Raw genomic sequence first — 529,848 nt, forward strand, 5'->3', positions numbered from 1 at the left:
AAGAAAGGGTGCTTCTATAGACACTTTCTGAAAGAAAGGGTGCTTCTATAGACACTTTCTGAAAGAAAGGGTGCTTCTATAGACACTTTCTGAAAGAAAGGGTGCTTCTATAGACACTTTCTGAAAGAAAGGGTGCTTCTATAGACACTTTCTGAAAGAAAGGGTGCTTCTATAGACACTTTCTGAAAGAAAGGGTGCTTCTATAGACACTTTCTGAAAGAAAGGGTGCTTCTATAGACACTTTCTGAAAGAAAGGGTGCTTCTATAGACACTTTCTGAAAGAAAGGGTGCTTCTATAGACACTTTCTGAAAGAAAGGGTGCTTCTATAGACACTTTCTGAAAGAAAGGGTGCTTCTATAGACACTTTCTGAAAGAAAGGGTGCTTCTATAGACACTTTCTGAAAGAAAGGGTGCTTCTATAGACACTTTCTGAAAGAAAGGGTGCTTCTATAGACACTTTCTGAAAGAAAGGGTGCTTCTATAGACACTTTCTGAAAGAAAGGGTGCTTCTATAGACACTTTCTGAAAGAAAGGGTGCTTCTATAGACACTTTCTGAAAGAAAGGGTGCTTCTATAGACACTTTCTGAAAGAAAGGGTGCTTCTATAGACACTTTCTGAAAGAAAGGGTGCTTCTATAGACACTTTCTGAAAGAAAGGGTGCTTCTATAGACACTTTCTGAAAGAAAGGGTGCTTCTATAGACACTTTCTGAAAGAAAGGGTGCTTCTATAGACACTTTCTGAAAGAAAGGGTGCTTCTATAGACACTTTCTGAAAGAAAGGGTGCTTCTATAGACACTTTCTGAAAGAAAGGGTGCTTCTATAGACACTTTCTGAAAGAAAGGGTGCTTCTATAGACACTTTCTGAAAGAAAGGGTGCTTCTATAGACACTTTCTGAAAGAAAGGGTGCTTCTATAGACACTTTCTGAAAGAAAGGGTGCTTCTATAGACACTTTCTGAAAGAAAGGGTGCTTCTATAGACACTTTCTGAAAGAAAGGGTGCTTCTATAGACACTTTCTGAAAGAAAGGGTGCTTCTATAGACACTTTCTGAAAGAAAGGGTGCTTCTATAGACACTTTCTGAAAGAAAGGGTGCTTCTATAGACACTTTCTGAAAGAAAGGGTGCTTCTATAGACACTTTCTGAAAGAAAGGGTGCTTCTATAGACACTTTCTGAAAGAAAGGGTGCTTCTATAGACACTTTCTGAAAGAAAGGGTGCTTCTATAGACACTTTCTGAAAGAAAGGGTGCTTCTATAGACACTTTCTGAAAGAAAGGGTGCTTCTATAGACACTTTCTGAAAGAAAGGGTGCTTCTATAGACACTTTCTGAAAGAAAGGGTGCTTCTATAGACACTTTCTGAAAGAAAGGGTGCTTCTATAGACACTTTCTGAAAGAAAGGGTGCTTCTATAGACACTTTCTGAAAGAAAGGGTGCTTCTATAGACACTTTCTGAAAGAAAGGGTGCTTCTATAGACACTTTCTGAAAGAAAGGGTGCTTCTATAGACACTTTCTGAAAGAAAGGGTGCTTCTATAGACACTTTCTGAAAGAAAGGGTGCTTCTATAGACACTTTCTGAAAGAAAGGGTGCTTCTATAGACACTTTCTGAAAGAAAGGGTGCTTCTATAGACACTTTCTGAAAGAAAGGGTGCTTCTATAGACACTTTCTGAAAGAAAGGGTGCTTCTATAGACACTTTCTGAAAGAAAGGGTGCTTCTATAGACACTTTCTGAAAGAAAGGGTGCTTCTATAGACACTTTCTGAAAGAAAGGGTGCTTCTATAGACACTTTCTGAAAGAAAGGGTGCTTCTATAGACACTTTCTGAAAGAAAGGGTGCTTCTATAGACACTTTCTGAAAGAAAGGGTGCTTCTATAGACACTTTCTGAAAGAAAGGGTGCTTCTATAGACACTTTCTGAAAGAAAGGGTGCTTCTATAGACACTTTCTGAAAGAAAGGGTGCTTCTATAGACACTTTCTGAAAGAAAGGGTGCTTCTATAGACACTTTCTGAAAGAAAGGGTGCTTCTATAGACACTTTCTGAAAGAAAGGGTGCTTCTATAGACACTTTCTGAAAGAAAGGGTGCTTCTATAGACACTTTCTGAAAGAAAGGGTGCTTCTATAGACACTTTCTGAAAGAAAGGGTGCTTCTATAGACACTTTCTGAAAGAAAGGGTGCTTCTATAGACACTTTCTGAAAGAAAGGGTGCTTCTATAGACACTTTCTGAAAGAAAGGGTGCTTCTATAGACACTTTCTGAAAGAAAGGGTGCTTCTATAGACACTTTCTGAAAGAAAGGGTGCTTCTATAGACACTTTCTGAAAGAAAGGGTGCTTCTATAGACACTTTCTGAAAGAAAGGGTGCTTCTATAGACACTTTCTGAAAGAAAGGGTGCTTCTATAGACACTTTCTGAAAGAAAGGGTGCTTCTATAGACACTTTCTGAAAGAAAGGGTGCTTCTATAGACACTTTCTGAAAGAAAGGGTGCTTCTATAGACACTTTCTGAAAGAAAGGGTGCTTCTATAGACACTTTCTGAAAGAAAGGGTGCTTCTATAGACACTTTCTGAAAGAAAGGGTGCTTCTATAGACACTTTCTGAAAGAAAGGGTGCTTCTATAGACACTTTCTGAAAGAAAGGGTGCTTCTATAGACACTTTCTGAAAGAAAGGGTGCTTCTATAGACACTTTCTGAAAGAAAGGGTGCTTCTATAGACACTTTCTGAAAGAAAGGGTGCTTCTATAGACACTTTCTGAAAGAAAGGGTGCTTCTATAGACACTTTCTGAAAGAAAGGGTGCTTCTATAGACACTTTCTGAAAGAAAGGGTGCTTCTATAGACACTTTCTGAAAGAAAGGGTGCTTCTATAGACACTTTCTGAAAGAAAGGGTGCTTCTATAGACACTTTCTGAAAGAAAGGGTGCTTCTATAGACACTTTCTGAAAGAAAGGGTGCTTCTATAGACACTTTCTGAAAGAAAGGGTGCTTCTATAGACACTTTCTGAAAGAAAGGGTGCTTCTATAGACACTTTCTGAAAGAAAGGGTGCTTCTATAGACACTTTCTGAAAGAAAGGGTGCTTCTATAGACACTTTCTGAAAGAAAGGGTGCTTCTATAGACACTTTCTGAAAGAAAGGGTGCTTCTATAGACACTTTCTGAAAGAAAGGGTGCTTCTATAGACACTTTCTGAAAGAAAGGGTGCTTCTATAGACACTTTCTGAAAGAAAGGGTGCTTCTATAGACACTTTCTGAAAGAAAGGGTGCTTCTATAGACACTTTCTGAAAGAAAGGGTGCTTCTATAGACACTTTCTGAAAGAAAGGGTGCTTCTATAGACACTTTCTGAAAGAAAGGGTGCTTCTATAGACACTTTCTGAAAGAAAGGGTGCTTCTATAGACACTTTCTGAAAGAAAGGGTGCTTCTATAGACACTTTCTGAAAGAAAGGGTGCTTCTATAGACACTTTCTGAAAGAAAGGGTGCTTCTATAGACACTTTCTGAAAGAAAGGGTGCTTCTATAGACACTTTCTGAAAGAAAGGGTGCTTCTATAGACACTTTCTGAAAGAAAGGGTGCTTCTATAGACACTTTCTGAAAGAAAGGGTGCTTCTATAGACACTTTCTGAAAGAAAGGGTGCTTCTATAGACACTTTCTGAAAGAAAGGGTGCTTCTATAGACACTTTCTGAAAGAAAGGGTGCTTCTATAGACACTTTCTGAAAGAAAGGGTGCTTCTATAGACACTTTCTGAAAGAAAGGGTGCTTCTATAGACACTTTCTGAAAGAAAGGGTGCTTCTATAGACACTTTCTGAAAGAAAGGGTGCTTCTATAGACACTTTCTGAAAGAAAGGGTGCTTCTATAGACACTTTCTGAAAGAAAGGGTGCTTCTATAGACACTTTCTGAAAGAAAGGGTGCTTCTATAGACACTTTCTGAAAGAAAGGGTGCTTCTATAGACACTTTCTGAAAGAAAGGGTGCTTCTATAGACACTTTCTGAAAGAAAGGGTGCTTCTATAGACACTTTCTGAAAGAAAGGGTGCTTCTATAGACACTTTCTGAAAGAAAGGGTGCTTCTATAGACACTTTCTGAAAGAAAGGGTGCTTCTATAGACACTTTCTGAAAGAAAGGGTGCTTCTATAGACACTTTCTGAAAGAAAGGGTGCTTCTATAGACACTTTCTGAAAGAAAGGGTGCTTCTATAGACACTTTCTGAAAGAAAGGGTGCTTCTATAGACACTTTCTGAAAGAAAGGGTGCTTCTATAGACACTTTCTGAAAGAAAGGGTGCTTCTATAGACACTTTCTGAAAGAAAGGGTGCTTCTATAGACACTTTCTGAAAGAAAGGGTGCTTCTATAGACACTTTCTGAAAGAAAGGGTGCTTCTATAGACACTTTCTGAAAGAAAGGGTGCTTCTATAGACACTTTCTGAAAGAAAGGGTGCTTCTATAGACACTTTCTGAAAGAAAGGGTGCTTCTATAGACACTTTCTGAAAGAAAGGGTGCTTCTATAGACACTTTCTGAAAGAAAGGGTGCTTCTATAGACACTTTCTGAAAGAAAGGGTGCTTCACACCGGTACCTACAACTTAACTATCTTATAAAAATATAAAAGGCATCTAATATTAACAAAATTACGAAAGCTACAACCAGCTAAGTTTGATTTTGAATTTGGATCTTGTTATTATTGCATTGAATCCCATTAAAATTGCATACAAGTTTTGAATATAATTAATAAAATAATTTGAATGAAATGTCTTACCTAAATTAAACATTTGTTAATTAAAGAGTTTATAAATCAAACATTTTTATTATATATTTATTAACCTTTATATGGAAATTTAATTCCACTTTTTATAAAAAAAAATTAATTGCATTATCTTGTTATCACTTTCTTTATAAACTAATTCCAATTATAACTTTATCAACAGCTGCTGATGATATTGTACAATCGTTTGTCCATTAATTTCAGGACCTCCAAACCAATTGATGTGAAACGGGGTTGCAGATAGCGTGCAAAAATCTCCAAACCTTTAAAATGTAGAGGATCATCAAGAAACACCCTCAGCCATTCGACCAAAGGGGGTTTATGGGAATGGATAATGCTTGGTAGGCTAGCAATAAAATCTATACATTTTATATCTTTCAAATCCTCCACATTTCTATCTTTGTGGCAAGTTATAAACAACGTTTCGTAAGGTTGTTTAAAACCCACAGATTTTATTGGACTAATCAAGTCACCTTCCGTATTGAATTTAAACCATTTCAAAGTATGAACAATTTGCAAATGCCATTTTGGAAGAAATTCATTTCGCAGGGCGTTTAAATGTTGTGGGGCATTTGTACACCACAATGCAACTAAAGAGTGCGGATGAGTCATTTCTTCTAGAGGTATATTTTGCAAACTATCATTATCCATCATGTGATAGGCCAGTGATTGATTAACTTTCTTTAGGCGTTTAATGTATTTATTTATCCACGGCATATCCATAATTATTAGATCATATTTTTCTAATTGCGGTAAAAGTTGTGGCAATTCCGTAACATTGTAATTATAAAATGCACATTTTGGTGGTATAATAAATGATTGCTCCTGCAGTTTGGTTGTTTGAAATTCTGGTGTATTGTTGGACCCATGAAATTTGGGAAACTCAATTTTCTCTTCCCATATTCGTGGCATATTTTGCTGCACATCATTGTTGGTTTCATTTTTTATTAAAATTTGAATATCGTTTAGAAACGGTTGTACTTGTTTCTTTAATTCCTCACATTCTTCACTTTCCGCATCCGTTTTCCTACGTTTTCTTTTATTCTTTGGTTGTTCAGAGGTTTCGTTGTCTTCGGTGGTTCTGGGTTTGAAATTAAACAATTCTGGTTTTAATTTATAGCATTCTTTCGATTCTGCTGCATCATTGTATTGGTTTTCAATCATTTTACTGTGATTTAAATATAAACAAATTCGGTTTTCTTTAATTATTTTTTGCATTTTGCTTATCTTTATTTTGTAAATAAAGGGATCTAGTCTTTGGCTTTTGACTAATAAGTCATGCCTACACGTCACTAATGGCCCCGGCACATACGGTCCGTTGTGCGTCGCGTCACGCGTTAAAAACAACAACCACATGAAAAAATCTCCAAACCATTAAGGCCCCGGCACATACGGTCCGTTGAGCGTCGCGTTACAACAACCACATGAAAACTTCAAGAACAAACTTGGCATCACTTACATTTTTTTCATGTGGTTGTTGTTTTTAACGCGTGCCGCAACGCACAACGTACCGTATGTGCCGGGGCCATAAGACTTGTTGCATTCATTTTTGGTATGGTACATTTACAAGGTAATTGCCTCGAAGAATTATTTAAGGAACTTTCGACATAATATAAGCTTTGTTCCAGAACTAAAAATTTTTTACAACTTTTACCCATTTCTCCCCAAAAAGCGTTCCCGTACACCAAAAAAGTTGCAAAATGTTCACTTCTCTTTGAACAAAAATGGCGCTGAATAGCTTTCTCTTTAGAAACTTTTTACACGACAAATGTGGGCGAGCAAAAATGTGCAACATGTTTGCCGGCTTCTGATTGGTTGATTCGCCGACTTTGACATTTGTTCCAGTTTTTTTGACGTTTCTGTTATTTTACCGTTCCCGTACATTTTGGAAAAATGTGTATGTGGAACTCATTTTCGACAGTTTGCTCTTTTGTCACTTTTATCATCAAAAAAGTACTGGAACGAAGCTTTTGTTTTATAAAACATGCATCATTTAAAGCTCTGAAGTGGGATTCTGTAACTCATTTTTGCTGTTATCGATAATAGTCGGTAAAATTAATATGCTTATAATTTCGATAATTAACGAAAATTTTTGGTAAGTTAACGATGAATAAAAAGTAGTCGCTAGCCTCTACCGACACACACAGTAATGCCAACTTTTCTTTATGTTTTTAGTTATAATTTTGCGATTTAATTTTACCGATTTTTGTCGGTAAAGGCCCCGGCACATACGGCGAGTTGAGCGTTGCGTTACAACAACCACATGAAAACTGCAAGAACAAACTTGGCATCACTTACACATTTTACATGTGGTTGTTGTTTTCAACGCGCAACGTGTCACAAAACGGACCGTATGTGCCGGGGCCATAACAGCAAAAATGAGTTACAGAATCCCAATTCTTCAATTCTATACAATAGCTTTGTTCCAGAACTAAAAAGTTTTTACAATTTTTACGACTTTTACACATTTTACCCGAAAATCCGTTCCCGTACACAAAAAAGTAGTAAAATGTTCACTTCTCTTTAAACAAAAATGGCGGTGAATGACGCTCTCTTTAAAAACTTTTTACTCGACAAATTTGAGCGTGTAAAAAATAGTAACATGGATGCCGGCGTCTGATTGGCTGGTACGCCGAATTTGACATTTGTTCCAGCTTTTTTGACGTTTTTTTTAGTTTTGCGTTCCCTAACTTTTTGAAAAAACTATTAAAAAGTACGGGAACAAAGCTAATATGTGTGTTCGTTTACTCAAAATTTGTACAAATTGTGTGTTACCATTTTTAACCTGCAAAGCGTTCCTTAACCCCAAAAAGTGGTAAAACTGGAAGCAATTTTTAAGAGAGTGAGAGGGGAGAGAGAGCACATATGCCTTCCTCTTCTACCAATAAAATTACTCTTATGCTAAGTTTACATTTACGAAATCCACTCGATTTCAACTGTCAAATCCATAGGTTAAACGTCAAATGAAATCCAATGGATTTCAGATGAGATTTCATTCGAATCACAAATGGAATAATTCGAATTACAAATGAAATAATTCGAATTACAAATGGAATTCTCGAATTACAAATAACATGTTACGAATTACAAATAGAATAATCGAATTACAAATGAAATGTTAAGAATTACGTCTGGAATGTTTCGAATTACATGTGAAAAAGGTGTATAGAAAAGTAGAACGAAGATGAATTTTCCCATAGCAAGGTTCCTCAAGATTCATTTTCCATAGCAACGGCTGCCAATTCTCGGGTTCGATTTCCAGGCCAGACATCATATTTTCAACCTTGGTAAAAATACGCTTCAGCGTAATATTGGTGACATTCTTCATTTCAAATTTCAGCCATGTAAAACTTTTCTACAAGTGAAGTCTTAAGGCACGCCGTTTGGACTCGGCTATTAAAAGTGGGTCCCCCCATATCATTGACAGGGGGTACATTCATTGATGTGAGAGAAATCTTTGTTTCTTCATTTAATTGATTTGCCGACTGTTACGAGGGACAAATTGCCGCAAAAAAGGATTAATGGAAAAGTTAATAGAATATTTTTCATCATTAGTTTCACCAATGCTGTGGATCTGGAAGGCCGCTCTTGGCCGTATGGGCTATGTTCTCATTTATAAAAAATTGTTGTCAGTTTACACAACTTTAGACTTCTATGTGTACAAAGAACTGACAATCTGTGTACAATCGTAATTGTGTAGTTATTTGGGAACCATTTCGAAGAATTTCTCCAGAAAAACGTGTGTAGATATAATCAGGACCACTGCTGCAAAATGGGTCTTGACTTTTTTACTTTTATCACCATTATTTTTAAAACCTATGCAATATGGGACTCGTTTTAAAGCTCACAAAGAGTACTTTCCAATGCCGCCAATAATTAATAATGGTAATTAGATTTTCCAATAATAAATTATTATATTAATTTTCTCGTTTAGAGTTAAGCTTAATGATCTGAAATTATTTGCAAGTGAAAAAGGAAAGCCATGGACTCGAACCCACATAGTCACCAAATTACGTTACCTGGTTTCATTGGTGGTAAAGCAAATCTTCGGACGTATCGACTATGTAATGGCTTCTCTGTCCTAGAACTTATCGTTTTTCAAATGCAAATGTGTTTTTATACATTAACGGATATTTGGCCGTTGAAATGTATTTTCTTCACGACAACCGCTTTTTGCGATGCCTTTGAAGTTATGAGTTTTGGCTTTGAACGCTAACACGCCGTGACAACATTTTTTTGATATGTTTTCAAGGACGTGGGTTCAAATCCCAGCCGGGCTCAGCCTATTTTTTATTTTTTGAAATTTTGCCTGTTAGGGCGAAGATCATTTTTTTAATGATTTTATTAATTTTCTCGTTTAGAGTTAAGCTTAATGATCTGAAATTATTTGCAAGTGAAAAAGGAAAGCCAGGGATGGTTAATGTATAAAAACACATTTGCATTTGAAAAACGATAAGTTCTAGGACAGAGAAGCCATTACATAGTCGATACGTCCGAAGATTTGCTTTACCACCAATGAAACCAGGTAACGTAATTTGGTGACTATGTGGGTTCGAGTCCATGGCTTTCCTTTTTCACTTGCAAATAATTTCAGATCATTAAGCTTAACTCTAAACGAGAAAATTAATAAAATCATTAAAAAAATGATCTTCGCCCTAACAGGCAAAATTTCAATAAATTATTATGTTATTATATATATATAAAAAAGAAAACAAAAATAAAAAAACAATAATTAAAACCAACTATGCGGTTGTCGGCAGCACCTTCGTTTGGCCGGAACTTCGTCTTCTTCACAATTCATACTTACGCGATCAAAACTCTCTTTTAAATTGAAAGTGTTCTTAAGTATCCGGCCTTCGGCCGGGGATTTAAAACTTTCTCCTATGGACAGGGTCAAAAGTGGGCTACGCGATCAAAACTCTCTTGTAAATTTAAAGTTTCCTAAGTAGCCGGCTTTGAACAGGAATTTAATACATTCTCCTATAAAAAGGTTAAAAATAGGTCGCGTGCATAAAAGTACTCTCCATAAGCTTTAAAACGATGCCCATATTGCCGACGTTAGAATCGTAAAATGTCAAGACCCATATCTCGGGAAGGATGGACTTCCCCCGAAAATTATATATCGTTGTATTCAGGATGCCAAGGGCTATCTACTGTAAAAATTTCAGCCCGATCCGAGAGGTGCACCTAAACAACCTAAAGGTGTGAAAGTACGAAATTTCCGAAATGTCAAGACCCATATCTCGGGAAGTATGGACTTCCCCCGGAAAATTATCTCTCGTCCCGATCCGAGAGGTGCCCCTAAACGACATTTAAGCCAACTTTTGTGTGGGAGGTACATGAAGGAGTGGACCAATATAGGCCCATTTTCAAACACGTAGCTATGTATTAAAGACACAAAATCTAGGGGTGTATACATGGTAGAATAAGAAAAGGTAGCAGCAATACACAGCTGACTGAACTGGGTTGTAACGTTAGTGTCAAATTTCATATGACATTTTATACATTTATTTCTATTTCGATGTACATAAGGGACATATATTTTTTGAAAAAAAAATATTTCATTCGGAAAAAACCATTTCCCAGAAAGACTTCTTCATATCAATGATATGTAACCTCCTCCAAGTTCGAACGATAAGCCGTAAGCATAAATCCCCGCTTGTAGAGGCGATACAACGTTCGTTAATATGAGAGGTATTTTGTTAAAATTTAAAAAAAATAAAGCCCTAATAAACATGTGCTTCTTTGATTTCTAAAACAAAACATTGAAACAGCTTTTCCTTTTTCTATGAATTTCCAGCGACCCCAAACTTTTCTGCAAGAATTCTACTTTCTGCGAGAATTTATGCATTTAGTGGAATGATGTGGAAACATGAAAATTGAAAATGTAACGAATTTTCATTCATGTTTTCCAAAATATTCAACCAAATGTGAAAAATTATTAGTTTTTTAAATTCCAATAATTTATAGACATTTCCTTGTTTTGTTTACAAATACAACTGGCAGTATCGTTACAAACAAAAACAAATTCCTTTGTGGTTGTTGTTCGAGTTGTATTTGTTGTAGTATTAACTTTACCTTGTATTTGTTCTACCATGGGGTGTATATAGCTTGTATTCCTTCTTGTCTAAAATCATTTTAAAATATTGCAAGGAATTTAAACCTACCTGGATAAGTTGTTTTTAAGAGAGGATATGACTTCTTGTTGTTGTTCACTTACCTATAAATAATAACAAGAATCAAAGTTATTAACATAAACCACTTGGAACTTTTGAACATTTCTACAACTTACCTTTAAATGTATTCAACATTTTCCCGAGATCCTTTAACAAATTTGCAACTTGATCTTGCATGATTGTTCAAGCATTTTGGCAATTTGCACAATCTCTATCATTTTTCACGTAAAAAATTGTCTATGCTATGGAACACACACTGTCACATTTGAAGAGAAATCCTTTTATATTAAATACTTTTTATAACTGTTTTAACACACTACTTTTTTGCCATTAATCACAACATAAAGAATTTTTCTTTTTCAACTTGCTGTCGTTCCTTTTTCCAAAACGGTTAATGAGAATTAAAAAAGCGGCGCGGCATTCTCTAAAAAGTCTGTTGAAAAAATTTTAACGGCGTCATAATAACTTTGCTGTTAACCATAATAAACAAAGTAGATGCTTCGGCAAACAGTTATAAAAAACATGGTATAATAATACAGGTCGCATTATCATGCCAGCTGATGGTAACATAATAGCTCTGTTCCTTTACGTGCAAGAATCTGCAAGTTTTACCACTTTTTACTCGAAAAGCGTTCCTTTACTTGTGACACCGTACAATTCATATGGGAGCAGTTTACAACTTTTACTACTTTTGCCGGTTTTACCATTTTCAAAAGTAAAGGAACAGGCCAAATGTGTCAACTGCATTGAATTGATTTCAAATTTTGACACCTTATATTACCAACAATTACCGATGCGGCTACCTGTGTATTTGTACCATGATAAAAGATGTCAAATACAGTCGGACCTCGATTATCCGTAATGGTCGGGACCGGAGGCATTACGGATTTTCCCGGATAATGGAGGCAATGCTTTTATGCAGTTTTTGAACATATTTTTAAGTAAAATATTGTACAATAATATGAAAATCTGCAATTTTTATTAAATTTGTTACGGTAATCCACCAAATTTTAGAAGCATACATAATATCATCATCATCAGATTCATTTGAATTGACTTTGTCCCATGGTTTTTGTGATACCATAAATACACAAATTGTGCAATACGGGAGAATTTCCAGTTTTCGTTTGTTTACCTTTTGTTTGCTTAATCAGATTAATTGGAAATGTGTTTTACTCCCGGGCAATGAAGTTTATAACGAAAAATAGAAGAAATGGAAAAAAGTCCAACATTTCTTTTCTATCACGGTTAACGGAATTTCCCGGATAATCGATTCTCGGATAATCGAGGTTCAACTGTATTTTAAAATTAATTAGTCCCGGTCCACACTAGCGTGAATTTCATTAAATAATTTTATGAAATTAGGTGTTCTTAAATCGAATTCCCCACTACAGCAATTTTATGATTTTACTCTACCATCGATCTAGAGACGCATAATTTCATGCAATTTTTTCAATGAAATCACTCTAGTGTGGACCGGGACTTAGGTAAAGGCTTAAAGGAAATATTATTCATTTCAAATTTTCATAGAACAAGAATACAGCCCCAGTAGTGGAATTCTGTAACTCATTTTTTGGGTTACCGACAAAAATCGGTAACATTAAAACGCAAAATTATGAATGAAAAGTATCAATAAAAGTTGACAACACTGTTGCTATCGGTAGGATATAGCAACAGCTTTATTTTGATTGTTAACTTACCGAAAAATCCAGATGAGATTTCATTTGACGTTTGACCTATGGAATTGGCAGTTGAAATCGAGTGGATTTCGTAAATGTAAACTTATGCTATGTTTACATTTACGAAATCCACTCGATTTCATCTGTCAAATCCATAGGTTAAACGTCAAATGAAATCCAATGGATTTCAGATGAGATTTCATTTGACGTTTAATGGCTATATCACACCATATGCTTTTTCACATGTATGACATCAGCTGGCTTGTATATTAGTATACCCAAAGTGACAACATTGGTCTGTTCCTTTACTTTTGAGAATGGTAAAACTAGTAAAAGTTGTAAACTGCTCCCATATGAATTGTATGGTGTCTGCAGTAAAGGAACACTTTTCGCGTAAAAAGTGGTAAAACTTGAAGATTCTTGCACGTAAAGGAACAGAGCTATACTTTACATTACATTACTTTAGTATGGAACTCGATCTATGAACGCATAATTTCATGAAATTTTTCAATGAACTCATGAAATTTTGTTAGTGAAATCACTTTAGTGGAATCGATCAAAAAATCATAATTTCATGAACATTTTTTAATGAAATCACTCTACTGTGGAACTGGGGCTGTATTCTAGTTCTATGAAAATTTGAAATGAATAATATTTCCTTTAAGCCTTTACCTAAGTCCCGGTCCACACTAGAGTGATTTCATTGAAAAAATTGAATGAAATTATGCGTCTCTAGATCGACCTCCATGGTAGAGTAAAATCATAAAATTGCTGTAGTGGGGAATTCGATTTAAGAACACCTAATTTCATAAAATTATTTAATGAAATTCACGCTAGTGTGGGCCGGGACTAATTAATTTTAAAATACAGTTGAACCTCGATTATCCGGGAACCTCCGTTAACCGTGATAGAAAAGAAATGTTGGACTTTTTTTCCATTTCTTCTATTTTTCGTTATAAACTTCATTGCCCGGGAGTAAAACACATTTCCAATTAATCTGATTAAGCAAACAAAAGGTAAACAAACGAAAACTGGAAATTCTCCCGTATTGCACAATTTGTGTATTTATGGTATCACAAAAACCATGGGACAAAGTCAATTCAAATGAATCTGATGATGATGATATTATGTATGCTTCTAAAATTTGGTGGATTACCGTAACAAATTTAATAAAAATTGCAGATTTTCATATTATTGTACAATATTTTACTTAAAAATATGTTCAAAAACTGCATAAAAGCATTGCCTCCATTATCCGGGAAAATCCGTAATGCCTCCGGTCCCGACCATTACGGATAATCGAGGTCCGACTGTATTTGACATCTTTTATCATGGTACAAATACACAGGTAGCCGCATCGGTAATTGTTGGTAATATAAGGTGTCAAAATTTGAAATCAATTCAATGCAGTTGACACATTTGGCCTGTTCCTTTACTTTTGAAAATGGTAAAACCGGCAAAAGTAGTAAAAGTTGTAAACTGCTCCCATATGAATTGTACGGTGTCACAAGTAAAGGAACGCTTTTCGAGTAAAAAGTGGTAAAACTTGCAGATTCTTGCACGTAAAGGAACAGAGCTATTATGTTACCATCAGCTGGCATGATAATGCGACCTGTATTATTATACCATGTTTTTTATAACTGTTTGCCGAAGCATCTACTTTGTTTATTATGGTTAACAGCAAAGTTATTATGACGCCGTTAAAATTTTTTCAACAGACTTTTTAGAGAATGCCGCGCCGCTTTTTTAATTCTCATTAACCGTTTTGGAAAAAGGAACGACAGCAAGTTGAAAAAGAAAAATTCTTTATGTTGTGATTAATGGCAAAAAAGTAGTGTGTTAAAACAGTTATAAAAAGTATTTAATATAAAAGGATTTCTCTTCAAATGTGACAGTGTGTGTTCCATAGCATAGACAATTTTTTACGTGAAAAATGATAGAGATTGTGCAAATTGCCAAAATGCTTGAACAATCATGCAAGATCAAGTTGCAAATTTGTTAAAGGATCTCGGGAAAATGTTGAATACATTTAAAGGTAAGTTGTAGAAATGTTCAAAAGTTCCAAGTGGTTTATGTTAATAACTTTGATTCTTGTTATTATTTATAGGTAAGTGAACAACAACAAGAAGTCATATCCTCTCTTAAAAACAACTTATCCAGGTAGGTTTAAATTCCTTGCAATATTTTAAAATGATTTTAGACAAGAAGGAATACAAGCTATATACACCCCATGGTAGAACAAATACAAGGTAAAGTTAATACTACAACAAATACAACTCGAACAACAACCACAAAGGAATTTGTTTTTGTTTGTAACGATACTGCCAGTTGTATTTGTAAACAAAACAAGGAAATGTCTATAAATTATTGGAATTTAAAAAACTAATAATTTTTCACATTTGGTTGAATATTTTGGAAAACATGAATGAAAATTCGTTACATTTTCAATTTTCATGTTTCCACATCATTCCACTAAATGCATAAATTCTCGCAGAAAGTAGAATTCTTGCAGAAAAGTTTGGGGTCGCTGGAAATTCATAGAAAAAGGAAAAGCTGTTTCAATGTTTTGTTTTAGAAATCAAAGAAGCACATGTTTATTAGGGCTTTATTTTTTTTAAATTTTAACAAAATACCTCTCATATTAACGAACGTTGTATCGCCTCTACAAGCGGGGATTTATGCTTACGGCTTATCGTTCGAACTTGGAGGAGGTTACATATCATTGATATGAAGAAGTCTTTCTGGGAAATGGTTTTTTCCGAATGAAATATTTTTTTTTCAAAAAATATATGTCCCTTATGTACATCGAAATAGAAATAAATGTATAAAATGTCATATGAAATTTGACACTAACGTTACAACCCAGTTCAGTCAGCTGTGTATTGCTGCTACCTTTTCTTATTCTACCATGTATACACCCCTAGATTTTGTGTCTTTAATACATAGCTACGTGTTTGAAAATGGGCCTATATTGGTCCACTCCTTCATGTACCTCCCACACAAAAGTTGGCTTAAATGTCGTTTAGGGGCACCTCTCGGATCGGGACGAGAGATAATTTTCCGGGGGAAGTCCATACTTCCCGAGATATGGGTCTTGACATTTCGGAAATTTCGTACTTTCACACCTTTAGGTTGTTTAGGTGCACCTCTCGGATCGGGCTGAAATTTTTACAGTAGATAGCCCTTGGCATCCTGAATACAACGATATATAATTTTCGGGGGAAGTCCATCCTTCCCGAGATATGGGTCTTGACATTTTACGATTCTAACGTCGGCAATATGGGCATCGTTTTAAAGCTTATGGAGAGTACTTTTATGCACGCGACCTATTTTTAACCTTTTTATAGGAGAATGTATTAAATTCCTGTTCAAAGCCGGCTACTTAGGAAACTTTAAATTTACAAGAGAGTTTTGATCGCGTAGCCCACTTTTGACCCTGTCCATAGGAGAAAGTTTTAAATCCCCGGCCGAAGGCCGGATACTTAAGAACACTTTCAATTTAAAAGAGAGTTTTGATCGCGTAAGTATGAATTGTGAAGAAGACGAAAGCGCTCGGCACATACGGTGCGTTCTGCGTCGCGCTACAACAACCACATGAAAAATGTGTAAGTGATGCCAAGTTTTTTGAAAAACAACAACATGGCTGGCGCATTAAAGTTAAACATAATTTAACTGTTTTGGGACAACGCGTGTCCCAACGTGTCACTAAACGGACCGTATGTGCCGAGCGCAGAAGTTCCGGCCAAACGAAGGTGCTGCCGACAACCGCATAGTTGGTTTTAATTATTGTTTTTTTATTTTTGTTTTCTTTTTTATATACATATATAATAACATAATAATTTATTATTGGAAAATCTAATTACCATTATTAATTATTGGCGGCATTGGAAAGTACTCTTTGTGAGCTTTAAAACGAGTCCCATATTGCATAGGTTTTAAAAATAATGGTGATAAAAGTAAAAAAGTCAAGACCCATTTTGCAGCAGTGGTCCTGATTATATCTTCACACGTTTTTCTGGAGAAATTCTTCGAAATGGTTCCCAAATAACTACATTCGTTGGGATATTTGCGTTCAATCGGTCGGTTACCTTCCACAATTACGATTGTACACAGATTGTCAGTTCTTTGTACACATAGAAGTCTAAAGTTGTGTAAACTGACAACAATTTATTATAAATGAGAACATAGCCCATACGGCCAAGAGCGGCCTTCCAGATCCACAGCATTGGTGAAACTAATGATGAAAAATATTCTATTAACTTTTCCATTAATCCTTTTTTGCGGCAATTTGTCCCTCGTAACCGTCGGCAAATCAATTAAATGAAGAAACAAAGATTTCTCTCACATCAATGAATGTACCCCCTGTCAATGATATGGGGGGACCCACTTTTAATAGCCGAGTCCAAACGGCGTGCCTTAAAGCCCTCGGCACATACGGTCCGTTTAGTGACACGTTGGGACATGCGTTGTCCCAAAACAGTTAAATTATGTTTAACTTTAATGCGCCAGCCATGTTGTTGTTTTTCAAAAAACTTGGCATCACTTACACATTTTTCATGTGGTTGTTATAGCGCAACGCACAACGCACCGTATGTGCCGAGCGCTTAAGACTCCACTTGTAGAAAAGTTTTACATGGCTGAAATTTGAAATGAAGAATGTCACCAATATTACGCTGAAGCGTATTTTTACGAACGTTGAAAATATGATGTCTGGCCTGGAAATCGAACCCGAGAATTGGCAGCCGTTGCTATGGAAAATGAATCTTGAGGAACCTTGCTATGGGAAAATTCATCTCCGTTCTACTTTTCTATACACCTTTTTCACATGTAATTCGAAACATTCCAGACGTAATTCGTAATATTTCATTTGTAATTCGATTATTCTATTTGTAATTCGTGTTATTTGTTATTCGAGAATTCCATTTGTAATTCGAATTATGTTGTACTCTTACGTTTGAGTAAAAGATTTAGTTGTGCTTTTATGTTGTAAATAAAAGACTTATTGATAAATTAACAAACTTAAGCAAGATTTATTCTGTTTAATTCTGGAAACTGAAATACGTTACAATAGTTGATGTGCGTGTTAATACTTGTGGTGTAATACAATGACTGTGTTGTCTGAATGACTGAAAGAGACTGACTGAGTGAGAAAGAGTATAGCATGAGGGTAGCAAGTGTGTATGTGTGTGTATGTATAATAACAATGATGCCTAGTTTCTGATTGTTTACAGTAGAACCCTAACAAATTATTTCATTTGTAATTCGAATTATTCCGTTTGTAGTTCGAATTATTCCATTTGAAGTTCATGTCATCTCCGATCTTCAAGATGTCATCTCCGATGAACTTTTACTAACTTTTCCTACAGGAAATCCGATGAACTTTTCCTATAGGAAATGTCATTTCCGTTGAACTTTTTCTATAGGAAATGTCATCTCTGATGACATCTAAAAACCGTGTTTTTGGTGGAAAAATTATCATTTTTGGAATGTGGATTGAAGGAATGCCAAACACTATTCAATCACAACTGTTATTTAAAAATTTGCGTTTTAATTATGACGATTTTTCCGATACCAAAAAATATAAGTTCCTACTGACTGTTCGGACACCTCCCAAAAAATACGAAAATTCCCTTAAAAAACGCATATTTAAAATAAAACATCATCTTTTCGTTAAATTATTTATAACATTTTCTATTTTTCATTTATAATATGTAGGTTTGTTTTAACACATTTTTTAGGAAAATGCCGGTTTTGTAAATAAAATTTAAAATATAAAAAAAGATGAACAACAAAAAAGTATTACTGCTTAAACTAAAAATTGTTTCGCACCAAAATTTCATTAGTTAAACAAACGAACAAATGCGAGAAGTTTAATATAAATTTCCCTAAAATGCAATGTTCGAAGTTTGTGTTTTTGGTAAAATGCGTAATTCAGCAGTCAACATGGAGCGTAGGCGGAGGTTTTTTCTTCCTTTTTTAACAGATAACAAAGCCTTTCTGATCTACATTTCGTTTGTACAAATATGTGATTCTTAAACAACAAATATAAATCTTAAGAATACTTAATTATGTATTTACAAAAACAAAAAGAAGTCCCTGTTTGTATAAAAAAATCCCACCTTTAAAGAGATTGAGAGTTGTAATTTAAACAGTAATAAAAATCTTAAATTACATCTCTTGAGAATATTTTGGTTTTTTTTTGTCTACTTCTGTGGGATTTGGCAGTTTTTTATAAGCTTTGCAGTTTTTGTACTTCTTTTGTGTTTTCACGATTAACAGTCAACAGACATCAGGAAAAGCTCTGCTTTTTATCTGTGTGTGTGGTTTTGTTTCTTCATTTCTAAACTTAAAACTTAATTAGTGTTATAGTTTAAACTGTAGTTTTTTGTGTAATGGTTTAGAGGCATTACTAACTAAAATAGTAATTAATAAAGATCCCAAAACTTAAATCTAATTCGTTTTTCCACCTGTTATAGATTTATGATCTAAACGTTCTTGTTCCGACAGCCAGGCCATCTTTTGTTTGTGTTGTTGGGCAGCAGCTTCCGCTCTGTCCAATACCATCTTCTCGGTTAGGACACCATCTTCGGAGGCATATACAGCAGCCTGCCAGGAGACACCCAATTTGGAAATTTCACGACCAGACATGCCCTCACACAGTTTGGCCATTTTCGAACAGGCTGCACCATAGTCGAATTGTTCCAATTTGAAACGCCTAAAAGGAGAGAGAAAAAATTATAATATTTTCGCCAAATATGAATAGTTGAAGAAAACTCACTTGGCTCCCTCGGCTGCAGGTTGCAAAACATATTTATCGAAATACAAGCGCAAAAGACGTTCACGTTCCTCCAAACCGGGTAGAGTGAATTCCACCATTTCATCCAAACGATCATTGATGGCATAATCGAACTGTTCAGGTGTATTTGAGGCCAGGACCAACATAAATTTGGAATTTTGTTCAGAGGTGCGATACAAGAAAGCATTAAGGGCAGCCCGCAAATCTTCGGAAATATGTTCCGAGGAACGTTTACGCAAGAAGGCATCAGCTTCATCCACAAACAACAACAAACCACGGCGACTGGTTTGGGACCAATCGAAAACTTTGTGTATAGCAGTAACAGCTTCCTTGCCCATTGGGGCCACATCACCACCCGTCATAATGGCATAATCCATACCTGAATGTTCAGCCAGTTTCTTGGCAAACATGGTCTTACCGGTTCCGGGAGGACCATGCATTAAAATGTTCCTATACATGCCACGATTGATGCGGGTATTCTTGGTGGCAATGGCCACATCTCTTAGACGTTCCTCAAGTTTGGGATTCAACACAACACCTTGCAGGGCATCGGCAGGTTTCGATTTCAATTTCTTCACATATTTAATGGGATGTTGTACGGCATCCAAAATGGCAAAACGTGACGTTTCTCCTACCAATGTGGGTTTGCCAATGCGAGATTCAATGTAACGCGAGGTTACACCGGTGGCACCCTTGGCAGCATAAACACCCAAAGCCAATAAGGAGAGGCCTCCGGCCGCTGTCAAAACTTTATCCCAATCGGTGAGCATTGCCTCAACACCAGTGCCAATAACTGTACCGGCAGTCCTGAAAAAGTTAGATATTATAAAAAATATATATATTTATAAAAATAAGGATTTGAATGTCTTTAAGGGGCATCCTTCGGATCGATTTGCAATTTTTACCATAGTTAGTCCTTCTGGAGATGTCGAGAAATAAGTCACAAAAGATTGAGCAACCATAGACCACAATAAACGTGGATTTTTTAAAGGTTTTTAGGAGCAACCATAGACCACAATAAACGTGGATTTTTTAAAGGTTTTTAGGAGCAACCATAGACCACAATAAACGTGGATTTTTTAAAGGTTTTTAGGAGCAACCATAGACCACAATAAACGTGGATTTTTTAAAGGTTTTTAGGAGCAACCATAGACCACAATAAATGTGGATTTTTTAAAGGTTTTTAGGAGCAACCATAGACCACAATAAATGTGGATTTTTTAAAGGTTTTTAGGAGCAACCATAGACCACAATAAACGTGGATTTTTTAACGGTTTTTAGGAGCAACCATAGACCACAATAAACGTGGATTTTTTAAAGGTTTTTAGGAGCAACCATAGACCACAGTAAACGTGGATTTTTTAAGGTTTTTAGGAGCAACCATAGACCACAATAAACGTGGATTTTTTAAAGGTTTTTAGGAGCAACCTAGACCACAATAAACGTGGATTTTTAAAGGTTTTTAGGAGCAACCATAGACCACAATAAACGTGGATTTTTTAAAGGTTTTTAGGAGCAACCATAGACCACAATAAATGTGGATTTTTTAAAGGTTTTTAGGAGCAACCATAGACCACAATAAATGTGGATTTTTGAAAGGTTTTTAGGAGCAACCATAGACCACAATAAACGTGGATTTTTTAAAGGTTTTTAGGAGCAACCATAGACCACAATAAACGTGGATTTTTTAAAGGTTTTTAGGAGCAACCATAGACCACAATAAACGTGGATTTTTTAAAGGTTTTTAGGAGCAACCATAGACCACAATAAACGTGGATTTTTTAAAGGTTTTTAGGAGCAACCATAGACCACAATAAATGTGGATTTTTTAAAGGTTTTTAGGAGCAACCATAGACCACAATAAATGTGGATTTTTTAAAGGTTTTTAGGAGCAACCATAGACCACAATAAACGTGGATTTTTTAACGGTTTTTAGGAGCAACCATAGACCACAATAAACGTGGATTTTTTAAAGGTTTTTAGGAGCAACCATAGACCACAATAAACGTGGATTTTTTAAAGGTTTTTAGGAGCAACCATAGACCACAGTAATCGTGGATTTTTTAAGGTTTTTAGGAGCAACCATAGACCACAATAAACGTGGATTTTTTAAAGGTTTTTAGGAGCAACCATAGACCACAATAAACGTGGTTTTTTTAAAGGTTTTTAGGAGCAACCATAGACCACAATAAACGTGGATTTTTTAAAGGGTTTTAGGAGCAACCATAGACCACAATAAATGTGGATTTTTTAAAGGTTTTTAGGAGCAACCATAGACCACAATAAATGTGGATTTTTTAAAGGTTTTTAGGAGCAACCATAGACCACAATAAACGTGGATTTTTTAAAGGTTTTTAGGAGCAACCATAGACCACAGTAAACGTGGATTTTTTTAAGGTTTTTAGGAGCAACCATAGACCACAATAAACGTGGATTTTTTAAAGGTTTTTAGGAGCAACCATAGACCACAATAAACGTGGATTTTTTAAAGGTTTTTAGGAGCAACCATAGACCACAATAAACGTGGATTTTTTAAAGGTTTTTAGGAGCAACCATAGACCACAATAAACGTGGATTTTTTAAAGGTTTTTAGGAGCAACCATAGACCACAATAAACGTGGATTTTTTAAAGGTTTTTAGGAGCAACCATAGACCACAATAAACGTGGTTTTTTTAAAGGTTTTTAGGAGCAACCATAGACCACAATAAACGTGGATTTTTTAAAGGGTTTTAGGAGCAACCATAGACCACAATAAATGTGGATTTTTTAAAGGTTTTTAGGAGCAACCATAGACCACAATAAATGTGGATTTTTTAAAGGTTTTTAGGAGCAACCATAGACCACAATAAACGTGGATTTTTTAAAGGTTTTTAGGAGCAACCATAGACCACAGTAAACGTGGATTTTTTTAAGGTTTTTAGGAGCAACCATAGACCACAATAAACGTGGATTTTTTAAAGGTTTTTAGGAGCAACCATAGACCACAATAAACGTGGATTTTTTAAAGGTTTTTAGGAGCAACCATAGACCACAATAAACGTGGATTTTTTAAAGGTTTTTAGGAGCAACCATAGACCACAATAAACGTGGATTTTTTAAAGGTTTTTAGGAGCAACCATAGACCACAATAAACGTGGATTTTTTAAAGGTTTTTAGGAGCAACCATAGACCACAATAAATGTGGATTTTTTAAAGGTTTTTAGGAGCAACCATAGACCACAATAAATGTGGATTTTTTAAAGGTTTTTAGGAGCAACCATAGACCACAATAAATGTGGATTTTTGAAAGGTTTTTAGGAGCAACCATAGACCACAATAAACGTGGATTTTTTAAAGGTTTTTAGGAGCAACCATAGACCACAGTAAACGTGGATTTTTTTAAGGTTTTTAGGAGCAACCATAGACCACAATAAACGTGGATTTTTTAAAGGTTTTTAGGAGCAACCATAGACCACAATAAACGTGGATTTTTTAAAGGTTTTTAGGAGCAACCATAGACCACAATAAACGTGGATTTTTTAAAGTTTTTTAGGAGCAACCATAGACCACAATAAACGTGGATTTTTTAAAGGTTTTTAGGAGCAACCATAGACCACAATAAACGTGGATTTTTTAAAGGTTTTTAGGAGCAACCATAGACCACAATAAACGTGGATTTTTTAAAGGTTTTTAGGAGCAACCATAGACCACAATAAACGTGGATTTTTTAAAGGTTTTTAGGAGCAACCATAGACCACAATAAACGTGGATTTTTTAAAGGTTTTTAGGAGCAACCATAGACCACAATAAACGTGGATTTTTTAAAGGTTTTTAGGAGCAACCATAGACCACAATAAACGTGGATTTTTTAAAGGTTTTTAGGAGCAACCATAGACCACAATAAATGTGGATTTTTTAAAGGTTTTTAGGAGCAACCATAGACCACAATAAATGTGGATTTTTTAAAGGTTTTTAGGAGCAACCATAGACCACAATAAACGTGGATTTTTTAACGGTTTTTAGGAGCAACCATAGACCACAATAAACGTGGATTTTTTAAAGGTTTTTAGGAGCAACCATAGACCACAGTAAACGTGGATTTTTTAAGGTTTTTAGGAGCAACCATAGACCACAATAAACGTGGATTTTTTAAAGGTTTTTAGGAGCAACCTAGACCACAATAAACGTGGATTTTTAAAGGTTTTTAGGAGCAACCATAGACCACAATAAACGTGGATTTTTTAAAGGTTTTTAGGAGCAACCATAGACCACAATAAATGTGGATTTTTTAAAGGTTTTTAGGAGCAACCATAGACCACAATAAACGTGGATTTTTTAAAGGTTTTTAGGAGCAACCATAGACCACAGTAAACGTGGATTTTTTTAAGGTTTTTAGGAGCAACCATAGACCACAATAAACGTGGATTTTTTAAAGGTTTTTAGGAGCAACCATAGACCACAATAAACGTGGATTTTTTAAAGGTTTTTAGGAGCAACCATAGACCACAATAAACGTGGATTTTTTAAAGTTTTTTAGGAGCAACCATAGACCACAATAAACGTGGATTTTTTAAAGGTTTTTAGGAGCAACCATAGACCACAATAAACGTGGATTTTTTAAAGGTTTTTAGGAGCAACCATAGACCACAATAAACGTGGATTTTTTAAAGGTTTTTAGGAGCAACCATAGACCACAATAAACGTGGATTTTTTAAAGGTTTTTAGGAGCAACCATAGACCACAATAAACGTGGATTTTTTAAAGGTTTTTAGGAGCAACCATAGACCACAATAAACGTGGATTATTTTAAAGGTTTTTAGGAGCAACCATAGACCACAATAAACGTGGATTTTTTAAAGGTTTTTAGGAGCAACCATAGACCACAATAAATGTGGATTTTTTAAAGGTTTTTAGGAGCAACCATAGACCACAATAAATGTGGATTTTTTAAAGGTTTTTAGGAGCAACCATAGACCACAATAAACGTGGATTTTTTAACGGTTTTTAGGAGCAACCATAGACCACAATAAACGTGGATTTTTTAAAGGTTTTTAGGAGCAACCATAGACCACAGTAAACGTGGATTTTTTAAGGTTTTTAGGAGCAACCATAGACCACAATAAACGTGGATTTTTTAAAGGTTTTTAGGAGCAACCTAGACCACAATAAACGTGGATTTTTAAAGGTTTTTAGGAGCAACCATAGACCACAATAAACGTGGATTTTTTAAAGGTTTTTAGGAGCAACCATAGACCACAATAAACGTGGATTTTTTAAAGGTTTTTAGGAGCAACCATAGACCACAATAAACGTGGATTTTTTAAAGGTTTTTAGGAGCAACCATAGACCACAATAAACGTGGATTTTTTAAAGGTTTTTAGGAGCAACCATAGACCACAATAAACGTGGATTTTTTAAAGGTTTTTAGGAGCAACCATAGACCACAATAAACGTGGATTTTTTAAAGGTTTTTAGGAGCAACCATAGACCACAATAAACGTGGATTTTTTAAAGGTTTTTAGGAGCAACCATAGACCACAATAAACGTGGATTTTTTAAAGGTTTTTAGGAGCAACCATAGACCACAATAAACGTGGATTTTTTAAAGGTTTTTAGGAGCAACCATAGACCACAATAAACGTGGATTTTTTAAAGGTTTTTAGGAGCAACCATAGACCACAATAAACGTGGATTTTTTAAAGGTTTTTAGGAGCAACCATAGACCACAATAAACGTGGATTTTTTAAAGGTTTTTAGGAGCAACCATAGACCACAATAAACGTGGATTTTTTAAAGGTTTTTAGGAGCAACCATAGACCACAATAAACGTGGATTTTTTAAAGGTTTTTAGGAGCAACCATAGACCACAATAAACGTGGATTTTTTAAAGGTTTTTAGGAGCAACCATAGACCACAATAAACGTGGATTTTTTAAAGGTTTTTAGGAGCAACCATAGACCACAATGCCGCAGAATGTCGTTTATTTACGGTCAAAATTAGTTTATTTGCAATTTATTTTAAAGGTAACTTTCTCTCAGGTAGGAATTTACGCCCTGTACTTGGATTAAGATGACATTTTTATTGAAATTATCCAGCCATTGATCGGGAACAGTAGCAAAATATTTTTACGCGATTTACAGTTTCGAATCCTTTTAGCCTATACCTCGGTAAGTTCGGACGTCCTCACAATATTTATATTGGTGCGATCAGCACTTCACCGGAACTTTATCTACAAAAGAAATTTTGATCTTTCTTTCTTAGAACAAGTTTTTAAATTCCGGTCAGAAGACTGAGGATTTTCAATTTATTCGCGAGCTGATTGCTTTTCCATAGAAAAAATCGAAAATAACGGTCTGCCAAAGCCAATATCTTGACAATATTTATATTAGTCCGATCAATACTTCATTCAGGACCTTGCCTCTAATCAAAATTTCTGATCGCTCGGCCAAGTTTTGCACCTATACGGCAGAAGACCGGCAAATTCAAAAATCGAAATTGGTCATCTTAAAAAAATTAAAACCGATATCTATGACCACTATGCTAGGATGTGGAAGAGACTGAAACAATCGAGGACATTCTCTGTCGGTAACCTAGACTGGCTATCAAAAGACACAGGCTGTTTGGTGTGCATGAAATTGTTTCGCCCTCTTATTTTCCCTGGGTAGACCCCGCAGCCTTGTAACCTTATTGCAGGGACCTTAAGTGCCTATGGGGCGGGTCATCCTAGATTCAGTAAGATCAACTAATCTCCTTTCTCTTCCCTACCACTACGTTTATCTACTCCCCTTCTACCTCTTTCCTGTCCTTCTCCCTTCCTTTCTCCATCCTACCATTTTTATTTGTTTGGCTGGTCTCCAAATGAAGTGGCTGTCAACAATCAACGGCAGCTGTGCATGCTTTAACCTAACCTATGTTAAATACCAAATCATTCCGAGCGGTGCCCCCCAAGAACGTCACTTGTTCCGAAAAAAAACTTACTTGATACCCTCCAAAATAGTGGTACGTTGTTCCTGGGCCTTCAGGCGAATCTGCTCCAAATTGATATCACGATTTTCACGATCAACTTTAGCCTTGACACGCATTTCATGTTCCAATAATTTCAGGCGATTCTTTTCCTTCATTTCAATTTCATGTTCAATTGTTTGGCGGCGCATGGCCTCTTGGCGGGCCACACTTTCCTCTTGCCTAACAAGAAAAAGAACAAACATGTCATTATCAAAGGGTTACATAAATACCCTCCCTCAGTAGATTACTTACTTTCTCAAGTTCTCCTCTTGGACACGCTGTTGCTGGGCCAATTGATCTTCATAGCGTTTGCGGGCAAGTTGATCTTGATATTGGGCACGTTGTTGTTGCTGCTTTGTCTCTTCCTGTTGGAATTAATACATTGAAATCTAGTTCAAATATTTCAAAATCCCATCATTACTTACAATCAAAGTTTTTCTCCTTTCCTCATGGTCAATACGTCTTTGTTCGACCTTAGCCTGTTCAATATGGGCCTCATATTCCTTGACTTTTTGTTGATATTCCTGTTGACGGGTAACTTCTTGCAGCTTAGACAATTCCAAGGCTTCACGGGCATGTTCTTTAAAAAATTACACAATACACACATTTTTAATTAAATAACATCTCAAAATTGTTTATTACTCTTCCAAATCCCCAAAGAAGAAAATACAACACATTGTACACACACAAAATAGGTTATGCAATTGTGTGTGAATTCCATACATCAACCTTTCCCCCACCCCCCCTCTCCCTTTCTATTGTTAGATTAAAATGATTACCCACATTCTCTGATAGAATGATGAAATTTACTTACTTGACCTTTCCAATGTACGTGCTGCCTCAGCAGCCCTTTCCAAGGCCGAGGAATCAAAACGATAAGCTTCCATTGCTTTACGCTCAGCCTTGGTCAATTGGGCATCACCAGATCGTTCGCCGGCTGTGGCTCCATCAGGACTTCCACCATCACTGGGAGGCACATCTTGTGGCTGCTGGGGCCTATTTCTTCCCAATAACCAAGACATAGCGCAAGTTGAATTTAAAAGTTAGTTTTTAATAGAAGAATTTGTTGAATTAACAAAATTTTTCCACACTCATTCACAATTCACTTGCAAAAACGTGATAATAGAAGAAGACAGTGTCAGACGTAATTCTTCTAGTGAATAAAGTACGAGTTAGGGTTGCCATGACAACAAAAACATTCTCTTTTAAGTCGTACCTTAAATTAATTCGCAATCTGTGTGGCATTTCTAGGAAACACATTGAGAGCGACAAACAATTGCCAGCAATGCTAATTGGAATGCGATTTGTTCGCATTTGATGTCCAATTTGAAAACGAGGTCAAGTTGGAAAGTTGTGGGTAGTGTTTTCTTCTAATTGTGAATATAATCAAAAATGTAAAAAATATTTAACAAAAATGAAACTTTACGAATAGTTGGTGTGAATTTGAAGTCAAAATCTCGGCTTATTTATGTATACTTTACACGACATGTTTTTTACATATGGGTTGTCACTTTTTATATACAAAAGGAATATGCAAAGTGACAACACATATGTAAAATAACATATCGTGTAAAGTACCCATTAGAGACCGCCAAAATACGCAATACAAAATATATTATTTCTTGACGACGATCCATTCACTTTTCGATTTTTTAAACGGTCGCACGATGTGAAACTCAATTCAATGATGTGAATGCATTGGTTTCTCTACAGTCAGTCTTGGATTATTTATTATCCCTAAGGGAGATGTTAATCTCTTAACGGGCTCGTTATCCCGTTTGGTGGATGGGAATGTAGTTTTTGTGACGTGTTAAACCAAAATTCTCTGACAGGGTGAAAGTGAAATCTAACAGAGAGAAATATCTAAGAGATATTCGCTTCTCTTTCCTCTGCGAATCCTTTAGATTCTCCTTGGACCAAAAATGGATCGGGATAGTTCTCCTAAAATAAAAAATGGAATGAAAACATGGTGCAGTGCCTAAATAACCCAGTGGGTGCTAGGTGTGGATACCTTGGCACCTGCGTTTAAATTTTTTGATCGAATAGATGTCCGTGTGCATGAAGATAAAATCGATTTTAAATAGCGGAGACAAAAACCACATTACTACAACTTTTTCACATGTAATTCGAAACATTCCAGTTGTCATTCGTAGCATTTCATTTGTAATTCGTAACATTTTATTTGTAATTCGAGAATTCCATTTGTAATTAGAAACATTTCAATTGTTATTCGAATTACATCTGAAAAAGGTGTAGTGGTATAACAGTATAACAGATTCGTAGGAAGGAAAAAACGATTTTAAAGGATATATATTTTAGACTATTGCTCAGGATGTAGAAAATCGGAAATTAAAAAAAAATATTTTTCAAGGACATCTTATGTTTTTGCCTATTACTCAGGATTTAAAAAGGATGCGCTTATACGGAAGGTGGCGTTAGAAAGCTGACGATCTCTCCATAGGATTTAGCATTTCATTGTAGAAAATTTGAGAAAAAAAATTATTTTGAAAAATTTCGATTTTTCCAGAATATAATATGTTTTGGCCTATTACTCAGGATCTAAAAAGGTTGCGCCTATACGGAAAGTTGCGTTGGACAGCTGAGGGTGTCTAGTTTTCAAAACATATCATATTCTTGAAAAATCGCCATATCATATTCTTGAAAATTTTTTCTCAAATGTTCTACAATGAAATGCTAAAATCCTATGCATTTTTGGAAAGGAGAGATTGTCAGCTTTCCAACGCCACCTTCCGTATAGGCGCATCCTTCTTAGATTCTGAGTAGCAGGCCAAAACATATTATATTCTTGAAAAATAGTTTTTTTTTTCAAAAAATTCCGATTTTCTCAACATTTCTAGAATGAAATGCTTAGTGCTATGCAGTCGCGTATCTTTTCTACATCCTGAGCAATAGTCTAAAACATATATCCTTGAAAATCGTTTTTCAAAATCGTTTTTACCTTCCTACGAATCTGTTATACAACCGTTTTTATCTCCGCTAGTTAAAATCGATTTTATCTTAACGCACATTAGATGTCCAGGCGATCTCTCAGGACAATGATAAAACCAAAATAGGTGGAAACTGGTCCATGGCTGGCGGGACCGAAGTCATGGGCGGTTACCTACACGGGACTCTAAAGACTATAGAGGATAGCTTAGAGCAACGAAGTAAAAAAATTCCGCGACCAACTGGAAAGATTTGTTGCAGAAAAAGGAATTAAGGACATGTTGCTCAATCTGGCTTTTACCGACGATGAGCTAGACATCATAGTAAACACGGCAGTCTCCTGAGGAATATGAAAATAACATGGAGGAAGGTGCTGTGGACTTAGCTGCACAACTGGCAGCTATCCCAGCTCCGGCTGGTCCTATATCGACACATACGAGTAAAAAAACGTTAAGAGGCAAAATGCTACAAGGACATTGTCTGACGATGGTGAATCCAAGGGGACTCTAGCAAACGGCTCTAGGGGCAGATCTGCCAATATTAATAAAGATAAAAACTCTACAAAGGTGTTGTGACGACATTTGAACTTACAAGGAGGTCTTCTTCACCAAGGGCTCTTTCATTGAAAATTAAAGTATTTTTCCTTGGACATTTCTTTCTTTTATACAAATGTTTCGTTTCACATTTTCACTGAAACAGAATTGAGCTTCAGATGGATAAAATCTCCTTCCAGACGTTGTAGCTGCTCAAACCAAGGCCTCTAAAGAAGCTGCGGCGACGAAAAAAGTGAAGACGATAAAAACATTCGGCCTCAACCAAAGTGGTGGAGTTAAATTCAGTTCCAAAGCCGGATCCACAGCAGAAATAATGAGGAAGACTAAAGAACCTACCGCTAAGTCGAAAGACATCAGTAAAGTAGGTTAATTGGCGAAAGAGTTTACTTCCAACCCGGACTCAACCCCAAAAGGCAAATGTAAAGCAGAGGGACAATCTGTTCGGGGATTTTCCACAGACTGTAAAGAAGACAAGGTGTTTGAAAACCATAATTTTCTGATAAAACAAGGCACTATAAACGTGCGATCTCGTATCTGCGCAAGTTCGTGGGAAGGGACGCGAACTCGCATTCAAGGAGGGATATTACTTTCATCAAGAGTAAGCTCAAGTACGTTAGGAAGTTCGAAAGAACTTATCCTAACGCACCCAGATGTGAACTCTTGGTGGACAAAATCTTCCTCCCAAACCCTGTCGCTGCTTCAGCCAAAGACTGCGGTGACAAGCAAAAAAGTGGAGGTGAAGCCTGCTGCTTCTGGCAGTAAGGTGGAATCTAAAGCTGTTCCGAAGCCGAACCCAGATCAGAAAGGACTGGAAAAGGATAAGGGGCATAATCCGACACCAAAAGACTCTCGTAAGGGTAGTCAACTGGGGAAGGTGACTGTCCCAAATCCGGATCCTACCCCAACTGACGAGGCTATAGCGGAAGAACAAAAGGTTTCTGAGACTCGCGCAAGCTGTTCGGGAGCCATGACAGGAGGATCGTCTGGGGCACCATCGACTTCTGAGAAGGCGAACAAGTCCTCACAGCCAAAGACGGTGAAGCGGGTTCGCTCTTCAGAAGGCCCACAGCCTTCGCCAAAGAAGACGATGATCTCCCAGGCGGTCAACACGGCGGACTCCTACACTGGCCTTCTTGATCGCAAAGTCAAGGGAAGTAGCACCAGTACTGAGAAGGCGTCCACCACCTCGGGAAAAGCTGCTACCAAGGCCCGTGATCAAGGACATAGGAAACCCTACGCCAAAACGGCCACAGTGGCAACCGATGACGATATCCTGGTTGCAATCATCGACAGAGCTGACCCCTTCGGGAAAATCAGCGAAAGTCACTGGTTGCTCTTCGAGACTCGTCTTCGTTGAGCCATTGTGTCCACTGATGTAGATCAGGGTGACCGTCAGTTTGGCAGTGCCTTCCTTCAGAAGGGAGTTAAGGTAATCAAATGTCTCAGCAGGAGCTCGCAAGAGTACCTTAAGAAGACCGTTAATGGCTTTAACGACCTTTGGGAGGGAACAAAAATTGCTACAGTCTCTGTATCGGAGATTCCATCAAGGAAGGTATTCCCAGCATGGGTTCCCCCACCTCCCGTGGACAAGGAACTTCTGCTGAGGATGCTGGAGCTCCAGAACCCAGGTCTCCTTACTAAGGACTGGACTGTCATACGTCTAACTCCTTGTAAGGAGAATGGAGGGATGGCGTAAAGATGGCGGTAGACTCCTCAGGAGTGGAGTACCTCAAGGTTCGTGAGGGAAAACTGAATTTTGGTTCAGGATGGGTTCGCTTTCGACTGAGTCCACCTCGCGAAACTCGGTAGGAGTAGGTAGGCGGCAGGTGCAACGCATTTTGCAGATTAATCTGCATCATTGTAAAGCAGCTGCCGCCGAACTACTCCTATCCCTCACGAACTCAGAGGTGGACATTGTTCTAGTCCAGGAACCTTATATATACAAAAATAAGGTCTCTGGACTGAACAATGCCAACTTCGAGGTTTCCGCATCGTCCGAAGGGGATAAGGTGAGGCCCTGTGTAGTTGTTGTTGTAGCAGCATATAATGCTGGGTTGGCAGCCGCTGGCCGAAACACTTTTGGTTTCGGGTCAATCCGGTACGTAAGAACCCGCTGCCGTGGGATTGTAGTAGTAGGTAGGAAGAACCTTAATCTAATCTTTCTATCTAATTATAGCAATGGAGACATGTGCACGGTGCGACTGGAGAACGGCAGAGAGAAGGCCACTCTCCTGTCCTCAATCTACATGCCATATGAGGACCCTGATCCGCCAAATCGGGGGGTACACAGGCTGCTAAAGGAGAACCTGGGCGTTTGTAACCTTTCGCTCCTTCGAAAACCCAATAGCCTGCTTATATTATAGCTTTTTGTCGGGTTAACCATCTATATGAGGATTTCTATGACGTATATGCAAAGAAAATTACATTTAAAACCGAGTGGGTAATATGTAAACGTACTATTAGCCTTCGCCCAAGTAGACGATGGTTTCACAAGCAGTTAACCCATTGACCTCATATCCAGCTGTCCTTGACCACAAAGCCAAGGAGAAAGAGCCCAGTACTAAAAAGGTAGCTACTTCCTCGGGTAAACCACCTACAATGCGCATTGAAAAGGACGCAATAAAGCTTATGCCAGACCGGCCCCAATATTGCCCACTGACGACCATCCAGTGGCAATCATTGACAAAGCTTACCATTGACAAAGCGAGAATTAGCGACACTCATTGGTTGCTAGTAGTTGTTTCTCTTTGTTCAGGCTGATAATGGCCTTGGTGAACTTTGGGAAGGGGTAAATCGTACTGCAGTCTCCATATCTGAGATACTGAGAATCCTGGAGCTTGAACTTAAGTTTAGGTATAGTTCACAATCGACACCAGTAGTGCGATTCTCTAACACATTTTTTGAGTTATCGACAAAAATCGGTAAGATTAAAACGCAAAATTATGAATGAAAATTTCAAATAAAAGTTGACAACACTCTCGGTAGAATTTTGCGACTGCTTTTTATTCGTCGCTAACTTACCGAAAAACATCCGTAATTACCGAAATTATAGGCATTTTAATTTTAACGACAATTGTCGGAAACTCAAAAAATTAGCTGCAGAATCGCACTACAGTTGTGGAATTCTGTAACTCGTTTTCAAGTTACCGACAAAAATCGGTAAAATTAAAATGCTTATAACTTCGGTAAATAACGAAAATTTTCGGTAATTGATAATTTTCATTCAAAATTTTGCGTATTAATTTTATCGATTTTTGTCGGTAACTCAAAAAATGAGTTACAGAATTCGACTTCAACTTTCAAATTTAAGCGATATTTATAATAAAAAAAACAAATTCTAATTTGGCTTATGTTTTTTTTTTTTTATTTCCGAATGGAATTACCTAACGAATACTTCCCTATAATGAAGTTGTTTTAAGGCAAAAGTGGAATTCTCACAAAAAAATCTATTTATATCGTAATTGGTCTGTTCCATGGTATAAGTAAAGAGGTAGATTTAAATGAAAAAAATCTATAGAACCCTTGTTTTTCTTGAATTCCTAAAACTTCAAAATAAAAGCAACAAGTGCGTTTGTTTACAATCCATTTTTTGAGCATTTTATAAAAAAAGCGAAAAATGAAAGAAGAGTTAAGTTTTCTCCACATAATCGAGTTGTGAATATGATAAACTGATTGTTTCAATGCAAATCTCACCAATTTCTTCCATACAAATGGTCTAAAAACAATTTTAAAAATCATTGAATTCGATTGTTTTTAAAATTGTTTGGCATATTATTCAAACACCACACACACATACACAGTTTGTTTATATTGTTTTGAACATGGTTTAATAAGAAAGGTTAGCCAAAGCTTTATGTCAATTTAAATTTTTTCATTCGAGTATTCCTAAAACTTCAAAACAATATACACAAAATGTGTATGTGTGTGTGGTGTTTGAATAATATGTCAAACAATTTTAAAAACAATCGAATTCAATGATTTTTAAAATTATTTTTGGAACATTTGTATGGAAATAATTCGTCAGGTTATCATTGAAACAAACATCTTATCATATCCACAACTTGATTATGCGGAGAAACATTGGTCCTTCATTAATTTTTCGCGATTTTTATTAAATGCTCAAAATTGCTGTTGTAAATTGCTGTAGGAATTCAGGCAAAACAAGGGTTCTATAGATTTTTTTCATTTAAATCTACCTCTTTACTTATACCATGGTTTTGAAGTTTTAGGCATACTCGAATGAAAAAAAATTTAATTGACATAAAGCTTTGGCTAACCTTTCTTATTAAACCATGGTCTGTTCCTTTACTTTTGAAAATAGTAAAACCGGCAAAAGTAGTAAAAATTGTAAACTACTCCCATATGAATTGTACGGTGTCTGAAGTAAAGGAACGATTTTCGAGTAAAAAGTGGTAAAACTTGAAGATTCTTGCACGTAAAGGAACAAAGCTATTAATTTGTCGGTCTCCAAGAAATGATCGACTGTATAACGATGTTTTACAGTTCATTTTCGATCAGCTGGGATAATTCATCTACCTTGATTATTTTGCCATGAACTTGGCAACTCTGTTATAAACATCAGCGATCAGCTGTTTTCTTTTGTTTATTGTGGTGCATTCCATTCAACGCTCAAAAATTGTTGCATGTTTTAATTTTGTGAGAAAAATGTACGATATAAACCAAAAGACCATCTTCGTATTGGACCACACACAATACTTCAGTATATCCAGTGAAGATTATATACCACTTGATTTTCTAAAGGGGAAATCAAACAATCCTTCGGATCCTCTGCCGGCAGCATCACAACAAAATCTACAATTTAGTAAAAGTCTGTGGACATCTTCGGTGGAATCATCCATTGAATATTGTCGAATTGTGTGGGATCTGTTTCCTCGTGGCAAATTAATTAGATTCATTGTTAGTGACACGGCGGCCCATATTGTGAATACATGGAAGTTTGCAACACAAAATATGTCGCATGTTTTGAATGCGATGGCTCTGGTGGGAGTTCCACAACGAAATACACCCCAGTCATCAGACTATTCTGTGATACATGGTCTTAGGGCAGCCATAGAAGCATTGGCTGAACCAACGGAACAACAATTGGCTCTAATGCAGGGTCTTGAAAGTGCTGGAGGTGGTGGTATTGAGAAAATACCCAACAAGGGTAGGGTGATATGTATTACATCTGCCCGCGATAATCCAAGCATGAAAAGTTTGGAAGATATTTTTCATAATGTTCTAATACAACAGAACACCGTGGCCATGGCCCAGAAAAAAATTCTGCCCATTGATCATTGTCATTTGGTTATTATCAATATGGTGCCCATGAATATGGAAACCCTGGTCACGAATAGAGTTAAAATGGAACTATCGCCTTGTTTGTCCACAGAAATTCATACAACCATTGCTCCGGAGATATCTAACAAGTTGACACATCTCATAATGAGTCATTATGATTTGGCCAGTACAACTGTCACAGGGATACCAATGAAGGTAAGGTATGCTTAGGATGGGTAGGTGTTGTGAAGAACGTTTTTAAAATTTCTCTTTGTAGGAAGAACAAAATGCCAATTCAAGTGCAAATTATGATGTGGAAATTTTGCATGCTCGCAATGCCCATACGGCAATTTGTGGTAATGAAGCCCTGCTACCCACTAGCATAAAAGAGGGTGCGGAATATGAAACGGTGACATTGAAATGGTGTACACCTCGTGGCTGTGGAGCATCGGATATGTCAGCCTGCCCCCCTTGCTTGGCACAACATAGGGTTACGCCAGTTGATGTTACCAGCCGTCCTTCATCTTGTCTTATTAATTTCTTGCTAAATGGTCGTTCGGTGCTTTTGGAAATGCCAAGGTAAGGCCAATTTGAAATTAAGTTTGTACTTTTGCCTTTTTAACGTTAAGGCGGGGATTCATAGGAAAACTGGTGGTAAGACAACTAGCCACTTGCTTTCGGCCCGTGGTGGAGAAATTTTTATACATGCCTTGCAAATTACCCGATCCTGTCTTGAAGATCCTCCCTCCATATCAGAGGGACCTGGTGGACGCATTACCGATTATCGTATTGCAGATTTTGCTTCGTTTATAAAAGGTCATCGTCTGGTGCCGCTAAAAACCAAGGCAAAACCTGAGGATAATTTAAATATTTCCCGGGAAAGGCTATACAAACGATCTTTATACTTCCCCCTCACACTGTCTACAACAATTGTGTTTAATCTGCAACGTTCCCTGCCATGGTTGTCCAATTTTTTGCGTAAAATTGCCAAGGAAGATATGGATAAAACCGATGAGATCCAGTGTCAACAAAATATTTATGATCTCTATACAGCATCGACCAGGAGGGAGTTGTTGCCATTTTCCAACTTAAATGCCAATAGGTAAATAGAATTTTCAATGTACAAAATTTCTTTGCTTTGAATGATCATTTTTTTTTTTTTGTTTTCAGAATTAAAGGCCACAAAAAAGTGGATCAGTATAAGCTATTTTGTGCTGAACTAGAAGTGATTATTAAGAGTTACGCCTCCACGCCATATCACAAGGTTATATTGGAAAATATACAAAATGTTAGGGCGGCCTGTGGTGATGCTACAGTCAAGTCGGAATTGGATGGCACAAGTGAGAACTTTGTATTTATTTTTGTTTAAATACTTTGTTTAATGTGACCCTCTTTTGTAGGAGATCCAAGTGGTAAGAATATTATAAGAGCAACAACAGATTCTCCGCTGTCTCCGCCACATTCCATGGAAACCAGCTCTTCCGGCACTGGACACAAGGCCACAAAGCGTAGCTTTAGCAATGTTGGACAAAGATCACTATTTGATATAGTAGCCAGCGCTGAGCGTTCCCAGTGCAACAAGCGAACAGATTTCTCAGGACGTTTATGCACTCCAATTGGCCAGGTGGCTAAACTTTATCCCGACTTTGGTTTGAAGGATGGCGAAAGCTCAACAACGGCAACACCAGTAAAGGAAGAAAATTTAGGTATTAAATTGGAGGGTATAAGAACCTAATCGGTGTGGTAACCGGGTAAAATGTTTATATAAAGTTAGGAGAGAACAATATGTCATTACAAAACAAAATTCGAAAATAAAATAAACACACAAATTGTTTTTTTTTTTCTAAATTTTTGGGTAAACTTTTAAATTTTTATTTCCGTTTTAAAAATTGCAAAATATGTATCCTCCTCCTCCCCCACCTTCAACTAAAAAAATTGTGCACATATCTGAGGAGACTTTGGCTCCCACTTTTGGTAAGTGCAATAATTTCCAGCCGTTCTCTTTTAGGCATAAATTGAATACTCTACCAGCTGGCGGATAAATCTGAAATGTTTACCACAGGTAGTTCTTTACGTCCTGATTACAAAAATATAAAGTTTGTTGGGGGGAAGTCCATACTTCCCGAGATATGGGCCTCTGAAGTTCCGAAAATTCCCTTGTTAAAGTAAGAAAAAAAATAAATAAAAAATTTTGTTCCCGTGCCCATAGGAGAAAGTCTCAATTACCCGGCCGAAGGCAGGCTACTTAGAAATAACTTACAATTAAAAAAAATTTCAGATTTTTCCCGCCAGCTGGTAGAGTATTCAATTTGTTCCCTCTTTTATTTTACATGTATCCATTCCCTCTTCTTTTTGCTGTCCTTTAGTCCACTTTGTTGTTGACAATGAACCGTTTATTGCCATACAACAAGATATGCGCCGAATTGAAGATGTCCGTTTGATAAGTTTTCAAAAATTAAATCAAAATGGCTATCCCATTGCCATTGAACCCATGATGGCAGAATATCTCTATCAACTTTTGCAAAAAGGTTGTGCAAAAATTATTTCATCATCAACGAAACCCTGCGATATATATCCCCAACCAATGGATGTATCTTCTGGTGGTGGTGGTGGAGGAAGATGTTCGATAGAAGAACAGTTGAAATGGGATAGATGTAATAATAATTCGGCAAGGCAAGTGCCTGTAAGTATTGTTACAAAGAAATTGCTTAGGACATTGATTTTTTATGAATATTTTCCGAAATTTAGTGACAACTTCGGGTAAAAAGTCTATAGACGACCAGGAGGGAGTCTTTATAGACGACGAGCAGGGAGTCTTTATAGACGACGAGCAGGGAGTCTTTATAGACGACCAGCAGGGAGTCTTTATAGACGAGCTGAAAGGAGTCTTTATAGACGAGCTGAAGGGAGTCTTTATAGACGAGCTGAAGGGAATCTTTATAGACGAGCTGAAGGGAGTCTTTATAGACGAGCTGAAGGGAGTCTTTATAGACGAGCTGAAGGGAGTCTTGGAGGTCTTTATAGATGATCTGGAAGAAGTCTTTATGGACGTGTTGGAGAGAGTCTTTATAGAAGAGTTGGAGGTAGGCTTTATAGACGAGCTGAATGGAGTCTTTATAGACGAGCTGAAGGGAGTCTCTATAGACGAGCTGAAGGGGGTCTTTATGGACGAGCTGAAGGGAGTCTTTATAGACGAGCTGAAGGGAGTCTTTATAGACGAGCTGAATGGAGTCTTTGTAGACGACCAGGAGGGAGTCTTTATAGACGACCAGGAGGGAGTCTTTGTAGACGACCAGGAGGGAGTCTTTATAGACGACCAGGAGGGTGTCTTTGTAGACGACCAGGAGGGAGTCTTTATAGACGACCAGGAGGGAGTCTTTATAGACGACCAGGAGGGAGTCTTTGTAGACGACCAGGAGGGAGTCTTTATAGACGACCAGGAGGGAGTCTTTGTAGACGACCAGGAGGGAGTCTTTGTAGACGACCAGGAGGGAGTCTTTATAGACGACCAGGAGGGTGTCTTTGTAGACGACCAGGAGGGAGTCTTTATAGACGACCAGGAGGGAGTCTTTATAAACGACCAGGAGAGAGTCTTTATAGACGACCAGGAGGGTGTCTTTATAGACGACCAGGAGGGAGTCTTTATAGACGACCTGGATGGCGTGTTTATAGACGACATGGAGAGCATGTTTATAGACGTTCGGTAGGGATTCATTAGGTGGAGGATATTCTTTAGGCAGTTGGTAGCGTGCAAAGAAGGTGGAAGGTTGGGAATCCACGCTCGGGTTGAATCTCTTGGCCTTCGGGTTTGGCTTCTTCACTCCCTTAACTACTCCATTCTAATACAGTTGGTAGCCTAACTGCAACCCTTGGAACACCGATAGGCACGCGTTCGCCTGACACCTCGGCAATAAGGAATCTCTAATTCGTAGGAGATCAACAAAAATGACTGATGAACGCGATAGCTTGCAAATTGAGTATTCGATTTGGCCGGTAAAATTCCTTTCAAATGTACATCAAGTTCCGGAAAGCTTCAAAATTTTCGATGAAATGCAGTTTAAAAGCTTCTCGATGATCGCTTTGAAATTATTACCAAATGTACTTCTTATGGTCCTGTTTACAGCCAGGGATAATGCCCCAAAACTCACTAGATGATCGTATGTTGGCCTTAATTAACTGACGGGCATCATAACTATCGATAGTGACACCCGCCAGACTGTTATTTCTTCCTTCAGGTACCTGATCCACAAAATTACAACACTTTTGCCCTTCAATTCAGTTTAAGGTCAGTATTAAAACTTAGTTCGGCGGCAGCTGCTTTTCAATGATGCAGATTAATCTGCAAAATGCGTAGCACCTGCCCCTATCTACTCCTACTGAGTTTCACGAGGTGGTGGACTCAGTCGAAACCGAACCCATCCTGAACCAAAATTCAGTTTTCCCTCACGAACCTTGAGATACTCCTCTCCTGAGGAGTCTATCGCCATCTTTACGTCCATCCCTACATTCTCCTTACGAGGGTTTAGACTTATGACAGTCCAGTCCTTAATAAGGAGATCTGGGTTCTGGAGCTCCAGCATCCTCAGCAGAAGTTCCTTGTCCACGGGAGGTGGGGGAAGCCATGCTGGGAATACCTTCCTTGATGGAATCTCCGCTACAGAGACCGCAGCAATTTTTGCCCCCTCCAAAAGGTCGTTAAAGCCATTAACGGTCTTCTTAAGGTACTCTTGCGAGCTCCTGTTGAGACATTTGATGACCTTAACTCCCTTCTGAAGGAAGGCACCGCCAAACTGACGGTCACCCTGATCTACCTCAGTGGACACAATGGCTCTACGAAGACGAGTCTCGAAGAGCAACCAGTGACTTTCGCTGATTTTCCCGAAGGGGTCAGCTCTGTCGATGATTGCAACCAGGAGATCATCATCGGTTGCCACTGTGGCCGTTTTGGCGTAGGGTTTCCTACGTCTTTGATCACGGGCCTTGGTAGCAGCTTTTCCCGAGGAGGTGGACGCCTTCTCAGTACTGGTGCTACTTCCCTTGGCTTTGCGATCAAGAACGCCAGCATAGGAGTCCGCCGTGTTGACCGCCTGGGAGATCATCGTCTTCTTTGGCGAAGGCTGTGGGCCTTCTCCTCGCGTCGTCACTCCCGAACAGCTTGCGCGGGTCTCATAAACCTTTTGTTCCTCCGTTTTACCCTCGTCAGTTGGGGTAGCATCCGGATTTGGGGACAGTCACCTTCCCCAGTTGACTACCCTTACGAGAGTCTTTTGGTGTCGGATTATGCCCCTTATCCTTTTCCAGTCCTTTCTGATCCGGATTCGGCTTCGGAACAGCTTTAGGTTCCACCTTACTGCCAGAAGCAGCAGGCTTCACCTCCACTTTTTTGCTTGTCACCACAGTCTCTTTCGAGTCTTTGGCTGAAGCAGCGACAGGGTCTGGGAGGAAGATTTTTCAACCAAGAGTTCGCATCTGGGTGCGTTAGGATATGTTCTTTCGAACTTCCTAACGTACTTGAGCTTACTCTTGATGAAAGTAATCTCCCTCTTTGAATGCGAGTTCGCGTCCCTTCCCACGAACTTGCGCAGATACGAAATCGCAAGTTTATAGTGGCTCGTATCTGCAGCCTCTTTGGGGGATATTGCAAGTTAAGTTGTTGTCCGTCGATGAAGTCTCCTTGGATTCCCCAACGCAGGCTGGAGACTTGTTGGAGTTTCGGTTGATTCCTCATCGTTGGCCATCATCGACTTAGAGTCAGTAGCTGTTGATGGATCCTCTTTAGATTCTCCATCAACATCCATTGACTCAGTAGCAATCTGCCTCCGAAGCTTAGTATCGGCGGGTGCCGATACAGGACCAGACTGGATCAGATTTGTTGGGGATTGCGAACCTAGGTCCACAACCTCTTCGGCCACATCATCGTCAGTGGACATGTCATCATCAGACCTCCTAGTTGACTCAGCTGGGATCATCGTAATGTCCAGTTGGTCGTCAGTGAGGGTGAGATTATTTACCATGTCCTTTGGTGGCATGGTTGGAACAAGTCTCTCCAGTTGGTCAAGGAGTTTCCTACTCTGTCTCCAATCACTTTGAGATTTCCGTGTAGGTCGTCCCTGCCCAAAACTACGGTCCTGTCAGCCGTGGACTGATTTACACCAGTTATGGCTAAAGCGTTGTCCTTTGGAATTTTGCCGGTTCGTCAACTATATTTCGGATTGAATTTTCTGCACTTGTAGCAGTTACAGCTGTAGGTGCCAAGGCATCCACACCTAAGACAGCCGGATCACAATCGCTTGATGAGATGCTGAAGAGCAGAATCATCAACTCCCATCTAGGAGAGAGTTCCGTAAGGAAAAAGGTTTGCAGGGGTACGCCTCAAGGAGGAGTTTTATCACCCCTTCTCTGTCTCCTTGTAATAAACGAAATTCTTGTGAAATTCAACCAGCTAAGGACGAAGGTGGTAGCCTACGCTGACGATGTTGTTGCCGACCATATCAGACCTTATGCAACCTGCTTTAGTCTAGCTGTCTCGCTGGGTTCGCGCCAATGGACTTGGTGTAAATCCAGCAAAGACAGAGCTCGTACTCTACACGAAGAAGCGCAAAAATCCCGATTTCTCGTTACCAAAGCTGGACGGTGTTGCCCTAAAACTTTCATCGGAAGCCAAATACCTTGGCGTTATCCTGGACCAACGTCTATATTGGAAAAGGAACACTGAGGAGAGGGCTAAGAGAGGTTTTATGGCACTCTATTCCTGCAAGAACTCCATTGGTAAAAGTTGGGGTCTCAGACCAAAGATCTTACACTGGCTGCATGATACCGTGGTTCTCCCCATTCTTACCTATGGCGGGCTTGTCTGGTGGCATGCTCTCGGGAACAGTGCACTTCTGTCCAAACTATCTAGTGTTCAAAGAGCCGCATCTCTGCTAATCTCTAGTGCCATCGGAAGCACACCTTAAGCCGCCCCGAATGTGATACTTGATCTCCAACCTCTGGACATCACTATCCACTTTCAGGCGGCGAGGACGGCTTTCAGGCTTAGAGAGTCGGGTGTGTGGCAGTGTTCACGATCTGGACATGCAAAGGTCCTCTCCCCTTTCACCGAATTACTTGAGTTTAGTGGATCCAATGGCGTCAGTGATTATATACCCACTGTACTCAACTTCAACCAAATTAACGTAATAATTGGAAATAAGCAGGGATGCCTGGTCTAGTGGTAGCCCTCCTCTTGGCGGTCTGGCCATCTATACAGACGGCTCCAAGATGGAGGATGGCACAGGTGCCGAAACCCACAAATTAAGCAATCCTTCAAACTCAACGATAACTGCAGCGTTTTTCAGGCAGAGATTTTTGCAATAAAGAAAGCAGTGGAGTTGGTCAAAGAACTTGGGAGCAGCCTCAAAGGACCGGTGACTATTTTTGTCGATAGTCAAGCGGCCCTTAAGGCCCTCAAGTCATGGACCATAAATTCAAAAGCTATCCTCGAATGCAAAAACGCTCTGCTTGAAGTACGTGTGATATCGTTGGACTTTGCTGGGTTCCAGGACACAGTGATATAGAGGGAAACGAAGAGGCGGATGCACTAGCACGGGGTGGCTCTCAGTCGATTGACTTACCACTTGAGTCATCTACCAGACCACCAGTGTGCTACTACATCCGTAAACTTCGCGGTTTCTTTCTTGAGAAGGCAGGGCAAAGATGGCAAACGGAACCTGGTTGTAAGGTATCCAAGGCAATCTGGCCCAGCTACTCTCAATCTAGAACCAATTCTCTCTTTTCACTAAATAAGTTAGGGATAAAGACCATTGTAGGACTCATTACCAGTCATAACATGGAACAACAATAGTGTAGACTATTGTAGGCTATGTCAAGACCCAGAAGAAACAGAGACGGTCGAACATCTACTATGTAGGTGCCCCTCGCTACTCACGAGGAGACATCGATTCTTCGGTAGAAGTGAGATAAATACTCTGACTTTCTTCTCCGGCATAGGCCCCATCTACATATACCAATTTTCCAAAAATCTTACTTGGCTTGGCAAACAAAACTAATCAATTACGTTTTTATTCTTCTTCGCAAAGGGGATAGAAATCGGCACAACTATAAACTACACCTTCAGCCAATCCCACGACGGCCGGTTCTATGTACCGGATTGACCCGAAGAACCATCTTCTCGGCCAGGGGCCGTCACCTCAGCAACTACTTGTTCGTGTTCGTCTTTATTTTTATTTTGGGAGCGGCATGTCCCGGAATGCCTGCTCCGGATTCTTTTGGTCCGTGCCGGGAATGAGATTAACCCCGGGCCATGGTTCTGCACCGTTTGTCAACGTCTCATCCACCATAGGTCGGTGTCTATGAGATGCAACGGGTGTCAAGGATGGGTGCATTTCAGAAACTGTTCAGGCCTCACCTACCTGAGGGAGTATTACGACAGGGTTTATGTTGCCTCGTGCTGCGCCAATATAAACCCCAGTGAGTCTTCATCATCAACATGTCCCAGTTCCTGAAGATGTGACATTCTTGCAGTTTAACTGCGATGGTCTTCGAACCAAGATCAATGAGATCGTGGACTTTATGAGTCGGAGAAATATCATAGTCGCGGGGATCCAGGAAACGAAGCTGAGCAACAACTGCAGTCTTCGGAGTTGTGATGGATACAACGTTCTTCGCCAGGATCGTACGAGAAGCGGGGGTGGAGGGCTTGCATTCCTACTGCACCAGTCTGTCCAGTACAGACCTATCTCGCCTGAGCTAGACTCTAGTGACCCATACTTGGAGTGTATGGAGGTAGCGGTAAGGTGTGGATCCGCCGAGATAGAACTGTTGAATGTGTATATCCCGCCGGTCAATAGCTGTGCCCCGCGTTATTTGCCTAACATCAGGCCTCTGTTGCGAGGTGATAACCGGCTGGTCCTAGGGGATTTTAATGCACATCACGAGTTATGGCATTCAGCTCTAGGAAATGACCAGAGAGGTACAGATCTGGCTGAGCAAATAGATAGCTCCACATTCTGCACTCCGAACGAGGACGCACCCACCAGGATTAGAGGAGACTGCCACAGTTCGCCTGACATATCCATCGTGTCACCTGGTCTGACGAATGACGTGACATGGCAACCCGTCATTTCTCTTGGGTCGGACCATCTCCCAATCCTCATCTCCATAAACAGACCACCAGACTTCATAACCTCTGAACGCCGCACTTTCATTAATCATGGAAAAGCGGATTGGCAAGGTTTCAGAGAGTTCACTAATCAACGCTTCAGAGAACTGCCCAGTCCCTCTGATGTTCGGGTAGCAGAGAGGAAGTTCCGAGACATCATCACTGCTGCAGCCGCTCGCTTTATCCCTGCTGGTCGAATACCTGAAATAAGACCAAATTTCCCAGCAGAGGCGACGGGATTAGCTAATGAGCGTGATGAGCTTCGCCGTACGAACCCTAACGACCCCAGAGTCAGGGAACTGACAATGGAAGTCAATAGATTAGTCAGTGAACACAAGAGGAAAAGTGGCTAGAACATCTGAAGTGCTGCAACATTGGAGCCGGCTGTAATAAATTGTGGACAACGGTTAAGGCGCTATCGAACCCTGGTAGGAGAGACGATCGGACATCTGTCACGTTTAACGGCGTGGCTGTGACAGATCCGAAGAGGTGCGCTGGCTATTTCTGCCGACAATTTATCGAGCACCCCGATAGCGACCGGGCGAAGAGAAGTGTTTTGCGATCTCTTCCAGCCGAAGAAGAACCGCCACAATTTACGATAGATGGTGTTGCAGATGTTATCCGAGGCGCAAAGTCATCCAAAGCGCTTGGACCTGACGGAATTTCTATGGTGATGCTAAAACAGCTGGATGGCCCAGGAGTCGAGTATTTAAGTAAGGTCCTCAACTTATCGCTAGCCACCCTAATAGTTCCCGATGCCTGGAAGATGGGCAGGGTGGTCCCGCTGCTGAAACCTGGCAAAGATGCCAGTAAAGGTGAGTCGTACAGGCCGATTTCGCTTCTATCACCAGTAGCAAAGATACTCGAGGCATTACTCCTCCCCAGCATCAGAACGTGTTATCCAGTTGCAGATCATCAACACGGGTTCCGGAAGCAGCACAGTACCACAACAGCACTGCACGCCATTTCCATATATATTGGACGAGGGCTCAACCAGGACAAACCATGTCACAGAACAGTGATGGTAGCATTGGATCTGACCGAAGTGTTTGATACGGTCAGCCATGCTAGGCTGTTCGAGGATATCGAGAATACTACCCTCCGGCCTTGTCTGAAACGCTGGGTCATCAACTATTTGTGTGGTCGCCAGTCATACGTGGAATTCAGAGACAGGAAGTCCAAACCCCGTAGAGTGAAGCAGGGAGTTCCCCAAGGAGGGGTGATATCTCCGGAACTGTTTAACCTCTACCTCTCTGCAATTCCACGCCCTCCCGACGGCATTGAGTTAATTACGTACGCGGATGATTGTACACTCATGGCGTCAGGTCCCAATATCGGAAACGTTTGTGAAAGGCTAAATGCCTATCTCATTGATCTTGTGGAGTTTTTCCACGCGAGGAATATGAAAATATCCACCACTAAGTCAACAGCCACACTGTTCACCACATGGACGGCGCAAATGAAGCTCCCACTGAATGTGCAGGTCGACGGTGCAACTATTCCGACCACAAACTACCCCAAAGTCCTAGGGGTCACATTCGATAGCATGTATAAGTCGTACCATCATACTACAGTTATCTGCGATAAGCTGAGAAACAGGAACAAGGTCCTCAAGTCCCTAGCCGGCAGCACTTGGGGTGCGGATAAAGAAACCTTGTTAACCACATACAACGCGATAGGCCGGTCTGTGGTAAGCTATGCGGCGCCAGCGTGGTTTGCTAACGTAAGTGATACGCAATGGGATAAACTACAAATCTGTCAGAATGCTGCCCTGAGAACAGCTACAGGGTGTCACCTCATGTCTGCAGTGGACCATTTACATGAGGAGACAAAGATCCTTCCTGTGAGTCGTCACAACAGGATGTTGACGATGCAGTACTTGCTTGGATGCTATAGGCAAGACCACCCAAATCACCATCTGGTGGATATGCCTGAACCCCCCAGGCGAGTAAGGGAGGATTATAGAGATCCAGAGAGAGAGGTCCAAAGATATAAAAGAGAACCTCTAGATCAACGTGCATACCAGGCAGGTTTAAGAGACATTCATACTGATGCGGTTGCAGAGGCTCTGGCAGCCTACAGTGTGAATATAGTCCTCGAAGAGCATCCACCACCCGTTGCAGCGGAAGAGCAGCAGCTGCCAAGACAAACAAGAGTCGTGTTGGCGCAACTTAGATCTGGTTGGTGCAGCCGCCTTAATTCTTACTGGGCCAGGATTGATGGCACGCGGAATATCTGCCCAGCATGTGGCACCGGTCCGCATACTACGCAGCACCTGTTTAACTGCCCAGCCAACCCGACTGACTTAACTCCTCTCTCTCTTTGGACTAATCCAATTCAGGTGGCGTCCTTTCTGAGCTTGGAGCTGGAGGCAGAGCCGAATCAATAAAATAAAGAGTTACATATACTTGTAGAAGCTGCTACAACAACAACACCTTCAGCGGGCACACACCCACATCCTCAGTACACCACTCCACTACATCAACATCTCCACCACAACCTCAGCAGCCAAACACCCATATCCAGTATTCATCACATCCATCACACCAAACCACTCTACATCAACAGAACCAGTAATAGACCAACCACCGTATTTTTCACCTCAGAACAAACCAGTAAACACACATTACGCATAACATCAACCACAATAAACCACTCTACTTCAACAAACCTGCAATAAACCAACCACCGTATATGTATCACCTCAAATAGACCAGTCACCACACACAACAATTTGATTATAAACCGGCATCTATCATCATCACAACCTGAACAACAATACATCAACAACTCTACAATAGACCAACCACAACACACAACCTTTCTAAGGATGATCACAATGGACCTCAAGGTCTCCGAGTGAAGTAGACTGCCAACAACCGGTAGCTGCGCGTCCTAAAATCAAACCAAGACGGGTTTTTCAGTCCCATAGACGTGGTTGTTTGAGCAATTTTTAAAATCCTTTCCACTACATAACGGTATTTCTTTCAAGAAACTTTATGAGAGTTACTTTAGTTCCTTAAGATAATTCACTTTCATACATTTACAGTTTCCCTTTACGTATTCACGTGGCACCTCAACTGCTGATCTTAATGTGTGTGTTGAAAAACAACCACCTTCCCAGTGTTTAAAGTCCAAACCCACTGTGTGCCCCAAGAAGGTTTCATTTTCTTGTGCAACACAAACCCAAGAATCAATGATGATGACCTCTCCACATTCACGGTGTCAAGATGCCAGAGAACAAAGAAGACATAAGAAACTTGCAGCATCATATTTTTCTTAAAAACATACATACATACATATGGAAATGTATTTAAAAAAATTCCGTTAACTATGTATATACAACAAAATTATGGATAAACGAAAAAAACTACTTATATTTTCTAATATTTCTTGGCTTTCTTTTTAAGTTTTTGCTTTAATTTCTTGTTGTTGTTGTTTGGTTTGTTGAAGGATTTTGCAGGGGCATTTGTAGGTGTGATCTTTTTGTTTTGAGTCGTCGACGGCACAGCTGGTGTCTTTGTTGACTTTTCTTCTTTCACCGCAAAATATCTTTGTTTTTCTTTTTTTATTGCACTGGAAAATTCCGGCGACTTGTTGCCCGATGCCTTTTTAACCGTTTCAACGCTACCCAAACGCATATAGTAATCTTTGAGAATGAATTTGAAATCTTCTATTAGGGTTTCCTTTTTAGCCTGTACCCTTTTTGGATCGTGGGCAGCCAATGAACAGCCATTCACTTCATTCACCTTAAATTCTTTCACTTCAAAAGCATTGGGTTTCCAAATAACGGCGATTTCTTTGCCACCACAGGGATTATAGAAGAAGGCAGCAAATTCTGAATAGGCTTCCTGTAGCGAAAAAAAAAAAAACATTTTCGTTTAGCTTGATTGAAGATGGTGCTACAACAATTCACTCCTTAGCTTACCCTCAATTTTTGTACTGCATTTTTCATGAAATTACTACCCGCCAAGGGCATATGCCAATTGGGTTTTGTAAAGTCCACAAATGGTGAACCCAATTCAAATGCCAAGCTATTACTAACAGCTTCCGGCTTAAGTTGTATGACCAAATCATAACCCTCAGTGGGTGCTTTAAAAATGTGTACAGGTTTGATGAAATTGGTGCTGGTCAGCAGTGTGGATTCAATGATTTCCAAACATTGCCTAGCCAATAATGTAACTCGTGCTAAAACGTGTGTATTGGGTTGTCGTTCCGTTGCCCAAATTTTGCCATAATGTTGTCGATCATATGGTGTCACCAGGCACAACGGGGGGAATGAATCTCTTTCGGTGCTGAATTTTTGTTCCAAATCAGAAATCTCAGATTCTAAAAATGAAAAGTGGATAAAATAAAATTAATTAATGAAATCCAAGATAAAAAATATATTCTTTAAAAATCCAAGTTTAGTGACCTGATGGTGCTTGAAAACATATTCTTTAAAAATATAACTTTAGTGGCCTGAATGTGCTTGAAAAAATATGTTTTGGCACAAGTTGAATATACGGACTGGATTCGGATCAATGATAACAAATTTCGATTCAAAGGAAAATTTTGTTCGCGTTAGCCGAGATTTGTTCCTGTCCATAGGAGAAAGTCTTAAATCCCCGGCCGAAGGCCGGCTATATATAAAAACATTTCGATTTCAACCTCGTAAACTTATCATCAAAACCAAGGGAATTTTTGAACTTTTGGAGCCTATATCTCGGGAAGTATGGACTTCCTGCCCATGATACATACATTGGCGTGATCAGCACTGCAAGCCCTACCTGCGATAAAAAATGCAGATAGATCCGAATCCAGTCCAAACATTCCTCCTGGTCCAAATACGCTAAGAGAGTGGTCTGATGGTCTTTGAAAAAAAAAATTTTAAAAAATCCAAGCTTAGGCCTGATGGTCTTTGAAAAAAAAAAATGGTTAAAAAATCCAAGCTTAGGCCTGATGGTCTTTGAAAAAAAAAATGGTTAAAAATCCAAGCTTAGGCCTGATGGTCTTTGAAAAAAATGGTTAAAAAATCCAAGAATAGGCCTGATGGTCTTTGAAAAAAAAAAAAAATGGTTAAAAAATCCAAGCTTAGGCCTGATGGTCTTTGAAAAAAATTGTTAAAAAAATCCACGCTTAGGCCTGATGGTCTTTTGAAAAAAATGCTTAAAAATCCACGCTTAGACCTGATGGTCTTTGACAAAAATTGTTTAAAAAATCCAAGCTTAGGCCTGATGGTCTTTGAAAAAAAAAATTGTCTAAAAAATCCAAGCTTAGGTTGTATGTATCCAAGCTTAGGCCTGATGGTCTTTGAAAAAAAAATGGTTAAAAAATCCAAGCTTAGGCCTGATGGTCTTTAAAAAAAAAATGGTTAAAAAATCCAAGCTTAGGCCTGATGGTCTTTGAAAAAAAAAAATGGTTAAAAAATCCAAGCTTAGGCCTGATGGTCTTTGAAAAAAAATGGTTAAAAAATCCAAGCTTAGGCCTGATGGTCTTTGAAAAAAAATTGTCTAAAAAATCCAATCTTAGGCCTGATGGTCTTTGAAAAAAAAAAATGGTTAAAAAATCAAAGCTTAGGCCTGATGGTCTTTGAAAAAAAAAAATTGTCTAAAAAATATACTCAAAGTTACTCAAATTACGCTTAGGCCTGATGGTCTTTGAAAAAAATTGTTTAAAAAATCCAAGCTTAGGCCTGATGGTCTTTGAAAAAAAAATTGTCTAAAAAATCCAAGCTCAGGCCTGATGGTCTTTGAAAAAAAAAAAATTGTCTAAAAAATATACTCAAAGTGGCCAGATGGTCTTTGAAAAAAAAAAAAATGTCTAAAAAATATACTCAAAATGGCCAGATGGTCTTTGAAAAAAATTGTTTAAAAAATCCACGCTTAGGCCTGATGGTCTTTGAAAAAAATTGTTTAAAAAATCCACGCTTAGGCCTGATGGTCTTTGAAAAAAATTGTTTAAAAAATCCACGCTTAGGCCTGATGGTCTTTGAAAAAAATTGTTTAAAAAATCCACGCTTAGGCCTGATGGTCTTTGAAAAAAATTGTTTAAAAAATCCACGCTTAGGCCTGATGGTCTTTGAAAAAAATTGTTTAAAAAATCCACGCTTAGGCCTGATGGTCTTTGAAAAAAATTGTTTAAAAAATCCACGCTTAGGCCTGATGGTCTTTGAAAAAAATTGTTTAAAAAATCCACGCTTAGGCCTGATGGTCTTTGAAAAAAATTGTTTAAAAAATCCACGCTTAGGCCTGATGGTCTTTGAAAAAAATTGTTTAAAAAATCCACGCTTAGGCCTGATGGTCTTTGAAAAAAATTGTTTAAAAAATCCACGCTTAGGCCTGATGGTCTTTGAAAAAAATTGTTTAAAAAATATACTCAAAGTGGCCAGATGGTCTTTGAAAAAAATTGTTTAAAAATCCACGCTTAGGCCTGATGGTCTTTGAAAAAAATTGTTTAAAAAATCCACGCTTAGGCCTGATGGTGTTTGAAAAAAATTGTTTAAAAAATCCACGCTAAGGCCTGATGGTGTTTGAAAAAAAAAAATTGTTTAAAAAATCCACGCTTAGGCCTGATGGTCTTTGAAAAAAATTGTTTAAAAAATCCACGCTTAGGCCTGATGGTCTTTAAAAAAAAATGTTTAAAAAATCCACTCTTAGGCCTGATGGTCTTTAAAAAAAATTGTTTAAAAAATCCACTCTTAGGCCTGATGGTCTTTGAAAAAAATTGTTTAAAAAATCCACGCTTAGGCCTGATGGTCTTTGAAAAAAATTGTTTAAAAAATCCAAGCTTAGGCCTGATGGTCTTTGAAAAAAAATTGTTTAAAAAAATCTAAGCTTAGGTCTGATGGTGTTTGAAAAAAATTGTTTAAAAAATCCACGCTTAGGCCTGATGGTCTTTGAAAAAAAATTGTCTAAAAAATATACTCAAAGTGGCCAGATGGTCTTTGAAAAAAATTGTTTAAAAAATCCAGGCTTAGGCCTGATGGTCTTTGAAAAAAAATTGTCTAAAAAATATACTCAAAGTGGCCAGATGGTCTTTGAAAAAAATTGTTTAAAAAATCCACGCTTAGGCCTGATGGTCTTTGAAAAAAATTGTTTAAAAAATCCACGCTTAGGCCTGATGGTCTTTGAAAAAAAATTGTTTAAAAAATCCACGCTTAGGCCTGATGGTCTTTGAAAAAAAATTGTTTAAAAAATCCAGGCTTAGGTCTGATGGTGTTTGAAAAAAATTGTTTAAAAAATCCACGATTAGGCCTGATGGTGTTTGAAAAAAATTGTTTAAAAAATCCACGCTTAGGCCTGATGGTCTTTGAAAAAAATTGTTTAAAAAATCCACGCTTAGGCCTGATGGTCTTTGAAAAAAATTGTTTAAAAAATCCAAGCTTAGGCCTGATGGTCTTTGAAAAAAAATTGTTTAAAAAATCCAAGCTTAGGTCTGATGGTGTTTGAAAAAAATTGTTTAAAAAATCCACGCTTAGGCCTGATGGTCTTTGAAAAAAAATTGTCTAAAAAATATACTCAAAGTGGCCAGATGGTCTTTGAAAAAAATTGTTTAAAAAATCCACGCTTAGGCCTGATGGTCTTTGAAAAAAAATTGTCTAAAAAATATACTCAAAGTGGCCAGATGGTCTTTGAAAAAAATTGTTTAAAAAATCCACGCTTAGGCCTGATGGTCTTTGAAAAAAAATTGTTTAAAAAATCCACGATTAGGCCTGATGGTCTTTGAAAAAAAATTGTTTAAAAAATCCAAGCTTAGGTCTGATGGTGTTTGAAAAAAATTGTTTAAAAAATCCACGCTTAGGCCTGATGGTGTTTGAAAAAAATTGTTTAAAAAATCCACGCTTAGGTCTGATGGTCTTTGAAAAAAATTGTTTAAAAAATCCACGCTTAGGCCTGATGGTCTTTGAAAAAAATTGTTTAAAAAATCCAAGCTTAGGCCTGATGGTCTTTGAAAAAAAATTGTTTAAAAAATCCAAGCTTAGGTCTGATGGTGTTTGAAAAAAATTGTTTAAAAAATCCACGCTTAGGCCTGATGGTCTTTGAAAAAAAATTGTCTAAAAAATATACTCAAAGTGGCCAGATGGTCTTTGAAAAAAATTGTTTAAAAAATCCACGCTTAGGCCTGATGGTCTTTGAAAAAAATTGTTTAAAAAATCCACGCTTAGGCCTGATGGTCTTTAAAAAAATTGTTTAAAAAATCCACTCTTAGGCCTGATGGTCTTTAAAAAAAATTGTTTAAAAAATCCAAGCTTAGGTCTGATGGTGTTTGAAAAAAATTGTTTAAAAAATCCACGCTTAGGCCTGATGGTCTTTGAAAAAAAATTGTCTAAAAAATATACTCAAAGTGGCCAGATGGTCTTTGAAAAAAATTGTTTAAAAAATCCACGCTTAGGCCTGATGGTCTTTGAAAAAAATTGTTTAAAAAATCAGCGCTTAGGCCTGATGGTCTTTGAAAAAAAATTGTCTAAAAAATATACTCAAAGTGGCCAGATGGTCTTTGAAAAAAAATGTTTAAAAAATCCACGCTTAGGCCTGATGGTCTTTGAAAAAAATTGTTTAAAAAATCCACGCTTAGGCCTGATGGTCTTTGAAAAAAATTGTTTAAAAAATCCACGCTTAGGCCTGATGGTCTTTGAAAAAAATTGTTTAAAAAATCCACGCTTAGGCCTGATGGTCTTTGAAAAAAATTGTTTAAAAAATCCACGCTTAGGCCTGATGGTCTTTGAAAAAAATTGTTTAAAAAATATACTCAAAGTGGCCAGATGGTCTTTGAAAAAAATTGTTTAAAAATCCACGCTTAGGCCTGATGGTCTTTGAAAAAAATTGTTTAAAAAATCCACGCTTAGGCCTGATGGTGTTTGAAAAAAATTGTTTAAAAAATCCACGCTTAGGCCTGATGGTCTTTGAAAAAAATTGTTTAAAAAATCCACGCTTAGGCCTGATGGTCTTTGAAAAAAATTGTTTAAAAAATCCACGCTTAGGCCTGATGGTCTTGAAAAAAAATTGTTTAAATAATCCACGCTTAGGCCTGATGGTCTTTGAAAAAAATTGTTTAAAAAATCCACGCTTAGGCCTGATGGTCTTTGAAAAAAATTGTTTAAAAAATCTACCCTTAGGCCTGATGGTCTTTGAAAAAAATTGTTTAAAAAATCCACGCTTAGGCCTGATGGTCTTTGAAAAAAATTGTTTAAAAAATCCACCCTTAGGCCTGATGGTCTTTGAAAAAAATTGTTTAAAAAATCCACGCTTAGGCCTGATGGTCTTTGAAAAAAATTGTTTAAAAAATCCACGCTTAGGCCTGATGGTCTTTGAAAAAAATTGTTTAAAAAATCCACGCTTAGGCCTGATGGTCTTTGAAAAAAATTGTTTAAAAAATCCACGCTTAGGCCTGATGGTCTTTGAAAAAAATTGTTTAAAAAATCCACGCTTAGGCCTGATGGTCTTTGAAAAAAATTGTTTAAAAAATCCACGCTTAGGCCTGATGGTCTTTGAAAAAAATTGTTTAAAAAATCCACGCTTAGGCCTGATGGTCTTTGAAAAAAATTGTTTAAAAAATCCACGCTTAGGCCTGATGGTCTTTGAAAAAAATTGTTTAAAAAATCCACGCTTAGGCCTGATGGTCTTTGAAAAAAATTGTTTAAAAAATCCACGCTTAGGCCTGATGGTCTTTGAAAAAAATTGTTTAAAAAATCCACGCTTAGGCCTGATGGTCTTTGAAAAAAATTGTTTAAAAAATCCACGCTTAGGCCTGATGGTCTTTGAAAAAAATTGTTTAAAAAATCCACGCTTAGGCCTGATGGTCTTTGAAAAAAATTGTTTAAAAAATCCACGCTTAGGCCTGATGGTCTTTGAAAAAAATTGTTTAAAAAATCCACGCTTAGGCCTGATGGTCTTTGAAAAAAATTGTTTAAAAAATCCACGCTTAGGCCTGATGGTCTTTGAAAAAAATTGTTTAAAAAATCCACGCTTAGGCCTGATGGTCTTTGAAAAAAATTGTTTAAAAAATCCACGCTTAGGCCTGATGGTCTTTGAAGAAAATTGTTTAAAAAATCCACGCTTAGGCCTGATGGTCTTTGAAAAAAATTGTTTAAAAAATCCACGCTTAGGCCTGATGGTCTTTGAAAAAAATTGTTTAAAAAATCCACGCTTAGGCCTGATGGTCTTTGAAAAAAATTGTTTAAAAAATCCACGCTTAGGCCTGATGGTCTTTGAAAAAAATTGTTTAAAAAATCCACGCTTAGGCCTGATGGTCTTTGAAAAAAATTGTTTAAAAAATCCACGCTTAGGCCTGATGGTCTTTGAAAAAAATTGTTTAAAAAATCCACGCTTAGGCCTGATGGTCTTTGAAAAAAATTGTTTAAAAAATCCACGCTTAGGCCTGATGGTCTTTGAAAAAAATTGTTTAAAAAATCCACGCTTAGGCCTGATGGTCTTTGAAAAAAATTGTTTAAAAAATATACTCAAAGTGGCCAGATGGTCTTTGAAAAAAATTGTTTAAAAATCCACGCTTAGGCCTGATGGTCTTTGAAAAAAATTGTTTAAAAAATCCACGCTTAGGCCTGATGGTGTTTGAAAAAAATTGTTTAAAAAATCCACGCTAAGGCCTGATGGTGTTTGAAAAAAAAAAATTGTTTAAAAAATCCACGCTTAGGCCTGATGGTCTTTGAAAAAATTTGTTTAAAAAATCCACGCTTAGGCCTGATGGTCTTTAAAAAAAAATGTTTAAAAAATCCACTCTTAGGCCTGATGGTCTTTAAAAAAAATTGTTTAAAAAATCCACTCTTAGGCCTGATGGTCTTTGAAAAAAATTGTTTAAAAAATCCACGCTTAGGCCTGATGGTCTTTGAAAAAAATTGTTTAAAAAATCCAAGCTTAGGCCTGATGGTCTTTGAAAAAAAATTGTTTAAAAAAATCTAAGCTTAGGTCTGATGGTGTTTGAAAAAAATTGTTTAAAAAATCCACGCTTAGGCCTGATGGTCTTTGAAAAAAAATTGTCTAAAAAATATACTCAAAGTGGCCAGATGGTCTTTGAAAAAAATTGTTTAAAAAATCCAGGCTTAGGCCTGATGGTCTTTGAAAAAAAATTGTCTAAAAAATATACTCAAAGTGGCCAGATGGTCTTTGAAAAAAATTGTTTAAAAAATCCACGCTTAGGCCTGATGGTCTTTGAAAAAAATTGTTTAAAAAATCCACGCTTAGGCCTGATGGTCTTTGAAAAAAAATTGTTTAAAAAATCCACGCTTAGGCCTGATGGTCTTTGAAAAAAAATTGTTTAAAAAATCCAGGCTTAGGTCTGATGGTGTTTGAAAAAAATTGTTTAAAAAATCCACGATTAGGCCTGATGGTGTTTGAAAAAAATTGTTTAAAAAATCCACGCTTAGGCCTGATGGTCTTTGAAAAAAATTGTTTAAAAAATCCACGCTTAGGCCTGATGGTCTTTGAAAAAAATTGTTTAAAAAATCCAAGCTTAGGCCTGATGGTCTTTGAAAAAAAATTGTTTAAAAAATCCAAGCTTAGGTCTGATGGTGTTTGAAAAAAATTGTTTAAAAAATCCACGCTTAGGCCTGATGGTCTTTGAAAAAAAATTGTCTAAAAAATATACTCAAAGTGGCCAGATGGTCTTTGAAAAAAATTGTTTAAAAAATCCACGCTTAGGCCTGATGGTCTTTGAAAAAAAATTGTCTAAAAAATATACTCAAAGTGGCCAGATGGTCTTTGAAAAAAATTGTTTAAAAAATCCACGCTTAGGCCTGATTGTCTTTGAAAAAAAATTGTTTAAAAAATCCACGATTAGGCCTGATGGTCTTTGAAAAAAAATTGTTTAAAAAATCCAAGCTTAGGTCTGATGGTGTTTGAAAAAAATTGTTTAAAAAATCCACGCTTAGGCCTGATGGTGTTTGAAAAAAATTGTTTAAAAAATCCACGCTTAGGTCTGATGGTCTTTGAAAAAAATTGTTTAAAAAATCCACGCTTAGGCCTGATGGTCTTTGAAAAAAATTGTTTAAAAAATCCAAGCTTAGGCCTGATGGTCTTTGAAAAAAAATTGTTTAAAAAATCCAAGCTTAGGTCTGATGGTGTTTGAAAAAAATTGTTTAAAAAATCCACGCTTAGGCCTGATGGTCTTTGAAAAAAAATTGTCTAAAAAATATACTCAAAGTGGCCAGATGGTCTTTGAAAAAAATTGTTTAAAAAATCCACGCTTAGGCCTGATGGTCTTTGAAAAAAATTGTTTAAAAAATCCACGCTTAGGCCTGATGGTCTTTAAAAAAATTGTTTAAAAAATCCACTCTTAGGCCTGATGGTCTTTAAAAAAAATTGTTTAAAAAATCCAAGCTTAGGTCTGATGGTGTTTGAAAAAAATTGTTTAAAAAATCCACGCTTAGGCCTGATGGTCTTTGAAAAAAAATTGTCTAAAAAATATACTCAAAGTGGCCAGATGGTCTTTGAAAAAAATTGTTTAAAAAATCCACGCTTAGGCCTGATGGTCTTTGAAAAAAATTGTTTAAAAAATCAGCGCTTAGGCCTGATGGTCTTTGAAAAAAAATTGTCTAAAAAATATACTCAAAGTGGCCAGATGGTCTTTGAAAAAAATTGTTTAAAAAATCCACGCTTATGCCTGATGGTCTTTGAAAAAAATTGTTTAAAAAATCCACGCTTAGGCCTGATGGTCTTTGAAAAAAATTGTTTAAAAAATCCACGCTTAGGCCTGATGGTCTTTGAAAAAAATTGTTTAAAAAATCCACGCTTAGGCCTGATGGTCTTTGAAAAAAATTGTTTAAAAAATCCACGCTTAGGCCTGATGGTCTTTGAAAAAAATTGTTTAAAAAATATACTCAAAGTGGCCAGATGGTCTTTGAAAAAAATTGTTTAAAAATCCACGCTTAGGCCTGATGGTCTTTGAAAAAAATTGTTTAAAAAATCCACGCTTAGGCCTGATGGTGTTTGAAAAAAATTGTTTAAAAAATCCACGCTAAGGCCTGATGGTGTTTGAAAAAAAAAAATTGTTTAAAAAATCCACGCTTAGGCCTGATGGTCTTTGAAAAAAATTGTTTAAAAAATCCACGCTTAGGCCTGATGGTCTTTGAAAAAAATTGTTTAAAAAATCCACGCTTAGGCCTGATGGTCTTTGAAAAAAATTGTTTAAAAAATCCACGCTTAGGCCTGATGGTCTTTGAAAAAAATTGTTTAAAAAATCCACGCTTAGGCCTGATGGTCTTTGAAAAAAATTGTTTAAAAAATCCACGCTTAGGCCTGATGGTCTTTGAAAAAAATTGTTTAAAAAATCCACGCTTAGGCCTGATGGTCTTTGAAAAAAATTGTTTAAAAAATATACTCAAAGTGGCCAGATGGTCTTTGAAAAAAATTGTTTAAAAATCCACGCTTAGGCCTGATGGTCTTTGAAAAAAATTGTTTAAAAAATCCACGCTTAGGCCTGATGGTGTTTGAAAAAAATTGTTTAAAAAATCCACGCTAAGGCCTGATGGTGTTTGAAAAAAAAAAATTGTTTAAAAAATCCACGCTTAGGCCTGATGGTCTTTGAAAAAATTTGTTTAAAAAATCCACGCTTAGGCCTGATGGTCTTTAAAAAAAAATGTTTAAAAAATCCACTCTTAGGCCTGATGGTCTTTGAAAAAAATTGTTTAAAAAATCCACGCTTAGGCCTGATGGTCTTTGAAAAAAATTGTTTAAAAAATCCAAGCTTAGGCCTGATGGTCTTTGAAAAAAAATTGTTTAAAAAAATCCAAGCTTAGGTCTGATGGTGTTTGAAAAAAATTGTTTAAAAAATCCACGCTTAGGCCTGATGGTCTTTGAAAAAAAATTGTCTAAAAAATATACTCAAAGTGGCCAGATGGTCTTTGAAAAAAATTGTTTAAAAAATCCAGGCTTAGGCCTGATGGTCTTTGAAAAAAAATTGTCTAAAAAATATACTCAAAGTGGCCAGATGGTCTTTGAAAAAAATTGTTTAAAAAATCCACGCTTAGGCCTGATGGTCTTTGAAAAAAATTGTTTAAAAAATCCACGCTTAGGCCTGATGGTCTTTGAAAAAAAATTGTTTAAAAAATCCACGCTTAGGCCTGATGGTCTTTGAAAAAAAATTGTTTAAAAAATCCAGGCTTAGGTCTGATGGTGTTTGAAAAAAATTGTTTAAAAAATCCACGATTAGGCCTGATGGTGTTTGAAAAAAATTGTTTAAAAAATCCACGCTTAGGCCTGATGGTCTTTGAAAAAAATTGTTTAAAAAATCCACGCTTAGGCCTGATGGTCTTTGAAAAAAATTGTTTAAAAAATCCAAGCTTAGGCCTGATGGTCTTTGAAAAAAAATTGTTTAAAAAATCCAAGCTTAGGTCTGATGGTGTTTGAAAAAAATTGTTTAAAAAATCCACGCTTAGGCCTGATGGTCTTTGAAAAAAAATTGTCTAAAAAATATACTCAAAGTGGCCAGATGGTCTTTGAAAAAAATTGTTTAAAAAATCCACGCTTAGGCCTGATGGTCTTTGAAAAAAAATTGTCTAAAAAATATACTCAAAGTGGCCAGATGGTCTTTGAAAAAAATTGTTTAAAAAATCCACGCTTAGGCCTGATGGTCTTTGAAAAAAAATTGTTTAAAAAATCCACGATTAGGCCTGATGGTCTTTGAAAAAAAATTGTTTAAAAAATCCAAGCTTAGGTCTGATGGTGTTTGAAAAAAATTGTTTAAAAAATCCACGCTTAGGCCTGATGGTGTTTGAAAAAAATTGTTTAAAAAATCCACGCTTAGGTCTGATGGTCTTTGAAAAAAATTGTTTAAAAAATCCACGCTTAGGCCTGATGGTCTTTGAAAAAAATTGTTTAAAAAATCCAAGCTTAGGCCTGATGGTCTTTGAAAAAAAATTGTTTAAAAAATCCAAGCTTAGGTCTGATGGTGTTTGAAAAAAATTGTTTAAAAAATCCACGCTTAGGCCTGATGGTCTTTGAAAAAAAATTGTCTAAAAAATATACTCAAAGTGGCCAGATGGTCTTTGAAAAAAATTGTTTAAAAAATCCACGCTTAGGCCTGATGGTCTTTGAAAAAAATTGTTTAAAAAATCCACGCTTAGGCCTGATGGTCTTTAAAAAAATTGTTTAAAAAATCCACTCTTAGGCCTGATGGTCTTTAAAAAAAATTGTTTAAAAAATCCAAGCTTAGGTCTGATGGTGTTTGAAAAAAATTGTTTAAAAAATCCACGCTTAGGCCTGATGGTCTTTGAAAAAAAATTGTCTAAAAAATATACTCAAAGTGGCCAGATGGTCTTTGAAAAAAATTGTTTAAAAAATCCACGCTTAGGCCTGATGGTCTTTGAAAAAAATTGTTTAAAAAATCAGCGCTTAGGCCTGATGGTCTTTGAAAAAAAATTGTCTAAAAAATATACTCAAAGTGGCCAGATGGTCTTTGAAAAAATTTGTTTAAAAAATCCAAGCTTAGGCCTGATGGTCTTTGAAAAAAATTGTTTAAAAAATCCACGCTTAGGCCTGATGGTCTTTAAAAAAATTGTTTAAAAAATCCACTCTTAGGCCTGATGGTCTTTAAAAAAAATTGTTTAAAAAATCCACTCTTAGGCCTGATGGTCTTTGAAAAAAATTGTTTAAAAAATCCACGCTTAGGCCTGATGGTCTTTGAAAAAAATTGTTTAAAAAATCCAAGCTTAGGCCGGATGGTCTTTGAAAAAATTTGTTTAAAAAATCCAAGCTTAGGTCTGATGGTGTTTGAAAAAAATTGTTTAAAAAATCCACGCTTAGGCCTGATGATGTTTGAAAAAAATTGTTTAAAAAATCCAAGCTTAGGCCTGATGGTCTTTGAAAAAAAATTGTTTAAAAAATCCAAGCTTAGGTCTGATGGTGTTTGAAAAAAATTGTTTAAAAAATCCACGCTTAGGCCTGATGGTCTTTGAAAAAAAATTGTCTAAAAAATATACTCAAAGTGGCCAGATGGTCTTTGAAAAAAATTGTTTAAAAAATCCACGCTTAGGCCTGATGGTCTTTGAAAAAAAATTGTCTAAAAAATATACTCAAAGTGGCCAGATGGTCTTTGAAAAAAATTGTTTAAAAAATCCACGCTTAGGCCTGATGGTCTTTGAAAAAAAAATTGTCTAAAAAATATACTCAAAGTGGCCAGATGGTCTTTGAAAAAAATTGTTTAAAAAATCCACGCTTAGGCCTGATGGTCTTTGAAAAAAAATTGTTTAAAAAATCCACGATTAGGCCTGATGGTCTTTGAAAAAATTTGTTTAAAAAAACCACGCTTAGGCCTGATGGTCTTTGAAAAAAATTGTTTAAAAAATCCACGCTTAGGCCTGATGGTCTTTGAAAAAAATTGTTTAAAAAATCCAAGCTTAGGCCTGATGGTCTTTGAAAAAAAATTGTTTAAAAAATCCAAGCTTAGGTCTGATGGTGTTTGAAAAAAATTGTTTAAAAAATCCACGCTTAGGCCTGATGGTCTTTGAAAAAAAATTGTCTAAAAAATATACTCAAAGTGGCCAGATGGTCTTTGAAAAAAATTGTTTAAAAAATCCACGCTTAGGCCTGATGGTCTTTGAAAAAAAATTGTCTAAAAAATATACTCAAAGTGGCCAGATGGTCTTTGAAAAAAATTGTTTAAAAAATCCACGCTTAGGCCTGATGGTCTTTGAAAAAAAATTGTTTAAAAAATCCACGATTAGGCCTGATGGTCTTTGAAAAAAAATTGTTTAAAAAATCCAAGCTTAGGTCTGATGGTGTTTGAAAAAAATTGTTTAAAAAATCCACGCTTAGGCCTGATGGTGTTTGAAAAAAATTGTTTAAAAAATCCAAGCTTAGGTCTGATGGTGTTTGAAAAAAATTGTTTAAAAAATCCACGCTTAGGCCTGATGGTCTTTGAAAAAAATTGTTTAAAAAATCCAAGCTTAGGCCTGATGGTCTTTGAAAAAAAATTGTTTAAAAAATCCAAGCTTAGGTCTGATGGTGTTTGAAAAAAATTGTTTAAAAAATCCACGCTTAGGCCTGATGGTCTTTGAAAAAAAATTGTCTAAAAAATATACTCAAAGTGGCCAGATGGTCTTTGAAAAAAATTGTTTAAAAAATCCACGCTTAGGCCTGATGGTCTTTGAAAAAAATTGTTTAAAAAATCAGCGCTTAGGCCTGATGGTCTTTGAAAAAAAATTGTCTAAAAAATATACTCAAAGTGGCCAGATGGTCTTTGAAAAAAATTGTTTAAAAAATCCACGCTTAGGCCTGATGGTCTTTGAAAAAAATTGTTTAAAAAATCCACGCTTAGGCCTGATGGTCTTTAAAAAAATTGTTTAAAAAATCCACTCTTAGGCCTGATGGTCTTTAAAAAAAATTGTTTAAAAAATCCACTCTTAGGCCTGATGGTCTTTGAAAAAAATTGTTTAAAAAATCCACGCTTAGGCCTGATGGTCTTTGAAAAAAATTGTTTAAAAAATCCAAGCTTAGGCCGGATGGTCTTTGAAAAAATTTGTTTAAAAAATCCAAGCTTAGGTCTGATGGTGTTTGAAAAAAATTGTTTATAAAATCCACGCTTAGGCCTGATGATGTTTGAAAAAAATTGTTTAAAAAATCCACGCTTAGGTCTGATGGTGTTTGAAAAAAATTGTTTAAAAAATCCAAGCTTAGGTCTGATGGTGTTTGAAAAAAATTGTTTAAAAAATCCACGCTTAGGCCTGATGGTGTTTGAAAAAAATTGTTTAAAAAATCCACGCTTAGGCCTGATGGTCTTTGAAAAAAATTGTTTAAAAAATCCACGCTTAGGCCTGATGTTCTTTGAAAAAAAATTGTTTAAAAAATCCACGCTTAGGCCTGATGGTCTTTGAAAAAAATTGTCTAAAAAATCCACGCTTAGGCCTGATGGTCTTTGAAAAAAAAAATTGTTTAAAAAATCCACTCTTAGGCCTGATGGTCTTTGAAAAAAATTGTTTAAAAAATCCACGCTTAGGCCTGATGGTCTTTGAAAAAATTGTTTAAAAAATCCACGCTTAGGCCTGATGGTCTTTGAAAAAATTGTTTAAAAAATCCACGCTTAGGCCTGATGGTCTTTGCAAACATTTGTTTAAAAAATCCACGCTTAGGCCCGATGGTCTTTGAAAAAAATTGTTTAAAAAATCCACGCTTAGGCCTGATGGTCTTTGAAAAAATTGTTTAAAAAATCCACGCTTAGGCCTGATGGTCTTTGAAAAAATTGTTTAAAAAATCCACGCTTAGGCCTGATGGTCTTTGAAAAAATTGTTTAAAAAATCCACGCTTAGGCCTGATGGTCTTTGAAAAAATTGTTTAAAAAATCCACGCTTAGGCCTGATGGTCTTTGAAAAAAATTGTTTAAAAAATCCACGCTTAGGCCTGATGGTCTTTGAAAAAAATTGTTTAAAAAATCCACGCTTAGGCCTGATGGTCTTTGAAAAAAATTGTTTAAAAAATCCACGCTTAGGCCTGATGGTCTTTGAAAAAAAATTGTTTAAAAAATCCACGCTTAGGCCTGATGGTCTTTGAAAAAAATTGTTTAAAAAATCCACGCTTAGGCCTGATGGTCTTTGAAAAAAATTGTTTAAAAAATCCACGCTTAGGCCTGATGGTCTTTGAAAAAAATTGTTTAAAAAATCCACGCTTAGGAATGATGGTCTTTGGAAAAAATTGGTAAAAAATCCACGCTTAGGCCTGATGGTCTTTGAAAAAATTGTTAAAAAAATCCAGGCTTAGGCCTGATGGTCTTTGAAAAAAATTGTTTAAAAAAAATTACGCTTAGGCCTGATGGTCTTTAAAAAAAAACCCACGCTTAGGCCTGATGGTCTTTGAAAATCCACGCTTAGTGGCCTGAAGGTCACGCTTTGTGGTGTGATGTCCCTTTTTTATTTACACTTACCCTGCATGGCATTATTGAAGTTAATCAAAAACATTTCCGTTTTCCAGTCCGTGTTGGCCAGCAAATGCAAAAATCGTATAAACGACATTTGTGGTGCATTGCTAATAAATTTCGACGATGTCTTTAGGAACTGTGAAGCCACTAGCAATTCTGTACATTCCTCTGGCCATTGACCATCATCAATTAGCTGTGAATATAACCAACGTTTGGCTATCATTACCGTGGGACCAAAAGATGGATGACTTTGATGTATGGCCTTTAAGGCACCCGCCACTTTGGGCAGAATATAATGGCGTTTCTCCAAAGCAATACTTTCGGGACAATCAACATGTTGTGTAATACCCTTTTCAGTTTTCTCCTTCTTCAACAAACCCACCTCCTTGGGATGGGCAATTTCCAAATTAAAACAATAGCCTTGTTTTAGTACCAAAACACCATCAAATGTCACCTTGCATTGTAACTTATGGTGCTCATGCAACAAGGCGGCAATTTGTATGTAAAATGCCGTCTTCAAGGCCCGTAGGGCTGCCAATTCTCCCGGCCATTTTCCACTGAGACCTAGGGGAAAATACAAAAAAATAGTTTCGAAACTAAAAAGCATTTTTTACCATGACCACTTACCAAGTTGTATGATACCATGTTGAACATTATTGGCAAAGAATTGTTCCTGTATACAACGGGCCTGCGGTAGCACCGGTCTTGGATCACAATATCTCAAAACCGGTGATATGGGTGCAATGGATACAATTTCCAATGGCAAATCTTTCAAAGCATTTAATTTCCTCGCCAAATCATCAAATTCCCGAATAACATGCAGCGACAAAGCCTCCGCATCAGTATCCTGTTGTATTTTATATTTACTTTTGATATTGTCGATTTTAAAACTTTTCGTCAACGAATACACTGTATCCAATTCTCCGGCAACATATTCAACATCTTTTGGTTCCAATTGGAAATGATGTTGCAACAAGTAGAGGACAATTGAACGCACTATCAAACGTTTCTTCGCCAGATCATCCGTGGCATTTGCCCAGACAACAGATTCGGTAATGGTACCATCTTGAAAACGTCTCAGCTGGGCCTTTTCACCCCAAAATGCACGAAATTCGGCGGCCGATTCATCTATGGATTCTGGACCTTTATCGAGTATCTCATAAGCATGTTCAGCATTTAAAATTATTCCCAAATGCAGTTCTTGTAATGATTCTGAGGGGGAATCGTTAATATTCCAAGGTGAAACAGCCTGCTCCAGTGGTATTAAAAAGTCTACTCTTTTATCCAGCCCCTTTTTCAAGAGTCTGAAATTGTAAAGAATCATTAGAAACAGAGGGAGCTTTAAGAAAGTTATTACGCTTACTTAGTTATGGTTTTCAGCAGCAGGGCATATGTATAGCCGGCATTGTTGTATTTATCTGCTGGTGTGACATGCATTTCCAATATTTGTTCCACGGCATCGGCTTTGTTGATTCTGCAAAAGAAAATGAAAAAGAAAAACAAAGATTTAAGTCTAGTTTGGTGGCACCATTCGAGTGGCCCTAATTTAAAGGGTGCTTCTATAGGCCCTTTCTGAAAGAAAGGGTGCTCCTGTAGACTCTTTCTAAAAGAAAGGATGTTCAATAGAACCTTTCTGAAAGACACAGTACTTGTACAGACTCTTTCTGAAAGAAAGAATAATTCTACAGAACCTTTCAAAATGAAACGGTACTTCTACAGAACCTTTCTAAAGCAAGGGTCCTTCTCTAGACCCTTTCTAAAAGAAAGGGTGCTTCTATAGACCCTTTCTAAAAGAAAGGGTGCTTCTATAGACCCTTTCTAAAAGAAAGGGTGCTTCTATAGACCCTTTCCAAAAGAAAGGGTGCTTCTATAGACCCTTTCCAAAAGAAAGGGTGCTTCTATAGACCCTTTCCAAAAGAAAGGGCGCTTCTATAGACCCTTTCTGAAAGTAAGGGTGCTTCTATAGACCCTTTCTGAAAGTAAGGGTGCTTCTATAGACCATTTCTGAAGAAAAGGGCGCTTTTCTGGAGCCTTTCTAAAAGAAAGGGTCCTTCTCTAGACCCTTTCTAAAAGAAAGGGTATTTCTACAGAACCTTTCTGAAAGCAAGGGTGCTTCTATAGACGTTTCTGAAAGCAAGGTTGCTTCCATGGACACTTTCTGAAAGCAAGGGAGCTTCTACAGACACTTTCTAAAAGCATGGGACCTTTTCTAGACCCTTTATAAAAGAAAGGCTGCTTCTATAGACCCTTTCCAAAAGAAAGGGTGCTTCTATAGACCCTTTCCAAAAGAAAGGGTGCTTCTATAGACCCTTTCCAAAAGAAAGGGTGCTTCTATAGACCCTTTCCAAAAGAAAGGGTGCTTCTATAGACCCTTTCCAAAAGAAAGGGTGCTTCTTTAGACCCTTTACAAAAGAAAGGGTGCTTCTTTAGACCCTTTACAAAAGAAAGGGTGCTTCTATAGACCCTTTCCAAAAGAAAGGGTGCTTCTATAGACCCTTTCCAAAAGAAAGGGTGCTTCTATAGACCCTTTCCAAAAGAAAGGGTGCTTCTATAGACCCTTTGCAAAAGAAAGGGTGCTTCTATAGACCCTTTGCAAAAGAAAGGGTGCTTCTATAGACCCTTTCCAAAGAAAGGGTGCTTCTATAGACCCTTTCCAAAAGAAAGGGTGCTTCTATAGACCCTTTCCAAAAGAAAGGGTGCTTCTATAGACCCTTTCCAAAAGAAAGGGTGCTTCTATAGACCCTTTCCAAAAGAAAGGGTGCTTCTATAGACCCTTTCTAAAAGAAAGGGTGCTTCTATAGACCCTTTCTAAAAGAAAGGGTGCTTCTATAGACCCTTTCTAAAAGAAACGGTGCTTCTATAGACCCTTTCTAAAAGAAAGGGTGCTTCTATAGACCCTTTCCAAAAGTAAGGGTGCTTCTATAGACCCTTTCTAAAAGAAAGGGTGCTTCTATAGACCCTTTCTAAAAGAAAGGGTGCTTCTATAGACCCTTTCTAAAAGAAAGGGTGCTTCTATAGACCCTTTCTAAAAGAAAGGGTGCTTCTGTAGACCCTTTCTAAAAGAAAGGGTGCTTCTGTAGACCCTTTCTAAAAGAAAGGGTGCTTCTATAGACCCTTTCTAAAAGAAAGGGTGCTTCTATAGACCCTTTCTAAAAGAAAGGGTGCTTCTATAGACCCTTTCTAAAAGAAAGGGTGCTTCTATAGACCCTTTCTAAAAGAAAGGGTGCTTCTATAGACCCTTTCTAAAAGAAAGGGTGCTTCTATAGACCCTTTCTAAAAGAAAGGGTGCTTCTATAGACCCTTTCTAAAAGAAAGGGTGCTTCTATAGACCCTTTCTAAAAGAAAGGGTGCTTCTATAGACCCTTTCTAAAAGAAAGGGTGCTTCTATAGACCCTTTCTAAAAGAAAGGGTGCTTCTATAGACCCTTTCTAAAAGAAAGGGTGCTTCTATAGACCCTTTCTAAAAGAAAGGGTGCTTCTATAGACCCTTTCTAAAAGAAAGGGTGCTTCTATAGACCCTTTCTAAAAGAAAGGGTGCTTCTATAGACCCTTTCTAAAAGAAAGGGTGCTTCTATAGACCCTTTCTAAAAGAAAGGGTGCTTCTATAGACCCTTTCTAAAAGACCCTTTCTAAAAGAAAGGGTGCTTCTATAGACCCTTTCTAAAAGAAAGGGTGCTTCTATAGACCCTTTCTAAAAGAAAGGGTGCTTCTATAGACCCTTTCTAAAAGAAAGGGTGCTTCTATAGACCCTTTCTAAAAGAAAGGGTGCTCCTATAGACCCTTTCTAAAAGACCCTTTCTAAAAGAAAGGGTGCTTCTATAGACCCTTTCTAAAAGAAAGGGTGCTTCTATAGACCCTTTCTAAAAGAAAGGGTGCTTCTATAGACCCTTTCTAAAAGAAAGGGTGCTTCTATAGACCCTTTCTAAAAGAAAGGGTGCCTCTATAGACCCTTTCTAAAAGAAAGGGTGCTTCTATAGACCCTTTCTAAAAGAAAGGGTGCTTCTATAGACCCTTTCTAAAAGAAAGGGTGCTCCTATAGACCCTTTCTAAAAGACCCTTTCTAAAAGAAAGGGTGCTTCTATAGACCCTTTCTAAAAGAAAGGGTGCTTCTATAGACCCTTTCTAAAAGAAAGGGTGCTTCTATAGACCCTTTCTAAAAGAAAGGGTGCTTCTATAGACCCTTTCTAAAAGAAAGAGTGCTTCTATAGACCCTTTCTAAAAGAAAGGGTGCTTCTATAGACCCTTTCCAAAAGAAAGGGTGCTTCTATAGACCCTTTCTAAAAGAAAGGGTGCTTCTATAGACCCTTTCTAAAAGAAAGGGTGCTTCTATATATAGACCGTTTCCAAAAGAAAGGGTGCTTCTATAGACCCTTTCCAAAAGAAAGGGTGCTTCTATAGACCCTTTCCAAAAGAAAGGGTGCTTCTATAGACCCTTTCCAAAAGAAAGGGTGCTTCTATAGACCCTTTCCAAAAGAAAGGGTGCTTCTATAGACCCTTTCCAAAAGAAAGGGTGCTTCTATAGACCCTTTCTAAAAGAAAGGGTGCTTCTATAGACACTTTCTAAAAGAAAGGGTGCTTCTATAGACCGTTTCCAAAAGAAAGGGTGCTTCTATAGACCGTTTCCAAAAGAAAGGGTGCTTCTATAGACCCTTTCCAAAAGAAAGGGTGCTTCTATAGACCCTTTCCAAAAGAAAGGGTGCTTCTATAGACACTTTCCAAAAGAAAGGGTGCTTCTATAGACCCTTTCCAAAGAAAGGGTGCTTCTATAGACCCTTTCTAAAAGAAAGGGCGCTTCTATAGACCCTTTCTGAAAGCAAGTGTCCTTCTCTAGGCCCTTTCGGAATCAAAGTGTGCTTCTATAGACCACCTACCTAAAAGAAAGGGTTTTTATTATGTTAATTTTCAAAACTTACTTGAGTATGTGATCCATTTGTGTATAGAGTGGCACCTTCATCATAAATAAATATTGGAAGCTGTTCAATTTCATATCGTTTAACATGTCCACGGCCAATTTCGCTTCCATTTGTATGCGTTTATATATATCCTCAGATAAATTGGAGCATACGTTATAGAAACCCGAGGCATCAACAAAGACAACTTTGTAATGGGCATGGAATTGTTCAAGGGTGGGTTGATTGGGCACATTATTGGAACCGTTGCTGCTACAAAGGCTAATACCCTTTTCATTCCAGTTAGAGAGAACTAGAAAGAAACAATATTTTTTACATACACACGCATAAAAGATGGAATTCTTTTCTAAACTTACCCAAATTATTCCAAACATTACGAGCCACTTGATAACTGCTCATATTATTGTGTAATTTCTTTTGCCGCCCCAAATAGGCAATAAACATGGCCATAATGTGGCTGTTAAAACCACTATAGCCCAAATCCAATTGCCTTTGCCTTAGCCAAACTTTTAGGAGCAAAAATCCTTCTTGGACATTTTTATGATTTTCAAAAACTTCCTTTAACACCTTTTGATTTCTTTGCAAAGTTAGATCAAATAAAACATTTGAATTGTAGCTTTGTGTGGCTGTATGGACAGCTTCTTCCTCAACACCATATAGGCTAGAACGTATGTTATTGTTCCATGGTACAAAACGATTTAATTTGAAAGAACTCTCATCACCTGCCACAAAGATGCGAAACACCAATTTTTGACACAACTTCTTGCCGGCCATTTCGGGAGGTGTTATTTCCAATATTGGCTTCAATGGATTATTTTTGTAATATACAAATTTCAAATTACTTGCCTCCAGGCCAGGTATACTCTCCGAATCCAACAGGTTTTGAGTTAAATACGTTAAATAAAATGCTCTCTTTTGGTCATATTGTAAATTTAAATAATTCTCCTTTTGCCAACAATCAGCCGGCATTACAACACAAATATCGGCCTGTAATTGAGGGCCCAAAAGTGTGGCGGTATTGCAGGCGCCAATGAAGAAAGGTTCAATGTTGGGTTTTAAAAATTGAAATTGAAACAATTTTTGTTGTTGTACCTTTAAAGCTGGCAAATTAATTGGTACCTTTATGTTGCTCTTTTTTAAAAACGACAATTTGTTCATATCTTCCTTTTCGGGCATGTCTTTAAGGCCCTTCACAAATGTCTTAAATTGTTCCATAAAACTGCTAATGTAGTTGTTGTATTTATCTTTTATCTTAACTTCCTCCAACATTTCTTTGATTTGTAAACGAAAGAGATTGGAGTGGAACAGATTGCGTGTCTCTTTTAACTCATTGATTTCTTCCAAGGTGGGTGGTTTAACTTTTTCGCCGGCCACAATGCCGCCGGTTTTCTTTAGTTTCTTTGCATCGGGTTGTTGGGGAATTGATGCTTGGTCTTGTTTGCGTTTATTGTTGGGTTTCTCGTTCTTTGGGGATTGTTTTTCCTCTTCTTCTTTGTCAGAGAAACCATCATCACTAACGTCATCATCATCATCTTCAATTTCATCCTCGTCTTCTTCTTCACTATCATCACTTGTTCCATTTTCTATCATGGAATCATAACCCTCTGTGTCAACCTGCATTTCTTCTTCATTCTCGGCCTCATCGGATTCCTCCTCTACTGCTGCAACTGGTGCCTTTGGCTTTTTGGTTTTATTTACATGTTCTTCTGCATGTTTTGTGGCCTTCGTTGCATTTTTCTGCAAGAAAATAGTTGTTTATTCATTTTATCCGTATCTAATTTCTATTCATTTACCTTTTTATTCATGTTTTTCTTTATTTGTACCATTATTTCTTATGTTTTTTCTCCAATTAAAATATATTTTTATGTTTCCCGTATCAAAATTTCTCAAGTTTGCACGTGCTTCAACATGAATGTTCTCTCACAATCTGCACCATCTGAGAAGAATTATACATGTAAACAAAGAGTTGTATTCCTTAGTACTGTTGCCATATTTTTTCTCTCTGTCTCTTGGAGAGGGAAATTTAATGGGAATATTACTACAATTAAGCTGAAAGCACATACAACGTTTGAGTAAAGTTTTGCGTTGGGCGTTGACAAAAAAACAGCAACAACAGGGCAACGCCGACATCAAAGTCCGGCGTTGATGTGTTTGCCGGCATATATTTCAAATCAATTTGAATTTTTCGGCATCATGCCCAACAGTGTATAAACGGCCAAAACGACACAAAACTTTACTCAAACGTTGTATGTGTTTTCAGCTTTAGTCCCAATTTACATTAGGCGAGTTTACTTGCGGCAATTGTCAGTTTGTAGGTGAGAGAGGGTGCTGAGAGGCAAAGGGTTACCATATGCCTCACCTCTCTCTCCGACAAAATGACAATTGACGCAAGTAAACTCGCCCAATGTAAATTGGGACTTACTTAAGCTGAAAACAAATACAACGTTTGGGTAAAGTTATGTGTCGTTTTGGCCGTTTTTACACTGTTGGGCATGATGCCGAAAAATTCAAATTCATTTGAAATATATGCCGGCAAACACATCAACGCCGGACTTTGGTGTCGGCGTCGCCCTGTTGTTGTTGTTTTTTTGTCAACGCCCAACGCAAAACTTTACTCAAACGTTGTATGTGTTTTCAGCTTTAGGTAGATGCATGGTACAATTACAAAGGTAGATGCATCGGCGAACAACAAAGCAACTTTTTTTGTAATGTAAACTGTCAAAATTTTCGCCAAATGGTCTCTTGTTGTCTCTTTTTATCGCTTGTGTTTGCCTATAAAGTGTAGACATGCTATCTCTTACTTACCGAATCATATGGTTTTTTGTTTGGATTTTTCATTTCGAATTCCTAGTTTTTTTACGTTTTAGATTCAATCAGCTGGGCTGAGGCATCTACCTTTGTAATTGTACCATGGGTAGATGCAAGAAGCTACTATTTTGGCTTAAATGTCGTTTAGGGGCACCTCTCGGATCGGTCTGAATTTTTTACCATAGGTAGCCCTTGGGACCCTGGACACAACGCTATACAGTTTTCCGGGGGGAAGTCCCTACTTCCCGAGATATGGGTCTTGACATTTCCGAAATTTCGTACTTTAACACCATTAGGTTGTTTATAGGCACCTCTCGGATCGGACTGAAATTTTTACAACGATATATAGCTTTCCGGGGGAAAGCCAATACGTCCCGAGAAATGGATCTTGACATTTTTCAATTCTAACGTGGGAATTATGGGTATCGTTTTAAAGCTTATGGAGAGTACTTTTGTGCACGCGACCAACTCTTACACCTGTTTATAGGGGAATGTATTAAAATCCTGGCAGAAGCCGGATACTTAGGAAACTTTCAATTTAAAAGAAAGTTTTGATCGCGTAGCCCACTTTTGTACCTGTCCATAGGAGAAAGTATTAAACCCCCGGCCAAAGGCCGGCTACTTAAGAACAATTACAATTTGAAAGAAAGTTTTGAACGCCTAGCCCACTTTTGCACCTGGGCATAGAAGAAAGTCTTAAATCTCCGGCCGAAGGCCCGCAACTTTAGTACACTTACAATTCAAAAGGAAGTTTTGCCCACTGTTGCACCTGGGCATAGGAGAAAGTTTTAAATTCCCGGACGAAGCCTGGCTACTAAATCCATAAGTCCATACGTCCCGAGATATGGATCTTGACATTTTACAATACTAACATGGGCAATATGGGTATCGTTTTAAAGCTTACGGAGAGTACTTTTGTGCACGCGACCTATTCTTACACCTGTTTATAGGGGAATGTATTAAATTCCTGGCCGAAGCCGGCTAATTAGGAAACTTACAATTTAAAAGAATGTTTTGATCTCGTAGCCCATTTTTGCTCCTGTCCATAGTAGAAATGCTTAAATCCCCGGCCGAAGGCCAGCTAAATGAGAACATTTACAATTTAAAAGAAAGTTTTGATCGCTTAGCCCCCTTTTGCTTCTGTCCATAGGAGAAAGTTTTAAATCCGGCACGTAAGTAGCCGGCACTTTTTTATTACGTTCACGTATAATAATTTAATAAATTATTATTAGAAAATCTAGTCACCATTATTAATTATTGACAGCATTGGAAAGTACTCTTCGTGAGCTTTAAAACGAGTCCCATTTTGCATAGGTTTTAGAAATAATGGTGATAAAAGTAAAAAAGTCAAGACCCATACCTCGGGAAGTATGGACTTCCTCCCGGAAAGCTATATATCGTTGTGTTCAGGATCCCAAGTGCTACCTATGGTAAGAAGTTTAAACCGATCCGAAAGGTGCCCCTAAACGACACTTGTTCCACTATTTTTTACTACGCTAACATTTCTTCCTTTATGTTATCGGAAAAATAGTAAAAATTAGTAGATTCTTGCATTTCTGGAACAGACCAATTGATTTCCATAGGTTTGGTTCAATCAGCTGTTTGATATGACCTTATGGTTATGTCACGTCTAATTCTACCTTAAATGCAAACGAAAAAGTCAATCTGTATATCCCTAACATATCATATGTTCTGTTCGTTCATTTCACGGAATCGTTGCTTTGAACGACACAACTTTAGAGTGTATTTATCTAAAGTGGACGCGAATGATTCCAAGGAAATGGCTCCAAACGAAAACCAAGTGCTAAAGGTAAACATCTTTTGAGCTACATAATGGAAGGACAATATAAATTTGTGTGCTTGTTTTAGAATAATCCCGATAAAAAGTCTTTGAAAGAGTTGTCATTCTCCGTACTGGGCGATGATGGGGTGAAACGTAACATTCCTGCTTTGGTAGGTATCATAGTGACTGGAACCGCTTTCTGGATACAATATTATGTAAATTGTTTTCAATTCTAGGACAAGCACTGGGCACCACGTTCCATATTTTCCCACTATACCGGTTTGGTAGTTTCGGGAGGTCATTTCAAACAAGGTGCTGCCTTGGATGAGTGGAAACATGAAGCTGAAACGTTTAAAAATGATATGGAGTTTTTGTTAAGCTTGAGTCAACATGAGTAAGTGTAATGTGGTACCATGTCATGTTTTTGCTGGAAAAACTTTTAATTTTCAAAGGATAATTTAACTGGACTTAAGTCTCGTTTAGGGGCACCTCTTGGATCGGGCTGAAATGATGTACATACTTCCCGAGATATGGGTCTTGACATTTTACTATTTTTACTTGGGCAATATGGGTATCATTTTAAAGCTCGTGATTAGTACTTTTGATTGCGTTTACGACTTTTGCTCCTGTCCATAGGAGAAAGTCTTAAATTCCGGCCGAAGGCGGGCTACTTAAGAAAAACTTATAATTTTGGAGAAACTTTTGTTCGCGTAGCCCACTTGTGCTCCCGTTCATAGGAGAAATTTTAAAATCCCGGCCGAAGGCCGGCTACTTAAATCTCGGGAAGTATGGACTTCCCCATGGAAAGATATATATAGTTGTGATCAGGGTCCCAAGGACTACCTATGGTGAAAATTTCAGCCCGATCCGAGAGGTGCCCATAAATAAAGTAATGGTGTTAGTTAAAGTAGAACTTTCCCGAAATGTCAAGACCCATACCTCGGGAAGTATGGACTTCCCCCGGGAATGATATATATAGTCGTGATGAGGGTCCCAAGGCCTACCTATGGTAAAAATTTCAGCCCGATCGAAGAGGTGTCCCTAAACGAGACTTGTTCCTTTAACTGTGTAGCTGGTGTTGAACCCTGTCCATACGTGATATCCTAGGCCGGAGCCTATAAAAGCTTTTAGTTTTTAAAAGGAGATTTGTCAGCTCCATATGTGAATGTCTTAACTTCCCAGCCGAAGGCCAGCCACCCATTTAAACTTCTAAAAGCTAATGGAAATTTAACAGCGGGCTTTACAATGATACCCTTTTCGCATTGTTCGGCTGTAAAAATAGGAAAAATGTTATTTCCAGAACTACGAAGGCCCATATCTCTGGAAGTATGGACGACCAGGTCCTAAACTGGACTTTATCCTTGCCCTATTTATAACGATTTATATTTCTGTTGTGGAAGTCCATACTTTTCTTGATATGGTCCTTTATAGTTCTGTAAACACCCTTGGGTTTAAGCCATTGTTTTGGAAGACCCACCATTTTAAAGCTATTGAAGTCCAACACTAGTCACGTGACAGAATCTCCCGTTATTAAGTCGAATTCTTTTGTGAACAGCCAGCCTTCGGCAGTGAAGTTTAGGCTTCAATCCATGGGCATATTCTAACACCGGTTTCATTTTTCTTGGTTGCCTTTTAAAAGGGCCATATCTCATAATGTATGGACTTCCATTCCTTTAAACCGATCTTAAGCCGTAAATTATTGCAAATTTGAAATCATTTTCTATATTTTTTTTAGATTCTGGTCCTATTTGATCTACCAACAATCCGCCTTGTCTGCAATTGTCTCATTTCTACAAAAGGCAACACCATTTTATATCAGCGTCTTTACCCAATTACCTCCCAGCGAAATTCAAGACCAGTATGAAGAGATTTTAAATTTAATTTTACGCATTATTTGCCGCATACTTTCACCCAAAGAATCCAATGAATCGTGGATAAGAAAAGAAGATTTAAAAAATTTAATTTATGAAAATTATCTTGTTTCAATACCAATGTTATTCGATCTCCTAGTAGCTGTGGGAAATGCTACTCGGGAAAATACGGAATTGTTGAAAAGGATTTTCGATAACCTCCTGTTACTGCAGCCAAATTATAAAAAAGATCTCCAACATGCTTTAAGCTATTTTCGGGTGGCATTCCGCTCCATCCACACCCAAACGGAAAATGAAGGTTTCGAGGGTGCAGGTGGTGGCTTGCCCGATGAGAGTTGTGATACCCCCTTTGATGATGTTGTCCTCTATACTCTGGATTGTGCTTTTACCTTGAGCGTATTATTGGATGTGTGTCCAGCGGCCAAAGCGATATGTTGTGAAATTAAATTGCCACAAGCAATAGCAAACTTTTATGATAATACAGTGCCCTTCCTTTATAAGAATATTTATGTGATAAATGAACAATCGAAAAGCCTTTTGTGGATCAATCATGCTCGTTTGCAGTTTTTGAAAGCGTTTCGCAGCATTGCCTATTCTTATGTTGAGACAGTTTTGGCAAAACCGTAAGTAAATGTGAATATTTTTGGAAACAAGTTTTTTAGCTTTTCTGTTTTTAGAGAGGCTGGCCTTTTGGCATCAGAGGATTTTATTGGTCTCATGACGGAATGTTTATCTGAACAAACATTTGTGGTGGACTATGAACGTCATTATCCCTTGTCATTTGATGTGGAGATTTTAAAACAAGCCTGTCCAGATTTGTAAGTAGCTTTTTATGGAGTTTTGGCAACAATTTCTTTGCATGTTTTTTTTTTTAAACTAGGGATGGTTTCAAAACAGATTTTGTGGTTGATGGCTATCGCAGAGAATGTGCCAGTGCCGTTGTGGATCACATAAACAATAATGACCTAAAACAAGAAATTTATAATGAGAGCCCCAGTCCACCACCTGTAACAAAACCTGTAGAAGTTGCCAACCAAAAGACAAACAGCAAGAGTAATGCCAAAGATGCCCCTCCTGCAACCAGAGATTTAGAATTGGAAGTAACAGTTGTACTCGACTGTTTACCACATTTGGGTACGGGCTTTGTGAGACGTGTCCTCAGCCGTTATAACAATGCAGAGGAGGCAATATCCGCGGTATTAGAGAACAACCTACCACCCGATCTAGCTTCGGCTGATCAAACAGAAGTCTATATACCACCAGACCCTCAAGACGCAGTTTATCGAGAAACGGGTGTTAAACACTTCAATGTCTTTGATGGTGATAAATATGACATCATGACTCAAGATAAACCACAATGTATCATCAAGAAAGGTAAAGGTATGCCAAATGCCCCGAAAAATGTTGCCCAACTTCTTGATGATAAACGTGATTTGGCCGCCATAAGGCACAGATATCAAGAATATTCGTTGGTAACAGAGGGTGGTGATGACGACGATGATAATCAGGATAAAGAATATAATGATGAATATGATGACAGTTATGAGGCAATATTGGAAAGTGAAACACGTGTTGTGAAATCCAAAGATTTGAAATCAGTTTTGGCAAATGTTGTCGACGAATCGGAAGATGATGAAAGTGATGAGGAGGAAGAAGATTCCAGCCATGGAAAGGAAAATCGTAAAACGACAAACTTTTGTGAAAATCCCGAAGATATACGTGCCCGCTACGAGGCACGAAGACAAGCTAAATGGTCCAAGAAAGGTATACCACCACCTGTGGTACAAAATCGTGATGTGGTTGGCAAACAAAAGGGTCAGGGCCAAGAGAAAGATGTACTGCGTAATCGTCAGAAGAAGGAAGCCAATAAGTCATCAAGAGCCAATCATAATCGTAAGGCTGGTGCGGCCTTTAAACGTAGTAAGGGTATGCTTTAAGCGAGATTTGAAGTGCGTTAAGTACATATGTATGTAAATGTTATTTTAATGTATAAAATATGAATTAAACTTTTTTATTTCAATACTGGATTTTGAGATAATTTACAGAAGAACTAAAGGCATTTTATTTTGGAGAAATACGCTGCGTAATGTTTGCCTATGAAAACACCATTCAGGCAGGTTGAATTGCAGTTTTACTAAGGAAAGTGTTGCCATGAAATTGGAAGTATGGTACGTCCAATCATCTAATCGACAATTTTATGTCTTGAAATCCATCTTTCCAAAAACCCCACACAATGAAATAAAACTTCTTGTTTGATTTTTAAAAATCAATAAATATATTATTAAAAGTATTTATCTTTGAGTTGAACTCAACTCCTAGTCTAAAAATATTCCAAAAAAGTACTTCATTTAAGATTTTGTAGTCAATGAATTATGGATGACTTTGGCAGAGGGTCTGCTATTCGGATCTTGGTTGGTACACAAATAAAACAATTCCATTATCAGATTATATTCCTCACTCAATTCGAAGGCCTCAGGCAGTGGTGGTCTGGTACCATAAGGTCTTGATTCATCCATAGATCCCAAAGTAAAGTCACTTTGGTCAAGTGAATTTTCTTCTTCACTTTCGGTGATGACCTCTTCGTCGTCTCCTTTTTCATTTTCGGTATCATCTAACTTTCGGGAATGTGGCGGTATCAAGGCAATTGTCTCGTATATAATCAATCCCAAACTGAAAATATCCGCTTTACTATCGATCTCCTCCTCATCGAGAAGAATCTCGGGGGCGCACCATAGCTCGGTCCCCACATATCTAAGATCAGGATTTTCTTTGAAGTTAATTTTACCTTCCTTATTTAGCGGCAGACTTACACCAAAATCACACAATTTGCAAGTTTCAAAATCCCCTTTAACCAAAATATTGTGTGACTTCAAATCGCCATGTAACAACATAGCATCTGTGTGTAGATAATCCAAAGCACTTGATATATCCGTTAACATTTTCTTTATGTACTGCGCAGGCAATGCTCCCTGCTCATTATCCAAACGTTCTTCGAGGATAGAACCCAATGATGTGCTACAACATTCCAATGCCAAACTATCTACCTCATCGTTCTCTTTTTTCGCAATTGCTCGAAAACCAACAATGTTTGGATGTTTCAGTTTCTTGAGTATTTCGGCTTCTTTCAGTATACGTTCGTTGAAAATTTTGGAATGTTCATAATTTGTACGGCGAGTTCGTTGCGAGACACGTTTTATGGCCCAAGGAGAACGTATCTGTCCACCTGGTTTTGGTGATCTTTCCAAGAAATAAACATTGACGCCAGTACCATAACCTAGTGTTTTCATCAATGGTGATGCGGGAACTTGTAGGGGTGTGTTAACTTCTAAATGTAGATTGCGTAGGGGTTTGCGTGGTGTTTCCATGTCAGTAAAAATTTGGTAATGATCGTAAGGTTTGGAAAATAATTAAAGAAATCAAAATGACGCGCTAGACGACTTGGTCCTTCTTCTTATTTCCTTTTTTTTAAATTTCAGCATGCAACGTGATATGATGGCAGCTTTGAAGCAAAGTAAATTGATAACAGATGGGCTGACTTCCCTATTGTCAATTGCCTTAGTCTTATGCCAGACTATGAAAATTTTCATTGAAAACTCTGTCATTTTCTTCTAAAATTTCATTGACATCCACACACGTATATGAAATCAAATGAAAATTTTGATATTTCCCTTGCTTTAGTCCCAATTTACATTAGGCGAGTTTACTTGCGGCAATTGTCAGTTTGTGGGTGAGAGAGGGTGTTGAGAGGCAAAGGGTTACCATATACCTCACCTCTCTCTCCATCAAACTGACAATTGCCGCAAGTAAACTCGCCTAATGTAAATTGGGACTAATAGGCCGTTTACATATAACCGGGTTAACCCAGTGGGTCTGGGTTTCAAATGTCATTTCCATTGTGTATACTTCAAATAAATCCTCATAAAGAAGGTTAACCCTGCAAAAAACTATAATCTAAACGCCGTATTACATTGGTTTGAGAGTTACGAATTTAAACACAAAGAATAATTTCAGATAACATAACCTTGTGTACAGAATTTCACCCCCTTCACACCTCTTGCCTATAAACTCATTTTCACGTACATGAAAATTTTCATAGTCAGGCACAAGAGTTACAAATGACAAATAATATACAATAGCTCTGTTCCTTTACGTACAAGAATCTTCAAGTTTTACCACTTTTTACTCGTAAAGCGTTCCTTTACTTCAGACACCATACAATTCATATGGGAGCAGTTTACAACTTTTACTACTTTTGCCGGTTTTACCATTTTCAAAAGTAAAGGAACAGGCCAAATGTTTTCTGTTTCTTATCACCGATGTACTTAACTACGAAGCTACGTGTTTCTTAACGTCAAAAACAGGTATTTTTAACGCAGGTAAAAAGCAAACAAGTATCACTTTGCTTTCTGATGCATTCGCATGTGATTTTGATAATTTTGTAATTAAACAAAAAAAATATATAATTAAAATGGATGATTTGCGAAGGTAAGTACAGTGACTGTCACTACAAATGATAGCTTCGTTCCAGTACTTTTTTAATGGTAAAATGTGCAAAAGAGAGATCCGTCAAAAATGAGTTCAACGCACACATTTTTCCAAAATGGACGGGAACGGAAAAATGGCAGAAACGTCAAAAAAAACTGGAACAAATGTCAAAGTCGGCGTGTCAGCCAATCGGAAGCCGACAAAAATGTTGCACATTTTTGCTCGCTCAAATTTGTCGTGTAAAAAGTTTCTAAAGAGAGAGCCATTCAGCGCCATTTTTGTTCAAAGAGAAGTGAACATTTTGCAACTTTTTTGGTGTACGGGAACGCATTTCGGGGAAAAATGTTCAAAATGTTAAATGTGTAAAAACTTTTTAGTTCTGGATCGAAGCTAATGTTTTCTGTTTCTTATCACCGATTTACTTAAAAACTACGAAGCTACGTGTTTCTTAACGTCAAAAACAGGTATTTTTAACGCAGCTAAAAAGCAAACGGAACAAATTTCCTTTACCGACCCTTCGCAGAAAAAAATACAAAGATTTCCTTTAAATCGCAAGTTTTCTTAAGTAGCCGGCCTTCGGTCGGGAAAATAAAAAATTTCTCCTATGGACAGGAGCGAATTTCGGCTACGCGAACAAACTTTTTTTAAATCGTAAATTTTTTCCCAAGTAAACAAGGGAATTTTCGGCACTTCGGAGGCCTATATATCGGTAATGGGGTTTCTACACGGAATGTTTTTTACATATTCATGCATAGCAACTGTCACTTTTTTCGCCCATATGTGATTCCTTCTGCACGGCAAAATTTTATTTTTCATTCCTTTTCTGTAGTTTTCTTTATTTATTCCGCGTACAAACAAAACAGCTGTTTATCTTTGGTTGTACAGACGAGAATAGAGCGTGTTCTATTCGAAAAATATACATATGTATGCACATAACACTTTCATGCATTGAAATTTCTGTATGGTTCACACCATGTGTACAAAATTCAGATTTGTAAAAAGTGACAGTTGGTATGCACAAATATGTAAAAAACATACCGTGTAGAACAGCTTTAAGTACACATTTCCTTAACCATGGTAGAATAAAGTAAAGGTAGGCCACAGCTAACATCTGATTACAATATTTTTCTTTTTATGGCCTAATCTGTCAAAAGCAGGGTTGACATTTTGTACTGTTTTTGACGATATACAATCATAAAGGTAGATGTATCGCTGAATTGTTCCAACTAAAAACTTCTGCTGTAACACTATATCTTAAAATTGAAAACAAGGCCAAAAAATCTGTATTCGCGTGGCAAAATTGTTGATTTTTTTTAGCAAAACTTACGAATGAACAATTTATCAAATATTGATATTAATTTAAATTTGTTCCAAAAGTACGGGAATGTAAACATTACAATTTTTGTAAAAATTCTGCTGACATTTATCTGCAAATCGGATACCAGCAATCACGATGTCAGATTAGTCAAGTAGAAAATAAGTGAATGACATTTTTTCACTGTCATAAGTTTGGGAAGAACTTTTGCTATGTTTTTACACTATATGGCACTTTTAACATATAAAAAGTGACGCTTTAAGTTCCATATGTTGTTGTAATACGGGATAGCTATGCAGGTACATCTACCATTATTATTGTACCATGCCATTTGACGTTTTAAGCCATGGCTGCAGGGTGCCATTTCTCAGTAATTTTCATACCTGGCCTACCTCTACTTCATTGTACCATGTATGTATGTATGTGTGTGTTTTGTATTTTGAAAACAAAAGCCCAACAAAACATGAAATACAAGGTGTGTACGATAACCCAATAATTTGTACAAATTTTTACTGAATGCTGTTCGATAACAAAATTATCCAGCAAAAGAGAGCGAGTTTGGAGAGATTTTTGGAGAGTTTTGTGACTGAGAACTTGCAAATTTTTGCTGGGAAAATTTGTCCCGCAAAAACTTGCAAGTCTGATCAGCTGACTTTTAGTCACCTGTTCAATGTAAACAACTCGAAATGTTAACATTTTTGACCAAGAAAATTTCACAATTGCACATTTTTTTAGATTGTGGATAGGATTAAAGCATTAAATAAGTAAAATGCAATTTTAAAATGTATGTTTTTGTTCCGTTTGGTTTAAAATATCAAAAGAAACAAAATCAAATTTCATACATTTTCGGAAACAGCTGACTTTCTTGCGAGTTTTTGCAAAATGCTGTTCGATAACTTTCCGCAATTTTTCTTGCTTGAGAGAGTAAAATTCACTGAGAGAGGTTGCTGGAACTGACTGAGTAATTCTTGCTGGGAAAGTTATCGTACACACCTACAATTTATTGCAAAGTAAAAATGTTTGTTTTACGAATGAAAACAGTTAATAAAGTTTCAGTCGCGGTTTTTGTGTTTTAAATGGGATTTTGGATTCAACGTATTTGGGTAATACGGACGCTCAGAGAGCGTTGTTGTGGTAGGTAGGTGAATATTTTTTGTACGTCACGACTTAAATTAGGTATAGCTGTTATGCTTCAGGAACTCTTTAAAATACTTACCTCATACCTTACCCTAAAAGACAATAACATAAAAACCAACAATTTCTAACAAATTCAAAAAAAAAAATAATAATTAAATCCACAAAAATTAAATATTTTTAAAGACAATAAAATTAAACAACAAACGAAAAAAAAAACACACAAAAAAGAAGGAGATTACACACTATAAAAAACAGACCACAATTATATTTATCTCATTATCCAGTAATTATCAATCAATTGGAATTTTTAATTTGATTAAATGTATTGTAAATAGACTAATCTCGTTTTTGTTTTTTGTTGTTGTATTTTTTATTTTTTTTAATTTATTTTTTTTTTGTTATTTTGTGTCTGCGGGTATCTCATTCGGCGTTCTTGTATGTGTTTTTGTTAGGGTTTTTCAAATGTTTTTCATTTTTCAATTTTGTTGTTGTTGTAATTTTAATTTCTGTAGCAGATTTTAATATGTACTAGGTATGTATATACTTCATCCATTATTAAATACATAAGTTAAATATATTATGATTTGTTTTTATTTTTTATTTATTTTAAATTTATTTGTTTTATTTTATAAATAATAATAAAAAATTGCTTCAAATTTACAATAGCATTTTGTTGTTGTTGATTTAATTTATTTATTTTTTATTTGTAATGTTTTTTTCTGTTTCTTGGGTTGATTTTGTTCAGAGAAATTTCTTTATTTTTTTTTCTTCTTTTTTTAGTAATGTAAACTAACATTCCTTTTTTGTTTTTTGGTCTGTTCTAGTACTGCAAGAATCTACTAATTTTTACTATTTTTTTCGATAACATAAAGGAAAAAATGTTATCGTAGTAAAAAGTAGTAGCTTCTTGCAGGTTCTCGAACAGGACATTTATGTTTAATGTTTCGGGTGTGTGTGTAAGTCATATCTTTTTTATAGTTTAATTTGAAAGAAGAGCATTTTTTGATGTTCATTGTGTGTTTTTGTTTTATTTTTGTATTTTTTTATTTAAAATTTGTTGTTTTTTTCGCACACAAAAAATGAAAACTATATAACAGAATATTATCTCTTAAATTGCCAAGTTAAATTATACATCTATATAGCAAACACATGTTGTTGTTGTTGGATAACTTAAAATATATTTTTTATACAAAAATAATTTAATATTAAAACTAGCAATAGTTGTTGTTGAACAAAAAAAAATTAACTATAAATTAAAATATTACAATGGATCACTTTAAAGATTAAGAGAGAGGCAATCTTAAAATTTTGTTATTGATTTCAAAAAATATATTGTATAATTTTCTTATTTAATATTAATATAGTTGATTTTTGTTATTTAATGATAAAAAAGTACATATGAAATTAATGCATAATAAGGCGGCGAATAGCATGTACAAAATGTTTGTGAGTATTGCAAATGATTTTTATTTGTTATGAAATAAATGGTAACCAAAAAACCCATTTCTTTAACAAAGAATGGCATATTTGTATCAATTTGCCTAAAAGTATGCAATACCAATGAATAAATATTCCCCTTCATATGTGTAACAACGGCCAAAACAAAATTGCATTCGTTTGGCCGACCATTGTTACACTCACTAGACATTGATTCAGAAAGAGAGAGAGAGAGCGAAATTGAAGCTCTCTGAACAAATAAAATAAAAACTAGCCACGAATAAATGCCATTAAAACACAGTTATATAAAATTAATCTTTTTGCAAATTTATTTAGGGTTTGCCTCCAAAAAACAGTAACTGGTGGTAGAAATAGCCATAATTAAAACAAAATTGATGTGTCAAAGGAGCATTTCCTAATTTCTTGAGACAGCAAACAGGCATGACTTAAGTTCAGGGGCCTAATTATGTGATTCGATGATATCGAGTTGTTTCGACCCGAGTTGGGCCCAGTTTAGAAACTCCGTTTGTATAGCTTTGAAGATTTTGTCTTCACGGCGTAGAAGATTTTGGAAAACGATTAAAGTGGAATTCTTGTTTCAAAGGTAAAAACACAATAGAAGAGTACTCACCTTGTTTTTCGTAAGAACAATCCAATTTGAGTAGAATATTTCTTATAAAATAACGATTAAAGAAAAATTACAAAAGGTTGTTGTTGTTGTAACAGCTTCCACAAGTACATGTACATCTTTATTTTATTGATTCGGCTATGCCTCCAGCTCCAATTTCAGAAAGGACGCCACCTGAATTGGATTAGTCCAAAGAGAGAGAGGAGTTAAATCAGTCGGGTTGGCTGGGCAGTTAAACAGGACCGGTGCCACATGCCGGGCAGATATTCCGCCTGCCATCAATCCTGGCCCAGTAAGAATTGAGGCGACTGCACCAACCAGATCTAAGTTGTGCCAACACGACTCTCGTTTGTCTTGGCAGCTGTTGTTCTTCCGCTGCCATGGTGGATTATCTTCGAGGACTATATTCACACTGTAGGCTGCCAGAGCCTCTGCAACCGCATCAGTATGAATGTCTCTTAAACCTGCCTGGTATGCACGTTGATCTAGAGGTTCTCTTTTATATCTTTGGACCTCTCTCTCTAGATCTCTATGATCCTCCCTAACTCGCCTGGGGGGGTTCAGGCATATCCACCAGATGGTGATTTGGGTGGTCTTGCCTACAGCATCCAAGCAAGTACTGCATCGTCAACAACCTGTTGTGACGACGCACAGGAAGGATCTTTGTCTCCTCATGTAAATGGTCCACTGCAGACATGAGGTGACACCCTGTAGCTGTTCTCAGGGCAGAATTCTGACAGATTTGTAGTTTATCCCACGCTGGCGACGCATAGCTTACCACAGATCGACCTATCGCGTTGTATGTGGTTAACAAGGTTTCTTTATCTGCACCCCAAGTGCTGCCGGCTAGGGACTTGAGGACCTTGTTCCTGTTTCTCAGCTTATCGCAGATAACTGTAGTATGCTGAGACGACTTATACATGCTATCTAATGTGACCCCTTGGGGTAGTTTGTGGTCGGAATAATTGCACCTTCGACCTGCACATTCAGTTCGAGCTTCATTTGCGCCGTCCATGTGGTGAACAGTGTGGCTGTTGACATAGTGGTGGATATTTTCATATTCCTCGCGTGGAAAAACTCTACAAGATCAATGAGATAGACATTTAGCCTGTCACAAACGTTACCGATATTGGGACCTGACGCCATGAGTGTACAATCATCCGCGTACGTAATTAACTTAATGCCGTCGGGAGGGCGTTAGAGGTTAAACAGTTCCGGAAATATCACCTCTCCTTGGGGAACTCCCTGCTTCACTCTACGGGGTTTGGATTTCCTGTCTCTGAATTCCACGTATGACTGACGACCACACAAATAGTTGATGACCCAGCGTTTCAGACAAGGCCTGAGGGTAGTATTCTCGATATCCTCGAACAGCCTAGCATGGCTGACCGTATCAAATGCTTTGGTCAGATTCAATGCTACCATCACTGTTCTGTGACATGGTTTGTCCTGGTTGAGTCCCCGTCCAATATATGTGGAAATGGCGTGCACTGCTGTTGTGGTACTGTGCTGCTTTCGGAACCCGTGTTGATGATTTGCAACTGGATAACACGTTCTGATGTTGGGGAGGAGTAATGCCTCGAGTATCTTTGCTAATGGTGATAGAAGCGAAATCGGCCTGTACGACTCACCTTTACTGGCATCTTTGCCAGGTTTCAGTAGCGGGACCACCCTGCCCATCTTCCAGGCATCGGGAACAATTAGGGTGGCTAGCGATAAGACCTTACTTAAATACTTGACTCCTAGGTCATCCAGCTGTTTTAGCATCACCATAGAAATTCCGTCAGGTCCAAGCGCAAAAGGTCGTGTGTTGTACTGTAGCTTTTTTCAAGAATACTTACTTTTTTCAGATGCTATTGATTCGGACTAAACGAAGGCGGAGCGGCTCTAAACGAAAAGTCATCTACGATGAAGTTTTCTATACGAAAAGCCATCTCCGATGAACTTTTCTATACCAAAAGCCATCTCCGATGAACTTTTCTATACGAAAAGTCATCTACGATGAAAGACCTACAATCCCACGGCAGCGGGTTCTCTGTACCGGATGCTATTGATCCGGGACCACACAACATCAGCGTTCCGGCCAGCGGCTGTTACCTCAGTGTACATGTGTTTGTATTTGTTTCGTCACCCAGGCATATCAAGAAGGATATTCATGCTCTAGAGACAACGGTCCAACAACATAGGAGAGAACCTCTAGATCAACAGGCATATCAGGCAGGTTTGAACAGCATTCACACGGACACAGTTGCTAAGACCATAAGCAGTTATTGTGTGAATGCAGTCATCGGAGCACATTCCCCATCTATCGCAGCTGAAGAGCGTCAGCTGCCACGACAAACCAGAGTAGTTTTGGCTCAATTACGCTCAGGATATTACAGTCGCCTAAATTCCTATTGGACGGAAATCGATCGCGCCGTGCAAGACATCTGCCCAGTATGCGGCATGGGCCCGCACGATACTAAGCACCTATTCAACTGCCCCGCCAAGCCTACTCATCTGATTCCAGTGGATCTGTGGTTACATCCCATCGAAGTAGCCAACTTCCTGGAACTGGAGATAGACCCAGGGCCAGATTGAACAGCAGAACGAACATACAAACATAATAATAAAACACTGTTACAACAACAACAAGAGCTGCAATGTAAACACGGTTTAAGGCTTTAAAATCGTTCCATTCGTGTGTCATAACGGAAAAAGGTAAAACTTCATCTTGAGCCTTTAGAACTCTAAAACAGGGATCTATGGATGGAAAACAGTGAACAGTGTTGTCACTACCTTGTTTCATAAATAAACGTTCGAATTGAATAAAAATCGTCAAAATAGTTTTTTTTTAAAGTAGAATTCAATAGGCAGTTGGGAATGTTCCGGGTCTATCTAATATGTAAATAGACTTATATTGGGAGTTATTCTGATCGTGAATTCAGCGTTAGTTTTCTCATTTTCTAACTTTTATTAATCACTTTAAATAGAAAATTTCGCTCCATATAACTGCTGTAGCATCCAGCAACATCGGTAACTTTCTGGGCAATCTTCCTCCGCATTGGTAAAACTAAGATATGTGTTTTTATAACTTCAAAAGCCTTTATGATAAACTGAATTTGTTAAATTTATATACAAGATAGATGCCTAAAATTCTCCGGTCATCAACATCCATTAAAGTGTTCTTTAATGTGGAACGAACTTTACACGAGTTTTACTTGAATACTTTTATTCATAATTATCATAAGGATTGGAAATGAGTGACGTGAGTTTAAAAACCAGCATATCTCACTACAAAAGAAATTATTTTAAGTTGAGTTTTAGCATTTTATCTAAAGATTTTTTGTTCAAAATTATCTTGGAAATGATTTCAAATCGTTTGCAATTCGTACAGCTCACACATTCATCCTCCATTTGAATGATCTAGCAGAAGAATGAAATTTGGCAATTACTGCGCAATGTGACGTGTCGCGTGACATTTATGAAGTCGCGACGATGTCTATAAAAGACATATACCGCATTTATGAAGTCACGACGATGTCATTTATTCAGTAGAAAAAAAACGCAATATGGACAACATTTCATTCACCGAAAACTGATATCTTCCGCACTTCTCTATACAAAAAACGCACGAAATGATCTAGCAGAAGAATGAAATTTGGCAATTATTGCGTAATGTGACGTGTCGCGTGACATTTATGAAGTCCCGACGATGTCTATAAAACACATACGGCATTTATGAAGTCACGACGATGTCATTTATTTAGTAGAAAAACGCTATAAGGACAACATTTCATTCACTGAAAAATGATATCTTCCGCACTTCTCTATACAAAAAACGCACGAAATGATCTAGCAGAAGAATGAAATTTGGCAATTACTGCGCAATGTGACGTGTCGCGTGACATTTGTAAAGTCGCGACGATGTCTATAAAAGACATAAGGCATTTATGAAATCGGAACGATGTAATTTATTCAGTAGAAAAACGCTATATGGACAACATTTCATTCACTGAAAATTGATATCTGCTGTTCTTTGAATATGAAGATTTTTTCCCGTTTTTTTTTCTCTACAAAAGGAAAGAAGAATGAAATTTGGCAATTATTGCGTAATGTGACGTGTCGCGTGACATTTATGAAGTCCCGACGATGTCTATAAAAGACATACGGCATTTATGAAGTCACGACGATGTCATTTATTTAGTAGAAAAACGCTATACGGACAACATTTCATTCACTGAAAATTGATATCTGCGGTTCTTTGAATATGAAGATTTTTTCCCGTTTTTTTTTTCTCTAATTTTCTAAATTATCTTGGAAATGATTTTCCAATCGTTTGCCATTCCTACAACTCACACATTCATCCTCCATATGAAAACAGCAAAAATATAATTTTCCCAATTTTAACGAAAAATAATTCCCAAAAGAACAAAGTCTGTGTTAAAGGAGACAACGATATGTAGAAGGAGATGACAAAAACAAGCTTAGAAAAAGAGTTTGGAAATGTTCAAATTTCAAAAATTTAGCTATGAAATATTTTAAACAACAGTACATTAGAAGAAGAAAAAAGGAAAGGGAAGCTAAGACATGTGATGATCGATCGAGCCAAAAGTGAGAGATGAAATAGAAGAAACAATTTGTGAAATCAAACTCATTTAACAAGTGGTGAATGAATGAAAATAATAAATTTTGATTTTTTTGTTTTTTAATAGGTTTCTTTTATATTTTTCGGCTTTTCTTTTTTTGTTTTCTTGTGGGTTTTTTTCTTTTTCTTTCTCGCATGTTTTTGTATACAAATTAAACTGTTGATGATTTGCGCCCCCTCGTTTAAAAAAGGCTAAGTTTTGTTTTGTTAAATTATATAAGTTGTGATTTGTTTCTTATTTTTTTGTTTTTACTCTTTCTGTTTTTGATCATCATCTTTTTTCTTTAATCTTTTTATCATATCATCATATATGCTGTATATGTTGTTGTATATCATGTTATCAATCTTTTTTGTTTGTTGTTGGTTTTTTTGTTTAATTTAATTTATAATATAATTATAATAATTTATAATAACGCAAAAAAAAATAATAAATTGATAATAATTAAAAAAATAAAATAAAAAATATTTTGCTTAAATGTGGTTGTTGGTTTCCTCTCTTCTTGCTTGGTTTTTGTTGTTGTTGTTTTTAATAAATCATAATAATAATGCTAAATTAATAATGTATGTATAATATAATTTTTATTTTTTATGGATTTTTTTTTAATGTTTTTTTTCTGTTTTTTTTTCTTGTTTGTTTAACTTTAAATGTTTTTAAATTACAACGGAAGTGTCGGTGTATTAGTAGTTGGTGTAGGCGTCAGCATTGACGCGGATGGAGGATAACGCAACGTATGTTGTGACGTTGCCTGTTGTATATAATCCTGACTTGGATTATTTAGAACGCTATCCCTTGAATTTGAATGTGAAGTGGCGCGTAGCAATGTAACTGCTTCGCGTTCTGGACTACATTGGACACCATCTAGTCATTTTTGACGCGATGATTTCTTCTTCTTTCGTTTAAAGAAACAACAACATCTGGAAAAAAGAAAGAAAGAAAAGAAGATGGGTTATTAAGGGAAAAATCATGGTTTAATTAAAAGGGTTAGCTAAAGCTAGCTGTCAGTTTAAATTTGCTCTTTCGAGTGTTTCTAAAACTTCAAAATTATATACACAATCTATGTATGTGTGTTTGCTGTTTGAAACAATCATTTCATCATATCCACAATTAAATTATGTGGAGAAAAATGCTCAAAAAATGTATTGTAAACAAACCCACTTGTTGCTTTTGTATTTAGTAATTTTGACGTTTTAGGAATTCAGGAAAAACCAGGGTTCTATAATTTGTTTTCATCTAGATCTACCTCTTTACTTATACCATGGGAAAAATTATAAATCGTTATTTTTTGTTTTTATGTAGGGATCCATAGATGGAAAAATTTAAACAGTGTTATCATGGCGTGTTTTCATTTAAAAGCGTCTAGGGTCAGTTGTAGGAGAGAAGTCTGAGAGGCTCCCACTTTAGGAATGGTTTTTCCATAGTTACTAAAGTGAAAAAAGTAGTATGTCGAGATTTTCGGGTTTGGCTTTCTGTGATACAGAAATCTAACATACTAATTTTTTACTTTGATTTAAAGGGTTTTAGTTGTTGTTGTTCTCAGTGTTTTTATTATGTTTGTATGTTCGTTCCTCTGTTCAATCTGGCTCTGGGTCTATCTCCAGTCCCAGAAAAATGGCAGCTTCGATGGGATGTAGCCACAGATCCACTGGAGTTAGATGGGTAGGTTTGGCGGGGTAGTTGAAAAGGTGTTCTGTGTCGTGCGGGCCGCATACTGGGCAGATGTCTTGCACGGCTCGATCGATTTCCGCCCAATAAGAATTTAGGTTACTGCAATATCCCGAGCGTAGTTGAGCCAAAACTACTTTGTTTTGTCGTGGCTGCTGACGCTCCTCAGGATGTACTCCGAGGACTTTATTCACACTATAATTGCTTAAGGCCTTGGCAACTGCATCCGTGTGAATACTCTTTAAACCTGCTCGATACGCTTGTTGATCAAGGGGTTCTCTCCTGTATCGTTGGACCTCTCCCTCTAGAGCATGGATATCCTTCCTGATCTGCATGAATGTGTCGGGCCAACCCACAAGATGGTGATTGGGATGGCTCACACGGTAACATCCAAGCAGGTACTGCAACGAAAGCATCTCATTGTGTTGCTTTACTGGAAGAATCTTTGCCTCCTCATGTAGATGGTCCACTGAAGACTTGATGAAGCACCCTGTTGCTGTTCTCAGGGCGGCATTCTGGGAAGTTTGAATATTTTTCCAATTCGTATCACATAATCTCGGGGACCAGACTGGAGCCGCATAGCTTACCACAGACCGACCTATCGCGTTATATGTGGTCAACAAGGTGTCATTATCTGCACCCCAAGTGCTGCCGGCTAGGGACTTGAAGACCTTGTTCCTACTTTTCAGTTTGTCGCAGATAGCTGTGACGTGCGCGCACGACTTGAAAGTAGTGTCGAATGTGACCCCTAAAATTTTGGGGCAGTTTGTGGTCGGAATTCTGCTACCGTCGACCACGACATTCAACTCACGTCCAAACTGCGCTGTCCATGTGATGAACAGAGTGGCTGTAGATTTTGTGGCGGAAATCGGCATGTTCCTCGAATGGAAACAGGTGGTAAGATCGGTTAAATAGTTGTACAATCTCTCACAGATGTCATCAGGGTAGGTACCCGACGACATGATAGTGCAATCATCCGCATACGTTACGATCGGAATACAGGAGAAGTTAAACAGTTCCGGAGATATCACCCCACCTTGGGGGACTCCCTGTTTCACTCTACGTGGTTTGGACTTCTTATTATTCCTGAATTCCACGTACGACTGGCGTCCACACATATAGTTGACTATCCAACGTTTCAAGCTTGGCCAGAGGGCTGTCTGTTCAATGTCCTCAAACGGCGTGGAGTGCCTGACTGTATCAGAGGCTTTTGATAACTCAAGCGCCACCATCACTGTTCTATCGCACGGCCGTCTCTGGTTGAGTCCTTTACAGATATATGTGGTAATGGCGTGCAGCGCTGTTGTCGTGCTGTGCTGCTTACGGAATCCATGCTAATGATCGGCAACTTGATAGCTATTTCTGATACTGGGGAGGATTAAGGCCTCAAGTGTCTTTGCTACGGGCGACAAAAGCGAAATCGGCCTGTACGATCCACTTTTGCTGGCATCCTTGCCTGGCTTTCGTAGTGGGACCATCCTGCCCATTTTCCAGACTTCGGGAACAACGAGGGTGGCTAGCGACAAGTTGAGAACTTTAGTGAGATACTCCACTCTCCCGGCACATCCAGCTGCTTCAGCATTACCATGGAGATTCCATCAGGGCCCAACGCTATGGATGATTTAGCGTTTCTGATGGCATTGGCAACATCATCCATTGTAAACTGTGGTGGTTCCTCATCGGCAGGAAGAGATCTGATGCGACGTATACTCTTCTCTTCGCCCTGTCACTCTCGGGGTGCTCGACAAACTGTCGATTGAAATTACTTGCGAACCTCTTCGGGTCAGTCAACGTAACGTCGCCAAACGTGACTGAGGTCCTATCTTCCAGGGTTCGAGAGTAACTTAACCGTTGCCCACAATTCAGCTATACCGGCTACAATGTTACAGCTCTTCAGATGATTTAACCATTTGTTCCGCTTATGCCCAGCCTGTTAACTTCCAGTGTCATGTCCATGACTCTGGGGTCATTGGGGTTGGCACGACCAAGCTCATCACGCTCATTTGCTAATCCCGTCGCCTCTGCTGGAAAGTTTGGTCTTACTTCGGGTATTCGACCAGCAGGGATATGGCGAGCGGATGCAGCAGTGATGATGTCTCGGAACGTCCTTTCCGCTACTCGAACATCAGAAGGATTGGGCAGTTCTCTGAAGCGGTGATTGGTGAACTCTCTGAAACTGGGCCAATCAGCTTTCCCATGATTGACGAATGTGCGGCGTTCAGAGGTGATGAAGTCGGGTGGTCTGCTAATGGAGACAATTATGGGGAGATGGTCTGATCCAAGGGAAATGACGGGTTGCCAGGTAACGTCATTTGTCAGACCAGGTGTCACGATGGTTATGTCTGGCGCACTGTGACACTCTCCTCTAATTCTGGTATGGGCGTCCTCATTGACCGTGCAAAACGTAGAGTTTTCAATTAGCTCAGCCAGCGCTGTGCCTCTCTGGTCGTTTCGAGGGCCGAATGCCACATCTCATGATGCGTATTAAAGACCCCCAGGACCAGACGATTATGACCTTCCAAGAGCGGGCTAATGTCAGGCCTATAATCTGAGATACAGCTACTTCTCGGCGGGATGTATACGTTCAGCAACTTTAACTCGGCAGTTCCACACCTGACTGCTACCCCCATACATTCCATGTACGGGTCATTAGAGATAGGCTCAAGCGAAATAGGTCCAATACAGGGACAGACTGGTGCAATAGGAAAGCTAATCAACCACCTCCACTTCTGGTGCGATCTTTCTTTAGCACATTGTAACCATCACAATGCTCTAAGCTGTGGTTGTCGTTCAGCTCGTCCAGAGCAACTCCTTAGATGCACCCACTCCTGACATCTATTGCATCTCACCGAACGTTGAATGTTGGTGAAGATGTGGATGTGACAAACTGAGCACAGATATATTGGTCCTGGGTTTTCCTCCGTCCCGGCACGGACCAAAAGCATTAGGAGCAGGCATTCCGGGATATGCTGCTCCCAACACAGAAAAACGAAACAAATACAAATATATGTACACTGAGGTGGCAGCCGCTGGCCGGAACGATGATTTTGTGTTGTTCCGGGTCAATCCGGTACGAAAGAACCCGCTGCCGTGGGATTGGAAAGGGTTTTAGTAGACAAGACCTCTGGTCTTTCGTTGGGATGAACACTCGATACTGGCCTATTACATGTTACCTTTAGAGGCCTTTATACCTCGGTACATAAAGCGGTTGGCTTCTTGCTTAAGTTACTTATGGTAAAGGACTAAAAGGCAAAAAGCAACCTAGTTCGAATTTTGCTCGACAGTTCTATATTCATTTGCAAGCTAGAATGTCAAGCCTCTTATGTGCCGAGAGCTTTAGAACACCCATGTCCGCACGAAATGATCTCCTACCAGAAGAATTTCTGGTCAAAGTCAGTTCTTTTGTGAGAAGACTATGAGAAATCCAATAACAGGAGATCTCCCTCTCTCTCTGTTAAAAATAAAGCGCAAAACGCATTCAATGTTTCAATAAATTTGGACGACATTTCTGATGAAAGAATAAAGAAAAATTCGATCTATGTTGCCCTGGATCTTTTATTCTTTTATGAGAAATGACGCCCTACTTTACTGGAACGTTGGATGTGTTTTCGGCTTAAAGGCACACTATGAACATAAACCCTATATAAACGCCAATTCAGTAGAAAAACGCAATATGGACAACATTTCATTCACTGAAAACTGATATCTCCCGCACTTCTCTATACAAAAAAACGCACGAAATGTTCTAGCAGAAGAATGAAATTTGGCAATTATTGCGTAATGTGACGTGTCGCGTGACATTTATGAAGTCGCGACGATGTCTATAAAAGACATACGGCATTTATGAAGTCACGACGATGTCATTTATTTAGTAGAAAAACGCTATACGGACAACATTTCATTCACTGAAAATTGATATCTGCTGTTCTTTGAATATGAAGATTTTTCCCCGTTTTTTTTCTCTACAAAAGGAAAGAAGAATGAAATTTGGCAATTATTGCGCAATGTGACGTGTCGCGTAACATTTATGAAGTCGCGACGATGTCTATAAAAGACATACGGCATTTATGAAGTCACGACGATGACATTTATTTAGTAGAAAAACGCAATATGGACAACATTTCATTCACTGAAAACTGATATCTTCCGCACTTCTCTATACAAAAAACGCACGAAATTATCTAGCAGAAGAATGAAATTTGGCAATTACTGCGCAATGTGACGTGTCGAGTTACATTTATAAAGTCGCGACGATGTCTATAAAAGACATACGGCATTTATGAAGTCACGACGATGTCATTTATTTAGTAGAAAAACGCTATACGGACAACATTTCATTCACTGAAAATTGATATCTGCTGTTCTTTGAATATGAAGATTTTTTCCCGTTTTTTTTTCTCTACAAAAGGAAAGAAGAATGAAATTTGGCAATTATTGCGTAATGTGACGTGTCGCGTGACATTTATGAAGTCGCGACGATGTCTATAAAAGACATATGTACGGCATTTATGAAGTCACGACGATGTCATTTATTTAGTAGAACAAGTAAAAAAGTATCAGTCGGCTTTGCCGACAGAGATATACCCTCAGCCTGTATATATTGAAACAATTTTTTTCCAAAAACTTATGTATTTAGGGGTTTTTATAAATTTTGGGAATTTGAACCGACAAAAATGTTCATTAGGATTAGAGATCAAAAGTTTTGCGGAGGAGATATTTAAAGGAATGGATCTACATTGACCATTATGGAAGTGGATCTTCAGCCACTACATATGGTGTCATATGTGGGTTTTACACACTTTGGGATGTTCACTTAAGAAGTATGGACTTGCCCCTGAAAAAACGTTTACCATCGTAATTGAGGCAGCGAATGCAAGTTGCTTCAACAAAAATCAAAGTGATTCGATAGCAGCTCTTAAAGTGAACTTATCCGAAATTTTGTGTGTTAGGTACCGGACGGATTGGACAAATATAGTCTATATTTGAACCTGATCTATATCAAGTAGATATATTAGGATGTGTAAAGTATGGACCAATTCGGCCATTCTCTTTAAGAGTTACCGTATGAACAAATTTTCCGAACATTTTTGAACTTTTGTGGGGAGGTACCGGAAGGAGTGGACCGATACGGCTTATCTTCAAACTTAGACTATGTTTGGACAATATATTACTAAGGCCAAATTTTGGACCGAATCGGCAGATCCGTTCTAGAGTTATCTTGCGTTCCAACCACCTCACACGGTGTCATAGGGGTTTTTTGAAACTTTCAGGCTATTTTCTCAGGAAGTATGGACTTGCCCCTAATGAAACTTGTACCGTCGTATAGAGGGCACTGAACACAAGTTGCTAAAACAAAAATCACAGTTACTCGAGAGATGGCCCTAAACTGAACTTTTCCAAAATTTTGTGTGGGAGGTACTCGAAGGAGTGGGCTGGTTGAGACCATATTGGAACCTCATCTTCCTCTTGTAGAATGTTTACGATATACAAAGTATGGACCAAATCGGTTACTCCCTTCAAGAGTTATCGTGCGCACAAGTTTTGCGACAGTTTTTGAACATTTGTGGGGGAGGTACCTGAAGGAGTGGACCTATATGGCCCATCTTCGAACTTAAATCAATCTGGATAAAATATTTCGATACCCAAAATTTGAATCGAATCGATTGATCCGTTCGAGAGTTATCGTGCGCACCAGCCAGCCAGACAGACCGACAGACAGACAGACAGACAGACGGACGGACATTGCTAGATCTACTCAAAATTGTCTGAAACGGATATCGTACAAACATACTTGGGGTCTAAAACCATTACTTCGATGAGGCACATTTTTGGTCGTATCAAAGTGTAAATACCCTCTTTAGCCTAAAGGCTGAGGGCTTTAAAACGCTATACGGACAACATTTCATTCACTGAAAATTGATATCTGCTCTTCTTTGAATATCAAGATTTTTCCCATTTTTTTCTCTATAAAAGGAAGAAGTGTTGCTTTTAACGGTGTTTTTCTGCCGTATATCAGTTTTTATTATACATATTTTAATTAAAGCTCTGTTCCAAAACTAAAAAGTTTTTACAATTTTTACCACTTTTATACATTTTGCGTTCCCGTACACAAAATTTATATGAAAATCTTTTACGGCTTTTACAACTTTTTCGACTTTTACCACTTTATAAAGTACGGGAACAGGCCATAAATTCGTTATTTTATAGTTAAACAATTTACTTACTTTGTTTCATCGACTAATTCGACTTCAGGCTGTTGCGTTATGGGAGTATTTGAGTGACCAGCAGTGGGATCGTCCGCATTTAATTCGCCATTTGTCGAACTCACAACCTAGAATGAAAGAACAAGAAAAAAAGAAAGAAAAATAAAATATTAAAAAAATCGGCATTAGGCTATAGTCCCCCCGTTGTTGAGGGGAGAAAATCGAAAGGAAACACAATTGAATACATATTGACATAAAACTCTGGATACGATTACAAAGGGAAAATAGTACAATAGGTATACAAATAAGAATAACGGCAGTGTGGCACTTTTTTAAATATTGTTTTTTGTTTTCCTATATAAAATGCTGATTTTAGGTGTAAGAAAGGAACAGAAAAATAACCCCCTAGAAAAATTTTTTCAGTTAAAATTGCTGCTGCCTTTTTGGGAAAAGGAAAATGGAATTGGGGGAATGGAGGAGGAAACATGGTAAAATAACCTAAATCAGCATTTTTTTTTTCTTTAACCAATTCCACCCAATTGTCTTAATTGACACTAAAAACCATAACAAAGAAAAACAAAATACTTTGAAAAAACACACATCACATCATGAACAACAACAAACAGTTATAGAAAACAATTACAAAACATTAAACATAGACGACGACTAAAAAAACGACATTTATTTCTAAATACCTTTTTGGAAAATTTTGTTGAAAAAAAAAAAATTTAAAAATAAAACCAAAAATTGTTTTTCTCTTATTTAGTTTTCTGTTGTTTTCTTCTCTCAAGAAACTACAATAAAACTTAAAAACTAGAAAGTTATTGGATTCAATTTCTTGTGCGTTTGGATAGCGAGCGAGAGAGGGGGTTGGTTGGTGGTGGGGATGAGGGATTTTTGACATCACTATTTTTCATTGCTTGTATCTTTCTTTGAATTATTGCTGGTTGTGGCGGTATTAGTGGGGGCAACAGGTGCAGCAACAACAGCCTTGGGAGCAGCAGTAGCAGCCTTAACTGATTTCTCTTCTTCCTCACTACGGTATGCCTCAAAGGGACTATCATCATCAGAACTATCATCTTCGGGAAATTTCTAAATTGATTGATCGAAGTTATTCGGATAAAGGATATGCGGTTTCAAAAACACGTTTTTGTTCCTCTCATCATAACAAACAAACAAAAAAACCGAAAATAAATAAATAAATCTTGCATTTCTTGTTGTTTTCTTACAAATAGAGTTAATTGAGTATACATATCTGGCAGGTTATGTTTTTAAAACTTTCATCATCATGCAATATTATTGTATAAATAAATATTATTTAAAAGAAACTTATTTTTAAACATTCCACAAAAAAATGAAAATAACACAAATCACATGCAGTGAAAAAAGAAAATTTTACATTGTAGAAAAATTTTGTGGCGTAAGGGGAAAATAAAGAAACTCTTCGTTTTCCTTACATCTCCTTCAGTGATAATATGATGTGAGTGAAGTTACGTTTTTCATTTATTTTAAGAGAATACGAAAGTGTTTTTTCTAAAGTTTAATTTTGTACGATTTGTTTTCTTTAATGATGTGAGAATATAGATTATAATTAGATTCAATCTTTTGAAGATGTTGTATTTTTAATGTAAATGAATATAGTATTTTATTGGAATTGAAATTATGTAATCATTTTTCCGTTACCGACAAAAAAACGTTAAAATTAAAACGAATTAACAGTTTAAAACACAAAAGTTGACATAATGTGTGTTCGTTTACTCAAAATTCGTACAAATTGTTACTGGATGTTGTTCGTTTACACTACAGTACAATGCAAAAGACCTTAGTTCTTTACAAGAAGTTACTGGACTTGTACAAATTTGTACAAATTGTCGAGTAAACGAACACACATATTGTTGCTATCGGTTGTTGTAACAGTAGGTCTGTGCGACAACTTTCCCAGCAATAATTACTCAGCAATTTCCAGCAACTTATCTCAGTGAATTTTACTCTCTCAAGCAAGAAAAATTGCAAAAAGTTATCGAACAACATTTTGCAAAAACTTGCAAGAAAGTCAGCTGTTTCCGAAAATGTATGAAAATCGTTTTTGTTTATTTTGATATTTTAAACCAAATGGAACAAAAAAATAAATTTTAAAATTTGCATTTGACTTATTTAAAGCATTAATCCCATCCACAACGCTTTAAAATATAAAAAAAAAAAATTGAAAATGTGAAATTTTCTTGGTCAAAAATGCTAACATTTTGAATTGTTTACATTGAACAGCTGATTAAAAGTCAGCTGGCCGAACTCACAAATTTTTACGGGATAAATTTTCCAAGCAAAAATTTGCAAGTTCTCAGTCACAGAACTTACCAAAAATCTCACCCAACTCGCTCTCTTTTCCTGAATAATTTTGTTATCGAACAGCATCAAACGCTCGACGTATTTCGGTAGTTCTCATAAGAGTACACGTGTTCTACTTTTTTTCACCACACACGCCCTGGGTATACGGTCGTATACAGGTATGGGCCTTACACATACATATATCAAATACTAGGTCTGTACGATAACTTATGACATAGGGGATGGAAGATACCAAGGAACCGTCCTGACCGGTTTTAACATGGCAAAGCCCAGGATTTATCTTGGTCCCTCTTTAATCTCAAGTGGACACTGACCACCCCGTGGTGTCACCTGGGGAACTGCCTTTAACACGCGTTAAAGGTAGTGAACTATCATTTTCCGTGCGTTCACCCATAAGAACGTTAAAAACTTGGGTTTGGGCGTCGGGTTAGTAAACCTCCCCTAGAAAAAACAGCCTACTATGAAAAAACGAAAGAAAAGAAAAACAAACCCCTCTAAAGTTGACGAACCCCGCAAACGTTTTAAGGACCATGATCTGCGAATCTGCACCTGGAATGTTCGCAGTCTTTATAGAGAAGGTGCAGTTTACGCATTGGCAGATGTATTTAAAAAGTACAAGGTCGACATTACTGCCATACAGGAAATACGATGGATTGGGCGAAAGGCGTCACAACAACACCTAAAGGTGACGCACTGTATTATAGCTGCCATGACGTAAAGCATCAGTTTGGTTGCGGATTCGTAGTTAGTCGGAGGCTAAAATATTTGGTATCAAGCTTCATCCCAGTGAATGAAAGACTCGCTTCAATTCGATTCAAAGCAAAATTCTTCAACATCAGCTTTATTTGCGTGATAGATGGAAGACATTCATCGAGCGTGTTGGATGTACGATCGTTCCGAGGCGCAAACATTGATTCGGACCACTACCTTGTTGCAGCAAAGGTACGTACCCGTCTAAACGTTGCAAATAAAGCACGAACATACACAACGCGGAAGTTGGACATCGACAGGCTGCAAACACAACAGATAGCCACAGCATATTCCACTCAACTAGCCCAATTGCTTAATCAAAGCACTCCTCATACCGATAACATATTAGCGCAATGGAAAAGCATTGCCCACTCCATGCAAACAGCCGCAAAATCTATACTTTGAACCAGAGACCTCCACCAAGGAATCCATGGTATGATCAGGAGAGATGGAAAAGAGGGAGTGTGAAAAAATCGAGATGTACAGGAGCCAGAATTAAGTCCGAAAATTGTACCAAAGAGTCAAACCTGTAGAGATCAGCAAGGTAATTTTGTAACTGATACAGATAGTGTGCTCAGGATATGGAAAGAACATTTTTCAAAACTGTTGGTATCCAATAGCAGCAAAGACGACGAAGATACCACAGACCCAATCCTAGAAGATGGTATAGAATGTATACCGCCCGGCCAAGATGAGGTAAAAACAGCAATCAACCGGCTGAAGAATAATAAAGCAGCCGAGCTGTTTAAAACCGGAGGCGACTCGCTGATAAGGTGTATGCATCAGCTAGTTAGCACCATCTGGCAGGAAGAACGCGTACCCGACGATTGGAACCTGAGCATCCTATGTCCCGTCCACAAGAAAGGAGATAAGACTGTATGCTCCAACTATAGGGGCATAAGTCTTCTCCCTATTGCCTATAACATAGTGTCAGGGATATTGTGCGAACGACTAAAGTCAATGGTCAACGAAATAATTGGACCATACCAATGTGGCTTTGTCGATTATAAAGCAGCCTTCGACAGCCCGCTGCGCTCAAAGGTTTTCCAAGCCATGCCTGAATTTGGTATCCCCGCAAAGCTCAACCTGTTTGTAAAATGACTTTAACTGACACGAGGTCCTCAGTTAAAATAGGAAAGAACCTCTCCGAAGAGTTTGGTACCAAAAGAGGTTTCAGACAAGGAGACAGCCTTTCGTGTGATCTATTCAACATCCTGCTGGAAAAGGTTATACGAGAGGCAAACATCAAAAGAAGTGGCACAATCTACACCAATAGTCACATGTTACTTGCTTATGCTGATGATATAGACATCATGGGTCGATCAGTAAAAGAAGTAACTGATACCTTTATGAAGGTCGAAGGAGAATCTGCTAAAGTGGGTCTGGCGGTAAATGGTGAGAAAACCAAGTTGATGGTGTCGACGCGCAATGCGTCCATTGAGCTCGGACCAACTGTGGAAGTTGGTTCCTATAATATTGTGGTAGTAAAAGACTTCGTCTACCTCGGCACCTCCGTAAACACAACAAACGACAGTTGTGAAATAAAAAGAAGAATTGTATTGGCCAACAGATGCTACTTTGTTTTAAGTAAGCAGTTTAAAGACAAAGCCACATCACGTCAAACAAAAATAACCCAGTTGACAGTTTCTACAAAATTTCTGTAGGAATTACCATATAGAAGTTTTTATAGAATTTCTGTTGAAATTGTTATAGAAGTTCATACTGAATTTCCACAAAAGTTTCCATATTATTTATATAAAACTTTGTGTAAAGCCCTGTTCCAGAACTAAAAAGTTTTTACAATTTTTACCACTTTTAAACATTTTGCGTTCCCGTACACAAAATTTATATGAAAATCGGTTACGACTTTTACAACTTTTACGACTTTTACCACTTTATAAAGTACGGGAACAGGCCATAAATGTGCTTTAATTCATTCAATGATATTATACAATACAAAGCCTGACAATATGTGTATTCGTTTACTCAATAGTGGTTATTCTGAATCAAACTGCCGTCTCTGTCTAGTTTAAGTTAACGGAGAGAGTGAGAAAACTCATAGGGAGTTTTTATTCAGAATAACACCTAATAATTTGTGGAAAATTGTTACTGGATGTTGTTCGTTTACTCAACAGCTATTTGTACAAATTATTGAGTAAAAGAACACACCTAATGTGACAGAAAACTTGACGCAGTTCGTTTACCGCAACAATAATAAAATACGCGTTTTTATATAAACGGACAAAATGGAAAATATATATAGCCCAATTATGAATGTCAACTCCCCGTGAGTTTTCTCCCTTTCTCCTAGAAGTTGAAATTGCAGACAAAGACAAAACTCAGGGGAGTTTACATTCAAAGGAGTGAGAATATATGTAGGTCTTCAGTACAAAGACGTAAATACAACTAAGACTTGACAAAATGCATGCAACAAAAAAATGTTTACGAAACTTTGTATAGAAACATTACCCTTAACAGGTTGCAGTTAATTCAAAATCGCAACCAAGGAGGAACATTTCATGTAATGGTATCAGAAACGAAATTTATGAATTCAAGGATCTATTCAAGAATAATTCCATGTCAATTGGATCGGTAAATTCGGTTAAATACGTAAAAATTTATAAAAGAAAAAAATGTTATTTCACCATATTGTAATATAACATTATGTTAAATTCAAAAGCCATTCACTGAAGAATGATAGCAAAAAATATGTCTTATCTTGTTGTATTTAAGTCTTTGTTGAGTATAAGCATCTAGTTTATCTAAGTGAAAAAGTGATGATGTTTTTTTCTACTGTACGTCGAATTTTAGGTGCCACATTCTTCTTCTTTGGTAGAACTTGTTCACATAACCTAAAACAAGGCTTACTTCAAACAATGAAATGATTATTTAGTCTAGAAAAAAATTGTGTATAATTGAAGAAAAATCTACTGCATTACACTGCACTTTACAAAATAATCTACTGTTCAAAGAAGTGCACGGATTTGTGTGAAACTAGAATATATTGAAAACAATTTATGCTTGGTAATTGAAAACACTACAAACTTATACCCTACACCATATTACCACAATAAATGTGAATGATGTGAACGTGATATCAATTTTGAAAAGTAAACACAATTGCTCTGTTCCAGAACCTGCAAGAAGCTACTATTTTTTACTACGATAACATTTTTTCCTTTATGTTATCGGAAAAAATAGTAAAAATTAGTAGATTCTTGCAGTACTGGAACAGAACAACGCACATTTTTTAGTAATTCACTTGGAATTGGAGAAAGTTGCGAAACAAATCGATAAAGTCTTTGATGTTTAAAGCTGTAAACACATCCAACGTTTCAGTAAAGAAGTTGGGGGTCATTTTCTGATAATAGAATAATGAAAAAATCTATCAATGTTGCCCTTGACAGCTCTATGTAGCAGCCACTATTGAAAATTGTCACATTGGGTCTCATAGTAATCGATGGTAAAACCCGAAGTGATGGTGTGAACCCCCAAGACATTTCCAAAACTTGTAGGGCCGATGAAAAGCAGAAGTTAATACCAATCTAGCGACCCCTATATTCTACAATTTAATTATTCGGTAGTTTGTTGAATGAAAATGATTCTTATGGTATGTTTACATTTACCAAAATCCACTCGATTTCAACTGCCAATTTCATTTAAGGGATTGATATTTGCAATCTACACGATTTCGTAAATGTAATCGGGACTATTATGGAGTTTTATGAAGAACAACTACTACCATTATGGTGTAAGGTATTGAGATATCAACAACATTTCTTTCTAACTACAATAAAGCCAAGTGTGGTGGTAAGACAACTTTGGCCACCAACAAATTATTTATGGACCACATAAAACATTTTTTTTAGGTTAGAACTTTTAGAATTTGTAATACCTTGAATGAATGTAGAGTAAATCAAGTGAAAACATTATAACTGAAAACACCAAAAATATAATGGTCTGTTGATGTTGTTTTTGTCGTTTTGGTGTTCGGTGTAAAGAAGGGGGGAGGAAATAGTAGAAGTAGTAGCAGAGTAATAGCAGAAACAACACACAGATTGGATCATGGGGGAGGAAGAAGAAGAATAATAACAATAAAGAAAAAGTAAAATGTTTTACAAAAAATATAAACGTTTTGGGGATCAGAGAAATATGAAAGCAACAACAAATCATTCAAACAAAAAGGCAATTAAGAAACAAAGACAAAATACACTTGGAAACGGAATAAACATAACCTTAAATTTAAGCATATTTTGAATTTTTTATGTATTTTCTTACTAAACATTTTCCGAACAAGACTAAACACAAACAAACACAAATTTCCAAAATAGAACATTTTCAATTTCCACATAAATTTATATTCCAGTGGTATGTTTTTGTTTTTTTTTTTTTTGGAATTTTAGAGAAAACAATCAACAAAAGAATGGAAAAAGAAGAGAGAAGAAAGACAACAAATGGAAATTTCGACACTCATTACGACTTACCTGTACAGAACCATGCCTATCGGCAGGCGTAAGATTGCCCAGTGTAGCACCTGGTTTGGGTACATCTGGCCACGCGGCAACACCTCCTTTGGCATTTGTCTGTGTGTGTGTTGGTGGTTTGGCGCGTATTGGTGTTGTTGGGTGGTAAGGAATGGATGATAAACAATCGATAATGTCATCCGTTAAAGGACAGGTTTTTTGAATTTTATATAAAGGGTTTTGAAGCAATTTAAAGGTATATCAGGCATCACCCATCATGTAACCCCACATTCACAGTTGATACGATATTTAAATTTCATTTGAAAGGAGGTGTTACATTTTATGTTTTGTTTTGTTTGATTTTTTTTTTTTTTTTTGAAGGGAAACATTATGAAAAAATAAAAAATAAATAAAATTTGTTTATGAGTTTCAATTTTCCACACACTCATCATCATCATAACAAAGGAAAAAAGATTTTTGCTAAATATGGTTTAATATTTGTTTTTAGAGAGCATTTTCTAATGGAAAAAAGTACAATACAATGTATGATTGTTGCTGTTGTTGTTTTGTTTGATAATGTACATATGTATATCGGAAATATGATGAACCTTTAGCCATTTGTTGAAGTAGAAGAAGAAGCGAATAAATGTAGAAAGGTACCAAAAAAAGGAATAAAGAAGTAATAAGTAATAATAAAACCGAAAAACCAAAACAAATTCAAATCCAAATACAATAGAATGGATGAATGAAATAATGGGAGAAGCGTTCGGGAAAGCCGGAGTTACTGCTCTAAATTTTTACTTTTTTTCTTAGCAATACCACAAAGAGCATACGAATGGAAGAAGCTTGGGGTTTCACAATAAAACTGACAAATACTTGTAGCCAAATACACGAGACATTACCTTGTAAAATTTGGTTAGTAAAAGCGCTTATATACATAATTCAATAGAAGATTAGGGGTCAAATGTTTTATATAAAGGAGCTAATTATATAAAGGTCCCATCACCAAAGCTTAAAGCATTTGAATGTTATTAAAAATATGTACTTTTATTTATGTTATTATGTTTACAATCAAGTCCTTAATTAAGGTCCAATTAATTAAATCTAAAAAAGAGTTGAGTTAAAAGTTTGAATGAGTCGGAATTTTTTCCTCCGTCATCATCGTTTTATATTCTATGTCGCCACGTTTAATATTCAATGTCGTTGTAGGAAATACAAGCCCGTACAAACTATCTCAGAAATTGCCAAATTGTCTTGTTCAAACATTTTAAAATTTTAAGTTGTTTTTGACAGCTCTATGTGGCAGCCACTATTGAAAATTGTCACATTGGATCTGATAGTGATCGATAATAAAACCCAAAGTGATGGTGTCAACGCCCAAGACATTTCCAAAACTTGTAGGGCCCATGGTATAAGTAAAGAGGTAGATTTAAATGAAAAAATCTATAGAACCCTTGTTTTTCCTGAATTCCTAAAACTTCAAAATTAAGCAACAAGTGGGTTTGTTTACAACACCAATTTTGAGCATTTTATAAAAATCGCGAAAAATGAATGAAGGACCAATGTTTCTCCGCATAATCAAGTTGTGGATATGATAAAATGTTTGTTTCAATGATATCCTGGCGAATTATTTCCATACAAATGTTCCAAAAATAATTTTAACAAGTAAGAAAAGCGTTAAATTCGGTCGGGCCGAACTTTTTATGCCCTCCACCACAAATTTCAGCCATTTCGGTGGATTAATGTGGCCACAACCTTCAAAATACCGAAATTCGGAAGGTACCGTTCTATGGGGGCTATATGATGGCGTGGACCTATACCTACAAATTTCTGGGGGAAAGTTTTATACGCCTAAAGAAGACTAAATACCAAATTTCAGCCATATCGGTGTGATAATGAGGGTAAAACGTTCAAAATATCGAAAATCGGGAGATATTGTATTATGGGGGCTATATCAACACGTGGACCTATATAAACATTTTATGGTAGAAATGTTTCTTAGCCTCTGGGAACACAAAATACAAAGTTACAACCGATTCTTTGGTCAAATGGGTCTGATACATTCAAAATATATTAAAATGACGCGTACTTTATAAGGGGTCTTATGTGGGGACTATACCAAAACGTGGACCTATATAACCCAACTTTGGTAGGAATGTTTTCTGGCCTCTGAAGACACAAAATACCAAATTACAACCAATTCTGTGGTCAAATGGGTCTAATACATTCAAAATATATTAAAATGACGCGTACTTTATATGGGGCCTTATATGGGGGCTATACCAAAACGTGGACCTATATAACCCAACTTTGGTAGGAATATTTTTTGGCCTCTGGAGACACAAAGTACCAAATTACAACCAATTCGGTGGTAAAATGGGCCAAATATCTTAAAAATTCCTTAAAACGACGACGCGTCACGCGTCATTTTGTATGGGGGCTATACGAAAGCGTGGACCTACATAGCCCGCTTTCAATACCAAAAGTCCTACGTAAATATAACATATTTTCCCAAAATTTCATCAACCTACGTCAATCCGTTCGGACGCTAGAGTGATTTCCACAGACGGACAGACGGACAGACAGACAGACGGACGGACATGGCTATATCGATGTAGAATTGCACGCTGATCAAGAATATATATACTTTGTGGGGTCTACAATGATTATTTCGAGTAGTTACAAACGTAGTGACAAACTTAATATACCCCCATCCTATGGTGGAGGGTATAAAAATCATTGAATTCGATTGTTTTTAAAATTGTTTGACATATTATTCAAACACCACACACACATACACAGTTTGTGTATATTGTTTTGAAGTTTTAGGAATACTCGAATGAAAAAATTTAAATTTACATAAAGCTTTGGCTAACCTTTCTTATTAAACCATGGTAGGGACGATGAAAAACAAAAGTTAATACCAATCTAGCGACCCCTATATTCCCCAATTTAATTATTCGGTAGTTTGTTGAATGAAAATGATTCTTATGGTATGTTTACATTTACCAAAATCTACTCGATTTCAACTGCCAATTACATTGCTTAAACGTCACATGAATTCTATGGATTTCAGATGAATTTTCATTTAAGGGATTGAGACAGTTGCAATCCACTCGATTTCGTAAATGTAATCGGACTATTGTGGAGTTTTATGAAGAACAACTACAACCATTATGGTGTAAAATGTAAACGTACTATTATGGAATTAAACATTAGGTCTGTCTGGTTACTTTCCCAGCAAGAATTGTCCAGCAAGAACTTTCTCAGAGAGTAAGAAGTTTTTGTTCACTTTTGCTAGAAAATGGTAAAAAGTAAACAGACACCTTCCCAGCAAAAACCAGAAAACAATCAGCTGACTTGCCAAAACAGAACAATTTGTCCGCCAATAAAGAAATCAAAGGAAGCAAACATGTTGTATTTTATTAAAAATAATAAAAAGGAAATGAACTAAAAAATGATTTTTCCACTTTGCAAATTTGTTCTTTAAAACACAAAACAATTAGGCTTTGCTAATTCGACAATAAAATTGTATTTCCTTTTCACAAACATAAATCAACGAAAAATTAAAAACAGATGATTTTTTGTTTTCAGGAAGAAGAAGAGTTGCAAATGGTTGCTAGAAGAAATTTGTCCAGCAAGAATTTGCAAACTCTCAGTTAAAGAACTGTCAAAATGTCTCTCTCGATTTGCTCTCTTTTGCTGGCTTTTTGTGTTATCAGACGACTTCCAGCAACAATTGGTACAAATTGTTACAGACAGACCATGGTACAATAAGAAAGGTAGATGCATCGGCGAATTGCTACAACAAAGCAACTTTTTTTGTAATGTAAACTGTCAAAATTTTCGCCAAATGGTCTCTTGTTGTCTCTTTTTATCGCTTGTGCATGGTACAATTACTTAGGTAGATGCCTCAGCCCAGCTGATCGAATCTAAAACGTCAAAAAACTAGGAATTCGCCATGAAAAATCAAAACAAAAAACCATATGATTCGGTAAGTAAGAGATAGCATGTGTTCACTTTATAGACAAACACAAGCGATAAAAAGAGACAACAAGAGATCATTTGGCGAACATTTTGACATTTTACATTACAAAAAAGTTGCTTTGTTGTAGCAATTCGCCGTTGTTTCTACCTATTTAATTGTACCATGTGTACATGTTTACTTGCGGCAATTGTCAGTTTGTAGGTGAGAGAGGGTGCTGAGAGGCAAAGGGTTACCATATGCCTCACCTCTCTCTCCTACAAAATGACAATTGCCGCAAGTAAACTCGCCCAATGTAAATTGGGACAAAGAAAACAAATCAACTTTATGTTGTACACGTAAAATGTCAACATTTGTTGTGTTTTGTATTAGAATTTAATTTACAATAACTTATTTTGGCAGTTAAAGATCGATCAGCTGGTATTTTCTGTTACGCCAAACAAAAATAACTGCGTCAACAACTTTTTCTCGGAAAATGTTATGTATTCATCTACCTTAATTGACAATAAAGAAATTGGCCTCAAACATATTCCGTGTCGGCGAAAACAAATGTTTCGCCTTTGTTTATGAATTTTGACATTTCAAATCTTTGTTATTGTCATGGTACAATAAGAAAGGTAGATGTATCGGCGAATTGCTACAACAAAGCAACTTTTTTGTAATGTAATCTGTCAAAAATTTCGCCAAATGGTCTCTTGTTGTCTCTTTTTATCGCTTGTGTTTGTCTATAAAGTGTAGACATGCTATCTCTTACTTACCGAATCATATGGTTTTTTGTTTTGATTTTTCATGGCGAATTCATAGTTTTTTGACGTTTTAGATTCGATCAGCTGGGCTGAGGCATCTACCTTTCTAATTGTACCATGGTTATTGTTTGAATTCGCTTGAGAGAGGACCTATATAATTGGGCCATGGACCAAAGGTTATCCACGTAGTAATCTCCTACAAAACAGATATCCCCTAATGCCGGGGTGCAGGCGAATTCGTGCCCATGGATATTCCAAAGTTTGTTGACTCCACACCTGTGCGTGTGGTTTAATGAAAAAAACCCTTCTCCACCAAAAAACAAGGTGTAGAGAGGTAGTTCAACGGGGAAATTACACCCGAAGGCTAAGAGAGCAAACACGAGTCATGACTCCAAGCCATCTATCTGCCACCAAAAGACTGGGAGCCAGCGAGATGCCACTGCAAGGTACCCTCACAAGATAGCCAAGGCCAAAAATCATCTTTAGGATCTCTTCTTACGGATAGCACTGTTGAAAAGAGCAGCAAACAACTGATGGTTCCATACGAACTTTGAGACGCGGTCATGGATACAACTGATCCTGATGGTAAAATCTGTGACAATCGATATCTGTTTATAGAAGATCGACTGAGAGACATTGGATTCGCGGGCAATGGATATCCTTCAATGCATAGTCAATTCGGTATTGACTCCCCTATAGGAAAGTCAACGTTATCTGCTGCCATGGACTGCGGAGATGAGAATATCAATTCCAATCACCAACTATCCCAAGATCCTTGACAAGGCCACAGTTATCTGCACAAAGCTTTAAGGTACAAAAACGCTCCTAAGACCCCTAAGCGACAACACTTGGGGAAGAAACCAAGGCGAATTTAGGAAGGTGATACAAAAGGCGAATTCAGGTCCGTTGTTGTTGTTGTGACAGTGTTTTTATTATGTTTATATGTTCGTTCCTCTGTTCAATCTAGCTCTGGGACTATCTCCAGTTCCAGAAAAATGGCTTCGATGGGATGTAACCACAGATCCACTGGAGTTAGATGGGTAGGTTTGGCGGGCCAGTTAAAAAGGTGTTGTGTGTCGTGCGGGCCCATGCCACATACTGGGCAGATGTCTTGCACGGCGTGGTCGATTTCCGCCCAATAAGAATTTAGGCGACTGCAATATCCCGAGCGTAGTTGAGCCAAAACTACTCTAGTTTGTCGTGTCAGCTTACGCTCCTCAGCTGCGATAGATGGAGGATGTACTCCGAGTACTTTATTCACACTATAATTGCTTAAAGCCTTGGCAACTGCGTCCGTGTGAATGCTATTCAATCCTGCTTGATATGCTTGTTGATCTAGGGGTTCTCTCCTGTATCGTTGGACCTCTCCCTCTAGAGCAAGGATATCCTCCCTGAATGGGCCGGGCCTACCCACAAGATGGTGATTGGGATGTCTCACACGATAACATCCAAGCAGGTACTGCAACGAAAGCATCTCATTGTGTTGCTTTACAGGAAGAATTTTTGCCTCCTCATGTAGATGGTCCACTGAAGATTTGAGGAGGCACCCTGTCGCTGTTCTCAGGGCGGCATTCTGGCAAGTTTGAATCTTTTTCCAGTTCGTATCACACAATCTCGGGGACCAGACTGGAGCCGCGTAGCTTACCACAGACCGACCTATCGCGTTATACGTGGTCAACAAGGTTTCTTTATCTGTCAGGTGAACTGTGAACCTCTCCTCTAATTCTGGTAGGGGCGTCCACATTGACCGTGCAAAACGTAGAGCTATCAATCTGCTCAGCCAGCACTGTACCTCTCTGGTCGTTTCCGAGGGCCGAATGCCACATCTCATGATGCGCATTAAAATCCCCCAGGACCAGACGATTATGACCTTGCAAGAGCGGGCTAATGTCAGGCCTATAATCAGGGATAAAGCTATTTCTCGGCGGGATGTATACATTCAGCAACTCTATCTCGGCAGCTCCACACCTGACTGCTACCCCCATACATTCCATGTACGTGTCATTAGAGATAGGCTCAAGCGAGATAGGTCTGTATTGGACAGACTGGTGCAATAGGAAAGCCAATCCCCCACCTCCACTTCTGGTGCGATCTTTCCTCAGAACATTGTAACCATCACAATGCTCTATGCTGTGGTTGTTGTTCAGCTTGGTTTCCTGCACCGCCGCGACCTTGATGTTCTTCCGACTCATAAAATCTACTATCTCCTTGATCTTACCTCGGAGTCCATTGCAATTCAATTGCAAAAAGGCTGCATTTTCGGGGATTGGGACAATAACGGCTGGTGTTAAAGGCTGCGTGTGCGGTTGTTGTCGAGGGGACTGTCGGGGGAGTTTCGTAATCAGACGACGAGGGAGTCTCGTAATCCGACGACGACTCACTGGGGACTGTGTTCACGCAGCATGCAGCAACATAGTCCCTGTCGTAGTCTCTCACGTGGACGAGTGCAGAGCAACCCCTTAGATGCACCCACTCCTGACATCTATTGCATCTCACCGAAGGTTGGATGTGGGTGAAGAAGCGGATGTGACAAACTGAGCACAGATATATTGGTTCTGGGTTTTTCTCCGTGCCGGCTCGGACCAATAGAATTCGGAGCAGGCATTCCGGGATATGCTGCTCCCAATACAGAAAAACGAAACAAATACAAACATGTACACACTGAGGTGGCAGCCGCTGGCCGGAACATTGGTTTTTGTGTTGTTCCGGGTTAATCCGGTACGAAAGAACCCGCTGCCGTGGGATTGTCTTTGTCATTTTCTTTAGTCCCATTACGGCTTCCCTAAAAATGTGAACTTTGACCGCGTTTTGTTTTAAAATTCCTACGGGGATTTTTTTTTGTTTTTCTCATCTATGAACATTGTCGTTTCAGAATCCGCAACAACTTCCCAGGTGTAAGCCCTTTAAATTTATTTAAGGCGCACCGTGAGTTACCTAGGTCTTATAAATGTCAAGATGTTTATTTAAAGGTCAAATGTCTCATATAAGAGTAAAACAGTTAGTTCCCCTATTTATGGAGTTATTTTTCCTGGTTTTCCGTATAATTACAAACGAAATAAATTTGTATATATTTGTAGGTTAATAGGCCACAATACCATTATTAGTTAAATACATCACTTAAAGTTGACTCTATCAATAGGTATTCCCAAAAAAAGGATTCACTCAAAGCATTACAATATTTAAATTTAAAAAAGCATCACTAAAATAGGGAAGGCGTCGTGGGGAAAAAATACACTTTAGGAATAATGGTTAGGATTAATTAAGGATATTTGAAGCTTTTATACAACAACAAAAAAGAAGTACTCATCTAACCTATATCAAATAACTAGCAAATTACTCTGCTACACAATAGCCACTGCAGAAGAGCGAGAGTTCTAGCTCCACTCCTCTCACACATTTGCTATTTTCGATAGAAAAATCAAAAAAGGACTACCACACAAACACCGTAATTTAGGCTATTACGTACGCAATAGTTAAAAATAGGAGTAAAAAAACAAACTCCCTGTTCTAATAACATAGTAATAATAGTAATAGTTGTTGTTGTTATTGAAAATCTAACCTCCAAAATTAAATATTCTTCTTCATCATCATCATCATAATCAAAATAAGAACCATCCTTTTGAGTATGAAGAGGAGAAATGTCAAATGAAATACAAATAAAATACACAATAAAAAAAGAAGAATAAAAAATTTTACATTAAATAAAACAAATACATAGTAAAAGAAAAAACAACAAAGTAACCAAAATTCAAAAGTAGTACAATAAGAAGAAGATGAAGAAAAAGTAGTAAAAAATATATAATAATATAACCCAAAGATACATATGTATGTATAATTTGTAAAAAATAGGTTTGTTGTTGTGAACAAAATAAATACAAAAATTTGTTGTTTTTGTTGTTGGAATGAATAACAAAATATTTTTAAATATGTAGTAAGTAGTAGAATATGATTTTACTAAATTTTTTGTTTATGGATTTGTAATTATGTAAGTTGTTATGTATGCAGTATATATATATAGGAGTTATGTAATATGTTTTATATATTGGTACATACATATATAAAAAAAGGAAAAGAATTTCTATACATTACCTTGCCTGTTATATTATGACGATCTTTATTTGGTGAAATGATAACTTCATGACCCGTTTGTAATGAACCAACCGGCGTTGACTGCATTTTCGTGTTGTTGTTATTGTTGAAGAAATACCGTGTTCCAATTATCAAATAAATGTTAGGGAGGTTGGTTTCAAGTTGATGGTGGTAATATGGTGTTTTTGTTGTTGTATGGAATAGTTTTGTGTCAAGAGTTTCAATTGGGAAGAACAAGCACATTTTCATTTCATTCATGGAGATCGTGTTTGGACAGCAAACAGACACATTGAACACATATTGATTGGTGGATTTTTGGTTTTGGAAAAAAGAAAAATAATTTATGTTATTTTATGAAAATATTATTGGATTGTTGTTGTTTTTAATCATATTAAGAAAATTGGTTTATAAATTGGACCACAAAATAAGAAATTAAACAAGTAAAATATGTCGTCGACGGCATTGCAGGATGTACCCTCACACTCAGCCTGTGTAAATTGAGATTTGCATCTTGGACATACCCGATGGGGGTTATCATGAACGGCAATTCCCCGTGTATTTTTTCACTTTCTCCCTTAAGTTGCAACGGCGGAAAGACGAAACTCACGGGGAAATTTCATTCATGATAACCCCCATCGTGTAGGGCAAGCGAAATCCCTTTTTCTAAAAATTATTTATTTTAGGTGGTTTTCTGTGGCCTTTTTCAAGAAGTATAAAGTTGTCGACAAAAATATAGGGCTTTTTGTAAACATAGGGGTATTTATTTTAATGATTGTGGACGTTCCGAGTAATTCTGGAAAAAGTGTTAAACTTTTGCAGAGGAGCTACTTGTTGGAATGGCCGGGCATAGTCCATTTGAAAGTGGATCCAATTTTGAGAATGATTCCTTTCGATAGATATCGCGCCAACCAGCCATTTTTGTTGATCACCGTGGAACTTTTAAAGTTTTTCGGTCATTATGTCAGGAAGCATGGATTTGCGCACGAGAAAAATTTGTATCGTTGTAATCAGAACCGTGCCACCGTGGTGCAATGGTATGCACACCCGCGTTGCACGCTAAAGGTCTTGGTTTCGATTCCCAGGCCAGGCAACATCAAATTTTCAACGGTGTCAAAATACCCGACATTTCCTGAGTATTTCAGCCTTGTAAAACTTTTCTACAAGTGGTGTCTTAGGACACGCCGTTCGGACTCGGCAATAAACAGTAGGTCCCATATCATTGAGCTAATATGAATCGGGGTGCACTCATTGATATGAGAGAAGTCTCCCTTGTCCCATCTGGTATGTTTGTGGAACAATTATATATACATATGTATATGTAATCAGAATCGTAACGACTAAATTTGGTAAAAATATCAAAACAATACTCGGGGGGCTCAGGCTTTAAACTGCACTTAAAGGAAAATCGTGAACTTTTGTGAGGGGAGATACTCGAAAGAGTTCTCTGATATAGTCCATCTTCGAACTTGATTTAAGTTTGAGACAATTATTGCGATGTGCAAAGGTTGGAGCAATGTTCAGTGGTTGGAATAACTTTCACGGTGTTACCCCGTGACCTCCTAATGGGTCATTTATATATAGAAGACCACCAAAAGGGTCTACATGTATAGAAGACCTTTTAAAGGGTTCTTTTGTAGTTAAAAGGAGGATCTAAAGGGTCTACTATAAATAGAACCAGTAAGGAAAGGATCAAAGTCGGGCGGGGCCGACCAAATGCGAACGGATTACGATATAATTTGGCACGTATATTTCTAGACCAAACACCGTCACACATTCCAAATTTCACCAAAATTAGACATACATAGCGTCTTTGGTGCATCAAATACCTTAAATCGGCCAAAAATATATATGGGAGCTATATCCAAATCCGAACCGATTTCGATAAAATTTGGCACACTTATTTCTAGACCAAATTCCGCCACACATTCCATATTTCATTGAGATCGGACGTATATAAGGTGTTTCGTGCACCAAATACCACAAATCGGCCGAAAATATATATGGGAGCTATATCCACATCTGAACCGATGTTGATATTATTTGGCACACTTATTTCTAGGCAAAATTCCGTCACACATTCCAAATTTCATTGAGATCGGACATATATAACCTCAAATTGGTCGAAAATTTATATGGGAGCTATATCCAAATCTGAATCGATTTCGATATAATTTGGCACATTTATTTCTAGACGAAATTCCGTCACACATTTCAAATTTCATTGAGATCGGACATATATAACGTCTTTCGTGCACCAAATACCAAAAATCGGCCAAAAATATATATGGGAGCTATATCCAAATCCGAACCGATTTCGATAAAATTTGGCACACTTTTATCTAGACCTAATTCCATAACACATTCCATATTTCATTGAGATCGGACATATATAACGTCTTTCGTGCACCAAATACTTCAAATCGGCCGAAAATATATATGGGAGCTATATCCAAATCTGAACCGATTTTGATATTATTTGGTACACTTATTTCTAGACCAAATTCCGTCACACATTCCAAATTTCATTGAGATCGGACAAATATAACGTCTTTCGTGCACCAAATACCAAAAATCGGCCGAAAATATATATGGGAGCTATATCCAAATCTGAACCGATTTCAATAAAATTTGGCACACTTATTTCTAGACCAAATTCCGTCACACATTCCAAATTTTATTGAGATCGGACATATATAACGTCTTTCATGCATCAAATACCAAAAATCGGCCAAAAATATATATGGGAGATATATCCAAAACTGAACCGATTTTAATATTATTTGGCACACTTATTTCTAGAACAAATTCCGTCAAACATTCCATATTTCATTGAGATCGGACGTATATAACGTGTTTGGTGCACCAAATACCAAAAATCGGCCAAAAATATATATGGGAGCTATATCCAAATCTGAACCGATTTCGATATTATTTGACATACTTATTTCTAGACCAAATTCCATCACACATTCCAAATTTCATTGAGATCGGACATATATAACGTCTTTCGTGCACCAAATACCAAAAATCGGCCAAAAATATATATGGAAGCTATATCCAAATCCGAACCGATTTCGATAAAATTTGGCACACTTATTTCTAGACGAAATTCCGTCACACATTCCAAATTTCATCAAAATTGGACAGATACAGCGTGTTTGGTGCACCAAATACCTCAAATCGGCCGAAATTATATATGGGAGCTATATCCAAATCTGAACCGATTTCGATATAATTTGGCACAATTATCTATAGACCTAATTCCGTAACACATTCCAAATTTCATCAAAATTGGACAGATACAACGTGTTTGGTGCACCAAATACCAAAAATCGGCCGAAACTTTATATGGGAGCTATATTCAAATCTGAACCGATTTCGATATAATTTGGCACAATTATCTATAGACCTAATTCCATAACACATTCCAAATTTAATCAAAATTGGACAGATACAGCGTGTTTGGTGCATCAAATACCTCAAATCGGCCGAAAATATATATGGAAGCTATATCCAAATCTGAACCGATTTTCACCAAAAGCAATAGCGTTCTTCGTTAAAAAATTATCTTCCCCAATTTTCAGCCAAATCGAATAATAAATGCGACCTGTACTTTGCGAACGGACAGACGGACGGACATGCATAAATCGACACAGAAAGTGATTCTATGCATATCCCTAGAAGGAACTATGGGTCTATCTCTTTTCCTTAGGCATGTTACATACAAATGCACTAACACATAATACCCTTACCACAGGGTGGTGTAGGGTATAAAAATTGTATCGTTGTAATCAGAATCACAACGACTAAATTTGGTAAAAATGTCAAAACAATCCTCGGGGGGCTTTAAACTGCACTTAAAGGAAAATCGTGAACTTTTGTGAGGGGAGATACTCGAAAGAGTTTTCTGATATAGTCCATCTTCGAACTTGATTTAAATTTGAGAAAATTATTGCGATGTGCAAAGGTTAAGGGCAATGTTCGGTGGTTGGAATAACTCTCACGGTATTACCCCGTGACCTCCTAATGGGTCATCTATATATAGAAGAACACCAAAAGGGGTCTACATGTAAAGGGCTCTTCTGTAGATAGAAGGAGGATTTAAAAGTGCTACTATAAATAGAAAACCCCCTGAAGTGGTCTTTTTATAGATAGAAGACCTACCTCAGGGGTCTTTTCTACATAGCAGACCTTCTAAGGAGGTTTTCCATAGGTAAAACATTCCCTAAATGAGGTTTCTATTGTCTTTTTTATATAGACAGAAGACCTCCGAAAGGGGTCTTTTTGAAGATTGAAGGCCTCGTCAAGGACATCCAGAAGGGACCTTTTATAGATAGAAGACCTCCTGAACCTCCCTTGTCCAGTCCGGAGTGTTTGTGGGAACATGTGTATTAATTAAAGAACGCTTGGTTCCATCAGATTACTTCAACGAGAGCATGGCATTGTGGTGCTGTGGTGGTGGTGTGGAAGAACCTTCAACGTCTCATGTAGATGGTCCACTGAAGACCCTGTTGCTGTTCTCAGGGCGAAATTCTGACAGGTTTCAATATTTTTGCATCGCGTTGCACTAACATATACTCGGGGGCCATAATGGCGCCTCATAGTTTACCACAGACCGACCTATTGCATTATATGGTTTCAGGGTTTCTTTATCTGCACCCCCCGAGTGCTGCCGGCTGGGGTCTTGGGGACCTTGTTGTTCCTACATCCTAGCTTGTCGCAGATAGCTGTGGCATGCACGTACGAAATAAACATGGGCTGACTTCTTAAACGTCAGTTGCTTTGTATTCGTGCATGAATTTAGGGGTTCGTAGATCGAGTTCCCCACTACTGCAATTTCATAAAATTATTCTAATATGGAACTCGATTTAAGAATCCCTAGTTTCATGCACGAATACAAAACAACTGGCGTTTCGGAAGTCAGCCATGCTGTCGAATGTGACCCCAAGAATTTTGGTGTAGTTTGTGGTCGGGATTCGGCTACCGTCGACCATGGCATTCAACTCTGTGGTCGTAGATTTAGTGGCGGATATTTGTATATCCCTAGCGTGGAAAAAGGTGGTAAGATCAGTAAAATAGAAGATTAGCTTTTCACAAATGACATCATGGAAGGTACTTGACATCAAGATCGTACAAACATCCGCATACATTACAATCTCAATGCCGTCTGAAGGTGGAATTCAAGAAATGTCGAGGTTAAAAAGTTCCGAAGATTTCACCCCACCTTAGGAAACTTTCTGTTTTACTCTACGGGGCTTGGACTTCATGTTCCTGAATTCCACGTACGACTGACGTCCACACATTTAATTGATTATCCAACGTTTCAAACTTGGGCGGAGGGTAGTCTTGTCGATGTCCTCAAGCAGCGTGGAGTGCTTGGTGGTATTAATGGCTTTTGGTAAGTCGAGCGCCACCAGCACTGTCTTATCGCACAACTTGTTCTGGTTAAGTCCTCAACTAATATGAGTGGAGATGGCGAGCAGAGCTCTTGTTTAGCTGTTCTACTTACGCAACCCATGTTGATTATCTGCAACTGGATAGCTATTTCTGACGCTAGAGAGGATTAAAGCCTCAAGAGTCTTTGCTACGGACGACCAAAACGAAGCCGGTCTGTACGATTCACTTTTATTGACATCCTTGTCAGGCTTCAGTAGTGCGACCAATTTAAAAGCCTCCAGCCACCAGCACTGTATTATCGCACAGCTTGTTCTGGGTGAGTCCTCAACTAATATGAGTGGAGATGGCGAGCAGCGTCTTGTTGTGCTGTTCTACTTAGGGAACCCATGATGATTGTCTGCAACTGGATAGCTATTTCGGATGCTAAAGAGGAGTAAGGCCTCAAGAGTCCTTGCTACGGTCGACGAAAGCGAAGCCGGTCTGTGCGATTCACTTTTATTGGCATCCTTGTCAGGCTGCAGTAGTAACGGGATCAATTTTAAAGCCTCAAGAGTCTTTGCTACGGTCGACCAATGCGAAGCCGGTCTGTACGATTCACTTTTATTGGATGAGTTAGCATTCCTGATGGCATTCGGACCATCATCCATTGTAAATGGTTTTGCTTCTTCTCTGCAGGAAGAAATCTAATGCGATGTAGTACTCTTATCGTCGCCCTGTCACTACCGCGGTGCACGACACATTGTAAGAGATCTTCGGGTATGTTCTGAGACACACTTTACCTCTCACTTCACGCCTCAAGCATTTTGTTTACCCAATTTACGCTGATTTTTCGAGTATTTTATGGATGGACTAGGTTGTACTCTTCTTTTTAAATACCCTAATGAATCTTAGCCCCAAGGAGTAAATGGGGTGGACAAAATGCTTGAGGAGTGAAGTGAGAGGTGAAGTGTGTCTCAGAACATACCCGGTAGGTTAATATAACTGGCGCCCCTCATCAGATGAGACAGCGTAGGTTCTATGTTCTTTCTTTCCATGGTTCGAGCGTGATTTAACGGTTGCCCACAAATCACAAATTCCGGCTCCAATGTTGCAACTCTTCAAATGATTTAACCACTGGTTTCGTTTGTGCTCACCTACAAACCTGTTAACTCACTGACTTCGGGGTTACTAGGATCGACTTGATGAAGTTAATCACAAACATTTGATAGTCCCATCGTCTCTGCTGGGAAATTTGTTCTCACTACCGGGTATTTGACCAGCATGTAGGTATATTGCAAGCGGCTGCAGCAGTATTGATGTCTCGGAAAGTCCTCTCTGCTACCCGAACATCAGAAGGGTTGGGCCTATCGCTGAAGCGGTGATTAGTGAACTCTCTGAAACTAGGCCAATTATCTTTACCATGATTGGTTGTTGTTTTTGTTGTTGTAGCAGCATATAATGCTGGGTTGGCAGCCGCTGGCCGAAACACTTTTGGTTTCGGGTCAATCCGGTACGTAAGAACCCGCTGCCGTGGTACTGCAGGATTGGTGAGAGTGTCACGTTCAGAGGCAATGAAATCGGTTGTTCTGCTGATGGAGACAATTATGTGGAAATGGTCTGAGCCAAGAGAAACATCGGGTGGCCAGGTTACGTCATTTGTCAACATTCAGACCGGGTGAAACTAGTATACTATACAACTACATATATGTGCTAATCAGTTTTCAGAGCTTTTGGGCCATAGTATGGACTTGCCCCGAAAACACTGCACAACGAAAACACTGCACAACCTCCAGGAAAATAATTCAACCCGAACGGAGGCATGTCCTTTAACCGCACTTTGAAATTTTTTTTGTGGGAGATTCTATGAAGGATTGTTCCGCTACAGACCATATTCGGACCTGATCTATTTCTGTACGAAATATTACAGAGTTTGGCGAACCTTTTTTGAACTATAGTAGGGGAGGATCCAAAAAGGAGTGGAACATAACTGTCCATCTTAGAACCTACTCACAAGGACTAATACTTTCGGTAAAAATTTCAAATTGATCATCGAATAGACTTCAAACTGCATTAAGTGAAAATTTTGAACTTTTGTGTTCACAATTTTGAACTTTTGTGTTCACTAGGCAGACAGTCCAAACGCTTATCTAGGTTATGTAAAAAAGAGATGCTAAATTTTCGAAATTTGTCTGCAAGTTAGCAACAAAGCAAGCAACAGTGTTGGGAACTCCTTTCCCTTACCGACCCAACGCAGAAAATTATGAAAAAATTACCACAGATAGTGCTTTTTATCCCGATTCCAGCCATGTATTGCTTTTGTTGCGGAAATGTATACTTCACGAGATATGGGCCTCCAAAAATCCGCGAAGGCCCTAACCTATAACTTTGGCAAAACATCGCAGAAAATTATGAAAACAATTGCCAAAGATCGTGCTTTTTATCCCGATTCCAACGATGCATTGCTTTTTTTCGAGATATGGGCCTCAAAAGATCCACAAAGGCCTTAACCTATTTTTTTCTAAAGAGCCGGCCTTCGGCCGGGATTTAAGACTTTCTCCTATGGACAGTTGCAAATCTCGGGAATGAGAACAAAATTTTCTTTTAAATTAAATATTTTCGTTGGATTCGGTGTAAAAAGTACTATCTGTGGTAATTTTTTAATAATTTTCTGTGGTGGTTTGCCAACATTTTAGACTAGGGCCGTTGTGGAACTTTGGAGGCCTATATCTCGGGAAGGATACATTTCCGCAACAAAAGCAATACATGGTTGGAATCGGGATAAAAAGCACTATCTGTGGTAATTTTTAATTAATTTTCTGCGATGGTTTGTCAACATTTTATACTGGGGCCTTTGTGGAACTTTGGAGGCCCATATCTCGGGATGGGAATCGGGATAAAAAGCACTATCTGCGGTAATTTTTTCATAATTTTCTGAGGTGGGTCGGTAAAGGAAAGATAAGCCCAGTGTTGTCAACATTTATTGGTACTTTTCATTAATAATTTTCCGTTTTATTTTTAACGATTTTTGCCGGTAACCAAAAAATGAGTTACAGGAAAATCTCCTTTCTCCTCCTACATAATGCCTTTAATTGAAGACCCAGAGAGTTGGAGTTCGGAAAACCTTTTGACGCTTAATTTCGTTCATCTTTTACAATGTAAATGATTTTTATTTTGTGGTCCAAATTAATCTACAGCTGTCATAAAAGATAAAAAAATAAATTTCATTTAGCATCACACTCATCACTAGCATACTTTTAGGCGTTTTTTTTTCTATTTGCAAAATACACTTGAATAGAGTAGTTTTTAAATTAATTCAAAACAATATAACAAACAAATGATACAAAACAAAACAATACCTTATCCGATTTGTTTTTGGCTAAATGAGAAGGTGGTGCATTTTTAATAGCTTTCATTTGATCAAGTTTATCCTTGTTCTGTTTGTTCGGTCGGGTGTATGAAGCGCGGGCAAGACATACAATTTATAAAAAAAAATATGTATAACAGAAAATTTAACATAAAATACATAACAATGATTCAATTAATTTTGAAAATAAAATAGAAAACAATTGTGATTTTCAAGTATAAAAAAATGATAATATAAAATATCACTTATAAGGGATTTCGTTTTCAATATGTATGGATTTGCTTAATATTTATTGTTGTGATGTTTTTGAAAAAAAAGAAAATTAATGTTGATAAAAATATACACAAAGTAAAATGGAGAAAGGGTCAGAGTACAACAATTTCCTTTTGGATGCATTCATTCATTGCAATTTCATTCTTCTTTTCTTTCATTTTTCTTTTCTTCTTTCTTTTGGTTTCAATGGAAATTGAAATGTTGTTGCAAATGTCATTGAATCTTGCAAATATGAAATGATAATAAGAATTTTGAAATGTTAGTTGGAAATTAAAAACAAATGAATGCACTCACACCTTCTTTAAATTCTTTTAGGTTGTTTGAGGAGTTATTTTGACATTCCAAATTCCTGAGGGAATTTCCAAACAAAATGCATACATCCATAGCTCATTCAAAACAAAATTTGACATAAAAATTTGCATAAGCATTCTCTTGCAGTCTTCAACATTCACTCTCTGGCTTGTTATTCATTTTAAAAATCTTGAAATTGTTTGCAAATTTTCCCACTCATACCAAAAAAAATTTCATTCTCATCTCAATTTTTCAAACATTTCAAAAATTCAAGTAACTATGCAATATTTGTCATCATCATGTTAGTACTGTTTGCCGTTTACTGACCATTGTCTTCCCTGTCCAGTCAAATTCTCCATCATCCACATAGCCTTTACGGTCGAATAAGTCTTGGAACAGTCTTCGCAGAAAATCATAATCGGGGGTCTCAAAAAAATCTAGCCGCCTCACATAGCGTAAATATGTGGCAAATTCTTCGGGATGGCCATCGCAAAGTACCTGTAGAGGAGCAGAAAAAAAAATAAAACGTTATAATCATGGAAATTAAAATGTGGAATGGGGGGTGTTCTACTTTACCTCAATGGGTGTTGCTCGTTTGGTATCGCCAATTTTTTGATATCTTTCCTTAAGTGTATCGGCCTTAAGACCTTGCCATGGCAGTGAACCTCTTAAGAAATACATGAACATATGACCTAATGCCTCTAAATCATCACGTCTCGATTGCTCTCTGCCCATGTGTGTGTTTATAGACATATATCTAGCAGTACCCGTCAGGGATTTATGTTCCCGATATGGTATGTGTCTATTTGTATCTAAATCAATATATTCTTTGGCCAAACCGAAATCTGTTGAGAAAGAAGGAAACAAAGAATAATTAAAAAGAAGACAAAAGGTAAATGTCAATAAACACAGTGTGCCACGAAAGGGTTTCTACAAATATTATTGTTTTAAATGTTGCTGAATTATAGGTGGAGACACATAAGACGCTGTCAAGCTGTAAACAGATACAACGTTTGGGTAAAGTTTTGTGTCGTTTTGGCCGTTTTTACACTGTTGGGCATGATGCCGAAAAATTCAAATTCATTTGAAATATATGCCGGCAAACAGATAAACGCTGGACTTTGGTATCGTCGTCGCCCTGTTGTTGTTGTTTTTTTCTCGACGCCCAACGCAAAACTTTAATCAAACGTTGTATCTGTTTTCAGCTTCATTCTTGCTTTAGTCATTTCTGGTCAAACAATAAAAGGTGAAGGGCAACCTAGTTCGAATTTGCATAGGTAGTTTTATAGACATAAACCAACAACAAAATTAACGTTTGCGGAAAGTTTTACGTTGGGCGTTGAGAAAAAAAAAAACAGCAACAACAGGGCAACGCCAACACCAAAGTTCAGCGTTGATCTGTCTGCGCCTGAATATATTTCAAATGAATTTGAAAATGTGCAGTGTCGTGCGGGCCTGTGCCGCATGCTGTGCAGATGTTTTTCACGGTGTCATCGATCCTTGTCCTTTAGGAATTTAGACGCTGCACCATCTCGAGCGTAGTTAACGCTTCTCAACTGCGATAGACAGGGGGATGTTCTCAGAGGACCGCATTCACACGACAGTTGTTTATGGCATCTGCGTCTTCATCTATGTGAATTTAAACCTGCTTGATAGGCTTGTTGACTAGGAGTTCCCTCTTGTAACAACAAGATTTACTTATCTGTACCCCAGCTAAGGGCTGGAGGATCTTGTTCCTACATCTCAGCTTGTCTCAAGTAGCTTTGACATGTGCGGACCACGTGAACATGCTGTTGAATAGAATCTTGCGGTAGTTGGTGGTCGGAATTCTGCTGCCATCCACCATGACATACAACACAGTATTCACCTCTGCCGTCCATGTGCTGAACAGAGTGGCCGTAATTTTAGTAGCGGATATATTTCCATATTCCCCGCGTGGAAAAAGATGGTTAGATCAGTCAAACAGGAGTTCAGCCTTTCACAACTGACACCGGGGAAGGTACACATGACGCCAAAATCGTATAATCATCCATATACGTTACGATTAGGAGGGGGTGGAATAGAGGAGAGGTAAAGGTTAAACAGTTCCTTGGGGAACTCTTTGTTTCACTCTACTGGGCTGGGACTTCTTGTTCCGGAATTCCACGAACGACTGGCGTTCACACATACATATAATTGATTATCCAACGTTTCAAATTTGGATGAAGAGTAGTCTGCTCGATGTCCACCAACAGCGTGGAGTGATTGACAGTGTCAAATGCCTTTGACAAGCCAAGTGCCACCACCACTGGTCTATCACACGGCTTGTTCTGGTTGAGTCCTCGACTAATGTGTGTGGAGATGGCGGGCAGCGCTGTTGGCGTGCTGTGCTGCGAACGGAACACATACTGATGATCGGCAACTGGACAGCTATTTCTGATGCCGGAGAGGACTAAAGAGAAATCGGTCTGTGCGATTCACCTTTGTTGGCATTCTTGCCTGGCTTTAGAAGCGGGACCACCCACCAGCCCATTTTCCAGACTTCGGGAACGATGTGGGTGGCTATCGAAAGGTAGAGAACTTTACTCAGATACTCGACTACCGGCACATCCAGCTGTTTTAGCATTACCATGGAGATTCCATTAGGGCCAAATGCATTTGATGATTCAGCGTTCCTGATGACATTTTCAACATCATCCCTTGTAAATTGCGGTGATTCATCCTCGACAGGAAGTGATCTGTAGTAAAATTCTGTAACTCATTTTTTGGGTTTCTGACAAAAATCGGTAACATTAAAACGCAAAATTATGAGTGAAAAGTATCAATAAAAGTTGACAGCACTGTTGTTATTGGCAGAACAGTACCATGTACAATTACAAAGGTAGATGCATCGGAGATTTTCTACAACAAAGCAACTTTTTATACCCTACACCACTATGTGGTAAGGGGTATTATGTGTTAGTGCATTTGTATGTAACATACAAAAGGAAGCGAGATAGACCCATAGTTCCTTCTAGGGATATACATAGAATCACTTTCTGAGTCGATTTATGCATGTCCGTCCGTCCGTCCGTTCGCAACATACAGGTCGCATTTGTTGACCGATTTCGCTGAAAATTGGGGAATACCATTTTTTTAGCCGTCGGAAGATCAAGTTCGAAGATGGGCTATATCGGTCCAAGTTTTGGTATAGCCCCCATATAACGGTACCTCCCGATTTAAGGTATTTTAAGGATCTTAGCCGCATTTGTTGCCCAAACCAGCTGAAATTTTACATTTGAGGTTCCCAATGGCCGCGAAATTGCTCCACTAAAAATTGTCAGGATAGGTCCACGGTTCGGTATAGTCCCCATATAACGATACCTCCAGATTTAAGGTATTTTAGGGATCTTAGCCACATTTTTTGCTTGAACTAGCTGAAATTTTACATATGTGGTTCCCAGTGGCCACGAAATTTCGCCACTTAAAATAGGTCCATGTTTTTTTGTAGCTCCCATATAACGGTACCTCCCGATTTTAGGTATTTTAACGATTTTCCCCAAATATGGCTCCAATTTGCGTATTGGGATGTATACTAATTATTCCATTTTTACATATTTCGACTGGTGTAGGGTATTACATAGTCGGCCCCGCCCGACTTTGGTCTTTTCCTACTGGTTTTGTAATGTAAACTGTCAAAATTTTCGCCAAATGGTCTCATGTTGTCTCTTTTTATCGCTTGTGTTTGTCTATAAAGTGTAGACATGCTATCTCTTACTTACCGAATCATATGGTTTTTTGTTTTGATTTTTCATGGCGAATTCTTAGTTTTTTTGACGTTTTAGATTCGATCAGCTGGGCTGAGGCATCATCTACCTTTGTAATTGTACCATGTAGAACTTAGCAACAGCCATGGTACAATAATACAGGTAGCATTATCATGCCAGCTGATGGTAACATAATGTGTCAATTGCATTGAATTGATGTCAAATTTTGACATCTTATGTTGCCAACAATTGCCGATGCGGCTACCTGTGTATTTGTACCATGGCAACAGCTTTATTTTGGTTGTTAACTCTTATGTTACACGCTGAAACTTGCATACGAAACTTTCCCATTATTTTGGCGTTCCTAGGTCGAATTCCCCATTACACTAATTTCATAAAACTACTTTTGTATGGAACTCGATCTATGAACGCCAAAATAATGGGAAAGTTTCGTATGAAAGTTTTAGCGTGTAACATAAGAGTTTCTTACCGAAAAATTTCGTTAATTACCGAAATTAAAAGCATTTTCATTTGACCGATATTTGTCGGTAACTCGAAAAATGAGTTACAGAATTCCACTACTGGTGACGTAGTACTCTTCTCTTTGCCCTGTCATTCCCGGAGTGCTCGACAAACTGTTAATTAAAATAGCTTGCGCACCTCTTCGGATCAGTCAGTGTAATGTGTTCTTCTTTCTTGTTTACGCTATAGGCGAAAACACAATAAACGTTTGAGTAAAGTTTTGCGTAATTTTTGGTAAAGGAATAAAAGTCAAACACACAGTAAAGTTTGAATTTGGCATTTGGGCATTTAGTTCTGTATTCTTCTACCAAAATTTTACTCAAGCGTTTATTGTGTTTTCGGCTTTAACGCAAAACTTTACTAAAAGGTTGTTTTTTATTATTCGGCTTAATGTGTCTCCGCCTTAACTCTTGTCCCGACTTTGAAATTTTTCATAAGTAATTATTTGATTTTAGATAAGAAAGGTGGAAAGAAGAGCTACTTTCCTTTCAAAGTTTGTTTCCGGCCTTTTTTATATATAAAACAAAAAATATTGTAAAAATTGTCAAACTTACCAATTATGTGGATAATTTTTTCTCGTCTCGTCGATGTTCTGCCAATAAGAAAATTTTCTGGCTTAACATCTCTATAAATTAGGTGCCGACTATGAACATATTCGATCCGGTGGAGCTGTTATGATGTTACAATTTTTTTTTTTGTAAATATAATAAAAATAAAACATACATATATTAGTTACATTATTTTTAAGTTGTTTTTTTTTTTTTAATTTTTTGTTGTTGTTTGTGTTAGATGGGATATATGTTAACATACAGAAATTATTGATTTTGAAAAAAAAAAACGAAACGATTATAAAATTAATACTTCTCTAAAGTGGTCATTACATTTTCATGGATCTTCCATTCCGTTGGTTACTTTTTGCCACAAAAATTAACATTTGAGCCGTAACATTTAAAATTTTTTACTTTAATTCATATAAAAGTTATTGTTGAACATCTTGTAAATGTAAATAGGCCCATTACATTTATAAAAGCCAAAATTCCATGATAAGCTATTAATTAGGCGGCCATCAGACCATCTGCTTTTTCACTTGTATGTTGTCACTTTGGGTATACTAATATACAGAACAGCTGATGTCATACATGTGAAAAAGCAGATGGTCTGATGACGGCCTTATGCTATGTTTAAAAAAACATTTGACGTTTAACCAATGGAATTGACAATTGAAATCGAGTGGATTTCGTAAATGTAAACCAAGCATTAGTCTGTTCAGTTGAAAGAACTGCGGTGTGTCACTGGCATTCATACCCTGATAACATATGTTGAGATTTGTGTAAAAACGCCGTTATATTTTAATGATTAGTAAATGTAGTGTAAATACGACCATTTATTATGTTTAAGAACACATAAGCCGTGTCTTTTTACGTGATAATTAGTAATAATTATTACTAATGTTGCAGATTTTGACAGTTGTATAAAGGAAAATTTGCTGAAAAAATTGTTTCAGCAACATTTAGTAAGTAAAAAGACACACCAATAACACTGTGAACACAAATTTTGGGGCAGAGATAATTCTTTTTGGAGATGAAAGTCCTTGTTGAGTATATTAAGAATCCCAAAGGACAGATCCCCCGTGAGTAGAACTTCCGCGTTATGGCGTAATGAAGTTTTTGCTAGAGACTCTTCTCTAAGAGGAATTTGCCTTGCCCCAGACTTTCACCTCCATTTTGTTGCACCGTGTAATTACTGTTTGCAGTAGAGGTTTGGCGATATGTTTATATCCGTGTAAAAACGCTGTGTGGTGTTATTAACACTCGTGTAAATACGCCTTTCAAAACATTTGCACTGTTTTGCGGTCTAAAAAAACTATAATTGTGTACAATGATCATAAACTGTATGAAAACTGCCAAATAAATGTTAAGCTACTTGACCACACGTCAAATTATCACAAAGTGAAAACCAGCATCAGCTGCTTTAGAGCAAATGTGTTCTTCTTTGACACAGCGGTGCCGAAGTTTTTCGGCAATTTACACACATACGACCCGAATGCATAGAAAGAGCGTACGAAAAAGAGACAATGTTTTGTTTTGTTTTTGTTTTGTAGCGTGCGTGCATAAAAACACACTAACACACAGTCATAAGTTGCCAATAGTTTGAATACATTCACATTTTGGGCTGTTCTCTTTTTGGTCACGTCTGCTTTAGAGACATCGTTTCGAGAATAGAGTTGTACATTCGAGTTCATTTGAAAGATCTAGTTCAATAGTTCAGCTCTTTTAACTGAACTAGTTCAGTAATCTAGTTCATAGTTAACTATCCAGTTCAAACATTCGGATCATAATCGTTCAATAAAACGCATACATACACCAAATAGAAACAAACAATAGAATAATATAATTTAACTACACCAGAACAAAAATATTACATTTACGTTACATTTATTCTAGTAATAAAGAAACACTAAGTTTGTATTAATTTAAGTAAACACGTCCTTCATGTAGGTGGCTGGCAAAAATCTTATGTTGTGTGTGTAGAAACTGTCAATGCAAAAATGCTTTGTGCGCGTGTGTTTCTTTTTATTTCTATCCAGAACAAGGCACATTCAATATGGGAATATGTGGAATTTGTTGTGTTTTTGAAGAAATCACTTCACTTTCGAACAGCTATTCATTGTACCTTGATCCAAAACGTAAACAAACTTATCACATTACGAAGGCATCACTTAACACAGATGACGGCGTAACTTTATGCATATGTGAACGACATGTTGAACTAGATTGTGAATCGTTCGTTCGTTGATCGTACGTACGGTCGCCGACTGATTATAGTTCTGTGAACTATAATGAACTATATCGACTGATCTAGTTCATACGCTCTATTCAATGAATCGTTCAATTGGACTAGTTCGTTCATGAACTATACAACTCTATTCGAGAATACTCCTCTTCATCCTATTATTAAGTATCTCTTGTGCCAGACACTGAAAATAACAAATGAAAATATTTTAGCTTTTAGAAGAGAGCGGAGGTGAAGGAGCTCCCTTTCTCCCTTCTTACCCATAAGCTCAAAACATTTTCATGAAAATTTTCATAGTCTGGCACAAGACTATTTTATTAATAGTTTAAAAGCAACATTTTTGACAATGTTTAACAGAAATGGAAATTCAAGTCCATTTTCACATATTTCAATAAAGAACAACATCAAATAAGTAGGTGAAATATGTGAGTGCGTATACTTAAATATTGTGTAAACACGGCCAATTAAACATGTGTACTAAAAATGCATTTTACACATGCGTTTAAAACAGGTGTTTTGGGAATTTACGTCATTCATTTGACAGATATTCTATGAAAGTGACAAATGACGCATGGTTTAGATGTAAAAGCCACTTAAAGGCGCAAAAAACTATACAAAATGCATGCCCTTTCAAGACTCTATTTAAAAAATAAAGAAATGCAAGATCGCATTTAAATTAGGTTGTGGCTTTCTATTATTTTTTTACACGAAATTGAGTGCGAAATGAGCAGCAAATATCAACAACAGCATTACACGCCATATCCACACATATGGCGACTGAACACAGTCATGGCGGCTCTTGACATATTGAAGGCAATTGAAAAGTTGGATAATCCATTATATGTGTGGACATCAGTCGGTTGTGAAATTCAACCACTAACAACCCCAAAATATTGCGTGTAATTTTCGATAGCTTAAGTCGTCCGCGCAAGCCACAGTATTTGCGATAAGATCAGAAGTAGGGGCAACGTCGTCAAGTCGCTGACCGGCATCACTTGGGTTGCTGATAAAGACACCTTGTTGAGCTTGGACAAAGCAATAGTCAAACCTGCAAGAATGTCACACTGAGAACTGCAACACAGGATGTTGTCGATGCAGGGGCCTAATGAAGAGATTCGATTCGATCGAGTATTTGCTCGAGAATGAAAAAATCAAACTATGAAAACCTATTCGCGCCACCAACTGTACATTTACTAAGGTATATGCTTTAGACATTTGTTACAACAAAGTCAAAAAGTTTTACAAAAATATATAATTTCGCACAGTTTTCTAGCACATCTTCATTCCGAAAGTATTATTCAACGATTTCAACAAATATTTACATTTTTTCGTTAATAATTTTGTTTTTTAGTTTTTGCTTTAAAATAAACAATTTTTTTACCATCTACCTTCTTAATGTTCTTTGGAGAGGACAAAGGTGTTCATAGCTCGATTTTTTCATTCACGAGCAAATTCTCGATCGAATCGAATGTCGTAATTAGGCCCCAGTACCTGGTTGGGTGTTATCGCCATTAGCTTCCCATGAGCGTCAGGTGAGATCTTCATGATCTAGAGAGAGAGGTCCAAAGGTAGAAACCTTTAGACCAACGAGCCCATCAGACAGGCTTGGATAGCATTCACACTGATGCAGTCGCGCAGGCAGTACAGAGATACAGTGTGAATGCCGTACTTGGGGACCACAACCATCGCAGCAGGAGAATATCAGCTGCCAAGGTAAACACGAATGGTTTTAGCCCAGTTAATATCCGGACGATGCAGCCGCCTCAATTTTTATTGGGCTCGAATTGATGCCAGGATACCCAAAACATCTCCTACATGTGGATTGGGATTACCCGACACGTTGCATTTGTTTAACTGCCTAGATAATACCACTCACTTGTCTGTCTCCTGATTCTTTATGGACGCAACCAGTCCAGGATGCAGACTGTTTGAGTCTGGATATAGTAAAACACGGGTGATTTTAGCCCAGTTAATATCCGGACGATGCAGCCGCCTCAATTCGTATTGGGCTCAAATTGATGCCACGATACCCCAAGACATGTCCGACATGTGGATAGGGATCACCCGACACGTTGCATTTATTTAGCTGCCCAGATAATTCAACGTAATCTTTTAATGACATTTAGTAAATATAATTTAACGTATGGCCAGACCACTTAATAAAAGAGGAAGTTGACGACGTTGAAACAGCTGCCATGGCAAACACGGGTGGTTTAGCCCATTTAAGATCCGGACGATGTAGCCGCCTCAATTCGTATTGGGCTCGAATGGATGCCACGATAGCCAAAACATATACGACATGTGGATTGGGACCACCCGACACGTTGCATTTATTTAACTGCCCAGATAATCCCACTCACCTGTCTCCTGATTCTTTATGGACGCAATTAGTCCAGGTTGCAGAATGTTTCAGTTTGGATACAGTGGAACCAGAAACTGATAAGACGCGAAGGAACATATGTAAACATATGCGTTGCTACAACAGCAACAGCGAGTTCATTACTTCAACGTAAAGTTTTAATGACATTTAGTAAATCTAATTTAACGTACGACTCCACCACTTAATAAAGCAGGTTGTTGTTGTAACAGTGTTTTATTATTATGTTTGTATGTTCGTTCTCCAGTCTGGCTCTTGGTCTATCTCCAGTTCCGGCAAGTTGGCTACTTCGATGGGATGTAACCACAGATCCACTGGAGTCAGATTAGTAGGCTTGGCGGGACAGTTGAATAGGTGCTTAGTATCGTGCGGGCCCATGCCGCATACTGGGCAGATGTCTTGCACGGTGCGATCGATTCCCACCCAATATGAATTTACTGCAATATGCCGAGCGCAATTGAGCCTAAACTACTCAGGTTTGTCGTGGCAGCTGACGCTCTTCAGCTGCGATAGATGGGGAATGTACTCCGATGACTGCATTCACACAATAATTGCTTAGCAACTGTGTCCGTGTGAATGCTGTTCAAATCTGCCTGATATGCCTGTTGATCTAGAGGTTCTCTCCTATATTGTTGGACCGTCGTCTCTAGAGCATGAATATCCTTCTTGATATGTCTGGGTGTATCGGTGGCCAGCAGATGGTGATTGGGATGGCTCTCACGGTAACACCCGAGCAAGTACTGCAACGATAGCATCTAATTATGTTGTCGTACTGGAAGAATCTTTGCCTCCTCATGTAGATGGTCCACTGTAGATTTGAGGAGGCACCCTGTTGCTGTTCTCAGGTCGGCGTTCTGACAAATTTGAATCTTATCCCACTGCGTGTCACATAAATTCGCGGACCAAACTGGCGCCGCATAGCTTACCACAGACCGACTTATCGCTTTATACGTGGTCAACAAGGTTTCTTTATCTGCAAAACAAGTGCTGTCGGCTAGGGACTTGAGGACCTTGTTCCTACATTTCAGTTTATCGCAGATAGCTGTGGCATGCGCGGACGACGTGAAAGTGGTGTCGAATGTGACCCCTAGAATTTTGGGACAGTTTGTGGTCGGAATTCTGTTACCATCGACCCTGATATTCAACTCTCTTCTATACTGCGCCGTCCATGTGGTGAACAGATAGGTCATCGATTTAGTGGCGGATATCTGCATATTCCTCGCGTGGAAAAAGGTGGTAAGATCGGTTAAATATGAGTTCAGTCTCTCACAGATGTCATCCAGGGTAGGTACCTGACGCCACGATCGTACAATCATCCGCATACGTTACGATCTCAATGCCGTCTGGAGGGGCGGAATACAGGAAAAGTAGAGGTTAAACAGTTCCGGAGATATCACCCCTCAATGGGGAACTCCCTGTTTCACTCTACGGGGCTTGGATTTCTTGTTCCTGAATTCCACATACGACTGGCAACCACACATATAGTTGATTATCCAACGTTTCAGACGTGGCCGGAATGGTGTCTGCTCGATGTCCTCGAACAGCGTGGAGTGCTTGACAGTATCAAAGGCTTTTGATAAGTCAAGCGCCACCATCACTGTTCTATCACACGGCCGCTCCTGGTTGAGTCCTCGACAAATATGTGTGGAGATGGCGTGCAGGGCTGTTGTCGTGCTGTGCTGCTTACGGAATCCATGCTGATGATCGGTAACTTGATAGCTATTTCTAATGCTGGGGAGGACTAAGGCCTCAAGGGTCTTCGCTACAGGTGACAAAAGCGAAATCGGCCAGTACCATGCACCTTTGCTGGCATCCTTGTCTGGCGTCAGTAGCAGCACCACCAAGCCCATTTTCCAGACTTCGGGAACAATAAGGGTGGCTAGCGACAGGTTGAGAACTTTAGTAAGATACTCCACTCCCGGCTCATCCAGCTGTTTCAATATTACCATGGAAATTCCGTCAGGGCCCAACGCTTTGGATGATTTAGCGTTCCTGATGGCATTCGCAACATCATCCAATGTAAACTGTGGTGGTTCATCCTCGGCAGGAAGAGATCTAATGCGACGTAACACTCTTCTCTTCGCCCTGTCACTCTCGGGGTGCTCGACAAACAGTCGATTGAAGTAACTTGCACACCTCTTCGGGTCAGTCAACGTAACGTCGCCAAACGTGACTGAGGTCCTGTCATCCCTCCTTCCGGGGTTCGAGAGTGACTTAACCGTTGTCCACAACTTGCTTATACCGGCTCCAATGTTGCAACTCTTCAGATGATTTAACCACTTGTTCCGCTTATGTTCGCCGACCAGCCGGTTAACTTCCAGTGTCAGCTCCCTGACTCTGGGGTCGTCGGGGTTGGTTCGACAAAGCTCATTACGCTCATTTGAAAATCCCGTCGCCTCTGCTGGGAAATTTGGTCTTACTTCGGGTATTCGACCAGCAGGTATATGACGAGCGGCTGCAGCATTGATGATTTCTCGGAACGAACGTGCGGCGGTCAGAGGTGATGAAGTCGGGTGGTCTGCTAATGGAGACAGTTATGGGGAGATGGTCTGATCCAAGGGAAATGACGGGTTGCCAGGTAACGTCATTTGTCAGACCAGGTGACACGATGGTTATGTCAGGCGAACTGTGACACTCTCCTCTAATTCTGGTAGGGGCGTCCTCATTGACCGTGCAAAACGTAGAGCTATCAATCTGCTCAGCCAGCGCTGTACCTCTCTGGTCGTTTCCGAGGGCCGAATGCCACATCTCATGATGCGCATTAAAATCCCCCAGGACCAGACGATTATGACCTTGCAAGAGCGGGCTAATGTCAGGCCTATAATCAGGGATACAGCTATTTCTCGGCGGGATGTATACGTTCTGCAGCTCTATCTCGGCAGCTTCACACCTGACTGCTACCCCCATACATTCCATGTACGGGTCGTTAAAGGCAGACTCAAGCGAGATAGGTCTGTATTGGGCAGACTGGTGCAATAGGAAAGCCAATCCCCCACCTCCACTTCTGGTGCGATCTTTCCTCAAAACATTGTAACCGTCACAATGCTCTAAGCTGTGGTTGTTGTTCAGCTTGGTTTCCTGCACCGCCGCGACCTTGATGTTCTTCCGACTCATAAAATCTACTATCTCCTCGATCTTACCTCGGAGTCCATTGCAATTCAATTGCAAAAAGGCTGCATTTTCGGGGATTGGGACAACAACGGCTGGTATTAAAGGCTGCGTGTGCGGTTGTTATCGAGGGGACTGCGGGGGAGTTTCGTGATCAGACGACGAGGGAGTCTCGTAATCCGACGACGACTCACTGGGGACTGCGTTCACGCAGCAACATAGTCCCTGTTGTAGTCCCTCACGTGGACGAGTCCAGAGCAACCCCTTAGATGCACCCACTCCTGACATCTATTGCATCTCACCGAAGGTTTGATGTGGGTGAAGATGCGGATGTGACAAACTGAGCACAGATATATTGGTCCTGGGGTTTCCTCCGTCCCGGCTCGGACCAATAGAATTCGGAGCAGGCATTCCGGGATATGCTGCTCCCAATACAGAAAAACGAAACAAATACAAACATGTACACACTGAGGTGGCAGCCGCTGGCCGGAACATTCGTTTTGTGTTGTTCCGGGTCAATCCGGTACGAAAGAACCTGCTGCCGTGGAATTAAAGTTGACAGCACTCTTGCTATCGAAAGAATTTTACGACTACTTTTTATTGGTCACTACTTTACCGAAAAATATTGTTAAGTACCGAAATTATAAGCATTTTATTTATTTGAAATTTTGCCTATTAAGGCGAAGGTCATTTTAATATTAATTTTTAATTTCTCGTTGGAAGTCGAGCTTAATGACCGATAATATTTGCAAGTGAAATGGTAAAACTGGAAAAAATTAGCAAAAGTTCATTTGAATTAATAGAAAGCTGTAAAATCAGCAAATTGAAGAATCAACTTGAGGTGTGGCATGGCCGCTTAAGACTTTGGGTAATTTGTCAGTGTCGCACACATGTGCAGTTAAACAGTATGACAAACTTGAAACCGTTAGTGAGAGATACATCTCTAATAAGGAGATCAAGAGAAGTGTAAATACGGCCAAATGGCAGGGTTGGATAATTGGAATTAGAAAAGAAAAATTTTTAATTCTTAATTTCTCGTTGGGAGTCGAGCTTAATGACCGATGATTTTTGCAAGTGAAATGGTAACATTGGAAAAAATTAGCAAACGTTCTGGACTGTTCTTATATTAATTGTATGCGTTTTGAAGGGAATGTATTTCGTGTAAAAAGTCGCAAAAATTGAAGATTCAATATACAACAGGTGGTGCAATTTTGGTACAATTTTAATGTTCATGATTACTGTGTAATAACGACCACAAACGCGATGGGCCTTTTTGTTACTTTGCTTTGTAAAAATTGTTTATAAAATGTATACAATTGTATAAAATTACGTCTCATCATCTATTTTGTAAACACAGCTTAGCGACGAACGAAATTGTGACAAACAGAAGGCAAGTCTCGTAATTTCCACACATTACAGTAACAACAACCACAAATATGTTGCATACGCCACATACATTTGGTTAACTAAAATTGGTGTATGGCCATGCCACTTAATGCAATTATCATTGACTGATTCAGGTTAACTAGATTAGGGCGTACTTACATTTGTATGAAATGCATCAATCAAGTTGTCAATGTGTTTGAATGCATTTGTCAAAACACATGTTTTAATGTATCACTCAAGCTGAAAACACATACAACGTTCGAGTAAAGTTTTGTGTTGGACGTTGAGGAAAAACAACAATAACAGGGCGACGCCGACACCAAAGTCCAGCGTTGATTTCAAATGAATTTGAATTTTTCGGCATCATGCCCAACAGTGTAAAAACGGCCAAAACGACACAAAACTTTGCCCAAACGTTGGACGTGTTTTCAGCTTCACTGAAAATATGTTAGTCTGTGTTTAGATACACAAATTTCTCGGGAAAGTAAATTGAGTTTTTGGGAGAGAGCAGAGAGGAAAGAGCTCCTCAATACTCTTTCCTACCCCCTATGGCCTAAAAACTGAATTTACTTTCCTGTGTGTCTAAACACGGACTAAGCCTTTAGAGCTGTTTAAAATCTGGTTGATTTCCATGAATAACGTGTAACCACGGCCACAAAAATATATAGCTTTCATGTTATTGTGTAAAAGTGGGTATATTTATCAGAAATTTGTGTAACTTCATGTCATTACATTTTGAAAAATGTGGAAAACAGTAAAATAAATGTATCTTAAGTTACAAATATTAGATTTTCAAAAAATATTAATAAAATTTCAACGGTTTTTTTTTTTTTCAAAAATCAAATAATTTTTGTATGTTATTCATGTACGTTTGTATGTAAATGTGTGTAAGCACAGTTATGTTTGTTTAAAACATGCATGAGAATAATTTCACTTAGCTTAAAATAGGCAGTAAATATATATTTTTTTAAAGAAAATAAAATAATAGTGTCTCAACTAGCGCATTATTTCATTTTTTTCTTCTTTTGGATACTAAAACACATTTAATAATGATATTCTTGGCAAATTGTATTTTTAATAAATTTTATGATTTTTTTGATATTGAAATTGTAGCAATTCGATTACTTTTGTAAATGTAAATTATTATTTACTTTTGATTTTTTTTTTTAATAAAAAGCAGTGTTATAAAAATTAAAAAAAAAAAAATAATTCAAAATAAAACTAAATAAAAAAACTAAACTTTGTGTTGCTGTTTTTTACTGTGGTTGGTGGTAAAAACATGCTTCCAATTTAAAAATAAATCATAATCTTATGTGTGTTGTGAGAAATAGCTATATAGGAAAAAATATGTATTGAATAAAACATTCTAGTAATGATTTTATTTTTGCTAAAACGTCTAAATGGTGATACAAAAAAAAACCTTAACCATTTTTTTAATTCGATTTTATAATGCAGTTTGTTTGGTTATTAGTCAAAGGTTAATAAAACAAAATGATTGGATTATTTTCAAACAATGATGACAATTTTTTTTATTAAATGAACAAAACGAAATGTATGTGTAACAAAGAACAAAAAATAATATAGGCCAAAATAAGTTAAAAAAACAATGTGATATTCATGTCAGATACATTTGCTAACATATGGTCTGAAAAAAGTCCAAAGGAAATGCCACAAAATGTGCGAACAGTGGTATTTTTTAATAAGTTGTTAGTAAATTGTAATTAAAAGATAGATAATCAATGAGTTAAAAACATACATTTTCATTTGAATTAATAAAAACCTGTAAAATCATCAAACTGAAGAATCAACTTGATGTGTGGCATGGCCGCTTAATAAAAACCTGTAAAATCACCAAATTGAAGAATCAACTTGATGTGTGGCATGACCGCTTAATAAAAACCTGTAAAATCACCAAATTGAAGAATCAACTTGATGTGTGGCATGGCCGCTTAAGGCTTTGGGTAATTTGTCAGTGTCGCACACATGTGCAGTTAAACAGTATGACAAACTTGAAACCGTTAAGCTGAAAACACATACAACGTTTGAGTAAAGTTTTGTGTCGTTTTGGCCGTTTTTACACTGTTGGGCATGATGCCGAAAAATTCAAATTCATTTGAAATATATGCCGACAAACAGATAAACGCTGGACTTTGGTATCGTCGTCGCCCTGTTGTTGTTGTTTTTTTCTCGACGCCCAACGCAAAACTTTAATCAAACGTTGTATCTGTTTTCAGCTTTAATCAAACGTTGTATCTGTTTTCAGCTTTAGTGAGAGATACCTCTCTAATCAAGAGAAGTGTAAATACGGCCACCAAATGGCAGGGCTGGATAATTAGAATTAGAAAAGAAAAAATTTAGAATGTTGCAAAAAATAGATGTTCTATTTATAGATGAGTATTAAAAGCTATTCTTATCCCTATTTTCCTTTAAAAGACCTTTTAATTCTTTTTTTTTTGTCGCCTAAAACCTGTGGATTTTATCAGACTTTTTTCAAACCATATGTTGCCATTTTTCATATTTTAAGGGTGGTGGTGATTTGTTAAAGCGGTGTTTTATTTCGTTTCTTATTTTTTGAATAATTTTCATTATGATGTTTGTGTCTTTGTTGTTGTTTTTTCGTTTAAGTTGAAGAAAAAAAGAGTTATTTGATTTGGTTTTGTTGGTTGGTTGTTTGGTTTTTTTTTTTGGTACTTACTAATTGTATAGCTATCAGTAGTACTGTCTTCAAAGTGAAACGTCTGCCGCAAATATCAAATAAATCTTCAAGTGATGGACCGAGCAATTCCATAACAAGAGCATTGTACTTGCCGCATGGTCCGAAGTAATATACTTCGGGTACACCTTCTGCTACAATAATAATAATAATAACAAACAAAAACAATAACAACAACAATGGAATTTTGGTTTGGTTAAGTAGTAAAGCAGTTTCTGTTTCTTATAAAAAAAATGAAAATTAAAGAAGGGCATATTTTTTTTTTTGGTAAAAAATATTTATGTAGTTAATAAAAAAACTGGGCGGCTTAGTTTTTAGTGGAGGGGGCGCGCTTTATTAAGAAGAATTTGTTGCGTAAGGCTTTGAAAATGTTTCAAATTGTTGTTGTTGTTGTCGTCTGGATTGATTTACTTTTTAACATTTTTTGGTTGAATAGAAGAGCAGATCTGTTAAAATATTTTCTCTCTATTTTATTTTGCTTTCAAGCTTTGAATTTTACTTTAATTTTAGCCAAGCCAATACAAAAAAAAAATTAATTTTAAGCTTAAAACATTTTGTTTTATTTACCACCTTCATTTTAGTTTCATTGTCATCATTATCTTTATTATTACAAAAGAAAAAAATTTATTCTCTCTTTGCATATTTTCGAAATGGAAGTCAAATGCTTGCTTTTTCTTTAACTATTATAAGTAAGAAGAATTGCATAGTATTTTTATGTTACAGTTTTTATATACTTACAACAATATATTGATATTTTTGTTTAATGCTAAAATCCCGTCAATGTCTGTTAAAATATATTTACAATCCTCTCACAATCTTTGTAGTAACCCACAAAAACACTCATTGTATGTAGAGTTTTAGAACAAATATGGCAACACTAAAACATATAGAAGAAGTACTGCTACATTTTCTTTACACATACGCTAGGTCTTGGTATGACAAATGTTTTTAGAAAATTGAATGAGTTTAACATTACTGTAATGTAAACGCAATTCTTTAATCACTATCTACATTTTAAAAAACAGTGAATGAAATTCCTTCTATTGCCCATTATTAACCACCCATGGATACGTTTAACATCTGCATGTGATGTAATAACGGCCATTATAAATTTGTAGCTTAACGAAACGGATTATAGTGACTGTTATTCCATCAACAGACAACATAAAATCAGATATGTGTTGTTTTTACACTATTTTACACCTTTATAGAAAAGCAACTTGACGTGTGGCCGGGCCACTCAAGACATTATGTAGTAATTTGTCAATGTCACACACATATACAGTTAAACAGATAGTGGCATCTCTCTGGTTTAAGAGGTTAAGAGAGTTGGTTGTGTAAAAACGGACAATTGACAGGGATGGAAAACCTGAATTGTACACCAAAAAAAGATTCTCAGCTCAGTTGAAATACCTCTGTGGTCTTAAAGCCATTTTACATATAAAAAGATAATTTCAGTTGAATGGAATTAATTTATATGCCGTTATCACATCAAATGCTATTGATAAATTTTAACCCACATATAACTTTAATATCTACACGTGATGTAGTAACGGCCATTAGCGTTGATATAACACATTTTTATTGTTATACCCTAGACAGACGGCAGCGTTAATTTGAATTAGGAACTGCATTTATTTTTACCCTGAAAGACGACAAATTCTGCATTTACGAAACAGCTGATTGCTGGTTAACATGTATTTTGTTGTTGTTTGAACTGCAAAATTTTGGTTGTACTGCATTATCTGTTATTGCACTGCAATATCGGCCTTCGTTCTCTGTGCAAATCAATAGAATTTCCTACAGTATTGCCATATTAAAATTTAGTAAATGCAGATTAAATACTGTTCTATCTTCTGCATTAAGAATGTGGATAATGCACGAATTAATGTGCATTAAGGGAGTTAATGCAAATTAACGCTGCCGTCTGTCTAGGGTATTATGCTCTGTTCCAGAACTTGCAAGAAGCTACTATTTTTTAATACGATAATATTTGTATACCCTTCACCATAGGATGGGGGTATATTAAGTTTGTCACTACGTTTGTGACTACTCGAAATAATCATTGTAGACCCCACAAACAATATATATTCTTGATCACCGTGCAATTCTACATCGATATAGCCATGTCCGTCTGTGGAAATCACTCTAGCGTCCGAACGGATTGACGTAGATGGATGAAATTTTGGGAAAATCTATTATTTGTACGTAGGACTTTTGGTATTGAAAGCGGGCTATGTAGGTCCACGCTTTCTTATAGCCCCCATACAAAATGACGCGTGACGCGTCGTCGTTTTTAGGAATTTTTAAGATATTTGTCCCATTTTACCACCGAATTGGTTGTAATTTGGTGTTTTGTGTCTCCAGAGGCCAAAAAACATTCTTACCAAAGTTGGTTTATATAGGTCCACGTTTTGGTATAGCCCCCATATAACGCCCCATATAAAGTACGCGTCATTTTAATATATTTTGAATGTATTAGTCCCATTTGACAACATAATCGGTTGTAACTTTATATTTTGTATTTCCAGAGGCTAAGAAACATTTCTACCATAAAATGTTTATATAGGTCCACGTTTTGATATAGCCCCTATAGGACGATATCTCCCGATTTGCGGTATTTTGAAGGTTTTGGCCTCATTATCACACCGAGATGGCTGAAATTTGGTATTTAGTCTTCATTGGGGGTATAAAACTTTGTAGGTATAGGTCCGCGCCATCATATAGCCCCCATAGAACGGTAACTTCCGATGTTCGGTATTTTGAAGGTTGTGGCCACATTAATCCACCGAAATGGCTGAAATTTGTAGTGGAGGGTATAAAAAGTTCGGCCCGACCGAACTTAACGCTTTTCCTACTTGTTTCCTTTATATTATCGAAAAAAACAGTAAAATATAGTAGATGTTTGCAGTTCTGGAACGGACCATTAAATTATTTTAAATTTTGGGCCAAACCTATAGCTCTGCGTGTTAGTTCAGAAATACAAAAACAAAATATGTACATGTATTTCAAATCGAAATACATGTATTTTGTTTTTGTATTTTTGAACGCACACGCTCTTTTATTGAAAGTCAACTTGACATGTGGCCTGGCCACTTAAGGTATTTTGTAATAATTTGTCAATGTCACCCATGTACAGTTAAACAGGCCACTACTATCTGTCTCTATCTCTCTGATTAAACATGTTAAGAGTTGGTTGTGTAACAACGGATAATTGGCAGGGATGGAAAAACTGAATCCCATTTAAAATATGTTTGTTGAATAAAACACACAAATGAAGCGTAAAAAAGGCTTATGATGTAGTAGTTGCCATTATACATCCCTTTTAGTCCTAGATAATGGAAAATAAATATATTACTTCTATTTTATGAAGAAATTCTGCAATTCAGTATAAATAAAACGTGTAAAATCTGGATTTTTTACATAAGTTCATATTCCTACCTTTTTTAGAAGAATAATTTAAGAAGAATACCTACATAAAATTAATTAAGAGTGGTGTTTTGGCCAGGTTAATAGTTAGTTATGTCTTTGAAGAAACAAACTAATTTAGAACATTATACATGCATAGGTTGAAAAGGGATAGATAAAAAAAGAGGGTCAAAATGAAAATTAAAAAGGGAAGTTTAGATTTTTTTTGGTTAAGTCAAACCTACAGAAGTAGCCTAACGACGACGATTAATGCCAATAGAAATATAATAAAACAAATAAAAAATTATCTTCTCTTCTCTCTGCCATCTAAGACAGGGTTTAGTTAGTTCGCTACAAAAAAAAATTATTAACTGTTATAGGAGCAACATTAGCCCACTTGAAGAAGGTCATAACCGTCTGGTCTCATAATGAGTTGTGGCATTCGGTCCTCGGAAACGACCGGTAGTGCTATTCTCTCATTTCCTGAGTTAAAATGCTTATAATTTCGGTAATTAACCATGTTTGTGGGTAAGTTAACGACGAATAAAAATTAGTCATAAGGTTCTACCGATAGCAGGAGTGTTGTCAACTTTTATTTGAATTTTTCGTTCATAATATTGCGTTTTAATTATACGAGATTTTTGTCGGTAAATCAAAAAATGAGTTACAGAATCCCACTACAGGATGCGTATAGTAGAGCAGATTGATAGCCGTACTTTTTGCACGATCAATGAGGAGGCCCTTCCAGACTTAGCGGAGAGTATCACAGTTCGCCAGATCAATCCCACGGCAGCGGGTTCTTTCGTACCGGATTGACCCGGAACAACACAAAACCAATGTTCCGGCCAGCGGCTGCCACCTCAGTGTGTACATGTTTGTATTTGTTTCGTTTTTCTGTATTGGGAGCAGCATATCCCGGTATGCCTGCTCCGAATTCTATTGGTCCGAGCCGGGACGGAGGAAACCCCAGGACCAATATATCTGTGCTCAGTTTGTCATATCCGCATCTTCACCCACATCCAACCTTCGGTGAGATGCAATAGATGTCAGGAGTGGGTGCATCTAAGGGGTTGCTCTGGACTCGTCCACGTGAGGGACTACGACAGGGACTATGTTGTTGCATGCTGTGTGAACACAGTCCCCAGTGAGTCGTCGTCGGATTACGAGACTGCCTCGTCGTCTGATTACGAAACTCCCCCGCAGTCCCCTCGACAACAACCGCACACGCAGCCTTTAACACCAGCCTTTGTTGTCCCAATCCCCGAAAATGCAGCCTTTTTGCAATTGAATTGCAATGGACTCCGAGGTAAGATCGAGGAGATAGTAGATTTTATGAGTCGGAAGAACATCAAGGTCGCGGCGGTTCAGGAAACCAAGCTGAACAACAACCACAGCGTAGAGCATTGTGATGGTTACAATGTTCTGAGGAAAGATCGCACCAGAACTGGAGGTGGGGGATTGGCTTTCCTATTGCACCAGTGTGTCCAATACAGACCTATCTCGCTTGAGCCTGTCTCTAATGACCCGTACATGGAATGTATGGGGGGGTAGCAGTCGGGTGTGGAGCTGCCGAGATAGAGTTGCTGAATGTATACATCCCGCCGAGAAACAGCTGTATCCCTGATTATAGGCCTGACATTAGCCCGCTCTTGCAAGGTCATAATCGTCTGCTCCTGGGGGATTTTAATGCGCATCATGAGATGTGGCATTTGGCTCTCGGAAACGACCAGAGAGGTACAGCGCTGGCAGAGCAGATTGATAGCTCTACGTTTTGCTCGGTCAATGAGGACGCCCTTACCAGAATTAGAGGAGAGTGTCACAGTTCGCCAGAAATAACCATCGTGTCACCTGGTCTGACAAATGACGTTACCTGACAACCCGTCATTTCCCTTGGATCAGACCATCTCCCCATAATTGTCTCCATTAGCAGACCACCCGACTTCATCACCTCTGAACGCCGCACGTTCGTCAATCATAAAAAAGCTGATTGGCCGAGTTTCAGAGAGTTCACCAATCATCGCTTCAGAGAATTGCCCAATCCTTCTGATGTTCGGGTAGCGGAAAAGACGTTCCGGGTCGAATACCCGAAGTAAGACCAAATTTCCCAGCAGAGGCGACGGGATTAGCAAATGAGCGTGATGAGCTTCGTCGTAGCAACCCCAATGACCCCAGAGTCAGGGAGCTGACACTGGAAGTTAACAGGCTGGTCGGCGAGCATAAGCAGAACAAATGGTTAAATCATCTGAAGAGCTGCAACATTGGAGCCGGTATAAGTAAATTGTGGACAACGGTTAAGTCACTCTCGAACCCCGGAAGGAGGGATGACAGGACCTCAGTCACGTTTGGCGACGTTACGTTGACTGATCCGAAGAGGTGTGCAAGTTACTTCAATCGACTGTTTGTCGAGCACCCCGAGAATGACAGGGCGAAGAGAAGAGTGTTACGTCGCATTAGATCTCTTCCTGCCGAGGATGAACCACCACAGTTTACCATGGATGATGTTGCAAATGCCATCAGGAACGCTAAATCATCCAAAGCGTTGGGTCCTGACGGAATTTCCATGGTAACGTTGAAACAGCTGGATGAGCCGGGAGTGGAGTATCTCACTAAAGTTCTCAACCTGTCGCTAGCCACCATTATTGTTCCCGAAGTCTGGAAAATGGGCAGGGTGGTACCGCTACTGAAGCCAGGCAAGGATGCCAGCAAAGGTGAATCGTACAGGCCGATTTCGCTTTTGTCGCCCGTAGCAAAGACTTGGCCTTAGTCCTCCCCAGCATTAGAAATAGCTATCAAGTTGCCGATCATCAGCATGGATTCCGTAAGCAACACAGCACGACAACGGCGCTGTACGCCATTACCACATATATCTGTCAAGGACTCAACCAGAGACGACCGTGCTTGACTTATTAAAAGCCTTTGATACAGTCAGGCACTCCACGCTGTTTGAGGACATTGAGCAGACAACCCTCCGGCCAAGCTTGAAACGTTGAATAGTCAATTATATGTGTGGACGCCAGTCGTACGTGGAATTCAGGAACAAGAAGTCCAAACCCCGTAGAGTGAAACAGGGAGTTCCCCAAGGTGGGGTGATATCTCCGGAACTGTTTAACCTCTACCTCTCCTGTATTCCGCCCCGATTGCACGATCCTGGCGTCGGGTACCTATCCTGATGACATCTGTGAGAGACTGAACAACTATTTAACCGATCTTACCACCTTTTTCCATTCGAGGAATATGCAGATTTCCGCCACAAAATCTACAGCCACTCTGTTCACCACATGGACAGCGCAGTTTGGACGTGAGTTGAATGTCGTGGTCGACGGTAGCAGAATTCCGACCACAAACTGCCCTAAAATTTTAGGGGTCACATTCGACATTACATTCACGTGCGCACACGCCACAGCTATCTGCGACAAGTTGAAAAGTAGGAACAAGGTCCTCAAGTCCCTGGCCGGCAGCACTTGGGGTGCAGATAAAGAATTCTTGTTGGCCACATATAACGCGATTGGTCGGTCTGTGGTAAGCTATGCGGCTCCAGTCTGGACCCCGAGATTGTGTGATACGAACTGGAAAAAGATTCAAACTTGCCAGAATGCCGCCCTGAGAACAGCGACAGGGTGCCTCCTCAAATCTTCAGTGGACCATCTACATGAGGAGGCAAAGATTCTTCCAGCAAAGCAACACAAAGAGATGCTTTCGTTGCAGTACCTGCTTGGATGTTATCGTGTGAGCCATCCCAATCACCATCTTGTGGGTAGGCCCGGCCCATTCAGGGAGATCAGGAAGGATATACATGCTCTAGAGGGAGAGGTCCAACGATACAGGAGAGAACCCCCAGATCAACAAGTATATCAAGCAGGTTTGAATAGCATTCACACGGACGCAGTTGCCAAGGCCTTAAGCAATTATGGTGTGAATAAAGTACTCGGAGTACATCCTCCATCTATCGCAGCTGAGGAGCGTCAGCTGCCACGACAAACCAGAGTAGTTTTGGCTCAACTACGCTCGGGATATTGCAGTCGCCTAAATTCGTATTGGGCGGAAATCGATCGCACCGTGCAAGACATATGTCCAGTATGCGGCATGGGCCCGCAAGACACACAACACCTTTTTAACTGCCCCGCCAAACCTACCCATCTAACTCCAGTGGATCTGTGGCTACATCCCATCGAAGCAGCCATTTTTCTGGAACTGGAAATAGACTCTGAGCCAGATTGAACAGAGGAACGAACATATAAACATAATAAAAACACTGTTACAACAACAACAACTAAATCTAAGACCACTCTCTTCATTACATGGGCGGCAGAGGTGAAAACTGAGTTGATTGTCATGGTCGATGTTAGCAGAATTCCAATCACAAACTACCTCAAAATTCTAAGCTGACAAATAGGAACAAGGTCAAATCCCTAGCCGGCACATATAACGCGATAGCTGAGACTGTGGTAATTTACACGGCGCCAGTATGGTCTGCGTATGCAAGTGCTACGCGATGCAAAAATATTCAAACCTGCCAGATTGCCGTCCTGAGAACTGCAACAGGGTACCTCCTCATGTTTTGAGTAGACCATCTACATGAGGAGCAAAAGATTCTTCTTCTAGATGCTCGGGCAGAGTCATCCTAATCACCATATGGCGTATAGGATGTCAAATGTTTGCATTTTAAACAATTTATAGAAAAATATGCGTAGAGAAATCGGGGCTTAAATGTCGTTTAGGGGCACCTCTCGGATCGGGCTGAAATTTTTACAGTAGACAGCCCTTGGCATCCTGAATACAACGATATATAATTTTCCGGGCGGAAGTCTATACTTCCCGAGATATGGGTCTTGACATTTCGGAAATTTCGTACTTTCACACCTTTAGGTTGTTTAGGGGCACCTCTCGGATCGGGCTGAAATTTTTACAGTAGACAGCCCTTGGCATCCTGAATACAACGATATATAATTTTCCGGGCGGAAGTCTATACTTCCCGAGATATGGGTCTTGACATTTCGGAAATTTCGTACTTTCACACCTTTAGGTTGTTTAGGGGCACCTCTCGGATCGGTCTGAAATTTTTACAGTAGACAGCCCTTGGCATCCTGAATACAACGATATATAATTTTCCGGGGGGAAGTCCATACTTTCCGAGATATGGGTCTTGACATTTCGGAAATTTGTACTTTCACACCTTTAGTTTGTTTAGGGGCACCTCTCGGATCGGTCTGAAATTTTTACAGTAGACAGCCCTTGGCATCCTGAATACAACGATATATAATTTTCCGGGGGGATACTTCCATACCTCCCGAGATATGGATCTTGACATTTTACAATTCTAACGTGGGCAATATGGGCATCGTTTTAAAACTTATGGAGAGTACTTTTATGCACGCGTTTTGATCGCGTAGCCCACTTTTGACCCTGTCCATAGGAGAAGGTCTTGCGCTTTAAAACGAGTCCCATATTGCATAGGTTTTAAAAATAATGGTGATAAAAGTAAAAAAGTCAAGACCCATATCTCGGGAAGTATGGACTTCCCCCAGGAAATTATATATCGTTGTATTCAGGATGCCAAGGGCTATCTACTGTAAAAATTTCAGTCCGATCCGAGAGGTGCTCCTAAACAACCTAAAGGTGTGAAAGTACGAAATTTTCAAAATGTCAAGACCCATATCTCGGGAAGTATGGACTTCCCCCTGGATAATTATATATCGTTGTATTCAGGATGCCAAGGGCTACCTATGGTAAAAATTTCGGACCGATCCGAGAGGTGCCCCTAAACGATACTTGTTCCAAAATCTGATTTGATGTATATTTTCATTATTTCCCTGTTATTGGTCCTCGAATTTGTGTACCTTAATTGCTATTTTCCGAATTTATACACCCTTGAAATGAAACGGCGTCACATTTAAGCGTATTCACAATTTAACGTAGTATACCCTATTATTTCTACACTTCGACACAATAATCTTGTGTGGCCTATAAAAGTTTAGGGTATACTAGATTGCTTTTTATTAAAAGCAATATCTAAAGGCCAGAACAGAATCAATCGTCGCTTGCATTGCTTGCTTCCCCAAATGTCAAATTATAAAGGCATGCCAGAGCCTCTTTGCAAATCCGCCTGCGTTCCCCTTTAGGAGGCTCTGGCATTCCTTTATAATTTGACATTTGGGAAGCAGGAAAAGCAAGCGACGACTGATTCTGTTCTGGCCTTAAGTCTTATGCCACACGCTGAAACTTGCACTAAAAACTTTCCCATTTAATAGGGTTTCTTAAATCGAGTTACTCACTACAGCAAATTTAAAAAAATTGCCTTGGGAATTTAGTGCATATTTACATTAGGCAATTTTCCTTGCGGCAATTGTCAGTTTGATGGAGAGAGGGATGAGGAATGTGGCAACCCTTTGCCTCTCAACACCCTCTCTCGTCGACAAAGTGACCATTGCCGCAAGGAAAATTGCCTAATGTAAATACGGACTTATTTTGACATACAATTTTATGATTTCACTAGTATCGGATATCGATTTTGCGTACCCTAATCGTTGTATACCCAAAGATGTCAATATTATAAGATAGGAAAAGTCAATTGTGAAAAATTAACTGTAGAGGGAGTTAACCTCTGTTGCTACGATATCATAGCAACATTCTGTTAAACGAAAACTGTTACTCATTGGAATATTGACAAGAAAAACATTAAAACTCAAGTTTGAAGGCATTCGCTTTTGATTTTTTCATTGAATGAACAATAAAAAAAGAAAAGAAATAAATTTCAGCCACAAAACACGACGTTAATGTTTTCTGCCGCGAGAAATGGGAATCAAAAACGATTGGCATTGCTGTTATCAATTCCAGTGAGTTGTGTAGCCATCTGTAACCAAAATGTGGAACTATTAGCATATGTTTTTGGAAAATGCATTTGTTCGGGTCTTTATTGCTATACGTCTTTGTGTTTCCATTTTATAGGGTTTCTTAAATCGAGTTACTCACTTCAGGAATTTAATAAAATTACTCTAGTATGGAACTCGACCTAAGAGCGCATAACTTCAAAAAAAATTGTCTTGAAATTTAGTGCATATTTACATTAGGCAATTTTCCTTGCGGCAATTGTCAGTTTGATGGAAAGAGGGATGAGGAATATGGCAACCCTTTGCCTCTCAACACCCTCTCTCACTGACAAAGTGAGAACTGCCGCAAGGAAAATTGCCTAATGTAAATACGGACATAATTTGACATCCAATTTCATGATTTCACTAGCATCGGATATCGATTTTGCGTACCCTAATCGTTGTATAACGATTTTGTTAACCCTTGTTTAACCTAATCACAGTTAGATTTAATGTACCCTATTAATATTTACACGATGTCACAAACTAATCTTGTGTACCCTATAAATACATAGGGAACACTAGATTGTTTTGTATTGTTCTTCAATAAATCATGCCCTAATTGGTTTGTGTAAAGAAAAAAAAAACTATGTATAATTTATATTTTTAAATTCTGTTATTTTTTGTACTAAAATTAAAAAAAAAAAACACTAAAGAGTTTTCTAAGAGTATTAAAAACTTTTATAACGTTTAACCAATCAAAACTAATTAGACTAGTTTGTTGTTTTAAACGGAAAATAATCCTATTTAAATTAGAAAAACACTACAAAATTTCATCTACAAATATAACAATAATAAATTTTTGGTATTAAGAGAAAAGATGTGTGTTAATAAAATTTTCTGATTAAAAAAGGAGTAAGTAAGAATATATAATTTACATTTTATTTTGAATTATTTTTTTTTGCTTTAATTTTTTTAATTTTTATATTTATTTTGGAATTGTAGTTGAGACACTGGTTGGTAATGGTTTTAAGGAAGAAAAAAAGTAAGGAGTTTGTGGTGTGTTGTTAAACACAAAAAGGAGACTCCTTGTTTCTTTTCTTCTTTAAATAGAAAACACAAAAAATTGATTTTAAAAAGGAAATTTAGTTATATGACTATTATTTTTGTTTTGTCGCTATAGTGTTGTGTGTAATGTTATGTTAGGTAATTTTGATTACGGAAATATTTTCTCCCCACACGGTGGAGGAAGAAAGAAAATATTTCCCCAAGTTTAAACAAACAAAAAAATTAAATACAAATAAAATATTTTATTAATAACAATAATAAAATATGTATAGGATAATAGAGTGGAATTATAAACTTACAAGTTGCTTAGCTATCATCAGTACAGTCTTGAGTGAAAATTGACGGTTGCATATATTGAAGAGATCTTCTAAAGACAGTCCCAATAATTCTAATACCATGGCATTGTAACGGCCACTACAAGTGCCCAAATGATAGACACGTGGTATACCCTCTGGACAATTATCTATATGGGGGGGTTGTGATGACAAATAATGTTTGTTGAATGATATAGATAATTACAAGTATATATGTATAGATATATAGTTAAACAAATCAATGGAAAAAGATAAACATATTTTAAAAATATTTTATATTTTTTTACACACAAAAAAAAAATGTAAATAAATATAAATTATTTTTAAAATAGTTGTGTAAAATAAACCGCTCGTGGTCAATACATATTTATACATATATATGTAGTGGAAACATTTACAATAAAATGTTTTAATTGAAAATATATATTTTCCAAAAAAGTAAAAAAAAAAAATAAACAAAATACATATTTTCAATTGGTATTAGAATTTATTGTGTTGTGGGTTTTGATAGTTTTATACTATCAAACAAATTTCAAAATCTTTTGGAGTGTTCGAAAGAAGATCATCGTTCATCATCACTGCTCTTAGATTATTTGGACGATTAATTGTACAAATCACATGGTGATTCACTTAAATATCTCACATGGTTGGATGGTTGTGATTGGATGACGGAGGAGTTCATATTTGATGGTTTGGCGATTATATGAAAATAATTGTTTAGTTATTTTTTTGTAAATTATAGTAATTTCTTCAACAATTTTATAAACATTAATACCAGTTTTTGTTGAAGCCATGAAATTTGTAAGAATTTGATTATTTTTGTAACTTTTAACAAAAACAAATATTATTAAAACTATTTAGTACATAATACAATACAGTTTTATATATAGTTTAGATATAACAACAAATTGTAATACATCTTCTGTATATAAGAAAAAAAAAAAAACATTGAACAATAACAATTTGAAACTTAATTGCAGCATTTAAGGCAAGCATGATCACATTTGGCACGACGGTGCCGATGATTTTAGGCAATTTACATGCACACGACCCGAATCCACGGAAAGAGCGTACAAAAGAGAACAAATGTTTTGATTTGTTATTGTTTTATAGCTTGCGTGAATACAAAATTACAAACACACTGTTATAAGTGTCCAATATTTTGAATACATTCACATTTTCTGCCTTCTCTTTTTGGTCATGCCTGATTTAAGGTCCAAAGTTTCGACACAGTTCAATATTGTAATAATGACGCCCAACGTGGTACAAGTATTATGTCCGAAAAGCATTTTCGTACACCAAAAACTTTGTTAAAACTTCTCCACAGGCCATATTATACTATTTGTTGATAATTTTAATCCGAATTAGTGTGCCCTATATAGTATTTCCTCTATTCTGCTTGTCCATGTTTATTAAACGGCGTCGCAATTTAAATTGTTGGCCTGTTCCCGTACTTTTTAAAGTGGTAAAAGTTGTAAAAGTCGTAAACGATTTTCATATAAATTTTGTGTACGGGAACGCAAAATCTGTAAAAGTGGTAAAAATTGTAAAAATTTTTTAGTTCTGGAACAGAGCTATAAATTTTGTGTACGTGAACGCAAAATGTGTAAAAAGTGGTTAAAATTGTAAAAACTTTTTAGTTCTGGAACAGAGCTTGTGTGACGTTACCATAATTCTATTTACGGCGTGTAAACCTCGCACAAGAAACTATTTTATATTATTTTTTAATAAGTTTAACTTGAACTACAGTGCCCTATACATTACTCCTTCGATTTCGTCTACCCTTATTCTTTAACGGTGTCCCAATTCAAATGGTGTGCCATCGTCATAACTTCATTTAAAGAACCCTACTACTATGACGGCGTAGCAATTTTATTTAACGGCGCCGCTATACAACTTTTGGGCCATGACAACGGCCACTTAGTGAACGGCGTCATAGTGTGTGTCCCATGGTATAATAATGTAGAGGTAGGCCAGGTATGAAAATCGCTGAAAAATACAACCCTGTAGCCATGGCTTAAAACGTCAAATGACGTGGAGCAATAATAAAGGTAGATGTATTTGTTAACACTACTTCACAAGTCATTTTGTACTATTTGTTGATAATTTAAATCCGAATTAGTGTGCCCTATATAGTATTTCCTCTATTCTGCTTGTCCATGTTTATTAAACGGTGTCGCAATTTAAACTGTGTGACGTCACCATAATTCTATTTAATAAACCCTAGTATATTTACGGCGTGTAAACCTTGCACAAGAAAATATTTTATATTATTTTTTAATAAGTTTAACTTGAACTACAGTGCTCTATACAGTACTTCTTCGATTTCGTCTACCCTTGTTCTTTAACGGTGTCCCAATTCAAATTGTGTGCCGTCGTCATAACTTCATTTAATGAACCCTACTACTACGACGGCGTGTAAACCTTGCTTGATAATTATAACTTGAACTAGAACTCCTTCGATTTCGTCTGCCCTTGATGTGTAACGGCGAACAATTTTATTTAACGGCGTCGCAATACAACTATTGTGCTGTTGTCATAACTCCACTTAGTGAACGGCCTTATAAATCAATTGTGTGTGTCCCATGGTATAATAAAGTAGAAGTAGGCCAGGGGCTCAATTCTGTTTCTATGAAAATGTGAAATGAAAACTTTTATAAAGGAGAAAACTGTCAAATAAAAAAAATTATAAAGGAAATATTTTTCATTTAAAATTTTCATAGAACAGGAATCCAGCCCCAGGTATGAAAATCGCGGAAAAAAACAACCCCATGGCTTAAAACGTCAAATATCATGGAGCTATAATAAAGGTAGATGTATATGCATAGTTAGTCGGTTTAACAGAAACATATGAAATTTAGAACTTCACTGTTTATTTTATCACAATAACGCATTTTGACAACTGGTATGAGGATCATCTGTTTTTGGCGTTACACCTTATTATTCCACCATGAACCGGATTTAACAAACACACTGGGTTTCAAATGTCAATTCCTTTGCGTATACGTCAAATAAATCCTTATTAGGAAGGTTAACCCTTCAAAAGGCTATAACATAAACATGGCCTTATGCTCCAGAATATTATTGCTAGATAACTGTTCCAAAAATAGGAAAACAAAAATGCCATTCTCTTATTTTCTACTTGAAAAGTTTGGCTAATCTAACATCGTGATTACTGGCATCCGATTTGCAGATACGGCGACATTTCAGCTAGAAATTTTACAATATTTGTAATTTTTCCGTTCCCGTACTTTTAAAACAAATTTCAATAAATGTCAATACTTGACAAATCGTTCATTCGCAAGTATTATTTGCATATTAAACAAGTAGGAAAAGCGTTAAGTTCGGTCGTACCGAACTTTTTATACCCTCCACCACAAATTTCAGCCATTTCGGTGGATTAATGTGGCCACAACCTTCAAAATACCGAAAATCGGAAGGTACCGTTCTATGGGGGCTATATGATGGCGCGGACCTATACCTACAAATTTCTGGGGGAAAGTTTTTTTAACCCCAACGAAGACTAAATACCAAATTTCAGCCATCTCGATGTGATAATGAGGCCAAAAACATTCAAAATAACGAAAATCGGGAGATATCGTCCTATGGGGGCTATATCAAAACGTGGACCGATACAAAACATTTTATGATAGAAATGTTTCTTAGCCTCTGGAAACACAAAATACAAAGTTACAACCGTTTCTGTTGTCAAATGGAACTAACACAATCAAAATATATTAAAATGACGCGTACTTTATATGGGGCGTTATATGGGGGCTATACCAAAACGTGGACCAATATAAACCAACTTTGGTAGGAATGTTTTTTGGCCTCTGGAGACAAAATACCAAGTTACAACCAATTCGGTGGTAAAATGGGACAAATATCTTAAACATTCCTTAAAACGACGACGCGTCACGCGTCATTTTGTATGGGGGCTATACGAAAGCGTGGACCTACATAGCCCGCTTTCAATACCAAAAGTCCTACGTACAAATAATAGATTTTCCCAAAATTTCATCCACCTACGTCAATCCGTTCGGACGCTAGAGTGATTTTCACAGACAGACAGACGGACGGACATGGCTATATCGATGTAGAATTGCACGCTGATCAAGAATATATATAGTCTATGGGGTCTACAATGATTATTTCGAGTAGTTGCAAACGGAGTGACAAACTCAATATACCCCCATCCTATGGTGGAGGGTATAAAAATCAACAATTTTATTTAGCCACGCGAATAAAATTTCTTGTCCTTGTTTTCACTTTTAAGATATAGTGGTTAAATCAGTTTTTTGTTGGAACAATTCATCGATGCATCTACCTTTATAATTGCATAATGTCAACAACAGTAAAAAATGTCAACCCTGCCATTGACAGAATAGGCCATACAATAAAAACAAGTAAGAAAAGCGTTAAGTTCGGTCGGGCCGAACTTTTTATACCCTCCACCACAAATTTCAGCCATTTCGGTGGATTAATGTGGCCACAATCTTCAAAATACCGAAATTCGGAAGGTACCGTTCTATGGGGGCTATATGACGACGTGGACCTATACCTACAAATTTCTGGGGGAAAGTTTTATACGCCTAAAGAAGACTAAATACCAAATTTCAGCCATATCGGTGTGATAATGAGGCTAAAACCTTCAAAATACCGAAAACCGGAAGATATCGTCCTATGGGGGCTATATCACAACGTGGACCTATATAAACATTTTATGGTAGAAATGTTTCTTAGCCTCTGGAAACACAAAATACAAAGTTACAACCGATTCTTTGGTCAAATGGGTCTAATACATTCAAAATATATTAAAATGACGCGTACTTTATAAGGGGTCTTATGTGGGGACTATACCAAAACGTGGACCTATATAACCCAACTTTGGTAGGAATGTTTTCTGGCCTCTGAAGACACAAAATACCAAATTACAACCAATTCTGTAGTCAAATGGGTCTAATACATTCAAAATATATTAAAATGACGCGTACTTTATATGGGGCCTTATATGGGGGCTATACCAAAACGTGGACCTATATAACCCAACTTTGGTAGGAATATTATTTGGCCTCTGGAGACACAAAGTACCAAATTACAACCAATTCGGTGGTAAAATGGGCCAAATATCTTAAAAATTCCTTAAAACGACGACGCGTCACGCGTCATTTTGTATGGGGGCTATACGAAAGCGTGGACCTACATAGCCCGCTTTCAATACCAAAAGTCCTACGTAAATATAACATATTTTCCCAAAATTTCATCAACCTACGTCAATCCGTTCGGACGCTAGAGTGATTTCCACAGACGGACAGACGGACAGACGGACGGACATGGCTATATCGATGTAGAATTGCACGCTGATCAAGAATATATATACTTTGTGGGGTCTACAATGATTATTTCGAGTAGTTACAAACGTAGTGACAAACTTAATATACCCCCATCCTAAGGTGGAGGGTATAAAAAATTAATCAGCTGTTAGCTGTGGCCTACCTTATATATTATTGTACCATGGTGTGTCCTATAAGAAAGTAGGGAACACTAGATTGGTTTTGTTTTACTGCAGATTTATACTAAAAGATGTCACAAAAAGTAATTATTCAATAAAATGTTATTCAAAAATACTTTCTTAACAATTACAACATAAACTAGTGTACCCTATGAAGTACTTCCTTGACTTTGCTTGCCGTTTTTTATTTAACGGCGGCGCAATACAACTGTCGTGCCATTGTAATAACTCCACTTAGTGAATGGCGTCATAAATCAATTGTGTTTGGCCCATAAGAACGTAGGGAACACCAGATTGGTTTTGTTTTACTGCAGATTTATACTAGATGACGTCACAAAAATTAATTATTCAATAAAATGTTATTCAAAAATACTTTCTTAATAATTACAACATAAACTAGTGTGCCCTATAAAGTACTTCCTCGACTTTGCTTGCCTTTTTTATTTAACGGCGGCGCAATATAACTGTCGTGCCATTGTCATAACTCCACTTGAGAGAATGGCGTCATAAATCAATTGTGTTTGGCCTATAAGTACGTAGGGAACACTAGATTGGTTTTGTTTTACTGCAGATTTATACTAAAAGACGTCACAAAAAGTAATTATTCAATAGAATGTTATTTAAAAATACTTTCTTAATAATTACAACATAAACTAGTGTACCCTATAAAGTACTTCCTCGAATTCGCTTGTCTTTTTTATTTAATGGCGGCGCAATATAACTGTCGTGCCATTGTCATAACTCCACTTAGTGAATGGTGTCATAAATCAATTGTGTTTGGCCTATAAGTACGTAGGGAACACTAGATTGGTTTTGTTTTACTGCAGATTTATACTAAAAGACGTCACGAAAAGTAATTATACAATAAAATGTTATTCAAAAATACTTTCTTAATAATTACAACATAAACTAGTGTGCCCTATGAAGTACTTCCTCGACCTCGCTTGCCGTTTTTTATTTAACGGCGGCGCAATATAACTATCGTGCCATTGTCATAACTCCACTTTGTGAATGGCGTCATAAATCAATTTTGTTTGGCCTATAAGAACGTAGGGAACACTAGATTGGTTTTGTTTTACTGCAGATTTATACTAAAAGACGTCACAAAAAGTAATTATACAATAAAATGTTATTGAAAAAATACTTCTTAATAATTACAACATAAACTAGTGTACCCTATAAAGTACTTCCTCGACTTCGCTTGCTTTTTTATTTAACGGCGCCGTAATATAACTGTCGTGCCATTGTCATAACTCCGTTTAGGAAATGGCGTCATAAATCAATTGTGTTTGGCCTATAAGTACGTAGGGAACACTAGATTGGTTTTGTTTTACTGCAGATTTAAACTAAAAGACGTCACAAAAAGTAATTATACAATAAAATGTTATTCAAAAATACTTCCTTAATAATTACAATATAAACTAGTGTGCCCTATGAAGTATTTCCTCGACTTCGCTTGCCTTTTTTATTTAACGGCGGCGCAATATAACTGTCGTGCCATTGTCATAACTCCACTTAGTGAATGGCGTCATAAATCAATTGTGCGTGTCCTATAAGAAAGTAGGGAACACCAGATTGGTTTGGTTTTTACTGCAGATTTATACTAAAAGACGTCACAAAAAGTAATTATTCAATAAAATGTTATTCAAAAATACTTTCTTAATAATTGCAACATAAACTGTGTACCCTATAAAGTACTTCCTCGACTTTGCTTGCCTTTTTTATTTAACGGCGGTGCAATATAACTGTCGTGCCATTGTCATAACTCCACTTGAGAGAATGGCGTCATAAATCAATTGTGTTTGGCCCAGAAGAACGTAGGGAACACAAGATTGGTTTCGTTTGATAGCCGATTTTCACAAAAAAAAAAAAAATGCCACAAAAAGTTATTATTCAATGTTTTTTCTTTAAATATAACAGTAAATAATGCATATTACAAAATAATTAACAATTACAATAACAACAATCTTCTTTTAAAACTTCACTACAAATTTCGGTAATTAAAAAATTAAAACAAAATAATAATGATTATTATATAAAAAAATATTAACATAACATTTAGTATATAACAAATTGATGTGTATTTGTGTAATTGTTTTTTTCTGATTTAGTTTCTAATTATAGCATTTTTGTTGTAATTTTCATTTTATTTAAAAAAAAATTAGAGAAGAAAAAAGTTTAAGCACCGACCTCCGCGCGTAAAATATGCTAGAGAAAAATCTTTCTTTATTTTGAGTTATATGTAACTATGTATACATATATTTACGATAATGAAATATACATATATAATCTGCATATATATGTATGTATGTAATGTTTGTATGTAGAAGAAGAAAAGGAAGACAACAACATTAGGTGTTTGTTCACATTTTGAATTGAAGAAGAACACAAATTCATTAACGTTTTCGTTGTTTCGTTTAAAGGTGGTAACGGTGCAGCAAAAAAAAATGATATTCTAAAATGGGGGAGGGTTGTTTTAGTTTGAAATGTTTGATTTCTTTTTTATTATTATTATTTGTTTTCTAAGTTTCTCTAAAGGGGGCATGGATGGATTAACGTCAACAAAATTTTCTTTTTTTTAAGCGAAACAAGTTAGTAACATTATATAATATATATTTGAATATTTCTATATATAGAGTTATGTAGTATAAATAATGTATAGAGGATAACAAATACAAAATATATAAATTTTAAATAAAAAAGCATTTGTTTTCAAAAAAAAAATAGGATTAGCACAAGAAAAATGTTGGAACAAAAGTTATGCGGTATTAGGAGAAATGTTTTTTTTTTGTTTTCAATGATTTTGGGAGAAAATGAGAGAGAGAAAAAAACTACATAAAGGTCACTACAATTTGCAGAAAATTGCAAGAAATTACAGCAAAGCAATTATGGACTTTTTTCCAGCAAATTCAGTTCAATTCTTATTCGTTCTAAACAAATTGTAATGACCTGTTTATGTAATTTTTTTCTTTTGATTCAAACAGAATTTTCAAATAAATATCTTTTCTTTGTTGTATGCATAAAAAACACAAAAATGTAATACAAATAATTTTACTGCTAAAACAAAAACAATAAATGCAAGTATGTAGTAAATAAATCCAGTTGACTTACCATGTGATCCTAATAGTTTATAAAACCTATACTCTAAGTGTAGTTGAGGAGCCTTTGACTTCATTGGCTCCATTTTTATTGCTACATGTTCATTGTTGTACAGATTTTTGCCTAAAAGGGAGAAAAAAGAATACAAAACATATTAAGTTCAGTATAAAACATTTACAAATACAAATGTAAACACATGTCACTTTAACAAAATCACAAAGTCAAAAGCATCCATGAGAAATCAGCTGTTTTTTCAGACACAAAGTTTTGTTGAATGAATGAAGAGACGACTTTGATAGCGAGCGGGGATAAAAGAGAAACACTTGTTCTCATTTCTTTTACACCTCACCACTTTGTATTTCCATATGTCTGTGAACGATTGCGAGATCCCTACATTTTACAAATATGGTTTACATGAAATGACATCTGATCAGATTCATGCAATAAATGATGCATGTTGAACTTACAGTAGCATAAAATGTAAATATAATGAGAAGAGATAAAGGGGCGACACTTTTTCACATTAGTAAACCACAATATTTCTACGGTGTGTAAACCTTGCACAACGAAACATTTTATGTTCTTTTTTTGATGATTTGAACTTGAACTAGGGTGCTCTATACAGTGGCTTTACGATTTCGCCTACCCTTGTTCATTAACGGCATGTCCCTGTCCACACTAAAGCGATTTCAATGAAATAATTTAATGAAATTATGCGTTTTTAGATCGTATTCCATACGAAGGTAATTTTATGAAATTGCTGCAGTGTGGAACTCGATCTAAGAACTCCTAATTTCATTAAATTATTTCACTGAAATCTGTCTAGTGTGGACTGGGACCATAGCAATTCGACCTGTATGTCGTCGTCATAACTGGACTTAGTAAATCCTAAACCTTGAACAATAAGCTATTTTCTATTACTTATTGATAAGTATCACTTGAACTAGTGTGCCCTATACAGTACTTTTTCGATTCGTCAACCCTTGTTATTTAACGGCGTTGCGATTCAACGTGTGCGACGTAGTCACAACTCGACATAGTAATTTCACTATATCTATGGTGTGTAAACGTTGCACAAGAATGTTTTACATTATTTTTTGATAAGTTTAACCTGTAGTGGGATTCTGTTGTTGTTGTTGTAGCAGCTTCTACAAGTACATGTAAATCTTTTTTTTATTGATTCGGCTCTGCCACCAGCTCCAAGCTCAGAAAGGACGCCACCTGAATTGGATTAGTCCAAAGAGAGAGAGGAGTTAAATCAGTCGGGTTGGCTGGGCAGTTAAACAGGTGCTGCGTAGTATGCGGACCGGTGCCACATGCTGGGCAGATATTCCGCGTGTCATCAATCCTGGCCCAGTAAAAATTGAGGCGGCTGCACCAACCAGATCTAAGTTGCGCCAACACGACTCTCGTTTGTCTTGGCAGCTGTTGTTCTTTCCCTGCCACGGGTGGTGAGTGATCTTCGAGTACTATATTCACACTGTAGGCTGCCGGAGCCTCTGCAACCGCATCAGTATGAATGTCTCTTAAACCTGCCTGGTATGCACGTTGATCTTGAGGTTCTCTTTTATATCTTTGGACCTCTCTCTCTCTCTAGATCTCTATAATCTTCCCCAACTCTCCTGGGGGGTTCAGGCATATCCACCAGATGGTGATTTGGGTGGTATTGCCTATAGCATCCAAGCAAGTACTGCATCGTCGACATCCTGTTGTGACGACTCACAGGAAGGATCTTTGTCTCCTCATGTAAATGGTCCACTGCAGACATGAGGTGACACCCTGTAGCTGTTCTCAGGGCAGGATTCTGACAGATTTGTAGTTTATCCCATTGCGTATCACTTACGTTAGCAAACCACGCTGGCGCCACATAGCTTACCACAGACCGACCTATCGCGTTGTATGTGGGACCTGACGCCATGAGTGTACAATCATCCGCGTTCGTAATGAACTCAATGCCGTCGGGAGGGCGTGGAATTGCAGAGAGGTAGAGGTTAAACAGTTCCGGAGATATCACCCCTCCTTGGGGAACACCCTGCTTAACTCTACGGGGTTTGGACTTCCTGTCTCTGAATTCCACGTATGACTGGCGACCACACAAATAGTTGATGACCCAGCGTTTCAGACAAGGCCGGAGGGTAGTATTCTCGATATCCTCGAACAGCCTAGCATGGCTGACCGCATCAAACGCTTTGGTCAGATCCAATGCTACCATCACTGTTCTGTGACATGGTTTGTCCTGGTTGAGTCCTCGTCCAATATATGTGGAAATGGCGTGCAGTGCTGTTGTGGTACTGTGCTGCTTCCGGAACCCGTGTTGATGATTTGCAACTGGATAACACGTTCTGATGCTGGGGAGGAGTAATGCCTCGAGTATCTTTGCTACTGGTGATAGAAGCGAAAGCGGCCTGTACGACTCAACTTTACTGGCATCTTTGCCAGGTTTCAGCAGCGGGACCACCCTGCCCATCTTCCAGGCATCGGGAACAATTAGGGTGGCTAGCGATAAGTTGAGGACCTTACTTAAATACTCGACTCCTGGGTCATCCGGCTGTTTTAGCATCACCATAGAAATTCCGTCAGGTCCAAGCGCTTTGGATGACTTTGCGCCTCGGATAACATCTGCAACATCATCCATCGTAAATTGTGGCGGTTCTTCCTCGGCTGGAAGAGATCGCAAACGACGCAAAACACTTCTCTTCGCCCGGTCGCTATCGGGGTGCTCGATAAATTGTCGGCAGAAATAGCCAGCGCACCTCTTCGGATCTGTCACGGTCACGCCGTTAAACGTGACAGATGTCCGATCGTCTCTCCTACCAGGGATCGATAGCGCCTTAACCGTTGTCCACAATTTATTACAGCCGGCTCCAATTTTGCAGCACTTCAGATGTTCTAGCCACTTTTTCCGCTTGTGTTCACTGACTAATCTATTGACTTCCATTGTCAGTTCCCTGACTCTGGGGTCGTTAGGGTTCGTACGGTGAAGCTCATCACGCTCATTAGCTAATCCCGTCGCCTCTGCTGGGAAATTGGATCTTATTTCAGGTATTCGACCAGCAGGGATAAAGCGAGCGGCTGCAGCAGTGATTATGTCTCGGAACTTCCTCTCTGCTACTCGAACATCAGAGGGACTGGGCAGTTCTCTGAAGCGTTGATTAGTGAACTCTCTGAAACCTTGCCAATCCGCTTTTCCATGATTAATGAAAGTGCGGCGTTCAGAGGTTATGAAGCCTGGTGGTCTGTTTATGGAGATGAGGATTGGGAGATGGTCCGACCCAAGGGAAATGACGGGTTGCCGTGTCACGTCATTCGTTAGACCAGGTGACACGATGGATATGTCAGGCGAACTGTGGCAGTCTCCTCTAATCCCTAGAGCTGAATGCGATAACTCGTGATGTGCATTGAAATCCCCTAGGACCAGCCGGTTATCACCCCGCAACAGAGGCCTGATGTTAGGCAAATAACGCGGGGCACAGCTATTTACCGGCGGGATATACACATTCAGCAGTTCTATCTCGGCGAATCCACACCTTACCGCTACCCCCACCATACACTCCAAGTATGGGTCCCTAGAGTCTAGCTCAGGCGAGATAGGTCTGTATTGGACAGACTGGTGCAGTAGGAATGCAAGCCCTCCACCCCCACTTCTCGTACGATCCTGGCGAAGAACGTTGTATCCATCACAACTCCGAAGACTGCAGTTGTTGCTCAGCTTCTTTTCCTGGGTCGCCGCGACTATAATATTTCTCCGACTCATAAAGTCCACGATCTCATTGATCTTGGTTCGAAGACCATCGCAGTTAAACTGCAAGAATGTTACATCCTCAGGATCTGGGACAGCAGCAATACGCGGTGTTAATGGCTGCTGCTGATACTGTTGTCTGGGAGATTGCGGGGGAGTTTCATAATCCGATGATGTTGATGACGAAGACTCACTGGGGTTATATCGGCGCAGCACGAGGCAACATAAACCCTGTCGTAATACTCCCTCAGGTAGGTGAGGCCTGAACAGTTCCTGAAATGCACCCATCCTTGGCACCCGTTGCATCTCATTGACACCGACCTATGGTGGATGAGACGTTGACAAACGGTGCAGAACCATGGTCCGGGGTTACTCTCAATCCCGGCACCGACCAAAAGAATCAGGAGCAGGCATTCCGGGACACGAACAAGTACTACTACAACTACTTGGGATCCTGTAACTTTTGTTTGCCTTTGCCGACAAAAATCGGAAAATTGAAACGCAAAATTATGAATGCAAACTTGAAATAAAAGTTGACAACACTTGCTGTATCGGTAGAGGTTAGCGACTACTTTATTTTGGCCGACTTGGTAATTTTGTCGTTAACTAAATACAGAATCGCACTACTGAACTTTAATTTTTAACTTTTCTTATTTATTACTTTCTTATATGTGCCCATAACAGTATTTGCTAGCCCTCGATTTTGCTAGCCCTTGTTTAACGGCATCGCAATTCAATTTGTGTGCCGTCGTCATAACTCAACTTAGTGAACCCTACTATTTCAACGGCGTCATACATCAACTTCGTGTGTCCTATAAATATATCTTACTCTTATGTTACACGCTAAAACTTTCATACAAAACTTTCCCATTATTTTGGCGTTCATAGATCGAGTTCCATACAAAAGTAATTTTATGAAATTACTGTAATGGGGAACTCGACCTAAGAACGCCAATAATGGGAAAGTTTCGTATGAAAGTTTTAGCGTGTAACATAAGAACGCCAAAATAATGGGAAAGTTTCGTATGAAAGTTTTAGCGTGTAACATAAGAGTTATGTTACACGCTGAAACTTTCCCATTATTTTAGCGTTCTTACGTCGAGTTCCCCATTACAGTAATTTTATAAAATTACTTTTGTATGGAACTCGATCTATGAACGCCAAAATAATGGGAAAGAAGAAAGTTTTAGCGTGTAACATAAGAGTATGCAAGGACTAGATCAAACCCGTTCGTGGGTATTGATTTGGTTACGAAGTTTTTCGGCAAATCACACACACGTGACCCGAACGCAAAGTAAGAGAGCAAATGTTTTGATTTTTTTACTTCAGTTTTGTACTGAATGTCATGCAAGCAGGTTGATGCCGCTTTATTTGTTTTTTTTTTGGGTACACTGAAAAGATTTTGCAGTTGTACAGCAAATATGTGGAGGGAAGAATTTGAAAATGATTTTTTGTTTTGTATTAATATTTTTTATGACGCAGAATGCCTCGTCTGCAATGCAACAATAAAAAATGTACATACAGTCGGACCTCGATTATCCGTGATGGTCGGGACCGGAGGCATTACGGATAATCGATTTTCCCGGATAATGGAGGTAATGTTTTTATGCAGCTTTTGAACATATTTTTAAGTAAAAATGACATAATAATGTGCAATAATAATAAACTCGGTAATTTTGATTATATCTGTTAAGGTAATCCACCAAATTTTAGAAAGATACATAATATCGACGCCTCCAAACAATAGTATGCTAAGTCGACTTAGCATGTTTTCAAGTTCTTTACATTTTTATATTTAACGTCCTTTAACTGAAATTCTGTCTAATTTTGGTAATGATCGGTCAATCCGAACAGAAGTTATAAACAAATATTGACTTAGCTTAGTACTGAAGTTCAAAAAAATGTCCAAACTTTGAGAGCTTCTCCTGCAAAACTCACTTTTTAGACTTAGCATACTATTATTTGGAGGTGTCGATATCATCATCATCAGATTCATCTTAATTGAATTTGTATCGTGGGTTTTGTAATTTATGGTATTACAAATTGTGTAATGCGGGAGAATTTCCAGTTTTCTTTTGTTTGCCTTTTGTTTACTTAATCAAATTAATTGGAAACTGTGTTTTTCTCCCGGATAATGACGTTTATAACGAAAAATACAGGAAATGGAAAAATACCAACACTTCTTTTCTATCCCGGATAATGGAGGTTCCCGGATAATCGATTCACGGATAATCGAGGTTCAACTGTATATCCATCTTACCTTAGGCGTCATTATAATACGCATACAAAATATCATTTAATGACAGGAAATGCGCGAAAAAAATAATATGAGTTGATAATTTTCACTGTGCGGTTGAAATCGATGTTGTTTAACAATTTTTATTTTTTTATCTAAATTTACCCGAATTTCGTTAATTTTATTTTATTATATTTAAGTTAAGACCCTAATGTACAAATATAAAAAGAACGAAATCGCAATCATTAATCAACTCTTAGCAATCGCAGTTTTAATAAAAGAAACTTTTGACTGTGATTCACTGCATATTATTTTTAATTTTAGTCATACAAAGCGAACGCGCCAACAATATATTTTTTCTATTTGAAAATTTTGCCTTTTTAGGCGAAGATCATTTTTAGTATTAATTTTTTTTTAATTTATTAATCGAGCTTTTTTTATGATCTATAATGCAAATGAAAAAGGAAAGCCAACGATTCGAACCCACAAACCCACCACTATAGTCGTGTTCCTTTACGTGCCAGAGGTTACCAGTTTTTACCACTTTTTACCCGCAAAGTGTTCCCTTACTTTCAAAAGCATACAATTTATATGATAGCAGTTCACCACTTTTACCATTTCTTGCCACTGTTACCATTTTTAAAAGTAAAGGAACAGACCATATGTTTGGCTCTGAACGCTAACACGCCGTGACAACTTTTTTCCTGTGTTTTTCATTTCATACTCAATATGAAAATCATCACCCTGTTCTGTTCTGTCAGTGTAATTTTACCCACACATAAACAATTTAAGCGCTCGCTCTTCTTGGTCGGCTATGGACTAGATTGATGCTGCAAATACGGTTCATACTAGAGCTGGCAAATAATCGATGGCACTATCGATAATATCGATTATTTTTTAAAAATTCAATATCGATAGATAGTTTTGTCTATCGATATTATCGGACTAAAAATCCCTAACCTAAAATCTATAGAAATTACGCGGTTATTCGGTTTTGTGGACGTGAGAAAGTAGTTGTGAAAAAACAGTATTAGTATTTTGTTATAAATAAAAGGGTTTTATTGCATTTTTGGGCCATTTTTATTAAATAAAAACAATTGTTATTATTTCTGTGAAGTACTTGTGCAAAATGTCAACAAAATCTTAGACATTTCCCCATTTTCATTTCCAAATTAATGGTGATGACAAATTAACGATAGTATCGATAGCAATCGATATTATCGTTAAGTTGTCATCGCCATTAATTTGGAGATGAAAATGGCGGAAATGTCAATGAATTTCTTGAAATTATGCAAAAGTAGTTCACAGAAATGTAAAGGAGAATAAACAACTTCTTTAATTTTATAAAAATGTAAAAAAACTAAATTGTATTTTACCGAAAAATGTGTACGTGTGATTATTGAATTACTTTCTTACACACACATAACCGATATTATCGATAGTGCCATCGATTTTTTGCCAGCTCTAGTTCATACGCGACATTTTGTTGACGCATGCAACAAAATATACATGTTTACACTGAAGAAAATATAATCGTAGACTTTTTATGTGGCAAACGACAAAATTATCATAACAAATACCACACAGATTCATGCATCACTTATAAACATCACCAAATGTAGCTGAAACAAACGCAACGCCTCTAGAAATTGTGAATCAATGAAAAAATAATTTCTGATTGAATTTAACGAATTCTTGGTATGAATGAAAAGAATCAGACACACACACATTTGAAAACTAGACGACAATTGTAATACCTGCTGGATTAATACTCTTTGCGGCATATGGTGTTGTTGGAAAGTAACACATACGACGACCTGTAGAATAATTATTTTTTAAAGGAGAAAAAAAATGTTGAAAATTATTTTTCAAATACGATGGACGGCATGCAATTTTTGTTTTATTTTGTGGGAATTCCTAACAAAATATCTATAATAAAAAAATTCCCCATGATTTTCCCAAAATTTTATTTTGTTGGAAAATACGCACATAATTTAGGAATACATATTTTAAAAATATATTTTCCTTGGGTTGTCTGTATATAAAATATATTTATATCTTTAACAAAAGTCATAGAATGTCTGCATAAAAATACACAAAACATTGTTATTGTATTTCGACTAAGTATTGGAAAGTAGCCCACGTCATAATATCGATATTTTTCCGCAAAAGCAAATGTTTATTTAAGAAATTATGTCATATTTTTTGCCAATGAGAGTGCAGGGTAGAGGTTATTTACCTTACGAAATTTCAGCATTTATATTCTGAAATTTTCGACGGAGGTAAATTATGAAAAAAAAAAGTATTTAAAGTAGTCTAAAACAGATAGAATATTGATGGAATAGTTCGTGTATGGATTTGGGAAACAATATTGAAATCCAAAATGGAATACAAGACTTTTACATTATAACCTTCAATTTAAAAAATCAGATTTCGCGAAATCAATTGAAAAGCTAATTTTGACATTTTCCTCTCAAATCAATGTCGAGACAAACTGCTTCTTGATATGTTTTAGAGATTTTTATACAAATAGTTGTCAAAAGAAGGACCATCGCAAAGTCGAAGGTCTCACTGGAACGGTTTTTAAGGAAACTAGAGTTGTGTAGTTCCGGAACGAACTAGTTCCAAGGATCTATTCCGGACAAGGAACTATTCGAACTATATCCGGCTCTTGTATTTATATAGTTCCTTAAGTTCATATAGTTCCAGTCATACATATAAGCTCCGTTCCAGTAGTTTTATAATGGTAAAATGTGCAAAAGGGAGAACTGTCAAAAATGAGTTAAACGCACACATTTTTTCCGAAATGTACGGGAAGGGAAAAATGACAGAAATGTCAAAAAAAAATCTGGAACAAATATCAAAGTCGAACGGAACGAACTAGTTCCAAGGATCTATTCCGAACAAGGAACTATTGGAACTATATCCGGCTCTTGCATTTATATAGTTCCCTTAGTTCATATAGTTCCAGTTGTACATATAAACTCCGTTCCAGTACTTTTCTAATGGTAAAATGTGCAAAAGAGATAACTGTCAAAAATGAGTAAAAAGCACAAATTTTTCCGAAATGTACGGGAACGGAAAAAATTGCAGAAATGTCAAAAAATCTGGAACAAATGACAAAGTCGGCGTGTTAGCCAATCAGAAGCTGGCAAACATGTTGCACATTTTTGCTCGCTCAAATTTGTCGTGTAAAAAGTTTCTAAAGCGAAAGCTTTTCAGCACCATTTCTGTTCAAAGAAAAGTGAACATTTTGCATCTTTTTTGTTGTACGGGAACGCATTTCGGGTAAAAGTGTGCCAAATGTGTAAAAACTTTTTAGTACTGGAACTAAGCTATAATTCCTTTCATTTTCTTTCTTTAATTCCACACTCGTGGGCCAAATACATACGGTCCGTTGTGCGACGCGATGCGCGTTGAAAACAACAACCACATGAAAAATGTGTAAGTGATGCCAAGTTTGTTCTTGAAGTTTTCATGTGGTTGTTGTAACGCGACGCTCAACGCGTCGTATGTGCAGAGCGCTTCACTTCTATCTTTCCCGTTCGGTTCGCTCATCATTGTAAAATCAACATTCTTGTATGTCAATTCATCCATCATAAGATGATAACAAAAAGAAAGATTTGTTAAACTGCTTCACTCTCCGAACTATTTGGAACGAAGGAAAGAAGAGAAAGATTCATTGAATTATATGGGTCTCGGAAATATTTGGAACGAAGGAAACAGAAAGAACCATGTAGAAAGAGATTCATTGAACTATATCGCTATCGGAAATATTTGGAACTATGGAACTATATTAAGGAACTAGTTCCTTTTGGGAAAAGAAACTACAAAGATCGATCCGCTCCAGGAACCAGATTGCCCAACTGTAAAGGAAAGACCCCCTGCAGACAGTGAAATTAATTTCAAGAAATTATGCGCTCTTAGATCGAGTTCCATACTAAAGTCACTTTACTATATTGCTTGTAGCGGGTAATTCGATCTAAAAACCCCTGTAAAATATGAAAATTTTCAGTGCCAGTTTCACAGTCTGGCATTAGTCAAACCAATGCCATGAAATTAGGTGTTCATAGATCGAGTTTCCTACTACACATGGTACAATTACAAAGGTAGATGCATCGGCGAATTTCTACAACACAGCAACTTTTTTTGTAATGTAAACTGTCAAAATTTTGGCCAAATGGTCTCTTGTTGTCTCTTTTTATCGCTTGTGTTTGTCTATGAAGTGTAGACATGCTGACGTTGACGTTTTAGATTCGATCAGCTGGGCTGAGGCATCTACCTTTGTAATTGTACCATGCTGCTACAGCAATTCATTGTATTATTGCGCGTTAAAAACAACAACCACATGAACATTTCGTAAGTGATGCCATGTTTTGTTTTTCACAGAAACGGCGAGCGTTAATCTGGATGTCGCGGTTAAGTTAAATTTAATTTGACCTTTTTATTGTGTCATCGAGTGACATGAAATGACTATCAAGCGCTCGGCACAATCGGTCCGTTGAGGCGCGTCACGCGTTTAAAACAACAACCACATGAAAATTTGTAAAGAAAACTTGGCATCACTTACATTTTTTGCATGTGCACTAAACGGAGTTATTGATTAGAGACCTATTGTGTCGAGGTCTTTAGTGACATTAACAGAACTATTTTTTTTTTACAAATTTTACCACTTTTGCACATTTTTCCCGTAATCAAAAAAGTTACAAAATGCATTATCTTTAAATATTTTTTACACAACAAACTTTGCCGAACAAAAGGTTGTAACATGATTACTGGCTTCTAATTGGCTTGTGGAACGCTGATTTTAACATTTCTTCCATAGTTTTTTGACGTTTCTACCATGTTTTGTTCCCCTACTTTTTGCACAAATTTTCAAAAAAGTGAGGGAACGGATTGAGTATCGAGAGACATCCTATCTTTTAAGTTGAAAACACATCCATAGTTTGAGTAAAGTTTTGTGTTGGGCGTTGAGAAAAAACAGCAACACCAACAGGGCGACGCCGACACAATTTTTAATTTTTCGGCATCATGCCGAACAGTGTAAAAACGGCCAAAACGACACAAAACTTTACCCAAACGTTGAATGTGTTCTCAGCTTTAGTTTCTCATCTCGTGAGAAGTTGAGTGGAATTAATAAATGTGGAATCACGGTTGCCACAGTTGGTAGAATATTACCAAATTTGGTAACTTTTTATGCGGTTGGTAAATTGGTAACTTCGTTTTTGGTTTGGTAACTTTTTCAAGGTTTGATTGTACAAAATATAAACGCTCTGTTCCAGAACCTGCAAGAAGCTATTATTTTTTACTAAGATAACATTTTTTCCTTTATGTTAGCGAAAAAAAATAGTGAAAATTGGTAGATTCTTGCAGTACTGCCACAGACCAAATATTTTTGCTTTTCTTTTATTATTTTCCGTATATAAATGTGCGTCAAATTGGCCAAATGCGAGAAATGCAAATATCATAGTAAGGGTCTTTCTTCACATCGGTTGTGCACCTATTCTACCTGTTTTTTTTTCAAGATATTTCCTATCATCCGGCTAAAACCTTAAGAATAGCTAAAATAGTGAAATTATCCAATTACCTGTAGGACTATTTTATACCCCTAACGAAGAGAAACTACCAAAATGTAAGCCTTGTCGGTTCGATAACACTGTGCTACAACGAAAATTTGCAGGGGTTCTGACGCAAAAATTCGGTATTGCGGAAGTCCATGGAAGACGAAAATGCCTTTGGTTTCTTTGGGCCACTTCGTTTTTTGATTTTATAACAGTAAATGTAGTGAAAAACGGGGTTTCTTTAATTTTCAACTTAAAACGGACATAACTTCTTTTTTCCACAACGGACTTTTACAGCTTATTTTTTATTTCAAAGGCGAAAATCATGTCTTTCGAACAAGCCATAATTTTTTAAAATCGGGTAACAAATGGCTAGGTTATAGTGATTTAAGTGTGGCAAAAACGCATTAGAAACAGGAAAAAATTTTTCCTCGTGCTCTAGGCTGCGTAGAAGACACCTAACTAGGGATACGTAAAATCGATTTCGGTTAATCGATTAATCGATTATTAGCCGTAAAATTGCTAAAAATCGTAGTCGACTATTGACTGTGCGAAAACCGTATAATCGATTATTCTTAATCGACTTTCAGAAGACGGAGTGAACTATTATTCGTAGTCAACCATTAGTCGTAGTCTTTCATTATTCGTAGTCGACTATTAATCGTGATCGACTATTAGTCGTAGTTGACTATTGGGTGTGCTAAAACCGCGTAATCAACGGTACTTTTTTGTATACATATAACCATCACGGATCACATCAACGAAAATGGTCGATTATATTCGATTATAATCGGTTTTCGGCGGTTAACGATTAATCGAAAGTCGACTTTTAGGACATTCTCAAATAATCGACTAACCGAAAATCGAGTTTTGAGTTTTTCACGAAAACCGAATAATCGAAAAACCGATTATTGCATTTCGCTGCGTATCCCTACACCTAACTGCGTAATTATTTACTCTTGTCAAGAAGGAAATTTAGTTGGCTTTACAAAATGGGGAAAACCAATTAACCATTTGTTACCCGATTTTTAAAGATTGTGGCTTGTTCGAAAGACATGATTTTCACCTTTTAAATAAAAAATAAGCTGTAAAAGTCCGTTGTGGAAAAAAGAAGTTATGTCCGTTTTAATTTGAAAATCCAAGAAACCCCGTTTTCACTACATTTACCGTTATAAAATGCAAAAAAAAAAAACGAAGTGACCCAAAGAAACCAAAGGTATTTTCGTCTTCCATGGACTCCCACAAAACTGAATATATGCATCAGAACCCCTGCAAAAAATTTTGTCAACTTTTGTAGCACAGTGTAATTGGTAAAATCCTTCAAAATATGTACCGAAAGTCGGGCGGTATCCTTCTAAGGGTGCAATATCAAACGATTCTCGAAAGAAATGTTTTATACACAGTAACTACCAAATTTGAGCAACTTCAGTTGGATAATGTGGCTAAAGCCTTCAATATTTGAATAATTTAAAACAACAGCGAAAACTAATTACCAAATTACCAATGAAAAGGTCATGAGCTTCTTTTCTAAATATAACTTTCGGGGGAACATATTTTCCAGTAATAAAGATACAGTCATTATACTAAAAGTTTTACCCGCAAAACTGTTGGTTCATTTCACCCGCTAAATATTATCTGATCATGTTAAGGCAGGCTTCTTCTACGTCTTAAACCCAAACCATACCTAAAATTTCGCGTCGATCAGACCATCATTGCGCCCTACATAGCCGCAACAAAATCGGATTAAACGCTTGTTTTTGATCCCAAAATATTTCATGATCACCCCCAAAAACTAATCGTTTTTATTCTGGTGGGAGACCGACGTCCATACAATTCGTGACGATTGGTCCACTATTGCGGCCTGCAGTTTGATTAAAATTTTTAGTGGACGGACACACATCTCAAAATCGCTTTATCTCGTCGAGATATGAATTTTGGTATACTACAGTGGGTCTACGACGAATATTTCGCGGGTTTTCTGAAATTCCGGATCTAAAAATGTTTTGTTTGTATACCCAACAGATACCAAATACTGAATTTCAGCCATTTCGTATAGATTCTGTGTCTATAACCTTAAAAGGACGAAAAACGGGAGGTATGTTCTGTGGGGGTTACAGTCAAAAATATTCGATATTTAATTTGTTGGTAACTTTTTGGTAACATTTTCGGAAAATTTTGGTAGACAATTTTTTTACCCGGTGGCAACCGTGTGTGGAATATAAACCAGCCCCGCTCAAAGAGAACAGTACAGAAGAGTAATTAGAAAAAAATATTTCTGCATGTTTCTTTCGATGTATTATCCATTTTGATACATAAGTATCCTCAAAAAAGGATTCCCCTGATTAAACAATTGAAAATTAAAATAAAAAAAAAAAAAAAAACTAAAAAAATATTTGTGAAAATATTCACCGTTCTGAGCAGTTCTGATATAATCGGAATTAGTTTTATTGCGTGCTGCAAGTTTATAAAATGTCTCATGCCGCAAAAAAAAAAAACATGCAAAATTGATGTGTGGCCTGTCCACTTCAAACACATGATAACTAGACAGCGGAATTTTATGCAACCCCTATTTTTGGTCCGATTTATGTAAAATTTTGGGACTGGGCATATTTTTGGCTTCTGATTACATTGCAATCGAAACATATGACATATGCAAAATTATGCAAAAATGTTTGTGTGTACAATTTTTCTGTTTAAAATTCTCTTCAGACCCACAACGAAGACAAAATGCCAAATTTCAGTCATTTCGGTGGGATATTAAGGCCACAACTTTCAAAATACCGAAAATCGAGAGGTACCGTTCTATGAGGGCTATATGAAGACGTGGACCTATGCGGACAGATTTCAGTGGTAAAGTTACATATCCCTGACAAAGACTTAATACCAAATTTCAGCCCTTTCGGTGGGATATTTAGACCACAAATCCTTGAATATATTTTTGCATATGCTCACTTTATGCATATATGTAAGGATATGTCAAAAATATGGGCCTATTTCTTTTTATTTTGTAATAAAACGAGTTTCTGTCTAATCAGATTTTCTCTTCGACCATCCTAACCATATATGCATTTCCATAGGATTTCGCTGTCTAATGATAAATAACTTTCGTATAGAAATTTGAGACAGTTTATTTTATAAATTGTTATAAATGATTAGAAACGGAACAATTTCTTTATTAGCATCCTTCATTCCTTGTTAAATGTTATGCAATGTCTCAATGTCGCAAAAACTTCATACTAACTTGATGTGTGGCCTGTCCACTTCAAACATTTGATAAATAACGGTCTTCTCTTAATAACATTAATATTATGAGTATCATGGGATAGAGTATGAGGTACTCTCAATCTTATAGGAAATTGACGTGTTTATGTTTTCGTGATAATAAACCAGAGATGGAAAGTCTACATTTCAACAACAGAGTAAAGAATAATCAGCCTCAGACTATACAAAAACCAAACCAATAGCAGCAGTGGTAGACCCAAAAGTACTACGAACAAACATATCCCTAATTTTAAAAATAAATAGCATTTTCATGGGTGACAAAAAATGTTGACATTTTTTACGTTTGTGGAGTATGTATTATAAACAGTGGGTCTGGTCTAAAGGCCTGGGTACATAAGCCGCTCGGCTTTCTTGCTTAATTCATTTCTGGTAAAAGACTAAAGACCAAGTTCTACCTAATTGAAATGTGGTTCTGACATTTCTTTATTCCTTTACCAGAAATGAATTAAGTAAGAAAGCCGAGCGGCTTATGTACCCAGGCCTTAATTATTACACTGACATACCCAATCAACACGGTCTACACTAAAATACACTTTTTATATTGTAAGAATACCACTTGAACGGTTTTTTTTTTTTTTAACATTCGGGCCATTATCGAGAGGATTACGGAGAATAAAATTACAGCGTTGTAAATAATACCACAAAGATTGTTAAAAACTTTAGTGTTAGGTGTTTTTGGAACCAAAAATGCTAATAAAACAAAATTAAGTGCGGGAGGGGTGTAGCGTCGTAATAAGGACCTAGAGGACAACCTGCCGAAAAAAAAACAAATCAAAGCGATTTTCCGAAAAATTTTGAACTTTTGAGTGAAAAGTATCTGAAAATGTGGACCCACCAATACATTTCCGTTTTTTTTTTTTTTGCACGGCTAAATATTCTCTTCGACGTTTAGTTATAGTGTGTAACTACTTCCGATTTCGAGGTAAAATATACCACATTACACTATTAAATACTGTCCCTGAGACCTTTGTCTTCATAACATTCGAATATAGCGACCAAATTCCTTCAGACCCTATAAACAATTGTGGAAATTTTATGATATTTCAATAAAAATCTTTTATATGGACTTGAATTCCTTATTATGCTTGGTTTACATTTACGAAATCCACTCGATTTCAACTGTCAAATTCATTGCTTAAACGTCAAATAAAATCCAATGGATTTCGGATGAGGTTTCAATGGACGTATACGCAAAGGAATTGACAGTTGAAATCGAGTGGATTTCGTAAATGTAAACCAAGCATTAGATTCATATTATTTTGATATGTATGTACTTACCTAACCGCAATTCTCCAAAATTACCACAGCCAATTTTTTTACCGACACGAAAATTTGGTCCGACCATAAGGACCCCGGTTGAGGTGCTTACTGATTGGCGGGCGGAATACATATTGCCGGAGCTGACTGCGTTACGTGCAGGAGCTGTGCCGCTACCCCCGCCACCGCCTCCTCCTCCCCCGCCGCCGCCTCCACCGGCTCCGGATGTCCCTGCAGGCTGTGTTCCACCACCACTAAAATATAAACGAAACATCGATGAATAAAAAAAAAATTGAATCGAGAAATTGAAAACAAAAAATAAAAAACAAAAACTAAACAAATTAAAATTACAACAACAAACAATGTCAAATACAATAATAAAGATGTGTTTTTCAAAATCTCCATCACATCTTATACCAATATTTTTTGAATTTTTGCAAAAGTTTAGAAGACATTTTTTTCGTATAAAATATATAACAAAACAAAACTTTCAAACAAATCTCTTAGAAAAAAAACACACACACAGGGACAAACACTTTTTTGACACAAAAACTTTGATTCCCAATCATTTTTTTTTCAAGAATACCCACGTTTTCTTTGACGTTATATTGTTATTATTGCTGTCGCTGCTGGTGTTGTTGTTGCCGCTAAAAACCAATTCTTGTCGCAACATTTAAAAGCAAATTATAACTGCAAAAATTTTGATGGCTGATTTGGTTCTCTAAATAAACTGAAAAAGTGTTTTAATAAATATTTGTACAAACATTTTTCATATCCAATTTTTATTGGGCCTTTTGTCAGCTGTCAATATTGTTTGTTTATTTATAATTCAATTATTGAATTTTGAGAAGGAAAACAGAAAAAAAACAAAATCTAACAGAAAGACACAACAACATTAATATTTTGACAGTTATAACAATGAGTGAGGTGTTTGTTAACTTTAGCAGCAGCATGGTGGAATAATAAGGTGTAGCGCCAAAAACAGCTGATCTTCATACCAGTTGTCAAAATGCGTTATTGTGAATAAAATCACATACAAAATGTAAACAAGAAATTCACAGTAATGCATTATTGTGAGCAAATTTGACGTTTGACATGATTTGATGTAACACCTAATAACAACAACCATATGAAAAATGTGTAAGTGATGCCAAGTTTGTTCTTGAAGTTTTCATGTGGTTGTTGTAACGCGACGCTCAACGGACCGTATGTGCCGCGGCCTTAAGTTATGTAGGAGAGTTAAGCCTAATTTACACTGGACTGGCACCTAAAAAACGGGTTTGCTATAATACCACGTTTGAGGCCGTGACAGAATCAGCCCATGGCTTGCTTTGCTTGTTTTCAAATGTCAAATTACATGGGGGGAACGCCGGCCGAATTGCAAAGAGGCACTGGCATTCCTTTATAATTTGACATTTGGGAAGCAAGCAAAGCAAGCGACGATCGATTCTGTTTCTACCTTTACATCTCAGAAATCGAGTGGATTTCAACTGATCGTGTGTACCCTGCTGAATGTATACGTCAAATGAAAACTCATCTGAAATCCATTGGATTTCATTTGACGTTAAAGCAATGGAATTGACAGTTGAAATCGATTGAGAGAGATTTCGTAAAAATAAACGTACTATAATTGCGGCTTATATCAAAGTTTTAGGTACAATAACAATAAAAATGTAGTCTAATAGTAAGTTTATATTTCTCAAATCGAATGGATTTCAAACGTACTCCAATTCCTTCCGTATTAGTCAAATAAATTCATATCAGAAATCCAATGGATTTTATTTGACATATGCGCTACGGATTTGGCATTTGAAATCCACTCGATTTCGTAAATGTAAATGTACTATAGGGCCAACAGTCATCATACAGTACATTTACATATAAGCGGATTAACTCAACTGTCTAATACGATTTACACCTACGAAAGCTAGGGGGATTTCAATTGTTAATTCTATTGCGTATACGTCAAATAAAATCCACTGGATTTATGTTGAGGGCTTATTTGACGCAAACATTGTATTTTTAGCATATTTTATTATTCTATTAAAAATCCTATATGGTAATCTTACAAACATGGTAATATTACAAAAGAAATGTCAATCCTAGTATTCCTCCAATCCATTCTATTCATGACACAATAATACAGGTACTACGGCAAAAACAGCTGATCTTCATACAAGTTGTCAAATTGCATTATAGTGCGTTTATATATAACCGGATTTAACAAATCCACTGGGTTTCAAATGTCAATTCCTTTGCGTATACGTCAAATAAATTCTCATGAAATTGGTTAACCCGGCAAAAAAACTCTAGTGTAACCGTACTATTATTGTGAATAAAATCACATACAAAATGTAAAAAAAGCAATTCACAGTTATGCATTATTGTGAGCAAATTTGACGTTTTGCACGATTTGATGTAACACCATCTTATTCCACCATGATTCTATTTTAACGAAAATACCTTGACTCTCTCTCTTACCCACCCACCTTGACTCTCACAACAAAAAAATTTCTAATTTATGATTCACAATAAATTCATATATTTATTCTCATGACATTGAACTACTTTTATTTCGAGTGATGTGTTTAGCACTACTAGGGGAAACCCTAAAACAATCAAGTTATGATGATTTTATTTCCTTGCAATCTTAATTTCTAAGACTCATGCAATCCAATACTGCTGCCGAACAAAACTCAAAAGAACTTCTCACTCACAGGTGCATAGGAGAGCTGTCTGTCATTGCTTCCCTTGAATTTCATCAGACCTTTATTGTTATTTGTTGACGTTTGATAGATAGAGGCGTGTGTGTATGTGTTTATATTTTGTTTAATTGCTTCGTAAAATTGCAATTCAATAATGAAAATGTTTCTTCAATGGGTGAACGTATCACTCACATTGCTTCCCCGCCCGCCGTTTGTCAGTCGTCATGAAATCTTACCACCACCGCATTGGGCATTAAGTTTTATGAATTGTATTTTTTGTTGTTGTTGCTACTGCTGCTGCTACATGTCATGTTGCCACGATATAACTTTTGATGACTCATTGCAGTACAGAGCCAGTGAGTGGCAGCAGCAGTAACAGCGGCAATTGCCTTTCATTGTTGTGTTTGTTGTTGATTTACTTGACGCCACCACCACAAAAGTCGACGACTTTGTGTTGTTTTCGGCATTTGTGTGTGTGTTGCGCCTTCGTCACTAGTCGGCAGCAATGTTAACAAAATGCTGTGCTGTTTACACTATGTGTTATCGGTAGGCATATTGTGGTTTATTTTACAGCTGACTTTTTCTCAATGTAAACAAACGTTACACAGAAGTTGACAAAAGTACGTTTACATTTAAAAAATCCATTAGATTTCAATTACCAATTCCATTTCAGATGAGTTTTAATTATTAGCTTTGTTCCTTTACGTTACGATATGGTTAAATAACATTATTTCCCTTTATACGTATTGTACGTATTTAACCGAATTTAACTATCCAATTTACATGGAATTCTTCTGGAATTGATCGTTGAATTAAAAAAATTGTTTCTGATACTAGTACATGAAATTTTCCTCCTAAAACCACCAAGTCTATTGTTGACTTTAAGACAATTGAAATAATCGCAAGACCGAAAAATCGCATTTTTGGTTTTAGACCAAAGTCGAAAAATCCATTATTGCTTTCCATAACCTATCCCTAATTTACGATAAAAATATAACCTCGTATTGAGTGGATTTGTTTCTAATCCGACTTATAGACCATTTAGATATGACATCATTAGCCGGATTTAGCGCATTATCAGGTTTTATTTGCTAAATCCAGCCAAAATCTACCAGATTTCGATACAAAAATAAATCCTCGTATTGAGTGGATTTGTTCTAAATGCGGCATTAAAGTTTTACCAGATTTACCATTTTTAACTCGGAAAGCGTTCCTTAACCCCAAAAAGTAGTAAAACTTGAAGCAAAATTTAAGAGAGAGAATGCCAAAATGGCTTTCTCTCTTTACTACTTTCTGCTCAACAAATTTCGTGGTGTAAAAAGTGGAAAATCTGTCAAACTGTTTTTTTGACATTTATTTGAAAATGAAGGCAAAAGAAAACAACGCGCACTGTCAAAGGAAAATGAAAAGAAATAAAATAAATATAAATTATAAAAAAATTAAACCAATGAAATAAAAAACAGTGAAGTTTATTTTGTTTGTTGTTGTTTTTAAGAAAAAAAAAGAAAACAACGCGCACTGTCAAAGCAAAATAAAAAGAAATATAAATTATAAAAAAATCAAGCCAGTGAAATAAAAAAATAACAAACATTGACATTTATTTTATTTTTTGTTATTAGGTGTGTACGAGATAACTTTCCCAGCAATAATTACTCAGTCAGTTCCAGCGACCTCTCTCAGTGAATTTTACTCTCTCAAGCATGAAAAATTGCAGAAAGTTATCGAACAGCATTTTGCAAAAACTTGCAAGAAAGTCAGCTCTTTCCGAAAATGTATGAAATTTGTTTTTGTTTCTTTTGATATTTTAAACCAAACGGAACAAAAACATAAATTTTAAAATTGCACTTTACTTATTTAATGCTTTAATCCTATCCACAACGCTTTAGAATCTAAAAAAAATGTGCAATTGTGAAATTTTCGTGGTCAAAAATGTTAACATTTCGAATTGTTTACATTGAACAGGTGATTAAAAGTCAGCTGTAGTGGGATTCTGTAACTCATTTTTGCTGTTATCGATAATTGTCGGTAAAATTAAAATGCTTATAATTTCGATAATTAATGAAATTTTTCGGTAAGTTAACGATGAATAAAAAGTAGTCGCTAGCCCATGGTACCATTACAAAGGTAGATGCCTCAGCACAGCTGATCGAATCTAATACCCCGTTTATATAACGGGATTTAACAAACCGACTGGGTTTTAAATGTCAATTCCATTGCTTATATTTCAAACAAACCCTCTCAAAGAAGGTTAACCCTGCAAAAAGCTCTAATATAAACAGCATATAAAACGTCAAAAAACTAGGAATTCGCTGAAAAATCAAAACAAAAAACCATATGATTCGGTAAGTAGGACAAACACAAGCGATAAAAAGAGAGAAGAGACCATTTGGCGAACATTTTGACAGTTTACATTACAAAACAAAAGTTGCTTTGTTGTAGCAATTCGCCGATGCATCTACCTTTGTAATTGTACCATGCGCTAGCCTCTCCGACACAAATAGTGATGCCAACTTTTCTTTATGTTGTTAGTCATACATTTTTCGATTTCATTTTACCGATTTTTGTCGGTAACAGCAAAAATGAGTTACAGAATCCCACTACTGATCAGACTTTCAAATTTTTGCAGGACAAATTTTCCCTGCAAAAATTTGCAAGTTCTCAGTCACAGAACTCTCGCTCTCTTTTGCTGGATAATTTTGTTGTCCAACAGCATTCAGTAAAAATTTGTACGAATTTGTTCAAATTTTTGGGTTATCGTACAGACCTATTGTTTTAGGCATCCATGTTTGTTTGTTTTTTTGACATTGTTGCCACCAGATCTACTATTTTGCGTTCCTTTACTTTAGTTCAAAACTTGTTACGTGAGAGCAATTTTTACAGTTCTCTCTTTTGCTACTTTTACTATTTAAAAAGTAAAGGAACAAAGCTATTGGTATGTTCCCGTACCCACTAAGCGCCGTGAATTTTTTGCGAGAAAACTTAAAATTGTGTACGAAAATTATATTTTTTAAACATTTTTTAATAAATATTTTTGTATTCTATAAAGTATAGTTTTTCTGCAATCTGACATTCTCTTAAAAGTGCCGAAAATTTGTAGGGACGAAATAATATAAGGTGTATTCTTACATGCCGATCCCTTGGTTTTTGACTTTATATGACATTTATGTATGATTAAATTTATATGGCGCATATTTATTTTTTTTTATAAAATTGTTTTATTATAAAAATGAAGATACAATTTTCTTCTTTTACAGAATAACAAAAACAAACAAATAACAACATTGAATTTGTAGCATCAAATCATACCAAACGTCAAATTTGGTCACAATAATGTATTATTGTGAATTGCTTGTTTACATTTTGTATGTGTTTTTATTCACAATAATGAATTTTGACAACTAGCGTGATACCCAGATGTTTTTGTCGCTGCACCTGTATTATTGAGTCGTGATTTGTAGTATGGCTGGGTAGCATCATTACATCTGCGCATTGTGCGTCAAACAGTCAACGATGCCAAACGAAGTTATCTGCAACGGCGGTGTATCTGTTGCGACATGTGGCTGTATTTCGTCGATTGTATTAAGGAATATTTATTTTATAATTTTTTATACCCTAGACATGCGGCAGCGTTAACTTGCATTAACTGCATTAATTCTAATTAATTCGTGCATTATCCACACTTTTAATGCAGAAAATCAAAGGGAATTTTGAATTGAATGATGTAAAAGAGAGCCCATATTCATGTAGGAGAGAGAGCATATTCATGCTCTGAGACACAATTTCCATTGCAAACAACAACAAAACAGTTGTTGAAACAGTCAGCTGTTTCGTAAATGCAGAAACTGTCGTCTGCCAGGGTAAAATTAAATGCAGATCTTAATGCAAATTAACGTTGCCGTCTGTCTAGGGTATTAGGCAATATATGAAATTGTATATAAAAACTGGTTGGAATTTGATGTTTGGCCATGTAGCCAAAGGTATAGAATGTTGTGGCAATTGTAATTCATGTCAGGCATAGGATAAATCATCTTAACGTAACAATTAAGGTGGAAGAGTCAGAAGGGATGAGTTATGTGTAAAAATGACGGCACTGTACATCTCCAGCAATGCATTTTTATTAAAAAAATTGATCATCATAGTAGACAGCGCTGTCAAAATTACGAAATTCGTAAACACACTTTCACACACACTTTCGTAATAAGCGATATATTAACTCATATCTAAACGTGACATTAAAATCCTTATATAAGGGAAGAAAATCAAAATAAAACGTCATAACTCTCTTTGATTACTTTTAAAATTTAGTGTTAAATGCAATTACTTCAACATATTTCCCAAGTAAATCACAATGTGATAGTGTGTTCACATTGAAGAAGAAGAAGTTCCTTTATGACAAATAAATATTAATGTCACTGTACTTAAATAGTAGCAGCGGCAGCTTTGGCATTTTTATTTAAAAATGCCACTGTTCAGAATAACAAAAACAAACCCATCGGTATTCGGTAGTAAAATAAATAGCACAAATTTGCATTAAAAGAGAGTAACAACATTGTATTTTAGTAGGCCAAAAAATGTTGATGTTTTTTTATTTTACAACCTCTATTTAGTATTCATATGAAATTTATGCAAATTAACGATTTAAGGTACAAAATTGTAGGAGTTTTCTTAGAATCGTTTTTAGCAATTCATTTGCATTCTCATTCTCAGCTTTCAATGATTATAATTTCATGAAAATGTAATTGTAGGCGGGGTAGCAGTAGCAACGATTTTTCAATGAGACAATGACAAAATAAAAACGTGGCCTTATTTGTTTGGTATAGCGGCGACAAAAAAAACAAATGTCATTGATAAAAATATGTATAGAAATTATCATAATTGTTATGACATTGATAATGAGGTTGCGACGATAATTTAGATTCTTCTAATTTGGAAGAAAGGGTTGTAGTGAATAAAAAATTTGATCTAACTTTTAGAAACTAAAATGCAAAATTTTTAATATGACATTTCTAATATTTCTTAATAAAATTTCTTAATTCAATCGCATGTCGCTAATAGTACGGTTACATTAGAGATTTTTTGCCGCGTTAACCCACTTCATGAGGATTTATTTGACGTTTGCGCTATGGAATTGACATTTGAAATCCAAACCCACTGGGTTAATCCGGTTAAGTGTAAACGGGATATAAATAAAGTTGTCCGTCCCAATTGGTTAGTCCCGGGCCACACTAAGAGTAATTTCACTGAAATTTTGACATGAAAGTAAAAGAAAATGTAAAATAAAACGGTCTGTTTGTTTCATACGAACATTGCAACAAAGCAAAATTGCAGAACATATAAAATCGTGTACACTAGTTTCTTGAAATTATGCATTTTTCCCAAAAAATGCAAGGTTTCATGTCAAAATTTCATTGAAATTACTCTAGTGTGGCCCGGGACTTAACACATACACCGCCGTTGCTGAGAATGTCGTTTGGCTTCGTTGACCGTTTGACAACACACAATGCCTTGTAGTAATTATGCCACATACCCACACTACAAATTCAATGTATAAACTAGAAATACACTTTTTGATTTTTTTCGAATTGATACAGCAAATAATAGTACGTTTATATATAACCGGATTTAACAAACCGACTGGGTTTTAAATGTCAATTCCATTGCTTATATTTCAAACAAATCCTCATAAAGAAGGTTAACCCTGCAAAAGGCTATAATATAAACATGGCCTAAGACATTTTTATGATAGAAACTCTTTAAATAAAAAATTACAATGCATTACATATAAGATCGTCAAATGAAGTAAGTTGGCAGCACTATTACTTACACAACTATTTTCGCAAAATTATGTCGTTAAGTAATAGTACGTTTACATTGAACAGAATTTAATAAATCCAGTGAATTTATGTTATTTATTATATTACATATAAATAAATAAATCCTCACAGCGTAGGTTACCCATGGAAAAAGGTTTAATGGAAACTATAGCATGTTTACATTACAGCATAGAATCGCACTGCACGATAACAGCAAACGCCTGACATAAGCCGCATATACACTCAGTGCAAGCCAAAAGGGGACAGTACTCAAACTTCATTTGTAAACCAAATAAATTAAAAGCAAAAACAAAATTGAAAACTTTTTATATGGACTTTTATTATATATATTCTAAACTAAAAAAAAAACAAAAACCAGAATTGAAATTCATTCATTATTCAAAATGTTGTATTAAGCCTTTACCTAATTAACTGCGTGTTGCGTGTGCGTTCAAAAAAAACAAAAACAAAATACATGTATTTGTTTTTGTTGTCAATTTGAAATACATGTATTTTGTTTTTGTATTTTTGAACGCACACGCAACACGCAGTTAATTAGGTAAAGGCTTTAAAAAAAAAAAACATAAAATAGTCAATAATTCATCCGCAAGCCAAAATGGGACAGTTTATACTTTTTCAAGTTTTAAGTGATTTTTTATAAACTAATAGGCAATATGTAATCCGTTATTCTTTTTCACCATTTTTAATCGTTTTGGAACAGATTCGACCAATCTTTTACAGTAGTCAGGTGGTATTTTTCCCCATTCTTCGAAAAGGACCCTTTTTAGTTCAATTCTGTTGGAAACCCCGCGTTCATTAACTTTTTTCTTCAAAAAATCCAACAAGTTCTCAATGGGATTAATGTCTGGACTCTGGGGAGGTGTATCCATAACAAGGGGAACATTGTACAGCAGCCAAGAACGAACTTTATACGCCTTGTGCTTGGGATCGTTATCTTGGTAGAACTGCCAGCCTTCGCTAAGACCCAATTTTTCCACAATTTTTGGTATATTGTCCTTTAAAATGTTTAAATACATTTTTTTGGTCCATGATTCCATCAATAAAATGCAACATTCCTGGCCCTTGAGCCCCATACCCCATACCAGAACCACCGCCGTGCTTAACCGTCGGTTTTAGATTACATAAACGAAGCTCTTAATTTTTTCTTCTCCACACTATAGGTTTGCCATCTGACCCAAAAACGTTAAATTTACATTCATCTGTAAACATAACGTTCTTCCAGAAAGAAAAATCTTTCATTTCATGCTCTTTTGCGAAATTGAATCGAATTACTCGGTTACGTGGGTTAATAAGAGGTTTCTGCCGTGCTCTTCTTCCATTAAAACCAGCTCTGCGTAGCACATTGCGTACTGTATTCTCACAGACTTTTTTACCTAACTCATTTTGTGATAAGGAAGCAAGTTTTGGCGCACTTAAAAATGGATTTGATTTTATTTTTCGTACGAGAAACCGTTCTTCGGCTTCAGTAAAAATTTTGTTATGGGCTTTTTTTGGTTTATTTTGTATAATTTTGGAGTTTCTATAGCGTTTAATGATATTGTAAACAGTTGAGTGGCTTCGAATAACCATTTTGGCAATGTCACGAACAGATTTGCCATCTTCTGCATGTTTAATAACAAGTTTTCTAACTTCTATTCCAGTTTGGACACCTCGTCCAGATTTCGCCATTTTTGTTGTTATTACACCGTGAAATGCGCACTAAATTGTAATTTAGGTGTTCCCCACAATTGTGTAAGTAATCACAGTGAAGTAACAACACACGCATATACAGCGTTGTAATATTAGGGATAAGTGTTGCCCTCTGTCCCATTTTGGCTTGCACGTTTATTTTTGGATGTTTTTACATTGTATCCTATACTTATTTATTATATTTAATTATATCTAAATGTTTTTGTATTTTTTTAATGTTGACATGATAGACATTTAAAATGTATATTACATGTTAATCTAATACAAATAGTTTAGAGTTTATTTAACTTTATAAACAATTTTTCACCCTGTCCCATTTTGGCTTGCAGCAAGTGTACAATAAAACTGTTTTAATAAAACACGTAATTTATGTTGACACTTCCATTGATTATCTGTCAACCAATTGAAGTATTTGACCAAAACCCTTGTTTTGGAGCCAATGTAAATTGGGTTTGCATTGAATTCGACTCTTTTATTTATTTGGACGTTTTTTTTTTGTGAAGCATTTAAAATTTCTTCAGAAATTTACAGCCCAACAAAAGAAAACCAAAAATTGACAATCTTGAATGAAAATAAATCGCCACATTTCTTCTATGTACCATAGTACCTACTACTTAAGAGATATGATTCATCATGCAACCAACCACCAAGCACCAACAAAACCTTTGTTAAAAGATAGAGTTAATTTTTTTTCTTTCATTTGTATTTTATATGTTTTGCCTTTGTTGTGGCGTTTTTAAGATTTCCTCTTATGCATACACACACACACACATAGTTAGTTTGTGATCAATGACCCACCGGCCACCAAAAGCAAACTGACGACGACGACGTTGAAACGGATCGCCGGGTTATGAATAAACAATAACAACCACCACACAATAAAACAATGCAGACAACATTAAGAAAAGAAAACCGGTATTTTAATTTCATAAAAACAACAAAGGAGAGAAAAAACCAAAACATATGTACGAAAAAATGAAAATAAATTATTGACAACCAACAGCTGTCAATATTGTTTAATATATTTTCATATAGAACAATGTCTTTATTGGCGACATATAAAGTTGTTTTGGGTCAAAATGGTAGAATCTGTTTCAAATATTGCACTCAAATTGATTTAAATTTAAACAATGTGCTTAATTTAATCGTTTAAACATTAATTAAACTAGAGCTTCTTTTCATGATAAACTGTTTCAACTACTCTATTTAACCGAAATACCTACATACAAAAGAAATTTATATTTTATATATTAATATATTCAATATAGAGTCGCCGTTATGGTGCTTAAGAGCGTAAATGTAAACATAGCATAAGAAAATGTCAAGTTTGTTACGAAAATGTCAAGTTTGTTACGATTTAATATAGAGAATTTGAGGTGTGACTAGACCCCTTTATTATCGGTTGCGTTGTATCAGTTGTGAGCATGGTACAAATACACAGGTAGCCGCATCGGCAATTGTTGGCAACATAAGATGTCAAAATTTGACATCAATTCAATGGAATTGACACATTAGCTCCGTTCCAGTACTTTTTTAATGGAAAAATGTGCAAAAGAGAGAACCGTCAAATGTACGGGAACGGAAAAAATGGCAGAAACGTCAAAAAAGTGGAACAAATGTCAAAGTCGCCGTGTCAGCCAATCGGAAGCCGGCAAACATGTTGCACATTTTTGCTCGCTCAAATTTGTCGTGTAAAAAGTTTTTAAAGAGAGAGCCATTCAGCGCCATTTTTGTTCAAAGAGAAGTGAACATTTTGCAACTTTTTTGGTGTACGGGAACGCATTTCGGGGAAAAATGTTCAAAATGTGTTAAATGTGTAAAAACTTTTTAGTTCTGGAATGACGTTATTATGTTACCATCAGCTGGCATGATAATGCTACCTGTATTATTGTACCATGGTTGTGAGCAAGGCACAGTAGTTGCCACATTTGTTGTGCAGTGTCACCACTTCTGCTGCACAACAATTAACATTTCTTTAGACCGTGTTTAGACATTCAAATAGGAAAGAAAATTTCTCAATTTCTTTTAAAATTTTCTTGTTGTTTAGACACGGAAATCACGTTTGTGACAATTTTATAATATTTCTTATTCTTCTTCACACTCATTTTCTCATTGCGCCGTTCAAAAACAAGCCAATTGTATACGAAGAAAAACGAAACAAAACAGAATTTGCCAGTACAGAGGTGTGTGTACCCCCTCTTATCCCTCTCTACTCCCTCGCCCATAAACTCAATTTTCTTTCCCATCAACTTTCCCTGTATAAACCGGGACTTAGTACAGTTATGCCAACTGACGTGTGCAAAGGCACATTTATAGAAGGTAGAATTCATGCATTATCCACATTCTTAATACACAAAATCAAACTGAATTTAGGTATTTTAATATGGCAATACTGTAAAAGAGAGCCCATATTCATGTAGGAGAGAGAGCATATATATGCACTGAGACACAATTTGCATTGCAAAGAACAACAAAACAGCTGTTTACCAGCAGTCAGCTGTTTCGTATATGCAGAAACTGTCGTCTGCCAGGGTAAAATTAAATGCAGATCTTAATGCAAATTAACGCTGCCGTCTTGTCTAGGGTATTACCGACAAATGTCGTTAATTACCGAAGTTATAAAATTTAAAGAATAAAATATAAATATAATAACTTAAACAATTTTATCAACCAGTGTAATAAGAACAGTTTTTTATCTGGTTGTGTCCGTTTTTCACATTTATCCACAATTTCAAATGTCAATTTGCCATATGTCGTCCCAGTTTCTATTTTCATTAAAAAAACACAACAAATAACTTTCCCATCTATCACTTTTATATATGAATGTAAATGTAGCTATATTATTATGTTAATTTAATACAAAAACGCATCTTATTAAGGCGTTAGAGGTAAAGTAGTACAACATTTTTTTTGCACAACTTTCCTTTAGTTGGTGTGGTTGGCTGACTGGCGGCAGGCGACAATATATGGTAAACACACCGCCACGGTATGTGGTGTTGGTTTGGCCCCATATGTTCACCCCTTTTTGCTAATTGTCGACAAAACTTAGTACTAATATGGCAGTGTTGCTGTTTATTTTATTGTTGTTGTTCCTGTTATTATTATTATCCAATGTTCCGATTATGACAGCCACCACCACCAAAACAAAGTGGTAGATTATACAATCCAAAACAGAAGAAAAGAAACTAAATAAAAATATATTTTGCGGCGCCAGACTTAAGTTTTAATTTGGTTTGCCTTGGTAGTGGTGGTGCGTGTGTGTTTGGAATGAAAAAGAAAGTGAAAATAATTTCTAATGTCTAACTAATTAGTGAAAAAGTTATACTTTGTTATTTGGTCTTCTTTGGTTTTAGTTTTAATGGTTGCTTTGTTTTTGCAATGAAATATGTGCGAATATTTAGGTATATTTTGTTTAGGTGTTTATTACTTAATTTTGTTATTGGCTAAATAATCTTATTATTAACATTACGCAAGTAATTACTTAGGAATTAACTGCGACTCTCCCACTCTCTAAGATGACGCATCTCTTTTTCTGTTGAAGATAAACTGTTGTCAATCTAACAGTACGTTTAGACTATGCTTGATTAAACAAATTCAGTGGATTTATGTTGTCATTTTCATAAAATCTTTCTCAAATAAATCGAGATAATGCACTTAATCATTGTATAAGTGTAAACCCTAATGCTTGGTTTACATTTATGAAATCCACTCGATTTCAAATGTCAATTACCTTGCGCATACGTCAAATGAAAACTCATCTAAAATCCATTGGATTTCGTTTGACGTTTAATCAAAGGAATTGACAGTTGAAATCGAGTGGATTTCGTAAATGTAAACTTACTATAACAGGCGTTTAATGCTCTTTAGGAAAATCCTCATTTTAGTTGACGAATTTTCAAAATGTAGGTTTCCGTAGATTGAACAAGTTAACACCACCGCATTAAATTTATCAATGTAGAGAACCCTGCTTTCATGGAAAACAAAGATGTCAATATTATAAGATAGGAAAAGTCAATTGTGAAAAATTAACTGTAGAGGGAGTTAACCTCTGTTGCTACGATATCATAGCAACATTCTGTTAAACGAAAACTGTTACTCATTGGAATATTGACAAGAAAAACATTAAAACTCAAGTTTGACGGCATTCGCTTTTGATTTTTTCATTAAATGAACAATAAAAAAAAGAAAAGAAATAAATTTCAGCCACAAAACACGACGTTAATGTTTTCTGCCGCGAGAAATGGGAATCAAAAACGATTGGCATTGCTGTTATCAATTCCAGTGAGTTGTGTAGCCATCTGTAACCAAAATGTGGAACTATTAGCATATGTTTTTGGAAAATGCATTTGTTCGGGTCTTTATTGCTATACGTCTTTGGAGAGAGTTGAAATAGGGATCTCTACATCCATTCAAATTAACAATTAATGAAGCGGCCTGGTCACACATTGAACTAATAATGTACAAAGAAGAATTATTATAGTATTTTGTCAGATGACGCACACAAATTAAACAATCTTTGTGAGTTATTGGTCAATTTTGAATAAAAACGAATGTAAAATCAAAAATTTCATAAAAAAATATGATGAACTGTTAACTCGACTGTCAACAGCTGAAATAATTTTGGCTCTCATGTGCCCACATATCTGAATTTCGTTAATTTGAAATGCCAATGTAATGCTTGCTTTAAATTTACGAAATCTACTCGATTTCAACTGTCAATTCCATTGCTCAAACGTCAAATGAAATCCAATCGATTTCAGATGAGTTTTCATTTGACGTATACGCAAAGGAATTGACATTTGAAATCGAGTGGATTTCGTAAATGTAAACAAAGTATAAGACAATTCCCCAAAATTTTGCAAATTTTAGCACAGAGAACATAATTAACATATTGAATCTGAATCTTGAAGTGATTGTAACAACAATAACAATAAACAAAGAACCCATATAGCATTGTAATACTAAAGCTGTAAAAAGAGCTGTAAAAATGTAGATCTAAAACAGGTTTCTTGAAAAGTAAGAAAAAAACAATCGCAAAAAAAGGCACAAAGAGAAAACCACAGGATATTTTATATTTTATTTATTGCAGTTAAATCGTTAAGAAAGCGGATATCTTTACAACAACAAAAAGTAGTACAATCTCAAAATACAAACAAAAAATCAAACAAACATTGGGACAACATATTAATGTATGTGTATATCAGCCAGACAGAAACTGGTATTAAAACCGAAAAAATACACGGCAAATAAAACCATAACTCTGTTTTTTTTGAACAGTTTGGATTGTGTATTGTAGGAAAGAAGAAGAGGAAGAAGAAAAAGCAGGATTTTCACTATTGGCAGAAAACCACAAAAGAAAACTTAGCCACAACCAACCAACCAGCCAGTCATTCAGCCACATGTTCTTGTTTTGTGTTTTGTTGTTGTTGCTATGCTTTATGTACATATTTAGTTTGTTTTAGAGGCCGACAAACTTAGCGAACCATAAAGACAGCTGAAAAATTGTAACTTTAAAAAAACTAGGAAAAAAACAACAAACTCACAAAACTCGAAACAATTGAACTTTACCAAGCCATACATCCATCCACCAGCAGCCAGGTAAAACTAGTTTTCTTTACCTTTCGTTTATAATTTGAACTTTTTTCCCCATTTTTTGTGTAGTTGTTGTTGTTTTTGCTTTAGCAAATAATAAAGTAACCAAGAATTACAATATCCAGAAGACCAGTTCCCGCCGTGTTGACAAGGTAACAGAAAACTACCGGTACTTGTTAAAGTGTTAGTAGACGGACATTATCAACTGAACTCTGCTGTACTACTGCTGTGTGTGGTGTTTGTTGCTGTATGTAAAGTTCATAAGGGGCAACACCACCACCAACGACATCATAATGATAATGAGGTTATTTGGTGCTCTATATGGCTGACGAATTTCTCGGTAAGCTGTGGTGTAAACACGTGTGTTGTTTTGGGTAATGAACCCAATTGTCATAGTTGTTATTACACAAATTTCTTGGTATTTGGATTAAATAATTTGTGTGATACGGTTGGTGAGGTATTATGGTGGGTGGCAGCATTATTATATTTTTGTGGAAAGTTCTCATTATGAAAACAAAACCAAATAATAAGTTTAAACAAGTCTAAAATGTGGTAACTGTTTAACCCTCTAACCGGCAAGCCCGCCTTTAGACGGGCCGCACTAAATTTGTTGCTATGCAGCTCTGTTTGTTAAAAATTCCGTTCTAACGGTAAATATCAGTAGAGAAACAAATGATGATCATACTGAAAAAAATTGCATTGAGCACCTGTTAGTTGATTTCAAACTATTGAGTGTCAAAGTCAAATTTTAGGAGAAATGCGTAAAATAATTACTTTTGGAAAAACACGTGTTTTGTAAAAAGTGTAAAAGCGTATTCATTCTCAGTTCGGAAGTGAAAAAATTATTTTCGTATAGGTAGGTATATATTCTTTTGTGTGCAAAGTGTTTTGAATCAATATATTGACGAAATTAGCGTTTAATCGGCGAAAATTGGAAACCGCCTAAAGGCGGACCTGCCGGTTAAAGGCAAATTTTTCGTACACACTGATATAATCCATAGAGTCCTTTATTTCATTTTTCTGTAAACATTGTTTGTTTTCAGACTCATTTTTTGGGTTTAAGCAATAATTTAGAGGCTTAAAAATGTACTCAATTAAAAAAATTAAATTTTCGGAATTAACTGACGAGGAAATTGAAGCGTTAATGGCTGATTCGGTGGATGGCGCAAACTCAGAAGACGATTTGCACTTTGATGATGAGGATTTGGAGGACGTTCAATTACCAAAATTTAACTCTGCTGAATTAGAAGAGCGGGATAATGCAGGCAACAACGTTTTGCTTTCTGAGGTAATGAGTGTTTCTCAAAACTCAGAAAACAACCTGCAAGAAAACAACAACCACGTTGTGTGTTCGGAAGAGTCTCCACTGTCAACAAATAGAAACTCAGAAAACAATCTGGCAGAAGAGAACAAAAACGTTGTTGGTTATAAATCTCATATGTCAACAAATAGGAAAACAAAGAGAGCAAGATCTCCTCTACCAGAAGTTGAAGCTGGTGAAAGTTCAATAGTGTCTAATGCAGGTGGGTTTTATGGAGATGTGAAAGATATTTCTCCTCAAAATCCGGAGTTCAAAAAGAAAAAAAACATTTCTTGAACTTGAAAAAAAGGATATAGCTTTTCAAGGAGAAAAGAAACTCCCACAAGAATTCAAAGAACTCACTACACCATTCCGTTGTTTTACATATTTTTTCAATGATGAATTACTTAGTGAAATTGTATATCAGAGCAACCTATATGCAAAACAGCAAGATATTTCCACAAACTTTCAACTAACAACGTCCGACCTAAAAAAATATATTGGAATTTTGATATATATGTCTGTGTACCGATACCCCAATGTTGAGAGTTACTGGTCCAAACATCCATTCGAGCCAATTCAAAACGCAATGACATCCAAGCAATTTTTTCCATCAGAAAATATCTTCACTTTAATGACACCACAAAAATGAAGAAACCTCATGATGACGGATATGACGATCTGTTCAAAATTCGACCAATAATTGAGAAACTCAACAAAAAATTTGATTCCGTACCAAAATCGCCTCGGTTGTGCATTGATGAACAAATGTGTTCAACAAAAATGTTGACAAAATTTCGGCAATATATGCCCGCAAAACCACACAAATATGGGCTGAAACTGTTCGTCCTTTGTGATTCTGATGGCTTTTCGTACAGATTCGAAGTATACAAAGGAGTTGACGACAACGAAGTACTTCCTGGCACCCCTGATCTAGGTGCAACATCCAATGTAGTCATAAGACTGTCAAACACAATACCAGATTTCAAAAATCATATTTTGTATTTCGACAATTTTTATACCTCTCTGCCACTTCTTGTTTATTTACGTAGCAGGGGAATTTTTGCCTTAGGAACTGTACGTCCTAATAGGATACCTAACTGCAAATTTACAAAGGAAGTGGAATTAAAACACAAGGAACGTGGATACTCAGAAGAGTTTGTTGGGCGTGCTTTTGGTGTAGACATATCCTCTGTCCAGTGGAAGGATACAAAATATGTTCGATTAGTATCCACGTATGTTGGAATTAAACCTTTTAAAGAACGGAATAGCAATTCACAACCATTTAAAATATGCCGCTATGATCGGAAAAATAAATCGTACGTCGATGTAGAGTGTCCGTATATAATAAAAGAATATAATCGACATATGGGTGGTGTTGATTTGATGGACAGCTTACTTGGTCGTTATCACATCAGAATGAACACAAAGAAATGGACTCTGCGTTTATTTTATCACTTGATTGACATGTCATTAGTTAACTTATACCTTCTTTACCATCGTGTTCATCGAATTGACTGTAGCGATCCTATGCATAAAAAAATAGCAGATTTTCGAAGTGGCTGATGTACTTTGTCGTTATGAAAATCCAAGCACCAAAAGAACTTCTGGCAGGCCCCAGGGCATAAGTCCACAAATTTCAAAACCCAAGAAATCGTATGGTCCACCAGATGATGTCCGTTTTGATGGGATTGGACATGTACCTGATATTTTAGATCGCAGTGGTAAAAAAGTATGCAAACTACAAGGATGTAAGTCAGAAACACAAATGTATTGCACCAAATGTAAATTAAATCTATGTTTATCAAACAATAAAAAATGTTTCCAAATTTATCATAAAAAAGAATAAAAAATAAAGATAAGAATTATAAGTTACAACATTCTTTTACTACGATTTTTATTACGTTACCAGGCAGGTCCGCCTTTTGGCGGTCGACACATTTTCTCGCATAGACGATCATTTTTAGAAATGTTTCAGCTTTTACTATTAACATAAGTTTTATTTACCCAAAATCTACCAAAAAATAATTTTTTTAAGTAAAAAAAAAATTGGCCGGTTAGAGGGTTAACAAATTCTGCCATCAAAATGTTACTTACTAAATGTTACTAACTGGCCAAGATAATATCCAGCAGTATTTAGAAAATATCTCAAATCGGCATTAAAGGACATTATCGTAATTTCCTAAAGAGGGGAATACTTAGTTTTGTTTAGCCGCCTGTGGAAAAAGTCTTTATATATGAATTAATGAATGTGGCAGAGTTATTGAGATGTCGCTAATTCTATCTAGAGAAACCTATACATACATATATTAACACTTATCCATTTTTCAGTATTTATACAAGCAGCTTAAAACTAAAGATAATCTGTATTCTTTCATTTATTTTCACATTTATTTACAAAATGTCAAAAAAAAAGCCTTACAAATATGTAACAACTTGTTGCAATCTAGGGAACCCTATAACTAATGTATGAGGAGAAATTTCGCAAACATATATACAATGTTATTTTTGAATACATTAATTAGATTCAACGTGCGACCAGGCAGCTTTATTAACCGATAATTTGAAAAAAATAGAGAACTCGAATAAATCTCCGCATACAATGAGATTTCTGTTAACATTCGTTTGATTCGACGTGTGACCAGGCAACTTTATAAATAGTAATGTAAAACAATTTTAAGAACCGTCCCTGTGTTGCTGTATAACAGATCATCGCCTCCTTTAGGTAAGTCAGTAGTACAATTATATATTTGATGTGTGGCCAGATTGCTTTATGAATGCTAATTTTTTAGTCCTTTAACTCTATCTAACTTTCTCATCTGACATAAGTTTTTAAGTTGCTTGCATGCTTAATTCAATGTGTGGCCAGGTAGCTTTATAAATCATTAGGTTTGTAACAATCTAGAGAACCCTATATCTAACGGCGTCAAAGACATAGAACTGTAAAGACTGGAAAAGATGAAAATGCACAAATGTTTATGAAACAAAGTATATAAACATTTTACCAGTAACAGGGGTATGTTAATGACAAAAACCCCATTAAAGCGCAATTAGGCTTACACAAATTGTAGGAAAGCAAAATGTTGGACTCAGGATTGTATTCAATAGCAGTTCCCAGTTCATTGAATATGAACTTGGCGGTTAAAAACGCCTGAAATGGTTAACTACTTAACAGAATTTTGTTATGATATCGTAACAACAGAGCTTAGCTCCATCTATCCACAAATGTTAACAATTGAGTTTTCCAATCTTTATGTATTTAAATCTTTGCGGCGTTTGCATTAGAATTGCATTAAAATGCGGTGCCCACTGTAGCTCGAAAACGGATGATCCGATCTTCATATGTTTTTGTGGGATTATTGTATATATAACAAGTAAAAAGTCGTTAAGTTCGGCCGGGCCGAACTTTTTATACCCTCCACCATAAAATAGTCTTAATTAAAATGGAATAATTAGGGTCCTTTCACAATTTTAGGTGGAACAACTTTTCGACAATGGATAGACTCCTACTGCCTCCCAATATTGCTTAAATTACACTGTGGACACAAATGTTGGGGCAGAGATAAAAACCCCGAAGGACAGATGCGCCGTGAGTCGAACTTCCGCGTTATGGCGTGATGAAGTTTTTGCAAGAGACCCTGTAAGCCATCATGAATTAGCATTATATCTTTGTTTGTTGTTTTTGTAGAGCACTTAAGCAACAGTGAAAAAAGATATAAAGCTAATTCCTGATGGCCCACAGGGTCTCTAACAAAAAGTTCATCACGCCATAACGCGGAAGTTCGACTCACGGCGCATCTGTCCTTCGGGGTTTATAATATACTCACCAAGGCCTTTCTTCCCCAAGAGGAATTTTCCGTGCCCCAGACTTTCACCTCAATTTTGTTGCACAGTGTTATCTAATCTAATCTAAAAAATGGGTTCAGCTAGGTGAAAGGTACCACCTACGGGGCTATATCAAAGAGTCAACCGATCTTTAAATTTTTTGGCGGAAAAGTTTTATAGCTGCAGGGAACTTCAAGAGTCCAATTGAGGGTAGTTTCATCAAAACAATGTAGACCCTCAAAAATGGACCCATGTTGACGAATTTTAGTGAAGAAATTTCGTGGCCACTGAAAATTCCCGAAAATCGAGAGGTACAGTTATATGGGGGATATGCCAAAACATGGACCTATGTATATTGACGATTATTTTTGAATAGACAAAATTGTAGCTAAAATTCTCAAAATACCGATCATTACAGCTAGTTCGGTTAAAAATTGCGGCTAAAATTCTCAAAATGCTATACCAAAACATGGACCTATATTGACGATGTTTCGTTGGAGATGTTTTATGACCACTGAGAACTTCAAATTCCAGCTATTTCGCTTAAAAACTGTAGCTAAAATTCTCAAAATACCGAAAATCGGGAGGTACCGCTATATAGGAGCTATACCAAAACATGGACCTATGTTGACGATGTTTCGTGGAGATGTTTCATGACCACTGAGAACCTCAAATGTCAAATTTATATACGTCCGTTGGTTTCAATGGTTACACAGCGAATGACGCTTCTTTATTTCTCATTCTCTTACTTCACTATTGTACATACATTTTATCTCAACTTATCTAATTTGTTTATCTTATCTGAATGCAACTATGTGTTTAAATACAACCATGTGTGTGAATACGACTATATGTTTCGCTAAATTTATTGGGTGTGTTCCTGATTCTGCTACAAATTACAGCTAGTTCGGTTAAACATTGTAACTAAAATGCTCAAAATACCGAAAATCGGGAAGTACGGTTATAAGAGGGCCATACCAAAACATGGACCTATGTTGACGATGTTTGGTAGAGATGTTTCATGACCACTGAGAACCTCAAATGTCAACTTACAGATAGTTCGGTTACAAATTGTGGCTATAATTCTCAAAATACCGAAAATCGGGAGGTACCGTTATATGGGGGCTATACCAAAACATGGACCTATGTTGACGATGTTTGGTGGAAATATTTTATGACCACTGAGAACCTCAAATGGCTAATTACGGCTAGCTCGGTTAAAAATTGTAGCTAAAATTCTCAAAATACCGAAAATCGGGAGGTACCGATATATGGGGGCTATACCAAAACATGGACCAATGTTGACGATGTTTGGTGGAGATATTTCATGACCACTGAGAACCTCAAATGTCAAATTGCAAATAGTTCGGTTAAAAATTGTGGATACAATTCTCAAAATACCAAAAATCGGGAGGTACCGTTATATGGGGACTATACCAACACATGGACCTATGCCCATATCCTTTGGGATATAAGTTTGTCGATCACTAGGAACCCTAAGTGCCAAATTATAGCTAGTTCGGTCTGCAAATGTGGCGAATAACGTCAAAATACCTCAAATCCGGAGGTACCGTTATATGGGGGCTATACCAAAGAGTGGACCGATATAGCCCATCTTCGAACTTGACAATGCCTATGGAAAAAAGACCCTCGGGTGCAAAATTTCAGCACTCTATCTCAGTTATTACGGACACTAGAGTGATTACAACCGACGGAAATGGCTAGATCGTCTTAGAATTTTATCCTGATCAAGAATATATATACTTTATAGGGTCGCAAATGATTAGTTCGATGTGTTACAAACGGAATGACAAACTTAATATACCCTTCATACTATGGTGGAGGGTATAAAAAGCGAGAGACTTTTAAAAAAATTGACTGATTTATGGCGAGAAATCTATCAATTTTTTAGTAAAAATCGAAATTTTAGCTTTGACAGTTCTCATTTTTTTAGCTTGATATTTCGTTTCGCTTTTTTTCGAATATTTTTTGTGAGTTTCTTTGCAAACTGTTATAGTATTGTCTGTTATCTGTCATTCCACGCTTAAAAAGTTCATTTGACCTATGCATTTCCTCGCAATTGGCCTAACCCTTTTTGTAATTTTCAACTTTTGATGAAAAATTTAACCCACATAAAGCCACTGGTCGTTTAAACGCCACAAAAAATGGTTGCAAAAATTGACGTAAAACTCTGGTTTTTCCTAATATTTTTGTGTTTGATTTTTGATAAAAGTTTAATCATAAATGTTAGAAACATATAAAGTCAGGGATTTGTTAGGAATATAGTAAGAGTATTTTCTCTATCAAAATTTAAACCTAGCATTAGAGTACAAATTACTAGAGTTGGGCAATCTCGTTCAATTGAACGATCCGGATCACTATCTCGTTCAATGGACACCGGTAATTTCTTTGATAAAACTGCGTATACTTAATTTCAAACGTAGGTTTTTATGATGTTACTCATTCGTCTTTGAACCACTCGATTTCAACTGTCAATTACATTGCTCAAACGTCAAATAAAATCTCATCTGAAATCCATCGGATTTCATAAATGCAAATCAAGCATAATAGGCCATTTAAATATGAGTTCATTAACCAGATTTAGCGCATTATCAGTTTTTATTTGCTAAATTCGCTAATCTACCAGATGTACCATGCATAAATGTTTTTAATCCGGCATAAATCCTCATATACAACTCTGTTTGTTGCAACATGTTACTAAAAATGTACCGAAAGTTGCTAGTATTTCACGTGTAGTTTGTATACATTTTACTAAATAATGTCAAATGCTCTAACAGAAATTAAAAGAAGGCCAAGCAACATCAAATTTTCAACGGTGGCAAAATACCCCTCAGTAATATTGGCGACGTTTCCTGAGTATATCAGTCATGTGGAACTTCTCTACAAGTGGTGTCTTTAGAGATCCGCAAACGTCTATATTTGCGATGACAAAAGAATGCAATGTACTTTTTTTTTGCTGTGTATAAACAAAAATCAGCTGATTGCCATTTAAATTCTCCAAAAGGTATATCTAAATGCCGTGAGATTTGTTCTGGATTTATTAAATCCGGTGAAGGATTTATGAGTAGTCTAAATCAGGCATAATAGTAACAACGCTCTATTCATAGGTTCGATGTGTGACTAGACAACTTTATAAATCGTTATTTATACACCCAACTCTTTCTCATATTACAAAAGATGTATACAAGTTTCCTCTAAATATGTTCGATTCGATGTGTAGCTAGGCAGCTTCACAAATGTGTTGACCTGTAGCAATCTAGAGAACCCTACATGAACCCGCTCCAAAGATGTCAATATTATAAGATAGGAAAAGTCAATTGTGAAAAATTAACTGTAGAGGGAGTTAACCTCTGTTGCTACGATATCATAGCAACATTCTGTTGAACGAAAACTGTTATTCATTGGAATATTGACAAGAAAAACATTAAAACTCAAGTTTGACGGCATTTACTTTTGATTTTTTTTATTAAATAAACAATAAAAAAAGTAAAGAAATAAATTTCAGCCACAAAACACAACGTTAATGTTTTCTGCCGCGAGAAATGGGAATCAAAAACGATTGGCATTGCTGTTATCAATTCCAATGAGTTGCGTAGCCATCTGTAACCAAAATGTGGAACTATTAGCATATGTTTTTGGAAAATGCATTTGTTCGGGTCTTTATTGCTATACGTCTTTGCCCGCTCATTGGAGGAGATACTTTCAAAGACGTATAGCAATAAAGACCCGAACAAATGCGTTTTCCAAAAACATATGCTAATAGTTCCACATTTTGGTTACAGATGGCTACGCAACTCATTGGAATTGATAACAGCAATGCCAATCGTTTTTGATTCCCATTTCTCGCGGCAGAAAACATTAACGTTGTGTTTTGTGGCTGAAATTTATTTCTTTACTTTTTTATTGTTTATTTAATAAAAAAAATCAAAAGTAAATGCCGTCAAACTTGAGTTTTAATGTTTTTCTTGTCAATATTCCAATGAATAACAGTTTTCGTTCAACAGAATGTTGCTATGATATCGTAGCAACAGAGGTTAACTCCCTCTGCAGTTAATTTTTCACAATTGACTTTTCCTATCTTATAATATTGACATCTTTGCTCTCTCTCATCATATTTCTCATAGAAATGTCAAATGAACTTTCCTAGAATAGGTTTTTACTGAAAATTGGTCACTTACTCGCATATTTTTGTGGATTTTTCCACGCTTTCATTTGGTCTATGCCTTTCCACGCATTCATTTTAAAACGCAAGCAATTCAAAAACATCTACTTTTTGGTAATTTTGAAAAATTTGAATATGTCGTTGTTTTCGGAATTTTTAAGAGAAGATGGGGCCTTCTCTTAAAAATGCCGGGAACCTATATTTTTTGGAGAAAAGAGGTATTTTTTAAAAAAGGCTTAGAAAGTTTAAAAAATATAATTTTCATATAAAAAAATTTAAGTTTTCTCGCAAAACAAATTCTCGGTGCTATGTGGGTTCAAATAGATTTTCTTCAAAATTGGTCAATTACTTACGAAGTCTGTTTAATTTCTGGCTATAATCTTACAAAATTCTAAAATAATTATTCTATGTACATTTATAGTTCATCATGTGGCCAGACCACTTTATAAGTTGTTAATTTACAACGATCTAGAAACTCCTACATCGTCGAACAAAAGAAATCTAACTTAGGCCGCCATCAGACCACCTGCTTTTTCACATGTATGGGATCAGCTGTTCTGTATATTAGTATACCCAAAGTGACTACATACATGTGAAAAAGCAGATGGTCTGATGGCGGCCTTATTTTCTTTGATTGATATACATATATATTAGAAATGTATGTCCCGGTCCACACTAGCGTGAATTTCATTAAAAAATTTCATGAAATAAGGTGTTCTTAAATCGAATTCCCCACTACAGCAATTTTATGATTTTACTCTACTATGGAGGTCGATCTAGAGACGCATAATTGCATGCAATTTTTTCAATGAAATCACTCTAGTGTGGAACGGGACTATTAGCACCAAGTTCTATATTCAAATGAAACTATGTAACTACAAATTAATAATAATAATAATTTAAATAATTTAAAACATTGTTTTCCAGTGTAATCTAATATACATTTTCAAGGTAACAATCAGCATGATGATAAGCATCTGAAAGCTGAGTTCGATAACCCTGATTAATGCATTTACTAGGTTCAACATTTGCACCCTTAGAACGAACAACAGATACGACGTACTGCAAAAATGCACACACCCAGTGTATGATAACGGCAACTACGAACGACCGCATGAAAACAACACACATTAGGAGGAGGGGGATAGGTCACACACACACTTCATTTGGAATAGTAAACTTAATTAGTTTCATGGTTTCTAGTTTGGTCAAATGCATGACAACATTTGACATGACCAATAAAATAAACAACAACAAACAAAAAGTAAATACAAATAAAATAAATAAAAAACAGACAAACAAAACATTTTACTTTACAACTAGGTAGGTACTTAAATATTTAGCAAGTATATATTTTTTGTTCTATTTTTAATATAGTTTCCATGCATTTCTTTTAACAGTTTACTTTAATTTTCCTGCACAATTTGTTTGTTGTTGTTGTTGAGCAGCAGCAGCAGGTCACGCCAAAATGCATGCCAGCCGTGTATACAGTCAGTCAGATAAAAAGGCATGCATGCATATGTACATGCATGCATGCATTTTATGAATATACTGACTAAAGCAGCAAACACATAAAACAGCAACAACAGCACATGTGGTTTGTGACCAGTCATCATTTCCATTTGTTCATTCGTCGTTCGTTTCTTCGCTCTAACAGTCTTGGCTTTTCATGCTCCCTTTTTCTTTCTGCCACAAATGCTCAATGAAGGGGGAGGTATTAATAGTGGTTCTCCACACTCTCTATGCTCTCTACAAAATAATAGAGTGTAAATGTGTTTCAATCCACCAACAAAACAACACTTATCGCGCCCCACCAACTAAAGCCTGGTTGTGATGCATTAATAATCTACTTTAAGCTTTATTAGGTCGTCGTCTATAAGGCATGCAAAGGTCAATCGCAACAACAACAACAATAAAATGTGAAAACGTAAGCAGCAATGTAACCTTACACAGATAGATAGATAAATGGGGAAATCTACATATTGGCATTGCAACCAAGTCTACTAGGCAATGAAAACGAAAGAAACATCGAAATGAATTGCATACATTGTTGCCGTGTGGGGTGTTGCCAGATTGTTTTTATTTTTAGTGAGAGAAGGTCGTATGTATTTGTAGATTTTTTGTCTTGAATATTTTTAATGTGTATTATTGTGTGAGCCAAGGAATAAGGTTTAATAGTTTAAATAGGGATCTAAAGATTTTTAAAATTAAACGCATTAAAAGTTAATTATATTATTATGTGTGTTCCCGTACTTTTTTAATGGTTAAAGTAGTAAAAGAGCGAACTGTGAAAAATGAGATAGATACACACAAAACTTTATTTAAAATGTACTGGAACGGAAAAATGGAAAAACGGCAACCATTTTACTATTTTTTACACGCTCAAATTTGTCGTATAAAAAGTTTTTTTAAGCAAATGCTTCGGGGGAGACGCTCGGTTGACACGATGGACGATGAAATAATGCATAACATCGTAGTAACTGCATTATTCCCAACACATGATGACCGATGTGAGGCAACGGATACAGAAGCCTCCGACAAATATACCACTTTTCACCGCTGAAGAATTAAAATTTGCCGCCGGTACACTTAAAAACAAAAAGGCTCCTGGTCCAGATGGAATACCAGCAGAAGTCATTAAGGAAGTAGCGCTTTACCGACCAAACGTACTCTTGAGGATGTACAACAAGTGCATAAGCGAGGGTATCTTTCCAGATATATGGAATACGCAGAAACTGGTCTTGATTAACAAGGGTAAGGATGACCAAACATCGCCGTCATCATACAGGCCACTTTGCATGCTGAACAACGCCGGAAAAATGTTCGAGAGGCTACTGAAACCTAGACTATACGAAGCAATTAGCGCCGCAGGAGGACTCTCCGAAAGACAATATGGTTTCAGACCAGGAAAAACAACAATTGGAGCACTGAGTGAAGTTGTAAGCACTGTTGAATCAACACACCAAGTTAATCACTACTCCAGACCAATTATCTTGTTGGCAACGCTGGACATCAAGAATGTTTTTATACCCTCCACCATAGTATGGGGGTATATTAAGTTTGTCACTACGTTTGTAACTACTCGAAATAATCATTGTAGACCCCACAAACTATATATATTCTTGATCAGCGCGCAATTCTACATCGATATAGCCATGTCCGTCCGTCTGTGGAAATCACTCTAGCGTCCGAACGGATTGACGTAGGTGGATGAAATTTTGGGAAAATCTATTGTATGTACGTAGGACTTTTGGTATTGATAGCGGGCTATGTAGGTCCACGCTTTCGTATAGCCCCCATACAAAATGACGCATGACGCGTCGTCGTTTTAAGGAATTTTTATGATATTTGTCCCATTTTACCACCGAATTGGTTGTAATTTGGTATTTTGTGTCTCCAGAGGCCAAAAAACATTCCTACCAAAGTTGGTTTATATAGGTCCACGTTTTGGTATAGCCCCCATATAACGCCCCATATAAAGTACGCGTCATTTTAATATATTTTGAATGTATTAGTCCCATTTGACAACAGAATCGGTTGCAACTTTGTATTTTGTGTTTCCAGAGGCTAAGAAACATTTCTACCATAAAATGTTTATACAGGTCCACGTTTTGATATAGCCCCCATAGGACGATATCTCCCGATTTTCGGTATTTTGAAGGTTTTGGCCTCATTATCACACCGAGATGGCTGAAATTTGGTATTTAGTGTTCGTTGGGGGTATAAAACTTCCCTCCCAGAAATTTGTAGGTATAGGTCCGCGCCATCATATAGCCCCCATAGAACGGTAACTTCCGATTTTCGGTATTTTGAAGGTTGTGGCCACATTAATCCACCGAAATGGCTGAAATTTGTGGTGGAGGGTATAAAAAGTTCGGCCCGACCGAACTTAACGCTTTTCCCACTTGTTAATAGCTTAAGATGGGTCGATGTTCTCGATGCTTTGTACAAAATCTTCAACATTCCAAAGTACTTAAGAAGAGTAATAGGCGACTACCTCAAAAATCGTCGTATATTGCTATACCGCACAAACCAAGGCAACAAAAAGATGAAAATCACCTCAGGATCGGCACAAGGATCAATACTGAGACCAGATCTGTGGAACGCCACGTACGACGAAATCCTAAAAATAGAGATGCCAGAAAACACCTTCTTGTTGGGTTATGCCGATGACATTGCAGCAGTTATCAAAGCAAGAAGCACCGACGAAACACAACGGAAACTTCGACAAACTATGATCCGTGCAAAGACTTGGCTGGACAATCATGGCCTGGAACTGGCGATGCAAAAAAACCGAAATCATATTGCTCTCGATGACACATATGCCTACAGAAGTCGATATACGTATTGGCGACTTAATAATTCCCTTAAATACTCAGGAATGAGGTTTGATACGAAGCTTACATACGCCAAACAGATTGAGCATTCAACAACAAAGGCGGCAAAAATAACAGCTCAAATGAGTAGGTTGATGGCAAACACTGGTGGTCCCCTACCGAGCAGAAGGAAACTACTCATGGAGGTGATAAACAGCATACTCCTTTATAGATGTGAAATCTGGGCACCGACGCTGGAAAAGCAGTCGCGAGCGAGAAAATTATTAGGTGTACCAAGAACTGCAGTGCTCCGCGTGACATCAGCATAACGCACCGTATCAGCAGAAGCCATCCTGGTAATAGCTGGCATGATTCCCATCGATTTGCAGGCAATGAAGCGACGAAAGGCTTACATCGCAAAATTATAAAATGTAGCCCAATCAGATGATACACTTGTTATACCAGATGAAACAATGGATATATGGCAACTCCGGTGGACGAACGGAACAAAAGGAAGATGGACACACAAGGTGATCCCTGATATCCGATTATGGTCTAACAGAAAACACGGCGAGGTAAATTACTACATAACGCAGATGATTTCGGGACACGGTTACTTTCGAAAGTACCTGTACCGCATGGGGAAATGCAGTACACCGTACTGCATCTACGAAGAGGAAGAAGTGTTTGACGACGCTGAACACACTTTTCTGAAGTGTGAAAGGTGGGCCTCCAGACGATCACAATTGGAAGCAGAGGTTGGAGAACTGAGTTGTGGCAATATTGTTATCAAAATGCTGCAAGATGAAAGAAGCTGGGAAATTATAAAGGTCTTTGCAGAAAACGTTCTGCGAGAAAAGAAGAAAGATCTTGATGGAAGTACTCAATGAACAAGCGCGGGGCCTGGATGCAGATAAAAACAAGATGAAATGGTGCACCGACACCAATTGGGGGTTTCACCTCGAAGTAATGCGAGGTGGTGGTAAACCCCGGGGTGAAAGGAGGTGGGTTTTTAGCCGGTATAAGACTCGAATCCGGCATACGACGATTGTGACGACATCGCCAGAGGCGTAAAGCATCTTCCCATCTCGACCCGCAAAAAAAATATCATTATTAACAATATTATTATTACTCTTATTATTAATATATAATTATTAATATATTATTATTATTTTTATTATTATCATTATTATTATTATTATTATTATTATTATTATTATTATTATTTTTATTATTATTATTATTGTTATTATTATTATTCTTATTATTATTCTTATTATTATTCTTATTAATAATATTATACTTATTAATAATATTATTATTATTATTATTATAATTATTATTATCCAAGTTCCTAGGTGGAATATAGAGTCACATTTAAATTCACTTTTCTAATCTGAAATATTGTCATATTCTTTCAGATCAATGAAGGAGGTAGGTACGTGTTAATATTTTAAAAACACATATCTTCATTCATAAAATTAAAGACCAAGTACGTGCTGAGTATATGAGATTATGCATATTGGATGAGACAATCGGGCAGCATTTGCTGGCTGGTAGTGACATTATACTAATAAAGCGTATTACGATTATGGGATATGTGAAATTTCCCTTGCAGGGTTAATTGCATACCAGAATTTTTGTTCTAATTAAAAATGCATAAATACTACTAGCTGATATACATCGAGATTTAAAAACCATTATTATTTTGAAACGTTGTTGGAAATTCATTACATTTTGCAAATTAGAAATTCAATACAAGTTTTATAATTTAAATTTATTTGGTCGCTCTATCCTAATTTATGATAATTGACTGAAAATGTAATTAGTAATTTGAATTTAAATTTAAATGTTGTTGATATTTTTTTTTTTTTTTTGTATTTGTTGATTGCATATTTTATTTAGCAGCAAACAAACAAACGAACGGGTAGATGTACTCTCCAAGCGTTGACCGGCCGCTTACATTGCACACACAATACAATAGAAAAAAACTCATAGGCGAAAGTATAAAAAAAGCCAGTCAACCAGTCCGCCCGTCGAGGGCAAAACTCAAAAACGTAGCAATTATGATATTGAATTCCAACCTTGGAAAATATCACATCTTATATTTACAAGCAGGTACGAGTGAGTAGATATGATGACGTTGATGATATTTTACCCCAGCAAATAACCCGCAACAACAACCCACAACAATGACAACTAAACTGAAAACGTTATTTTTTTTTTTCTTAATTATATGTATGTGTGTTTTTCGGTTGTAATCAGATGCGCCTTTGGTTTCGTTTTGCTTCCGTTTCTATTTCTGTTTGTTTGTTTTTCTTTTTTCATCTATATCTTTTCCTATCTTCTAAGCATTGCTACCCATTTCTTTGAATTTCTATGTTATTTTCTTTGGAGGTCTCTGGTTTTCCGTGTATCTTGTCATTTGTTGTCAGTCTCATGGGATTTCAATTTTCAAATTCAATTTGTTTAAAACGTTGGTTTTTTTGTGTTTTTAGATTTCTAAGAAAAGCCGGGAGTATATGTGAAAACAGGTGAGTTGGAAAATGTAAGATTTTTTGAGGATTTCAACACCAGATTTTTCTATAAATGGTCATTTTTTAGATGGAAACCTCTAATGAGGAATTCCATCACATGTCCATACATAAGCAATGACATGTATATCTTTTTTGCATTTCTCAATGTCATGCATCTTCTATTTATTGTCATTCTTGGAATCGACTTAAAGTTTTCCATAACATCAATTTCCATTTAATTAAACCTTCGTATAGCTACAATGAGATATTTGATGTGTGGCCAGACCGCTTTATAAATGGTAATTTGTAAGCTCCTTATCTCTCTCATCTGAGATAAGTCTTTAAGGCGCTTAGATGTTCAATTCAATGTGTGGCCAGGTAGCTTTATAAATCATTAGGTTTGTAACAATCTAGAGAACCCTATATTTGATGTGTGACCAGTAGTGGAATTCTGTAAGTCATTTTTCGAGTTACCGACAAAAATCGGTAATTATCGAAATTTTTCGGTAAGTTAACAACCAAAATAAAGTCGTCGCTAAGTCATACCGATACCAACAGTGTTGTCAACTTTCATTGATACTTTTCATTCATAATTTTACCGATTTTTGTCGGTAACTCAAAAAATGGGTTACAGAATATTCCACCACAGTAGAGCGATTCTTGCTAAAATAAAGGTGTCGCTAACCCCTACCGACACCGCAAGTACTGCCAACTTTTATTTCAATTTATTTACATTCAATACAAAGGAAGCCATTTAAGCGCTCGGCACATACGGTCCGTTGAGCGACGAGTTGCGCGTAGAAAACAACCACCTGAAAAATGTGTTAGTGATGCCAAGTTTGTTCTTGATGTCTTCATGTGTTTGTTGTAACGCGACGCTCAACGGACCGTATGTGCCGAGGCCTTTAATTTTGCGGCATAATTGACGACAAAAATGTTGCAGAATCACACTGCTGAAGCCGCTCGGCCCTATACCTGCTGCTCGAATACCCGAAGTGAGACCGAACTTCCCAGCAGAGGCGACTGGAGTAGCAGCAAGTAAGCGTGAAGAGCTTCGGAGTGACGGACCTGGAGCTGACACTGAAAATAAACAAATTTGTTTGAGCATAAGCGAAACAATTGGTTAAATTATCTGAAGAGATGCAACATTGGAACCGGAATAAGTTAATTGTGGCCAAGGATTAAGTCACTCTCGAACCCTGGAAATAGGAAAATGGGACCTCAGACACGTTTGGCGACGTTACGCTGACTGATCCGAAGAGATACGCAAGTTATATCACTGGACAGTTTGTCGAGCACCCCGGAAGTGCATGGGCGAAGAGACGAGTGGTATGTCGCATTAGATCTCTTCCTGCCGAGGATGAACCAGCACAATTTACAATGGATGATGTTCCGAATGTCATCAGGAACGCTTAATCGTCCAAAGTGTAGGGCCCTGCTGGAATCTTCATGTTAATTATCAAACTCTCGTTCCCAAAGTCTAGAAAATGGACAGGTTGGTCCCGCCAGAATGCAAGCAAAGGTGAATCGAATAAACCGATTTTAATTTAGTCGCCCGTACCAAAGACCCTTGAGGTCTTAATCCTCCCCAGCGTCAGAAATAACTCTGGAGATACCGATCATCCGCATGGGCACCGTAACTGCACAGCACGACAACAGCACTCGCTGCACGCCATTTCCATACATATTAGTGGGGGACTCAACCGCAGCAAGGGACTTTTTACACACGAGGATTATTCAAATATCCAACACTACATCTACGACCACTCTGTTCACCACATGGATGGCATAGGTGAGAAAGAATTGAGTTGAATGTCATGGCCGATGGTAGCAGAATTCCGACCATAAACTATCCCATAATTATAGGGTTCACATTCCACAGCATATTCATGTCGTCGGCGCATGCCATAGCTATCTACGACTAGCTGAGATGTAGGAGCAAGGTAGAAAGAGAAGTCCAAGGTTACAAGAGAGAACCCCTAGACCAATAGGCCTATCAAGCAGGATTAAATAGCATTCACACGGGTGCAGTCGCAGATGCCATAAACAACTATCGTGTGAATGGGATGCTCGGAGAACATCTATCTATTGCAGCTGAGGAGCGTCAGTTGGCAGCCATGATAGTGCAGCCGTCTCAACTCCTATAGGGCAAGCATCTAAGACACCTTGCAAAACATCTGTCCAGCATGCGGCACAGGCCCGCACGATACACTGCACCTTTTCAACTACACTACCAATCCTACACAGCTAACTCTAGTAGATTTGCGGTTGCATCCCAACGAAGCAGCTACATTTTTGGAATATAAAACCACATGTTTCCCTACTTTGGCCCACGAATTTACAGCCCCATATGCCATTGAGTTTTTTATTAAATGTTATTTTTCAAACTTTAAATCCCTAGACCCTTAACCCCAACAACATAGTCCCAATTTACATTAGGCGAGTTTACTTGCGGCAATTGTCAGTTTGTAGGTGAGAGAGGGTGCTGAGAGGCAAAGGGTTACCATATGCCTCACCTCTCTCTCCTACAAAATGACAATTGCCGCAAGTAAACTCGCCCAATGTAAATTGGGACAAACACAATGTCTTTCCTGCGTTACATTACGTCAACGGCGTTACTACTACGCACGTGAATTGTGATTATTGTTATCTGGCGACATAATAATTATACAATTTCTATTAAACCAAACCCAACAACAATATTATTATTTTTTATTAAATTTTATTTTTCAAATTTTAAATACCTAGCCCCTTAACGTCAGCGACATACAATGTCTTTACTGCGTTACATTACGTACAACGGCGTTACTACTACGCCCCGTACTAACTACGCACGCATACGAAATGACACAATTCGCTCTGACGAATTGTGTTGATTGTTCGTAGGGAGTCGTCGTCGTCGTCTGTCTATGCAAATATTTGTCAAGTTTTATCCTTTTGTTTATTACGGGCCATTATAATAATTATACACTTGCTATAACAACAAAGCCTACAGCAATTACAAGCAAGCTACTACTGTAAAAACATATGCTTGACCCAAGATCTATTTAACAGGTCACGTAAGTAGCACAACAACAACTCTATTTTGGCCGAAAATTCTTCAATATGTCAAAATGTTTGTTTACGTTTTCATACAATTTATTCACAATAACAAAATATTTGACAGATTGAAACCAATCAGCTGGCCGTTTTACGCCACCTTATAATTTCATCATGGCTTGACCCAACGAAATAAAAACCAACAATAGTTTTGACAACAGTGTCGGGAGAGAAGGAAGAGCAGAGATACATTTAAGAATTATAAATGAACGACTTTATTATATACAAAATGAAATATTGGCATATGTTTATACATTCTCGTTGTTATATTAGGTTTTGCCTTCTTTTTGTTTGTTTGTAATAATTATTCTACTCTCTGGATTATTAAATGCGAGGTTGTAAAAATAAAAAAATTACGTGCTGCACCAGCATGGAGATTAGAGCTGGCAAAAAAATCGATGGTACTGTCGATAGTATCGATTATTTTTTGAAAATTCAATATCTATAGACAGCTTTGTCTATCGATATTATCGGATTATAAACCCCTAACTTAAATTGCATTGAAATAAATAGAAATTTCGGGGCTTTTCGTTTTCGTGGATGTGGGAAAGTAGTCCGTAGTCACACGTACAATTTCTTCAGAAAAATAAAATGTATTTTTATTAAATAACAGCAATTGTTTTTCTCTCCTTTATATTTCTGTGAAGTACTTGTGCAAAATGTCAACAAAAACATAGACATTTCCACCATTTTTATTTCGATATTAATGGTGTTGACAAATTAACGATAATATCGATAGCTATCGAATTTTTTAAATTAAATATCGAAAATATGTAATTTTGGGAATGTCGATAGTTTCCCAGCTCTAATGGAGATGGTAGTAAAGGTGTTTGTTTGTGTTGTAGCCTCCCTACATATATTTCTCATTCGTGTTTGTTTTTTGCAAAAATGCATACACTCTCTCTCACATTAGGGTCTTTCTCTTATTTCATTAAAAGAAACCCATCTGAGTTTAAGAGGACACAATGTTTGTCTTGTCATAATCTCAAGATGAATTCCCATTGAGACTTAAGAGAACAAAATGAAATATTTGTAATAGCCCTTTTAATGCAAGAAAAAATTGTAGGAATTTGTAAATAAATGATGGTCACTTGTCACTTTATTCAATAGAGGGTCCATCACATTACCATATATTGTACACACTTGTAATAGAGTAAAGAGAAGTGAACATTTTACAACTTTTTTGTGTACGGGAACGCTTTTTCGAGTAAAATGTGTAAAAGTCGTAAAAATTGTAAAAACTTTTTAGTTCTGGAACACAGCTATAAACAAAACTTATTACATTACGAAGGCGTCACTTAGCACAGAGGACGGCGTCACTTTATGTGAATGACATGCTGAACTAGATTGTGAACCGTTCGTTCGTTGATCGTTCTTTGTGGATCTTTCGGTCGGCGCGCAGTGAGCTATTGAACTATAATGAACTATATCGACTGATCTAGTTCATACGCTCTTTTCAATGAATCGTTCAATTGAACTAGTTCGTTCATGAACTTTTTTGTGTACGGGAACGGTTTTTCGGGTAAAAGTCGTAAAAATTGTAAAAACTTTTTAGTTCTTGAACAAAGCTATTATTTTATCGTGGTGCTTGTGATTGTTAAGAGCTGTCACAGGACATTAAAAATTTCACATTCGTTCATTCAAAGGTTATAATAGCACGTTCACATTATAAAATTTAACAACTTGTTAACAAATTTGAAAACAACAGTTTCAGTTATTTTTTATTATAATTTGATGTGTGGTTAGGCCACTTTATGACTTGAAAGGTTCAAAGTGCTATCAGCTGATTGTTCTAGTCGAGTTTGTCAACATTATCAATAGCCTAAAACCGTTGCTACAGTTATCACCAGTGATGTCAACATTTTGTGTTTGACTATTTATGTGTAAATATGAGTTTCGCTCAGAGAAAGTTTTTTTATTATAATAGGGGTCATTCTAAACGAGAATTCCCCGTAAGTTTTGTTTTTCCGCAATTAAGACGATGTGTTTAACGATTTATGTGTTTTTCATCTATTCTCAAAGAGTTTTTATAAACTTATTATTTTATTCTATATTCACAATTATGACATATATATCAGCTGATTCGTATTATCATGTAAATAGTAACAAATCCCGTGGGTTTAAATTGCCGATTCCATTTCATTGCAAATGCACGTAAAATTTATTCTTATGAAGGCCAAATAGCCAAATAATTTTGTTCAATATTTGACGCCCGCCTTGACAAATTTTCACATGCGCTTTTGGAAAATTTTGCTTCCGAAAAGTCATACTTGGTCTAGTACGGGTTTTAAGTTAGGCGCCAAAAGTGCCACGATTTACAATCTTCCATTTACAAATTTTCACATGCACTTTTGGAAAATGTTGCTTCCGAAAAGTCATACTTGGTCTAGTAGGGGTTTTAAGTTGGGCGCCAAAAGATCCACGATTTACAATATTTGGAAAGCATTTGCGGTGTTTTAAATGTTGGGCGCCAAAAGTCGTAATTTGTAGTCATGGTATTCAGAATAAGGCCCTGTGATACAGAGATTATCAAGCCTACCTTCCTCAGTTTAATATTGCCATTCATTTTTTGAGTATTTTAACTAAGCAAAATTTCTAAACAGCTTCTGACAACACGCTCTTCGTACTCAATTTAGAAAACGAGAGTCTATATCAATGAAATAAGGATAGAATCAGGTACACTCATTGAAATGATAAAAATTTTAACTTTTTTATTTATGTGCCAAGAATTACTTGGTCACAATTCGTCGAAATTTTGTATAGATGTCGAAGGATGTTAGGAACATTTTCAGAATTTAGAATCGGCTTTTTATGATTTTTACTAAATGGATAGTTTGTATAGAAAACCGGATATTTTTCCCCCAGTCTTTATCGGCATTGGGTCGCAACTTCTTGAAACGAAAAACAAAATATTAAAAAAGTCACTCTAAGAGCATCTATTTGTCATAATAACCTCCAGATTTCATTGAATCCTCGGAATTTTTGTACATTTCATTTCGTAAACCACAAACCAGTACATTATGTACAACATATTGGCTTTTGACAGGAATACATTTATGATTTTCCCCAAGTGTGGGTCTTCGTTGGGCGTCATTTGTGATAATTTCCAAATACAATGAATAAACCCTGCAAATTGCAGCATCTCTTGTCAATTTAAATTTTGTCTTATTGGATGAAAATTTCAAATTTCTGTCATTTAATAAGAAGCAAAGAGTTTCAAATTCTACTTCTGAATTCCTTGTCCCTTCGGGGATGTTGTGGGACAATACGTATTGGGCGCAATTGATATGAGAAATTGTAACTATTTTTCAAATTCAAATATGTACAAACATAAACGTAGATGCCAATTTTGATACATTTAAATGTACTCCTTCTTAAATCTAAAATCAAATGAAATTGCAAATATAACTTATAAAATATAATCAAAAAAATTATTTGTATACATACTCAACTATGATGGCGCCGTTTAATTAGATTTTCTCTTAACGCTTCTTTGTGGAAGCTATTGTTGTTGTTGTGGTGATATCTCAAGATGATGTTGGAATTAATGATGATTGGATTGTTTTGCAATAATTTACAAATGATGAAGAATTTGAATCAATGCACACATAAAGATGTTTGCATATCTTGATTGGGATAAGTAGAAGCACAAACACGCACACACATGTAGATGACAAAAATGAAAATTTTAATTATTTTTCATTTAAAGTTAAAACACTAAACATATTTTTTCACTGCTATACATTTTGCATATAACAACAACGTATATATTTTTTGTATAATTTATTTATTTTATTATTTTCACGGGTATATTTTTATATTTATTTCAATATTATTTAGCCGATAATATTCATTTTTATTTATTATTATTTAATTATTTATTCAATCCATATACTAATACAATTTGAATTTGTTTATATTTTTAATCCACATTTCCTTTTTTGTTTGCACATCACATTTAGTTGAACGAGTTTACGTTCCCATTAATCGCGTTTTTAATGTGTTTATTTGCATTGACACCACTTATTGAGTTGAGAAACAGGAGCAATGACACGAAAAAAAAACGACAGAGAGTATTAACTCCTCCTCATTGTGACAATTGTATAAAACACATGTTCTTTGAAAATAGACAACAGATTTGATTGCCAGCCTAATTAAAATGCGTTCCGTCCAGCGTTTGTTAAAGTGATTATCGTCTGCGTGGTGATCATTTATGTAAACAAAACTCTTTTTCAAATGATTTTTTTGCGAACAATTTGTGTTGTTGCTCGTTATGTCTTTGTGGGAAACAAAATTGTTTTGTTTTTCTTCATTTTGTTACTAAAAGACGGTGCAATTGAATGTGTGGTCTGCTCACTTAAAACGTATGAACGAAAAATCAGCTGATTGCCATGTTACATTTAAAATCACCTTTAAATTTGACGCATAATTAGCTGTGTCTGGTTACCCTAAAATTTGTAACAATTTGTACCAATTGTTGCTGGAAGCCGTCTGTTAACACAAAAACCAGCAAAAGAGAGCGATTCGAGAGAGACATTTTGACAGTTCTTTCACTGAGAGCTTGCAAATTCTTGCTGGACAAATTTCTTCTAGCAAGCACTTGCAAGCTCTTCTTCTTCCTGAAAACAATCAATCAGCTGTTTTTAGTTTTTTTGTTGATTTATGTTTGTGAACATTAAAAACAATTTTATTGTGGAAATAACATAGTCTAATTGTATTGTTTTATGGAGAACAAATTTGTAAAGTGGAAAAATACTTTTTTGTTTAATTTTCTTTTTTATTTTTAATAAAATACAACGTGTTTGCTTCCTTTGTTGGCGGACAAATTTTTCTGTTTTGGCAAGTCAGCTGATTGCTTGCTGGTTTTTGCTGGGAAGGTGTCTGTTTACTTTTTAAAATTTTCTAGCAAAACCCCCTTACTCTCTGAGAAAGTTCTTGCTGGACAATTCTTGCTGGGAAAGTAACCAGACAGACTTATTGATATGTTAATAGACAGCAACTAATGTACTTTAGTTATTAGTTAACATTTTTTCAAGAATTTTGAGAAAAAAGAAAAAGGGTATTAAAATCGATACAGATTTTCAAATCAAATAGCATAAAGTCAAAAAAACAGTCCTAAAATACTTATTTAAGAGGTTATAAATAAACTTTAAATGAGACTTTTTTTAGATATCCTTAAATGTTATTCTGTAGACAAAAATACTTGTGATTAAAATCTTATAGCACGTTTACATTGTAGTGGATTTAGTAAATCCATATACGGCAAAAAACCACATAAAGGAAATTAAACCGACAAAAAGCTTTAATGTAAACATGCTATGTATAAGATAAGTTTGGTGGGTCAAGATGATGACATGTTTGGTCTGTAAACAATCTGAACGTTTCATGACTTAAACTTAAATACATTGCAAAATCTCAAATAAAATTTGGACCATTTAATTTTTGAAACAGTTACCAGAAAACATATGCTTGTCATGGTTAGATAAATTTCCAAAAAAAGTAACCAATATTTTACAGTTATTTGTAAAAACCACAATACCGGAAATGCTTTATAAATTGTCGCACTTGAAACAAGAAAAAAACCGAAACAAGCAGATAAAATTGGCAACAAAGGGGAGAAACCTGTTTACAACATTGTTGTTGTTGTTTTCTTTACACATTGAAAAAAGCCAATACTTTCAGTACACAGCGGCAGCAGACTGGATCAATATACCAAGTGTATGTTGTTCTTGATTCTTCTTTGGCAGAAAGGAAACAATGAAAAGACAAAACCATGTACCACAAACGTTTGGCAGTTTCCCCTAGGCGACAAAGGAAGAGAAGAAAAACCTCATCATCATTTTCTTAGGATGCTGACTACGAGTTTTAAAGTAAATTTAACTAATCAATCAAATTTTTTTTTCCACAAACCTTTAAGAAATGGACGAGAATCAAGCAACAACAAGTGTGGCAGCAGCATTAAAAAAGAAAAAGAAGAAGACGAAAAAGTTCACACCAGCAACAAAAAGCATGTGTTGAATTGATGGCTAGATAGATGAATGTATTTATTGTCGTGAAAAAAAGAGGGGAAAGATATCCACAAAAAATACAACAGATACCAACAACAATGAATTGACAGTACATCACAAAAAACAGCTGATTTTAAAAGTCAAAGACTTTACTGCGAACAAAAACAAAGAGTCACATTCGCCACTAACGGCGTCTAGTAGCTACAATACGTAGTATTAAGGAGAGGAGAAAAACAGCCTATCAATGAGAAAAAAAACGAAGAATATTCAGGGCAATCATGAGTATTTCCCTCGGAATTTTCCGCACGGAAAATAATTTTAAAAAGTGATATTCCCTTAAAATCAATATTTTAAAACGTTGAAAACCTACTAGAATCAATTGATTATGGAATATTTTCCCTGAATCGATAAAAATATTCCCTTTTTGGACATAAATATGGAAATTAAAAATTGTAAAAATTGGGGAAAGGGAAAAAATTCCGCATGGAATTTTTATTCATGATTGCCCTGACTACAATATATTTTAGTACTGCCACATCTACTCCAAGAACAATAAAAACCATGCTAATTTAACCAAAGACCAGGCAGGACAAGGAAGAAGGCATAAAGAATAAGAAAAACCAAATAAAGTAATTAAATAACAAACTAAAAGAATTAACAGCATGTGCGCCCTCTCGGCATACAACCTCATACTGGCTCTCAAACATTCCCGAACCGTCATTTGTTCGTATTACCAAGTGGCAAACTGCCTATTTACAATAAACAACAAATGATTAAAATAACAAAACAATTTGACAGGAAAAAATGTTAAGCTGATGTTGTTGTTGTTGTGTGTTTTGCTTCTCCAGCAACTGCAGTTTGTTGCTGAGTATTAAATCCAATAACGTACGAAAAAAAAACATGTGCAATGTAACACACCTCAAAAACACATGTATTTCGGTTGTTGAATTGCTGCTTGGTAGAGATAGTTTTGTATTTAGCACCCCAGTACATGAGGAGAGGCACAGAAATAACGAATATGGAAGATTAGAAGGAGAGCACATTTTACAAGGTTGATGATGGTGAGAACGTTATACATGTGTTATCATTGTCAATCGATTGCAATAAATGAACGATTGCTGTTTCGTATTCTGGCATTTTTCAAGCTTATATTAAATGCTTCATAGAAAAATTGGAAAATTGGACAAGTCCATTTATTTAAAAATGGAAACAATTTCATATTTGTTACAATAAGATGATAATATCTATGGAACTTTACTTATTATAGGTGCTGGAACAAAGCTATTATTATTTTCAATAAATTTTGTCCATTTTTTAAACAAAATTGAATGTGTGGCCCGGCCACTTAATATGTATGCACGAAAAATCAGCTGATTGACATGTGAAATTTACAATAAAGGTGCTACCTTTAAATTTGATGCATAATTTATGTGTCAAGAGACAAAAACTAGTTTAGTTTAGATAATGGTTAATTTTTTCTTAAAAATGTTGAGAAAAATGGGTAATATATATAAAAAATTATACAGATTTGTAAATCTAATAGCATAAGTTAAAAACATTGCACTAAAACTCTTTTTGTACGTTCGGAGACATCATTCATCACTGCTGCAGCCATATACCTGCTGGTCGAATACCCGAAGTGAGACCAATTTTCCCAGGAGAGGCAAATGAGAGTGATGAGCTTCGTCGTATCAACCCCAGTGACCCCAGAGACAGGAAGTCGACACTGGAAGTTGACAGGTTGGTTGGTTGGCAAACATAAGAGGAACAAGTGGTTAAATCATCTGAAGAGTTGCAACATTGGAGCCGGAATAAGGACAACGGTTACATCACTTTTGAACCCTGTAAAAAAGGAAGATAGGACTTCAGTCACGTTTGGCGACGCTACGCTGACTGATCCAAAGAGGTGATCAAGTTATTTCAATCGACAGTTTGTCGAGCACCCCGTTAATGACAGAGCGAAGAGAAGAGTATTACGTCGCATTGGATTTCTTCCTGTCGAGGATGAACCACAATTTACAATGAATGATGCTGAGAATGTCATCAGGAACGCAAAATTATCCAAAGCTTTGGCCCCTGATGAAATCTCTATGGTAATGCTAAAACAGCTGGATGAGGATTCGAGTATCTCATCAAAGTTCTAAACCTATCGCTACCCACCCACATCGTTACCGAAGTCTGGCAAATGGGCAGGGTGGTCCCGCTACTGAAACCAAACAAGAATGCCAGCAAAGGTGAATTGTACAGAACGATTTCGGTTTTGTCACCCGTAGCAAATACCAGTGAGACTTTAGTCGTCACCAGCGTCGGAAATAGCTATCCAGTTGCCGATCATCTGCATGGGTTTCGTAAGAAGCTCAGCACGTCATTTTCCAAACATATTAGTCGAGGACTCAAACAGAGCAACCAGTATGATAGAGCAATGATGGTGGCGCTTGACTTATCAAAAGCCTTTGTACTGTCAAGCACTCCACGCTACCCTCCCACCAAGTTTGAAACGTTGGATAATCAATTCTTTGTGTGGACGCCAATCGTACGTGGAAATCAGGAACAATAAGTCCAATCCCCGTAGAGTGAAACAGGTGGGGTGATATATCCTCTCCTGTATTCCGGCCGTTCCAGACGGCATTGAGATCGTAACGTATGCGAATGATACTTTCCCTGATGTCATTTCTTCCACGCAAAAAATATGCAGATATTCGCCACTAAATTTACGGCCACTCTGTTCAAAACATGGACTGCAGACGTGAGCACTGAGTTGAATGTCATGGTTCGATGGTGGCAGAATTCCGACCACAAACTACCCCAAAATTCACATTCGACAGCCTATTCATGTCGTCTGCGCATTCCGCAGCTATCTGCGACAAGCTGAGATGTAGGTCCTCAAGTCCCTAGCCGGCAGCACTTTGGGGTGCAGATAAAGAAATCTTGTTGACCACATATGATGCGATAGGTCGGTCTAGAGTAAGAAATGCGGCGCCAGTATGGTCCGCGAGTATAAGTGCAACTCGATGGAAAAATATTCAAACCTGTCAAAATGCCGCCCTGAGAACTGCAACAGTGTGCCTTCTCATGTCTTCAGTGGGTAGTACAACAACACAATGCCATGATTTCGTTGTGGCACTTGCTAGGGTGTTACCATGAGAGTCATCCTAATCACAATATGGTGGGTAGAACCCGCCACACAGGCATGTCAGGAAGGATCTTCATTATCTAAAAAGAGAGTTACAACTTAACTAGAGAATTCCAATAGAGAAAGGATCGATGATACCGTGCAAACAGCTGCCCCCACGACATACTGCAACTTTTCAACTGCCTTGCCAACCCTACTCAACTAACTCCAGTAGCAGCCATATTTCTTGAACTGGCATTTTTAAAGGGTCCGATTGCAGGAAAACTATACGTTTTAGAGATAAAAGTTATTTTTTAAAAAATGCTTAAAATGTTTCAAAAATATCATTTTCATACAAAATTTTTAGTTTTCCCACAAAAAAAAAATTCTCGGCGCTAAGTGGATTAACCTTCAATGTAAACATAGCTTAATTCACTTGTCTCACAATTTGCTTATTAAACAAAACGAAGTTAATTCCTTTTTAAAATCGGATTGCATAGTTGTGTGATGCTCTCAAAACACTTCAATAATGCAATAATGCATTGTGAGAGATAAAAAAAGAGCAAGAGAGAGAAAAATAAATTCACACACCAAAAGGAAGTGTTAAAACTTCTTTTATTTTCGTTTTGTAGTTTTTATCGTTTGTCTTATACCTATCTTTTGATTCCTTCCAAAGTTTTTTTATGTGCCTGCTATTTTTTGGGTCATTAAGATTGAAGTTAGAAGAAGAAGAAAAGAAGCTAATAATGACTTGGGGTAGGGGGGTTTTATTGCTCCAAGAATTGTTTAGTTAGTGAGAAGACACGTAGAAATCTTATAAGAACAATACCATATGATTGTTGACGGGTAACGGAGAGAGTGTGAGGAAGAAGGCAGTGAACAAAACCGTCATTAAACATAACAAGAAGAACAAAAACAACACTACGAATGATTAAAAATCTCTACTTGACAAATGTTAATCATCATCGTTTATTGTCGTCGTCCGTCCTCGTCTTTGTTGTCAGCAAACAGAACCGCATATACCGACACGAAAGCAAGAACAATAGCAACAAAACGAAAACAAAACACAACAAAATTGAGATATGTATGAACCCGATGAGTGTACTGCTTGCTGCTAGGCTGGTTGGCTCAATTGTTTACTTTGTTTTTTACATTGTTGTTGTTGCTGCATTTAATAAAACAGCAAAAACAAAACAATGAAACTGAGAAAAAAAGAGTTCAGTGCAGAATGTTGCTGCTGCTGCCGGCGGCGTTAAAAACTGCTGCCGCTGACGTTTGTGTTTTATGCAACGGTGTGTGTGTAAAAAAGTATCTGTGTGTATCGAGGGGGCTTATAAAAGTGAATAACACCGCAGCAGCAGCAGCAACAACAACATGTACAACTCATAGTTCCAGTAATTAATCACAATTACGTTATAGAAACCAACAACAACAACAATTAAAAGAAAAACAAAGTTAACCGTTTTGTATTTTCTTCTTTTTTTCCTTCTCAATGAACGAGATAACAAAGAGGAAAATGCGACTAAAATATAATATGAGCAGCAAACACAAGTCACAAAGAAGAATTAAAATTCCTTTTTTTAAATAAATTTTTCATTTTTATGGCACTTGTTTAGTTTTGAGGCAATTTTTTTTAGCTGAAACACTTTTATTTTACAGATGTTTATTTTTTTATTTTAAGGAGCATAGAATTATTAATGTGTTTTTTATAAACAATTTTTTCCACTTGTACATTTGTTTTTGTTATTTTATTTTATTTTTCTTTTAGATTATATACCAACATTTTTAGTTGAAATTTTATATGAATGTTTGGATTTCCTCCGTTTTTTGCTTATTAATATATTCTTTCCACAATTTGAAGGTTTTTTTCTTGTATTTTTGTTGTAGTTTTAGTAATGATTTATTTTTTGTTTCGCTCTCTGACGTAGTCACGACCGACCGCAATACACAACTGACGGACTGCCAGGCACTACGAAGGCAAGCAGGCAGCAACCAGCTAACAGACAAACGAACAACACTCTATAAAACACCACCATCATCACACCAACATGTTGAAGTAGAAAATATTTATGTTTGTTGTTCATTCCCATAAACACATTTTTTATATCCATGCACCTCTCCACAATTCCTTCTATCATCGTCATAAGTATGATGATGACGATGTTGCCTCAACTTGTAACACATATGGGCTGAAAAGTTAAGTTTCCTAACAACATAAAAACTGCAGGGAATCTCTTCATCCATAAAAAATTTGTGAATTTGAAAGGGGAACTTCAAAAGGTACTCTTTATATAAAAGACTATCGTGGACTATCATTTATAAACAATAGACTTCTAGATACAGTTCGATATACAGCAATTATTTTGGGCCCGATACTTTATGAATACAGAAGAAGAAAACCTTTAGAAATCTTCTTCACATGAGATTTCATTTAGAGGTCTTGTAAAAGCAGACGGTCTTGAAGTTTTCCTCCTCTATTAGAAAGTCATAATGTGTGTATGTATAAATGAAAGGAAGATAAACCGACACAAATTGTATATTACTGCAGGTTCAGAAACAAATCTGTTATTATTTTTAATACATTTTATTAATTTTTTTTAATAAAAGAGGTTGGAATTTAATGTGTGTCCAGGCCACTTAATAAAATGTAGGAAAAATCAACTGATTGCCAAGTCACATGTAAAATCATGGTGCTACCTTTAAATTTGATGCATATTTTATGTGTCAAGTGGCAAGAACTAATGTACTTTAGAAAATGGGTAACATTTTGTTTAAAAATAACAAAACAGAATAGAAATATAAAAAATTATACAAAAGAATAGAAATATAAAAAATATATACCAGAAATTAACACATAATATGACAAAATGAATAGTTTTTATGATATGTAGAGGAGAATTTTCCATTTCTTTTAATAAAGATATTCTTACAGGCTCATTTATATATAAATAAGTAAGAAAGTATGGACTTGCCCACGAAAAAATTTGGAAAAATTGTCAAAACGAACCGAGATGTGCTGCTAAATTGTACTTTTTCCAAATTTTGTGTGTAAAAGTAGCAAACGAGTATACTGTCAAAATTGCTCTCAAGTAACAAGTAAAGGAACGGAAAAAGAGAAGATCTGGCAGCAAAAAAAACAAACGTGGCTGCTTAAAAAATAACAACAAACAAAATAAATTTCACTTTTTTTTATTTTTTATTTCACTGGTTTAATTTTTTTATTATTTATATTTATTTCTTTTTAGTTTGCCTTAAACAATGTGACAGATTTTTCACTTTTTACACCATGAAATTTGTTGAGCAGGAAATAGTAAAGGAGAAAGCCGTTTTGGCTTGTTCTCTCTTCAATTTTGCTTCAAGTTTTAATACTTTTTGGGTTAAGGAAAGCTTTCCGAGTTAAAAATGGTAAAACTTTAAGAAACTTTAACGTAAATGAACAAAGCTAATATCTGTTAACAAATTATGTATTTAGGCAGCAGTGTAAATAAGGTTTTAGAATGTATAATCAGCTGATTATGCCATAATATAGACTATAATCTTTAATTTTGGCGTAATATTAGTGTCAATAACTAATAAAATAAAATCTTCTAAAGGTCTTCATTATGGAAACGATATTTTATTAACACAAGTCTAAAGAATTTCATAATGGAATGTTTGGCCTCAAACAAAAGAACTTTTAAAGCTCAAGACGAATTCGTAATAGTATGTTATAAATCAAAGATCGTTTATGCACATAAGAGGTTCTATAAGAAAGAATATCCTCACAAGATCGGAACCTTCTATATAGTCATTTTATTTTCCATAGGCAGACAACTTTAATATCGAAGCCCAAAGAACAATTATATCTCAAAACATCTTATTTCAGATTTGGTGAACCAGCATGAAAGATCTACGCATTGTGTGAAATTTTACTTTTTATTCCTCGGGCCAACTATCCCTTACATAAATATCTTTTAATTATTAAATCTTAAAAAAATATCTGATGAAAGGTCTAAAATATGTGAAAATTTTATGCATTGTTTGTTTATTATATTCCTTTCTATGAAATTTATTGTTTTCTATGATGGTTTCAGTCTATTTGCGTGGTTTAAACTAGAGTAATTTAATGTGTGGCCCGAACACCTTAAGATCTGTAACCACAAAATCAGCTGATTTTATGTCACATCTATGGTGGAATAATAAGGTGTAACGCCAAAAACAGCTGTTCTTCATACCAGTTGTCAAAATGCGCTATTGTGAATAAAATCACATGCAAAATGTAAACAAGCAATTCACAGTAATGCATTATTGTGAGCAAATTTGACGTTTGACATGATTAGATCTAACACCTTCTTATTCCACCATGGTCACATCTCATGGGACAATAATACAGGTACAATGGCAACAACAGCTGATATAAATCACACTAGTTGTCAAAACGCATTATTGTGAATAAAATTACATACAAAAGGTACACAAGCAATTCACAGTACTGCGTTATTTTGAAAAAATGTTGACGTTTGGCGTGGTAAATGGCCCGATTATTGTTATTATTGTTAACATGCATCATTTAATCTGTCAATTCCATACAATATATGTCAAAAAATTACGTAAACTATCAAAACACCTGTTTTAAGAGCAAGTGTAATGCCAAGTTTACACTTGCGCTCCAAAATCCACTGGATTTCACGAAATCCTGAAATACACCCCGGTGTTTACACTTATTTTTTGTTAATTTCAAACATATCACAATGATCAAGGTAGATGCATATGCGCAGCTGATCGATCATGCATTTTCAAAACAAGTTGTTGTAAATTGAATTAATCTTCAAAAATATACGACAATATAGAACTTTACAACTTTATTTGGAAAATTATCGTAAAATGATATATATATGGTATTAATTGTGTATAGTACTAACAAATGAAAAAAATAAAAAATAAAAATATTTTATCGTTAAGATTTCGTAATAATAAATTTTGATAGATAAAAGTTGTACTCAGAACCTGCACAATATTAGTACTTTCAGTAGTTTTCCCGTTTAGTGCTAAAAATGCGTTCCCGTACTCCGAAATCTAGCAAGACTTGCACTTCTCTTTAAACAAAAATTGCGCCGAATAATACCCTCTTCTCCTGTTTTCTGCCATACAATTTTGGCCTAGTAGAAACTAGCAGCAAGCATGTTCATTTGCATCTAATATGATTTTGACATTTCTGCTGCAGTTTTTGCAATTTCCGCAATTTTTCCGTTCCCGTATTATTTAAGAAATTTGTATGGAGAAGCAATTGTTGTCAATTCGCTCTTTTTTCTAACATTACCATTAAAAAAGTACGGGAACACAATGAAAAATAGCATTGTAACAAAGTAATTTAATATTTTTATCACTTTGTTTACAAATTTTGATACTAACATTTTTTGTTGCAGCAATTCGCACATCTACCTTGTTTATTGTGATACGTGAAAAGTGTTGCAAATTTTGGTACTTTTTTAGGCAAAAGCAAGGTTGTATATCATGTGTACTGTGATTTCGATGTTGATTTCGCTGAAATCACGAAATGAGATGATTTCATTTTTGTATGCGAAATCATGATAAATTTTGCTTGATTCCGCACGAAATCACGAAACGCCTTCGAAATCACGAAACGACGCCGAATGTAAACCAAGCATAAAATGCATTCTGCACCTTCTTACTTCGCCATGTCACATCTGTATATTAGTACAACGTTACATTTTGACGCACCGTTGTGTGTCGGCAGTCAAAATTTTAAGTAATTGAAGGGGACAATAGAAAAATTCCGTTAATTGCTTTAAAATTAGACGAAATTGTTGGAAACAATTTATTAAATATTTCAATAAATAAAAAAATCATTTGAAGATATACAAAACCAGTTCAATTTAGGTCTAAATTAGTATAATTTAATGTGTGACACGAACACTTAAGATGTGTAATCACAAAATCATCTGATTTCCATGTCACATCAGAAATATTAGTATAACCTTAAAATTTAACGCACAATTTGTGTGTCGACTGTCCAAATTTTAAATAATTGATGAGAATAATAGGAAAAGTTTTTAAATATTTTAAAGTTGGACGTTGTTGTTAAATAATAAAAAATCATCAATTTAGGACTAAATTTGTGTAGTTTAATGTGTGACCCGAACACTTAACGTGTGTAACCATAAAATCAGCTGATTTCCATGTCACATCTTAAAATTTGGCGAACAATTTGTGTGTCGCCTGTCAAAATTTGATTACAGTAGAAAAATGTTAAATCTGTTAAATTAAACGAAATTCTCGAAATATAAATTGTTCTTAAATGTCGAAAAATCACCAATTTATAATTGATTCGACCCTCTGTTACCATTTTAAATCTGGAAAGGAATGAGGTTATGTTTACCGGTTCTATTGTTGCAGAAAGAAGAGTGTTGATAGCAGAAGTTTTTAGGCGAATGGACTATAAACTTAAGGGAGGGAGTGAGAAATTGCAGACAAAAATGATTCGAATTACAAATGGAATAATCACATCTCATGGACAATACATGGCACAATAATACAGGTACAACGGCAAAAACAGCTGATCTTCATACCAGTTGTCAAAATCCATTATTGTGAATAAAATCACATACAAAATGTAAGCAAGCAGTTCACAGTACTGCATTATTGTGAGCAAATTTGACGGTTTGCATGATTGGATGTAGCACCTTCTTATTCCACCATGGGACAATAATACAATGGCAAAAACAGCTGATTATCACACTATTTGTCAATATGAATTATTGTGAATAAAATTACATACAAAAGGTACACAAGCAATTCACAGTACTGCGTTATTTTGAACAAATGTTGACGTTTGGCGTGGTAAATGGCCCGATTATTGTTATCGATGTAAAACTCATTTTACATTTAACATGTTTTATAAAACATGCCCCATTTAGTTGTCAATTCCATACAATATATGTCAAATAAATGACGCAAACTATTAAAACACCTGTTTTAAGTGCAAGTGTAAAATGCGTTCTACACCTTCTTCGCCATGTCACATCATAAATATTAAAATTTGACTCACAATTTGTCTGTCGACTGTCCAAATTTTAAGTAATTGAAGAGAATAATAGGAAAAGCACTTGAATATTTTAAAATTTGACGAAATTGTTAAATAAAATATAATAAATAATAAATTGTTGTTAAACAATTTAGGACTAAATTTGTGTAGTTCAATGTGTGGCCCGAACACTTAATGTGTGTAACCATAAAATCAGCTGATTTCCTTGCCTGTCAAATTTTGATTGCAGCTCCATCTCCCCAAAACATCATAAGCATGAAAATACCATACTAAAAAAGCAGCCTTTTCCGGAAACTCTGGAATAAACATAAGCATTTGTTTTTTACCCCAGACTTTTGGATTTTCTGATTTAAATATGTAATTCAAAGACAAAAACATACGGCTTTATTATAATCATCATTAGGTGGCCCAAAACTTTTCAGCCCGTTGTGTGTTATGTTGAATGGCACGGAATCATTGTTGTTCTTGTTGTCTCATTTTCCATATCCAAAAGATATGAAATTTTGTTATTTTTCGTTGTTTGTATTCTTTATGTTACGGTAAATTTAGAAACGTTATAAAAAAGACTCACGAAAACGCTATATACGTCAAAAATTAGAGAATCCGTCATAAATTTTGTATAGAAAAGAAGAAAAAAAAAACACATAGACGTTGTTGTTATATGTATGTAGTTTAATATTGAGTGAGTGTTGTTGAAGAGAAAAATTATTATTACCAGTTAAAACAATTGAAACACAACAACAAATAGGCACAAGGTAATGAAAAGCCAAGTTAAATAGAAACCGAACCGAAATAATTGTTGTTAACCACTAAAATAAAAACTTCAAGTTGAAAAAAAATTGTTATATCTTCGCGGTAAAAGAGCGAGTGCGAAAGAGAGAGGGGGTTACGACGACCTCTCAACACAAATTTATCTACACTCCAATATTGATAGCTGCTAGATGGTGTTGTTGTTGGCTGACTAAAGGCAACTACGACGACGTTTACGTTTGAATTGTGTGTTTTATTTTTATTTCAACTTTTTTTCTTGTTGTTTTTTTTTTTAATTCTTTAAAAAATAAACTCACAGCAACGCGTAATCAAACAAAAAATAACGCAAATGACAACGACGTTGCGGCGACGACAAGTTATAAAAAAAGTAAATCCACTCCGACGAACGACCAAAAACGTACTAAAAATGAAAAATAAACGAGTGAATGGTTGGTTGGCTGTGTTGACTTGACTCTGGCTATTGGCCGAGAGAGAATTGTGTGGTTGCTGCCGCTGCTCCTTGTGCATTTGCTTTCCGCTTTTACTCGCAAGCAAACATAAAATGTTGCATTTGTTTCTTTTGTTATTGTTTTATTATTGTTGCTATTTTCTTGTGTGTCTTTCTTTTATTTTCTGTTTTTGTCGTTTCAACAAGAGGTTATTCGTCGTTTTTCGTACTCTTTTGGCCAAGACCAACAACGACCACCACCAATATAAACAACTTTGTTGCCAAACGGATATGCATGCACTTTTTTCTTGGCTGCCATAAAAAACGTAAACATTTGCAACCTTCTTAGTTCCTAATTTTGCCAAAAGTTTAGATATCTGTTTTTTATGTGGCCAACAACCTGATTTTCTTTTGTTTTCATAAAATTTTAATGAATTCTTTACAATTTAAGAGGGATAAACAATCAGCTGATTTGACATCTTGTTATGATTTGAGTGTAAGCTGCTCTCATTGAAGCCATCAGGCCAAACATTAACGAAATACTTTAATTTTTTTAGGGAGACAACCAAACCATGATACAATAAGAAGGTAGCAGCAACTGCCGTTTTTGGTAACATAAGATGTCAAAATTTGACATAAATTCAATGCAATTGACACATTATGTTACTATCAGCTGGGCTGATAATGCTACCTTCTTATTGTATCATGAACCAAACCAATCAGCTGATTTGACAGATTATCATTTGTATGTAAAGCTTTCATTCAAGCCATCAGGCCACACATCAGACGACAAGACTAAAATGATTCATTTGCTTTGTGTTGTTTAAACTTCGTCAAAATATTTCAGTTGCACACTCATGCATTGCTCCTCGAAAATGCAACTAAATGCATCAGAAATAAAAATGAAACATGTTTGCTTTTTACCTGCGTTAAAAATGTGTATTTTTGACATTTTGAAACAAGTAGCTTTGCAGTTGTACAGCGTTAAGAAACATAATACATTACAAATTTGCAGTCATTTTCCAAGCAACTGACGATACGAAAGTCAGCCATACAATCGCTCAGCTACGGGTTATTCGATACCGGTTGTTTGAAGCAACCCTCCAGCCAAGTTTGAAACGTTAGATAATCAATTATATGTCGGGACGCCAGTCGTACACGGAGTTCAGGAAAAAAAAAGTTCAAGCCCCGAAGAATGAAACATGGACTTCCTCTACCTCTCCTGTATTCCATCCCCTGCAGACGGCATTGAAATCTTAACATATGCGGATGATTCCACTATCTTAGCATCAGGTATCTTCCCAGAGGTCATTTGTGAAAAGCTGAACACTTATATGACTGATCTTACCACCATTTACTACTCGATGAATATGCAAATATCCGCCGCCACTAATTCTACGGCCACTCTATTCACTACATGAAGGGCAGAGGTGAGAAATGACTTGAATGTCATTGTCGATGGTAGCAGAATTCCGACCACACACTACCCCAAAATTCGACAGCATGTTCTTGTTGTCCGTGCATACCACCAGCTGATATGTAGGAACAAGGTCATATTCTATCCGGAACCACTTAATGTGCAGATAAAAAACTCTTGTTGAACACGTGTAGCGTGATAGGTCGGTCTGTCGTAAGCTATGTGGCGCCGGTATGGTCCGCGAATGTAAGTGCAATGCGATGGAAAAATATTCAAACCTGTCAGAATGCAGCCCCGAGAAGTGCAACAGGGTCAATGGACCATCTACATGGGGAGACAAAGATTCTTCCAAAACACCAACACAATGGCATGCTTTCATTACAGTACTATCTCGGGTGTTAACTAATTAATATGGTGGATGTTGTCAGGAGAGATCTTCATGATCTAGAAAGAGAGGTCCAACGGTAAAAGAGAAAACGTCTAGATAAACAAGCCTACCAAAAAAAAAAAAAAAAAACATTGTTCCACAACATCCCATACGGGACAAGGGAGACTTCTCTCATAGCAATGAGTGCACCCCGATTCATATTAGCTCAATGATATGGGACCTACTGTTTATCGCCGAGTCCGAACGGCGTGTCTTAAGACACCACTTGTAGAGAAGTTTTTCAAGGCTGAAATACTCAGGAAATGTCGCCAACATTACTGAGGGGTATTTTGCCACCGTTGAAAAATGTTCGATGTTGCCTGGCCGGGGAATCGAACCCACGACCTTCTGTGTGCAAGGCGGGCGTGCATACCATTGCACCACGGTGGCACCCAACAAGCCTACCAAAGCAGGCTTAAAAAGCATTCACACGGACGCAATCGCAAATGCCATAAATAAGTATCGTGTGAATGTGGTCCTCGGAGAACATTCCCCATCTATCGCACCTAAGGAGCGTCAGCCTCTACGACTATCCAGAGAATTTATGGCTCAACTACGCTCGGGATGGTGCAGTCGTCTAAATTCCTATAGGGCAAGGATTGATGACAACGGGCAAACCATCTGCCAAGTATGCGGGACAAGATACTTTTACAACAACAACATCGTCAAAATAAAGGCTGACTTCATACATGCAGTATGATGCGTCAAATGATATCATCGTGACAACATAAATGGAGTATGTCATTTAATAGACATACGCGCCACTTCGTAATTGTCACTCGGCACGTCACATTGCGGAGCAATTGCCAAATTTGTGCAGTGTCACCACTTGTTCTGCATAACAATTGACATTTCTTTAGTACTGTTTTGCCAACTGATATTTGCGAAGAAAGCCAGAAAAAATACAACAACAATAAGAAATGGTAAAATGCATGGTACAATTACAAAGGTAGATGCATCGGCGAATTGCTACAACAAAGCAACTTTTTTTGTAATGTAAACTGTCAAAATTTTCGCCAAATGAACTCTTGTTGTCTCTTTTTATCGCTTGTGTTTGTCTATAAAGTGTAGACATGCTATCTCTTACTTACCGAATCATATGGTTTTTTGTTTTGATTTTTCATGGCGAATCCTAGTTTTTTTGACATTTTAGATTCGATCAGCTGGGCTGAGGCATCTACCTTTGTAATTGTACCATGGTAAAACGACATGTCTCTTTTTTGACAATGTCAGTGTTGCCACACATATTTACTTCCTCTTTTTACGATGCTGTCAATATTTGCATTATGTAAATATTGCATTTATGAAGTCAGCCAAAAACTTTGCTTGAATTTTCTATAAATTCGTTCATTTATATCGAAGAAGTTAATACCCCGGTTACACTTAAGGGCCAAATACATAAGGTCCGTTGTGTGACACGTTGCGCGTTGAAAACAACAACCACATGAAGAATGTGTAAGTGATGCCAAGTTTTTTCTTTAAGTTTTCATGTGGTTGTTGTAACGCAACGCTCAACGAACCGTATGTGCCGCGGCTTTTAACCGGATTACCCCAGTGAGTTTGGGTTTCAAATGTCAATTTCATAGCGCAAACGTCAAATAAATCCTCATGAAGTGGGTTAACTCGGCAAAAAACTCTAATGTAAGTCTTCATCGAAAATTCAGTAGTCATGACGGCAGAATGTACATATATGCGACCACAATTAATACACTTGGCATCATTGAATCTGTTATGCGATTAAATAGGGTACACCTAAACGCATTTTACATTTAACATGTTTTATAAAACATGCATCATTTAGGTTGTCAATTCCATACAATATCTGTCAAATAAATGACGTAAACTCCCAAAACAGCTGTTTTAAGTGCAAGTGTAAAATGTGTTTTAATACGATAATGTAATATAGTATTAATTTGAATTGTTTAATAGAAATGAAAACTGCGGACTTTCTTTGAGTAGAAATCTAATATTTAAAATAATATTGTGTAATTTAATGTGTGACCTGTACATTTAAGAGAGCTAACTGAAAATCAACTGATTAGTATTGTACATCAATTGGTCTGTTCCAGAACTAATAATCATAAAAAACCCCTTCAATTTTCGTTTATTAAAATGTTCACAAATTTTTATTAACAATTGGCACATAGGATTTTTTTATTAGTTAATGGTACGTTTATTAAAAAACCCCTATAAATCATTATCCTCAAAATAAGATTACCGAAAAACTTTTCCCAATCAAGAAATTCTCATGAAGGAAGTTAAACTCGCAAAAACTTTAATATAAACATGGTATTATATAGTGTAAACATGGTATGGTATAACTGTTCAGATTTTGTCTATTATGATGTAATTTAATGTGTGGCCTAAACGCTTAACATAGCCAAGTGAACATCAGCTGATTAGTATGGTACGTCAAGAAACATTAGAAAACCCATATATTTTGACGCAAAATAATGTGGCGGTTGTCAGAATATTTAATAACTCAGATGGGCGATTGATACATCGCGTTTCTTTGGAATTAATTCAGGGAAAATTCTTTAAAAAATTACAATAACTACAAATTATCTTAAAAAATAATCCCCCCAATCAATGCAAACAAAACAAGAAATCATATCTTTCACATCTTTTATTAAAAAAAATCGATTCCATGAAATTTTTTTTTATGTCATAAATAATGGTATGGAAATAATTTATACTATGTATTTGCACATTGACGTATAAGTATGTACATAATAATGTTAATAATAATATTGCGGTGAGCACAATTTCTTTTTATAGAAATTTGACCTGATAAAAAAGAAAGAAAAATAAAAATGTGATGTTTTGTGGGGAGGAATATTTGTTGTTGCTGCTGATGGATGGTGTTGAATCAATTCATGCATTTGTATGTTTTTGTTGGTTGGTTGGTGTTAACAAATTTGTTTAAGGCAAATGCGGCAAATGATTAAAGAAGTAAAAAAGATTTATTTATTGTAATACAGCTCTTGAAAATAAAATTAAAAAATGTCTTCCAAACTATTACAGACAAGACTCTCAGTTGAGATGTAAAATAGAAATGTTAAGTTAACCCACAATTGTCCGTTGAGCGTTAGGGTAAGGCGTTAAAACGACAAACGCAAGAAAATTTCGTAAGTGATGCCAAGTTTTTTCATACGCTTAACGGACAGGTTGGGACTGGCACTTAAGATTTCCCTTTCATTAATGATAAATACATAACTCACCGAAAGTGTTTGCATATAACATGAGAGAGAGGACTTACCTGAAAATAGAAAAATTAAAAAATTAATATTGAAGAGTAGATAAAATAATAATATTAATTATTATCATTTAATATTTATTATATAAAAAATTTATTAACTGGAAATATATAAACCATGGCCCAATTAACAGGTCTTCTAGCAAAAACAGCTGATCGAAATTAAATAAAGTTAAGAGCATTAGGAGCAGACTTTATATGTGACCACAATTAATAAACTTGATGGCATCATTGAATCTGGTATGTGATTTAATAGAGAACGCACTTAACACAATAATGTAGCTTGGTATTAATTTGAATGGTTTACTAGAAATGGAAATTGTGGATCTCTTCTTTAAGTAGAATGCCTCATATTTAAAGTAATATTATGTACATTATTGAAAAAGTACAAAGACACAACTAATTCTGCGCAATAGTCCACACATATTTTGTCTATTATGATGCAATTCAATGTGTGGCCTGAACGCTTAACATAACCTAGTGAAAATCAGCTGATTAGTATGGTATATCGTTAATCATAATAAAAACCTTCAATTCTGACGCACAATGTGTTGGCTGTAAAAATGTTCACTAATTCTAATTAACGATTGGCAAATTCAATTTTTTTAGATTAGTTAGAATTAATTGCCTTCAAAATCAAATCATTTATTTACCCACTTAGCGACGAGAATTTTTTTTTGCTAGAAAACTTAAAATTTTGTATAGGTGTATTCTTACATTCCAATCAATAGGTTTTTGATTCAGAAAATACTCTTACTACATTCCCAACAAATCACTGACTTTATATGAATGTAACATTTATGATTAAATTTTTATCAAATATTTAAATTTTGCATCAAAAGTAGAAAATAACATTTTTTTCTTTCGTGGAAATGCATAGGCCATATCAAGCTTTATAAGCGTGAAATGACATAACGGACAATAATATAAGAAAATGAAAAAAACACAAAAATTTGCGAAAATATCAGAGTTTTACGTCAATTTTGCAACCATTTTTGTGGCGTTTAAACGACCTATTGCTTTATGTGGGTTAAAGTATTCGTAATTTATTGAAAAATTAAAAAGAAATACTAATATCTGTATTAAAACTCATTTGAAATCGATTGCATTTCATTTGACGTTTGAGCAATGGAATTGACAGTTGAAATCGAGTGGATTTCGTAAATGTAAACATAATATAAGTTAACATTTACGAAATCGAGTGGATTACAACAGTCAATTCCTTTGTGTATACGTCAAATGGAATCTCAATTGACGTTTAAGCTATTGACGTTTAATGTAAACCTAGCATAGGCCCATAAATTTTTAAAATTTTGTCTATTTTGATGCAATTTAATGTGTGGCCTGAACACTTAACATAACCTAAACATAATAAAAACCTTCAATTCTGACGCACAATAATGTGTTGGCTGTTAAACTATTAAAAATCGCCATAAATCATTACCTTCAAAATCAAATCTTTTATTTAATGTTTATAATATAAAAAATATTAACCATGGCCCAATTAACAGGTCTTCTAGCAAAAACAGCTGATCACGGGTTTTTACTTTAAATGTCAACATTTTTGTTTACTTTTTGTACTGTGATTCAATCAGAATATGTAATGTGTTATGGCAGATCAAATTACGATCAGTTGTTTTTGCTGTATGACCTGTTATTTGGACCATTATATAAACATAGCTTAACCTTAAAGAAATTATCCTAAAACTATGCACCAAACATTGTGTGTGTTTCAAAACACATGTGATGCAATAAAATCAAACCCTAAAAACCCTCTCAATCATCTGTGTATCTAACATCCATGTTTATCTAAATCCCATATTTTATAGGTCACTTCTTCGATTAGCCACTTACTGACTGTTACATTGAAAATAGTGTATTGTCAATGTCAACAATTGACAAGTGAATACTCGCACTCAGTCACCAAAAAAAGTGTGCAAAAAACCCAAAGCAACCATTGAACAAAACAAAAAACATACAAAATTATTTACTTAAAACCAAGGCATACACACAGACACAACACAAAAAAGTAAAATAAGCTTACAAGCCAGACCACTAGACAATCAACAAGAAGAATTGCCTCGATGACATGTGCATGTATGAGTATGGTCAATAAAAAATTCCTACTCATTATAGTGAATGACTGTCAATTTGATGTAAAGACGACGACTAAAAGAAGAAGTAGAAGAAAAAATATGCCCACAATGAGTGACTTTGAAGGATGAATTTCTATGCGGGTTTGTATACACACGCAAAAGCAAGCTTTGCTAAAAACACCAACCAGCCTCCCAATCCCCTTTTGATGGATATATTTCAGCGTCACACAGTCAGTGTCTCTGCTACTCTTTTGCAATCAATTTATAGTGTATTTCCAATAACTTGAAAAGGTTTTTTTTTTTCAAATTTAAATATAGAACAAAATTGCTCCTCTTAGTGCAAAGAGAGGGTAGTCGTAATCTCACCAGTTTACTCCAGAAAGAGAGACTAAGCAGCAAGCATTTCACTTCAAACTGTCTAAACAAATCCCACACAAGGTACCCACCCACAACATACACATAGAAATTCAAAACCATTCAAAGACACTCATTTAGGGAGGAATACAGTAAAAGGACATTGAATTGTAAAGGACGAGAAAAATAAGTCATTTTAAAGGTAGGAGACCTTCTTAAGATGTTCTTCAGACAAAACTATTTTGATTCTATTCAACTACCTATCTTCTATAGACAAATTATCTCATATTGGACATAAATGACGTCATATCAGTCTCCTGCAAATAAAGAACTTCCATGTATGGTATCTTCTTGGCTTATCATGGTGGAACAATAAAAGGTAACAGCAATACCCAGCTGACTGAACTGGGCTGTAATGTTAGTGTCAAATTCCATACGACATTTTATATATTTATATGTCCATATTTACATTAGGCAATTTTTCTTGCGGCAATTGTTAGTTTTATGGAGAGAGAGGTGAGGCATACGGTAACCCTTTGCCTCTCAACACCCTCTCTTACCTACAAATTGACAATTGCCGCAAGGAAAATTGCCTAATGTAAATATGGACTATGTTCCATGTATATTAGGGATATATATTTTTTGAAGAACAAATTTATTCATCAAAAAAAAAAAATATTTCCCATAAAGACTTCTTCATATCATTGACATGTAAATTCCTCTTCCTAAAACACCGCTTATAGAGGCTGTAGAATATTTGTTAATTTGTGTGGTTTTTTGTTAAGCTTGAAAATAATAAAGCCCTAATAAACGTGTGCTATTTTGATTTCAAAAACAAAAGATCGAAGCAGCTTCTTCTTTTTCGATGAATTACCAGCGACCCCAAACATTTTTGCAAGAATTCAACTTTTTGCGATAAATTATGCATTTAGTGAAATGATATGGATACATTCAATTTGAAGATCTAACGAGTTTTCATTCATGTTTTCCAAAATATTCAATCAAATGTGAACAAATATTAGTTTTTTTTAATTCCAATAATTTCTAGACATTTCCTTATTTTGTTTACATTTACCGTTGACACTAACATTACAAACAAAAACAAATTTCTATGTGGTTGTTGAGTTGTATTTGTTGTAGTATTTACTTTACTGGTTTGTTCTCCATGTTGGTTTATTGTTATGCTATCAAGTTGACATCACGGTTGATAAATAGAGAACACTAAACACGAAATAATCTCAATCGTTAAGGTAAAAGATTTGCTTGATTTTTTTATTTACAAGTTCGAACAAAATATTTTTAATTTTCTTTAAGTAGAAGACCTCCGATTTAAAATAGAAGTATGTAATTTAATGTGTGGCCTATACCACTTACAAAAGCATTTATCAGTTTGAGGTTAAAACCCCGCACATTATTTGCATTAGTCCATAATTTTTTCAGATTTTGTTTATTATGATGTAATTTAATGTGTGACCTGAACACTTAAAACAACCTAATGAAAATCAGCTGATTAGTATGGCACACAGTTGAAATGCTTATTAATTTAGAATAAACGATTGGTAAATTGCGTTTCATTGGGATTAATTCAACAAATATTCTTTAAAGAATCACAATAACTACAAAACACTATCTTGAAAAACAATTCCCAATCAATGCAAAACAAGAAATCCTATCTTTTACATTTTTCATTAACAGAATTAATTTATCCATTCTATCGCTTTTCTGAACATTGGTGGCATCTTATTTGCTTTTTACCAACTTGGCATCACTATTCGTTAATAGGGAGCACTAAACACGAAATAATCTCAATGGTAAAAATAAAAGATTTTTGATTTTTTTGTGTAATTTGATGTATGACCTGTACACTTAAGACTGTCAAGTGATCCTTCAGACAACATCTACAGCACTTTTTATTTTTTGACAGTTTTACCATTTTCGAAAGTAAAGGAGCAGACCATTTTTGTAATTTTATAGGGAACATTTAAGCGGCTTTTACATATCAAACATGGAATATCTGTCAAATAAATGAGGTAAATTCCCAAAACACCTGTTTTAAATTCAATTGTAAAATGCGTTTTAACACGATAATGTAGTGTAGTATAAATTTGAGTGGTTTACTAGAAATGAAAACTTAAGTAGAAGGCCTCACATTTAAAATATTATTTAATTTAATATGTGGCCTGTACCCCTAAGAATTAGACGACTATTTTATAGTACGAGATTAAAACCCCGCACATCATTTACTATAGTCCATAGGGACCAAATACATAGGTCCGCTGTGAGTCGCGTCACGCGTTAATAACAACAACCACATGAAAAATGTGTAAGTGATGCCAACTTTGTTCTTGAAGTTTTCATGTTGTTTTTGTAACGGAGAACTCAACGAACCGTATGTGCCGAGCCTTTAAGCCCTAAACACATCCAACGTTTGAGTAAAGTTTTGTGCCATTTCTGGTAGATGAATAAAATACAAAGTGCTGCCAAGTTAAAATTGTTCTTTATTCTTCTACCCGAAATGACACAAAACTTTACTCAAACGTTGGATGTGTTTTCAGCTTTAAATTTTATTTAAATTTTCTTTATTATGATTTAATTTAATATGTAGCTTGTTCGCATAAGATAACCAAGTGAAATCAGCTGATTGGTATGGTACATAATCATTAGAAAATCTTCAATTCTGACGCAAACTAATGTGACGACAGTTAAAATGTTTACTAATTTAGAAGAAACGATTGGCAAATTGTGTTTCTTTGGAATTAATTTAAGGAAATTTAAAAAAAAATCACAATAGCTACAAATCATTATCTTGAAAAACCATTCCCAATCAATGCAAAACAAGAAATCGTAAATTTTGAATCTTTTATTAACCGACATAAAGCCTACTGGTCGTTTAAACGCCACAAAAAATGGTTGCAAAAATTGACGTAAAAATCGTATATTTTCGCAAATTTTGGTGGGTTGTTATAGTATTGTCTGTTATCTGTCATTTCATGCCTATGCAATTCCACGCAATAGGCCTAACACGGAAGCAATTAAAAAAAATCGATTTTTGTAATTTTCTACTTTTAATGAAAAATTTAAATATGCGATAAAAATTTAATCATAAATGTTATGAATGTAGTAAGAGTATTTTCCCAATCAAAAACCAAGGGATTGACATGTAAGAATACACCTATATTACCCTTCAAAGTTTTCGGCACTTTCGCCCGATTGCAGGAAATCTATAAGTTTAAGGGAAAAAGTTATTCTTTAAAAAATGCTTAAAATGTATCAAAAATATAATTTTGAAAATAATTAACAAAATAAAATTTTAAGTTTTCTCGCAAAAAAATTCTCGGCGCTAAGTGGGTTAAACGCCACAAAAAATGTTGCAAAAATTGATGTAAAACTGGCATTTGCGCACATTTTTGTGCGTTTTTTTGTATTTTCTTATAGTATTGTCAGTTATCTGTCAATTCAAAAAATTCGACTTTTTTGTAATTTTCGACTTTTGATGAAAACTTAATCATAAATGTTGTACCCCATTTGCACTTAGCCGGATTTAATAAAACCACTGGGTTTCAAATGTCAATTCCATAGCACAGAAGTCAAATAAATCCTTATAAAGAAGGTTAACCCGGCAAAAGAAACTATAATGCAAACCCCATTTTACATTCAGATAAAGGCTCCCCGACTTTGTTAGAATGTAGTTAGAGTATTTATTTTCTCAATAAAAACCAAGGGATTTGTATGTAAGAATGCACCTACCTATATTACACTTTAAAGTTTCCGGCATTTTTAAAAGAAGGTCCATTTGCAGGAAAACTATACGCTTAAAAGAAAAGGGTTATTTTTTTTTAATACTTCTCTGCGCTAACAACTTTCTGCCCTAAGAGGAGCAAATATCAAAGTCGGTGAATCAAGCAATCAGAAGCCGGCAAACATGTTGCACATTTTTGCTCGCCCAAATTTGTTGTGTAAAAAGTTTCTAAAGAGAATGCTATTCAGCGCCATTTTTGTTCAAAGAGAAGTGAACATTTCGCAACTTTTTTTGTGTACAGGACAACATTTTGGGGAAAAATGTGCAAAATGAGTTAAATGTTTAAAAACTTTTTTGTTCTGGAACGAAGTTATAGTGTAATGTAGCCATTAGTGTTCCCTATAAATTTACAAAGCAGCAGTGATGCTAACTTGGCGCGTTTTCTATGACATTTATTATATATTTTCAGTAGTAGGCTGTCACTAAATTGTATTCACACATGATTAGTGATGCTAACTTGGCGATTTTTTGAACATTTTCTGTGGAAGGAGAAATGGAAACATGAATAGCTTATTGTGTAAATTGACAATTTTTACGATTGTAAATAACAATATACAAGGGATTTTTTTCTCTCATCAGTTAAAGACGATAATCTCTCTTTCTTTTGAATAGAGTAAAAAGAACAATAGCCATCCATAGCCATCTTAAAAATAATCGACGACAAACGCACAGAAGTTTCTAAGTGTTAGCAGTAGTGATGCTATCTTGGCGATTTTTAAATAATAATGTTAAAATATCATTAATGAGTTCCACAATTTGAACGGCTTGGGCGGGATTAGCTCTTATCATATCCAAAAATATCACCCCATATTTTGTCAAACTACAACTTTTGGTGGTGCTGTGTACTGTCGAAATATAGTCGAAAGCATATTAATTTTTGTATGAAACGACTCGTTATAGGGAAATTCGGTTAGTATTTTGTTTGGGGAGCATAGAAAACACAGAAAACTGTAACGCAGGGGGTTACTCTGAACGAAAATTCCCCGAGAGTTTTTTTTCGCTTTCTCCCTTAAGTTAAAACGGCAGAAAGTCAAAGCTCACGAGGAAATTTCGTTTACAATAACCCCCGTAATAACATCATGCCGGAGTCTCTGAGTTCATTCTTTCTAATAACACAAAAAGGAACAAATTTCCTTTAGAGGCACCTGGCGGAAAAAATCGACATTTTCCCCACACATAGCCCATTCTATTCTGATTCCAACGATGTATAATTTTTGTCCCGGAAATGTATACTTCCCGAGGTATCGGCCTCGAAAGTTCCGGAAAATCCCTATGTTAGACTTAAGTTAAACATATTTACTAAACTCGTATCGTATGAAAATTTTATTATTAATGGTAAGTCTCGTCTCCCCTAACACAGGAATACAATTATATGGGGGAAGTCACAGAATTTTTTTTTTTTTCAATTTTTTCTCTAAATAGACGGCCTTCGGCCGGGGATTTATGACTTTCTCCTATGGACAGGTGCAAATCTCGGGAAAGGGAACAAAATTTTCTCCTTAATTCTCAATTTTTTAACACGAATTGAGTTTAATAAATGTGTTTAACTTAAGTCCAACTTGGGGTTTTGGTGGAACTTTCGAGGCATATATCTGTGGGAGTATACATTTCCGGGACAAAAGTTATACACCGTTGGAATCAGAATAGAAAGGACTACCTACGGTGCAAATATGGTCTTCCTACTTTAGGTGCATCTAAAGGAAATTTAAGCCCACAAAAATGTCTCATAATTTTTTGAATAAAATTCAAACCCCAAATAATCAAGAAGTTTAGTTTAAGGTCAATCATTCAATGCAAAAATGCTATCAATTAAATTCCACACAACATTCAAGTACTGCTAAAAGTAGCATATACGAACAAAAAAAAAAAACAAAGAAAAACGTAGCAACAAAAAAATGTCCGACATTTTTTATTCGGTCTTATCTGTCCACTTCACTATCTTTGCAATTGGCTTGGTGCTGCAGCAGCAACTATAATTATTCGATTTCAATAACAAATTTCAGACACATTTGCACCTCGGCTGCATAACCACAACATTAAACCCCTTCCCAGCAACTCTCCCTCCTCTCCTACCCTAGAAATTGATTTAACCAAAAGAAACCAAACAGGAGATATCCGTATACGACACGTTGGTGAAATTGTGTCACTATTCAAAACACTTTTCCTGACAGTTTGTGTGACAACAACATTAACTGTGTGAATAATAGCTGCCAATAAATTGAATAAGTTTCGTACCGAAAATCCCAAGCACCCACCACCAACTCCCACCAACCTCAGTCAACCACAAAAAAAAACAGCAAAAGCAACAACAGTGAAAATCTTAAAAATACCTTTAATTTGATTTCAATATGTAAAATTAGATTTACTTAATACAAAAACAAAACAAAAAGTATTTTGAAAAGGAAAATAAATGTGGGGAGAAAGCAATCGCGAAAAAAACATGTGGTGGTGATACGCAAACACCAACCTTCACTCATTATAATGATGGTTGGTTTGTTGGTGTGGAATCTCAACGCTATGCCACCGCTCATATGATGTTCGTTCTTGCGTGTATTTTGTAGAATTCCGTTTTATTTTGAAACAAAAAAATAAATAAAAACCAAGAAACATGACGTTTTTGTTTCTTTTTTGACTACATTTTTTATATACTTTTATACTACGCACACGATTTTGGCTTGCCTGTTGGCTTCTTGTTGACAGGTGGTCGTTTAGGTGGTTCTGACGCTATATACACTTTTCGCACATTTTAAATTTTGTTAATCTTTTCCTGCATAGGTAAATGCTTTCCAATGTATTTTTAGCATCAACTTTTTTGTTTTTGTTTTGTCATTTTATAACATGGTGAATACGAATTTTTTAATGATTTGCCAATATAAATGTCTGATATTGTAAGTGTTTGAATTAAGTGATTTGTAAATTTTGATCACAAAGTCAATATTCGACTCTTTAAACTCGAATACTTTTGCATAATCGCGTTTAGTCATCTTTACAACTACTCAAAATCAGCTCTCATTAGAAATTTTGTGATAATTAAACTTTAGTTGCTTTTTTGTATGTTGCCAAGGCTAGAAATACCTATTAAAAATTAAGTTTATTTTCACCCTGAAATTGTATTTTTCATTTATTTTTAATATAACTTGACGAATGGCTAGGCCGCTTTATGACTTGAAAGTAACAAACGACCATCAGCTGATTATTACTGTCGAGTATTGCCAACATAGTCAATAGTGTAAAATCGTCTTTATGGTTCTCTTTTAAGCCACAAAACATCACCAGCGATGTCAACAATTTATGCGTCAGTGAAAGATTCTATTATTATTTACTATTTATTATATATTATTTACTTTTTATTATTAATTATTTATTGTTTATTATTATTATTTATTGTTTATTATTTATCATTATTATTATATTGTTATTGTATATCAATGAAATAAATGCCACATACTCTAAAAACTGGTGTTGTAGGTGGCCGTGTGAACAAGGTTTAAGTTTCCAGCAGCAATGATGACGACTTGGCGGTTTTACCATTTTACAATTATCGCAAAGAATCGCGATTTTATCTCTGAAAGTTCTTTAAACTATATTTTAATAAACACAACTATTGCTAATTAAAGACATTTTGAAAAAAAAAGAACATAATTATATGGTTGATAGCCAACCTCTTCTATGTATATACTATATAAACTTATAAACAAATTGTCAAAACAAAATCGTTTTGTTTGTACTAAGGCAATCAAATGATAGTATTGTTGTTGTTGATTTTTTTTCTTCAACTTGATTTTATTACTTAGATACAACAATCAATGAAAAATATTGTTGCTGTAGTGGTTGTTGGTCTTGGTTGATTTGAGAATGTTCAAATAAAAAAGTCAAATAAATGAATTCAATTGAAATGTTTGTAGGCAGTCAACCAACCAACCTGCTGGCTGCATAATATTTGACATTCTAATTATGATGATGGTGGCGATGACGTTGAAATTGTGTCTTATCAAAATCCAAACCGCAGACGACCCACCGACCGACCTCACCTCGTTGCTGTTGCTCGCGTCACATCAACATTGAATTGTGTGTATTTTAAGAGCCTACCCCTCGCTCAAGTATTGTTCAATAATTAATATATGACAGATGTGTATGCGCGCAAAAACTATTGACTTAATTATTGTAGTTATTTTCAAGGTTATCTTGTGAGATATGAAAAATAGGTGATGGAGGTAATAAATATGGGCTTTAAAATAGAGTTTTATTTAAAAAAAATGTGTAGGAATGTCTTCAATGAAGGGTTATTTTAATAAGTTGTGGTATTCGGACCTCGGAAATGACCAGAGGGGAATAGGACTGGCCGAGCAGATGGATTGCTCTACGTTTTGCACGGTCAAATGAGGCCATCCCTACCAGAATTAGTGGAGAGTGTCACAGTTCGCCAGAGATAACCATCGTGTCACCTGGTCTGACAAATGACGTTTCTCTTGGATCGGGCTATCTCTCCCCATAATTGTCTCCATAAGCAGATCGCCCGATTTCATCACCTCTAAACGTTGCACTATCATCAATCGTGGGAAAGCTTATTGGCCTTGTTTCAGAGAGTTCACTAATCTCAGCTTTAGCGATCTGCTCAACCCTTCTGATGTTCGAGCAGCAGAAAAGACTTTCCGAGACACATGTTGGTCAGATCAAACTACGGGATTAGCAAATGAGCGACCCCAGAGTCAGAGTGCTGACACTGGTAGTAGTTAACAGGTTGGCCGTCGAGCACAAGCGGAACAAGTGGTTAAATCATCTGAAGAGTGTGAATTCAGTGAATTGTGGACAACGGTTAGGTCACTCTCGAACCCTGGATAGAAGGAAGACACTACCCTCAGTCACGTTTGGCGATGTTACGCTTACTGATCCGAAGAGGTGCGCAAGTTATTTTAATCGACAATTTGTCGAGCACGCCTGGAGTGATAGGGCGAAGCCAAGAGTACTACGTCGCATTAAATCTCTTCCTGTCGAGGATGAACAAAAAAAAAAATTACAATGGATGATGTTGCGAATGTCATCAAGGGAACGCTGAACCATCCAAAGCGGTGGGACCTGATATAATCTCCAAGGTAATCCTGAAACAGCAGAAAGTGCCGGGAGTCAGAGTATCTGATTAAAGTTTTCCACCTGTCGATAGCCACCACCCACTTCGTTCCCGAAGTCTGGAAGATAGGCAGGATGGTCCCGCTACTGAAGCCAGTCAAAAATGCCAGCAGAAGTGAATAGTACAAACCGATTTCGGTTTTGTCGCCCGTAGCAAAGATCCTTGAGGTTTTAGTCCTCCCCAGCGTCAAAAAATAGGTATCCAGTTGTCCATCATCAGCCCCAAAAAAATTCAAGTTGATCGGAAGAATTTATTGTGATTTGTAGCATAGAATCTTTAAACGCGTGTTTCTCGAAATGACACCTTTGACGTGAGTGCCAACGATAGCTCGAAAGCGAATTGGCCGATCTTCATATGGTTTGGTGAGCTTAATAAATACATAAAAGTCTTGTCTTTAAGTGAGACACATTTGTTAAACATTTTTTCACAAAAAGGTAAATTTTTTCGTTAAACTGGAAATTTTGACAGTTTCACTATTTTTTAATTCTCTTTCGCTTAAAGACAAGATTATTAGGTTCTTAAAACGCCCACTAAAATATCGACCCATTCGTTTTCGAGCTATTGTTGGCACCGCAAAACGCTTTTACAAAAAAACCGCTTATAGAGAATTTTTACATGGCTAAAAAACTCAGGAAATGACGCCAACATTACTGAAGGGGGAACAAATTGAATACTCTACCAGCAGGCGGAAAAAAATCTGATTTTTTTTAAATTGTAAGTTTTTTCTAAGTACCCGGCCTTCGGCCGGGGATTTGAAACTTTCTCCTATAGACAGGAGCCAATTTATGGCACGGGAACAACATTTTTTTTAATTTAAAATTTTTTTCTTGCTTTAACAAGGGAATTTTCGGAACTTCAGAGGCCCATATCTCGGGAAGTATGGACTTCCCCCCAAAAAACGTTATATTTTTGTAATCAGGACGTAAAGATCTACCTGTGGTAAATATTTCAGATTTATTCGCCAGCTGGTAGAGTATTCAATTTATGCCCTGAAGGGTATTTTGCCACCATTGAAAATTTGAAGATGCATGGCGGGGGAATCAAACCCGCGACCTTCATGTAGGTGTTCATACCCAGTCAATATATTAACGTCATCCTTTGATATAAGAAGAATATAGTTTGTATATTGGATCATTTATTATTTACAATCATAAAAATGTGAATTTGCCAAAATACATTGATTTTCTCTTTTTTTGTCGTCTACAACAATTGTTGAAAATCGCCAAGTTGGCATCACTAATGATATACAAATATATAATTCAATGGTGCCAAACCACTCCTGGCTTTTTTCACAATAAATTTAACAAAAAAGACTCTCTGAGAGTAAACACATTGGGGGTTAGTCTGAAAGAAAATTCCCCGTGGGTTTTTTGTCTTTCCGCCGTTTCAACTTAAGGGAGAAAATAGGAAAAATGCGAATTTGCCAAAATACTTTGATTTTCTCCTTTTTCGTCATCTACAACAATTTTTGAAAATCGCCAAGTTGGCATCACTAATGATATACAAATATAATTTAATGGTGGCAAACCTGGCTTTTTTGCACAATAAAGTTAACAAACAAGACTCTCTGAGAGTAAAGACATTGCGGGTTATTCTGAAAGAAAATTCCCCGTTGGTTTTTTGTCTTTCCGCCGTTTCAACTTAAGGGAGAAAGTGAAAAAAAACGCACGGAAAATTTTCCTTCAGAATAACCCCAATTAATGCACAAATCGCAATGTTGACATCACTGGTGATGTTTCGTGCATTAAACGGGAACAGTAGAAACGATTTTACACCATTGTTTACGTTGTCAATACAAGGCAGTAGTAATCAGCTGATTGTACTATGTGCTTTTCAAGTCGTAAAGCGGCCTAGCCACACATCAATTTAGAATAAATAAAATAAAAAATATGATTTAAAACTGAAAGGAAACTTCATTTCCATATTTGTTAGAAATTTTTACGCACATATAACAGTGCTATAGTTGTTAATCACAAAACATCGACAATAAAATCCATTGTTAGGTTATGTTGATACCTGACATTTATGAAATTTGGCTAATTGTATAAAAATGCATTCTGCAGTGTGAAGTTATGACAGTTATTATTGCAAAGATTAAGCCTATTATTGCAAAGATTAAGCCTGCGAGTAAACACATTGGGGGTTAGTCTGAAAGAAAATTCCCCGTGGGTTTTTTGTCTTTCCGCCGTTTCGACTTAAGGGAGAAAATAGGAAAAATGCGAATTTGCCAAAATACTTTGATTTTCTCCTTTTTCGTCATCTACAACAATTTTTGAAAATCGCCAAGTTGGCATCACTAATGATATACAAATATAATTTAATGGTGGCAAACCTGGCTTTTTTGCACAATAAAGTTAACAAACAAGACTCTCTGAGAGTAAAGACATTGCGGGTTATTCTGAAAGAAAATTCCCCGTTGGTTTTTTGTCTTTCCGCCGTTTCAACTTAAGGGAGAAAGTGAAAAAAAAACGCACGGAAAATTTTCCTTCAGAATAACCCCAATTATTGCACAAATCGCAATGTTGACATCACTGGTGATAATTTCCTGCATTAAACGGGAACAGCAGAAACGATTTTACACCATTGTTTACGTTGGCAATACACGGCAGTAATAATCAGCTGATTGTACTGTGTGCTTTTCAAGTCGTAAAGCGGCCTAGCAACACATCAATTTAGAATAAATAAAATAAAAAATATGGTTTGAAACTGAAAGGAAACTTCATTGCCGTATTTGTTAGAACTTTTAACGCACATATAACAGTGCTATAGTTGTTAATCACAAAACATCGACAATAAAATCAATTTTTTCGGTTATGTTGATACATGGCATTTATTTAATTTGGCTAATTGTATAGAAATATATTCTGCAGTGTGAAGTTATCACAGTTGTTATTGCAAAGATTAAGCCTATTATTGCAAAGATTAAGCCTGAGAGTAAACACATTGGGGGTTATTCTGAAAGAAAATTCCCCGTGGGTTTTTTGTCTTTCCGCCGTTTCAACTTAAGGGACTTAGGGGAGAAAGTCAAAAAAACGCACGTGAAATTTTCCTTCATAATAACTCCAATTAATGCACAAATCGCAATGTTGACATCACTGGTGATTTAAACGGGAACAGTAGAAACGATTTTACACCATTGTTTACGTTGGCAATACACGGCAGTAATAATCAGCTGATTGTACTGTATGCTTTTCAAGTCGTAAAGCGGCCTAGCCACACATCAATTTAGAATAAATAAAATAAAAAATATGATTTAAAACTGAAAGGAAACTTCATTTCCGTATTTGCTAGATATTTTAACGCACACATAAAACTGTGCTATAGTTTTTAATCACAAAACATCGACAATAAAATCCATTTTTCAGGTTATGTTGATACATGAAATTTATGAAATTTGGCTAATTGTATAAAAATACATTCTGCAGTGTGAAGTTATGACAGTTAATATTGCAAAGATTAAGCCTGAGAGTAAACACTTTGGGGGTTATTCTGAAACAAAATTCCCGTGGGTTTTTGTCTTTTCGCCGTTTCAACTTACGGGAGAAAGTGAAAAAAACGCACGGGAAATTTTCCTACCGAATAACCCCAATTAATGCACAAATCGCAATGTTGACATCACTGGTGATGTTTCGTGCATTAAACGGGACCTATAGAAACAATTTTACACCATTGTTTACGTTGGCAATACACGGCAGTAATAATCAGCTGATTGTACTGTATACTTTTCAAGTCGTAAAGCGGCCCAGCCACACATCAAATTAGAATAAATAAAATAAAAAATATGATTTAAAACTGAAAGGAAACTTCATTTCCGTATTTGTTAGACATTTTAACGCACATATAACAGTGCTCTATTTGTTAATCACAAAACTTCGACAATAAAATCCATTTTTAGGTTATGTTGATACCTGACATTTATAAAATTTGGCTAATTGTATAAAAATGCATTCTGCAGTGTGAAGTTATGACAGTTATTATTGCATAGATTAAGCCTAACATACAGTAGTACCAAATTTATCAAATTTATTCAAAAATAAAATTATCAAGTTTCGAAGTCACACAATGCAGATTAACTTTCTAAGGTGGCGCCGTAGTTATTTTAAATTGGTATGCCCATGGGTCAATTTAAAGGACAACAAAAAAGGTATTAACAGTTTAGCATAGCGTTAAAAATGTACGAGATATTTGTCTCTTTTCAATTTAATTATTTATTTTAACTTCCACATAATCCGAAGCCTAGAAATATATTGGAAATATCCAACCACGTACTAAAAGTGTATTATAGGAGGGTAACGCCTCCCCAAAGGGGTCTACTACAGATAGAAGTAAACCTAAAGTGACTTTCTATCTATGGCGCACCTCCTACAGTGGTCATCTTTCTATAGAATTCCTCCTGAAGGTATTTTCCAACTGTAGAAGGCCTCTTAAGGTAGACTTTATCTTTACGGGACCTCCTATAGGGGTCTATCTCTAATGAAGACATCTACGAAGACCTTCAGACGGGCTTTACTCCGCACTGAACACCTGCTAAAGGGGCCTTATACCTGTAAAAGACATCCTAATGGGGTTTTCTATTTTAAGACATCGAATTTTTAATACGTTAACATATTACCAATTCTTTGTAAATAGACACGTTTAATATATTATTAAAGCCAATTTGTTGCCATGTTATTCCCGCAAGCTTAAGAGTAAACAAATTCCAAAGCGTCAACATCTATGGAACAAAGGAGAATGAAATAAATAAAAACAACAAAAAAGAACATTGACAGGAGCGCTTCCCCATAGTCCAATGGTCGACTGAATGGCTAGCTGGGCCATCACTTTGGATGTGCACAAAAATAGAACAAGTTTTTTTTTTAATTTAATTAGGACAAATGAAAAATAAGAAAACAAAATTGATTAAAAAAGCATCTCAGAAGGATTGGATATAGAAAGAGAAATAGAAAAACAACACTCAAACATGAAATCTAGCAGCAACTTTTCTTCTTTACAAATTGAATGGTCAATCAAAGTGGGTTGTAGTCCAAAGCGAAATGGTAATAAAAAACCATAGCATCCAGTTACAGTGACCTCTTTTTTTCAGAGAGAGAATGGCGAAATGAACAAGAAAAAACATAATATGACATCCATCATAACTATTTATGATGTAGATGTTGAATGGGAGAAAAGGATTCAAACATAATAAAAAGGAATGCCAGCAGGACATTGGCGAAGCATTGGAAAACTAAAATGTGGCTTAATTTTTTAAGGCTGCCAATTTCAATTAAAGAAACAATTGACCAATATATTAAAGTATTCCCATTTGTTTGCAAACCCTGAGGCAAATCATGGATTCTTATTGTATAAAACCATTTAAGAATTAAGGGATCTTTTCATAAAAACTTTCTTTTCTGAATGAAATTTCAACAAGGGAGAAGAAGAAGAGCCCCCCTTTTATAGTAATTTTTGTTTCCTCCTTTCAACCTTAACATTTCAATTGTAATTCAAAGCACTTAGCAACAAAATATTTGATTTTTATTCAACTTTCTTGTATTCTCGCATTACTCCTCTGTTTTGCTCTTGCTCTCTATATTACTATTCTTTTTTTATGACTTTTTATGGAGAATGAATGCTTCAAACTGCCCGCCCCAATACACAATTCTGCAAATAAACAAATATTAAAACAAAACCCAAACTTTTTTTTTGCTGCTGCTGCTGGGGTGAAATACGAATTATGACCCCATTGCGTGTAAAAAATGCAAGAACTTTTCCATAGAGCTTTGTATTATTTATTTAGTGATGAGGAAAATAAAACTTTAATATCTTTTACGGTCATGTACATGCGACCCAAGTACCACCTATTGGAGCACATACATATATATATATGATGAAATATTTAAACTACATGTTATAGATATTCAATACAAAACTTTGTATAGTTTAACAATAGCAAAAAAAGCACACAAATCCAATAAACAAAACAGTTCTCCAGGGATTTTTCTTTGTATGGCGTCATTTAAATGGATTTTTGTCTATTCTTTTAATTTTCTAGTTTTTTTTTTTTTTTTTTGCGAAGGCGACACTAGCTTCTTCCAAAAAAAAAAAAAAAAAAAAACAACAACAAAGTGTAACAACAGCTCAAAGTGTAGGTGTCAATGTTAGCTTTGAACTCATAAAGAAAAAAGTTTCTCCACCAAATAGGTTGGTTGTTGAACTTTATACAAAATTTACTATGTTTAAATAGATCACATACACATACATATATTTAGCACATAGTATGTTGAACCTTGAAAGAATGTGAAATTTGTTTACTTGTAAAAAATATTTTAATGACTCTTCATGCCATAATAAAATATCCATAAAGAGAACAAATCAACATTTCTTTATAATTATATTTTTGTATTTTTCCTCTTAAATTTGGGAAATCTTAAAATAATTATGAAAAAACTCTAATTTTTAAATAATTCGGCAACCATTTTATTTATTTATTTATTTTTAGTAAAAATGACAAAAACTATGTTGCAATAACTCAGCTGTTTGCAGAATTCTGATGTGTTACCAGGCCTCTTCATCATACAATTTGTAAAGCTACAATACAACACATCAAATTCAATGAAAATGTGTCTACTAGAGACAAATGAAATGAAATAATAGTAAGTTTACATTTACGAAATCCACTCGATTTCAACTGTCATTCCATTGATTACACGTCAAACGAAATCCAATGGATTTCAGATGAGTTTTCATTTGACGTATATGCAAAGGAATTGACAGTTGAAATCGAGTGGATTTCGTAAACGTAAACCAACATAACACACTAAATTACTGTTACGCCACAGAAAATGGTTGCAAAAATTGAGGTAAAACCCGGATATTTTTTTGCATATTTTTGTGTATTTTTTTTTTTTTTTTTTTGCATTTTATAAAGCTTTATTCGGTTCATGCATTTCCACGCAATTGGCAAGCAATTCAGAAAAATCGACTTTTTTTGTAAATTTCGACTTTTGATGAAAAATGTGTGGGGCTTCTACACGGTATGTTTTATACATGTTTGGCATATCAACTTTTTTTCGCCCATATGTAATTCATTCTGCACAGCAACATTTTACTTTTCATTCGTTTTCTGTTCTTTTCGTTTTTTATATTGCGAAAAAACAAAACAGCTGTTTTTCTTTTATTGTAAGGAATTTGACAACTTATTGCTATTTTTGCACGATATGTTTTTTTTTTTAAGTTTTACATATGTATTGTCACTTTGGGTATATATAATATACACAAAAAGGGAAAGGATCAAAGTCGGGCGGGGACGACTACATGTTACCCTACACCACTGTGGATAGGTAAAATATATATGGGAGCTAAATCCAAATGTGAACAGATTACGATATAATTTGGCACATATATTTCTAGACCAAACACCATCACACATTCCAAATTTCATCAAAATTAGACATACATAGCGTCTTTGGTGCATCAAATACTTTAAATCGGGCGAAAATATATATATGGGAGCTATATCCAAATCCGAACCGATTTCTATAAAATTTGGCACACTTATTTGTAGACCAAGTTCTGTAACACATTCCAAATTTCATTGAGATCGGACATATTTGGTATCGTATTTGGTGCACGAAAGACGTTATTCGTGCACCAAATACCAAAAATCGGCCGAAAATTTATATGAAAGCTATATCCAAATCTTAACCGAATTTGATATAATTTGGCACATTTATCTATAGACCTAATTCCGTAACACATTCCAAATTTCATCAAAATTGGACAGATACAGCGTGTTTGGTGCATCAAATACCAAAAATCGGCCGAAAATGTATATGGGAGCTATATTCAAATCTTAACCGAATTTGATATAATTTGACACATTTATCTATAGACCTAATTCCATCAAACATTCCTAATTTCATCAAAATTGGACAAATACAGCGTGTTTGGTGCATCAAATACCTCAAATCGGCCGAAAATATATATGGGAGCTATATCCAAATCTGAACCGATTTTCACCAAAAGCAATAGCGTTCTTCATTAGGCTAAAAAAATGATCTTCCACAATTTTCAGCCAAATCGAACAATAGATGCGACTTCTACGTTCCGAACGGACGGGCGGACGGACATGCAGAAATCGACTCAGAAAGTGATTCTATGCATATCCCTAGAAGGAACTATGGGTCTATCTCTTTTCCTTAGGCATGTTACATACAAATGCACTAACACATAGGTAATACCCTTACTACAGGGTATAATAAAAATATTAATGATTTATTAAAAACAACATGTTGACATCACTGATGAGGTTTTGTGCAATAAAAACGATTTTAGATATTGATTATAGGTCTGTGCGATAACCTAAAAGTTTGTACAAATTTGCACAAACTTTTACAAAATGCTGTTCGATAACAAACTTGTAAAGGAGAGCGAATTTGGAGACAATTGTCAGAGAATTTTGGAGAGTTTTGTTTACAAGTCTTTGCAAGGAAAATTTTTTCTTGTAAGAATTTGCAAGTTTGATCAGCTGATTTAAATTCGAATTCTTTGTGGCGGACTTCTTGGCAAAAACATAAACAAACGTTTGGTTATTAAAATAAATATAAATAAAAAAGGGAAAAAAATATTAAATAAACTATGAAAAACGATAATGTAAGTAAAACAACTTATATTGTAGTTTGTGGTGACTGTTTTTTTTTTTTTTTATTTTATTATATATTTTATTTAACCTTTTCCGCCAACTTCTTCTTCTTGTTTATCAAATCAGCTGTCTTCTTGCAAGTGTTGGCAAATTGCTGTTCGATAACAATCTGCAAATTTTTTGTTTCGAGAGAGTAAAATCAGTGGAGAGAGGTTACTGAGAACTTGCTGAGTACCTGCAAGTACTTTTCACTTGCGAAGTTATCGTACAGACCTTATGTTGGCTGTAGCAATCAGCTGATGACACTTTCAAGTCTTAAAGTGTCAAATTAAAATAAAAATAATAAAAAGCATGATTTAAAACCAAAAAAAAACTTTATTTTCATATTTGTTAAATCTTGAAAACACAAAAAACACTTCTATAGTTGTTTATAACAAAACTTCGATTAGAAATTCGTACATTTTTAGTTAAAAAAGTTTTGTCGTTTGCATGTTTAGTTAAAAAATTTTATTTTTATTTTACAGTATTTCATTTAACTTTCTTTGTTGCCTGTCTATTTAGTTCAATTTTAGTTAATTTTTAACACAGTTGCAATTGACTAATCGAACTATTGGATGACAATATTTGAATATGAAATCAAAATCAATATAGGTACATTTTTCCTATATACCCCATATAACGGCACCACCCAATTTCAGGTATTTTGAGGATTTTTTCCAATGGTACAGACACTACCCCACCAAAATAACATAGGTCCAGGTTTTGTATAGCCCCCATATAACGGTACCAGCCGTATTCAGACATTTTAAAGTTTTTATCTACATTTTCGGCCAAAATTTACTAAAAAGTTAAAAATAAAAAATAATTTAGAAAATTAAGCTACAGTGTTTTATTTATAAATGCACTAAAAACTAGAAAATATTTTCGCCTAGTATCAATAAGTATATTCTTCTTCATGATGGAATCTCTCAAATAAAACGTTTGAATTTAAATTACAAAATTAAACTGCAAACTTTTTATTTGAGAGATTCCATTATGAAGAAGAATATATCGTCATCATAAATTCCCGAAGTTGTATCTCCAAAAAAGTCAAAATTAGTTTTTATACCCTCAGCATTTATGCTAACGAGGGTATATACACTTTCATACGGGCAAAATGTGCCTCATCGAAATAATGGTTTTAGACCCCAAGTATGTTTGGACGAAATGTGTTTCAGACAATTTGGAGTCGATTGAGCAATGTCCGTCCGTCTGTCTGGCTGGCTGGTGCGCACGATAACTCTCGAACGGATGAACCGATTCGGTTCAAATTTTGACTTTCGTAATATTTTGTCCAAACTTAGTTTAAGTTCGAAGTTGGGTTATATCGGTCCACTCCTCCCGGTACCTCCCCCACAAAAGTTCGAAAATGTTCGGAAAATTTGTGCGCACGATAACTCATAAGGGAGAAAACGATTTGGCCCACACTTTGTACATCGTGAAAGTTCTACCAGACTTAGATGAAGTTTAAATATGGACACAATCGGTCCACTCCTTCGCGTACCTCCCGCACAAAATTTCGGAAAAGTTCAGTTTAGGACCTGCTCTCGAATCGCTTTGATTTTTGTTGTAGCAACTTGTATTCGCTGTCGCCCATACGACGGTACAAGTTTCATAAGGGGCAAGTCCATACTTACTGAGAAAATAGCCTGAAAGATGCAAAAAAACCCTATGACACCGTGTGTAGTGGTTGGAGCGCAAGATAAATCTAGAACGGATCTGCCAATTCGGTCCAAAATTTGGCCTTCGTAATATTTTGTCCAAACATAGTTTAAGTTCGAAGATAAACCATGTCGGTCCACTCCTTCAGGTACCTCCCTCACAAAAATTCAAAAATCTTCGGAAAAATATGCGCACGATAACTCTTGAAGGGAGTGACTGATGTAATCCATTCTCTGTACATCCTAATATATCTACCAGATATAGATAAGATTCGAATATGGACTATATTTGTGTACTCCTTTGGGTACCTCCCACACACTATTTCAGATATGTTCACTTTAAGACCTGCTCCCGAATCACTTTGATTTTTGTTGAAGCGATTTGCATTCACTACCTCCATTACGACGGTAAACGTTTTTTCAGGAGCAGGTCCATATTTCTTGGGAAAACATCCCGAAAGGTGTAAAAAGCCCTATGTCACCATATGTGGCTCTCGAACTGTTCAACCGATTTGGTCCAACATTGTGTCTTCGTCATATTTTATCCAAATTTAGTTTCATGGGGCAATACCGGTCCCCAACTTCCGGTAGTTCTCCCCAATATTTAAAAAATGTCACTAAAATGTTAGGACGATATCATTTGAATGGTGCAACCAATTTGGTCTAAACTTTGGATCTCCTAATATTTTGTCAAAATTTAGTTTAACTTCTAAAATGGCACATATCGCTCCTCCCTAAGGGTACCTCCCCCACAAAAGTTCAACATTTGTGTTAATTCCTAATCCACATTTTTGTCGGCAAGTTCAAATGTTGAAAAAGGGCCACAAAATTCTGAAGAGACGCTAAATACATTCTATCTGTCCGTAGATGAAAGTTTCATTTCACATTGGCTGAGGGTATACCTCTGTCGGCAAAGCCGACTGACACTTTTTTACTTGTTAATAGATAGAAAACCTCCGAAAGGAAATTTAAATCTTTCCTAAAGGCGGTATTCTTTAGATCTAAAGGCGGTATTCTTTAGATACAAGAGGGCAGAAAACCTCCAAAACATGTCTTCTATTGATTAAAGATGTTCCTATTTCATACTTCTATGGATCGATAGCTACAAAACATTCCACAATGGCACAGCAGACGTATTAAAGATGTATTTTAGAAGAAAGAAAGAAACGCCACCACAAAGCGTCTATTATAAATAGAAGTTATCCTAAAGGGACCTCTATAGAAGTTCTCCTGAAGGCCTCTACCAAACTTTAGAAGACCTCCTACATGGGTCTTCTCTTTACCGCAGTCCTCCTGAAGACCTTTCACAACTTTGAAAGGCCTACTAAGGGCTACTTTATCTATGGAGGACCTTCCCAAAGGGGTCTTTCTCGAATGAATACATCCTTCTGACGGGATTTACTGTGTACAGAAGACCTGCCAAAGGGGTCTTCTACCTGCAGAAGAACCCCACCCTCGAATAACTCATTAAAGGTGCATATAGGAGATTTCTAACACATGTACACTGACGGCATTGAGATCGTAACGTATGCGGATGATTGTACGATCCTGGCGTCGGGTACCTATCCTGATGACATCTGTGAGAGACTGAACAACTATTTAACCGATCTTACCACGTTTTTCCACGCGAGGAATATGCAGATATCCGCCACTAAATCGACGGCCACTCTGTTCACCACATGGACGGCGCAGTATAGAAGAGAGTTGAATATCAGGGTCGATGGTAGCAGAATTCCGACCACAAACTGCCCCAAAATTCTAGGGGTCACATTCGACACCACTTTCACGTCGTCCGCGCATTCCGCAGCTATCTGCGATAAACTGAAATGTAGGAACAATGTCCTCAAGTCCCTAGCCGGCAGCACTTGGGGTGCAGATAAAGAAACCTTGTTGACCACGTATGTATAAAGCGATAGGTCGGTCTGTGGTCCCCCGGATTTATGTGACACGCAGTGGGATAAGATTCAAATTTGTCAGAACGCCACCCTGAGAACAGCAACAGGGTGCCTCCTCAAATCTACAGTGGACCATATACATGAGTAGACAAAGATTCTTCCAGTACGACAACATAATGAGATGCTATCGTTGCAGTACTTGCTCGGTTGTTACCGTGAGAGCCATCCCAATGACCATCTGCTGGCCACCGATACACCCAGGCATATCAAGAAGGATATTCATGCTCTAGAGACGACGGTCCAACAACATAGGAGAGAACCTCTAGATCAACAGGCATATCAGGCAGGTTTGAACAGCATTCACACGGACACAGTTGCCAAGATCATAAGCAGTTATTGTGTGAATACAGTCATCGGAGAACATCCCCCATCTATCGCAGCTGCAGAGCGTCAGCTGCCACGACAAACCAGAGTAGTTTTGGCTCAATTACGCTCGGGATATTGCAGTCGCCTAAATTCCTATTGGGCGGAAATCGATCGCACCTTGCAAGACATCTGTCCGGTATGCGGCATGGGCCCGCACGATACTAAGCACCTATTCAACTGCCCCGCCAAGCCTACTCATCTGACTCCAGTGGATCTGTGGTTACATCCCATCGAAGTAGCCAACTTCCTGGAACTGGAGATAGACCCAGAGCCAGATTGAACAGTAGAACGAACTTACAAACATAATAATAAAACACTGTTACAGCAACAGCAAAAACATAGGAGATTTCTCACTATAGCAAACTTGCTACAGAAATCTTCTCTCTATAGAAGACCTCAAAAAAGTCTTCTTAATATATAAGATCTTCTAAAGACGTAATTTTCCTATAGAAGACCTCCTAAAGGAATCTTCTCTCTATAAAAGGCTCCCAGATGCACTTTGTTTAGAAACAAGGACATGAGGAATCTTCTCTCTATTAATGATCTTTCCAAAAGATTTTCGATCTGTAGAAAACGTTCTAAAGCAGACTTCCTATAAGAATCTTCTCTCCACAGAAGTCCTCTAAAAAAAGTCACTCTACATAAGATCTCCTAAAGAGTTATTTTTTCCTATAGAAGACATCCTAAAGGCCTGGGTACATAAGCAACATTGCCTGATTACCTTGTTTTTCTGCTTCATTTCTGACATAATAAAAATAAAAGAACAAGGAAGGCCGAGCCAATTTCTTTTCTTTTTATCCTTTTATCAGAAGCAAGCAAGGGAAGTAGGCGAAGCAGCTTATGTACCCAGGCCTAATGGGAATACTCGGCAAAATATCATATTAAAGAGATTAATTAACACCCTCGTTATTATGTTCGCTATGTTTGCCGAATATTAAAGACATGAAAAGGCTTACACACGAGTGGTGTCTTTCTATGTTCAAGTCGCGATAAAAAAAGAGATCCTGTATCATTGTGCTAAACATAAAGTCGGTGTGCAATGAAGTTTTTTGGTAGTAAAAGTAACATCAAAGCTACTAGGTTTTGACAGAACAGTTGAAAAAGTGCAGTGTGTCGTGTGGAATCAAAACGGCTGCATCAGTCCGAACATAGTTGTGCCAAAACTACTATGATTTGTCGGGTGACCCCTAATTTGATACCCCGTTCATACTTGGAAGCGGGTCTAACAGTCATCAAATATAGAATTGCCCTACATTGATATGATACCTCCCCTCTTTCTTTCCCTGCTGGACACTCGTGAAAATCAATTTTGCTTTTAATGTCACCTTGAAACCTAGATTTAATAAAACGAAAAAGGTCAATATTAATGCATTAAATGGAATCAATGACAATCTAAATTACTTTCACGCGAAAAACTCTTTACACAATGTTAGATTTTAATTCTGACTCAAAAACACTTACATATGCTACAACTAGAATGGTAGTGTAAACTGATAAAAACCTGCTTTTAAACTCCTTTTACTTCTTCTTCTTTAACAATTTTTTCTTTTTTTTCAATCCAATTGGAAATAATCATCATCGATTCATGGTAAATTTTAAATTTCATTCGACATTTGACAGCTATAACTGTCTGCCTGAATTCCGGCTGCGGGCCGCTATGTAGACTCTATTGAGACATGGTGCAGCAAATAATGTTCATGACACATAGAGATAAAACCACGATCATAAATAATAATAATAATAAGAATTTCTTTTGCGTTATGTGAGATAAGAGAACTACAAACAAAACAAAAAACATTATTTAGAGTAGAAAATATTTATTTTAGAAAATAAAAAAAAAAAACTTGATTATGCCACTTACCCTGATTGTCGTGGTTCACGTCTCTGCATTTCGTACACACCGACCGCACCGATGATAATTCACCGATATAACACCGATGACAATACAACGATGAAGACGATGCGACAACGAAAAAACGACGAGTCTGTGGAGAATGGATTGTTATTGGTTTTTCCCCTATTAGATGATGTGTTTGTTGGTTATTTAGATGAAAATACAGCGGCGGCTGAGACTTCCAGGTCTTTCACTTTTCCGTTGCTTTCAACTTCTTTTGTACAATAATAATAATAATAAACGGGTTAAGAAAAAGAACCGAAAAAATGCAATGCCACAAATCTGGTCTTACAGTTATCACTCACTCACGGGACACTCTCTTTTAATCAATCAAACACTCTGAGAGTTGCAACTGTTACGATACCACCATTGACGACGACGTTACAATAACGTTTGGCTAACATTGACACGATTGTTGTTATTGATTTGTTTGACAAGTATTGATGTTGATGCTTCTTCTTGTGATTACTTTTTCTTGTTGGAAATAAAACTTTGTTTAATTTATGGAAATTTATTTCGTTTTTTTTTGTTGTTGTTTTAGGTTTAAATGCACAACACTAAAATCTAAAGAAACAATAACTAAGGAACCAAAGAAAATAGTTGTTGTTGTTAATGATGTTTGCAAATTACCAAACAAAACAATAAACAGGGCTATAATGGAACAAAAACACTACCGACCGGACCGGGTTGATGTAGAACAGGCTTGTTTTTGTGTTCTTTCTTAACTTTGTGGTACGGCCTCCAATGCCAAAATAAAGGTAAAATTAGATTTTAGTCACTTGGCCGCGTTCACGTTTTAATTTTTTCGTTCTATTTTCATTTTAGCCATAAGTCTATTGTTGGCTTGTTGTTTGTCAAATCTCAGTCAGTTTGCGCTAGATGTTAATTCTGTTGTGGAGGATTTGTTACAGTAATGTGTGGTGCTATATGTTATTGATGATGAAGAAGAAGATGGTGGTTGGTGTTTTGTGGTGCTAGCTGTTTGGTTGGCTGGCTGGAGGTTGTGGTGGTGGGGTAAAGTTGGGGTTGTTAAAAGTTACGCTGCTTTCGGCCGCGGCTCTTGAAGATGACGTTGTTGATGATGATGATATTGTTTATTGTTAATGGTAATGGTGAGTATGTCTGTCTGTCTTAAATGATGACAAAAATGTTGATGACAAATGATGGTGGTGAAAATGTTATTTGTTGTAACAATATTTGTTGTGTGTAAAATAGCACTGCTAAGCTGTTGTTTTAGCTTGGGGAAAATTGGCTTAAACGATGTGATAAAGAAGAAGTGGAAGAGAAAATGTTGAAATGCAACTTTTCAGAAAATGTGACGCACAGCAACAAAAGACAACGGCAACGATGATGATGACGACGACGAGGAGGGCAACGACAATGTTTCAACAACAACAGTAATGACGACAACGTTGAAGATTACGATGATGATGATAACAGCAACAAAAGGGAATAGCAAAAACTTAGAATATTGTTATTATTGTAATTGCAATTAAACAAAATATTTATGCACATTTATTAAAAATAGTTAGGCAACGACGACGACGACGATGATGACAGCAAATATATTTAGGTTGATATTTGTGTGGTCATTTATGGTTATTGGTGGTGGCGGTGGTCATTGGTTGTTCATTGATAATGTTAAATTTCACTTGTATTAGTTGTTGGGTTTTTTGTTTCATTTAAAAAAAAAAAATATTTACACATATTAAACAAAACAATTAAACTTCATTTTTCTTGCTTTATATTTTGCACAAACTGCTGCTGCTCTTTTTTTACTTTACACTTGGATGACCTTTTGAGTTTAACTAGGCCCCCACTTTTGTTCTATTTCTGTTGATTTTCTGTGTAGTGATCCTTCAATACCTTTTTAATAAATAATAAAAATAATAGTTATTAGATTTAAATCACAAATTGTTGTTGTTACTGTTGTCCCTCTCTGTGTTTGTTGCCTTGCCCGTAGTAGAACTATGGTGACCGTGTTTTGTTCCAGCCCGTTTTTTCTTTCGTTATGCTAATTTCCCGTTTATCAATTACATTTGTATCTTTCGATTTTGCACGATTTTTAAACATGAATTGTTTTGGTTGTGTGATGTTGCGGAGGTTTAAATTTACTTTTGTTGAATTTTTGTTTAAGGAATTTTATTGTTTAGAGAAATGTCAATGTCTGGTTTCTTTTTTTTTTACTTTTGAATAGATGATAATTTTGCTTAGTCGGCGCGTTTAGTTTGGTTGATCGGTTGTATGTATGTGTGTGTATGCGTGTTTGAATTTTTTCTTTTGCTTAAGGAGTTAATTGCACTTGGGCCCTCTTCTTTTACAAAAAGGTGTGTGATGAGTAAAGTATTTCCATTTATTTTTGTAAAATTGTTTCATAAATGCTGGAAAAAAAGAAGACGAAAGAAATGGTAAATGTTAGTTTGGAAGATTTAAAAAACATATATAAAAAATATAAAAAAAATGTCTTTAAAGGCTTGGTGTGAAAAACTTGGGTAATAAAATTCACTTTGTCAATAGAAGAATTTGATTATTCCACAGGGTAATAGATTCAAGTGCTTCTCAATTTGTCTTTTATAGACACAATTAACACAAAGGACTGCTTCAACGAGTAGCAGAATAAGAAGTTAAGATAAGACCTGAAAATAAAGTTCATAGGTATTCTATAGACTATAGAGTGGAACCATAGGTTGTTTACAGTTATTATGAGATATAGAGATCGGTAGAAACAACAAAATATCTTGGCGGTCTACTATAGCAGTTGAAAAGTTAGATTCCTCTACCAGCTTAAAAAGGCTAACATGTAGTTAAGAGGTCCAGAGACACCTTAAGACAATAGGAAATGGCTTTGGAAATCAACAGGATGGTCGGTCGTCTAAATTGGGCCTCTTCCTTATGCTATATAATGTAATTTTCTTCACGCTCGTACTTTAGGGGCGTTCGATTGTCGCCTAAAATAACTGGCACACATATTCGGATAAGGCAGCGTGTCGAGTATCGCATCAATGCTCTAAACCTGTTACTAGCCACCCCTATCGTTCTCGAAGTCTGGAAAAGGGCAGGGTGGTCGGTCACCTTCCTGAATCCAGCCAAGGATGTCAGCAAAGACTCTTGAGACGTTACTCCTTCCCAGCGTCAGGAATAGCTATCCAGTTGCCGATCATCTGCATGGGTTCCGTAAGCACGCCATCTCCACTCATATTAAAACAATGATGGTGGCGCTCGGCTTATCAAAAGCATTTGATACTGTCAAGCACTCCACGCTGTTTGAGGACGTTGAGCAGGCAACTCTCCGACCACGTTTGAAATGTTAGATAATCAATTTTATGTGTACGCCAGTCATACGTGGAATTCAGGAACAAGAAGTCCAAGTGAAACAGGGAGTTCCCCAGGTGATATCTCCGGAACTGTTTAACATCTACCTCTCCTGGACTGAGATCGTTACATATGCGGATGATTGTACGATTTTGGCGTCAGGTATCTTCCCTGATGTCATTTGTAAAACTCACACTTAAGTAATCTTACCAATATTTTCTACGCGAGGAATATGCAAATATCCGGCACTAAATCTGTATGTCATATTCACGTCGTCCGCGCATGCCATAGCTATATGCGACAAGCTGAGGTGTAGGAACAGGTCATCAAGTCTATGACCCTGCTGGCTTCGGTTATATAACGCGATAGATCGGGTTATGGTAAGCTCAGCGGCGCCAGTGTTGTACGCGAATATAAGTGCAACGCGATATAAAAATATTCAAACCATAAGGCACCCTGTGTCTTCAGTGGTCCACCTACATGAGGAGCCGAAGATTCTTCCAGTACAGCACACAATGGCATCCTTTCGTTGCGGTACTCGTTGCTCGGATGTTGCCGTGAGAACCATCCTACGAATCAAGCAGACCAGACTAATTTTGGCTCAACTACGTTCGGGAAGGTACAGCCGTCTAAAATCCTTTAGGCACTCCACGCTGTTTGAGGACATTGAGCAGACAACCCTCCGGCCAAGCTTGAAACGTTGGATAGTCAACTATATGTGTGGACGCCAGTCGTACGTGGAATTCAGGAACAAGAAATCCAAACTCCGTAGAGTGAAACAGGAAGTTCCCCAAGGAGGGGTGATATCTCCGGAACTGTTTAACCTCTACCTTTCCTGTATTCCTGATCGTAACGTATGCGGATGATTGCACGGTCCTGTAGTCGGGTACCTATCCTGATGACATCTGTGAGAGACTAAACAACTATTTAACCGATCTTACCACATTTTTCCATTCGAGGAATATGCAGATTTCCGCCACAAAATCAACAGCCACTCTGTTCACCACATGGACAGGGCAGTTTGGAAGAGAATTGAATGTCGTGGTCGACGGTAGCAGAATTCCGACCACAAACTGCCCCAAAATTTTAGGGGTCACAATCGACACTACTTTCACGTAGTGCGCGCACGCCACAGCTATCTGCGACAAACTGAAAAGTAGGAACAAGGTCCTCAAGTCCGTAGCCGGCAGCACTTAGGGTGCAGATAAAGAAACCTTGTTGACCACATATAACGCTAAAGGTCGGTCTGTGGTAAGCTATGCGGCGCCAGTCTGGTCCCCGAGATTATGTGATACGAATTGGAAAAAGATTCAAACTTGCCAGAATGCCGCCCTGAGAACAGCAACAGGGTGGGTGCCTCCTCAAATCTTCAGTGAACCATCTACATGAGGAGGCAAAGATTCTTCCAGTAAAGCAACACAATGAGATGCTTTCGTTGCAGTACCTGCTTCGATGTTACTGTGTGAGCCATCCCAATCACCATCTTGTGGTAGGCCCGACACATTCAGGCAGATCAGGATGGATGTCCATGCTCTAGAGGGAGAGGTCCAACGATACAGGAGAGAAACCCTAGATCACCCACGGGAGTTGCCAATCTTCTACTGGGCGCGTCTTCCCGGGTGGCGGATGGGAAGGGGGTTTCTGAGATATGCGGGGTCGGCAGCGCCCGAGGGAAACTGAAGGTGTTTACTGTCTCCACATATCTCAGAAACCCTGGGGGTTTGTTTCTCTTTCAAACCCCCCGTGGACCAAAATTGGATCGGGGTAGTTCCCTTAAATAAATCAACTAAGATGGGTAAAAGACGTAAAAGGAGTAAAGTTACGGTGCAGGGAGTTAATAACCCAGTACCGGCGGTAAGCGTTGGTGAGATCACAAGCCACGTACCGTCGAGATCAAGCGATTGTGATCCGGCTGTCTCAGGTGTGGATGCCTTGGCACCTACAGCCGTAACTGCTACAAGTGCAGTATATACAACCCGAAATATTGTTGACGGACCGGTTTTTCAAAAGGATAATGCTTTAGCCAAAACTGGTGTTAATCAGTCCACGGCTGACAGGACCGAAGGTTTGGGCGGGGACGACCTACATCTCAAAGTGATTGGGGACAGTCTGGAGAGACAGAGTAGGGAACTCCTTGACCAACTGGAGAGACTTGTTCCGACCATACCACCAGAGGACATGCTCAACAATCTCACCCTCACTGACGACGAACTGGACATTACGGTGATCCCAGCTGAGTCAACAAGAAGGTCTGATGACGACATGTCCACTGACGGTGATGTGGTCGAAGAGGTTGTGAACCTTGGTTCGCAACCACAGACAAGTCGCAACCAGTCTGGTCCTGTATCGGCACCAGCCGATACTAAGCTTCGAAGGCAGATTGCCACGGAGTCAATGGATGTTGATGGAGAACCTAGAGATGATCCATCAACAGCCACTGACTCTAAGTCGATGACCATCGAGGGGGAATCAACGGAAGCTCCAACAATTGCCACTGACTCTGAGTCTCCGGCCTGCGTTGGGGAATCCAAGGAAACCTCATCGACGGACACCGACGCAGACGCAATTTCCGCCAAAGAGGCTTCAGATACGAGGCACTACAAGCGTGCAGCTTCGTATCTGCGCAAGTTCGTTTGAAGGGACGCGAGCTCGCATACTAGGAGAGAGATCATGTTCATCAAGAGCAAGCTGAAGTACATGCGGAAATTCGAAAGAATTTATCCAAATGCACCCAGATGCGAGCTCCTGGTGGACAAAATCTTTCTCCCGAACCCTGCTTCAGCTTCAGCCAAAGACTCAGTAGAGACTGCGGCGACAAGCAAAAAGGTGGAGGTGAAGCCTGCTGCTTCTGACAGCAAGGTGGAACCTAAAGCTGTTCCGAAGCCGAACCCGAGCCAGAAGGGACTGGAAAAGGATAAGGGGCATAATCCGACTCCAAATGATTCTCGTAAGAGTAGTCAACTGGAGAAGGTGACTGTCCCAAATCCGGCTCCTACCCCAACTAATGAGGGTAAAGCGGACGAACAGAAGGTGTCTAAGACCTGCGCAAGCCACTCGGGAGTAACGACGGGTGGATCGACTGGGACACCATCGACTTCGGAGAAGACGAACAAGTCCTCGCAGTCAAAGACTGTGAAGCGAGTTCGCTCTTCAGAAGGCCCTCAGCCTTCGCCAAAGAAGACGATGATCTCTCAGACGGTCAACACGGCGAACTCCTATGCTGGTGTCCTTGCTCACAAAGCCAAGGGAAGCAGCACCAGTACTGAGAAGGCGTCCACCTCCTCAGGAAAAGCTGTTACCAAGGCACGTGAGCGAGGACGTAGGAAACCCTACGCCAAAACGGCCACGTTGGCAAACGATGACGAGCTCCTAGTAGCAATCATCGACCGAGCTGACCCCTTCGGGAAAATCAGCGAAAGTCACTGGTTGCTCTTCGAGACTCGGCTTCGTTTAGCCATTGTGTCCACTGAGGCGAACCAGGGTGACCGTCAGTTTGGTGGCGCCTTCCTTCACAAGGGAGTTAAAGTCATTAAATGTCTCAACAGGAGCTCGCAAGAGTACCTTAAGAAGACAGTTAATGGCTTTGATGAACTTTGGGAGGGGGCAAAAATTGCTGCGGTGTCTATAACGGAGATTCCGTCCAGGAAGGTATTCCCAGCATGGGTTCCCCCACCTACCGTGGATAAGGAACTTCTGCTGAGGATGCTGGAGCTCCAGAACCCCGGTCTCCTTACTAAGGACTGGACTGTAATGAGTCTCACCCCTTGTAAGGAGAATGGAGGGATGGACATTAAGATGGCGGTAGACTCCTCAGGAGAGGAGTACCTTAAGATTCGTGAGGGAAAACTGAACTTCGGTTCAGGATGGGTTCGGTTCCGACTGAGTCCACCTCGCGGAAGTCAGTAGGAGTAGGCAGGCGGCAGGTGCTACGCATTTTGCAGATTAATCTGCATCATTGTAAAGCAGCTGCCGCCGAACTACTCCTGTCCCTCACGAACTCAGAGGTAGACATTGTTCTAGTCCAGGAACCTTATATATATAAAAATAAGGTCTCTGGACTGAACAATGCCAACTTCGAGGTCTTTGCATCGTCCGAAGGGGACAAGGTGAGGACCTGTGTGGTAGGTAGGAAGAACCTCAATCTAATCTTTCTATCTAATTACAGTAATGGAGACATGTGCACGGTGCGACTGGAGAACGGCAGGAAGAAGGCCACTCTCCTGTCCTCAATCTACATGCCGTATGAGGACCCTGATCCACCAAATCAGGGGGTACACAGGCTGCTGAAGGAGAACCTGGGCGTTTGTAACGTTATCCTTGGATGTGACGCCAACGCCCACCATTTTCACTGGGGCAGCAAAGACACAAACACTAGAGGTGAGTCGATTTTCAATTTTATATTATCTTACAATCTAAGAATATGTAATATAGGAAACGATCCCACCTTTAAAATTAGAGGCAGGGAGGAGGTCATTGATCTAACCCTGTCTAATTTAGATGATTCTGTCGTCAGGAACTGGAGGGTATCCAACAAATGCTCCTTTTCGGATCATATGAGGATATACTTTGAAATCTCTTTCGACGGAGTCCGCCAAAATCCTTATAGGAACCCGAGAAGGACGGACTGGGGAAGGTTCACTGATCTGACGAACCATCAACTGACACTTCCCGGAAGGATAGAAACAGTTGCTGAGCTTAACAGTAAGGTGTCCAACCTAACAGAAATCCTTCTTCGCTGCCATAAGGATGCCTGTCCATTAACTTATCCTGGGAAGAAATCCCAACCGGTGTGGTGGAACAAGGATCTTGGCGAACTACGGAAAAACACCAAAAAGTTGTACAACAAGGCGCACTCGACGAAACTTGACAGTGACTGGGAATCGTATAAAGCGAGTTTCACCAAATACAAGAGTGAAATCAAGCGCGCCAAAAAGAAGTCATGGGTTTGTTTCTGTGAGTCTGTAGAAGGGGTAAACGACGCTGCCAGATTCCGTAAGATACTCTCGAAGGACCCCAAATCCATCGGTAGTGTCAAAAAACCGGACGGCACGTGGACAGACTCAGGCCTTGAGACTCTAAACCTTCTAGCTGAGACCCACTTCCCTGACTGCACGGATGCCAGTAACCTTCACATTGAATGTGACAACTTCCAAGTCCAAGAGTCAGTGGACGAGAGCCTCATTGATAAGGTTGTAAGCAGAAACAAAATAAAGTGGGCAGTAAGTACATTCAAACCCTATAAGTCACCTGGTCCAGATGGAGTAATTCCTGCGATGCTTCAATTTGCTGCACCGCAGATATACCAAATTCTGGAGGAGATCTTTAGGGCCTGTTTGTTTCTTTCCTGCGTACCAGATCTGTGGAAAGAGGTAAAGGTAACTTACATCCCCAAAGCGGGGAAAGCCAGTCACTCTGCACCGAAAGACTACAGACCTATTAGTCTATCCTCCTTTCTCCTCAAGACACTCGAACGACTGATCGATCTGGAGATTAGGAGCTTTGTAGACACTGCCTCGCTGAGCGACTCGCAGCATGCCTACATGAAAGGTAAATCTGTCGAAACTGCTCTTCATGAGGTCGTGGGTTTCATTGAGAGAAATATGGAGAGCTCAAACTTTACCTTGGCGGCTTTCCTGGATATAGAAGGAGCCTTTAACAACGTAAAACTTGAATCCATTCATCTCTCGCTTAGATCGGTCAACACCCCGGGAACCCTGATCTGCTGGATAAAGAGAATGCTGGAGAGCAGGATCATAAATTCCAGTATCGGGGAGTTGACAACAAGGAAGACAGTAACACGAGGTACTCCCCAGGGAGGTGTACTCTCACCGCTGCTGTGGCTACTTGTGATAAACAATATTTTGGCGGAATTCGACAATCAGGGCATCAAGGTTGTCGCATACGCGGATGATGTAGTAATAACTGGCAAATTCTTGTCCACTATTTCGGAGCTTATGCAAGGAGCCTTATCAAAGCTGTCTCGTTGGGCCACCACAAATGGCCTTGGTGTAAATCCAACGAAAACAGAACTGGTATTGTTCACCAGAAAGCGTAAGCTTGGCGACTTCATACCACCAACATTGGATGGAGTGCAGTTGCATCTATCTCCTGAGGCCAAATACCTAGGTACAATCCTGGATTCTCAACTGAGATGGAAAAGGAACGTCGAGGAACGGACGAAGAGAGGTATGATCGCACTCTATTCATGTAAGAATTCGATTGGGAAAAGTTGGGGTCTAAATCCAGCTATTATACACTGGTTGTATAATACTGTGGTGAGACCCATCCTATCCTACGGATGTCTTGTCTGGTGGCATGCGCTTCGACACAAGTCGAACTCGGGCAGCATAGACAAGGTGCAAAGGGCAGCCTCGATCCTGATAACTGGAGCTTTTAGAAGTACACCACAAGCAGCTCTGAACGCGATGCTAAACCTCTTGCCCACGAGAATTAGCATCAAAGGTCAAGCAGCATGTAGTGCTCTAAGGCTACATGAATTGAATCGTTGGCGTGACAGCACCTATGGTCATGCATGCATTCTTCGAGAGCTAGGGCCAAACCTTGGCTTAAATCAGCAGGGGAAGTTCAGCGACTACTTATCACCAACCCATAGATTTGATGATTTTGAGGTCGTTATCCCTAGTAGAGATGACTGGATCCGTGGAAACCCTCCTCTGGACGGTCTGGCTTTCTATACAGACGGTTCCAAGATGGAAGAAGGTACCGGAGCTGGCGTCTACTGCGAAAAGCTTTGCCTCGAGTACTCCTATAGGTTGAACAGCGACTGTAGCGTTTTCCAAGCAGAAATCTTCGCGATCAAAATGGCCGTAGAGTTGATAAAAAGTCTGGATGCTGAAATCTTTGAACCGGTGACTATATTCGTTGATAGTCAGCCGGCTCTTAAAGCCATCAAATCCCCCAATATCAAGTCTGAGGCCGTTCTTGAGTGTAGAACTGCTTTGGCGAACCTAACTAACGCTGTCCGACTCTGCTGGGTACCGGGTCACTGTGACATTGTGGGAAACGAGAAGGCAGATGAATTGGCAAGACACGGATCTCAATCAACAAGTCAAGCTATCACTGTTTCTATTAAACCACCCATATGTCACGTTTTTCGGAAGGTGGAGACGTTCTTTGAAGAACAGGCCAAGGAACTATGGCATAATGAACCAAGGTGCAACGTGTCAAGGGCCATTTGGCCGAATCTTTCAACAAAGAGAACAACTTCGCTTTTAAGTCTGAGTAAATCAGAAATCAGGGTATTGACGGGAGTCATTACCGGCCATTGCTACATCCGAGCTTTTATCGGCAAATGGCAGGATGATGGCGTGGACTATTGCAGGCTCTGTGAAGATGAGGAGGAAACGGAGACGATCGAGCATATTCTATGTCGTTGCCCGATGTTAACTCGAAAGCGGTATAGACTAACAGGAGTACGCTTTCCTCCAAGCTTAACCTTCTACTCAAACATGGAACCAACAATCATAAACAACATCATTAAAAATCTGAAGTGGCTGGGACGGCGCGACCCATAAGCGTAACTACTTCTCTGACAGTTTTTTCCACCATCGCCAAAAAACCACCCTCTCTGTCTTTATTACATCTTCATTATTTCTTATAATTAATTCATTTATTATTACTCTCCAAACCACACCCCCCTTTTTTCTTTATTCTTCTCTCTTTTCTCTTCTCTTTTCAGGTAATTCTGAACCTCCTTTTTTCTTTATGGATGATCACAATGGACCGAAAGGTCTCCGAGTGGCGTAGTCAATATACATATATATTGACTACACATCCCCAAACCTAACCTAACCCTAGATCAACAAGCATATCAAGCAGGTTTAAATAGTATTCACACGGATGCAGTTGCCAAGGCCTTAAGCAATTGTACCTAGTGTGAATAAAGTCCTCGAAATACATTCCCCATCTATTGCAGCTGAGGAGCGACAGCTGCCACGACAAACTAGAGTAGTTTTCGCTCAACTACGCTCGGGATATTGCAGTCGCCTAAATTTTTATTGGGTGGAAATCGACCGCCCCGTGCAAGACATCTGCCCAGTATGTGGCATGGGCCGGCACGACACAAAACACCTTTTCAACTGCCCAGCCAAACCTACTCATCTAACTCCAGTAGATCTGTGGTTACATCCCATCGAAGCAGCCACTTTCCTGGAACTGGAGATAAACCCAGAGCTAGATTGAACAGAAGAACAAACATACAAACATAATAACAAACACTGTTACAACAACAACAACAACAACGGATTGATGACACCGTGCAAAACATATGTCCAGCATGCGGCACAGGCCTGCACGACACACTGCGCCTTTTCAACTGCCCTGCCAAACCTACTCAACTAACTTCAAAAGTTTTGTGGTTACAACCCATCGAAGCAGCCGAATTTATAGAACAGGAGATAGACCTAGAGCCAGATGAAGCAGGAAAACCAACTAACAACCATATGATATGCTATTATAACAGCTCTTGGGTCCTTACACAGTCTTGTTAGTAATACAGAAAGGGCATCATGCGCCTGCGGGTAACAACGGCCTTCGAGGCTTAACATATTCCCCGTCATCAGAGATATTCCACCAAATCCATATCCGATCAGTTTGAAGGGATAAAGAATCAATAGCATCTAGGGATGATCGACCTACGTTCAGGAAGGGGAAGTCAAAGCTCCGTACATTTAAAGCGAGAATTCCCCAGGAAGATGTGATATTGTTGGGAATGTTTAATCTTGATATTTTCCACTATTCTACCCACATCACTTCCGATTTTTTTCTACAAACTCAAAATCGTACATTTTAGGACTTCTTTGATAAATATTGTAGCCAACAGAAATCGTCCCTAGGCGGCAGCTCATTGTGGAAAGCTATGGGGAGCTAGTATGCGGCTAAGTGCAATGTAATGGAAAGGTATTAATTTAAAACTTAAGCTTTAAAAGGGTGCCTCCAGATATCTCCAAATACCATTTACATGATGAGAAGAATATTGCCGCTTGCATATGATTTCGTTGCAGTACCTTATAGGATGTTACCACGAAGGTCAACAAAATTGACATGTCTTTGGGCCCGGAAGATACTGTGTTTGCAAAGTCAGGGTACTATTGGCCTAGACCAAAGAGTCAATCAAATAAAATTACATTACATCAACACATGTAATTCTAACGCCAAAGATGATTCGAGAAGGCGAAGCAGTTGTACCAGATCAACTACTTTCAGGGTGGTTTGGTCACAACTTAAATGTAGCCTGAGAATGTAGCTAAATTCCTGAAATCCGGTGTATAGAGTCTATACCGGAATGTAAACCTATGTTAATAATTTTACGTAGAGAAGTCCTCTGATCACTGGCGACCATATGGTTGAAAATACAGCCAATTTGGACAGACAGAAATCACGAGGTACAACTATATATGGGATAAACGTAAACATATGCGCTCACTGGAGAGGGTTGGTTAGCGTGGTTTTTACCTTTTTTCTGATAAGAATTTACTTAATGGTGGTTAATTTTTTGGGTACACATTTTCCTAAGCAAATTTTGTTAAAAGCAAACTTCAAGTCGCTTTCTTGACATAGTTAAGGTTGGCAGACGTAAGAGAATAATTCAGTCAGCCCATGCAATCAGCCAATTTTAACACTTATAATAATTGCCTGCAAATATTTCTTATGTTTTGAACTATTTTTAACGTCTAATATGTTTTTTCACCATCAATTTTTCTTTTGCCAAGTTTAAAGACAGCATACTAACTGCATTTCCCTGAAGCTGAGTCTCCGAACATCAAGATATTGCAGTTCTAGAAAGGTAAAACCAATTAAATAATATTACTTTCTACTCTTACTATAGCTCACTCCCTATTAAGGAGATTTTGATACAATCCTTTTTGAACGGAAACGCCATTTACATTCGAGTTTTTTTAGGTACACCTTCTTTATAATGTTTATTTAAAGTATAAACAATGAAATTGACATTTGAAACCCAGTGGATTTATAAAATCCGGTTATATGTAAACGGGCTGTTAATTTCTAATTCAACATTAAGGTGTTTCGTGGATGGCCCCCCACTTTTTCAAACCAAAATAGGGTTTATACTACATCTGCCTGTAATGATAATCAATATTTATTATTGCTATTTAAACTAAGTTTAAAATTTACCTCATCATTTTCTCATGACCCTGTTGTTGTCTTGCCATGTATCTATCTATCAATAGAAACATTTTAAGCCATACCACAAATTAATCACATTCTATACAAAAGCATTTCCATAAAATTGCTGGATTCTATACACTTTTCATAGCATTGCTATAGGAATCTAATGTCCTTGGATCAAATTCAAACTAAACTCTGTTGAATTGTGCAAAAGGAAAGCAAAGAGCAAAAAAAAAAGAAATTACAGCAAGCAAATAAAACGATGAGGAACAAACAACAAGTCCCAAAAGAGGTCATATTCTAATAAGCATGATGATTTCTTTCCTGCATTTTTCCTTATTCCTTTTTCCAGTTCTTTTTCTTTTCCTTTTCATTAATATGTAGGTTGTTTTATAGTGGGGTAGGGTGGGATGGATAAATAGTCAAATGACAAATTGCTTTTGCAAAACCTTTCACGTCAAACTCCCACATAACAACAACACATCAAATACAAATTACTCTATTTTAAAGATATCGTTTACAATTTGGCATACACACCATCGCACAAACATATGCATTTGTTTTCTTTAAATATTTTATTATAACAATTAATCACTTATGTCATTTAATTCATAACGTCAGAATACGAACGAAGGAAAAAAAAAAAATAAAACACCTGAAGTATTTATTTAATCACTGCCTGCTTCTTCACACTCTTCTCTTTGTGTTAAATTTTTCATCGTTTTTTTTTTCTTTTTGTCATTATGTTTCACAATCTCACTTGAAAGATTTTCTTCTTTTTGGTGGTATCATTGAGAAAAACTTGGTACTCTCTCAGTGTATTTTTTGACATTTCATTTTGCTTGAAAAGAAAAACAAACGAGACAGGCGTGACTTTAATACACACCATTACCACATAACCCGCTATGTATGGCCAACACAGACGAAAGAGATAACACTATATGCCACTAAATATAGATATAAATATATATGTATGATTCCACGGTTGTTCGTCGGTCGGTCGTCTGTCTGTATGATGTGTGTTTGTTCGTTCACTCACTATACTTATGAAAGTATAATGATGATTGCTCATTGATTTTCAAAAAAAGAATTAAGACTACTTCTTTTGGTAATATCTTTTATTTTATAACAGAAACGTGCACTTTTTGGACAATTCACAATATTTGTTGATTATTTTCTGTTAATTGAAACACATTTCGTTTGCTTTTGTATAACTCTGAAAAGCTTGCGGTCCATCTGTCTGTCTGTCTTAGCGTTAACAAAAATTTAGGCCACCTCCGTCGTCACACACAGAATAGAAGAAAAATGTTTGTCTTCTCTATATTGGCAAAATATAATCACCTTTTTTGCTAATTTAACTACATTTTTGCAAGTATGTATTTATTTTTGTTAATTGGATTTTGGAATATTGTTTTTTCTCTTCACTATATACAACTCAAAATGATATTTTTTAAACCAGCAGACAGTCAGAGACTTTCGTCTTCGTCGGGGTGTAGTTTATTTTCTTTCTGCATTTATTCTTTTTCCGATTTTTTTCTGCTTCTTCCTATGCTAAAAACTCTCTTGATATCCCAACTGACGGACTCTGGCTCTCTATGCATTTGACAATTAGACTTGAGGAGTTGCCACTCTGCAATGATATGGCACGCAAATAGCAACAATCAGTCAGTGTTGCAAAAACTACTGTTTTTTGTGAAGTTTAAGGCGGAAAGAGGTAAACAAATAGCTAAATATTTTATATTTTGTTAAGAAATTGTTTAAAATATTTAGCAAAAAATATTTTTTAACAAGGGATAACATTAATAAAATTATTTCAATGAATAAAAAGAAATCTCAAATCATATGTTTTCTCTTGTTACCCTGTAGGAATTGTTACTAACGATTGGAGATCTTTTCATTTCAAGTTTTTAATGGCAAATAAGATAGATTTTTATAGCTCGCGGGAATTTTTTTTGTATATAAAGTTTGCAATTTAATATCTATGTCCCCAAACATCTGTTTCAACTGTTTTTAAAAATTACCAACAAATGAAAAGATACGTTTATATCAAAGAATCTTGTTCGAGTAAGTTGTCACAATATTAACTGATGGTGTATAAATGTTTTACGTGTTGATCTAAATAATAGTTCGTTTAGATATAACTGGATGTAATAAATCCAAATAAATATTCATAAAGAAGGTTAATACCCCGGTTACACTTAACCGGATTAACCCAAATGTCAATTCCATAGCGCAAACGTCAAATAAATCCTCATGAAGTGGGTTAACCCGATAAAATACTCTAATGCAACACTGCAAAAAGGTATAATATAAATATGCTATAAGAAAACATCTTGATGACTTCCAATAAGAATTAAATCGGTAATAGTCTACGCCTACGAGGTAATAGCAAAAGGTGCCAATGACACCATTTTATCCCCTAGTAAAAGAAAAGGCTTCAGTTGCAAATATTAAATCTCAAATAAAAACCACCATGGATATATACAAAAGACTCTAGAAGCCTATATTAGGAGGTCTTCTTTTTATATAAGACTGTTATGGGAGGTATTCTATCTAAAGAAGACTCCTTTGGAAGGTATTCTATCTATAGAGATCCCTCTGTCTCTGGAAGACATCTTAAGGAAGTCTTCTTCTGTCTCTAGAAAACGCCTTTAGGAGGTTTTCTATCTATAAAAGTCACCTTAGAAGAATCGTTTAAAAGAACTTCTATCTATCGAAGATCTGTTTAGGCCAGAGTAAGGCAATGGGTCTCCCGCGAGCGTAAATTTACTCCTATGTATAGAAGACTATATTGGGAGGTCTTCTATATTTAGAAAAATCCTTTCAGATGTCTTCAATCTCTAAATTACTCCTTAAGGAAGTGTTTTGTCTCTGGAAGACACCTTTGGGAGGTGTTCTATCTATAAAGCACACTTTTGAAGAATCGTTTAAGAGAACTTCTATCTAAAGAAGTTCTCCTTAGGCGTACCTCTATAGAAACAATAACTTTTTAGGCTGCGTTCTGTCTCTAGAAGACTCCTTTATGAAGTTCCCTACGGAACACTCCTTTAGGAGGTTTTTCTATCTCTAGAAGACTCATTTAAGAGCTTCTCTATCTATAGAAAATACCTTTATGATGCCTTCTATGTATAGAAGACTATATTGGGAGGTCTTCTATCTGTAGAAGAATCCTATCGGATGTCTTCTATCTCTAGGAGACTCCTTTAGGTGGTCTTCTATCTTTAGAAAATTCATTCGAGGTCTTCTCTATCTAATGAAAAGACATTTAAGAGGTTTTATATGTCTAAAAAATTCTTTTAGGAGCTTCTCAATTTGTAGAAAACGCCAGAAAACTACTCTACTACTCTATTTTTATGTTTGTATGTTCGTTCTTCTGTTCAATCTAGCTCTGGGTCTATCTCCAGTTCCAGGAAAGTGGCTGCTTGTGATGGGATGTAACCACAGATCCACTGGAGTTAGATGAGTAGGTTTGGCTGGGCAGTTGAAAATGTGTTTTGTGTCGTGCGGGCCCGCTGCATGCTGGGCAAATGTCTTGCACGGCACGATCGATTTCCGCCCAATAAGAATTTAGGCGACTGCAATATCCCGAGCGTAGTTGAGCCAAAACTACTCTAGTTTGTCGTGGCAGCAGACGCTTCTCAGCTGCGATAGATGGGGGAGGTATTTCGAGGACTTTATTCACACTATATTTGTACATATGTATGTTTCTATCTCTAGTAGACTCCTTTGGAGGTATTGTATCTCTAGGAGTCTACTTTTGGAGGTCTTCTATCTATAGAAGACTACTTTCGGAGGACTACTATCTATACAAGGCTCCCTTAGGAGGTAAATTTTCGGAACGTCAGACGCCCATGTCTCGGAAAGAGTGAACTTCCCCCAACGAACTTTATATTTTCGTAATCAGGACCTGTGGTAAAATTTCAGGTCGTACCGATTTTTTCAAAAAGAGCGCGGATAAACAATGTTCCGCTAATCATTTTATTTATTTATTTTTTTAAGCTCGGAAATTTTCAGTCCATTTCCTACTTTACAAATAAAATGATTAAAATTATCTAAATCTTTATTTTTTCATATGTTCACCATTTTGTCTCAACATAACTGTTTTAGTTCCAACATCTAGTCATTAGTTCCGACAGGGTATGGTATGAAAATAGACAAGTATCGATATAGTTACCATCATCTTCTTACTACATCATTAAAGCCGGTAGCTCATGTACCATTTTTGTGTCATATATTTCCATTTTGGCAACTTTTCATCTGCCATAAAACCATCATTTAATTTATATTTAATCTTAATTTGGATTTTTATCGACACTCATAATTTAATAATCACAAAAAATCTCTTTTTTTCATCTTCTTCTTGTCACTGCATAATTTCTTTCTGTATGTACAACACTTTTCATTCACACGCACACAACAGCAGTTATCGCCATCTCATTTACACACATAGCGAGATTACAACAACAAAATTTCATATTTTATTTCTATTTTGCTTTTGTACTACTTCACTCTATTCTTGAAAAAATGTGAAAATTTTTTAGGCGCACACCAAATTATTTTGGGTTTTTATCTTTAAGCTTTTATTTACACCAGCACTTATTAATAAAATTTTCATGCTTTCCACTTTTTATTTGTTTAAATTACCATTTTATATAAATGTTTTTATGATTTTTTCCGGTCTTAAAAAGACCAAAAAATTACAATTTTTCTCCACAACTTTACCAATGCTGCCAAACAACTGAATTGGTTTAACAGTGTAACCAAGTTTCGGGAAAGGTGTCATGTTAAATCGTAGCGTAAAGTGCTGCGTATGATAACGTATGGCTGTTAAAAATTATGGATGGAAGAAAACATTTATGGGTGTTTTACACGATATGTAATTTTACATATGTGTTGTCACTTTGCGTATACATTTTCTATATAAAAAGTGACAACTCATATGTAAAAAACATATCGTGTAAAGTACCCATTAGCATGTTCGCGGACGCAAAAAAAAAAAATAAAAAAAATAACTTTATTTACCAATTCGTTAAAAGGTCGAATAACTTAAAAACTAGATCATTTAGTAATAAGAATATAAAAATATTTGTTGAAATCATGGCACAATTTCCCAGGTAGTGGTATCACACCAGCTGATCGAATATGAAAAGTCAAATCCCTTTATAAAAAAATTATTTTTGTTGTAATTTCCCCAACAACATAAAGAAAGTTTTGACATAACATATTCAACATTTTACGATGCCACTACCTGGGTAATTGTGCCATGGTTGAAATCCATGGTACAATTATTACAGGTAAAAGCAAGTGTTGTTGTACAACAATCGATACAACAACCACATAGAAATTTGTTGTTGTACGTAATACTAGTGTCATAAGGCATATGGGCAAAAATGTAAACAAATATAAAAAATATAAACACATTTTGAAGGTTCATAAATTTAGTCTTGAAAAATGTCAAGGCTTTTTGAATGAAAAACGTTAGATTTTGAAATTTAACGTTTCAACTACATTTCTTCTTAACAAAGAGTTTTTAGCGGTATGTATTTCTCTTAATATAATATTTACAATCACTAATAAATAATTGATTCTTTTTCAGATGGAATCAATAATTATGAAGAAAAAGCGACGAAGGATGACAAACCAAAGGGGTTATATATCGCAACGGCCAAGATTGTTTGTGCTTGAATTTTGTTTAATGAATTCTTTTAATGCTAAATACTACATGCAAACTTGTATCAAAAAGAAATAAAGTGCGCCGCGCCGCATATAAGCACTTCATATGCTATTGTCCTGTGTTGTTGTTGTTGGATCTTGCTTGCTATCAATGCTTGCACCCAATATAGTTGGTAATGAGATCCAGGGCTTCATCGACCAATACATTCAGAGTGAGCTTTATTTTAGCTGTCCATGGTGGATGATTTCATATTCCTCAGAGGAAGAACTACACTAAATCAGCTATCTAGACGTTTAACCTATCTCTCCACGCCATGGTTGTACAATAATATGCACATATTAGAATATATATGGAGGTTGTGAAATATCAAGAAGGTGTACTTTAAACTTTTTTGTAGAAGTTTTCGTCAAAGTCCCTGTTTCACTCAACAGGTCTCCATATTCTGCAAACTTCTGTCGTCCACGTATATAGTTAATTATTCAACATTTCAAACACGGTTGAAGGGTAGCTTTCTCTATGCAAATTAGAAAGTCTTTTTAGGTCAAATGCTACAATGACAGTCACGGAATGATCTGGTTCAGTCCTCGACTTATTACATAACTTTGTAATTAGGTGTTTGTGTTCGTTTACGTATACTAGCCATGGGAGCCACCGTGGTGCAGTTGTAAACACTCCCGCCTTGCACTCAGAAGGTCAGCTGCTCAATTCCTAACCAGATTTTCATACATCTTCTGTTTTGGCAGCTTTCATTTGCAGAGTATTTCAGCCATGAAAAAATTCTATACAAGAGCGGCGATAGAAAATAGTTTCCATATCATTGAGCTAATATGAATCGGCTTGCATTCAGTGATATGAGAAAAGTCTCCCTTGTCCTTTTGGGAATGTTCGGAGAACACATATATGTATATGTTGGACACGGGAGTCCCATGAAAATCATTTCTTAACATAACATTCTTTTTTTTATATTTTTAATTTCCATCTGTTTGTATGTGGATGTTTTATTTTTTTATTTTGAAAACAACGGTTGACAAAACGTATACACAATAACACTAGTATTACGGGTGAATCTAATCAGCTGGGACTTGCTTTTACCTGTATTATTGTACCATGGTTGAAATCCAAGGCACATATATAACCCTGCGTTTACAAATGACAGGACAGTTGACTTCATGTATTGATTGTCAAAATCCCACAACTTGCCTGAGTGACGTAGGCGTCCAGACAACTGCGAAAACAGTTGTAAAATTATGAATGAAAACCACCGATTTCTTTTTGTTTTCCGTTCACATATTTTGTTTTGCACATATTCTTTTGTTTTCAGCACATTTGAATTATCATCTCACTTCTTTTTCACAAAAATGTCGAAAATTTGTCAACCCGGCTGTCTGTGAAAAACTGATGGACAGCTGAGAGACAAACGACAAATGTATGCATGTGTTAGTAAATCAGACTTGTATTTGAAGACAAACTGTCTGGTGTAAACGCCTAGTGAGGTAGAAGTGACAATCAGCTGTATTTTCTCTTATGTTACACGCTAAAACTTTCATATGAAACTTTCCATTGTTTTGGCGTTCTTAGGTCGAGTTCCCCATTACAGTAATTTCATAAAATTACTTTTGTATGGAACTCGATCTGTGAAACACAAAATAATGGGAAAGTTTCGTATGAAAGTTTTAGCGTGTAACATAAGAGTTTTACTTTTTTTGGAAATTTGGTTTTCAAAATGTAATAGAGTGGGTCTACTCATGAAATTTAAAATTTGGAAATTTGCTACCATAAAAAAATGCTTTTCATCCTAAACGTGTAATAAAATTGCCTACGGCAGTTCTGAATGCTTTATATTCAAATTTGTTCTATTTTAGAGGATTTTCAAAATGTATTTATGTTTTTCCTGAGAAAATATTTGGAACGACCCTATTATTCAATGTTTTATTTGACAATTAATTTTCAATAACAAGAATGTTGTTTTTGTAATTTTTTTAGTTGTTGTAATTCATGCACATACCTTATATAAATTTGCCTTGTTGGAATCGTTGAATAATACTTTGGGCAATAATTTCGGAATGAAGTTGTGCTAGTCCCGGTCCTCACTAGAGTGATTTCATTGAACAAATTGCATGAAATTATGCGTCTCTAGATCGACTTCCATAGTAAAGTAAAATCATAAAATTGCTGTAGTGGGGAATTCGATTTAAGAACGCCTAATTTCATGAAATTTTTTAATGAAATTCACGCTAGTGTGGACCGGGACCTACCCAAATGTGCCAAATGATTTATTTTTGTAAAACTTTTTGACATTATTGTAACAGATTGCTAAGTCTTGGGGCTCAATTCTTGTTCTATGAAAAGTTGAAATAAATACTTTTATAAAGGGAATAAGTGTCAAATGAAAAATTTTATAAAGAAAATATTTTTCATTTCAAATTTTCGTAGAACAAGAACCCATCCCCAGGTCCACACTAGAGTGATTTTATTGAAATTCATGAAATTATGCGTTTCTATGTTGAGTTCCATGATAAAGTCCCGGTCCACTCTAGCGTGAATTTCATTAAAAAATTTCATGAAATTAGGTGTTCTTAAATCGAATTCCCCACTACAGCAATTTTATGATTTTACTTTACTATGGATGTCGATCTAGAGACGCATAATTTCATGCAATTTTTTTAATGAAATCACTCTAGTGTGGACCGGGACAAAGTAAAATCATGAAATTGGCGTTGTGAGAAATTCGAACTAAGAACGTATAATTTCATGCAATTTTTTAATGAAAATCACTCTAGTGTGGACCGGGACTAATGCTAATACTATGTTTACATTTACGAAATCCACTCGATTTCATCTGTCAATTCCTTTGTGTATACGTCAAATGAAAACTCATCTGAAATCGATTGGATTTCATTTGACGTTTGAGCAATGAAATCCACTCGATTTCAACTGTCAAATCCATAGGTTAAACGTCAAATGAAATCTCATCTGGATCTGTGGATTTCGTAAATGTTAACCAAGCATAATGCAACTATCTTAGTAAATGTACGGTTGGTGGCGCGAAAAGGTTTTCATAGTTTGATTTTTTTACGAAATCCATCCGATTTCAACTGTCAATTCCATTGGTTAATGAAATTCAATGCATTTCAGATGAGTTTTTATTTGACATATGCGCAAAGGAATTGAGAGTTGAAATCGAGTGGATTTCGTAAATGTAAACGTAGTATAACTTGCAGACAGTTGGGTATACACATTATAGTTTAAACTTCAATTTTTTCGAGCTGACACGTTGGAACGACATGTCAAACATTGCCGAAATACACAGGAATTTTAATTGAGATTTTGACCAACAGAAGAAAGTGAAGTATTGTATTATAGAACTCATGACACACCATGATTCAAGGGTTGCTCTTGATTGGGTCCTCTTCCATTTCTGTTGCCATCCGATGATTCTGAACCGCTTTCTATACATGAAAAATGTTGGTCAACTTCAACTCCACCTCCAAGTTACGCCAAACTCGAGTTAGGTCTGCCTTGGTTCATTGATACACGGATGAACACGTATAGTTTCCAAAAATTTCTAATTGTTTTTTTATTTGTTACATTCAACCTGCTCCTGATTGGGTCCTCTTCCATTCCTGATTCTGACCCGCTTCCAATACCTGAAAAATGTTGGTCAACTTCAACATCAACTCCGCCTCCAAATTTCATTTCATTTATTTTAATATAAAAAAGCCAACATGGACAATAACTTATATTATCTTACTACAATATCCAAACATTCAAGAAGTTGAGAATTAAACTAAAACGCCAAACTCGATTGAGGTCTTCCTTGCTTCACGGATACACGGATGAACATGTATAGTTGCCAAAAGAATTTCTAATTTTTTTTTATTTGTTACTTTCAACCTAAAACACAAATAAATACAATTGATTGTCATTACAAATGCAAAATATTAGCTTTTGCCGATTTTTTTTATATAAAAAATGTCCAAATTTACATTTTTTGAGCAACTCACCTTGATTTCTGTAGTGAGAGAAAATTGCCTCACATGCTCACTTTTTTGGCATTTATGATAGCTACTTTTCTCCCGAACGTGAGTTTGGTTCTCCCTTATGATGTTTGTAATAAAGGAGGAGGCGCGAGTGAGAAAACTCACGGTGAGATGATGTTTATGATTGGGCTGAATGTTAATTATATTTTCCAGAAGGTTATAAAAAAACTTCATTTTATAGATATAAAGCTTAAAACAGATAAGCTGGAAACACATACAACGTTTGAGTAAAGTTTTGTGTCGTTTTGGCCGTTTTTACACTGTTGGGCATGATGCCGAAAAATTCAAATTCATTTGAAATATATGCCGACAAACAGATAAACGCTGGACTTTGGTATCGTCGTCGCCCTGTTGTTGTTGTTTTTTTCTCGACGCCCAACGCAAAACTTTAATCAAACGTTGTATCTGTTTTTAGCTATACAACGTTTGATTAAAGTTTTGCGTTGGGCGTCGAGAAAAAACAACAACAACAGGGCGACGACGATACCAAAGTCCAGCGTTTATCTGTTTGTCGGCATATATTTCAAATGAATTTGAATTTTTCGGCATCATGCCCAACAGTGTAAAAACGGCCAAAACGACACAAAACTTTACCCAAACGTTGTATGTGTTTCTAGCTTATAGCCCGTTTCCACGGTACGTCGTTCGTTCTCTATTCGTCGTTCGACCCTCAAATACGAATAAATTACTTGATTCGCCATACAAAATTCTGAGAACGAACGAAGATTTTTCTATGTTGTTCAAGTAGAAATACTCTCCGAACAACGATAAAATATGTCCCATCCCTAACAAATGAGAGAATTTATCGAAAATAATAATTATGACATGTCTAAATTCAAAATTGAAAAATTTGTTGAAAACACAAAAACTTTTAGAACAAAGGAAAAATATGAATGAAAATTAATGAACTAAACGTTTTATATAGATGCAGAAGGAAGATGGTTGTGTTTCCTTTTTAATTCCACACACATTTCTTGTCCATTAGTTCAAAATCGCGTAAAAAATCAGAAACAAAAAGGAAACAAATAACTGAAAGTCGTATACACAAACATTGTTTTGACATGTCTCTCTCTTTAATTATGAAAATAGAAAAATATAAAAATATATTGAAAATACAAAATTATTCAGAATTTATGGAAAAAATAAATGAAATGTGTGTAGATAAATATAAAGATACATTTGAAGGAAAGTCTACTGTTTTTCCTATTCATTTAATGTATATTTTATGTGTTTTCGGTTCAAATTTTCGTGAAAACAAATATGAAGGAAATTTTGTTTATGTTTCTGTTAATTACGAATGGTGTCGTGGAAACGGGTTAATTCGTGTACGTCGTTCGACAGGCGAACAACGTAATTGAAACGCTCGTGTGAACATGACATTAAGTCTTTGTTGTTGTTTTTTACTGAATAAAAAAAATATTTTTTTCTCAAAAAATCAAAATGCACCATTTTAGTATTTTTTGAAATTTTCCATCCCTGATGCAAACCCAGCCGTTCAAATGTTCTAAACAGCTGTTTAATATACTTTACGTTGTCGACTAATCACTTTCTGATTTGACATCTCCTCATATTCCTTTGCTACCTTTTCACACACACAATGACATTTCTGTTCAAATATCAATTCAAACGGTTCATTTTCTGTGTTCTGTGTGCGCAAATCAAGAAGAAAATTTAATAGCATTTTTTTTTACAAATTTACAACACCCTTTGACTTTTATTAACAAACTGTTTCCAAACCGATAGAGAAAATGTATAAAACTTCAGCCTCTGGTCACAGAGAACAATTAAAAACTAAAACGAGCTCCGAATATCAACAGCAAAATGCAAATCATATTGGCGGGAGTATGGCGACGACACAACAACAGCGTACTATGAATAAAAAGGTTTGAACAAATTGTAATGAGATTTTTGGGAATGAAGTTATTAAATTATTTCCAATTTTCTTTAGTTACCCGAAGTCAATTCTAAGGTCATGTCTAATAATGCAATGCCACCACCAAAAACCACAACCACGGTGCCAAGAAATGCTGCAGCAACAACATCAAAAATGGGTTCTTCCACCACTTGCCCTAAGGTGGGGGAAAATTGGAAGAAACCGTCAAATCCTGTCAGTAGTGCTGCAGCTAAAATCCAAAATAAGGAAAATATCGGTAATGCTGAATGCAAAACGGAAAATGGAAAATCAGCAAATATACCTCAAGTGAAAAAAGAACAAGATATGCCATCAAGTAGTTCGTCATCATCCTCTGCAGAGGATCAACAGAAGACTGGTAAGGTTATGGTTTCATTTATATTCCTATTGGGGGTTCTTAAAGCTGTATATGGGTCTTCTACCTATTTATTTTCATTATTGATTTTTATCTGTGTCTTTGCAGAAATGAAAAAGGATGGCAAAAAAGTATGGTCACTCTCCAATTTCGATATTGGACGTCCCTTGGGTCGTGGTAAATTTGGTAATGTATATTTGGCGCGTGAGAAGGAATCCAAATTTGTTGTTGCCCTTAAGGTCTTGTTCAAGCAGCAAATTCACGAATCCAATGTTGAGCATCAAGTTAGACGAGAGATTGAAATACAATCTCATCTACGACATCCCCACATTCTTCGTTTGTATGGTTATTTTCATGATGAGGCACGTATATATTTGATATTGGAATATGCACCCAAGGGCACTCTATTCAAAGAGTTACAAGCTCAACCATTGAAACGTTTCGAAGAACGACAATCGGCAATTTACATAAAATCCCTGGCATCTGCCTTGCAATATTTACACGAACGTGATGTCATACATCGTGATATAAAACCGGAAAATTTACTATTGGGTCACAAGGGCGACTTGAAGATTGCCGATTTTGGTTGGTCTGTACATGAGCCGAATTCTATGCGTACCACATTGTGTGGCACATTGGATTATTTGCCACCAGAAATGGTCCAGGGAAAGCCACACACCAAGAATGTGGATCTTTGGAGTTTGGGTGTGTTGTGTTATGAATTGCTGGTGGGAAGAGCTCCATTCTTGGCCACCGAATATGATGATACCTATAAGAAGATAATTAAAGTCGATTATAAGCTACCTGATCATGTGACAAAGGCAGCTGCCCATTTCATATCGAAATTATTGGTGTTGAATCCTCAGCAGCGTCTGCCATTGGATCAAGTTTTGATACATCCATGGATTTTGGCTCATACGCAATGAGAGTAGTGGATGGAAGGATATGCTATTATAACTTATAGGCTAAAGCTAAACATTTATATTTTTTTGATTTCTTTTGTGTTCTTTTTGTTTGTAATTTATCTTTTTGTAAAACAACTCCGGTGATTTGTCGCAATGTTAAACGTGAGGAAGCACTTTTGGACAAAGTGACAAAATGCAAGTTGGTTTGGTATAAGGTTGTTATGAGTAAATCTCTGGCACCCTGTACTTATGCTTTTTGATTATTTGACATGACCTTGCCAAACCAATTTGTGTTTGCCACCATGTCCTTGAGGTGGAATGTATTTTTTATATGCACGAGTATGCTTTTCATTGATGCCTGTTTTCTAAGAGTAGAGTATGCCTGCTGACCTACTGATGTATAAGAGAGAGAAAGAGAGTGAGAAAAAGATATTTGTTCTTAATAATTTTTAAGTTTTTTTATATTTATTATTAATTAGTGTTTCAATAAAAAATAAATGAAAAAAAATCTTTAAACATAAATACATACAAACATGCTTGGATTTTTTTATTCATTAATAAATACATTTGTTGTTTTTTTTTTTTTCTTTCTTTGTGAACTGAAATTATATTTTGAGTCAAAATTTCTGTGGTTTTTGTTCAAAGGCCAAAATATTTTTTGGAATTTATTTCTAGTGAAATACTTTCAGTTTAAGGTTATAACAAAGCTGTCCTTTACCAGAAAAAACATCTCTCTGTTATTCACATTTAACATTTATCACAGTAAAAAAATACGAATATTAACAAAAATTTTATGTAGGTGTGTGAGAATTTAATAAAGAATTTAGAAAAAAAAAAAATAAATGATTGTGATTTATAATACCGTTAAAAAAATTGTCATGGACAAGTATTTATAAAAAGCTGAAATTTTCTTACAAATAATAAAGCGGATCTGGCAAGTTATCTGAAGATGTTTTGTAAATATTTCGATTAAGTTATTGAATTGATTTACAGTCTTCAATTTTTGAGAAAAATAAGGGGTCTTTGTTGGGGAGGAACTTAAGATGGTTCACGAAACATACCTGGATGAAACAGCGAGTCATGTAATGGTTGATGCTTATATCTATACAAACCCAATTAGGTTGGTCTTCTATGCATAGAATACCACTTAGATGGGTCTTCTATCTACAGAGGACCCACCTAAGAGGTCTTATATAAAAAGAATACACACCTACATGGTCTCTTGCAAAGAGAAGACCCACCTAAGTGCTCTTCTATAAAAATAAGACCCACCTAAGTGGTCTTCCATATATAAAAGACCCACCTAAGTGGTCTTCCATATATAAAAGACTCACCTAAGTAGTCTTCTATAGAGAGAAGACCCACCTAAGTGCTCTTCTATAGAGAGAAGGGTCGCCTATGTTGTCTTCTATAGAGAGAAGGACCACCTAGTCGTCTTCTATAGAGAGAAGACGCACCGAAGTTGTGTTCTATAGATAGAAGACCCACCGAAGTTGTGTTCTATAGATAGAAGACCCACCTAAGTTGTCTTCTGAAGACAGAAGACCCACCAAAGTGGCCTTCCATAAATAGAATATCCACCTCAGTGTTCTTCTATTTATAGAATATCCACCGAAGTGGTCTTCTACAGAGAGAAGGGCCTCCTTTGTCGTCTTCTATAGATAGATGACGCACCGAAGTTTTGTTCTATAGATAAAAGACACACCTAAGTGGTCTTCCATATATAAAAGACCCACCTAAGTAGTCTTTTATAGAGAGAAGGGCCACCTATGTTGTCTTCTATAGAGAGAAGACCCACCTAAGTGTTCTTCTATAAACAGAAGATCCACCTACTAAATGCTATTCTATAAATGGAAGACCCAACCAAGTGTTCTTCTATAAATAGAAAACCCACATACTCTTCTATCTATAGAAGACCCCTTGGATGGTTCTTTCATCCATAGAATACCACTTAGTGGGGCCCTCTATCTATTGAAGTCTATTTAAATGAGTATCCTATTTATAGAAGACCCCTTGGTGGACACTTTGGTGGATCTCCTATTTTTAGAATACATCTTGGGTGGCTGTTCTCTTTACAGAAGACGACTTAGGTAGGGTTTCAATAGATATAAACTTGCAACCTAGATTAGATTTGTCCATAAAAAAATATTTGGTGTTGTTGAGGATCTAGACATGTGATCAGATTTCTGTCTATAAGGTGTGTGGGTAATGAGCCCAATCATGAATATCAACTCCTCGTGAGTTTTGTTTGTTTGTTTCAACAGAGAGACAAATTTCACAAGGAGTTCACATTTATGATCGGACTTAATATGTCCAACTGGAGTCATATTAAGCTAGTTCCAACAGGGTTCGGGATTCTTCATTCTCCATGAAAAAGTTTTAAATTGTTAGACTGTAAATCTAACCGTTAAAAATCGTAAATAACATAAAAATTCACGACAATTTTTCTTCAAAAAATCCGCTCGGCTAAATCTATGGGGTCGATTATGGATAGCAACCCAACTCCAGTTGCCTTGTCCACAGCAAATTTAGTAATAGAATTTTCTATTTTCGTATTGAAATTTATACTTTTTATACTCAAATTAACAGCTGAAGGTTTAAAACACTGATATTGATTGAATTTGACAAAAAAAATTTCGGATTTTTAATCATTTTAATTGTATGATTTTCTCTTCTGGCAACGCAACTGAAGTTGAGTTGCTATCCATAATCGACCACTATTAAATACATCTAAGCTTAAATTTGTTAACAAAGATTTCTTTTCAACAATTGAAATAAGAAATAAGAATAAGAATCAATTACCACAATAGAACCTGGGCGTCTGATATTCCATAATAAATATGATTATAAAACCTTTAAATATTAAATGAATAAATACGTTTGAGCTCCATTAAAGTTACCCTAATTGCATACAAACTTACAAACACATCGAAATAGTTACTAAACATATGTGTGTGATCCATTTGTATTTTACATATGTAAAAATGAATGGATACTGTATGAAAATGAATAAGAAAATAAATTTTGTTTGAATTTTTTAACACAGTTTCTAAATTCTGTAGCATTACATCAGCATTGCTGAAAGTTTGGGGGGGGGGGGGGAGGGGGGGATCACATATTTCTTAATTTGAGTGAAAAAAGGTTTTTCAAATCGAAAGCTTAATAATAAATATTTTATATCTAATACTTAATTTATAAATAATATTCGATAATAGGGGTTTTTTTCTTATTATTTTAAAGTGTGTACTCATCATTTTTCGTATAGCTCGATTTAATGGCGTATAGCTTTATCAGCTTTCCTTTTAGCCGATGGATTTGAATAATCATCTGAAAGGAAAACAAGGAAACAATTTTATATACAGATGTTTTTTTTTTGTACAGAATATATATTTATTCAAATACCTACCATCATCATCTTCTTCCATGGCACCGCCTTCACCCTCATCCAAACGTAGACCATCACCAAACTCCTTACCCTGATCTTCGGCCACCTCATTCTTCAAATTATCATCCAATAGCTGTTGATTATGTTTTACGGCAATATCACCTGCAGCAGCACCACCCTCAACCATTTCATTGTCTCCAGCCAAAAGGCCACCAGGGCCACCCATAATATCATCATCATTATTATCATCAGCACCAAAATCATAATTATTGTTATTGTTGTTATTTGAAGCCTTTAAACCGCCGCCACCACCGGCTGCAGCAGCTTTGGCAAGATTTTCTTCATTTTTATTATCCGCCTCTTCTTCGGCATTTTTAGATTGTTCATTATTGGACTTTTGTAAAAGATCTTCAAAGTGTTCCGGATATGGAGCAACATTTGCGGGTAATTTCTTTTGATTTGGTGGCAATGCTAAGGGTGGTGAATTTGAACTTGAACTGCTGGGATTGTTGCGGGCTGTTCTGGTATTAGCTGATGTGGCGTTGTTTAGGACCAAGGCAGCAGCAACTGGCATTTGGGGTTCGGACTTTGTGGAGGGTGAGGAAGGAGATGATGCCGATTTATTATATTTTGGTGCTAGCAATGGCCCGGCTTGTCTATGTTCTTCCGGTTTCTGTTGTTGTAATTCACGTTCTTCTTCTTCTTTTACTTCTTCTCCATGATCGGCAACTATTCTTTTCATGGGCTTTGGTACAATCTGAAAATTTTCAACGGAATTTAGTATTAAACTACCATTGTAATGTCTAGTTATCAGAGGCTTAAACACTGGATTAGTATTTGAGAATTGTGTATCTTGTTTAGTAGGATGATTAGTAGTAGAAGTAGTAGTAGTAGTAGAAGTTGTTGTTTTTATTTGTTTTGTATTCACATTAAAATGCTCCTTATTATCACCACCACCATCACCAAGTGAATCTCCTGCCTTATGATTTAGTGTATTATTTCTAGTTGTGTTTACCGAAATACGGTAAACGCCATCACTCACTGGCTCCTGGACATTGAAGGTTTTCTGACTGGTACTTGGGAGATTGTTGTTGTTGTTACTATCGCCATTAATCGATTGTGGGAAGATGGGATTCCGTGCTTTATAATCACAATGTGACTGATATTCTTTCAGTTGAGCTTCCAATTCTTTAAGACGTTCCAACTGCTGTTGGGTCTCGGTAGCCGAGAAGAGATTTTCCAAGCGTTGTTTTTCCTGTTCAGCAGTGTTGTATTTTTCCTGGAAGAAAATAGGTAATGTGGAATAAAAAGTTGAAATTCGATACGATAATATAACCTATAGATCACTATGTATAGAGACCCGATATACATACATAATGTGTGGGGTAACTTGTGTAGAAACCCCTTGTTCAAGTAATCAATGTATAAGAGACTCTATGAGGAGTCCCCTGCGTATGAAAACTTCAATGTTGGGACTTCTTCGTATAAAGACTGCTGTAAGATCTCTTGAGTGGACTTACATAGAAGACCTAAGGTAAGTTCTGCTTTGAGACACCCTATGTGGTGTACCATATGTCTAGAAGACCTGTATGTAGGCCCATTAGTATAAAAGACCGGCTAAATGTAAATTGTCCACCTTCATAGGGTCCTCTAAGGAAGCATAAAATGCATCTATTTCAACTCGACTATAAATACAAGCTTCAGCTCGTCTATAAAGACTGCTTTCAGTTCATCTGTAAAAACTGCCTTCAATCGTCTATAAATACTTCCTTCCGATCGACTATAAGTTTGTCTATAAAGACTACCTTCAGTTCGTCTATAAAGGCTCCTGTCGACTAATATATAAAGACATAGGTCATCTTTAAAGACTACTGATCTTCTATCAAGATTTAATTTTGGTCATCAAACGTAGCCATTTGATCCATCTGTTCATGTTGTTTTTTCCTGAGAGGATATAAAAATCAACTCACCTTCCACATGTAAACCTCGCCAGATTTATTGGACTTTTCTTTGTTTAACTCGGATTTCAATGATTGCACCTTCTTCTCTAGGCCATTTATATTTTCTAAATGTTGTTTGCTTGATTTCATACTTTCTTCTTTGAGATCTTTGTATTTGCTTTGGAGCAGTTTGTGGGCCTGTTCCAGTTTTTCATAACGCATTTGCTCCTCAACTTGTTCTTTTTGATATTTTTCGTCGAGATTTTTAAGTTTTTGTTCTAGGTTACGTTTTGTTTCCAAAAATTCAGTACGTTCACGTTCCTGATTCTTTTCCAAATGGAATTTTTGTTCGACCAGAGCTGTAAGGGATATGGAGAAAATAATTGATCAGAAATAATGTATTCAAACAAAACTAGAGACAGAAGAAGCAAGATTCATTTGTTTTCCATTTCCTTTGTCTAACATTCACTTCAAAATGCTGATTGTACAACACATAGAAGTGTAAAAGCCATTAATCACGATTATGATCTCTATTGAAATGTCGCAAACAAGCAGAGGCCTTAGGGAAGAACAAGTATTAAAATTGGGCAAAAGTTCAATGACCTTTACATATCTGAAATCGTAAAAAGTAGTATATTGCCAATAGCAGCTTAATAGAATGGAATCCAGCATGGAATATGCTTAAAATGGGTACTCTTCCATCCGTCTAGTAAATGTTTTGCAAAGATTTGCGCAATAAGGAACCAAACTGGCCCTAGAACAACTTTGCACAAAAAACATGGTCTGGCTGTTTACTTTTATATGCTACTTACATGTTAGCCTTTCATTTAACGCCTCTTGTTGCTGTTCACAGTGCAAACGTTGTTCTCTTGTCTCGTCCAATTGAATTTGTGAACTATGGAATATGACCACCATTCCAACCATTAAAACCAGTATTGCAAAACACACAAGAAATCTACATCGCCCGGTACGGGCGAAACGTGTACCACTCATCTTCCGTTTATCCAGTTTTAAAGTGTTTCAAAGATAAGGTGGAAATTTTTATTTCCAATTTTTTTTTATTTTGTTGAATTTTTCAGAAAAATAAATTTCTTCTCCTGTTTCAGAATACAAAGTCAACCTCAAAAACCACCGCCGTAAAAGAAGAAACAGTTGAGAATGGGAAAATGGACGATAAAGATAAAAATCAACACAAAAACACCGATACCAGCTAGGGCAAACAAGATTGGAAGGAGCAGAATCAAAACAGAATTACCGATGCCAGGTAGGGCTCACAAATGCTGGTTTTTGCGTCAAAACAGCTGTCATCGGAAAAAGTGCTACAAATACTACCAAATTTACGTTTAGTTTACGCTACAAATATTTTGCTTTTCTCCTGTTCTTCTTTCGATTCAGTGGAACAAAACAGCTGTTTTGGCAATTTTGCTGTTATTTTTCAAGTGGAATTAAGGCCCCGGCAAATACGGTCCGTTGCGAGTCTTCACGCGTTAAAAATAACAACCACATGAAAAATGCTTAAGTGATGCCAAGTTTGTTCTTGAATTTTTCATGTGGTTGTTGTAACGCGACACTCAACGGACCGTATGTGCCGGGGCCTTTAGTGGAATTTAACGTTAACGTAAGTAGGATGTAAAAGTCATACGTACCAAACTCATTTGGTCCTTTGAAATTGAAATCCAGTGGATTTATTAAATCCAAACGATACGTTGTGTGACGCGTTGTGCGTTGAAAACAAAAACCATATAAAAATGTGAAAGTGATGCCAAGTTTGTTCTTGAATTTTTCATGTGGTTGTTGTATCGCGACGCTCAACGCGCCGTATGTGCAGAGGCCTTAAAGGCCTAGGTACATAAGCTGCCTCGCCTGCTTGCCTTGCTTGCTTCTGATAAAATAAAATTTGCTCGGCCTTCTTTATTCTTTTATTTTTAATATGTCAGAAATGAAGCAGGAAAGCAAGGCAACCAGGCGAGGCAGCTTATGTACCCAGGCCTTTAAAGCACTCTGCACATACGGTCCGTTTAGTGACACGTTAGGACACGCGTTGTCCCAACAGTTAAATTATGTCTAACTTTAATGCGTCAGCCATATTGTTGTTTCAAAAAAACTTCAAAAAAAACTTCAAAAAAAACTTGGATTCACTTACACTTTTTCCATGTGGTTGTTGTACCGCAACCAGTGTGATCAGATTTGAAAAAGTGTTGCAGCTAAATCAGCATTAAAATAATGCTAAAAAATTGTAAAATAAATATTAAAATGCCAAAAAATAATGCTAAATTTAAAAACGTCATTTTTTTAATAAAGTATACCTTCCACCACAGTATAGAAGGTATATAAGGTTGGTTTTTCCGTTTGTAGCGCACTGAACTAATCATAAAGTATATATTCATGATCAAATTCTTAGTCGATCTATGCATGTCTGTCCGTCTGTGGTAATCACTCTAGCATCCACAAAAATTGAGATAGGGCACTGCATTCTTGAAAAATGCGTCTTTTGTTTGCAGTCGTGTCAAGTTCGGAGATGGACTAGGTCGGTCCACCTTTTGATACAGCCCCTATAAAACGGTAACATTTTATTAGCTATGATTTGGTATTTAAGGTTCCAAAAGCCTTCTCTACCAAAAAATGTGGACATAGAGTCCACGTTTTGGAATAGGTCCCATAAAACTGTACCGGCTAATTAAAGTTATTTTGGGTGCCATTTGGGTTCAAAGTGGTTAAGCAACTTCTTCACCATAAATCAAGGACACGTGTCGAATTTTTGGTTATGGCCTCATATAACGGCACCATCGGTTTAAGTTTTTTTATTTTTATTTACATCTTTGGTACCGCCCGATTTCAGGTAGTTTCAAGTTTTTAGACGACTGAATTATTAAGTATTTGGAGTTTCCAGTGGTCAAAAAGCCTCTCCACCTAAAATAGTGGCATTGGCACTTTCGTAACAAAGGCCCGGTCCACACTAGAATTTCATTAAAAAATTTCATGAAAATAGGTGTTCTTAAATCGAATTCCCTACTACAGCAATTTTATGATTTTATTCTACCATGGAGGTCGATCTAGAGACGCACAATTTCATGCAATTTTTTCAATGAAATCACTCTAGTGTGGACCGGGACAAAAAGAAAAACTAACTATTAAATATCAGTTCTGAATATTTCGTGTAGAGGGTATAACAAGTTCAACCTAGGCAAACTTAAAGTTTTTTACTTGTATTATTCTATTTGCCTATTCACATTTTTATTCCTTTAAATCAGAGCAACGACGAAAAACTTCGTTGTTTTGAGCTGTTCTATTCAATTCAACCAACATTTATCAGATTTTTTTTTTAAAAAAAAAGTACTAAAATATCTCACATTTCGTGGACAGAATAATGCTAAATTTCTAATGGAAAAATGCTAAATGCCAAATGGAAATTTTGCGGTTAAATACAAAAAAAAAAAAAAAATAATAATGCTAAATTTAGCTGCAAAAATGCTAAAATGGCCACACTGACCGCAACGCTCAACGCACCGTATGTGCCGAGCACTTAAGTGATTCCAAGTTTTTGTGTCGTTGTTATAAAGCGCACAGGGTAACTGGCTCATTTGTATCTTCTGTATTAGATTCATTACAGCCCGTTCAAGGAACATAGAGGGCTCGGCACATACGGTCCGTTGAGCGTCGCGTTACAGCAACCACATGAAAACTTCAGGAACATATTTGGCAGCACTTACACGTTTTTCGTGTGGTTGTTGTTTTCGACGCGTGACGCGACTCACAACGGACCGTACGTGCCGAGGCCTTTACTTCATTAAATATCTAAATATACATACCTTTAAATTTGCTTTATCTATTTTCTTGTTTAAAAGATTTTGTTTTTCAACTATTTATTTGCGTCTGCCAAACAAAACAGCTGATAAATTTATGTTTATATACAAGAATACCGTATCAAATAGAGCGCTCCCAAAATAAAAAATATACATATGAGTTGCCATATCGTTTTGATAGTTGCAATTTTTCATAGTGGTCATCAGGGGTGCCAAGTTGGTGGTTTCCCCGCTACTTGTGGTGATTTGTGACGTACAACAACCACTGTTAAGGTAGGAATGTCAACTGTTTTAAGGTAAAAATCGCTACAGACCTATGGTGCGTATGTGGCTGTAGCGATTTTTACCTCGGAACAGTTGGCATCCCTGGTGGTCACAGTATGTGTACAGCATCTACAGGTAGCAAATGTGACATCTCATATTACATTGATGGCTAACACCCCTTAATTCATTCATAAATAGAAAGGCGACGATTTGACTGTTTCAAAAAAGGAATAAGCAGCATACGCTTTATATATTGATTAATTTAAGTCCAATTTACATATGCACATAAAATGATTTCGTTTTACGAAATTCTAGAAACAAATGAAAGCTTTGTTCCCTTACTTTTTTAATGGTAAGGGTGGTAAAAGAGAAAAGTGTTAAAATTGTTCAAAATTGCTCTCTCATGAACATTTTTACCAGAAAAGTAAAGGAACGGAAAAAATGGTAGATCCGGCAGCAATGTCAGAAAAAAAAACATAAAAAATCAACTTTCGTCTTTTATATCACATTTTTTAATTTAGTGTTGCCAGTGTTCGACTTTTTCTTCGGTTTTTCGTCCATTTTGTGAAATAATCGTCAAACAAAAGTCGAAAAATCAGTTCTGCCATTTTCTACCTGCAGAAATTTTGCCGGTAGCCTGTGGTAGAAGAGAAAGCCATTTTCGATCTCTCTCCCCTCTCACTCTCTTAAAAATTGCTTCCAGTTTTGCCACTTTTCGGGGTTAAGGAACGCTTTGCAGGTAAGTAAAGGAACACAGCTATTGTAATTCCATAGAATATACGTCAAATAAAACCCACTGGATGTCGTAAATCTAAACGTACTATAAGTGTAAGTTCTAGTTACGTTCAAGTAACTTTTATTACGTTTACCACTAATTCACCTCCTTTCCGAATTTCACTTTATTACCTTACGTTACGGAGTAACTGAAATTATCAGCAAATTCTCTTATGGGAGATGTGGCAACCTTCAAAATTAGTTGAACACCTTTGTTATCGGAAAAAAGCAATCGTTCAATGGCCAACAATCGTTCAAGATGGCCAACAATCGTTCAAGATGGCCAACAATCGATAAATCCGCAAATCATCCCTGCTAAAAATTCAACAGCAAAATCTTTCAAATAAAAAAAATCCGCAAATCAACAGCAAAATCTTTCAAATAAAAAAAATAAAAAAAATCCGCAAATCAACAGCAAAATCTTTCAAATAAAAAAAAAATAAAAAAATGAATAATATTATAAGTGGAATGATTGAAAGTCAGAACAATTTATTTGAAAAATTGTTTAACAGGCAAGCTGAAATGGTTGAAAAGTTTTTTATGACAAACTTTTCAACCTCAACTCCGAAGATCACCGGCGACCCGGAGATGTCATCAACCTCAACTCCGAAGATGTCATCAACCTCAACTCCGAAGATGTCATCAACCTCAACTCCGAAGATCACCGGCGACCCGGAGATGTCATCAACCTCAACTCCGAAGATGTCATCAACCTCAACTCCGAAGATGTCATCAACCTCAACTCCGAAGATGTCATCAACCTCAACTCCGAAGATCACCGGCGTCCCGGAGATGTCATCAACCTCAACTCCGAAGATGTCATCAACCTCAACTCCGAAGATGTCATCAACCTCAACTCCGAAGATGTCATCAACCTCAACTCCGAAGATGTCATCAACCTCAACCACGGAGATGTCATCAACCTCAACTCCGAAGATGTCATCAACCTCAACTCCGAAGATGTCATCAACCTCAACTCCGAAGATCACCGGCGTCCCGGAGATGTCATCAACCTCAACTCCGAAGATGTCATCAACCTCAACTCCGAAGATGTCATCAACCTCAACTCCGAAGATGTCATCAACCTCAACTCCGAAGATGTCATCAACCTCAACCACGGAGATGTCATCAACCTCAACTCCGAAGATCACCGGCGATCCCGAAGATAACTTCGACGCCGGGGATAACATAGATGCCGATGATACCATTATCTTCGATCCCGAAGATAACTTCGACGCCGGGGATAACATAGATGCCGATGATACCATTATCTTCGATCCCGAAGATAACTTCGACGCCGGGGATAACATAGATGCCGATGATACCATTATCTTCGATCCCGAACATAACTTCGACGCCGGGGATAACATAGATGCCGATGATACCATTATCTTCGATCCCGAACATAACATCGGCTCGGATTTAGAATGCGATAGTGGTAAGTACGAACCGAGACGAATCCTTAAAATGATTTTTCAGACCCTTTCCAGAGGAAAGACTTCTTCATAAAACCCTATTATGAGGAAGCTTTGCTTCATAAGACACTCTCCAGAGGAAGGGGTGCTAGGGCAATTCATATAACTCTTTCCATAAAGACGTCCTTCACCTCGTCTATAAGACTCCCTTTAGCTCGCCTTAAATATTCTCTTTAGCTCGTCTAAAAGACTCTCTTCAGCTCGTCTAAAAGACTTTCTTCATCTCGTCTTAAAGACTATCTTCAGCTTGTCTAAAAGACTATAAAAACTCATTTCAAGTCGCCTATAAAAACTTCCTTCAAGACGTCTATAAAAACTGTCTTCAGATCATCTATAAAATCTCCTTTAAGTCGCCTGTAAAGGATCCCTATAGGTCGTCTTCCGCCATGTCGTACAAATGAGACTCGTCGAAAGATACTCCCTACAGTTCGCCTTTAAAGCATCCCATTTGGCCATCCATTTCTTCAGTTTATAATGACTCCTTTCAGCTCATCCTTTCCTTTCACCTCGTGAACTTTATAATCTAGTTTTCTCTTGAAAACTTTGCCGCTTACCTCTCTCGCAGTGTAAAAAAATTTAACGGCTATACATATTTCAGTGCGATATTTCTACTGTTATACCGCAAAATATTACAAGCACCTGACAAATCGTTGAAGACTTCAAGACTTTGGGTAAAAAATGAAACGAAACGTGATGCTAATAACGGTGTAAATTGGTAATAGATATTGACCATTTTGACCGAATCCTGCCAGACATTGATTGTTGTTAATGTGACATCCTTTGACAACTATTATGGATTGATTATCTTTATGGGCACACATGACCTTGTTTTCATATTCCATTTCTCACACACAATCTTTCTTGGATTTTTGGTAAAAAAAAGAAAACAAGAAAATCATCATCACCAAAAAACGACGCATCACCTTGGCAGAAATGAAATCTTCTTTTGCGGGTTGCTCCCCATCTCTTTCCTTTCCACCTACCCACCCTACCAGATTGTGTAAGTGACGGTCGTCGCTGGTCTTATCTCCTCCGCTGTATGTCTGTCCGCCTGTTAATTATTTCTAAAATGGAAGCTAAGAAGTTTGCACCAAGGGAAGAAGGCATTGGAAATTCTGTATTGTGCCAATCGTATACAAGGGACGCAAATGTTAAATTACATTTAATTTGTTAAGAAAACAGCATTGATGCTAATGAGAAATTAAAGTAAGGAATGATTTTATAAACATTTAAAAACAATCGGTAGACCTTGCCGCAAGCCGAATACTCTGAAAAGATCATAAATTTGAAAATAAGTTGAATTTTCGCATTTAATCGAAGTTGTTGTTGAAAACTACTTAAAATTGTTTAGGGTGTTTTTTCAATTTTAAGTATAGAATATGCATTTATTTTATAAAGATAATATCTTCGCTCCCGAAGTACACCAAACCGTTGTTTTTTCTGGATGAAGTGAACATTTTTGTAAAACATTTTCAGGGCAATCTATATTAATAAAAGAGTAGAGTGACTGATTCACTGACTGACAGACTGATTGATTCATCAACGCCCAGACGAAACGGCTGAAGCTAGAATCCTGAAATTTTGGGTGTGGATCACTCTTGGTCCGAAGGGGTCAGATAAGGCTGGGTTTTTTGAAATTCGAACTGGAAGGGTACTAAAAGTACTAAAAGGTACTAAATATGGTACCGTTTGTATTTGGCGAACCGGTAGAGCTAGAACTTTGAAATTTGGAATGAAGGTCACTGATGGAGAGTTAGAAAGGTGTACCAAAGGTTTTTTGGAAATTCGAACTATAAGTGTACGAAAAGTACTAAAAGTTACTAAATTTAGTACTATTTGGTATTACGTGAACGGATAGAGCTAAAATCTTGAAATTTGGAATGAAAATCAAGGTTAAGAAGATAAGTTGATATAAGGAGGTGGTTTTGAAAATGTGCACTCATGTGTACGAATAGTACTAAATGGTACTAAATTTGGTACAATTTGAATTTGGGCGAACCGATAAAGTTGGAATTCTGAAATTTAGAATTACTATTACTGTTGGAGCGTAGGTTTGAGATATGAAGGTAGTTTTCGAAATTAGTACATATGGGTACGAAAGGTACTAAATAGTACCAAATAAGGTACAATTTGGATTTGGGGGAACGGATGGAACTTGAATCCTGAAATTTAGAATTAGGATTACTGTCGGAGTGTAGGATAAGGTATTTTGGAAATTCGTACTTTGGATACGAAAAGTACTAAATGGTACCAAATTTTAATTTATGTGATCGGATACATTTGGAATCCTGAATTTCGGAATTACGATTACTGTAGGAGTGTTGAAAGAGGTAGGTTTGGAAATTCGTACTTTGGATACGAAAAGTACTAAATAGTACTAAATTTGGTACAATTTGGATTTGAGCGACTTAAAAAAAAATAAGAAAAAAAAATATTTGTATTATATTGGTCGCTAACATTCGGAAAACGAATTAGCAAATAAAGAAGAAGAAGAGGTACGAAATGGTTCCATGTATGGTACAATTTTGTATTGGATGAACGGATAGATCTGGATTCGTGAGATTTGGAATTAAGATTGCTGTTATCATTTGCTTATAACGTCCGATTTAAGAAATATGTGCCATAAATATACGAAAAGTTGTCAAAGGCACAGGATTTGGTACAATTTGTTGAAATAATAGGAGGAGGTTCTTATTTATGTATTTACATGAAAGTACTAAATAGTTCTATAATTGGTTTTTGGGGGAAGAGATAGAGCTGCAAGTGAGGATGGCGGTTGTTGGGTTAGGCCATATTTGCGCTGAGAACCTCAATTAAAATATCTCAAAAAATGTGGATTTATCTTGATGTGTAGGCGTGACGAAAATCGGACTAAACTGGTACGTATTAGTACACAAAATGTTTCCATGTTCACCATTCTATATTATATATTATTTATTTGTTTTGTATATTTAATTATGGGGAGATGGTCTGATCGAAGGGAAATTACGGTTTGCCAGGTAACGTCATTTGTCAGACCAGGTGACAAGATGGTTATGTCTGGCGAATTGTGACACTCTCCTCTAATTCTGGTAGGGGCGTCCTCACTGACCGTGCAAAACGTAGAGCTATCAATCTGCACAGCCAGCGCTATGCCTCTCTGGTCATTTCCGAGGGTCGAATGCCACATCTCATGATGCGCATTAAAGTCCCCCAGGACCAGACGATTATGACATTCCAAAAGCGGCCTAATGTCAGGCTTATAATCTGAGATACAGTTATTTTAGCAACCCTATCTCGGCTGTTCCACACCTGGCTGCTACCCCCATACATTCCATGTACGGGTCATTAGAGGCAGGCTCAAGTGAGATAGGTCTGTATTGAACAGACTGGTGCAAGAGGAAAGCTAATCCCCCACCTTCACATCTGGTGCGAACCTTCCTTATTACGTTGTAACCATCACAACGTACTGAGCTGTGGTCGTTCAGCATGGTTTCCTGCACCGCCGCGACCTTGATATTCTTCCGATTCATAAAGTCCACTATTTCATGGATCTTACCTCGGAGCCCATTGCAATTAAATTGCAAAAAGGATGCATTTTCTGGGATTGGAACAACAACGGCTGGTGTTAAATGCTGCGGTTGTTGTCGAGGGGACTGCGGGGGAGTTTCGTTATCCGAAGACGAAGCAGTTTCGTAATCCGACGACGACTCACTGGGGGCTGTGTTCGCGCAGCATGCAGCAACATAGTCCCTATCGTAGTCCCTCGCGTGGGCAAGTCCAGAGCAACCCCTTAAATGCACCCACTCCTGACATCTATTGCATCTCACCGAAGATTGGATATGGGTGAAGATGCGGATGTGACAAACTGAGCACAGATATATTGGTCCTGGGTTTTCCTCCGTCCCGGCTCGGACCAATAGAATTCGGAGCAGGCATTCCGGGATATGCTGCTCCCAATACAGAAAAACGAAACAAATATGAACATGTACATACACACTGAGGTGGCAGCCGCTGGCCGGAACATTAGTTTTGTGTTGTTCCGGGTCAATCCGGTACGAAAGAACCCGCTGCCGTGGGATTGAAGTCTAACGTAGATGACTTTTCGTATAGAAAAGTTCATCGTAGATGACTTTTCGTATAGAAAATTTCATCGGATATGACTTTTCGTATAGAAAAGTTCATCGGAGATGACTTTTCGTATAGAAAAGTTCATCGGAGATGACTTTTCGTATAGAAAAGTTCATCGGAGATGACTTTTCGTATAGAAAAGTTCATCGGAGATGACTTTTCGTATAGAAAAGTTCATCGGAGATGACTTTTCGTATAGAAAAGTTCATCGGAGATGACTTTTCGTATAGAAAAGTTCATCGGAGATGACTTTTCGTATAGAAAAGTTCATCGGAGATGACTTTTCGTATAGAAAAGTTCATCGGAGATGACTTTTCGTATAGAAAAGTTCATCGGTGTACGACTTTCGCTTGGAGCGACTGTATTTGGTTGATTTGTATTTTTATATATATATATTTTTTTTTTTTTTTTTTTTGGTATAACTCCCATAGGGCGGTACCTTCCGATTTATAGTAATTTTGATGATTTTACCCGCATTATCAAACTGAAATGACTGAAATTTGGCATTTGGTCTTCGTTGGTGGTATAAAATATTCCGACAGTGAGTTGTCGGTACAGGTCCTCTTTTTGATATAGAAGGTACCGTCCGATTTTCGGTATTTTTAAAATTTTACCAACATCATCTAAGTCCCGGTCCACACTACCGTGAATTTCATTAAAAAATTTCATGAAATTAGGCGTTCTTAAATCGAATTCCCCACTACAGCAATTTTATGATTTTACTCTACTATGGACGTCGATCTAGAAACGCATAATTTCATATCAAAATTTCAGTGAAATTACTGTAATGTGGCCCGGGGCTAACGGAATGGCTGAAATCTGATTTGAATTGTACATAGTTTATGGTGGAGGATATAATAGGAGTTCAAAATAACCCCATTCTGAACTTTTTATGCCCTACACCACTACAAAAACGTAGAGATGTAAAGACTAGAAGAAATGCAATTTCCAAAAACATATGCTAATAGTTCCACATTTTGGTTAGAGATGGCTACACAACTCACTGGAATTGATAACAGCAATGCCAATCGTTTTTGATTCCCATTTCTCGCGGCAGAAAACATACACGTCGTGTTTTGTGGCTGAAATTTATTTCTTTTCTTTTTTTATTGTTCATTCAATGAAAAAAATCAAAAGCGAATGCCGTCAAACTTGAGTTTTAATGTTTTTCTTGTCAATATTCCAATGAGTAACAGTTTTCGTTTAACAGAATGTTGCTATGATGTCGTAGCAACAGAGGTTAACTCCCTCTACAGTTAATTTTTCACAATTGACTTTTCCTATCTTATAATATTAACATCTTTGACCACTATGTGGAAAGGGTATTATAAGTTTGTTTTCGTAAAAATTCATGTAACACCGCGAAATATTCGTCGGAGACCCCCAATGTGGTATACCAATCTTCATATCTCGGCGAGATAAAGCGATTTTGAGATGTGTGTCCGTCCGTCCGTCTGTGTGTCCATTATAAATTGTAATCAAACTCCAGGCCGCAATTATGGACCGATCGTCACGAAATTTGGTATGGAGGTCGGTTTCACATCAGAATAGATCGCTATTGTTATTGATGATGATCGTGAAATATTTAGGGGGTGAAATGGACCAAATACAAAATTTTTACCCGATTTTGTAGCTGCTCTGTAGGTCGCAATAATAGTCCGATCGCCTCGAAATTTTAAATAAGGTAAGAGCATATGACAAAGAATTAGCTTGCAATTTGAGATGGCGATCAGATAATATTTAGAGGGTTAAATGGACCAAAACTTTTGTGTGAAAATTGTGAAAAAATTTAGTATACAGCTTATATTTTTATTCCTGGAAGAGACATTCCGGGCAAGTAAGCTATACTTGGAAGAGGAACGCTTGACCTTTCTATTGATGTCAATTGTGTTGGTGTACATGATAAGATAACAGAGTTACAGCCTAATATACCCTGTTATTTGTTTGTAGTGTAGTGATAAACACGCTAGAGGTCGCAATTATAGTTCAATAATGACAAAATTTTGCATGAGGTGAGAGTTTAGGTCGAAGAAGAGGCCTACAATTTTGGATGATGATCTGATATTATTTAGCGTGTGAAATGGACCATTACATTTGTATGAAAAATTAAAAAAAAAAATATTTGGTCTATATTTTTTTCCTGGAGGGCATATACCGGCAAAGTAGACTACATATGAAAATCGAACTACTGATCTTCCCCCCGATGAAAATTGCAATAAAGTCTCTGCTATATAACGGGCCTACTGCTTAATATATAATGGGTTATGTGTAGAGACCCACATTTTCCCATTCCCAGTTGTTGCATTGTTGCATATTACATGATTCGCTTTGCCACCTTCTTTCGAAACGATTCCCCAGCCAGGCAAAATCAAATTTTAAAACGGTTTTAATACGCGATGAGTTAATACATATATGTAGTGGTGTAGGGTATCACATGGTCGGCCCGTCTGACTATAACCTTCTCTTACTTGTTAGTAATAAAAACTTGTATTTAACAGTTTGGTTAGAGGCGTGTCACTACTATCGGTTTCCTACGTCCACCCATTTCATAGCGACCGAAGGACGACCTTTTTCAATTTCTATTTTCTTATCTGCTATGCTGTGATCAATTCCAAGATATACAAAAAATAAAAAAATATCTCGATCCGATTCCACCGATATTATTCTTTACCCCTTTTTTAATTGCAGAAATGGAATAAAATGGACGTTACATATAATCAGCCGATAACGTCTAAATTTAAATAACTTATGGCTTATAAAACCGATTAATTTAATTAAATACCTTTGCGATAAGTCAAAAATACTAAAGATTCGACAGTAATATGTTCACAGACTGCATACGTCCATCACAATTTTTCGACTAAAAAACATCATCGTGAACACTTTAAAAAATATTGTTACGGAATTAAGTTTAACTAATCTCCGTGTAGACGTTGTTTTATTCCCCAGTACGATTTGTACCAAATAAAACAGGGTTCGTTTTAGATTACTTTTCTACAATGCTTTATTTACTTTATTACACTTATTCGGAACCGACTTTAATTACTAAGCACACAGCAAGTCTCTAGTTAGCACGCAGCTATTCTTTAACCGATCTGTTCAGTTCAACGCTTAAAACACAACTCACTCAATGTTGCCGCTCCTTCCGCAATTTATAACCAAAATCTCCTTGGTCTAGAATTATCCACAAAATCTGGCAACATCTCGAATCTGTGCAGCGAACACACAGACGCACATTCGCACTAAGGGGTAGTTTACACTATATGTAAATGTCATATGACACAAAATAAAATCATTCCATATCTTCCCACGGAGGCAATGTGGATACGTAGTTTTATTACATTATTGCTGGTGTGGACGCACAGAGTAAATTGCGTAAGGAAAATCTCCAATATTGCACATATTAGCGAATATATAACGATGGAAAAGTTCATGTCATATGACATTTACATATAGTGTAAACTACCCCTAAGCGAACAACCATACCCACATACATACAAGTAGACAAGCGCAGTAATGACGCAATTACAACAACAAACAAATGCAAGAAATAAGAAATGACAACTAAACGATAATAACATGATTATGGCAAAACAAACAAAAACACATTAATAAAAGGTAAAGTAACAACTAGAATAATGAAGAGAGTTCTGCATGGTAGTTGTTGTTGCTTAAATAAAGTAACTGCATAATAAAAACTTTACGTTACAATTCAAATTTTTAAATTAACGGAAATTAAACTAAATTAACTTAAACCTATCAGTTACATTCGTAACAATATCTATTTAAATGCACCGTTATTCCGTTCCTACTAATTAATTCAAATTATTATATACGCCGTTAAGTACAGTCAACCCTCTAGTTTAATACTGTACTAAAGTATATAAGTAAATTTTTTGATTTTCTGCACGCTAGATCGGTATTTTTTCCCAAACAGTTAAATTATGTTTAACTTTAATGCGTCAGCCATATTGTTGTTTTTCAAAAAACTTGGCTTCACTTACACTTTTTTCATGTGGTTGTTGTAACGCACAACGCACCTATGTGCCGAGCGCTTAATGCGGAAGTCATATTGTTGTTTTTCAAAAAACTTGGCATCACTTACACTTTTTTCATGTGGTTGTTGTAACACGACACTCTATGCACCGTATGTGCCGAGGCCTTAAAGGCCAGAACAGAATCAATCGTTGCTTGCTTTCCAAATGTCAAATTATAAAGGAATTCCAGAGCCTGCTAGAGGCGAACGCAGGCGGATTTTCAAAGAGACTTTGGCATTGCTTTATAATTTGACATTTTTTGCAAAGCAAGCTACGATTGATTGTGTTCTCACCTTAAACGCATGGTAGAACAAGAAAAGGTAGCAGCAATACCCAGCTGACTGAACTGGGTTGTAGTGTTAGTGTCAAATTTCATATGACATTTTATACATTCATTTCTATTTCGATGTACATTAGGGACATATATTTTTTGAGAAAAAAAAATATATCATTCGGAAAAAACCATTTCCCAGAAAGACTTTTTCATATCAATGATATGTAACCTCCTCCAAGTTCGAACGATAAGCCGCGCAGTAAATCACCGCTTGTAGAGGCGATACAACGTTTGTTAATATGTGAGGTATTTTGTTAAAATTTAAAAAAATAAAGCCCTAATAAACATGTGCTTCTTTGATTTCTAAAACAAAACATTGAAACAGCTTCTCCTTTTTCTATGAATTTCCAGCGACCCCAAACTTTTCTGCAAGAATTCTACTTTCTGCGAGAATTTATGCATTTAGTGGAATGATGTGGAACCATAAAAATTGAAAATGTAACGAATTTTCATTCATGTTTTCCAAAATATTGAACCAAATGTGAAAAAATATTAGTTTTTTTAATTCCAATAATTTATAGACATTTCCTTGTTTTGTTTACAAATACAACTGGCAGTAACGTTACAAACAAAAACAAATTCCTTTGTGGTTGTTGTTCGAGTTATATTTGTTGTAGTATTAACTTTACCTTGTATTTGTTCTACCATGCCTTAAACGTACTATAAGTGTACGTTCTAGTTACGTTCAAGTAACGTTTATTACGTTTACCACTAATTCACCTCCTTTGCGAATTTCATTTTATTACCTTACGTTACGGAATAACTGAAATTATCAGCAAATTCCTCATGGGAGATGTGGCAACGCTAAACAGCCTTCCAAATTAGTTGAACGGCTGATTTTGTCGGCTGTGCTGGTTTGTTGGAAAGAATTAGACTTAAGAGTGTGTGTTTTTTAAAATATTTAATAAAAATAGTAATATAAAGTCAATTAATTTAAAGTAAACAACAAATCCAAAACACATACAAAATCAAACAAAGTAAGTTATACACCCAAGAAGATGAACTTTCATGTCCATTCTTGTCGTTCAAATGCTTTGTTTATAGAGAATAGATAATTTGCAAAAATTTAGATGTGTATTGAAAAAATACATATTATTAATATGTATATAGAAACGAAGATATAGAAAATATTAAAAAAAAAAATATAATGGATATAAAGATACTCTGCAAAGAAAATTACGTAAAATCGAAAGTACAAAAAAAGTGCTGACATTGGGGGTAGTAATATGAAGCTTAAATGTGGCTCTGTGTATTTGTAATCGGAGCTTGTTGCTTTTGTTTCGAGTCTACTACCTTTTTTTGGAGGACTGCGTTTGCTCGCTATTCGGAAAAAATTGATTGATTTTTTGGCAGTGTGTGAGGTGGTGTTTTTTTCAATCACTCATATCTCGTTTTTTATTTCGTTTTATTTTTCAACTAACTAGTTTATTCCAAATTGTTTAATGAAATTAAATCAATTTACGCCAGCTATAGAGATCCAATGCGTATGCCAGTTCTTGTTGTCAGGAGCAAAGTTCTTTCCACAACCACCAAACCCAATTGTTGTTCTATTTGTTTATATCTTTATGTTTTTATTAATGCACAAAAACAACAGTGTGTTTATAATTATTATTTTGTTGTGATAAAATGTTCATAATGTATTCTTTTGCTTCGATGTCTGAAATGCCGCTGAATATTGATTACTACTTGAATAGTGTTGGCTTAAAATAATCTTGAAGGTCATAAACAAACGAAGGAATGTTCAGACAAGTTATGGGTTTATTGCGATTTTCAAAAGGCCAAACCTTTTTAAATTCTATTTTTACATTTTATTAGTCAGGTACCTCGACAAGGGTGCAAGAGATGTACCCATGTAATTGTTCAAAAGTTTGTCGTACATCGAAGTAATGAATGACCATGGACTAATCGTTTATCAAACCAAAAAGCCATTTTGATATTTTAAGTCCAAATTGTTCTTGTATTGATATCTGTGATTTTACTACTTCTTACCTTTAATATAAGTTGTATGCCGATTAATTTGTAGTTCCTATAAATATTTATTATAGGTACGTATTCTTTCTATTAACTGTGTTGATACTTATTCCTGTTATACATGTTTCATATACGAACATAACCAGGTGTTACTAGCGTTTTTATTAAAATGTATCTTTAACCACTTCATTTGCATTGATTTTATGTATAAAATATTTTGAATCTTTATAGAGCTGAAGCGAGTCTTAATAGACGATGTGAAAGCAATCTTTATAGACATGCTGAATGCAGTCGTTATAGACAAGTTAAAAGGAGTTTTAAAGAAGTCTTTATAGGCGAGCTGAAGCGAGTTTTTATAGGCGAGCTGAAGCGAGTTTTTATAGGCGAGCTGAAGCGAGTTTTTATAAGCGAGCTGAAGCGAGTTTTTATAAGCGAGCTGAAGGTTGTCTTTATCGGCGAACTGAAGCGAGTCTTTATATGCGAGCTGAAGCGATTCTTTATAGGCGAACTGAAGCGAGTCTTTATAGGCCATCTGAAGCGAGTCTTTATAGGCGAGCTGGAGCGAGTGTTTGTAGGCGAGCTGAAGCGAAACTTTATAGGCGAGCTGAAGCGAGTCTTTATAGGTGTGCTGAATCGAGTCTTTATAGGCGAGCTGAAGCAAGTCTTTATAGGTGAGCTGAAGCTAGTCTTTATAGGCGAGCTGAAGCGATTCTTTATAGGCGAGCTAAAGCGAGTCTTTATAGGCGAGCTGAAGCGAGTCTTTATAGGCGATCTGAAGCGAGTCTTTATAGGCGAGCTGAAATGATTCTTTATAGGCGAGCTGAAGCGAGTCTTTATAGGCGAGCTGAAGCGAGTCTTTATAGGCGAGCTGAAGCGAGTCTTTATAGGCGAGCTGAAGCGAGTCTTTATAGGCGAGCTGAAGCGAGTCTTTATAGGTGAGCTGAAGCGAGTCTTTATAGGCGAGCTGAAGCGAGTCTTTATAGGCGAGCTGAAGCGAGTCTTTATAGGTGAGCTGAAGCGAGTCTTTATAGGCGAGCTGAAGCGAGTCTTTATAGGTGAGCTGAAGCTAGTCTTTATAGGCGAGCTGAAGCGATTCTTTATAGGCGAGCTGAAGCGAGTCTTTATAGGCGATCTGAAGCGAGTCTTTATAGGCGTGCTGAATCGAGTCTTTATAGGCGAGCTGAAGCAAGTCTTTATAGGTGAGCTGAAGCTAGTCTTTATAGGCGAGCTGAAGCGATCCTTTATAGGCGAGCTAAAGCGAGTCTTTATAGGCGAGCTGAAGCGAGTCTTTATAGGCGAGCTGAAGCGAGTCTTTATAGGCGAGCTGAAGCGAGTCTTTATAGGCGATCTGAAGCGAGTCTTTACAGGCGAGCTGAAATGATTCTTTATAGGCGAGCTGTAGCGATTCTTTATAGGCGAGCTGAAGCGAGTCTTTATAGGCGAGCTGAAGCGAGTCTTTATAGGCGAGCTGAAGCGAGTCTTTATAGGCGAGCTGAAGCGAGTCTTTATAGGCGAGCTGAAGCGAGTCTTTATAGGCGAGCTGAAGCGAGTCTTTATAGGCGAGCTGAAGCGAGTCTTTATAGGCGAGCTGAAGCGAGTCTTTATAGGCGAGCTGAAGCGAGTCTTTATAGGCGAGCTGAAGCGAGTCTTTATAGGCGAGCTGAAGCGAGTCTTTATAGGCGAGCTGAAGCGATTCTTTATAGGCGAGCTGAAGCGAGTCTTTATAGGCGAGCTTAAGCGAGTCTTTATAGGTTAGCTGAAGCGAGTCTTTATAGGCGAGCTGAAGCGAGTCTTTATAGGCGAGCTGAAGCGAGTCTTTATAGGCGAGCTGAAGCGAGTCTTTATAGGCGAGCTGAAGCGAGTCTTTAGACGAGCTGAAGGCAGTATTTATAGACGAGCTGAAGGCAGTCTTTATAGACGAGCAGAAGCGAGTATTTATAGGCGAGCTGAATCGTGTCTTTATACGCAAGCTGAAGCGAGTCTTTATTGGCGAGCTGAAGCGAGTCTTTATAGGCGAGTTGAATGGAGTCTATATAGACGAGCTGAAGCGATTCTTTATAGGCCAGCTGAAGGGAGTCTTTATAGGCCAGCTGAAGCGATTCTTTATAGGCCAGCTGAAGCAAGTCTTTATAGACGAGTTGAAGGGTGTCTTTATGCACGAGCTGAAGGGAATCTTTATAGACGAGCTGTTGTTGTTGTAACAGTATATGATTTGTTTGTAAGTTATTTGTTTGCTTAATCTGGCTCTGGGTTTATCTCCAGTTCTAGAAATGTGGCTTCTTTGATGTGTTGTAGCCACAAAGATACTCTGGAGTTAGTTGAGTAGGTTCGGCAGGGTAGTTTAAAAGATGCAGTGTGTCGTTCGGACCTGTACCGTATGCTGGGCAGATGTTTTGCACGGCGTCATCGATCCTTCACCTATAGGAATTTAGACGGCTGGTTTGTCGTGACATCTGATGCTCCTCAGTTGTGATAGATGGTGGATGTTCTACGAGGACATTCGCATTGTTTATAGCATCTGCAATTGCATCTGTATGAATACTTTAAGTAGGTTGGTTGATAGGCTTGTTGATCTAGGGGTTCTCTCTTGTAACGCTGGACCTCTTCTAAATCATAAAGATTCTCCTTGAATGGGCAGGACCTTTCCACTATATGAGGGATTAGAATTGCTATCATGATAACACCCGAGCAAATACCGCATCGAAAGCATGCCTTTGTGTTGCTTTACTGGAAAAATCTTTTTCCACTGAAGTCATGAGGAGCCAGCACCATGTTGCAGTTCTCAAGGCGGCATTTTGATAGGTTTGAATATTTTTCCATCGCGTAGCACATATATTTGCGGACCACACTGGCTCCGCATAGTTTACCACAGACCGACCTATCGTGTTATATGTGGTCAACAAAGTTTATCTACAGCCCAAGTGCCGCCGGCTAGGGACTTGACCTTGTTCCTACATCTCAGCTTGTCGCAGATGATAGCTGTGGCATGCGCGGACGAAGTGAACATGCTGTCAAATATTACCCCTAGAATCTTGGGGTAGTTTGTGGTCGGAATTCTGCTACCATCGACAATGACATTCAACTTTGTTTTCACCTCTACCGTCCATGTGGTAGCCGTAAATGTAGTGGCGGATATTTGCATATTATCCGCGTGAAAAATGTTGTAAGATCAGGCAAATAGGAGTTCAGCCTTCCTCAAATGACATCTTCGAAGGTACCTGACATCAGGATAGTAGAATCATCCTCATACGTTGCGATCTCAAACTTTCCCGGAGGGTTGTGTCTGCTCGATGTCTCCAAACAGTGTGGAGTGCTTAACAGCATCAAAGGCTTGTGATAAGTCAAGTGCCACCATCACTGTTCTATCGCACGGTTTGCTCTGGTTGAGTCCTCGATTAATATGTGTGGAGATGGCGTGTAGCGACTTTGTCTTGCTGATGACCTGCACCAAAATATCACGACGGTACATTCCATGAACTGATTCGACACTCTTTAGATCAACAAAATCCTACGAAATCTATTATTATATTTCTCAAATCCTTCTAATGAATAGCATCAAATCGTCACAAGCAACAAATAAAATCTGAAAAAATACTGTTTTTGAACATTTTGTTTATTTACTCTATTTCCCCATTATTATTACAAATCATGTCTGTCTGGTTGATTGATTGAAACTATTAGCACCTAACGTAACAAGCTTAATTAGCGCGCAAAATATGTTTAACGCGTTCAAAAAAAGCTTAGCAACAATGAAGGTCTATAATCACAATGAATATATTTTTATATGTAAGTATTTGAATGTGAAAAATACAAATATTTTTATTAAACGATTTATTGACGATGATTTTAGGGTCTACGTACCATAAATCTTATCGGCGAATGAGACAATAACACATACGATATTCATTGATGATGTTGAACTGCTTCTGTAGCCAATGCGATTTATATTGCACAAATCTGCAAGCGCACAATATTTATGTACAGTTGGGCCAGGTTTTAATGGATTTTTATTGATTAACGACGTATGAAAAACCATTGAAAACATATTATTGGTTGTAGTTGTTGTTCTAGCAGCATTGGTTATTGGTTGATTTACGTGGCGTTAAAAACCATTACTCATATAACGTGCTGCTATTCCATTCTAATCTAAATATATTCAGCCTGATGAATTTATAAATCTTAGAATTAGAGGCATTCCAACCCTTCTAGTTCGTATATTATATGATATTTTTTAAGAATTTTTGATTTTAGTTTGCCTTACCTCGAACCTCCTGTCATGTTTATAGAGGTTCACCTCTTGGTTGGATTTATTTGTAATCAATATGTTTCACAGCGGCACGGCACTAGGTCATATATATTTTTATACAGACAATAGTTATCAATGATTTGTTTTCTTTTAGATGGTAAAGGGGGGGTTTAACAACAAACAAATGCGTCATGTACTCATCGACGAATACTCATTCTACAATGAAATCTCATTTTTTTCTTCTTCATTCAAATGTAGATATGTATGTTGTTTCTTTTAAGGTTTTGACAAAATTCTTTAAAATGTCATTAGAATTTGGGGTAAAATGTTAAATCTGCCATTGTCAAGTGTAATGGGCGCGAAAATATTTAGTGACAACCACAATACGCCCTTTCCTCGTCTCTTGTAGCGGTTTTATTTATTTCCTTGTGACAGTGTTGCTAACTTGGCGATTTTTAGCAAATAATGTGGTGCGGTGAAAGCACTATCATTTCCTTTTTTAAACACGGTGATAGATAAAGTGACTTTTGAATCAATCTACCACTCTAAATTGTAAACATATAGTTTCAGCTGTGTTCCAGAACTAAAAAGTTTTTACAATTTTTACGACTTTTACACATTTTACTCGAAAAAGCGTTCCCGTACACAAAAAAGTTGTAAAATGTTCACTTCTCTTTAAACAAAAATGGCGCTGAATGACGCTCTCTTTAAAAACTTTTTACACGACAAATTTGGGCGAGTAAAAAAATAGTAACATGGTTGCCGGCGTCTGATTGGCTGATACGCCGACTTTGACATTTGTTCCAGTTTTTTTGACGTATTTTCCATTTTTCCGTTCCCGAACTTTTTGAAAAAACTTTTTTGTGACAACAATTTTTCTCTCTTTCTCTCTTTTACGAGTTTTACTATTAAAAAGTACGGGAACGAAGCTTTCGTCTTTTAAAGACAATCAGTAAATCCACAATAGTGGAAAATGGAATTATTAAAAAAACAATACCACAAACAAATAAATATGTCAATTACTCAATGAAATCTACAACAGACTGAATGAATTATTTACAACAACGTATTTCGCATTTCGTATTAAAGCGTAAATTAATTGATTTTATTGATTAATTTATTATGCAAGATTACAATTTTCTTAATATGAAAGATCTGTAGTCGTGGATTTTTTGGGAATATTTTCAAGCTTTCTCTAAGTCTATAATCATACCCTCGGCTTTTAAAGACAATCAGTAAATTTACAATAGCGGAAAACGTAATCATTATAAAAACAATACCACAAACAAATAAATATGTCAATTACTCAACGAAATCTACAACAGACTGAATGAATTATTTACAACAACGTATTTCGCATTTCGTATTAAAGCGTACATTAATTGATTTTATTGATTAATTTACTATGTAATTTTCTAAATATGAAAGATCTATATTCGGGGAGTTTTGGGAGTATTTTAAAGCTTTCTCTAGCTATATAATCATAGCCTCAGCCCTTAGCCGTTAGGCTAAAAAGGGTATATAGACTCTCATACGACCAAAATGTGCCTCATCGAAATAATGATTTTAGACCAATGTTAATCACCACTGGGCTCGCGAGCCGTGTCTGTGTGAACACACACAATCTCAATTGTGGTGAGTTTGAACGTTGCTCTCACCGCCGATCATCTTCTTTGTTTTAGCAATGAATTAACGCACACGATGTTTATTTAGAGAGGGATAGATAATCTCGTGTGTGTGCCCAACACAAACGCAACGGTTGAATTTGTTGTTGCTGGTGAACACTGTTTTAGACCCCAAGTATCCATCCGTTTCAGATAATTTGGAATCGATTTAGCAATGTCCCCCCTCTGGCGATTCGTTCCAAAATTTGACAGTCATAGTATTTTGTCAATACTTGGATCAAGTTCAAAGATGACCCACTTCCTCAAGTACCTCCCCACAAAATTTCTAAATTTGTCGCTATACGTAATGGTGCAATATTTCGTAATATTTCTATCTGACACATATCAGGTTCAAATATAGACTATAACGGTACACTCCTTCGGGTACCTCCCACACAAAATTTCGGAAAAGTAAGTTCAGGGCCATCTCTCGAATCGTTTTGATTTTTGTTTTAGCAACTAGTATTCACTGCCCTCCATACGACTGTACAAGTTTCATCAGGGGCAAGTCCATACTTCCTGAGAAAATAGCCTGAATGTTGCAAAAAACCCCTATGACACCATGTGAGGTGGTTGGAGCGCAAGATAACTCTCGAACGGATCTGCCGATTCTGTCCAAAATTTGGCCTTAGTAAGTTCGAAGATAAGCCATATCGGTCCACTCCTTCAGGTACCTCCCCCACAAACGTTCAAAAATGTTCGGAAAATTTGTTCATACGGTAACTCTTAAAGGTAGTGTTCGAATTGGTCCATACTTTACACATCCTAATATATCTACCAGATATAGATCAGGTTCAAATATGGACTATATTTGTCTACTCCATCCGGTACCCCCCACACACAATTTCGGATAAGTTCACTTTAAGACCCGATATCGACTTACTTTGATTTTTGTTGAAGCAACTTGCATTCGCTGCCTCAATTACGATGGTAAAAGTTTTTTTAGGGGCAAATCCATACTTCTTGAGCAAACAGTCCGAAGAGTGTAAAAACCCCCTATGGCACCATATGTTGTGGCTGGAGATCCACTTCCATAACGGTCAATGTCGATCCATTATTTTTAGTATCTCTTCCGCAAAACTTTTGATCTTTAATCCTAATCAAAATTTTTTGTCGGTTCGAACGCCCAACATTTTTAAAACCCCCTAAATACATACGTATTTTGGAAAAAAAATTGTTTCAATATACACAGGCTGAGGGTATACATACCTGTCGGCAAAGCCGACTGATACTTTTTTACTTGTTCTTGTAGTAACAGGTTGTAATCGAGATCCCCATTATGTTCAGGGCAAGTCCATACTTCCCAAGAAAATGGTCCCACCATATGTAGTGGTTGGTGAACACGGCAAATTTCGAAATTGATTCTGATTTGGTCCAAACTTTGCATATCGTATTATTTCTTCGAATACTATATGAACATTTTTGGAGTAGTATATGCTTAAAAACCTTTAAACTAGAAATTGTTTTTAATTACACTGTGCAACATTTTTAAGGCAATCTTGTGCAAACAATTTCTGAAGATTTTTTGAAAGTACAGACCCTTGCCCTTGTTGGGTTTTGTTGTGTCAGATTCAGCTTGGATTTTATTGCCCCATCTAAACATGGCTAAATATTGACTTTTTAAAGCAATTCTGGGCTATATCTCTGAAACCTGTGTGAATCTTCATCTCACTTCTGAAGTAAATTTGTAGATAAGGGAAAAAATAAAATTTTTGTAGAAATAATGAACTCGAAAATCTACATTTACTGCCTCAAATTTTATAAAATATCGAAAATTTCCATAATTTGTATACATTTGGCACCATATCTCCAATTTAATTTTTAATTTAATTAAATTTTTCTTAATGTTTTTTTTTTTTTTTTTTTTTTGGAAAAATATTCGCTGGAATATAATACACAACTCTTCAGAACATGCCATTGTTGTAAAATGCTCTATCACGTTGTTTTCAGTATATTTATACCCTCCACCATATGGAGGGTATAATTAAATTTGTCATTCCGTTTGTAACACATCGGAGACCCTATAAAGTATATATTATTGATCAGCATAAAATTCTAAGTCGATCTAACCATGTCCGTCTTTCCGTCCGTCCGTCTGTCTGTTGAAATCAAGATACAGCTCGCAATTTTTAAGATAGAGCGTCAAAATTTGGTACAGAAGTTTTTATTACTTCCAGGATGGTTGGCATTGAAAATGGGATATATCGGTCCACGTTTTGATATAGCCCCCATAGAACGGTAACTCCCGATTTTCGGTATTTTTGAGGTTTTAGCTTCATAATCTCACCAAAATGGCTGAAATTTGGTATTTAGTCATCGTTGGGTGTATAAAACTTTCCTCCAGAAATTTGTCGGTATAAGTCCACGCCTTCATATAGCCCCCATAGAACAGTACCTCCCGATTTTCGGTATTTTAAAGGTTGTGGCAACAATAATCCACCAAAATTGCTGAAATTTGGTGCTTAGACTTCATTGGTGGTATAAAACTTTCCTCCAGAAATTTGTCGGTATAAGTCCACGCCTTCATATAGCCCCCATAGAACGGTACCTCCCGGTTTTCGGTATTTTGAAGGTTGTGGCCACAATAATCCAACAAAATTGCTGAAATTTGGTGCTTAGACTTCATTGGTGGTATAAAACTTTCCTCCAGTAATTTGTCAGTATAGGTCCATGTCTTCATATAGCCCCCATAGAACGGTACCTCCCGATTTTCGGTATTTTAAAGGTTGTGGCCACAATAATCCATCGAAATGGCTGAAATTTGGTACTTAGTCTTCGTTGGGGGTATAAAACTTTCCCCAAGAAATTTGTCGGTACAGGGGTCTATGTCTTAATATAGCCTCCATAGAGCGGTACCTCCCGAATGTGGTTATTGTGAAAATTGGCCACATTTTTTACCGAAATTGCTTAAATTTGGAATTTTGTCTTCTTCATCGTGGTGGAGGGTATAACAAGTTCGGCCCGGCAGAACTTAACGCCGTTCTTACTTGTTCAAAGACGATTTCATAAATATTTCAGTAATGTGGTGAAATCCGAAATACGAGAATAAACTGTTGGTGTGAATTGTGTTTGAAATACGTGTTGTAAAAGATATGATGCAAAATAGCACCGAAACAACATGAAGTAAGCATTTTAGAGTTTGAGAATGTTCTGAAGAATTGCTGAGAACGTTATTTGGAAGATTTTTGCAAAGGGTTGCTGTGTTCAACTCCCAATAATTTAGCTGATACCGACCAGAATATCAGAAATTATGTACAATTTTCTCTATTTTATCGATTCTGATGCCCTAGATGGAATTTTTCTTATGTGGTCTGTTTTAAAGATAAGTTCTACTAGTTTAGGGAGTCCTATTGGAGAACACGTCGAAATCCTAACTGGCGATGGGAAGACAATATAAAAAATGCCTTTAACATATGTATGAAGCAAGAACAATACAGCTTGAATTAAATGGAGAACGAAGGAAACAGACATTGTCAAAATGTGAAGAACTGCTTCAAAAAAAGCTATGCAATCACTACTTCACACAGAACAACTTCAAATAAATTTTGCTGGGATCTTTGAACTGCATAAAAACACATTCCGAAGAGTACCTACAGTAACTACATCCAAAGCAATGTATCAAAACACTTGCTTGCAAATTTGACTGCATCCTATTCTACCCTAAAGGGTTAGTTAAAATGCAATTCCAAAGGGATAGTTAAAATACAGTGCCAAAGGATTAGTTAAAATGTAAAAATCATGGGTGAAAGTAAATAATTTGATGCACTTCCAAATAACTTGTACATATGAATTAACTGCATCTTTGGAGGCAAACTTTTTGCTGGGTATGTTTATACAACAAAAGAAAATAAAATTGACACACTTTTTACATCCACATACTTGAGACAAGGGGCAGATTATGTTAATCGAAGTTTTGTTTCTTATCACATTCGTTAGGACATAACATAGCATAAACTGATGAGGGGATATTTTTTAAAATACAATAACAAATACCTTAAATTTCAAATCTCCATTTATAGTATAAATCGTGAATATTTAGTATAATTACTTTTTATGTATCAAAAACGTCTGAAAACTAATTCGCATCAAAACGTGTCTCATTTGATGAGACATTTAAAATTATTTGCATTTCATACATTTTTAATTTGCTAAAATTTTTTTTAAACCTGTATTTATGAATTACTTTTTGTTGTTATTCTTTTCAGAATGGCCCCCCAACAAGATCAGCAGCAGCAACAGCAGTTTGCGTAAGTGTCTATATTTTAATAATTCTATAATATTTTTTCTGTTCTATTTTCAATTGTATTAAAAAAAGGTTATCAATAACAGCATGTAGCACGTGATTCGTACTTGCAATCAAAGGCAAAATAAATTTTTTGAATGTTTATTAGGGTTGATTCTGAAATGAAATACTTTGCCAAGAACGCATTCCGTTTAAATGCAGATGACGAATAATAATGACCAAATAATACCCTTTTATTAAAAATTTTGTTTTTTAATTGTTGTGTGTTCTGTTCTATTTTCACTGAAATGAAAAATAATCTAAAAATATTATTTCATCGCTATTAAATTATGCACAATGAAAATATGCTAATGAATTTGTGTCTATTTGCGCATTTTTTTGTTTTTGTTTTTCACTTTTTATATACATTGTTGTTGTTGTGTTTGTATAGCAAATCTTTCCACCTAAGCATCATAATACAAGGCCGATGACTGTCACTTTCAACTACAAATTAGAAATGAAATATACGAAGGGTATGGTAATGAGTTTAGGGGAAGATAAGGTCGAAAATGGAAACGGAAACGGAGAAGAAGGGAGAAGGGTAGAGATCGAAGTGAAGAAAACTACTAAAAATGTATCAGTCGGTTTAGCCAACAGAGATATACCCTCAGCCTATGTGAATTGAAAGTTTTATCTATGGATCAAATACCGGTTATAAAACTAAAATCCTTTTCAAGGGATTTTCAGAATTTTTTGGCCCTTTTGGACATATAAACTTGTCGACAAAAGTTGGATTTGGATTAAAGCTCAAAAGTGTTGCGCAGGTGGTAACTGAAGGCAATGGACCACATTGTCTATATTGAATGGGGATATTTGGTAGTTAGTCCACTCGATAAATAGCGTGCCCACCAGTCATTAAAGTTGGTCACCGTATAATTTAGAGCTTTTGGAGCATTTTATCGGAAAGCATGGACTTGACCAAGAAAAACATTGACATATCTTTCCTTTACCGACAGTATTCGAAAAAATATGAAATTATTACCACAGATAGTGCTTTTTATGCTGATTCCAAGGCTGTATAACTTTTATTGGGGAATTGTATACTTCCCGAGATATGGGACTCTAAATTTCCGAAAATTCCCTTGTTGAAAGGCCTGCTAATTAGAGAAAATTTTTAATTTAAAAGAAAATGTTGTTCCCGTTCCCGAGATTGGCTCCTGTCCGTAGGAGAAAGTCTTAAATCCCCGGCCGAAGGCCGGCCATTAAAAGAAACTTACGATTTAAAAAAAAATTTAGCGATCTGTCGGTAAAGGAAATTTGTTCACAACACATTCACCTTCGCACTATAGGTAATTTGCCCTGTTTTTGAGACAAAAATTAATAACAGCGGAATTAAAGGATTTTTTAAATTTTTAAATTATTTATGTGTAAAAGTGAGATAAAAGAAAGATTTTTACAGATAAATTCGGATATAACGAACAACGGTTATAAGCAACAACGTATATAACGAACAAAGCTATTTTTTCCAATGCAATTTTCATAAGTTTTCTTATACATAACAAACTGTTGAAAACGATCACGGTAGTAAGTAACAAAAATTTTGTCCCCGCGAGTAGATTTTCCAATAAATTGTTACTACAGTTTTGTATATTTTTTGAATATACGGTAATAAAGACGAGTTTAGTACTCCCTTATACCGTATCAATGATTAATATGTAATAGAGAGATAAAATAAAGCTTACTACTGCCGCACCGTTTATAAAAAACCACGGATATACCGAACAATTTGTCGCCATTTCTTATTTTACTTGCAATGAAATTGTAAACAACAATATTTTTTACATTTATTGTTTATTTCCTCAAACCAAACTTCCACAATTTTAGGACTTTTTATTGAGAAGTAACCTAATAAAATCTAATAAATATCAAAAAACGGGCAAAATCGGGTTTTGAAACCTAGTAATACCAATGGAGAAGACCTTCAGTAATGTATTCTAGGTGGCAAAATCACGGCCAAACACGGCCAATTTAGTATAAGTCTGTATGAAGTGAGTTTAAGAAAAATAAAATATTTATTTCTGACTTTTTGTGTTTTTGGTCGCTACCCAAAATGTTTAAGCTATATTATATATTAAATAAATTCCTCTCGCAATTGCCAATCTATTCCATTTTACATATATTTATTATTGGTTTATTTTTTCGCGGTTTTAAATACATTGAAATATGCCTTACAAAATATATTTTTTTAGTTTTTCTTCGAAATTCTCAATTTGACTGCAATTTAAACCGCGATAATGACGCTATTTGGAAAAATATCATTCATATTAATACATTTTGACATGTTCTTTTTTCAATGCCAACTAAAAAATTATTATTATTGAAAGTTGCAAAATCGACTTTTTGCCTCAAAAACTGGGCAAATTACCTATAGTGCTTCGGTAAAAAATTACGATGGATCATCGAACAGATTTTAAACTGGGTGGGTGCCACCGTGGTGCAATGGTATGCACACCCGCCACACATAAGGTCGTGGGTTCGATTCCCCGGACAGGCAACATCAAAACACTTTTCAACGGTGGCAAAATACCCCTCAGTAATGTTGGTGACATTTCCTGAGTACTTCAGCCATGAAAAACTTCTCTCCAAAAGTGGTGTCTTAGACACGCCGTTCGGACTCGGCGATAAACTGGTCCCATATCATTGAGCTATTATAAATCGGGGTGCACTCATTGATATGAGAGAAGTCTCCCTTGTCCCTTATGGGATGTTTGTGGAACAATTATTATAAACTGTTGAACTTTTGTGAGGAAGGTACACAAAGGACGGGACTGATTTGGCCAAATTTCGAACTTAAACTAAGTTTGGACAAAATATTTAGAGATGCAAAGATTGGACTAAATCGGTGGCCCGTTTAAGGAATATCGCACGCACCATTTTAGCAAATATTTTAAAACGTTTGTTTGAGAGGTACTGGAATGAGTGAACCGATAAGCACCATGTTCGAATTTCATCTAATATTCGAAGAAATATTACGGTGTGCAATGTTTGGACCAACGCAGTATCCGATTTGAGAGTTGTCGCGCGCACCATCCACTACACATGGTGTCCATAGGGGTGCTTTACAGCTTTAAGGTCAAGTAGCCCAAGTTTTGAACTATTTTAGCGAAAAGTTTTGAACTTTTGTGGGGGTGGTACCCGAAGGAGTGGATCGATATGACCTATCTTCAACCTTAAACTAAGTTTGCACAAAATATTACGACTGTTAAATTTTGGACAGAATTGATTGATCCGTTCGAGTTATCATGCGCTCCAGCCAGGCAGACAGACGGACGGACATTGCCAAATCGACCCCAAATTATCTGAAACGGATTTCGTCCAAACATTCTTGGGGTTACAAACCATTCAGATATGTTCTGAGACACACTTCACCTCTCACTTCACGCCTCAAGCATTTTGTTCACCCCATTTACGCTTATTTTTCGAGTATTTTATGGACGGACTTAGGTGTACTCTTCTTTTTAAATACCCTAATGAATCTTAGCCCCAAGAAATTCGCAAAAATAGGAGTAAAGGGGGTGAACAAAATGCTTGAGGCGTAAAGTAAGAAGTGAAGTGTGTCGCAGAACATACCCGATTATTTCGTTGAGGCGCATTCTTTCGTACGAAAGTGTTTCCGGATATCGATGCCTCCTGTAAGGAGAAGAGGAGATAGTGTATAATATTAATTGGAGAACAAGTAGGAAAAGCGTTAAGTTCGGTCGGGCCGAACTTTTTATACCCTCCACCACAAATTTCAGTCATTTCGGTGGATTAATGTGGCCACAACCTTCAAAATACCGAAAATCGGAAGGTACTGTTCTATGGGGGCTATATGATGGCGTGGACCTATACCTACGAATTTCTGGGGGAAAGTTGTATACCCCAAACGAAGACTAAATACCAAATTTCAGCCATCTCGGTGTGATAATGAGACCAAAACCTTCAAAATACCGAAAATCGGCAGATATCGTCCTATGGGGGCTATATCAAAACGTGGATCTATATATACATTTTATGGTAGAAATGTTTCTTAGCCTCTGGAAATGCAAAATACAAAGTTACAACCGATTCTGTTGTCAAATGAGACTAATATATTCAAAATATATTAAAACGACGACGCGTCATTTTATATGGGGCCTATACGAAAGCGTAGACCTAAATAGCCCGCTTTCAATACCAAAAGTCCTACGTACATATAATAGATTTTCCCAAATTTTCATCCACCTACGTCAATCCGTTGGGGTGCTAGAGTGATTTCCACAGACGGACAGACGGACGGACATGGCTACATCGATGTAGAATTGCACGCTGATTAAGAATATATATAGTTTGTGGGGTCTACAATGATTATTTCGAGTAGTTATAAACGTAGTGACAAACTTAATATACCCCCATCCTATGGTGGAGGGTATAAAAAAGAAAAATAAGTACAGTAATTTACCATGGGTTAAGCCTATCCGATGGGCTTTTTTACAGACCTTGTTTTAATAGGTAGTTTTTTCCCGAAAAAATACTGCAGTCACATTTGATATCTATAATTGACCATTATTATAATTTAGTATGTCTTATTTGTTGTTAGAGATTAAAATACATACATACCACTAAACAAGACTGGACCCCTCCATAACGATCATAAATTTTTGAAATGTGTCCACATTGTTATTGTGTGTAACTCTTGTTTCATATTTTTTTATCGCTAATTCAATAAAAATTCAACTAAATTCTTCTTATCGACAAGCAACTATCAATATAATTTATAGACGTCCATTTCACATGGCATTATATCGCTCATTTACTCAAAGAGTGACACATTTCAAAAAATCCAGTTTCGAGAAAAACGCATTTTAAGTTGGCGATTGAAATTTGACTTCCCAACTTAAAATGATTATTACACAAAAACTAAAAGAAGTAGTTGGACCATATTTTGCAAACAGCTAGCTAGATATCACTGCTAAATTTCTGTGCAAGATCAAGCATGATTTGATGTGTTTTAGTGCTTCATAAATGCAAACAACTTTTTTGATGATTTATGCCAAACTCCTAGAAAAGAAGCTGTAACTCGTTGAGTTTTACCCCCAGTTTTTGTAAAAATTTTTATTCTTCTCACACGAATTGTCAAATTTTGTAGATCGATTTACTCGCTTTAGCGCAAATGTAGAGCGCTGAGGAATTCTTAACGATATATGGAACGGGTATACGAAAAATTAGATGTGTATGTCATCTGGGGGCTGAGCTATGAATGCCTAAACTATTACGAATATAGACGAACGAACAAAAATAAGTTACAAAAACAGGGGGTTAGAGATATCAACTTGAAAATTTGACACAAGATAAAGTAGAAGTCGTAGAAAAAATAGAAATTGCTAACTCAAAAACCCCATTTTTTGAGTTATGCCACTGTTTGAGTAAATGAGCGATATTTGTATTTCCCATTGTATGTTGACAACGACGGTAAATATTTATTAACTTTTCATAATCATAATTGGCTCTGAATACTAATCGCCTAAAAGTGGGTATCAATCACACGCGACAAACATCTAATTAGAACAAAAAATATTGTACATACATACATATGTACATTTGTTTTTATTTATAAAATTAATGATTTATCAAAGAAGCAAACACCAAACAGTAGGGCAAGCTACAATAAGCATTAATTAATCCCCCCAAAAACAATTACACTTTAATGTTTTTTTGCTTCGATTTGTTTATCTCTGTTGTTATTTTTTGTCCATTTGTTTGTTGCTGCTTTCTTCATTCAAATTTATTTTGTTTCTTGTTATTTATTTGCTTCTGATTGACAAAATTCTTTGATATAGTGCCATCATTAATAGAAATTAGGTACAATGTTAAGTCTGTCGTTGTCAAGTTTAATGGGCGCTAAAATATTTAGTGACAAATACTAATATGTAATGCTCCCATTTCCCTTTCATTGCCTCTCGCACCAGTTTTGTTTATTTCTCTGTGGCAGTGCTGCTAATTTGGCGATTTTTTACTAAATGTGATTGGATAAAATCACTGTTAAACTGAAGATTGTTTACGGATGTTAATTTTTTTGATGTTAAATTGCAAAAATCCAAGAAGTTCGTTTTTATACCCTCCACCATAGGATGGGGGTATATTAAGTTTGTCACTACGTTTGTAACTACTCGAAATAATCATTGTAGACCCCACAAAGTATATATATTCTTGATCAGCGTGCAATTCTACATCGATATAGCCATGTCCGTCCGTCTGTCTGTCTGTCCGTCTGTCCGTCTGTGGAAATCACTCTAGAGTCCGAACGGATTGACGTAGGTTGATGAAATTTTGGGAAAATATGTTATATTTACGTAGGACTTTTGGTATTGAAAGCGGGCTGTGTAGGTCCACGCTTTCGTATAGCCCCCATACAAAATGACGCGTGACGCGTCGTCGTTTTAAGGAATTTTTAAGATATTTGGCCCATTTTACCACCGAATTGGTTGTAATTTGGTACTTTGTGTCTCCAGAGGCCAGAAAATATTCCTACCAAAGTTGGGTTATATAGGTCCACGTTTTGGTATAGCCCCCATATAAGGCCCCATATAAAGTACGCGTCATTTTAATATATTTTGAATGTATTAGACCCATTTGACCACAGAATTGGTTGTAATTTGGTATTTTGTGTCTTCAGAGGCCAGAAAACATTTCTACCAAAGTTGGGTTACATAGGTCCACGTTTTGGTATAGTCCCCACATAAGACCCCTTATAAAGTACGCGTCATTTTAATATATTTTGAATGTATTAGACCCATTTGACCAAAGAATCGGTTGTAACTTTGTATTTTGTGTTTCCAGAGACTAAGAAACATTTCTACCATAAAATGTTTATATAGGTCCACGTGTTGATATAGCCCCCATAATACAATATCTCCCGATTTTCGATATTTCGAACGTTTTAGCCTCATTATCACACCGATATGGCTGAAATTTGGTATTTAGTCTTCTTTAGGCGTATAAAACTTTCCCCCAGAAATTTGTAGGTATAGGTCCACGCCATCATATAACCCCCATAGAACGGTACCTTCCGAATTTCGGTATTTTGAAGGTTGTGGCCACATTAATCCACCGAAATGGCTGAAATTTGTGGTGGAGGGTATAAAAAGTTCGGCCCGACCGAACTTAACGCTTTTCTTACTTGTTATTTTTAATTATTTAACGACAATCAATTAATCCATAATAGTGGAAAATTATTAAAAATCTGGATAATAAGCTATAAAAGCTGACAAAAATTCGTACATATACATATACATATGTATGTACGCTAGAACATCATTAGTAACTGTTTAATTTAAACAAAAGGAAAGGATGTTTTTTGCCTACGAGCGGATCTTTTAGCATCAAATCAAGCGACAATAAACCAGATAGGGAATTTTGTGGTAGATTGAAGGCATTCTTCCGATCGAGGAACGTATATTTATGTAAGCGGAAAGTGAGATATTGACCGAGGTATAAAAATGCTGAAAAAATGTATTCTCTATTTTTGTAAAAATAAGCAAATGTTATATATTTTTGTTAAAATAAATCAAGGCCTACAGAAGGTCGGCCATTCAGAATTCTGTTATCAACTTTTGACAACAAACATAATAGATTTTACATTACATATTTTGATTTGAGTTTCTTTATATTTTAAATCAATTATGTTTTTGACAATAAACATAATAATCAGGTGGGCTTATTGGCCGACCTTGTATAGGCCTTGAAATAAATAAATGTTATCCTATTATGTAAAAATATGTCAATCTTCAGCCAAAAACAGTATACTTGAAGTTTACTTAAATCTGAAAAGCACAATTTGGTCTTATTGAAGTGTTTATACCCTGTTAGTCTAAAGGCTGAGGGTAGAAATATGGCACCAACATACTCCGACATTCTGAAAAGATGAAAATGAAAACTAATAACTAATTTCATATGTGCCCAGCATCTATAGAAAACATTTGTATGTTTTTTTTATCGAATATAGGCCTATCGTCTCACGTAAATTTTTCTGGAAATGGATCTGAAACATCAGTACTTGCTCAAGAAGATGAGGTAGTACTTTAGTCGAAACGCTCGGATAGAAAACAAAGCATGGTGCAAAATTTTAAGAACAAAGTAAACAAGTAAAACTGTATCAGTCGGCTTTGCCGACAGAGGTTTACCCTCAGCCTGTGTATATTGAAACAATTTTCCCCCAAAAATGTAAAATGTGTATGCACAAAGGGGGTTTTAAAAATTTTAGGCGTATGAACCGACAAAAATGTTGATTATGATTAAAGATCAAAAGTTGTGCGGAGGAGATACTTAAAGGAATGGATCGACAATTATGGAAGTGGATCTCCAGCCACTACATATGGTGCCATAGGGGTTTTTTTACACCCTTCGGGCTGTTGGAATGGACTTGCCGCTGAAAAAACGTTTACCATCGTAATTGAGGCAGCGAATGCAAGTTGCTTCAACAAAAATCAAAGTGATTCGATAGCAGGTCTTAAAGTGAACTTATCCGAAATTTTGTGTGGTAGGTACCGGATGGAGTGGACAAATATAGTCCATATTTGAACCAGATCTATATCTGGTAGATATATTAGGATGTGTAAAGTATGGACCAATTCGGCCACTCCCTTCAAGAGTTATCGTATAAACAATATTTCCGAACATTTTTAGACTTTTGTGTGGGAGGTACTCGGAGGAGTGGACCGATATGGCTTATCTTTGAATTTAAACTATGTTTGCACAAAATATTACTATGGCCAAATTTTGACCAAATCGACAGATCCGTTCGAGAGTTGTCTTGCGCTCCAACCACCTCTCACGGTCATAGGTTTTTTTTGCAACTTTCAGACTATTTTCTCAAGAAGTGTGTACTTGCCCCTGCTGAAACTGGTACCGTCGTATGGGGGGCAGTGAATACAAGTTGCTAAAACAAAAATCAAAGCGATTGGAGAGCAGATCATAAACTGAACTTATCCGAAATTTTGTGTGGGAGGTACCCGAAGGAGTGGACCGATTGAGTCCATATTGGAACCTCATCTAAGTCTGGTAGACATTTCACGATTTGCAAAGTATGGACCAAGTCGGTTACCCCTTCAAGAGTTATCGTGCGTACAAATTTTCCGAACATTTTCGAACTTTTGTGAGGGAGGTACCGGAAGGGGTGGACCGATATTAGCCATCTTCGAACTTAAACTAAGTTTGGACAAAATATTACGAAAGCCAAATTTTGGACCGAATCGGTTGATCCGTTCGAGAGTTATCGTGCGCTCCAGCCAGACAGACAGACGGACGTAGGGATAGGTAGTGGAAAGCAATAATCGATTTTTCGATTTTGGTCTAAAACTAAAAATGCGATTTTTCGGTCTTGCGATTACTTCAGTTGTCTTAGAACTCGACTATCGACTTTTTCATAATCGCAGAAAATCGATTAAAATCGACTATTCGTCGATTTCCGAGTTTTCTTTTGAAACTGTAAAACCGCCAAAAGTGTAAAACCGCCAAGTCAAAAATCGACGGACAAACTCGAAAATCGACAACAAGATAATCGATTATGCGATTTTCCCTCCAGACAAAAGTCGACTACGATTTTTAGATGTTTGACTGCAAAAAGTCGATTAATCGATTAACCGAAAGTCGACTTACCTATCCCTAGACGGACGGACATTGCTCAATCGACTCCATATTGTCTGAAACACATTTCGTCCAAACATACTTGGGGTCTAAAACCATTATTTCGATGAGGCACATTTTGCCCGTATGAAAGTGTATATACCCTCGTTAGCATAAATGCTGAGGGTATGAAAATTCAATTTTTTTCTTTTATTTCACAGTGTTTAATTTTGTTTTGTCAGCTTTCGCCTTTTTCTTCTGTTTTTTGTTCAGTTTTTTCTTCATTGTCAAATATTCGTCAAAAAATAACAAAAAACAGTTCTGCCATTTTTACCTGAAGAAATTCGTCTGGCAGAAGAGAAAGGGTATTTTTGCTCTCTCTCCTCTCTCACTCTCTTAAAATGGCTTCCAGTTTTTGGGTTTAGGAACGCTTTGCAGGTTAAAATGGTAACAAGTGGTAAAACTCCTATTTGATGTTGATTTATTGCGACTATATCTATACTATATTTGGGAAGGAAAGTTTTTAGCCACAACGAAGACAAAATAAGCAATTTCAGTTTTGGCTAAAACCAATATTCAACATTTCAAACCTCTGGAACTCTATAGGGGCTATATGAAAACATTAACCTATATTGACAATTCCTTGCAGCAGTGTTTTTTACACCTAAAGGATTCTAAATACCAAATTTTAGCCATTTTGGATGGATAATGCGGCTGAAAAATGCCGAATATCAGGAGGTACTTTTATATGGAGGCTATTCCATAACGTTGGCCGGTGTTGCTCATTTTCGAATTTAAATTGCCTGTAAAAAAAGAAGTATTGTGGTAAAATTTTAGCGTTCTATCTCAATTTGATTGAAGAATAGAGCGATAAGAACAGATGGACGGCCAAACTGATCAAGAATATATACTTTGTGGAATCTAAAATGATTATTTGAAGGAGCTAAGAAAGGAACGACCAACTTTATACACACTACTTTATGTATCAGATGATATACCCTCCATTTTCAAAATAAGGCGATTTTTTTAGTCTGCAATATTGTCAACACTGTTCATTACCTGTGAGAGAAATGGGATTTACAACACTTAAAAAAATTATCTGACATCCATTCTCTACAGGTACGGCACATCAATTAAAAAATATAGGTACTCGCAAATCACTAGCGGGTAGCATGATCCATTTTGTTTCCAATGAAATCAATATTAAACATGTCAACTATTTTAATTGTTTTGATATGATACAGCAAAAGATAACGTCATGATCAGGACAAGTGTTCGTATAATACACTGCCGCTCACTTGAATAGAACCCCCCCTACCTACTTTTTTCAGTCTTCATTCTTTTCCGATTTATGATCAGGACAAGTGTTCGTATAATACACTGCCGCTCACTTGAATACAACCCCCTACCAATTTTTTTCAGTCTTCATTTTTTTCCGATTTATACAAGATGTGAAGTGTTGAAGTTTTGTTATATTTTGTTTCAAAACTTAATTTTTTTAGAAGAAATGCGGATGTCCTGATGGGGCCGCCATATTCCACAGTGGTAAATATCATTTAAAAAGTATGGGAATGACTTATGCGTAGGTCATTAGAGGGTGTTAAAGATGGCTCTGGTGACAATTCCGGAATTAGTTTCTACTTCATATGAAAGATAGTAATGTGAATATTGAAATATGGAAATTGATTAAAAGTTTTTAGTACTTTTGTTTACAGTTTTATGAAATTTCCAATTCTCTCCCTTTTCAGTTTACTACCAAAAATCATCAATGGCGGTATTGCTGGCATCATTGGTGTATCATGTGTATTCCCATTGGATTTGGTTAAAACTCGCCTGCAGAATCAACAAGTTGGTCCAAATGGCGAGAAAATGTACAAAAGCATGTAAGTAACAAATCAATGGTTAGCAAAAAATAAAAATATTCAATAAATTTTTCATTTCATACTCAAAAAACAGGTTCGATTGTTTCCGCAAAACATATCGTGCCGAAGGTTACTTTGGTATGTATCGTGGTTCTGGCGTAAACATTCTACTCATTACACCTGAAAAAGCCATCAAACTTACTGCCAACGATTACTTCCGCCACAAACTCACCACCAAAGATGGCCAGTTGCCAATGACAAGTCAAATGGTTGCTGGCGGTTTGGCTGGTGCATTCCAAATTATTGTTACCACACCCATGGAATTGTTAAAAATTCAAATGCAAGACGCTGGTCGTGTTGCTGCCCAAGCTAAAGAAGCTGGTAAAGTTGTAGAGAAAATCTCTGCCACAAAATTGGCCAGTCAGCTGTTGAAGGAAAAGGGTATTTTTGGCCTGTACAAGGGTATTGGTGCTACCGGTCTCAGAGATGTCACCTTTTCGGTGGTCTATTTCCCATTGTTTGCTACACTCAATAAATTTGGTCCCCGCCGTAATGATGGTTCCGGAGAAGCTGTTTTCTGGTAAGTCTTCTATGAAGTTTTTGGAATAAAAGGAAGAATTTAATATGTGTGTGTTTCTTCTTTTATAGGGTATCTTTCTTATCTGGTCTGGCTGCTGGTTCATTTGCTGCTCTCTTTGTTAATCCCTTCGATGTGGTGAAAACACGTCTGCAAGCCATTAAAAAGGCTGATGGTGAAAAGGAATTCAAGGGTATTATGGATTGTATAACGTGAGTATTTGAGTGTGGCACGGAAGATTTATAACGTCTTTAACCAACATAAGATGATCTGGATGTTCATCTATCTGTAAAGATTCCTTATACAAGGTGTCCAAGGGATTTTTCTATCGAAAGAAGACGCTTTTCTTTAGAAGGATGTTCTTCCAGAGGTAGAAGATATTATCTAAATAGGGGTCTGGTGTATATTTTTTAGTCAGAAAATCGTTTACATTGTATTTTCTGCAGGTGGAAGACCTTCCAAGAGGGTTTCTTTTGGAAAAAGTCCTCAAGATGTTCTGATATAGAGATAGAAGCCGTCCAGGACACATCTTCAGATAGATGTTCTTTAGATAGAAGACCTCCTAAAGGTGCCACATGCAGATAGAAGACCTCCTAAAGGTCCTACATGCAGATAGAAGGCATACAAAAGTAGTCCTCTGTAGACAGAAGATATCCCAAAGAGGATTATATTCTTCTATATAGAGCGGAATTCTAAAAAGGGTCTTCTATAGATGGAAGACCTCTCAAAAGAAGTACCAAAGGGTACTTCTGTAGATAGAGAAGGAAGTCTCCTATAGATAGAGAACGTCTCAAATGAATTTTCTTTAGGTAAAAGATCTCCTGAAGGGGTCTTCTGTAGTTAGAAGACCTCCCAAGGTTGACTTTTATAGATACAAGACCTCCCAAAGGGGATCTTCTATAGATAGATAACGTCTCAAAGGGGGGTTCTATAGGTAAAAGACCTCCCGAAGTGTTATTCTGAAGTAAGGAGACCTTCCAAGGGGGACTTCTATAGGTACAAGATCTCTCAAATGTGTCTTCGATATATAGAAGAGCTCTCAAGATGATCTTCGATAGAAAGTCTTCTATTGTCCCATAGGTAAAGGACATCCCACGAGAGGATTTTATAAACAGTCCTCCCAAAGACATCTTGATGGGTCTTGTATAGGTAGAAGACCTCCCAAAGGGGTCTTCTATAGATAAATGACCTTCCAAAGGGGTGTTTCTATCTATAAACTTTTATAGTTAGAAGTGCTCTTCTGTAGTTAGAAGAAGGCCAAAGAAGGCCTTCTATAGTTATAAAACCTCTCAATGAGCTCTTCTATAGATAGAAATATCCCAAAGGGGTTTTCTGAAGATAGAAAACCTCCCAAATGGGTCGTCTGTAGATAGAAAAAGAACTATAGAAAACCCCTCTGTAGGCAAAAGACCCTAAGATATCTTCTATATATAGAAGACCTCCCAAAGATGTCGTCCGTAGATATAAGAACTCCTAAACGGGTCTTTTGTAGATAGAAAACATCCCAAAGGGATCTTCTGTAGATATATGTCCTAAAGGCGTCTTCTATGGAAAAAAGACATCCCAAAGTGGTCTTCTACAGATAGAAGACCTCCCAAAGAGGTCTTCTTTGGAAAGAAGACCTCCCAAAAGGGACTTCAATAGATAGAAGACCTCCAAAAGGAGTCTTCTATAGATAGAAGACCTCCAAAAGGGGTCTTCTATAGATAGAAGACCTCCCAAAGGGGTCTTCAATAGATAGAAGACCTCCCAAAGGGGTCTTCTATAGATAGAAGACCTCCAAAAGGGGTCTTCTATAGATAGAAGACCTCCCAAAGGGGTCTTCAATAGATAGAAGACCCCCAAAGGGGTCTTCAATAGATAGAAGACCTCCCAAAGGGGTCTTCAATAGATAGAAGACCTCCCAAAAAGGTCTTCTTTGGGAAGAAGACCTCCCAAAAGGGTCTTCAATAGATAGAAGACCTCCCAAAGAGGTCTTCTTTGGAAAGAAGACCTCCCAAAGGGGTCTTCAATAGATAGAAGACCTCCCAAAGGGGTTTTCTATAGATTGAAGGCCTCCCAAAGAGGTCTTCTATAGATAGAAGACCTCCCAAAAGGGTCTTCTATAGATAGAAGACCTCCAAAAGGGGTCTTCTATAGATAGAAGACCTCCCAAAGGGGTCATCTATAGATAGAAGACCTCCCAAAGGGGTCTTCAATAGATAGAAGACCTCCCAAAGGGGTCTTCTATAGATACAAGACCTCCCAAAGGGGTCATCTATAGATAGAAGACCTCCCAAAGGGGTCTTCAATAGATAGAAGACCTCCCAAAGGGGTCTTCTATAGATACAAGACCTCCCAAAGGGGTCTTCTATAGATAGAAGACCTCCCAAAGAGGTAGATAGAAGACCTCCCAAAGGGGTCTTCTATAGATAGAAGACCCCCAAAGGGGCCTTCTATAGATAGAAGACCTCCCAAAGGGGCCTTCTATAGACAGAAGACCTCCCAAAGAGGTCTTCTATAGATAGAAGTCCTCCGAAAGAGGTCATCTATAGATAGAAGACCTCCCAAAAGGGTCTTCTATAGATAGAAGACCTCCCAAAGTGGTTTTCTATAGATAAAACCCCCCCAAAGGTGTTGTCTTCGATAGATAGAAGATCTCCCAAAAGTTTCTTCTATAGATAGAAGACCTTCTATATATAAATTACCTCCCAAAGAATCTTTTATAGATGGAAAACCATCGCTCGTGTATTCTAAAGATAATAGACCTCACAAAGAGTCTACAATAGACCTCCTAACGTATTTTTACCTAGATAAGGCATACCCTTTACTTTTTTTTAATACTTACATACATAATTTCGTCTCTATTTTCAGAAAAACCATGAAATATGAAGGACCCACAGCCTTCTTCAAGGGTGGCTTGTGCCGTATGATTGTGATTGCACCACTCTTTGGTATTGCTCAAACTGTTTACTTTTTGGGTGTAGCCGAGGGTTTGTTGGGTGTTAACAAATCATCCTAAATCCTCTAAGACATACTACACATAAAGTCAGATTAAAATCCAGCTACAAATTTAAGGAAACTATAGCATTTCCAGTGATGAAGATAAGAGAAAAATCGTCCTCTCGTAACAAAAAACCAATATTTAATGTGTACATGTAAAGGATTGTGTTGTGTATAGTCAAAATGTTTTATGCTAAAAAATAATAAGTTAAATTTGTTTTTTTTTTAATTCTACAAACACAAAAAAGACTCCGATGACAGATGAAGAGCTTAATGAGGGATATACTTTATAAAAATATTGGTCGTCTGTATTGGAATTACCCCACTATTTATCTATCAGAGTTTCTCTTTGTTAAATGTAATTTTAAACAGAATTGTAAATAAACTTGGCAATGGGAGTAAGAGGGTTAGGAGGGTTTACCTCTTCAAGCCCGTTTACGCTATTGCCTATTTCTTAAATATAAACATTTGTATGGATTTTGTTTTAAATTACATTACTTTAGCTTAATGTTTTCGCTTCGATTCTAAATTTTATGTTTTAATGGGGTATATAAAGATTATTGGAATTTTGTGTTAACAAGACGCTACGAAAAAATACACACAAATATAACCAACTACAAATACAAGACAATAAATTATGCAGAAATTCTAAAATAAAGTAAACTTCCACAATTGCTCCCGACCTCTCTTCCCCTAGATATTTGTTTGCCAGCGTAATACACCACGTACATTTTACATAACATAATGTTAATATATACATTTACATTGTTACTGTTATATATAAACAAGTTCTTACAGCCTCACATATATTTATTAGAAAAAAAAAAGATTTCATTTATAAGGACTTCATATACAATGAGAACCAAATCCATGATCGAATTTCAACATAACCTAATTTTAACAACAACATAACAAAATTTCTAATAAAATTGTGGTCCTTATAAATGATTCCTTTTGAGTGTTAACTTGTTACATTATCAATGTTATGTATAACCAGAAATACCTGCTTATAGATATAGGAGTGTGCCGAGAAAAAAAGTGTCTAAAAACGAAAAAAACGAACCAAAGGGAAAAAACCTTAATGATATTGATGCCACTTATAATCTTCACTTGTATTCCCTCATTGTTTAAATGTTTACAAAAAAGACAAGCATACCATTTAATAAAATAAAACAGTTTTAGATTTTGCATTTCCTTCTTCTTTTTTTTTCTTCGTTGTTTGATTGTTCGATCGTCGTTCATTTGTTTTCTTAAAAGCAATTATCTTAAGTCTCTTTATGAATGTCTTTTACTCTTTATTGCCATATATCATTTAAACAATAGTTGATATTTACACAATATATGTAAATGTATGTGTGTTCGTGTTGTTTCCTATATAAACAAATAGTTAAGCTTATTTTTTGTATTAATTTAATTTTCCCGATTTAATTCTTAGAAAAATGTTTTCAGAACATAATGATGATGAGATATACACTATAAACTTAGTAAATAATGCCAATTATAATGTATACAAATTAAGTAAATAAAGATATTAAAAATTAAAAAACAAAAAAATGTTTTTTCATTTGTGAAAACCCCCTTTTAGGGATAGAAGGCCTCCTTGGGAGGTTTTCTATATACAAAAGACGCCTTTATTAGTTCTTATATCTACGGAAGACATCTTTGGGAGGTTTTCTATATAGAAGACACCTTTGGAAGGTCTTCCATCTATAGACGGTCCCTTTTGGAGGACTTCTCTCTAGAGAAGACCGCTTTGAGAGGTCTTCTATCTATAGAGGACCCCTTTGGGAGGTCTTCTATCCATAAAAGATACCTTTGGGAGGTCTTCTGCCTACTGAAAACCCTTTTGAGGGGTCATCTACCTATAGAAGGCACCTTTAGGAGGTCTTATATCTGTAGAAGACACCTTTAGGAAGTCTTCTATCTAAAGAAGACCCTTTAAGGAGGTCTTCTATCTATAGAAGACGCCTTTGGGAGGCCTTCTATCTATAGAAGACCCCTTTGAGAGGTCTTCTACCTATAGAAAACACCTTTGGGGGATTTACTACCTACAGAAACCCCTTTGAGGGGTCTTCTTTGTGAAAAAACCTTTCAGGGATAAAAGGCCTCCTTGGGAGGTTTTCTATCTATTGAAGACCCCTTTGGGAAGTTTTCTATCCATGAGAGACCTCTTTGGGAGGTCTTGTGTCTATTGAAGACCCTTTGGGAGGTCTTCTATCTATATAAGACCCCTTTGGAAGGTCTTCTATCTACAGAAGACCCCTTTGGGAGGTTTTTTATCTTTAGAAGACCCCTCTTGGGAGGTCTTCTTTACTATAGAAGACTCCTTTGGGAGGTCTTCTATCTATTGAAGGCCACTTTGGGAGGTCTTCTATCTATAGAAGACTCCTTTGGGAGGTCTTCTATCTATAGAAGACCCCTTTGGGAGGTCTTCTATCTGCAGAAGACCCCTTCGGGAGGTCTTCTATCTATAGAAGACCCCTTCGGGAGGTCTTCTATCTATAGAAGACCCCTTCGGGAGGTCTTCTATCTATGGAAGACCCCTTTGGGAGGTCTTCTTTCTACAAAAGACGTTTTTGGGAGGTCTTTTATATATAGAAGACACGTTTGCGAGGTCCCTTGGGAGGTTTTTCATCTAAAGAAGACCCCTTAGGGAGGCCTTCTGTCTATAGAAGACCACTTTGTGAGTTCTTCTATCTATTGAAGATCCCTTTGGAAGGACTTCTATGTATATAAGACCCCTTTGGAAGGACTTCTATCTATAGCAGACTCCTTTGGAAGGTCTTCTATCTATAGCAGACTCCTTTGGGAGGTCTTCTATATATTGAAGACCACTTTTGGAGGTCTTCTATCTATGGAAGACCTCTTTGGGAGGTCTTCTATCTATATAAGACCCCTTTGGGAGGTCTTCTAGCGATTGAAGACCCCTTTGTGAGGTCTTCTATCTATAGATGACCCCTTTTGGATGATTATAATTATTGAAGACACCTTTGGGAGCCCTTCAATCTATAGAAGACCATTCTGTGAGTTCTTCTATCTATTGAAGATCCCTTTGGGAGGTCTTCTATCTATAGAAGACCCCTTCGGGAGGTCTTCTATCTATAGAAGACCACTTTGGGAGGTCTTCTATCTACCAAAGACGTTTTTGGGAGGTCTTTTATATATAGAAGACACGTTTGGATGGTCACTTGGGAGATTTTTCATCTAAAGAAGATCCCTTAGGGAGGCCTTCTCTCTATAGAAGACCACTTTGTGAGTTCTTCTATCAATTGAAGATCCCTTTGGGAGGTCTTCTATCTATTGAAGACCCCTTTGGGAAGTTCTCTATCCATGAAAGACCTCTTTGGGAGGTCTTCTGTCCATTGAAGACCCTTTGGCAGGTCTTCTATCTATATAAGACCCCTTTGGAAGGTCTTCTATCTATAGAAGACCCATTTGGGAGGTCTTCTATCTATTGAAGATTCCCTTTGGGAGGTCTTCTATCTATAGAAGACCCCTTCGGGAGGTCTTCTATCTATAGAAGACCCTTTTGGGAGGTCTTCTATCTATAGAAGACACATTCGGGAGGTCTTCTATCTATAGAAGACCCCTTTGGGAGGTCTTCTATCTATAGAAGATCCCTTTGGGAGGTCTTCTATGGCCTTCTATCTATTGAAGACCACTTTGGGAGGTCTTTTATCTATGGAAGACCTCTTTGGGAGGTCTTCTATCTATATAAGACCCCTTTAGAAGGTCTTCTATCTATAGAAGACCCCTTTGGGAGGTCTTCTAGCTATTGAAGACCACTTTGGGAGGTCTTCTATCTACCAAAGACGTTTTTGGGAGGTCTTTTATATATAGAAGACACGTTTGGGTGGTCACTTGGGAGATTTTTCATCTAAAGAAGACCCCTTAGGGAGCCCTTCTCTCTATAGAAGACCACTTTGTGAGTTCTTCTATCAATTGAAGATCCCTTTGGGAGGTCTTCTATCTATTGAAGACCCCTTTGGGAAGTTCTCTATCCATGAAAGACCTCTTTGGGAGGTCTTCTGTCCATTGAAGACCCTTTGGCAGGTCTTCTATCTATATAAGACCCCTTTGGAAGGTCTTCTATCTATAGAAGACCCATTTGGGAGGTCTTCTATCTATTGAAGATTCCCTTTGGGAGGTCTTCTATCTATAGAAGACCCCTTCGGGAGGTCTTCTATCTATAGAAGACCCCTTCGGGAGGTCTTCTATCTATAGAAGACCCTTTTGGGAGGTCTTCTATCTATAGAAGACACATTCGGAAGGTCTTCTATCTATAGAAGACCCCTTTGGGAGGTCTTCTATCTATAGAAGATCCCTTCGGGAGGTCTTCTATCTATAGAAGACCACTTTGGGAGGTCTTCTATCTATAGAAGACCCCTTCGGGAGGTCTTCTATCTATAGAAGACCCCTTCGGGAGGTCTTCTATCTATAGAAGACCCCTTCGGGAGGTCTTCTATCTATAGAAGACCCCTTTGGGAGGTCTTCTATCTATAGAAGACCCTTTTGGGAGGTCTTCTATCTATAGAAGACACATTCGGGAGGTCTTCTATCTATAGAAGACCACTTTGGGAGGTATTCTTTCTACCAAAGACGTTTTTGGGAGGTCTTTTATATATAGAAGACACGTTTGGGTGGTCCCTTGGGAGATTTTTCATCTAAAGAAGATCCCTTAGGGAGGCCTTCTCTCTATAGAAGACCACTTTGTGAGTTCTTCTATCTATTGAAGATCCCTTTGGGAGGTCTTCTATCTATTGAAGACCCCTTTGGGAAGTTTTCTATCCATGAAAGACCTCTTTGGGAGGTCTTCTGTCTATTGAAGACCCTTTGGCAGGTCTTCTATCTATATAAGACCCCTTTGGAAGGTCTTCTATCTATAGAAGACCCCTTCGGGAGGTCTTCTATCTATAGAAGACCCCTTCGGGAGGTCTTCTATCTATAGAAGACCCTCTTGGGAGGTCTTCTATCTATAGAAGACACCTTCGGGAGGTCTTCTATCTATAGAAGACCCCTTCGGGAGGTCTTCTATCTATAGAAGACCCCTTTGGGAGGTCTTCTTTCTACAAAAGACGTTTTTGGGAGGTCTTTTATATATAGAAGACACGTTTGGGAGGTCCCTTGGGAGGTTTTTCATCTAAAGAAGACCCCTTAGGGAGGCCTTCTATCTATAGAAGACCACTTTGTGAGTTCTTCTATCTATTGAAGATTCCTTTGGGAGGTATTTTATCTATAGAAGACCCCTATGGGAGGTCTTCTATCTATTGAAGACCCCTTTGGGTTCTTCTAGTAGGGTGTTCATGCATAGAAGAACCCTTTAGGAGGTCGTCTATCTATAGAAGACCCCTTTTTGAGGTCTTCCACCTTTGGAACGCCTTTTGGCTACGGAAGAACTATTTGGTAGGACTTCTATTCATCGATACCTCTTTGAAGGTGTTCTGTCTATGGAAGACACCTTCGGGAGGTCGTCTTTAAAAGAAGATCATTTTGGTAGGTCTTCTTTGTACAGAAGACCTCTTTGGAATGGATAGAAAACTCGCAAATGGGTCTTCTCTAGATCACACATGACCAAAAAGAGAACGGAGAAAATGTGAATGTATTCAAAATATTGGCAACTTATAATAGTGTCATGGTAGAACAAATACAAGGTAAAGTTAATACTACAACAAATACAACTCGAACAACAACCACAAAGGAATTTGTTTTTGTTTGTAAACCTTAGTGTCAACGTAAATGTAAACAAAACAAGGAAATGTCTATAAATTATTGGAATTTAAAAAACTAATAATTTTTCACATTTGATTGAATATTTTGGAAAACATGAATGAAAACTCGTTAGATTTTCAATTTGAATGTTTCATTATCATTCCACTAAATGCATAATTTCTCGCAGAAAGTAGAATACTTGCAAAAATGTTTCGGGTCGCTGGTAATTCATTGAAAAAAGAGAAGATGTTTCAATCATTTGCTTTTGAAAACAAAAAAGCACATGTTTATTAGGGCTTCATTCTTTTCAAGTTTAAGAAAATACCACACATATTAACAAATATTGTACCGCCTCTATAAGCGGTGTTTTAGTGTGCGGCATGTCGTTCGGACCTGGAGGAGGTTACATGTCAATGATATGAAGCCGTCTTTATGGGAAATAGTTTTTTTTTCTGATGAATAAATTTGTTCTTCAAAAATATATATCCCTAATATACATCGAACATAGAAATAAATACATAAAATGTCGAATGGAATTTGACACTAAGAACGTTTTCAGACGATAAGGTTTGACTGCTCAAAAACGTGGTTTCCGTTTTGACTCTCATTCGTAATTTTCACATCTAGTGTTGCGTTTTTGAAGTCATTTTATACAAGCGTACTTTTTGAACAAAAAGAAGTACGGTTTTACATAAATGTACCAAAAAGGTTTATGTGTGTTTTGTATTTGAAAATTAAAAAAAGTAATTCTTGTGAATCCCATAAAATTGGGTAAAACGTATGCGTTGTTAAAATTGTTGCCTTATGCGCGCATGCCATGTAAAAAATAATGTAATAATTCTTACCACCTGAAGGTAAGATGATACCTGCGTTACCAGCGTAAATTTTTCAAGAAAGATTTTTATGAAATAGGGAAATACCTTCGTTATTAACAGGTACATAGAAGTCATGTTTTGAAGAACACCTTTATTTGTAAAAAATATGATGAAACAGGTAGATAATATCTTACATGCTAGTGTTGTATGTATGGTACTTTATGTACGTTTTCGTTCACTTACTTCCACATTTTGTTTCAACACTGACACAATTTACGAATGAGAACCAAAACGGACAACGCATTTTTGAGCAGGCAAACCTTATCGTGTGAAAACGTTCTATCACTACAACCCAGTTCAGTCAGCTGGGTATTGCTGCTACCCAGATAGCATTTAGAAGACTGTTTTTTCAAAAATCACATTGAGGAGTCTTTTTAGAGTCCTTTTGGTGATCAAAAATTGATTAAGTCGCTTGTGTGAACAGAAAGGGACTCGAAAGTGACTCCCTGTAATGATTAAAAAGAGTTCAATTTAAAATACAACAACAAATGTGTAGCAATCACAAATAAATCATTGAGGTGTTTAAAATGTGACAATTTTTTGTTATTTATTGTCACATTTTGATCATCTGGAAGATTGAAAAATGCTTAATCAAAAAAGGGTCATACAGGTGTTTGAAAAGTGATTATAATTATGTATACTCTGATCATATTTTAAACAGTTAGGTGATTAAAAACTGATTGCTTTGTTTTATTTTTATTTGGTTGTAAATAAAAAAATAAAATTCTCATATACACTTTCTACAAAATTTTGATATAAATGTAACGTATAATATTAAAGGTACAGACAAACACAACACAACAGGTTTTGCCAAGTGAAATGAAGAAGCAGTATACTAACCACCAAGCAACATAAAGGATGATTAAAAGACATAACAAAGCAGAAAAGACTATAAAACAAAGGAAAGAAACAAAGAAGAATAAAAAGAAAATTTTTTTAATTTATTTCGTCTAACAAAAAGACTCATAAATGACTCCCTAAAGACTCATAAATGATTATAAACATGCCTCTAAAAAGACTCGAAAAAGGGTCCGAAATTAATCAACAAAACACCAATAAATGATTGAAATACGACTCGAAAAAGACTCATTTGTGATTTGTTTAGAAGAGTCGCCTGAGGTTATGTTTTCCTACCGACAAAGGAGTCATTTATGATCAGAAAATGAGCTCATATTCTAGCTTTTTAATCGTGCAGTCGGATCAAAAAAGACTCGAATTTGATTAAAATTTTCAAAAAATGCTGACTGGGTACCTTTTCTTGTTCTACCATGTAATAGTGTGTTAGTAAGTTTGTATTCACGCAAGCTATAAAACAATAACAAATCAAAACATTTGTTCTCTTTTGTACGCTCTTTCTGTGCATTTACACGCACACGACAAATTGCCGAAAATCATCGACACCGCCGTGCCAAATGTGAACATGCTTGCTCTAGATAGTACACTTGCAAAAGGCGTCTTGCATAGATTCTTCTCTCTTCTATTATTACAAATTTTTCTTTTCTAAAACTTCATTTCAATATGAATGTGTTTTCCTTGTTATCTCCATAGAAAATAGCCCATAAACAAGCCATATTGAATTTCAATTTACCTTGCCCATATAAAAAAAATGAAACCTCTTGCTTTTCTTCGTACATTCTACTTATTTATTATTTTTCATAATTTCTTCCCACACAAACGAGTATACAAACAAGTCTTATAAATTCATCATTAAATTTCGTGTACCTCAATTCTATAGCTATGCTCTACAATAATTATTATTACCTATTGTTTAATAGATTTCTTCTTTTTTACTCTCTTTTTATCACATATAACAATTAAAAATGATAGATGAAAAACGACGCTTAAGAAGCACCACCACACTCAATCACTGCTCACTGATTATATTATATCAGCTGGGCGATTGGTTGGTATACCAGCACCTCCAATACCCGTTGCAGGATCAGCCGACATTTCAGCATAACGATTGCGGGCCAAACGTAAGAGAATTGAACGATACCATTCCAAGATGATGGCTCGTCGATAGGTTATTAAACCCAGTTGTAGAATTATGTAACCGAGTATGGTGACCAAATTGATGTATTCCCAATCCAAGAGGCAAGCCATTAACCACACCAAATAGCAACGTATGCTATCGGCCAAAATGAGATTTGCCGATGAGGAGAAACGTATAATGGCTAAAGTGGTATAACCATGTATGGCGGTGGTCAAGACGAAAATGCATACAGCCAACACAAGCCAAGGATTGCTTTGCAATTGATTGAAGATATCCTGCAGGTCATCGAATACTTCACGTGAACTGTCGTTAAATGGTGGCATGGGTGTGGGTAAGAAATTCATACAAATGCCGAGAAGAGATGTGATTAAAATGCCAAAAATACCCTGCCAACCAAGAGCTTGTAAAATGGGTACATTACAGGCTTTTACATATTTTTCTTCGTAAATCATTTTAGCGGCTTGAAATATGGAGGCGCATATGACGAGCAGATCTCCCGAAAGTACTGCATTCGCGTTGGGATGTGTCAAGGATGCTCGATCATAGGCAATTCTTTGAATATCCGTGGAGATGATTACAGTTAGACCACATGCAATAATAATTATGGCTGACCAATGACGTCCAATCAGATTTTGATTGAGATAAATCGAACCAAAGAGTCCAATAAAAATGATGGTGGAAGCTGTGAGGGAGGATTACAAAGAAAAATGTCAGTAAAATAATTTGGATTAATATTTTGTGAAAAGTTAGCACAATATTACAAAGCATTTTGTTGAATCTTCTGGGTGCACTGGATTGATTTTGATTTAGGAACTGCAACATGCACAATGGCATATATTTCCTTTAGCGGAATCTTGGAAAACCCCTTTAGGTAGAAGAAGAACCCTTTCGTAAGTGTTCTATCTATAGAAGTCACCTTTGTGACGTTATACATCTATAAAATACTTCTTTGGAGGTCTTCTATTTAGAGAAGGCCACTATGGTAAGTTTTCTCTTTACGGAAGACCCCTTGAGAAGGTCTTCTATCTATAGAACACTTCAATGGAAGGTCTTTCATCTATAGAAGACCGCTTGGGGAGGTACTCTATCTACAGAAGACCCCCTTTGGAGGTCTTCTAACTGTAGAAGAACCCTTTGGCAGGTCTTATATCAATAGAATACCCCTTGGAAGGTCTTGTATTTAGAGAATACCACTTTGATAGAATTTCTATTTACAGAATATCGTTTTTGGGAAGTTTTTTATCTATTGAAGACCCCAATCGGGCCTTCTATTTACAGGAAACAACTTTCGTTGTTTTTTCTGTTTACAGCAGACCTCTTTGGAAGGTCTTATATCTATAGAAGAACCCTTTGGTATGTCTTCTATTTATAGAAGACTGCTTGGGCTTTTTCTATTTACAGAATAGGTTAAATTTCAGGAAAAAATAAATGTAAATTCATTGACAAATGTGTCTTGTATCTGCTTATTATAGAATTCACATTAAGGGAATTTTTCCAACAAGAGTGCCGCTAAAGGAAATTTGTTCCAAAACTTTTCTTGAGAATTTTGTGCGCCTAGTTGTGTCTGTTCTATCCTGGATTACGCTAGAAGTGGAATCCATGATTTGTATCTGGTCCATATTTTCTATCTATACCTACTTCGTATAGCTTGAAAGCTTGATGCATATGTCAAATAAAGACCCGATAACAGCAAAACAGTTGTTATGGTATTTAAAAATGCCGGTAATAACATTGCCATGGGTCGAAATTCACGGTCACCGCTTGTCAGTAGATTATTATCTTCAGAGCCATCCTATAAGAAAGAAAGTAAGGCAACAAACATAGCAACAAAAAAACGTCATGGCTTCCAGCTCTACTTACGTTCCTTCTACGCAATAAGGCGAAGATAGTTTTGTAGATTAGAAAACAGATGCATTCACCCAAGAACATTAAAAAGGTTAAGGCGACCTGTTTGAAGAGAAATACTGCGTTATTCATCTATATGTATATACAATCAATGCACAAATATATATCATATATACATACATATATAGTCAACTATATACCGATAAATATTTGTTTTGTTACTTACTGGATGCTGAAAATAACGCCACTTGCCATCGTAACATTCACCCTTTAAAGTATTTGTCCATCTTATCATCGACAGTGCATGGAATGGAGAGGAATTGATTTTTTACAAAATAAATAATGCAATTAAAGCAGAAAAAGAAAAATTATTTATTGTTTTTTTCGCAAGGAATGTTTTTGTCGTATTACTTGATTAGCAGCGTATTGCAAGTACTGGATATGAGGAATAATAAAATAATTATGTTATTCATCCTTTGCCCGGCTTAACTAATGTTGTATTCGAATTGATTATTAAAAATATTTTTTGTTGCAATTAATTAATCTTGCGAAAATCGAAAATGCACCGCACCACCGCAAAATTCAAAACAAAATAAACAAAAGAACCTAACCAAAGAGTTGCCAACTACTTATGCAGTTTATTTTTCACTGCGAGAGAACAATGTTATCAATTTGTTATTAAGAAAAAAACGTTATTTTAGAGTAAAACAGCTGTTTGTCAATAATGTGTGGCCTGTTCCCGTACTTTATAAAGGCCAGAACAGAATCAATCGTCGCTTGCTTTGCTTGCTTCCCAAATGTCAAATTATAAAGGAATGCCAGAGCCTCCTAAAGGGGAACGCAGGCGGATTTGCAAAGAGGCTCTGGCATTCCTTTATAATTTGACATTTGGGGAAGCAAGCAAAGCAAGCGACGATTGATTCTGTTCTGGCCTTTAAGTCCCGATTTAAATTAGGCGAGTTTACTTGCGGCAATTTTTCTCGTTCCTTTTAACCCTGCGTTTACACATGACAGGACAGTTGAGTTCATGTATTGATTGTCAAAAATGCAAAACTTGCCTGTGTGACGTAGACGTCCAGACAACTGCAAAAACAAGCTGTGTCTGGTTACCCCAAAATTTGTAACAATTTGTACCAATTGTTGCTGGAAGTCGTCTGTTAACACAAAAAACCAGCAAAAGAGAGCGATTCGAGAGAGACATTTTGACAGTTCTTTCTCTGAGAGCTTGCAAATTCTTGCTGGACAAATTTCTTCTAGCAAGCACTTGCAAGCTCTTCTTCTTTCTGAAAACAATCAATCAGCTGTTTGTGGTTTTTTGTTGATTTATGTTTGTGAACATTATACCCCGGTTACACTATTGAAGGTTAACCCACTGGGTTTAATAGATCCAGTGAGTTAATCTTTGCTGGTTATACTTAGATTTCCGAGGATATAAACTGTCAGCTGATGTTTGTTTACGTATACATACAAAATAACTAATAAAGTCGTGTGTTACACTTTTACAATTTCTCGTGTGAGATATCGTCCCCTCTTTGCTCATATTGGTATATTTTACACACAGGGATACAGTCTTGTATCATGGCATCAAGCGTACTATTTGTTAAAAAAAGTGTCTTATGAAAAAAATAAATAATTTTATGATTTTCAAATAATTATAGATTTATTAACTCCATAAAATCTCATGCGACTAATCGTAAACGTGTAAAACACGACAAACTCTGTTGCAAAAACAGTTGCAACTTTTGGTACTTTTTGAGTAGAGTTGGATTTTTTTGCACAAATACCGAATACAACACTGTATTTTTGGTGGATTTGTGCCGGATTTAAAATAAACCCAGCCATGAGAGGATTTAATTTTTGTATGGCAAATCTGGTCAGATTTGAGCAGATTAAGCAAATAAATCCTCATGAGTGGGTTAACCCGGCAAAAAGCTGTAGTGTAACCGTGCTATTAAAAACAATTTTATTGTCGAAATAACATATGGTCTGTTCCTTTACTTTTGAAAGTGGTAAAACCGGCAAAAGTAGCAAAAGTTGTAAACTGCTCCCATATGAATTGTATGGTGTATGAAGTAAAGGAACGCTTTCCGAGTAAAAAGTGGTAAAACTTGAAGATTCTTGCACGTAAAGGAACAGACCTATAGTCTAATCCCAATTATTATAAGTCTTTGTAATAGGCCGTTTACATATAACCGGGTTAACCCAGTGGGTTTGGGTTTCAAATGTCAATTCCATTAGGTATACGTCAACTAAATCCTCATAAAGAAGGTTAACCCGGCAAAAAAGCTCTAGTGTGTACGGAGTTTTATAGTTTGGTTTTTACAAACAGATTTATAGCGTTCTGGTTAACTTAAAGTTAAAAGTTATCATTAAATTTCAAGGAGGACATTCTTGGCATTTACTTTTAATGTGAAAATTATAGTTGTAATGCCTCCAAATTGGTTTATTTTGCGTTTTCAAATCCATCCAATAGTAAAAGAAGACATGTAATAATGGCCCTAATTGTATTGTTTTATGGAGAACAAATTTGTAAAGTGGAAAAATACTTTTTTGTTTAATTTTCTTTTTTATTTTTAATAAAATACAACGTGTTTGCTTCCTTTGTTGGCGGACAAATTGTTCTGTTTTGGCAAGTCAGCTGATTGCTTGCTGGGAAGGTGTCTGTTTACTTTTTAAAATTATCTAGCAAAAGAGAATAAAAACCCCTTACTCTCTGAGAAAGTTCTTGCTGGACAATTCTTGCTGGGAAAGTAACCAGACAGACTTACAGTGGTAAAATTATGAATGAAAATCATCGATTTCTTTTCGTTTTCCGTTCACATATGTATTTTGTTTTTGTTTACAGCACATTTTAATTTTCATCTCACTTCTTTTTCACAAAAATGTCAAAAATTTGTATACCTGACTGTCTGTGAATAAATGATGGACAGCTGGTAGACAGCCGACAAATGCATGTGTTAGCATATCAGAGTTGTATTTGAAGACAAACTGTCTGGTGTAAACGCCTAGTTAAACTTGCCTCTTGAGCATGGTACAAATACACAGGTAGCCGCATCGGCAATTGTTGGTAACATAAGATGTCAAAATTTGACATCAATTCAATGCAATTGACACATTATGTTACCATCAGCTGGCTTGATAATGCTACCTGTATTATTGTACCATGCCTCTTGAGTTTATAAAAGTCAGTCCATATTTATGCCTTGTTCAGACTGACGGTGTTTTGCTCTCTATTCGTTGTTCGACCCCAAATTACGATGTAATTACTTCATTTCCCATACAAAATATTGAGAACGAACAACGATTTGTGTACATTGTTCAATTTAAATTATTCTCAGAACGACGATAAAATATGTCCCATCTCTAACAAATGAGAGAATTTATCGAAATAAATTAAGTATGACAGGAAAAATACAAAATTTAAAAATTTATTAAAAACCCAAACATTTTTAGAAAAACTGCAGAATATGAATGAAATGTAAACGGTTTAACGACTAGTATACATTCAAATCATAGCAAATTTTGTCTTCTCTTTCATTGCATTTACATTTCTTGTCCATCGTTTCAAATTCGCGTACAAATTTAGAAACAAAAATCAAATGCCTGCCGGAAAGTCTGTATACCAAAAAGTTATTTTGGCAGGTCTCTCTCTCGTTAATTTTTAAAATAGAAAAATTTGAAAATATACTGAAAACACCAAAATTGTGAGAAAAAATAGAAAACATGAATGAAACAAATATAATTTAATATTAAATAGATATCTGAAAGAAGGACAAATATTTTTTCAGTTCATATCAATTAACTTTACTCGTCTTTTGGCTGAAACTTTCTTTAAAATCAGTAAACAAAAACTATGAAAATATGAATCATGTTGCTATGAATGATGTCATGGTACAATAATTCATAGGTAGGCCAGGTATGAGAATCGCCAAAAAAATACAACCCTGTCGCTATGGCTTAAAACGTCAAAATTGTTTTGATGAATGATAACGGATGAGTAAACAAAGAAGAAGAAGAACGAAATGTTGAAATGAAAACAAAACAGAGTTGAATTTTTTGATCAATAATAAATATCAACTCTGCATGTCGACACGGTTTTGACAGATTAAGCCATAACAAAAAAAAATTGTAATCAGCTGTTAGCTGTGGCCTACCTAAGAATTATTGTACCATGAATGATGTACCATGTCGTTTGAACGGGTTAATTCGTGTACGTAATTTTGAGAACGAACGACGTTATTCAAATGCTGGTATGAACATGGCATTACATTAGGCAATTTTCTTTGCGGCAATTGTCAGTTTGTGGGTGAGAGAGGGTCAGCAGCAGTTTGGCAGTAAATGTATGGGCCGCTTTATCCCCCGTTTACACATGCAGGTGACAGTTCGAAAAATACCAATACACTCACACATATTCACTGCCACACCAACTAACAACCTCACTGCCGATCAAATTTCCTTGTTAGTAATCAATGTAAGTCCCAATTTACATTAGGCGAGTTTACTTGCGGCAATTGTCAGTTTGTAGGTGAGAGAGGGTGCTGAGAGGCAAAGGGTTACCATATGCCTCACCTCTCTCTCCTACAAAATGACAATTGCCGCAAGTAAACTCGCCCAATGTAAATTGGGACTAAGTACTTTGAAAGTAACTTCAATTTTTTCCGAACGTTTACACAGGCAAGTGTCAGTTCGAAAAAAATGAAGTTTCGACTATAATATACACAACTGTCTGCAAGTTACTTGCATGTGTAATCATTGGGTTACGTGTCTCTCCTACAAGCATGAACTTGCCGCAAGTAAACTTACCTAATGTAAATTGGGACTTATGGGCAGTTTCCACCGTACGTTATTCGTTCTCTATTCGTTGTTCGATCCATAACAACGAATAAAATACTTGATTCCCCATACAAAATTCTGTGAGAGAAAGATGATTTTTCTACCTTGTTCAAGTAGAAATACTCTCCGAACGACGAATAAATATGTCCCATCCCTAATAAATGAGAAAATTTATGGATAAAATAAATTATGACATGTATAAATTCAAAATGGAACAAATGAGCAAAGGCTATAGTCGGGACGGGGCCGACCATGTGGTACCCTACACCACTACCCCTGTGCATAAGCTTTTCATTAGTTAACATTTCTTTTAGGGAGGAAGAATTGGATGCATTACCGACTATTGTGGTATCTCCCTTGTTGGACCACCTTTTCCAACTTACTTTACACCAATGTAACGGTAATATTTTCTTCTTCCATTGACAGGCTTTGCCGTTGGAATACCCCTACTAGTATGGTAAAACAATAAATGGTAACAGCAAAACACAGCTGACTGAAGGGGGTTGCAACGTTAGTGTCAAATTCCATACGACATCTTATATACAGTGAATCACAGTCAAAAGTTTCCATTTCAATTTCTTTCATTAAAACTGCGATTGCTAGGAATTAATTAATGATAGCGATTTCATTCTTTTTAATATTTTTACATTAGGGTCTTAACTTAAATATAATAAAATAAAATTAACGAAATTCGGTAAATTTTGATAAAAAAATAAAAATTGTTAAACAACATCGATTTCTACCTCACAGTGAGCTGCACGCCATACGATAATTTGTTCTTCCGACCAAAACAGGCTGTTATTTATGCCAATGAAAGCAAATTTAACCTGTTTGGTTTGGATGGACCAAGTAAGGTATGACGTACAGCAAATACGGCCTTTGTCCCTAAACACACAATTCCAACCGTAAAGCACAGAGGAGACTCTGTTATGGTATGGGGTTGTATGAGTGTTTCCGGTGTAGGGAATCTTGTTTTTATCGAAGGAAATAAGGATAAGATATATTATTTAAACATTCTGAAGGATAATTTGAAATGTAGCGCTGAAAAATGGGATTTGGGACAACATTTCAACTTTATCAAGATATGACCCCAAGCACAAATCACACATTTTTCGAGAATGGATGCCATATAACTGTCCAAAAGTGATTCAAACACCTCCCCGATCCACGGATTTGAATCATATGTACAATTTATGGAGTATTTTGGAGACAAATATAAGAAGTCATAACATCTAAAGTATAGGAACCCTGAAAAATGCCTTGCAAGAAGAATGGGGAAATACAGATATCTTGCGCCGAAAATTTAGTGAAATCTTTGCCAAAAAGGCTAAAAACTATAAAGGATAACAGAGGATGTCATACCAAGTACTAAAACCCTAAGAAATCCTTTTTGTTTCATAAAACTTTATTAGGGATATACATATATTTTTGAGGAAAAAATATATCATTCCGAAAAAATCTATTACCAAGAAAGACTTCTTCATATCAATGCGGTACAACGTTTGTTAATATATGAGGTATTTTGTTAAGTTTGAAAAAATATAGTCCTACTAAACATGTGCTTCTTTGATTTCAAAAACAAAATATTGAACCAACTTCTCCTTTTTCAATGAATTTCCAGTAAATTCTATTTTCTGCGAGAAATTATGCATTTAGTGGAATGATGTGGAAACATTCAAATTGAAAATGTAACGAATTTTCATTCATGTTTTCCAAAATATTCAATCAAATGTGAAAAATTATTAGTTTTTTTTTTTTTAAATTAAAATTATTTATAGACATTTCCTTATTTTGTTTACATACAGGTTTGACACTAGCATTACAAACAAAAACAAATTTCTATGTGGTTGTTGTTGAGTTGTATTTGTTGTAGTACTTAATTTACCTTATATTTGTTCTACTATGCCCTACTAGAAGCCTATATATTCGCAAAGAATAAAACTTTGAATTTGTCTCTACATGAGTTTTTCCCCATTCCGCCAGCTCTTGAAGAAACAGAAGCCCTGTTCCTTTACGTTTAAGAATCTTCAAGTTTTACCACTTATTACTCGAAAAGTGTTCCTTTACTTCAGACAACATACAATTCATATGGGAGCAGTTTACAATTTTTGCAAATTTTTCCGGTTTTACCATTTTCAAAAGTAAAGGAACAGACCAAGAGATATTGGTTTGAAATAAAACGTTGACCTTTTCTCCAAAAAAGTTTTTGACCATTGCGACCCCTGAATATTATCCGACCATCAACAACATCAATATGCTTCTTCCTCTGTGGGACCCCCATTAACCTCCACAATTTCGTGATGATCTGATCAAAATTGTGACCAGTAGCGCGATTTCGAAAAAAATTGAAAAATGACATGTATTACCGAATATTGCTATATCTCCGTTATTTAGCCACCTACCCAAACCTACTTTGCATCATTGTAAAGGTGGGATATTCTACTTTCATAGTCAGGCTTTGCTTTTGGAAGCTCCCCAACCAAAGCTGTCGTCATTATAATTAAAATCGCAAAAATGAAAAGATGGGTTGTATTAGCGACTATTACGATATCTTCGTTGTTTGACCACCTACGATAACCTACATCGTCGTAAAGGTAATATTTTCTACTTTCTTTAGCAGGTTTTGCTTTTGATATACCCCTTATAGATGCGGAGATATTCGCTTTGAAATAAAACGTTGACTTTTTCTCCAAATAAGTTTTTTGCCCATTCCGACCCCTGAATATTATCTGACCATCACCAAAGTCAATAGGCTTCTTCCCCTCCGGGACCATCATCAACATCCAAAATTTGGTGACGATCCGATCAAAATTGCGACCTGTAGCGTGATTACAAAGTTTAGATGGACAGACGGACGGACAGAGGGACACATATAGCCAGATTGACTCAGCTCGTCGAGACATTCATTTTGGTATATATAAGTATGGGTCTACGACCATTATTTCGATGCGTTACAAACTTTTTGGCCAAAACCAACTTCTAATACCCTCCCCACATAGCACAGTGGACCCTATATGGAGGCTGTGGTCAAAAGTGGACCGATACGACATTTCTTTATAAGACAATGTTCTGAAGTCTGAGATCATTATAAGAATATAGTCGCTTAGAATATTTGGTTGACATCTGCCCAAATAAATCGGTATATAAATCATTGGGGAGTAAACCAAATTATGGACCAATACTGAAAATTTTTCGTGGGGATGCTTACAATACAATAATAACTCCTGGTACCGGATTACAGCAAATTTGGTTGAACAATGTCTTGGTAACAGTAAAATACTTAAATTCAGGATGATTCGTTTTATGGGAAACACGCGAAATTTTGGACCGAGGACCCCAATATTTTACGTAGAGTGTTTTTAGGCCACTATGACCCATTGAAAACAATTTCAGTTCGATATAGCATTTAGAAGTATTTTTGTCACACCTTCCCATGTAAGTGCCACCACTGTGCATAGTGGTGTAGGGTATAAAAACATGTTAAAAAAAACATAAATATTTTTTAGAAAAAAGATATATAATGAATGAAAAGTAGTGAATTAAACGTTTTATATAGATGCAGAGAGGGTGCCACCGTGGTGCATTGGTATGCCCTCCCGCCTTGCACACATAGGACGTGGGTTCGATTCCCCGGCCAGGCAACATCAAAACACTTTTCAACGGTAGCAAAATACCCCTCAGTAATGTTGGCGACATTTCCTGAGTATTTCAGCAATGTAAAACTTCTCTACAAGTGGTGTCTTAAGACACGGCGTTCGAACTCGGCGATAAACTGTACGTCCCATATCTTACTTACTTAGCTGGCCCATTACAGAACATTTGTTCCATAGGCCGAACTCTGGAATACCGCGCCTTTTCATCTCATCATCCACTTGTTTGCGCCATCTATTCCTTGGCCTGTCAATTCTGCGTGCATCGCCAAGCGGTCCGTGTTTATACACCTTTTTAGCGGGTTCATCATCGCTCATTCTTATTATATGGCCTAGCCAACGCAATCGTTGCATCTCGATACGTTTAACAATATTGATGTCGTTGTATAGCAGATACAGCTCGTGGTTCATACGACGTCGATATTCACCGTCAACGCAGATTGGTCCGTAGATCTTTCGAAGAATTTTTCTTCGGCTTCGGAGCCATACATCAGCACGGGTGGTATCAGTGTTTTGTAGAGCGTTATTTTTGTTTGACGAGATGTGGCTTTGTTTTTAAACTGCTTACTTAAATCAAAGTAGCATCTGTTGGCCAACACAATTCTTCTTTTTATTTCACAACTGATGTCGCTGTTGTGTTTACGGAGGTGCCGAGGTAGACGAAGTCTTTTACTACCTCAATATTATAGGAACCAACTTCCACAGTCGGTCCGAGCTCAATGGACGCATTGCGCGTCGACACCATCAACTTGGTCTTCTCACCGTTTACCGCCAGACCCACTTTACCAGATTCTCCTTCGACCTTCATAAAGGTATCGGTTACTTCTTTTACTGATCGTTCCATAATGTCTACATCATCAGCATAAGCAAGTAACATGTGGATATTGGTGTAGATTGTGCCACTTCTTTTGACGTTTGCCTCTCGTATAACCTTTTCCAGCAGGATGTTGAAGAGATCACACGAAAGGCTGTCTCCTTGTCTGAAACCTCTTTTGCTACCAAACTCTTCGGAGAGGTTCTTTCCTATTTTAACTGAAGATCTTGTGTCAGTTAGAGTCATTTTACAAAGCCGGATGAGCTTTGCGGGGATACCAAATTCAGACATGGCTTGGAATACCTTTGAACGCAGCGGGCTGTCGAAGGCTGCTTTATAATCGACAAAAAGGTAGTAGGTGTCGATCTGCATCTCTTGAGTCTTCTCCAGGATTTGCCGCAGGGTAAATATCTGGTCAATGGTGAACTTGCCAGGTCTAAAGTCGCATTGGTATGGTCCAATTATCTCGTTGACCATAGGCTTTAGTCGTTCGCACAATATCCCTGACACGATCTTGTAGGCAATAGGGAGCAGACTTATGCCCCTATAGTTAGAGCATACAGTCTTATCTCATTCTTGTGGACGGGGCACAGGATACTCAGGTTCCAATCGTCGGGTACTCGTTCTTCCTGCCAGATGGTCCTAACTAGCTGATGAATACACCTTATCAGCGTGTCGCCTCCGGTTTTGAACAGCTCGGCCGGTAACCATTGGCTCCTGCTGCCTTATTATTCTTCAGCCGATTTATTGTTGTCTTTACCTCATCTTGGCTGGGCGGTATACATTCAATACCATCTTCTGGGATTGGGACTGTGGTATCTTCGTCGTATTCGCTGCTATTGGATACCAACAGTTTTGAAAAATGTTCTTTCCATATCCTGAGTACACTATCTGTATCAGTTACCAAATTACCTTGCTGGTCTCTACAGGAGGCTGTGCCTGTACCAAAGCCATCAGTTTGATGCTTGACTCTTTGGTATAATTTTCGGACTTCATTCTAGCTCCTGTACATCTCGATTTTTTCACACTCCCGCTTCTCCATCTCTCTATTTTTCCTGTGGAAAAGGCGTTTCTCCTCTCTCTTTTTCTCCCTGTATCTCTCTCGTGCGCTACGCGTTGCTACGAATTGTAAAGTAGCCCTATATGCCGCATTTTTCTCTTCGGTGGCAGCACGACACTCCAGATCATACCATGGATTCCTTGGTGGAGGTCTCTGATATCGAAGTATGGATTTTGCGGCTGTTTGCATGGAGTGGGCAATGCTTTGCCATTGCGCTGATATGTTATCGGGATGAGGAGTGCTTTGATTAAGCAATTGGGCTAGTTGAGTGGAATATGCTGTGGCTATCTGTTGTGTTTGCAGCCTATCGATGTCCAACTTCCGCGTTATGTCTGTTCGTGCTTAATTTGCAACGTTTAGACGGGTACATACCTTTGCTGCAACAAGGTAGTGGTCCGAATCAATGTTTGCGCCTCGGAACGATCGTACATCCAACACGCTCGATGAATGTCTTCCATCTATCACAACATGATCAGTTTGGTTTCTTGTTTTCTGATCTGGAGACAGCCAGGTGCCCTTATGAATATCGAGCTGATTAAATCTGGTACTGCTAACTACCATGTTTTTTGCAGCTGCAAAGTCTATCAGCCCCAATACATTGTCAGATGTTTCACTGTGGAGACTGAATTTCCCGACTGTTGGGCCAAAGATATTCTCCTTTCCAATTTTGGCATTAAAATCGCTTAGAATGATTTCAATGTCATGGGCAGGGCAACAGTCATATGTTTCTTCTAAGCGCTCGTAAAATATATCTTTGGTCTGTTCTTCCTTTTCTTCAGTGGGAGCATGAGCGCAAATAAAGCTGATGTTGAAGAATTTAGCTTTTATTCGAATTGCAGCAAGTCTTTCATTCACTGGGGTGAAGCTGGATAACAGATGTTTTAGTCTCCGACTAACTACGAATCCGCAACCAAACTCATGCTTTACGTCATGGCAGCTATAATAGAGTGCGTCACCTTTAGGTGTCGTTGTGACGCCTTTCCCAATCCATCGTATTTCCTGTATGGCAGTAATATCGGCCTTGTACTTTTCAAGTACGTCTGCCAATGCGAAGACTGCACCTTCTCTATAGAGAGTGCGAACATTCCAGGTGCAGATTCGCAGATCATGGTCCTTAAAACGTTTGCGGGGTTCGTCAACTTTAGAGGGGGTTGTTTTTCTTTTCTTTCGTTTTTATACCCTACACCACTATGTGGGGAGGGTATTATAAGTTGGTTTTGGCCAAAAAGTTTGTAACACATCGAAATAATGGTCGTAGACCTATACTTATATATACCAAAATGAATGTCTCGACGAGCTGAGTCGATCTGGCTATGTGTGTCCGTCCGTCAGTCCGTCCGTCCGTCCGTCTGTCCGTCTGTCCATCTAAACCTTGTAATCACGCTACAGGTCGCAATTTTGATCGGATCTTCACGAAATTTTGGATGTTGATGGGGGTCCCGGAGGGGAAGAAGCCTATTTATTTTGGTGATGGTCGGATAATATTTAGGGGTCGGAATGGGCAAAAAACTAATGTGGATAAAAAGACAACGTTTTTTTCCAAAGCGAATATCTCAGCTTCAATATGGGGTATACCAAAAGCAAAACCTGACAATAAAAGTAGAAAATATCGCCTTTCTAATGATGTAAAGTGGGTTCTCGTAGGTGATCAAACAACGAATATATCGCAATAGCCGCTAATAGAACCCAACTTTTTATTTTTGCGATTTTAATAATAATGACGAATATCACAGCTTCGGTTGGGGATCTTCCAAAAACAAAGTCTGACTATGAAAGTAGAAAATCCCATCTTTACAGTGATGCAAAGTAGGTTGGCGTAGGTGGCCACATAACGGAGATATCACAATAGTCGGAAATACATCCCATTGTTTCATTTTTTTGTAATCACGCTACAGGTCGCAATTTTAATCGGATCGTCACGAAATTTTGGGGGCTTACGGGGATCCTACAGAGAAAGAATCCTATTGATTTTGGTGATGGTCGGATAATATTCAGAGGTCGGAATGGGCAAAAAACTTATTTGGAGAATAAGTCAACGTTTTATTTCAAAGCGAATATCTCTGCTTCTAAAAGGGGTATATCAAAAGCAAAACCTGCTGATGAAAGTAGAAAATATCACCTTTGCAACGATGTTACGTAGGTTGTCGTAGGTGGTCAAACAACGAAGATATCGCAAAAGCCGCTAATAGAACACAACTTTTCATTTTTGCGATTTTAATAATAATGACGAATATCACAGCTTTGGTTCCGGACCTTTCAAAAGCAAAGTCTGACAATGAAAGTAAAAAATCCCATCATTACAGTGATGTAAAGCAGGTTGGCGTAGGTATCCAAATAACGGAGATATCGCAATAGTCGGTAATACATCCCATTTTTCCACTTTTTTGGAAATCACGCTACAGGTCGCAATTTTAATTGGATCGTAACGAAATTTTGGGTGTTATTGGGGGTCACACAGAGGAAAAAACCTTTTGATTTTTGGTAATGGTCTGATATTATTCAGGGGTCGGAATGTGACAAACAAAAATATTTGGAAAAAAGGTCAACGTTTTATTTCAAAGTTAATATCTCCCTTCTATAGGAGGTATATCGAAAGCAAAACCTGGCTAGGAAAGTAGAAAATATCACCTTTACAACGATGTGAAGTAGGTTGTCATAGGTGGACAAACAACAGAGATATCGCAATAGTCGGTAATCCATCCCTTTTTTCCATTTTTGTGCAATTACACTACGAAATTTTGATCGGATCCTCACGAAATTTTGGCGGTTGATGGGGGTCTAACACAGAAAGAAGCCTATTGATGGTTGGCATACATCCCACTTTTCCATTTTTTATTTGGGTTGTAATGTCGATGCACTTAAATGCGTTTCAAAAAAATTGACTTGTGTTAATGTAGACATTCAGAGCAAGTGCGCTAAGCTATCCCAATTTTAATATTTTGAATTTTATTAGTCAAAAGCTTATGAACAGGGGTAGTGGTGTAGGGTATCACATAGTCGGCCCCGACCCGACTATAGCCTTGGCTCACTTGTTTCATAGTAGGCTGTTTTTTCTATGGGAGGGTTACTAACCCGACGCCCAAACCCAAGTTTTTAACGTTCTTATGGGCGAACGCGCGGCACATGTTAGCTCACTACCTTTAACGGGTGTTAAAGGCAGTTCCCCAGGTGACACCACGGGGAGGTCAGTGAGATGAAAGAGGGACCAAGATAAATCCTGGGCTTTGCCATGTTAAAACCGGTCAGGACCGTTCCTTGGTATCTTCCATCCCCTATGTCACCCGCAACTTGCATTCGCTGCCTTAATTACGACGGTAAAAGTTTTTTAGGGGCAAGTCCATACTTCTTGAGAAAACAGCCCGAAAGGTGTAAAACCCCCTATAGCGCCATATGTAGTAGCTGGAGAGCACGATAACTCTAGAACTGATCAACCGATTTGGTCCAAAATGTGGCCTTTGTCGTATTTTGTCCAAACTTCAGTTTTAGTTCGAAGATGGGCAATACCGGTCCGCAGCTTCCGGTACTTCCCCCAATATTTAAAAATGTCAAAAAATGTCTTGAAGGGGGCAAGCAATTTCGTCCAAACATTGGATCTCCTAACATTTTGTCCATGGTCCAAACAAAAACAAATTTCTATCACATTTTTCTTATGAATTTCAAATGTTTGTCCGTCTTTTTTTCATGCAAAATTTTTAATAAATTTATCGTTATTTTTACATATTTGTATAGCAGAGGCATTCCAAAAGAAGAAAAGAACAAAAGTTGACGGTATTTTGCTTTAAAAATCTCTAAAACCCCTAAATATATAGTGCTTTGCCACCCACACAGGCGCCATCTACCTAAATGACGGAATAAATTAAAACTTTGTTTCGTTATTCTTAAATCTTTCTTCGTTATAGTAATTCCCATCAATTGTTTCATATTTGCACATAAAATATGGCATTAATAATGATTTTATTCAATTTTTAGGGGTGTAAGAATATGAACTTTGCATACTGTATGTTTTTCCCCAAAAAAACGCAAAATTTCATGTCAAAATTTACTCTAGTGTGGCCCGGGACTAATAGTACAATTACATTTACGAAATCGAGTGGTTTTAAACTGTCAATTTCTTTGCGTATACGTCAAATGAAATCTCATCCATTGGATTTCATTTGACGTTTATGCAATGGAATTGACAGTTGAAATCAAGTCGATTTTGTAAATGTAAACTTAAGCTTGGTTTACATTTACGAAATCCACTCGATTTCAACTGTCAAATCCATAGGTTAAACGTCAAATGAAATCCAGATGAGATTTCATTTGACGTTTAGACTTATAAATCCACTCGATTTCAAATGTCAGTTCCATAGTATATACGTCAAATAAATCGTAGTTCTAAATCCACTGGATTTAATTTGACGTATATTGTATGGGATTGACAGTTTAAATCATAGCATGATTTCATAGTCTAACAGGCGTTTTAGGCCATGTTTATATTATAGCCTTTTGCAGGGTTAACCTTCTTTATGAGGGTTTATTTGAAATATAAGCAATGGAATTGACATTTGAAACCCAGTTGGTTTGTTAAATCCGTACTATTACCTGACTATAGGTGTAAAGGGAGTCTACACCTTGAACTTTAATTCCTTCGTCGCTTTAAGGAAACCATCTATCACTCTTACAAACTTTAAAATAAACGACTGCCAATGATATCATCATCTCCATGGTGGTGGCGATTTATATAACACAAAATAGTTATATAACAATTTTGGCTCGCCACCATGGCAAACAAACAACAACACAACATACACAAATAACCAAAGCAACGTCAAGGTTAAAATGTTGGTGTACGCAGAAAAAAAAAACATTCCTTTAGTCCTTGATTTCCATTTCCATTACTCAGTTGAAATCATGATATCGCGTCGAGATAAACTTCTTAATTATCCGTGGGAACAGCGACGTTATGAACAACATCGTGAAAAAGTGAAATCAGCTAAAGCGGCCATAGATCGTTCGCCGCCCATCTTTTATCCTCACATTGTTCAGAAGGCCAAAAAACAGCAATCCGAACGGGAACGTATTCTCCATGTGGAAGCGGAAAATGTGCGCCTCTTGCAAAGTTTATCGGATATTATGCGTAGCAAACGTATGACGGATTTTTGGAGAGAACCAAGACCAAAGTAAGTTTTTTTTAATGTTATGGAGAATCGGAGAAATTCAGTTTAGTAGGCCATTTTAGATATGACCTCATCAGCCGATTTTAGCGCATTATTAGGATTTATTTGCTAAATGCGGCGATAATCTACCAGATTTGCCATACAAAAATAAATCCTCATATTGAGTGGATTTGTTTTAAATCCGGCATAAATCCTCGTATTCAACTCTGTTTTTTGCAACATATGTTGCTAGAAAATACAAAAAGTTGCAAGCTGGCACAAGAAACAAGGTAGATATATCGGTGAATTGCTACAAAAAAAAAAAAAAATAATTTAAAATGTAAACAAGGCAAAAAAATAAATTTGCTTTGATATACAAAGTTGATTTTATAGTACGTTTATATATAATCGGATTTAACAAACCCACTGGGTTTCAAATGCCAATTCCTTTGCGTATACGTCAAATAAATCCTCATTAAAAATGCTATTTACGATTACGGTATTTACGATGTCTAAACGCTAAAACAATTCATTATTTGCTCATTAGTTTGCATTAGTAGCATAAATAATATGCTAACATTTTCAATATTAAACAATAAATTTGAAATTTGCTGTATGTTTTTTGAGACGAATTCAATTTACAACAACTTCTTTTGACGTTTCAAATTCGATCAGATGGGCTGATGCAGATTCTTGCAGTTCCGGAACAGACCATTAGCCCGTTTAGACTATACCCTTATACGATGATTAAGGGCATTATCTCGATTTAAGTCCTTAATCCACCCAAATCCACCCTGATTTACCATACAAAATTAAATCAACTCAAAACTTGGATTTCTTTTAAATCAAATGTGAAATCGAAATATTTTGATATACAACACTGATTTTTGCTCCTAAAAATGCAACTATTGCAGTCTGTACCAATATTGGCAACTATGTTCATGTGTCGTTTATTTACTAGGGTTAGGACTTTTTGACCTTTTTTCTCAAAAATGATTTCCTGTAGCGAGAGTGAATGATTTTTTGCCTATTAATGCCAAAAATAACGCTCATTCCATTTAATTATTAAAAAAGGTCAGACACAAACCACTTTGAAATTTTCTTTTTTTGGAAAATCCTATGAAATGAAGAGAAACAAATTGCTCTAACATTTTTTTCCTGTTGCACGAATAAATGACATTTTGCATATTAATGACTAAAATAATTTTTATTCCATTTAAATATTGAAGAAGGTCCCGCACAAACCACTCTCAATTTATGTGATACATGGAATAAAGCTATGTATATGTGATATAAAATGATATATGTATATGTAATAATATGACGATAAAATTGATGAGAAACAAACGCTTATGCCATTCTGGATATGTCGTGTGGCTTTAGACCGTGTTTAGACATTCAAACTGGAAAGAAAATTTTTCTTCTCAATTTCTTTTAAAATTTCCTTTTTGTTTAGACACGGAAACCATGTTTGTGTCAATTTTATAATTTTTCTTATTCTTCTCCACACTCATTTTCTCATTGCGCCGTTCAAAAACAATGCCAAGGCAAAATTGTAATGAAAAGTAAAAATGGACGTGAGTGATAAACAATTAATTATTAAAGGAACCCTTGAATTGCATTTTAATTTTGATACATCGACTTATTTCGAATTGTTTTTGCTTAAAAAAATTGTTTTTCCTCCAAAAGGTTTTTGTTTAATTGTCTTCGATGTTGTTTGTTTCTCCACAGGGAAAATAAAATGAAAGAAAATGCAAAAAAAAAAAAATCTGCGGCCAACTTCAGGTTGTTTACGAAGAAAAACGAAACAAAACAGAATTTCCCAGTACAGAGGTGTGTGTACCCCCTCTTATTCTTCTCTACTCCCTCGCCCATAAACTCAATTTTCTTTCCCATCAACTTTCTCTGTATAAACACGGACTTTGGAAATATATGTCAACTACACTCCTCTCCACAGATTGGGTACATAGAAATGATATACAACATTTTCAAATGTAATTCAAAGAATTGCAATTGAATTTGAGAATTCCAATTGAATTTCGAATTATTTCATTTGTAATTTGAGAATTCCAAATGAAATTCGAATTATTTCATTTGTAATTTGAGAATTCCAATTGAAATTCAAAAATTTTCATTTGTAATTCGAATTTTTCATTTGTAATTCGAATTTTTTCATTTGAAATTCGAATTAATCTATTTGCAATTTGAATTTTTCCATTTGAAATTCAAATTATTACATTTGAAAATCAAATAATTGCATTTGTAATTCGAATAATTCCATTTGAAATTCGAAAAAAAATACAAAATGTTGGTTTGCATTGGTTTTATATTTGTTTTTTTTTAATTACAAATAAAATGTTTCGAATTTCAAATGGAAAAATTCGAATTACGAATGGAAAAAATCGAATTACAAATGACATAATTCGAATTTCAATTAGAATTCCCAAATTACAAATGAAATAATTCGAATTTCAATTGGAATTCTCAAATTTTAAATAAAATAATACGAAATTCAATTGGAATTCTCAAATTACAAATAAAATGTTTCGAATTTCAAATGAAATAATCAAATTACAAGTGAAATTCTTCGAATTACATGTGAAAATGGTGTAGACAAATTTTAGGGAAGCAAATTGAAGAAAATTAAAAAAAGAACTTGGCGCCTAACCTTTGTACGACTCAATTTTCTTTCCCATCAACTTTCCCTGTATAAACACGGACTTAACGATTGTTTTGAGTTATTTACGTGCTTTAAGTGACTCCAAAGCTCATCTATAACAACTTTAAAAACTTTTTGTGCGTGAGCTTTTTTCTATCCAATCACATTGTAATTAAGATTTTATCTAATCTTATGCAAAAGCTCATCAAAATATGACACATAGATATGAGGTTGTAAAAAAGTCATAACCCTATTATTTACATTTTTCAAATAATAAACACAAACACAACAAAACAAACAGAAGCGGAAAATTAGAAAAAATATTAATATAAATTGTAAACAACATACTATTTAATAGCGATTTGTCAGATTATTTTTTGCAGTATTCCATTCCATTTTTAATTTTCAAGCAATTTGTTTTGCAAATTCGCGTATGTATACGTAAACAAAGATCAGCTGACTGGCATCTTATGCTAGGTTTACATTTACGAAATCCACTCGATTTCAACTGTCAATTCCATTGCTTAAACGTCAAATGAAATCGAATGGATTTCAGATGAGTTTTCGTTTGACGTATACGCAAAGGAATTGACAGTTGAAATCGTAAATGTAAACCAAGCATTATATCATTTTAGACTAGTCTAAACATCTAGGATTTGAAAGTTGGATTTAGAAATCGAGTCGATTTAAAATGACTAGTCTAAACGGGCTACAAGTGTTAAAGCAGTTTTTTGTTTTAACAATTCACCGGCATCTACCTTTATAATTCCATAATGTCAACAACTGTAACAAATGTCAACCCTGCTTTTGACAGAATAGGCCATAACAAGAAAAAAATTGTGGCCTACCTTAAACATTATTATACCATGGGCTGATACATCTACCTTGGTAATTGTGCTATGAACAAAAAAATCTGCTGACTGCCATTTAAATCCTGCAAAGGTATATTTAATGCAATGAGATTTGTACTGGATTTATTAAATCCAGTTGAGGATTTATGGCTAGTATAAATGAGCTATAACTATAAAATTACAAACCGGCAAAGTAGTTTGCGCACCAGAAATGGTATAGAAGGGTCATCTATATATAGAGTAGTATAAGTTCATAGTCTAATGCTTGGTTTACATTTACGAAATTCACTCGATTTCAACTTTCTATCTTTAAAGGAACCAAAGGAGACTTTTATATGATCTTCTTTCAATGGAATATCACTTTAGGAGGCTTCGCATATAAAGACCCAAGATGACCCCTTCAAGAGGCACGATAATGAAGTTTTATATCTATAAAATACCGATTTAGATTTACCGTCCAGAGGAGTCTAAGTAGAGGGTCTTCAGTCTATAGAAAACGCGCTTAGCGTGTCTGGAAAATCACTTTAAGAGACTTTCTAAAAATAAATACACACATTGGAAGTCTTTTATCGTAAGATGACCCCTTTAGGAGGACTTGTATCTACATAAGACCCTTTTGGAGGGTCTTCTATTTAGGAAGTCTTAATGTCTGGGTACATAAGCCGCCTCGTTGCCTCGCTTTCTTGCCTTGCATCATTTCTGACATAATAAAAATAAAAGAATGCGATCCAATTTCGAACTAGGTTGGCATTTTCTTCTTTACATATTTTTTTAATTTCAGAAATGAAGCAAGACAAGAAAGCCAGGCTAAGAGGCTCGTTATGTACAGAGGCCTTTATGTCTATGCCGTGACAGTACCACGTATTATAGAGCAAAAATTTAGACCTTAATACTGAACATTTATTAGGCCGTGTGGACAACTATCGATCCCGAAATGCCAAAAAGATAATGTGTATATGATACATTTCGACGTTTATTGTTATTAAAACATAATTGCTTAAGTCTGGAGTAAACATTACTCTCTATTATAGAGAGTAATGTTTAGAATACGCACTGACAGCTTGCAAAATTTACTGATCGCTACCAATATCATGCTATCAAAACATATCAAACAATTATCCCTAAATTATAATCCTCACAAAAAAATCTGCACATTACTAAGTTCGTATCTTATTATTTAAATACCTCTCTCTCTGTCTCTCTCTCTTTCAGCTTCTTGAATCGTGAAAAATTATTTGAAATTCGTCCTAAAAGTACACACGTCAATTGGTCTCCCATGGAAAGTTTAATCGAAAGTGTTAGTACTGCAACATCCGCAAAACGCAATGCCCGTTGTCCAACCTGTAGTGGTCGTCCTAAGAAACCAAAAACGGTATGTATAGGAGGATACTCCACTCCATTCCATATAGTGTTAACATCATTTAGTTAATTTCTTTTCTGTTTATTTACAGATAATTCCGGAAGCTCGCATACCATGGCAACCGCCACGCATAACCTTCAATAAAAGACTGATTAACAGTTGTTATTTACCCAGCAAGACAAATATAGGCCAGAAAAATAATTAACTTAAAATAAAATACATTTTTCGATAAAAAATTATTTGTAAAAAGCATTTTGGATCGAAATTGGGGACTTAAGGCCTAGGTACATAAGCTGCCTTGCCTGCTTGCTTCTGATAAAAGAATAAAAAAGGAAAGGGCAACACTGTTCGAAATTTGCTCGTCCTTCTTTATACTTTTATTTTTATTATGTCAGAAATGAAGCAGGAAAGCAGGGCAATCAGTTATTTTTTATACCCTACACCACTATGTGGGGAGGGTATTATAAGTTGGTTTTGGCCAAAAAGTTTGTAACGCATCGAAATAATGGTCCTAGACCCATACTTATATATACCAAAATGAATGTCTCGACGAGCTAAGTCGATCTGGCTATGTGTGTCCGTCCGTCCGTCTGTCCATCTAAACCTTGTAATCACGCTACAGGTCGCAATTTTGATCGGATCGTCACCAAATTTTGAGTGTTGATGAGGGTCCCGGAGGGGAAGAAGCCTATTGATTTTGGTGATGGTCGGATAATATTCAGGGGTCGGAATGGGCAAAAAACTTATTTGGGGAAAAAGTCAACGTTTTATTTCAAAGCGAATATTTTTTTATTTTTTTGGAAATCACGCTACAGGTCGCAATTTTGATCGGATCGTCACGAAAATTTGAGGGTTAATGGGGGTCTCACAGATGAAGAAGCCTATTGATTTTGGTGATGGTCGGATAATATTTGGGGGTCGAAATGGGCAAACACTTAATTGGAGAAAAGTCAACATTTTATTTCAAAGCCAATATCTCTGTTTCTTAAATAGGTATATCAAAGGCAAGGAAAGTAGAAAATATCACCTTTACAACGATGTAAAGTAGGTTGTCTTAGGTGGTCAAATAGCAGAGATATGGCAATAGTCGATAATGCATCCCATTTTCCGATTTTTTTGTAATCACGCTACAGGTCGCAATTTTGATCGGATCGTCACGAAATTTTGGGGGTTAATGGGGGTCCCAAAGGGAAAGAAGCATATTGATTTTGATGATGGTCGGATAATATTCAGGGGTCGGAATGGGCAAACACTTATTTGGAGAAAGGTCAACGTTTTATTTCAAAGCCAATATCTCTGTCGTAATTTTGATCGGATCGTCACGAAATTTTGGGGGTTAATGGGGGTCCCAAAATGAATGTCTCGACGAGCTGAGTTGATCTGGCTTTGTGTGTCCGTCCGTCAGTCCGTCCGTCTGTCCATCTAAACCTTGTAATCACGCTACAGGTCGCAATTTTGATCGGATCGTCACCAAATTTTGAGTGTTGATGAGGGTCCCGGAGGGATAGAAGCCTATTAATTTTGGTGATAGTCGGATAATATTTAGGGGTCGGAATGGGGAAAAACTCATTTGGAGACAAATTCAAAGTTTTATTCTTTGTGAATATATTGGCTTCTAGTAGGGGTATTCCAACGGCAAAGCCTGTCAATGGAAGAAGAAAATATTACCTTTACATTGGTGTAAAGCAGGTTGGCGAAGGTAGTCAAACAAGGGAGATACCACAATATTCGGTAATGCATCCAATTCTTCCATTTTTGACAATCGGATGGTCACGAAATTTTGGTTGCTTATGGGGGTCCCAGAGAGAAAGAGGCATATTATTTTTGGTGGTAGTCGGATTATATTCCCTAAAAAAATGTTTACCAGTGAAAAGTTTATGCACAGGGGTAGTGGTGTAGGGCATCACATGGTCGGCCCCGTCCCGACTATAACCTTTGTTATTCTAACTTAAATCTATCATGACATAATACTTTTATTTCTTCAAATGATTTGTTTATCTTCTTCAGGTCTGCATACAATGTTCTCTGCCAAGTATTCTTTGGTCGGCCAGTGCGCCAGGCTCCTTGGGCATTCCATTCCAGAGCTGCCCTTGGAATAGAATCTGGGCGATTTCGGATGGTATGCCCAATCCATTTCCGCCTCATGATTTGCTTTTCAATCGTTTCTTCAAAGTGTAGTGTGCAGATCGTCATTTGAGATGGTTGAAATATTCCACATATTATCCATATGCATTTGTTTACAAAAGTTTTCAGCCGTATAGAAGGGTAGATTTTACATATGAATTAAAAAGTTTTATTTTTGTTTTAAGGCATATTTGAGTGGCCCTCCAGGTGTTGTTCAGACGACCAAAAGCGGATCTGTTTATCACATCTCCTTCCGCGCTCCTGTTGATTGCCTTTATAAAGGGTGTCCCAACTAGAACACAATTTTTTAATTTGGCGCCATTCGAAGTGCAATTTTTTTGACTTTTTAAACAATTGTTATTGTTTGCTAGTAGAAGGTACGAGGTTAGTAAAAATGGAGCGCTACACCAATAAACAACGCATTCTCATTGGTACTGGAGAGACAACATGAAAATACTGATTTTGCCGATAAAATCATCTTCAGTGACGAGGCCAATTTCCATCTTGATAGGCAGAATTGGCGCATTTGGGGTGATTCACGAGAAGACAATGCATCCTCAACGTGTCACTGTGTGGTGTGGTTTTTGGGCTGGAGGAATCATTGGACCTTTTTTTATGAAAATGAGGCAGGTCATGCGTAAACAGGCAATGATGTTCGGTATCGTGAAATGATAATAACCAGTTTTTTCTTGCCTAGAATTGAAGAAATGAATGTGGAGGGCATGTGGTTTCAACAAGACGACGCCACATGTCATACAGCTCTTCGCTAATTTTTTTTTACTTAGCTTATTTCTTCACCATTTAAATTTATTAAATAAAATTAACAGCCAGTTTCTGTATGTCGAAAGAAGAATGTGTGCGAATGAAACACGCCCGAACTTTAGTTTTCGAAATAATTTTACCTTTGCTTTTGCTTCAAAACAAAAAAACAAATTTGAAAAACACACAATAGTTTAGACGTGTTTCTTTCGCACACATTCTTCTTTCGACATACAGAAACAGGCTGTAAATTTTTTATATGAATTGTTCGTAAATAATTAAGGCCTGGGTACATAAGCTGCCTCGCCTGGTTGCCTTGCCTTTCTGCTTCATTTCTGACATAATAAAAATAAAAGAATAAAGAAGGCCGAGCAAATTTCGAACTGTGTTGCCCTTTTCTTTTTTATTCTTTTATCAGAAGCAAGCAGGCGAGGCAGCTAATGTACCCAGGCCTTTAGTTCTGAGCATGAAATTTATAGCCAAACTCTATTTTTCAGATTGAACACGTGTTTACGTCAAATGGAATGTCAAAACGAAATGTCAAATATGAAGCCAGGCGAAGAATTCAAAAGTTGAACAAATTTTAATTTTGTCGCCTGAAGCCTTGCTTCGTTGTAGACTGTCATATTGAAAACAGCACAAGTTCACTTTCGCGCTTTGAGGCGAGGCGTAAAAAATAAACAACAAAAATCCATTGTGTTCTCACCTTAAAGGCCAGAACAGAATCAATCGTTGTTTGCTTTGCTTGCTTCCCCTAATGTCAAATTATAAAGGAATATCTGAGCCTTCTAAAGGGGAACGCAGGTGGATTTGCAAAGAGGCTCTGGCATTCCTTTATAATTTGACATTTGGGGAAACAAGCAAAACAAGCGACGATTGATTCTGTTCTGGCCTTAAGTTTTCTAGATGTTGGTTGAAGTTCCAGACAATTCCTCTTTTCTGCTTGCTCAGTTTTATCATTATCTCCTCAAGTACGATGGCAAAAATGTAGTGGTGATAGTGGGCAGCCTTGTTTTACACCGGCGTTGGCATAAAAACGTTCGCTGATCATCCCATTGTACCTCACATGCAAAGAGGCATTTTGGTACCTCAGTTACTTAGAGGCCGCTTAAAGTTATAAACTCAAGCATTGGGAAGATGACTATTAGCAAAATAGTGACGAGGAGCACAACTCAAGGTTGAAACGAAGCAATATTATTTTGAAATATTTTATTTTTCGTTACTGTTTTTTTTATAATCAATAAATTAATTTAATTTCGTTTTACTATACGTTTACGTTTTCATTAACTTAACTATTATTAATAGCCCGTTTAGACTATACCCTGCACTTGGACACAAATGTTGAACTTTTGTGGGGGAGGCATCCTAAGGAGAGGACCGATATGAGCCATTTTAGAAGTTAAACTAATTTTGGACAAAATATGACGAAGGCCAAATTTTGGACCAAATCGGTTTATCAGTTCGAGAGTTATTGTGCACTCCAGCTACTACATATGGTGCCATAGGGGTTTTTTACAACTTTCGGGCTGTTTTCGCCAGAAGTATGGACTTGCCACTGACAAAATTTTACGGTTGTAATTGAGACAGCGATTGTAATTTGCTTCAACAGAAATCAAAGTTAGTCAAGAGCAGGTCTTAAAGTGAACTTATCCGAAATTTTGTGTGGGAGGTATTCGAAGGAATGGGCAAATATAGTCCATATTCAAACCTGACCTATACCTGGTAGATATATTAGTATACGTAAAGTGTGGACAAAATCGGTCCTTCCCTTCAAGAGTTATCGTGCGCACAATTTTTCTGAACGTTTTTGAACTTTTGTGGGGGAGGTACCTGAAGTATTGAACCGATATGGCTTATCTTCAAAGCCAAATTTTGGATCGAATCGGCAGATCCGTTCGAGAGTTATCTTGCGCTCCAACCACTACACACGGTGTCATAGGTGTTTTTGAACCTTTCAGGCTATTTTCTCAGGAAGTATGGTTTTGTTCCTGATGAAACAAGTTGTTAGAACAAAAATCAAAACGATTTGAGAGCAGGTCCTAAACTGAACCTTTCCGAAATTTTGTGTGGGAGGTACCCGAAGGCGTGGACCGATTGAGTCTATATTGGAACCTCATCAACCAAATCGGTTACTCCCTTTAAGAGTTATCGGGCGCACAAATTTTCCGAACGTTTGCGAAAGTTGTGGGGAAGGTACCGGAAGGAGTTGACCGATATAACCCATCTTCGAACTTAAACTAAGTTTGGGCAAAATATTGCGAAAGTCAAATTTTGGACCAAATCGGTTCATCCGTTCGAGAGTTATCGTGCGCACCAACCTGCCAGACAGACGGACAGACATTGCTAAATCGACTCCAAATTGTCTGAAACAAATTTCGTCCAAACATACTTGCCTGTATGAAAGTGTATATACCCTCGTTAGCATAAATGATGTAATGTTCACGACTTGATTTTTGATCAGATGCATTTTTTTCATTAAATTGAAGCATCTGAGCATTTGTTTATGAGAAGGACTGCGGGAGCCTTTGAATTGGAAGCTGCAGTCGGAATGGGGGGTTCTTGTCCTTCTATATTCAAATGCATGTCTTGTCACAGATATTAATGTAGACTCCCTTAAAAAAACAACAACGTATAAATAAAACTGAAATGTGGACCAAGTAAGACAATAAAGAAACTGAATAAATTGAAATTGAAAACCCCATAAAAAAATCTAGAAAAAATTAAATGTAAACAGCTAATGTGGTTGTCTTAATCGCATGCTGCAAGAACATTCGTGCATCTCAGATGTTATGAGAAGCAGCCTCTAAACCCTCACCTGCCTATGTCCAAAAATGGCAAATTTTTCATTGCACCCCGAATATGACTCACCTCCAAACTATATAGACATCCCTACATAAGATAACGTCTGGTGATAAATTAGAAATTCATATTGAATTCAATGACCGTGTTTATTCACATGATAAATAATTCTTGCGCTATTTGTAGGTATATATATAATGAAAATATATATAAAATATGGATAAAGAATTGAATAAATTCACTACAAATTCATTACTTTATATATACAGGTATAAATACATTTACACAAATTAAATATTATGGCCCTTAAGGGGTTAATCAATGTTTTGAGAATTGGAATTGAGAGAAATATCACAACGCCAAGGGAGATTATTATTAAAATTAAGAGATGTACGGAAAAAAATACAATTTTAAAGCTCAATGGCAATGTGAACTCTTATTTTGTTTAAGATAAAAAAAGAGGTTACATTTTAATTATGTCTCTTATATACATGTCTATCTTTCTCACAACAAACAACATTTTTTTTAGTATTGTGGTACTCACTCACTTACTATGCTCTCCGTATTGTTGAAGGCCTTCTCCAATAGTTCGATGCTGGTTCAATTATCTGTGAAATTATTAGGTATGTATGTTGGTTGTGATGATTTTTTCTCATGCGATAAATTTTAAAATCTACTCTATACCAATAGAAATGATAATGATTAAAAAAATGAAATACATTTACTGCAGAATGATATACACTTTACGAAAATTTGTGTTTATTTAGGAAAGGAAATGCTGTATTGCCATTGCAATTTTTGAGTCACTTTAAAAATAATTTAAGTATAATAGGAAAACACAATTGTAATCATTGAATGTATATCATACGCACATTGACATACGTATATAGTTATGAATTATACTTATTTGCATTGCTTGTACAATGTAATTAGTACGCTGAACAATTTGGATATTCTGGCTAATCTATGAGGGCATAGATTTCATAATTTTGAAATATAGAGTCTTCATGGGAATTCAGATTCACTTAGATTGTTTTCTCATCAATCTTTTGCACGATTCCATAAACAGATGGGAGTGATTATGAAAGTTATCTTGAACACTAATTATGAATTTCGCATGGGACCAAACAACAGCCGTATACTTCAGATTTCCATTAGCAGATTCCATGCAGCTTCATGCACATAAAAATCTTCAATTGCACAATACAGTCTTCAGTACTTCCAAAATAGATTCAGGTGGGGTATTGGGTACGTATAGATGGGGACGCAATGTATAGACAATGGGCAGCAAATAATAATCTCCAAATATACGCCGGGATATGACGGCGTTGGATTCACCAAAGATCGTTTTGGTACTTCTAGAGTGGACGTCAGAAGGGAACCCTCAAATTATATCTAATATTGCGAAGGACTTCTTAAAATTTATTGTTCTGGGCCACACATCAGTGGTCAAAGTTATTGTCTCCTGGATCCCACGGCTATCTGGCGGTTTAGGGTGATCACCCAAACGACCAGTTTCGCACCAAAATTATGGTTGGACACAATGTTTGAAGCAATACGATGTGTAATCTTTACATAAGCCAATTACCCTGTGGGTAAAATGGTCTTGAGTAGATTGGTAGCTTTCGAAATGACGAATTGTAGGAATTTGGGTTTCACAATATGCTTCGGAGAATGATGTAATCGTTTCATGTGGGCAAGCCGAACTACAGTAGTGTCCGATTTTTTGGTGGCCACAGAACAAATTCAATAATTGCCTAGAATATTTCACAATAGTTACACTTTCACACTTTATATTCGAAATTGATTTTTTTACCTTCAATAATTTGATGGGTAATTGCAAATATAGTTGTGGAGGAAAATGTTTCTCACTTTGAAATAAAATTGCCAATCGGATGGAAAAAATAATTATGGATTTTTTGTCCAGATTTAAAGGTCTAATCACGTCCAAGATTTTTGATGGAAAGGAAGATTAATTTTCTTGAAAAAGCAATCAATATTAAGTTAGATGCAGCGAAAATGCAGACAAAGGGAAGAAAAAAAATCTTAGTTATCGAAGTTGAAAGAATGCTGCCAATGGTCAATAGGGTGTTATCGAGATTTATATATAAATTCTTTTATAGAAAATAAAATGAGGTATTTTGAACAAAATTCATCCGCAAATTTCGAATATCTACTTTAAAAAAATTATTTAAAGTGTATTTTGTGAAATATGAGCTATTTAAGCTCTGATAGGCACTGTGAATTTGACCAAGCGGAGATATAAACCATTCATCTGCAGCTGTGGTGAATATAGTGCAGGAGCCAGCAACAGAAATTTATGAATGAAATGTCCGTGTGAATCAAAACAAAAACAAATTAAAAGAAGACTGAAACAAAAATATTGTGATTTGGAAATGAAGTTAAAGAAAATCATATTAGCTCTCGACACTTTAGTGAGTAAATAAAAAAAAGGAAAAAATGGAATATTGTTTCAGTAATAATTGTCTTTTTAGTTTGGTTTCGGTGATGATGGAGTGAACTACTACGGATGAAATGTGAAAACAGAGTTCTAATCAAAAGTCGATGGTGGCCATAGTTGACATGGATGTATGTAGTTCTAGGGAGATGTCCGTCTGCTGATATAGATAAGGAGAATTCTAAATCAAAAGCGGATTATTTTAACCATTTACGATTATGTGTTATGAATGTTTGAGGACGTTGAGTGGTTCAAGCGATTTGCCCAATATAAGGGGTAAAGATTACCAGGCACGTAAATAAAGATCAGTGCGCTCTTTTGGATGTGTGTAACGCCCATGCATGTCTTTTCAATAAAAGAACGACAGAAATGTTTTAGTGAATTTAATGGATGCAGATTCTCTGTGCAGATACTATCTACGTATGCAAGGTTATCATCCAAAATTTATTTGCGGACCAATAAATATAAGCGTACACTTATTTACTAGAGTGTGTTTGTTTAAAGCATTTTTATAGCTATTTTGTTTATTGAAATTTATAAAGTTTTTATCCAAAGCATATATGGTAAGAAGGAGCACTTTATGACCAAACGAAGTAACCCTAAATGTAGCCATTGATTTTTGTTTAAAACGTCCATCACAATGATTAGGGCATAAAAATATAAATATGTTATAATTCTAGAAAAATAGGTAAATATGCTAGAAAGAATTCTTTTAACTAAAAAATAATAGATTTAAGAAATATTCTAATAAAAAAAAATAAATTCGTTCATTCCTCTTGAGCAACTTGAACTCTGTACATCAACCTCAGTGCTCCTTAAGTAGTTGAAACTGATAGTAGAGAATTATCCGCAATACCGAGAGTGAATCAAGCAATCTCCGAAAAGTTGTTTTATTTAAGGTGTTTAAAGGCTTTATTACGGTCAGTCATTCTATTCTATTGAAGGATGTCGAAAGTACTACGTTCCGTCTTTGTTTAAACGTTAGTCATACGTGAAATTCAGGAACAAGAAGTTCAACCCCGGAACTGTTAAAACGACGGCATTGAGATAATTATGTACGCGAATGATTGATTGTACTCTCATGATGTCAGGTCCATGGCGGAATAAAAAGGTGTAACGCCAAAACTGCTGATTATCATACTAGTTGTCAAAATGCATTATTGTGACCAAATTTGACGTTTGATATTTGATGTAACACCTTCTTAATCCACCATGGTCAGGTCGCACCGTTGATAGCATTTGTGTCAGGCTAAATGCCTTTCTCATCGTTCTTTTTGAGCATTTGCCAACAACACCATACACTAGTCGCTTGAGAATTTTATTACAACTCTTACTGAAACATTCTTTACATTGGACGCCATTTATATGCAAAAACTTGTTTTATTACAAAACTTTTCTTTCCTGGGGTTGGATTCTTGTTCTATGAAAATTTGAAATGAAAAATATTTCCTTTATATTTTTTTCATTTGACAGTTTTCTCCTCTATAAAAGTTTTTATTTCACACTTCCATAGAAACAGAATTGAGCCCCTGGTCTGATTGGTTGACTAAGAGCATATTTTTATTGCAAAAAAATACAAAAATTTCCACTTTAATTTTTTTTTTTGCAAACAAAAATTCTCTCGCACCGGCGACCTTTCATTAATATGACATTAGGCTGAAATGCAGTTGGAATAATAAACTCCAATAACATTTGAAGGTCTTCTTTCCTTTTACTTGGAAAATATGTATTTAAATATTTTTCATATGGTTGTGTGTGTGTTGTAGCACTTTAACCTCCCGAATTATTCTATGCTTCGCACAGTAGCTCTACGTTTTTGTTTTATTTCTTTCAAAAGGGTTTTTGTTTAGGTCTCCAACAATAACAATTAAGTTTAACCTCACGTTTTATGATGTTCGCCTGGTTGGTTGGTTGGTTGGATGGCAAAATGCCTTCCTAGCTAGCCTAGAATGTATTCAAATTCACAATCACTTTTTTTCTGAGCCAAAAAAAAAAAAAAGCTCATGCATAACAAAAATGCGAGAGCAATACAAATGCAAAAATCAACATAAGTATTTCAATAAAAAAAAGAAAAAAAAACACAGAATAACCTCTAAAAATTGTTTGAAAACCAAGTTCTAGAATTTTGATTAGTATAGTGTAAGGGAGGAATGATGTGTGGGTATATGTATGATTAATAATGCGATAAAAGTCACACATCCGTATGGAGTTTAAATGGTATAAGAGAGTATAAGAGAGGTGTTAAGCGAAAAATCCTAACAGTTGGGCGCCACAAAAAACCTGAGTTTATCTTAAATTTTCAAGTCAGGTTTTAAGGTAATAAGGCAAGGTCTAACTTTATAAATGAGGGTTTGTAATGTATTTTTAAAGGCCAGGCCTATCCTCATAAACATGGATTGTGGAGGACATTTTCGAGGCAATGCGTGGCTTCATAAACGAGGGTTTTTAAAGGTCAGGCCTTTGCTCATAAACGTGGATGTTTAAAGAAATATTCAAGGCAAGCCCTGTCTTCAGAAAAGAAGACTTTTAAGAAAAATTCAAGCCAAGCATGGCTTCCTAAACGTAAATTAAAAAAATCAAGGTAAGGACTGGCTTCATAAACTGGATTTTAAGGACATTTTCAAGGCAAGGCCTGGCTTGATAGGCTTGGATTTTTAAGGAACTTTTCCTTCGTGGCTTCATAGGTTTAGACTTTTGGGGAATTTTCAAAGCAAGGCCTGGATCCACAGACTTGGATTTTTAAGGAAATTTTCAAGTCATAGCCTGGCTTCATAGGAATTGATTTTGAAAGAAATTTTCCAGCAAGGCTTGGCTTCATAAACGTGGATTTTTTAAGATAATTTTCAAGCAAGGTCTGGCTTTATAGACTTGCGGTTTTAAGGAAATTGTCAAGCCAAAGTCTGGCATAGGCATGGATTTTGAAAAAAAAAAATTGTCCAGGCAAGGCCAGGCCTCATAACTGTAGATTTTTAAGGAAATTTTCCTGAAGTTCCTGGCTTCATAGGCTTGGGTTTTTAAGGAAATGTTCAAGACAAATCCTGTTGAATTTGAAAGAAATTTTCCAACCATTCCTGGCTTCATAGGCTTGGATTTTTAAGGAAATTTTCCAGGCAAGGTCTGGCTTCATAGGCTTGGGTTATTAAGGAAATTTTCAAGGCAAGGTCTGGCTTCATAGGCTTAGATTTATAAGGAAATTATCAAGGCAAGGTCAGGCCTCATAACCGTAGATTTTTAAAGAAATTTTCCTGAAGTTCCTGGCTTCATAGGCTTGGGTTTTTAAGAAAATTTTCCAAGCAAGATCTGGCTTCATTGGCTTGGGTTTTAAAGGAAATTTTCAAGGCAAGGTCTGGCTTCATAGGCTTAGATTTTTAAGAAAAATTTCAAGGCACGGTCTGGCTTCATAGGCTTAGATTTATAAGGAAATTATCAAGGCAAGGTCAGGCCTCATAACCGTAGATTTTTAAAGAAATTTTCCTGAAGTTCCTGGCTTCATAGGCTTGGGTTTTTAAGAAAATTTTCCAAGCAAGATCTGGCTTCATTGGCTTGGGTTTTAAAGGAAATTTTCAAGGCAAGGTCTGGCTTCATAGGCTTAGATTTTTAAGAAAAATTTCAAGGCACGGTCTGGCTTCATAGGTTTAGATTTATAAGGAAATTTTCAAGGCAAGGTCAGGCCTCATAACCGTAGATTTTTAAGGAAATTTTCCTGAAGTTCCTGGCTTCATAGGCTTGGGTTTTTAAGAAAATTTTCCAAGCAAGATCTGGCTTCATAGGCTTGGGTTTTAAAGGAAATTTTCAAGGCAAGGTCTGGCTTCATAGGCTTAGATTTTTAAGAAAAATTTCAAGGCACGGTCTGGCTTCATAGACTTGGATTTTTAAGGAAATTTTCCAGGCATTCCAGGCTTCATAGGCTTGGATTTTTAAGAGCATTTTCCAAGCAAGGTCTGGCTTCATAGGCTTGGGTTTTAAAGGAAATTTTCAAGGCAAGGTCTGGCTTCATGGGCTTAGCTTTTTAAGAAAAATTTCAAGCCAAGGTCTGGCTTCATAGTGTTGGGTTTTTAAGCAAAGTTTAAATGCAAGGTCTGACTTAAATTTGTATAAAAATTTTCAAGGCAATGGCTTCATAGGCTTAGATTTATAAGGACATTTTCAAGGCAAGACCTGGCTTCATAGGGTAGGCTTGGATTATGGAGGAAATCTTCAGGCCTGGCTTCATAAACGAGAATTTTAGGTAAATTTTAAGGGCAATACCTGGCTTCATAAATCAGAATTTTTAAGGAAATTTTCAAGCAAGGCCTGGCTTTAGAAACGTGTTTTTTAAAGCAAGGGTGTTTGTTAGTTCTCCTACCGGGCGCGTCCCCACCGGCGGATAGGGGGAGGCGGATGACCGTACTAATTTGTTCTAGATCTAGGGAATTCATTTGTGATTAAACCTGTTCCGGAACGGATTAGTACGATCACCTGTCTCAGGGAAATTTATTTTCCCCGCGGACAAAAAACTGACTATGGGGGTGTTCCCCTAAAACAAAAAACACAATATGAAGAAAGTTGGACAAAGTAAAAAAGTTACGGTGCAGGGCCTAATAAACCCATTACCGGCGGGTGATGTTGATCTGCCCACGAGTCACACCCCGTCGTCATCATGCGATCGTGAGCAAATCTCTCCCACAGGTGTGGGTGCCTTGGCACCTGTGGTCGAAGGTAATGCGACAAGCACACAGCCTAAGGGCAGATACAGGGAGGAAGAGACTGAGAAGCTAAGGGGAAGTTCATGCTCGACACAGCCTTCAGATACAGGTAGCGACTCAGACTCCAAATCCGATAGCGAAAGCAAAAATAATATAACCGTCATGGAAATCCCAGAAAAGGAGGAGGTCCACAAGATGGTAGACGAAGTGAGCGACAGCATTGCAAAGCTCACAACACACAAGAAGCAGCTGTCTGGTGCTCAACGACGCAAGTTCAGGAAGCAACGGGCAAGCAAAAAGGCTATATCGCAGGATGCTCCCACAGGGATCATGAACACTCCCTCCACTTTTTCGGAAGCGGCGAAGAGGATCAGATCCCCCGAAGAGCAGAACACTGTAAAGCCGACGGAGAAGAAAAAGAGCTCCACATCCCCAAACGTCTCGAATGCACCGCGTCAAGTACCACGCAAAGGAGACTGTTCCGAGAATCCTTTGGCAGAGGGCGAAAAAGTCAGCTCGAACGTGAAGAGGATGTGCCCAGCCGCGGAATCGACTGCAGTGCCTGGGGATTCTGCGAAGAAATCCCGGACCCGGCAGAAGAGGAAGAGGGCTGCGGAGACTGGTAGAGAGCCGCCATCTTACGCCAAGGTAGCCAAGAAACGCTATAGGGACGAACTCTGCTATGCAGTGATCGATCGATACCAATAAAGGTTCCGGAAAGCTACCCAAAGACCATCTTCCAGCAATTGAGGAAATGGTCAACAATAAGATATTGGATCACATAATGATTGGAGGTGATCCAATTCAAATTATCAGCAGCGGGGTCAAAGGGGACGTGATGGTGTTCCAATTTGCCCAGAATGCAAACGTTGCCGCCCTCAAGGATATTATCAGCAGCATAATACCTCCATGGGAAAACGGCAAACTAAAGTTGTTGAGGAAAGACCAAATTCCTCAACTAACAAAAACTTCGGTATTCGTCAGAGGATGGGGCAGCAAGTTCGAGACGGAACGCATGCTCGAAGTCTTTGGTCGCCAAAACAAGGACTTGGACGTGAAGAGATGGGAGGTCTTCCACAGGGAGGAGCAGGAGGACGGAACTCTCCTTGTGGTCGGAATTGACCATCTCTCCATGGCTAGTCTGACAAAGACTAAGGGCAGGGCTTTCTACATCTCCAACGCTGTCCGCTTCAAAGCAGGAAAGGCGGTAATCGGCGAAAGCGAGGAAGCCAAACAAAATAGCGAAGAGGTTTTATCTCCCAGCAAAAATGAAAAGGGAGTCGATGCCGTAATCACCGACTCTCAAGAAGCCCGTTTACTGGAGGACCAATGATTGAGGTCATCCAGATAAACCTCCATCGGAGCGAGACGGCAACCATGGTCCTGATGGAGCAAATCAATACAGGTAAAATCCATATTGGCTTGATCCAGGAACCTTGGACTATTCAGAACAAGGTCTCTGGACTAAACCATATAAACTACCAACTGTTTTATGCAAATACGGGGTCTCGACCGAGAACCTGTATAATATGTCACAAAAACTTAAGTTTTCTTTTCTCTCCAGAGTTGTCAACATCGGACGCAACTGTGCTGAAGCTGGGGAATGGCAATATATACCTTGCGTCAGTATATTTACCGTTCGACTCGCCGACACTACCACCTACGTCGGATCTGCAGCGGTTGGTGAGGAAAGCAAAACAAACAGGTAACGAAGTACTAGTAGGTAGCGATGCTAACTCACACCACATTGCGTGGGGTAGTACTAATACTAACAAAAGGGGCCAAGCCCTTTTAGATTTCTTGAATACTAACGACCTAATAACCCTTAACATAGGTAATAAAGCCACCTTTGTTAACAAGATTAGGGAAGAGGTATTAGATATAACAATATGTTCCGAAAATCTTATAAACGAGGTGCAGAATTGGAGGGTCTCGGAAGAGCATTCCTTCTCGGATCATCGTTATATAAGATTTGAACTAACACGGCCTCCGCCGAAACCTATAAGTTTCCGAAATAAATCCAAAACCAATTGGATAAAATTTGGGAAACTAATAAAATATAGGCTAGGGCACGATAGATATGAATGCCTAAGCACGGAAGATATAGACAGAAATGTCAACATTATAACGGAGGTCTTAGTAAAGTCATTCGAAGAAAGTTGTCCCCTTCGAGAAAGGAAATCTGCCTACGAAAAACCCTGGATGACAGGAGAAATTCGTAACAAAGGCAAAGAGATCCGAAGACTTTACAACAGAGCTCGACGAAAGAAATTAGCTGTATTCTGGGACAACTATCACACAAAACTTAAAGAATACAACAAAATGACTAGAACAGCAAAGCGCAATTCCTGGAAACTTTTCTGTGAACAGGTAGACAGCGTAAATGATGTATCCAAAATAAAAAAGTTTCTATCGAAAACCCATACACAAACCGAGATCATGGTGGATGATATGGAAATAAGATGGAAACAATCGAGGACACGCTGGGGCTTTTGATAAATACACATTTCCCGCCGAACACTGCGACGCACGCAGGGGTGCCGGTAGTGAGGGAATGTGTTATAGAGGAAGCACCAACAATTGATGAAGCGATGGTAAAGGATCAGAGATGGTCTGTATGACGATTTTTTAGGTTTTCGACGGTAAGAAAGTTGTAAACGTCGAAAACGTCATATACCCGTAGAAAACGTATAAAAAGTAGTAAACGTCATTAACCTCAAAAAATGTATGTTACCATCATATTTCTTACTTAATATTAATTCTGCAAGCCTGTCTTTGTTATTGAAAATAACAACATATTTTTAATTATATTTTAATTTTAAAAATAACTGAAATAATTGAACAGTAAATTGGATTACGCACTTAGCACGCCATCTACAATATATTCCGAATACTACCACTACTTTACGTATGATTCAAAGAATATGCGGGTGAAGTAATAAACAAACATGTATATAATGTCCATATAATATAAAAAATATATATAAAATGTACATTTTAGAGTGAAATCTCATTATGTCTGTTTTTTTTTTTATAAAAATAATAATAAAATAAGTTTTATTATGAAAAAACATCGATTTTTAGGTTATAAAATTCGTTTGTTTATTCTGTCGAAAACCTTGTTTGTTTGGCTAGGTTTACGACGTTTCCGACGTATGTAATATACGTCAGAAATGTATGTCAGATACGTCATAATTGCAGACAGACCATCTCTGTAAAGGATGCCATCAAGAGCTTCAAACCCTTCAAAGCAGCGGGGCCGGATGATATATTTCCGGCCTTACTCCAGAAAGAGATGGGCTACATCGCGCCCAAACTATCTGGAATCTTTAACGCATGCTTAAAACTTGCGTATACCCCTAAAGCCTGGCAGGAGGCGAGGGTAGTATTTATCCCCAAACATGGGAAGGCAAGTTACGCAATTCCTAAGTCTTATCGTGCGATAAGCCTAACATCCTTCCTGCTTAAAAGAATGGAACGAATAGTCGACACCATGATTAAGAGCAAGATTCCAAACGATATGCTTAAATACAAACAACATGCATACGTTAAAGGTAGATCAGTGGATACCGCATTACATGAGAGAACCTTCGACAGGAAGATGTATACACTAGCGGTATGCATTGATATCGAGGGTGCTTTCAACAACGTCAGCACCGAAACCCTTATCCAATCCTTAGATAAGTTTCAGGTGAATCGGGCCCTTAGGGACTGGATAAGCCACATGCTAAGGAATAGATGGATAAGCTGCGGGCTACTTGACGTAAAAATAAAGGACAAAGTTGGTCAGGGTACGCCACACGGGGGGATTTTATCCCCACTCCTATGGGTCACTACCATAAATAGTCTATTAAGGACTTTAACCGATGAGGGATTTGATCCAGTCTGTTATGCAGACGACGTTATAATACTTCTGAGGGGTAAGAATCCAAACTTGCTATGCAGAAGAGCTGAATCAGCCCTAAAACTAGCGTACAACTGGGCTAGACCAAGAGGTCTTAATGTAAACCCGGAAAAAACGGAAATATGTCTGTTTACTAGGAAAACAAAACTGGGACACTTTGAAGAACCAGTATTCCTAAACAAGACGATCAATATTTCCAACAAAGTCAAATATCTGGGAGTAATTCTGGATAGGTAACTTAAATGGAAAGACCATATTCAAGAGAGAGCCAATAAAGCTCATAGATGTTGGTCAACCTGTAGAAGGGAAGGCGCCAAGTGGGGTCTTAATCCTAAGATGACACACTGGCTATAAAAAAGCGTAGTTAGACCTATTCTAACATACGCTTCAGTAGTCTGGTGGACAGCTATGGATAAAAAGTGTAATATTAAAATACTACAGAAAGTCCAACGAATGTGCTGTCTAAGTGTAAGCGGCGCAATGAGGACAACATCAACGAGGGCATTAGAAACTATTCTATATATCGTCACCATAAATGCCCGAAGACGTAACCCACAAAACCAAAACTTTACAGGAGAAGCAAAAAACTTTATAAAATTAAAAACTGTTTTATGGAATATTAATCTTATGAAGGCGAGTATATGGGATATTATCGATCATATACGAAGGGGAATAAGTAGTGAAACCAAAACCGCTGAAGTGCTTAGTTTTGAGATCCTCCATTACAACAAAATCAGCCATATTATCCCATTTTCCGAAATGCCATTTCTTGAATAGGATCGTTGTTTTTGAACGTAGAAGCTTGAAATTTTGCCAGAGCATGTATTTTAGCTTTATGCATCAGATTACGTCAAAAAACGAATATCGGGTTTCATGTCGGTTACGTCTTCGGGCATTTATGGTGACGATATACACCCAATAGAAATCCAGATAAGGTATGAAGCGGCTGTCGCAGCTATTCGACTTAAAGCGATGGACGAGTGGATCAGTAAGGACCACGTTACATACCATCAAAACATTCTACAGGTAACAACGGGAGAGTCAATGGATAACATTGTATCGGACCGTATACCTGAAACATTTGTAGCTGCCTCATGCGAGGCATTAATTCCAGACAAAGACTCGTGGATCGGCGGAAATCTAGCACAAATGCCGACTGGAAACTGTTGTTATACAGACGGCTCAATGCTAGGTGGGAGAACGGGACTGGGTCTCTTTATTGAAGAACCAGAGACCGAAATATCTCTTCGTTTGCCGGATCACAATACGGAGATCCGAGCGATCACAGAGTGTCTGAACTGGCTTAATGCCAACACGAGGCCAACTACTGTAAACGTCCTTACGGACAGTAAAACTGCAATCAAAGCAATAACATCCAAGACAGTAAAATCACAAACAGTCTTGGATTGTATAAATTCGATCAACAGCTATACTCAGCATGGCAAGGTGCGTATAATATGGGTACCGGGACATGCGGGGAATAGAGGTAATGAAATTCTCTGGCAAAAAAGGGAAGGGAATTAGCAACTTTGGAGAATTTCCTTGCCAATGCCCCGCTTTCGCAAACATCAGATCCCAGTTTTTAGGGAACGACACAATACCAGATATTAATCAGGTAATTGTAGACGACCTAAAACAATTACGGGATTTTGTTAAGGGAACAGAGTTCCTTAATTAATTTATGGTAGAGTCCCCTTCTTCAAAAAACTTAGACTAGAGCGCACAACAGGCCTACTTCATGGCTTATGTGTATGTCCACCAGGACATGTGGCGATTACTCGCCCCTCTTTTCAACCTAACCTAACCTAAAGCAAGGCCTATCCCGATAAACTTGGATTTTTGAAGAAATTTTCAAAGCAAGGTCTGGCTTCATAGGCTTGGGTTTTAAAGGAAATTTTCAAGCTAAGGTCTGGCTTTATAGGCTTAGATTTTTAAGAAAAATTTCAAGGCACGGTCTGGCTTCATAGGGTTGGATTTTTAAGGAAATTTTCAATGCAAGGTCTGGCTTAAATTTTTATGGAAATTTTCAAGGGAATGCCTGGCTTCATAGGCTTAGATTTATAAGGACATTTTCAAGGCAAGACCTGGCTTCATAGGATAGGCTTGGACTATGGAGGAAATTTTCAAGGCAAGGCCTGGATTCATAAACATGGACTTTTAAGGAAGGATTCAAGGCAATGTCTGGCTTTATTTTTAGGACAATACCTGGCTTCATCAATGAGAATTTTTAAGGAAATTTTCAAGCAAGGCCTGGCTTTGGAAACATGTTTTTTAAAGCAATGCCTGTCCCGATAAACGTGGATTTTTGAGGAAATTTTCCAGGCAAGGTTTGGCTTCATAAACGTGGATATTTAAGAAGTTTTAACGGCAAAACTAGGCTTCGTAGGCTTGGATTTTTAAAGACATTTTGAAGGCAATTTCAAGGGTTCATAGGCTTGGATTTGTAATGAAATTTCGAAGGCAAAGCCTGGCTTAATAACCGTGCAGTTTTAAATCAATTTTCAAGACAAGACTTGGGTTCATAGGCTTAAATAAATAAATTTCAAATAAATAAAATTTCAAGGTCTTGCCTATGAAGCCTGACGTTTTTTAAGTCGGTGCATGGGTGTATGAAGCAGGAGTTTAAGGGAAAGGCCTGCATCATAGGCTTTGATTTTTGTAGAAATTTTCTAAGTAAGGCCTGCCTTCATAAGGCTGCATTTTTAAGGAAATTTTCAGGGCAAAACCGGGCTTCATAAACGTTGAAAATATTAAAGGCAACGTGTGGTCTCATAATCGATCTTTAATCCAAAAATTCGTGAGGGAACTTGTAGACTAGTCCCTAATATTTTTGTGTGCCCCCTCTCCCCTTATCTATTATAGCATTCCACCATATCTCAACTCTGGGTAATATGTCTTCCGCATAATATTTCTCATTCACCTATTTATCATTTCGGAACAAATTTAATATGTCTCGGACATGTTGAAAATGGTCAAAATGTCTCTTCATTTCGCAGTCAAATAAATTAAAATTAAAAATTGCATTCCATCATTGAGAGGACAAGCGGCTGTAACAAATCACCAACATGAACCACAACAGCAGCAGCATCCAATAATCGTTGTTGCTATCGTGCGAACTACCGAACCCAACACATATCATCAGAAGCAGGCAGCAGCCGAAGCTGGAACAACTAGCAACATCCATTGGAGAGACAACAATGTGTGTAAGTAATGAACAGTGACATCAGCATTTACAAATAAACAGAGTTGATGACAGGACAGAACGTACGGACAGACAGCCAGGCGTTTTCAAACGCAGCCCTGCTGAGGTGGTGTACTGCCAACTCAGACAAGTCCAACCAATGGTCAAATGTGGACAGATGGACAAAGAGCGTACAACCAATAAGTGGATACTCACCATAAAGTACCACTTAACATCAATCAGGCAAATGAACACCAAAACTACAGGACAGTTGACATGTGAGTAAACAGTCAGTTAACCCAAACGGGCGATGAACAACCGAACAAACCTGTGAAATGAACGTATGGTTCGCATGCTGCCTGCTTTTTCGCAATGTTTTCAGGCGTTCCTTTTATGTATAAAAGGAGATTTGCCGACGTTGTTGTTTTTCCGTTTTTTTTTTGATATTGTGCGCATCGTCGTCACATGGATCGTTGTCATCAACTCATTCATAGCCATCTTCGTCGTCCCCATCATCGTCATCATCATCATCATTCTCCAGAGATAGATCAGTCACTGGCAGACAATAACGCGCCAACAAAATTGCAAACTGCGTTTTGGTGGTGTTGTTGTTGCTGCGTATAGGAGGACATAGGGATTTCAGAAGGGAAACATAGATTTTTAAAGAAATTTTCCAGACTAGGTCTGGCTTCATAAACGTACATTTTAAAAGGAACATTTCAAGAAGGCATGGCTTCATTAATGAGGATTTTAAGGTAATTTTTAAAACAAGTCTTGGCTTTATAAACGGGAATTTTAAAACAAAATTTCAAGACAAGACATGGCTTCATAGGCTTGGATTTTTAAAGACATTTTCATGGCAAGGCCTCGCTTGATAAACGTGGATTTTTAGGAAATTTTCAGGACAAGGCATGACTATATAAATGTGGATTTTAAGGAAATTTTCAAGGCAAGGCCTGGCTTCATAGGCTTGGAATTTTGAGGAGATTTTCAAGATAAGTCCAGGCTTCATAAAAATGGACTTTGAAGAAATTTTCAAGCCTGGCTTTATAAACGTGAATTTTTAAGGAAATTTTAAAGCCCAGGATTGGTTTTATGAAAGTGGATTTTTAATTAAATTTTCTAGGCAAGGTCTGGCTTCATTAAAGAGATTTTTAAAGGAAATTTTGTCAATGCTGGTTGAGTAAAGACGTAAATTTTTTGATATTGTGTGTTGTGGAGCTACGCTTAAAGAAGAAAAAGGATAAGCAAAGAGAAACTTGTGGAGCTATTTTTAGTTAAGCACAACGTCTGTGGTGTGGTGCTGGAAAAGGGTGATTTAATGAAAAGTTTATCCAGTGTGCAGTGTGGTAGCAATCCAAGGAAGGATTGAGTGGTAAAAGTGGCTAAGAAGGTGTCTAATTTTAGTGAGGTTATGGATGCCATGGCATCTGTGCCTCAAGAAGAAAATCGAAATGAAGGAGAGGACTGCGAAATGATCGAACAAGTAATGACGAGAAGCAAAAGAGCTTTAGAAAATGCCGGATGTGAAGGGGTGGCTGAGAAAAAAAGCAATAATGACGAAGCTAACCTAAAGGCAGCTAATGGAAGACAAGAAATGAAGAAGAGACGTTTTAATGAGGAACCGCTGATGTACTCTGTGGAGCATAAATGTGAGTTCATGGTGCTTGTGGATACTAGTGATGTTGAAACTATAAAGAATAAAAGGGTTAAAAATGGCTTATATCTAATGGAAAAGATAAAAGATATTAAATCGAAGGAACTAGAAAAAATTAAAAGGGTCGATGCCATTGGGGTGACACTCTATAAAGTCACTTTTGAAGATTGTACATCGGCTAATCAATTTTTGTGTAATGAAGAGCTGAGGAACAAAAAGTTGATGGCATTTGTCCCCAGAAACTTTGTAGAAACATTCGGGGTGATATTTAACCATTCGGTCCTGATTGTACAAACTTATTATCCGGCAGTGAGACAGTGTTTTAACTGTGGAAGATTAGGACATACAAAGATGGGCTGTCGTTCTAATCCGAGATGCTTGAAATGTGGAAACAAAGAGTGTAGTGGGAATTGCGGGGCCATTTCGTGCATTCTTTACCAGGCAAAAGATCACACTTGTCGGGACAAAAATAAATGTCCTAAATGGTCGGAGGAGATAGAGACCAATAAAATAATGACGAGGAAGAAGCTTTCTAAAAGCGAAGTTCATAGCATGTATAACAATAAAAATAGGTTTGACATCCTATGGGATGACACCAATTTCCCACCTCTGCCGGAAGAGGGTGGTGCTAAAAAGAAAACTGAAAGAAAGGAACAATTATGTTCAATTGAGGACGATGTTAATCGCATTTTAACACCGTTCACTTATAGCTCCGTGGCTAAGAAACCAAAAAAGCCTTATGTGCATAGGCCAGGAGCGCAGATGCAAAAAAGAATGTTTGAGGAGCCTTCGCTGTCGAAGCCAGTTTTCGCTGGGGAGAACCAAAGAGTCTCTGAACTCGAAAAGGTTACAAAAGAGCTTTTAAAATTTATGCAAGATTTCTTCTTGGTGTTGATGCCATGAATCATTTTCAGTTGAGGATTGAGAAGTGTGGAGTGACCATTAACAGCGATAATAATCTAATCACTAATATTCAACATGGACAGGATCAAAATACAACAATATAATATTCAATCCTTTAAATGCCATAAAAACTATCGTGATTTTTTCACAAACAAATATCAATATGACATTGTCCTTTTGTCTGAGATTTTTTCTGAGGACAAAATGAGCAGAAACAAGCTTATAAACTTTAACCTAATACAAAAATTTAGACCTGATGGGTACGGTGGAGTAGCTATCGGGTTGAAGAAGAACATAAGGTTTACTAAGATAGCGTATGAGACAAGCTATGATATAATCATAGTAAAAACCGTTAATCTGCGTAAAAATTATGTGATGGCTTCGACATATTTCCCACCTTCGATTTCTGTTGAGGCATTCAGAGATGAGGTGTCGAGGTTGTTAATGTTTCTGGAGAAGTTTGACAATGTTCTGTTGTGTGGAGACTTAACTGCGAGAAGCATGACCTGGGGCATGGAAATAGATGACTATAATTGCAATCGTGGTAAATTTCTACATAAGAGGAAGTTAATGGGGGACTTGGATTTGGAACCAGATTTTACCTCCATAGAAGAATCGCTGGAAGATGAGATAAAGGCAGCAACCAAACATCTAAGACCTGGCAGTTCACCGAAGTATTGGTGGAATGAGCAGTTGACCACTCAGTATAGACGACAACTAGCGGCTGTAAAGAAGGCGAGGAAATATCCAAATTACTCCAATCTGATCAAAGCCACTGAAGAAAAGGAAAAGTGGAAGGAGATGGTTCTCAAGGCAAAAAGAGACAGTTTCCTGGAAAAATTGATGAAGTCAACAAAAACTCCAACACTAGAGAGGCCTGGAAATTTGTTAACAATGTTCGAAATAGACGAACAACAGTAAATTCAACGTGGAATACTGAAAATAATGAGGCATACTTGAGGTTCCTTCGTGATCAGGTGCATAATAACGACAGAAGTCCAAAAGAGCCATACTTACGGCTATGTATAATGCCTTCTCAGACAACCTAATCAGAGATACCTGGAGGGTAATAAAAATTGTGCCGATCCCTAAACCCAACAAGGATCTGGACTTAATCTCAAACTACAGACCGATTTCACTCATCTCCCTCTTTATGAACTGTATAAATTTGATGCTCAAAGATATGCTTTTGGAACATTTGATGTCAAATGATAGCCTACCAGCACGAACATTTGCGTACAGAAGTGGTATGTCGACATCCACCTGCCTGAATGAATGCTTGCACAGGGTAGCTTTATTAAAAACAAACAATTACAAAGTCCTAGTCCTGTCCTTGGACATAAACAACGCTTACAATTGTGTACGTATTGATATTATTGCCAGCATCCTAAACGAGTATGCGATTAACCCTCAAATATCTAACTGGATCATTAATTTTCTATCAAAAAGGGTGTTGAAGTTGGGTGATAAGGAGATTGTGGTAACTAATGGGATCCCTCAGGGAAGCTGTTTGTCCCCGTTACTCTTCAATTTATATACAGCTGAATTACACAGTCTGGAGGATAGCAGAACCATGTTGTTCCAATATGCGGATGACTTCCTCATAATGGTTTTTGATAAAGATTTTGATTTGGCTTTACAACATTTGCAGAGGAAGGCAGTAGCTTTCCAAAGGAAATGTGGAAGCCTAAATCTATCGTTCAATCATGATAAATCAAGTATCAATATACCTCGCCAAAAATTCCATCAAGCAAATTATACTTAAGGTTGATGGGTGTCAAATTCAACAGGTAAAAAAGCTTAAGTTTCTGGGAAGAACGGTATCAAACTACTTAGCGGTCTATGAACATTAAAATGAACTGAGTGAGGCTGTGATTAACAGGACAAACCTCTTGAAGTGCCTGACGTCGGTCAGAGGTGGTTTGCACCCAAATGTGTCATTAAAAATCTACAAAAGTATTGTAAGATCTAAAATTGAGTATGCGAGAACGACAATGGCAAACTCTCCTCAATATGTCAACAAAAAAGTTTAAAGACTCCAAAATGAAATGTTACGAAGGTCCCTGGGGGTTACCAGATCATCAGCTATCCATTCAGTGTATGCGTTGGCTGGAGAACTCCCTCCAAAGTACAGAGCCATGAGTCTAACAGCGAAGGAAATCATTAAAATCAAGAGCTAGAACAAAGATCTCTATGAAATAATAGCTGAGAACCCGCTTGTGAAATCAAGTTATAGTGCTGTTTTTTATGAATTCCCATATGTATTCCGCAAAATAAAGATTATTCCTTTCACCCGACAGAATAGTTTACATATAAGACTCAGCCTATTACCCTCCACCAAAGACAATACATCGAGTGATATTATTCGAGCAATCTACAACAGGGAGGTTGCCTATTACAAGAACAATGGTTGTGGTATGTTTGCAACGGATGCATCAGTAAAGGAGACGAGCACTGGCTGTGGCATCCTTAATATTAGGCAGAAGCATAGATTCCTCTTCAGAATTGATTTTAAGTCCTCGTCGACATTTGGTGAACTCTTCGCATTGCGAAAAGCGCTGGAAATTGCAGTCGAGGATGGGCATAAAAAGTGTGTCCTGTTCACAGACAGCCTTGCAGCCTGTAAGGCTCTCGTCTCTAGTGAAACGGACGATTTCTTAGTTGCCGAGTTTCATAATATTCTGCAAAACGCCCGCATAACAAGGTGTCATGTGGTATGGACACCTGGACACAGTGGTGTCTCCGTTAATGAAGAAGTAGACTATCTAGCCAAACAAGCAGCGGATGTTGGAGCTCCGCTGGAGGAGTGGCTTACTCCAAAGGAAGCGGTGATAAGAATAAACAACATACTCAGGCAGAGATGGAACGAAGAATTCAAAGATTTGTCACTATCCAAAGGCAAACATTTCTCTGAAATTATGAATAATGTACTTGAAAATCCCTGGTTTACACGGACAAGCTTATCCCCATTGGATACGAAGCTTATTAACAGGCTGATGACAAAGTGTTTTTACACCGCATTGGCGCCTGTGAATCAAATTTATGCGACATGTGCGGAGTACCAGATAGTGCTCAACACAGTATTTTTGTCTGCCCGCGATTTGGGCACATTAGAGCCAACTACTTAGAACTTTTTTTTACAGCACCATGAATTTGATACCCTCCTCCAAAACAGAGATATGAATATGTATGGTCTTCTCCTTAGGTTTATTAAGGAGACGAACCTAAAATTGTAATCTTATGTGCAAACCACACTGTGATAAATTTAATCTGTGATATTAGAATATTCCTTTTTTACAAATAAGAACATGATTAATAAATTTGATTCTCCAATCCCCTTCCCCAATTTTGCCCTTTACCTTTTTCTCTCTTCAGCTTCACTAGTTATTCGAATTGATGACCTTGTGCTGTGGATGGAATTTCCAGTATATTTTGCCGCCACACACATATAGATGCAGTTCGACGACTAATCACACGCACTAATATACGTTTAAGTAAAAGCCTCAACCAGGTGTCGTGAGTTATAAGATAATTTTAACTTTGTTAATGTCCTTTTGTTTACATGTGCTGAATACATGTCTAATGTTTGCTGTGTTAATTGCAGCTGTCGTTTTAAAATCATTAAATGTTTCACTCTTAATATTGGAAGCTGATATTTGAATTTGAATACAACCTGGCTACTTGAATCCGAAGGATCGCCATTTTCCTGACAGAGGAAGTTCGACAGTTCAAAAAAAAAAAAAAAAATAAATAAATAAATAAAAATAAAGAAAATTTTCAAGGTAAGGCCTGGCTTCATTACTAAGGATTTTTAATGATATTTTCAAGCCATGGCCTGCTTCATAATCGTGGTGTTTTAAGGAAATTTCCAAGCCAAGGCTCTGCTTCTTAAATGTGTTTTAAAAGAAGTTTTCAAGCCAAGGCCTGGCTTCATGAACTTTGATTTTTAAGAAATTTTGAAGCCGAGGCCTGGCTTTATAAACGTGGATTTTTAAGGGAATTTTAAATTTTCAATTAAGGCAACGAAAATTTTCATTGCAAGGTCTGGCTTCATAAAGTAGTATTTTAAAAGGAGTTTTCAAGGCAGGGCCTGGCTTTATAAACGTGCATTTTTAAAGAAGTTTTCAAGCAAGACCTGTATTTATATGCTAGAATTTGTATGGAAATTTTCAAGGCAAGGTTTGGCTTTATAGGCTTGGATGTTTAAGGGAATGTTCGAAGCAAGATCTGGCTTCATAAACGAGGATTTTGAAGGATTTTTAAAGAAATTTTCAAGGCAAGACCTGGCTTTATAAACGATGATTTTTAAGGCAAGGTCTGACTTCATTACTGAAGATTTTTGAGGAGATATTGCTTGGCCTGACTTTATAGACGAGGATTATTAAGGAAATGTACAAACAACGCCTGGCTTGATAGGCTTGGCTTGCTTAAGGAAATTTTCAAGGCGATGTCTGTTTTCATAGAATTGTATATTTAAGGGAAGATCTGGCTACATAAGCTTTGATGTTTAAGGAAGTATTCAAGGCGAGACCTGTCTTCATAGGTATGGATTTTAATGGAAATGTTGAAGCGAAGGTCTGGGTTTATATACGCGAGTTTTTACGGAAATTTTAATGGCACAGTCTGGCTTCACTGACCTGGATGTGCACAGAAATTTTCAATCTGAAGTCTGGCTTTATAAACGCGGAGTTTTGAGGAAAATTTCAAGGCAAGGTCTGGCTTCATAGGCTTGGATTTGTTAGGACATTTTCAAAGCAAGGCCTGGCATTATAAACTTGAATTTTTAAGGAAAGACTTGGCCTGGCGTCTTAAGCTTGAATTTTTAAAGAAATTTTCAAGACAAGGTCTCATTTTCAAGTAAATTTTCAACCTAAGGTCTGGTTCCATAATACCCCCTTTGCACTTAAACGGATTTAATTAACTCACTGGGTTTCAAATGTCAATTCCATAGCGCAAACGTCAAATAAATCCGCATAAAGAAGGTTAATCCGGCTGAAAGCTCTAATGCAAACGCCCTGTAAGCGCGAATTTTTAAATAAATTGTCATGCAACGTTCAAGTTCGATAAGCGTCCTTTTTAATAAAAATGTTCAACCAAAGGCCTGGATATATAAACGTCGATTTTTAAGGAAATTTTCAAGGCAAGGCCTGGCTTCAAAAACGTGGATTTTTTATCACTAAAGTGGATTTTTATGGAAATTTTCAAGGCAAGGGGTGGCTTCATAAACTAGGATTTTTAATGAAATTTTCCAGGCAAGACCTCGAAAACGTGGAGTTTTAAGGCCTGGCTTCATAAACGTGGATTTTTAAGGAAACTTTCAAGCCAAGACCTACCTTCATAGACGGGGATTGTTAAATCAAATTCAAGTCAAGGTCTGGCTTCATAAATGGAAAGTTTAAAGGTAATTTTCTAGGCTGGACCTGGCCAATACAAGGCCTGGCTTCAGAAACGTGGATTTTTAAGGAAACATTCAAGCCAAAACCTCCCTTCATAGACGGGGATTTTTAAACAAAATTGAAGTCAAGGTCTGGCTTCATAAACAAGAAGTTTAAAGATAATTTTTTAAGGATATTTTCAATGCAAGGTCTGGCTTTATAAACGATGATTTTAAGGGACATTTTCATGGGTTGGCTTCATAAACGAGGATTTTTATGGAGATATTCAAGGCAAGGCCTTTCATCATAAACTAGAATTTTTAAGGAAATTTTCAAGGCAAGGCCTTGCTTTATAAACATGGATTTTTTATAAGAAATTTTCAAATCCCGGTCCATAAACTTGGATTCTGTTTTATGAAATATGAAAGAATAATTTTTCTATTGGAATCCCTAAATTAGGAAGTGTTGTTAGCATTCACAAATCTGCGCATTTGTGCGGTAGTGTCATTTAAATGTTTAACAATTATTTGTAATCCATCTGGACAACGACTGCTTGGTAAAGTTCAAAAAGATTAAACTGGGAAATGAAGCATTTGATTGGCCAGTAGGATGGGATTTTTATAATTGCAGAGGCCATATATTTAAAAACTATGAAATAAAAAATATTTACAGGAAATATTGTGTTGCCATGTTTCCCCCCTAAAATCCTTTTTGATTCTAGATGCATGTACGTATGTAAGTTTATACGTTTGTATGTATGTATTTCCACATTATTGTAATAGAAACATGTGACAATGTTGTAGAATTGCTCCACGGGGTTTTTGGTAATGTTTTGTTTTATTCTTTTATTTTGTTTGGCTACTTTAATTCTGGTATCATTGTCGGATCATCATCGCCTATTGTGCCCTTTTTCAGAAGCCCAGCAAAGAAGTTATTTCACAAACAAATGCAGTAGCATTTGTTTGGGAATACCTCGAGGAGGGTTGGTTAAAAAATGCTAGAAAAGGAATTTTGAGAAAAGTGGTATATAAGCCAAAAAATTATATACCCATAAATAAGAAGCCTCTTTAAGAGGTAAATGAAGTAGATATCGACACCACAGTGCTTTCTTTCTTCCTTAAAAGCCTAGGAAGTTATGCAAGAACTTCCAAAACTTCGCCATGGAAAAGAACGTTCCTTAGGCCATTACAACCACTCCTCCTTTCTTCAGTTACATCCTCTATTTTTGTTCTGTTCTTTTGTTTTCATTTTTTGTGTGTTTTGTTCTCAGGATATACAAATATTCACAGCACTTTTAAGACGTGATAAAGACAATTCCTAGAAACAAAAGAAGAATGACTTTTTTCCAAAAGATTTTTTTTTTAGGTTTCGTATTCTTTTGTTGCAGTTGTTGTTATTCTGTTGTGCATTTGTTTTGTTTCTTTTGTTTTTTTTTTTTGGTGGGCCAGCCAACATTATTCTTAGAAATATAACATGCTCTATTAGCGGGAGAGAGTGTTTTACATTAACATAATGTTGTCCATAAAATGTAATGTTGCAGAATTGCAACAAGGGAATGATGCAATAGGAAGTAGAGATGGGCGCGTGCCTAAAAAATTAGGCACGAACATGCACGAACACGGACCAAAATTTTTATGCACTTTCACGCACAAACACGGCGTTTTTCGAGAAGGCACGAACACGCACACTCACGCACGAAATTAAAGAAAAGATATATCGATATAGCTGTACATTTATTTGTTCAGAAAATTCATATGTTCTAAAATATACATATTGCAAATTTACTTATAAACAAACATTTACATATTCTTATTTAAAAACATTATTTTGTCCAAGTTAGAGCTCAAAAGTCTAGTACGTCTTTCGTTGAGAATATTTCCAGATGTGGAAAAAAATCTCTCGCTCGTTGCTGAGCTGACGGGTATAGCCAAAATTTTCCTGGCTAATTGTTTTAAATATTTTAGGTTCGACTGTTTCCAAAAGTTTAAAACATCAGTCTGGCTAGATACGGCACTCGCTAAATATGTATCAATTTCAGTATCAATTTTTCGTCTTTTTGCCAAGTTTTGATCCAAAAACTCTGAAAATTCGTGTAAATGTGGCATTGTTATTTCCTCCTCATCATTAGAACACTCTATGTTCTCACCTTGTATATCAAGTAACATTGCTTTTACATTAGCTATTACGTCATTTCTTTTATCTTGTAATAAGAAACTCATCTCCTTAAACGGCGGAAATAAAAACGTCCCTATAAGATGTGCCATTGTTGGCACAAAGCGTTTACGCAATGATTGTTTAGTTTTAGCTTTCAAATCTTTCATGAATTGAGAGTCAATGGTATCAGTTGAGCAAACTTTCAATAGCTTTTCAGATCATAGGGTAAAAATATGCGTTGTAGGGTATTTTTCCGAGCTTAATTTTTCGGAACACTCTTTGCCTATTTTGAGAAAACCCAATAGAGGTTCTAGCTTTAAGTCAGATATACGATCCAACTCATTCTTTTCTAGCAAAATACTCTTAATCTCATTCTGGACTTGGCATATGCTCTCAAGCATAATATATAAGAATTCCATTGTGTTCCTTTATCTTGTTTTAACGTTTTTGACAATTTGTTGTTTAGATATGAGTGTTTAAAATATCTTACACGCTTTTTGGAGCAGTCAATCAGTTTTCCCAATTCGGGAAGAGGATGTTTTTTAACAACAAGGGCCTGGTGCAGTGAGGATACTGTCTAATTTGCTTCTTAAGCACATATTTTGCATTAGTTCTTTGTAGTGGAAAGTATTTTGAATTGATTTTTCGATTCATTTAAAAAATGATTCGCAAGCGAGGATATGGGAGACGTTAATATCTATTAAGCGAGGATTTTTCACTGATTTGAGACCTCAGGGCCTTTTGGAAAAATTATTTAAAAGAGTTGTGGTAACTTTTAATTAATATTTATGATCTGTTTCTATAGGACGATTCGAATTAAAATTCGTTCAAATTACTACCAAACTCATGTTTTTGTAAAACATATTTGTTTGACAAACAAGTAAAAAAGTATCAGTGGGCTTGGCCGACAGAGGTATACCCTCAGCCTGTGTATATTGAAACAATTTTTTTCCAAAAAACGTATGTATTTAGAGAGTTTTAAAAATTTTGGGCGTATGAAACGACAAAAACGTTGATTAGGATTAAAGAGCAAAAGTTTTGCAGAGGAAATACTTAAAGGAATGGATCGACATTGACCATTATGGAAGTGGATCTCCAGCCACTATATATGGTGCCATATGGGGTTTTTACACCCTTCGGGCTGTTTGCTCAAGAAGTGTGGATTTGCCCCTGAAAAAACTTTTACCTTCGTAATTGAGGCAGCGAATGCAAGTTGCTTCAACAAAAATCAAATTGATTCGATAGCAGGTCCTAAACTGAACTTATCCGAAATTTTATGTGGGAGGTACCCGATGGAGTGGACCGATTGAGTCCATATTGGAACCTCATCTAAGTCTGGTAGACATTTCACGAGTTGAAAATTATGGACCAAATCAGTTGCTTCCTTCAAGAGTTATCGTACGTACAAATTTTCCGAACATTTTCGAACTTTTGTGGGGGAGGTCCCGGAAGGTGTGGACCGATATAACCGATCTTCGAACTTAAACTAAGTTTGGACAAAATATTACGAAAATTTTGGATCGAATCGGTTGATCCGTTCGAGAGTTATCGTGCGCTCCAGCCAGAAAGACAGACAGACGGACGGACATTGCTCAATCGACTCCAAATTGAAACAAATTTCGTCGAAACATACTTGGGATCTAAAATCATTATTTCCATGAGGCACATTTTGTCCATATGAAAGTGTATATACCCTCGTTAGCATAAATGCTGAGGGTATAAACAGTAGTTTGATAATAGTTCGATCGAAATTTAATATAATGAATATAAAACAAAGGAATATCTCAAATAAATGAAATACTTTTATTCTAGAAAGTTAGCTTTTATTACTCAAAAATACCCAAAAACATCTTAAAATGCTTCTTACATAGAGTCATCTAAAATTGATTGCATTCCAGCTGCACCATGTCCTTGTAAAAATCATGACTTCTTTCACGTAAAAGGACATAGCCACTTGCACTCATTATTCAACAACTTTTTTGGCTGCAAACAAAGATTCAGTCTGATATTGCTTGCACCCATGATTATCTTTTTGGATACAAACATTTTACTGAGTAATTAAAATACCGTAAAATAAATTGTTTCTTGTGTTCTTGAGAATTTTATTTGCAAAAAGTTATTATAAATGTAAACATTGCTAAAATGTGAAATTTTTATGAAATGGATTCAAATCGGACATTGTCGAAATGTGAGGAACGGAATGCATTTTTCATGACTCTGCGTGGACTGCTTCTAAAAAGGCTATTCAATCACTACTTCACATAGAACAACTTCAAATAAATTTTGCTGGGAGTATATTGCGTTAACCCGCTGAGTTGTTTCTGTATTTGATTCTCTCTCATGAACAAAACAAATGGCAAACAAACATCAAATTTTTGTTCTGGCCTCTCCATAACATAACGGCAAAAAGTACCAGAGTTGGTGAATTTTCTGGTCGTTTTATTTTCTTGTTCGATTTTCTTGTTTAGTATGGTCTCTTGCACGACTTCTAAAGGGAGCCCAAAAATTAAGCACGATCGTGACACATAGTGCAGGTCGTGTTTAGTCGTGTAGTGCAAAATCGTGTCGAACCAAAAAACACGATCACGCACGGCCAAAAATTTATTCCGGCACGACACGCACAAACACGGCGATTTTCGGGAAGGCACGAACACGCACTACTCACGGCACGACACGCGCCCACCTCTAATAGGAAGGGGAGGGGTAAAGGCGAACTTTTCTAGGCATTGTATGGCCAATTCCTTATAAAACCAGAAGCCAGTTTTGTTATGAAAAAATCCTAAAAAATCCTCGTTTATGAAGCCAGGATTTGCCTTGAAATTTTCCTTAAAAATCCACATTTGTGAAGCCAGGCCTTGCCTTGAAAATTTGTTTAAAAAATCCACGTTTATGAAGCCAGGCCTTGCTTTGAAAATTTATTTAAAAAATCCACGTTTATTAAGCCAGGCCTTGCCTTGAAAATTAGTTTAAAAAATCCACGTTTATGAAGCCAGGCCTTGCCTTGAAATTTTTTTTCAAAAGTCCACGTTTATGAAGCCAGACCTTGCCTTGAAAATTTGTTTAAAAAATCCACGTTTATGAAGCCAGGCCTTGCCTTGAAAATTTGTTTAAAAATCCACGTTTATGAAGCCAGGTCTCGCCTTGAAAATTTGTTTAAAAAATCCACCTTTTTAAAAATCCACGTTCATTAACCCAGGCCTTGCCTTGCAAATTTGTTTAAAAAATTCACGTTTATGAAGCCAGGCCTTGCCTTGAAAATTTGTTTAAAAAATCCACGTTCATGAAGTCAGACCTTGCCTTGAAAATTTGTTTAAAAAATTCACGTTTATGAAGCCACCCCTTACCTTGAAAATTTGTTTAAAAAACCACGTTTATGAAGTCACCTTGCCTTGAAAATTTGTTTTAAAATCCAAGTAAATGAAGCCACCCCTTACATTGAAAATTTGTTTAAAAAATCCACGTTTATGAAGCCAGACCTTGCCTTGAAAATTTGTTTAAAAAATCCACGTTTATGAAGCCAGACCTTGCCTTGAAAATTTGTTTAAAAAATCCACGTTCATTAACCCAGGCCTTGCCTTGCAAATTTGTTTAAAAAAATTCACGTTTATGAAGCCAGGCCTTGCCTTGAAAATTTGTTTAAAAAATCCACGTTTATGAAGCCAAGACTTGCCTTGCAAATTTGTTTAAAAAATTCACGTTTATGAAGCCAGGCCTTGCCCTGAAAATTTGTTTAAAACAACCACGTTTATGAAGCCAGGCCTTGCCTTAAAAATTTGTTTAAAAAATCCACGTTTATGAAGCCAGGCCTTGCCTTGAAAATTTGTTTAAAAAATCCACGTTTATGAAGCCAGGCCGTGCCTTGAAAACTTGTTTAAAACAACCATGTTTATGAAGCCAGGCCTTGCCTTGAAAACTTGTTTAAAACAACCATGTTTATGAAGCCAGGCCTTGCCTTGAAAATTTGTTTAAAACAACCATGTTTAGGAAGCCAGGCCTTGCCTTGAAAATTTGTTTAAAACATCCACGTTTATGAAGCCAGGCCTTGCCTTGAAAATTTGTTTAAAAAATTCACGTTTATGAAGCCAGGCCTTGCCTTGAAAATTTGTTTAAAAAATCCACGTTTATGAAGCCAGGCCTTGTCTTGAAAATTTGTTTAAAAAATCCACGTTTATGAAGCCAGGCCTTGCCTTGAAAATTTGTTTGAAAAATCCACGTTTATGAAGCCAGGCCTTGCCTTGAAAATTTGTTTAAAAAATCCACGTTTATGAAGCCAAGACTTGCCTTGCAAATTTGTTTAAAAAATCCACGTTTATGAAGCCAGGCCTTGCCTTGAAAATTTGTTTAAAAAATCCACGTTTATGAAGCCAGGCCTTGCCTTGAAAATTTGTTTAAAAAATCCACGTTTATGAAGCCAGGCCTTGCCTTGAAAATTTGTTTGAAAAATCCACGTTTATGAAGCCAGGCCTTGCCTTGAAAATTTGTATAAAAAATCCACGTTTATGAAGCCAGGCCTTGCCTTGAAAATTTGTTTAAAAAATCCACGATTATGAAGCCAGGCCTTGCCTTGAAAATTTGTTTAAAAAATCCACGTTTATGAAGCCAGGCCTTGCCTTGAAATTTTTTTTCAAAAGTCCACGTTTATGATGCCAGACCTTGCCTTGAAAATTTGTTTAAAAAATCCACGTTTATGAAGCCAGGCCTTGCCTTGAAAATTTGTTTAAAAATCCACGTTTATGAAGCCAGGTCTCGCCTTGAAAATTTGTTTAAAAAATCCACCTTTTTAAAAATCCACGTTCATTAACCCAGGCCTTGCCTTGCAAATTTGTTTAAAAAATCCACGATTATGAAGCCAGGCCTTGCCTTGAAAATTTGTTTAAAAAATCCACGTTTATGAAGCCAGGCCTTGCCTTGAAAATTTGTTTAAAAAATCCACGATTATGAAGCCAGGCCTTGCCTTGAAAATTTGTTTAAAAAATCCACGTTTATGAAGCCAGGCCTTGCCTTGAAAATTTGTTTAAAAATCCACGTTTATGAAGCCAGGTCTCGCCTTGAAAATTTGTTTAAAAAATCCACCTTTTTAAAAATCCACGTTCATTAACCCAGGCCTTGCCTTGCAAATTTGTTTAAAAAATTCACGTTTATGAAGCCAGGCCTTGCCTTGAAAATTTGTTTAAAAAATCCACGTTCATGAAGTCAGACCTTGCCTTGAAAATTTGTTTAAAAAATTCACGTTTATGAAGCCACCCCTTACCTTGAAAATTTGTTTAAAAAACCACGTTTATGAAGTCACCTTGCCTTGAAAATTTGTTTTAAAATCCAAGTAAATGAAGCCACCCCTTACATTGAAAATTTGTTTAAAAAATCCACGTTTATGAAGCCAGACCTTGCCTTGAAAATTTGTTTAAAAAATCCACGTTTATGAAGCCAGACCTTGCCTTGAAAATTTGTTTAAAAAATCCACGTTTTTAAAAATCCACGTTCATTAACCCAGGCCTTGCCTTGCAAATTTGTTTAAAAAAATTCACGTTTATGAAGCCAGGCCTTGCCTTGAAAATTTGTTTAAAAAATCCACGTTTATGAAGCCAAGACTTGCCTTGCAAATTTGTTTAAAAAATTCACGTTTATGAAGCCAGGCCTTGCCCTGAAAATTTGTTTAAAACAACCACGTTTATGAAGCCAGGCCTTGCCTTAAAAATTTGTTTAAAAAATCCACGTTTATGAAGCCAGGCCTTGCCTTGAAAATTTGTTTAAAAAATCCACGTTTATGAAGCCAGGCCGTGCCTTGAAAACTTGTTTAAAACAACCATGTTTATGAAGCCAGGCCTTGCCTTGAAAACTTGTTTAAAACAACCATGTTTATGAAGCCAGGCCTTGCCTTGAAAATTTGTTTAAAACAACCATGTTTAGGAAGCCAGGCCTTGCCTTGAAAATTTGTTTAAAACATCCACGTTTATGAAGCCAGGCCTTGCCTTGAAAATTTGTTTAAAAAATTCACGTTTATGAAGCCAGGCCTTGCCTTGAAAATTTGTTTAAAAAATCCACGTTTATGAAGCCAGGCCTTGTCTTGAAAATTTGTTTAAAAAATCCACGTTTATGAAGCCAGGCCTTGCCTTGAAAATTTGTTTGAAAAATCCACGTTTATGAAGCCAGGCCTTGCCTTGAAAATTTGTTTAAAAAATCCACGTTTATGAAGCCAAGACTTGCCTTGCAAATTTGTTTAAAAAATCCACGTTTATGAAGCCAGGCCTTGCCTTGAAAATTTGTTTAAAAAATCCACGTTTATGAAGCCAGGCCTTGCCTTGAAAATTTGTTTAAAAAATCCACGTTTATGAAGCCAGGCCTTGCCTTGAAAATTTGTTTGAAAAATCCACGTTTATGAAGCCAGGCCTTGCCTTGAAAATTTGTTTAAAAAATCCACGTTTATGAAGCCAGGCCTTGCCTTGAAAATTTGTTTAAAAAATCCACGATTATGAAGCCAGGCCTTGCCTTGAAAATTTGTTTAAAAAATCCACGTTTATGAAGCCAGGCCTTGCCTTGAAATTTTTTTTCAAAAGTCCACGTTTATGATGCCAGACCTTGCCTTGAAAATTTGTTTAAAAAATCCACGTTTATGAAGCCAGACATTGACTTGAAAATTAGTTTAAAAAATCCACGTTTATGAAGCCAGGCCTTGCCTTGAAAATTAGTTTAAAAAATCCACGTTTATGAAGCCAGGCCTTGCCTTGAAATTTTTTTTCAAAAGTCCACGTTTATGAAGCCAGACATTGCCTTGAAAATTTGTTTAAAAAATCCACGTTTATGAAGCCAGGCCTTGCCTTGAAAATTAGTTTAAAAAATCCACGTTTATGAAGCCAGGCCTTGCCTTGAAATTTTTTTTTCAAAAGTCCACGTTTATGAAGCCAGGCCTTGCCTTGAAAATTTGTTTAAAAAATCCACGTTTATGAAGCCAGGCCTTGCCTTGAAAATTAGTTTAAAAAATCCACGTTTATGAAGCCAGGCCTTGCCTTGAAAATTTGTTTAAAAAATCCACGTTTATGAAGCCAGGCCTTGCCTTGAAAATTTGTTTAAAAAATCCACGTTTATGAAGCCAGGCCTTGCCTTGAAAATTTGTTTGAAAAATCCACGTTTATGAAGCCAGGCCTTGCCTTGAAAATTTGTTTAAAAAATCCACGTTTATGAAGCCAGGCCTTGCCTTGAAAATTTGTTTAAAAAATCCACGTTTATGAAGCCAGGCCTTGCCTTGAAAATTTGTTTAAAAAATCCACGTTTATGAAGCCAGGCCTTGCCTTGAAAATTTGTTTAAAAAATCCACGTTTATGAAGCCAGGCCTTGCCTTGAAAATTTGTTTAAAAAATCCACGTTTATGAAGCCAGGCCTTGCCTTGAAAATTTGTTTAAAAAATCCACGTTTATGAAGCCAGGCCTTGCCTTGAAAATTTGTTTAAAAAATCCACGTTTATGAAGCCAGGCCTTGCCTTGAAAATTTGTTTAAAAAATCCACGTTTATGAAGCCAGACCTTGCCTTGAAAATTTGTTTAAAAAGCCAGGCCTTGCCTTGAAAATTTGTTTAAAAAATCCACGTTTATGAAGCCAGGCCTTGCCTTGAAAATTTGTTTAAAAAAGCCAGACATTGCCTTGAAAATTTGTTTAAAAAATCCACGTTTATGAAACCAGGCCTTGCCTTGAAAATTTGTTTAAAAAATCCACGTTTATGAAACCAGGCCTTGCCTTGAAAATTTGTTTAAAAAATCCACGTTCATGAAGTCAGACCTTGCCTTGAAAATTTGTTTAAAAAATTCACGTTTATGAAGCCACCCCTTACCTTGAAAATTTGTTTAAAAAACCACGTTTATGAAGCCAGACCTTGCCTTGAAAATTTGTTTAAAAAATCCACGTTTTTAAAAATCCACGTTCATTAACCCATGCCTTGCCTTGCAAATTTGTTTAAAAAAATTCACGTTTATGAAGCCAGGCCTTGCCTTGAAAATTTGTTTAAAAAATCCACGTTTATGAAGCCAAGACTTGCCTTGCAAATTTGTTTAAAAAATTCACGTTTATGAAGCCAGGCCTTGCCCTGAAAATTTGTTTAAAACAACCACGTTTATGAAGCCAGGCCTTGCCTTAAAAATTTGTTTAAAAAATCCACGTTTATGAAGCCAGGCCTTGCCTTGAAAATTTGTTTAAAAAATCCACGTTTATGAAGCCAGGCCGTGCCTTGAAAACTTGTTTAAAACAACCATGTTTATGAAGCCAGGCCTTGCCTTGAAAACTTGTTTAAAACAACCATGTTTATGAAGCCAGGCCTTGCCTTGAAAATTTGTTTAAAACAACCATGTTTAGGAAGCCAGGCCTTGCCTTGAAAATTTGTTTAAAACATCCACGTTTATGAAGCCAGGCCTTGCCTTGAAAATTTGTTTAAAAAATTCACGTTTATGAAGCCAGGCCTTGCCTTGAAAATTTGTTTAAAAAATTCACGTTTATGAAGCCAGGCCTTGCCTTGAAAATTTGTTTAAAAAATCCACGTTTATGAAGCCAAGACTTGCCTTGCAAATTTGTTTAAAAAATCCACGTTTATGAAGCCAGGCCTTGCCTTGAAAATTTGTTTAAAAAATCCACGTTTATGAAGCCAGGCCTTGTCTTGAAAATTTGTTTAAAAAATCCACGTTTATGAAGCCAGGCCTTGCCTTGAAAATTTGTTTAAAAAATCCACGTTTATGAAGCCAGGCCTTGCCTTGAAATTTTTTTTCAAAAGTCCACGTTTATGAAGCCAGACCTTGCCTTGAAAATTTGTTTAAAAAATCCACGTTTATGAAGCCAGACATTGACTTGAAAATTAGTTTAAAAAATCCACGTTTATGAAGCCAGGCCTTGCCTTGAAAATTAGTTTAAAAAATCCACGTTTATGAAGCCAGGCCTTGCCTTGAAATTTTTTTTCAAAAGTCCACGTTTATGAAGCCAGACCTTGCCTTGAAAATTTGTTTAAAAAATCCACGTTTATGAAGCCAGACATTGACTTGAAAATTAGTTTAAAAAATCCACGTTTATGAAGCCAGGCCTTGCCTTGAAAATTTGTTTAAAAAATCCACGTTTATGAAGCCAGGCCTTGCCTTGAAAATTTGTTTAAAAAATCCACGTTTATGAAGCCAGGCCTTGCCTTGAAAATTTGTTTGAAAAATCCACGTTTATGAAGCCAGACCTTGCCTTGAAAATTTGTTTAAAAAATCCACGTTTATGAAGCCAGGCCTTGCCTTGAAAATTTGTTTAAAAAATCCACGTTTATGAAGCCAGGCCTTGCCTTGAAAATTTGTTTAAAAAATCCACGTTTATGAAGCCAGGCCTTGCCTTGAAAATTTGTTTGAAAAATCCACGTTTATGAAGCCAGGCCTTGCCTTGAAAATTTGTTTAAAAAATCCACGTTTATGAAGCCAGGCCTTGCCTTGAAAATTTGTTTAAAAAATCCACGTTTATGAAGCCAGGCCTTGCCTTGAAAATTTGTTTAAAAAATCCACGTTTATGAAGCCAGGCCTTGCCTTGAAAATTTGTTTAAAAAATCCACGTTTATGAAGCCAGGCCTTGCCTCGAAAATTTGTTTAAAAAATCCACGTTTATGAAGCCAGGCCTTGCCTTGAAAATTAGTTTAAAAAATCCACGTTTATGAAGCCAGGCCTTGCCTTGAATTTTTTTTTCAAAAGTCCACGTTTATGAAGCCAGACCTTGCCTTGAAAATTTGTTTAAAAAATCCACGTTTATGAAGCCAGACATTGACTTGAAAATTAGTTTAAAAAATCCACGTTTATGAAGCCAGGCCTTGCCTTGAAAATTTGTTTAAAAAATCCACGTTTATGAAGCCAGGCCTTGCCTTGAAAATTTGTTTAAAAAATCCACGTTTATGAAGCCAGGCCTTGCCTTGAAAATTTGTTTGAAAAATCCACGTTTATGAAGCCAGACCTTGCCTTGAAAATTTGTTTAAAAAATCCACGTTTATGAAGCCAGGCCTTGCCTTGAAAATTTGTTTAAAAAATCCACGTTTATGAAGCCAGGCCTTGCCTTGAAAATTTGTTTAAAAAATCCACGTTTATGAAGCCAGGCCTTGCCTTGAAAATTTGTTTGAAAAATCCACGTTTATGAAGCCAGGCCTTGCCTTGAAAATTTGTTTAAAAAATCCACGTTTATGAAGCCAGGCCTTGCCTTGAAAATTTGTTTAAAAAATCCACGTTTATGAAGCCAGGCCTTGCCTTGAAAATTTGTTTAAAAAATCCACGTTTATGAAGCCAGGCCTTGCCTTGAAAATTTGTTTAAAAAATCCACGTTTATGAAGCCAGGCCTTGCCTTGAAAATTTGTTTAAAAAATCCACGTTTATGAAGCCAGGCCTTGCCTTGAAAATTTGTTTAAAAAATCCACGTTTATGAAGCCAGGCCTTGCCTTGAAAATTTGTTTAAAAAATCCACGTTTATGAAGCCAGGCCTTGCCTTGAAAATTTGTTTAAAAAATCCACGTTTATGTAGCCAGACCTTGCCTTGAAAATTTGTTTAAAAAGCCAGGCCTTGCCTTGAAAATTTGTTTAAAAAATCCACGTTTATGAAGCCAGGCCTTGCCTTGAAAATTTGTTTAAAAAATCCACGTTTATGAAGCCAGGCCTTGCCTTGAAAATTTGTTTAAAAAAGCCAGACATTGCCTTGAAAATTTGTTTAAAAAATCCACGTTTATGAAACCAGGCCTTGCCTTGAAAATTTGTTTAAAAAATCCACGTTTATGAAACCAGGCCTTGCCTTGAAAATTTGTTTAAAAATCCACGTTTATGAAACCAGGCCTTGCCTTGAAAATTTGTTTAAAAAATCCACGTTTATGAAACCAGGCCTTGCCTTGAAAATTTGTTTAAAAAATCCACGTTTATGAAACCAGGCCTTGCCTTGAAAATTTGTTTAAAAAATCCACGTTTATGAAACCAGGCCTTGCCTTGAAAATTTGTTTAAAAAATCCACGTTTATGAAACCAGGCCTTGCCTTGAAAATTTGTTTAAAAAATCCACGTTTATGAAGCCTTGCCTTGAAAATTTGTTTAAAAAATCCACGTTTATGAAGCCTTGCCTTGAAAATTTGTTTAAAAAATCCACGTTTATGAAGCCAGGCCTTGCCTTGAAATTTTTTTTTCAAAAGTCCACGTTTATGAAGCCAGGCCTTGCCTTGAAAATTTGTTTAAAAAATCCACGTTTATGAAGCCAGACCTTGCCTTGAAAATTAGTTTAAAAAATCCACGTTTATGAAGCTAGGCCTTGCCTTGAAAATTTGTTAAAAAATCCACGTTTATGAAACCAGGCCTTGCCTTGAAAATTTGTTTAAAAAATCCACGTTTATGAAGCCAGGCCTTGCCTTAAAAATTTGTTTAAAAAATCCACGTTTATGAAACCAGGCCTTGCCTTGAAAATTTGTTTAAAAATCCACGTTTATGAAGCCAGGCCTTGCCTTGAAAATTTGTTTGAAAAATCCACGTTTATGAAGCCAGGCCTTGCCTTGAAAATTTGTTTAAAAAATCCACGTTTATGAAGCCAGGCCTTGCCTTGAAAATTTGTTTAAAAAATCCACGTTTATGAAGCCAGGCCTTGCCTTGAAAATTTGTTTAAAAAATCCACGTTTATGAAGCCAGGCCTTGCCTTGAAAATTTGTTTAAAAAATCCACGTTTATGAAGCCAGGCCTTGCCTTGAAAATTTGTTTAAAAAATCCACGTTTATGAAGCCAGGCCTTGCCTTGAAAATTTGTTTAAAAAATCCACGTTTATGAAGCCAGGCCTTGCCTTGAAAATTTGTTTAAAAAATCCACGTTTATGAAGCCAGGCCTTGCCTTGAAAATTTGTTTAAAAAATCCACGTTTATGAAGCCAGACCTTGCCTTGAAAATTTGTTTAAAAAGCCAGGCCTTGCCTTGAAAATTTGTTTAAAAAATCCACGTTTATGAAGCCAGGCCTTGCCTTGAAAATTTGTTTAAAAAAGCCAGACATTGCCTTGAAAATTTGTTTAAAAAATCCACGTTTATGAAACCAGGCCTTGCCTTGAAAATTTGTTTAAAAAATCCACGTTTATGAAACCAGGCCTTGCCTTGAAAATTTGTTTAAAAATCCACGTTTATGAAACCAGGCCTTGCCTTGAAAATTTGTTTAAAAAATCCACGTTTATGAAACCAGGCCTTGCCTTGAAAATTTGTTTAAAAAATCCACGTTTATGAAACCAGGCCTTGCCTTGAAAATTTGTTTAAAAAATCCACGTTTATGAAACCAGGCCTTGCCTTGAAAATTTGTTTAAAAAATCCACGTTTATGAAACCAGGCCTTGCCTTGAAAATTTGTTTAAAAAATCCACGTTTATGAAGCCTTGCCTTGAAAATTTGTTTAAAAAATCCACGTTTATGAAGCCTTGCCTTGAAAATTTGTTTAAAAAATCCACGTTTATGAAGCCTTGCCTTGAAAATTTGTTTAAAAAATCCACGTTTATGAAGCCAGACCTTGCCTTGAAAATTAGTTTAAAAAATCCACGTTTATGAAGCCAGACCTTGCCTTGAAAATTAGTTTAAAAAATCCACGTTTATGAAGCTAGGCCTTGCCTTGAAAATTTGTTAAAAAATCCACGTTTATGAAACCAGGCCTTGCCTTGAAAATTTGTTTAAAAAATCCACGTTTATGAAGCCAGGCCTTGCCTTAAAAATTTGTTTAAAAAATCCACGTTTATGAAACCAGGCCTTGCCTTGAAAATTTGTTTAAAAATCCACGTTTATGAAGCCAGGCCTTGCCTTGAAAATTTGTTTGAAAAATCCACGTTTATGAAGCCAGGCCTTGCCTTGAAAATTTGTTTAAAAAATCCACGTTTATGAAGCCAGGCCTTGCCTTGAAAATTTGTTTAAAAAATCCACGTTTATGAAGCCAGGCCTTGCTTTGAAAATTTGTTTAAAAAATCCACGTTTATGAAGCCAGGCCTTGCCTTGAAAATTTGTTTAAAAAATCCACGTTTATGAAGCCAGGCCTTGCCTTGAAAATTTTTTTAAAAAATCCACGTTTATGAAGCCAGGCCTTGCCTTGAAAATTTGTTTAAAAAATCCACGTTTATGAAGCCAGGCCTTGCCTTGAAAATTTGTTTAAAAAATCCACGTTTATGAAGCCAGACCTTGCCTTGAAAATTTGTTTAAAAAGCCAGGCCTTGCCTTGAAAATTTGTTTAAAAAATCCACGTTTATGAAGCCAGGCCTTGCCTTGAAAATTTGTTTAAAAAAGCCAGACATTGCCTTGAAAATTTGTTTAAAAAATCCACGTTTATGAAACCAGGCCTTGCCTTGAAAATTTGTTTAAAAAATCCACGTTTATGAAACCAGGCCTTGCCTTGAAAATTTGTTTAAAAATCCACGTTTATGAAACCAGGCCTTGCCTTGAAAATTTGTTTAAAAAATCCACGTTTATGAAACCAGGCCTTGCCTTGAAAATTTGTTTAAAAAATCCACGTTTATGAAACCAGGCCTTGCCTTGAAAATTTGTTTAAAAAATCCACGTTTATGAAACCAGGCCTTGCCTTGAAAATTTGTTTAAAAAATCCACGTTTATGAAACCAGGCCTTGCCTTGAAAATTTGTTTAAAAAATCCACGTTTATGAAGCCAGGCCTTGCCTTGAAAATTTGTTTAAAAAATCCACGTTTATGAAGCCTTGCCTTGAAAATTTGTTTAAAAAATCCACGTTTATGAAGCCAGACCTTGCCTTGAAAATTTGTTTAAAAAATCCACGTTTATGAAGCCAGACCTTGCCTTGAAAATTAGTTTAAAAAATCCACGTTTATGAAGCCAGACCTTGCCTTGAAAATTAGTTTAAAAAATCCACGTTTATGAAGCTAGGCCTTGCCTTGAAAATTTGTTAAAAAATCCACGTTTATGAAACCAGGCCTTGCCTTGAAAATTTGTTTAAAAAATCCACGTTTATGAAGCCAGGCCTTGCCTTAAAAATTTGTTTAAAAAATCCACGTTTATGAAACCAGGCCTTGCCTTGAAAATTTGTTTAAAAATCCACGTTTATGAAGCTAGGCCTTGCCTTGAAAATTTGTTAAAAAATCCACGTTTATGAAGCCAGGCCTTGCCTTGAAAATTTGTTTAAAAAATCCACGTTTATGAAGCCAGGCCTTGCCTTGAAAATTTGTTTAAAAAGCCAGGCCTTGCCTTGAAAATTTGTTTAAAAAATCCACGTTTATGAAGCCAGACCTTGCCTTGAAAATTTGTTTAAAAAGCCAGGCCTTGCCTTGAAAATTTGTTTAAAAAAGCCAGACATTGCCTTGAAAATTTGTTTAAAAAATCCACGTTTATGAAACCAGGCCTTGCCTTGAAAATTTGTTTAAAAAATCCACGTTTATGAAACCAGGCCTTGCCTTGAAAATTTGTTTAAAAATCCACGTTTATGAAACCAGGCCTTGCCTTGAAAATTTGTTTAAAAAATCCACGTTTATGAAACCAGGCCTTGCCTTGAAAGTTTGTTTAAAAAATCCACGTTTATGAAACCAGGCCTTGCCTTGAAAATTTGTTTAAAAAATCCACGTTTATGAAACCAGGCCTTGCCTTGAAAATTTGTTTAAAAAATCCACGTTTATGAAGCCTTGCCTTGAAAATTTGTTTAAAAAATCCACGTTTATGAAGCCTTGCCTTGAAAATTTGTTTAAAAAATCCACGTTTATGAAGCCTTGCCTTGAAAATTTGTTTAAAAAATCCACGTTTATGAAGCCAGACCTTGCCTTGAAAATTAGTTTAAAAAATCCACGTTTATGAAGCCAGACCTTGCCTTGAAAATTAGTTTAAAAAATCCACGTTTATGAAGCCAGACCTTGCCTTGAAAATTAGTTTAAAAAATCCACGTTTATGAAGCTAGGCCTTGCCTTGAAAATTTGTTAAAAAATCCACGTTTATGAAGCCAGGCCTTGCCTTGAAAATTTGTTTAAAAAATCCACGTTTATGAAGCCAGGCCTTGCCTTGAAAATTTGTTTAAAAAATCCACGTTTATGAAGCCAGGCATTGCCTTGAAAATTTGTTTAAAAAATCCAGGTTTATGAAGCCAGGCCTTGCCTTGAAAATTTGTTTAAAAAATCCACGTTTATGAAGCCAGACCTTGCCTTGAAAATTTGTTTAAAAAGCCAGGCCTTGCCTTGAAAATTTGTTTAAAAAATCCACGTTTATGAAGCCAGACCTTGCCTTGAAAATTTGTTTAAAAAGCCAGGCCTTGCCTTGAAAATTTGTTTAAAAAATCCACGTTTATGAAGCCAGGCCTTGCCTTGAAAATTTGTTTAAAAAAGCCAGACATTGCCTTGAAAATTTGTTTAAAAAATCCACGTTTATGAAACCAGGCCTTGCCTTGAAAATTTGTTTAAAAAATCCACGTTTATGAAACCAGGCCTTGCCTTGAAAATTTGTTTAAAAAATCCACGTTTATGAAACCAGGCCTTGCCTTGAAAATTTGTTTAAAAAATCCACGTTTATGAAACCAGGCCTTGCCTTGAAAATTTGTTTAAAAAATCCACGTTTATGAAACCAGGCCTTGCCTTGAAAATTTGTTTAAAAAATCCACGTTTATGAAACCAGGCCTTGCCTTGAAAATTTGTTTAAAAAATCCACGTTTATGAAACCAGGCCTTGCCTTGAAAATTTGTTTAAAAAATCCACGTTTATGAAACCAGGCCTTGCCTTGAAAATTTGTTTAAAAAATCCACGTTTATGAAACCAGGCCTTGCCTTGAAAATTTGTTTAAAAAATCCACGTTTATGAAACCAGGCCTTGCCTTGAAAATTTGTTTAAAAAATCCACGTTTATGAAACCAGGCCTTGCCTTGAAAATTTGTTTAAAAAATCCACGTTTATGAAGCCTTGCCTTGAAAATTTGTTTAAAAAATCCACGTTTATGAAGCCAGACCTTGCCTTGAAAATTTGTTTAAAAAATCCACATTTATGAAACCAGGCCTTGCCTTGAAAATTTGTTTAAAAAATCCACGTTTATGAAGCCAGACCTTGCCTTGAAAATTTGTTTAAAAAATCCACGTTTATGAAGCCTTGCCTTGAAAATTTGTTTAAAAAATCCACGTTTATGAAGCCAGACCTTGCCTTGAAAATTTGTTTAAAAAATCCACGTTTATGAAGCCAGACCTTGCCTTGAAAATTTGTTTAAAAAATCCACGTTTATGAAGCCAGACCTTGCCTTGAAAATTAGTTTAAAAAATCCACGTTTATGAAGCTAGGCCTTGCCTTGAAAATTTGTTAAAAAATCCACGTTTATGAAACCAGGCCTTGCCTTGAAAATTTGTTTAAAAAATCCACGTTTATGAAGCCAGGCCTTGCCTTAAAAATTTGTTTAAAAAATCCACGTTTTTAAAAATCCACGTTCATTAACCCAGGCCCTTCCTTGCAAATTTGTTTAAAAAATTCACGTTTATGAAGCCAGGCCTTGCCTTGAAAATTTGTTTCAAAAATCCATGTTTATGAAGCCAGGTCTTGCCTTGAAAATTTGTTTAAAAAATGCACGTTTATGATGACGGGCCTTGCTTTAAAAATTAGTTTAAAAATCCACGTTAATGTAGACAGGCCTTGCCTTGAAAATTTATTTAAAAATCCAAGTTTATGAAGCCAGGCCTTGCCTTGAAAATTAGTTTAAAAAATCCACGTTTATGAAGCCAGGCCTTGCCTTGAAAATTTGTTTAAAAAATCCACGTTTATGAAGCCAGACCTTGCCTTGAAAATTTGTTTACAAAATCCACGTTTATGAAGCCAGACCTTGCCTTGAAAATTTGTTTAAAACATCCACGTTTATGAAGCCAGGCCTTGCCTTGAAAATTTGTTTAAAAAATTCACGTTTATGAAGCCAGGCCTTGCCTTGAAAATTTGTTTAAAAAATTCACGTTTATGAAGCCAGGCCTTGCTTGAAAATTTGTTTAAAAAATCCACGTTTATGAAGCCAAGACTTGCCTTGCAAATTTGTTTAAAAAATCCACGTTTATGAAGCCAGGCCTTGCCTTGAAAATTTGTTTAAAAAATCCACGTTTATGAAGCCAGGCCTTGTCTTGAAAATTTGTTTAAAAAATCCACGTTTATGAAGCCAGGGCTTGCCTTGAAAATTTGTTTAAAAAATCCACGTTTATGAAGCCAGACATTGACTTGAAAATTAGTTTAAAAAATCCACGTTTATGAAGCCAGGCCTTGCCTTGAAAATTTGTTTAAAAAATCCACGTTTATGAAGCCAGGCCTTGCCTTGAAAATTTGTTTAAAAAATCCACGTTTATGAAGCCAGACATTGACTTGAAAATTAGTTTAAAAAATCCACGTTTATGAAGCCAGACATTGACTTGAAAATTAGTTTAAAAAATCCACGTTTATGAAGCCAGGCCTTGCCTTGAAAATTTGTTTAAAAAATCCACGTTTATGAAGCCAGACATTGACTTGAAAATTAGTTTAAAAAATCCACGTTTATGAAGCCAGGCCTTGCCTTGAAAATTTGTTTAAAAAATCCACGTTTATGAAGCCAGGCCTTGCCTTGAAATTTTTTTTCAAAAGTCCACGTTTATGAAGCCAGACCTTGCCTTGAAAATTTGTTTAAAAAATCCACGTTTATGAAGCCAGACATTGACTTGAAAATTAGTTTAAAAAATCCACGTTTATGAAGCCAGGCCTTGCCTTGAAAATTTGTTTAAAAAATCCACGTTTATGAAGCCAGGCCTTGTCTTGAAAATTTGTTTAAAAAATCCACGTTTATGAAGCCAGGGCTTGCCTTGAAAATTTGTTTAAAAAATCCACGTTTATGAAGCCAGACATTGACTTGAAAATTAGTTTAAAAAATCCACGTTTATGAAGCCAGGCCTTGCCTTGAAAATTTGTTTAAAAAATCCACGTTTATGAAGCCAGGCCTTGCCTTGAAATTTTTTTTCAAAAGTCCACGTTTATGAAGCCAGACCTTGCCTTGAAAATTTGTTTAAAAAATCCACGTTTATGAAGCCAGGCCTTGCCTTGAAATTTTTTTTCAAAAGTCCACGTTTATGAAGCCAGACCTTGCCTTGAAAATTTGTTTGAAAAATCCACGTTTATGAAGCCAGGCCTTGCCTTGAAAATTAGTTTAAAAAATCCACGTTTATGAAGCCAGGCCTTGCCTTGAAAATTTGTTTAAAAAATCCACGTTTATGAAGCCAGACATTGACTTGAAAATTAGTTTAAAAAATCCACGTTTATGAAGCCAGACATTGACTTGAAAATTAGTTTAAAAAATCCACGTTTATGAAGCCAGGCCTTGCCTTGAAAATTTGTTTAAAAAATCCACGTTTATGAAGCCAGGCCTTGCCTTGAAATTTTTTTTCAAAAGTCCACGTTTATGAAGCCAGACCTTGCCTTGAAAATTTGTTTAAAAAATCCACGTTTATGAAGCCAGACATTGACTTGAAAATTAGTTTAAAAAATCCACGTTTATGAAGCCAGGCCTTGCCTTGAAAATTTGTTTAAAAAATCCACGTTTATGAAGCCAGGCCTTGCCTTGAAAATTTGTTTAAAAAATCCACGTTTATGAAGCCAGGCCTTGCCTTGAAAATTTGTTTGAAAAATCCACGTTTATGAAGCCAGACCTTGCCTTGAAAATTTGTTTAAAAAATCCACGTTTATGAAGCCAGGCCTTGCCTTGAAAATTTGTTTAAAAAATCCACGTTTATGAAGCCAGGCCTTGCCTTGAAAATTTGTTTAAAAAATCCACGTTTATGAAGCCAGGCCTTGCCTTGAAATTTTTTTTCAAAAGTCCACGTTTATGAAGCCAGACCTTGCCTTGAAAATTTGTTTAAAAAATCCACGTTTATGAAGCCAGACATTGACTTGAAAATTAGTTTAAAAAATCCACGTTTATGAAGCCAGGCCTTGCCTTGAAAATTTGTTTAAAAAATCCACGTTTATGAAGCCAGGCCTTGCCTTGAAAATTTGTTTAAAAAATCCACGTTTATGAAGCCAGGCCTTGCCTTGAAAATTTGTTTGAAAAATCCACGTTTATGAAGCCAGGCCTTGCCTTGAAAATTTGTTTAAAAAATCCACGTTTATGAAGCCAGGCCTTGCCTTGAAAATTTGTTTAAAAAATCCACGTTTATGAAGCCAGGCCTTGCCTTGAAAATTTGTTTAAAAATCCACGTTTATGAAGCCAGGCCTTGCCTTGAAAATTTGTTTAAAAAATCCACGTTTATGAAGCCAGGCCTTGCCTTGAAAATTTGTTTAAAAAATCCACGTTTATGAAGCCAGGCCTTGCCTTGAAAATTTGTTTAAAAAATCCACGTTTATGAAGCCAGGCCTTGCCTTGAAAATTTGTTTAAAAAATCCACGTTTATGAAGCCAGGCCTTGCCTTGAAAATTTGTTTAAAAAATCCACGTTTATGAAGCCAGACCTTGCCTTGAAAATTTGTTTAAAAAGCCAGGCCTTGCCTTGAAAATTTGTTTAAAAAATCCACGTTTATGAAGCCAGGCCTTGCCTTGAAAATTTGTTTAAAAAAGCCAGACATTGCCTTGAAAATTTGTTTAAAAAATCCACGTTTATGAAACCAGGCCTTGCCTTGAAAATTTGTTTAAAAAATCCACGTTTATGAAACCAGGCCTTGCCTTGAAAATTTGTTTAAAAATCCACGTTTATGAAACCAGGCCTTGCCTTGAAAATTTGTTTAAAAAATCCACGTTTATGAAACCAGGCCTTGCCTTGAAAATTTGTTTAAAAAATCCACGTTTATGAAACCAGGCCTTGCCTTGAAAATTTGTTTAAAAAATCCACGTTTATGAAACCAGGCCTTGCCTTGAAAATTTGTTTAAAAAATCCACGTTTATGAAACCAGGCCTTGCCTTGAAAATTTGTTTAAAAAATCCACGTTTATGAAACCAGGCCTTGCCTTGAAAATTTGTTTAAAAAATCCACGTTTATGAAACCAGGCCTTGCCTTGAAAATTTGTTTAAAAAATCCACGTTTATGAAGCCTTGCCTTGAAAATTTGTTTAAAAAATCCACGTTTATGAAGCCAGACCTTGCCTTGAAAATTAGTTTAAAAAATCCACGTTTATGAAGCCAGACCTTGCCTTGAAAATTAGTTTAAAAAATCCACGTTTATGAAGCCAGACCTTGCCTTGAAAATTAGTTTAAAAAATCCACGTTTATGAAGCCAGACCTTGCCTTGAAAATTAGTTTAAAAAATCCACGTTTATGAAGCCAGACCTTGCCTTGAAAATTAGTTTAAAAAATCCACGTTTATGAAGCTAGGCCTTGCCTTGAAAATTTGTTAAAAAATCCACGTTTATGAAACCAGGCCTTGCCTTGAAAATTTGTTTAAAAAATCCACGTTTATGAAGCCAGGCCTTGCCTTAAAAATTTGTTTAAAAAATCCACGTTTATGAAAACAGGCCTTGCCTTGAAAATTTGTTTAAAAATCCACGTTTATGAAGCTAGGCCTTGCCTTGAAAATTTGTTAAAAAATCCACGTTTATGAAGCCAGGCCTTGCCTTGAAAATTTGTTTAAAAAATCCACGTTTATGAAGCCAGGCCTTGCCTTGAAAATTTGTTTAAAAAATCCACGTTTATGAAGCCAGGCATTGCCTTGAAAATTTGTTTAAAAAATCCACGTTTATGAAGCCAGGCCTTGCCTTGAAAATTTGTTTAAAAAATCCACGTTTATGAAGCCAGACCTTGCCTTGAAAATTTGTTTAAAAAGCCAGGCCTTGCCTTGAAAATTTGTTTAAAAAATCCACGTTTATGAAGCCAGACCTTGCCTTGAAAATTTGTTTAAAAAGCCAGGCCTTGCCTTGAAAATTTGTTTAAAAAATCCACGTTTATGAAGCCAGGCCTTGCCTTGAAAATTTGTTTAAAAAAGCCAGACATTGCCTTGAAAATTTGTTTAAAAAATCCACGTTTATGAAACCAGGCCTTGCCTTGAAAATTTGTTTAAAAAATCCACGTTTATGAAACCAGGCCTTGCCTTGAAAATTTGTTTAAAAAATCCACGTTTATGAAACCAGGCCTTGCCTTGAAAATTTGTTTAAAAAATCCACGTTTATGAAACCAGGCCTTGCCTTGAAAATTTGTTTAAAAAATCCACGTTTATGAAACCAGGCCTTGCCTTGAAAATTTGTTTAAAAAATCCACGTTTATGAAACCAGGCCTTGCCTTGAAAATTTGTTTAAAAAATCCACGTTTATGAAACCAGGCCTTGCCTTGAAAATTTGTTTAAAAAATCCACGTTTATGAAACCAGGCCTTGCCTTGAAAATTTGTTTAAAAAATCCACGTTTATGAAACCAGGCCTTGCCTTGAAAATTTGTTTAAAAAATCCACGTTTATGAAACCAGGCCTTGCCTTGAAAATTTGTTTAAAAAATCCACGTTTATGAAACCAGGCCTTGCCTTGAAAATTTGTTTAAAAAATCCACGTTTATGAAACCAGGCCTTGCCTTGAAAATTTGTTTAAAAAATCCACGTTTATGAAACCAGGCCTTGCCTTGAAAATTTGTTTAAAAAATCCACGTTTATGAAGCCAGACCTTGCCTTGAAAATTTGTTTAAAAAATCCACGTTTATGAAACCAGGCCTTGCCTTGAAAATTTGTTTAAAAAATCCACGTTTATGAAACCAGGCCTTGCCTTGAAAATTTGTTTAAAAAATCCACGTTTATGAAACCAGGCCTTGCCTTGAAAATTTGTTTAAAAAATCCACGTTTATGAAGCCTTGCCTTGAAAATTTGTTTAAAAAATCCACGTTTATGAAGCCAGACCTTGCCTTGAAAATTTGTTTAAAAAATCCACGTTTATGAAGCCAGACCTTGCCTTGAAAATTTGTTTAACAAATCCACGTTTATGAAGCCAGACCTTGCCTTGAAAATTAGTTTAAAAAATCCACGTTTATGAAGCTAGGCCTTGCCTTGAAAATTTGTTAAAAAATCCACGTTTATGAAACCAGGCCTTGCCTTGAAAATTTGTTTAAAAAATCCACGTTTATGAAGCCAGGCCTTGCCTTAAAAATTTGTTTAAAAAATCCACGTTTATGAAACCAGGCCTTGCCTTGAAAATTTGTTTAAAAATCCACGTTTATGAAGCTAGGCCTTGCCTTGAAAATTTGTTAAAAAATCCACGTTTATGAAGCCAGGCCTTGCCTTGAAAATTTGTTTAAAAAATCCACGTTTATGAAGCCAGGCCTTGCCTTAAAAATTTGTTTAAAAAATCCACGTTTTTAAAAATCCACGTTCATTAACCCAGGCCCTTCCTTGCAAATTTGTTTAAAAAATTCACGTTTATGAAGCCAGGCCTTGCCTTGAAAATTTGTTTCAAAAATCCATGTTTATGAAGCCAGGTCTTGCCTTGAAAATTTGTTTAAAAAATGCACGTTTATGATGACGGGCCTTGCTTTAAAAATTAGTTTAAAAATCCACGTTAATGTAGACAGGCCTTGCCTTGAAAATTTATTTAAAAATCCAAGTTTATGAAGCCAGGCCTTGCCTTGAAAATTAGTTTAAAAAATCCACGTTTATGAAGCCAGGCCTTGCCTTGAAAATTTGTTTAAAAAATCCACGTTTATGAAGCCAGACCTTGCCTTGAAAATTTGTTTACAAAATCCACGTTTATGAAGCCAGACCTTGCCTTGAAAATTTGTTTAAAAAATCCACGTTTATGAAGCCAGACCTTGCCTTGAAAATTTGTTTAAAAAATTCACGTTCATGAAGCAAGGCCTTGCCTTCAAAATTAATTTAAAAAATTGACGTTTATGAAGCCATGCCTTGCCTTGAAAATTGCTTTAAAAAATCCACGTTTATGAAGCCAGACCTTGCCTTGAAAATTTGTTTACAAAATCCACGTTTATGAAGCCAGACCTTGCCTTGAAAATTTGTTTAAAAAATCCACGTTTATGAAGCCAGACCTTGCCTTGAAAATTTGTTTAAAAAATCCACGTTTATGAAGCCAGACCTTGCCTTGAAAATTTGTTTAAAAAATTCACGTTCATGAAGCAAGGCCTTGCCTTCAAAATTAATTTAAAAAATTGACGTTTATGAAGCCATGCCTTGCCTTGAAAATTGCTTTAAAAAATCCTCGTTTATGAAGCCAGGCCTTGTCTTGAAAATTAGTTTAAAAATCCACGTTTATGAAGCCAGGCCTTGCCTTGAAAATTTGTTTAAAAAATCCATGTTTATGAAGCCAGACCTTGCCTTGAAAATTAGTTTAAAAAATCCAGGTTTATGAAGCCAGGCCTTGCCTTGAAAATTAGTTTAAAAAATCCACGTTTATGAAGCCAGGCCTTGCCTTGAAAATTAGTTTAAAAAATCCACGTTTATGAAGCCAGGCCTTGCCTTGAAATTTTTTTTCAAAAGTCCACGTTTATGAAGCCAGACCTTGCCTTGAAAATTTGTTTAAAAAATCCACGTTTATGAAGCCAGACATTGACTTGAAAATTAGTTTAAAAAATCCACGTTTATGAAGCCAGACATTGACCTGAAAATTAGTTTAAAAAATCCACGTTTATGAAGCCAGGACTTGTCTTGAAAATTAGTTTAAAAATCCACGTTTATGAAGCCAGGCCTTGCCTTGAAAATTAGTTTAAAAAATCCACGTTTATGAAGCCAGGCCTTGCCTTGAAAATTAGTTTAAAAAATCCACGCTTATGAAGCCAGGCCTTGCCTTGAAAATTAGTTTAGAAAATCCACGTTTATGAAGCCAGGCCTTGCCTTGAAAATTAGTTTAGAAAATCCACGTTTATGAAGCCAGGCCTTGCCTTGAAAATTTGTTTAAAAAATCCACGTTTATGAAGCCAGGCCTTGCCTTGAAAATTAGTTTAAAAAATCCACGCTTATGAAGCCAGGCCTTGCCTTGAAAATTAGTTTAAAAAATCCACGTTTATGAAGCCAGGCCTTGCCTTGAAAATTAGTTTAGAAAATCCACGTTTATGAAGCCAGGCCTTGCCTTGAAAATTTGTTTAAAAAATCCACGTTTATGAAGCCAGGCCTTGCCTTGAAAATTAGTTTAAAAAATCCACGCTTATGAAGCCAGGCCTTGCCTTGAAAATTAGTTTAAAAAATCCACGTTTATGAAGCCAGGCCTTGCCTTGAAAATTAGTTTAGAAAATCCACGTTTATGAAGCCAGGCCTTGCCTTGAAAATTTGTTTAAAAAATCCACGTTTATGAAGCCAGGCCTTGCCTTGAAAATTAGTTTAAAAAATCCACGCTTATGAAGCCAGGCCTTGCCTTGAAAATTAGTTTAAAAAATCCACGTTTATGAAGCCAGACCTTGCCTTGAAAATTTTTTTTTAAAAAATCCACGTTTATGAAGCCTTGAAAATTAGTTTAAAAAATCCACGCTTATGAAGCCAGGCCTTGCCTTGAAAATTAGTTTAAAAATCCACGTTTATGAAGCCAGGCCTTGCCTTGAAAATTAGTTTAGAAAATCCACGTTTATGAAGCCAGGCCTTGCCTTGAAAATTTGTTTAAAAAATCCACGTTTATGAAGCCAGGCCTTGCCTTGCAAATTAGTTTAAAAAATCCACGCTTATGAAGCCAGGCCTTGCCTTGAAAATTAGTTTAAAAAATCCACGTTTATGAAGCCAGACCTTGCCTTGAAAATTTTTTTAAAAAATCCACGTTTATGAAGCCAGGCCTTGCCTTGAAAATTAGTTTAGAAAATCCACGTTTATGAAGCCAGGCCTTGCCTTGAAAATTTGTTTAAAAAATCCACGTTTATGAAGCCAGGCCTTGCCTTGAAAATTAGTTTAGAAAATCCACGTTTATGAAGCCAGGCCTTGCCTTGAAAATTAGTTTAAAAAATCCACGTTTATGAAGCCAGGCCTTGCCTTGAAAATTAGTTTAGAAAATCCACGTTTATGAAGCCAGGCCTTGCCTTGAAAATTTGTTTAAAAAATCCACGTTTATGAAGCCAGGCCTTGCCTTGAAAATTTGTTTAAAAAATCCACGTTTATGAAGCCAGGCCTTGCCTTGAAAATTTGCTTAAAAAATCCACGTTTATGAAGCCAGGCCTTGCCTTGAAAATTTGTTTAAAAAATCCACGTTTATGAAGCCAGACCTTGCCTTGAAAATTTGTTTAAAAAATCCACGTTTATGAAGCCAGGCCTTGCCTTGAAAATTTGTTAAAAAATCCACGTTTATGAAGCCAGGCCTTGCCTTGAAAATTTGTTTAAAAAATCTACGTTTATGAAGCCAGGCCTTGCCTTGAAAATTTGTTTAAAAAATCCACGTTTATGAAGCCAGGCCTTGCCTTGAAAATTAGTTTAAAAAATCCACGTTTATGAAGCCAGGCCTTGCCTTGAAAATTAGTTTAAAAAATCCATGTTTATGAAGCCAGGCCTTGCCTTGAAAATTAGTTTAAAAAATCCACGTTTATGAAGCCAGGCCTTGCCTTGAAAATTAGTTTAAAAAATCCACGTTTATGAAGCCAGGCCTTGCCTTGAAAATTAGTTTAAAAAATCCACGTTTATGAAGTTAGGCCTAGGCTTGAAAATTTGTTTAAAAAATCCACGTTTATGAAGTTAGGCCTAGGCTTGAAAATTTGTTTAAAAAATCCACGTTTATGAAGCCAGGCCTTGCCTTGAAAATTAGTTTAAAAAATCCACGTTTATGAAGTTAGGCCTAGGCTTGAAAATTTGTTTAAAAAATCCACGTTTATGAAGCCAGGCCTTGCCTTGAAAATTAGTTTAAAAAATCCACGTTTATGAAGTTAGGCCTAGGCTTGAAAATTTGTTTAAAAAATCCACGTTTATGAAGTTAGGCCTAGGCTTGAAAATTTGTTTAAAAAATCCACGTTTATGAAGTTAGGCCTAGGCTTGAAAATTCGTTTAAAATATCCACGTTTATGAAGCCAGGCCTTGCCTTGAAAATTTGTTTAAAAAATCCACGTTTATGAAGCCAGGCCTTGCCTTGAAAATTTGTTTAAAAAATCCACGTTTATGAAGCCAGGCCTTGCCTTGAAAATTTGTTTAAAAAAATCCACGTTTATGAAGCCAGGCCTTGCCTTGAAAATTTGTTTAAAAAATCCACGTTTATGAAGCCAGGCCTTGCCTTGAAAATTTGTTTAAAAAATCCACGTTTATGAAGCCAGGCCTTGCCTTGAAAATTTGTTTAAAAAATCCACGTTTATGAAGCCAGGCCTTGCCTTGAAAATTTGTTTAAAAAATCCACGTTTATGAAGCCAGGCCTTGCCTTGAAAATTTGTTTAAAAAATCCACGTTTATGAAGCCTTGCCTTGAAAATTTGTTTAAAAAATCCACGTTTATGAAGCCAGGCCTTGCCTTGAAAATTTGTTTAAAAAATCCACGTTTATGAAGCCAGGCCTTGCCTTGAAAATTTGTTTAAAAAATCCACGTTTATGAAGCCAGGCCTTGCCTTGAAAATTTGTTTAAAAAATCCACGTTTATGAAGCCAGGCCTTGCCTTGAAAATTTGTTTAAAAAATCCACGTTTATGAAGCCAGGCCTTGCCTTGAAAATTTGTTTAAAAAATCCACGTTTATGAAGCCAGGCCTTGCCTTGAAAATTTGTTTAAAAAATCCACGTTTATGAAGCCAGGCCTTGCCTTGAAAATTTGTTTAAAAAATCCACGTTTATGAAGCCAGGCCTTGCCTTGAAAATTTGTTTAAAAAATCCACGTTTATGAAGCCAGGCCTTGCCTTGAAAATTTGTTTAAAAAATCCACGTTTATGAAGCCAGGCCTTGCCTTGAAAATTTGTTTAAAAATTCACGTTTATGAAGCCAGGCCTTGCCTTGAAAATTTGTTTAAAAAATCCACGTTTATGAAGCCAGGCCTTGCCTTGATATTTTTTTTTTAAATCCACGCTTATGAGGCCAACCTTGCCTTGAAAATTAGTTTAAAAAAATCCACGTTTATGAAGCCAGGCCTTGCCTTGAAAATTAGTTTAAGAAATCCACGTTTATGAAGCCAGGCCTTGCCTTAAAAATTTGTTTAAAAATCCACGTTTATGAACCGAGGCCTTGCCTTGAAAATTTGTTTAAAAAATCCACGTTTATGAAGCCAGGCCTTGCCTTAATTTTTTTTTTTAAATCCACGTTTATGAAGCCAGGCATTACCTTGAAAATTTCTTAGCAGAATATTAAGTTCTGACCAGATGTTGCATTTTAAGTTTGTTGTTGTTATTTTTGTTGTTTTTGTTATGATTTAAATGAGAATTTATTGGCAAATTATCATAGACAAATCATCAATGATTTGTTGCAAATTTGTTAAATTCCGACTCCATAAAGTGAATTGAACCTCCCTTGACTCCAACAATGAGCACTGTGGGTAAAAATATCATTAACACAACAGCAGGAGCATTGGCCACAATGGTCGTCTTTGCGTGAAGTGATTAACACGCCACTTGTTGTACTTGTAGTATGCCGACCAACAAGCCAGCCTGTCAGCCAGCACCTTTGTCCAGGTTATTATCAACAATTGTATCGAGCCATTGAGGGCTATGGCCCTCAAGGTTTTTTTTGTGTTCTGCTCAACAATTGCCATCATCATTGGTTATAACCATAAGCAGCAAGAGAGGCTATGACTCCTTTCCTTTAACACTTTTACCTTTAGCCAAGTTGGTGGAATTGAAAGCTGCAAGTATGGCAAAAAAAAAAAAGAAACACCTCCTCCCACACCTATTGCCAATAATGATAATTTTGGAGATTGTTCTTCTTCTTCTTCTGCGTCTTATTACTATTGATCTTTGCGGAGGATTTGTATAGAAACAGACGAATAATTCTTTAAATTATATTTAAGCTGATTAACAGTTCAATTTATGGTTTGTAGGCGTTGTTATTTTATTCTAAAGAGGGGCGTAGCTCCATTTCGAAAGAATGCTTTGTTTTTGTTTCTGGTGGGATTTGGGTATCACCACCGAAAGGTGGTTTTCATACCGCTGCCATTGCCATATCGGCGGCTGCAGTATGATTTAGTGCCATTGTTGTCCAGAAGAAAAACAATTGGAGGTTGGTGGGAGGGCAGGGTGAGGAGAAGGAGTCAGATAATCAGAATACCTTCTGCTTCGAGGATGTTGTTGTGCTACATTTGTTCTACATTCTGTCTTGGCAATTAATTACAATTGGTCATCCAAAAAGGCAGTCAAATCTGCTACAACCCTCACCAACACCACCACCACCAACAGCAACAGCAAAAACGAAAAATTCTCATAAAATGCCATAAACAATTTTGGAATTGTCCTCGAAATATTTTCATTGGATTCTTGGTGGCACCAAAACCAAAAAGGAAAAATTATTTGCAGTACAGTGAAAAAAGTAGGACTTAAAAAACAAAGGGCCTTAGGCATGGCACCATATGCGGGGATTTTTAAAGAAATTTTCAAGGCAAGGGTTGGCTTCATAACCGTGCATTTTTTAAACAAATTTTCAAAGCAAGTCCTGGCTTCATAAACGTAGATTTTTTAAACAAATTTTCAAGGCAAGGCCTGGCTTCATAAACGTGGGCTTTTTAAACAAATTTTCAAGGCAAGGCCTGGCTTCATAAACGTGGACTTTTTAAACAAATTTTCAAGGCAAGGCCTGGCTTCATAAACGTGGATTTTTTAAACAAATTTTCAAGGCAAGGCCTGGCTTCATAAACCTGGATTTTTAAACAAATTTTCAAGGCAAGGCCTGGCATGGCTTGATAATTGTGGATTTTTAAACAAATTTACAAGGCAAGGCCTGGCTTCATAAACGTGGACTTTTTAAACAAATTTTCAAGGCAAGGCCTGGCTTCATAAACGTGGACTTTCTAAAAAAAATTTCAAGGCAAGGCCTGGCTTCATAAAAGTGGATTTTTTAAACAAATTTTCAAGGCAAGGCCTGGCTTCATAAACGTGGATTTTTTAAACAAATTTTCAAGGCAAGGCCTGGCTTCATAAACGTGGATTTTTTAAACAAATTTTCAAGGCAAGGCCTGACTTCATAAACGTGGATTTTTTAAACAAATGTTTAAAGGCAAGGCCTGATTTCATAAACGTGGATTTTTTAAACAAATTTTCAAGGCAAGGCCTGACTTCATAAACGTGGATTTTTTAAACAAATGTTTAAAGGCAAGGCCTGATTTCATAAACGTGGATTTTTTAAACAAATTTTCAAGGTAAGGCCTGGCTTCATAAACTTGGATTTTTTAAACAAATTTTCAAGGCAAGGCCTGGCTTCATAAACGTGGATTTTTTAAACAAATTTTCAACCAAGGCCTGGCTTCATAAACGTGGATTTTTTAAACAAATTTTCAAGGCAAGGCCTGGCTTCATAAACGTGGATTTTTAAAACAAATTTTCAAGGCAAGGCCTGGCTTCATAAACGTGGATTTTTTAAACAAATTTTCAACCAAGGCCTGGCTTCATAAACGTGGATTTTTTAAACAATTTTTCAAGGCAAGGCCTGGCTTCATAAACGTGGATTTTTTAAACAATTTTTCAAGGCAAGGCCTGGCTTCATAAACGTGGATTTTTTAAACAAATTTTCAAGGCAAGGCCTGGCTTCATAAACGTGGATTTTTTAAACAAATTTTCAAGGCAAGGCCTGGCTTCATAAACGTGGATTTTTTAAACAAATTTTCAAGGCAAGGCCTGGCTTCATAAACGTGGATTTTTTAAACAAATTTTCAAGGCAAGGCCTGGCTTCATAAACGTGGATTTTTTAAACAAATTTTCAAGGCAAGGCCTGGCTTCATAAACGTGGATTTTTTAAACAAATTTTCAAGGCAAGGCTGGCTTCATAAACGTGGATTTTTTAAACAAATTTTCAAGGCAAGGCCTGGCTTCATAAACGTGGATTTTTTAAACAAATTTTCAAGGCAAGGCCTGGCTTCATAAACGTGGATTTTTTAAACAAATTTTCAAGGCAAGGCCTGGCTTCATAAACGTGGATTTTTTAAACAAATTTTCAAGGCAAGGCCTGGCTTCATAAACGTGGATTTTTTAAACAAATTTTCAAGGCAAGGCCTGGCTTCATAAACGTGGATTTTTTAAACAAATTTTCAAGGCAAGGCCTGGCTTCATAAACGTGGATTTTTTAAACAAATTTTCAAGGCAAGGCCTGGCTTCATAAACGTGGATTTTTTAAACAAATTTTCAAGGCAAGGCCTGGCTTCATAAACGTGGATTTTTTAAAACAAATTTTCAAGGCGAGGCCTGGCTTCATAAACGTGGACTTTCTAAACAAATTTTCAAGGCAAGGCCTGGCTTCATAAACGTGGATTTTTTAAAAAAATTTTAAGGCTAGGCCTTGCTCCTTAACGTGGATTTTTTAAACAAATTTTCAAGGCAAGGCCTGGCTTCATAAACGTGGATTTTTTAAACAAATTTTCAAGGCAAGGCCTGGCTTCATAAACATGGATTTTTTAAACAAATTTTCAAGGCAAGGCCTGGCTTCATAAACGTGGATTTTTTAAACAAATTTTCAAGGCAAGGCCTGGCTTCATAAACTTGGATTTTTTAAAAAAATTTTAAGTCAAGACCTGACTTCACAAACGTGGATTTTTTGAACAAATTTCCAAAGCAAGGACAGGCTTCATAAACGTGGATTTTTTAAACAAATTTTCAAGGCAAGGCCTGGCTTCATAAACGTGGATTTTTTAAACAAATTTTCAAGGCAGGGCCTGGCTTCATAAACGTGGATTTTTTAAATAAATTTTCAAGGCAAGGCCTGGCTTCATAAAGGTGGATTTTTTAAAAAAATTTTCAAGGCAAGGCCTGGCTTCATAAACGTGGATTTTTTAAACAAATTTTCAAGGCAAGGCCTGGCTTCATAACGTGGATTTTTTAAACAAATTTTCAAGGCAGGGCCTGGCTTCATAAACTTGGATTTTTTAAAAAAAATTTTAAGTCAAGACCTGACTTCACAAACGTGTATATTTTAAACAAATTTCCAAGGCAAGACCTGGATTTTTTAAACAAATTTTCAAGGCAAGGCCTGGCTTTATAAACGTGGATTTTTTAAACTAATTTTCAAGGCAAGGCCTGGCTTCACAAACGTGGATATTTTAAACAAATTTTCAAGGCAAGGCCTGGCTTCATTAACGTAGACTTTCTAAACAAATTTTCAAGGCAAGGCCTGGCTTCATAAACGTGAATTTTTTAAACAAATTTTCAGGGCGTGGTCTGGCTTCATAAACGTGGACTTTTTAAACAAATTTTCAAGGCAAGGCCTGGCTTCATAAGCGTGGATTTTTTAAACAAATTTTCAAGGCAAGGCCTGGCTTCATAAACGTGGATTTTTAAACAAATTTTCAAGGCAAGGCCTGGCTTCATAAACGTGGATTTTTAAACAAATTTTCAAGGCAAGGCCTGGCTTCATAAACGTGGATTTTTAAACAAATTTTCAAGGCAAGGCCTGGCTTCATAAACGTGGATTTTTAAACAAATTTTCAAGGCAAGGCTTCATAAACGTGGATTTTTAAACAAATTTTCAAGGCAAGGCTTCATAAACGTGGATTTTTAAACAAATTTTCAAGGCAAGGCTTCATAAACGTGGATTTTTAAACAAATTTTCAAGGCAAGGCCTGGCTTTAATACTGAGGATGTTTAAGGAAAATTTCAAGGCCTGGCTTCATAGAAGAGGATTTTTTTGGAAATTTTCAAGGCATGGCCTGGCTTTACTACTGAGAATTTTTGAGGAAATTTTCAAGGCAAGGCCTGGCTTCATAAGTGAGGATTTTTTAAGGACATTTTCAAGGCAAGGCCTGGCTTATTATTTAAGGTTTTTAAGGAAATTTTGAGGGCTTTTTAAGGAAATTTCGTTTTTTATTTGGAGGCCTAGTGTTCAGCTGTCACCCCCTTTAAGTTCGACTCTGAGCTCTTTTCCACTAAAAATAAAAAAAATCCCTTAGCAGACAGACTTCTTCATTTCGTCTATAAATGTAACAATGAATCTTTCAAGATGATGCTGAGGCTATGAATAGACAACAAGGAGAGGGCGAGAAAGAAAGGGGATGTCTCATTTTTTTTGGCAAGGGAATTCTCTCGCTCTCTGTCTTCTACAGTCCGTGGGAATTCTGTGCACGATTTGTGCAATGAAAATAATAATGATGCCTATTAATGCACTAGTTCGCTTAGTTTTTTTTTGTTGTTGGTGGTTGGCATGGAGATGACTTTCGGGCTAAACATTACAGTGAGCTGATTTTGTTGTTGTTGTTGTTGCTTCAATTCGGATTTGCGACAAGCATTATTGTCTAGAAATTCGAATGTCTGCCGTCGGCCTATTGCGCAGACCCCGGTATTGTTGTAAACATTTCCCTTTTGGTTATAATCTCTGTTTTGAGATGCAATGCAAGTCTTCGGCTGCAACAGCACAGAGCCTTGGAGCAAAACAATGGAAAGATGACAAACCGATCTTGGAAACAGACGTAGCTAAAATGTAATGCTTAACAATTGACGCCAAATAAATCAGAGCAAATATGAAATCAAAATGTTTTGCTTGCTGTTTGTTACCCACTGCCCTGCGAACGTCGGGAAGAGAGTGAAGTCCTCCACCCCCAAACCACCAGGGGAATAACAGTTGAAAGCATTGTTATCCTTTCAGCAATTGTTTATGAATATGTAGCGTATGAATGCTGTAAAAGCAACAACCACAACGACGCAAAACAATTCGACTTTACATTTTATGACAACAAAAACAAACGTCACAATAACAACAACATTTTGTTGACAATAATATCCGAATTGTTTGTCTGTCTGTCGCAGAGCTTCTTATGTCAGTCTATTGTTGTTGATCGCCTGAGAATCCAATATTGAAATTTATGTAACGGACTTTGAGGGGAACAGATAAAACCACTTAGCTTAAAGATTACATAATAGTATCAGGCCTATTCAGCCAGGCAGAATAGATGGTTTCCTATAGGAACACAGTATTCAGCCAGGCTGAATAGATGGTTTCCTATAGAAACACACTATTCAGCCAGGCTGAATAGATGGTTTCCTATAGAAACACACAATTCAGCCAGGCTGAATAGATGGTTTCCCACAGAAACACACTATTCAGCCAGGCTGAATAGATGGTTTCCTATAGAAACACACTATTCAGTCAGGCTGAATAGATGGTTTCCTATAGAAACACACTATTCAGCCAGGCTGAATAGATGGTTTCCCACAGAAACACACTATTCAGCCAGGCTGAATAGATGGTTTCCTATAGAAACACACTATTCAGCCAGGCTGAATAGATGGTTTCCTATAGAAACACACTATTCAGTCAGGCTGAATAGATGGTTTCCTATAGAAACACACTATTCAGCCAGGCTGAATAGATGGTTTCCCACAGAAACACACTATTCAGCCAGGCTGAATAGATGGTTTCCCACAGAAACACACTATTCAGCCAGGCTGAATAGATGGTTTCCTATAGAAACACACTATTCAGTCAGGCTGAATAGATGGTTTCCTATAGAAACACACTATTCAGCCAGGCTGAATAGATGGTTTCCCACAGAAACACACTATTCAGCCAGGCTGAATAGATGGTTTCCTATAGAAACACACTATTCAGCCAGGCTGAATAGATGGTTTCCTATAGAAACACACTATTCAGCCAGGCTGAATAGATGGTTTCCTATAGAAACACACTATTCAGCCAGGCTGAATAAATGGTTTCCTATAGAAACACACTATTTAGCCAGGCTGAATAGATGGTTTCCTATAGAAACACACAATTCAGCCAGGCTGAATAGATGGTTTCCCACAGAAACACACTATTCAGCCAGGCTGAATAGATGGTTTCCTATAGAAACACACTATTCAGTCAGGCTGAATAGATGGTTTCCTATAGAAACACACTATTCAGCCAGGCTGAATAGATGGTTTCCCACAGAAACACACTATTCAGCCAGGCTGAATAGATGGTTTCCTATAGAAACACACTATTCAGCCAGGCTGAATAGATGGTTTCCTATAGAAACACACTATTCAGCCAGGCTGAATAGATGGTTTCCTATAGAAACACACTATTCAGCCAGGCTGAATAGATGGTTTCCTATAGAAACACACTATTCAGTCAGGCTGAATAGATGGTTTCCTATAGAAACACACTATTCAGCCAGGCTGAATAGATGGTTTCCTATAGAAACACACTATTCAGCCAGGCTGAATAGATGGTTTCCCACAGAAACACACTATTCAGCCAGGCTGAATAGATGGTTTCCTATAGAAACACACTATTCAGCCAGGCTGAATAGATGGTTTCCTATAGAAACACACTATTCAGCCAGGCTGAATAGATGGTTTCCTATAGAAACACACTATTCAGCCAGGCTGAATAGATGGTTTCACATAGAAACACACTATTCAGCCAGGCTGAATAGATGGTTTCACATAGAAACACACTATTCAGCCAGGCTGAATAGATGGTTTCACATAGAAACACACTATTCAGCCAGGCTGAATAGATGGTTTCGTATAGAAACACACTAATCAGCCAGGCTGAATAGATGGTTTCGTATAGAAACACACTATTCAGCCAGGCTGAATAGATGGTTTCACATAGAAACACACTATTCAGCCTGGCTGATTAGTGTGTTTCTATACGAAACACACTATTCAGCCAGGCTGAATAGATGGTTTCGTATAGAAACACACTAATCAGCCAGGCTGAATAGATGATTTCGTATAGAAACACACTATTCAGCCAGGCTGAATAGATGGTTTCGTATAGAAACACACTATTCAGCCAGGCTGAATAGATGGTTTCGTATAGAAACACACTATTCAGCCAGGCTGAATAGATGGTTTCGTATAGAAACACACTATTCAGCCAGGCTGAATAGATGGTTTCGTATAGAAACACACTATTCAGCCAGGCTGAATAGATGGTTTCGTATAGAAACACACTATTCAGCCAGGCTGAATAGATGGTTTCCTATAGAAACACACTATTCAGCCTGGTTGAATAGGGTTTCCGTTAGGAAACTTGCTATTCAGCCTGGCTGAATAGGGTTTCCGTTAGGAAACTTGCTATTCAGCCTGGCTGAATAGGGTTTCCGTTAGGAAACTTGCTATTCAGCCTGGCTGAATAGGGTTTCCGTTAGGAAACTTGCTATTCAGCCTGGCTGAATAGGGTTTCCGTTAGGAAACTTGCTATTCAGCCTGGCTGAATAGGGTTTCCGTTAGGAAACTTGCTATTCAGCCTGGCTGAATAGGGTTTCCGTTAGGAAACTTGCTATTCAGCCTGGCTGAATAGGGTTTCCGTTAGGAAACTTGCTATTCAGCCTGGCTGAATAGGGTTTCCGTTAGGAAACTTGCTATTCAGCCTGGCTGAATAGGGTTTCCGTTAGGAAACTTGCTATTCAGCCTGGCTGAATAGGGTTTCCGTTAGGAAACTTGCTATTCAGCCTGGCTGAATAGGGTTTCCGTTAGGAAACTTGCTATTCAGCCTGGCTGAATAGGGTTTCCGTTAGGAAACTTGCTATTCAGCCTGGCTGAATAGGGTTTCCGTTAGGAAACTTGCTATTCAGCCTGGCTGAATAGGGTTTCCGTTAGGAAACTTGCTATTCAGCCTGGCTGAATAGGGTTTCCGTTAGGAAACTTGCTATTCAGCCTGGCTGAATAGGGTTTCCTTTAGGAAACTTGCTATTCAGCCTGGCTGAATAGGGTTTCCGTTAGGAAACTTGCTATTCAGCCTGGCTGAATACGGTTTCCGTTAGGAAACTTGCTATTCAGCCTGGCTGAATAGGGTTTCCGTTAGGAAACTTGCTATTCAGCCTGGCTGAATAGGGTTTCCGTTAGGAAACTTGCTATTCAGCCTGGCTGAATAGGGTTTCCGTTAGGAAACTTGCTATTCAGCCTGGCTGAATAGGGTTTCCGTTAGGAAACTTGCTATTCAGCCTGGCTGAATAGGGTTTCCGTTAGGAAACTTGCTATTCAGCCTGGCTGAATAGGGTTTCCGTTAGGAAACTTGCTATTCAGCCTGGCTTAATAGGGTTTCCGTTAGGAAACTTGCTATTCAGCCTGGCTTAATAGGGTTTCCGTTAGGAAACTTGCTATTCAGCCTGGCTGAATAGGGTTTCCGTTACGAATTATTCTTTTCAGCCTGGCTGAATGGGGTTTCCGTTGGGAAACTTGCTATTCAGCCTGGCTGAATGGGGTTTCCGTTAGGAAACTTGCTATTCAGTCTGACTGAATAGGGTTTCCTTTAGGAAACTTGCTATTCAGCCTGACTGAATAGGGTTTCCGTTAGGAAGCTTGCTATTCAGCCTGACTGAATAGGGTTTCCGTTGGGAAACTTGCTATTCACCCCGGCTGAAAAGGGTTTCCGTTAGGAAACTTGCTATTCAGCCTGTCTGAAAAATGTTTCCGTTGGGAAACTTGCTATTCACCCCGGCTGAAAAGGGTTTCCGTTAGGAAACTTGCTATTCACCCCGGCTGAAAAGGGTTTCCGTTAGGAAACTTGCTATTCACCCCGGCTGAATAGGGTTTCCGTTAGGAAACTTCAAACATAGGCTAAAATAGGAAAACTAGTATTTCTCTTGGGAAATCTCTATTTAGCTTGGCTGAATAAAGTTTTCTTTGTTATTTTGATTACGAAATCATTATCCAACCTCCTAATTGAATGCTATAAATTTGAAATTCTCTCTCCTCAAATAACTTTCCAAATATTATGTCATTATCTTGATAATCCGGCAAACAAGATAATCTATTAAATTTCCCATCTCAATAATATTCCCGCAGCAATTACCTACCAATGATCTTGTTCTACAAATCGTACCCAGCCGAATCATTCGAATGTCATCAATCTTTAGAAGAACCATTAATCCTAAAACAAATTATCCTCAATGGGTTGGGATGGGTTGTGGCATAATCGCTTCATATGCTATTAAGCAGATAGAGACTGACAGTCGGCCGGCCAGCCGAACAGACTGACCACAACTGTTATCAATTTTCCTTGCCTGCAATGAACAGAAGAAGAGATGGCAGAAGCTTTGAAGTGAATATCTATGGACTGCTGCATGTGAGAGAAAGATGTGGAGAAGAAAAGGGTGGTGTGTGTGTGTTGAAAGACATGACACTAAGTACTGGACATGCGAAGATTGGTGTTGTTGCTGTTGCAAAAGTTTTTGTTGTAATTGATTTTGCGGCATTGCTGAGCATTAGACACGTCATGCAAAGGCTTTGGCCGGCATTATGTTGGGGAGGAGGATAAAAAAGACTGGGTGGGGCCTTTATTAAGGAAGCTTTGGAAAGTTGTGAATCCTTTTGGGAGATGGTGGGGATGTCAATGTAAAGTGGACATTTTTAAAACGTTATGAAACGAATCCTAGATTAATAGCTCCTTGTTTGCTTTCATATTAATAGAATATGCCGTGGTTTCAATGTTTCTTTAAAACCGCTCACCATCACGTCCATCCAAAGACCCATTACCAAATGAAATGGACGCGCCACATGCCTATCATCGCATTAAGATTCAAATTACAAACTGTGACGACGCATTTAAATATATCTATGGAGTCAGGGAAGAGGAAGATGGAGATGGAAAGGGCGAACTTTTAACTAAATTTGTTGTAAGCCAAAGCTTTTGCCAGAGGTCTGTTGTTGGGATTGCTATTTGGTGGTATCAAATTAGTTGTGAATTACGGCCTGACATTTAGATGAAGTACCAGCAATTACCTCAGAAAACAAGACAGACCAAAAACAACCACAACAACTAGCCAGGCTATGAAAGTTTGTGCGATTTGTTTCTTCTTTCTTTGTCTGCTGCGACAATCAATGTCTGTCTGGCTGTTTTGGCTATTGGTTTGGTTGTCGGCATCCTCTCTTGCATAATTCCAATTTCAATTCCATTCATAAACAAAACGTTAATTTTTTTTCCCAGTTTGTGTGGAGAATTAACTTTCCAAGTGGACATCGGAGCCATTAAGTTGGGACAGTGGTTTTAAAAATCTTACTCAGACAAGCTGAATAGAAGTTTCCCTAGAGAAAACCCAACTTAGCCAGGCTGTATAGAAGTATTATCAGTTTCCCTAGGAAATATTATCAGTTTCCCTAGGAAATATTATTCAGTCCAGCTGAAGGAAATTAGTTTCTTAAGAAAGCCATATTCACCCCACAACCACTGTTCCCCCGAAAGCTGTTGTTTGTCGGAAAAAGAGCGCGTTAAGTGTTGTTTGAAGTTCTGTGGCGTTAGTTATTGGCTTATTTTGGTTGGGATTCGACAAAATTTGCATTTGCTGCAGATTATCGTTGATTGTTTGCGGTTCTTTAGGAAGTGCCGAGTTGAATAAAGTTTAGCACAAATTACCCGCGGCGGCAGACACATTTGAATGTCTCAATTAGTTCTCACGCTGGTTGCTGTGTCATTGATTTGTTGGGTTGTTCTTGTAATTGCTTTTCCATTTTCAATACAAATAAGAATTTTACTTTGTAACTGGAATTGGAATTAGTTGAATAGCAGAGAAAGGCCTTTATGGGAATATACATAAATGAAAGGTTTCGGTAGCTTTGCATGGCATCCCTCCTTTTTGTAGGCTTCTGTTTCTATTAACATGTCCTTTTTTAATGCGATCTCCTGCTCTTCTCCTGGTGGTCTAATGCTTATCTAGAATGTCGTCTTAATAGCTTTGACAATGTTGTTCCTCTCATAATCTGATATCGAGAATACAACAGCAGCGACAACTTGTCTGTTAATCAGTCCGGTCGGCTGTTGTTTCCAATAATGTTTTGCTTAATTTAATTTAAACGCAAGGCGTACACGATCGCATGCACACTGGAAAAAAATTGCTGGAAGCAGGATTAATTGGGAAATTGATCATCTATATAACGGGTATAATGCATCTATGTTACCTAGATAAGATGGATAATGAATTTATGTTATATGGATAAGGCGGATAATCGATTTATGTCGTCTAGATAAAGAATCTTATCTAGATAACCTAGATAATAACTCTTTAATATTTTGATAAGGTGAGTAATGAAACTTTGACATCTAGATAAGATAAACAAACATGTTCATCTAGATAATGTTGATAATGAATCTTTGTCACCTAGTTCACCTAATTCAGCTAGATATCGTGGATAGTGAACCTATATCATCTAAATAACGAAGATAATGTATCAATGTTATCTAGATAACCTGGGTAATGCATCCATGTTATTTAGATAAACCGGATAATAAATCGATGTCACCTAGATAACAATGACAATGAATCTTTATCACCTAGATAAAGTAGAAAATTCATCCATTTTATCTAGATTAACTGGATAATGTTATTTAGATAACCCGGATAAATTATCTGAGTCGCCTAGATAAGGTACATGTACACTAGAGTGGGGCGATTTGAAAACCATCACGGGCGCCTGGAGTTTCTAATTCTTGGGATTGTACTGAGCAAAAAAGTCAACTAGACCATATGTCTACGGTGAAAATCGAGCCCCCGGATTTTGGCTTGAAGTTATTTTTCAAGGATTTTTGGATATTTTGGCATATAAGAACCAAACCACTGAGATTTTCGATCCAACACAAAGACAACAATTATAGCCAAGACAATAATAAAGAACTCTCTAGTACATCGCAAAATCATTGGAACGCTCCTTCAGGTAGTTATGGCCTCGAGAAGGTGCACATTTTTCGGAAAATATCGATAAATGACACTGTGCTACAAAATGGGACTCAAAGTCAGTGGGTGGAAAATTCCTTTTGGAGATGAAAGCCCTTGGTGAGTGTACTAAGAACCCAAAAGGAAACATTCACCATAGGTCAAGTTTCCGAGATATCGCGTGATTAATGGTTTAATTTTGGCCCCTTAATTTGTGAGAAAATAGCTTCATATCTCTCTAAAGCATTATTGTAGCTTCATTTTGACATTACATTTCTTCGGTCAAATCGAATGGTGAATCTTTTTGTAGAATATTTCATCCCTCTAACTCAATTCCTTTCATGTCCTTTTCGTCCTTTATTTTTTGAACCATAGTAAAAGTAACACAAGACGAGATTTTACAGCATCCAAATATTCTACAAAAATGTTGTTCAGAAGATTTTAGGTACGGTTCTCATTGATGACCAATCGATATTTCCCCGTTTTCATGGTCCTTTTTGACATTTACCCGGTTTTTGTTCAGAAAACTATGTTTTGTTTTTATGTATATTCGTTATTGGTCTGTGGTGCTTCTGAAATACTTACCATAAATAGCTCTTGTAATGACGAACACGTTAATAACAAATTTTATTTGAGGATAGATCCGGTTACCTATATTTTTGAATCGGATATTCTGATATTAAAACCGATTTTGGAACCGGTTTTAACTAACCGATTAACCGTATATGTATATCATTAGAAAGCTAATATAACGGTCAATCAAATGACAGCAAGTAGCTTATTACAACTTTGTTGGTTCCGTAGCTAGAAAAAAACAGCTTTCTTAAACCGATTTTGATGTAAAATATCACTGGTTGAAAAATTCTTTTTGGCGATGAAAGTGCTTGATAAAAAAACAACATAACATAAATTCATCTCGCCATAACTCAGAAGTTTGACCTATCTGACCTATATTTTACATCAAAATCGGTTTAAGAAAGCTGTTTTTTTATTATAGCTTCGGAACCAATCGGTTAATCGGTTACTTAAAACCGGTTCCAAAATCGGTTTTAATATCAGAATATCCGGTTCAAAAATTTAGATAACCGGATCTATCCTCAAATAAAATTTGTTATTAACGTGTTCGTCATTACAAGAGCTATTTATGGTAAGTATTTCAGAAGCACCACAGACCAATAACGAATATACATAAAAACAAAACATAGTTTTCTGAACAAAAACCGGGTAAATGTCAAAAAGGACCATGACAACTGGGAAATATCGATTGGTCATCAATGAGAACCGTACCTAAAATCTTCTGAACAACATTTTTGTAGAATATTTGGATGCTGTAAAATCTCGTCTTGTGTTACTTTTACTATGGTTCAAAAAATAAAGGACGAAAAGGACATGAAAGGAATTGAGTTAGAGGGATGAAATATTCTAAAAAAAAGATTCACCATTCGATTTGACCGAAGAAATGTAATGTCAAAATGAAGCTACAATAATGCTTTAGAGAGATATGAAGCTATTTTCTCACAAATTAAGGGGCCAAAATTAAACCATTAATCACGCGATATCTCGGAAACTTGACCTATGGTGAATGTTTCCTTTTGGGTTCTTAGTACACTCACCAAGGGCTTTTATCTCCAAAAGGAATTTTCCACCCACTGACTTTGAGTCCCATTTTGTAGCACAGTGTCATTTATCGATATTTTCCGAAAAATGTGCACCTTCTCGAGGCCATAACTACCTGAAGGAGCTTTCCAATGATTTTGCGATGTACTAGAGAGTTCTTTATTATTGTCTTGGCTATAATTGTTGCCTTTGTGTTGGATCGAAAATCTCAGTGGTTTGGTTCTTATATGCCAAAATATCCAAAAATCCTTGAAAAATAACTTCAAGCCAAAATCCGGGGGCTCGATTTTCACCGTAGACATATGGTCTAGTTGACTTTTTTGCTCAGTACAATCCCAAGAATCAGAAACTCCAGGCGCCCGATAACACTTTTTTCCTTCCATACAAATCGCCCCGGCACCAGTATTGCACCAGTCTGTCCAATACAGACCTATCTCGCTTGAGCCTGTCTCTAATGACCCATACATGGAATGCATGGGGGTAACAGTCAGGTGTGGAGCTGCCGAGATAGAGTTGCTGAATGTATACATCCCGCCGAGAAATAGCTGTATCCCTGATTATAGGCCTGACATTAGCCCGCTCTTGCAAGGTCATAATCGTCTGGTCCTGGGGGATTTTAATGCACATCATGAGATGTGGCATTCGGCCCTCGGAAACGACCAGAGAGGTGCAGCGCTGGCTGAGCAGATTGATAGCTCTACGTTTTGCACGGTCAATGAGGACGCCCCTACCAGAATTAGAGGAGAGTGTCACAGTTCGCCTGACATAACCATCGTGTCACCTGGTCTGACAAATGACGTTACCTGGCAACCCGTCATTTCCCTTGGATCAGACCATCTCCCCATAATTGTCTCCATTAGCAGACCACCCGATTTCATCACCTCTGAACGCCGCACGTTCGTCAATCATAAAAAAGCTGATTGGCCGAGTTTCAGAGTGTTCACCAATCACCGCTTCAGAGAATTGCCCAATCCTTCTGATGTTCGGGTAGCGGAAAGGACGTTCCGGGACATCATCACTGCTGCAGCCGCTCGCCATATCCCTGCTGGTCGAATACCCGAAGTAAGACCAAATTTCCCAGCAGAGGCGACGGGATTAGCAAACGAGCGTGATGAGCTTCGTCGTATCAACCCCAATGACCCCAGAGTCAGGGAGCTGACACTGGAAGTTAACAGGCTGGTCGGCGAGCATAAGCGGAACAAATGGTTAAATCATCTGAAGAGCTGCAACATTGGAGCCGGTATAGGTGAATTGTGGGCAACGGTTAAGTCACTCTCGAACCCTGGAAGAAGGGAAGATAGGACCTCAGTCACGTTTGGCGACGTTACGTTGACTGACCCGAAGAGGTGCGCAAGTAATTTCAATCGACAGTTTGTCGAGCATCCCGAGAGTGACAGGGCGAAGTGAAGAGTATTACGTCGTATCAGATCTCTTCCTGCCGAGGATGAACCACCACAATTTACAATGGATGATGTTGCCAATGCCATCAGGAACGCTAAATCATCCAAAGCGTTGGGCCCTGATGGAATCTCCATGGTAATGTTGAAGCAGCTGGATGAGCCGGGAGTCGAGTATCTCACCAAAGTCTTCAACTTGTCGCTAGCCACCCTCGTTGTTCCCGAAGTCTGGAAAATGGGCAGGGTGGTCCCACTACGGAAGCCAGGCAAGGATGCCAGCAAAAGTGAATCGTACAGACCGATTTCGCTTTTGTCACCCGTAGCAAAGACACTTGAGGCCTTGATCCTCCCCAGTATCAGAAACAGCTATCAAGTTGCCGATCATCAACATGGATTCCGTAAGCAGCACAGCACGACAACAGCGCTGCACGCCATTACCACATATATCTGTAAAGGACTCAACCAGAGACGGCCGTGCGATAGAACAGTGATGGTGGCTCTTGACTTATCAAAAGCCTTTGATACAGTCAGGCACTCCACGCTGTTTGAGGACATTGAGCAGACAACCCTTCGGCCCAGCTTGAAACGTTGGATAGTCAACTATATGTGTGGGCGCCAGTCGTACGTGGAATTCAGGAATAAGAAGTCCAAACCCCGTAGAGTCAAACAGGGAGTTCCCAAAGGTGGGGTGATATCTCCGGAACTGTTTAACCTCTACCTCTCCTGTATTCCACCCCCTCCAGACGGCATTGAGATCGTGACGTATGCGGATGATTGCACGATCTTGGCGTCGGGTACCTATCCTGATGACATCTGTGAGAGACTGAACAACTATTTAACTGATCTTACCACCTTTTTCCATTCGAGGAATATGCAGATTTCCCCCACAAAATCTACAGCAACTCTGTTCACCACATGGACAGCGCAGTTTGGACGTGAGTTGAATGTCGTGGTCGACGGTAGCAGAATTCCGACCACAAACTGCCCTAAAATTTTAGGGGTCACATTCGATACTACATTCACGTCGTGCGCACACGCCACAGCTATCTTTAACTGCCCCGCCAAACCTACCCATCTAACTCCAGTGGATCTGTGGCTACATCCCATCGAAGCAGCCATTTTTCTGGAACTGGAGATAGACCCAGAGCCAGATTGAACAGAGGAACGAACAAATAAACATAACAAAAACACTGTTACAACAACAACAACTAGATAAGGTGGATAATGAATCTTGGTCATCTGGATAACGTGGATAATGCATTTACATTACCTATGTATATAATCTGTATAACGCATCCAGGTTATTTAGATAACCCGGATAATGAAACTATGTCACGCAGATAACGCGGATAATGAATCTTTATTATATAGATAACGTGGATAATGCATCTACTTTATCTTGATAACCTGGGTAATGTATCCATGTTATTTAGATAACCAGATAATTAATCTATGTGACCTAGATAACGTGGATAACGAATATATATTGTATAAATACCGTGGTCCTATGAATAATGCATCCAAGTTATCTAGATAACCTGGATAACAATCTATATCACCTAGATAACTTGTATACTGAATCTATGTCATCTAGATAGCGCAGATAATGTTATCTGGAGAACCTAGATAATGCGCCCACGTTGTTTATATAACCGGATAATGCATCTATGTCACCTAGATCACATTGATAACGCATCTATGTTGTCTGGATAAATAAAATAATACATCCAGGCTTTTTAGATAACTGGATAATGAATCTATGTCACCTAGACAACGTGAATAATGAATTTTTATTATATAGATAAAGTGGATAATGCATCTACTTTATCTGGATAATGGATTTTGATCATGTAGATAATGCATTCATATTATTCAGATAACCCGGATAATGTGTCTATGTCACCTAGATAACGTGGATAATGAAACTTTATTATATAGATAACGTGGATAATGCATCTACTTTATCTATATCACCTAGATAAAGTGCATACTGAATCTATGTCATCTAGATAGCGCAGATAATGCATTTTATGTTATCTAGAGAATTTAGATAATGCATCCACGTTAACTATATAACCGGATAATGCATCTATGTCACCTAGATAACGTGGATAATGCATCTATGTTATCTGGATAACCCACATAATGCATCCACGTTATTTAGACAATCGGATAATGCATCTATGTTACCTAGATAACATTGATAACGCATCTATGTTGTCTGGATAAATTAAATAATACATCCAGGTTATGGGTAATCTATCCATGTTATTTAGATAACCGGATTATGAATCTACCTGACCTAGATAACGTGGATTACGAACATACATATATCGTATAAATAACGTGGACCAATGGATAATGCATCCAAGTTATCTAGATAACCTGGAGAATCAGACTATATCACCTAGATAACGTGTATACTGAATCTATGTTATCTAGATAGCGCAGATAATGCATTTAATGTTATCTAGAAAACCTAGATAATGCATCCACGTTATTTATATAAGCGGATAATAACATATTAACTGTAGAATGAATCTATGTCATCCAGATAACCTCGGATAATGAATATATGTTATCCATATAAGGTAGATAATGATTCCATGTCACCCAGATAATAATGCATCTACTTTATCAAGACAACCCAGATAATTATTTAGATAACATGGACAATGAATCTATGTCGCCAAGATAACATGGACAATGAATCTTTATCATCTACATATCTATCTATTTTATCTATATAGCCTGGATAATGTATCCATGTTCTCTAGATAACTCGGATAATGAATCTATGTCACCTAGATAACAGGGATAACGAATATATATCATGTAGATAACATGGATAATGCATCTATGTTATCTAGATACCCAGATACTAAATCTATATCATCCAGATAACGTGGATAATGCATCTATGTTATGTAGATAACCTTGATAATGAATCTGTCTTATCTATATAGCCCGGATAATGATTCTGTATAGCCTAGATAACGTAGATTATAAACCTGTATCATCTATATAACGCAAATAGTGAATCGATGTTGTCTAGATAACCTGTACAATGTATCCATGTTATTTAGATAACCTGGATAATGAATCTATATCACCTAGGTAACATGGATAATGCATTTTTACTGGATATTGCATCTACTTTATCTAGATAACATGGATTATGCATCCATATTATGTACATAGATAACCGGGCAAAGAATCGATGTTGCCTAGATAAAGTAAATAATTAATCTTTAGCATCTACATAACATGGATAACGCATTTAATTTATCTAGATAAACTTGATAGTGTATTCATGTTATTTAAATAAACCGGATAAAGAATCTATGTCACCTAGATAACGCGGATAATGCGTCTACTTTATCTAGATAACCTTGATAATGCATCCGGATAAATAATCTATGTCACCTAGATAACGTGGATAATGCATCTACTTTATCTAGATAACCTAGGTTATGCATTCATGTTATTTAGATAACTCGGATAATGAATCTGTGTCACCTAGATAACGTGGATAATGCATCAATATTTATCATCTTGATAACTTGGATAATGCATTTATGTTATCTAGATAGCCGGACAATGCATATATGTCACTAAGATAACATTGATAATGAATCTTTATCACCTAGATAACGTGGATAATTCATCTACTTTATCTAGATGACGTGGATAATGCATTTACGTTATCTAGATAACCGGACAATGCATATATGTCACCAAGATAGCATTGATAATGAATCTTTATCACCTAGATAACGTGGATAATTCATCTACTTTATCTAGATAACTCTGATAATGCATCAATGTTATTTAGATAATCCGGATAAAGAATCGATGTCACCTATATAGCGTGGATAATGGATTTTGATTATGTAGATAACGTGGATAATATATCTATGCTTTCTGGATAACCTGGATAATGCATTCATATTATTTAGATAACCCGGATAATGTATCTATGTGACCTAGACAACGTGGATAATGCATCTTTATTATATAGATAACTTTATCTATTTACTTTATCTACTTTATCTGGATAATGGATTTTGATCATGTAGATAATGCATTCATATTATGCAGATAATCCGGATAATGTATCTATGTCACCTAGATAACGTGGATAATGAATATTTATTATATAGATAACGTGGATAATGCATCTACTTTATCTTGATAACCTGGGTAATGTATCCACGTTATTTAGATAACCGTGGACCTATGGATAATGCATCCAATTTGTCTAGATAACCTGGATAATCAGACAATATCACCTAGATAACGTGTTTACTAAATCTATGTCATCTAGATAGCGCAGATAATGCATTTTATTTTATCTAAAAAATCTAGATAATGTATCCACGTTATTTATATAACCGGATAATGCATCTATGTTACCTATATAACGTGGATAATGCATCTATGCTATCTGGATAACCTGGATAATACATCCAAGTTATTTATACAATTGGATAATGCATCTATGACACCTAGATAACATTGATAGCGCAACTATGTTGTCTGGATAACCTGGATAATACATCCAGGTTATTTAGATAACCGGATAATGAATCTGTGTCACCTAGACAACATGGGTAATGCATCTAATTTACCTAGATAACCTGGGTAATGCATCCATATTATTTAGATAAGCCGGATAATGAATCTGTGTCACCTAGACAACATGGATAATATATCTAATTTACCTAGATCCATCCATATTATTTAGATGAGCCGGATAATAAATCTATGTCACCTAGATAATGTGGATAATGCATCTATGTTATGTAGATAACCTGGATAATGCACCTCTGACTTATCTAAATAGCCCGGATAATGACTCTGTGTAACCTAGATAACGTAGGTAATAAACCTATATCATCTAATAGTCAATTGATGTTGTCTAGATAACCTGTACAATGTATCCATGTTATTTAGATAACCTGGATAATGAATCGATGTCACCAAGGTAACATGGATAATGCATTTTTACTGGATATTACATCTACTTTATCTAGATAACATGGATTATGCATCCATATTACGTATATAATTGGATATAGAATCTATGTTACCTAGATAACGTAAATAATTAATCTTTAGCATCTAGATAACATGGATAACGCATTTAATTTATTTAGATAACCTTGATAGTGTATCCATGTTATTTAAATAAACCGGATAAAGAATCTATGTCACCTAGATAACGTGGATAATGCGTCCACTTTATCTAGATAACCTTGATAATGCATCCATGTTATTTAGATAACCCGGATAATGAATCTATGTCACTTGGATAACGTGGATAATGCATCTACTTTATCTAGGTAACCTTGTTAATGCATCCATGTTATTTAGATAACCCGGATAATGAATCTGTGTCACCTAGATAACGTGGATAATGCATCTGTCTTATCTAAGTAGCCCGGATAATGATTCTGTGTAACCTACATAACGTAGATAATAAACCTATATAACGCAAATAGTGAATCGATGTTGTCTAGATAACCTATACAATGTATCCATGTTACTTAGATAATGCATTTTTAATGGATATTGCATCTACTTTATCTAGATAACATGGATTATGTGTCCATATTATGTAGATAACCGGATAAAGAATCTATGTTACCTAGATAATGTAAATAATTAATCTTTACCATCTAGATAACATGAATAACACATTAAATTTATCTAGATAACCTTGGTAGTGTATCCATGTTATTTAAATAAGCCGAATAATGAATCTATGTCACCTAGATAAATTGGATAATGGATCTACTTTATCTAGATAACCTTGGTAGTGTATCCATGTTATTTAAATAAGCCGGATAATGAATCTATGTCACCTAGATAACGTGGATAATGCGTATACTTTATCTAGATAACCTTGATAATGCATCCATGTAATTTAGATAACCCGAATAATGAATCTGTGTCACCTAGATAACGTGGATAATACGTATACTTTATCTAGATAACCTGGATAATGCATCCATGTTAATTAGATAACTCGAATAATGAATCAGTGTCACCTAGATAACGTGGATAATGCATCTAGTGAATCTAGATAACGTTGATAATGCATCTACGTAATCTAGATAACTTGGATAATGCATTTATGTTATTTAGGTAACAGGACAATGCAATGTCACCAGGATAACATTGATTATGGATCTTTATCACCTAGATAACGTGGATAATACATATAATTTATTTAGATAACTCTGAAAGCGTGAATAATGGATTTTGATCATGTAGATAACGTGGATAATGTATCTATGTTTTCTGGATAAACTGAATAATGCATTCATATTATTCAGTTAACCCGGATAATGTATCTATGTCACCTAGATAACGTGGATAATGAATCTTTATCATATAGATAACGTGGATAATGCATATTCTTTATCTAGATAACCTGGATAATAGATCCATGTTATTTAGATAACTCGGATAATGAATCTGTGTCACCTAGATAACGTGGATAATGAATCTATAGTATAGAGATACCGTGGATAATGCATCTCTTTATCTTGATAACTTGGGTAATATATCCATGTTGTTTAGATAACCGGATAATGAATCTATGGCACCTAGATAACACAGATAATACGTCTACTTTATCTAGATAACCTTTATAATGCATCCATGTTATTTAGATAACCCGGATAATGAATCTATGTCACCTAGATAACGTGTATAATGAATATACTTTATCTAGATAACCTGGATAATACATCTATGTTATTTAGATAACTCGGATAATGAATCTGTGTCAACTAGATAACGTGGATAATGCATCTAGTGAATCTAGATAACGTTGATAATGCATCTACTTTATCTAGATAACTTGGATAATTCATTTAAATTTAAATAAGCCGGATAATGAATCTATGTCACCTAGATAACGTGGATAATGCGTATACTTTATCTAGATAACCTTGATAATGCATCCATGTAATTTAGATAACCCGAATAATGAATCTGTGTCACCTAGATAACGTGGATAATACGTATACTTTATCTAGATAACCTGGATAATGCATCCATGTTAATTAGATAACTCGGAAAATGAATCTGTGTCAACTAGATAAGGTGGATAATGCATCTAGTGAATCTAGATAACGTTGATAATGCATCTACTTTATCTAGATAACTTGGATAATGCATTTATGTTATCTAGGTAACAGGACAATGCAATGTCACCAGGATAACATTGATTATGGATCTTTATCACCTAGATAACGTGGATAATACATATAATTTATTTAGATAACTCTGAAAGCGTGAATAATGGATTTTGATCATGTAGATAACGTGGATAATGTATCTATGTTTTCTGGATAAACTGAATAATGCATTCATATTATTCAGTTAACCCGGATAATGTATCTATGTCACCTAGATAACGTGGATAATGAATCTTTATCATATAGATAACGTGGATAATGCATCTACTTTATCTTGATAACTTGGGTAATATATCCATATTGTTTAGATAAACGGATAATGAATCTATGTCTCCTAGATAACGTGGATAATGCATATTCTTTATCTAGATAACCTGGATAATAGATCCATGTTATTTAGATAACTCGGATAATGAATCTGTGTCACCTAGATAACGTGGATAATGAATCTATAGTATAGAGATAACGTTGATAATGCATCTCTTTATCTTGATAACTTGGGTAATATATCCATGCTGTTTAGATAACCGGATAATGAATCTATGGCACCTAGATAACACAGATAATACGTCTACTTTATCTAGATAACCTTTATAATGCATCCATGTTATTTAGATAACCCGGATAATGAATCTATGTCACCTAGATAACGTGTATAATGAATATACTTTATCTAGATAACCTGGATAATACATCTATGTTATTTAGATAACTCGGATAATGAATCTGTGTCACCTAGATAACGTGGATATTGTATCTACTTTATCTAGATGACGTGGATAATGCATTTACGTTATCTAGATAACCGGATAATGCATTTACGTTATCTAGATAACCAGACAATGCATATATGTCATCAAGATAACGTTGAAAATGAATCTTTATCACTTAGATAGCGTGGATAATGAATCTCTATCATCTAGATAACGTGGATAATACATATAATTTATCTAGATAACTCTGAAAATGCATCAATGTTATTTGAATAATCCGGATAAAGAATCCTAGATAGCGTGGATAATGATTGTGATCATGTAGATAACGTGGATAATGTATCTATGTTTTCTGGATAACCTAAATAATGCATTCATATTATTCAAATAACCCGGATAATGTATCTATGTCACCTAGATAACATGGATAATGAATCTTTATCATATAGATAACGTGAATAATGCATCTACTTTATCTTGATAACCTGGGTAATGTATCCATGCTATTTACATAACCGGATAATGAGTCTATGTCACCTAGATAACGTGGATAATGAATGTTGATAATCTAGATAACTTGGACAATGAATCTGTATTATCTAAATAACCTAGATGATTAATTTATCACATTTATATAACGTGGATAATGACTACATGTCATTCAGATAACGTGAATAATGAATTTAAATCATCTGGATAACGTCGATTCCACATCGTGTATTATGAATATATTATGTCTTCTAGAAAGCGCGGATAAAGTATCTAACTTGTCTAGATAGTGTCGTAGCGTGGATAAAGTCTGGGTAGCGTGGATAAAGTATCTACCTCGTGTGGATATCATGGATAAATTATCTACCTCGCTCAAGTAGCGTGGACAAAGTATCTATTTTAGAAAGCATGGGCAAAGTATCTATCTCGTCTAGATAAAACATATACCTCGTCTGGGTAGCGTGGATAAAGTATCTACCTCGTGTGGATATCGTGGATAAATTATCTACCTCGTTCAAATAGCGTGGGTAAAGTATCTATCTTATGTAGAAAGCGTGGATAAAGTATCTAACTCGTCTAGATTGTGTCGATCAGGTATTGACGTATCTATATAGTCTGGATAAAACATATACCTCGTCTGGGTAGCTTGGATTAAGTATCTACCTCGTGTGGATATCGTGGATAAAGTATCTACCTTGTTCAAATAGCGTGGATAAGACATCGTCCTCAACTAAGTACGAGTAGCTTGAATAAAGTATCTACCCCGTCTGTATAGCGAGAATAAAATATCAACATCGTCCGAATTACGTGGCATGGATAACGTATCTAACTAGTCTGGATATTGTGGATAATGTATCTACCTCGACAGATTACGGTGGATAAAGTATCTATCTCATCTAGAAAACGTGGATAAAGCATCTACCTGGTTCAGATAGCGGGGATAAAGTATCTACCTCGTTCAGATAGCGTGGATAAAGTATATACCTCGTTAAGATAGCGTGGATAAAGTATCTACCTCGTTCAGATAGCGTGGATAAATTATGTACCTCGTTCAGATAGTGCGGATAAAGTATCTACCCCATCTGGATAACGTAGACAAATCCCCAGAGTATATGAATTGAATTATTCTTTACGTGTACTCATTTTTCTTCTCAACAGTTGGTTAAACCAAGTTCAGCATGTTCATGTGTGTGTGTCAGTGTGTTTGTGCATTCTGTTTGCAGTTGCCAGCAGTATTTTATTTACAATCACCAAGTTGGTCATTAACAAGGTTACTTGTCAAGGTGACGATTAAGATCAGTGAAAACAGGCAAAATCCCAGTTGTGTTGTGTTCTTGGGCTAAACGCTAAACAATAAGAACAACAACTGCTGACAAAACGCTAGTCTTGAAACCGGATCATGTCAAAATACGACTTGACTTTTCATCCATCCATCCGCCAAACCATCGAAATCTAGAACCCATTTCTTTCTTCAAAACAACATCTTAACTACATATTACGTCATTAAAGAAATGAAAATTCCAAACAAATAATAGACCCCTTCAGGTTGGCGTGAAGGAGTGGGCGGAGTCCGTTGGAAAACTAATATACACCTATGTATTTGAACAGTTTGGAAAAGGGGGCGGCTGGTGGGTCATTCAATGAGAAAAAAGGTTAATATCGAATGGCTGAAATGTAATTTGTTTTCACACAACATAATCAAATTGATAAGACCGGCCAAAAAGTCTTTAAATTTAGCTTAATGATGCTTGGCAGCAGCAAACAGCCGGGCACAGTAAGAAGGAACAACAGACAGGCCACAGTACTGCTCATCATCCATTTGATGATGGTGGCCTCCAAAGGTAAACGTAAACGAAAAATGACAAGGCTTGAGTGGGAGACTTGGTTACTTCAGACTGATCTCCTCTACACATCCCAAACGCTGAAGATTTTTTTCTCCCCACTTTGTAAATGTTTGATTGTTTGGACAATGAAAAATGTCTGAGGTTATGGCTGTGCCACATGCAACACATGGCCAGCCAATGCAATTGTTGGTTAGCAAGTGCTTGCCACAAAATGCTGTTACTGACGACACTACCAGCAGCATTGCTGCTAGAACTTTGGGGTTTTGCTGGTTTTGTTCTTAAGCATTGGAGTGCTGAGGCTGCCTAACTGACAATGGAATAAACAGTCAAATGGCGATATTATTTGCCGTCACCGTGTTGTTTTTAACACCAAATGCGAATTGGAAGCTAAGCTAACGCAACAGATGGCTAGCTGGTTGGTAGGTTTAGCTGGCCGTGTTAGCAAATGCTTTAGCAAAATGACCGATCAAGGTTTACTTAATCGCAGGGGATATACGAGGGTGGTAGAGGCAAGTTAGGGGAGGCTTAAAATAAGCATACCCCGTACAATCCAGAAAATATAAAAAAATAGTTTATCGTCATTTTACGTATTACCTTGATAATACAGATACATTATCCACATTATCTGGATGACTAAGATACATTATCCACATATGTATTTTATTTGTATTTGTATTTATTTGTATACAGCGTTATAGCGTTATCTGGACGACTAAGACACATTATTAACGTTATCCGGGTGACTTAGATACATTATCCACGTTATCTGGTTGACCTATCCACGTTATATAGATAATACCGATACACTATCCACGTTATCTGGTTGACTTATCCACGTTATCTAGATAACACCGATACACTATCCACGTTATCTGGACGAGTAAGATTTATTATCTGTGTTATCTGGATGACTAATATATATTATCTGTGTTATCTGGATGACTTAGATGCATTATCAATGTTATCTAGATAATTTAGATATATTATCTGTGTTATATCGATGACTTCGATGCATTATCTGCGTTATCTTGATGACTTAGATGCATTATCCACGTTATCTAGATAACGTAGATACATTAACCACGTTATATGGATGACTAAGGTACGTTATCCACTTTATCGGGATGACTTAGATACATTTTCCACGTTATTTGGATGAGTTCAATTCATTATCCACGGTATCTAGATAACACAGATACATTATCCAAGTTTTCAGGATGACTAAGATATATTATCTGTGTCATCTGGATGACTTAGATGCATTATCCACATACTAACATAACGTAGCTACACTATCAACGTTATCTAGATGACCTAGATGCATTGACCACGTTAAATACAACGTAGATAAATTATCCACGCTATCTTGATGACTTAGATACATTATCCATGCTATCTGGATGACTTAGATACATTATCCACGCTATCTGGATGACTTAGATACATTATCCAGGTTATCCGGACGACTTACATTTATTATCCACGTTATCTAGACAACACAGATACACTAGCCAAGTTACCTAGATAATACAGATACACTAACCACGTTATCTGGATGACTAAGATACATTATCGTTAACTAGATAAAGTATATACATTATCCCCGTCATCTGGAAGACTTAGATACATTATCCACAATATCTGGATGACTTAGATACATTATCCACTATATCTGGATGACTTAGATACATTATCCACGTTATCTCGATGACTTGGATTCATTATCCACGTTAACTTGAAAACACAGATACATTATCCACTTTATCTGGATGACTAAGATACATTATCTGTGTCATCTGGATGGCTTAGATATATTATCCACGTTATCTAGATAAGACAGATACACTATCCACGTTATCTAGATAAGACAGATACACTATCCACGTTATCTAGATAAGACAGATACACTATCCACGTTATCTGGATGACTAAGATATATTATCTGTGTTATCTGGATTACTAAGATATATTATCTGTGTCATCTGGATGACTATGATATATTATCTGTGTTTTCTGGATGACTTAGATGCATTATCCGCGTTATCTTGATGACTAAAATGCATTATCCACGTTATCTAAATAACGTAGATACATGATCCACGATATCTGGATGACTAAAAAAGATTATCCACGTTATCTGAATGTCTTAGATACATTATCCACTTTATGTGGATGACTTAGATACATATCCACGTTATTTATATAGCATAGATACATTATCCTCGTTAGTTGGATGGCTTATATGCATTATCCTCTTTATCTAGATAACGTAGATACATTATCCACGTTATCTGTATGACCCGCGTTATCTGGATTACTAAGATACATTATCTGGATGCCTTAAATACATTATCTCGTTATCTGGATAACGTAGATACATTATCCACGTTATCAGGATGACTTAGATACATTATCTGTGTTATCTAGATGAAATAGATACATTATCCACGTTATCTGGATGACTCAGATGTATTATTCAGGATATCTACATAACGTAGATACATTATCCGTTATCTGGATGGCTTATGTGTGTTATCCATGTCATCTGGATAACTTAGATGCATTATCCGCGTTATCTATATAGCATGGATACATTATCCTCGTTAGCTGGATGACTTAAATGCAATATCCACTTTATCTAGATAACGTAGATACATTATCCACGTTATCTGGATTACTAAGATGCATTATCTGCGTTATATAGATGACTTAGATACATTATCTGTGTTATATGGATGACTTAGATGCATTATCCACGTTATCTGAATGACTTAGATACATTATCCACTTTATCTGGATGACTTAGATACATATCCACGTTATTTATATAGCATAGATACATTATCCTCGTTAGCTGGACGACTTAAATGCAATATCCACTTTATCTAGATAACGTAGATACATTATCCACGTTATCTGGATTACTAAAACGCATTATCTGCGTTATCTAGATGACATAGATGCATTATCCACGTTATATGGATGACCTACATACATACAGTATCCACGATGTATGTAAGGTAGATACATTATCCATGTTATCTGGATGCCTTAAATACATTATCGCGTTATCTGGATAACGTCGATACATTATCCACGTTATCTGGATGACTTAGACACATTATCTAGGTTATCCAAATGCCGTAGATGCATTATCCCCGTTATTCGGATGATATAGATACATTATCCATAGATATTATCCTGTAGATACATTATCCACATTATCCAAATGTTGTTGATACCGTATCCATATATATTATCTTGTAGATACATTATCCACGTTATCCAAATGTCGTTGATGCCTTATCCTTGTTATATGGATGACTTAGATACATTATCCCCGTTATCGTGATAACTTAGATACATTATCCCCGGTATTCGGATGACATAGATACATTATCCATAGATATTATCCTGTAGATACATTATCCAAATGCTGTTGATACCGTATCCATAGATATTATCTTGTAGATACATTATCCACGTTATCCAAATGTCGTTGATGTCTTATCCTTGTAATCCGGATGGCATAGATACATTATCGATAGATATTATCCTGTAGATACATTATCCACGTTATCCAAATGTCCTTGATACCTCATCCACGTTATCTGGGTGACTTAGATACATTATCTCCGTTATCTTGATGACTTAGATACATTATCTCCGTTATCTTGATGACTTAGATACATTATCCACGTTATCTAGATGCCGTGTATGCATTATCCGCGGAATTCGGATGACATTGTCCAAGTCGATTAGATGCCGTAGATACATTATCCACGTTACCTGGATGACTTAGATACACTATATATGTTATCCAAATGTCTTAGATACATTATCCACCATATCTCATGACTTAAATATATTAAATAAGCCATCTTAACGACATGGTAAATTATCCACGTGGCGTAGATACATTATCGACGATATCTAGATGCAGTAGATATATTATCCGCATTATTTGGATGACATAGAAAGACCATCTACGTTATCTGGATGACTTAGATGCATTATCCACGTTATTTAAATACCGTATTTACATTATCCTTGTTATCTGGATGACTTAGATACATTATATATGTAATCCAAATTCCGTAAGTACAGTATCCACCTTATCTAAATGACTTCATACATTATCCACCTTATCTGGATGATTTCGCTACATTATCTACGTTATCCGGATGCAGTATACACATTATCCCCATTATCTTGATGATTTAGATACATAATCCACTTTATCTGGAGGCCGTAGATACATTATCCACGTTATCTGCATGACGTAGATACATTATCTATATTATCTAAATGCCGTAGTTACATTATCCACATTATCTGGATGACATATGTATATACATTATCTATATATCGTAGATATTTTATCCACTTTATCTTGAATATTATTCGCCCAACATGGATAGTATTACCGGCGTTATCTGAATTATGAAAACAAATCGACTTTGTCTCCCACCCTCGTTGCCACATCTCATCTCAAATGAAAAACATTTTTTTGCCACATACCGACTGAAAACACTTTGAGGCGTGTAATATGATGTCTCGATAAAATACCAACTATTGTTTGCCAAGATTTAGCAGAGCTATGGTACTTCAGCCAAAGAAAACAGAATCTGAACAAGAATGTGTGTCCATGTGGCAAACAAAAACACACACACATAGAAGTGTGTGTATTTGTCTGTCGCTTGACATACCAAAAATTGCAGTAACAATTTGGTCGGTTTTGTTTTCCATGGAACAAGGCGACGGACGGCGTTGGCGGCGATTTACTTCCATGTTATTTTCGCTACGAAAGACCAGCAACCGCCGGCATCAGCAACGCCATCGCACTCACTTGTTTTGGTAACATTTACTGACCATCCTTTCAACTGGCGTTCGCCTGGGCTACTCCTAACAGCAACTTGTCGAACAAAAAGGCCATAGACGACCCCTGACCAAAACGGTGTCGCCTGTCTTAAAGTACGCGACAGCGTATCCCACGCCTCCACCCATCCATTCATTGGCCAGCCAGCCAGCCGGTCAGCTTTGCGTTGGATTCTCGCACCCCGGCATATCGATTAAGATAACTGCAGTGATTTAAACGAACCTAAGAATATGTTCAGCATTGAAATTATGGTTATTAACAAGAATCAAATTGCGCTGCATGGTGTGGTGTGGTGTGATGCAGTGGAGCGGACTGCAAAAGGCAACAATGATGACGATGACGACGGTGATGATGATGGTTGTGGTGGAGATGATGTACCTTCTTTTACAACAACAGCCCCTTTGGCTTGGGCTATGATGCAATGATGTGTGGTATGCATCTGCAGGGTGTACTCTGACACTCTTTTGAGGTTTGTTGCAATTGTTGTTATTGTTTCTTGTTGTTGTTGTCTTTGTTGTGCGGCAGTCATTCATATTGCAGCACATTATTATAAGTGGCATAAACACCGTCCTAATTGTTATTGAACATTATTCTCTTCACCTTCTTGTAAGGAGGCCAAGCGGGATGGGGGGAGGGGACAAACCCAAGATTAAAGATTTGCAACATTCAAAAGAGCTCTTTTAAGCTAAAAAAAAAAACAACACAACAACTTTGTTTTGTTGGGTGTTGGAATACATTTTTTTTTTGAAAATGGTTATTTATATTTTAACACGCTTAAAGATATTTAAAATATTTTCGTAATAATAGTTTTAGATGTCAGTCTTAATGGGTTATTTGTTGAAATATGGTATTATGAAAATTATCTATTTGCGAGGGTGACCTTTAGTTTGGAATTCGGGAAATGTGAATATTTAGACATCCACGTTAATGGTAGAGGATGCATTACCCATGTTATCTAGATGACAAAGATTCATTATCTGCGTAATCTAGATAATATAGATTACGTATATAATGAATCTTTGTCATCTAGATATCATAGATAATGCATCCTTACCATTAACGTGGATTATTTACGTTATCTGGGTGGCATGGATGCATTATCAACATTATCTAGATGACAAAGATTCATTATCCACGTTATCGAGACGTCATATATTCATCATTAACTTTATCTAGATAACATAGATGATTTTTTCGCGTCATCTAGTTGTCATCGTTTCAACTGCATGCACTATCCACATTATCTAGATCACATATATATCTATTATCCACGTTCTCTAGATGATATAGATTCACTATCTGGTTTATCTAAATAACATAGATTCATTAACCACATTATCTAGATGGCAAAAAAATCATTATCCATTTATATATATGACAAAGATTCATCATTGGCGTTTTCTAGATGATAAAGACTCAAAATCCACGTAATCTAGATTCATTATCCACGTTATCTAAATGATAAAAATTTATTATCTAGATGACAAAGATGAATTGTCAACTTTATTTGGATGACAAGGATTCATTATCCACGTTATCTAACTGCTATAGATTAATTATCTACGTTATCTATATTACATAGATTCATTATACACGTTATATAGATGATGAAGATGGATTATCCACAATATCTAGATGACAAAGATGCAATATCCACGTTCCACAGATGCATTATCCACGTTATCTAGATGACAAAGATTCATTATCTACGTTATCTACATAACATAGATTCTTTATCCGCGTTATTTATATGACAAAAATTTATTATCCACATTATGTAGATGACGTCACCTAGATGGCATACTTTTAGTATACATTGGGTCGACAAGGAGTATGACAAGGACTTTCCATCTATAGAAGACCGCTTGAGGACATCGGTGTACGGAAGACCCCTTGAGGTCTTCTATCTATAAATTTATCCATGAGACATTTCATTTGTAGTCCCTTGCGGTATTTTCTATATATAGAGGACTTCTATAGCTTTCAGAAAACATTTTTGAGGCCTTCTATGTGTTAGAGTGCTCTTAAGGTCTCTTAATGGTTTCTAATTATAGGACACCTCTTTATGTTTTCTTCATAAAGCAGACATTTTAAGGTGTTCATTCTACAGAAGACTGTCAGCAAGCTTTCTACATATAGATAGAAGGCCTCCTGAAGGGATTTTTTGTACATAGAAGGCCTCCAAAAACGGTCTTCTATAGAGAGAAGGCCTCCTGGATCTTATGTCAATAGAAGGACTTCTGAAAGAGTCTGCTGTATATAGATGGACTTCTAAAAGGGTCTTCTTTAGATAGAAGACATTCTAAAATTGTCTTTTGTAGATAGAATGGCTTCTAACGGAGGTTTCTGTGGATAAAAATCCTCCTGAACGGGTCTTCTGTAGATAAAAAAATAGTCTTCCATTGATAGAAGACTTCCTTCTGTACATAAATAGAACCTGAAAGGTTCTTTTGTAGATAGAAAGGAGCCTGACGAGATCTTCAGTAGACAGAAGTCCTCCCGCAGGAGTCTTCTGTAGACAGAAAACTTCCTGGAATGGTGTTCTGCACATAGAAGACCCCCTGAAAGGGTCTTTTGTGGATTGAAGATCTCCTGAGGTTGTCTTCTGTGTAGAGAAGCCTTCCTAAAACGGTCTTCTAAAGACATAAGGGCTTCTAAAGGTGTCTTGTATATAGAAAGGGTTTTCTGTAGATAAAAGAGCTTCCAAAGTATTTTCTATAGATAGAGGACCTTCCGTCGGTATTCTCAAAGAGTCTTCTGTCGATATAAGAGCTTCTAAAAAGGGCCTTGTACAGAGAATACCTCTTGAAAGGGTATTTTGCAGATAGAATGGCTCCTGTAAATTCTGTAAATAAAATGCCTCCTGACGGGATCCTGAAAGGATCTTCTGTAAAGAGAAGACATCCTGAAAGGGTCGTCTGTACATAGAAGCCCTCCTAAAGGGTATTCTGTAAATAGAAAGCCTCCTAGAAGGTTCTTCTGTAGATAGGAAGGTTTGTAAAATAATCTTCTATAGATAGGATATCCTGAAGGGGTCTTTTATAGAAGGGCTTCTAATAGGGTCCTCTGCGGATAGAAGGACTTCTTAATGGGTCCTCTGTAGATAGAGGGGTTTCCAAGCACACACAAGGGTTTTAAAAAGTCTTCTCTAGGTAGAAGTGCTTCTAAAGAGTTCTTCTAGATCTATAAGACCTCCTGAAGGAGTTTTTTTGTAGATAGAAGACCTCCTGAAAATATCTTCTGTAGATAGAAGTGTTTTTCTTTAGATAAAAGTCCTGAAAATAGAAGGCCTCCTGAAGGGACTTCTGTAGATAGAATACCTCATGAGAGGGCCTTCTGTAAACATAAATCCTCCTGAGAATGTCTTTTGTGGATAGAAGGTCCCCTGAAGGGGTATTGTGTAGAAGAACTCTTGAAAGTTTCTTCTGTAGATAGAAGACCTCCTGAAAGGGTGTTCTGTACATAGAAACCCCCCTGAAAGGTCTTCTGTGGATAGAAGATCTCCTGAAGTTGTCTTCTGTGTAGGGAAGCCTTTCTTAAAGTGTCTTTCTGTAGACATAAGGGCATCTAAAAGGGTTTGTAGAAAGAAAGGGGGTTTCTGTAGATAAAAGGGCTTCCAAAGTATCTTCTATAGATAGAAGACCTTCTGACGGGATCCTGGAAGGGTCGTCTGTAAATAGAGGGTATCCTGAAAGGGTCTTCTGTCGATGTAAGAGCTTCTAAAAAGGGCCTTGTACATAGAAGACTCTAAAGGGGTATTCTGTAAATAAAAGGCCTCTTGACGGGAAGCTGAAAGGATCTTCTGTAAAGAGAAGACATCCTGAAAGGGTCGTCTGCACATAGAAGTCTTTTTAAAAGCGTCTTCTGTAGATATAAAAACTTCTAAAAGTGTATTGTAGGTATCGCAAAATGGTCTTCTATAGATGGAAGGGCTTATTTAATCGTCTTCTGTAGATTGAAGTCTTCCCGAAAGGGTTTTTATTTATAGAAGGTTTCCTGTAAATAGAAAGCCTCCTAGAATGGTCTTTTGTATATAGGAAGGGGTCATTTTTAGATTTAGGGCCTCCTGAAGGGGTCTTCTATAGAAGGGCTTGTAATAGGGTCTTCTGCAGATAGAAGGGCTTCTAAATGGTTTCTCTGTAGATAGAAGGGCTTATAAAAATCTTCTCTAGGTGGAAGTGCTTCTAAAGAGTTATTCTAGAGATATACGACCTGAAGAGATCTTCAGTAGACAGAAATCCTCCCGAAGGGGTCCTCTGTAGATAGAAGATCTCCTGAAAGAGTGTTCTGTACATAGAAGACCTCTTGAAAGGGTATTCTGTGTATAGAAGACCTCTTGAACATGTCTTCTGTGTAGAAAAGGCATCCTAAAAGGGTCTTCTGTAGACATAAGGGCTTCTAAAAGTGTCTTGTAGATAGAAAGGGTTTTCTGTAGATAAAAGAGCTTCCAAAGTATCTTCTATAGATAGAAGACCTTCGACCGGGATCCTGGAAGGGTCGTCTGTAAAGAGAGGGTATCCTGAAAGAGCCTTCTGTCGATGTAAGAGCTTCTAAAATGGGCCTTGTACATAGAAGACCTCTTGAAAGGGTCTTTTGCAGATAGAATGGCTTCTAATGGGGTATTCTGTAAATAAAAGGCCTCTTGATGGGATGCTGCAAGGATCTTCGGTAAAGAGAGGACATCCTGAGCCTTCTGTAGATAAAAAAGCTTCTAAAAGGGTATTGTAGGTATCGCAAAATGGTCTTCTATAGATGGAAGGACTTATTAAAGCGTCTTCTGTAGATAGAAGACATCCCAAAGGGTTTTTATAGAAGAGTCTTTTGTATACACTGTGGCACAAAATGGAACTCAAAGTCTGGGGGGTGGAAAATTCCATATGGAGATGAAAGCCCTTGATGAATATACTAAGAACCTAAAAGGAAATTTTCGCCAGAGGTCAAGTTTCTGTGATATCGCGCGATGAAGTTTTTGATTTTTTCCCTATAATACATGGGAAAATAGCTCCATATCTCTGTTTGGCGTTGTTGTAGCTTCGTTTGGAGGTGACATGTCTTCAGTCAAATCGATTGGCGAATCTTTTTGTAGAACATTTCATTCTTCTAACTCAATGCCTTTCATGTCCTTTTCGTCCGTTATTTCTTGAACCGTAGTGAAAGTACTACAAGATAAGATTTTTCAGCATCCAAATATTCTACAAAAATTTTGCTCAGAAGATTTTAGGTACGGTTCTCTTTGACAACTAATCAATGTTGTCCCGTTTTCATTGTCCTTTTTCATGTTTACTCGGTCTAGGTTCAGAAAAAAACTATGTTTGGTTTTTCTGTATATTCGACATTGGTTATTTATTGGTATGTAGACTTACCAATTGGTTATTGCATATGTTGTTGTTGTTGTAGCACCATATAATGCTGGGTTGGCAGCCGCTGGCCGAAACACTTTTGGTTTCGGGTCAATCCGGTACGTAAGAACCCGCTGCCGTGGGATTGCAAACTTTAAATACGGTTTAAGAAAACGGTTTTTTTGTTCTAGAACTGCAACTAGCAAATTTTTCATAAGCGAATTAATTTAATTTCATTGACAACTCTATAAGCTTTTTAATGGTATACATATAAGTTTAATCGGTTACTTAAAACCGGTTCAAAAGTAGGTTTTAATGTTGGACTATCCGGTTCAAAAATTGAGATAACCGGATCTGTCCTCCATGAAAAATTTTTATTAACGTGTTCTTCATTACAAACGCTTTTTGTGGTAAATATTTCAGAAGCACCGCAGATGTCTACATATGCAATAACCAATTGGTAAGTCTACATACCAATAAATAACCAATGTCGAATATACAGAAAAACCAAACATAGTTTTTTTTCTGAACCTAGACCGAGTAAACATAAAAAAGGACAATGAAAACGGGACAACATTGATTAGTTGTCAAAGAGAACCGTACCTTAAATCTTCTGAGCAAAATTTTTGTAGAATATTTGGATGCTGAAAAATCTTATCTTGTAGTACTTTCACTACGGTTCAAGAAATAACGGACGAAAAGGACATGAAAGGCATTGAGTTAGAAGAATGAAATGTTCTACAAAAAGATTCGCCAATCGATTTGACTGAAGACATGTCACCTCCAAACGAAGCTACAACAACGCCAAACAGAGATATGGAGCTATTTTCCCAAGTATTATAGGGAAAAAATCAAAAACTTCATCGCGCGATATCTTAGAAACTTGACCTATGGCGAAAATTTCCTTTTAGGTTCTTAGTATATTCATCAAGGCCTTTCATCTCCATATGGAATTTTCCACCCCCCAAAAATGCTGCTGCACAGTGATATAGGAAGTTTTTCAAAAGAATCTTCTATAGATGGGAGGCTTCCAAAGGAGTCATTTTTAGATAGAGGGCCTCCTGAACGGTCTTCTATAGAAGGGCTTCTAAATGGGTCTTCTGTAGATAGAAGGTCTTGTAAAAAGTCTTCTCTAAGTGGAAGTGCTTCTAAAGAGTTCTTCTAGAGATATAAGACTTCCTGAAGGAGTTTTTTTTTGTAGATAGAAAGGATCCTGAAGATATCTTCAGTAGACAGAAATCCTCCCGAAGGAATCTTCTGTAGACAGAAAACCTCCTGGAATGGTGTTCTGTACATAGAAGACCCCCTGAAAGGGTCTTCTGTGGATTGAAGATCTTCTGAAGTTGTCTTCTGTGTAGAGAAGGCTTCCTAAAAGGGTCTTCTGTAGACATAAGTGCTTCTAAAAGGGTCTTGTAGATAGGAAGGGTTTTCTGTAGATAAAAGAGCTTCCATAGTATCTTCTATAGATAGAAGACCTTCCGACGGGATCCTGGAAGGGTCGTCTGTAGAGAGAGGGTATTCTGAAAGGGTCTTTTGTCGATATAAGACCTTCTAAAAAGGGTCTTGTACATAGAAGACATCTTGAAAGGGTCTTTTGCAGATAGAAATGCCTCTAAAATGGTATTCTGAAAATAAATGGCCTCCTGATGGGATCCTGAAAGAATCTTCTGTAAAGAGATGGCATCCTGAGTCTTCTGTAGATATAAAAGCATCTAAAAGGGTATTGTAGATATCGGAAAATGGTCTTCTTTAGATGGAAGGGCTTATTATAGCGTCTTCTGTAGATAGAAGACCTCGCGAAGGGTTTTTATAGATAGAAGGACTTCTAAGGGTCATCTGTAGATAGACAGCTTCATAGAAGGGTCTTTTGTATATAGGAAGGTTTGCAAAAGAATCTTCTATAGATGGGAGGCTTCCAAAGGGGTCATTTTTAGATAGAGGGAATCCTGAAGGGGTCTTCTATAGAAGGGCTGCCAATAGGGTCTTCTGAAGATCGAAGGGCTGCTAAATGGGTCTTCTGTAGGTTGAAGGGCTTCTAAAAAGTCTTCTCTAAGTGGAAGTGCTTCTAAAGAATTCTTCTAGAGATATAAAACTTACTGAATTATTTTTTTTTGTAGATAGAAAGGATCCTGAAGATATCTTCAGTAGACAGATGTCCTCCCGAAGGAGTCTTCTGTAGATCGAATACCTCCTAGAATAGTGTTCTGTACATAGAAGACCCCTGAGCATGATTTTTGTGGATAGAAGATTTCCTGAAGTTGTCTTCTGTGTAGAGAAGGCCTCCTAAAAGGTCTTCTGTAGACATAAGGGCTTCCATAGGGTCTTGTAGATAGTAGGACTTTTAAGGGGTCTTCTGTAGATAGAAAGCCTCCTAGAAGGGTTTTTGTATATATTAAGGTTTGCAAACGAATCTTCTATAGATGGGAGGTTTCCAAAGGGATAATTTTTAGATAGAGGGCCTCCTGAAGGGGTCTTCTATAGAAGGGCTTCTAAATGGGTCTTCTGTAGATAGAAGGGCTTGTAAAAAGTCTTCTATAAGTGGAAGTGCTTCTAAACAATTTTTCTAGAGATATAAGACTTCCTGAAGGAGTTTTTTTTGTAGATAGAAGGGTCCCTGAAGGGATCTTCAGTAGACAGAAGTCCTCCCGAAGGGGTCTTCTGTAGATAGAAGACCTCCTGAAAGAGTGTTCTGTATATAGAAGACCCCCTGAAAGGGTCTTCTGTGGATAGAAGATCTTCTGAAGTTGTCTTCTGTGTAGAGAAGGCCTCCTCATAAGGACTTCTAATAGGGTGTTGTAGATAGAAAGGGTTTTCTGAAGATAAAAGAGCTTCCAAAGTATCTTCTGTAGATAGAAGACCCTCTGACGGTATCCTGGAAGGGTCGAATGTAGACAGAGGGTATCCTGAAAGGGTCTTCTGTCGATGTAAGAGCTTCTAAGAAGCGCCTTGTACATAGAAGTCCTCTTGAAAGGGTATTTTGCAGATAAAATGGCTCCTGTAAATTCTGTAAATAAAAGGCCTCCTGACGGGATCCTGAAAGGATCTTCTGTGAAGAGCGGACATCCTGAAAGGTTCGTCTGTACATAGAACCCCTCCTTAGGGGTCTTCTGTAGATAGAAAGCCTCCTAGAAGGGTCTTCTGTAGATAGGAAGGTTTGTAAAAATAATCTTCTATAGATGGCAGGGCTTCTAAAGGGGTCAGTTTTAGATAGAGGGCCTCCCCCTTCTATAGAAGGGCTTCTAATAGGGTCTTCTTCAGATAGAAGTGCTTCTAAATAGGTCTTCTGTAGATAGAAGGCCTCCTGAAAGGGTCTTCTGTAGATAGAAAATAGAAGGCCTCCTGAAGGGATCTTCTGTAGATAGAAAACCTCCTGAAAGAATAGTTTGTTGATAGAGGGTCTCCTAAAATGATCCGCTGTAGATAGAAGGCCACCTGATGGGGTCTTCTGTATATAGATGGCCTCGTAAAGAGTATTCTGTGGATAGAAGGGCTTATAAAAATGTCTTCCGTAGATAAAAGGCTTAATGAAAGAGTACTAACGATATCTTCTGTAGATAGAAGACCTCCTGAAGAGGTTTTCTGTAAAACCTCCTGATAGAATCATTTGTAGATAGTGGGCCTCCTAAAATGATCCTCTGTAGATAGAAGGCCACCTGAAGGGGTTTTCTGTAGATAGATGGCCCCCTAAAGAGTATTTTGTAGATAGAAGGGCTCCTAAAAATGTCTTCCGTAAATAAAAGGCCTATTGAAAGGGTACTTAAGAGATCTTCTGTAGAAAGAAGACCTCCTGAAGAGGGCCTTTCGTAGACATAAGTTCTCTTGAGATTGTCTTTTGTAGATAGAAGACCCCTCAAGGGGTTTCTGTAGACAGAAGTACTCTTGAAAGTTTCTTCTATATATAGATAGACGTGCTTTTAAAAGGGTATACTGTAAATAGGAGACCTCCTGAAATGGTATTTTGTAGATGGAAGACCTCTTGAAAGGGTCTTCTATAGAGAAGGGGTTCTAATAGGGTATCCTGTAGAAAAAAGCGTTTGCATAGTGGTAATCTGTAGATAGGAGGCCTTCTGAAGGGGTCCATATAGAAGGTTTTCTGAAGGGGAGTTCTGTAGATAGAATACCTCCTGAGAGGGCTTTCTGTAGACATAAGTCCTTCTGAGAGTGTCTTTTGTAGATAGAAGGCCCCCTGAAGGGGTATTCTGTAGACAGAAGAACTCTTGAAAGTTTCGTCGGTATATAGAAGGCCCCCTGAACGGGTATTCTGTAGAAAGAAGGTCACCTGAAGGTGTTTTCTGTAGACGAATGACCTCCTAAAGGGTATTTTGTAGATAGAGGGTTTTCTAAAAATGTCTTCCGTAGATAAAAGGCCTATTGAAAGAGTACTTAAGAGATCTTCTGTAGGTAGAAAACCTCCTGAAGAGGTATTCTGTACAAAGACTGGCTTCTAGTTGTCTTCTCCATATAGAAGGTTTTCTGAAGTGGACTTCTGTAGATAGAATACCTCCTGAGAGGGCCTTCTGTATACATAAGTCCTCCTGAAGGGGTATTCTGTAGACAGAAGGAATCATAAAAGTTTCGTCTGTATATAGAAGGCCTGCTGAAAGGATCTTTTGCAGATAGACACGCTTTTAAAAGGGTATTATGTAAATAGGAGACCTCCTGAAATGGTATTTTGTAGATGAAAGTTCTCTTGAAAAGGCATTCTGTAGAGAAGGGGTTATAATATGGTATTCTGTGTAAAGAAGCATTTGCATAGTGGTCATCTGTAGATAGAAGACCTCCTGAAGAGGTCTTCTGTACATAGAATGGCTTCTAGGTGTCTTCCCCATATAGAAGGTTTTCTGAAGGGGACTTCTGTGAGTGTCTTTTGTAGATAGAAGGTCACCTGAAGGTGTTTTCTGTAGACAAATGACCTCCTAAAGAGTATTTTGTAGATAGAAGGGCTTCTAAAAATGTCTTCCGTAGATAAAAGGCCTGTTGAAAGATTAATTAATAAATATTCTGTAGGTAGAAAACCTCCTGAAGAGGTCTCCTGTACATAGAATGGCTTCTAGGTGTCTTCTCCATATAGAAGGTTTTATGAAGGGGACGTAGATAGAATACCTCCTTAGAGGGTCTTCTGTAGACATAAGTCCTCCTGAGAGTGTCCCCGGAAGGGGTATTCTGTAGACAGAAGAACTCATGAAAGTTTCTTCTGTATATAGAAGTCCTCCTAAAAGGGTCTTCTGGTATTCTGTAAATAGGAGACCTCCTGAAAGGGTATTTTGTAGATAGAAGGCCTCTTGAAAGGGCATTCTGTAGAGAAGGGCTTCTAATATGGTTTTCTGTAGAAAGAATCGTTTGCATAGTGGCCATCTGTAGATAGAAGGCCTTCTGAAGGAGTCTTCTGAAGAAAGAATGGCTTCTAGGTGTCTTCTCCATAAAAAAAGGTTTTTTGAAGGAGACTTCTGTAGATAGAATACCTTCTGAGAGGGCCTTCAGTAGGCATAAGTCCTCCTGAGAGTATCTACAAAAGAAAGAAGTCCCCCTGAAGGGGTATTCTGTAGACAGAAGATCTCGTGAAAATTTCTTCTGTATATAGAAGGCCTCCAGAAAGGGTCTTCTGTAGATAGAAGGCCACCTGAAGGGGTCTTCTGTCGAAAAATGGCCTCCTAAAGAGTATTCTGTAGATAGAAGGGTTCTAAAAATGTCTTCCGTAGATTAAAGTCCTATTGAAAGAGTCTGTAGGTAGAAGACCCCCTGAATGTCTGTTGTTGGAATGTCTGTTGTTTCTGTGGAAAGAAAACTTCCTAAAAGGGCTAGTAAAAGGGTGTTCTTTAGATAGAAGGACTTCCATATAGGTCTTCTGTATTTAGAAGCTGTAGGAGTCTTCTGTAGATAGAAAGACTGCTAAAAGGTAGAAAGTAGTCTTGTGAAAATAGAAATTCTCCTAATGGGATATTTTGCAGGTGAAGGCCTCCTAAAAAGTTTTCTTTAAAGAGAAGTCCACCTAAAAGATACTCTCTACATGCAAGGAGCCCTGATAGAAAACGGATAAAGGTCTCCTAAAGTGTTTTTAAAGGGATCTTCTGTAGACAGATGCAGTTGGTGCAGACACATCCAAATTGAAATATGTCAATTGATAAATGTTAACTGTTAAATGACATTTTTCGCAATTTCAAATTGATCCTTAGTTCGGATTACAGAACGAAAGTTCCGTAGAAGCTAAACATTCTCTCAACCATTCAAGAGTCGTAGATATCCTATCCACATTATCTGAAATAGTTACCATTATCCATAATTTAGATGTCATCTAATGTCAAATAAAGCTGCGCACCACTCTTTACAGTATTCCCAATATAAATGTTTCCAATAAGAAGCAAAAGCCAAAGAAATTATGCCTCTCCCTTGTAAATAGCATTTATGGCTGGTGTTAATTGCAAAAAAAGGTTTGTTCTCTTTAGCATAGATTGCTATCACATCATCATTGATAGCATAGCTAAGGTATTTATTATATGCTCCAGGTTTAATTAGAAGTTTCTTGAAAAAAAGCGAACGGTGTGATAAGCGAATGAACGCATTCTTTTTGGGCCCATTGGCATTACAACATATTTATTCTCCCACAGAACTGGCTCACAGAAGAAGAAACACTGGCCATCAATGTGCTACTTTTGCTCCCACAATAAAGTCACTACACATTAAGGTGATAAGGGTGGTACTTGGAAGGCAGGCTGACTTTAAGGCAGGATCACACATTTCGTTGTCGTGTTATCTCCCATTATCATTTTGTTCGCTGGCGTTTTAAATCACTGATAGAGTGGGGAATAACTTTGCTGTGGGACTTGAATCTGCTAGAAGAAGAAGAAATTGCCGGGGATTATGCTTGAATACTTTTTAATTAGCGCAAAGTAGCTATTAAGACACACACACACACTGGTCTTTGCTCAAAAATCTACTGAAGTTTAGCAACTCCACCTCCACCATCATCACAATCGCTCTTGCAAGTGCTAATCTCTTTGGGGTCTTGTCATCAAGTAGTTGTAGGTTTTTTGTTGTTGTTATTGTAGTTTGGTTTAAAGCAGCATCAACAGCAGGCGCCAATGTGGGAGATTCCTGTTGAGATAGTAAAGCATCGTGCGGTGCTTCCAAATCGATCTGCAAGAGAAAAAAAAACAAACAAACTTTGTGGTATTTTCTTTTTTTTTCTGAAATATGTATCTCCGTACGTTGTTGTAACAGATGACGATGGTGGTGATGATGATGATGATCATGAGGACGATGATGACAATGATTGTGATACTGGGAGAGGATTGGACAGTGGTTGAAGGATATTTATAAATAGACATTTAAAAGAGTCTTTGTTAAACGGTCATCTGTAGATAGAAGGCTTCCTTAAGCGATCTTGTTTAGATAAAAGCCGTCCTAAAGAGTCTTCCTTAGATAGAAGACCTCCTAAGGAAGTCAGTTTCATAGATAGAAGGCCTCTTAAAAGAGTCTTGCATAGATAGAAAGCCTATCTAAAGGGGACTTTTGTAGAAAGAATGCATCCTAAAGTGGTCTTCTGAATATAGGAAGCTTCCTAAGAGAATCTTTTGTACATAAAAGGTTTCCTAAAATGTTCTTTTGTAGATAGAAGGTCTCCTAAAAAACTTTTCCCTCCAAAGAAGGCAATCTAAAGGGGTCTTCAGATATGAAGTTAATCTAAAGAGGTCTTCCGTAGATAGTGGGTCTCCTAAAGGGGTCTTCTACAAAGAGAAAGCCTCTTATAGGGTTCTTCTGTAAAGAAGGCTTCCTGGAGGGGCCTTTTGTAGATAAAATGACACTAAAATAATTTCTCCAAAAAAGAAGGCCTTAAAAGTGTACTTTAAATAGAATAGCTCCTAAAGCAATCTTCAGTAGATAAAGTACCTTCTGGAGGGGACTTCTGTAAATATAAGGCATCCTAAAGGGTCCTAAAGGGGCATTTTGTAAAAACAATGCCTTTAAAAGAGGACTTTTGCAGATAGAAGGTCTCCAAACAAAGTCTTCTATCCCTCTTCTGCAAATAGAAGGCCTCTTTAAAAGTGTTCTCCAAATAGAATGCCTCTAAAAGGGGTCTTCAGAAATTAGAAATCCTCATGGATGGGTCTTCTGCATATAGAAGGCCTCATTAAGGCGCTTCTTAGAACGGTCTTTTGCAAATAGAAGACCTCATGTAGGGCTCTTCTGTAGATGAAAGGCCTCCTAAAAGAGTATTTTGTAAATAGAAGGGCTCTTAAATGCGTCTTCTGCAGATAGACGGCCTCCTAGAGGTGTCTTCCGTAGATAGAAGATTTTCTGAAGGCGTTTTCTGTATATAGAAGGCCTCCTGAAAGAGTCTTCTGTAAATAGAAGATTTTCCAAAGCCGTATTTTGCATGTAGAAGTCCTCCTAAGGGGGTCTTCGACAGATAGAAGGCCTCCTAAAAAGTCTTCACCTAATAGCAGGCCTCCTAGACGAGTTTTCTGTATATGTAAGGACTCTTAAATCGATCTTCTGCAGATAGAAGTACTCGTAAAAAGTCTTCTTCAAATAGAAAGGAGTCTTCTGCAGATCGAAAAGAGTCTTCTATAGATAGAGGACTACCTAGAGAGGTCTTCTCCAAATGGAGGGTTTCCTAAAGGAGTTTTCTGTAGATTGAAGGAATTCTAAACGGGATCCTCTGTAGATTAAAGGCCTCCTTAAGGGATCCTCTGTAGATAGAAGGCCTCCTGAACTGGAGTTTTGCATATATAAGGCCTTCTAAAATGGTATTCTCCAAATGAAAGGCCTTCTAAAAAGGTCTTCTGCAGATCAAAGGCCTCCTTAAAGAGTGTGCTGTAGATTTTGGATAGAAGGCGTCCTGGAAGTTTCTTCTCTAGAATATCTTATGCAAATAGAAGGTATCCTAAAGCGGTAATTTGCAAATAGAAGGCCTCTTAAAAAGTGTTCTCCTAAAAGGGGTCTTCAGAAATTATATATAAATAGAAGGTTTCTTAGAACGGTCTTTGGCAAATAGAAGGCCACATGTAGGGTTCTTCTGTATATGAAAGGCACCCTAATAGAGTCTTTTGTAAATAAAAGGCCTCCTAAATGCATCTTCTGCAGATAGATGGCCTCCTACAGGGGTCTTCCGTAGATAGAAGATATCCTGAAGGCGTTTTCTGCATATAGAGGGCCTCCTGAAAGAGTCTTCTGTAAATAGAAGATCTTCAAAAGCCGTATTTTGCAGGTAGAAGTCCTCCTAAGGGGGTCTTCGACAGATAGAAGGGCTCATAAAACGTCTTCTCCTAATAGCAGGCCTCCTAGACGAGTTTTCTGTATATGTAAGGACTCTTAAATCGATCTTCTGCAGATAGAAGGCCTCGTAAAAAAGTCTTCTCCAAATAGAAAGGAGTCTTCTGCAGATCGAAAATGCCTCCAGGAAGTTTCTTCTCTAAAAGGAGTTGGAATCTTCTCCAAATAGACGGCCGCCCAAAGGGGACTCTTGTCCATTGAGGGGCTCCTAAAGCGGCCATTTGCAGATAGAAGGCATCCTAAAGGGGTCTTCTGTATATATGAGGCCTCCTATAGGACGTTTAAAGGGGTTTCTGTTGTGAGAAGGCATCCTACAGGAGTCTTCTGTAGATAGAAGGCATTTAAAACACGTCTTCAATAAATAGACGGCATCCTCTGTATATAGAAGGCATCTTGAACTGGTTTTCTGCATATATAAGGCCTCTGAAAAGGGTATTCTCCAAATAAAAGGCATTTTAAAGGAGTCTTCTGCAGATCAAAGGCCTCCTAAAAGAGTGTTTTGTAGATATTGGACCTTCTAAGGGGTCTTCAAAAGATAGAAGGCCTCATAAATGGTCTTATGTAGATATAAGGTATCCTAAAAGAGATTTCTGTAGACGGAAGGCCTCCTGGAAGTGTCTTTTCTTAATAGAGTTGGAATCTTCTCCAACTAGAAGGCCTCCTAAAGGGGTCTTCTGTATACATGAGGCCTCCTATAGGACCTCTAAAGGGGGTTTCTTTGGGAAGAAGGCATCCTACAGGAGTCTTCCGTAAATAGAAGGCCTCGTAATGGAGTCTTCTCCAACTAGAAGACCTCCTGAATGGGTCTTCTGTAAATATAAAGTCTTTAGGATTAGGTGGAAGGCCTTCTAAAGGCCTCCTAAAGTCTACCATTGATGGACGATCTCCTAGAGAGTCTTTGTAGGTAGAAACTTTTTAGTGCATCTTTTACAGATAGAATGTCGTGATAATATATTCTTCTCTAGGTAGAACACCTCCTAAAGATAGAAGGCCTCCAAAGGGTCCAACGGAATCTTCTTTATATAGAAGGTGTCTAAACGGGGTCTTTAGTAGACAAGAGACCGCCCACATTGGTCTGCTTTAAATATACCGAAGTGATCTTCTCTTCCCCCAAAGAGGTATAGGCAAGCCACTGAAAGCGGTCTTCTATTAGTACTAAAACTTCCAAACAGGATTTTGAGTATATAGAAATAGAGGACTACCTAGAGAGGTCTTCTCCAAATGGAGGGTTTCCTAAGGGTTTCCTAGATCAAAGGCCTCCTAAAAGAGTGTGCTGTAGATATTGGACCTTCTAAGGGGGTTTCAACAGATAGAAGGCCTCGTAAATGGTCTTATGTAGAGAGAAGGTATCCTAGAGGAGACTTCTGTAGATAGAAGGCCTCCAGGAAGTTTCTTCTCTAAAAAGAGTTGCAATCTTCTCCAAATAGACGGCCGCCTAAAGGGGACTTCTGTTCATTGAGGGGCTCCTAAAGCGGCCATTTGCAGATAGAAGGCCTCCTAAAGGGGTCTTCTGTAGACATGAGGCCTATGGGGCCTCTAAAGGGGTTCTGTTGTGAGAAGGTATCCTACAGGAGTCTTCTGTAGATAGAAGACATTTAAAACAGGTCTACTACAAATAGAAGGCATCCTCTGTAGATAGAAGGCTTCCTGAACTGGTTTTCTACATATAAAAGGTCTCTTATAATGGTATTCTCCAAATAAAAGGCCTTCTAAAGGGGTCTTCTGCAGATCAAAGGCCTTCTAAAAGAGTGTTCTGTAGATATTGGACCCCTTCTAAGGGCCTTCAAAAAAAAAAAAAAAAAATAGAAGGGCTCATAAATGGGTCTTATGTAGATAGAAGGTATCCTAAAGGTGATGTCTGTAGATATAAAACCTCTTGGGAGTGTCTTCTCCAAATAGATTTGGAATCTCCTTCAAATAGAAGGACTCCTAAATGGGTCTTCTGTAAATAGAGGGATCCTTAAGCGGTCATTTTCAGATAGAAGGCCTCCTAAATGGGTCTTCTGTAGATATAAGGCCTCCTATAGGACCTCTGAAGGGGTTTCTGTGTGAGAAGGCATCCTACAGGAGTCTTCCGTAAATAGAAGGCCTCGTAAGGGAGTCTTCTCCAACTAGAACCCCTTCCTGAATGGGTCTTCTGTAGATATAAAGTCTTTAGGATTAGGTGGAAGGCCTTCTAATGGCCTCCTAGAGTCTACCTTTGATGGACGATCTCCTAGAGAGTCTTTGTAGGTAGAAACTCTTTTAGGGCATATTTTACAAATAGAAGGTCATCCTAATATATTCTTCTCTAGATAGAACACCTCCTAAAGGAGGATTCTCAAGATAGAAAGCCTCCAAAGGGCTCAACGGGATCTTCTTTTTATAGAAGGCGTATAAACGGGGTCTTTGGTACACAAGAGATCGCCCAAATTGGTCTTCTTTAAATATACCGATGTGACATTCTCTTCCCCGAAAAGGTCGCCTATATAGAAGCCACTCAAAGCGGTTTTCTATTTGAATTAGGATTTCCAAGCAGGATTTTGAGTATATAGAACGTTTTTTGTAGATGGGATGGGTATTGTGTAAGAACCTTATAAAGTCAAAGTAAACTTACTACCGGAAAAAGCCCATCTCAACCACTGTCTTACACCACCACCATGGTGTAGAGATTTGTTAACAAAACATTTCCAAACAAACTTGGAACCCAACTGCAGTTGGTCATCATCAACCAACAACAACAACAACAGCCAACAACTATGGCTACCATCAACGCTTACGTGGAAAGATTGAAGTAAAGATCAATCTGGGTGTTAATGTGGAACCAACTGCCAAGCTAAGCTATAGCAAACAAGAAGAATAACAACAACCACAATAACATTGCCAGCAATCTCAACAATGATTATTATCACCACACAATGTTGGTGTTGTTGTTGCTGGACGAAAAAGGACTTTGGTTTGATTTAATGAGTTAAAACTGAGATGAGGTTATTAGTAACGATTACAAGTCAATCTTAGGATTTGGTTGGGTTGGTTGCTCGCTTGACTAGATGCCAGGCTAGTGGATGGTGGCTGCTTGCCAGACCAGCGTGTAATCTGCAGGTACTTTTTAAAAATGGATTATATCATTGAACGAACACATGGCATATTAAGTAAACTTTAAGGTAATACATAGTTCGATTAAAAGCGCTTTTGCAATCTTTTGGATCAATTTTGGTGTAGGGAGATTTACTTATGTCCATAATGAAGGGGTTATTAAATTGGAGCAATGAATTGTTGTAAATTGGTAGGAGACTTGAAAAATATAATTGAAAAAAAAAAACACAATCACTGACCTCCTGAAAGAGTATTCTATATTTAGAAGACCTTCTGAAGGTGTCTTCCATGGAGAGACTATCTTATAAGCGGATTTTCTATGAATAAAAGTCCTCCTAAAGGGGTCTTCCATAGAGAGAGAACCTCTTAAAGGTGTCCTCTATAGTTATAAGATCTCCTAAAGGACACCTAATGAAAGGTGTCTTCTCTAGATAGAAGACAACCTAAACGGGTCTTTTAAATATATAAGACCTCCAAAAGGTGCCTTCAATGGATAGAAGAATTTTTAAAGGGGTCTTTTATAAATATATCAACTGCTAAAGAGGCCCTCTATAGATAAAAGACATCTTCATGAGGTCTATAGAAAACATTGGGTCTTCTGTAGGTGGAAGACCTCCAAAAAGGATCATATCTAAGTAGAACAACTTCTAAAAGGGTCTTCTTTGGTTAGGAGACCTCCTAACGGGGTCTTCTATGTAGAGAAGACCTGGTAAAGGTGTCTTCTATAGATAGAAGACCACCAGAAGGACTATTCTATGGATAGAAGGCCTCATAAAGTTGACATTTACGGATAGAAGACCTCCAGAAGAGCTATTCTATAAATAGAAGACCTCATAAATTTGGTTTCTATGGATAAAAGACCTCCTAAAGCTGTCTTCTATAGATTGAATACCTCATATAGTTCGCTTCTATGGATAGAAGACCTCGTAAAGGGGTCTTCAATAGATAGAATACCTACAGAAGGGCTATTCTATGGATAGAAGAGTGCATAAAGTTGGCTTCTATGGATAGAAGACCTCCACAAGGACTATTCTATGGATAGAAGATCTCATAAAGTTGACTTTATGGATAGAATACCCCCTAAAGGCGTATATTATAGATAGAAGGACTACTAAAGGGGTCTTCTATAGACAGAAGACTTCGTAAAGGGGTCTTCAATAGAAAGAAGACCTCCTAAAGCGGTCTTCTATAGATAGAACAGCACCGAAAGGCTTCCTAAAGTTGTCTTATACACAAAGAAGACCTTCTAAAGGGGTCTTCTATAAATAGAAGACCTCTTAAAGGTGTCTTCTATACAATAAGACTTCCTAAAAGTGTCTTCTAAAGATAGAAGACTTCCTAAAGTAGTCTTATATAGATAGGAGACCTAAAGGGGCCTTGGATAGATATAAGTCCTCCTAAAGTTGTATTCTATAGAAAGGCCTCCTGTCTATATAAGACTACTTTAGGAGGTCTTCTATCTATAGAATACCCCTTTAGGAGATCTCCTTTCTATAGAAGACAACTTTAGAAGGCCTTCTATCTATTGGAGACCCCTTTATGAAGTCTTCTATCCAGAGAAGGTCTTCTATCTATAGAAGACCCCTTTAGGAGGTCTTTTATCTACAAATGACCCCCTTAGGAGGTCTTCTATCTATAGGAGACCCTTTTAGGAGGTCTCCTGTCTTTTTTCTATAGAAGACCTCCTAAAGGGATCTTCTCCAGATAGGAGACTTCCTAAAGGGGTCTTCGCTAGATAGAAGACATCCCAAAGTTGTCTTCTATAGAAAGGAGAACTCTTAAAGGGGTCTTTTGTAAATAAAAGACCTCCTTAAGGGTAGATAGAAGACCTCCTAAAAGGGGCCTCCTGTAAATAGAAGACCCCCTAAAGGTGTCTATCATGGATAGAAGACCTTCTAAAAGTGTATTCTATCGGTTGAAGACCTCCTAAAGACGTCTTCTCTCGATAGAACACAACGTAAAGGGTCTTCTATAGATAGAAGACCTCCGAAAGCGGTCTTCTATAGATAGAAGACCTCTGAAAGGGGTCTTCTATAGATAGAAGACCTCCGAAAGCGGTCATCTATAGATAGAAGACCTCTGAAAGGGGTCTTCTATAGATAGAGGACCCCCGAAAGCGGTCTCCCATATATAGAAGACCTCCTAAAGGGGTCTTCTGTAGATAGAAGACCTCCTAAAAGGGGCCTCCTATAAATAGAAGACCCCCTAAAGGTGTCTATAACGGATAGAAGACCTCCTTAAAGTGTATTCTATGCGTAGAAGACCTCCTGAAGATGTCTTCTCTCGTTAGAACACCACGTAAAGGGTCTTCTTTAGATAGAAGACCTCTGAAAGGGGTCTTCTATAGATAGAGGACCCCCAAAAGGGGTCCCCTATAAATATAAAACCCCCTAAAAGTGTCTATCATGGATAGAGGACCTCCTTAAAGGGGTCTTCTATCTATAGAAGACCTCCTAAAGGGGTCTTCTGTAGATAGAAGACCTCATAAAAGGGGCCTCCTATAAATAGAAGACCCCCTAAAGGTGTCTATCATGGATAGAAGACCTTAAAGACCTCCTAAAGATGTCTTCTATCGATGGAACACCACGTAAAGGGTCTTCTATATATAGAAGACCTCCTAAAGGGGTCTTCTATAGATAGAGGACCCCCGAAAGGGGTCTTCCATAGATAGAGGACCTCCGAAAGGGGTCTTCTATATATAGAAGACCTCCTAAAGGGGTCTTCTGTAGATAGAAGACCTCATAAAAAGGGCCTCCTATAAATAGAAGACCCCCTAAAGGTGTCTATCATGGATAGAAGTCCTCCTTAAAGACCTCCAAAAGATGTCTTCTCTCGATAGAACACCACGTCTTCTATATATAGAAGACCTCCTAAAGGGGTCTTCTGTAGATAGAGGACCTCATAAGGGTTCCTTCTATAGACAGAAGACCTCCTAAAAGGGTTTTCTATAAATAGAAGACCTCCTAGAGGGGTCTTCTGTAGATAGAAGACCTCCTAGAGGGGTCTTCTGTAGATAGAAGACCTCATAAAAGGGGCCTCCTATAAATAGAAGACCCCTAAATGTATCTATCATGGATAGAAGACCTCCTTAAAGACCTCCTAAAGATGTCTTCTCTCTATAGGACACCACGTAAAGGGTCTTCTATATATAGAAGACCTCCTAAAGGGATCTCCTATAGATACAAGACCTCCTGAAAGGGTTTTCTATAAATAGAAGACCTCCTAAAGGGGTCTTCTATAGACAGAGGACCACATAAAGTTGTCTTCTATAGAAAGGAGACCCCCTAAAGGATTTTTTATATATAGAAGACCTCCTAAAGGGGTTTTCTGTAGATAGAAGACCTCCAAAAAGGGGCCCCCTATAAATGTAAAACCCCCTAAAGGTGTCTATCATGGATAGAGGACCTCCTTAAAGTGTATTCTATGGGTAGAAGACCTCCTAAAAATGTCTTCTCTCGATATAACACCACGTATAGGGTCTTCTACAGATAGAAGACCTCCGAAAGCGGTCTTCTACAGATAGAAGACCTCCTAAAGGAGTCTTCTATAGATAGAGGACCTCACAAAGTTGCCTATTATAGAAATTTGTCTTCTATAGATAGAAGACCTCCCAAGGTTGTCTTCTATAGAAAGGAGACCTCCTAAATGGATCTCCTATAGATACAAGACCTCCTAAAAGGGTTTTCTATAGATAGAAGACCTCCTAAAGGGGTCTTCTATAGACAGAGGACCACATAAAGTTGTCTTCTATAGAAAGGAGACCCCCTAAAGGATTTTTTATATATAGAAGACCTCCTAAAGGGGTCTTCTGTAGATAGAAGACCTCCAAAAAGGGGCCCCCTATAAATATAAAACCCCCTAAAAGTGTCTATCATGGATAGAGGACCTCCTTAAAGTGTATTCTATGGGTAGAAGACCTCCTAAAGATATCTTCTCTCTATATAACACCACGTAAAGGGTCTTCTATAGATAGAAGACCTCCGAAAGCGGTCTTCTACAGATAGAAGACCTCCTAAAGTAGTCTTCTATAGATAGAGGACCTCATAAAGTTGCCTTCTATAGAAATTTGTCTTCTATAGATAGAAGACCTCCTAAGGTTGTCTTCTATAGAAAGGAGACCTCCTAAAGGGATCTCCTATAGATACAAGACCTTCTAAAAGGGTTTTCTATAGATAGAAGACCTCTAAAAGGTGTCTTCTGTAGGTAGAAGACCTCCTAAATGTGTCTTTTATACGTATGATACCTCCTAAAGATGTCTTCTATAGATAGAGGACCTCCTAAAGGGGTCTTCGATAGATCGAAGGCCTCCTAAAGTTGTCTTCTATAGAAAGGAGACCCCCTTAAGAGATTTTTATAGATAGAAGACCTTCTTAAGGGTCTACTGTAGATAGAAGATCTTTTAAAGGTTGTTGTTGTAGCAGCATGAAACCTGAGTTGTCAGTCGCTGGCCGAAACATTAATGTCTCGGGGCAATTCGGTACGAATGAACCCTCAGCCGTGGGACTGATTTCCTCTCTTCAATATATAGAAGACCTCCAAAATGGTGTTCTATAAATAGAAGACCTCTTTAGGTGGTATCCTTAGTGGACATTTAGTTTTGGATTCACTTTTCGTGCATTCTTGTTGATGGTTCCTTCGAAACATATGTATGTTCAACACCCTTATCATAACCCCACTTGATTGGTGGCAATATATCCGCGTAGTAGTTATCTGAAAACTATTTAGGTATGTGGGAAAATAATAGCAATGGTAGACAGAATCTTTTGCCAAATGCACTGGCTTGCGCACATTAGTAAAGGAGAAACATATGACAGCCAGGTTGAACTGGCAGAGTTTTGGTATCAACTGTTAAGCTGCACTTGGCTATAATGGAGTGCAGTGCTCGGTGTGGATTGGCTACATTATGTATTCCACTGAGATGACCTTTGGTGTCCATAAGAGAACAACAACAAAAACCCAGCAAGCAGCAGTGAGTTTTAAACTCTGTATGATTTCGTGCCAAAGCAAGTTCGAACATTCCTAAATGAATGTCAGCCAGGCAGGCAGGCAGTCAGCTTGCTAGTCAGTGAATACCAAAGTAACAAAACGACAACAACAACTGCCACCTTCACCTCTTGCAACCATAGCACAACCACAGCCAACCATGCCATATAGACCATTTACGCGGTAAATGATGACCTAATTACCATAATCATATAAACGTAACTCATAAATCTTTTTTGTAAGATTTTTTAAAGCGTTTTTATACCCTACACCACTATGTGGTAAGGGGTATTATGTGTTAGTGCATTTGTATGTAACATACAAAAGGAAGCGAGATAGACCCATAGTTCCTTCTAGGGATATACATAGAATCACTTTCTGAGTCGATTTATGCATGTCCGTCCGTCCGTCCGTCCGTCCGTCCGTCCGTCCGTCCGTCCGTCCGTCCGTTCGCAACATACAGGTCGCATTTGTTGACCGATTTCGCTGAAAATTGGGGAATACCATTTTTTTAGCCGTCGGAAGATCAAGTTCGAAGATGGGATATATCGGTCCACGTTTTGGTATAGCCCCCATATAACGGTACCCCCCGATTTACGGTATTTTGACGTTTTCAGCTACATTTTCAGACCGATTTGGCTATAACTTGACATTTAGGGTTCTTAAGTATCAATAAACTTATATAACAAAAGTTGTGGACATAGGTCCACGTTTTGGTATAGCCCCCATATAACGGTACCCCCCGATTTGCGGTATTTTGACGTTTTTAGCTACATTTTCAGACCGATTTAGCTATAACTTGACATTTAGGGTTCTAAAGTATCAATAAACTTATATAACAAAAGTTGTGGATATAGGTCCACGTTTTGGTATAGCCCCCATATAACGGTACCCCCCAATTTACGGTATTTTGACGTTTTTAGCTACATTTTCAGACCGATGTAGCTATAATTTAACATTTAGGGTTCTTAAGTTTCAATAAACTTATATAACAAAAGTTGTGGACATAGGTCCACGTTTCGGTATAGCCCCCATATAACGGTACCCCCGATTTGCGGTGTTTTGACGTTTGTAGCTACATTTTCAGACCGATGTAGCTATAATTTGACATTTAAATTTATTAGGTCTATAAATAAATGTACCAAATTATATCGAACTCGGTTCAGATTTGGATATAGCTCCCATATATTTTTCCGCCGATTTGGCGTATTTGCTGCACCAAACACGCTATATACGTCCGATTTTTGAAATTTTGAATGTGTAACTGAATTCGGTCTCAAAATAAATGTCCCAAACTACATCGAAATCGGTTCATATTTGGATATAGCTCCCAAATATATTTTCGGCCGATTTGACGTATTTGCTGAAAACACGCTATTTACGTGCAATTTTGATGAAATTTGGAATGTGTGACTGAATTTAGTCTAGAAATAAGTGTAACAACTTATATCGAAATCGGTTCAGATTTGGATATAGCTCCTATGTATATTTTCGCCCGCTCTGTCTAATTTTGATGAAATTTGGGATGTGTATATATATGTATATAAATCAGTTCAAATTGATACATATCTCCTATATTTTACATATTCACAGTGGTGTAGGGTATCATATAGTCGGCCCCGCCCGACTATGATCCTTTCCTTACTGGTTGTTGTTGTCGTTGTTTTTGTTTTGCCGGATTAAAAAAAAAAAAAAAAAACTTAAGCATTCTAACTTTAAACTTTGTATGCTGATATGGTTTGAAGGAGGTTGTTTCTTCGGCTTTTGAGGCAATGAACTGGCAACACCACCACCACCATCGTATTATGCCACATGCGGTGGCGTCGTCAGCGAGCGCAATGTTGGCGTTTTTCTCATTGCAAGCAAAAAGTTCTACAAGTTCATAGTTTTGCTTACTTATATAGTTTACGAATCAGAAATTCTAGTCAATGATTTATGGCAAGAATTCGTTCGGTGCCTAACTCTTTTTGCCCATAAAGCGGCATTAGTTTCGTTCTTTTATTTATTCAGTTCAGTTTGTTCGATTAGAGTTGGTATTTGAATTAATGACGAATTGAAGGTAGTTTTTGAATTTTTACAAAAATATATAGAAAAATAGTAAAGGTAGCATCAGAGCGGATTTTTCGCAAAAAATATTAATATTATTCAGGGAGAGAAGTGCTGCGTGTCCCTTCGGGGGTGAGTATGGGAGCATATTTAAAGATCATTGGACAAATTAACACGTATATAAGAAAAAAGGGGAAGAGAGAGAGGGGATAGAAGGTGTCATTTAGTAGGACCTGTTACTGCAAAAGCCCTCTTAAAAGGGTGTATGTATAATACGATATTAGAGAGTTTTTATACTGTATATTCTTAACATTCTTAGGAGATCCTTTATCATAGAAGTACCATTTACAAAGTGGTTGGTACCTAGACGTTCCCGTTAGAAAATGGTCTGTCTGAAAAAGACCCATTTAAGGGGGTTTCTATCTACAAAATGGCCTTAAAAAAGGTCTTACATCTGTAGAAAATCTCTTGAGACGGGTTTTCGGGTTTCCGCCTATAGAAGACTCTTTATGAGGACGTTCATCTATAGTAGGCTCTTTTTATTGACCTCCTATTTATATAGAGAAACCCTTTAGGAGCTTTTGTATGTAGAGAAGATCCCTTTAGAAGGCCTGCTACTGCTGATGACGCCTTAAAGAGTTATTCTGTATATAGAGGGCCCTACACAGAGGTCTATAGTCTGTGGAGAAGACTACTTTCAGAGGACTTCTATCCACTAAATATCCTTTAACTGATCTCAGGTCTACGAAATGGTCCATTGGAAGGACTTCTGTCTATAGAAGAAGTGTTTCTGTTTATTGCAGATGCTTTCAAGAGGTCTTCTGTCTATAGAAGATCTGTTTCTGTTTAAAAACGTAAAGAGGTATTTTGTCTACAGAAGAACTCTTTGAGAAGTCTTCTGTCTATAGAATATCCCTGAGATTGTCTCCTGTCCATAGAATACCTTTTAAGGTAGTTTTCACTCTATAGATGATCCTGATAAAGTCTTCTCTCCACAGAAGATCCCTGCTGGAGGTCTTCTGACCTAAAATACCTCTTCAGGGAGTCTTCTCTCTGAAATAGACCCCTTTAGGAGTTTTCTCTATATAGAAGGTCTCCTTAGGAGGCCTTCGGTCCTTAAAATATCCCTTTATTCTGTTTATAGAAGGCCCTTCTACGAGGTACTCAGTCTATAGAAGACACCCATTCAGAAAGTCTTCTGTCCATAAAATGTTCCTTAAGAATTGTTTTTGTCCGTAAAGACCTTCTTCTGTCTATAGAAGATCCCATAAGGAGTTTTCTTCCTATAGAAGGTCCTTTCAGGGGGTCTTCTGTCCCTTTCGGAGGTTCACTGTCTATAGAAGACACCTTCTGGAGGTGTTCTGTCTATAGAAAACCCCTTCAGGTAGTCTTCTATCTATAGAAGATCCCTTTAGGAGATATTCTGTCTGTAAAGAGGTATTCTGTCTTCGATCGATTATCCTCGCAGGAGTTTTCTTTTTACTGTAGGTCCCATTATCAGGTCTCCTGTCTATAAAAGAACCCTTTCAGGAAGTCTTCTGTCCGTAGAAGTTCCCTTAAGGAGGTCTTTTGCATTCAATACCTCTCTAGGGATCCTTCTCCCATTTAGGAGATTTCTCCCTACAGAAGGTGGGGGTCTTTTATCCATACACAAACCTTTTATGATGTATTAGTCTATAGAAAACACCCCTTCAGGAAATCATCTGTCCATAAAATCTTCCATAACAATTGCTTTTGCATGTAAATACCTCTTCAGGTGGTATTCTCTCTATAGAAGACCGCTTCTGGAGGTCTTCTGTCTATAGAAGATCCCTTAAGAAGTTTTCTTCCTATAGAAAGTCCTTTCAGGGGCTCTTCTGTCCTCTTTCGGTGGTTCACTGTCTATAAAAGACCGATTCTGGAAGTCTTCTGTCTATAAAATAACCCTTTAGGAGTTATCTTCCTACAGATGGTTTCCTCAGGAGGTCCTCTGTCTATAGAAGACCCCTTCAGGAAGAATATCGCTTCTGGAGGTCTTCTGTCTACAAAAGATACTTTTAGGAGTTTTCTTTTTAAAGAATGTCCTTTTAGGAGGTCTTCTGTTTATAGAAGAGCCTTGAGGGTGTCTGCTGTCTACAGCAGATCCCTTCGGAGGTCCCGTGTCTACAGAAGACCCCTTCAGTAGGTCTTCTGTCAATAGAACTTCCTCTCGGGAGGTCTTCTGCCGGTAAAGACCTTCTCAGGAGGTCTTCTGTTTATAGAAGACGCTTTCAGTACGTCTTCTGTTCTGTAGACAGAAGATCTGTTAGGAGGTCTTCTGACTGTCAAGAACTCGTCAGGAAGTCTTTTGTCTATAGAAGACCCCTTAAGGAATCTTCGGTCCGTAGAGGATTATTTTAGGAAGTCTTCCGTCCACAGAAAAATCCCTTTCGGAGGTCTTCTGTCTGTTAAGAGTCTATAGATGATCCCTTTATGGAGTTTTTTCTCTACAGAAGATCCCTACAGGAGGTCTGCTGGCTTAAAATACCTCTTCAGGGGGTCTCTCTCTGTAGAAGACCCCTTCAGGAATTTTCTCCCTATAAAAGGTCTCCTCAGGAGGCCTTCGGACTTTAGAATATCCCTTTAGGAAGTCTTCTGTTCATAGAAGGCCCCTTTACGATATACTCAGTCTATAGAAGACACCCATTCAGAAGATCTTCTGTCCATAAAGTGTTCCTTAAGAGTTGCTTTTGTCAGTAAAGACATCTTCAGATGGTATTCTGTCTATAGAAGACCGCTTCTGGAGGTCTTATGTCTATAGAAGATCCCATAAGGAGTTTTCTTCCTATAGATGGTCCCTTCAGGGGGTCTTCTGTCCCCTTTCGCAGGTTCACTGTCTATAGAAGACCCCTTCACGAGGTCTTCTGTCTATAGAAAACCCCTTCAGGTAGTCTGTCTATAGAAGATCCCTTTAGCAGATCTTCTATCTGTAAAGAGGTATTCTGTCTATAGAAGATCGCTTCTGGTGATCCTCTTAGGAGGTTTCTTTTTACATAACGTCCCTTTAGCAGGTCTTCTGTCTATAAAAGACCCCTTCAGGAAGTATTCTCTCCATAGAAGTTCCATTAAGGAGGTCTTCTGCATTCAATACCTTTCTAGGAGTCTTCTCTCTGAAAAATTTCCCTTCAGGAGATTTCTCTCTACAGAAGGTGTAGGTTTTCTATCCATAGAAGATCCTTTTACGATGTATTAATCCATAGAAGACACCCCATCAGGAAGTCTTCAGTCCATAAAATGGCTTTTGTCTGTAAAAACCTTCTAAACCGCTTCTGGAGGTCTTCTGTCTATAGAAGATCCCTTAAGGAGTTTTCTTCCTAGAGAAAGTCCTTTCAGGGGCTCTTCTGTCCTCTTTCGGTGGTTCACTGTCTATAGAACTCAGAAAATCTTCGGACCATAAAATATTCCTTCTGTCTATAGAAGATCCTTTAAGGAGTTTTTTTCCTATAGATGGACCCTTCAGGGGGTCTTCTGTCCTCTTTCGGAGTTTTACTGTCTATAGAAGACGCCTTCAGGAGGTCTTCTGTCTATAGAAAACACCTTCAGGTAGTATTATGTCTATAGAAGATCCATTTAGGAGATCTTCTGTCTGTAAAGAGGTATTCTGTCTATAGAAGAATATTCTCTTAGGAGTTTTCTTTTTACAGAAGGTCCCTTTAAGGGGTCTTTTGTCTATAAAAGACCCCCTTCAGGAAGTCTTCTGTCCATAGAAGTTCCATTAAGGATGACTTCCGCATTAAACATCTCTACCCTGGGGGTCATTCTCTCTACAAAACACCCCGTTAGGAGATTTCTCCATCTAGAAGGTCGAGGTCTTCTAAGATCCTTTTAGGTTGAAGATCCCTTTAGGTTGTATTAGTCCATAGAAGACACCCCTTCAGGAAGTCTTCTGTTCACAAAATATTCCAGAAGAATTGCTTTTGTCTGCAAAGACCTCTTCAGGTGGTATTCTATTTATACAAGACCGCTTCTGGAGGTCATCTGTCTATAGAAGATCCTTTTAAGGAGTTTTCTTCCTACACAAGGTCCTTTCATGGATTCTTCTGTCCTCTTTCGGAGGTTCACTGTCTGTAGAAGACCGATTCTGGAGGTCTTCTGTCTATAAAAGAATCCTTTAGGAGTTATCTTCCTACAGATGGTTTCTTCAGGAGGTCTTCTGTCTATTGAATTCGTTCGGAGCTCCTCAAGCTCCTCCTATAGAAGACCCCTTCAGGATGAATATCGCTTCTGGAGGTCTTCTGCCTACAAAAGATACTTTTAGGAGTTTTCGTTTTACAGAATGTCCTTTTAGGAGGTCTTCTGTTTATAGAAGATCCTTGAGGGTTTCTGCTGTCTACAGAAGATCCCTTCGGAGGTCCTGTGTCTATAGAAGACCCCTTCAGTAGGTCTTCTGTCAATAGAACTTCCTCTCGGGAGGTCTTCTGCCTGTAAAGACCTCCTCAGGAGGTCTTCTGTTTGTAGAATACGCTTTCAGTACGTCTTCTATTCTGTAGACAGAAGATCTTTTAGGAGGTCTTCTGACTGGAATCTTCGGTCCATAGAAGATTCTTTTAGAAAGTCTTCTGTCCACAGAAAATCCCTTTCGGAGGTCTTCTGTCTGTTAAGAGCCCTTAGAAGGCATTCTGTTTAAAGATGATCCCTTTATATGTCCATAGAATATCTCTTTAGAAGGTTTTCTATTTAAAAAGGAACCCTTTAGGAGTTTTTCTGTCTATAAAAGTTCACGTAAAGACGTGTTTTGTCTACAGAAGACCTCTTGAGGAGGTCCTTTCTCTATAGAATATCCCTCAGATTGTATCCTGTACATAGAATACCCTTTCAGGTATTTTTCACTCTATAGATGATAACTTTATGAAGTCTTCTCTCAACAGAAGATCCCTACAGGAGGTCTTCTGGCTTAAAATACCTCTCTGTAAAAGACCCCTTCAGGAATTTTCTCCCTATAAAAGGTCTCTTCAGGAGGCCTTCGATCTTTAGAATATCCCTTTAGGAGGTCTTCTGTTTAGAGGAGGCCCCCTTACGAGGTACTCAATCTATAGAAGACACCCATTCAGAAAATCTTTTGTCCATAAAATATTCCTTAAGAATTGTTTTTTCCCTTAAGGGATCTTCTATAGAAGGACCCTTCTGTCCTCTTTCGAATGTTCACTGTCTATAGAAGACGCCTTCAGGAGGTCTTCTGTCTATGGAAAACACCTTCAGGTAGACTTATGTCTATAAAAGATCCATTTAGGAGATCTTCTGTCTGTATAGAGGTATTCTGTCTATAGAAGAATATCCTCTTAGGAGTTTTCTTTTTACAGAAGGTCCCTTTAGCGAGTCTTCTGTCTATAAAATATCCCCTTGAGGAAGTCTTCTGTCCATAGAAGTTCCATTAAGGATGTCTTCTGCATTCAATACCTCTCCAGGGGTCCCTCTCTCTGCAAAACACCCGTTTAGGACATTTATCCCTACAGAAGGTAGGGATCTTCTATCCATAAAAGAACCTTTTACGATGTATTAGTCTATAGAAAACACCCCTTCAGGAAGTCTTCTGTCCATAAAATATTCCATAAGAATTGCTTTTGTCTGTAAAGACCTCTTCAGGTGGCATTCCCACTATAGAATACCGCTTATGGAGGTCTTCTGTCTATAGAAGAACCCATAAGAAATTTTCTTCCTATACAAACTCCTTTCAGGGGTTCTTTTGTCCTCTTTCGGAGGTTCACTGTCTATAGAAGACCGATTCTGGAGGTCTTCTGTCTATAAAAGAATCCTTTAGGAGTTATCTTTCTACAGATGGTTTCTTCAGGAGATCTTCATTCCATAGAAAACCCATTCGGAGGTCCTCAGTCTATAGAAGACCCCTTCAGGAAGAATATTGCTTTTGGAGGTCTTCTGTCTATAGAAAATACTTTTAGGAGTTTTCTTTTTTACAGAATGTCTTCTGTTTATAGAGGCGATCTGCTGTCTATAGAAGATCTATTCGGAGGTCCTGTGTCTATATAAGACCCCTTCAGTAGGTCTTCTGTCAATAGAAGTTCCTCTCGGGAGGTATTCTGCCTCTAAAGTCCTCCTCAGGAGGTCCTCTGTCTATAGAGGAAGAATACCGCTTCTGGAGGTCTTCTATCTATAGAAGATACTTTTAGGAGTTTTCTGTTCTGAATGTCGCTTCAGGAGGTCTTATGTTTATAGAAGAGCCTTGAGGGGATCTGCTGTCTATAGAAGATCTATTCGGAGGTCCTGCGTCTATATAAGACCCCCTCTGTAGGTCTTCTGTCAATAGAAGTTCCTTTTGGGAGGTCTTCTGCCTTTAAAGTTCTCCTCAGGAGGACCTCTGTCTATAGAAGATACTTTTAGGAGTTTTCTGTTTTACAAAACATCCCTTCAGGAGGACTTCGGTTCACAGAAGATCTTTTAGGAGGTCTTCTGACTGTAAAGAACTCCTCAGGAAGTCTTTAGTCTATAAAAGAACCCTTAAGGAATCTTTTTTCCATGAAAAATTCTGTTAGGAAGTCTACTGTCCATAGAAAATCCCTCTTCTGTCTGTTAAGACCTCCTCAGGAGGTATTCTGTTGAAATATGATCCCTTTATATGGCGTCTTTCCACAGAAGATCCCTGCAGGAAGTCTTCGGTCCATAGAAAATTCTTTTAAAAGGTCTTTTGTTCATAGAAGATCGTTTTTAGGAGGCCTCATCTCCAAAGAAGATCTATTTATGAGGTATTCTGCATGTAAAGACCTCTTCATGAGGTCTTCTGTCCTTAGAGGATTCCTTCATGATTTTTCTCCCTATAGAAGGTTTCTTTAGGAGATTTGTCCCTATAGAAATTCCTTTCAGAAGACCCGCTTCAGTAGATCTTCTGTCCCTTGAGGATCCCTTTAAGAAGTCTTTTGTCCATAGAAGGTCCCTTTAGAAGGACTTCTGTATGTTAATACCTCTTGAGAAGGTCTTTTGTCTATGGAAGACCGCTTCAGAAGCTTCTGTCGATAGAAGAAACAGATGAGGTCTTATGCCTGTAAAAGACCCTCCAGTTTCCTCTTTATAGGAGACACCTTTAGGGCGTCTTCTGTGCAAAGAAGGTAATTTTATAATGTCTACTATCGCAAAAACGATTCCTGCGGAGGTCTTCTGTTTATAGAAGTTCCCTTTACAAGGTCCTTTGTCTAGAGAAAACCTCTTCAGGGACTCTGCCTATATAAGATACCTTCGGAGGACATCTGTCTATAGAAGAGAAGATAGTCGCTTCAGGAGGTTTTCTGTCTATAGAAGGAAGTACTCTTCAGGTGTTGTTTTTGTCTATATAATACCCCTTCAATAGGTGTTATTTCTGTAAAAGACCCCTTCAGGAGTTTTCTCCCTATAGTAGATCCATTTAGAAGGTCTCTTGTCCAAAGAAGGTCCCTTTAGAAGCTCTTCTATCCCAAAGAAGATACCTTCGGAGGTCTTTTTTTATAGAAGATCCTTTTACGAGGTCCTCTATCTGTAGAAGACCCCTTAGGATGTCTTCTGTCCCTTTACGAGGTCTTCTGTCTATAGAATACCTCTGAATATATTTATAGATATCCCCTTCTACTTCTACAAAGAACCATTGAGGAGGTATTCTATCTGTGGAAGACCTCTACAGCAGGTCTTGTATCTGTGGAAGAACCTTTTTGCGAGTCTCTCTCTCTTTATATAGAATAAAGAGGAATTTTTGTCTTCATAGGACCCCTATAGGAAGTTTTGCGTCTATCTACAGAAGACCTCTTAATAAAGACCCTTTGGATGCAATACCATTTCGAGAATATCTACTATAGGGACCTCCTGTATTTCATTTTTATGCGGAACGGTTATGGCAAACGATTTGATTTCCATTTTTTGCTTTGTTTTGCCATTGTTGTTGTTATGAAAAATTCAAGAAATAAATGTTTGAACTTGTTGCAGATAACATGAAATGGCAATAAAGCTCAATTGTAATTGTTGGGGGTATCTCCCTCCGATAGCTGTGATACACCATGGCTGGTAGTAGGGTTCAATAGCTTCAGACAGACAGACAGACGGACAGACAGCAACAACATTTGCATACCACCGTTTCAAAACAATTTTGGAATTATAACAACCACATATGGGCAAAATCGCCATGCCTTTTGGATCTTTGCAGTTCATTATGAATTCATTTGGCAGTAGTACTGTCGAGGTGGTGGCGGTTGTTGTTTTTGTTATTGTTTTATTGCAATATTGAACAATTAAATTGTTCAACTCATTTGAATAATGACCAGATGGATGGGTGGATGGCTTCGGATTGGATTGTAACATTGATTTCTATTGTCGATTTGCTGCAATAACAACAAAGTGAAGGCGTAGTTTCGGAAGCCTGAATTCCAAATGGCCTTATAGTGGCCATGAATATTTTTGGAGGAGAAGGGGTCGGGACGGGGTGCAAGATAGGCTAAGCTGTGTGCTGCGAAAGTGTCAATAAACGGAAAACATTCGCTAACGAAACAAACAACAACGAAACAGCAACAACTGTGATAACCAAAATGCCATATGTTTTCATGATGTTTTTTTGGATTTGTTTTTGTTTTATTAAGCGGAGCTACAAACAAATCGTGCTACAACAAACAACAGCTCCTACCTCATTTGCTGTTTCGTAGCTTTTTTTTGTTAAGCCTCATTTTGTGTTGTGAGTGGTGGTTGACAATTTTATTAGCTTTTAATTCAAAATGACACGGCCAATAAACACCCGCCCAATATGCAAATGTCAGCCTCCACGACCATCAACATGGCCAATGGCCATGCGAATACTACACGATAATAATCTCCTTACTGCCTCCCTACCCCCTCGGTGTGATCATCTCAATGAAACAGAAAACGAAAAATTCCCATACCAAGCTGCTTTTCTGTGGAGCATTGGTCTTTTTATGGTGATTTGCCGTAATTGCTACCATTTATGGCTTCGTTTTTGCCAAATGAGTGACGTGACTGGCATGCTTGACTAAGAGGCTCTTCAAACTGGCCGTCTTGGTTAGTTTGTGAATCTCAGTTTTGCATTGAGTATCTCTACGTCGCTTAGCTTATCATTTCGCTCGCTTTTCACTTATCAATCAGTTGACAATTGTCTTGTTGCAAAATGACAACACCAATAAAAATGCGAATTTAGCGGAATGGTGGATTAGACAATTCGATTCATCTCATTTAGATGTCCACTGAGCTACTTCTATTGGCTGGCTATTAAGAATTGTTACTGGGTGACACTGGGATATCAATGAATAAATCTAAGAAAATCAAAAGATGTGAGGAAGGCAGACAGTGGGAAACTCAAGTGATCCTCTATGAGAAGATTTAGTGGAAGATCCAGTAATCTTAAATGAGAAGTTCTAGTGATCTTCTGTGAGAAGATCCAGAGATTTTCTACGAGAAGATCCAGTGATCTTTTATGAGAAGATCTAGTGATCTTCTATGAGAAGATCTAGTGATCTTCAATGAGAAGATCTAGTGATCTTCTAGGACATTATTTAGTGATATTCTCCGCCATGATTTGGTAATCTTTTATGAAAAAATCTAGTGATCTCCTATGAGAAAATCTATTGATTTTCTATGAAAAGATCTCCTATGAGAAGATTTAGTGATCGTCTATGAGAAGATCTATTGATCTTCTAGGACATTATTTAGTGATATTCTGCGCCATGATTTGTTAATCTTCTATGAAAAACTCTAGTGATCTCCTATGAGAAGATCTATTGATTTTCTATGAAAGATCTAGTGATCTTCAATGAGAAGATCTAGTGATCTGAGAAGATCTAGTGATCTTCAGCGATCTTCAATGAGAAGATCTAGTGATGTTTTAGCACATTATTTAGTGATAATCGTAATCTTCTATGAAAAAATCTAGTGATCTCCTATGAGAATCTATTGATTATCTATGAAAAAATATATTGATCTTCAATTAAAAGATCAAGTAATCTTCAATGAGACGGGGTGACGTAGGGGATGGATGATAACAAGCAACGGTCCTGACCGGTTTTAACATGGCAAAGCCCAGGATTTATCTTGGTCCCTCTTTAAAGGTAGTGAGCTAACATGTGCCGCGCGTTCTCCCATAAGAACGTTAAAAACTTGGGTTTGGGCGTCGGGCTAGTAACCCTCCCCTAGAAAAAACAGCATACTATGAAAAAACGAAAGAAAAGAAAAACAACCCCCTCTAAAGTTGACGAACCCCGCAAACGTTTTAAGGACCATGATCTGCGAATCTGCACCTGGAATGTTCGCACTCTCTATAGAGAAGGTGCAGTCTTCGCATTGGCAGACGTACTTGAAAAGTACAAGGCCGATATTACTGCCATACAGGAAATACGATGGATTGGGAAAGGCGTCACAACAACACCTAAAGGTGACGCACTGTATTATAGCTGCCATGACGTAAAACATGAGTTTGGTTGCCGATTTGTAGTTAGTCGGAGACTAAAACATCTGGTATCCAGCTTCACTCCAGTGAATGAAAGACTTGCTGCAATTCGAATAAAAGCTAAATTCTTCAACATCTGCTTTATTTGCGCTCATGCTCCCACTGAAGAAAAGGACGAACAGACCAAAGATATATTTTACGAGCGCTTAGAAGAAACATATGACCGTTGCCCTGCCCATGACATTAAAATCATTCTAGTCGATTTTAATGCCAAAATTGGAAAGGAGAATATCTTTGGGCCAACAGTCGGGAAATTCAGCCTCCACAGTGAAACATCTGACAATGGTATGAGGCTGATAGACTTTGCAGCTGCAAAAACATGGTAGTTAGCAGTACCAGATTTAATCATCTCGATATTCATAAGGGCACCTGGCTGTCTCCAGATCAAAAAACAAGAAATCAAATTGATCATGTTGTGATAGATGGAAGACATTCATCGAGCGTGTTGGATGTACGATCGTTCCGAGGAGCAAACATTGATTCGGACCACTACCTTGTTGCAGCAAAGGTACGCACCCGCTTAAACATAGCAAACAAAGTACGAACAGACACAACACGAAAGTTAGACATCGGTAAGCTACAATCACAACAGATAGCCACAGCATATTCCACTCAACTAGCCCAATTGCTTAATCAAAGCACTCCTCATCCCGATAACATATCAGCGCAACGGCAAAGCATTGCCCACTCCATGCAAACAGCCGCAAAATCCATACTTGGATACCAGAGGCCTCCACCAAGGAATCCATGGTATGATCAGGAGTGTCGTGCTGCCACCGAAGAGAAAAATGCGGCATATAGGGCTACTTTACAATCCGTAGCAACGCGTAGCGCACGGGAGAGATACAGGGAGAAAAGGAGAGAGGAGAAACGTCTTTTCCGCAGGAAAAAGAGAGAGATGGAAAAGCGGGAGTGTGAAAAATCGAGATATACAGGAGCCAGAATGAAGTCCGAAAATTCTACCAAAGAGTCAAGCATCAAACTGATGGCTTTGGTACAGGCACATCCTCCTGTAGAGACCAGCAAGGTGATTTGGTAACTGATAAAGATAGTGTACTCAGGATATGGAAAGAACATTTTTCAAAACTGTTGGTATCCAATAGCAGCGAAGACGACGAAGATACCACAGTCCCAATCTCAGAAGATGGTATTGAATGTATACCGCCCAACCAAGATGAGGTAAAGACAGCAATAAATCGGCTGAAGAATAATAAGGCAGCAGGAGCCGATGGCTTACCTGCCGAGCTGTTCAAAACCGGAGGCGACACGCTGATAAGGTGTATTCATCAGCTAGTTAGCACCATCTGGCAGGAAGAACGAGTACCCGACGATTGGAACCTGAGTATCCTGTGCCCCGTCCTCAAGAAGGGAGATAAGACTGTATGCTCTAACTATAGGGGCATAAGTCTACTCCCTATTGCCTACAAGATCGTGTCAGGGATATTGTGCGAACGACTAAAGCCAATGGTCAACGAGATAATTGGACCATACCAATGCGGCTTTAGACCAGGCAAGTCCAACATTGACCAGATATTTACCCTGCGGCAAATCCTGGAGAAGACCCAAGAGATGCAGATCGACACCTACCACCTTTTTGTCGATTATAAAGCAGCCTTCGACAGCCCGCTGCGTTCAAAGGTATTCCAAGCCATGTCTGAATTTGGTATCCCCGCAAAGCTCATCCGGCTTTGCAGAATGACTTTAACTGACACGAGGTCCTCAGTTAAAATAGGAAAGAACCTCTCCGATGAGTTTGGTACCAAAAGAGGTTTCAGACAAGGAGACAGCCTTTAGTGTGATCTCTTTAACATCCTGCTGGAAAAGGTTATACGATAGGCAAACGTCAAAAGAAGTGGCACAATCTACACCAATAGTCACATGTTACTTGCTTATGCTGATGATATAGACATCATAGGCCGATCAGTAAAAGAAGTAACTGATACCTTTATGAAGGTCGAAGGAGAATCTGTTAAAGTGGGTCTGGCGATAAACGGTGAAAAGACCAAGTTGATGGTGACGACGGTTCCTATAACATTGAGGTAGTAAAAGACTTCGTCTACCTCGGCACCTCCGTAAACACAACAAACGACATCAGTTGTGAAATAAAAAGAAGAATTGTATTGGCCAACAGATGCTACTTTGGTTTAAGTAAGCAGTTTAAAAACAAAGCCACATCTCGTCAAACAAAAATAACGCTCTACAAAACACTGATACTACCCGTGCTGATGTATGGCTCCGAAGCCTGGGTACTTGCGCAAGCAGACATGGCAGTGCTTGGTGTGTTTGAGAGAAAAATTCTTCGAAAGATCTACGGACCAATCTGCGTTGACGGTGAATATCGACGTCGCATGAACCACGAGCTGTACCTGCTGTACAACGACATCAATATTGTTAAACGTATTGAGATGCAGCGATTGCGTTGGCTAGGCCATATCATAAGAATGAGCGATGATGACCCCGCTAAAAAGGTGTATAAACACGGACCGCTTGGCGGTGCACGCAGAATTGGCAGGCCAAGGAATAGATGGCGCAAACAAGTGGATGATGAGATGAAAAGGCGCGGTATTCCAGAAAGCGAAGCAACAAATAGAGAGAATTGGAGATCTTTTCTTAGTTCGTAAGTAAGATCTTCAATTAGAAGATCTAGTGATCTTTAATGAGAAAATCTAGTGATATTCTATGAGAAGATCTAGTGACCTTCAATGAGAATATCCTGTGATCTTTTATGAGAAGTTTTAGTGATCTTCAATGAGAAGATCTGGCAATTTTATATGAGAAGATCTGGTGACTTTCTATAAGAAGATCAAGGGATATTCTGTGACAGGATCTAGTGATCTTTTATGAGAAGATCTAGTGATCTTGTAATTTTCTATTAGATCTAGTGATCTTCTATTACAAAATCTGGAGATCTTCTATGAGAAGATCTAGTGATCTTCAGTGACAAGGTCTAGACATGTTCAATGAGAAAATCTAGTGATCTTCAGTGAGAAGATCTGGTGATATTCTATAAGAAGATCGTGTGATCTTCAGTGAGAAGATCGTGTGATATTCAGTGAGAAGATTTAGGTCTAGCGATTTTCTATTAGTAAATCTAGGTAAGATCAAGGGATCTTCTGTGAGAAGATGTAGCGATCTTCTATTAGAAAATTTAGGGATCATTTATAAGAAGATTTTGTGATCTTCAGTAAGAAGATCTTGTGATCTTCAGTAAGAAGATCTTGTGATCTTCAGTAAGAAGATCTTGTGATCTTCAGTAAGAAGATCTTGTGATCTTCAATGACAAGCTCTAGTTAACTATTCTGGAGGCATTAAGTCATTAGAAGACGCATTTAGAATAACTTATCTCTATGGAAGGCACGTACATGAGGACTTCTGTCCATAGAAGATCCCTTTAGTACGTCTTCTGTACGAAGAAGATCCCTAGTAGGTTTTCTGTCCCTAGAAGTTTCCTTTAGTAGGTCCTCTGTCGGTATACACCTTTTCAAGAGTTTTCTCCCTATAGCAAGTCTCGTTAGGAAGTTTTCTGCCTATAGAGAACCCCCTCAGAAGTCTTTTCTATAATGTTTTCTGTCCTTAGAAGTCGCCTTCAATAGTTCTTCTGTCCTAAGAAGTTCCGTTTAGGGGTCTACTGCTTGTAAAAAAAAACTTTGGATTTGTTCTCCCTATAGAAGGTCATTTTAGGAAGACTTCTGCCACAGAAGACCCCTTAAGGAAGTATTCTGTCTATACAGGATGACCATTCTCTGTTCATAAAAGATTCATTTGAAGAGGGTTTATGTCCAAAGATGATCCTTTTAAAATGGCTTCATTGTATAGAAGACCCCTTTAGTAGATATTTGGTCTTTAGAAGTTCCTGTAGAAGGTCCTCTGCCTGTTAAAAACCCCTTCAGGAAGTTTCTTTTTATAGAAGGTCCCTTTATTCTGTCTATAGAGGACCCCTTCAGGAAAAATCCTTTTAGAAGTTATTCTGTCCAAAGAAGGCCCCTTCAGGAAGACCGAAGAATATCCCTTTAGGAGGTCTTCTGCCCAAAGAAGATCCTATCTTCTACCTATAGAAGATTTTTTTCACAGGTCTTCTGTATATAGAAGACCGTTTCAATAGTTCTTCTGTCCTAAGAAGACACCTTCAGCAGTTTTCTCCCTATAGAATATTCCTTTAGAAGGTTTTCTACCGATAGAAAAATCCCTTTAGGATTTTCTGTTCAAAGAATTTCCCTTTAGAAATTCTGTTGTCCATAAAATATCACTTTAGGGCGTCTTCTGTCTGTAAAGACCTCTTCAGGATGTATTTTGTCTATAGAAGACCGGTTCGGAGGGCGCCTGTTTATAGAAGCAATATTTAGGAGGACTTCTGTCCCTTTCTGATCCCTTTAGGAGGTCTTCTGCCTAAGGAAGATTCCTTTAGAATGTCTGCTGTCCATAAAAGACCCCTTCAATAGGTCTTCTGTCCTTAAAAGTTCCCATTTGAATATCTGCAGTCGGTAAAACACCTCTACAGGAATTTTTTTCCTATAGAAGGTCCCTTTAGAAAGTCTTCTGTCCATAGAAAATCCAATTAGGAAGTTTTCTGCCCATAAAAGATGTATGTTAATAACCCCATCAGGAGTTTTCTTTTTATAGAAGGTCCCTTTATTCTGTGTATAGAGGACCCCTTCAGGAAAAATCCTTTCAGAAGTTATTCTGTCTAAAGAAGGCCCCTTGAGGAAGCCCAAAGAAGATCCCATCTTCTACCTATAGAAGATGTTTCAGATGTCTTCTATCTATAGAAGACACTTTCAGTAGTTCTTCTGTTCTAAGAAGACACCTTCAGCAGATAGAAGGTTTTCCATCGATAGAAGATCCCTTTAGGAGGTCTTTTATTAAGGTTTTCCATCGATAGAAGATCCCTTTAGGAGGTCTTTTATTAAAAGAAGGTCCCTTTAGAAATTCTGTTGTCCATAAAAGCTCACTTTAGGGCGTCTTCTGCCTGTAAAGACCTCTTCAGGATGTCGTTTGTGTATAGAAGAGCACTTCGGAGGTCGCCTTTTTATAGAAGAAATATTCAGAAGGTCTTCTGTCTATGGAAGATCTATTCTGGATGTATTATTTTTGTAGAGGATCCCTTTAGGAGATCATCTGTCTACAAAAGGTCCCTTCCAGTGGTCTCCTGTCCATAGAATATCCCTTTAGGAGGTATTCTGTCCAAAGAAAATCCCTTCAGGACGTTTTCTTTCTATAGAAGGTCTATTAGGAGGTCTGCTTTCCAAAGTATACCCCACCAGAATATCTGCTGCCTATAGAAAATCCCATCAAAAAGCCCTTTTGGAGGTTTTATGTCCCTAAAAGACTATAGACTATATAGACTCTGAATATATATTATAGGTATACCCTTTTCTTTGTGAGAGTGCCTTTAGGAGTTATTTTTTCTATGGAAGACCCCTTTTAATTAGTTAACTTCTATGTGAAGACCCAACGATCTCCTATGAAAAGAAGGAAGAACCAGAAATATTCAATGAGAAGATACAGTGATCGTATATGAGAAGATTTAGTGATCTTCTATAAGAAGATCTAGTGATCTTCAACGAGAAGATACAGTGATCTTCTATGAGACGATCCAGAGATCTTCTATGAGAATATCCCCTGATATTCAGGAGAGGATTTTGTGATCTTCAATTAGAATTTCAAGTGATCTTCCATGAGAAGACTTAGTAATCTTTCATGAAAAAGAAACTAGCGATCTTCAGTGAGAATATCTTGTGATCGCCTATGAGAAGATCTTGTGATATTCTATGAGAAGATCTTATGATCTTCTATGAGAACATTTAATGATCTTCAGTTATAAGATCATGAAAAAATCTAGCGATCTTCAGAAAGAAGATCAAGAGATCTTCTATGAGAACATATACTGATCTTCAATTAAAAGATCTAGTGATCTTCTATGAAAAGTCTTAGTAATCTTCTCTGAAAACATCTAGCGATCTTGAATGAGAAGTTCTTCTGAACTTCTTTGCCACTGTACCCCAAAGAAAACAAACAAGTGCCTGTGAAAAAATTCCCTTTGCTCCACTGATTATTCACCTCAACATTGTGGTCATCACAGTCATCGGCAGATAAAATTGCAACAACAAGAACAGCCCATCAAATCACATCAATTTTCCGTAAAAATTATAGACAAGAAAGCTCTAAATTAAAATGAAAAATACTCTCAGTAAGCTCCAGCATAAGCAACAACAACCACAACAATAGCATCAACATCATTCAGAAGAAATAATAATGATAATACATGTTAAATGGAAGGCAGACGGATGGCTGGATGGATGGATGACTGGACGGATAGATGGATGACTTGCTGGCTGAGAATGTTTGATGTTTTTTGGTGGTATTGAATGACCTGTGCCACACAACCGTAGTCAATCCCTGTGGCAGTGTTTTTTCTTAAGTAAGACTGGCAACTGGCAGTGAAAATACGATCAACTATCGTCATAGCTCGCCCATTAGTCTGGTGTGTGTTTGGAAAAGAGCATTTTGGGGTTCGTATAGATGTCTTCGCTATTTAGAATAGTCAATCAAGAAATTGTCATCGTTTTCTATGGTGCACATTGTTGTTTGAACTTCGTTCGCTAAGTGATTCGTATCGAATTGGCGGTTAGGTTAGGTTATGTTGTCATGGGGAGAATAGAGGAAGATGGTGACAACTTGAATGTGAGCTATAAAGTGTTCGCTAGAAAGATTGTTAAGGAAAACAAATGCATATTTAATGAATAAAACTGTTATGCAACTAGTTTATAGTAAATTTTGTTGCTGAACATCTGTTATACAACAAACTTTCCAAAAGAAAATCTGTTATACAACGTGAGAAATCTATTATACAACAGGTTTTAAATAAGAAACTCTGTTATTCAATAGATTTTCTATATGAAAATGTACAATACAACTAATTTTATATAAGAAAATTTATTATAAACCAAATTTTATTTAAGGAACCCTGTTATACAGCAAATTTTCTATGAGAATATCTGCTACGCCACAAATTTTCCATGAGAAAATCTGTTATACAGCAAATCTTTAATAGGAAAATATGTTATGCAACAAATTTCCTATAAAAAAATATGTTATACAACTAATTCTTTGTGACAAAATCTGTTATACCACAAATTTTCTGTAGGAAAATCTGTTATACAACATAATCTGTAATACCACAAAGTTTCTATAAGATACTTTGTTATACCACAATTTTTCTGCAAGAAAATCTGTTATACAACAAATTTTCTATAAGAATATCTGTTATACAATAAATTTTTCATAAGAAAATCTGTTATACAAAAAATTGTCTATAAGAATATCTGTTGAACAACAATTTTTTTTAAGAAAATCTGTTATACAACAAATTTTCTATAAGAAAATCTGTTATACAACAAGTTTTCTATAAGGAAATCTGTTACAAAACAAATTTTCTATAAGATTTTCTGTTATACAACAGAATTTTTATAGCAAGTTTGCTTTATAACTGATTCTCGTGAATAAAATTTTTCTTTTCTATAAGTGAATCTGTTATACAACAAATGTTCTATAAGAAAATCTGTTATACAGCAAATCTTTAATAGGAAAATATGTTGTGCAACAAATTTCCTATAAAAAAGATATGTTATACAACTAATTCTTTGTGACAAAATCTGTTATACCCCAAATGTTCTGTAGGAAAATCTGTTATACAACTAATTGTTTGTAACATAATCTGTTATACAACAAATTTTCTGTAAGAAATTCTGTTGTACCACAAATTTTCTATAAGAAAACCTGTTATACAACAAGTGTTTAATGAGAAAACACCCTGTACAACGAATTTTCTATAATAAAATCTGTTATACCACAACTTTTCTATAAGTAAATTTGTTATACAAGAAATTTTTTCATAAGAAAATGTGTTATACAGCACAATTTTCGTAAGAAAATCTGTTATACAACACAGTTTTAATGAGAAAACACCCTGTACAACGAATTTTCTATAATAAAATCTGTTATACCATACATTTTCTATAAGTAAATTTGTTATACAACAAATTTTCTATAAGAAAATCAGTTATACAACAAATTTTCTATAAGAAAATCTGTTGTACAACAAAATTTTTTTAAGAAAATCTGTTATACAAAAAATTTTCTATAAGAAAATCTGTTATACAACAAGTTTTCTATAAGGAAATCTGTTACAAAACAAATTTTCTTTAAGATTTTCTGTTATACAACCGAATTTTTATAGCAAGTTTGCTTTATAACTGATTTTCGTAAAGAATTTTTTTCTTTTCTATAAGTGAATCTGTTATACGACAAATTTTCTATAAAAAATCTGTTATACAACAAATTGTTTTTAAGAAAATCTGTTTTACAACAAATTTTCTATAAGAAAATCTGTTAAACAACAAATTTTTTATAAGAATATCTGTTATACAACAAATTTTCTATAAGAAAATCTGTTATACAACAAGTTTTCTATAAGGAAATCTGTTACAAAACAAATGTTCTTTAAGATTTTCTGTTATACAACAGAATTTTTATAGCAAGTTTGCTTTATAACTGATTTTTGTAAAGAAAATTTTTCTGTTCTATAAGTGAATCTGTTATACGACAAATTTTCTATAAGAATATCTGTTATACAACTAAATGGTTGTGACAAAATCTGTTATGCCACAAATTTTCTCTAAGAAAATCTGTTATACCAAAATATTTTTTATAAGAAAACCTGTTATACAACAAGTGTTTAATGAGAAAACACCCTGTACGACGAATTTTCTATAATAAAATCTGTTATACCACAAATTTTCTATAAGTACATTTGTTATACCACAGATTTTCGATTAGCAAATATGTTATACAACAAATTTTCAAAAAGAGAATATGTTATATACAATTTTTTAATAAGAAAATCGATGATACCACAAATTATCTATAAGTAAATCTGTTATACAGAAAATTTTTTAAAAGAAAAAGATTATACAGCACAGTTTCCGTTAGAAAATCTGTTATACCACAAATCTTTTATAAGAAAATCTGTTATACAAAAAATTTTCTATAAGAAAATATGTTATACAATAAATGTCCTATAAGAACAACATACTTTTTCAGAGGAAATCTGTTATACAAAAAAATTTTAATAAGAAAATATGTTATATAAAAAATTTTTATTGACAAAATCTGTTATACAGCATATTTTCTATGAGGAAATCTGTTATACAACAATTTTTTATAAGAAAATCTTTTATACCACAAATTTTCCATAAGGAAATCTGTTATACCACAAATTTTCTATAAGTAAATCTGTTATATAGTAAATTTTTAATGAGAAAATTTGTTATACAACACATTTTATATAAGAAATTCTATTATACAACTAATTTTTTGTGAAAAAAAGTCTGTTATACAACAAATTTTCTATAAGAAGATATGTTATATAAACATTTTTTAATGAGAAAATCTGTTATACCACAAATTTTCTATAAGTATAGATGTATATATAAAAATTTTTAATGAGAAAATCTCTTATACAACATATTTTCTATAGGAAAATCTGTTATACAACATATTTTCTATAAGAAAAACTGTTCTACAACAAATTTCCTATAAGTAAATATGTCATATCAAAAATTTTCTATAAGAAAATTTGTTATATCACAAATTTTCTATAAGTGAATCTTTCATACAGCAAATTTTTAATGAGAAAATCTGTTGTACAAAACATTTTATATAAGAAATTTTTTGTAAAAAACATTGTTTTACAACAAATTTTCTATATGAAAAATCTTTTATATAAAACCATGTGTATGACAGATTTACTTATAAAAAATAATTTCTTTATCACATTTTCTCATATAAAAATTGTTGTATAACAGTTTTTTATAGAGATTTTGTTATGTAACAGAATTTTTAATAGAAGATTTCATAGTTGTCTCCCTTGACCGACAGTAGCTCAATGGCCAATATCCAAATGATATTTTCTCTTTTTTGAAGTTGTTGTTCTTCTTGTGAATATTTCAGGAATTGCAGAAGCGCCAATTCAACAACACATTATCGTCACTTGCAATCAAATGGCCGTCGGCCATAAAGAAGACAACACTTAAAGCAATCGACAGGTATACATCACAGTCGCAAACTCCAATCGGTCACAACAAGAAACGCCACTCGAACAAAAAGAAAAGATATCAAAGTTCTAAGTTTATTACACCACCAAAGTTTCAATAGATTGGTAAAAGGAGTAGTAATGCCGCCACCAGAATAAATATATCACCATCACTCTCCATTGTTTAGGAAGCTGAATAATACCCCAGCCCTATCTCGCTCGTTCGGCATTCGTTCGTTCGTTCGTTTCGGACGACAACATCATTTCAGCAAAGTTATTAATTTCAAAATGGGATTGATGGAATGACAAAATCTCTGGACACTAAATCGGTAAAATGTTGAATGACAGATAGACTGAATGAATGACGACAGTTTTATGGGTCTCTTCAGCATATTGTCATCGTTGGGGTCGTCATTGGTGTAGCTGTTGTTGTCGTCATCATCATCATCATCGGCAACCAGCTAATCAGACTCATCAATGGCCATGAATTAAGTCAATGTTTGCAATACAAAGGATACCCAGAACCACTACTAGCACCACCATCTCGAACAGCAAGAGTTAGCTACGTTCTAAGGGAAAACTAGGCACTTGTTGGATTTTGTCTGTTTTTGAGAGTTAAAAAATAATAATAATGGTTTCAGAGTAAGTATCCGCCTGCCTGAATGCTTTTAGCATGTGTGTGTTCTTGGAGCCACTGACAATTGAGTGATTTGTCATGGGCGTCTTAGATTAATAGTTCTTATTATATACAGTTGAGTCTTAAATAAATAACTCCGAACTGTGTGTGTTTTCTATTTCTAGGTTTGGGATGTTGCGATATGGGGCACTACATAAAATATTAATGTAATAAATAACGTTTTTTTTTTGGAATCGTAAAAGGGATATATTATAAATATGACGATTTAATGACCTTCGATGGAAAATCTATTGAATTTCAATGAGTTGATATGTTAAGATCTGATAATTCTCCTAGCGAAGATCGTCTGGTGGCCTTTGAGAAAATATATTGATTATCTTGAAGAAGACCTACTAATCATCGAGGAGATCTCATAGGAGAAGACTACTGATCTTCTAGGAGAAGACTACTGATCTTCTAGGAGAAGACTACTGATCTTCTAGGAGAAGATCTGCTGATCTTCTACAGCAAGATCCTCTGTTCTTCTATAAGAAGGCCCATTAACAAATCAACTGATCTTCTATGAGAAGGTCTACTGATATTTTATGAGAAGGTATACTAATCTTCTATGAGAATATCTAATAGCCTTCTATGAGAAGATCCACTGATCTTCTAGAAAATATCTACTTATTTTCTGTGGGATCTACTGATCTTTTATGGGTAAATCGACTGATCTTCTGTGAGAAGATCTACTGATCTTCTATGAGAGTATCTACTGATCTTCTATGAGAAGATCTACTGATCTTCTATGAACATATTCACTGATATTCAATGAAAAGATAAGCTGATCTTCAGTGGGGAGATCTACTAATTCTTAACGAGAAGATCAATTGATCCTCTGTGGGAAAATAGTTTGCTTTTCTTTGAGAAGTTATACTGACTGACAGCGAGGATATTCACTGATCTTCAGTGAGAAAAACAACATACCTCAATGAAAAAATCAACTTATCTTCAATTAGTAGATCAGGTGATCTTCAGTAAGGATATCTACTGTTTTTCAGTGAGAAGATCATCTACGGGAAGATATACTAATCTTCTATGATAAGATCCATTGCTCTTCTATTAACGATCTACTGATATTCTGTGAGAAGATATAATTATCTTCTACGAAAGATCAACTCATCTACAGTGAGAAGATCAACTGATCTTCAGTGAGAAGATGACACATCTTCTATGAGATCACTTAGTAGATCTTCAGTGACAAGATAAATTGATCTTCTGTGTGAGGATCAACTGATCTTTATGAGGAGGTCTACTGATGTTCTATGAGAATATCTACTGAACTTTTATGAGAAGATATACCGATCTTCATCAATATGATATACGGATCTTCTTCGAGAAGATCATCTGATCTTCTTCGAGAGATGTACTGCTTTTTTTTCGAGAAAATCTACTGATTTTTTTCGAGAAGATCAACTGATTTTCTGAGAGAGAGAAGAGAAGATCTACTGATCTTCTTTGGGAAATTCCTCCTCTTTGAGAAGATCAGCTGATATTTTGTGAGAAAATCCACTGATCATCTATGACAAGATTAACTGATCTTCTTTAAAAAATCTACAGATCTCCTTGGAAAATTTCTACCGATATCTACCGATCTTCTTAAATATGAGTACTACTGATCTTTTGATGAGAATTTCTGAAATGATTTGTTTTTATGTTTACTGTAGAAAACCTTAGCATCATCCATGCTTTCTATAGAAATCCTTTGACTCAAGCATGTTTTCTATGGAATATCTTTGTCTCTACAATTTTTTGCTATAGAAAGCATCGGTCTCCAACAAGTTTTCTATAAAAAACTTCAGTCTCCACAAAGTTTTCTGTAGAAAACATCAGCCTCCACAAAGTTGTCCATAGAAAATATAGGTCTCCACAAAGTTTTCTATAGAAAACACCATTCTTCACAAAGTTTCCTATAGAGAAACTTAGGTCTCCACAAAGTTTTCTATAAAGAACACCGGTCTCCACAAAGTTTCCTAGAGAAAACATTGGTCTCTATAGAAAACATTGGTCTCCATAATGTATAGAAAACACCATTATTCACAAAGTTTGCTATAGAAAACATTGGTCTCCACAAAGTTTTCTATAGAAAACCTCGGTCTCCACAAATTTTTCTATAGAAAACCTTGGTCTCTATAGAAAACATTGGTCTCCATCATGTATAGAAAACATTGATCTCTATCACTTAGTCTGCAAAAAACATTGGATCATGTTTTCTATAGAAAACCTTGGTCTCCACAAAGTTTTCTATAGAAAATATTGGCCTCCACAAATTTTTCCATAGAAAATATTGGTCTCCACAAAGTTTTCTATAGAAAATATTGGTCTCCACAAAGTTTTCTCTAGAAAATATTGGTCTCCACAAAGTTTTCTATAGAAAATATTGGTCTCCACAAAGTTTTCTATAGAAAACCTTGGTCTCCACAAAGTTTTCTATAGAAAACCTTGGTCTCCACAAAGTTTTCTATAGAAAACCTTGGTCTCCACAAAGTTTTCTATAGAAAACCTTGGTCTCCACAAAGTTTTCTATAGAAGACCATGGTCTCCACAAAGTTTTCTATAGAAAACCTTAATCTCCACAAAGTTTTCTATAGGAAACCTTGGCCTCCACAAAGTTTTCTATAGAAAACCTTGGTCTCCACAAAGTTTTCTTTAGAAAACCTTGGTCTCCACAAAGTTTTCTTTAGAAAACCTTGGTCCCCACAAAGTTTTCTTTAGAAAACCTTGGTCTCCACAAAGTTTTCTATAGAAAACATTGGTCGCCATCAAGTATTCTATAGAAAACATTGGTCCCCACCATGTATTCTATAGAACACATTCGTATCCACCATGTATTCTATAGAAAACATTGGTCTCCACCATGTATTCTATAGAAAACATTGGTCTCCACCATGTATTCTATAGAAAACATTGGTCTCCATCATGTATTCTATAGAAAACATTGGTCTCCACCATGTATTCTATAGAAAACATTGGTCTCCACCATGTATTCTATAGAAAACACTGGTCTCCACCATGTATTCTATAGAAAACATTGGTCTCCACCATGTATTCTATAGAAAACATTGGTCTCCACCATGTATTCTATAGAAAACATTGGTCTCCACCATGTATTCTATAGAAAACATTGGTCTCCACCATGTATTCTATAGAAAACATTGGTCTCCACCATGTATTCTATAGAAATGTTTTCGATAGGAAACATGTATTCTATAGAAAACATTGGTGGAAATAGAAAAACCTACTCTTGCACAAAGTTTTCTATAGAAAACCTTGGTCTCCACAAAGTTTTCTATTGAAAAACTTGTTCTCCACAAAGTCTTCTATAGAAAACCTTGGTCTACGCAAAGTTTTCTATAGAAAACCTTGGTCTCCACAAAGTTTTCTATAGAAAACCTTGGTCTCCACAAAGTTTTCTTTAGAAAACCTTGGTCTTCACAAAGTTTTCTTTAGAAAACCTTGGTCTCCACAACGTTTTCTATAGAAAACCTTGGTCTCCACAACGTTTTCTATAGAAAACCTTGGTCTCCACAACGTTTTCTATAGAAAACCTTGGTCTCCACAAAGTTTTCTATAGAAAACCTTGGTCTTCACAAAGTTTTCTATAGAAAACCTTGGTCTCCATAAAGTTTTCTACAGAAAACCTTAATCTCCATAAAGCTTTCTATAGAAAACCTTGGTCTGCACAAAGTTTTCTATGGAAAACCTTGGTCTCCACAAAGATTTCTATAGAAAACCTTGGTCTCCACAAAGTTTTCTATGGAAAACCTTTGTCTCCACCAAGTTTTCTATAGAAAACCTTGGTCTCCACCACGTTTTCTGTAGAAAACCTTGGTCTCCACCACTTTTTCTATAGGAAACCTTGGTCTCCACAAAGTTTTCTATAGAAAACCTTGGTCTTCACAAAGTTTTTTATAGAAAATCTTGGTCTTCACCAATTTTTCTTTAGAAAACTTTGGTCTCCGCAAAGTTTTCTATAGGAAACCTAGGTCTCCACAAAGTTTTCTATAGAAAACCTTGGTCTCCACAAAGTTTTCTATAGAAAACCTTGGTCTTCACCAATTTTTCTATAGAAAACCTTGGTCTTCACCAATTTTTCTATAGAAAACCTTGGTCTTCACCAATTTTTCTATAGAAAACCTTGGTGTGCACAAAGTTTTCTATAGAAAACCTTGGTGTGCACAAAGTTTTCTATAGAAAACCTTGGTGTGCACAAAGTTTTCTATAGAAAACCTTGGTGTGCACAAAGTTTTCTATAGAAAACCTTGGTCTCCACAAAGTTTTCTATAGAAAACCTTGGTCTCCACAAAGTTTTCTATAGAAAACCTTGGTCTCCACAAAGTTTTCTATAGAAAACCTTGGTCTCCACAAAGTTTTCTATAGAAAACCTTGGTCTCCACAAAGTTTTCTATAGAAAACCTTGGTCTCCACAAAGTTTTCTATAGAAAGCCTTGGTCTCCACAAAGTTTTCTATAGAAAATCTTGGTCTTCACCAATTTTTCTATAGAAAACCTTGGTCTTTACCCATTTTTCTATAGAAAACCTTGGTCTGCACAAAGTTGTCTATGGAAAACCTGGGTCTATACCATGTTTTCTCTGGAAAACCTGGTTCTCCAAGTTTTCTTAGGAAAACGATGGTCTCCACCATGGCCTCCACAAAATTGTTTAGGGGATATGGAATATCCCATATACTTCAGTCTTAGCAATCAAGTTCAACAATGAAAGATGGAAACCTGCAGCAACCATAACAACCGTGGACGAATTATAATAGATTTTGACCAGACAACCATGGCAATTATAACAAAAAACAAAAGCAGCAACAACAACCAGACAACAAATATATTTATGAGAATTATTTGGACCACATTAGTTGGTATATTTTGTAGACAGCCTCGGTCTGTGATGTAATAGGCGTATTTAGGTAATATTTGCATTCATTTTTTTCCAAATTACCCAAGAATTTAACTGGAATTGCGTCCATGGAAAGCCTATCGTGTTCTTCTAGTATGCTAGGCAGCCAGCCAAACTTATTTTCTGCCCGGCCATGTATTTCGGGGTGAAAAAGAAAAGAATTTTTGTTGATTTTTCAAATTACATTCACCAAATTACATTCACCAGCCAAGTACCGAAATTGTTTTTTTTTGTTTTGGTCTTGTGAGGCAGTCAGTCAGTCATTCACTCGGCCTATTTGTCCTGCATCCATCCACTTGGCAGTTTGTTAAGTTCAAAGTAATCTTTGGATATTTTTTTATTTGGTTTCTATTTTGTGAGGGGAGTTACAGTGTTGCGGAGCGGAAAATAGGAGTCTGGGTCAAGTATATGTTTAATAAATTCTCTTTGTGGTGTGGCATAGACTTTAATGGCTTGAAACAGCCTCTCAAAGGTGTGAATATATTCCTAAGTTAGTCTTCGAGTTTATATAAAGGTATAACTAAAATCAAATTCGTCCTAATTTTAAGAAGGGTTTGTCCATCCATTTAGCTCCGCAACACTGTGACCAATTACAAATATGTTGTACCCTGACCCTCATTGGCAACAAACATTTTAACACAAAAACCAAAAAATTACAACTGCCACATGTCTCTGTTTTACCCTGACTGGCTTGATGTTGCTGATGAGCTATGTAACCAAACAACAACAACAGCAACGACAGCAGCAAAGTACTCATCCTCTCCAGCAATATTGAGCTTTAAGTATGGCCAAACATAAGCGGTATTATAGAATTACACTTGAAATCATCTTCATTTTTTTTCTACAGCCCGGTGTTGGCTGGTGTTGTTGCCGTTGTTGCAGTCGTAACTCTTCTATTCATGGTTCCCACTAAGTTTTCGGAGTAATTTAAACTAAATCGGTGCGATTCTTGTGCGTGCGGGCATTCACTGGTAAGGAGGATAATGGCCCAAAACTCCAACTCAGCTCTTTTTTCCAACGACCTGCAACGGAGAAAAAAACGAAGAGCAAAACAATGTAACCTCCTTCACTTGTGGGCCAAGTAAATCTCGCCATCGCCGTCATGTTACCCCGACCGTTTGCGTGGTATGTATGTAGGTGAGCGTTCTCATCCCAAGATTCATAATAATCAATTATTTCTATGTAATTTATGGTAATGTTTATCCATGATGGATTGACTGCTCTAATGTCGTTCTAAATCTTGTGCGCATGTGCAGATGCAGATGCTGTTGCAGCGGGCAATAGTCAGCAACAGCGTCAGGTACAACTGTTTCGATGTCACAACACTGGGGATAGATGGGATAAGGGCTAATGATTTGTATATATAGAAAACTTTTGCTGAAGACCAAAGTTTTCTACAGAAAACTTCTGCTGGAGACCTTTTTTTTCTATACACAACTTTTGGTGGAGACCAATGTTTTCTATATATAGAAAAATTGGTGGAGACCAATGTTTTCTATATATAGAAAACTTGGTGGAGACCAATGTTTTCTATATAGAAAACTTGTTGGAGACCAATGACAAGTTTTCTATAGAAAACAATGGTCTCCACCAAGTTTTCTATAGAAAACAATGGTCTCCACCAAGTTTTCTATGTAAAACAATGGTCTCCACCAAGTTTTCTATAGAAAACAATGGTCTCCACCAAGTTTTCTATAGAAAACAATGGTCTCCACCAAGTTTTCTATAGAAAACAATGGTCTCCACCAAGTTTTCTATAGAAAACAATGGTCTCCACCAAGTTTTCTATAGAAAACAATGGTCTCCACCAAGTTTTCTATAGAAAACAATGGTCTCCACCAAGTTTTCTATAGAAAACAATGGTCTCCACCAAGTTTTCTATAGAAAACAATGGTCTCCACCAAGTTTTCTATAGAAAACAATGGTCTCCACCAAGTTTTCTATAGAAAACAATGGTCTCCACCAAGTTTTCTATAGAAAACAATGGACTCCACCAAGTTTTCTATGTAAAACAATGGTCTCCACCAAGTTTTCTATAGAAAACAATGGTCTCCACCAAGTTTTTTATAGAAAACAATGGTATCCACCAAGTTTTCTATAGAAAACGATTGGTCTCCACCAAGTTTTCTACAGAAAACCATGGTCTCCACCAAGTTTTCTATAGAAATCAATGGTCTCCACCAAGTTTTCTATAGAAAACAATGGTCTCCACCAAGTTTTCTAGAGAAAACAATGGTCTCCACCAAGTTTTCTAGAGAAAACAATGGTCTCCACCAAGTTTTCTAGAGAAAACATTGGTCTCCACCAAGTTTTCTAGAGAAAACATTGGTCTCCACCAAGTTTTCTATATAGAAAACATTGGTCTCCACCAAGTTTTCTATATAGAAAACATTGGTCTCCACTAAGTTTTCTATATAAAAAACATTGGTCTCCAACAAGTTTTCTATATACAAAACATTGGTCTCCAACAAGTTTTCTATATAGAAAACATTGGTCTCCAACAAGTTTTCTATATAGAAAACATTGGTCTCCAACAAGTTTTCTATATAGAAAACATTGGTCTCCAACAAACTTGTTGGAGATCCATGTTTTTTATAGATAACTTGTAGGAGACCCATGTTTTTTACAGAAAACTTGTTGGAGATCCATGTTTTCTATAGAAAACTTGTTGAAGACCCATGTTTTCTATAGAAAACTCGTTGAAGACCCATGTTTTCTACAGAAAACTTGTTGGAGACCCATGTTTTCTATAGAAAACTTGTTGGAGACCCATGTTTTCTATAGAAAACTTGTTGGAGACCCATGTTTTCTATAGAAAACTTGTTGGAGACCCATGTTTTCTATAGAAAACTTGTTGGAGACCCATGTTTTCTATAGAAAACTTGTTGGAGACCCATGTTTTCTATAGAAAACTTGTTGAAGACCCATGTTTTCTATAGAAAACTTGTTGGACACTTATGATTTTGTATAGAAAATTTGTTGGAGACTAATGTTTTTTTATAGAAAACTTGTTGGAGGCAAAAGTTTTCTATAGAAAACTTGTTGACCCATGTTTTCTATAAAAAACTTGTTGGAGACCTTTGTTTTCTATAGAAAACTTGTTGGCGACCCTTGTTTTCTATATAGAAAACTTGTTGGAGACCAATGTTTTCTACATAGAAAACTTGTTGCAGACGTGTTTTTCGTATAAAAAAATTGATGGAGACTTATGTTTCCCATAGAAAACCATTGATTTTTTATAGAAAAGTTGTTGGGGACTATAGCTTTCTATAGAAAAGTTCTTGGAGACCAATGTTTGCTTTAGAAAAATTGTTGAAGGCTTATGTTTTGTGTAGAAAACTTGTTGGAGACTTATCTTTCCTATAGAAAATTTGTTGGAGACTTATGTTTTCCTAGAAACCTTGTTGGAGCCCATGATTACCCATGGTAGAATACAGAACGGCACTTTTTACCCATTTATATTGTTGGCAGTGTTTGGAAATTGAAACCTCTGCCTTTTAGATCCGTCTGATTCCTTTCATCTGTTCTTTTTTTTGTGTTTTTCTGTTATGGCTTAGAATGTTCAAAATTGACTTAGTTTTTGTTGTTTTTTGGTTTTTGTTGTTCGTATCTCACATACGAACATTCTCATATTCACACAAGTTCGGCAAAGCTTAGCTTGTCAGTCACTTGCAGATTGTTTTCATTCCGTTGTTTTTGTTGTTGTTTTTGTGGAGAGTTTTGCCAACTTTCTTAGGTTACAAGTGCATTGTGAAAAATTTGCAGCTACATAGTCGATGAGTTAGTGGTGTTTCTTGGGTTTCCATAGATTTTTATGAACAACATTTCAAGTACCCTCGGTAATGGCTGTTGTTGGTGGTGTTGCTTTTGTTGTTGTTGTTGTGCGTTTGTTCAGTTCTTGCAGAAAGTGCGGCCAACAAAATTCATGTTAACTCGTACAAATATTTGGATTTATTGTAGCACAAGGCGCATGCGTTTCAATGTCGTCTGTCCATCTTTTGACTGTTTGACCGTCTGTCTGCCTACTCTAGAAGTGGCATGTGGAGTGTAGTCCATTCCTTGTGCTTCCTCTTCTGCTGCTTTGCCATCTACCTTCTCAAGTGGCGTGGAGTTCATTTTGTTACAAATAAAATTAATGTTCAATGTTTACATCCTCTGTGTTAGCACTGAATCATTTAGATGAATGTTGCTATTGTTGTTGCTGTGGACGACTAGCCGGAGTCAGTGCGGAGAAGTGAGTAGCGGAGTGGGTGCAGGTGAAGCGGTAATGTATTATTGTTTCAATACTCCAAATGAGCATTTGAGAAATGTGTATGAGAAAAAATAATAGCCGAAAAGGTACAGGTGCTTTGTCTGGTCTGCAATTCATCATTCGGGAAATTTTTGTGTTTAATTGAAACTTTGTATGGTCAGGAAGACTTCAGAGAATGGCGTTGAATACCAATAATGAGGTGGACAGACTTGAAGAGAAAATTTGGAAGAGACCAACGTTTTCCATGAAGAAGGGGTTTTCGGACAAAAGCCCTTAAAATTGCGGTTATTGTCCAAAGGAAAAATTGTAGATAAATGTTCCGCATTATTCTCCTTGAGATGGGTCTTGTAAAGGCAACATTATCTAAACATCTTCTATAGTAAAAATACTTCTTAAAAATAAGACTTCTATTAGGTCCTTTACAGAGACAGGAACCTTGTGAGGCCTTCTACCGATAGACTCGTGTGGCCAGGAATGGGTTGCACATGGGTTCATCAAAATCAAAATTTACAAAACGACATCATTCTCACCACAATACATATCATATCTTCGCCATGCCCCACATACAATCCTAAGACCAATAAAACTGAAGATTGGTATCCTTTAGATGGAATAACCGAAGTTATTCAGTCATCTGGCTGTGTTTCTTTTCACACTATTGTAACAGTATTAAGATAAAGAATACCTTAAGCCTCATAACAAAAACAACTATAACAAACATGTTTGTACAAGTGTAGAAATACTAACACTCATCCACGCTATGAAATACCAAAACTAGCCACAAAATGCCAATGCAACTGTGATAAAACATAAGCTTTTATCGGATTTGGAAAATTCCTTCCAACACAATTTGGCAGGGGTGGCGATGCCTCTATGCAGTTTAAGAACAACTTTGTTTTGGTAGGAGCTGTTTGGTCCATGTGTTAGGACACATGTAAGAATGTTGACCGGTCTGGTCAAGACACACCATGTGCGTGTACGAAGAGTTTCAATAATCGTTCAATGGTGCTATTAAATGTTTAGTTGGATCGACTTACATGGACGCAGGTGAGTCACTTTACTTACATATATGAACACAGAGAAAAAAATTAGCATGTCGAATCAAGACTGCAAAGAAAAATTTGTTTCTGCAGAAAAAAATTTGGTTCCACCAGATTTTCTATAGAAAAAAATTAACTCCACAATATTTTCTATATAGGAAACATTGGTCTCCAACAAGTTTTCTATATAGAAAACATAGGTCTCCAACAAGTTTTCTATATAGAAAACATTGGTCTCCAACAATAGAAAACATTGGTCTCCAACAAGTTTACTATATATAGAAAACATTGGTCTACAACAAGTTTTCTATATATAGAAAACATTGGTCTCCAACAAGTTTTCTAAATATAGAAAACATTGGTGTCCAACAAGTTTTCTATATATAGAAAACATTGGTCTCCAACAAGTTTTCTATATAGAGAAAACATTGGTCTCCAACAAGTTTTCTAAATATAGAAAACATTGGTGTCCAACAAGTTTTCTATATATAGAAAACATTGGTCTCCAACAAGTTTTCTATATATAGAAAACATTGGTCTCCAACAAGTTTTCTATATATAGAAAACATTGGTCTCCAACAAGTTTTCTATATATAGAAAACATTGGTCTCCAACAAGTTTTCTATATATAGAAAACATTGGTCTCCAACAAGTTTTCTATATATAGAAAACATTGGTCTCCAACAAGTTTTCTATATATAGAAAAATTGGTCTCCAACAAGTATTCTATACATAGAAAACATTGGTCTCCACCCAGTTTTCCATATAGAAAACATTGGTCTGCAACAAGTTTTCTATATGGAAAACATTAGCCATCAACAAGTTTTCTATATAGAAAACTTTGGACTCCAACAAGTTTTCTATATATAGAAAACATTGGTCTCCAACAAGTTTTCTATATAGAGAAACATTGGTCTCCAACAAGTTTTCTATATATAGAAAACATTGGTCTCCAACAACTTTTCTATATAGAGAAAACATTGGTCTCCAACATTGGTCTCCAACAAGTTTTCTATATATAGAAAACATTGGTCTCCAACATTGGTCTCCAACAAGTATTCTATATATAGAAAACATTGGTCTCCAACAACTTTTCTATATAGAGAAAACATTGGTCTCCAACAAGTATTCTATATATAGAAAACATTGGTCTCCAACAACTTTTCTATATAGAGAAAACATTGGTCTCCAACAAGTATTCTATATATAGAAAACATTGGTCTCCAACAACTTTTCTATATATAGAAAACATTGGTCTCCAACAAGTATTCTATATATAGAAAACATTGGTCTCCAACAACTTTTCTATATATAGAAAACATTGGTCTCCAACAAGTATTCTATATATAGAAAACATTGGTCTCCAACAAGTTTTCCATATAGAAAACATTGGTCTCCACCAAGTTTTCTATGGAAAACATTGGTCTCCACCAAGTTTTCTATGGAAAACATTGGTCTCCACCAAGTTTTCTATGGAAAACATTGGTCTCCACCAAGTTTTCTATGGAAAACATTGGTCTCCACCAAGTTTTCTATGGAAAACATTGGTCTCCACCAAGTTTTCTATGGAAAACATTGGTCTCCACCAAGTTTTCTATGGAAAACATTGGTCTCCACCAAGTTTTCTATTTGGAAAACATTGGTCTCCGCCCAGTTTTCTATAGAAAACATTGGTCTCCGCCCAGTTTTCTATAGAAAACATTGGTCTCCGCCCAGTTTTCTATAGAAAACATTGGTCTCCGCCCAGTTTTCTATAGAAAAAAATGTTCTCAGCCCAGTTTTCTATAGAAAACTTTGGTCTCCGCCCAGTTTTCTATAGAAAACATTGGTCTCCACCCAGTTTCCTATAGAAAACATTGGTCTCCACCCAGTTTTCTATAGAAAACATTGGTCCCCACCTAGTTTTATATAGAAAACATCGGTCTCCACCCAGTTTTCCATAGAAAACATTGGTCTCAACCCAGGTTTCTATAGAAATTATTGGTGTCCACCAAGTTTTCTATAGAAAACATTGGTCTCCACCTAGTTTCTATAGTTTTCTATATAGAAAACAATGGTCTCCAACAAGTTTTCTATATAGAAAACATTGGTCTCCAACAAGTTTTCTATATAGAAAACATTGGTCTCCAACAAGTTTTCTATATAGAAAACATTGGTCTCTAACAAGTTTTCTGTATAGAAAACATTGGTCTCCACCAAGTTTTCTATATAGAAAACATTGGTCTCCAACAAGTTTTCTATATAGAAAACATTGGTCTCCAACAAGTTTTCTATATAGAAAACATTGGTCTCCAACAAGTTTTCTATATAGAAAATATTGGTCTCCACCAAGTTTTCTATGGAAAACATTGGTCTCCACCAAGTTTTCTATGGAAAACATTGGTCTCCACCAAGTTTCTATAGTTGTCTATATAGAAAACATTGGTCTCTAACAAGTTTTCTGTATAGAAAACATTGGTCTCCACGAAGTTTTCTATATAGAAAACATTGGTCTCCAACAAGTTTTCTATATATAGAAAACATTGGTCTCCAACAAGTTTTCTATATAGAAAACATTGGTCTCCAACAAGTTTTCTATATAGAAAACATTGGTCTCCAACAAGTTTTCTATATAGAAAACATTGGTCTCCAACAAGTTTTCTATATAGAAAACATTGGTCTCCACCAAGTTTTCTATGGAAAACATTGGTCTCCACCAAGTTTTCTATGGAAAACATTGGTCTCCACCAAGTTTTCTATGGAAAACATTGGTCTCCACCCAGGTTTCTATAGAAATTATTGGTGTCCACCAAGTTTTCTATAGAAAACATTGGTCTCCACCTAGTTTCTATAGTTTTCTATATAGAAAACAATGGTCTCCAACAAGTTTTCTATATAGAAAACATTGGTCTCCAACAAGTTTTCTATATAGAAAACATTGGTCTCCAACAAGTTTTCTATATAGAAAACATTGGTCTCCAACAAGTTTTCTATATAGAAAACATTGGTCTCTAACAAGTTTTCTGTATAGAAAACATTGGTCTCCACCAAGTTTTCTATATAGAAAACATTGGTCTCCAACAAGTTTTCTATATATAGAAAACATTGGTCTCCAACAAGTTTTCTATATAGAAAACATTGGTCTCCAACAAGTTTTCTATATAGAAAACATTGGTCTCCACCAAGTTTTCTATGGAAAACATTGGTCTCCACCAAGTTTTCTATGGAAAACATTAGTCTCCACCAAGTTTTCTATGGAAAACATTGGTCTCCACCAAGTTTTCTATGGAAAACATTGGTCTCCACCAAGTTTTCTACGGAAAACATTGGTCTCCACCATGTTTTCTATGGAAAACATTGGTCTCCACCAAGTTTTCTATGGAAAACATTGGTCTCCACCAATGGAAAACATTGCTCTCCACCAATTTTTCTGTAGAGAACATTGGTCTCCCGTTTTCTATGGAAAAAATTGGTCTCCACCAAGTTTCTATAGAAAACATTGGTCTCCGCCAAGTTTTCTATAGAAAACATTGGTCTCCGCCAAGTTTTCTATAGAAAACATTGGTCTCCACCAAGTTTTCTATTTGGAAAACATTGGTCTCCAACAAGTTTTCCATATAGAAAACATTGGTCTCCAACAAGTTTTCCATATAGAAAACATTGGTATCCAACAGGTTTTCCATATAGAAAACATTGGTATCCAACAAGTTTTCTATATAGAAAACATTGGCCTCCAACAAGTTTTCTATATAGAAAACATTGGTCTCCGCCCAGTTTTCTATAGAAAACATTGGTCTTTACCCAGTTTCCTATAGAAAACATTGTTCTCCACCCAGTTTCCTATAGAAAACATTGGTCTCCACCAAGTTTTCTATTTGGAAAACATTGGTCTCCAACAAGTTTTCCATATAGAAAACATTGGTCTCCAACAAGTTTTCCATATAGAAAACATTGGTATCCAACAGGTTTTCCATATAGAAAACATTGGTATCCAACAAGTTTTCTATATAGAAAACATTGGTCTCCACCAAGTTTTCTATATAGAAAACATTGGTCTCCGCCCAGTTTTCTATAGAAAACTTTGGTCTCCGCCCAGTTTTCTATAGAAAACATTGGTCTTTACCCAGTTTCCTATAGAAAACATTGTTCTCCACCCAGTTTCCTATAGAAAACATTGGTCTCCACCCAGTTTTCTATAGAAATTATTGGTGTCCACCAAGTTTTCTATAGAAAACATTGGTCTCCACCAAGATTTCTATAGAAAACATTGGTCTCCTCCCAGTTTTCTATAGAAAACATTGGTCCCCGCCCAGTTTTCTATAGAAAACATTGGTCTCCACCTAGTTTCCTATAGAAAACATTGGTCTCCACCTAGTTTCCTATAGAAAACATTGGTCTCCACCCAGTTCTCTATAGAAAACATTGGTCTCCACCAAGTTTTCTACATAGAAAACATTGGTCTCCACCAAGTTTTCTACATAGAAAACATTGGTCTCCACCAAGTTTTCTACATAGAAAACATTGGTCTCCACCAAGTTTTCTACATAGAAAACATTGGTCTCCACCAAGTTTTCTGTAAAAACATTGGTCTCCACCACGTTTTCTATAGAAAACATTGGCCGCCATCAAGTTTTCTTTAGAAAACACGGGTATCCATCAAGATTTCTGTTGAAATCCGTAGTCTCCAATAAGTTTTCTATAGAAAACATTGGTCTCCATCAAGTTTTCCATAGAAAACGTTGTTCTCCAACAAGTTTTTCCTATAAATCATTGGTCTCCACTAAGTTTTCCATAGAAAACATTGGTCTCCATAAAGTTTTCTATAGAAAACCTTAGCCTATGGACATTGCCATGTTGTCTATACAAAACCATGTCTTTTAAGCTTTCGTTTTGGCGAAATTTTTCTCAGTGCGAGTGTCTCTAATAGCCTCTTGCCTAGGAAGCGTTTTGAACTTGTGCTGGTAAAGCTGTTCTGGAGCATAAAGTAACTCCATGTAATTGTTGCACATGGCAATTACATTAGTTGTTGTTGTTGTTATTGTTGTTGCAACAACAGCTGCTGTTGATGATCCATTTTCATAAATCTATGGATGTTGCCTGGCCATAAAGTCAAATACCAGGATTTTATTAAAAGTTTGCAAAACGTAGAAAATCTACAACAACAACAACAACGAGTTTACTTTGTAATTAGAAACACATCCTAAAGCTACAGAACAGCAACAAATATAGGCTTAGGCTGTTCCCTATGTAAACACTCGTTGGTCTTCACCAAATGACCAATGGACCATTAGAAACCTACGCTCCTACGCTTGGTCAGTCTGTGTGCTATTGTGGGTGGTGAGGGCGTTCAGGTATGTTAAATAAATTCGCAAAATCGATTTGTATCGAATATTAAAATCAACATCCGATGATGATCTTTTCATTTTCGCTTGAGTAGGAACATCATCCCCGCTCTTTGGAACAGCGAATGTTAGTCTAACATTAGCTGCAGTTTGCAGTTGCGTGACATCGCTAAACAAAATCTCCAGTGAAAATCGATTTGATGAAGTGCCGCAGCCACTCTCCGAACACCTCCCTCGCCCGACCTTTACTGTATTTGTATAACATTTAACTTTGATCTTGAACATTGTTGCCATTGGATGGGCATTGAAAGGTTGTTGTTGGAGGAGGTTTGCAAAAGATGATGTTCTTGAGATGTTCAGTTGTTTGGCAGCTACCATTGTTTTGTTTGTTGTTGTTGTTGTTATTTTTCTCTCTTCATGGCGATTTTGTTTCTTTCTTTAAGGCAGCGAGACAATGCAAATCCATAGAAAATCACTTAAATGCCAAATTGTTGTTGTTGTTGTTGTTGCTGTTTTTACTGCTTCTTTTTCGTTCTAGTGAAACGCCCAGAAGCTTTGACCTTTTGGGGTTAGTTTTATGTTTTGGTTGTTGTTGTTAAATGCTTCAGATTTGATGAGATTTTATTGTAAGGTAGGATTTTTTTTTTGAAATTAGTTATTGACTCCTTTTTATTTAAAGATTCCTATAAAGGAGAACATCGTTTTCAATAGAAAACATGATGGAGCCCAATGTTTCCTGCGAAGACCATTGTTTTCCATAGAAAACTTGATGAAGACCACGGTTTTCTATAAAAAACTTGGTGAGACCATTCTTTTCCATAGAAAACATGGTGGAGACCATCGTTTTCTATAGAAAACTTGGTGGAGACCAATTTTTTCTATAGAAAACTTGCTGGAGAACAATTTTTTCTATAGAAAACTTGCTGGAGACCATAGTCTTCTATAGAAAACTTGGTGGAGACCAATGTTTTCTATAGAAAACTTGGTGGAGACCAATGTTTTCTATAGAAAACTTGGTGGAGACCAATGTATTCTATAGAAAACTTGGTGGAGACCAATGTTTTCTATAGAAAACTTGGTGGAGACCAATGTTTTCTATAGAAAACTTGGTGGAGACCAATGTTTTCTATAGAAAACTTGGTGGAGACCAATGTTTTCTATAGAAAACTTGGTGGAGACCAATGTTTTCTATAGAAAACTTGGTGGAGACCAATGTTTTCTATAGAAAACTTGGTGGAGACCAAGTTTTTCTATAGAAAACTTGGTGGAGACCAATGTTTTCTATAGAAAACTTGGTGGAGACCAATGTTTTCTATAGAAAACTTGGTGGAGACCATCGTTTTTTATAGAAAACTTGGTGGAGACCATCGTTTTCTATAGAAAACTTGGTGGAGACCAATGTTTTCTATAGAAAACTTTTGGCGGAGACCAATGTTTTCTATAGAAAACTTTTGGCGGAGACCAATGTTTTCTATAGAAAACTTTTGGCGGAGACCAATGTTTTCTATAGAAAACTTTTGGCGGAGACCAATGTTTTCTATAGAAAACTTTTGGCGGAGACCAATGTTTTCTATAGAAAACTTTTGGCGGAGACCAATGTTTTCTATAGAAAACTTTTGGCGGAGACCAATGTTTTCTATAGAAAACTTTTGGCGGAGACCAATGTTTTCTATAGAAAACTTTTGGCGGAGACCAATGTTTTCTATAGAAAACTTTTGGCGGAGACCAATGTTTTCTATAGAAAACTTTTGGCGGAGACCAATGTTTTCTATAGAAAACTTTTGGCGGAGACCAATGTTTTCTATAGAAAACTTTTGGCGGAGACCAATGTTTTCTATAGAAAACTTTTGGCGGAGACCAATGTTTTCTATAGAAAACTTTTGGCGGAGACCAATGTTTTCTATAGAAAACTTTTGGCGGAGACCAAGGTTTTCTATAGAAAACTTTTGGCGGAGACCAAGGTTTTCTATAGAAAACTTTTGGCGGAGACCAAGGTTTTCTATAGAAAACTTGGTGGAGACCATCGGTTTCTATAGAAAACTTGGTGGAGACCATCGTTTTCTATAGAAAACTTGGTGGAGACCATCGTTTTCTATAGAAAACTTGGTGGAGACCATCGTTTTCTACAGAAAACTTGGTGGAGACCATCGTTTTCTATAGAAAACTTGGTGGAGACCATCGTTTTTTATAGAAAACTTGGTGGAGACCATCGTTTTCTATAGAAAACTTGGTGGAGACCATCGTTTTTTATAGAAAACTTGGTGCAGACCATCGTTTTCTATAGAAAACTTGGTGGAGACCATCGTTTTCTATAGAAAACTTGGTGGAGACCATCGTTTTCTATAGAAAACTTGGTGGAGACCATCGTTTTCTATAGAAAACTTGGTGGAGACCATCGTTTTCTATAGAAAACTTGGTGGAGACCATCGTTTTCTATAGAAAACTTGGTGGAGACCATCGTTTTCTATAGAAAACTTGGTGGAGACCATCGTTTTCTATAGAAAACTTGGTGGAGACCATCGTTTTCTATAGAAAACTTGGTGGAGACCATCGTTTTCTATAGAAAACTTGGTGGAGACCATCGTTTTCTATAGAAAACTTGGTGGAGACCATCGTTTTCTATAGAAAACTTGGTGGAGACCATCGTTTTCTATAGAAAACTTGGTGGAGACCATCGTTTTCTATAGAAAACTTGGTGGAGACCATCGTTTTCTATAGAAAACTTGGTGGAGACCATCGTTTTCTATAGAAAACTTGGTGGAGACCATCGTTTTCTATAGAAAACTTGGTGGAGACCATCGTTTTCTATAGAAAACTTGGTGGAGACCATCGTTTTCTATAGAAAACTTGGTGGAGACCATCGTTTTCTATAGAAAACTTGGTGGAGACCATCGTTTTCTATAGAAAACTTGGTGGAGACCATCGTTTTCTATAGAAAACTTGGTGGAGACCATCGTTTTCTATAGAAAACTTGGTGGAGACCATCGTTTTCTATAGAAAACTTGGTGGAGACCATCGTTTTCTATAGAAAACTTGGTGGAGACCATCGTTTTCTATAGAAAACATGGTGGAGACCATCGTTTTCTATAGAAAACTTGGTGGAGACCATCGTTTTCTATAGAAAACTTGGTGGAGACCATCGTTTTCTATAGAAAACTTGGTGGAGACCATCGTTTTCTACAGAAAACTTGGTGGAGACCATCGTTTTCTACAGAAAACTTGGTGGAGACCATCGTTTTCTATAGAAAACTTGGTGGAGACCATCGATTTCTATAGAAAACTTGGTGGAGACTATCGTTTTCTATAGTAAACTTGGTGGGGACCATCGTTTTCTATAGTAAGCTTTGTGGAGACCAATGTTTTCTATAGAAAACTTGGTGGAGACCAATGTTTTCTATAGAAAACTTGGTGGAGACCAATGTTTTCTATAGAAAACTTGGTGGAGACCAATGTTTTCTATAGAAAACTTGGTGGAGACCAATGTTTTCTATAGAAAACTTGGTGGAGACCAATGTTTTCTATAGAAAACTTGGTGGAGACCAATGTTTTCTATAGAAAACTTGGTGGAGACCAATGTTTTCTATAGAAAACTTGGTGGAGACCAATGTTTTCTATAGGAAACTTGGTGGAGACCAATGTTTTCTATAGAAAACTTGGTGGAGACCAATGTTTTCTATAGAAAACTTGGTGGAGACCAAACTTGGTGGAGACCAATGTTTTCTATAGAAAACTTGGTGGAGACCAATGTTTTCTATAGAAAACTTGGTGGAGACCATTGTTTTCTGTAGAAAACTTGGTGGAGACCATTTTTTTCTATAGAAAACTTGGTGGAGACCATTGTTTTCTATAGAAAACTTGGTGGAGACCATTGTTTTCTATAGAAAACTTGGTGGAGACCATTGTTTTCTATAGAAAACTTGGTGGAGACCATTGTTTTCTATAGAAAACTTGGTGGAGACCATTGTTTTCTATCGAAAACTTGGTAGAGACCATTGTTTTCTATAGAAAACTTGGTGGAGACCATTGTTTTCTATAGAAAACTTGGTGGAGACCATTGTTTTCTATAGAAAACTTGGTGGAGACCATTGTTTTCTATAGAAAACTTGGTGGAGACCATTGTTTTCTATAGAAAACTTGGTGGAGACCATAGTTTTCTATAGAAAACTTGGTGGAGACCAATGTTTTCTATAGAAAACTTGGTGGAGACCAATGTTTTCTATAGAAAACTTGGTGGAGACCAATGTTTTCTATAGAAAACTTGGTGGAGACCGATGTTTTCTATAGAAAACTTGGTGGAGACCAATGTTTTCTATAGAAAACTTGGTGGAGACCAATGTTTTCTATAGAAAACTTGGTGGAGACCAATGTTTTCTATAGAAAACTTGGTGGAGACCAATGTTTTCTATAGAAAACTTGGTGGAGACCAATGTTTTCTATAGAAAACTTGGTGGAGACCAATGTTTTCTATAGAAAACTTGGTGGAGACCAATGTTTTCTATAGAAAACTTGGTGGAGACCAATGTTTTCTATAGAAAACTTGGTGGAGACCAATGTTTTCTATAGAAAACTTGGTGGAGACCAATGTTTTCTATAGAAAACTTGGTGGAGACCAATGTTTTCTATAGAAAACTTGGTGGAGACCAATGTTTTCTATAGAAAACTTGGTGGAGACCAATGTTTTCTATAGAAAACTTGGTGGAGACCAATGTTTTCTATAGAAAACTTGGTGGAGACCAATGTTTTCTATAGAAAACTTGGTGGAGACCAATGTTTTCTATAGAAAACTTGGTGGAGACCAATGTTTTCTATAGAAAACTTGGTGGAGACCAATGTTTTCTATAGAAAACTTGGTGGAGACCAATGTTTTCTATAGAAAACTTGGTGGAGACCAATGTTTTCTATAGAAAACTTGGTGGAGACCAATGTTTTCTATAGAAAACTTGGTGGAGACCAATGTTTTCTATAGAAAACTTGGTGGAGACCAATGTTTTCTATAGAAAACTTGGTGGAGACCAATGTTTTCTATAGAAAACTTGGTGGAGGCCTATGTTTTCTATAGAAAACTTGGTGGAGACCTATGTTTTCTATAGAAAACTCGCCGGAGCGCTTTTTAAATAAATCGCGATTTAAGTTGACATTTTTAGGGGTTGTTTAGGTTTTCACGATTTTGTTTAGAAACCGCAATTCCTATCAAAATGGGACTAAAACAAATATTGTAGCTATGAAAATTCTCTACAAGATCGACCTTAATGGTATTTTCGTAGTTTTTACCATTTTTGAAATGTAGAAGTTCAAATTGGGACAATGCACTGACTGTATCGCCCCCTTATAAAACAATGTCATGGAGGGTGCGCCTTAACTAACTTTTGATGAAAACCGCTTACACAGGGAAAGTTTTTGTGAATTCTGAAACAGCAGTGTTCATAGATGAGAAAAATCCAAAAACAAGAAAAAATCATTGTAGGGATTTTTAAATAAATCGCGGTCAAAATTCACATTTTTTGGAGTTTTTAAGGTTTTCACGATTTTGCTTGGAAACCACAAGTCCAATTGAAATAGAGCTAAAGAAAATGTTGTAGCTGTAAAAATTATCTTGTGGATTGACGTTTATCATTTCTTCCCAGCCTGTACCATTTTTGAGATAAAGGAGCTCAGTTTACATTTTTAGTTTTTTTTGTTAGGGTTTCGCGATTTTGGTTGAATACGGTAAGTCTTACCGATATGGGACCTGAGAAAATCTTCAAGCTGTGAAAATTCTCTACAAGACTGGCTTAAGTAACTTATCCTTAGTTGTAACATTTTTTTAGATATATAAGTTTAAGTTGGGAATTTGCAGTCATGACATTGTTTTATAAGGGGCGATACAGAATTGAATTGAATTTGAATTGTCCCAATTTGAACTTCTATATCTCAAGAACGGTAAAACCGACGAGAATACCATAATGGTCAATCTTGTAGAGAATTTTCATAGCTACAATATTTTTTTAAGTCCCATTTTGATAGGAATTGCGGTTTCTAAGCAAAATAGCGAAAACCTAAACAACCCCTAAAAATGTCAACTTAAATCGCGATTTATTTAAAAAGCGCTCCGGCGATTTTTTTGTTTTTTGATTGTTCTCATCTATAAACATTGTAGTTTCAGAATCCGCAAAAACTTTTGAGGTGTAAGCACCTTCCATTTAAAATTGTTTCAAGAGCACCGTGTAGGCTCCTATTAAGGAACCTTTATAGGTTCCTATGAAGAAGACTTTATAGGATCTTATAAGGGAGTCTTTATTGGCGCCTATCAAGGAGCTTTCATGGGTTCTTATGAAGTAGCTTTTGTAGGCTTCTATGAAGGAGCCTTTATAGGCCTCTATGAGGAAGGCTTTATTGCTTATTATAAGGGAGCCTTATGGGCTTCTATGAAGGAGCCTTATGGACTCCTATGATTGAGTCTTCTGCTATGATGGATTCTTTATAGGCTACTACGAAGAAGGGTTTATAGGCTCCTATGTCGAAGCCAAATTGGCTCCTTTGAGGAGGCGCTTATAGACTCTTATGAAGGAATCTTTATAGGCTCCAACGAAGGGCAGTTAGAAGGTACCTATAAAGGAACCTTTATTGGCTTTTATGAAGGGCCTTAAAATTTTCCTATTAATATGCCGTTATAGGCTCCTTTGTACCATGGAGTCGTTATACACTTCTGTAAAGGAACATGTTTGGCTTATTTTAATAATCTCTTTTAAAGAAGTCTTTATCAACCGCTTTTAAAGAGGCTTTAATGACTCTTAAGGCTCCCATTAAGAAGTGCTTAGAGGGTCCTATCAAAGAGCCTGTATTGGCTTCTTTTAAAAGCGCCTGTTAAGGAGTCTTTGTAGGCTGCTATAAAGTGAGGCTTTATAGGTTCCTATATAGGTAATATCAAGGAGTATTTATATGCTAATATTAAGGAGACTTCCAATGAATCCTATCAAGGAATAGCTGTTGACTTCTTTCAATTAGTTTTTATAGACACATCTAAAGTTCCCTTTAGAGAGTCCTTTTAGACTCTACGTTGCAATTTGGCTTCATCCTAAGCCAAATCTATTTTGACATAATGCCTTCTTCGTTATTTTTATATTGAAAATGTGTTTCAAATTTCTTCTTTCAAATAGCAACAACAAAGTTTCATTGGTTTCCAATAATGTACAGCCTCCGGATAGATATGAATTTATACAGTCATATTAACAAACTTAATATTTGGCCTCCACCTCCTGATGGAGAACAAACAACAGCACTTCATCCACGTCATCATCATCATCATCAATGTCTATGTAGATCATGATCTCGATCGAGATGTGGATACCGAATGATGACGACGACGATGATGATGATTGTTATCAACAACCGAAATTGAAACGGAAGAAACCATAACTGAGGTGGAAAGATTTGTAGTTAAAGCTTGTTGTTGCAGTACTACAGCGATCTGTTGCCTCAACCCGTGTTGATATCCCAAAAAAGATATTGTTATTCTAGACTATGTCGGACATAAAAATCTATCCTGCAGCTACATAAGTAAAGAAAATGTTCAGCTTTGCAATGCGCCACTCACACAACCAAACACACACACAGAGATACACACATTATGTTTAAAAGGCATACAAGCTGTAAAAGCAAATCATATCTTTGAGTTCACAATGTTGGGTGGCGGACATGGTGTTGGTTCGGGGGAGGCCACAGCTATCACTTTGTTTGGTTTGTTTTAGTTCAATATCAGTTGTGTGTAAGTGTGTGTGTGTGTGTGGTACCTTCCATTTGTTGCATCTCTTTGTCTATCCTTTGCAATATGAAAATTATTCATTGGCTTAGGCTTTTCGATCTTCTTTTTGCATCTATGCAAAAACCGAAGAAAATCCAAAAAACAAAAGTTGTCGCTGCAGGCCGCCCTGTTCTGTTGTTGTTGTTGGCTTTTCTTTCCCGAAATCTATAAAATATCAATTTAAGCACGATCAATGCTGAGCGTGGGAAATTCTCTAAGGGGGAGGCAAATACTATTTCATTTTTTTCGACGGCCTGTTGCTGTTGTTCTTTTTTTGGGGGCTAGGAATACCAAGCTGCAGCTCCATCGTCGCCATCGTCATCATCATCATTAATGGGTAACATAGTTGAGAAATAAGACTAAGAATGCCGGATACGACCCAATTTTCTTTGTAATAACCCACTATTGAGGCTCCTGCTGCTGCTCCCACCGCTGCCGGTTGTATTACTTCTCCGTCTTCTTCATCATCCCTTTTTTGGTTTTGTTTGGGAAAACATTAAAAATTGACTCCCAAAGCCATTGTTATTATGAGGTAGCTTTATTATTATGAGCTCTGGTTGGGCTTTGCACTGGAACGGACGGACACAATCAAATTGTTTATTTTAATCATATTAATTGGCCAAATGTTGTGTTGTTGTTCGTTGTACTTGTTGTGTTTGCAATCGGTGAGGAGGCAGTGGGGGTGATACCTTTATGCGAACATGGCTCCAGTATGCTGAGGCAATATTAGAGAGAGGCGTACTAATGCCATTGTCAGCTAAAATTTGAATTTTTGTTTAATTTGTCCACTAAGAAGGGGGCGTTGGGAGAAGATCGCGGGGTCTAGATTCTGGAGGCCTCAGCAAGAACCTGAAGTCTTTATAGGTCCCGTTTAAGGAGTCGCTATAGTCTCCTATTGAGCTTTTATTTATTTAGACTTCTAGTGGGGGCGTTATAGGCTGATATTGAGCAGCCTTTGTAGAACCTTAATAAGGATCTTCCACAGGGTCATATAAATGAGATTTCATAGGTTCCTATATAGAAAACTTGGTGGAGAATAAGGCTTCCTCTATATAGAAAACTTGGTGGAGACCAAGGCTTTCTATATAGAAAACTTGGTGGAGACCAAGGCTTTCTATATAGAAAACTTGGTGGAGACCAAGGCTTTCTATATATAGAAAACTTGGCGGAGACCAAGGCTTTCTATATATAGAAAACTTGGTGGAGACCAAGGCTTTCTATGTATAGAAAACTTGGTGGAGACCAAGGCTTTCTATATATAGAAAACTTGGTGGAGACCAAGGCTTTCTATATATAGAAAACTTGGTGGAGACCAAGGCTTTCTATATATAGAAAACTTGGTGGAGACCAAGGCTTTCTATGTATAGAAAACTTGGTGGAGACCAAGGCTTTCTATGTATAGAAAACTTGGTGGAGACCAAGGCTTTCTATATATAGAAAACTTGGTGGAGACCAAGGCTTTCTATGTATAGAAAACTTGGGGGAGACCAAGGCTTTCTATATATAGAAAACTTGGTGGAGACCAAGGCTTTCTATGTATAGAAAACTTGGTGGAGACCAAGGCTTTCTATGTATAGAAAACTTGGTGGAGACCAAGGCTTTCTATGTATAGAAAACTTGGTGGAGACCAAGGCTTTCTATGTATAGAAAACTTGGTGGAGACCAAGGCTTTCTATGTATAGAAAACTTGGTGGAGACCAAGGCTTTCTATATATAGAAAACTTGGTGGAGACCAAGGCTTTCTATATATAGAAAACTTGGTGGAGACCAAGGCTTTCTATGTATAGAAAACTTGGTGGAGACCAAGGCTTTCTATATATAGAAAACTTGGTGGAGACCAAGGCTTTCTATATATAGAAAACTTGGTGGAGACCAAGGCTTTCTATATATAGAAAACTTGGTGGAGACCAAGGCTTTCTATATATAGAAAACTTGGTGGAGACCAAGGCTTTAAACTTGGTGGAGACCAAGGCTTTTTATGTATAGAAAACTTGGTGGAGACCAAGGCTTTCTATATATAGAAAACTTGGTGGAGACCAAGGCTTTCTATGTATAGAAAACTTGGTGGAGACCAAGGCTTTCTATATATAGAAAACTTGGTGGAGACCATGGCTTTCTATATATAGAAAACTTGGTGGAGACCAAGGCTTTCTATGTATAGAAAACTTGGTGGAGACCAAGGCTTTCTATGTATAGAAAACTTGGTGGAGACCAAGGCTTTCTATATATAGAAAACTTGGTGGAGACCAAGGCTTTCTATATATAGAAAACTTGGTGGAGACCAAGGCTTTCTATATATAGAAAACTTGGTGGAGACCAAGGCTTTCTATATATAGAAAACTTGGTGGAGACCAAGGCTTTCTATATATAGAAAACTTGGTGGAGACCAAGGCTTTCTATATATAGAAAACTTGGTGGAGACCAAGGCTTTCTATATATAGAAAACTTGGTGGAGACCAAGGCTTTCTATATATAGAAAACTTGGTGGAGACCAAGGCTTTCTATATATAGAAAACTTGGTGGAGACCAAGGCTTTCTATATATAGAAAACTTGGTGGAGACCAAGGCTTTCTATATATAGAAAACTTGGTGGAGACCAAGGCTTTCTATATATAGAAAACTTGGTGGAGACCAAGGCTTTCTATATATAGAAAACTTGGTGGAGACCAAGGCTTTCTATATATAGAAAACTTGGTGGAGACCAAGGCTTTCTATATATAGAAAACTTGGTGGAGACCAAGGCTTTCTATATATAGAAAACTTGGTGGAGACCAAGGCTTTCTATATATAGAAAACTTGGTGGAGACCAAGGCTTTCTATATATAGAAAACTTGGTGGAGACCAAGGCTTTCTATATATAGAAAACTTGGTGGAGACCTTTTTTTGGCGGAGACTAATGTTTTCTATAGAAAACTTGGTGGAGACCATTGTTTCTATAGAAAACTTGGTGGATACCATTGTTTTCCAGAGAAAACTTGGTGGAGACCATTGTTTTCTATAGAAAACTTGGTGGAGACCATTGTTTTCTATAGAAAACTTGGTGGAGACCATTGTTTTCTATAGAAAACTTGGTGCAGACCATTGTTTTCTATAGAAAACTTGGTGGAGACCATTGTTTTCTATAGAAAACTTGGTGGAGACCACCGTTTTCTATAGAAAACTTGGTGGAGACCACCGTTTTCTATAGAAAACTTGGTGGAGACCACCGTTTTCTATAGAAAACTTGGTGGAGACCACCGTTTTCTATAGAAAACTTGGTGGAGACCACCGTTTTCTATAGAAAACTTGGTGGAGACCACCGTTTTCTATAGAAAACTTGGTGGAGACCACCGTTTTCTATAGAAAACTTGGTGGAGACCACCGTTTTCTATAGAAAACTTGGTGGAGACCACCGTTTTCTATAGAAAACTTGGTGGAGACCACCGTTTTCTATAGAAAACTTGGTGGAGACCACCGTTTTCTATAGAAAACTTGGTGGAGACCACCGTTTTTTATAGAAAACTTGGTGGAGACCACCGTTTTCTATAGAAAATTTGGTGGAGACCACTGTTTTCTATAGAAAACTTGGTGGAGACCATCGTTTTCTATAGAAAACTTGGTGGAGACCATCGTTTTCTATAGAAAACTTGGTGGAGACCATCGTTTTCTATAGAAAACTTGGTGGAGACCATCGTTTTCTATAGAAAACTTGGTGGAGACCATCGTTTTCTATGGAAAACTTGGTGGAGACCATCGTTTTTTATGGAAAACTTGGTGGAGACCATCGTTTTTTATGGAAAACTTGGTGGAGACCATCGTTTTTTATGGAAAACTTGGTGGAGACCATCGTTTTCTATAGAAAACTTGGTGGAGACCATCGTTTTCTATAGAAAACTTGGTGGAGACCATCGTTTTCTATAGAAAACTTGGTGGAGACCATCGTTTTCTATAGAAAACTTGGTGGAGACCATCGTTTTCTATAGAAAACTTGGTGGAGACCATCGTTTTCTATAAAAAACTTGGTGGAGACCATCGTTTTCTATAGAAAACTTGGTGGAGACCATCGTTTTCTATAGAAAACTTGGTGGAGACCATCGTTTTCTATAGAAAACTTGGTGGAGACCATCGTTTTCTATAGAAAACTTGGTGGAGACCACCGTTTTCTATAGAAAACTTGGTGGAGACCACCGTTTTCTATAGAAAACTTGGTGGAGACCACCGTTTTCTATAGAAAACTTGGTGGAGACCACCGTTTTCTATAGAAAACTTGGTGGAGACCACCGTTTTCTATAGAAAACTTGGTGGAGACCACCGTTTTCTATAGAACTTGGTGGAGACCACCGTTTTCTATAGAAAACTTGGTGGAGACCACCGTTTTCTATAGAAAACTTGGTGGAGACCACCGTTTTCTATAGAAAACTTGGTGGAGACCACCGTTTTCTATAGAAAACTTGGTGGAGACCACCGTTTTCTATAGAAAACTTGGTGGAGACCACCGTTTTCTATAGAAAATTTGGTGGAGACCACCGTTTTCTATAGAAAACTTGGTGGAGACCACCGTTTTCTATAGAAAACTTGGTGGAGACCACCGTTTTTTGGTGGAGACCACCGTTTTCTATAGAAAACTTGGTGGAGACAACCGTTTTCTATAGAAAACTTGGTGGAGACAACCGTTTTCTATAGAAAACTTGGTGGAGACAACCGTTTTCAATAGAAAACTTGGTGGAGACCACCGTTTTCAATAGAAAACTTGGTGGAGACCACCGTTTTCTATAGAAAACTTGGTGGAGACAACCGTTTCCAATAGAAAACTTGGTGGAGACCACCGTTTTCAATAGAAAACTTGGTGGAGACCACCGTTTTCAATAGAAAACTTGGTGGAGACCACCGTTTTCAATAGAAAACTTGGTGGAGACCACCGTTTTCTATAGAAAACTTGGTGGAGACCAATGTTTTCTATAGAAAACTTGGTGGAGACCAATGTTTTCTATAGAAAACTTGGTGGAGACCAATGTTTTCTATAGAAAACTTGGTGGAGACCAATGTTTTCTATAGAAAACTTGGTGGAGACCAATGTTTTCTATAGAAAACTTGGTGCAGACCATAGTTTTCTATAGAAAACTTGGTGCAGACCATAGTTTTCTATAGAAAACTTGGTGCAGACCATAGTTTTCTATAGAAAACTTGGTGCAGACCATAGTTTTCTATAGAAAACTTGGTGCAGACCATAGTTTTCTATAGAAAACTTGGTGCAGACCATAGTTTTCTATAGAAAACTTGGTGCAGACCATAGTTTTCTATAGAAAACTTGGTGCAGACCAATGTTTTCTATAGAAAACTTGGTGGAGACCAATGTTTTCTATAGAAAACTTGGTGGAGACCAATGTTTTCTATAGAAAACTTGGTGGAGACCAATGTTTTCTATAGAAAACTTGGTGGAGACCAATGTTTTCTATAGAAAACTTGGTGGAGACCAATGTTTTCTATAGAAAACTTGGTGGAGACCAATGTTTTCTATAGAAAACTTGGTGGAGACCAATGTTTTCTATAGAAAACTTGGTGGAGACCAATGTTTTCTATAGAAAACTTGGTGGAGACCAATGTTTTCTATAGAAAACTTGGTGGAGACCAATGTTTTCTATAGAAAACTTGGTGGAGACCAATGTTTTCTATAGAAAACTTGGTGGAGACCAATGTTTTCTATAGAAAACTTGGTGGAGACCAATGTTTTCTATAGAAAACTTGGTGGAGACCAATGTTTTCTATAGAAAACTTGGTGGAGACCAATGTTTTCTATAGAAAACTTGGTGGAGACCAATGTTTTCTATAGAAAACTTGGTGGAGACCAATGTTTTCTATAGAAAACTTGGTGGAGACCAATGTTTTCTATAGAAAACTTGGTGGAGACCAATGTTTTCTATAGAAAACTTGGTGGAGACCAATGTTTTCTATAGAAAACTTGGTGGAGACCAATGTTTTCTATAGAAAACTTGGTGGAGACCAATGTTTTCTATAGAAAACTTGGTGGAGACCAATGTTTTCTATAGAAAACTTGGTGGAGACCAATGTTTTCTATAGAAAACTTGGTGGAGACCAATGTTTTCTATAGAAAACTTGGTGGAGACCAAGGCTTTCTATGTATAGAAAACTTGGTGGAGACCAAGGCTTTCTATGTATAGAAAACTTGGTGGAGACCAAGGCTTTCTATGTATAGAAAACTTGGTGGAGACCAAGGCTTTCTATGTATAGAAAACTTGGTGGAGACCAAGGCTTTCTATGTATAGAAAACTTGGTGGAGACCAATGTTTTCTATAGAAAACTTGGTGGAGACCAATGTTTTCTATAGAAAACTTGGTGGAGACCAATGTTTTCTATAGAAAACTTGGTGGAGACCAATGTTTTCTATAGAAAACTTGGTGGAGACCAATGTTTTCTATAGAAAACTTGGTGGAGACCAATGTTTTCTATAGAAAACTTGGTGGAGACCAATGTTTTCTATAGAAAACTTGGTGGAGACCAATGTTTTCTATAGAAAACTTGGTGGAGACCAAGGCTTTCTATAGAAAACTTGGTGGAGACCAAGGCTTTCTATATATAGAAAACTTGGTGGAGACCAAGGCTTTCTATATATAGAAAACTTGGTGGAGACCAAGGCTTTCTATATAGAAAATTTGGTGGAGACCAAGGCTTTCTATATAGAAAATTTGGTGGAGACCAAGCCTTTCTATATATAGAAAACTTGGTGGAGACCAAGGCTTTCTATATAGAAAACTTGGTGGAGACCAAGGCTTTCTATATAGAAAACTTGGTGGAGACCAAGGCTTTCTATATAGAAAACTTGGTGGAGACCAAGGCTTTCTATATATAGAAAACTTGGTGGAGACCAAGGCTTTCTATATATAGAAAACTTGGTGGAGACCAAGGCTTTCTATATATAGAAAACTTGGTGGAGACCAAGGCTTTCTATATATAGAAAACTTGGTGGAGACCAAGGCTTTCTATATATAGAAAACTTGGTGGAGACCAAGGCTTTCTATATATAGAAAACTTGGTGGAGACCAAGGCTTTCTATATATAGAAAACTTGGTGGAGACCAAGGCTTTCTATATATAGAAAACTTGGTGGAGACCAAGGCTTTCTATATATAGAAAACTTGGTGGAGACCAAGGCTTTCTATATATAGAAAACTTGGTGGAGACCAAGGCTTTCTATATATAGAAAACTTGGTGGAGACCAAGGCTTTCTATATATAGAAAACTTGGTGGAGACCAAGGCTTTCTATATATAGAAAACTTGGTGGAGACCAAGGCTTTCTATATATAGAAAACTTGGTGGAGACCAAGGCTTTCTATATATAGAAAACTTGGTGGAGACCAAGGCTTTCTATATATAGAAAACTTGGTGGAGACCAAGGCTTTCTATATATAGAAAACTTGGTGGAGACCAAGGCTTTCTATATATAGAAAACTTGGTGGAGACCAAGGCTTTCTATATATAGAAAACTTGGTGGAGACCAAGGCTTTCTATATATAGAAAACTTGGTGGAGACCAAGGCTTTCTATACATAGAAAACTTGGTGGAGACCAAGGCTTTCTATATATAGAAAACTTGGTGGAGACCAAGGCTTCCTATATATAGAAAACTTGGTGGAGACCTTTTTTTGGCGGAGACTAATGTTTTCTATAGAAAACTTGGTGGAGACCATTGTTTCTATAGAAAACTTGGTGGATACCACTGTTTTCCAGAGAAAACTTGGTGGAGACCATTGTTTTCTATAGAAAACTTGGTGGAGACCATTGTTTTCTATAGAAAACTTGGTGGAGACCATTGTTTTCTATAGAAAACTTGGTGGAGACCATTGTTTTCTATAGAAAACTTGGTGGAGACCATTGTTTTCTATAGAAAACTTGGTGCAGACCATTGTTTTCTATAGAAAACTTGGTGCAGACCATTGTTTTCTATAGAAAACTTGGTGGAGACCATTGTTTTCTATAGAAAACTTGGTGGAGACCACCGTTTTCTATAGAAAACTTGGTGGAGACCACCGTTTTCTATAGAAAACTTGGTGGAGACCACCGTTTTCTATAGAAAACTTGGTGGAGACCACCGTTTTCTATAGAAAACTTGGTGGAGACCACCGTTTTCTATAGAAAACTTGGTGGAGACCACCGTTTTCTATAGAAAACTTGGTGGAGACCACCGTTTTCTATAGAAAACTTGGTGGAGACCACCGTTTTCTATAGAAAACTTGGTGGAGACCACCGTTTTCTATAGAAAACTTGGTGGAGACCACCGTTTTCTATAGAAAACTTGGTGGAGACCACCGTTTTCTATAGAAAACTTGGTGGAGACCACCGTTTTCTATAGAAAACTTGGTGGAGACCATCGTTTTCTATAGAAAACTTGGTGGAGACCATCGTTTTCTATAGAAAACTTGGTGGAGACCATCGTTTTCTATAGAAAACTTGGTGGAGACCATCGTTTTCTATAGAAAAATTGGTGGAGACCATCGTTTTCTATGGAAAACTTGGTGGAGACCATCGTTTTCTATGGAAAACTTGGTGGAGACCATCGTTTTCTATGGAAAACTTGGTGGAGACCATCGTTTTCTATAGAAAACTTGGTGGAGACCATCGTTTTCTATAGAAAACTTGGTGGAGACCATCGTTTTCTATAGAAAAATTGGTGGGAGACCATCGTTTTCTATAGAAAACTTGGTGGAGACCATCGTTTTCTATAGAAAACTTGGTGGAGACCATCGTTTTCTATAGAAAACTTGGTGGAGACCATCGTTTTCTATAGAAAACTTGGTGGAGACCATCGTTTTCTATAGAAAACTTGGTGGAGACCATCGTTTTCTATAGAAAACTTGGTGGAGACCATCGTTTTCTATAGAAAACTTGGTGGAGACCATCGTTTTCTATAGAAAACTTGGTGGAGACCACCGTTTTCTATAGAAAACTTGGTGGAGACCACCGTTTTCTATAGAAAACTTGGTGGAGACCACCGTTTTCTATAGAAAACTTGGTGGAGACCACCGTTTTCTATAGAAAACTTGGTGGAGACCACCGTTTTCTATAGAAAACTTGGTGGAGACCACCGTTTTCTATAGAAAACTTGGTGGAGACCACCGTTTTCTATAGAAAACTTGGTGGAGACCACCGTTTTCTATAGAAAACTTGGTGGAGACCACCGTTTTCTATAGAAAACTTGGTGGAGACCACCGTTTTCTATAGAAAACTTGGTGGAGACCACCGTTTTCTATAGAAAACTTGGTGGAGACCACCGTTTTCTATAGAAAACTTGGTGGAGACCACCGTTTTCTATAGAAAACTTGGTGGAGACCACCGTTTTCTATAGAAAACTTGGTGGAGACCACCGTTTTCTATAGAAAACTTGGTGGAGACAACCGTTTTCAATAGAAAACTTGGTGGAGACCACCGTTTTCTATAGAAAACTTGGTGGAGACAACCGTTTCCAATAGAAAACTTGGTGGAGACCACCGTTTTCAATAGAAAACTTGGTGGAGACCACCGTTTTCAATAGAAAACTTGGTGGAGACCACCGTTTTCTATAGAAAACTTGGTGGAGACCAATGTTTTCTATAGAAAACTTGGTGGAGACCAATGTTTTCTATAGAAAACTTGGTGGAGACCAATGTTTTCTATAGAAAACTTGGTGGAGACCAATGTTTTCTATAGAAAACTTGGTGGAGACCAATGTTTTCTATAGAAAACTTGGTGGAGACCAATGTTTTCTATAGAAAACTTGGTGGAGACCAATGTTTTCTATAGAAAACTTGGTGGAGACCAATGTTTTCTATAGAAAACTTGGTGGAGACCAATGTTTTCTATAGAAAACTTGGTGGAGACCAATGTTTTCTATAGAAAACTTGGTGGAGACCAATGTTTTCTATAGAAAACTTGGTGGAGACCAATGTTTTCTATAGAAAACTTGGTGGAGACCAATGTTTTCTATAGAAAACTTGGTGGAGACCAATGTTTTCTATAGAAAACTTGGTGGAGACCAATGTTTTCTATAGAAAACTTGGTGGAGACCAATGTTTTCTATAGAAAACTTGGTGGAGACCAATGTTTTCTATAGAAAACTTGGTGGAGACCAATGTTTTCTATAGAAAACTTGGTGCAGACCATAGTTTTCTATAGAAAACTTGGTGCAGACCATAGTTTTCTATAGAAAACTTGGTGCAGACCATAGTTTTCTATAGAAAACTTGGTGCAGACCATAGTTTTCTATAGAAAACTTGGTGCAGACCATAGTTTTCTATAGAAAACTTGGTGCAGACCATAGTTTTCTATAGAAAACTTGGTGCAGACCATGGTTTTCTATAGAAAACTTGGTGCAGACCATGGTTTTCTATAGAAAACTTGGTGCAGACCATGGTTTTCTATAGAAAACTTGGTGGAGACCAAGGCTTTCTATGTATAGAAAACTTGGTGGAGACCAAGGCTTTCTATGTATAGAAAA

At 36.8% G+C, this 529,848-nt stretch overlaps 14 protein-coding genes across 66 annotated transcripts; 7 read left to right on the plus strand and 7 right to left on the minus strand.

Moving 5' to 3' along the window:
* Positions 1 to 4,896: 4,896 nt before the first annotated feature.
* On the minus strand, positions 4,897 to 5,996 carry Mettl4 (Methyltransferase like 4). The gene has a single exon (XM_073963440.1). It carries the CDS (start codon positions 5,984 to 5,986, stop codon positions 4,925 to 4,927), a length of 1,062 nt encoding a protein of 353 aa, XP_073819541.1. The 5' UTR covers positions 5,987 to 5,996; the 3' UTR covers positions 4,897 to 4,924.
* Positions 5,997 to 18,287: 12,291 nt separating this feature from the next.
* bor (ATPase family AAA domain containing bor) lies at positions 18,288 to 27,589 on the minus strand. The gene is made up of 6 exons (XM_073972363.1): positions 27,219 to 27,589; positions 26,830 to 26,984; positions 26,657 to 26,769; positions 26,378 to 26,584; positions 19,402 to 20,226; positions 18,288 to 19,338 (listed from the first exon to the last, which is right to left on the minus strand). Exons 1-6 carry the CDS (start codon positions 27,424 to 27,426, stop codon positions 19,074 to 19,076), a joined length of 1,773 nt encoding a protein of 590 aa, XP_073828464.1. The 5' UTR covers positions 27,427 to 27,589; the 3' UTR covers positions 18,288 to 19,073.
* A 6,891-nt stretch (positions 27,590 to 34,480) lies between these two features.
* Positions 34,481 to 37,013, plus strand: asun (integrator complex subunit 13 asun). Its single transcript, XM_073972382.1, has 5 exons — positions 34,481 to 35,400; positions 35,462 to 35,763; positions 35,828 to 36,286; positions 36,355 to 36,524; positions 36,585 to 37,013. Exons 1-5 carry the CDS (start codon positions 34,570 to 34,572, stop codon positions 36,917 to 36,919), a joined length of 2,097 nt encoding a protein of 698 aa, XP_073828483.1. The 5' UTR covers positions 34,481 to 34,569; the 3' UTR covers positions 36,920 to 37,013.
* Positions 36,978 to 47,709, plus strand: Mst89B. Its single transcript, XM_073972390.1, has 3 exons — positions 36,978 to 37,158; positions 37,551 to 37,867; positions 47,394 to 47,709. Exons 1-3 carry the CDS (start codon positions 37,083 to 37,085, stop codon positions 47,625 to 47,627), a joined length of 627 nt encoding a protein of 208 aa, XP_073828491.1. The 5' UTR covers positions 36,978 to 37,082; the 3' UTR covers positions 47,628 to 47,709.
* Mat89Ba (nucleolar protein 6 Mat89Ba) lies at positions 47,618 to 70,099 on the minus strand. Its single transcript, XM_073972372.1, has 8 exons — positions 69,890 to 70,099; positions 68,453 to 69,833; positions 68,100 to 68,388; positions 64,551 to 64,661; positions 63,815 to 64,491; positions 63,194 to 63,751; positions 48,273 to 48,673; positions 47,618 to 48,195 (listed from the first exon to the last, which is right to left on the minus strand). Exons 1-8 carry the CDS (start codon positions 69,920 to 69,922, stop codon positions 47,728 to 47,730), a joined length of 3,918 nt encoding a protein of 1,305 aa, XP_073828473.1. The 5' UTR covers positions 69,923 to 70,099; the 3' UTR covers positions 47,618 to 47,727.
* A 2,486-nt stretch (positions 70,100 to 72,585) lies between these two features.
* On the plus strand, positions 72,586 to 76,605 carry LOC141396760 (activating signal cointegrator 1 complex subunit 2-like). The gene is made up of 6 exons (XM_073972397.1): positions 72,586 to 72,714; positions 72,774 to 72,857; positions 72,924 to 73,081; positions 74,423 to 75,181; positions 75,236 to 75,376; positions 75,439 to 76,605. Exons 1-6 carry the CDS (start codon positions 72,592 to 72,594, stop codon positions 76,493 to 76,495), a joined length of 2,322 nt encoding a protein of 773 aa, XP_073828498.1. The 5' UTR covers positions 72,586 to 72,591; the 3' UTR covers positions 76,496 to 76,605.
* A 198-nt stretch (positions 76,606 to 76,803) lies between these two features.
* On the minus strand, positions 76,804 to 78,032 carry LOC141396767 (lymphokine-activated killer T-cell-originated protein kinase). The gene has a single exon (XM_073972410.1). It carries the CDS (start codon positions 77,921 to 77,923, stop codon positions 76,907 to 76,909), a length of 1,017 nt encoding a protein of 338 aa, XP_073828511.1. The 5' UTR covers positions 77,924 to 78,032; the 3' UTR covers positions 76,804 to 76,906.
* A 10,663-nt stretch (positions 78,033 to 88,695) lies between these two features.
* Positions 88,696 to 276,287, minus strand: gish (casein kinase I gish). 50 transcript variants are annotated; one of them, XR_012411291.1, is made up of 14 exons: positions 276,182 to 276,287; positions 260,114 to 260,457; positions 258,369 to 258,640; positions 258,044 to 258,290; positions 174,664 to 174,896; positions 166,300 to 166,359; positions 158,580 to 158,690; positions 149,942 to 150,105; positions 126,538 to 126,652; positions 122,313 to 122,581; positions 122,064 to 122,234; positions 96,749 to 97,145; positions 96,075 to 96,181; positions 88,696 to 89,102 (listed from the first exon to the last, which is right to left on the minus strand). XR_012411291.1 is itself a non-coding variant. In XM_073972674.1 (14 exons), exons 4-14 carry the CDS (start codon positions 258,070 to 258,072, stop codon positions 89,051 to 89,053), a joined length of 1,419 nt encoding a protein of 472 aa, XP_073828775.1. In that variant the 5' UTR covers positions 258,073 to 258,290; positions 258,369 to 258,640; positions 260,114 to 260,457; positions 276,182 to 276,287; the 3' UTR covers positions 88,696 to 89,050. The 50 variants fall into 50 exon arrangements, 36 of the variants coding, with proteins under 36 accessions (XP_073828775.1, XP_073828725.1, XP_073828760.1 ...); XR_012411298.1 differs by lacking the exons at positions 149,942 to 150,105; positions 276,182 to 276,287 and adding exons at positions 138,343 to 138,494; positions 272,879 to 273,136 and having other exon boundaries at positions 258,369 to 258,655; XM_073972674.1 differs by lacking the exons at positions 96,749 to 97,145; positions 149,942 to 150,105; positions 166,300 to 166,359 and adding exons at positions 103,634 to 103,732; positions 112,433 to 112,513; positions 138,343 to 138,494.
* On the plus strand, positions 265,252 to 269,198 carry LOC141397058 (uncharacterized). Its single transcript, XM_073972910.1, has 2 exons — positions 265,252 to 265,765; positions 269,088 to 269,198. The coding sequence occupies exons 1-2, from the start codon at positions 265,252 to 265,254 to the stop codon at positions 269,153 to 269,155; spliced, it is 582 nt and encodes a 193-aa protein (XP_073829011.1). The 3' UTR covers positions 269,156 to 269,198.
* A 6,586-nt stretch (positions 276,288 to 282,873) lies between the features above and the next one.
* Positions 282,874 to 284,939, plus strand: aurA (aurora kinase A). Its single transcript, XM_073972450.1, has 3 exons — positions 282,874 to 283,134; positions 283,200 to 283,521; positions 283,627 to 284,939. The coding sequence occupies exons 1-3, from the start codon at positions 283,000 to 283,002 to the stop codon at positions 284,442 to 284,444; spliced, it is 1,275 nt and encodes a 424-aa protein (XP_073828551.1). The 5' UTR covers positions 282,874 to 282,999; the 3' UTR covers positions 284,445 to 284,939.
* A 2,737-nt stretch (positions 284,940 to 287,676) lies between these two features.
* LOC141396776 (uncharacterized) lies at positions 287,677 to 290,908 on the minus strand. 3 transcript variants are annotated; one of them, XM_073972442.1, is made up of 5 exons: positions 290,561 to 290,908; positions 289,779 to 290,107; positions 288,824 to 289,087; positions 287,830 to 288,565; positions 287,677 to 287,750 (listed from the first exon to the last, which is right to left on the minus strand). In XM_073972442.1, exons 1-5 carry the CDS (start codon positions 290,739 to 290,741, stop codon positions 287,695 to 287,697), a joined length of 1,566 nt encoding a protein of 521 aa, XP_073828543.1. In that variant the 5' UTR covers positions 290,742 to 290,908; the 3' UTR covers positions 287,677 to 287,694. The 3 variants fall into 3 exon arrangements, with proteins under 3 accessions (XP_073828543.1, XP_073828523.1, XP_073828532.1); XM_073972422.1 differs by having other exon boundaries at positions 288,737 to 289,087; XM_073972431.1 differs by having other exon boundaries at positions 288,851 to 289,087; positions 290,561 to 290,898.
* Positions 290,909 to 294,762: 3,854 nt separating this feature from the next.
* On the plus strand, positions 294,763 to 333,265 carry LOC141397080 (mitochondrial glutamate carrier 1-like). 2 transcript variants are annotated; one of them, XM_073972972.1, is made up of 6 exons: positions 294,763 to 296,027; positions 316,632 to 316,673; positions 328,039 to 328,173; positions 328,247 to 328,732; positions 328,801 to 328,941; positions 331,583 to 333,265. In XM_073972972.1, exons 2-6 carry the CDS (start codon positions 316,633 to 316,635, stop codon positions 331,728 to 331,730), a joined length of 951 nt encoding a protein of 316 aa, XP_073829073.1. In that variant the 5' UTR covers positions 294,763 to 296,027; position 316,632; the 3' UTR covers positions 331,731 to 333,265. The 2 variants fall into 2 exon arrangements, with proteins under 2 accessions (XP_073829073.1, XP_073829062.1); XM_073972961.1 differs by lacking the exon at positions 294,763 to 296,027 and adding an exon at positions 305,341 to 305,522.
* Positions 333,266 to 339,915: 6,650 nt separating this feature from the next.
* Positions 339,916 to 342,786, minus strand: Tango9 (transport and golgi organization 9). The gene is made up of 5 exons (XM_073972944.1): positions 342,545 to 342,786; positions 342,360 to 342,420; positions 342,149 to 342,235; positions 341,927 to 342,080; positions 339,916 to 340,970 (listed from the first exon to the last, which is right to left on the minus strand). The coding sequence occupies exons 1-5, from the start codon at positions 342,604 to 342,606 to the stop codon at positions 340,174 to 340,176; spliced, it is 1,161 nt and encodes a 386-aa protein (XP_073829045.1). The 5' UTR covers positions 342,607 to 342,786; the 3' UTR covers positions 339,916 to 340,173.
* A 14,597-nt stretch (positions 342,787 to 357,383) lies between these two features.
* On the plus strand, positions 357,384 to 362,703 carry LOC141396905 (sperm axonemal maintenance protein CFAP97D1). Its single transcript, XM_073973035.1, has 3 exons — positions 357,384 to 357,652; positions 362,351 to 362,510; positions 362,590 to 362,703. Exons 1-3 carry the CDS (start codon positions 357,384 to 357,386, stop codon positions 362,701 to 362,703), a joined length of 543 nt encoding a protein of 180 aa, XP_073829136.1.
* The last annotated feature ends 167,145 nt before the right edge of the window (positions 362,704 to 529,848 follow it).

The sequence above is a fragment of the Musca autumnalis genome, unplaced genomic scaffold (assembly GCF_047663935.1).
Source record: "Musca autumnalis isolate F117 unplaced genomic scaffold, ASM4766393v1 scaffold_1, whole genome shotgun sequence".
Taxonomy (NCBI): Eukaryota; Metazoa; Arthropoda; class Insecta; order Diptera; family Muscidae; genus Musca; species Musca autumnalis.

Bases quoted from the DNA above. Each gene is read 5' to 3' on its own strand.
- Mettl4 (XM_073963440.1), bottom strand. From the start codon at position 5,986: ATGCAAAAAATAATTAAAGAAAACCGAATTTGTTTATATTTAAATCAC.
- bor (XM_073972363.1), bottom strand. From the start codon at position 27,426: ATGTCTTGGTTATTGGGAAGAAATAGGCCCCAGCAGCCACAAGATGTG. The intron at 26,770-26,829 runs GTAAGTAATGAT...TAATTCCAACAG, and splicing joins AAAGGAGAAAAACTTTGATT to GAAGAGACAAAGCAGCAACA. The intron at 20,227-26,377 runs GTAAGTTTTTTT...TAACTTTTTCAG, and splicing joins ACTATTTTGGAGGGTATCAA to GACTGCCGGTACAGTTATTG.
- asun (XM_073972382.1), top strand. From the start codon at position 34,570: ATGTACGATATAAACCAAAAGACCATCTTCGTATTGGACCACACACAA. The intron at 36,287-36,354 runs GTAAATAGAATT...TTTTGTTTTCAG, and splicing joins TCCAACTTAAATGCCAATAG to AATTAAAGGCCACAAAAAAG. The intron at 36,525-36,584 runs GTGAGAACTTTG...CCTCTTTTGTAG, and splicing joins GTCGGAATTGGATGGCACAA to GAGATCCAAGTGGTAAGAAT.
- Mst89B (XM_073972390.1), top strand. From the start codon at position 37,083: ATGTATCCTCCTCCTCCCCCACCTTCAACTAAAAAAATTGTGCACATA. The intron at 37,159-37,550 runs GTAAGTGCAATA...GCTGTCCTTTAG, and splicing joins GACTTTGGCTCCCACTTTTG to TCCACTTTGTTGTTGACAAT. The intron at 37,868-47,393 runs GTAAGTATTGTT...ATACATTTACAG, and splicing joins ATTCGGCAAGGCAAGTGCCT to TTTCCCTTTACGTATTCACG.
- Mat89Ba (XM_073972372.1), bottom strand. From the start codon at position 69,922: ATGGTACAAATAAAGAAAAACATGAATAAAAAG. The intron at 69,834-69,889 runs GTAAATGAATAG...ATTTTCTTGCAG, and splicing joins AGAAAAACATGAATAAAAAG to AAAAATGCAACGAAGGCCAC. The intron at 48,674-63,193 runs GTAAGTGTAAAT...TTTCATTTTTAG, and splicing joins CTTCAATAATGCCATGCAGG to AATCTGAGATTTCTGATTTG.
- LOC141396760 (XM_073972397.1), top strand. From the start codon at position 72,592: ATGTTCTGTTCGTTCATTTCACGGAATCGTTGCTTTGAACGACACAAC. The intron at 72,858-72,923 runs GTAGGTATCATA...TTTCAATTCTAG, and splicing joins AACGTAACATTCCTGCTTTG to GACAAGCACTGGGCACCACG. The intron at 75,182-75,235 runs GTAAGTAAATGT...TTCTGTTTTTAG, and splicing joins GAGACAGTTTTGGCAAAACC to AGAGGCTGGCCTTTTGGCAT.
- LOC141396767 (XM_073972410.1), bottom strand. From the start codon at position 77,923: ATGGAAACACCACGCAAACCCCTACGCAATCTACATTTAGAAGTTAAC.
- gish (XM_073972548.1), bottom strand. From the start codon at position 175,315: ATGTTGCGACAAGAATTGGTTTTTAGCGGCAACAACAACACCAGCAGC. The intron at 126,653-149,941 runs GTAAGTTTATAA...ACATCATAACAG, and splicing joins TGATGATAGCTAAGCAACTT to CTCCACCGGATCGAATATGT. The intron at 89,103-96,074 runs GTAAGTAAATTG...TCTTTTTTCCAG, and splicing joins GAATTAGTCGATGAAACAAA to ATGTTGTTGTTTCTTTAAAC.
- LOC141397058 (XM_073972910.1), top strand. From the start codon at position 265,252: ATGGGTTCGGTTCCGACTGAGTCCACCTCGCGGAAGTCAGTAGGAGTA. The intron at 265,766-269,087 runs GTGAGTCGATTT...TTCTCTTTTCAG, and splicing joins CAAAGACACAAACACTAGAG to GTAATTCTGAACCTCCTTTT.
- aurA (XM_073972450.1), top strand. From the start codon at position 283,000: ATGTATAAAACTTCAGCCTCTGGTCACAGAGAACAATTAAAAACTAAA. The intron at 283,135-283,199 runs GTTTGAACAAAT...AATTTTCTTTAG, and splicing joins AGCGTACTATGAATAAAAAG to TTACCCGAAGTCAATTCTAA. The intron at 283,522-283,626 runs GTAAGGTTATGG...GTGTCTTTGCAG, and splicing joins AGAGGATCAACAGAAGACTG to AAATGAAAAAGGATGGCAAA.
- LOC141396776 (XM_073972422.1), bottom strand. From the start codon at position 290,741: ATGAGTGGTACACGTTTCGCCCGTACCGGGCGATGTAGATTTCTTGTG. The intron at 289,088-289,778 runs GTGAGTTGATTT...ATTTTCTTCCAG, and splicing joins GCGAGGTTTACATGTGGAAG to GAAAAATACAACACTGCTGA. The intron at 288,566-288,736 runs GTGAATACAAAA...GAAAATTTTCAG, and splicing joins ATAATAAGGAGCATTTTAAT to ATTGTACCAAAGCCCATGAA.
- LOC141397080 (XM_073972972.1), top strand. From the start codon at position 316,633: ATGGCCCCCCAACAAGATCAGCAGCAGCAACAGCAGTTTGC. The intron at 316,674-328,038 runs GTAAGTGTCTAT...CTCCCTTTTCAG, and splicing joins CAGCAGCAACAGCAGTTTGC to TTTACTACCAAAAATCATCA. The intron at 328,733-328,800 runs GTAAGTCTTCTA...CTTCTTTTATAG, and splicing joins TCCGGAGAAGCTGTTTTCTG to GGTATCTTTCTTATCTGGTC.
- Tango9 (XM_073972944.1), bottom strand. From the start codon at position 342,606: ATGAATAACATAATTATTTTATTATTCCTCATATCCAGTACTTGCAAT. The intron at 342,421-342,544 runs GTAATACGACAA...GTCGATGATAAG, and splicing joins TGCAATACGCTGCTAATCAA to ATGGACAAATACTTTAAAGG. The intron at 342,236-342,359 runs GTAAGTAACAAA...CTCTTCAAACAG, and splicing joins GGCGTTATTTTCAGCATCCA to GTCGCCTTAACCTTTTTAAT.
- LOC141396905 (XM_073973035.1), top strand. From the start codon at position 357,384: ATGATATCGCGTCGAGATAAACTTCTTAATTATCCGTGGGAACAGCGA. The intron at 357,653-362,350 runs GTAAGTTTTTTT...TCTCTCTTTCAG, and splicing joins TGGAGAGAACCAAGACCAAA to CTTCTTGAATCGTGAAAAAT. The intron at 362,511-362,589 runs GTATGTATAGGA...GTTTATTTACAG, and splicing joins GTCCTAAGAAACCAAAAACG to ATAATTCCGGAAGCTCGCAT.